A 477,500-nucleotide genomic window follows, 5' to 3' on the forward strand; every position below is an offset into this window, starting at 1 on the left:
CAAACTCTCTAGGATTTATAACTAACTAAAGAACATCTCGATGCATTTCAGTCTGAGAATTGGTTTCCAGAAGAGAAAAAGTCATGATCACAGTTGCAGAGCACTATCACAATACTGCTATAGACTGAATTTGTTGAAGCAGTAATGGTGGAAATTAAAACTTCAAATGCACATTTGTTATATTTAAATATATAGGCATGTATATATATATATTTATATTTACTGTGCATTTTGTGGCCATTTTTCTGAACCAGAAAGCAATACATAAGAACTGGTTTGGGGAGCAGTGAGGTGCAGGACAACTTAACTTACAGTATGTTTCACTATAATATTCTATTTGTTTCCAAAAGGCACACTTCATATGTCTGACATTTCATTGCAAACCGATGTAAGTTATATATCATTTGATTCCGATTTAATCAAATATATTATTATATACTGTATAATATAAAGTACTACAAATGTGTACTCAACAAAAAGCTTAATGAGGTCTTCATTAATGCAAAATAATACACAACAAAGCAAATATACTTTTGATGATACATAGCAGAAACAATATTTTATGCTCTTTACAGCCTTCTAATTATCACTTGTTTCTACACAAAAGTCTACTACACAAAAAAAGGCACATCTACTCCATCGACAGGTCCCAAAAGCATCTGAAATCAAATTGTTTCTTGGGTTACATAGCCAGAGACAGTTGCCAGTGTTGTAATCAAAAGTGCCATCAAGATCAGCAAGGCTGATCTTCCCTTTGGCTTGATTGGATGACATGAAACAGAAAAGTGAAATATGCAGTTATAAAATCTGATCTAAAACACAGCAATGTGTTCTCCTCTTTAAAGAATTAAAGTTACAACGAATGCTACAACACGGACTAGGACGATTTTAGTGCAACAACAATACTTTTTCCACCCTTGTTTCATCCTTAAAGGGACATGCTACTGGCTAACTGAGGGACACATGGTTTGACTGACAGTATCTGTCAGAGGCAATGAACTCCACTTAAACATTGTCTTTATGCTCCTGTGTAAAGTTGTTCAAGTGTGACCTCTCCATCTGTTCCAGCTAATCTGAAAGTCATTTAGGCTTCCCCTCATTCATACCCAATACAGAACACTCTCTTGTTAACAGACATATGCAAAGGTGTCAGACTCTGTCAACAGCTAAAGCTTTTTAAGCAAAGGTTTCATGTGTAACATCTGTTAAAATCCAGCTGTTTGGGCTACAACAATTCTAAACTAAATTAATTTCTTAATTGGTGATCGCTATTTTTGACTGCTGACCTGGACACTGGGGACAGTAGCGGGATCACTTTTTGTGTAGATAAAAGATTTTCAAACTTTGATATAATTTTTCTTTATTTTGTAATACAATTTTAAAAATCCAACATGTTCATTCAATTCTATTTAAAAGCACTTTAATTCAATACAAATACAAAATGTAAAAGATATGTAAAAGCATTGCAGTCTTTAACTATTGTATTTACAAAGGCTTTGCACAGATCAACACTACAGCAATCATTCTAGTGCTTAATGGAAGATGCAGGAATATGCAACTATCAACGTATTGTTTTATATGAAATTATTTAAAAAGTACATGCACGGCACAAAGCAACTCTTACTAATCACAATATAATAGCATATCTGCTATACCAAGAAATGTAAAATAAAAAAAACAAGTGTTTCTTTCTTCTAAGAAACAAAGGGCACAATCCATGATTCTGCAATGAACTTGAACAACTTCAAGCCAGTGCTAAGCCTCAAAAGATCTTAAAGAATCTGTTCAAGAAACGTACTGTCCTTAATCTTTATTATTACTAACGAATTTTGTGGCAATGTGGGAGCTTATGGTATATTCCAAAGAAATATGAGAAAAGAGATTTTCATACCTTTTGTTATGGCCTTGACCCCAAGAGTCCTTCGACCTCAGGGAACTTAAGCGAGCTTAGATCAAGGAAGGATTTAAAAATGGAATTTATTCACATCAACACAACCTTCTGTGAGAGGATTTATTTTCCGCAAGCTGTTACCAAGCTGAAGTCTACTTAATGTTGCAACCATTTTCATGGATTGATCTAAATATTTAAGTTAATCTAGCATCATCACTTTGAGTGGCATTCGGGTAATTATAACTCAGTTTATTTGTATTATAAACTTATTAAATGGATTTCAGACTTCAGGAGGATTACTTGTGACTCATTTATCTTGAAAATATAGTCAATGGATCAGTGATAGCATTTAAATACCATTTGTTTTATTTCTCACTGTAATGTTCAATTGAAGCTGGATATTAAAAAGAAATCTGAAAAGAAAATGCATCTTGACATTGTTTCTGTGTTAGCAGGCTTCTTGATGTGGGAAGGTGGTGGGATCTTCTTTATAGCATCTATCACAATGATTTTCTACAGAGAAACCATGTGTGCAGAATTTAAAGCATGAGCTACTTCTTTGTTAAGTAATGATTGGTCCTTTTAATTAATCCTAATTCTTTTCCCCCAAATACCCACTCTTCCATTTTTTTCTATCAGATTGTTTCAACACACTCTTCTTTAACTATGGAAAGAAAACTTCAGAGATGAACTGGAGTGTCTTAATTAAACTCCAAAATTACCATCACCCTTCAGATCTCAAGATTTCTTTTTTATGTCCAGAGAAAAGCAGAGGCATTGTTGATTTGCACTTAAATAGTCATGTGTTGGCTGGTGCCAGTAGAATGTCCTATTAGATACAATGACTGTCTATTAAACTCTGTTTCAAATTAAAACCAGGGAAAACCCTACTCTCACTATGTCACCCCCTCTCATTATTTAGAATTAAAAAAACTGAAAAGAGATGAATGTAGCTTCTTCAAAGTCCTCTTCAAGCTAACACTTCTTGCTAATTAACTCAAGGTCTTTGTGGAAGCTCAATGTATATATAAGGTTTGAAGCTTATAGGAAACTTAAAAGTGAGTGTATACCACTTTCTGGCCAACTGCTCTTCCTTTTTCCCAGCATGAGAACTAATGCCAATCTGGAAAGTAAGCCGTCTTCATAACCTTTGTTTTTTACCTTTTTCCTTTTTTGGAATTTCACCGAAAGAACTTGTTTGTAAATATGGTCCTGCTCGCTTTTGCTGATTATATCATCCGCTATGGATCTAACATAAAAATAAACTCAGAAAAACAACGCAGTATCAACAACACCAGTGCCATCTGAATTTCACTTTTAAACCTATCACAGTTTGATTTTTGAAAACGTTCTCTTAGCCCCAGAGTGATCATATTTGCTGTCCAGGAGATACGGCAGATAAGAGTTGGTAGTTATTTAATCCAAATCTACTTACATAGTAAGATACCTAATATTTTACAAAAACATCACACTGGAAAGAAGTGCCAAACTTGTATAGCTATGATTATCTAAAGAACGTAATTATCTAAAGAACATCTATGATAAAAACCTTTGAACACTTTAAGCCTTGAAAGAAATAAGCGTTACAGAAAGACAAACCAATGAGGCAACATAAATGAAAATATTAAAACGAATATGTTTATATTTGATTTTTACATATGAATATTAATTTTAGTATGATAAGATACTGTTGGAAAATATGACATTCAAAGAAAGACATTTTTAAAACAGTCTTGAACTTTGTCCTCACAACTTCTACTTCTACTTCAAAGCACTACCAACTAAATATACTGCATTCTTTTAAAAAATATTAAAATATCATTCCAGTTCTATTTAAGTGTTTTTTCATAAAAACAATTACTTTTTAACACAAGCACTGATAGTTAGCTGAATGGCAGACAACTAAAGTGTATGTTGCGCATATGAATCACCCACAACATCAAATCAAAATAAAAAAAAAATATTTTCAACATGAAACAAAATGAAATAAACCTGCTTAAGCACACTTAAATAATAAAATACAGTTTTGTAAAAAACATGTTTGTGACTGTAGTTTCTCCTCCCGATATCAAAGCTGCTACTTTGTGTTATAGTCTGATCATTGCACAAAGGGAATTCTATATGTGAGGTTTCTTTACCTCTACTGACAAAACTGCAGATTCTTATTACTTATACATGACTTAGTCAGAGTCTCTTATACATGACATTAGGACCATTTTTTCTGTGTGAAGCCGCCACTCAATGCATCCTATCTTAAGTTGTTCTTTCATGACCACAACGTGCCCCTTCAAACAAATCAAGCACTTTTTGATGAAAGATGGGAGAAACTGTCAATATGTAAATTGTCAATTTATATGTGGTGTGTGCACACACTGGCTCGTTTGTGGCGTTTCTTTTTTTTTTTAAAAGAAACGGTCAAAAAAGAAACAATTACTGGAATAACAATGGGGAAAATCCACTAAGCAAACGCAAGAAATCACATTTTGGGGAGCATTACAGAATAATTACACATATGCTTAGATCACGAGCATTCACAGAGGCTGACAATATTTTAAGGATTTAAGATGTTAGTGCTTTGGCCGTCTCTAAGAAACCGAGATAATTCATACATTCAAATGCAAAAGTGTACCATTTGGAGAGTGTAGTGCAGTCTGTTCTGCTCACTGTTACAAATTTGGGAAAGGATTCCCTGGGTCCAGACATTAGGCACTTAATACTTAAATCTGTTTCCAAATGTAAAGCAGTTAACAAAAGCATGGTGCGTTAATGAAATGTGCTGCTACACTTGTGTAAAAATAATTACAACAGGTCTGTCTCATAGAATTTTTAAGCATCTCTTCTGACTCTCCCTTTGCACCCACAGCTACAAGAATTGCATGCAAAAAAGGTAAGCTTAGGCTCTTGATTTGTTTTTTCTTTTAACTTCAGTTAATCAAAAACAAAGCTATGTTCAAGCCAAACTCCATGCTGTTTTTAGTTTTTACCTTACTGAAATAAGAAAATCAGTAAAATACTACAACATATTTGCTGATTTTCTTATTTCAGTTAGCTACAGTACATTGTAATATACTCATAATAAATTGTATTTCATATGTGAATGTACTATTAGTGCCAAGTTTAGGTTGTTTTATTTTCATTTTTATCTGATATTTTAAAATTATCGTTGTGCTGTTCATTATAAGTTTTAAGTTTTAATTTTGACATTTTATATACTTGTATATAGGGCATTGTATATGTCTGTATATTGTTTTTGACTTGCCTTTTGAAAAATTATTTCTTACTTTATTTTTAGAGTGTTGTTTTAATTAAGTGATAAACAAATTCTTATGTAAGTCATGTTAATGTTTAACTATAGAAAAAACAACATTTAAAGAAGGCAGCTTTCTTTATTTTGGATTTGATTTGCTCTTACAGAAAGAAATTGCCATATATTCAGAAGAATTCTATCAAATTTATAAATTAATATAATTCCCCTCTCTTTTACTAATTCATAATATGTAAAAAAAAAGTAAAACTTGGCACTAAGATCTCCTTGCTTTAAATAGGTTTAATTTTTTATTGGTATAAGTACTGTTGCCTCTTACGTTTTAAACATTAGTGTTGAATACATTTTCTTCATAAATGGTAAGAAACTATAAAACACCCAATTAATTTATACATTAAATTATTTAAGCAAATACGCAAGTTAAAATGTAAAATAACTCTGGAAATCTGCATGTAATTTTACACTGCTCTGATAGATAAGGACCACTTAGAATATAACTAGATATATTCTTAATTAAACCGGTATGGATTCACAACATATACTGTATTTCAGTAAGACAACAAGATGTCATAAGAGCACAGTACAGAACGGACTTTGAAGATGATTTTATATGTATTCTTTTTTTTTGGGGGGTTTGTTGTTTTTGTATACATATTCACTGGCACAGAACTGGAAGAGTCAAGACAGTATGATTGATTTATAATGTTGTTATATTATGACTAATACTATGATAGCTGGGTTTGGGGGTAGGTAGGAGACGTAGTGAAAGGCAGGAGTTTCATGAGTTACAAAGTCAGTAAACTGGAGACTAGCCGTGCCTACAGACAGCTGTCCATGTGCCTTCTGGACATGTGCTTTATTATGCTAGTAAAGAACTGTCTCTTCTAGAGGTATTAAAGTCCAATTTATTAAGCTATGATACAATTATTTTAAAATATTTTTAAGCAATACACAAAATTATCTTTAAAGTGAGATGAATTTCAGTTAAAACTGTTTGCTTTCTTCTATGTTTAAAACTTGTCCATGTCCATGAATTTTGTGAACAAAAACTATCACTATCTCCCTTTCAGTGAGGAGTTCAAATAACTCTAATATAGCTACTGAGCAACATTATATAATAGTACTGTACATTTTTTATTTCCAGCAACAATTCTGTATTGCATGGACCAATATTAAATACTGAAAGGTGTTCTTCAAGGGCCCACTCCAGAGCCACTTCTTTATCTTTCAAGTCTAGATTTATATAGGAAGTCGGATTTCAAAGAGTGGATATTTTGCAAAGACTTTAATGCTGTATTGCATAGTACCCTCGCCCAGTTTGCTGCCTTCTGACTTTGCTCTCTTGTTTGTTGCAAGCACAATTCTTTATGAACAACTGATTTAGCTTGTTCTAGTCAAATGAGACACATTTTTCATAATCCTGTTAAAAAAAGATCCAGTTTTGAAGTTTTTCAGCAACTATTAAGCATAAATTATCTGTAATCTAATATTTCTTATACGATGCTCACATATAGGACCTGATTGCATTTCATAGGATTTATATTTAGAATCTAATCGATATTATTGATACAGAGTTTTAATAATTTGGAATAAGTGAATTCTAAATGAGCATATTTGTCTCCAAACTGTAATGCAAGTTCTACATTTAGGCAATTTAATGTTTTCTTTCTCTTCCTGCCAGTAGCTCTTCCTTAGATAAGTTCAAGCCATGAAATTTCTTTTTTGTTGATGTTTAGACATGGAAATGTAAAGTATTCATGGCTACTATAGCCATGAAAAATTGATGAAATTACAGTCTGTTCGGGAAAATAAAAGCAAGCCGGAACAAAAGGAGTTTGCTTCTGTCAGCAATCTGGTGGCGCCTTTCAACAGGTGAAAGTCTTCTGTGTGGGATCGGCACGTGAATTCAGCCAAACAAGAGCACCCCTGCTGAGGCAGGATAAAGAGAAGCACAAACCAGAACTATACAGATATTGATTAAAACAAGCCCCGGCCTTCTTTTCCAACTCTTCAGACTCTTAAGTGTTACAGATATGGCACATTTCACCCCCAGCCTATACATGAGGCAGTTCAAATTGGGGATGAATAGCCAGCGAGCACTTTCAATTAAAGTACTATTCAGGAGGATACCAAGTGAGCCTTTGTACAATTTCAGCTTGGAGTTTTTTATTTTTAAATGTAATTTTATCTTTTATTTACTTTGACAAAATTGTAACTATTATTTTTGTGATAAAATTCTGTATCTACAAGTGACTTATCCTCCTATTCTACTTTATGTTCATTTAATTTACTATTATTTTTATTCCACAAATTCCTATACAGCCCAGCACCACAAATCATCTTTGTTTATTTACTGCTTTATACTAATTGATTGTATTTATATACATTATATATACACAGTACAGTATTTATAATAGAGACATAATACAAAATTGTGCATTAATGTTTATATTTCATTTTATACTTCAATACACTTCTTAAAATGTATCAATTGACAAACTCTCGTTTTAGATCTGCAAATGAATGAAACCCAAGAAGTACGTTTTAAACTATCATCTTAAGTTCACACCTGAAAAGGACATCTGTTTTGTTGAACTTGACCACAGCTTTTGCTTTTCTGTTGTGGTATACAGTACAGTATGTCACACTATTTCTAAGTATTTTCAGGTAACACGTAACAGAAACAAGCTCTTTTACTCTTTAATTTTTGCCATAATAAAAAGTAGACACTAGAAGGTAAAATGAGATTCCAACTTCTTGGCCTCTGTGTCCAAAACTCATTGAAGTCAGGCCACCTGATGAGACCTCAGTGTTAATTAGAAAATCCCCAACAAGAGCTCAGAGACCAATATCAGCTGTCAAAATCCCACGTTTCCCTCTCTCACCTCTTTCAAGTGCAAAACAACCTGTGTCTCAAAATGTGTCAAAGAATAAAAGGGCAAGCTACCACTGTGGGCTTTGACTTGGCTCTATTCAAGACTGCGGTACTATGAATACAGCAAAATCTCAAATGAAAGTTTTAATCTCTGCATCACATTCAGCCCAAAGAGAAAGGGGTTTCCTTTTTAACAACTTCCCCCACAAACCTTTTGTAAAGCCTTGGTCCTAAAAGTCTTAGATTTTGCTCTGACCCAGCAAGGGTTATTTGCCACAGAAAGCCTCGCAACTAACCTCTTTGTCCGGGTGAACCTTAAAAAAGAAAAAAAAAATCTTTCTCCAGCCAAAAGTAACTCATGCAAAATGCTTCCTGGGTGTGAGTGATGTGAGAGCGATGAGAATTTAAACACAAAAAAGCACCAAGTGAACATTATTCCGGACTCAAATCTCTGCACTCCTCTTCCCAAAGCTTAATTTTTCTTCTTTCTGCAATTGATTTAATTCAATTTATTGTTTGAGATAGTTAAGTTTCTTATTTAAAAAAATACTTAAGAAAGTTCATGTTTTATTCAGAATCAAATTTAGTATCAAGTTTATAAAGGATCCCATAAAAAAGTCTAAAGTGCCATTCTGAGCTCTCCCTGCTTTTGTATAAAGTTCCCCTCTTCATCAGGAGGCATGATTTCATGACTGAGTGAGAATGAAAAAACCCTTAAGATTGTGCTCTAGCTCTCAAGTGAGTATTTTTGTTATTTTCTCTCGGAGCAGTAACACCTACATTGTATGCAGAGAGACAGAGAGTATTCAATGCCTTCAGAAAAAGGCATTCACTTCAAGGCAGCTGGAGAGGCCAAGTGTTCAGCTTGGCCTCTTCACTCTTGGATGGGTTTTGTGCAAAGCACAAATTTGGAGGCCTTTCCTTTACACTTTCTGGCAGAAAATGACTATAAATTCTCTCTAGCACTTTTACAGACGAAACACTTTTATTCTGTACCTTCAGTCAGTCAAACTGTATTTTAATGTTTGCAGCATTCTGCTCAATGTCACCTTTCACTGTATTATGCCACTTTTATAGGCCTCACTACATATATCACAAGGAAGTAGCTGAATACATCTGAGAAATGGGAGCCAACAGATAAGCTGAAGTTCATCCAAAATTGTTAACGTTCTTCTAATGTTTTTTAATGGTATAGCCACCCTTGGATACTTGCCTTTTCAATTTTACAGCCTACATTTCAGAACCCCGCTCTTTCTGACAGACTGGTGAATAAAGTGCTTCTTTCAAAAGCTCTCTTTACAGAGCAGCCAAGAGTTCAAAAGGTCCTGATGGGATGTTTAGGACCTTTCTGCCCTGAGTCTTGACCAACTGTGGATGGGAGCAAATACCACAGAGCTACTGTGGCTGTTCACTTCATGAAGTCGACAAAAAAGATGAACTGAAGCCTTTTCTGTCTTCTTTTTGCCTTTATCCTCATTATACCTACACCTTCTCATCTATTGTCCTCTCTCTGCCTACAGATTGCATGCAGTTTACTTAGCTTTAGAGCACTTAGTAAAGGCATGTTCAGAGCCTACTTCTAGGAACATATATATGTATAAGTACACACATACACACTCCCAAGCACACACAAACTTATTTATATGCAGTTGCTTTCTTTTTACTTCAAAATGAATATTTTCAGTAAAGTCAGACAAATTTAAAAATAAGAAGGCACAAATTAAGATTACTCACTATCTGGCATTAAAAAAATCAATGACTTTGACTTTGCACTGTTTACAAATGTCATTTAATATGGCTTTGTTAATCACCTGCATTGATTAACATTCCCAGTTCACAAACTATACTGTTGATACCAGTTACTAGGGATTCTTCAACAAATGGCTGAAGAACACAATTGAAGCTGCTGACAGGCAAAGAAGTGTTACAGTCTGAATGCCTTCCTATACGTGTAACCTTTCTTCTGTTTTATTAAAAAAACAGATCTACTATAAACAAAATGATAAAAAATGTACCAAATGGCCTCCTCTTGTTTAACCTTAACACAACATGCTTCTATTATTCTAATGTACACATTTGTGCTATAGAGGTACAGTAAGCTAAAAACAACCGAAGAAGGCTCCACAGCCAAAACATTGCATTTCCTTCCTTCTCTTTTCAGCATGGAATAAACCTTTAATTTTTCATTTGTAAGCTAAAAACTACCTTTTAAAAACATCTTTTTAAGGGTAATAATGTAACAGGAGCTTGAAAATTCTTTCAAATGTATTTCATTTTAGAATAACTGAATTAAAATGCAACCTTTAGGTCCGGTAATTTGACTCTTTATATATGCTTGTGAATTACACCTTAATAACTTGCTTATCACCTTGAATTTCTGGGAGTGATACAAAGAGGTATTGTTATAATATAGCATGCTTAAATGTATATTAACATGAGTATTATTTAAGCGTTACCACCATCATATTCATCCTTTACAGTAAACTACTTTATAGAGGCTTCTCCAAACATCTATCTTTATTCAGCTTTGTCCTGAAAACGTACTGATTATACCATGAGCATGTGTCCAGCATGTAGAATTATTACACTTTTGTGACATTTAATGAATGGAAGAATATCACCTTCCCTTTTACGTGAGTGAGTAGTAATGGTGAGAAAATGAGAACATTTTTGAGTAAACAAAGCTGGTCTGACTAAAGGAACTTGGTTCTTTCACATCCATGAATTCAGCAGGTATCTTGGTGGGCATTATCCCAGGGCTCCAACTGTTGCTTCCTTCTTGATGCCTTTCAGATCTTCACACCAGAAAAGATAAAAGAAGATTAAGATATATAATCTCAAATCAAACATGCTGATATTAACACCACTTTACCCAGCTGCTTTTCAGTTCCTGTAATTTTGACACAAAAAAAAGAAAAAAAGAGTAAAATTAAAGTCTGGAATGTGGATTAAAAGAGTCAGACAGCAGATTCAAAGAAACTCTTGATGTTTTCGTCCCAGGCCAGTCGTAGATAGAGGCAGATGCTCTGTTGTGTCTGAGATACCCTTACATAGCACTCTGTTGTAACCGTTTACAGAAATTCTTCTGGAAGGAAGAAGGGCTAGGTTACATTTTGTACATTTTGCTACTGTGTGAACTGTGTTCATTTTCGTATCTGTTTCTGAATTTTGCAAAATCCAAATTGTTTGCAAAAAAGAATTTAGTAACACTGTTGCAAATAGAGGTTGCAAATAATACGTAGTAATACTTTAGAAGTGGAAAATCAGTATTAACAGACTGACAAATATATTATTATATATTATAAAATATTATATTTAACCTCTACTGTAGATTTATTGCAAATTAGAAAAAATATGATATTATATAAATATATTGGAAAAGGCCCATCGTTTCGTTTATAATACTTTATAAATATGATAACAGCTGGTTTGTATATCATGAATTTATAAGGTGACATTATTTGCAGCTCCTAATCTCAATACCTAATTTGCATAAAGTATTGAAGAACACACATTACATATTAACTGTATGGATTTGACCTTAACTTGTTAATTAAGAATCACTATTCTTTTATTTCTCCTTTCACATATAAATTCATTAGTTGTGCTTTCATCGATAATTAAATATTGAACTATTTAAGAAATGCCAATTTTTCTTTATTGAAGATTCTTACATAAACTCTTTCTTTTGTACAGATATAAACTACATCACATGATTTCTATAATTGTGTAATCCAGAATGTTTCAGTTTATGAAATAATACTTCATGGACATGGACCTTTAATGATTTAATATATTTTATTTTTTTCTGTGGAATCTGCAGTCTATTGCTTAATGAAATACCCAGAATACTAGAATGCGATTGCTACATTTAAAACCTTATTATGACTCTCCTATTATCTAGGATGAGCAAAGAGAGATTAAAGCTTGCCTGAGAGTTTCAAATAAAAAAAACTGCATTACTTTAAACAATTTGCTACTAAAGGTTGGATCTTAAAAATATTTTTGAATGATTTCTGCATTAAATATTTTGTACCCAGGGTGAGTTAACATTTCACAATTATTTACTATTGATTACATTTAGAGCAGTACCATTTCAGATTTTCATACACATAGCATATGTGCCGTACATCATATGTACTGTAAGCTTCAGCAGAAGTATTTCTACATGGAAGCATTAGAAGGTATATATAGATAAAAGATTTAGTTTTGAACACAGTGCATGCATACATTTAGCAATAAAACTATGATGTAGTAGCATCTTATCTCTTCCGACCCTCTATAGTGTGTCATTAGTGTGTCTAATATGTGATTTGATTTGTCTCTTCCTAAAAACAAAATGAAGCACAAATAGGCAGGTGATATTTCACTACCTGTTCTCTTTACAGTAACTGCATGAAGGACATCAGAATAAACTTATTATGCCAATCACAGTGAAAGCTACACTGGATATCAGGCTGCAATGAAATTGCTCCCACAGTCATTGTGCTTCATATGTATACAGGGGAATAGGAGGTTGTTAGTCTGCAACATCCTGACTTGGGCTTTCCCCCAGAGAAGACACAGATCAACAGATCTGCTGGTCCTGTCGCCATTCTGTTGACACCAATCAGTAGACTAATCCTCAATTGTCAACTCAGTCATGGATTTAAAAGTCTTTAAGCAAACAAAGTTAGAACTAACAGGCAAACTTGTGATTAGATAGAAGCACATTCGGAGGTAAAAAAAAAACACATTCAAAATAATAAATATTTTGGTTCAATATAAACTTTTCTGGTCTGCCAAAGGGACCTGTGGAGAGGTGATAATAATTCCCTGTAGATAACGGAGGCAATATGCAATTATCTGACTAATCATAGGTATCTACTGGAAGGAAATAGATCAAACTTTTCACGTATAATTTATTTGTCTATTAGGTTAAATAGGAAAACGCCTCAGGTTCACAATAATTCTCATTATAATAACAAAGTGGCTTGTTGATTTTGTTGCACAATATATGTATGTGAATATTAATGGTGATTTCTTCAAAACTCCAATTGCAAATCCAAATGTCCTTTTTAATATTTTAAAATTCCTATGAATTATCATCTCTGCACATTACATAGCTAAAGTGCAGATTAGACACAGTAACACTGGACTACTAAATTACTGGACTACTTATCTGTAAAGGTTAATGAATCTACTGGATCACATTCAATCTTGCACCTACTGTCAAAAGGGAGCCAATTTAAAGTTTGTCAATTTTAAGTTTATAAATTTCCTTTCAGTACTGAAAGGAAGAAATAAACCTCAATTAGGACTTAGAAATGAATGCCACTGGTTAATTTCCTGAAGCATCACTGTGCCATACACTACAAAAAATCATTATTCATTTGTTCCAGCCTTTTGTTTTAGCTGAGCCCATAGCTCATTCTTAGTTAGGAATGTTAAATGTCAGGTACCTGCTTTTTAATTCTAAATTTTATTTAATTTTCCTCGATAATCTTTAAAAAAAACCTTTCATTTTCAAAACACACTCACAGGCCAGGTCAAAAAAAAGCAGCGAATAAAACCTAAAAAGCAAAGGTTTTGTGCTGTTATGCAAATTGATCAATCAGTAAATGCTTCACTGAGAATTATATTTGAATTAAATGAGGCTTCGGTTTCTTTATGACTGAACTGCAGGCCAAAGTCTCAATGCAGAGTCCTTACTGCACAGCAATCCATATTATTCATTTGACGAAATGTGAACTGACATAAATACCATGGCTCACTTTCAATCCGATTACTTGGCTAAATCACATCAATACCAACCCAGCCAACAGACGCTAGCGTCCCTCATTCATAAGGCCAGCTAACAACCGACAACTCCTCCCTGGTAAACATGCACCCACGCTGCCACCTCGTAGCCCCACGCTCAACCCATCATCCTTTCTCAATGGGCCCTATTCGACAAGGTGCCTTACTCTGGTCCTACCACTCAGCCCTAAAACAAAGCAAAATATTGTGTTGATGGGCTGAAATTCCAGAACAGCATTATATTGCCAAAGAGCCCTATACAACTTATTGGATTTAAAAAGGGTCTTATTTCTGACAGAAAATGCTTCAGGGTTTTTTTTAAACCATTTGAATGTTATTGAGTTCAGTTTCAAACGTGTCCCTGTTATAAGAATAATGCTGCAGGTTAGCATGACCAAGGGGTCAATTTTTGCTGAAGCCATCGTTTGTTATCCCTCTGCCCTTAATTTAAACTCATGTTGACAGCCACAGAAATTTCCTTTTTTAAGTATTGCACCTCGAAGCTTGGGTTTTGGAGACCACATTTTAACCAGAAGCATTTACAAGGCATTTCTAAACAATCTACCAGGTGCAGCAAAGTCTTCAAAAGGCCTCACTGTTCCTGTGAAACTGTGAGACCATATTACTTCTAATAAGATTAAAATTACAATTAAATATATTGACCACATTGATATACAACAAGCCCCATGACCAATCTAGAACTAATGAGGGTATTCTGTTGTTTTTACATTCAGAGTTGTTTTTGAATCAGTATGCATGCAAGACAAGAGACAATCTAACTAATGAAGAAACTACTGAGCTTTCATTTCAAAGGTTAATTCTAGTATTTCAAAAATGAATGTGGCTACTTTTATATATTAATACCTCTCAACTAATTTAGAAATTATTTAAAATCTATTTCACACTTATATCTAAAAAACTGCTAATAACAGCATATATTACAGCTCTGATTTTCTCTTTGTTGCACTTATAGCCAAATACATTTTTTTAAGTCCAAAAATCATTTAGAAACTTTAGGAAACTAATTATCTTAGAATCTTGTATACAAGATTGTGATCAATAGCTTTAGATGTCAGATTATGCAAATAATTACATGAGACATTTACAGTCATGGCACTGTATGTCAGTAATTCTCTATAGATTTCTGAATTAATATCCTGGCATTTGTTCTCAGTTGGCAATAAAAGTGTGAACTGTATGAGATTATTTTGTCAGTGCGATGCTTACAAATTTTACCATCAGACTTCATTTTCAAAAAAGGTTCATTACACTTATTGATTTGTTTTTAGTAAAATGCTGTTAGAAAACACCAACATACTCATTAATAGCATATATATTCATGTTGATTAATTCTTTTGCTCCAGAGAAATCACTGCCAATATGATTTGACAATTTTCCTTGCCTATTGCAAAATACAACAATCTTATCACCAAGGGCTGACAGTTGTAAAAAAACAAATGTGATCTTCAATTGCATACATTTAGTGAGCACCAAAATACAGACCAGAAAAAATCATTTCTAGCACCTAACCATAAACAGTGCTGAGGGAAAAGATGGAATACATTACAATTACAGAAAGGTATTACTTTTTAATTACATAAGTAGTTGGGAGAATTAGGACAGATATTTATTTAAAGAAGTAACATTATTACTTTACATGATACCTTTACGCACTTCACAGAATAGTATAAATGATTACTTTTTTTATTATTTCCCTCTCATATGTTGATCATTTTAAGAAACAATCCCTTAAACAAGCAACTTGTAACTTGTTTAAACTTTCCCCTACACTGGTCATATAATCCTGATGTTTTAAGATGTGAAGGTTCTACTGATAAAAATGCTCTCAAAAAAGTAAGCATTGTGTCAAAATGCTATCAACAAGAAGTGAAAGAATATAAATTAAACTTTTTTCAATGGCATTGACTATAGGCAGGTAAAATAATCTGTCAGTTCAAAAGGCAGGACTAATGCTTTTTCTCTCTAACAGATCTATAACATTAGTGACCCACTTGGCATGGCGGCACAGTGTTTAGCATGGCTGTTGTGCAGTGCAGGGGTCCGGGGTTCAAATCTGGGCCTGGAGTGCTATCAATGGGGGATTTGCATGTTCTCCCTGTGTTTGTGTGGGTTTTTGCTGGATGCTCCTATTTCCTCCCACAGTTCGCAGAAATACTTGGCTTTTGGGAAAACTGGCCTTGGAATGAGTGTGTGCAAGTCCGTGTGTGTGTCTGATGATGGACAAGCATCCTGGCTCCCCTATGACCCTGAATTGGATGAAGGGGTTAGAGGAGGGATGGATGGATTCACTTGACAATTTATTTGGAAATTTTCTGTTTCTTTTACCCGACACAGGGACTGTGCTTGTTACAAATGTATACATTCCAATGAAGCTTTCTCTTACTATGAATAACACCAGGATACCCCACAGAACTTACATTAAAATTGGACTTTTATATTTAACTGCACCAACCACCGAGAACAAAATTCACTAGACATTTCTCTACAGTTATAAAAGCCACTGTCTCATAGCAAACAAGCCACTGAAGCAAGTATCCAATAGCTCTTAGATAGCTCTTAATTTGGCCACTTGAGATCTATGAGTGTTTATGAGTATAAGAAAAGCACAAAAACAGACTTTGGCACCGTTATATGATTATACCAAGATGGAAAGTTCAAGCAAGGAAAAAATAACAAATCAGTAAATTCCCTAATACACAAAATCACCTAAATATGTGAAATTGCCATGGGTCCTATCATGGTACCAACGTCTGGCTAGATAAATATAAAAATGTGTGACACCTTCATGGTAGAAACTAAGTAACTGGATACAACAAGGTTTCACAATTCTTCTTTTATTTTGAGCATGTTGTTGTCAAGAAGCAAATACATCATAATCATTTACCATAAAGGAATTATGAATCTAAGAATTACCACATAAACCCATGCATACACAGCACGAAATCAAAACCTTCAAAACCCTTCATTGAGCTACCGACACAAAATGTTCTTGTTCTGAACTTCAGCCTTCAGATTTGGCTAGCAAGCAAATCAAAGAACAGGTGCTTTGAAACCAAGACAAACTGAAACGCTTTGTACAAAGAGATACGGTTTTTTTCATTGAACATAAAAAGGTTTATGTTTAATGCAAAGTTAATATCGATTTAATGCTTGTCAGTGATTTTTTGTATCTTACAGCATCGCTAATCCTTTTAATGTTCCACAGTCCTCGGGTCTAACTCAGAAACAGATGCAGCTGGTCTTGAGATATTAACTATCAGGACGAGCCTGAAGAAAGAACATATTCCTGTACCCATGACATTAGGACAAAGCCCATTACCTCTACGAGGGATTTCACGGCGAAAATAAATGTTGTTGTTTTTTTAAAAAAAGGGGGCAATTCTGCGTATTTCTGATTTACCTTTCCTTTGTGTGCGAGGGGCCCGTGCATGCTCCTTTCGGCTGGTAGGACTGATTGATGAGGTGAAGCCTGCGGTTAAACGAACGGAATTAAGACAATTTATTAAGGATCTAATAAACATTTAAAGCCTGTATATTGTTTTGATTTAATTTTTAAAATTTCTTGGTACGCGTTGAAATCTCGTTAACACGTATGCGAGCACTCACAGAAAATACTACTGCATACAAAACACCGTTAAATCTACAGTACTGTCATGTTCTTTGTTTAAAATAACACAATTAAAACTTTTTACGCTTTTAATTAACTTTCATTTAAATCGAATTAACTGCTCTGTTTTAAAAGAAACACTCGTCGGAAAGGAGAACTTAATAGAACCGAATGAGTACCTTAATGACAAGTTTTATATTGAGTATAAGGCTTGATACTAGGACACGGTACTGTCTGTTAGTTTTAAAAATAGCTGAATCTCGCTCACAGGTCTTATCTAAAACCTCACCGAGGTAGAAACAGAGAGAAACGCTCAATTTAACTTGAGATGAGCTGTTTTCTTTAAGATATTCAATGCAAAAACTTCCACCTCTGCTACTTAGAAAGTCTATATCAGTTCAAACATCCCGACATCATAGGACGGTAGCCGTACTTTTTCTTAGCCTGTTCAAGGGCTACTCAAATTATATTTTATCAAGAATACCCAATATGATATTTCTTAATTAAAGGATGCCATAATATTTTGACAACAAATAGCTAATGACAGCTTCCAGTTGACATATTTCACATAAACAAAACTGCGAGGAAGGTGGGGGGTCGACTTAATATTTAGACAAAAAATATCAAGGGAATGTATTATTTGCAAAGAGTAGATATTTGAAGTGAAACACGTGAAGTGAGAATGCATTCATATATACACAGAATTATTTCAAGATAAACAATACTAGCTTGGGCTGTCCATTTATTCATAAATACAAAAATGACTCTCACCCCTCCTCCACACACAGACCAGTAACAGGAAGAAAAACAGTTAACCACCTGTCAGGCTAGAAGTACAATAAAGCAATCCAAAAAGAGCTTTTCATGCATGGGTAATATATTTGTTCAGCCACTCACTTAATGAAGCTGATAAATGTGATGCAAAACAATGGTCAAGTTAATCTATTTAGTAAAATGTTTTGAGATCTCGCGGCTGTGTTAAGGACTGCACTGTTTTGGTACATTTTCATTTAAATGCGCCCAACTCTTCTCTCGGGCGCACAAGGTGGTGAGACATTCTATGTGGATATAATTTCTTATAAATGTGCCTTTAATGGGTTTAATTCACCATTGCCAGCTGTTTTGCGCTATTTGGTAAAGGAAAACAAACGTGCCAAGCTTGGAAAGCTAGTTGAAATTAGTTTCGGTCACTGGGGCTAAGCTATATTTCCTGCAAACCATCTGCTTGATTGGCACAATAGAGGGATTTTCGGGAGAAAATAAAGGAATTAAAAAAAGCTTTGAACGTCCAACAGTTACTTTTTGCAGGGAATTGTGAAGGTGCTGTTTTAGGTGTCTTAATACCACTGCCACAGATTGCGGGTCTGGGGACTGTTCAGAAGGGCTTGGATACTTGGAATAAGCTAAGGCTTTCATTTTGTTTAGGTAAATCCGACCCATAGGTAATATTCGTTGAATTAAATAAAGGTTAAAGGTTACTTTATAACGGTCATATGAAAAGCTTTAGTGCTAGGAGAATCTCGTTTGTACTCGGTAAGGTTTTGTTGCAATATTAGTCACATTGGAGAGTGGCTTCAGTCCCCAGAGGGATTCATTATTTTTTCAAAATGAAATTATACTTATTTGGTGATGGATGTAATCAGAACTAAACACACAGCGCAGAGGTTTTTGTAGAACAAACTCCGTTGCCTAAAACTATATTCAAGATCACACAATGTGTTAACATCGATTGAAAAAGTCAGACGTTTTTACATTTTTGGGATTTACCGTAAGAAAAAAACAATTGACACATTTCATTATAGACCAAATAACTATTGATTGAATTACATGCATTTCAAAGACTATATAAGGTCCGGTGAACGAAATTGAACCATATATTTGTCGCGGAGCTGATTTTTAATTTGTAAGTAATTTCTTCAGTGCTACAGTAAATCATTCGTATTATCATTAAAAGTAACCGATATATACGAAATAAAATAAAACAATAAATATTAACACGAATTATTGCCCGATTCCACCTGTTACTAAAAATACATCGGCCATAATTTTGTGGACGAATAACAAAAGCTGAGTATTGGCTTCAACGTATTTGAATTGTTCATACAATAAAAAGTTACGGAATATTTGAAACAGTTGAAAGCAACGCGCTTTTCTCAGAAGAAAAGAGAAAAGGCATAAAACACAACATGTCCGAATTCTTTGGACGATCTGTAATATTGTTCACTACAGTGCCATTTACCCTGCTACCGTTAGTTCCTGCTGTAACGACTCCTACTGGGTTCTGAGCGTCTAACGCACAATTTCATGGAGATTTATCCTCTGACTTCACTTGTGACACACGCGGGGTTGAAAACTTTCCTTCCCTCAACTTTTTAAACTCGAGACAAAGATGGGTTGACTTTTAAGAAATAAAATTGAAGATATCCAGTTTAAAGTGAATAGTTCACCGAACAAAACGGACAGAACACTGGTCAAACACTATTAGTCACAGGTCTTAGCCCAGCACTTCAGAACTCTCTTCTCCTAAATGAGTAGACGCTGAAAAGAGCACGCCCAAAAGAGATTTTAAAAAATAAAACCTTTTGTCAATTTTTCTTGCCTTATTAACTATTTCTTCAATAGGTGCTTATCATTTTTCTCCTGCGGTTCGGAAGAAATTCTTCAAGGGTGTGCTCAGACAAACCAAACGAAACTTATTCCACGTGTGGCTCAGCATGTGTCTGACCCAACCTTACAAACAAAGGCATTCCCCTTTCTTAAAACCAGAGAAACTGCCAGCAGTGGGTCTATAGAGAATAAAAACATCCAATTTATATATAGATACACATTTTCTATCCCTCTATATAGAGCAGTAAAATAAATCATGCAGTTGGATACCACAACGATCACAATACTAAATAACCAAATAAAAGCATTTTATTAAAGCAATATAAAAGCCAAAACGCATTTTTCTATTATTATTATTATTATTATTATTATTATTATTATTATTATTATTATTATTATTATTATTAGCTATGACTCCGGTATTAATTCAAAATATTTTGATACCAATACAGAAATGTGAAGGTACCACATGGTGTAGACTGCTTGCAAAGATAATCATTAACTTGTGTGAAACTGGAATAGTCTTATTCCTTCATTTTTTAAATTTGTTGGAGTGTATCTTCAATTATGCTACAAAGAACATCAAATACAAATATTTAACTTATTCCGCTTTTTGCTATTCCGTTGGTAACAAACGGGTAGTCAAGCACAGCCTACTTTCTTAAAGAAACGAATAGCTGGCGAAAGCGGTATTTAACAAAAAAGAATAGTAGGACAGCTTAAGACTGCAATGCAGAAGAACATATATTCAACGTCGCCTTAATTTGAGTTTAATATGAGGTTTAACAGTCTTTTTTTAAGAAATGTGTTATAAATCACAGATGCACTTTTATTCAATGGTTAAAGCAGCGACATGGGGATAATGGACCAAAAACGTCAGAACAAAAAAAACGTCCATAGAAATAAAGCTGGATAATAAGATTTTTCAGAAAGCTTTGTGTTTGGAAAAGAAAGACAGCAAAACAGCTGAGGGTGACAGTTAGTTCATGGTTAATAGGATAAGGGCTGCATGGTTAAGGCTGCACACTTCTCATTGCAAATGTGCAGCGGACCCAGGGAAATTAGGAAACTTTTCAAACCGATAATATTTAACACATCTGTTAAAGCATTCTGTGACGAGGAATCGCTTTAATACACTAATACATTATTCCATAACCTGGACAAGACAGAAACTGAAAAAAAACAGCACGAAGAGAAACTACCCAAAACATTTTAAACGGACCCGGTTATTAAATAAATTTCTTACCATAATCACTCTTTTTATTGTTGTGGACAATGACGAAATTAATCTAGAACAAAATATTAAAAACCGAGTTCATAATCTAGCATTTTTTACGCTTTAAAACTTTTATTATTGTTAGTGGTATATTTTAAAAATAAACATGAAATAACTTTAAAAATACATGCGTTTAAAATCCACTATATTTGCCAGTGAATTCAATATATAACTCTATACATAAAAAATAAAGTAATTCAATACGCAACTCTTCATCTTTTATTCCCAATATTGTATTTCGCTGCACAATATAACAGCACGAGAAACACTTTTTATTTAGGAAATACTTGATTGGTTAGTTTCAATCCAAATTACTTTGCCACCCAGATACACTTAAAACATTTGGACCCACTGTCTTATTCAATGGCCTGCAGCTTTTTATGCGAATACTTATTGATCTATTTTGTAAACACAGCAGGGGGGCTCAAATAAATTTAGAGAATTCTTTTAATAATTCTCTCATTCGGGGGCAAAATGACGTTTGAAACTTTTAAAATAGGCTTTTAATTAGCCTGTGTGAGCGGAGTCCAAACAAAACCCTGCTGAGATTCTATACAACAACGTATTCCAAAGAGGCGGTCAATATGCAAAATTGATGACTACACCTTCTTTGTTAAAGGGACATTGTCTACCGCTTGCTTATGAAGTCTAATCCAATCATAAATTGCATCCTCGGACCAATCAGGGGGCTCAGATTGCGGGCTGAAAGAAACTCATGTGGAGAACTTTGTTGAACCTTATTGTTGGAGCTGTCAGTTTTGAAAGGGCTTTGCTAAGCAGTCCACTATAAAACCCTTCACCTAGAAAGAAGGGGCAGAAGAGTGCTGCCTGTCTTTCCAGTTGGACCCTAAGCGAAATCTTCTTCAATTAAAAGACGGACGTTTATTACGTGACACTTTCTCCTGTCCCCAGACGGTGCGATGATGTTCCCAGGTGTTATTGCGCCACCTGCAATGTATCCAAGCCTCCTGCGGCCATCGACTACTCTGACACTTCCACAGACTTTGCAATCTGCGTTTACCACGCACTCTAGCTTTTTAGTGGAGGACCTGCTCAGGATCAGCCGACCTGCCAGCTACTTGCATCGGACTGTCCCATCACCAACCGTGTCTCCGCCGAGCTCAGGAACCACGACTCTGAACACTGCGTCACCTGACCACGTTAACACCTCCACCTCAGTGGCAGTGTCACGCGGAACATGCTCACCACAGACTTCACTGTCCACCAACAGCGACCCCAACTACCTGAAGTTTGGAGTTAACGCCATACTGGCGCCATCTTCAAGAAATGGTAAGGTTCAGACTTGTTCAACGTATTATATATATATGACAGAAACCTAATTGCAACCTAATTGTATATTTTAGCAGAGGCTCAGGTGAAGTTGATTGTCACACCCACATTTTGGGGTCTAAAATCGAAACAATAAAATAGTTTTAAATAGGTGTTGAATGGCAAAAATAATACTGAAATACTTACGTTAACAAACCCATGAAAACAATTTTTGATTTGTTTCCAAGGTATTTGGCTTTCTTATACATTATCCAAGTTAGAATTGTATGTTCAAAGAAACACAGCTGAGAATAAAAAGATTCTATGTACTGATTTTGTCTTCACTTTTCGCTTACAGAATCGTCGCCTCCTTCTGTTCAGTGCCTGCACCCCAAAGCCTTCCCGTTCTCGTATTTTGACGGATCTTTCCACCCCTTCATCCGATCTTCCTACTTCCCAGGTAGGCCTTCCGCCATCTTGAAAAATGACCGTTCCTGGGCCGCTGAGGTTTCCTGTAGTTTTACGCGTATTCGAAGATTGTTTCTTAGCGAATCCGGATGAGGGAGGGAGAGGGGAGGGGGGTTGAAGGCTCTGGTTCAGAGGTTGGAAGCGGTACAACATTGTGGAATCAGTCTCGCCAATTTGATGCCCTATTTAGCACAAGCAGTGACTGCTGACATTTTGCACCGTTTCCCTAATCTACAAATTAGCAGGAATTGTCATGGTCCAAATTTGAGGCGGGTCCCTTCTCACAGAGAAACTGTTGGCATCTCTTCATGGCCTCGGTTTTCCCACAGAGCAAGTGCACTTAGCCACTGATTGCTAACAAAGGTTTCAGCACCATGACCAATTGGCCAGCTCCCTCCGGGCAGCCACACACAGACCTTGCGCTGACTTTACCATACTGCTGATAGGCATTTACCAGTCATGGACTAATTTCCCATTATGGGCTATTCAGTGTTTCAATATTTTCACAAGACCACATAGAGCGCAGTTCGTGTTTGTGGGAAGTCCAGGCGTAGCATTTGTAGATTTAAAGCTTGCAATTAACTATTGAGGACTGCATTAAAAACGAGACAATAAAATGATGTAACGGGACGAGAGGGGACGAGGGAACGCATGAACAACAAAATTTTATAAAACAAAAGTTGTGTAGACAAAAAAGGGACAGTGTTTTGAGGACGAAACCTAGCTTTACACAACATTCCGTCACCATTCTGGCACATGGGAGGTTATGTTAAAAGTGCATAGATACGCTTAAAGATGCGCTCTCATTATTAAAACGGTACTGACTATGCAGTGAAACAAAGTATAATCTTTAGGAAAAGTCTATAAAGTCGCTAGATCGTGCTTTCATTCAGACTAATGATAATAGAATGTGATTCTTTTCTTAGCTATGTGAATGCCTCAACAAAACAACTTGAGGTTTATGAATAGCTTTTCGTGTTCATTTAATGAAAATGATTTGGGGGCAAAAATAGGCCCCGGTCATCAGTATTCTCACAATGATCCTGGCATGCAGTTGTGTTTAGTTTGAAAGTGTAAATCTCTTTTGTTACAATAATATATGGCTTTAGCTGCCTGTCCTCAGTCTTTTTCTGTTAGTTCATTACTACACAATTACCGTTCACGCTTCATTAGAACCTCTATCTTTCATTGGGATTTTCTTAAAGGGTACTCTCCCTTTTTACCATACCAATGCCACCGGGAACTAAGCAATGTGCTAATTAGCTGTTTCGTTCCATTGCATTCACTTGAATGCTATTTGATAACGATTTAGAACAAAACGTCGTCGTCAGCGTAGATGTTTTAATCGAAAAACCTGGCGTTCTTAAATTCAAAAGTAAAACAACAAATAGTAATTCAATTCCCTCCTACTTGTGCATGGCACAGAGCAACCCCCTTCTATGACTGGTCATCACGCCTATAACCTATTTAGGGATTCCGGCCTCCTGACTAATTTCCTTTATTGCGTTTTTACAGCATCTTCATCAGTAGTACCGATTCCTGGCACCTTCTCCTGGCCACTTGCAGCCAGAGGAAAGCCACGCAGGGGAATGCTCAGGCGGGCTGTGTTTTCCGACGTACAGCGCAAAGCACTGGAGAAAATGTTCCAGAAGCAGAAATACATCAGCAAACCGGACAGAAAGAAGCTGGCTGCGAAGCTCGGTCTCAAGGATTCGCAGGTATGTAACCGCTTAAAATGTCAAAATCGGTTTTAGTTCATGTTGAAATGTCGTTAATAACGTCTATTCTGAATGCCAATAAAGCATTTCAAATATTTAGGATTTATACGGTACGTCCTTAGCTTTGATAGAACTGTTTTATTTTCTAACCTGTATATGTAAATATACACTTGCTGGACATAATAACTGAAAGGTGACCATTCGAATTGTTTTTCTCCCACCGTTAGGTAAAAATTTGGTTTCAAAACAGAAGAATGAAGTGGAGGAATTCCAAAGAGAGGGAGTTACTCTCTTCCGGAGGGTGTAGAGAACAGACCCTGCCCACAAAAATGAACCCTCACCCCGACCTCAGCGACGTTGGCAAAAAGTCCTCCGAGGAAGATGAAACGGCCGGCAAACACAGCCCGCGGGTTTCGTTCTGCCACTCGGCGGCAGAACACAAAATCATGGACATCGAGTCGCACCTGTCGTCGCCGGCGAACTCCAGAAAACACTCAGACTTCTCAGAATCCGAGGAAGAGGAAATCACGGTTTCATAAATATTGACAATAAATTATGTTTATATAAAACTGACTGTTATATATATATAAATTTATGTAACCAGCCCTTTTATAATATTAAAGAGGATTATCCCTTTATTGAATCGCTGTTACTTGAAATAATTTAAGTTATGTCCTTGTTAACTTGCTCCTCTGGGCAAGTTAAAACCACATATTCACTTGGCGTTTTGAATAAAAATTGCAGACTTTGATCGATTCACTTTCCACTTTCCAGTGCTTCAGAAGGAATAAAGTTCTTAAATTGCAATTCTACAAAAAAAAATCATCTCGTATAAAGGGATAAACTTCTTTGAAATTACTTGCTGTGTTTGCACAGCTTTTGTGAAATGTACAGTATTTTGTACAAATATTCTTTTGTATGGAAATTTTATACCAAGAGTATTATGAATGGCTATACAGTTTTTACATTAGGTTTTTAAAGCCTTTTTTAACTAAGAAATGTAGAAGTTCAATGTATAACTTATAAAGAAATATATTATTTTGTACGCTTCTGTCCACGAAGTTGAAATGTGTAGCTTATATATGTTAAATGTTTTGTATAAACACCAAATAAAATCTAGAAAATGCAAACATTTATCTTGGACTTATCAAGGCAAAAGAAATTCTTTCGTGTATCATAAACATGGAGGTATTAAAAATTCATTCATTTAAATCGCCAACCAACTGCAAATTCAATTACCCTGTGCTTAATACATTTCCCCTACCGTCACCGTCTATCCACCTCTTACCCTTTAGTGTCTAATTGTGTGAAATGAACAATAAATTATTATTATGGACATAACGTTTTGTCAAAACATAAAAAATTAACTTTAACACATACGTAGTTTCCACATCAAGTTTCCAAAGACTGGTTTTAAAAATTTAAAATTTGAGACAAAAGGAACTACTACAGTATGCTTAATCTATTCTTAAAAATACTTTACGTTTTCATTATTGAAATCGTTTATATCGTTTATATCATGGTTTCTTGAAGTAAACGATGTCTTGACTATTTGCATTAGATTTCCACTATTTTTCACACAATGAATATACATTTAGTTATTAGTAACTAAGTATACATTATAACTTGGCAGGGCTTATCTCTGTTGTATGAACAATTGTATGAAACATTTTATTATCTTTCTGAACGGACTGAATGCACAAGGCTTTAAAAAAACAAAACAAATTCAATGTTTTGTTTAGCTTACATGAATCCAAATAAAATGTGCAAATATAGCACAATGTACACAACGTTTTGAGTAGAAAAAAGCAAACATGATAATACCGTTTGCAGGAGCAAGATGACTACAAAGCTGTGAGAAGTATTAAATCCAAAAATCGCTTGCACAACCGGCCGTACTTTATGCAGTTAAAATTTGGAGCCAGCTAGCTCTGTTAAATGTAATACCTAGTTGGGAAAGATTTAACAATGGGTAATGTGACTCTTTCGGTCCAAAATCCAATTGAATACATTTTCATTTTAAAGGACAAACAAGTCCTTTAAAAGATGCTGCCGCACTTCGATTGAGATCTAGAAAACGTGTTAACTGCAGGACTTACTGCCTTGAAACACGCCGCTACAAGAGAGCAAAGAACACTTCCACAGAGACGAGATCAGGTGTTTTCAAATGAAGACCCAACTTTCTAACTTTCCACCAGATACTATGCGTAATGCCTGTTGTGGCGAGAACCCCAACCCCGTCGTTTTTCCTATTTACTGTACATTGCAAAACATCACCATTATATTTTAAAAACAGGATTGCGACGAGATGACCGAATAAAAAGTAATACAAGTATTGCGAACACACAGTATTTAAGAATATGTTCAAAACCTGGTTTGTTACATTTGAGACTCAGAAGCCGAATTTAGCGTTAGAGTAGGAGTAAACATGGTCCACAGTACGCCATCGTCCTTCTCAAGATATCCATCAATGTAACGAACCGTATTTGATGGTAAGGTAATGCTAGCTAATTACTTACCTAAAAATGGACCTTCGGGTCTTCATTAAGTGGAACAATCAATCTAAATTTAGCCTTTCACTCCAAAATTCTTTTGAGAACGTGCCCTGTCTCCCATTCAACGTGCGTTGGTGACCTTTAACCTTCCAAACTCCTACGACTAAGTTGCAAAGAAAGCTAACTCATTGAAATGTATTTAGGAATGGTTTTAAAAGAAAAAAAAACAAAACAATTATTGAGTGCCAGTGGTTGCATGTGACAAATTATGCAGTGTCAGCTTCCGGTCTGTTTCACACATTTGGGTTCATTAGGTCACAGGTTCTGGATTGTAATTTTGGAGCGTGACTCAGCGGTTCTGCCTGCGTAAGGATACTTTACATTCTAATTATAAATCGATGCTCAGCGTATTTTGCAACTGAATTGTTCCAGGTGTTAAAAATGTGGAAAGTATCCAATACAGATTTGAGTTGAGAAAATTACCTATAATTGTTTTTGATATTTGAATTTTAACTCCTGGAATTGAAGATAAAGGAAGACCTTCATAATCCGTTTTGCAATAACTTATTAAATCGTTTACACTGGAAGACGTCTAAAACGTCTTCATTTCAATAGCTCTATCATGTAATGTCTGCCTTTATGCTTCTGTGAAGGGAACTTCAATTAGAGTAAGAAATGTAAGATCTTAACGTTTTTAAGAAGTGAGCAGTCTCTTTAGCAAAATCTGAAAAACTTCTGTAAATCCTCAAAGAAAACGTCTTTTCAAATAAAAGGCCTCTCATGAACGTTCAGCGCAGCATTTAATAAATAAGCATTCATTTCTTTTATTGAATCATGAATAATTTAAGACTGGTACAGATCAGATTCATGGTTGAAGAGGGAATCACAATCTTGGAAAACCCTTAATGACAAACTTGAAAGAACCGTGGGATGAAAAACATCAGACTGTACACAAAATACCCATTTCCTAGTTCTGTTTAAAAATGGCTAGAAAAATTCATCAAAATGCAGCACTGTAATCAAATATTTACATTTCTATGTTACAAAGAAAAAAATGTACATCATAGTGAACACATTCATTAACAAACTTTTGCACTTTTAAACAACTAGATTCAACAGCAACCTTCCATAAAATTTCAACATCCAGACCTCTGTGGAAACAAAGTCATCACAAGTAGACAAACAGCAAAACACATCATCATAGTGTTTGCATCAACTATACTGAGCAAACATTTTCCCAAAGTGTACAGCAAATGCTAGTTAACATACAGACAAGTTATGCACATGTCTATTTACTTGATGTACAGTTCTTGGCAGTTCTGAAAACACGAGGAAACTATTTGGCTCCCATTTAAAATTCAAGATGAATGTTGCATAGGATTTGTAACTAAGAACACTCAAAATGAACAGCTCCAACAGTGAACACAATGGAAGCATTGCAAAGGAAACAACTGAAGCCATATATCATACTAACGAGAGTGAGTTTTTAAAAAGAACTGAATCTTATGGCTCTCTACAAAGGAAGAACACTCAATTATTTTTTAGACATGAAAAACAATTTTACGTATCAACTATCATTTTAAAAAATGCAGGTAATCAAAGCCTTAGCCAATTCAGAGTCATTCTTAACAGGAAAGTACTTTATTTCTAAGATCCAAGAACGGCCCTACAACAGTTCCCTTTGCTCTGCACGTTTTGGGAAATCCAATCCCGAAAATCCTGAAAAGGAAAAGCCATAAAATTAAGTACCCTTTTACCTCCCCCATTAGTTTAAGTAAAGTTACTCAAAACAAAGCAGCAAAAACATCAGTTGTCACATTTCATGCAGTGATATCATTCCATCATGATTTGTAATTTTTAAAATAAGCAGGACAATGGTATAAACCTTAAAGGCTCATGAGGTATAGGAAAATCCCCTTCCTTTTACTTTTTCATACATCTGTACATCTTCAAAAGTGTAGATTGAGCACCAAGCCAAACGTTTTTTTAAATTGGCTTCATTCAGGAAGATGCCTTTCTCTTTCACGATAGTGGGGAGAAAATAAAAAAGCAAACTTTACACTTCTTGCAGTTTCCAAACTTCAGGAAACCATCGGATCATCCAGACGGATGATTAGCTGCAAAGACTGATATGAATTTGAAAGCATCACTCTCTCTTGTCTTTTCTCATATCATGAAGTCTCTGATATCAAAAATAATGTCACAGCCTCGAACCTATGATCTTCGCAGAATTCTAGGAGATGATGTTACAGCCCTGTCGTTAAATGCAAAAAAAAAACAAAGACGAAACAGCACTAATGCACCTTAACACAATTATTACAAAATTAAGTAAGGCATCATTTCAAAGTTCAGCACCAAAAAGATGTTCACAAAACCTTGCACAGGATATCTGAGGGTATGCACCTTGGCACAGCTGCATGTAGTCGGGTCAGTTTTCCTGTTGCGTCTGCTTGAAAAAGAAAGTGCTATGCTGGTTGAGGTGTTTTATGCCCTTACCAAAGGAACAAGCCATAATAACACGAAAGGTGAACGCGTGCACTTAAAAGAGTCGGAGAAATACAGAAACCCATTTTCATCTTACTCATCTTACAAGAGGTCTTGCCACCAGCGTGCAAATGGCAGAAGTAACCTTTCAGACCTGAATGTGCGTTATCCACCTTGGGTGGCATGAAACCTTTACAGTGTTCAAAGTAAACATGTCCAGGAGGGGGAAATTTAAAAAAAAACAGCCAACCTGCTTCTTGAAAGTTTTCCATTTGAATTGAAGAGATTATAAACACATACTGGCTTCTTTCAAGGTCTACTTAAGGCTGGCTTTAATACACCAGGATCTGTTTTTAAGGAGAAACATCTGTCAAGGTTCGGAATGGGGAGCAGGGATGTGTAGTTCAATCATGGGCTGCTGTTGGTTTTGACATTAAGAGACCATAACTGCCTTCAAAAGGCAGACAGACTGATCTACCACCAAGTTTCCTGAGTACAGCAGAAGCCTGGTGTACGATGGAGGATGTAAGTGTGTCTGTGTGTGTGTGTGTGTGTCTGTGTGTGTGTGTGTGTGTGTGTGTGTGTGTGTGTGGGGAGTATTGCAGCCTGCCCCTGCACAATGCAACACAAGGTGGAGCTTGTAGCACCAACCAACTGCAGCTGAGGATGGCCCTGCTCATGCTGGTGTCCAGCCTTCAGTGGTAGTTTGGTTCACAGCAGCATAGGCAATAGTATTTCTTGTTAGATGGACAGTACACGGCACAATGCTTGCTCCACAGTTTCAAATGCATTTTTTTTGCGTATAAGTTTATGTACATTAACATCTTACAATTTGGCCTGTGAAAGCCTTTTGCAAATACACTGTAAAAATAGAATAGTGCAGCTTCACTTTTACTTTAACTTAGAAAAGACTTTTCCACTGGGTTACCTGCACCCATTTGTTTTTCAACAATTCAACAATTAAAGTGGCTTGTTCTTGAAGATGAGTTTAAAAACAAGGAGTCACATTCCGTGTATGGTTTTCAATCAAGTGTTTTTTTTTCTTCTTCTTGAACATCAAAAACAGAATATTGACTGGAGAACCTGATCACAATGTTGACTCCAGTGATGAATCCAAGATGTCATCATGATGACTGTTGCTATTGGAGTCGCTGTCGTAACTCTGGGGGCTGGAGAAGTTGGCTGCTTCTTGGAGTCTCATTAACATATTCATCTAGAAATAAATCAGAATACAATGCATCAGGAATGTAGGAACATGTATGGTAAGCAATCTCGGCAGCTACTACTTCTGCTGTATGTCAATGAAAAAAATATTAGAGTGTTATTGAAGCAGCACTTTCCTCAATGTACAATATATATCAATTGACTGCTAATCAAAGCACATTTGGCCAGCTAATTTGAAGCCACAGTTGCATTGTTTTCTAAAGCTGTATAAAATAAATATGAAACCCTAAGTCATCTCAAGTACTGTACATTCGTCAAATTTCAAAAGAAAATGCAAGATCATCACTGGATGTATGTAAGACACTTAAGACAAGACAAGGAGACTAAAAGCCCGACCGATATCTGAAAAAGTGAAACAAAGACCTCATTGAGACCTTGAAATTGCGTTCAAAGCTGAGAAGAAGCTGAGCAGCACAGGCACAGCTCTGCAACACAGTGCCTGTGGTGCATGTCTGACATGCTGACATACTGTACACTGCTAACTTAGAGGACAGGCTGCACTGACCAGTGGGTCTCCCTCCGCGTCACTCTGTGGGACTTGCTTGCTGGTGCAGCCCTCCCGGGCCACGGAGTAGCCGTCAAAGCCAACATCCTCCGGCCTCAGCTGCAGGAGAGGAGGCCACTCATGCTGCTGTGGGCTGGCAGCCCAGGGGTAGGTGTCCATGACCCATTTGGCAGGGTCTTCCCATGGTGCTCTTCTCCCATATAACTGTGAAACACAGAACAGACATCCACAACGCAGAGATCAAATGAGGAACATAAGATGCACGACACACAAACCAAAAGAGATCCAGAGACACAAATATTGTTCCTTTTCTGTTCTAGACGGAACTGCTCAGTGCAGTGACATCTTTAGAAGAAGGTGAACCTTCCAAGTTGAAATGACATGTTTCCACCAGAAACGATAGAAAGATATTAGTATTGTGACACTTCAAAATATGGAAAGGGAGAATACCATGATCAGATAAGAATTTTTTTAAATAATATGCATCTATTGAAAATTCCATACAATTTATTTTAAATTAAATCCCATCTGTTCTTGTGCTGGGAGGTATACTGCTCGAAATTCTACTCAGACCTTTTCAACAATTATCCATTTCTCTGTAGCACCCACCTGCAAATAAGTTCTGCAGTTGCTTTAAGGAGAAATGTAGGACAGATTGTCCCAGCCTAGAAGGGTCTTTAGCTAGAACACACGGTTGATAGCCCTGCACTTTTGAAATGGGTCCAATGGATCTTTAATGACCAACCAGACTTGTCTGAAGGACTATACTCCTGCAGCACAATGTCCCCAAACATTATAACAAGGATTTGGTTTGGAAATTGTGGTTCAGGGGGAAGAGCTCCATCTACTGTTCCACCACTTGCAACAGCAACTTGGTTTTCCTTAGAGGTCTCACATCCCAGCACTGACTAGGCCCAGTTTTGCCCAACTACGGACAAGATTAAGTTATAAATATGGTAATGTTTTGACCATATTGTTTGCAGGCTTGCCTGTTTCATGGAGTTTGCAACAATTTGGAAGAAATATATTTTAAAAGGTATCATTTTTGCATAATAAAGCCCTCAACTTGAGTCACAAAATGCTTTGACTATTTTATACTGCAAAGTAACAGAGAAGTAGCAGGAGTAAATGCCATGTCTTCAGACAAATTAGAAGAAATTTCAATTCAAGAATAAATGGATCTGATAGTAACCCAAAACAGTCTATTGTAACCCCCATACTCAGTATCAACAGTAGCAATTGCAATCTTAAGAAATTGCTACATACATAATCAATCGTATTTGCAAAAATGCTAACTCGTAAATTCCCTGGACTGGCAAAACATCAGTAATATCCAGTCATTAGGCTTCAGTGATTAATGGTATGTTCTCTGGGCTCTTACAGAGAGCTGAAATATTCTAAGCATTTATAAGATACATTTTCAAATTGTTTTATTAAATCTTTCGTTTTAACCACTATTGACTTGCGGATAGAAGCAACTGGATGATATGAATGGAAAGTCTGGAAAAAAAAGACTTTGGACTAGTCTTCTGGTCATGAAATTTGGGGTTTGTAAAGATTTATGGTTTATAAAACTACAAATGTAAGTGAAGAGTAAATATCTGAGCAGAAACACCTACCTGAAGGCCCTCTCTGACTGCCTCTAACATGTACGGTATTATAGAGTAGTTCCAAAGGTCAGTGAACCACACTCTCGAGCCATCCACGTCAATTGGGCACGAGAGGAAGAGTCTGGGACCTAAAGGAAAAGGTACGTTTTCATAAGCGTGCCAGTGAACCTGTATTTACATTGGTTGCAGACAAATTTTCAGCCATAACGACGAACAGGAAAGTGCCTTTCTATGGCTGGGCACTTGTCGGCAGCAATCTGAGAAGCACCTTGCTCAAGGGCACAAGAGCAGTGTCCCTAGCCCAAGATTTGATCCCACAGTATTTCTGATAGAAGTCCAAGGCAAAGATAGGTCGGTGCCAATCAGACATGGCCACAGGGGAAAACACTCTTACTGAAAACAACTATACTTAGAAGAGGTAACTGTTCAAGTAATGTACAAAGGCGCTATCGTGGACTTAAATGATTGTCACACTGATCCGATCTAGTACTTTTGAGTAGGTCTGTCAGGTAGGAAAATGTTCCCAAGACACCATGTTTGTTTGTATATTTTACAAATTTCATTTTTAATTTCTGCAGGACAGTTTCTTAAAGATACAACTAATCTTTTTAGGTAAGCTTTAATACCTGTAAAGAAACATTTGAAAGTTCACTTAAGCTGCATAAATTTGCATCTGAACACGTGGAGACTTATAATTAATGCAAGATCTACAGATTTAGTCCATTGTTTCTCACCAATGGTGACGTCAGAGGAGCTGTGAGCTTCCAGGAACCTGTTGAGGTGGTGCCAGACTTTGGGAATCCAGTCGATGATTTTGACCAGTTCCATGTTTCTCATTCTGGTGCTTATTTCAGTCTCGATCAGCTTCCTCCTCAGGAAACGACCTAAGAACCCCTTCACAGGCTCCGTGTGATTGGCACATAGCACCCACCTGAGGATGAGATAAATGAACCACTTCATACACATAGCATTATTTTTTAATGATGAACAGAAAATACCAATCAGTAATGAGGTGCTTGTTTATATTCTAGCCCCTCAGTACATATGGTACACAGGTTTTGATGTAACAGTATCGCAAAAATGACAAAACATTGCCCTCTAGTGGAAAAATGAGAGAGCTACATGCAGCTTTGTCTGCATTCTAATAACCCAAATGCAATGCATAGTAACCAATGCTCTGGAAACTATACAAAACTATATTTTCTTTTAAACTTAAAATAAAAAGAAAATGGTACTTTTTTAATTTATGATTCTGAAATACATCAAGCCTACACTTGGAAAAATACATATTACTTTTGACATAGACTGCACGTTGTCAGCTACACAGTTTAAAAAATGTATCTTATTAACATCAAATTGCGTAAAACACTGCTATGTTTGTGAAGTACCTGAAGTTATGGTGCAGCTGCAGATTAGGAGTTGATGATGTTGCTTGATTCATTGTCCCAATAATGTAGGGGCTATAAGAAAAAATGGGGGAAAAAGTCTTACAAAGAATGACTCTCATGCACATTATTCTTTTATTGTTGTAGTTGAAACTCATTTCTTTTCTCTTTATGTACAATGAAATCTTGCACACCTACCTAACCAATGAAAGATCATTCGCCTTAGTCATTACTCGCAGACTCACCATTTGTGGTACTTGCAGTTGAGAAGCCCATTGAATATCTCTCCCAGGGAGCTGACATGGTGCAGGTTGTCCAGAATCACCACCAGAGGCATGTCTACTGCATTGCTCTCACAGTTGCACTGGTCAGCCAGATTGGAAAGATACTGCCGCAGCTCCTACGAGGGCAAGGCCCACAAGACAAAGATGTTACTGAAACAGAAAACCGGCAGGTAGGGTATCTGGGAAATTTTCAGACATTTTTAAATTCCTGGCCTTGCTCTCAGCTCTTTTTGCAAAGTTTGAAAATGTTAATAACAATACCGGTAAACTTTCCAGTTGTTATACCATGAAAGCAGAAGAAACCTTGCCAGTGCTAATGCATTTGGAGGATGCATAGGAGCTGACGCAGAAAAAAGGTTTATCTACCAATACTTTGCACGCAGCTTTAGGACAGTATGACTGCCTTTATTTGTATAAAGAAGGGTTTGATTGAGCTTCCTACTTACCTTGCTGGACTTGTGATCCACATTGAAGGTAGCTATGACCCCATCAGTGAGCTCCCTGCGTTCTTTCAGCACCATGTACTCTGCCAGCCGATTGGCTAAGTAGGTCTTGCCAGTGCCACTGGGTCCAGAGAGGATGATGCGCCGGTGCTCCTGGAGCAGGGACACGTATCTCTGCAGCATGGGCTTGGGGATGAGCGTCTCGAAAACCAGGCAGTCCTGACTGTTCTCCGATATACCTGCGGCCAGCAACACCACACCACTCAGCACTTTGCCAACCTCCCCTCCAAGCCTGGCAGCATCTTTCTAAACAGGTAACTTACTGTAGGTCGTTAAGAACATTCTCACCTTACAGGGGCTCTAATTCCTTAAATTGCATTGGTCGATTATCTCTTATATACCCCAATAACTGCTAATTAAGACAGCTTTCCAGCTCAGGCTCCTGGAGACCAGTGAGAGAAAATGGTACTTTTCGAATTTATGATTCTGAAATGCAGAATCATAAATCAGAGCATAAGTCAGAGCAGATCACCTCCGGACACGCAGGAGGTTCAGTGTCGACCAGAGGCAAGGCCTGACTTACAGTATATCCATGCCTTCAGGCCTGCGGGTTCCCAGCAAGTCACAGGAGTTGAGCCAAATAGTCGAAAGCAGAGGAAGTCCTGGCTGACCTGTGCCCTATGCCAGTGAAGCTGTGCAGTCACAGGCGGCTGCAGACATGAGCCAGGCTCATAGACACCAGTACTCACTGGGTCAGTCTGGAGCCTCTCTTGTTTCTTATTTGCTTTAGTTTTAAGGACTCCCCCCAAAAAAAATATTTATGTCCACATTCATTAACCATTTTTCGCAGAGCTACAGTAAGTTACCACTGGGTTTTTTACAAGTGAGAAAAGCACAATTTGAAAGTGCCAGATATGTCTTTTACAACGGGAGTTTGAGATTTGTTAACATAAGTCTGTTTTTGTGACATTATGAGTAAAACTAAGGTGAAACTTTTACGAATTAGACCTCATATGCTGATAAATGTGATTCAATTTTCCTGCTTATTTGTTTCAAAAAAAGAATAATAACGTTAAAAATTCATTTAATGTTATCAGTTGTTTATATACAGTATATCTTGGTCTAGTTTAAGCTCAATGCAAAATGTAGCTGTCACAAAATGTGGTTTTGTTGATCAACACATTTAGCAATAGAAACTGATGAATTTCCTAAAAGCGAATCTGCAACACTCTATCTTTCAGTATACTGTTACTTGTGTTCTATAGATAAGAAGCACTCCTAGGGATATTTTACACATACATATACCTACAGTATATTAAAAAAGTCACATCACAGATACCCGAACAGGTGAAAATTCAAGGAAAAAAGTGTAATAATAATAATAATGTTTCTTTATTAGCCCTATACAATTTCTTGCATGAGGAATGCGTCTTTTCGCATACCCCAGCTTTTCTCCATGGAGACACAGACACAGAGACAGGGAGAGAAGCTTGGGGTCAGAGCGCAGGGTCTGCCATTGTACGGCACCCCTGGAGCAGTTGGGGTTAAGGGCCTTGCTCAGGGGCCCAACGGAGTAGGATTCCTCTGCCGGCCGCGGGATTTGAACCGGCAACCTTCCAGTCACAGGCGCAGATCCTTAGCCACAGAGCCACCGCTCCGCTCCGCTAAGCAGTCAACCACAGAGAAACGTTTTAAAAGTAGTAAGGTAAAAGCACACTGGTGCCGGCACCTTTCAGGCTGACAGAGATGGTGTTGTTTTCTCCCACCAGGTAACCACAAGGGAGGAGCTCTGGGGTCTCAGCTCCACTGGTGCAGTGGATATCTCCGATGCTGTATCCCAAAACACTGTCTGAATTCAAACCCAGCTGGCTTACTGGATCCACGTGGATGATATATTCCTAGGAAAATCAAAAGGGGATTTGTTCGACAACAAGATACATGCGTGCTACCAGATCGACAGTAATGGATCATTTACACCTGGTCACAAAGCCACCAGCTGACTCCATAAGTTTAATTGGGCACTTCATTATGGACTCATTATGCCTCGTATTAGAAAATACAAAAGGTTTTTCTCTCATTACCTTGAAAAGGCGTCTGACAACACCATCCAGGACATCCCACTTGGTTTTTCCACTGACTCCAATGCAACCAATGAGAAAATGATGAGGTCTGCACTCCTAGTAGGGGGGAAAAGGTTCTTAAACTTAAACTGAACAGTGCTTAAAATAGAGGATATAGAATTTTCTCTAACTTCAGACTACAGATCATTTGCTCTTTTGGGCATTATGCCTTGAATCTGCATTAACATTAAAAGCAGTGTAACTCACTTCTTTCCATTTAATGTCATTATCCAGGGTCACAACGATCTTCACATGACGGCCTTCTTTCCGAGATGAACCATCTCCATTGTCATCCAACAGCATGTCTATGGAGCCAGAGCAGCAAATCAACATTTGGAAATCAGAACAGCCCTACTGTTTGCCCATACCTAACATTAACCTTACTATAGAACCCATTCAGAATTGCTGTCTCATTTATTACTTTAATCTACACCATAATCTTAACCCTGAACAGGACCCAAATCAAGACCCAACCCTGTCATTAATCATACAATACTAATACCAACCACAACACAGTCCTGACTGTAGACCAACCTTAACTACAATATTAATTCATGCCAAATCGTAGTCCAAGCTTTACCCTAACCCTAGCTTTTGATACATTGCTGCCAAACATGTGTGAATTTGATAGCCTTTAATCTTCTTTGCCTGTAAAATGAGACACTATTTATTTCCAAGAATGGTACCGTAGGAATGATGTACAATGCTGAAAAAAAATTAAAAATAAAGTTCTGTGAATTTTGTGGGTTTCCAATATTATCCGTGCTGAGAGAAGCGTATGAGTGGACTCACCCAGGCTGGTGGACTCCGTGAGGCTCAGGCTGTGCTGGGAGAGACCCACTGACTGCCGAGGGGACGAGGAGATGGAGACTTGGGAAGCAGCCCTGCTGCAGCTCCCGTGGCTCTCCGACTTCAGTCGATCATTCTCAGCCTTCAGCTTTTCAATTTCAACCTGCAGAAAGTACAGAACAGGGGGACTCAGATGTCTTTCTCCTTCCAAATTAGAATTGTCAAATACAACATACCCCATTTTTGGACTCAGAAGTTGTGTTTTTCATGTTCGGGCTCTCAGCTATGAGCCCTGTGACTGCTCACTCTCTGACTGCTGGGAAGTCTGCGAAGTGGCCACAGGAATCACTGTCTTGCCAATAATGTTCTGCTTAGAGAATCTGGTCATAGTCGGCTAGTAACGTGACCCAGGCTCGAACCCATAATTTCTGGATCATAGAACTCGTGCGTGGGAGCGCGTTTACTGGTTGAGCTACCCAGACACCTTTACATTAGACTGTATATGGGAGTATGCACATGATTGTAATGCCCTGCAGTTTGCCATGTTGGGGCAACCCATCATAAAAAGTCCAGCAAAGAGTCCAGCAAAATATAAACTGGATTAATAAATAATCTTGAATAAAATATATGACTGAAAGAAAAGGTTGAATTGATTTCACGATAAAAACATCAGGCATCAAAAAAAGTTATACTTTAGAAGGTTGTGATGTGTACACGATGAAGGAAGCATAGATATCACTTGATTAATTTCCCATTCATTTACATGGCTAAATTAGTTCATTGAGAATTTCACCAGCATTAGGATCCTAATCCAAAAGAGCATTATGAATATCAGGAGACAGCTTTTATATTTTTAATTACAAAATAAAATTACATTTTTGGATGTAAGTATCTTGATAAATCTATGACTTTGGCCAATGACTACTGAGGCAGAATGTTTTTGTCTGGGAACTGAAAGGACATGACCTGGCTGTAATATTCAATTTTAGAGCAAATGGTCCTTGAAATGGCCAATTCCCTTACCAGCGCCAGAGCCCCAGGCCTCACCTGCATTCTGTTCATGGCCTCTCGCAGCTGGTCCAGCTGATGGGCTGAGCTGAGGGCCTCCAGCCGGATGTCAGTCAGTTTCATCTCTTTGTCCCTGAGCTCGCTGCGCAGCTGCATGATGGTCTCAGCCTCGCTGTCTGTGCACTCCGATATCCTGCCGGGGAGAACAGAGTAGGAAATACTCCAGGACAATCATACCCAGCTCTTTACTTCAACCCCAGGGACAAGGAGCGAGAAATTAAACTTCCAAGTTGAAACTATTTAAAACCAACTTAGAATTCTACATAACTCGCATAATTAAAAAAGGGCTAGTGCATAAACTTTGGGGGTGGAAATGTAATTCATGCATTTACAAAGAAGCAAGATTTTTTTATATGTAAGACCAACACATACAGTATATCAAGTAATATTAAGCAGGCTATACATCTTGTACTTGATTTTACAGACATGATTATTTTAAGTGACAAAGCAATGTGCCCAGAAAAAGTGGGTTTTGCCTGAAAAACACTGTATAACACAGAGGCTTGATTGTTAGGGTATGTGGGAAAAGGAGCAAGACAACTGATTTTTTCTCAGAGAAGCAACCATTTGCTAATTGTCATGTCTTTGGTAACATTTCAATTCACTGGCCAAGCCAAAAAAACTCTTTGAATTTAAATACATTTGGATGTGTCTTTCCCTCAAACAGCAGGCTACAGCAGGAATGTGAAGACCAATCTGAAAAACTCGTTACTGAGAGAAGTGGAAAACAGGAGAGTTGTGTTACGCACAGGGAGTTGGAGTGGGAATTCCTCAAGATGGGGGTGGATGAAGTGGAGCCGTTGTGAGGGAGCTTGGGAGAAGAGGGCAGGGAGGAGTCAGTCATCTCCTCGATGTCGGAGTGGGAGGAAGCAGACTTGGGCGATTTCTTCTTGCTGAACGCTTGCTTGAAAGAGCTTCTCAACTGCAAGAACAGAAGAATGACAAACATGATCTATTGTACAGCTTTAAAAACAAAATGTGCACAAGGTTTCACCAAACAAAACTTTTTTGGGAAAAGGAAAAGGAAGGAAGAGGAAAAAAAAGTGACTTTATCACATAAAGTGATTCGGACTTGGTTATCTGTGACTTTGTTAAATAATCTGACCCGTATAACTCATGTCATCTTCACCACCACCCAAAAGGTGTACTACTGATCTTCTTGCTCCATATATAAAGGTGAACTTCCAAGGAGTCCTCAAGCAATGACCTTGATTTTCTCAGCCATCAGATTTTGCTGAACATCAAATGAACACTGAATGTTCATACACAAAAATAAATCTGAGAGCAAAAGAGACAATAAAGGTCTCCCCTTCTGACACCCTAGAACGGACACACAGAGCTGTGTATGAACCAGGACAACATTTGCTTAGAATGGATAGAGTCACTTTTGAGTAAACCGAGAGAAACAGTTAGGTTAAGTGCATGTCTCATGTTTCAGAAAAAGAGTGGGAGCTGGGTTAGTATCCTATAGGCATTAGGTTAGCTGGGTTTAGCAGTTTGCAAGAACATACAATCTTACCTCATAGACCTGCCATATGAAGCGCAAGCACAAAGAAAAACAGGAAAGAAAAACAAATAACAAATAAAAAATCAGTTTTGGGTATAGCTACTGGCTATTTGTGGTTGGCTGTACATTAATTTGTTTTATTGGTATCCTGAGCTGAATGGTCAAAGTACACCAATCAGCCATATTTTATATTATTCTGAAGATATTCATCTAAAGCAAAATCTTGAAAAGTAAGTAAAATTAAATCTGGTTGTAAATGTAATTAAGTGATTTGCATATAGCACCTCAATTCAGAACCACATACACACTAATTTACCCCACCGTGTGATTCAGACCCCTGAAATTGCTTTTATTTATTGTACATGAAATGGATGTTATAAAAGAATTTCATGTGGATGTGACAACACGCACTGGGTTCATCCCCAAACTCTTTTTTTCCAGCATCTTCTTGACTTCACCTTTGAGGTGGCAGCCATATCACAAATTACCATGATTCGGGAAGAATCACACCATTACTTTCGGGTGCCACTCAGCAGTGGTTATGTAAGGCCAGGGGCACTCAAGAGCTTCAGCTGGGTGGGAGATTCTGAGGCAAGGGGTCACCATGAACCTTGACACACTGGATTCGTCAACCTGCTTTTTCTGGGAGTCTGACACAGTGGTTCACAAACACCACGGTTGGGCTTTTTCTCACAGCCTCCAGAGGTACCTCTGAGCCAGTTTTTGTTATCCCAAATATTATAAATCAACATCTTATTCTAAACATTTGATTCAGTGTATAATGCTCTCCTCGTTCTTTTCCTCAGACTTGGACATCAAGCCAATTCATAATATTAAAATCTCCTTCTTCTTTTGTTGACATCAGCTTCTGATTCATGGCAGGATACAGCCTTTAATTAGTGAAAAAAAGATGCTAAACAGATTGGCTTGCTTCAGGGTTTCTCTGTGTCGATGCTTGGGTTATGTGACACAGTGCTGTGACACTTCACATTTTGATGTACAATAAATAGCAATGCAACACCTGTCCCTGGCTGAAAACAGAAGGTGGGGCAACGATAGCAGGAGCTGTGGTACAGTATGTACAGGTAGCTTCGCGTTTATCCAATAAGGCTAAATCAATAGAAAATGGCTTTAACTTTACTCCCTCTGGACTTCAAAACTTATTTCAAGCCATGATTCTAGTCAAAATCTATGCAAAAGTCTAGACTGGGAAAGAGATCTGTAAGGTTGGTAAAACAATTTGAATAGGTTTCAAATTTGAAATGTTAGCTTTATAATTCTGCACTCTGTCCAATTTCAAGTGACTTCTAACCTATTTCTAAACACGGCAGGCTAAACCATAGCTAATAAGCAGCTAAGTTTGATTTTCACTGTGCGTCTTCAAAGCTTACTAGAACTGATCAAATTTGCGCACTGGCAACAAAACAGGATGAGTCATCCTTTCACTTCATTTATGTTACTTCTTCGGCCATCTCCGAGTCAATTACCAATCTGACAATAGTTAGGAGTGACTTTGAAAATGTAATATCATTTCAAAATGGTATTACAGTGGCCAGTGGGAAAAAAATCCCACGAAAAAAAGAAGTAGAAAACTGTGGCATACTGTAGTTTGTTGCCAATATGCACAGCCATTGTAGTATCATCACAAAACACTACTGTCTTTAATACACTACGGGTCTCTCTAGTGCATATCCAATATTCACCTTTCCTCCAGTGCAGGACACAGTCTATTGACGTAATAGGTAGAAACAAATATATTATTATTACATCACAGGCTCTTACTTGAAGGCACAAAATGAAAAGAAAACCACACTAAAATCTTTACCAGACACTGAATGCACCACACATAAGTATAGATCAGCACAGCGGTATACAAAACCCATATTCACCTGTCCTCCAGCACAAGAAACCGTCTTTGGATGTAATGAGGAGAAATAAATCAATGAGACCAAGCACACCGTCATGCAATAAGAAAACCTCCAAATAACAGCAACCCTATGAAAATAATGCCTAGTAAGTAGAGGGTCTATAGGTAGATTCTTGCATACATAATGGCAATATGTAGCAGGGATGCATCCAGTCACTGCACTGCGATAGACAAACGTAGTTAAAAATAAAAGAAAGATCCCACTGCTGTTCGCAGTTCAGTGAAAGAGCTTGAACACCAAGCTCCTCCGTATAAACGCATTTGCGTAGCCCGCCGAGGGGGCAGACTCAGCAGTGTCTTAACCTGGTGACACAGCTTCTCAAACGTTTCGTTTTCCTGGTCAGAAAGCGGTGAAAGCGAACCCACCCAGTTCTTCTTCTTCTTCTTCTTGGCGTCCAGCTCCACGTTGCTGCCCACGCTGGAGTGGCTGGTGGCGCTGGTGATGCTGGAGACGCTGTCGGAGGAGTGCTGCCGGCGGATGCGCAGGTCCGCCTGCTGGGGGGCGCCGTTGCCAGCCGCTGAAAGGCCACAAGAGAGGCGGGACCCATCAGCAAAACACGTCCGCAAAACCTTTCATTCATTTTCCCTTTAGGTGGTCACAGCAATAAAAACCAGTAGTAACAGCAAATAACAATGGAACAAGTAAGATATATTTGACATATTTGTTCAATATACAGTAATACACACCAGAAAAGACTGTGGTCCAGCACCCACCTCTTAACATCTACCAGAAAGATGTTATTTCTTCCGCTTCTTAATATGATCTTACAGTATATCAAAACTCTTCTTAACTGTATGACTTTATTTTAAAGAGGTCAATGGCATTGAGATAGACACCACAAACAACACAGGGGTTGTAATCTGCGTCTACTGTTAATTGAAATTAATAAGGGAAAAACGTACATGCGTTTAAAGACAGCTTGTAGATCATAAGATCATAAAAAGGTGCAAAACAAAAGGAGGGCATTCAACTGCTTGCAGCTTGCAGTTTAATGATCTGAAGGAAGGAACCAGGAGATCTGGCTTCAACTCACAGCCCGGTTAGCTTGTCTTGTCTTAGAATATGAACTTAGCTATCGAATGTGCTCTCATTAGGAGATGTTATAGCAGTGTTGCCAATCGCTTATTACAACAGCAATACTGAGAGATGGAGCTGTGGGTTCTCACCTTTACATGTGAGCTCCGGGGTGTTTATAACTCCATTGATAGCAGCCTGGGCAGCAGCATTCTGCTTCTTCAGGTACTCAATAGTTTTCCGTAGCTCATTGAGTTCTGAATCCTGCATATAAACACAGTTTGACATAGGAATTTGGTTACTTTCTTTCCACGAAGTAGCCTTCTTCCTTGTGGAGCTACCCCATTGGGATTGATGTAAAATATCTAGAGGAAACTGGGGTGAAAAGGTCCAAGAACAGTGGATTTTTCTTTTTTTGTACTTTACTTTTCAGTCTGGAATTAACCTCTGCTTGATAAATGAATACATAACTGAGCTGGGCACACTGTCCCCTCACCTTCTGTTCTGCTGTCATAGTCAGACTCTGGAGTCTAATGGTCATGTTTCCAAGACTCTGTTCAAAGGCTGCTACAAGATGAGCCTGTAGAGAAAGAAAACCCAGGAAAAGAGTTAATTACTCCTTTCCCCGATTATCAAACCAAGGCTCCAGAGCCAAAACGTTGTTACTTTTCTTCCCTTTTCACCATGGAATAAACTTTTACTTGTTCTTATAATATTTTTTCTTAGCAATTGCAGTGTCTTACAATTTTGGCAAGAGTTTACATCAGGCTACATGATATGTGAATACAGCTCAGAATCTGGATTCATGCCTGCCTGGGCACCTCCCCAGCCTGTCTTTATAATACTTGCAGTATTGAAATAAAACTCACAATGAGGCCCACACAAACCCCTTAAACCTACAATGCCAAAAGCACAAATACTGAAAGAAGATCTCTTGTGCATTATTCGGCTGGGAGAGCATGGCAGACAGGCAAGCTGTGACATCATGCTAAGAAAAGAGAAACTGCCAGTACATGTAGGTTGAAGTGCAGCCAGGATATGGTCAATTTGCTGTATCAAATAAGTTCTACGCCTTCAAAAGCACATCTTCGGATTGAAAACATCACTCCATACCTTGAAGATATGGTACACACAGACCACTGCAGATGACTTAGAGCGTAAGAAGAAAATTTAGTTCAGCTACTAACCACATTATTCAAAGTGGAGTGTTACTAATCTGTTGCTCTCGTAATATTAATATCATTTCTCTTTGGTAATATTCAATATTCATTGTATTATTCAGAACATAAAACATGTTTTAGCTCCAAATTAGTTATTTTTCAACAATGACTATTGCAATATTATTTTCCTCTCCAATTACTAAGTTATGAAAAAATAATGTGTCATCTTCATATATACAATATATAAATCAGTTTCTGCTATAAAGACCTGGCAATATTTAAATTAATTTTACTCTTCTTCCTGTCGAAACCTGAAGATAAGAGTGCTTGTGTAAAACCTTTTTCCAGCAGTAGGTTGCCCACCAGTTGACATTGCTTAATACTGAAACAGTTAATTGGAAAAAACAACTTCTAATAACAAGCATATTATCTTAACATAACTGTTATCATAAATCATTACATTATGGAATGTAATTTAAAAAAATACTTTGACAGTTTAATAATTAAAAGATTTCATTATGTAGTCTATGCAAATGGTTTGTACTTATAGTTTTTTGCACTAAAGAATCTCTTAGAAATGTGTAATGCAGTCAGTACAGAGAAAAAATGCAGTAACCACAAAACATACTATGAACACCTAAAAAATACACATAAAACATTAATTTCAAAACATACCTCAATGTCTTTTTTTCCTTCCAGTCTAGATAAAATATTCTGATAGCAATTTTTTTCATTTTCCAGCTCCATTTAAGCACCACATGAGCAAACATCTAACAGAAAAAGTTAAGTTTCTGTATCCAGAAATGTATATTAATAAAGTCTGTGCCACCTTAAAATGTATGCAATCTTCTTAAACTCAAAGGAAAACTGGACATGGCTAATTATAAGCTCCCTCTGCACGATCACAAACAGCTTAAATCAAACTTTTGAAAAGTGAGCCTAAAGTCTCAAATTAGACCTTTTTTGGCCAGTTCACCCCCACCTCCTTGAGTCGGCAAGCCAGGTGTACCAGTGATGGGACTGATAGGTCTGACACTATTTCTAAATAACCCTTCTCTGAAATCAGCAAACATGAAAGAACAAGACACGGCAGTTGCAGATATTTTCCCAACTTACGCTGTACAAGACAGCAGAACACAGAAATGAAGCATCCGATGATACTATCAAGAGTCTGTGCGTCACACACATGTGATAAGACAAAGTAGAGGCACAGTGAGTTGTTGAGGATTTCCCCACAGCAAAACTGATCCATGTAAGATGGGTTTGTTTTAACAGTCTTACACCCCATTCTTCAGATCATTTTCCTCAAAGTTAATAATATTCTCAGAACCGAATACTTTTTATCTTAACGGCATTCCGCTACAGCACTGGCAGGTGATCCTGTGCTACACCTACTGTAAGTAGCAACCTAGAGAGAGTAAGACCTGAGTAACTCTGAGCAAGCTCACTAATTTAAAGAACCTGCATTCTGCACAGAAAACATGTAATTCAGCAGAAAATCCTGAAAGGGGAAAAGCTTTAGGTAAGAACACAAGACCTTTCAGGAATTCCATACAGAATATAGGCAAAGCATGCAGGCGAGAGGAAGTCCCATTTTATTAACAATCCCAGAAGACAAGAAAAGAAAAGTAATCATGTCCATGGACAAAATAATATAAAAGTTGCACCTCTTGAATTTATTAAACCTTTTAATGCTTTATCTACAACTACAAAACTTTTAGTTTTGTTCTGTTTATATTTTAGTAATTTTAGATGAAATTTAACTTCTAAACAGTTTGCACTTTGTCATTTAATGAGAATTAACTCTTGAAAACACAAGCAGAAAGGTTAAAAAGGAAGAGAATTTCCAGGAAGGGAATAGCTAATGAAAAAAATGAGACTGACAACTAACATTATAAGTTATCTTTGACATATATACTTTCATCTCTTTTAAAAAAAAAAATAAGTGAAAAATAAATGCAGTGACAAGTTTTGCTTACAATTAATGTCAGCCCCCTGGACATTTGAACTAAAACCAGGAATGCTTATTCATTTCTATTTAAAACAAATGGGCCACAGTCTCCAATAAATTGCAGTCTTTTGGAAATTTTAACTTGAGTTCATTAACATGCCAATGATTTTGAAAAAAAGCAGTTAAGGACAGCTTGAACTCAGAAGCCCTGTCTGGTATAAGAGCCTGAAGAAATGGATTATTGCGTAATGAGAACAGTCATCGCAGAAAAAAACACTGAAAAACACCCTAATCAGGGAAATCAGCAGTTCATAACCTGTTGTCGAAGACAAGTAAGAACAATGGATTCTCTGACACTGCTCTGCGTGCTGGGGAGACAGTCTACTGACACTTTGAAACCTCTCTTTGTTTCTTAAGTGATCCAAAAACATCATTCTTAATATCTGAACAGCAGTATCAGGAAAACAATTTACTCATCAACAAAGAAGACAAATCCTTCACATAAAAACACTCCATGACAAGCATGTCTGTTTTTTGGCATCAACAATGCACATAAAAACAAGATCTGAACTCTCCTGGTGTAAGCCGACTGCCTACTTCGTGAAACTGTAAAAAGTAAAAGAGCATCTACATACAGTATAATGAAACACAATAATATGCATTACCTATTAGAATTGTAAAGGAAATCAAACATGGCTAAACAAGACCTTTTAGCACATTAGTTATTTTTTGTAAAACATCTTGTAGCAATAGTCTACTTCATGTAGTTGGCTGCAGAAAACCCTTTCTTATCCCAAATAGACATTCAGCCCCCAGCCCCCTTTTCTGTGTCTCCACTGGCCCATATAAAAACATACCAGGCCTTATCACACTCATAGAACACACATCAGGTTATGTGCTGAAAGGACAACAGTGCCATGTCACACCTTTTTATGTTACCTTTAAAAACCTTCACGGCAGCTTAAACAATTTCCCCCCTCTCGCATTTTGCCCTTCTCACCCTTGTTGCTAAAAGACATGGCTGTGTAGGTGTTGTTATTCTTGTGTTCAGTCACACAAAACTACTGAACTGACGTCAAATCTTATCTAAACACTGTGAGCATAAAGGCATTTAAAGTTATATTACATCAAGAAAATAAACAGGCATCGAACTACGGTGGATTTTTCTGTGCCATGATGTCTTATCCTATAAATCTTTACACCTAGGCACCTGTTTTGTGGAAACTCCCACACTGGCAATCCTTGTAACCCAAACAATATCTGCAAAGAGCTATAAGAGCCATAAACTGCCTTAACCACAACGTTTTACAAAACAAACCGTCTAGTATATTTAACTTTAGAACACTTCAGAACTTTAAGAAAATGTTACTTACACAAAACACTTCCATAACTTTTATGTATTTAGTATTTCATAACCTTCAGGTTAATAAACCTTTACTAACCATCTATTAATATTGGAGGCAATTAAAGAGTCAGATGTTACACTGTTTCCATTTGCTCCATTATCAGGCATGAATTTTAAAAAAGGTGTGTTTTTGTCCTGATTTAATAAATTGTAAGCAAGTGAAGCATAGAGATCTTTGACTGAAGACGTTTCTTCAATAGTCTTCAGTAGCCAGTAGCCAATTTAGCCACTCACTTTGTGTTCTTTTTATCTTTTTTAGAAATCATGCTGGCAGCTATCCAAACCAAGAAAGCTTCCTGTCAGTTTTTTTATACGTCTTTTTATTGTAAAAAAAAAACTCTTTCATATACAATACAGGTACATTTTATCAATCCACACTTTAACAATAAAGGACATAAAACCTCAAATAAAGATTCCTGCTTCATCTTCAAAAAAACAGATCTTTTTACCACAAACCATGCAAGTCTGTTCAGGTTTCAGCCTATCTTTTATTAAACGTCTGAATAAGTGTTCAGCAACACTTGTCTTTGGAGGCTTGGAAAGGTAGAAAAAAGCAGTTCAACACAAAAAAATCAATTAAACTACCACTGTAGAATTAATTATTTAAGGTTCCAAGTTCCAGGGAAAAAAAGCACCAAAATCCTGACTACCTCTCAAGATTGACATTTTGTAGTCAAAACATTTAATGACCAGACATCACATTTAAAACCTTATGCTGCTTCTTTGTGTTTATGTTGTTTCTTAATGGCAGTAATTAATTGTTTGCAAGCCTTTGTGAATTTTATGATTAACCACTTGTTTCTTTCCAAGGCAGCACAGGTTTTTTTGACAATTGAAAGAAAAATGAAGAAACCAGCAGATGTTTGATTATCTCTCAAACTTAAGTACCACAAGCCAAAACTGTAATAACAATAAATACATTTGTAATGTTTTTTTTTGTAGGGGTCCTTTACACTTACGTTTGCACTTAGCTGTGTGGTAAGAGCTGACACTTTCTCCTGGGAAGCATCGAGTTCTCTTCGAAGCTTGCGGATCTAAATAAAAGCATCAGCAACAAAAAAAAAAACATGAACTTTGGCGATTCTTGTTCAGAAACCACACAACTTCAAACGGTTCTCTCCTGTTACAGAGGCAGGGAGTAAAGGTACTGTAGAAGCAAAATCAGGATTTCCTTACCTCCGACTGTGACTTTTCTTCAGGCTAGAAAAAGCAAAAGAGAACAAAAACTTTAATTACATGGATTACAAGAAAAAAAAATATTTACATTTATGGAGCTAAACCTGTTTGCCAATGTTTTCTGAGACGGATCGTGATGGTTTGGAAAAACAGATCAAACAGATAACATTTCCACTTTGGGGCAAAGGATCACAGAAATCATCAATCTCATTTGTACCTTCGTACCTGTCAAGGCACAGAGTTTGTCTGCACCGTCCGTATCTCAAAGTAATATCTACATTTTGTTCAAATGCAAATAGCTCCTATGTTCTGGCTCTTAGGCTCTTTGGTAATTCATGAGAAAAGACATCACTGACATATGGCTCAGGGCAAGAAGTACACTGGGAGATTTATGGCTTATGGTTGGATTCCCAGAGTATCCTATCACCAATGTGGCTCTGCACCGCACGTTTCATGACAAATGTTTATTTTTTATTGCAGGTGTCCTCCATGTTATTTACAGGAAATGTGCCTAAAAAAACATTACCTGTTATTTAGACTACCAAGAGTCATACGCAAATACTTATCGGATATATTAATGCATTACAATTCACCATTAGGCCTGTTTGTGTATAAGTAGTTTTGCAGAACAGGCCCTTTACACATCTACACATTTCAACAGCTCTTATTATATTACGTAGTTTAAAAATGCATTGTTTTAGCTAATGCTTTCCAATGTCTGGCAATGTTGCCACAGCAATTGCCAGGCAAATGGTAACAGACATAATACCTGCTATAGTTACAGTATTATCCAAACAAAAAGAGATTTTACCTTTGTTATGATTGTTAGGCTTTTTTGTTTTTTTTTACTGTTGCTGCTTTTTTAAACAGATGATATAACTCTTATGTAGTAACATTTACTTCATACAAAAGCCTCTCTATTGGATTCTATTTTTGACAACAATGGGTGGCTGGATGACTGACAATCCCTCATCTGTCAACTAATCGCCCTAACAAAACCTGTTCATCCCTGTGCCTTCTGTCAAATAATTTTAAAGTGCCCCTTCTATATTTATATAAATATACATTTTCTATATTTATGCATTTATACCTCTTTTTTTTGTAAACATGGAAATCTTCCTATTTCTGTATAACCTATATTCACATTGTAAATATATGCATATAGAATTAATTCATTTACATCTTCTATGTCATTGGACACTCATCCTATGAAGAGACAGATAACAAGCCTAATAAATTAATTCCTGTCACGTACAGGATTAAAATACTTACTGAATGTGTGCTGCTCTATATCTGAAACAAACTCAGCAGTAGTATAATTGACATAATGACAACTAAACTTGCCTCACATAACGCATTAGTTCATAACTTTATTTCAACTACATTGTGTCAATGTTTATGTCTGCAACTGTATATTGTTGAGTGAGACAGGCAGACATAGACCTGCAAAAGATAACGTTTTCTGAGTTCAGTAGACTTGCAAATTTGTGCTATGAAATAATGTCTAGTGATGGATGATGAAACTAAGTCTGAACACTGAACTTAGCCCGATTACAATCACATCCATTAAATATTGAACGAATATATGTTTTTGAAAGACCACTCAGAACAGCAAGAAATTTCTTTTATTTGCAATTAATACTATTCTTACTTGCTAAACACCTGATCATTCTGCTTTCATTTTTTTCAAATAGAATAATGCAAGCAGTTTTGGAATTGAAATAACTGACAAAAACAGCCAGTTGGAGGAGATCCTTGGATCAATTTGCTGCTAAAAGCCAAATGAGATACTGTAGATGGGCTGAGCGGACTCCCAGCTTCTTAAACACTTGTTTTCATACAGATACTATAAGTGCAGTATTGGCCAAAAGCTTATTGAAACTTTAAATCACAAAAACGTACATTTCTAGGTATAAACAAGTCTCCTGAAAATAATCATTTTTTAAGATTAGTGGTTGCAGAAATACTGACATTCAGATTGGCTGCTTGTGTGATAGACTTTCATCTATCCTGGATACCCGATAACTACATATTGGTTTATGGAACTGTGTTGTGTGGCCTCTGTTGTGCCTTTTGCTGCTTTTGAATTGCTTGGGTTTTGTAGAAACTGTGTACAGTACCGTGTTTCTTATTCTCCTGTGAAATCCCTCAATTTCTTCGCTCTATCACCAAGCCTTTCTTTTGGACAGAAATGAACTTCTTTGGCTTGTGAGCAAGGTTCCCTCTAATTTTTAGTGGCCTGTGTGTGCAAAAATTTCAAGTTGTACAGATTTTTCCCCCGGTGACAAAAACTTGTGCACACTAAATTGAGTGTATGTAAAATTGTAAATTATTTTTTGTTAAGTTCAGGTGGGTAGCTGCGTCAGCATGCGTAGGCTGCAAAGGAACAAGTAATAGGATTATTCCATGCTGAAAAAAAAGAAGAAAAAGAACACAACGTTTCGGCCGTGGAGCCTTCTTCAGGTGTGACACCTGAAGAAGGCTCCACGGCCGAAACGTTGTGTTCTCTTTCTTCTTTTTTTCAGCATGGAATAATCCTATTACTTGTTATTTTTTGTTAATATAGTCATCCTAATAGAAGCATAGAGATCCAAAAGACCAGGACAGCGATTCAACGAGCCCAGTCATGGAGACTGAGTGTCGAGCGAGCATGAGCAGTGAGGTACGAGACTATGAGAGCAGAGATATCGATGATCGAGTGGCAATAATAATGCACATAGCCACGTTGGGACTCTCGCAGACAGTCTCATGTGGTCAATTTAGCACACGATCATGTTGGTTTTATTATCATCATATTTTTTTGGAATTTAATTTTTTGTGAGCAGTTCAATTTCCTATGTGTGCTAATTTCATTACCTGTTTTCCTTGGAGGGAACATTGCTTATGAAGTCTTTTTATAATGAGCAACTCGTTTTATGTCAACACTTTTTAAACAGGGTTATAATCGTAAGGCACTTCTTTAGTGACTTACAGGCTCAAATTGTTTATGAAAGAACTGGGTACATACAGTATTGCAATCGAAAATTGAAAATAAAACTGTTTACACTTATTTCTATTTGCGTTTACATACTGAAAACAGGTACCCATAGTACATAAAATAACATTTAAAAAAAAATTAACATCACTGATCCTGCCTATTAAGGATAAATGTAACCCACCCCCATAAAAAAGGATGATGATAGTCAAGGATTCCCTGAGAGTGACTATTTCTAATTAAGAAAACCTTGGCATGCAGAAAAACATACAGTACAAGAAATCAAACAGCCTAAGCAATGTAAAAGCAACGAACCACCTTACTGCGTAGTTTAGGTATTTCGTGAGTTGCAAATTCTAGATTGCAAAGCAGAAGTCTCCCTACCGTGTGATCAAAGGGCTTCAAAGTCCCTGTGAAGGATATGGTTGCCATCATTGTGAGCCTGGCTGCGATTTCACTCTCCCTGTCTTGCTTTAAAAGGCATCACAGCTATTTGCCTCACTGGGTCAGGTTCTGCCACACCTGACCAACACTGGCATTGTGAAAACACAGAAGTGCTCGTCTTAATACATCGCCAGCGAACTCGCGGCCGGCCCCACAGCTATTTGAGTCATCGTCTCAGGTTTACATGGGAGGGACTTCAGGAGAAGAGCTCCATGTGTTCCTGTTTCACTGAGCTGCTGGCACCACACGTTTCCGTGCGTGCAATGGTGAAAACTTTCTACCGCACGAATGCAAATTCGTTTTGATAGTGGCTTTCGCTATCAACAATCATTCCCCCATTTCGGGGGCAGTAGCACTGTTAGTTAATGGAATCAAAAGGAAATCTGCAGAGAAAACAGACTTGAAAAAAAACTGAAAACGGAGGAACACGCTCTAGCTACTAGAAATGTTTGCCTTTGTTTGCTTTGCCTCATGTTGCTACAGGTCTAGTGCTGTTTTTGTCTTAAAAGAAGTGAGGCATGTACAACACAGCCAGCTTTACTAAAGATCAGATTATACTCCCCCTGTTCCTAATCACCTGTATAATAATTCTCTCGTCCACTGCCTGTGGAAGAGTTCCTAGCCAAGAGCAGCAAACTGCTCATTCCATAATGTCTGTGCTAGGAGAAAACTCAGTGGGCTATTTACACACTGTCACCTTCAGTACCTACAGCCATACATTATTCATGAAAACACAACTTCTATACAGGAACAGACTGAGTTAAAATAAAGTTATTAATTTTATCAAATATTAATTTGTCAGTGACCCACGTACAGTATAAAGTTAACTGAACATGTATTCATTCTAGTAAGCAGTAGTTAATATGTTCAAGTTAACAAATTTAAGACACGGGATTCCAACCTTTTACTATGCGTGTGAAGCTCTCAGAGCGACTTGGAGTTGATCTTGCAAGAGAAGAGTAGTATGTGAATACCATAATGCCAATCAGTATCAAATGTTCCAGAACATTTCATCTGGCAATGTAAACGTGCCACATGGGTCAAATTGGTGTCTTAACCTTACACACCGCAGATTCATAAAGGATGCTGCACAAACCAAGTTAACTCTCAGCCTCAAGAGGCTCACTTCACTGACACTTACTGTAGAGTAGATAGAGGAGGTACTGGAGACAAGAGACAGTGAAGAGCCATGAACTGGGGGAAGAAAGAACACAGTTTTAAGAATTGCAATGCAGGATAAAAATGATGTTAATACAAAAAAGGCCACATGCTTATTGGGTAGTTGTAGAAAATGCCAGCATTTTTTCTCAAATTTAATGTAAAGTGTTTATTTGAAAGCAACATGAGATAAAAGTCCAATATTATAATTATTATTCATCACATCACTGAATATAATATTCTGTAATATAATAATATAATATAATATTCGTTTTTTTTTAATGCATCTAAGCATATTTAGAGAATCATTTGCATTTTCTAAGTGTCATTTTATGGTATAATACAGTTGCCAAGAAACAGAAGAAGCAGATCCAAATTTGACAAACACAAACACATGGAGCAATTATCTTGTACTAGTACACCCTAGAGGTGGTGCGACTTGTTTGTCTTGGTTACAAGTTCCTCCTACCACCACAAATCCTATTACGAAAGCAGCATTTTAAAACTGCAAATAAGCATTCTTTCTCCTTCACTTGTCGCTTGTGAGTGCCAATGGTTAATGGGCTACAGGTCAGGTATCGCTGATGGGATAACATCAGATGGGATAACAGTAGTCATTGTACTTCCATCTCAAGAAAAACCTAACTTCTCAGTTTTAATGAAAAGCAAGATACAAAAGGTCAAACAATGTTATTTCAGCTATGCAACAAAGCAAAGATCTTTTCTGGCAGACTACATATTCTGTGTTCTTCGATAAATATATGCAATTTGCCCCAAAGGCACCGGACGTTTAGGTGTCCCTGTCACTGAATTAGTCAAGTCAGTAATCTGTACTCTGAGAGACAGAGATCTTTGGCACAATGGGCAGCATTCATTTGTGCTGTGGCATCACATCTCATGAGCACAAGACAATATCAAGGCTTCTGAGGTGAAGGTCAGAATAGAATCCAAAAGAAAAAAGATCGCCTAGCGAAGCTGAATAGTACAGAACAATGAATTCTACTCATCAGCCTTTGAGTGATTCGTATAACTTGTGTTTTCCTCAGATAACAGAAAACACCTGCTGAATAAATGCCAGCGCTGAGTCTTTCAGAATAAAGTAGTGTTCAGTCTTGAGCTAAATGGAAGAAAACACTTAAAAAAAACTTTGTTGTTAATTAACTCTGCAATATTAGCGACTTTTGACATATTTTACATGTGCCTTTTCTCCACTTGTCAAAACTAGTATCTGCCAGAATAATGACTTATCAACAAGTGAGAAGAACTCTGTGTAGGTATGGTGTACACAAATCTGAAACAATCTGCATCAGTAATTAATATTGAGAAATTAATCCTAACAGAGAGGACACTTCTCTGATATCCAATTCATAACCCATCACCTTTTTAGAAAATTGCCTGAAAACTGAAATAGATCTGTTTCTCCTTAAGCGAACAGTTTAAAGGATAATGTGCAACCTACACTTTCAGGGAAAAAGAAAATTGATCAGAACTTAATTCATACACTTCCATTTCTAATTTGGAAAATTTGCTTTACAGGCCAGCTACTTTGTATGAGTCACGTACTGAGTCACAACACACAAAAGGAGCTTATACTCATACTATATCAATTCTCCCTAAAGTAAGAAGTGGACAACGTAAATGCACAGTATTTTCAGTAATATATCAATACATGCCCGATAAATTAAATTCTTTCCCATTCGACGTTTATCAATAACAAACAAGGTTCAGTGTTTTTAAATGGTTTCAGGGGATAAAGAAGGGAATTGGCACTGAAAACACTACTGAGGTATTTAAAAATATTATCTTCTGCCTGCAAGACTGCACATGACTACACAAAGACTACAGGCTCCAGCTAGAACATGTAGCAAACAACACCTTCATTTCAAAACGATATAAACTATTACTTCAAGAAAATCAGCCGTGAAGCTTGATCTGTTTAACACCAAACTGCAAACCAGATTTCAAGGCCTGTCAGTTATCATTAATTTTTTTTTTTTTTACCGGTATACTACTTTTCCAGTTTTGTCTTTTCTTGTGGATCTTCCCATAGCTGAACTAATTTCACATCCCAGACTGTTTTGTCATTAATGAGCAGGGAATTCCACTACTCAATGTACGCTTTCCTTAATTGTCGGTCTCGTATTGCCAAGGACTACTTTACAGCAAATGATCTTACCTTCTTCAAAACCATCCCGGAAGGATCCTGACCGGCTCATGGTTCTGGTTTTCTCATCCAGAGACATTGAGCTGTTCCGGAAGCGTGAATCGCTGTACGGGTCATAAGAACCGTCCTGATTGGACAGGCTGTTGGTGCGGAGCATGGAGGAGTTTGCAAGGTTGATCTGAGCAGCAGTGGTGGGACTAGCTGTGAAAACACACGCATCTGGGTTAGAGCACCTGGTACTTCAGAAGACCAACATAAACACAACATATAATGTTTGATCTAAAATAATGAAATCGCAAAATTAATGAAGAATCCACTTGCAGGAAAGCACAGCAGATGACCTGAACATTCATTTGTAAAGACGTGTGATCCTATAAAATCACTGTACAATATGAAAATAAAAAACGTAAGGCAAAGCAATGTACATGAAGCAATTAAAAAGCAGTGATTGCCCATTTGGAAACCAAATATGGACCTAAAGTTCCGAAACTCAAGTTTAATTGTCAAAAGAATCGGACATATTTTGATGGCAGACACCCTGTTCCATCACACAATAATGCTTTTAAAATCACACAAGAGAGAAAAATTTTGAGTGCATGTTGGGAGATGGGGTGGGGACTGAAACAAGACAAGCCTGCCCTGTTGCTGAAGCAGACATCTGGGAATCCCCCAGAGATTCTTAACCGAATCAGCTACCTAACAGCAACCAGACAAGCGAGATGGGTCCCATTTCACTGGTGGGTTTTCTCATGAGCTCATGTGCTAGTCCTGAGAGAGCCATGAGGTGAGATGAGTTTTAATTTGTGACCAAGAAATTGGGGAGCACACCAAAGACGACGCATACAAAGTGCTTCCCCCATGGGGTGCTCTGAATCCAAGCAGTTTTGCAGGACGTTTTGTAGTGTTGAGCACTCCTCTGCTCATCCTCTGTTATTGCCATGAATGGGAGATTAGAAGTGACCACTGCATATGCATTAGAACTGCATAAGCACTTCCACACAATCTCTTTCCCTGCCTCGCAGGTATTTCCCAAAAGTCCTACGCAGCAGTGCCTCCAGGCTGGGGCCAGGTTAGATTCCACCGGCACAGGGGTGAGCCTTACCCAGCTGGGAGAAGTTGAACCTGGTCCCCGATGGGGAGGTGAGGCTGGAGCCAGGGGAGAAGGGGGAGTTGCTGGCGCTGTCCTGCAGGCCCCCAGCGGAGTGGGAGCGCAGCCACTCCCTGGCCTCCTCTTGACTGCGCAGCTGGGCCGAAGGAGCATACCTGGCAAGACACACACAGTCAAACTGCAACCCTCCCACTAGGAAAGCTGGGAAACGGTGGCCAGAGGAACGCCAGGTTTTGGGGTACTCGTATCAGGCTCAGACAATTTCTATTATTTTTTTTCTTGGTTAAGGCAGCACAGAACAGATTGGGACAAAGGTGTCTATAGTATACAGTGAAGTGCAGTGCACGCCTACGCCTCCACTCCTTCATGTTCCACAGGCCATATCAGGAGAATACATACACTAACATCAAGACAAAACCACATAATCAAAAGTCCTGTAATCCACGAAAGTATTTGTAAAATGTTCAAGTAGTAAAAGATGTCGCTTCTACAGTCTTTTTCATACCTTCAGCGCTTGTTTCTTTACGCTAATGATGTGACTTCTAAGTTCCTCCCTCAACAATTCAAAAGCAAAGCAATTGGGAACACATCCACAAATATCACAATTAAAATCTCGATTTGGAGCAGAAATGTGATTCAAGTTCTACAATGAATTTAAAATAACTAGTATTAAAAAAGTGACACGATGACGCAGTTTCAGATGACTGGATACAGAAGTTTTGTTCAACCAGAGTTACAAGTTGTTGAGTAAATGTGCACAAATTGCTCAGCAGTGGTGTTAACCAAAGTGATCAGTAAAACATGCTGTGATACAGAGCAAAAAAGCAGTGAGCAGCTATGCTGTGAGGAAGCAGACAAACAAAGTGAAACAAGCTCGCAAAACATCTCTGCTGATATAATCAGGATAAACAAGGAAAATATAACAGAACTGCACAACAACCACGAATGCCATATTATCACTTTAAAATGAAATAAATGAAAATAGGAAAATTAAGCAGGTTAACATCTGAAATCTATTCTGTAGGAAATCAAATTATGAAACCTCATTTATGCTGAAGTATCTGAAATGTGATTTTATATAAATGCTTCCATACATTTGACAGTATGTAATTTTCTATTCATGGATCATCATGATGAACACTTGTCAACATTTTGCTGTGGAAAAGCTATGTTTACTGTTATTCACAAACATGTTGTACACCATTACAAAATACTGGCATTTTCATTGACTACAACTGGGATCTGTCCTCTGGTCTCTTGGTCTCGATGTTTATCCTAGCTAGTTGAATTTCAACACGACTTTAAACCTTCTCCTTCAAAACTGAAAGCCGAGGGAGGCTGCTCAAAGAGCAGATCCAGAAAGCACAGTAAAGGAAACTGTGTAAATGATCAAAATATGTATGAAAACTTGCTGGAAGTTCTTACAATGCATTTCAATGTTCAATGTGCCATTAAACATCTTTTAAAAAAAAGCTTTTTTTTACATCAAAAGGCTGCAAAATAAAAAAAGAGGCAACCTACAGAAACATGGTGCTGTGCCAGACATGCATTGCGCATGTGACAATGAAATTACAAACACAGGTGACACGGCATGCATGTGCCCACTTTGAGGTGTTACACAAATTCAAACCCAAAAAGAATAATATGCAAAACAGAATTGCTCACACAGTGTGCAAAGCAGAAACTGCCACCAATAGCCACAAAAACAGAAACAAGAGCACAGCATTGGCGCTACAGTACAGCAGGAAGCACCAATACCTGAGTCCCTTCTTAGGCAAGGTGTTTCTATCAAGGTGTGGGTCACTGCAGGAGATTTAGAGAGAAACTTCAGAGAGGGACAGAGAGAGATGGAAGGACAAAGGAGGAGGGTAACAAAGGGTGGGGCAACAAAATTAAGCCCTCAGAAATGTCTCTGTTCTTTCTTAACTGCCATAAATACACAGCAATGTCAACACTGAAGGAACGGACTGCATACAAAACAGGCTAAATGGATTTCACTTTTTTTTTTACAGATTATGAAGAAATAAGTGGAAAGTTATGGCTATATATTTAAACAATGAACTGGAATTACATGTTTGCCAAAAATTGGTTTAACATTATTTGGAAAAACACCAAACTGTATCTCAGAGTTGCTTATTCCACTGTATTATAGTATTATCACTTAATTCAACCGTGATATCACCTGCCTTGGTGATGAACTCTCAACTTTGAAGCTACACAAGAATTGTTGTTGCTTGTCAGATCGCTCAAAACCAAGCCATATGCCTTATTTTTGTATATGTGGAAAGCTCCATTTCTGTTAAAGACGATGACAGCACTGCAATGCGAGTTCACAGTGTTGCTGGAAAGAACCATCTGGTGCTATCAAGGGAAATTTCAAACACAAATGAAAGGCTGATGACATGATGACACTCGGCCAAGACAGAACCTAGCATGCCGTGAGAAACTGAAAAAAACTGGTGTGCTAGTGTACCCAAACTAATCTGGTTTACAGGAAAACAATAAGCTTAATTTAACTATTGTTCTTTTTTGGGGGGAGTGGAATTTGCTGAGCCAGGTGTTACCTGTGATCGCTATCATACTGTACAAACATGGGGGGAGTATTGTACCAACAAAAGGTACTAGTCCTGTTAGGTTCACTTTGCAGGCACCTTTAGCACATTCATATATCACTAAAGCACAGAAAACAATGTAACCTGCTTGCACAATGTCTGCAGGTGAGGACAGACATTTCCTACGTTTTGGAACAACAATACCAGTGAAGCTAAGAAAAGATACCTCACACTTAAAGCACTTTAAAAAAATAGTAGTCAAACTTTAGTTTTTTCTTTAAGAACCTCTGTGTGATTGCTCTTTATGAATTACGCATTATTTCTAATCTCAAAAAATAAAATCCTCCTTTTTAGTTTAATTGTGCCCTTCAAATTCTAAAATGATCTTAAACTGCTGTCTAACCATTTACAGAATGCGAGCAAGCTACATTGTGAAAGTTTAAGATGGTATAATGATTTAATGTTAGATTTAGCAGTGCAGTTATTTTTGTTACAAAAGCCATTACTGTTAAGGCTAATATACTCTTAATTACGGGCCATACCAGATTTTAGTAATATTTGTAACCACAAGGTGGTGCCACACAAAATTGTGAGTTTACACTGCAGGGTGCAGCAACACCTCAGAGTGGCCGAGGAAAGGAGTGCAGCAGAAGGTCAAATCGTGCACAATAATGAGTTTAGTCACAGTTTTGCGAAGCTCAGCATAATTCACTGATCAAGACAGACACGTTTACCTGTCCTGTTTCCGAGGTAAAGTATTTCTGCTGAATTTTGGACTAGCAGATGGGGAAGATAGAGGACTGAGGAAGGGGTAAACAGAACAGAAAGAGAATTAGTCAGCAGTGGGGAAAAGGAGAAAAATATTCAACAAGTTGGAAAATTTACCATCACCAAATCTTGGTGGCATTTTGATAATTATTCAGGTTTCAGAAAAACTGCTTGTGCTTTTAGGAAATGCAGAGAGACTGTATCTTGACTGCGCTTAAAAATTACTTACAAGAAAATTTAAACTGTCAAGTGAAGCGAGTTACAATGCCACTGTCTGAATGTCCCATTATCTCATCAGAACAGATCTGAAAGTTTCTCTCTGCTGCTTAGTCAGAAACATTTGTACAGTATCAATCCTTCATAAAGATAGTGAATAAGTCGACACTTAACACTTGATATCCCCTGACATCTATTCCTTTAACACCCCCTAAACGTAACCTCAGAAGAATGGAAGAAAAAGATCAGTTTTGTGCCTCATTTAATCATTCTAAATGCATATTCTGAGAGCAGCACCATCCTTCTCTTACCTCTCAGACATGGCTGTCTTGACGCTATTGGTCCTGACGAACGCTGACAGGGAGTCGTCTTTGCCTGACGGGACCAGTCCACTGTTGGAGTTGTGGTGACTGGCACCCGCACTACCCAGGGAGATGTCGATCGACTCGCAGCTGGTGTGCAGGCTGCTCACGGACTGGTATCCCAGGCCTTCCTTGCTGACTGTGGAGGAGCTACTGAGGTTGGTGCCCCATGTGAGGCTGTTGGAAGGGGCCGAGTGGGCAGAACCAGGGCTAGACGCCAAGGAGGAGTGAGCCAGGTCGGTGGTCTTGTTGTACAGTGGGCTGCTGCCCCCACTGCTCAGCACGGTACTGCCTGAGGGAGAGTCAAGGTTGCCCTGCTGGCTCATGGTGGCGTGGGGGTTGGAGATAACAGTCGAGTTCTTCATGTTTTCCACTGTTGTGACTGGGGCCTGTTTACCTGGCTTGCCTCCAAAGAGTCTGCATTAAAACAATGGGGAAAAAAAAACAATCAGGGTGCCAGCCTGATCTCTGTTTTGGCTTTTCGGAAAGAGAAATTACTATACTGCCTTTATTTGCTTTATTTGCTTTATAGCCCATAGCATTCACTGCATGGTAAGGCAAAAACCGAGGGAAATAATTGGCAGAAATGTAGCCGTTATCATGTTTTCAGTGTTATGATGTTCACAGTTATACAGTGTCCCTGTGGATTTAAATTTTAAAGAACAAAATCCTTGCAAACACTAAACAGCAAACTACATTTTTCTCTACAAATTCATAACGCACACTGTCACGAAAGGGGGATATACTGTATTTTCATGTGCACCACTCTCGTTTCTCCCACTCTGTTCATGTGGTTTAAAATGTTCATTAGTTTGTAGTGTCAAACAAGCTCTCAGAGATAAGTAATAAGAAGAGATTAAACAGCATTGGTTATTTAGTATTATTACCTACTTGAGTAAAGAAAGTCTAAAGTATCATATTTGACCTTGCTGGATCAATTCTGTGCATTTTGAACTGCTCAGTTACCACAAATAGAAAAAAAAAACTCTTATCTCAAATTTAAACAATGCGATGACTACATACTTTTGCTATTTTAAAGATCAATTGCTAGTAGAGAAAAATGTTTTGGCATGGACAAATAAAAAAAGTAAGTGATGCCATACAAGTGCAACAGTAAAGTTTGAAAGAAACTTGTATTTTTTTAGCAAAATTAATGTAAGATGTTATTCCTTCTTCACATAGAGTACATCGCAACAATGAAACACTAGTAAGGTAAGAGCTAATCTCTTCTGAGAGTTTTCTGCTTTGTGTGAGGGGTGCCCACAAAATCACATTATGGCTGTACAAAGAATTGAACTGGCAGAAACACCTAAACCTTGTTTTATGAGCTGACAAGCTCCAGGCAGTCCTTCCCCACAGAGTAAAAGTATCTGCCCTGAGATCAGACATTCAGACCTGCCTGCAGCCTCATCTACATAAACAGTGCTTCTGTTCGGTGCTTGCTGAAAGCTTAACGTGATTGAAGGTTACAGCGCTCTGTGTTCGTTTAAGAAAGGTGAAACTAGATGTTAAGGTGAGTGAATTATTACTTCCTTGCTTGATCTAACCCCCTGTAATTATCTCACAATTGCACTCTGTGCAGCAGCTGATTCTTACCTACGCAACGTTGGGGACGACACATCTGCGTACTTGGATCCCTGCTGGCGACTGCCTTGTGAGCTGCTGGTTCCGGACTGGGAGGTCGGGCTGGCTTTGACGGAGCTGCAGGAGGCCACCCCCTCCACGTCGGACGACACGCCCTTCTCCCGGTCCGTCTGGTTGGCTCCCGCGGGCAGGGAGATTCCCGCGGACACTTTGGAAGGCTCTCGGATTTTGGGGACGGGCAGCCCCCCCGCCGACTTGCTGCTGAGGTTGGAGTCGATGCTGCTGGTGCTGGAGCGGTTTCCACCTCCATTCCGGCCCCCGCCGCTGGACTTGCTGGGCCGGGGAAGGCTGCGGTACTGCAGGTTCGTCCGCGTGCTGATGGGAAGGTAAGCGTCGTCCTGGTTTTGGGAACCATCCACGCTGGTTTTCCGACCACCAGATCTCCCGATGAGCCCGGAGGATTTGGGGATCTTTCCCAGCGTGGCCGAGCCGCTGGTGATGGTCGCCCCGCTGGCGGTTATTATGGTCATCCCTCCAGACTGTTTCTTGAAGCCGAAAGTGTTGGTGGGGGTCCTGGAAGTGCTGGAAGGAGGCTTCTTGGCTTCGTCGCCACTGCTGCGCCCCGCGTCAGAGGGGGATCGCTGGATGGTCGCCGATTTGGGGGACAGCCTGCCTTTCTCAGACACCTTAGCGTCGTCTGTTTTACCTAGTAAAAAGAATCCACCATAGGGTACGGTGTCATATTTTAGAAAGAATGTAAACAGATGGTACCCGGTTTAAAAGAGGGGGATTTCCACTTACCTGTTCCATGTGTTTTCAGTGTGCTGGAGCTTGCTGGGGCTGTTTTGGTCCTGGGAGCTGTGATGCCAACCTGGGCAGTCATGCCTCTTCGCCAGGAGCCGGTCTGGGAGATGATGGTGGTTTTCCTGCCCGAGTTGCTTTTATCCGACTCGTCGGACACATCCGAAGGGTTTCGTCTCCACTTGGATCCTGAGTCCATCTTGACTCCGCTGTCAGAGCCTCCATCGGACTTCTTTACTTCATCTCCGGACCACATGGAGTTCCTTTCCACAGCACAGTGCTTCTCTGCGTCTGTCTGAGGCTGAGGAACCGGCAGGGAGAATGTTGAATATACCTTTCTTCACATGGAGTTAACCTTCACAATGCAGGTGCTCATGGTACTTCATATCAAGCACCACATTTTGGTCCCTTGTACCACGTAACAGCTAGTCTAGACTAGGATAGTGCTTCCTAGTCCTGGTCTTGGGAACCCACACACCTGCTAGCTTTTGTTTCACTTGAGAGCTCATTTAAATAATTGAATCCTTATTAGACCCAATTATAGGTTTAAATTAAATTAACTTTTTCAGTTTTCTTAACGTGTAGGACGTTGCCTTTTAAGAAGTATATTTCTTAAATAACATTAAATTGCCAACCTGTGTATAGAAAAAAAAATATTGTAAAGGTTCTAACCAAACCATTAAGGAATCATTTAAATAATGGTCAGCTGCAAAGAAAACAAGCAGGTGTCTGGGTCTCCAGAGCCAGGATCAGGAGGACAAGGAGAAGGAATATTCACGGGCTGTTGTGGGTAGGCAGGCAATCACTGGTCTGCAAAACCCTCACTGCCATCAAAATACAATACACAAAAACAAAAGCCTTTAAATGCTATAGAAAAGCTGAAGACAACTGGATTGTACACCGGAGAATACATTTTATATACTGTATCTGCTTAATATTTTATTTGTTTAATTCAAAACAAAGTGATAACTGAAAGTACTTTACTGCTAGGACCGGTCACCACACTGCACAGAGTTCATTAAAACCGCTAGACAGAAAACTGAGAAAACATGTCAAGAATATCTGCTCATCTGGTGAATGGAGGTTTCTTGACCCTTAGAAAAGACTCGGGCCATCATTAAAACTCCACTCCCTGGTCATGATTAATCCACTTAAAGAAGGTCACAAAGATCTTGCTGACCTTTGTGCTGTTCTCTTGAACATAACAAAGATGTCCCGAAAGTTGCAGGAGATGTCATGCAAATTTGCTTAGGTAAATGTTGGATGCAAATGCCTCCTGTTGTAGCGTGACTCTCCCAGTTGCACTTACACCTTACTGGAAACTGCCCATGTTAACTATCCTGAAGCGCTCACATGGTTTTTAAATATGCATTAACCATGAAGACTCCACAGTGCTTGTTTTTCTCTTTTTTTGCCTCCGCCTTACTTTAATCTGAGGTACTTAATCCTTGCCAGTGAAGCCTAAATAATTCCCCTGTCCTGTCACTTTATAGTGTTTTTGGCAGCTGGAGTAATGGTCAGTGCAGTAGATCATGTTAGAGAGTCACAAATACACTATGGACAACCTGCATTCGACATCCACCAGAAATTAACTCTGACGGAAGATTTATGAAATACATATTAAATCTGCTGCACCACCTTGCTTTTTACACCAGTGTCTTTTAAAACTGCAACAGAAATTAAAATAGGCGATACAGACAACACATTTTTTTTTTATCCTGAGGTATGTCCCTGAACCATAATACAAACACTGGTTCCTCCTGTTCTTAAGAAGGTTATGCTAGAGAGCTTGTAGAGTACTTGCTTTCTGAAAAACTTGAGCAAACAGTAGCCTGCAATTTTCATTTTTTTCTTAAATACAATAAACGATTAAAACTGGAAGGGAAAAGAGTAACTAAGAAAGGCACATTCATGCCTATGAATTTGGTTATTAAACAAAAAAACACTAAAAATATCATGTGCTTTTACAATCATTGAAAGTAAACAGTAGTAATTCAAAGGCACCTAAAATGACCTGAAACATCAACCTTTGCTTTGTCCATCAAGAAAATGTCTATATCTGCAAACAAGTCTAATCATCTCTAGTTAACATCAGCCTTATCAGCAACAGTTTGCTGTTAAACTGCTCCTGCAAATACCCTTGACTGATGAATGTCTTTCTTTTAACCAGTAAAGCACACCAAAACATTCTTATCTGCATTTAAAAAAATTAAAAATAAAGTATTTTCCTTTTTAGATATTTGTGGAATTAAAATGTCTATAAAAGGTAAAATTGTTTCACAGGAGAAAACAATTTAGTGAAAAACTTCTTGGCTTCAGTGGAATGTCTCAGTGCCCAGTTTAATTCATTCGTATTCCTTTTAAGCCTTTTCTGGCAATAGAGTAAATTAGATATAAACAACTGCAGTCGGTCAGATCCCTATTGGTTTGAACAAATAAAATCAACTGGAATGTTTTGTTTTCCATTTTACACCCAGATTGTGTTACCGAACACTTCACATTTGCACAGAACCATGAAATCTGAAGGCACATCTGCATGTCCTCCCTCACAGGAGACCGACAGCTCCTTTTCAAGCTTTTCAAGCTTCAAAACGGGGAGAAAAGAGGTTGCAGAATGGTTCAAGTTGTGTGTGACACTGCCATTGGTGTGCACAGTTAGGACACTATGTGATGAGGTCTCCCTGAATCCTTCAAACTTAACTCAGCATCTACTACCAGGCTGTATTACTTGACGTGAACTTAATTTTAACACCGTGCCACAGCTACATTTGGTCTCCATGTGGCAAACTTGCATCTTGCCAAGATCTCATGAAAGAAAGTGCAATGTCGTGCATTAAAACACCACCCTGGTTAGGATGTCATAAAAACTTAATTCCTGACATCCTACTTTGATATTTTTTCAAAGGCATTACTCAAAATCAAAAGCAAACTCCATCAAAGAATAGCACTTATTATTAACCTAATAAAAACTGTTAGCAGCATTTGGTCCAGCAGGTGGCACTGTTGCCAGGAATAAACAGCCTTGGCCTTTCAACATACAGAATACAAATGCATGACATCAGAAATAAAGATCATCCTTATCTTAGATGTATATAATCAAGAGGAATAAAATAAAACGGAAACAACTTCTTCAAATTATCTGGCTATTTCGTAACGCTTATCGTCACAGAGAAAAACACTGATGTCGGTGAGTTTCGGTGATTTCAAATACAAAAACACATCATAGTTTAAGTATTAAATAAATGCGAAAGGAAGGATGACTAACTTAGCTGAGATCAAACCTTCCCTATCTCTGGGGGTGCCAGGATTTCTAATGACTGCCAGAAAAAACATAACAAGGACGAGAGAGGAAGCTCTGTATTAAAATGTGCAGGGCACCCTGCCCTGCTTTGTAAGAAGTCATTGTGCAGATTGGAGAGAAGCCTCACCTGTCCGTCTATGGTCTTTCGGGAAGCAGCGGGTGTGTTGGCATACGAGCTGATAGACGAGCTTGTGTTGATATCATCTGTGCTGAGGTTGTCTATGGTGTCGCTGATTCCACTGCTGACTGAGCTGCTGTCATCCCAGCTGGAAGAAAGATTGCGAGAAAAATGGGGCAGAGGTGAAAGTCTGACTTAAGCTGCGCTTTTTGATGTTCTGTGATTGCTCTTTTCTTATCTCTGCTCATTAAAACAATACACCGTGTCACTGTTGTTTATTCTGGAAGCCTACATAGGTCTGTCAGGGTGTATTCATTTCATAATATAAGTTTATTATGAATTACATTCCCTACATGCCAGTACTCTTATGCATGTCTGTCGTTTTCAAGTGGTTTTTAATTATTGAACCTTTTCCTTCAGGGTGTAGTCTGATTGCTTAGTGCACAATTTCTTAAACCACTGAACACATCACAGACGACCAGTCTGTGCATCTGAAGCTGTAATTTAGTGAAGGTGATACCACATACAGTATCTGACAAAAGAAAAATGCTGCCTTCAGCATTCTGGGAGTAAGCTTATTCCATGCCAAAACGTTCAGTTATGAACCAAAAGAATTTTAATTACCTTCAGCATCTTCATTTGAATCAACCACACAACAATCAATTTGCAAATGAGCTTCAAATGTAAACGAAACAAAGGCTAACAGATGCAAAGCAATAAAGAAACATTAAAACCCTGTTATGTTTTACAGCTGTGAGAAAAGAAAGTAAACAACTCAACCATGGTCAAAATGCAACAACAATGGGAGGCCCCCCCTGCCATCTACTTTTAAAAGTGCAATAGCCCCAAAACAAAATCAAAGCATTATCGTACATAATGACATTAAGCCTAAAAAAAACTGCAGCCACTGAGATTACAGAAGGCTCTGTAAATCTCGCCATCTTTCACTTAGTTAGCACGGTGAAGATTTCAAGGACACGCGGGAGGGTGTAATGATTACCAGGTTATCCACACACGTCCAACTGCTGTCATACCTCCCAGTTATCAATGCCTAACAGGAGGAGCAGCACTGTCAAGACAATCTGCTAATGAAACCCCAAGGCGTCTCCCTTCATTCTTTCCATCCGCACAGCAACCTTGATCCCCCGCACATGCATTGCCAGCACGGAGAAAAAGAGTTCAGAATAAAACTGCTGCTTCCTCTGTCAAGCAGAGGACCTGCTCAGCTCGAGATGCGGGTGAGGGCTGGGCGTGGCCTGGTCGATGCTGGGACGGGAGATGTAAAATTTGTCCTGCAGGGGGTGCCAGTGGAGAAGTAGCCAGCACTCCACCCTCTGGATCACAATTTTCACACCAGTGTGCTCGAATGGTGAGTCAGGACACTGCCTTTGGTTAAATAAGGTCTTGACTACTTGTGGGTATTAAAGATCCCACAGTCCCGTTTATAAGAGCAAGGATGTTGATCCTAGAGTCTGGGCTACCAAAAGTTCCACTATAATTCAACTGGTGATTTAATTTCTCACTTCTCTGCTGTGTAGTGGGGCAACTGGCACAGAACACACTAGCGGGTTCTTCCCTTCAGCAATGGATGAAGTAGGTCCGCATCTTTTTGTAAAATGCTCTGGGATCTATGGGATCAAAATCATTACAAATGCAAGGAATGATTATTAATAATGAATGTAAACCCAATGCAATCATCAGGACATTCCTTTATAAGTAAAAGGAAAGATAAGAGCTCTAGTGCATTAAGAGAAAAACAACTTTTGACATCTATGATGATTCCATGTCTCCTTTTACATAGGTGCATAAGATAATATGTTCTGCTACATACTTAATTGATTCATTTTAGAACTTTCTTAACAATGTGAGGTAATATCAAATCAGGTTTATAAAATTAATAAAGTATTAGTTATATTATTTTTAAGACCAATGCACAAAATACATGAACAAAGGAACTTGGGTTTTCTGAAATCACTTTTATTTCAACTAATATCTGCTAGGTTTCATATCAGGAATGATCACTAATGATACTTCCTGGTATGAAACCCTCAAGAGATTTTCTTTCTAGCTAAATTAAATTGGAATATGGGCCTAAACCTTCTTCTTTTACACTGCTATAATCGATTCACGATTTGCAAGGGTGAAAGTCAAGGCAAATTTGTTAAAGAGCTAATGAAGAGCTTGTTTGTGTCCTTCCACTGGGATAAGAGCCCTTAAGGTTCTATGGTTTTGCAAAAGCAGGGGGAAGACGTTGGCAACCTTCCCCACTGGATTATCTTGTACATATTCAAAAACCGCTCCCTTGGTGCTGAGATTATATGATGCATCAAACGCCTGATCAGGTGACAGTGAGAGCCAAGCTCCCCCAGGACCACGTGCTACTCTAATAACAAAGGGGCTCAGCTGTTATGCCAAATGAGGCCGAGAGGAACAAGGGGAGAGAAACAGGGAGCTGAAACAGTGCCTTGACAAAGATGTATGTCTTGTCTGCCAATTTCAGTCATCTTGCTGAGAAAAAAAGGGCACCACCGAACAATTTCATTGTCTCCCTTTGTGCAAAGCTGCCTTGTTTCCAGCCCAAGCTTTAGTTCTGTCACAACAACACGCCACAAATCTGTTTTAACAATTCAACTTTTCATTGCAATGAATTTAACCAAGGTGGTGGTGAGGGTTAAGGGTATGTCAGGACAGCTTTCCATCTAGATGAAAAGCCTAGTTATTTTCTGTGGTTTTGCATGGACTTCAGACAGACCACCCCGCCTCTCCTTCCAGATCCTATTAAGTCACTCTAGTGCTTGACTTGTGCGATCTCCCTGATTTTCCAGCAGTTCAGAACTTTTAATTCTGTATTGAAAATGCAACAATATAAAACAGATACTGCCTGCTGTTAATGTATACTGCCGCTCAAACTCAAAGACCTTCAAGTTCCCTTAAAAACAAAACCTAATGATTGCTTTTCAACTGACAGGGAGAGAAGAAACACATTTTGAAACTGTAGACACACTGCCTAAACAGATCAAAATCTTCACAGTGCACTATTCACAAATGAAAACAATCCTTTACCTTCCAGGTCTTTTTTTAAAGCCATCCTGCTTTAAAAAACTGGTATGAATTAATGCTTTCAGACTATGTAGTTTGGGCCTCATATCTAGTTTCATTGTTTGAAATTGGCTTTGAAAAGCTGCACAGACCATCCCCTACATGAGTGATTACTGAAAAACATGCTGTGTGTGAATTATTAATAATAGCAGCAGCAGCGACTCTGCACCTGGGATTTGTGCCTGGGTGTCTTTACAGCCCAGGGGCTTGTCTCAGTCTACGACCTGAGGAAATCTTATATCCGCCAGCACAGCACAAACGGTTTAGTAAGATATTTGTGAAGATATGCATTGGGAGGGAGAAATAAAAGCTTTACATAAGCATGACATCACACTTCACCTACTTGTGTTACAGTTTGGACAGCCGACAGACTATATATAAATACAGCAACAAAACACAGCAGACAGACGACTATATTAAGCAGTGACATCTTGACTAGCGGAACTATTTTTTTCTTTTTGTCATCATTGTTCAGTCCAGTTGTTTCCGATTCCAGAGCCGCGGGGCCGGGCAGAGAAAGCAGTGGGGGTCACAATTCGGTCCCAAACTAAGGATTAGCTGTAGCCCCCAGAGCTGTAAAAGGATTAATTGACTGTCTCTGGGCCAGGAAATTGGTTCACTTTGTTAACTGTCCTTTTTCTTAATACGAACCAGAACAACAGTTAAAAGCAGCTTAGAGGTTTTACACACTCAATAACTAAGTGTTCTCCTTCTTCCGTAATCTTAATTCCGTACTCTTGTTCCAGCAATCTATCTTATTTTTGCTGTGATATGCAATGCTGTTGTCTAGAAACTGTTAACAGGCAACCACAGGTTACCAACTGTTTAAACAGTTAAGGTATGTGACCTTTTCTAAGATGTCCCAGATAAATTTGCAACATAAGCTCGAAGAAAAATGTTTAAGCTTTTTACATCTGTGCATGATGTACCATTTTATTTGGTTTAAGATTATTAACCGAAACCAAACGTATATCTTTTACGTGACTGAAAGATGAAGTGAAACAGACATTCTGGCAATACGACAGACTAAATTTAGGAAAAATTAACAGCCTAAGGCAAAGACTGAACACCCTTTTAAGGCTTTCCTTAAACTAATCTGATTTAAGACACAACACACCTACTGCTTTGGTTAACTAAAAACATCAACTTAAAATCCTACACAAATGCACTCCATACAAATAAACATAAGGGAGGATTTTTGACCGAGAAGCACTTTGCAGTTTATAAAACGGACACTTAAATTTTTAAATACATTACATACATCTGTACAAGTAGACTCTATAAGCTTTTTCATCCATGGAGTTAACTTCCAGTAAATATAAGAAAAATATTTTTGCAACTGAAAAGCATACATTCAAAGCATCTGATAATCCTTTCTAATGTATTATAGACATGTACAGTATGTGTAGGCTAAAGGAGAAAGTTTAAAGATTGAAAAAAAGATAGCTATGTTTCATGCACAGAAACTAGAATCATAGCTTCTGTGAACGCTAGCTTTATTTAAAATAAAATAAAATCCCTTTCTACCTCTGTATGCTGGTTGGCCACAACATTCCTGGCCCAGTCCGGGCACCTAGAGCTTCACAGAAAATGCTGAAGTTGACTTTGCAAGCCGATAGCTTCATGGGACTTCCATGCAGCCTGCTGAGTCAATGATCCAGGAGTGTGCAGCAGAGCTGTGTGAGCTCCAACAGCACACGGGCACTGTGAGAAAACTGCAAGCAAGGGCTTGAAAGAGATCATCACCAAACGTCCCTGGAAGAAACTTGATCCCAAACTAAATTAACCTGGTAAGTGCTGAACGAGCCTGAGGTCAGAGCGCGCTGCTGGCACTGACTCTGGCAGGTCTGCTGCATTGTGATTCAAGAGCAAGAAAAACAGAGAGTGCCAGATACTGTAATTAAAAGACAAAGAGTTGCTAATTTGAAAAGTTCTACCAGTGCTTTGACTCAAAATGCTTTGCTACTAGTCCTCAATTGCATGTAGAGATGGATTAATGTTTAATACAGGGTGATAGTCATTGAACAGTGCTAACAGCTAAAAATAACTGCTGCCAATCCACCATGTTCAAATTAATGACTTGATTCCCTTTTATGTTAAAATACCTATAGACTGAAGTTTAATCCATTCTTAATTCCCAGGCAATTCAAATTCTCTCTACTAAAACCAAATAATCTCTCTTTTCACTAATTATGTGTCCCAAAGGGAACTCTATACTCTCATAAAACTTTGTAGAGCACACTGATGAGTAAACAGGAATTTAAAAGCAGCACAGCCTATACTAATCAGGCCTCATGAATTAAGTTTCCCAGGCTAGCTTGAGGATATTTGTTGAGTCAACATACCAAAATGAAACAAGTGAAAAAGTTTCGTAACCCATCTCATTTTTACCATGCAGATTAGCCCACTTTATCTGGGTTAATTTATCTTTAAAGGTTGCATAAAGTCAAGCACTGCTGTTATTTAAAGTGAGACAAGATGAGCTGATGAGAATCACAAAAATGAAACAATCTGGAGTCTTTCCAACTGAACCCTGCAAATGGATACTGTATTTTTTCTGAAATGCTTTGCGACGGTGGTGTAAACCTGAGCTATTTCTCTCTCACAAATTAATTCCTGTCACATTTTATAAAGACTGTGGCATAAAGTCAATTCATATTCTGAGCACCCAAAACATGATAAAACAAAACAAAAAAAACGCCCTTGGAAAATGTGTATTAGCTGCAACTATTAGATTCAAAACACAATACTATACCAAAATTAAAGATGGAGGATAATCCTGGATGTCAAACGCTGAAAAATACCAACCGATGGAATAAGTAAAATAGGATGGTTTTACAAAGATAAAGTCAAATGTAAGGAAGTAAACTAAGTGCCAAATGTGAAACTTAGCAAACCCTTTGGGTGTCACAGGGAACCAGGCCCAGCCATGCTCATTAACTGACCTTGCCAGAGCACCTCTGGCACACAGCAGGGCTGCCGTGGCAACCAGGCCCCAGGGGCTATGAAAGAAGGGAAAACGGTTTCGAGTGAATTCCCTCACTATGCAAAATCCTCAGGCAGCCCTCTGGAAAATTACCCTTATTCGGCTTCATCCTTGAGGGCTTTTCTGGTCTAGTCCTCTTGCAAGGTAGCTGGCCAGCTCTGAAGATGCTGCGTCTAGGCGCATTTTATCAGATGATACTGATCAGACCCTTGGTCTGAGGCAGAGCAGTGGGGTGAGGATGCAAACTGAAGGGAATCGAGGGAAGGGCATTGCTGCAGCCTCCAATCAACAGAAAAAAGATGGGAGGACTGATATATAGATGAATAATGTGGTACAGCTCACAGATATTGGCTTTTCTTCTTAAAAGACAAGCAGGCAATAATTAGAATGATGGTCTTTATTTTCCTTTTGTAACTCCTTCTGCTCCTTACTACAGCGTGTTATTAGGAGTTTTCTGGGTTTTTTGAGGTTCTTATGAAGATGCGCGACATTGGAATTTTATACTTTGCTATAATTAAAAGCTTAAAGGAGGCAACTCATTTGTTACACACACACACACCACATTCTCCGGTCCCTGTATAATTTTAAACCCCTGTGCCTTTTACAATGCTGCCAACTCATTCAGCAACCCTCCCTGTGCTGCTGGTGCCCTTATCTATATTTAGCGGGATTACTGATGAATAACTGGATTACTGGAGAAAAAGATAGCAGCCTCTCTGCTGGTTTATGTCTGTCTCCACCTTTAAACATACACTTACTTGCTCTCTGCATACTTGTATCATGACACGGGTGCTGCAGGGATCTTTGTAGATGAAGGAACTGATATATAAAAAGCAATTATGGCTTTCTCCATCCCAAAACACTCATTATACTCTCCCTAAAAGGAAGCAAATAGAGGTTGTTGTAGGGAACTTCCTTGAGCAGAGCAAAACTTTTCCATCACATCATGGTAGAAAAAATACCGGTCAGATACCTGTCTGCATCCATTAATGTTTTTTTTTCCCCAATGACTACCTGCTTCAAAACGCAAGCTGCACTGAAAGAAGAGTATGTCTTCCTGTTGCCTAAAGCTCACCTTTAAATAAGTAACAGTCAGCTGAATCAGCAGTTTCAAACTCTCATTTATCCACATGCAGTCCTGCAAGTTTTAAAGCAATTTACCTACATCTCCTGATTAAATTGATGGATTTGCTTCTTTGTTTATATTTTTTAATGGTTTGATAATTCATGGTCTGAAAACAATTCCAACTTTTTTCAGTAAAAGTATCACTGCATGCGGCACACTGCAATATTTTCCTATTAACTCCACAGTTTTCTAAAGCCTTTCATTTCTGACATGAGTCTGGGGACACTATGCAGCTAGTTTCTGTAGCTGTGCATGACTTGCAGCCATCAACATCTCCTGCTAATGTTGCTCAAGGTAAAATGGAGTCTGCTCCCTAAATTAAAATACCCACTGATTGAAAAGCAGAAGCTAACACATAGTAATATATATTTTGTATATAAACATACAAAAACATGTAGGCTTGAAACAGGGGTTATCAAACTGCAGCCCTGCCTATCCACTCTAATACAATACTCCAGTAAAACCATCTCCTTAGTACTTTGATTGATAATAAATAAGAGCAATATACTGTAACAGTTAGGTACTGGTTCCATTAAGGTGCTCCTGTGGGACAGGGATGGGATGGAAGGGCTGCAGTTTGAGAAGACCTGGAAAAACTAAGTTAAAAGATTCAACCAGAAACAGACTTTTTAATACATGTGTCAAAAACTGCAAAAAACAGAGGTGTTCAATTGTTAGGAATTCAAATAAAATTCAGCACCTAGTAACTGCTACCAAGCAAAAAGCTTTGCAATAACAAGGAATTGCACAAATACTGTTTTACCTATTTTTTGAATAAATAGTGAAGCCAACATTACCTGTGCAGAGCTGCTTTTCTCATAAATGGTGTGCTCAGCTACACAAAGTTAAAGTACATTACAAGCAACACCCTTCACTCATGTGCTGTCTATGGAGATGAATACTATATTCAAAAATACCAATTTCAGATTGGTATGTGAATGTGGAATGTAATCATACAACTGCCTAAAAGTGGGGACATCTTAAGTTCACAATGTCAAGAATTTAGGTTCTGACAGATATGATTATGTAATTTAATACCTTTTCATAACAGTTGAGATTTTTTTTTGCTTAAGGGAAAGAAGGTGACAATTTATAGAGTGAAATGAAATGAAAATAAGTGTGTCTGGGGCTTACATAAAATTTGACACCTTAACTTTTGCCAATGGCTTCAACTCAAAGAAACAAAATCGAATCAACATTCTTCTCCAGTTTGAAAGGAGAATGGATTCCTTTCTTTTGATTTAACAATCTTGTCAAAATGTCAAAGATCACCTGAAGGATTTAGGCTATTTAAAATTTGGAAAGGATGGGTCTGTATTTAATTTGCCCTTAGCAAAACGTCTTTGGCAACAACTGATAATAAATGCCAATCTCTTTTTCCCCCCATCCGATGAAAATATTTTAAATGACACTGATTTATGAGTGATAAAGTTTTACTGTCTAGCATGCACAAGTTAATGTACCATTCTTTTTCAGGAAGACGGTGAATTTTCTTCATTACCTGATCTGAAGATCTGAAGCACACACTTGACTCCAACAGAAGGTGTGAACTGTAGATATTCCCTCTGTCATCAACAAAGCCACACCAATCCTCAAATTAAGTGTTTGTTGTGCTAATAAGGGAGTCATTTGACCCACCTCATTCTTTTCAAAAATCCCAAATCATTGGTTTATGTTAGAAAACCCCTAACACAGATGCTGTGCGTGGATATCAAATACTTATTTATGCCAGAAAGGCGGAGAGAACGTTTTCTTTGTTTTACTGCCCAATATTAGCCTGCATCTCCAGCAGGTATCTGGGAATGCCTTCCAAAACAGTATGGTAGATCTTACATTTGCTAGTCTTTTTCTTAGAGTCAAAGACTAGCAGATCAAAATAAAAGTTAAAAGAGACAAAGAAAACCTTAACCCTAACCAAGGTTGCTGACAGTGAAGAGACTAAAACTGAATAAAGCCTTTACTTCTGATACACAATTTTCAGTCTTTATGCAAAACTACATCAGCAATATATATTTTCTAGACATGGCGAAGGTAAAAAAACACATTATTACAGTTGTAAATTATGGTAGTTATAACTGCATATGAAGGCAATTTTGCTTCATTTTTAAGGCAAGCCATTTTCAAATCATTTAAAAAAAAAGACAAGGGCATTACCAAACAACAAAAAATCTCTGCACTCTTCCTGTTAAAAGCAGCTCACCAGGAGAGAAAGAACAGTGCAAACCTACATAATAGCCCTCAATTTATTTCTGTTTTTCCACTCAGCCTCACTGATAGTGCAACATGTAATGAATGTTACACTAACCCTATCTACATATGAATGTAAAACTGGGGCATAATCTCTAACCACTTTAAGATAATTAAATGCATTGTTGGTGTGTGATGCACACTCAAACATCTCTCATAAAACCCCTAGATAGAAGCAGTTTCTTGATTGAATCACTCCTTACTCCTCTCCTGTATCCTAAATTAAAATTAATTTACAGTAAACTAATAACGGACACAGCACTGCCCAAATATGTGCCTGAGCCCTGCACACACGGCCCTTCTTTCAGTTAACTGTTGACTACAATAAAAGCCATGCCAACAGAAGAGTGCAGAGATGAGAACATATGAAGCCTCTACTGTTTTTTGACCACCATCCACAACAATACAGTAAGTAATGAGCACAATGTAGACTCCACTGTAGAAAAGGTTATTAAAACGAATTAAACCACTTCCCAAACAATGATGGTTTTAAGATTATAGTTAACAAAAGTGTTCACAGACTATGTATAAAAATGTACACAGATAAAGAAGTTTCCTGTTGCAAATAGACCACTAGAGGACTGAGGTATTAGAAAATGGCCATTTCTGGATTTTGTAAATCTGTAAAGATTGTATTTTTCCATGGACATTTATTATTAGATTTAGTACTTAAACGCCTTAAAAGCTACGTTCACATATATTTGGCCTTTTAAACTGCAATTCCAGCTGCAAACACACGTTCCAACAGCAGCTTTGATGGCAAAAAATCTAAACTAAAAATTCTGAAATGTGCTGCTTACATTGCACTTGCAAAGACCTTTACAGATCTAAATCCTAGGCTGTGCACTAGACTAGAAAACAAACTGGGCCATGGAATTCCACATCCCAAAACTAATTCTGGTTTACATACTCCAGCCTTCCAGTCTTCTCAACGTTTTTTTTTAGCAAGCTGAAAGATTAAGTAAATGGTTAATATACAACTGACCCTGCTAACTTTAGATTTCATATGGCTGGATTTGCTGAAGAGTATCTGAATGACAAATAGAGCCTGCCTTGTCTGTATATGTTTTTAAGGTTTCTGTCTGTCATCAAGTTTAATATTCCTATCACAATTTCTTTCTTCTGATAAGACAGTGTGTATGGTACACTGTTTAAAAGTGTAATTAGGATATTTGTCTTCATTAATAGTGGAAACATTTAACCGAAAAGCACACAGAGTTGAAAAAGCAACATGGAAGCTGACCAATTTTAAATCGACCACATAACTCTAACTCGGGAGTTCGTTTTCAAAACTCTTTTCAAAACTTCTAGGACTTTTAAAAAGTAGACATTTATTTAAAATATTTTGAAGAAAACACCATTTACCTAAAGCAGCTTAAAATGAGACACTAAAAAGATGTCATTCGTTAGACAAATTCTGTCAATTTTGACATTAAACAGTTAAATAAAGTGACTCACGTTTAAATCACATTAAACGAGTGGAATGAAAGCAAAGCTTTGCATTAACATTCTCCACAATATTAAGGCCAATGACTTTTATGGCTTTAAAAGGATAAAGAAGAGGTTTTCCTTTCAAGTTACTAAATCCCCTCGATCCACCACTGGTAACTCAGCAGTAACTGTGTATCTGGGTCTGAGTCACCAGAGTGATCTTCAGTTACAGCATTCTTAAGATCACTTTATTGGCCATATACAATTTCTTGTATTAGGAATTTGTCTTTTCGTAGACCCCAGCTTGCTCTCCATGAGACACACAGACAGGAAGAGAAGCTTGGGGTCAGAGCGCAGGGTCAGCCATTTATACGGCAGCCCTGGAGCAGTTTGGGTGAAGGGCCTTGCTCAGGGGCACAATGGAGTAGGATTACTCTGCCGGCTGCGGGATACGAACCTGCAACCTTCCAGCCACAGGCGCAGATCCTTAGCCACAGAGCCACTGCACCGCCCTTGTATGGTAGCAAGCATGTTTCCTAACACTACTTCTATACAGTAGGTGAGCAAGCTCGATATTCATTTATCACATTACACAGTGTTAAGAAACAAGGTATCAGCAGTACTGTAAACAAAAAATCTGAACGCACACTAGGAGACATTACTCATGTGAAAGGTTTTAAACATGATAACATGGCACTCTCATTCACAAGCAACATATTCAAAATGAAATCATCAGCTTTCTGCATGTTTTGTTTACTAAAAAAGTGTAAAAATTAAATGCCTTGAAATAACACACATTTTTTTCGTTAGATACAGTAACACTCCTTCTAGAATGTTTCTGAATGCATGCTAAAGTAAGGCAAGAGAAAATTCACAATGCAGAATTTTGTAGAGAAGATGTTTACTTAACTGTCACATTCAACAGGTGTCATTACTTAAAAGTCAACCCCATGGAGCATACAAGAAGCAGAATCAGAAAACAATTGAATTGTCAACACCATGAACACAGAGGGGAAAAAAAGAAGAAGCATCTCTGTTATCTTTAACAGAACACACTGGTTTGATCAGTACAATGGTATTCTGTTTATTATTGTATTAAAATGAATGCATACGCTCCAGTGCAGAAAGTCCCTACCTGTATCCTGGTTGTAGCAGGTGTGTTCCAGACAAAGCACCAGGTTTAACTGTGCCTGAAGAGTCTCTGTACCTAGGGTTGGGAGAAAACTCCCCCCCTCTACTGCTGTGATTCACTCCTCCACACTAGACAAGCAAATCCTCCCTCTTCACAAGCCCAATTCTGGAGCTGAATACTAATGTAACCATGTATTTGCCTAATTTGACCACGCCACGCGTTCTTTCTCTTTTTTTGTCTGATTAGTACACCAACAGTGCATGTTGGCATTTCTGAAATCGCATACCGTCTGGTACTTGGGAGAAAAGGCGGCAGATGTATTCAGTGCGTGGTGTTTAGTGTTGCAACAGTTATGCACACACATCCTGAGCACTACTTAACCGCTCGGGAAAAAATGTTCAGTCACACAAGAGCCTTCCTTCAGAAATCTAGGCAAAAACAAGATTCTAAAAATACACTCGTACTTAAAGCCACTATTGGAATGAAATAATTTAATTAAAGAAACCAACAGGTGATACCATAATACATCTTAAGAAATGAATATTCATCTTTGAAGCGCAGCTATGTTACCGTTATTAAAAATAGAAGCCCACAAGGGATTGACTGAAAGCCCAAAGGAAAATTTTTCCTGATGACCCAACCCCCCTCTCTCACATGAACATCTGGTCCAGTCCACAGCTGTGCCCACACATTCAATATCTTGCGTATTGGTGTTGCACAGGGGAGCAGTCTAGTAAGGCAAGACTCCTCTTTTGCCCAGCTGAAAGGACTACAAGAATCACACAGTATTCCGTTACACTGCTTTCTTTTAACTGAATAAAACACTAAGCCACAGGAATTTCATTCATGATTTACCCTCTAAGCACTTAACAATGCATGGGCTGGTTTTTCTTTTATCAGAACATAAAATACAACACGCCATACTGCATTTTGTCCTTTGATTCTAAGGTGTTAGTTTAGCTGTGCGTGTTAGTTTTCCATGGAAAGCAAATACAAATATAAAACTATCTTCTGTAACCCTACAATCCATCTGTGCTGTGTAAAACACTTAACTATTTACAGTACTTCATATATAAGATAGGAAGAAATAAGTTCAACAAGAAATGATACTGTCACTCCACATTTACAACTAAAAAGGCAGCTCTTCCCACAGAACCTGACAATCATGACAATTTTGCACACTGTAAATTGTAAGAGGTGATGCGTCTTGTGTCATATTCTCCGATTATATTTGTGCGTGGGTGTCTGTCTCTGTCTCCACATCCTTGTTAAATGTTGTAGATTTTGTGGCTAAAAGCAACTGCAGTTAAGACTTTCAGAGCAAACAAAGAAAGGGAGTGGTTTGATTCTCCTCATCTGAGCAAACTACAGCCTCCTTACAAGGTTACAGCCACGATATGTATTTGAATACAGATACAGAATTAAAGAAGTACATTTGGCTTTCTTATACAGTCAAATTGCTAATCAAAAAATGAAATTACATTAGTGTGCTATGTTAGAGCACTTTGAGCTTGTTGTATCCTAAATTGTAATAGGTTCATGAAATGACCAAATAACTGTGTTGAATTCATATTCACAGAAATTCATGTTAAGTAACAATTCATTACTACCTGTGTAATAACATTTATTTGGTCTTCTGTTCTATTGGACTTTAAAGCACCACTTCTTTTTATTGCAGCTTAAACATATAGGATCTCATTTATAAAGGTTTAGTTCAAGTTTACAAAAAACACAGAGAGGCAATCCATCTAACTGGACAGACATACTGTAAGTAAGCTTGCATTCAAATACGCAGATGTGTGTAGTGGAAACCACTAGCATCAGCACAGCTACACATCTAAGTAAAGCAGGTGTGTAACTTGAGCATATGAATAGATGTTCCTTATCAGAAGGTGCACATGAAGATGGTTGTGTAGAAGGAATGATGCCTAACAGAGTCAAAGACAGCTAATAAGGACAGAAGGAAAGTCTGAAAATATGGGGAGAAATGGGAGAAACAGCAGCTGTGTTTTGGACAACACAAAATATTCAAAAATGTTTCTCTTAAACAGCATTATATTTATGCTTTCAAAGAAATTCTCTGGCCATTGCTGTTCCCTATTCTTTAACAAGGTTAACTTTTCAAGGAATTACATTTTGTGCCGTATAGAACCTTTTTTAACAAGAAGGATCTCAGCTCAGTGCACCTGCTTTTCATAATTGCAAACTTGCATGCAGGTTAAGTGGCTTATAGTAATAAAGTTCTCATTAATACCATGTGCATACCCTCATTACTTGTTTTTCAACATCATTTGCATATCTTAACATGCATTTAGTGCATATTAAGTGCTTGAAAATTTACACATCATCTGAGTTTTCCCATGTGTAATGAAGCTTTCAGATGCTTAATATGTGGCTTACATGCTTTTATAAGTACCTTCGTGAATTAGGGTTTATTTATCTTAAATTTACCTATCCAAAATGTAACCTTTTGATGATAGTGTACTGCTAATATTTGAGATGCGTAATAAAGGTACAGTACAAAATTACCTAAATGGTGGAGAACAAACAGTGAAAGAAAGAACATGATATATAATGATAAAACCAGGGAAAAAAACATCCACATCTACATGGGTCAGTCAGACCATTAGTAAATAAAAATTAAATTAAATAAAATATAAAATCTGATTTCATAAAATGGGTCTCTCATCAACTCGGTGATACACACTGATGATGAACTTATAAGAAGTCAAATTAGATCTGCAACTCTTGCCAAAGTTTCTTTTTACGATCCCAATTAGTGAGAATTGCACCACACTGGTGGTCTTTCCTCAATACAGGACATTTTAACTCATCCGTGAAATCCTTTGTCACTGGGCTACAGAATGATAAAGATTTAGCCCCTGCAACTGCTCAGCTGAAGTCAACTATCTCAGGCTTGCTGCCTTTCAACACACACATTCCCACTGCCCCATAATTGATCCTCTTAGATCATTAACACCATATCAGACAGGCAGGCTCCTGGTGGCAGGCTGGTTCAAAGAGAATGGCTACAGTACGTGCAAACTGACCCCCCAGCTCTGTCTTCTTCATCAGCCACCTCTGCCCTGGAGGAAGGCCCGTGGAAAAACACTTTATTGCACATGGGGTCATTCAGTGCATTCAGTTCAAAACTGTACTTTTAACTTTTAAAGCCCTACAGACCTCATGTACCAAGCAGGGTTTTAAGCACCGCTGAGGCACATCGTTAAGCAGTATCTTCTTACTGGTACAAGTATCTACAGTACCTCAGTTTGGAGCTACCTCACTCCAAACTCTGGAACGCACTCATCGCTTCTCTGAGAAATGTAAACTATTTGATCGTTTTTAATTCTAGATTCAATACATATGTGTTCAGTCAGGTTTTCCAGTTTTTTTATTATTATCTCTATCTTTATTTCTTCATTTCTGTTTATGTTATTTTAATTCTCTTTTTTGAGTGCTTGTGATTGTACCCAGTAAAGTGTCCCACAAGCTGTTGGTGTGCATGGGCACTGAAATAAATCCTTGTAATTTCCAAGGCTCTTGAACTTTATTACAATATTACAATCTGTTCCTCAGACTCAGATTATTATTTTTCTTTATGTTTCTACTCTGACTAATTAAACAGGAAGTAATAACTAACAATAATAAGAGTCATTTCTGGAAAGAAAGAATAAAACACTCATGAAAGTTTAACTTACAATTAATCTGGCCTTGTTTTAGCCATATAGAACTGCAACACTATATCAAAATGGCTTACATCTAGCCTATCTTGTTTTTTGTCAAGGATGTCCAGCACCATACTAATTCTGGCAAACAAAATATTAGTGAACAATGCTTAAGTGACCCTATTATTTGTTTAAATTCCCATCAGAACTAATAAATACATATGACATTAGACTCCTGATTATATCATATTCTGAGAGTCTTTCTTGACGGGCGATCTGCAGGGGAACAGAGCCATTTGCCTGAAGGAGATGAACTGGTTGTACTTTGTTCTGACAAGTGGGTCAGTGTTGAAGTGGGAGGGGGAGGACTTTTTCAGCAGTAACAGCTGAAAGTCTGGGATCATAAAGACCTAGGAGCAATTTTAGCCAACTCCATTAAGAGAACACAAAAAACATCTCAAGAAAAAGAAAACAGCACTGGTTTAAAAAAAACATTGGTTTAAAGTGGAAATTCTAAATTATCTGGAACTGTGTAAATGATATAGTAGTTCAACAGTTGGTTTTGCAGAAAGTCTACCAGTTTCACTTCAGGGCCACAGAAATGGATCTATACAAGCGACCCAAGAAGTGTTTGCTGAAGACTCTTGGGTCATCACCATAAATCCATTGCTTCTTCTCCTGCTACGGGTGACTCCTGGTGCTCAAATCTAATCTATTCTGGCACAGAGAAACTGGATAGAAAGCAGACAAAGAACCCAGACCACTACTGTGTGATTTCCACAGCTGAAATTGAGCTGTTACACAGAGAATGAGAATAACCAAAAATACGAGAGGTGCCATTTCTCCTTTAAAATAATCCCAAACCGTCCAAATTGATTTAAAACAAATGACATTATTTTATAAGGATTACATAAAACATATAAGGTTTAGATGGCTTTCTACCATATTTGGTCAATTGCTTAGTTCAGCACAAGCACATTGCAGCTGTGTACAGTACATGATGATGCTATTAATTAAACTTGGCTTCTGAACATCCTCCATACCCTATCACCGTGAGCATCAAAATTGTTAACAATACATGCTTTAATTAAATCATAAATTTTAAAACAAGAATCTCACATTACGTAAATGCCTTTGATGTACTTAACCCCAGATTGAAAGGTTTCCCTCGAGGTTGCAATTAATGCCATGATGACACAGGATGAAGGGCTGCTCCGTGATGAGCTTTTCAGGACTGAACATGAACTTTTCAAGCTACTTAATGTTATGTTCACTGCCCATACAGAAACGATACATCATGTGCATTATAGACTAATTCCTTTTCAAACATGTTACTCTTTGATCCTTTTCCAAAGAAAAACCAAAAAGGAGCTGAAGGGAACCACTTATATTAAATGCCAGTAAAACATATACACCGAAATGCTAAGATATATTGAGGAAAAAACAACAGCAATTGAAACAATTAATCAATTATTCAAATTTCCATAACAAACACTAGATCATTATCAGAAATATGTAAAAACATTGTGGTTTCCCACACGTTTTAAAACAAATGGGAGCTCTATTCACAAACTAGATCTCAACCGGGATTAATGTACAAGCAATATATACAGTAGCTTTATCTCCAGCAAGCAAGCAAAATGGAGCTCAGGTGCGTCCTGCACTGGTCCCATTAACCTCTCTCATCTATTAAATTACACTGCCTGGTTCAGATTTCCACTTACGCTTCAGGGGAAACGCGTCGTGTAAGGTCTGTGTTTTATGGTAATATATTTAATGTGCATAATCTATCTCACAACTAGCAACAATTAATGAGGTCCTCTACAAACAAGTAAGCAAATTGGTAACATTCCTTTGGGGATTTTTCAAGTCTATTAAATTGATGGCTCTGGAATGCTGGCATGCAAATACAGTGTATATAAGAGACAGACAACAGCAGCAGAGAAGCATCTATAAGATTCAGCATTAACAATAATACATATAGTAGTACCAGCTTAAACATCTTCTGATCAAATGTCTTTGATAATGGACACACAAAAGAATCAAAACCAACTGTTAAAAATATCTTCATCAAGATCTACAGAAGACAAATTCTTCTGAACTGTATGTGCCTTTTAAAGGTCGAAGGTACACTTTAATCTTTACTGTATGCATTAATATAGTATGGCTCATACTGTCACAGTGTAGTTCAATTGTAGTATGAACAGCACAAACTTTCATTTGTACCAAAAAGGGACATTTTTTCTTTATTTCATTGAAAGTATTTTTAGAGCTTTTAGCATTTAGTCTTCCTTGTTCACTTGGAAGCCATATTGGACATTCTGATAGAAGTGCACAGCTAATCAATGGTATTTTTACCTCAATGTCCTTGAAACACCTGAGACTAAAAGGTAAATGAGCAGTAGACTAAACACAAGAGACTGTAAGGGGAGGACAGACTAAAGGAAACAAAAACACACCTGCGTGAAGTCTAAAACATTTTACTGCAGTACTCTGGGGGAATATTCCTCAACATAAAAGGAAAAAAAAGGGTTGCCCTTCATTGACAAATCACATCTTACCATTACAAAACAATTCTCAGATGTCCCTACAAAGATATCATCACTGAAATTCAATGGAATGCTGTTTAAAATACATGACCCCACTTCTGGCTCATAAAGCACTCTGAGGAGTCACCATGAAAAAGCTTTTGGAAAATAAAACAGCACTGAGACATTAAAGCAAAAACATGGAACCCCCTCCCACCCCACAACAACTGAAGCCGAAAAAACCAAGCCTGCGTTCTCTTGAATGTCAGTGGGGTTGTGGGCAGGTCAGCATCAGATTGTCATGAGGAGATATTATGCATCTTACTGAAACCTAAAATAACTGTTCAGCCTCCTTCATGTTTGTGCACCAGACAGAGAGCTTGCGAACAGAGGACCAGGGTAAACGCTAATTCTGTCAACCATTACAAACCTAAAATGGGCTGACACGACTGTTGGTTTAAAAATAATCAACCTGGTGTTCAGCTCTCAGAGCAGCAGCCCGGAAAGAAAAGCAGAAAGAGAGGGGTGACGTACCTGTCAGCATCCCCCACCCCCATGGACGCGTTGCGCTGTAAGGTCTCTCTCACAGCAGCCATCCCATCGGGCAGGCGGTTCAGCCGGCGTGTGTACAGGCCCAGTCCGCTGTCCGTCATGTAGCTAGACAAACAGACACACACCCCGTCAAACACAATGTGGCATTTTACACGCCTGACTTAAATCAAGAACAGGGATAAAGTGTACATTTGATGTAGTTGTTTTTGGAATTCTTTTTTTGTACTTCTGAAATCCAAGACCAGAGGTCAGACTAAAAACATGATTCCATCTCCCCAGTTGACGGTGAGGGACCTTCTCTGTTTGAAAATGTAGCCTAAGTATTATAAACACTAAAAACCGTGAGCTGGCTTTATCATTCAATGCTGTTTTGGTAGGCTAAACAATGCAGAAAAAAATGTTATTTCCACAGCAGACAAAGACCCATGCAACATTCATGAGTCATGCTTTACTTGTAAGATTGATTACCATGACATTTAAACTTGATACATTTGAGCGTTGCATTCATTTTCACTGAGCTTTTGCTTTCACATTTTGTGCCACCACAGAAAAAATTGCATCACTGTTTAAACATGAAGCTTTCTGTCCATGACTTATTAACCACTGTATGAAATTTACAGCGAATTAATGTTTTTTACAATGTAAAAAAAAGATACTACCAATATAAACTATTCTGAAGGAAACAAATAATGTATGAACATTTTTGATAAACTAAGTTGCTTGTAAAGGGCTATTTTCCCTTTAACTGCACAATCTTTTAAAACATATAGCTCTTAAAAGCTACGGTTAATGGGCTTCTGCTGGAAAACCTCTGATCCATTTCAACTTGAAGTAATTATCTGATTGATACCAGGGTCTGAAGTTAAAGAAATATGGGGAAAAACATAAATGTTTTATCAACAACACTGAGGGATTCCTAGAATCATTTTTCACACATGCATGCAAACACGAGTGTCGTTCATTTAAAACAGACAAAATATTTTGAGCATGCATGTGCAAACTTATTTTTCTTTAAAATGTAATATGAATTACTTTAATATAAAGTATACAAAATTTTAGATAACTAATTGGCAAATCAGCTTTTAACAGTACTTCCACCAGTACCAGAAAGTGAATTCTTTGTAGCATTTTGTAACTGACCTAAACATGCTTAATTAAAATAAGATTGCACTATGGGTGCCTTTTCCACTTTCAAAGTAATGAGATTCAAGTTGCATTTTTAAGCACTGCTCCTTTGTATGAGGTCTACAGTATCTAATCTATCTAATCTTTTAATCTTTGTCTTCCTCGTTAGTATAGTGGCAAGTATCCCCGCCTGTCACGCGGGAGACCGGGGTTCGATTCCCCGACGGGGAGTAGCTTTGTGGGCGGAGCGGTGGCTCTGTGGCTCAGGATCTGCGCCTGTGACTGGAAGGTTGCCGGTTCAAATCCTGCAGCTGGCAGAGGGATCCTACTCCGTTGGGCCCCTGAGCAAGGCCCTTCACCCCAACTGCTCCTGGGGCGTCGTACAATGGCAGACCCTGCGCTCTGACCCCAAGCTTCTCTCCCTGTCTCTGTGTCTGTGTCTCCCTGGAGAAAAGCTGGGGTATGCGAAAAGACGCATTCCTAATGCAAGAAATTGTATAGGGCTAATTAAGAAACGTTATTATTATTATTATTATTATTATTATTATTATTATTAATCAAACCTACCTAAACGTTAAATGCTATAGCACATACGCCAAAATCCCATTAGAATAGAGTACATCAAAATGGTGTGGTGTCTCGGCTTTTCTCCAGGAAGTCTGAATACATTTCATCCATCATAGCACATCCTACTTTTATAACAGTCACTGACGTAAGCATTGGGACACTCAACAGTCAATAATGTTACTCACAAAATAAGTGTAATAAATATTTTTTAAGCTAAACTTAGCAATGACGTCTCTTTTATGTTCCTCAGTCCTTACCAAGATCATGTCAAGAAGTTACATGCAGAATTAGAAGTCTCTTTAGAAGGGTTTACTTTACAGTGTTGAGAAACAGTTGAAGCTCACGGTTACTTAAATATTCCAATATTTGTGGTGACTTCTGAGAACACCATAACTCTGTGATTTGCTTCTTGGAAGACCCACATTAAGCCTGTTTCACTGGACAAGACACAGCCATAGCACTCTTAATGAGCCATAATATGGGTAACACAATGTCTGTGGTTCTTTATAAATATATGGAAAGCAGAATTGGACATATTTTAGGGACATAGAAATCTGCTTTTTAGCATTGTGAACCAGACAGAGAAGATTTATCCAATAATTCACATAAACATGGACATACTTAGCAGTAGACTGAGATTGATTCTTTCAGATCAGCAAAAGACAGAATTTTTATTATAAATCCCCGTGTTAATCTGTTGTGCTGCCTGAAGCATATTGAAGCATTATTCATGTCACTATCTAAAAACATTTTAAAGACACTTTTCTGCAAACACAACAAAATTTACTTTAATCTTTCAACACTCCTGTCTACAGAAAGGAGCAGCAGGAAGCTAAAAATGTGACTTTTTTATAAAAAAATAAATGTAAATAAATTCATAACCCAGGCCAAAATCATTAAACTTATTCCACAATAGCAAGCCAAAAATCATATAAATTCACCGTGAGTTATTTTCCTCAATAGGTGAGTTTCTTGCCGTGTTTTGTTTCACTTGTTTGTGCAATACCTTTCCTAGTAATAACACACCCTCTTTCACAAAAGCTTCAGGACAGGAAGCAAACAGCACCAGTATTATGGAAATGACCCTTCGTGACAAAGCTCTTTGTGAAATTTAGAAGAAAATGTGTAAATGGTAAACACTTGAGGTGTTCATAAGATCATTTTCTAACAAGTATCTATGGTAATCAGTCTACGAAACTGAGTTCATTTCCCAATTTCAGCTCTACATTACTGCAGAACACGAAAACAACATTTTTGCCCCAGGTTCATCAAATTTCCACACTCAACTGAATAAATTCTATACGTAACGGTCAATTAGAATAAATTGCGTAATTTATCACACAAAACGAAATATAAACTGAACGAAATTATGCCTCGCAAAACAAGAAATACAGGTAACAAATACTGTTTGACATACCTTTCTGCATTGAACATCACAGCAATCTCAGAATACTTTTAACTCCTTGTAGATGAGATTCACGTTTTACAGAAGATGCACCAACTGAGAGGTCCAAAGTGTCAGTACTGTAAATCCCATTAATACACGTCAATCCTGGACTTAATCCTATCTTCAATTAAGTGGCTCTGTTTGGAATATTAACCACTCCTGCTCCATTTACCAATCCATGTGCTTCAATCTAATGAGTGCAGGAATGTGAGCTCTGCGTCTCTCCACACATCCTTGTCACTGTGCTGAGTGGCAGCTGGCTGGGAAGACCAGCCCCAATTACTCCCACTAATGTGTGTGAGCTAGGAGGAGGGGATGCCTGGGGTAAGATCTGAATCACCTCAGCAAGTTTGTGCAGTTTTAACACAGCAAGCACAGGCAAGGAACCTAGAGGGGCACGTGGAAGAAGGTGTCATTGAGTTGATGGGGGATGGATGGACACTGAAAAGCCTGTGGCAGAGATTAACGAATGAGATAGACACAATAACAATATTGTCTAGAAGGGAATAGATCATTTTTCTTCCTCTCTCTTTTTAGATAGCTATGTATACTCAATGTTAACATATGCTAGCTTTTACCACTATTACTATTTGCTATGCATCATTACAGATGAGAGACAAGGTAGTATATTTTAAACACTGATGCACCGCAAACCCATTTCAGCTGCATCTTACAGCATATGTTAAAAGCAAATTAACAACTTGATTGTCAAAAATGAACCACAGAATTTAAATACAACACAAATGCACATTGATTTTTCAAGACAATACAGCCCCAAAAAAATTAAACCAACTTTTATTTTTTATTGTAGTGTGTGTGTGTGCGGGGAAGGGGGTGCCTTCCTGCACTAATGCCTATTTCAAGAATATGCAAAGGATTAACTGTTATCTCAACCCCCCCCTTGGCTAATGTGATACCAGATGGGAAATGAAACCAGTTCTGAGAAGATTAAACCATTACACATCAAACACCTCCTGTTGACACAGATGATCTCTCACAGCCAATGCAGAAGAACCAGACAGACAGGTAATTTCATATTGACGGTTACAGACTGAAGTCTCCTATGAACAGCTCTAGCTTTCCATGCATAAATAACAGGTGTGCACAGCAACAATTTTATCTACAAGAATATCAAGTGATTACGTTGTTCTGGACATTCTAAGGAGTCCTAAAATAATATTTTCTATGAAAGACAGCAAAAAAGAACAGAAAGAGAGAACAGAGCTCAGACGATTTACAGCACACTGCTGTTGCAGGATGGGACAAGTAGCCTCTTTCCACGTAAAAATTCAGACGCTCATCACACCTAAAAGTACAGCTGCAGACAGGACTCAAAATTAAACTTCTGAAAGAAGTCTATGCCATTCTTTTCTATAAAGGCACTGATTATGGCTAAAAACAATTATTTTTCTATTTGGCCAATTGTCTAAAATTGTCTAAAATACAGACATATCCTTCTACCTACTGCATATTTCAGATATTTTATATACAAAGCCCCCAAATCCATCTAGCTGGCAGCTCATCTCAACAGAGACTGTCAATTTAAATGTACATCCGCAGGGCAAAATGAAATATTAAAATCGGTAACGCAGGGCAAAGAGTCCATATTAAAATTTGCCATGGCAGTTCCAGCGACGAAAGCTGGACAGATCATTTAGTGGGTTTCAAACTGCTATGGGACTCTCTAGACTGTCTCTGGGTCTAAAGGGTTCCTCAAATCTCCTCTGTGGCTGACAAGGCTATTTTTGTGCCCTACTGTCTTACAGGAAAATTCTGGAATGGCCCTTCAGAAGAGCAGAGACATTTAATAACATTCAATTCTAAAGTTCACTGCCTTACCAAGGTTATTTGAACAGCCCAAGTCAGTGAAGATTTATCCCCCTCTAAGCCATTGTCCACTGATCCACTACAAAAGCCCTCCTCTTACAATATAAGGCTTCCCATTAACTTAGTTACTGAATAACATGAGTCTCCCTGGTGTCAGCTTGATCACAATCATAGTACTCCTGTGTGCTGAGTGCAAGCCATTTGTTTGCACTGGCCTTAGAAGAGTCATGTCATTTGCTTTGTAAACTCCAGCTGTCCTCAAGGTCTGTTTTCATCTGCCTGATTAGTCATTAAAAGAAACAACTTCCCCCACTGTGAAAGGTCATTTATTCAGGAACATTTGGTCAGGACATATAAGAATGTAAATCGTGCTTTGTATCAGCAGCTCCATTGTGCTCTTCAACCACCTGAGAAAACCTGGCTATTGGAAACACTTAGTGCAGTATTAAAGAATACACAAAACAAAAAATTGCTGCCTTTAAATATTCAGGCAATACTGAAATAAAAGCCTAATGTTTTCTAGTCAATTGCAGCCTACAGACTATTACAGTCTGTTTTCTAGTCTATGGCAGCAACTACATTAAACATGTATTTGATTTACATAGATTGTCCTACCCAGGACACCTTATCTTATATCAGGGACAATCTGTAAAGCTTACTCCTATATTTCTTTACCACAGCAAAGAGGAGTTATCCTTATCTCCTCAATTAGTTGTTTTGTTTTACAAAAAGTAACACATAATGTGGCACATGACACCAAAGATGGAAATATATGAGATACATGCAATCATTAATGGATGTCTCTGACTATTTAAAGGCTTTAAACCTCACTTCACAGCAACACCGATGTCAATTTTAAGCACCATTGATATATTCACTGTTTCGTACTCCTTGGCTTATATTCGCATAGAATTTTAAAATTTCTGTACAACTCAGCCCTCTCCTGTCTCCATGTTTCTCCTTATACCTCCTCTCCCCCTGTTCTCTCCTGCTCTGACAGTCACTTTGCAGCTCCTTCTTGCCCCTCTTTTCCCTCTTGTGCTGCTTGCTCTCCTCCCTTGCACCCCCCTGTGGTAGAACCAGGTACAACAGGACTGCCTGCGTCCTCCTGGGACCAACCTTCAGATCTTAAAATTCATCCCTGAACTTGCTATACTCTGATATAATATAATATCCTTGCATTCCTTAACAGATGGATGTATACACTATTTGGCTGTGTAACCCTGCAGTAATAAATACAATAAAATTAATGTGTTATTTTTTATAGCCCTACAACTGTTTTGTATAAGGATATCTGCTAAGTAGCAGGAAAAGCAATAACTGTTTAAATATCCTAATTCATTTGAACACCGTAATCCACAAGCTTCCCCAGTTGACATCAGAAAAACGCAGAGCTTTGAACAAAACCCATTGTTACCCATCATAAAATGATGCTAATGTGAAATACAATTTAACAACAAGGAATCATGAGCAGAGGATAAAATATTTTAATATGGCTGCATGAGATACGTTACTGATTGTTCTCTTTTCATTTACATAGCGCAAGGTATTAATTGTCATTCAAAAGAATACACACTGTTGTAGTGTATCACTTTAACTCAAATGTCCTTTGGCTCCTATCCCCAAAATCTCCAGTAAATTAGGCCTTCATACACATATTTAGGCTCTGCCAAAAATATTTCCCATGGCCTATATTTTTTAAGAGCATTCTGAAAGGATTATTTTTACTAGGCACTTCTAGATTTTAGTCTCATAAGAACTTGGCTGTCTTGTCCTCTGTGTTGCCAGTTAAAACAAATGTAAGTAGATGGGCATCAATACAAGCTAAACGGAAAGCAGAACCCTCTGAAAAACCAAAGTGCTTTTTCTTCATCTTGTACCCTATTTCTAAAAAAAAAAACACTTTCTTCTTTGTAATGGCATTTTTTAACTCCAGTTGGAAAAATGAGGCAAGCACATATTAGATATATGAAAATATTAGACTTCCGTTATAATCAAAATTACACAAACTTTATGAATAAAAAATGGCTTTGCCATTAGCACATACATTATAACCTCGTGCCCAGACATTACCACAGAGATTAAATGAAGAAACTTTTTAAAATGTGACCTAGGAGCTAATCAAATTTAAATAAAGATAAGTGGAATTCAAATGAACCAGAAAGCATCAGAAGAAATAAACCAACCAAGAAAAAATTATACATAGTGGTTTTCTTCCACTACATCTCAATTTGCCTGGTATGCAAAACAAGCACACAAACATTGCCATCTTGTGGTTGGATTTAATAATGATTTTTTGACATTAGCAATTTGTCCTTCATATAACATGGAGAACCAGTTAGTTGCGCCTTTAGCAAAAAAACTATTTGTATATTGATTTGTGTTAGCTAGGCTTAACTGGAGAGAACCTGTGGTGTCACTATGGTTACGGCTGTAAACTTCCCGCCAGAACTGACAGCTGATGCCAACTGAAAAAACATCACTGTCTTGGGAAGGTCCCGTTTCAACTCACCCGCTGGTTACGTCATCGGTCCTGATGTTCTTCCCCAGTACATCCCCATCGCTCATGTACCCTGTGGCATCCATGTTGATGCCCTCTAAATCCAGCTCGTCGGCCTTGTCCGCGAGGTCGGTGCTGCACACCGCGCTGCCCCGGGACGCCAGCTGCCTCCTGAGCGGGGCCGAGTACAGGTACCTCCCGGATTCGGAGCTGATGAAGCGGCTGGCGTTGCCTCTGGGCGGGTAACCGTTCCCCATGGAGGGGGCGTCCCCGGCCTGCAGCCGGGGGCTGGACTGCCCCAGTCGCCACGACAACGGCGTAGGCCGGGCCGTCAGGCTGAGGATGCTGCGGCCGCTGATCTCCGTGGTGACGTTGCTGTCGAATGTGGTCTCCAGCGTGCTGGAAATGAAGGCAGAAAGGGCAAAGCATTCGCATCACGCAGCCAGCAAGACGCACGCACTTGTCCCAGCTTATCAGACAGCTCGTCATTCCTTTTTCCATTTGCGCTTTTGGGTTTAGGCCTTTGTTTTACATGACAGAAAAGAAAAGATGAAAGAGCAGGCATATACAAAACAGAGCTTTGGCTTTGCAATAATTTTCACGACAGGGGAGCTAATAATAGAAAAAAAGCAAATACTGATATACGGGCCTTTTATGTTTTCCCTATTACTGGAGGTTAATATATTCCTGTCTGCCATTTCTAAAGGTTTGCACACTAGGAACCAGATACATCACCAAAAACAGACAGCCATTTCAGCCAGCCTGTTAACATCTGGCCACTGGCCAAGGTACAGGGAACTTTGGCTTTTATGTCACTGAATTTATTTACGACTGTGATATATCGAATACATAGAATTAATTATTTGGTTTCTGGTCTCAAATACTTAAAAAGCTTTTTAGTTTGAACACACCTACAAGCAAATCATATTTGCATATATACAGTAGTACTTACAGCGTAATTAAATCGAACACTTCCAATAAATAAAAAAACACACGTTAAAATGAGTTTATGGAACATTCTAAGCAGAGCAGATCTTTGTGTAAAATATCCCTTTATAACCAAATATGGGAAACTCTTGCTGTACTGACTGGACTACTGATTGCAATGTGCCACAAAAACGATACAGATATAAACAAGTAGAGAGTTAAAGGGTCAACAGTCAGAATCAAAAGAATTCACTCTGTTCTGCGGGAGTCCAGATTGAAACCAAAAGCCACATTTTAAACAATAGCTCTGGCTGCATTTCAGATTCTTTCATTCAGATAAAAAAAACGCTACTGAAAATATCAGCTGGCACTGTAGAAGCTTCGTTCTTCCCATTTCATCTTCTTGGGAAACAGAAAAAGGCTTTTGTAACAGCAAACCACAGGAGTCCACTTTAACCAGTCTAGCACAATTTCATGCTCGAGTTATGGGACAGAAACTCCGAGATGTACGAAGAGGACATTTTCAAAACAAGACCCCTGATGCATTCAGAAACTGTGAGCGCTTATATCGCTAAAAACTGAATGAGCCGATGTCTACTATCAAACTGCATGATGATTGTAATGTACTGTTATTGAGCTTCTAATGCCAGGGCATTTCTAAAGGCACATTTTATAGTGGCATTTTGTACTGTCACTAGGAACAGACCACAAAGAGACTGTTGATAATTGTTGATAACTGCTGACTGCCAACGCTGCATAAATTGAACCTTTGCTTGCCTGATGTAGTATTTATAATTAAGCTTTGCTAGTCTAAAGAGACGTTTATGCTACTGCAGCTAACTGCTTCCTTTAACAGACATTAGCTTGGAAAACACTAATTCTAAATGGACAGTAGATGGCAATCTCCACATTGCCAAACCCAACAGTTAATTCCTTCCAGATTGTAGTGCTCAGCATTTCAAATTAGTATCTCTGCCCACAGGAGCAATGAAACTTATTACTAGTACAAACAGTACCACCCACAGTTTCTCTTTAAAGTCGTCACACAACATTTGTCCTCCACAGCCTAGAAAACCCTTTGATAATTTATGACCCCAAGAGGGGCTACTGCTACCAATTCAACTTCTGATTTTAACTTTTAGCTTGCCATGTCGACAAAGACGGAGATTCACTCAGCGCACATTGACAAACTGCCAAGTGAAAATCATTTGAAGTTGGTGCTGGGATGAATCTGGGACAGACCTGTGGGTTATCTGAGTTCCCCGTAAACTGGACATGGTCTCCTCCAAGTTCTGTCGAAGGTCAGCGATGTTTTTAACAGTTCGCAGCCTTCGTGCCTCTGGGTCTTCTCCTGAAACAAATTGAAATTGTTACACAGATCATTACAGCTGATTGTTTACAGCAGTCTGATCGAAAACCATGACTAACAGAGCCATCTGCTGGCTATAGGTTGAACGTTCCAGCAACCAAGTACAAGGGCACTTAAACTCATGGGTTACTATAAAAATACAGGTTCCAAAAAGTTAGTTATATGAATAAGAGGATATAATAAAGCAGGAGCGAATGAAATGGATCATTTGAAAAATGTCAATATGCAAACTCACTCTAAGTCATTAATCTGTTATACTGTATAAATGATCAAACCTACTTTTTTAGTATTGTGATCAAAGGTGCAAACTTAACCAAAGTCAAACAGAAGATTATAGCATTTGGACAGTGGAAGGGTCCCTGTTGTGACATTGTAGTAACTGCAGAATTGAAATTTAGCCTTCCAGGAAGCTGAAATTACACAAACAATTCCACCCATAGTTCTAAACCTTGTAAAGAAGTGCGATGATTGTTCAAGGTCAGCTACATAAAAAAGTACATTTTAAAAGCTTGCCTCTCAAAAAAAGTCTCCATAACGGCAAATATTATCTGACTTGCCCTCTCTTTGCCTTATTTCACTTTAAGAGAATCTAGCCTTTACACTTTTGCCTGTGGATAAGAACTAACATTTCACTTACGTTCAAATTTCTGGTAAATATCGAGCATTGTCAGCAATATCTCTTCATTCAGACGAGCTATTCCATCCCAGACGCAAGTCTGCTGTACATGGAATTGATATAGCCGGGTTCTCTTGGTGGGATCTATGCTGACATTTTGCCATGTTACCCTCTTAGTAGCAGATTGTGTCTGTTCGGTCTCTGCGTTGCTTTTCCTGCTGACCGGTGGCCTACAGCTGCCCTTTGGCATAACTCCGCTCCTCTGTCCACCTGCCATGCCAGCTGAAGGCTGCTTTAGGATTCCCAATAACTTTGGCGCAGTGAAGACGGGGTCAGGTACCTGACACACAGGTGTGCTGTTTAATGGCCTGGGCTGGAGACTGGACTTGCTGAGCCCAACGCAGCTCAGCGACAACTTTGACTTTGAAGGAGTTCTGTTCTTCACACCAGTCTCGTTTTGCAATCTTTCTGTAGAACAGCCACTATGTTTGATTACAGCCGCCTTCTCTTTCTGACGACGCATTATTCTTCTTTCACAAACGAAGCGAACAGGGAAGGAAAGGCACAGGCAGGTAACCTCTTAATCCTGTGCTTTTTTCGGCAGGTCGTTTCTGATGGCTACATCGGTTTGCCCCGCAGTGGAAGAAGCTGGATATCTCCTTATATTTAAAGTCAGAGCAGAACTTTTTAGCCCCCTCTTTGATGCTGAATATTTTTTGCCCTTGCTGAACAGCAGCGAAGCGTGGCTCAAGCTGGAGAAAGCTGCTACCTTGTTCAGAAAACGTTTATGTCCAAGGGCTGCTTTTCGTGCAACTGAGGCCAAGGACTGCTTTAACAGACAGCAAAAAGTCCTGTTGGGCCGGCCAGCCAGTCACACAGAGCCTATCTTGTGTAAGAATCCTTAGCAACTATATGACATCACCAGAGTCTTTCACTCTCACTCAGCCTTTAACATGCAGATTAGCCCCTTTCTTCCTTTCACCCCGTTTAGCCTTTATTTCCAGGCTGTCATGGCACTGGAAGCTGCGCAGGGCACAAAACCCAAATAACTTGCGCTCAGGCTCACAGGCATGTCTATTCAACCCGCTGGGGTTTTACTTATTAAATCAGTCAAATACAAAAAAAAAAGCTTCACCTCAGTTCACTTAAAAAAAGCAATAAAAGTTGCCCAGCATTCCATTCAACCTTCCTCTGTCTGTCACTCCACAACACATAGTCGTCAAAATCACAAACTGCTCAGACAAGCACAGTTCAGAAAAGGGCGATTGTTTTAGTGTTTACAAATATAACTGAATTCACTATTTAGCCAATTTCCTCAATGTTATACAGAAAAGTTTTTTTTTAAATTATATTCATACGTGTGATACGATTTTCTGTGTACTGTTCTGTTCTAGTTTGTTCTTGTGTGTCCGGACTGTGAGTAACTCTTGTATTGTATTGTATGTATTGTACTATTATTATATAATTCGTTACACTGTGGCTGTGTTGTGTGTGTTAAGCTGCTGTTGCACTGCAATTTCCCTCACGGGATCAATAAAGTATCTATCTATCTAATTACAGGAAGGGAAATGGACTGATCAGAAGCAGCCAGAATCAAACTGTTTAACATTCAAGATTTCAATGTGCTCCATTATATTATTGAATGTGAGTGAGAACGACATTAATATTTTAACTTCAGCCAGACACCTCCATGTTGTCTGAATGGACTGGTTCACCTCTGCTCTCCATAACTGTCACAGTGAATTAGGAGATTACTCCCAGGTGACAGCTCTGAAAAGACTGCCCTCTGCTGGAGGTTTCGAGGCTTCTGCTCCAACAGAGACCTAAAGAAACAGGAGTGGACACAACACGAGGCACTGAACAAGCCGCTACCATCAGACAATGCAAAGGCCACTTTCATCACTTATCATCACTTGCAAGAAAAAAAAATACATTTGTGAGAAAAAGGAATAAAATGCTTATCAAATTTGTGTTGCCTAAGAGTGGTATTTAAAGCTATCGCTCAGAAAAGTGACATATTCAAAACACTATAGAAGCCCACGTTCAATATCAAATCCATGTACAGGCATCCTGCTGAACACATCTTGCATTCCAGCACTACATGCATTTAGTCCCTGAAAGCAGAAGGGATAACACACAGACAGCTCCACAGGCCTACCTGCAAGATCCTCCACACAGGGTTGTCCTGGTTTATTGTAGGTTGCAGGATCCACATTGCCTCCTCCTGACCCAGACTCAGTCATTGTATTTCCCTCAATGTCTGTCTGTGACCTACAAACCCAGTAAAAGTATGTTTTCAATGCGGGAAGAAAAAGCTCGTACCAACTTACCCAGAGTGCTTCCTACCAAAGCAGACTCATTTTACATAATTCATTAGTCCCATGTCGTGCTACGCCCTGCTAACAGAATGGTTCATCCATCCATACAAATCTTCTAGACATAGTTAAGCACTTCTGGGCTGTAACTGTGCTTCTAGGATAAGAAATATTCATTTAAAATGATCAAAAACCTAAAACACAAAAGACCTTCAGCTGAAATATGCGACTGTGTTTGTATCAAAAGAAATAGTGACCAGCAGCAGGCTCTGACCAACATGAATGTGAGCAATTGCATTCTATTTATGTACAAAGAATGAATTCTTCATTATTTCCACTGAATGCAATGAAGTAAAACCCACTCCTGGAGTTTTCTTTAGCTGAAACATTATGCATTTAACAGGATTGGTTGTATTCATTTTTGTCTTAATAATATAATCCTTAGTTTGGAAGATAATATGTTTTGCCAGTTTAATAGTAGTAGCAGTAGCAGAAGATTAGTAAATTTGAGTAGACATAGCCTAAAGACACCTATGGAGTTTAAGAAAACAAATGAAGGGAACCGATTTAATGACCAATTTTGAACCACACACTGGCTGGTAATATTTCCCATCTTCAAAAAACATAGAAGCAGAAACAGTGAAATTTTGCATATAGAAAAGGGTCAGAAGACCCACTGTGGCTCTTTTTTCATTTACTTCATAACATGTTCCCAAGTGTTTCAACTCAAAACTACGCAAACAGAAACTGTGAACTTCTAACTCCAGGCTGAAGCCTCCCATTCATCAGCATGAGTAAAGCCTCTGCCCCAAGTGCTTTATTTTGAATATAAACAATTCACAGAGTCAGCAAAGCTCATCACAGTCAAGTCAGAATGCATACTGTGTGCCTGTATTAATCTGCTGCTGACTGTCTGCCTCTTGCTACAGCAGGAACGGTCTTTTTTAGAGCTCCTTACCTATACATAAACGGTGCTACAGTGGCTGTGTTGGGGTGGTTGTATTGCTGCTGAGGATGAGGTAGCTGAACACTGATTGTGTTACTTCCTGTGGTCTGAGTAGTGCTGGCTGTGCTGGCTGTGGCCCCGGTGCTGGGTTGCTGAGCTCCCGTGACTGCCTTCCCTTCAGAGGAGGCCAGGCTGGAAGAAGAGCTAGAATTCCGACCGTCCAGCTGACCTTTAGGTAGAGAAATCCCGGGGCCGAGCTTCACGCTGCGGGGCCTCTCCCCATCTTTCCCGGAGGAGGAGGAAGGAGCACCGGCAGATTTCCCCCCCACCGGAGCCTTTGTCGTACCGGGTTTTGGTATGCCACTGTGTGCTGGCGCTGAGCTCTCTTTTTTGGCACTGCTGACCTTCCCCCCTTTGGGAATAAAGCTAGCGATCTTGGAAGTCTTCTTGGGTTCTACCACCGCCGGCCCGACCGGCTCGTCTTTGGGTTCGTCCTTCACTTCTGACTTTTCGGTCACCGACACCCTCTTGGACGTCTCCTTCGCCTTGTCCTTGTCCTTGTCCTTCTCCTTGTCTTTCTGTTTCTCTTTGTCCTTCTCGGCCGCCTTCAGGGAGCTCTTCTTGGCCGTCAGGGCCCTGCTGAAAGTCCTCTGGGCGATGCCCTTCAGAGCAATCTTGGGGCTGCTGGTGACTGCTCCCGTTCCATTGATGCAGCGTCCCGATGGATCGAGATCATCCACGCTTTCGGTGTTAGAGGCGGCCTCTACTTTCTCCGGAGCAGTATCCCTGGACACAGCGATATCAGGGGGCGGTCCAGCTGACTTGGAGCCCCCTTTAGTGTTGAACAGCTTTAATTTTTCCAGCATTGATTTCTGCCCATTGGGAGTCGACTTGACGGCTTCTGTGGGGGGCTTGGGCGGCTCCTGGCTGGGCTGCTTCACGGAGAGCATGGAAGACGTGGCGGTGTGCTTTGCATTGAGGGACTTGCTCCTCCAGGGCTTGTTAGCAGAATTGGGCTGGGGGATGGCCGAAGAGGAGCTGCCGCTGATGGTGCTCGTGCTGCTGCTGCTGCTCATGGGAACTGAAGGCTGTGCATTTTCATTCATGCCTGGTTGCTGTGTGGTCGTGCTGTCAGCCGGCTCTGGGAGGAGAATAAAAAACAAGTTTACATAAAAAGTGGCGGCTATAATAGCTACCCATAAAAGGAAAACCACTCTTCAGATGGCTCACATGGATATCTCAATTGTTAACATTATTCCTCTGTGTCATACGTTAGGTTGTGACCCATTAGGGGAAAAAAAGAAGCAGCAGCTTTAGCCTGCTTTCTCAAACAGAAGCCTTTAAACTATAAGAACAGAATTCTGAAAAACACAGTAAAAACAATGTGTTTATATCCCTGTTGAGTAACTATTTCTGTCATAAAATGCAGGAATATGAATTAGTTATGTATATTTATTATGTAAAGCTTTTCCTTAAATAACATTTACATGACCATCAAGGATTGCAATACCCAGCAGAGTTTTCAAAGAACCTTTTCTTTAAATTATACAGTTGCAGACTTAATTTGTCATTTTTGGCTTAAGTTCTATGTGATACAATTTCCTCATTGCACCTAAACATATACCCAAACAAAATAAACGACTCCGAATTCAATTTTTACTAATTAAGCTTGTTTTGACAGTAACCACAAGAATTTAGCTCTTAAACAACAAATCTCAGATTGTGGCACGGTACTACTTCTGTTAATAATAATAACAGAGATCACTAGACATTAGAAATACCTCTCCTCAAAGAGACGCCAATATGTTTTTAGAAAGATAATACAGAGTGAAAAAGGTCACTCTCTGTTAAGACTTAATTTATGGAATGACAAATATGGATAGTTCAGTTGAAGGTTACACCTTGGCCCTTAGGTTAGAAACCGAAGAGTGTTAGAATAATAAGAGTTTAGAAAAAAATTAAAACCTGAAGCCATTCAACTCTCCATAAAACAATTCAGAGGTAGCTTTCAACCTAAGCCTTCAAGCCTACTCTAAAGCAACTGCTTGAATAAGGTTAATAGAAAATTCTTGTGTCTGCAAAACTTACCTTTCACACTTTCTTTACCAGAAAGCAGCCTCCCAGGATGTATGTACACAGAATCATTGCCTACTCTCAGTGTCACCCTTTTTTCAAGAGAGGCTTAATATAAGGCAGATGGTTGAAAAAATTAACTGCTTTTAACAGACATGCACCAGTAACAGTAACCTATCCGTAGAAGACATTTAAAATTCAAAAAAAAACTGCAGAAGAGTTTGTGTACATTTTCAGAGACGCCAAGCTGTGAGACCAGTGCAGTAAATTTAAGGGGAAGACTGTTCTCCTTATAGCCACTGTTTCTCCTCACCCAGTCACTGCAGGGGATTGATCCAGTATCTTCAGAAGTATGATTATATCCAGATCCCATTGAACTGTCAATATATATCCACCGTCTCCAGAAGAACACAAGTAATAACGCTTCCGGGAGGAGGGGGAGTGGGAGATCAGATTTCACCCCCACGACTCTCTGCATAAAGTGAATGCGATCCCAGTTTTTAAAAATATACTACAGAAAACATTCAGCATTCCTCTTTCCACACCGATCTGTGTAGCACTCACTGCCCTTATGGCACCCCCTCCCCTTGTCTGGCATTGCTTTTGTACAAAAAAAAATTCCAACACTTAGAGGTTTTAGGCCTTAGGCAAAAAAAAATCAACCGAATTATCTTGTGAACGGTTATCCATTAAACCGAAACTTACTACTCACAGTACATTGTTGTACTATAAAATACTATACTATAGTATATAAAATACTATAAAATAATGATTTTTAGTTTGCTTCTGTTTATACTGTGTATCTGCACACAAAAAATCACCAATATAGGGGTGCGATGAGAGAAAATGTTTTGTGTATTGCGAAGTTCTGTGTAAAGCTTCTAGACTGCTCAGTGAGACAAGCTAACTAGGACCACAAAGGACTTATGAGAAATTCTACATGCCTTCCACAGTATATGAATAAGCTCAGATGAACTTCTGTTTTAGATTTATTAGAAGCATTCAAGCTTTCAAATTCATTTGGCAACGTTCATTTTTTAGCCCATTCCAAAGCAAGTGTTAGGGGTAATTCAAGGAGCAACAATTAGGGCCGATAACTGAAAACAAAAATCTTTTTAACACTTTTCACGTTACAAACGTTTCAAAAAATGCTATAACTACAGTATTAACATACATATAAAGGATATATATCAATGAAAACATGCTCAACCACTAAGTATTTTGTTATGTTACAAATAAATGTATGTCAATTACTATGAATAAAACCTGAGTAGTGTGCTGGTTGGAACTTCTTAAACTACACAACTTTTTTCAAGTGACTTTCAAAACCTCCATCCATTTTCCAACCACTTCTCCCAATTCAATTCAAGCAAAGGGGCAAGGCACTTAATTTCATTTTCATAAGTAAAAGAGCACAGCCAAAATCTGGTGGACAAATGCTTAACCCATTGTCATAGCTCAAAATTAATTAATTCATGACATTTCATAAAAACTCTTAGAATAAATTTACCCAGAGATTAAGGTCAATATTTAATAAAAGCTTAACTCTTTCAGTACAAGTCTGGATTCTATGTGCACATTATTTGCACCTTTAAATAATTAATGTGCCCTAATTAGTAAAACACTCCACTTCCTTTCACTTGCTTACTTAATTTCTAATTATGAAGCAGTCACACAAAGTAATTAGAAAAGTGATTTAGATGAATTAACCATGCCAACAGCCAGAAAAGTAGGTCAAATTGCTAACAGCTTCCTATATAAATACTTGAATAAAAGACCGGTTGTAATTATCAGTGTGCTGAAGCAGTTCAATGCAAACACTGACTGTGCTCCCACGTCCTGGGAAACTGGAGTTTCCTTTTGCCAAGTTACAATCCTATCCACACAGAAGCCACAATAAAAGTACCATTTAATAGCTCTTTGGAAGAGCTTGGTAAATGAAGTTCACCACACACACAAAAAAAATCTTTCAGGATTGCCAGTATACCATACCACTAGGTTCAACAATAATGCAATAAACCAATAACTAGAGAAAACTACAAAGAACATTCATAACAGAATCGGTTTACCAGACAAATTTGTTTGGAGTTAAATATGTTCCAATTTCACAGATATGATAAGAGAACACTGTACAGTAAGTGTTCTGCAAAACTCACAATAGGCACTTAATTCAAATGTTTGGATGAATCCAATACTTAAATAATACAACCACAATAATCCATTGTTCGCCACTAATTGTTCTAAAATTGGGCTGCAAATCAGTTGGCATAAAACATTTTGTAATGTTTCAGTATGAAAATGAACTAGGGATCTTGCTTTAAATTTAATCATCTGATTGAGTTGCTGCTCATTCTCGCATGCAAATTGTTAAGGATTCTATACTGAATAGAATAAAAAATAACCACCAATACACAATCTGCATCAAAGAATACAAGACATAAATATAATAATAAAATATATTTTAACGCGCTTAAATAAGACAAAATGTTCAGCTGTATAATATAAAATCAGAACATCTCTAAACTCTTTTACTCCTAACTTCCAAGCCTCATAACTCTCTTTTCTTTAACCTCAGTGGCTCACAGGATGTGGTCTATTAATGCAAAGACCCTTCACTAGGATTGGAAATTAAATTGTCAGGCCCAGCAGGAGCACTGAACTGTTCCTGATATCATCATGGGATCAGTCAAATTACTGGCATATCCGGCTGTGAAAACCATAACCGCCACTGCAGCTTTCTGATATACTGTATATGACCTGATTTTTTAAGGTCAGGTGAAAGCAATTCTAGTTGCCAAAAACATTGAGCATGCCATTTGTTACACAATGAAAAAGAGTATGAAAATAGTTTTTCTTAATACATTATTAAATTCTTACAAAATCAACATTGCAACATTGATATGAGTCATATACTGAAGATGTTTCCAAAATAACAATGAACATGCAGTACAGTATTACGGTCTTTATGTTAAGCTGTTCAAGGACCTGGCAGTTTCAAAGTCTTCAGATTTTGATTTTTCAGCTAAGAAATAATTTCAGTCACCTTAAAGGAAGACTTTTGTGGGCTTCAAAGTTTATGATGTTTCTGGGGGAAAGATACAGTAATTTACATAGAGGAATGTTTAATCACATCCCTGCAACTAATGCTGCCTTGATAAATCTTTCCACATGGAAGTACAGAACCTCTCAGTCATTGTGCTCTTTCAAGTGAGTTAGACAATATCCTCTTGTTCTAATTTCTAAAACTGAAAAGTTACTCCACATGAATAAACATGAATACCAGAACTAGAGCTAAGCTCTATTCAGTATTTCCTTTGTAAAGCAAACAAAATCTTATTAATAAGGTAAAGACTCATTTGGTTTTTTTAAGTGCAATTTTTAAAGTTCAAAGTCTGCTACATAATATATACTATACACATTTAAAGAAAATTTAGAATAACAAAAACTGCAGAACAAAACCCACTTGAGGAGAATAAAATAATATATTTTCCAAATGAAGATAACATTTACATTGTTCATTGATGGTCTCTGTTACATGTGACGTGCACAGACAAGCTCATGATGTGCTCACTAGGACTAACCAAGTCTGGAGTGACGTGGACAGTTTTCAAACAGCAAGAGTTAGTATTATTGCCTGCATACCAACCCTGAAGAAAAAAAAATGAGGTCAGGCACCATCTTGGTTTCTGCAGGTAAATTTAGCACTGGCCAAACACAATTTGAGCAGGAAAAGACTGCAGAATGGGCCATGATTCATCCACGAACAGTTCACGTGCTGTAACAGGTGTGATAATAAACACAGCAACTTGCAGTTGCAAAAAAAAAAGTTAAGTTGTTGATGAAGCCTTTCAAGATGCAATTCAAATAATGAAATGGTTCATAAGATGATTTTGGAAGCATATTGAAATACCCTAGTGAGACTACCACCGCTTGACCCAAAGGACTCAAATATTTGGCACACATTTAATGACTTATCTGTCCAAGTATACCTGTCCAACCTTGGAACATGAGAAGATTTGGAAGCGAGAAGAGAAAAATCCTTAAAAATCACAGCCTAAAGCCACACTCACTACACTCTTCCACTAGCTGAGTCTAATAAAATACCTCATGAGATAGAAACAGCTGAGCTTCACTGAGTGCTTTTCCTTTACTATAGGAACTAGTGTAAAGTCCACAAGGGTAACAATGAATTGGTTACAGTATATGAACAAATACAACAAATCTTGTTTCGCTTTTTAAAGGTAAATTGCTATCTGAAGTGAAGTTGCATCTAACTGGTGGCAGAAACCAACTGTTCTACGCACGACACAATTTCTCTTACAAGGCATCACAGCATCTTCAAACTTCTCCATGTCAGCATCTACTTTCTTCATCTACACGTTTGAATGCTGCACACTAGTTTGTCACCATTTTGTGTCTGAGACCGAGAACAATAGATCTGGATCTCTTGATTTTAAGAAGTGATAGTTATCAGGTAGGTAAGGATGAGCAACAAGAAGCAATTACATTTCTTTGGCGAATCCCCACAAAATGTCAGCGATACAGACTAGAGAAAAAACTACAACCTCTTTAAGTAGAGCAGTCATCTCCAATAATGCCTTTAATGTACAATTAAAAGACTTAAAAAACTAAAACAAAAGGTTTTATAAAAAATATTTTGACAACTGAATTATTAAGTTGGTTAGACTGATAAAATACATTCAAAAAGAAAATGCTCAGCTTTATAACAAAGCAGTTAAGAAAACACTCAAATCCTTAGGCAATAATATAGTATTTTACAGCTCAAAACATTATGCATGTGAATTCAATAATGCACCACATTTATAACAAGCATTTCATCATATCATTATGTTTTTACATTGCAAATTAACAGTGGTCTACAATGTCAACAACATTTAGAAATAAAGGAGCAGAATTTTACAAACCGTCTAATGTGCCTGTACTCCACTGAAAGTGCTTTATGATAGAAAGAACAAACTGCTTCAAAGTATTTTAATTCTTTTTTGAAAACAAGGAGATCCCCAGTCTGCACAAACCTGTTTAAACTATTAAAATACTCCAATTCCTTTTCAGCTGCCTGTGCTTATGGATTCTCCACCCACTTGGTACACACACAGCTTTGGAAGACGAATTTGACTCACAGAAAAAAAACAATCTTTGTTATGATGTGACTCTCTGTGATAAAGAGCTCCACAATCACGACACAGATCATCCCGTGTTTCCAGTGAACCACACTCCAAAGTGGACACCAAACAAAAACACAGATAAGGCTCTTTTATCCCTGCTGAATCAGATTTCTACTTTTCCCTGTCACAGTAGTTCAGCCTGAAATTCAATGTGTTCTCTCATTCAATGATACCAGTAGACTAATTAGATGTCAATCAATGCACAATGGTTGATTCTAATTTTAGCTAAAGTACAGTAAATTGCAGCCATTACACGTGAATTCATAGGCATAGTTTTGTTTTCCTCAGCTGATTACTACACAGAGGGGCTGTAATGAAGATTTGGCAATACTATCTCCAATACATCCAGTTTTAATGAAATATTTTTCAAACAGTAGTAAGAAAAGTTGTGCATCTAATTAGAGATTTATAGTTATGTCCAGGGCCATTTTCCAAAAGCTGTAACTCACAGGAAAGCAAAATATTTCTTTTGCAGCCCACTTTCAACAGATATATTATCACATTAAGAGATTTGTTTTTGGTCGCTAAAGGGCACCTTAACTAACTTCCTTACACTGTATTACAGAACATCCAGTTCTAGAATAAGCAAAAAAAAAAACATAATGACAACACTTGATAGTTACACGATAGTTATTGCTGAACTACATAGCACCTTAAATCATTCCTTTCTTTAACTGTGCTCATTTCAATCTGCTTTTTATCTCTCGTGACCTTAGCTGCTATTGTGAAGAGCAGCTTGTACAAACAATGTTGAATTTTGTATACTATAGAGAGGTAGAATCATTTTGTGAAAAACACGTGGATATAGTGTAGGACTTACTGCACATGGTCAAACTCAAACCACACTCAAACAATGGAAGAATTCCAGAGCAGCTCATTTACTTCAGTATATAACAACTGTGGCCTTTGCTCAACTTCAGTGCGAGATTTCATAGCAAAACCTTAGTCACTAAAACGGCATATAGTGTATAATAATTTTCTTATACTGTAGGGGGAGCAGATGCTAGAATTAAAACATAACTCTCTAAACTCTAAATGCTGTTCCATACATACAGGTATTTACAGTGTTTTCATAGCAAAGGCAGGTAATAACTTTTACAGATTTCAAACTGAACTACCGTACTGTGTTATCATTATATACAAAAATTGACGAAGTGCTGTGTATACATATTTCCCAGCGTGCTTGTTCTAGGATGCAGTTTACCAGCTGTTAATTATGTGTCAATTTATGCCAAAAATGTTTAAGCACTTATATAAAATGGCATAAATCACTATAGTTGTTTTTGTTATTATTAGCATTTTCACAGCTTTTTACAAATGTACAATAGCGGCACACTAGCATCCCTGATCCAAACCCACAAACTTCCAGTGAGTCCAGAGTCCAAAGCTCTAACCACTAAATAACATTAAAGCAGCTTCATATGTTAAACTGAAAGCATAGCGATTTTCATAGACAATGAAAGGGGTTTCTGTCCTTGACCTTAGGTTTATTTTAATGACAGAACTTTAAGAATTTCTGATTTTGGTTTTCAAGGTCTAAGATAATGATTTCCAACCTGTGATCTCTTTGTATTTGCTGAAACCACATCAATCTATGGCTACCCTGCTAAACAACAACAGTGTAATGCAGTGTTATTCAAGTGCTAATATTTAACTTCATTTGCACCACAGGGCTGAATTAATCAGGCATACAAGGACATGGCCTGCCTTTCCTGTCAACACATCTGGTATTTGAGCCAATAGATCCAGTGAACAAAATAAAATAACTTATTCAAAACAGAAACAGACTGGGTTTGGTATGCCATAGGGAACTGAAATATCATATACTGTGATAATGTGCCTGGTAAATTCACAATGAAAGCTATACACAGAAAAGGATGAACTGAACAAGTTTACATATCTAATGAACAATACAACAAAGCTTTAGAAAAAATACCAAATATAAAATAATTTCCCTTTAATGTGAAAATGCTTGTTTTATAAGAAAAAATAATCCCTTTCTAAACAACAAACATATTCTATGCATTATTTTTTTTTGTTTTCCAGCAAATTAGGTTCTTTTATTAATCCTGAGAAGTATATTCTTACAAGTTTTTAAAGTCTTATAGTTTTAAAATCTTAAAGCCATATAGTTTTGTAATGCATAAGAACAGTTTTTGAAGTTTGTCATTTCATTGTATCAGTGGATCTCAATGATATGTTCTATCTTGGTTGCTTGCCTGTGTTTCAAAGCACAGTCAAGTCAACCCAGTAATGTATTATCATCAATATTATTAATTCATCTACTTTATACTAATTTTAGTTTCCACTGCAATATTGTAGAAAAGCCCAATGTACCAATACAAATATATCACATTTTACCCATCAGTGTTAGAATTGTGTCTACATTCAATGGCACTCACAGAAACCATGCAAATTTTAACCCCTGTGGTGGAGTCTATTAATGTTGATATAAGAGCAGTCTTGTTGACAGTCAGTCATTACAGATAAATCATAAACACAAAAACCAGCTGTTCTTCCTCCTCCACACTCAGGAATTTTGAACACCTTGTTCCTTAGCAACAAAGATGGTTTTAAGCCCTTTTAGATCTCTTGAATCCATCAGCATTTTCCCTAGACTGAATTAGTGTGCTTAATATAGTGTGGGCTATATAGTGATTTGCTCTATGCAGATTTGTAGAAGCATCTGAATTTTATATTCAAATTAACCATGTAGCTATAAACAACATCTAAGGTAAAGTATACCCACATTAGACGATTTTTACTCTAAATTGTTATATGAAATGCAATTTGCAATGGAAAATAACAATATGTGGTCTGATGTAATAATTTTAGTTCATATTATAATTTGGAGGAGCTTGCATTGCATTCCAAAGATTCAAGTGTGACCAATATTTGCCAATTCATTTAAATATATTACCTGCAAATCGATCCATGTTCCGCAAAAATATATTTTTACTGGAAGTACATTGTATGTTCCTTATATGTAATGCACCTCACTAACCAGGGTTCCCTAGTTTTTAAAAACTTTCTTTTGACATTATTTTTCTAGGACTAAAACAGAAAACAGCCATGTTGTAAAATGATCCCTGAACCTTACCCTACAGGCTTAGCTCAGTCTTTCAGGACTGACAGAATTTAATGAGAAATAATGCATGAAGAAATTAGCCTGGATCAGGAAGACAGTGGCTGGTGGCTATAATCTATTCTAGTCACAGCACAACTCAAACACCCATTTCAGACATCTCATCAGAGCTCAGGGATCATTTTTTGCTGACCTTGACACATTAACTCTGCCTTAAAACAACTAAATGAAACATTCCCTTCACAGGTGCCACAGTGATTTATTAAACTACCAAATTTGAAAACTATCTTGCTGGTACATGGTAAGAAGCCTGGTGTCATACATATGCCTGCTGAATGCTTATGATTCATTTTAACTTGAAAAAGTTGACAGTGATGACATTAACTCTGTAAAGCTTCAGCTAAAAAAAATCTGCTAGTGAAAAACAAACAGCAATCTGAAATAGAAATCTGAAAACCCTGACCAGTGTTATTTAGCTTCCAAAAAGTCTTCCAAAATTTAACAAAAGATCTGAAATCTCCTTCAGTAACATGCAAGTCCACAAACATTTATTTAGCAAATAGTTTGTGCAATGAATGTAACACTATTTACTGATGAAAATCCTTTCTGTGTGAACTACGGTATGTATAAAACAGAGTACTGAAACATCTGCAAGCAGCTATAGAGAGAGCTAGTCTAAATAAAAAATGTGAACAAAATCGTGAGAATCTAGGATCCGGTTTTTCTTAAGGACAAACAACGGGCACACTGCCTATCAAATGATTTACTACGGATTGGGCGGCCTGCACGTTAGACTGAGAAAATACACATCAAGATTAGAAGTGGGTTTTCTCTAATCCATCACATCCAGGATGTCATCAGTCTCTGTTTCTCTGTCACTCACCTTTCTCATGGCCGCCTGCAGGTGGAGGGGTGGGCTTGGACTTGTCGAAATTGTTAAAGCTCTGACTGCGTCGGTTGTTGGCACCAACTGGCCCACGAGTCTTGGTCTCACTGCCTGCAGCTGACATCCTCGTGGTGGGGCCTGGAAGCCTGAGTCGAGGCACAGTGGAAGATGAGAAACAGACCGAGCTGTCATCTAAACAGAGAGGGCCCATCTGACCATCTTCCTGAGGTAATGGATCTCACTTACTACCCATTAAACACGAGAAGTAGCCGTGACAGAAACCAAAACCTCTCATCGCCCTCTTTTTACAGATATTTTACTCCAAATGGTAACAACAGGCTGTATTAATCATCCATGGATAAAAAATTAGCTAAGAAATAATGACTGTCCTTCCATAAAGCTTTAATATAAGGAAATTAAAATTTGTAGGAGTCGATACAATACATACCGCATTGATTGATTGCAAAGATTTAGACACAACAGTGTAAATAATAAAATGACTAAATTCCTACCAAAGAATGCTTTGAAAAAAACCAAGTCTTTTGGCTTGAACAACACGATAACACTTTGTTTTCATTGTTGACATCTCCGAATAAACCCTGCTTATCGCTGATGTTTCACTGCAATGACTATTTGTAATGTTTGATGGAGGACATCAAGGGATCCATCTGAAATACAGTGCTGATCATAGAGCTGCCACAACAAAAATCAAATTCAAGCAGAGGAGTTTGATTATATCTGATGATAAAGCTGACATTTCTCCCATAGCTCAGTGCTCTCGGCTTTCCCGGGCTATCTGAATTGCTGTACTAGCCAGAAGTGAATGTCAATACTGATTTACTCCTAAGCTTCAGCTCAGGCCTTATGAATTGCAAATTCCATAACAGGAATATCAACAAAAATGCTGTCAACCCTGTAAGCCTATTATAGTTTTTTAATACCAATGTAAAACATCACAGTGCTAATTTTCTATTTGCTATTCAAACTCTCATTTAGCATACCTTTATTTAATACATTTCTTCGCTGGAATAAAAACCTTGAGCTGGGCTTCATTTGACTTTCAATTTCACAGTGCATTTGACATCCATTACCCAATTGCCTCACTAATAAAATGCACAGAGATTTAAAAAAAAATGTTTTAATAAGTGTTACGCCAGTCGATTTGTATGTATTCATTTTTTCTTGTAATTGTAAATAATCTCATCCTGTTATTCTTGCATTCATATTAGAAAAATTTTGCTCATGACTTAATCTGAAATCCATTTTATTTTATGTTTATGTTAGCACTCAATATATGTTCGAGCGAAGACAGTGGCACACAGGACAGTTTACACATGACCAACAGAACATGAGATCAAAGATTAACAAGATACAGTGTTCGATGCAGAAGAATGACTAAGAACAAAACATGACTATAAAGCCTTTCAAAAAAAAATTGCTAAGAAATTTGAAAGCATTTGATTAACTACACCTGACACGTTTAAACACTAGGTGGAGTTGTTTCATTGTATAAGAGTTTTGTTAGCACCTCGTAATTCCATTTATTGACAAAGAAACATGAAGAAATGCATGAAATAAGTCTAAAATAAATGTCCCTATGGCGTTCAGCAAAAAAAACCCCAGCTCATTACTTATTTATATATACAATTACTTTAGGATAAACAACTCCCTAAAGTCAAATACAATACTTAAGTATTTTCCACCAGTCTTTATTCTAACGTCTTTAACACCAGTTGTATTTTTAATTACTCTTTCATGCACAATTCAACCACATTTGGGGCCAAGAGGTATGTAGATGCTTTTAGCCTCAACTATAAGAGGAGACATCTCGAATGAAAAGGAAGGATGCCTTGTCAAATTATATGTGGTTTGCCCCCACCCCTCTCCTCACTCTCCCTCAAACACATTCCCCAGCATGCAGTAAAAGCAGAGTTAGAGCTATAGAACACAAACAAGAGCTAACCTAGAGCACTTTCTCTGACCAAGGGTAAACCTGAGGAGTTTACTGTGAGATGAATCCTTGGATGGAAGACTGTGTGATAAAGAGAGGAAAGAGAAGATGAGAGAAGAAGCACAGGCAAAGGCTACAGAAGACGATAGCTGGACTTAAAAAGCTGGGAAGAAATGAGCTGACACATCACTGAGTAGACTTTGAGGAAGATGCAAATATAAGACGAATTAAAAAAAAATTATCATCCTGCCAAGCATATTATATAAGCTTCACTCCCCACATCCTATACGCACAAAGTTATATAACAAAACAAGGAATAAACCGTCAGATTTGACTCATGCTGAATTTACTAGATTTCTCTCTTTAGTACTTTCAGTGTCCTACGCAAAATGGTGGATAAATTGAACAATTACAAAACCCATAAATAATACCTGAACATTTTGTCAAGTATGTAAAAAAAAAAAAAACTTCATACTGTGGTTATCAACTGTGCAGAAGACTGACAGTCTGAGCTCAATATCTTCAGTGTGATCAATGCAAATACCCTTGTTACCTGGACTGCATTTCTGCTTGTGCTTTCTGCTGCTGCGACGCTGAGGGCTGTGCTTGGCACTGCACAGGGAGCGAGGTGTGGGCAGGGTGGTGGCCTGGCGGCGGAGGCCCAGCCTGACTGTGGCTCTGGGCAGTCTGGGGATGCTGGGAGGCAGCGCTGGGCGGAGGGTGGACTTGGTGATGTGGATGGTGATGGTGAGATGGGGGCTTGTGGGCCTGCTGCTGTTGCTGCTGCTGCTGCTGTTTGTACCGAGACAGACTGAAGAAGAGGCCCAAAATGGCCTTCAGGTTGCCATTCCTGATTTCTGCAAAATACGACAAAAGATAGCGGGCAGAGCAACTGTTCAGTTAAGCTCTCTTTAATACTTTAGCTAGAGTATCTTGACAAAGCGAACAACATTTTTCGTATTGATTCTTAAGTTAATTTTATATTTTTGTACACTGTAAATAAATGTACAAAACGAAGAATGCTTCTACACTTTATCAAAATAGTGCCTATTAAAAAAAAAAACACAACCAAACTGGGTAAATGTAAAACTCAGAAACCATCTCGCAGTCCTGCAGTGACTCTGCCAAGCAGGGTGTTGAAAGGTCAGGGTTAAAAAGAATTGGCATTTATGAATGTATTTAAACCCCAATGAAAGTAAAATGTACAGAGTAACGTACAAATTACGTACGTACAGAGTAACGTACAAACCTCCAATTTACATCCCCAAACGGATGACATTTCAGGTATGTGCAGCACCATATTGCCATTTTTGTCTGCAAATCAGAACAAAGCAACGAAACTTCCGGTGATGTGAAGCAGCCCTATTACACCGTGAACAAGCAGGCTTGTCAATACATCTCTTTTAATCCAATTTAAATATTGCTCTCGACTTTGGGATAGTTCTGCCGAGAGGTCCTATTTATTTGTTAACTCTGCATGTAGATCACGTTGGAACATTTGTGTGGTAAAATGTGTGCTGCACAACCTGAACTTATTCTCTTGTACATCATATTACATGAGTCAGTACATGGACTATTGAGAAGGAAGGGCCAATTTTGTGTCATAATTCTGGTAATCTCTTGCCCGTGCAAGACCAACATGTCGAGCATACAGTACTTTCACAACGTTAATGGTTTTGTGCTTAATTCAGAATTTATCAAATTTTGTAATCCCATCAATTAATTTATCTTGTTACCAAGATTTAATAACCACTCTAAGAACTTGGGACTGCAGTTCCCCTTTAACCTAATGACAGAAGCTGTTTAAATGAATGCCCTTAATACTCATTGAGAACAATTAAATGCCAATACACCTAATTTTGTAGGAGCCATTCTGCTGTACTATAAAAAGCTCACGTTATTTCTCATTTTGTTAAGTGAACTGTAACATGTCACTGGAGATGGTAATGATATTTGCAGCTACTTAACATTATGAAGTAATAGTTTCGTTGGTACTGACATGGGATTCTAATGCAGAAGCACTGAGGACTCAAAATGAATGGAATTGATCTTCTGGAGATAAAATTGTAAAAAAAAATGCTATTTAATTAAACATTTACGGGTGGGGGACTAAATTATTAAGTCTTTAGAGAATACTAATAATTTGAATACAGACTGCTTAAATCCTTAATCCAAAAAGAAGACTTGATTAGAAGCAGTACATGCAGAACATACTGACAGAAGCAGTAACAAAATTATTCTGTATTTCTACTGCATCTAAATAATTTACCTTCTGCAGAAAGGCCCTGTATGTTGACACCTTTGGCTGCCAAGAAACTCAGGCAGGCATCAATGTTTTCAATCTGAAAAACAGGAGAAGTAAAAACACACATGAGCTGCTAGTCTCACCTTATTCTTCAGGAGGGCTAGGAGAAGTCAGTGGGCATGGACGAATGTAATCTTTAGATCCTTCCACAGCTGAACACAAGGTATATTCATAGCATATCAAAGGACACAATAGGGAAAAAAAACTCAAATTTACTTGTTATTTACTTTCATGTTCTTGAACCTAAATGCCCTTAAAAACCATTTTCTACAAATGAGGTTTGAAATGCAGAGGAAATACACAGAGCTCAATTAAACTGAAGAAAGGGGTTTTCATGATTTCCTTTTAGTAAGCTAATCTATCCTTAAGTATTACGCTAACAAATCGAAAAAATGGTTAACGTTGTTCAGAAAGTACAAACAAAATTGCTGCTCAAGACTGCAGCAAATATTGTTCCATTATATTGAAAAACAAAGAGTTCCTAATCGGAGTTTTATTGGAATTTTTAGAGTAATCTCGCAACCCAGCCCAATCCCTTCCCCCACTGACTTTACAGCTCTGCAAAGAGAACACCCAGGATAAAACATGATTTATGGCAGTGCCTTACAGGTGTATATCTACGCCTGACCTCTGGCTGTCTGACTGAGCAGAGTTTAAAAACCTTGTTTTCTAGAACATCAAGTAAATTGGTTTGCTTTAGGGCAGGAATAATTCCTTTTTTATTTCACTCCAGAGAGAAGAAAACGAAAAAGTCAGAGCAGCATGCGAAAGAAGACAGATGTATTATCCAGGACGGTATTTACCCTCTGTTGGTTGCTAGGCTACATTATAATCATGACCCAGCCGCTGTACCTTTCTAGTCAAATATGGCTTAGCAGAGGAATGACAGGCTGCCAGCACCACTCAAACACAAAAGGTACACATCTTAGCACAGGTAATGCATCTCAATTCTGCAAACCACATGACCAAAACAGCCATATTATCCATCACCATAGTAGATGAATTAAATCTTTGAACAAACTAAAAATGCCGGAATTTCTTTTTCGGAAAACAAAGGAATATATAGTCGGCAAACATAACCTACGGGTCACGTTAAGGTGAACAGCCGCAGTGCCAGCTGAGCAAGAGGATCGCGTTGCCTTTACACCCATTCACGACTTATTCTATTTAAGCACATTTGTGTCACGTAAATAAACAAATCCAGCGAAGTGCCATTTGATTTTCTTTAGTAATAACTCATCCATATCCCGTGTACTTTGAGGAGTGTCAGCTAAAGCAAAAAGATGTAAAGTGGGAAAGCTAGTCATAATTATTCACTTCCAGATGGAATTCTTGGAGTTAAATGAAAACAGAAAAGCTAGGACTGCTACCACAGTGTCACAAAGGCCACAAGTGACAAGCAGTCCTAGATGAAATGAACAACCAGCAGCTGTTTCGATGGTAGAGGCCTATGCATTTTTAGTTCACAGAGAAAGCCATACCCAACCTCTCCTGGAATCTCTAACATGCCCCATTCAGAATTCCATGCCTTTCAGAAATAACGCCAGTCTCGCTAGCCTGGAGAACTGAATTTAAAAATAACTCGCCACTCAATACATCTAAATAGAACAAATCCCTAGACACTCAAGTACAACTGCGGATATTTATGTGCTGAAAAAAAAGGAAATGCCACTATTCTGAATTTGAATCTGCAATTTACCACAAAAGGTTAGAATTCTTTGATAGGACATTCTTAAAACAAAGGAAAAGTATTAATCTAAGTACATGTTTAACTGTCGCTCCATCCATCATATTGACTTTTTTCATTATCATACAACAAATACATATCTAATGTTTTGAAACTAACCTGATCTAAGTCAATACAGCTGAGCCGTTGCAGTGCTTGCACCTCAAATTGCAGGCGCCAGATTCCAGTCCTGCTTGTCATTTTTAATCCTTCTCTCTCAATGCTCACCTGCCATGCAGTCTTACTTCTCCTGCCACTTCCTTCACTCCACATCAGCCTCGACATCCTGAAAACTACATCTATAATTTCCAGTCAACAGTCCCTCAATACTCAAACAGTCCCCCCATAATAAATAATGTGAGTCTCACCGACGTGCAACTATACTGAAGCATGTCTTCCCTAACTAATCCCTAGTGTAATTCCTAAAGAACGATGAACCATCCCAAACAGATAAACACAGAAAACAACAGATCTGGAAACATTTACTGAACCACACTGACATGGTCTTGAAATTTCTGTTAGAATCAGTGACTTATATGCAACATCCTTAACATTCTTTGTTTTGCATTGTTATGTTACACTTTGTTAAAATTATCTATAGCTTACTCTCTTGTAAAACAAGCATGCACTGACTCTTACAAAATTTTGTTTGCAATCACAAGTTTTAGTTGTATTTTTAGATCAGAACTTTCAGTTTCACTATGGACAGGATTCCTAGTCTTTTAAAAACACAGGTGTGTTTTTAAGCAGTTTCACATACAGTATTAGATCAATGAAAGAAAATCTCACCTTTGTCCCTTAGGTTACTTGTATTACGGTGGATGCTTTAAAACACCATACTTAAATTTCACACTAGGACTTTCGCTGTCTTATCTTTCTGAATTTGCATGCATCTCCATTGAATCCAACAGTGTTCCATGCTACTTTCCACTGCCAGCTACACCACTTAAAACAAATATTTACACAGGTTACTGAGACTTTTATGCAGCAGAAACATTCTTCTGAGATGAGAACTGGAAACTTCAAAATGGAAAACTATGAAAGAATCCAGCAGTACAGCATGCCATTCCCCCAAGAGAGGCTGTCTACAAGAGAAGTGTCAATCCCCATCAGAAAAGAATGGAGGTGCTACTGCTTGTCACCTGGGAAAGTCTGGCACACTTGAGAGTTAGGTCAAGAGATCACACTGTATTCTGTAGGACAAAACAAAGGCTGACATACACGATTGCTGTCTAACAGGCAGTTTCATTTTAAACACACAATAAAAGGAAAGTGCCAAGTATCACCCTCGCATAACAACAGCTATAAATGCACTTCACATAATTTTACATTTCAAAACATGAGAAATATTTGAAGTCGCCATTATAATTGGAGAAGAAAAAAAGTCACCCCCCCTTAGAATTAACTTAAAACCTGAAGAAGCAAAAGACAAGCCAAGTGTCTTCGGAAATGCCCAGAATTAAACAAAACGAAAATCTGATTTGAACCATCTGAGTGGAATTACAACAGTTGAAATAATCTACATTGTGTTTTGTTAACATGAAAAACATTACACACACACTGCCCGACTGCACAGAAAGGAAAGATATTACCTACAGTATGGACACCAATCAAAACAGACGGTATGCTGCAGAATGCAGTGGCAAATGTACAGGCAGATGACAGGCTGGCTCTTGCCCTCTGCTCCCTCCAGGACTCTGCTACACCTGCACTGTGCCTGACCTGCAGTGCTTTGCATGAACAAAGCAATCCTCCTGAATTACCAGGGCTTTGCTTTTCAGGGCTGAACTGCCGATACTGTACTATAATAAACACAAACACACAAAGATGAAATGTTGCTGGGCAGGCACTCTTTATTGCACTGATCAAACATTAGGCATTCATGACGATGCACTGCTCTTTTACTCTATTTGTATGTCAGCTCAGGTGTGCAGTCTTTATTTTAGATATGCACCTTTTCTTCACAAGACAAACACAAGCTTGTTGCACCACTTCTCTCCAATATATTTTGTAAGTCATTACCAGTGTTAGTGATGTTGCTTCAAAGCCTTGACTGCGTGTTGTCCACTGGGACACTTAAGGACCATTTTTTCCCCCACAAAATGCAGTATTCATTAACACAGAATGTCCACAATAATTGTACTGAAACAACCTGATCTAAACCCATGCCATTCCAGTCGGGGCACACTTATGAAACATTACAGACCGATATGAGCATTAAATTAGTGGGGTGAGGATTATGCAACAAACATCATTCTAGATTTATGCCTATTTATGTGAAAATAATGACAGCAACAGGCAGACAGTCTCTGAGGGCCCAATGTTGTTATCCCCAGAATTATTTTTGATGCAGTGTTTTAACTATATATTAACACCTTGATGATAAAATTTACTGAAACGCAGCCTTTAAGTTTCACTTCAACCTTAAGTTTGGTCCTAGTCATTTAGAGCTTACACTTCCTTGGCTAATTGGTGAACTGTGAAATTGGGAATATCCCACTTCTTCCTGTAATTGTAAAAATACAAATTGCTTACCAAGAATAGTCTTAATGCCTTTGTACTCCCTTTAATACTGCACAACAATAGACATGGTTTTGCAAGCCCTGCTAAACAATGGGTGCTCCCAAGTAGACTAATACTAAAAGGGACTGTTTTCCTTTGATTTGTTTGCAATGCTGTGGCAGTGTCACTTTGGGTTAAGTCATGTAAATGTGAAGATTTTATCAAAGAGGCCCGTTTATTAGACGTCTCATTTAAACAGGATCAGGTGCTTAGAACAATCCTGAAATGCCTCACTTTGAACTCTCAGGGATAAAGGTGTAAAAATGTATATGAACCTTAAAGCTAGTTTTTAAGTCACAATGATTGCATTATATACTTTTTATCTTGGAGGACTTTTACTGTGTTTTTTCACAGTTTGTTTTAAGAATAGTGTATTTTATGGTGTGATCAATTGTGTAAATGTACTGGGTTTTATGTATGTTTTGAAATAATTGTTGTGTGTATAGTGTACTGCCTTTAACTGTATGTCTATGAGCTATATTGGCAACTTAATTTTCCCCCTAGGGATTAACAAAGTGTATCATATCGCATTGTACAAAACTACAGGTACAATGACAGAACAATTCTTAATTTTGAAGATTATTCTTCATAGCTCATTCAATTACATTTCATGTAATAAAGATGTCATACAGACGTATACACCCCCATGTCAACTCTTTAAAAAAAGCTGATTTATAGCACCCCCTTTCAGGTCTGAAGGTGCTATACTTGCACATTGTCATAAAATTACAATCCAATAAAAACAATTTCAGTTTTGAAAGCGAGGGAAACTGGCAAACAGATGCATGTGGGGTTACAGGTACATGCAGTTATGTTGTAATGCAAAAACTTCTTGTCCCAACCGGGTATCTGTTTCAGGAGCTATGTTTCATTCAGTATCGGTGATGTCATTGGTGATAAACATCTGTAATACTCTATCTTCACATTATTTGTTTTAAACTATGTGGATTAGCATGTTGCCCAGAACGTTGTCACAACACTGCAAGTCTCTCTCCTGAGAGACATGAGCACACACAATCCCGATTTCTCAGTAATAACCTCAGGATTTTAAAATACTTCAGTGTAAGGTGCTCAAAACAGAAACATTTTTTTTTCTCAAAACGGAAACATTAAATATTAACTTACTTTAAATTGAAGAGGAACAGAATTTTTAAATGGACTAACCAAGTAAGGGATCAATGACTGCAGGGGCTTAGTATCCACACTGTTAATCTCTGGCAGGTCTAGGTTTTAAAGCAAGCAATGTACTGTATGTGGCTGACATAGGGCACATAACCTAAACATTTGATAAAAGCATTAAAACAACCAGCCTTCTGATGCACGAGCAATGACTGAAATTTTTAAAAAATGCAAATTCACATTAGTTTATCTGAAAGAGCAGCTCTTCAGGAAGACTACTACATTTCAGGATTGGAATTCTCCATCATGGATGGTTGCCAATTAAAATATATATAATTAGCACTTTTGTTGATGTAGCAGTAGTAAGTATTGTACCCAGATTTCTTTACTTGAAGACAAAAAGATTTAAAAAAGCTACAAGAAGCCTAAGCTATGCTTTTTTTAGTTTTAACAAATGGGTATGGTAATGATCGGTTTGAATGCTTTTTAAATGTGCACATCACTTGTGTTAGTACCAATCAGGATAAATTCAGCAATTAAGCTTTCCATTTGCCTGGACAGTTTTTCACGCCTATTTTCTGTGGCTTAAAATGCATTGATGTGTTTTGAGTTAAACGCCAACATTTGCATAATCACTAAGTGTGCACCTGCTTGGTCTCTTGTCTGTAAGCACTCCTCTGTATTACTCCTATGGAACCTCAAAGCACTACTGGCAAAGCTGAATATTAATCAAAGCCATTTTCTCACACCAGCTAATGACCTCCCAGTTGTTTTGTTTGACAACAGAATTAGTACACAAACGTTCATGTCTTTAAAATCTCGTAATTACAGTGTAGAAAGAAAACAAGGGAGAGAACTGACATTTTATGCAACTGAACTGGAAAGAGTATTATTTGACTGTAATGACTCTTTGCTAAGTAATCTACATAATTAAACAGGGTGCTCCCGTACTTCAGCAGAACTGATGAATTATTTGAAGATTTGGGTGCCCTTTCCCAGTGGTGCTGAAAATGGCTTTAAGTACGTGGGTCAATACTGCATTTAGTTTTGAACAAGCCATTAAGTAAATCAATTGGTGGTGCACTCGAAAACTGATTACAGAGAACAACTGGTTGATCTTGATACTTTCAGTACCCCAACAAAACCAGTTCTCTTTGCATTTTAATGTTAACAATACAGAGGTGGAGGGGGGTTAGGCCTTATTTCCACGATACACATCATACACCAACAATGATCTGCATATTAAAAGGACACTGTTTTAGTCACTTAATTTGATTTTGACCTTTTAACTCACTTTGCAATGCATACAGAGAACTGTTTAGATGTACTGTAGTTAAAAAACCTCTGGAATTTTATACTTTTTGAGATCCATGTTAGTTACATTTATAGCATCAAACTTATGAGAAAGCCTTTCATGCAGCAACAAGGGAGCTCATAAATCAAGCTATCCTGACTCAAAATTAAAATTCACCTCAGTTAAACACAAGACAATAGAGCATCTGGAGTCTGCAAAATAACAACTCTGACATTTTCTTAAAAGGATCTGCACACAAATGTCTGTACACAAAAGTCACCCTCTTTCATTTGATTCTTCATAATAGGCGCAGTAAGACATACGAGGACACGAACTCTAAAAACAGGCCTGAAATACGGAAATATAACATAGACAAGTAAAACGTCACTCACCATCTGAGACCGACTCTTTGGGCATCCATTGATATCTTCAATCTTCTCATTTGCTGGACAGGGGAGAAAACAAAAGGATAACTTTTCATGAGAAATACCCAAGGCAATCTGTCCGCTCCTCGACTTCTCCAGCAACTGAAGCAGAAGACCTGTTGCTAGCCAGAAGCCGGTGCCCCACATTAATGAAATCCAATCTTATCAAAGCAAATGTGCGAGGGCCTGAGAGCCATCAGCAAACTTGTTGGGCTATTCTCACGGGCTCTCCCTGCCCTGCCCACAGCAGCTGAAACAAGATCATCCTCTAAAACCAGGCAACTGTGCTGACGGCACCTCTTCTAGGAGCCATCGGACTTTTCCCTGCAGCTCCAGCCACAAGTCAATACCACCAGCACTGGGGGAATGCAGAAAACTGTGGTTTTCTGTGCCTGTACAGTTTGCGTACAATCGGCTGAGTCTTTAGTCCAGACATGCAAAACTTACACTTTTTTTTCTTTCCCAATAAAATATCTGTACACAATATTTACATCTTAATTACGGCTTTTATACGCAACCTTAAGTGGTTGGTTAGCAGAGATCTAGCAGAGATCTGGAAGCATGTTAACTCTTCTCAGTTAAAGTGATTGATCCAATTAAGTCACCCAGAGCTCAGCTGGAAGGAAAACCAGAAGACACTTTGGCTCCGCAGGATAGGGGTTGCAGACCACTGCCTTAATTAAACACCCAATTTACAGCTCATTTTACTGAAGCATATGGCCTGGGAGAGCAACTAAGAAATGCAAATTAAACTGCATTGTGAGTACAAGCGAAACGATTGCGATGCAACATAGACAAAAAGGAAAACTCCTTCATACTCCTACTGTGGCAATGCATCTTGTCTTATAAAAAAAATTATCCAGAACAACGGCAAAGGCTTGTCCACCTTACTTAAGTACTGAGCATTCCATCTGTCTCACAGCTGCAACTACGGCCTACCGTATTTCCCAGCTGATTAAAAGGAATGCTTAACCGGTATGACATGAATGCTGGTCCAGTCAGATGTGTCTGGGTTTTGACAGGCTCCACAATGAAATAAGAACCTGGGCTACAGGACATTTGGTAAGGCTATGGACAGGCTTTCATTTTAAATTTAAGATCACTTCAGAAAACAATTGTATACCCTTTTTTCCTTTATTTAGAGCCCTGAGAAAAAAAAATAATTACGGAAACAAAGTACACACAAACTTCCCACTAGCACCAGGCTGGACCTCATCAATATTACAGACAAACCTGCATCTGAAACTGAGTGCTCTACTATAATACACCGATTGAATTTCTTTTTGTAAGTTAAGCAGTCTGATGACTATAACTGGTAGCCGATAACTAAAACAACATGGATATATGGCTAGGGTCATCAGGAGGTTTCATTTTTTTGTCCTGTCCATTCCACTGAGAAACCCAACCAGAGTACAGACGGACGCCTCAAACCAATCCTGTGAACTATCATTTGTTTTTAATCAGTTTCAGCTCTATACTACTCTGTATCTAGCATTCACCCACGTGATCTTGACTTGTTGATTTTATTTGAAAAAATCTCTCATAAAAAAGCAATACTAATGTTTTCCATTTGAGGCAAGTGTGATTTGTTTTTCAAGACGTGTTCAACTGCACTGCCTGCACTCACTTAAAGAAGTGACATGCACTACGCCTCCAGAGAGCAAAACGTTTCCCTCGCTGATCGCAAGCTTGACATTTGCTGTATTTACTGCCCTCACTGGCTTCAGAAGTTGTAGGGCAGCAGAATAAGTTGGGTGGTATAGTATTTCATGACGTCTTCAGAAAAAGGCAGAGAAAACACAGATGGGAGCCACACACAGCCTCTTCAGCAAATGCAGTCAGCTGTTAGGAAGCCTGAGCATTTTCCCCTCTGAAAACTGACACCAGCATTCACCTATTTTTGTTCATTGTTGTTGTCTGGGGGTGGGACAGCATGCGAAAATGTCACTGGCACCTTCCAAACTCTCAGGAAAGAAGACAAATGAATGCAAAATGATTTAGTCACTTGCGGCGCGGCAGTTATTTTGCTAGCTATTGCTCTTCTTTCAAAATTGGCAAGGTTATTTGGCACCAAATACAAATAAATCAGAGTAAGATAAAGGAAATTACCCCTGCTGGGATTAAAGGTCGACCCAATGCAACATTTGAAAACAACTGTAGATGTAAAGAGTGCACTGAATGACAATAGATATGATATGATTTTATATGATTGTTTTCCCCCAATGTAACAATCCAGCAAAGCTAGACAGAATTTACCCCTTAAATACAGTGCAATGGAATTCAAATATAAAAGTCTAGCGTCAATTAGTGATGGGTAAAATAATAGGAAACCATCTATTGCAAAATTGTAGTGTAGTATAATCAAGGAATAACTCAGATTCTAAAAATAAATTTTATAGAAGAATCAGTTTCTAAAATCCTTCCATATATTTTATTATGTAAGCATCAGGGCTGAAATATGACACACGACAGACCTGCAATACAACATTGGAACTCAAACCTATGTTTCTAGTTAATATAGAGCAAATCCAGTAATATCAAGAGTCAGTGAACATGTCATATAAATAAGGTTTAAAGCAATTTTTATCATTCTGCTCACATGCACTGTAACCTTCTTTCCAGCGTGCAGAGAAAGGATCTCGGTTCCCATCAATCTGGCAGCACCACTATGATGCTGGATACTATAATCACAGGACCATCGCTGTTGGGAAGATGGCTGATTCTGTTCAATGAGTACTTTGCACTTCCGAAACCAAACTTTGAGCTTCCCATTTATGTCAACAATGTACCCATAAAACCACCTTTAGTATGTTATCCTAAAATAAAACTCTTTGCACTTGTAACTCATAAAAAGTTAACTCTTTGTACCTTTTGTACTAATTGAAATTTTATAGGATGGAAAATTCTCCTAAGAATTAATTTCAAAATGGGAATACACACACCACTTCAATTTTATATGACAATATTCAACATGCTGTGGTTTCTTGTTTTGGTACTAATGTTGGACATTTTCCTAGAATGCGTTACACATTCGATAACTAGAAACAGCTTTTTGCTGGGTTTTTAGCCCATTTAGATTTGGATCCAAAAGAAACTTAGTACTCTAAAAGGATACATAATTTATTGAAATTTAGTGTCTCTTTTATTCCATCAATTAGTCTCTACATGTTAATAGTGTATCAATCAGCTCTGAACAGCCAAAATAACAGGTATACATGAACACAACAGTAATAAAAGTCTCCATTACTGTAAACTGTTAAAGACGAATGAAAGAGAACAAGAAATAAAATAACTAAAAATACCATTCCACACCATGCAGCCAAAAATATGCATAAAGGCGATTTGAAATGGTGACCTACCTACAACCTGTATGATCTCAGCCAGCAGCACTCCATCTGTGACATCTTGCTGTAGGTCCTTAATGAGACGCTTGTGGCCTGACTTAGCCAGATAATGGTTGGCCCAATCAGTGTAAATCTGTGCAGCAAAAAGGGAAAAGAAGAAAAGTGTTACTCACTCGGGGTATCACAGAGCGCTGAAGCCGACACCTTTTTTATGGAATGTGAAAAACAAGGCGGACATCTTCACAAATACATAACGTTCGGGGAAAAAAAGTAAAAAAAACATACGAGCAAACTTGCTTGTTCTCAGCTGGATCCAACATATTGGCGTGGTATTCAAATTAAAGGCATTGTATACAATTCAAGTATTCAGGCTCCGCTAGCGCTTCTTTCAAATGAGGAGTCTGACATCACAGCTTAAGACAGACAGAGCCTTCACTGGCCAAGAGAGGCTGAATGGAGCATCAGACAAGCGTCTGAATAATCTGAATAGCTTTGTTTATAATTGGGTGTTTAAAACGGCTTCTCCATCATATTGGCATCTCATTATATGATGCCTGTAAGCAAACACCAAAACCGCCACTGCTGAGGAACTTATGAGATTATACTGTTAAATAATACGGAGCACTGTTTCTATAGCAGGTCTTAATGCTGGGACAGTTCTTCCACAAAACTCACTCCCAGGGGGGTGAGGGGGGAATGACAGGGAAAGAAAAAGAATCTGGAAAGCTGCACAACCATCCGAAAGCTCACTCCAACTACAGAACAAAACTATCAAATTACTTCATTTATTTCATTAGCAGGAACAAATTAAGATGTAGCGCACAGAAAATTACAAGGGCGTAAGCTTTAAATTAGAGCAACTGTCCTTAAGCAGCATAAATACACGGGAGGTTAATTTCTTTCTTTTTTAACAACAGCCTTCAACTTGCCTCCTATACCAGTAAAGTTTAGATTGCTTTTTTTCTTTCATCCAGAAGTTGTTGAACTCATTTCATTTTCAACTCTACACATTTTTTTTATTTTTTGCTGTGACTATAATTCTGTGTGAATTAATCATTAGTGTGACAGCACAGGCATCATTGAGAATTAAACCCATTGTGAATTCTGTTCAGTGGCTACGCAAATGATAAACCCTGAAACAAGTTTGCCTTTTATAACTTTACTGACTTCGATTGCACTATAATTAGTTTACAGGATTTACAAAGACTTTCATAGAACGGCACATATTTCATACACATCTATTAACATACACAAATCTATAAACAAAAAATCTTGAGTTTAAATGCAAAACCAAGTCCAGTGACACATTCAGGGTTGTCAGTTACAGTTCTTGATTTCAAAATCTGGACTGTAGAACTGGGAGGAAAGCACCCACAATGTCAGAAATTCTCATTTGCTTACCATTGCTACGTTGTGTGTTTCAATTTGTGTGATATTGCGACTCTGATAAAAAAACAGGTATTCAAAGAGAACTTGAAACCTTCTCTGCAAACACATACTACTGTGGGCTAAGCTTCTAGAATTTAAAAAGGCTCATGTTCACATTCTGGAGTTAAAATCCTCTCTGTCTCTCTTATGCATTGCAAGGGACAATAACTAAAGAGCATATTAATGTTGAGGGAAAATTCTCCTAGTCACTATTGTGTACAACTGTCAACATTTCTTATCCCAATAAAGGAGACAAATTGAAAGACTAATGTTATGTAGGGTTTGACTTTATATTCCCTATGACTCAAGCGGCCTTACTCACAAGAATGATTCACTGCTTTCCGCTGACCACAAACAACAGGTGCACAATTTTTTTTCACATTAAACATAAACCAGCAACTCTTTCAAGTTGTGTTCACAGCATGTCTTAAAAAAATGAATTACAACACCAAACAGGGGGCTGAACAGTACAGTAGAAGAAAGAAAATCTTTGAAGTTTAAACATGGTTAGAATTTGCTTGGGTAATTACAAAGCAAGCAAAATAACTAGCCATCAGTCATGGCAGATAAATGGCATGGTCTAATTCTCTCTGTAAAAATCAAAAACTAAAAAGTTTACAGGGCATTTGAATAATCACAGCAGAAAGTTCATTGAAAGCTGAAGATGAGAGGTTATAATAGGATACCGCAAATAAGAGATTCACATAATGTCCATAAACTGTATGATACTAAAGAGCACATGAAAGCTCAGATGGTCTCAGGACAGGATTCACAGGAATTCCAAGTAGCCAAGCAAAGCACTAGTCTTAGTACTGTCAAAGCGTTGCTGCTAACCTGAATTATCATGATAGTCATGAACACAGTATCAGTTCCTCAGATATAGTCTGGATTTTGAATAATAAAGATAAGATCACTTTATTGGCCATATATAATTTCTTGTATTAGGAATTTGTCTTTTCGCATACCCCAACTTGCACTCCATGAGACAGACAGGGAGAGAAGCTTGGGGTCAGAGCGCAGAGTCAGCCATTTATATGGCACCCCTGGAGCACTTGGGGTGAAGGGCCTTGCTCAGGGGCCCAATAGAGTAGGATTCCTCTGCCAGCCGCGGGATACGAACCGGCAACCTTCCAGCCACAGGCGCAGATCCTGAGCTACAGAGCCGCCACACCGCCCGCATAAAGGAACATGAAAGTCTGTAAGGGTCCATTTCCATCTGGAACGTTAAAAGCTACTCCCAGACAGATAAAAGCATATACAATGGTATATCGTCTTAAACGGCTCATGCAGCATTTTACTTCTTTTGTGAAACAGGAGATTATTCCACCCAAATTGTATTTCATTTCTGAGATATACACTTGACGCATGTTCCACTTATGTGGAAAGGAAGAACAACACCAGGGTTAATTAGTGATAGATGCTCTTTACCGGCTGAGTTGTATGGTGTATCTGCCATCAGAAATTATGAAGTGTGTCAGTATCAGCAGCAGCAGGACTGGAAATTAATTTCACATCTAACAGCAACCCTGTAAACTTCAAACAGCATCATAGAGTACACCATGAGGGCAAAAAGAAGCAGTATCCTCTTGAGAACTCTGACTGGTGTCTGAGAAATCTATCTGCTTTGAATGAAATAGGAATTTTACTGTACATCTCCTTTAAACTGTAGCTTGTCTACATCAAGCTGTCAGATACAGTAGGAATTTAAATATCAAAGAGCACTTGCACAGATTAACTGAGAATTCGGGGTAAGAAATTAAATAGTTAACTTTTATGATCATTCACATTACTTTCTCGGAATTCAGTTACAGCAAATTTCAATCCAAACGACACTGACAAACTGTTGATATCTTCAGAAGTACCCTTATATACTGTACATTTCTAACTTTCAAAATGTAAGCACATTCAGACCACCCCTAGAAAACAACTTCTGTTAACTTTTATTATCATTTGCCACCTTCATAATTCTTAATAGAAATACTCTAAATGGATTTGAAGCTTTACATTGCTTTCCTATGCTTCCAATCAAACATTGCAAAGTTTAAAAGTACAAGTAAATAAGTTGGGGGTTTTTCAGAACATGATTTGGCCCTTTGTTATCAACAGCACTTGAATCATCTTTCATGCCACCACTAGCCCCCCCCACCTACCCATCTGGAGGCTGTGTGAATCAGTAGCACATGACAAATCATTCAAACCAGCCACATTAACTATTACCACAAACTGAATTGATTTCAATGGCCTTTCATTTTTACCCCAAGAGCATGGTGTGCTATGGCCTTGGAACGTAACAAAACAAGGCACTACAAAGACTTTTTTGTACCCTCAGTACATATTAATCATTAACCTTGCATGCCTCAACAGAAGAGAAGCCTGAGTTTGTTCTAAATGGCCAATTAAACTTTTTAGTTGGTGTCTCTCAAGGCATATTTCTAAGTACAAGTCTTCAGTATAGATTGCACTACACCAGATAGCTATTCTTGTTGCACAAACAGGTGTTATTCCTAACTGAAGCGCACATTGTAGTACATTGCAGTGACTTTTATCAGTGACCTGACCATTTGTATACAAACACATTCCCATACGGTTTTCATTTTAAAAGATTATTTTCTTTTCCTTTATAATCCAAGCCTTAAAAAATGTTTCACAGCAGTATGTATAACTAAAACAAAACAACAAACAAAACCGTCCGAGATTTCAGCATGTAGTTTTCTCACAGACAAATTACTATTTCAAGGACTGAAACAGTACCACAGCAGGTCCAGTTTAGATGCAGGTTTTCACAGCCCCAAAAGTCTCTGCCTTTACACACTCACTTTAACAGCTTCCTATCACAGCTGTCTCACACAAAGTAAAGGTCCAGGTAAATAAGACACAATAACAAGCAAAGTCACTGTGTCTAAGTGCATCAAAGGAAGAGTGAAGAAGGGTCACACACAATGCTACTGTGACATTAAGAAATACTCTCAGTCATAATGAGGATTTTAAAGACATCTGTTTCTTTTTTAAACCACCAAGTCAGTTGCCACCTATAAAGTTGAAAGATTAAGCTATTTGGTAAAGGGGAAAGTATTTTCTTTTAGTACTTAAAAGTTATTTTAACTATTACACACTACACAGCTGTTTAACTGTGATAAAATGCAATGCACAAAGTGGAAATGTTGTTAAAATAAAATTGTGAGGATACAACAGACTTTAATTTTTGGGGCTACAGTACATATCTTACTGGGAACCAACTGTTCTATATATATTGTTATATAACCCTGTAGTAACACAAAAATGCTGTATTATTTACATGTGAAACATTTAATCTAATCTAATATGAACATTTGTCCAAAGATTATTATAGCCTTCTCAAAATTATTCAGTCACATGTGCCACTCAGAACCTTGCATATTCAAAAAGGATCAGCAACACTGAGCTCACAAGAGGAAAGGAAATGCTGCTTGTGTTTAAACAAGAATTACCAGAAGAAAAGAACACCTAGAATAACCTCAGAGGTCAGCACACTACAAGCCTTGGGTGCCATTGCCCCCCAAAAAGTTTTTCATCATACACTTCAAAACACTTTGGAACAAAGGTCCGAGGAGACCTTCCACACCAGTCCAGGAATAAAATCCCCTTACCGTTTTATAGTGCTCGTAAGAGAGAAGGCTCTGGTCCCGCACAGGAGCCCTCAGGCCCGTGTTTGCTGCCATCTTCAGCCACAGGGAAACACATCCAGCTCTCACAAAGCGAGAGGTGTAGTAGAGGCCGTTGATGTACAACGGCACGTGGAGAATGGGAAGTTAAATTTAGCCATGCTCTCCCCTTTCCTCTCAGAAACCTTTTTTCACACTGGAAATGACATCTTATTCCTCCCAGCAGTGTCTACCATGCTTCTTAGCCCACCCTGACTCAGCCCCTGTCTCTTCCCAGACCTTTAACTCTCTCCTCCCCTTCTAGGTACACAAAAGTTCAGGCCCAGACAATGTAAACAGGATTAATGCATTCTCTGGCTTATGAACCTCTGACAGGCAAATACAAAGATTGGCTCCCTGAAGACAGGAGAGGGGTTTACTGCCTTGTTAAACTCAACACCTGGTACAGTAAATAAAGCAAAGACAGACCAAATTTCATCTGGGTTTGACAACCACTTGAAAACAAGAGACAGCAACACAACAGAGCAGCTCCTTCTCCTACCACCTTGTACACAAATCTTTCCACTGGAGATCTGTAGGTCTGTTTAAGGGTGGAGGTCCGTTTAATGGCATGCTTAGCAGGAGCTTATATCTGTTAATCTGAAAGTTAAATGTTTTCCGAAGGATGCAAAAGGAAAGACCATCCTAAATTGTGTACTAAAAGGTCCTCTCTAAACCTCACTGATTTTTATTACTTAAGATTTAGAGCCTTGCCTCCAGATGCCAATATCACAACCTGTACACCACCGCTTAAATTATTTTGAAATGAGGCTGTCGGGAGGAGAGGAATTTACACTCGCATAAAGTTGTCATCTGGGAAATTATAGTAAACGAGACAGTGAGCAAACATGTGCTTACACGTTCCCTGGTAGTAGTGTCACTCCAGCTCTCAATGACCTAACAAAGGACTGCCTATATATTCTAATTTTTATCCAGCTGTTTAGGCAGAGAGAGCAGCACAGTGGCGCAGTAGTTAGCATTGGTACCTAGCAGTCCTGGAGCCTGGGCCTGGGGACTTGTCTGTGTGGAGTCTGTATGTTCTCCCCGTGTTAATATGGCTTTCCTTCAGCTGTTCTGATCCTCTCCCACAGTTCAAACATACCAATGGGTTAAAATCGGCCTTGGTGTGAGTGAGTGAGTGTCTGTGTGTGCCCTGCCATGGACTGGCGTCCCATCTGGGGTGTATCCTGCCTTGTGCCCGTTGCTTGCTGGTATAGTATCCGGATCCCCTGCAACTCTGTACTGGATAAAGCAGTTAGAAAATGGATGGATGTTTAGGCAGAAATTAGAAAGGTTTCCATCTTGAATAATTGAAACCTCAGTTCTGCCATTAAACTCTTGCAGCTACTACTGGAGGGCATTTTAGGAATTCAGGCCCAGTTGTTGGCCATAAAAAAAAACAGAGGTTGAAGCTTTAGTGGAAGCAAAAAGGTTTGATCTCTTGTAAGTACAAACAAATAGGGTACAGGAAAGGCTTGTGTATTCAACAGCATTGTGCTCTCTCTGCTTGCTGTGAAAATCCAGCAGAACAGAAACTGCACCCTTACTGTGTCCTAGTCATCTGTCTGATATGGCAGGAGGTGTGTGGCCTGGTCCAGGCATTAAAATTACCCATGCAGGACTCACTGCTCCCTAGAGAGCCAGAATGACTTACCTGTGTAGCAGCAGGACGATATCTGTCCATGAAACCCCACTTGCACAGATCGGCAATTACTTTTCCCGTCAAACTCCCTGACAAATAGCATCTGTCCTTCATCATGTGTGAGCCAATGGGCAACTGGTTGTGCACTACTCATGCAAAGAAGAGGCCACTGGCATTCACCTTTCTAAAAGGGCAAGCCTTTATTTAGTATGTAATCCAGTTAAATACCACAGGCAAATGGAATTTCAATACTTGTGGGAATTTAAAAAAAACAGCAGAGAGGACAGAAAAGAATACGTTTTTTTGAATTCCTCTACAGAATCTGCCTTTTTGGTTTTTAATTTTATTACTTACAAAACACTGGGAAATCTCACAGTTTTCAACTTGACTATAATTATTCGGGCAATAATTCACAGCAAGATCTACATAAGGTGTTGTATTATCTATTCCGCTTGTAACCACTGCATCTATCCAGGTTTTAAATTATTAAGTGGTAAAATTAAATTTGAAGAGATTTTGCTTCAAGACCATTATTAAACTGCAAAATAAGTAGTTTCACCAGACCTTAGTCACACATACTGCAGGATGCCTGATAAAGAGCAGGAGAATTCTAGGCTGTGCCAGATGGCTTTATCAGCATAATTGCACTGTTACAACCACAGTGAAAATTATTAGAATATAAAAAAGAAGTTAAAAAATAAAACAATTCCCCCCCCAACTCCATCTGTATCCTATAAAAAGGGTCATAAGATAATTCTACTAGTAAGACAGCATGAAGCGTTGAATTAATTTCCACAGAAGCATTAGATCTAATTTAATAATCTTGTGGCCGACCATATGTTCCCCAGATGTCAGTTATGTTTTACTGTATGAGCTGATGTTTCTGTAAATTCAATTTTATGCTGCATGTTCTCACTTACACTTCCAGCACCTCCACCTCATCTCTTCATTTCCAACCCCCCTCCCCTCACGCAGAAACTGAAGCTTATGGTATTCAAAGCAGGGATGGAAATTTGCATTCATTACACAGAATGCAGATTCTGATTTCCACTAACAAAAAAGCTGCTCCTCTAAGATAAAACCTAGCTAAGGCACAGCACGTCTTGCACACACATCAAAAAGCAGCATTCAGCTCTCTATGGCTCCAAGCTGCTCCCTATAGGGGACACTAAATACAGAAATGCCTGTTCAGGAGCTCAGTAAAGTTATAGTACTCCCTTGCCTGTGTCAGTTTTCATTCTGGTATACTGGGACAAGCAGTCATACTCAGGTTAGGAACTATTTAGGAGGAAATGTTTGAAAAGAGCAACAGATAATACAGCTGCTGCCAGCTTTCTGGAAAATTACTATTCAAAACCACACAGGTAGTTATAAGTATGCTTTATTCATAAGCCAGAATTCAAAAGAGGCAAAATTAAACATTTTCAACACAGTTTTGAAGAACAACGTTTTATCTTTTGCATTTCATACTGTACACCCACCTGTGTGTCTGTGTGTGCCCTGTTTTTGGGGGTCACATTTCTGTGACGCAATGATGACATATAAACCATCATATTCATCTTCTTAAATGCACCCCACCGGAGGTAAATGTACAATAGGTAGCACACTTAATGTCAAGCCCTTTAATTCCATATGTTAAATTCCTGTCACCCTGACCTTGTTTCTGCTATGGAAAGATGTCACATGAATAAGAGACAGTTGAATTCATTGCAAAGCTTTTTTTCCCCGCCAACCCCATTTATTTTTAATGTTACAGTAAGTATCACTTCTGGGTTTCCTTCTCTTGGGGAAAAGATAAAGCAAATACAAATATTTCTGCAGCAGGGAATGAGGCAAGCCCTTTAAACTCTCAAAATTAAATCAATTGCTACGAAGCACTGCTGACATCTGTTATAAGTTATAACAAAATATCTTCTTGATTTTCCACACTGCAGGATCCCTACAGATGGCCAATGGATAACTGATGGATGAATTTCCCTATAGATACACTATCATGTGTCATGTATGATAAAAGAGGGAAAGGTCAAGGTGTAATCAATTTCCTCACTGCATTTGTTGAGAGAGTGACCTGCACTGACCAGAATTGTTACTGTCCAAACGTCCACTGAAATCATTGAGAAAACAATGCCCAAAATACACATAGTATAGTTATAAACAATATAAAAGTTGTTTTTAACAATGATTAAAAGGGGCATTGTGAATAGACTACAGAATCAATATCTTACCAGTCTTCTATGTAATACAGAATACACTGCTACTGACAATGTCTAAAATAACTACCTGTGTGAAAATATATTTCACCCTGTCGTAAGATATTTACCCAAATATATATTCTCTTGCTTATCTGGTTCTCAGCCTTTAGCCCTTTTATGTTTGTAGGAACTAAGTAGCTTGTTTTGCTCTACAAAGTGCATTTATAAAGTGAATTAAATAAAAACTCTCCAATCAAAAATGGCATAACTAAGTTGTGAGTCTGTAGGACAACAGCCAAACTGGTGTGATCTTTCATTTTAAAGTCCATGCTCTTTTAAAAATAAATATACACTGTAGGGCAACTGTAGTACACAAACAATTACTGCAAATTGTTATGAATGCAGAAGGAAAATGGCAGTGGCTCCCTCAACTGGACTCCATATGCTCATTTGTGCTCCAGTTTATTACAGTTAGTAAGTGATTTCCGCTGTATCAATCATTTGAAGGAGGAGCAGAGTGGTTCATGTTCTGCATCTAAATTGTTTTGTGTTATGTTAATCAGAACACAACCCCATCGGCAACTGACAAAGAAAACTATCCTCCTTGCTTCAAAGCTTTAAGTTTTAGTCGGAAGACCATTTATAATAACATTTGTTTTCAATTAAAAGAGCTTTAATCCCCTTTTTTCTCATACTTTATTATGATGCTATAATAGATCACTGAAAATAATCCTGGAGGTTCTGCATTACGGGGATGTGAAAAAGAACATGCGTTCCCTGAAAGCAGATCCCAGCAGCCATTCAGAGAGCTTCAATTCTAATTAAAAAACTCGCCTTGTAGGAGCAAATAAAACAATCAAACAAAATCGGGAGTAAGAATAACAACAAAATTGTGGGCTCAGCTTCTTCCCTGCTTGGCCTTGATCTACAAGGCTTGACCTGCAAGTCAACTCCTTGCCTGGCTCTTCTCTAATAACTGCTCACCACAGACATAAATCACAGGCCCAGGCTTTATACTTCCAGTGCAATTCACAAGCCGGGAGCAAATTACAGGACGAGGGTCAGGGTTTGGGCAGCTCCAAAGATGAAAAACAGAAGGTTTATTGAAAGTCAATACTCATTTCAACAGGTACAGTACAGAAAACCTGCTTCTCCATTTCTTAATGATTTGGAATCCAGATCGAGGAGACATCCAATAGCCATGCACAATCCCATGTCATGTACAGTATTTGCTTCCTCAAACTAGTTCAAAGTGGAACAACTTGGTTATTTTTGGAATACAGCAAGTACTGCTATAAGCATCAGATAAAATCATGGATCAAAGCAAGTACCTAGCACACTGGAATAAGGTCCTAATGTTGCAAATTCTGCAAGGTGAAACCGCTCTTGAGTTCATGACATATACAGTGTAAAGGACTGATGTTTTTATCAGAGAGTGCAATGGACACCTCCTTCATGTTTGCAGTGGTATACAGTACATGGTATAGGCCAATAAAGCACAACTGTATGTTAAAAGTAAATGCATGATACAAGCGTGGTCAAAACTGCTAAAAATCTTCAGAGCAAGTTTACCAGGTCAAACTTTTACCAGGGAAATGCAGTCAAATAGTCCAACTTTCCACCAGTGAACAGCAAATGCTTCTCAAAATGACCCTTCTTGTTACCTCACTTGGCTGAGACAGTTAATAGCGTACTGTACATACCTGTAGGAGTCTCACAAATATTAAAGAAGAAAACTTGAAACATATTTTGAACTTGTCACATATACAGCAACACAAAGTGACCATTTGATCCCTCATCCATAAAAGCATTAGTACCACAAGTACATAAAATCCACATGCAAAGCAAATGATTCAGTTATAAAAAGAATCCAGTTTTGGTTAAGGATGCTACTGTGATTTACTCTTTGTAAACTTTTGTACATACTGTGCTTTGCATTCACAAATGTTCCTTACTATTTTACTTCAAATTGTTTGGTATACATGTTCTCAGAAACACCAAATTTTATTTCCTCTAAGTTAAATGATCCGTATCAACTAATTTCCCAGTACAGGAAATATCTTCAGTAAACAAAAAGTAAGCAAAACCCTTTAAGGGAACAAAAAGTCTGTAAAGTGAAGCATTTAAAGTAAGCTATACTGTGCAGTATACACATTAAACTTGCCAGCCAAACACAAAAATGCGGAAACATGATTAATTTTTAAAAAAACACCCCATTCCCATTTACCACAAATTACACAGAACCCAAGTCATCTTTTGTTAGGTTTAGAAAATACCTTTTACATAAACTGTGCACTGGTTCAAAGTGCTTTTAGCCTGAGGTATGTAATACAATTGTTAATGACTCGTCTCTGGTTGCATACAGCTGATGAAAGCTCTGTGATTTCAAAGTAAAGGTGCCTGACACCCTTAGATTACAATCACGGAGAATCAAAGAACACAGCAGAAATCTAAAGTTACCTTTACTTATTAAGACAACAAACCAAGGAAGATTTGAACTTGTCTTTCCATTTTTTAATACAAAGCAGAGCTATTCAACCCCTGGGACTCATAGAAGCCCTGACAAAAACTGCAGACTGTGTGAAAAATATAGCTCATTTCAACAAAAATATGCTGTTTTAACAAGAAAGAGTTTTTGGAGCAATCCCCAACTGGATGAACTGTAATGTTTTAACAGCACACTGGATCACTTGAGAAGCAACTATGATTAATGTTCACTTTCTGAGGCATCAATGTCAATATTTACAAGACTGTATACTATCAAAAACTACACTGAAAACACCTCAAACATGGACTCTAAGCTGATTACCCTCAAGGCAAGACCTCAAACAGGAAAAAAAAAACAGTTTTCTGAATTTGGGGTGAGCTTGCCTTCATTAAAACAATCCACAGAGATTATTTAAGAGGATCCCAGATGAGTTTTCATTACTTTGATATTGTGCAACAAAAATCGAAGTGTGATCTGGTCCTTAGTGATGTAGACACCTACTGGTGAAGATTAAACTGCACCAAGACCACTTAACAAAACAGCTGCTCTGGCAGCCCTAAGAAAACAAACATGCCTCAAATAAGATTAGGAGAATCTGATATTGCTATTGCATTGGTCAGGCTAACAACCCCCACCATCACCCATGGTTAACAGGAGAATGCCTTGCCTTGGGCACTTTCTAGGGGATTAAAGACAATTAGCACTCCTCATTTCTAACTGGATCAGGCAGCTGTCTTCTGCAGCTGAACAATATACCCATAATTAGTTTATATGGATAATTTTATCTCCCTCCCCACCTCCGTTTTCGCAGGAATTGAAAAGCCCCTGGAAAAAATTTGCTCTGCTCCACCTCTTTAGCCTGGAGACCCGTTTTTTTTTGCTAATACTGTCAATTCAGTGGGGAGCTCTCACCACACAGACACTCACCCGACAAGTGTCAGTCAGCAATTCATTTCAATTCATAATGAGCATCTGGCACATCATGTGTATCGATACACACAAACAGCGCATCTTGACTACCGAAGCATTAAGTAAAATCTACTTATCTAATGCTGTGTTACCATTGTACATTGTACCATTGTATCAACAGGACAGGAATATGCAAGAAATGCCACAGAGAGGACATTTAGAAATTTCTGCAGGTTCATGTTCTGAATTTTTACTGAGCTTCAACATCGATTACGGGTGACATTTTAAAAAGTAATGCAATCAGCCACTAATCTTCCACAAAACCTGCCGCACAGTAGTGAAACACTTAAAACTTACATAAGTAAATACTTAAGACGTCTCAGGCTGCATCATTATTCAGCAAAATGTTACAGGGAGCTCTCTACATGTGCATAGTACATGGACACGCATGGTTCCGTTCCTTCCTGCCAGTGGTATCCAAGCAATACACAAAAAAAAGGATTAAGATTCATCTGGACTGACACTTTCCATAATGTGAACACCACTGCCACCTGCTTTAGTTCAGCAGTTGGGAGAGAGCCTGATCTCGAGAGGAAGCAGCACGATGCTGAGGGCTAAGCCACATGAGGACAATTTTATTCCTTTCAGAGACACAGGCCATCAAGGTGCACTTTCCTTCCCAGCTTAGAGCACTAGATCTGTTTTTGAATGCGTAAATGGTAATATGAGGTGAAATGCTCCTTAAATGTACAGTATCAGCTGGGTTCAAGTAATAGGAAAGGAAGTCAAAGATAAATAGTTGAAAATCATCCATTATATTGCAAAAAAAAGCATATATACCTAAGAAGTTGTTGTTTATTTTGCCAAGAATGCTATTGCAGACATTTTAGTGTAAACCAAAAGGTTTCTCTAACAACTGATTTCAATATACAGTATACTTATCTGCTTACAATTATAAATGTGTAAATGTAATGTTTGTCTGGGAGACAGTTAAGCTCTAAGACATAAACGTAAGATGCCTTCTTCATTTATAATATAAATTTATTGTTCAGAGAGGGGAAGTCAACAATAAGTACAGTAATTAATTTTTCAAATATACAGTAACATCATACAGATAGTTGACTATAGCAAGCACTGTTTTTTTCTAATATAGGAATCATTGACTTAACAAAGCCTTATACAATTTTGAGTAATATTTAAATGCTTTGTATTTGAAACCTATGATTTCAGTTTGAAAAAAATTATGAATCGCCGTCAGCACATCTTGCTGCATATAAGGCCCATTCAGACAGTACTGTTAAACTGTGCTAATTTATGTTTTAATCTGTAGAGAACAGGCACTTTCAGGCAATTCATTATGCCCTCCACCATGCTATGATTATTCTAGAAGCAGACAGGGAAGTTATTACAGTATTACAGTATACCATCCTCCTGGCTGGTCACTCTTAAAAAATAACAGTCCTATCTACCCCAATTACATACAGCCCTGGCTGACTCATCCATTCCTCATCAGTCATCTCCTAACAGTGCTAGTCAATAATTAAATAAACACCTAGTTTTGCTTCTAGATTTGGAAGTAATTTGCTCACATTATCTTTGAAGAACAAATGTAGTGAGAAGAAGATAAAAATTATGTTAACAGGCACAGAAACTACTATAAGATGATTAAAGCTCATATTTTAGGGATATGGATGGTTTAGATTACTCAGCCCACATTTGTACAAAAGCACTGAACATTATCCAACTTTTCTGTGAAGAGTTCATTTCCAGTTAAATGTTTCTCTTTTCTCAAACCATGACTCCAATGGACTGCTTTATAAAATTAATGACTGAATATTATACTTATTCATTGTTGCTGTGTTATTAAATTAACCAAACATCTACAAATATGTACTGCTTTGTTAGTTTATCTGAGCTGCATGTTTTTCAATATAATCTTCCCTAGAGGGGAAGAAATCAAAATAATAGCATGCCAATATTTTGTTTTCAACGTGTTAAAAAAAACGCAATACCACTTCACTCAAAACAAAATGCAGGACTTCTCTGAATTTCAGGAGCACATTTCATCATTTCTTAAATCTTGAAAACTGTGATTAACATAACGAGAAAAAATAAACACTATTAGCAGGAAAAACACCTCTCTCAATCGTTCCACATTGAAACAGCAATATACACATACCAAGTTTCCCTAAATCCTCCAAGACTGCCCAAAAATGTCCCCTTGTTTATTCTAACAGGAAACCTCTCACAAGTAATTACCAGCTTCATGGTGACGTTATTTTGCTCCCAGCGCCACAGCATTGCACTCATCTTCCTCAGAGGAGCTCAGCCAAGCACCTGCTACAGGACCAAAGACAGCAGGCCCCAAAAAGCTCACAAAGACACTTAACCTCCAAAAAGGCCCATCTGTGATCCATTTGATCGGTCAACAGCAGCATCCAGCAGTTACATTCCTCCAGGGCGAAAATGCTCCAATCCTTTTTTTTTTCCTTAATTCTCCCAGTAGTTTCTGCCACTACGCCCGCTCAGCTCTGTGTACTTTTCAGTATATGCTGTGCTCAAGAAAAACCCTCAGCCCCAGAGCTCAGACCTCGGCCAAACCAAACAACTTCTGTTAAGGCACTGGGAGGAAAGCAGTCGAGCCTGTAGGAGTGAAAGTCAGGACAAGGAAGTCTTCCCCTCCCCCCTGCCAGATAAAAGCACCACTCACATTGGGTATCCATGCTTCAATGGACCATTCGTCATCTGGAGAAGAAAGGATTCCTCTTAAAACCCTTCCCACTCCGAGATTTATCAATACCTCTCCACTAAGTATACAAGTCTGTAAAAGGGAAAAAAAAGCCACATGGGTTTGGCTGCCTTGTACAACATTTTTCTTGACCTTTCTTCTCTTTTTTCAGTTACCACAAATCCTGCATTTCAGATTGCTACATGACAGGCGCCGTGTTCTTTAAATAAAACACATATGGTATGTAAAAGGGAATAAAAGGATGTCCTGTGTTTGTAGCTATTCCAATCCAGAACCTCAAAATAAGCCCAGCGTAATGTGCCAACATTTCTGAATTCCGACTGCCAGTAATGGACTCACACAAAGTGTGAGATTTTTAGTATGACGGGAATCTAAGGTATTAAAATGCACAGTACATGGATGACGCTTAGAAAGTGGCTGATTATTTTTAGCAATACAAAATCCAAAACGTTTTTTAAGCTATTCATCATGGACAATAGGTACCAGGTCCTGTTTCTTAAAAGCAGAGGATTTAAATATAAGACCTAAGTAGCCATGGACCATAAAACATAATCTTCTTTCGAGGGCTTTTTGTTTTTGTGCACCCCACTGACTGTCTGTCATGGAACATTTAGAATCAGAAGGGGTCACAGCCTGCTGGAGAGCACAGAGTAAGATGTATGGGTCTTCTGGGGGTAAATGAAATAACAAAGGCCTCATGACAAGCCTTTGAATAAGTGCATATAATCCTGGGGTAAAGAAGCAATTTAGCACTCCACAACTGTTCTCCTCCAGAAAAGCATTTAAAAGCATCTTGATTTCACACTAGATGAGGCTGGTTCCAGAGCAGTTTTGCTTTGTGACAGTGAACAGAGCTCAAAGGTATCTATATGACTGTGTATGGAATCAAGTTTTGAATTTTTATCCTGGGCTTCAATGCTAACTGTAGTTGACGTTTCAATGGTAAAACTTGCCATACAGTTGTGAATAAAAATACATTCAAAACAAATTTAGCACAAATTTACACGTGCTACAGGGACTTTTTTACATCTGCCTTGTACATGGATACACGCAAAACAATTTTTGGTTTCTCCCCCACAATTGATATATCTTACAATACATATCGAAAGGATGAAGACCATCTGCACTGACGCTTTCCATAATACAAACACCACTGTCACCTACTTTACTTCATCAGTGGTGTGAGAGACTTATCTACAGAGAAGCAGCACGATGCTGAGGGCTAAACCACACGCAGACAATTTCATTTCTTTCAAAGACACAGGCCATCAATGTGCACTTTATTCCCCATTTTGAGAATTTGATTTGTTAATACGAGGCGAAACGTTCCCTCTGGTAATCATATTATCTGGGCTCAATTAATAGGAAAGGAAGTCAAATATAAATCACTGAAGGACATCCTTTGCACTACAGAAAGCACAGAGCATATTTTCTGTACCTGACACCCAAGGAACTGTTGTTTTTTTTTTTGCCAAGAATGCTATAGCTGAAAAAATTAGTATGAATCGCCGAAAGATTATTCAGTGCTCTGTACTTATCTTCAAATGGTTTCTCAAATCAATGGATGTCAACACAAGAATTTTAATTTCAAATACAAAACCATTTTCACTATTGCCACCCTCTGTGGAGAGACCTGACCGACATGACTAAGAAGAACCTGATAAAATCCTTCTGATGTTTTTATAAAGTCTTCTTAGAAACGTGCTTTTCCTCCCTCTGCACATCTATTTCAGAGATATTTGTTCATGAATATAAAATCACAGTCCTTGATATGTACTACTAAAGAACTTAATTAGTTTACAAGAATCCATGTGCAACTCTCTAATTAATAAGTGCATTGCATTCATCTGAAGCATGTTCCCTTAACTGAGGGTGAATCATAACTAATTTAAATTCCACACATCTTTTTCCAAGGACTTCAAACTAATACCCATGGCTCTGTAAAACCATTTAAAAATGTTGTGCTGTGCTGCCCGTCAGGGCAAAGCTACATGGTAGACTGCAAAGAAAAATGTGGGTAGTCTACACCTTGTAACTATTTCACAATAATTTTTACACGTGTAATAGACCACAAAAAAAGCATATTATGAAACTAAAAAACTAGTAATAGAAACAAAAAAATGTATACTTCAAAATAAAAAAACAGACAAGCACAATGCATCACACATGATAGAGGTAAGCAAGATGCCTGTTCTAATAGATGGTTATATGTTTTTTTAAGCAAAGAAAATCTTCCTTGTTTTCTTGAACTTAAAAATCTCCACTAAGGACTGTGACTTTGTTTTAATTGCCTAGCAACAAGGGTGACACCTTCGGCTGTTTCTTGAGAATGTATGGCGATTTTGCAGACTGACAGAAAACTGGTTTCACACATTTAAAATGAAAGAGACACGATCACATGTAGTGGCATACTGTGTTGGAAGCTCCTGGGATGATAAAGGCTATGCGACATCAAGATACACGTGAAAAGTGGGACACAAAAACAGCACCTTGACAAAAAGCCATTTTTCTAGCCTCTCTAGCTGAGCAAAACTGGAGAAAAAATAAAAGGAAACAGATGTCCTGACTTAATGAATGAGTTTAACCTAAGCAATCATTGTCAGCACAACTACCACAACCAAGAAAACTAAGGGAAATCTGTGAGAACTAACAGTTCTTTGTTTATTTTATTTATTTATTTATTTTTTTTTGGGGGGGGGTATGGGATATGTCTTGTCCCTTTAGGTCTCTTCTGCCATAAAAATATAAATGCATTAATTTCATTGCTACTGCCGGCAATGCTGTAAGATTTTAATTATTAAAAGACTCTGAAGCATTGCACAGCAAAAAGAACCCTGGCTTAGAAATGCAAGAACAATTTATTAAAAATATGCATAAAACTCAAAATAAGTGCTTTTCAGCATCAGATATATTGATATACACATTTGTCGGCATGCTTTATTTAAAAACAAATCTGTGTGAAAATTAAGCCAAGACTGTTATCAAAGCAAAAGGGAACTACTGAGGTGCATTTCATTTTACTGCAACATCAGTTCATAATGGGAGATGAAAAGGGTACAGTGTGTGGCTTTTAATGTCACAAAATTCCTTCTGAGATACAGTGTATGAAATATTCAATTTGCCAGGTGTGCTCAGCCATTATCTCCATTAAATCTGCTACAAGTAGAATACAATATAATGACAATTTCAGTAAAATACAATTTTACTGAAGGATAAACCACTTTCAAAATTCTTGCAAGTTCTTTTCATTTGAAAGTCACTAGTATTTACTGAAAATAATACTTTGAATCTCATAGAACACGTGACACTGATGAAGCCCTTAGAGAAAGTTGTCAGTGTGTTTGTTTTTTTATTTTGTTACTGGACAGTTTCAATGTACAGTATAATGGACAGGGACACAGCACTGCAGGTGCGGATTAGCAAATCACCCCAGGCTTCTCGATAGCATTCATGTGGAAGAGCTCTGTCACTCAGTTTTCAGAACCTGCCAACAACCTAGATATAGACACTCCTGTCTTTGTCATATTCCTTGGTATGGCCCATCTAGAGACAGTCAGTCTAACACTGGTTTCACTGATCTGAATAAACCCAGAGGCTACCTGGAAATAGGAAATAAGTGTTATGAAGTGTTCTGAATTAACAAGTTACTTAGCTGTAATAGTATATGCTGCAGTACATTCTGATATCTTTTTAAAGTGACTTTCTTCCTTAAATGTTCTTATTGAACAAATCTAATGCACTAGATATGCTTAATTACGTAGGAATAAAAAATGAGCATTTCCTTCTTCATTTAACTTGACCTATAAATCCTGCTTACAACTAGATTTTCCAAACTAAAAAGGCATCTCATGTTGTCACGGAAAATAGTGTTCTCATTGAAAATTGTCAATTGACCTGACAGTTTGTTGATTTTGTTATGTGTAGAAGTCATTGTCTTGCAAATGTCAGCACTGCTTAATGCTACAGATTCTGAAACAAAGATGGCATTTAAATAATCATTGGGTCAGTTCTGAATGCCTAAGAAGAGAGACTTTTGTCCTCCTGTTCTTTTTGCATGTTACACTGAAGGCAAAGGTTTTGTGTACTCACAATGAGGAAAAACTTCCTTAACCACATTGGAGACTCACAAAAGAGCAGAGACATCAATGGAAACCTGCCAACATGTATGCCTTTCAGAAACAAGACGCTCAATAGAACCTCAATGACACAGTGGACAGCAATAGATACAATGCATTCTAGGATCAATAAGTAACAATTTCTTGTAGAAACTCCGTGCAAAACAAACACTCCCCTCAAAGCCTTTACCTGTGTGCATCACCTTTTCTTTTAGAGGTACTCTTACTACATAAAACACGAAGAACATGTAGTGAAAATTACTGTATGTACTTTTATTTAGTAATGGGGGTAGCAGAGTGTAGTGACTTTGACTTGGATCTCATAACTGAGAGGCAGTGGGTTAAAGTCCCCACTGCAGACCCTGCTGTTGTGCCTTCAAGGAGATACTGTACCCCAGTGGCTCCAGTCAACCATGCTGTATACATGGGGTTCAGCATTGCTGGGGGATCATCCCAGTGATGGACCAGTGTCCCAATCAGTGGGGGAGTCATGCGCTCTGGGCCGCTTACCCCTACAGAGATGAAGAGCTCTGGCCAGGACGAGCCGCACTGGGCTCTGGTATTGACTTAAGCTTCTTTTTTCATTTTTCAATAAAAAAATAATTCTAAAGCTTCCAACAGACATGTACTAACTTGCTCAGAAAAGCAAAACATTGAAAAGAGCTTACTGAAGGCAAGGGAAATCAGAATACAAGTTGACGCTGGAAAATGCAACGTTAAACACAATCACTATGGAAGAAAAAAGCACCCTTGTTTTTCCTGTAGGATATTCTAAATTCATGAGTCATAAGAAATAGCTTCACTACCTTAATCAAAGGATTATGTTGATTTTTACTGTTGTTAAATCACTATGTATTTTATTAAAATAAAAACCTTCGCCTGAAGCTATACATTTTGCCTTAAATTCAATTTTCTGGTGGAATGCAAAGCTGGAGAAGAAGCAGGGCTTTTCTTCCTTACAGGTTCAATAAAGTGGACTCTGGCAAAGTAACAAAGATAGCTACAGAGCCCCATCAGTGCCAGGATAATAGACTCTCCCTAACACAGCAGGCTCTTTGCACAAATTACACCATGCTCGTGAAACTTATTGAGGAAACAGGTCATCACGTCAGGCAACGCTTGTAAGAAAATGAGAACCTGCTGTCAAGCTGATACAAAATCTGATGCAGCTCCTTGCAGAGTGTATGTTCACAGAGCTCATTTCCCAGTGTAGGAGAGAGAAATTGGCCTGCTTGAAAAGCCAGCAGAATTCTGCATCTGACCAAATACCAGACTGAATATCAAAGACGGGCTTGTTTCTACAGGCAGCTACTGCCCATAAGGACTTTTGTCTTGATTGTGGACAAAAAGTCATTTACAAGCCATTAGCCAACTGCTCCATCCATTAACAGGCATTTGACACATGGTACGCACAAGACTGCCAACCCTTCGTCATCTAAACATTAAACTAGAAAATACTCACCCTCAAAAGAGATCACTCCGTGAATCTTTAAGTGACAATTTTACATTACAAAAGTAAAGTTACATAACTCGTTTCACAGTTACAGCACAAGGTAATTTTGCTTTTTTTCCCCAAAAGCAGTGGTCTTCACAAATAATAATTGCAAAATTGCCGAAAACTTACATGTTACTTTAAAGACTAAGGCAAAATATGAAATGTGTACAGTATTTTTAATTATACTGTACCGCATAAACCATATTGCAGTAATACCCAATTCTTCGTATGCTTTCATGGAAAATTCTGTGGTATATCCTAGCAGCACACAGAGCACCAAATATGCATAGCAGAAGACCTAGACAGAAGCAAGTTAAGTCAATATTCTTCCTGCAATTATCACCTCTCTGTCATAATGGAATGACACAGTACAGAAACACATCAGCAGTTCTTTTGAAGAACAAAGCTTTGCTGGCTATAAATGGTTTGCTTCCAGTTGCAAGACGTTTTTGCGGAAGGTGGGTAGTGTGTAGAACAAAGCTGTTTCAAGTTAAAAGGCTGGGGACAACCAACCAGGCTAATAAACTGAGAGAGGTTTTCTGTTACGCAAGTACAGATTTTTTTTGTTTCCTGGAACCATCTGGGAATTTTTGGGCTTTGGCTATGAAAAGGGCGGTCCTATACATGTTCTCAGAGTAGTTTGACCAGTTCAGCCAGCCAGAACCAAATGCAGCTGTGTGCTTGGATTTGCACAAATGGTGACATGACTGCAACATTAATAGATGCAGCTTAGAGACCAGGCTCTTTTTTATTATTTTTACTTTACTTTTTTTCAGCATGAAATAAACCTATTACTTGTTCCTCTTTTTTATTATTGCTTTTTTGTTTCTCAATGCTTTATAAACTAGAATGCCTGGTTGTACATTGGTCAGTTATGAAGGTTACCCTGAGGCTGCATTGTGTATTGTGACCTCCTAGACTAAACAAGTTTGCTCTGCATTCGCATGATGCAGTCTCCAGTGAGGCAAGCACACAAGTGTAAGCATCTCTTTTTATTTAATTTGGACACAAACTGACAATCCAGTTTCAAATCATAGATGAAGCGATGCTTAATAAATATGTATTTTAATTCATACCGCTACAGTAAAATAATGATTGAAAACCAGCTTGCAATTAATCTCATCATTGTTCACGCATGAAATTTGATGCACACAAATTCTTCCCACTTGGATCCATCGACATTTTGCGAAATGAGACATTTCACAACTGGCAACCTGTCACAGGACATTTTTCAGGCTGCATGACTGTTTTAGTTTTTGAGCAATCAAAAACAATTGTCAAAAAGGCAAGGTTTGGCGCTCAAGTGCCAGTTCACATCTGTTCTTCAACTAGTGACATTCAGATCTGGCATTTCTCAAACGCTAGAGGGCGCCAAAACATTCCTTACCTAGGAATCAAGTTAACTATGTATGTCAGCAGGACGCTGGTCTGCTAATTCATCTGGACTGACATGAAACTCCAGCTGGCAGACTGGCACAAAAGCCCACCATAATGGTTACAAAGAAAGGCCAAAACCTAATTCACAACACAGGCCTTGTTTTCTGAGACTAAGCAGCAGTTTTCAATACTTTCACAAAAGTACATGGCAAAAATTGATTCTCATGGGGCAAAACATTTGTACCACTCAGTTTATTTTCACGATATGTCAATGTCAGTCCACAAACAGTACAAAGGGAAGATCTGTTGTATTGTTTTGTAGATCGTAAGAGGCACAAGAAATACAAAACACTCTGGTACTACATACCTAAATCTCTGTATTTGCTCGGTAAAATGTACCATTTCCAAGTCCAGGGCTTGTACCACTCAAGGTCATGACCCACAGCAAACAGACTCAGCTCTGCTGCAACAGCTTGACCATGTGGTTCACAGGAAGCCAGGAGCACTTTGGAGGTGTAGCATAAACCCTGTGCTCCACCAAACCCACAAAGTGCAGCCGCTGCCCTGACATTAACCAAGCTAGCTACTCCCACAAACTCTGCATTGGATTGACGTTAAACAGATGGTGTATGATACAAATGAAGAAATCACAAATTCTACCCAACCACAGAAAAGGTTACACCTTTACACTTTCATAGAGGTTACGGCAGTTCCCCTTCTGTTAAAGTAGGGTGGAAATGGTAACAAAGAAAACAGATAGGAATTCACAGATCATATTGTGGGTTTTTCTTTTTCATCTCTCAACTCTCAACTCTATTTAATTAACATAGTATGTTTTTTTTTAATATCAGAAAAGCTTCCTGATTGGGAAATTAGGTTAAATGTTTTTTCAAAGGGTCAGCAATGCACACGATTCTCTCCTTTTTAAAAAGCCAATTGGCGCAATTTCCAGAAAATGAAATGTGGAAATAATTGGACAAATGCGAAAGAGAACAGCACAAATCTTCCAATTAACAATTCCACGTACTAGTTCATCCAGCAAGACTACACACCAGCAGGAGGCACTATTTTTCCAGTTGACCACCTTTGCTCTGTGCAGTTCATATGGTCATAAGATGCTGTACTTCGTAACAAGTTCAGTGCAGACTGCAGTTTCTCTCTTTGTCTGGAATGAAAAAGTTGATTTTGGGGGCTGATGTGCCTTATCTCACTTGAAACGTTTCTTATGTTCTTATGCAGAATTTAACAAGGAAAACAATCATGACGTTTAAAAGCAACCACATCACACTCTTCAGCAGCTATGAAAATCCTTGCTTCAGAGCAAAGGATGAAAAACATTTTCATTGAAGCCAGCAATGCAATGCTCAACATGTTTTGTGTTACAACGAGAGTATTACGAAACAATACTTACACGTTACAAAGAATTTTTACTTATGAAAAGCTTTGAACGGCTTATGAAGTTTGAACAGATTTCAGAGTCATAGGGGTAGCCTGGATTTGTGAGTTTGTGTGCTGGTATCCAAAGATCAATATATAAAGCAATATTATGTTAATACATTAAAGAACCAATAATCTTAAATGTTGTTAGTGGCTCTTAATATTGTAGAGACAGCGGCCGTGGAATAAAAATGGCAAAGCTGCCATTATAGGAGTGTATTTAGATTAGATACAAAACCTGAATAGCAGATGCTTGCTACTGTCTCTCTCTTACTGTACATGATCACAGTCCAAAAAAGCTCAAACAGATGACACAGGGAAGAAAAACAATGTGTCTGTGGTCAGTCTTGCAAATCCTGCGTTTTATTTTTACATTGATGTCAGAAAAGCAACAAGGTTTTGTTTTAAATTGCAGAAGGCTGGAAGTGTAACCAGTAGTTACTTGGTTGTGTAATTGCAGGATGTCATGTCTCTCCAACAGCTCCTATCTCTGCCCTAGCAGATGGCATCAAAGAAAATTGCAGATGGTTGCCCACAAGCCACAGCCATCTCAGTTTTGCTCAAACATCTTTAAAACCACTTTGAACTGTCCACCACTATTCATTTGCTCCCAGGGTTAACCTACAGTGACTAGTTTAAGATGTCTGCATGCACTAGGACTTCTTCAGATGGTGTAGTACCCTGGCTATACTGTTGAAATATTGGAGTTATTAATCACATTCCTTAAAATGGATTATTCCGTCTATTTAAAATCACAGCTCTTATATTCACATCTTTAATTAATAAAGGATCCTAAACTGCCCCCGTGTTTGTATTTTGAATGATAAAACTGCATTCCATCAGAGCCAATACCTGCAATAGCTTCTCAACATCTGCAATGCACTGTAAAATTATTTCTGCTTTTCAAAACATTTTGGTGGAAAAAAACCACACATCTCAGATAATGACTTGAAAACAGTTGTGCTACACATAATCAGAAAACACATCAAATTTGTTGCTGTTCACAATCCAATTCCTATTGATTATATTGATTTTTAAACTCCCCCTTCAGTCATGCACTGACAAAAGATGTTTGCTTTAGCTACTTGTTATGAAGTGCCTTTGGATATATGCTGAGATGGTACGTTTTCATGTTTAATAAACACTTAATCATGATATATTAAAATCCAATATACTTTAACCTGTAACACAATTTATCCCTAAGACATTTAGTAATTTAGTAATTTCAGCAAATAACGAGAAGTAATGTACATTTAGTATGAAATGTAAATTGATTTACATAAAAATGGGAAAATAATTTACTTTTTTCTATGGTTTCAGCTGCAATGATTAAGGCACACATTGCAGGTTTCACACCAGAAACTGCTGCAGTTACTTCTGAAAGCTTCAGAGTACATCTAATACATAATAAAGCTAATTTCAGTAAAGCTAAATCAAAAGAAAGCAAACAGATGTTAAAATATGATGGTTATACAGTCAGAGAAATTCCTGCTAAAGGAAGCTTCCTTCTTCACAAGAAACCATGTCAATAATCGGGACAATACCTTTCACTCCCAGGAGGGAGACCAACACTGATGGTGGTCACATGCAATCAGTTTTTGTAATTAGTTTTTTTGAGACAGGGACTTGGGGACATACTGTAAGAATACAAGATAGAACTCATATATTATGAAATAGGCATTCACACTCACAATTCACTACACAATTAAGGTCAGGTCACAACAGACATTTCTACAATGTTCCATTGAAAAGCATCTTTTATTCATTTAATTATCTCATACTATGACTTAGCAATCATTCTGAAAACTTTAATAATTTACTAATTCACAGTTTCATTACCAGGAATACCAGATGACAGAATTTGCAATATTAACAGATGCATATCCCCATTAAAAGCTTAATGAAGTCCAATCCATGACTTCTTAATTATCCATACCACTTCACTGTGACACTGGGGTTTACCAAGTTTCTTAAACTACTTTCCTGTATAGTAAGGAACATATTTGTGTTTTTTTATTTGCACGGTTTACAGATGTAACAAAAACGAGGCGCTGTGTGCAAAATATTTTTGGCATTTTAGCAACAATATATTGGCAGCGATAACAGACATATGAGAAAGGCGATACTAACTACAGTTAGAATCAAAACAAAAAATAAGAGTCCTAGAAGGTCTGACAGCCTAATAAATATGAAAACTCTATACAAATTGTAAAATATAGGCTAAACTTTGTAAACGTTCAAATTGCATAAATTGCATACAAAGCTACATTTCTCTGTATAGATGCCAGATGGGGCAGAGTCACAGGTTACTGGTTTTATACCCTTTTTAAAACATCTTGAAATAACCTACTATTTCAAACACACTATATCCCAGATAGAATACAATTACACAAAGATCAATCTAAATTAGAAATTACCACACTTTCAATTATAGAACGGCAGAACATCCAGCCTTTACAAAATAAAAAACGTTATGTTCCTAGCCCCTTTTTAAAAATCTGCTGTAGTGCCCTGCCTGAGCAAGCCTTAAATTATCAGCTATATCCCTGTAAGACCTATTAATATGTGCACAGTGCACCACATTTCCTCTATAACATCCAAGATAGAATTTATGTGAAGGCTATATATTTCATGGCTAAATTTACTTGCCAACAGAGAGTGCCAGCTAGTTTCGTAAAGGTTAGAATTTTTTAACGTTATCTTTAAATAGATACTAACCCTCCTTAGCAACAGGCACATACAGAGAACAACACCCCCACACGCATGAAGCTTTTACAGTATATCAAACTGGTAGGAGCTTATATGCAGTAGCAAGGATCACTCTAAACCAACTGTCTATCACTTGCATTTAATTCCACGGTAAGCCCATTAAAAGACAACGCTGTGGGCTTTTTACATTTTCTTCTTGGGGAAATGTAACCAAAGAGATATGCTAGAGACGTAAATCCTCACAAGGAGTGGATCAGGGCTGGAAATGTGCACAGGACTTATAAACACGTTTCTTTTCACAACCCTGACACGCCATGAATATCACAGGGTCTTTAACTATGAAATCATATCCTGTAGTTATTAAAGGATTAAAAATTTCAACTTAAGGACTGCCACCTAAAACATTGAGATACTAAATAACAGAAGAGGAAAAAGGAATATATTAGCCTTTAAATGTCTGCAACATCTTTTCTTGAATATACAATACATGCAGGAAATAGGTCACACTTTAGCTTACTGTATTAGCCAATACCTCTTATGAATATATTTCCACAGCATTCTCATTATCCTATTAATAGATTTCTAACCAGCAGTAATGTGAAATGCATATTACTTAAGCAATGTCAACTGTAAAAAATGACACTTACAGCAACCCTACATTCAGACTAATTCTTCAGTTTTTACTTATAGGATTGCAATGCTTAAAGTGGACAACAGTAGAATCTACAATTTTCAGACATTGAAAACACTAATTGTGAAGTTATTTCAGGGATTTTGGTCTTCAAAAAACAATTAACCACACACACGCACATGAAATGTACGTTAACACCCGCAAATCAATGAAAATGATATTCACATTAGAGGGACAAGTTATGCATTACACATACACTAAGGTGCCAATTCTAATAATCATCACCATCATTATTAATTCTGATTATAGCCAGTACGACTGTTACAACTATGTCTCCAATGCATTACCTAGCAAACAGAAAGAAAGCATGGTTTCTCTATAGAAACATTATTCTAAAACAAACACACACCTACACAACACAGAAATGGAAAACGCAAGGAGTGATCTAACCTGGGTGTCAAATCCATTCTCTACAATGCTACCCTTTTTCTGGGGAGCCCCATTCCCTTCAGTCTCGTGCCCGTGGGGTGATTTGAGGGGGATCTGGCTGGAGTAGGTAGGCTTGCAGACCTCCAGCTTGCTGCCCAGCTTCAGGTAGGAGGGCTGGGGGATAGTCCTGACTGGGACATGCTGGATGGGAGCTGCGCTGTGCACGGGCTTGGGCAGTCCAGACTTCATCTTTGAGGCCACCAGAATGGCCGGCATCTTCCCTTCTTGCTTTCCGAACACGTTTCAGTCAGGAGGAGAGGCCAGAGCCCTGAGAGATGTGCTTCTGACAGGAGAGGCAGGGAAAAAAACCCAGCAGCTGCTGTAGTGAGACCGCGTGCTTCTCCCGATTAAGAAGCACAAGCAGAACCAAACACTTACGGCAGGAGAATCGGAGCTCGCGCTCAGGAGCGTCCTGACAGCCTGCTGACAAGCGGTTGAATTTTTTTATCTAGTTTTTAATGGTAAACCATCGGTCCCGAGTGATTTGCTTCGGTTTTTGCCCTTCTGTCCCCCGTTGGGTTTCCAGAGGTAGTGTTCCCACCTGTGCCTCAATAATGTGATACTTCTTCCCACTGAGCTGTGCCTTCATTATCCTCTCATTACCAGCTGAACGGAATAGTGATGCTCAAACAGGGAAAAAAAAACATTTGAGGCAACTTGCTGCTACTGTACATATGCTTTCCTGTCACTGTAGAGGAGTCATTGCAGGATTTCCAGATTAAGAAGCCTTTTCCTTCAGCGTTAGCCAAGTAGCAGATGTAGCTTAGCAAGTTAATGACTAATGCCCTTGGAGAGGAGACTCAGGGAGACAAGCATCTTAGTCTAACCATCCTCCTTATGGGCACAGTTTTTCTCCAAAGCTTTCTTCACAGACGAGGCAACGCATCCCAGTGCCTTCTTAAAGATCTCCGTCACACAGCTGATGATATGAACTCCTGACTAGAAATGAACCTCTTCCTTCACACATGTTCCACGCAGAGAAACAGATTGCCTCTCACCCACAGACGCCAGGCAGCACAGCTGATTGCTGCCTTCTGTTCACATTAGATAAACCGTCTCTTGCAGGTCAGATTTAAGAACCTTTTTTTTAAAAAAAAGCTGTCAGGTTCTCCTGGCTTAGCTGAAGGAGGCAACAGAGATTAGATGAAGAAGAAATAGGGTACTGTGTGACAGTAGTGGAGTGCTGCAATCTGATTGGCTACATTCACTGAAAAAAAAAAAAGGATCCCTGCAAAAGAGGAGGGGTTTGCACGGAGGATTACAGAAATTCCCTGTCATTTCATCGCAATACAGCGCCTGCGCTATTCCAAACTAACAGAGAACTGCAACAGGCATATTGTCCTCTGAGCTCCTCAAAGCAAAGTCTGAACAGAAGCTTTGGTATTTTCTGAAAGAAAACACGCAGGGAACATTTTTTAGGGCAAGACTGCATTATGAGCAGCCTAACAAATATATTTTAATGCAGTTAAGGCAATACATGTCCATTTCTATTTTTAATATTGAATCAACAGTACGTCCTTTATGCAAAAAACATTGTCTATGACTTGGGCAGCTCAAGCTGGTGACTAAATCAGCCTCCTACAGTATCACCATACCACTGTTTTATTTCAAACTGGCATCTCTATATAAAATACTTAGTGTACAGGAGAGTGGCTTATTGAAAAGGAAAGTAATTTTACTTGTGCTTGTCAAGATTGAGGGCGTTTAATCAATTAAAATAAGACTGTTAAGACTTTTTTCTTTGATTCATTCTAGAACATTATGTATATAAAAAAATGCATTAATGCTGAAAATTAATTGCCTTAATGGACTCGCCACACATATGATGTCATTGATGTTAAGTTTCTGGATGAAATTAATGTCGACTGCAATTCCATAACATAGAAAGACAAACTGATGCTGTGACTCCCTCACTGCCTGCGGTAATCCAGTTACCATAATCTTAAGTAATGGAAGTCCGAGCTGATCTGATTATGGGTGTGTCTGAGTGTTAAGAAAGCCTGGAGAAAAGGCTTCACGTTTTTAACTCATCAGTATAATAGCCTGCCAAGCTAATTGGAGTGCTCACAAAATGGACACAGAGACAGGGAATCGAAAAATAAAGTCATTTCACTTATGTTTTTCATTTGTTTTGAAGACATGTAGACTTTTCAAAAGTTTACCTCAAATAAATAGTACTGTACTTTTAATTACTTACAACAGTAATGTATGTATGAGTTATCCAGTTCCTACGTTACCCTTCCTACAGAAATGTGCAATGCTGGAAAAAGAAAAGGCATGAAGACCCTTTACTATAATTAGAAGAGCAGAGCAGTAGGTTGATGAAGACAAGCTACACTTATCCTCCTACTATACAGTAGGTGCCACCTCCAGGCCTTCGGCTTCTTTCGTTCCCTAAATGCTCAGAGCTCCTACAGTGCAACAGCAGCAGGAGGACAGGAGCTGCTCTCCCTGATGACTCTCAGGTCTCAGTTTTTTACATGAACCTCCACAGGAAACATGAGCTTGTTTCAAATACAAGAAAGAACCACACAAAGCTCCAGATCCACACTTTTGAATATGGTCTTTTTTGGTTTTGTTGCACACCTGAGACCTTTCCACAGCATGTCAGTGTGACATAACCAAACTGAACACTTTTTCCCCACAAATAATCTCATTAATTTAAATCTACTAACTGATCCAAACTTAAATACAGGCCTACAAGATAATTATGAATGTTTGTGTTGTATATCAATGAAATATGACAAAAGAGCATTACACTTCACAATATTATCAACAAACACATAAAAACATTTACATACACTCCTTTTCAAGTCAGCAACAAAGCAGTTTGGGGGAGGGGAGTTCATTCTAAAATGAAATTAAATCTAAAATTCTCAACTATTTAATGTTGTAGTCCTGTTTACAATTTGTCCTCCAGGCAAGAAAGAAAACAGGTTCCCATGACAACAGATTTATTTTTTTCAATTTTATATTCCAGTACTTCAAAGAATAAATATAGCATATTCCATTTTTTTCTGGTCTCCCAAACCCACACCTTAAATTAAAAACTTCTGACATACGAGTTCCTGGAACAAAAAAGCAAATTGATGCTGTTTTGAAGTCATTTGTTTAAACTAGGGAACAAAGAATGCTTTCTGTAGAATTCAGACATACAATTGACCTTAGGCATTAGTGGAAATAACCTGCAAAAATGGCTTATGTAGTGAATATATAAAGCTAGGAAATTGGTCTGCACCAGAAAAAATTCAGTCCATTTGGGACCAATTTAGTCAGATACCTTTGCATGTCTTATTCCTTCAAAAATGTCTTATTTCTTATAATAAGATCTCAGGTAATCCAAGACAAATACCACTGCAAGGGCTATACAGTAATTGATGGGAAAACCATACAACTGAGTCACAGCCTGACCTGGTTTCCCAAAGAAACAAAATGTCAAACAAACGGAATGAACAGTACATGATCCATAACATAGACAGCACAGTACTGTTTGCAATACTCACTACACCCCTGGTTTCCTAAAATCAAATTTCCTGAGGAATCAAAAAACGAAAAGCCAGATCCGGTCTGCAATTTCAAGACCATATCACTGCCACTATAGACTTCACTGCAATTTAGTCATATTCTTTACAAACTTTCCCACCATCCTTTAAAAATTGGTTTGGCTTCGGCATTGGTCCTAACCTCTATTTCACAGCCTTTTATTCCATTTTGTACTGGCCCCTGAAGGCCTTTCAGCTATGTCATCGCTCCACTTGATGGAGTGATTTTTCAATCACAAAGTTTCAATCATTGTGAACAGACTTTGAAAGAATACAGTACTGAAGGGACAAAGAACATTTGGGTATAAAAGTAATTTTAACTAACCAAAATGACAACGAAATCCCACAGTAAGCACAGAAGCAGTTTGGGATTTTGAAGGGCACGTTGTACATCTGGTCACCGTGTAAACAAGTGAACGCATCTGAAGTGTGAAAAAATCATTTTGACTACTCTCCACAACAGAGGTGAAACCAAAAGAACTTAAAAAAAAACAAGAACACGGCATGTTTATTAGCTGCTCCCCACTGAGAGAATAGACATTTGCAGCCGTGAACTGGTGACATCTGACTTAGTGCTGCATGAATTCTCTGTGGGGGGGCTGGGGCGGGGGAAATGTCCAGTCGTCTCTTTTACATCACATTTTTCCAAAGGATTTTTCCCCTTACGAAAAAAGCAACACAAACCAAAACACTCCATTAAGTTTCCAAATAGAACTTTAAATAGAGGACAATGGAGCAAACACACAGATTCATGGTTTTATGTAGGGCACTGATTTGATTGACAATTTGGAATAAGACATAGCTAAAACAAAAGCATGCCTAGAACACCACAAAAACTCTGAAAAGACCTTTATTATTATTTATTATTATTAAAGGACGAGGTTTTATCATGGCGAGCACTTAAGATACTGAAAGATGGCTAATACTCACTTTTAAAGGAAAATATGAAATGTTTATTGTCCCTATTTCTTATAAAGACACAGTACTTCTCTAAAATTACAAAAAAAAAATTCCTATTACAAAGGTTCTCACCTTTTCTCAACTGTGAAACAATTGAAGACTAGAGTTCAGACACAGCACAATTAAATCAGTAATCAACAGATGATTTTGTTAACATGTTGGATAATAATATACGAATCAGTAGTTGATAAATTGTCTGTGATTTTAAACTTGAATAAACCACCACTGTCAAATTTGTAAGTAGAGTATATCAGAGTCTTTAATAGAGAAAAGATCAATCAATTATTAGCATTGGTCATCACTTGTAAAACGACTGCAAGGGCGACTCACTTTACTTTCGATGCAGCAGCAACAGATCTGCATTGTTCTTCAACAAATTGTATAATGCAGAAGATGCAAAGGCTAACAGGGCAATGATTTCCACTCCACTAAAGCAGGTCAACATTATCTAACAGACAATGGAACAACACTCTTATTATAATGTTATAAGAATGTTATTAGAAAATATAGCCTGAAGGAGACAAATTCTTCCCATTGTAACACTAGATGGCTAAACCAATGCTTTGCAAATAGAGCTCATCTTAACTAAGTGTGCAATGTCACATCCAATAAAGATTCCCCAACTTTATAGGAACTTATATATTTGTTGATAATGTGACTGTGTTAGTTAAAGCTTTTCATGTAAATTCTCTTTCCCTTAGCCTTTCCCTGTAGCCTCTCTCTTTACTGACCAGTAAGGAGAAAGGCTGATACTAGCAGGCGTAAGGCCTTAATTACCGCCCATAGGTCACTCAGTACCTTCACTTTATGTCTTCAGGAACCATCTCCTCAAATCCCAAGTATTTATTATGCAGCTGGCTATCTTCTGTCATGTATGTGTGTTACTAACCACCATGGACTGTACTGTCCTCCTTCCCACTTACAGTACAGTCACTCCAATCCAAATGTGTAAAGGAATACCTGTGTGTCTGCAAGAACGTTACTATCCAAGCTCAATGCAGTGACCCCAGCATGTAGCAGGCATGAGGGCCACTCCTTTGGAAGGGCGACGACAACAGCAGATTAAATCTGCTCCATGTTCACATCGTGAGGAAAATATTTTGCAGGTGTGATTCAGTTCTCCTGGTGGGGGGAAGGGTGGACAAGCTGGAAAAAACAACAGTACCATCACAGCCACACAAAAAAAAGAAAAATAAAAACCAGGAGAGAGCTGCCTTCTCCTCCCTCTGCATTTCTGATTCTTCGCACAGCCCTGTGATTTTATATCCTCCCCTGTGTGCAGACAGCACCGGAGAAAGCTAAATCACGTAAAAAAAAAAACAAAATAAAACACCACTAATGTGAGAAAAGGATCTAGGGGCTTTAATGGCTCAATGGAGAGTCTTAAACCACGCATCTCTACAAAATGCAACATTCATGATGTTGTAAAACATCCAGTGAACAAAAGAATCCCATAAACACTGTTATAGTGCTACAGTTCTGAAATGTACCAAGGAGTTCTATCGCTCTGTGTCCCACGTGAGAAGACTCTCTCCAGCAGGTCATAGGCAGCCCAGTGAGTTGGATACCGCACACCCTTTACTTTCATGAAATTCTCTCTAAATGCCCAGTAGAAATGGTTAGACTGCGAATTCTGCACCTAAATGGCCAACCGTTCAGGAGACAGAAGTGCTCAAGGTTTTTGGATCCATTTTGGATCTCCCACCCTACCACAGGACATTGTTCTCCTCATCACTGATGAACACAGACAGGTGATTTCCATGTTTTAAAGCTTAGAAATGAGATTGTCAAATTGATTCACAATTCCCAGGAGATGGAATAGTTATGAAAAGAAGGTAACTCTGTCCTTTGACTTTGATTACCTCAAAACATAAACTGATTTTTGTCATTACTACATATATTGTAGTTAGACCTTGTTTACATCGCCTGAAGTTTTTGTGCTAATAACTGAAAATGAGTTAATCTCTAAATGTCATTCATCTACATTTTGTGGATGAATCTATAGGGTTTTAAAATTAAATGTAGTGCAATTTATGATCCTGCCATGATATCAAAGTACTTATCGTTTTGATGAACGGACAGAAATTACAGCACAACTGATTAGCTTGTGTTCGTGGATTTTGATAGTCCCTCATGTTTTGCCATTTCTGCCTAATAGTTCTATAATATGCCTGGCAATCTAAAAAATGCCAGGCATTGCCAAGTTCTCTAAGCTGTGGATTTAATGATGTAATTCGCATTAGATAATATTTGTTTAAGTTCATACTAAGATGGACACATTAAAACTGAAGAAACAGCACTGTTACTCAGTTTTAATTGGCCAAAATGAAGTGAGTCTTTGTTCCTTGTCTCAACTCAATAAGTTGTGCAACCCTGCATCTTGTGAAAGAAGAGCAAAGGAAACCTTTATTTTTATTTATCCTTATTTAGGATAAATAAGACTTGGCATTTTGGGGAAGAATTTACATTCATAAAATGTCTCTCAAAAATTAAATGAACTAATTCATTTTTAAGCTCTAACAAGAGAACTATCTGCTTGAGAATAAATTAATATAGCAGCCTTCTCCCTCATCAAAGGGTCAAAAAAAGAAGCATAAATGTTACTTAAAAATCAGCTGGAAATGCAGCACTGTGAAATCAGCCTTTTACAAAGCTTGTAAAATTAATGGATAGCAATTAAGACACATTACTCTCTCTCCATCTGTTTAACATTCCTCCAAAGGAAAATCAAGAAAGTACTTTAATGTCTGGACATTTTAATTACAGAACAGAATAAACAAGACTTATTAATTCTAATGGAATTCTAATGTTTACCGATTTAAAATATTAATAAAGCACATAATAGACATTCAGAGTTAGTAGGTGCCCAGGAGACACTTGAATGTGGATATCAAGATAAAAAACTAAAGACACCAAAATACTTAAAATGGTTTTTATGTTATGATTAATTCAGGTGTAAAAATGTAGGTCCTATTACAGGTTACTACTACAGTCAGTCTGTAGGTTGCACCGTTCAAAGACATTCACCATTTCAATAGTGTAAGAGATTTGCAGCTTGAGACACGAGGGAACTTGCTATCCTATCAATTAAAATCCCCAGCAAGACTTCACGTGATGCTAAGCTGTAAACAGATGGCTCTCACCTCATTCCACAACTGGACAGTATACAAATCTTTGAAGTAATTCACTTTGGACTAAAAGCCTTTTTACATTACGATTACTAAAGGGATCAGATCATTGGAATTTGAAAGAAAAGGCTTAAAACCATAAAAATAACAGGGATGATCTATTTAAAAGGCTGTAAAAAGCTTTGTATGCAATCTTATTTCTCTTTAGCTATGTACAAAGTAGCATTTTGACTCCTTGTTAAACCTCCAGACATTCAAAATCCAACACCAGCATCTCAGCATTAACCCCAAGTTCGACTATGTTTTAAACACCAATGAATATTTAACATTAGTTCTCTGCTGACAAGTGACTGTAAATCACTCAATCCATACAAGTAAAAACAATGGTCCACTGGTTTCGTTTTTGTATTTTAGGAAACTGTGTGGTATGCACGGATATATCGCTTTCTAAGGTAGAAAAAGATACACTTTAAAGAATCTTATCTAAATAAAATGAATCGCAGCATAACATTCATGTCACCTCTCTGTTCAGCACTGAGTCTCTGGCACCTGTGTACCATAAATGGATGTAATCTGGTGTGAAATGGTGAATGAATCTTATAACAATAATCTATGTTCAACATGCCCCTTGACTACAGTGTTCACTTGCTGAATGACATAATGACATTTTTTGGACACATACCAAACAACATCAAAAAGAAAGGTGTAAAACACTAATTAGGTCATGTAAGCCAAAACACGATGACACATCAGGCTTCGAACCCAGATATTCCTGGAACCTTGCCAAGTTATGACCCAAAGAAGAGTGGGGCTTGTTTCCTTTTCCAGCTCTACAATGATTCCCTTCTCTGCTTCAGACAATGACATTAATCCCTTTGTGTCTGCTTCCCAACACCATGGTTAAATTAACAGAAAAGCAATTCCACACTCTAACAAGTACTATTTACATAGTTATCTTTTGGTGCCGTAAAAGGAGAATCCTCCTTATTCGACTGCAGTGGGCTAAATTAAGTGAGGTAAAACAATCTCTCTGCAGTTACCGGAGATGCCCCAGCAGAGTTATTTTTACGTCTTACTTAAATTAAACTTGCTGCTGTCTGGAGGTTGTAGGCATTAGACATTTTTACCATACTCTCTGAGGATTCGGGCAGGAACAACCCATTAAATAAAACCAATAGATAACAACATCCTTTCTGTTTGAAAAGTGTCCCTCAAATACGGGCAAATGTTCTGATCTAAAGGTTTAATACATTGCAGTTGCGTGTTTAATTAAGAAAACAAAGAGCAGGCCTTCATCAGAGAGAACAGGTCATACACAAGCTAGATGTTAGAGGGGAAAACACTCTTAAGCAGATTTATTACAAAAGAAGATTCCTGGAGAGAAACCATATTATTCCTTTAAGAACTTGGATGCCTTCTGCAACTCATGTTGGCAAAACACATTTATAGACTATACTCCTTAAATATTCTGTTAACTGTGTGGGGGGAGCTGCACAGAGTAAATAGGTTAGTATTCACAATGTTTTAGTGGCACAACATACAGTATATATCTACAGTATTATAAGAAATGATCATACATTAGACTAAAGAAACAACAGAACTGGCACTATTTAAACTATCGCAATGATAATAGTTTGTAGAAATAAAAATATTTATTTAATTATTCAACTTGAATATCACCAAATAACAGACATATTTCAATGAAACATTCCTTCATACTTTAAGGACTTTACACAACCATGAACTCCAATTAATTCCAATACCATTAGTACTCTCCATATGATATTGGAATATAGTGGAAGGTAAACCTACTCTTCTTAAGTGCCAACAAAAAAATCACCACAAATTAACTAAAAAAATTTCATTATAAGGTCATATCCAAGAATGCATTGCATCTGTGAGTACTAATGCGGATAAATAAAATAAAAGACATGAGCTTCCAATTAATATTACTGTATGAAGTGGTATTCTTTTCCAAGGAAAGTTAAAGGTTGATGCATGTAAAACAAACTGGTGATTAATGTATTATTCAACACATCTCAAACATATATTCACATAATGCATTTCCTTCACCAATGATTAAAGATTCCCACTGCTTGATATGCTGGACTGTGTTCTGATCAGCCCAAGGGATAAATGAACTGCTGTAATACGCGGTAACAACACAAGTTGAAATGGGACTGTTATCATAGAGTGCTGGGTTAGCAAAGTAGCTGAAAAAATATTACTGTTTGCCTATTTCATAAATATGTAATGCATCCAGGGTTCTCTTCATAAACCCAAGACTTGTAGAGTTACAGGCCTATCAAAAGTCTATCCTCTATTTAACAGGAGTTTCGTGGCATTTAATGATCAGTCTCTTGTTTTCTTCTGGACTTAATGTAATTTTTTATGGCAAAAATGACTTTGCTCTGTGCAATGCTATTAAAACTGCTGTAAAACATTTTGAAAATCTGTATATCTCTCTATTACTTGATATTTACAGTTCCTATTTCATCTAGAGTATGAACAATTTGAGGGGCACTGTATAGGCTTAGGTCAGTACTGCTCTTTCCTACAGTACAGATAGCCTACCAGCATCCCCACAGAAGGAGCCCCTGTGGTCCTGTAAGATGGAAGAGGATGCTTCCTGTTGGAAAACGAATTACTGACTATAACGGAATACTGTCCTCTATCAACACGGCATCATTTCTACTAACCCTGATCTCTGCAGAAATTCACTTTCTTCTGACCAGAGACAAACCACAGGGGTCAAAATGCATCATCCCAGGTCTCATTTAATTTACAGGGAATACTGGCATCTGATATCCTGCAAATCAACAGCAGTTTTGTTTCCATCCTCGAGCCTGGTAATGTGTTACTTGCAGACTCTTCATAGGTTATCAATGGAATGAGCATGCATTGGGTTAGATGCCTAGATACTGCAATGTAATTTGTTCACACAATGCCGGTGACAATTTTATTTTGATTCAAATGTAATGTTTTAAAATAAATTAACATTCAAAACTTCACCTTACGTTTAAGATTAACACTGCTCTTTTACTTGTTTTGAATCAGTTACTTTGAGACACAGAAATGTTGCAAAGATAATGAAATGTTCACTTCTAATCTGACAAGAGTAAGTCTAAAGCATCAAACATTAGACAGAGCTGGGACTGAAGATCGAAAATGAAGATCCATGCATCTGTGAATGATAAACTCACCAAAAGCGCAAAGCAACACTTTACTCTTTCTGATTCAATACACAGGCTTAATGCCAAGAACTAATGGTGATCGTGAATCCAGTTCTAGCCCAGTAGAGCTGCAGGAGCTTTCAAGATGAATTTATTTACAAGTCTTCGATTTTGTGCTCCCTGCAGATGAATATTCCTGTCTGTGAACCTGCTCTGCCTCCCCTGTGTCCCATGTCCCCATCCTGCACTTTTCAAATCAGATGCTGAACTGGAATGACCTCCAGCTCTAATCACTGCTCATTCTGCGAATGAAAAACTTCGCAATATCATGTTTTTCCCAACTCATCTTAATCCGCCCCCAAACAAATCTACAGAGGACACTGATAAAATTATTAAATACCAAGTTACCCCCCTTACACACTGGTGGGGCCTCTGTAAACAACATGCAGATTTTTATTTAATATGTCCAGGATATTCTTCTTGTAAGGCTCTCTCTTCACAAGGTAACGCTATGTTGTGCTTGGCAACCTAAATCACACAGTGGTTACTACAAACAAATCACAAAGCGCAAAGATTCCTTTCCTCTGCAATCTGATGGCAGCAATACCCAACACTACTCTACGGCAGCAGGAAGAGGAGACAGAATTTCAGCAGACTGCAAGAGGAAATGATAATGACCCTTTGTGTGAGCAGACCTGCTGTGATACCATTATCACGTTCCCAACATCCTCCACAGAAGAGGCCCTGGCAGCCCTGTCAAGTGGAAAAAGCTTGTTGGCACGAGCCTGTGGAAATCTTCCCTCTGCTTCGTGTACATGGGCAGTTCTAGCAGATGATAAAGGGCATCTGCTGTTGATATGTTAAGTGCAAATTAACATTGTCTTTAAAACAAGCATAGTGAAACAGGAGAGGAAGGGACTGAGGCTGGAGGGCAAGGGGGTTCACAGCATTCAGATTTGGAGACCCATCCACAGCAAGTGATTCTGCAAGATCAACCTCATCCACTGACAAAGGAAATGCCCATGAAGGTCATCTCTCTAGAAGCGTGTAGTAATCCTCGTTTAAACTTCTTTTTTACCTCCTTAATAAGGCAAGGGAAGGGATACCTTAGTGTATTAACCTATATAGAAAGCCAGAAGGACATTTCAAGGTTTTACTCAAATAGCATTAAAAACTGGGTTTCAAGGTAGACCACGGTACAACAGTTGCTAGGAATCGTTACCACAATGGAAACTAACAGCCCTGTGACAAGTTGTACAATTGATAGAGTACTGTCTAAATTGGGAACATTATTCCTAAAGTAAAAGTGTCAACATAAGGATTAAGGAGGGGGGGGGGGGGAGATCAGCTTGGAAAAGACAGCTAGGGGTTGCCAGTTTGGATCCAGACAGTACCATTACCATTAGCATTAGAAGTTGACAGTTTCCAGGGAGTGGTAAAGGAATGCTCCAGCCCTGCCAGGCAGGGGCAGGATGGAGATGGAGCTGACCAAGGGAGTTTTTCAGTAGCCAAGCCCCCTCTGTCTGTGGCAATCAGTAAGGACTATGTCCTTACTGATGACACAGAAAACCTACCGATTAAAAAATAATGATACAGTAGGTGTCTTGACTATCCACATTTTGGATACACGTTTGTGATCTTTCGTGTTACTGAAATCGGCATGGCAGTGGCAGCAAGGCCTCAGACTGTATAAGTATCCCCAACTGTAAATCAATGGACATAAAAGAAGAAAACAGGTATTGATTGCCAATACTGAATATACAAACAAATGAAAAATGTGCATTTTCACTTTTAATTTTTAAAAGTAATAATAATCTACATTAATATGGTTCTATGATCTTTCTTTTCCTCCCCTATGTGAACAAATAACTCCAATTTGTCCCAAGTGCTATCAGCTAAATCAAGTTCTCAAACTAAAGCAGATGCCAGCTCTTCACCCTTGTCATCCACAGACAGCCTAGTAATGCGCCCTATTGTTCAAGTTTGTATTTTGCCATTTAATTTTCAGTGTCACTGAACAATATGAATAACAGAACCACAAAATCAGATCCTGTCAGACAACACGTATTGGCTGATCTACAATGCTATTATATTCTGTGTGCTTTAGGCTAAATTCAGTGGAAGTCAGCAGGGGTCCCTCAGCAGGCTCTGAAAAGAAACCTACAGACACAGCAAAACCGCCCGCTTAGGAAAATAATATTGTTGGGCCGTGTGTGAATGGCCACTGCTTTTCTGTCAGGATCAATGAAAACTTCATTTGCATGGAAGTTCAGGAAAGTGGAAGACATACTGTATAGCTCTTCTTAATTGGCCATTTATAACCTTTTTGTGTTTAGTTCTGTGAAACCCATTCAAATCTAAAGCAGAAATAGCAGACCTCAGAATGTAATGTTGAAACATGCTTATCAAGTATTTTGGACATTGAAAGAAGTTCAAATACCATTAACATGGTTCACGTTTCTTGTGTATTTTAGGCAATTCGTTGAAACAAAGAGATTATTATAGCATTATGTATTGCATCTGTAGCTTACTGTATCAAAGACATTATGTGAATATTGGATATGAAAAAGGTGCAAGTGTACTAACAAGAACAAATGGCAATTTTTGAAATTATGCTGAGATGTAGGAAGAATATGTGGGACGTTTACAATGCAGCATAGAATACAAGCTAATTAGTAAACAGAATCAATGATATCAAAAACAATTTCTAGTCAAGGGCTTGTCTGAGAGCATAAAACAAGCTTCAAGCGCATCTCACGTATTTTTGTTTTTGGGTCATATTCAAATCTTTGGTAGCCAGAATAATAAGTGGCCCCAAAAAAAGACTGGTTACTCAAATGCCCAAGTATATTTATTATCTAGTCAGCTAACGCAGTTGCTATGCAACAAGAACATTTAATGTTGGGGAAAAAAAAAACATTTACAAATGCCATAACCGAAAGGGGGAAAATGAAAGAATAAAGAAAAGCAAACCCAACATATTGGTCACAACCTTTCATGGCCCCTGCCTTTACAATAAATGCTATTAAGTCATTCAATCTGTTATGACTGTCCAGAGCAGCAGAAATAAGTCACTTTTAAAAGCACTCAGCACACAGCCACTGCAGTGACTTGTGTCTGATAAAGACAGCCATTAAACTCCAGTATTAGTGCCAGGTGGAGAGGCCACATAAAGAAGATGGACTCCTCACCTGATATTGACATGTCTTTAGTGCACTGGGTTGTAAAGACACATACAGAAGTAGTGGTTTTCCCCAGGACCAAAACTAGAAAAGGATGTTTTCTAGCAATGCAATTTGTTAAAAAAAAAATCTATTATCTGTTTTAATTCCCACTTCATTTGAAACTAGAATCTCATGTTAAGAATTCTAGGGTGGAGCGGTGGCTCTGTGGCTCAGGATCTGTGCCTGTGACTAGAAGGTTGCCGGTTCGTATCCCGTGGCCGGCAGAGGAATCCTACTCCGCTGGGCCCCTGAGCAAGGCCCTTAACCCCAACTGCTCCAGGGGGCCTTATAAATGACCCAGTATTTTGACCCCAAGCTTCTCTCCCTGTCTGTGTGTCTCAAGGAGAGCAAGCTGGGGTATGTGAAAAAGACAAATTCTTAATACAAGAAATTGTATAATTGTACCACAAAGGAAAAGCAAGGACTTGTATGCACCAGTCAGAGCCATTCACCATTTCACAAACTGGGAGCTCTACAGCACCTTGCAGGTGAGAGAGACAGTGCTGGCAAGACCCAGGAGTCACTTCCTCTTTCTGGAAATGGGAGTACCAGGAAAGTTCATTATCGTCAGTTTGAACTAAAGAAGAGATATTGATGTCTTACTGTACCTTGTTAAAACCTGAATTGTTTGTGCCTAAAGCTGAGGCCTTAGAGTGGGGACAATAAATAATTTAATTAATCTTGATGATTTTGGTTCAAGACATTGGAAGAATCTGTCAAACGTATTTTGTGTTATTGCTTCAGTTGCAAAAACTTTCCAAACTCAATGTAATGTGCATCTTTGCAATATGCATAGCTGCCACTATTTAAAAACAGTATCACAGTGCAGCGATTATGAGGTTGTGGAAATGACTGCTGTAAGGCAAGTATGTCATTTAAAGTCTGTGCATTTCATAAGACTTCAATATCATTTTGAATTTCTTATTATGAACAGCTATGCATTGTTGGCAGGAAAGGGAAAAATCAATCAAAAGACATACAGAAACTAATTGCCCAGAGCAACCATACAAAGCAATAGGCAAAAAGGATACATTATGTAGGCTTCATTACATTCTCAGATTTTCGTTTCATCATATTCATTGCATATTCATTAGCATCAGTATACACCATTCAGAAGAAACCTCACTGTCGTACATATTTATATCCTAACAGCACAAACCACAAGCGTACAAAAGTATTAGAAAACTTATGAATATTAACAATGATATCATAGCAAGTATAAAATTAATACAGCACTACATGAATTTTTCCTCTCATTTGCAAATGGCTTCAGGATGTTGTTTTTTTGGGGGGAAGTTAGTGGATCTAAAAGGAAATACCACTAAAAAGCTCATCAGCATTACCAAAGTAATGAATTACATTGATGGAGTGCTTCCTGCGACTGGGGGAAATCACAAATTAAATGGTCCGGTAGATCGATGGAGGCCAATACAGACTCGTAAAAACTACTTTTTGGCGCGGGTGTATACAATGGAAAAGAGTGACTGCATCAACGTCAATTTAAAAAGGCGAATGGGAAGAACCTGTGTTCCATTTCGAAGCGTAAAGATCTACTGTATGTAAGGCTTCAGCAAGCTTCAGTTTGTATTGTTATTCCATTATTGAAAAAAAATAATCTTTCCTCTCTCTCTCACACACATGAAGAAGGCTCCTCAGCCGAAATGTTGTGTTTCTTTTGCTTCTCTTTTCAGCATGGAATAAACATTTACTAGTTCCATCTCAGTGACGCGGCCATTATGTGCCAACAACTTCATGATACTGCAGATCAGGTGAAAAAACTCGAGTTATGCCCGATTGTTTAAGCCCAGCAAGGAGTTTAGCCAGGACACCGAGTTGAAAGCTGTTGTTCTTTCCACAAGGTGCCATGGGATCATTCATAACTGAGTAGTTAGGTCTCTGGTTTAACATTTCATCCAAAGAACAGGTCCTATTACAGCATAATGCCCCTGTTTCACCGTTCAGGGGCATTGGCTTGGGACGTCCAGAGATCCAGAAGGAAGGACGCCACCTACTGGTCCACCAACACCAGCTGCAGCAACATCCTGATTTTCTTCAGAAGCTTCCCATCCCTGTACTGACCAGATCAATCATTCTTAGCTTCTGAGATCTGACTAGATCAGGCTACAAGGTGGTAATGCTGTAGTATCCAATGACTAAAATTCAATGCCCTCTCTTCCATATGATTCCCACACACTTTCCTGTGCAAACATTCCAAGGTCCTTCAGCAGAGGAAAGAAGTTCTTGTTTTTAGGCTTTATTGCCTTAATTCCCCCAAGAGCCATAACGTGGCCAATCCCACAGCCCCAGGATAAGCTTCTGTAAGTGCTGGTACACTGAGGCAAGTAAGGAATTATGCTTGCTGAAGCCTGGAGCCATACAAGTGCCCAGGCTTCTTTCCTTCCTGACAGGAAGGCTGGCACTGTTGCTTGAAAGACCCACATCCAACAAAGAAGGATGGCGAAATCATTTCTGCACAGGCCAGCATTTTTATTTCAAATGAAGCATTTCACTCATCCTGACAGAGCGGGAAAGCAGTATTGCACTTTTTTTCTGGGCAAGTATCTATCCCCATTATTAGATTAAACGTTGAGTGCCCAGTCAGCAAACAATCCCTTTAACAGCTTAGTGGCAGCCTGGCAGTCCAGCACTGGGTCAGTGCAACAAGCCTCCTGCTGTCTGTACTGTACATAATCCTGCTTGGACTGTAATCTACATGCTCTGCTGGTATACATCTCACCACAAATACTAAAACAGACAGCTCTAAATATCAGAATAAACACTGCAGATATCACATTCATTCAAACAGACATTGTTGTGCAAACATCTTAGACACAAATCTGAAGTTTTAAAATATGTATATGAAGAGCACCATCAAATCACATAATCATAACCAACTGGTATTTTTTAGTATTGTAACATCTTTGATGTTTATAATATATTATAGATCTCCAGTAGTAATCTCTCTATACATATACTATAGATTAGCATATGTATACTGTAGATACACTAATCTATAGTATACAGAGAAAGTAGTAAAGTAAGCATACCATGATAAATACCTACACTCTTTTACCCTTTGATATTAATACAGCAATACCTAAGGTCACAATAACATTAAGACAGCAACATTCCTGATCCTTATAGTTGACTTAGACTTTATAAAAAGAACATTTTACAAAAATTCAACCATGTTCTAGAGCAGGGTATGTTTGGAGAACATGTATACAAAAGACAATGTTTTCTTCTCAGTGTAGATTTCAGGACTCCAATTAATAAGAGGGGAGTTCCCAGTAAGATTTAAAGTTTTCACCATTACAAATGAATGAATTAAGTATTTTAGCACACTTTTAAGTTTTGTATAAATCTCCAAAATAATATTTTTTTTTATTTCATTTGAGTTGATTTTTTGTGAAGCCATGTCCTGATCGAATTCACTAGGAAGATATTTAATGCAAGACAGAGCCAAAGATGATGGTTCTAATAGGCCTGTTACTACACTGCTGGAAACAGTGCTGAAATTACCTTGCAGATGTGAAAACGCAAAATTGGAAAACCGTTTTTATTCCATTTCTTCAGCATCATTGACAAAATCAATCTAAAAGAAGCACGCTTTGACTTTTAAACAAAAGATTTTAGATCTTGGTCGCTCAGCTTAGAAACATTAAAGCCCTGCAGTGCCCTTTGAAAACCAGCGACATGTCACATCAAATAAGGAATTCACTCATCCTGCAACATTCCTCTTCTCTTCACAACAGAAGCAATAATCGAAGCCTCCAGCTGCAAGAATAGAGAGAGACCCAAGTGTGCTCTACTGCTGAATGGAAAATAAATCTCAAATTAGCTCATCTTTACAGTACAACACCAGGAACAAAAATACACCTTTAAGCTATGAAAAAGGATGCACTTTAATGTTCTTAACTAAGTTAAACAGAGTCACATACTAAATTATATCGAATAACTATTAATAAATCTAGAATTGAGTTGGCACTGCTCATTCCAGAATACTTACAAAGAAACTGGAATAGGAATGTAGCTGTTAATGTGAGGGTCCATTATTAAAACAGCTGTCTCAGCAGTTTTCACTTACAGTACATACCAGAATAAAAATAAGATGGGCTCAATAGCTCAGACATTGCTAGTGCAAGCTTGGATCGTGTCAGTCGCCAATACTGACCAGTTTCCCAAGCAAGTTTGAGAGCCACGAGGTTAGAGATGGCATCACTCAGCCCCTGCGTGCAGAAGTGACTTCTGTATCCTGCTGAGCACTGACTGGCTTACAGTGTTGAGCAATGAGCAGAGGTGCTAATTCTCATGTTAAGTGCTGTGGAGCTTTCCTAATGTCAGGTAATGCCTCCTAATGCCTTGTGTGTAGGCATACGTCAGCACTGTTGCTGGTACAGAGAAAAGTCTTAAAACATTTGGCAAAAACAGAAAAAAAATATTAACTATAACTACAGGAATAAAAAAAGAACAACTTTAGGAGTATCACCTTCATCCTTATCAGGTATTGTATCTGAATCTTTACTGTAAGGTTGTGGCTTCTTGCTCATGGCTCTTTTTTAGCAATGCACCCTAAGCAGTAAGTTCACCACAGAACGACTGTATATTAAACACTTTAACACTATAAATACTGCATTCAACAGATACAAGGATTTCTGTGTCTACAGTACATCTCACCAATGTTAAAGCAAAGCTACCAGGAAAGATGATCTTGGAATGTGGTCTCCTATTCCACAATGAGGGCAGATCTCTGTTAATTAAAAAGCCATGCTTTCTCTCCGAGTTGCCTGTAGTGTTCACTTAAACTCACAAAACGGTATGGTAATCTAAGGAATTAAATTAGAATATTCACAATACAATCTATTTAAGGTCAGCTAAGACTGTAGGCATATCTTTAGTACACTGTGTAAGCTAACCAATACATAACAACTTGGGCTTGCTTCAGAGTTCTTGAATTTCAAAAGGCAAGGCATAGAGAGCTGATAGCCAGCTGCAATAAGGATACACATAAAATTGGATGATAGATATTACATTTTTGCAACCATCATGTTTCCCTCTTGGAAACCTTGGAAAGATATTGTCAAGGAAAAAAAACATGCTTTTACTTATTCTACTTTTAATATAACCGCTATATTGCCCACAGTACAAAAGAATTTCAATCTTGTGGCTGACAGGTTATTTTGACAATATTCCTACCATTGCTAAATAGGGCATACAGATTCCTTCAGGTCTCCTTCAGGCACTATAGATTATTTGGCCTGCATTCCACAGCATAAGCATGAGCGGATGCACAGTAATATGCTTTTCATCTGCGTTTCTCCTCGATAATATAGAAATCATGCTCTCCTTCTTTGCACGTCTATATTTTATGTCATAGTGTACTGATGCAATCTGAAGGGCTTTTTTGTTGTTATGATAGAATTCTTTTCCCGTTATAGATAATTCATTATTTAGGCAACAAGGAAAAAAGAGAGTGTCTACTTCCCCCCCCAAAGAATTGAGAAGGAGTAATTGGTTTTTCCAGTCAGGTAAATGCAATCCTGAAGAGCAAAGAAAGCACTGTTTGGACTGTTCCATAAAAGCTAGTTTAATCACCTGTTTTAATGGATGATTCAGCAAGCTTGCAGTACCTTGAGGAATAGAAAGAAGATATAGGTGAAAGAGGTTAACTGCATACTAACTTATATAAATATCACCCTTAAGTAAAAAATGAAAATACAAGCTTTTTTTCTTACAAGTAATTTTATTTGAATGCTGTCCACATCTCTCTCTCTAAAATAACAGATTCGGTTTTCTTTTATCCACGCTAAGAACATGAGGTAGGTTTTCATTTAGTGCTCAAAAGATTTATTACGACAGGTGCTTTTTTTTTTAATAATGAGGCTTATAAAAGTCATTAATCGCAGTCACACAGAGCAGCCTGGTTGACAGATGTGTTTATTGAATGACCATGATTCATCTGAGCTCATCAAAATCTGGGGGCTTGTACCGTACTGCAGCATGAAGTACGAAAGCTGCAGTCACACAGAGATTCACACATGCGGCCTGTTGTACACGTCACAGAGCCACCAAACTCAAAACAGGCTTTGCCAGGCCGAAGCTGGGGTTGAAAACAGAACCTGGACCAGCACCGGTTCTCCTTCAGAGACTCTCCTGCCAATGTGTGGCGGAAGCAGTGCTTGAGTATCATGAAAGACCTTAGCAAAAAACAAGCAAGAAGCAAAAGGATTTTTGCAATTTCTGGAAATGCTTCCCAAATACTGGTCCTCTCCTGGTGTACCCAGACACCAGTACATTTACAGAGAGGCTTCCTACAATCCACACAATACATGTGGGCTTTTAAGGATTTGCAGACCGCTTTTCCAACAATATTTCTAACTTGAAACAGAAGGTTATTGTGATCTGGGGGATTAACAGGACAACTTTAAGCCAAAGGCAGGCACTGCAGTCCTGCTCTTAATTTCCTTAAAAACAGCACAACTGATATTCATTAAAGTGGCTTCTCTTGGGAGCAGCTGCTAAAATTGAAGTTAGCAGAGGGAGTAAGACTGCTTTCTTTAACTAAGAACGCTTAATGCCTGACTCTGGATGGGTGCCGAAACTTCCTTGCAGCTGTCAAATAATGGCTTTTCTTCTACAAGCGCAAAACCACCAGCTCAGATCTTTCCAACCACAGCAGAGAGACACTGTGCTCCTTCAGCCCCAAGAACGGAATATCTCAGGAAATGTTCTGCTCTCCCTCTGTATGAAAAACATTATTTTCAAAATGCTAAAATCAAAGCTTCTATGAATTAAGTTTAACATGGAGTGGAGTGGAGATTACCTGCAGATCTTCATTTTTATGAATATATTCATATATGAATATATTAAATAATCATGAGAATTGAGCACAGTGGAGCCATGTGTACACATACAGTACCAACAGGACAATACGCCCATAGACAATGAATGGACAACTTCACACAAGTCTTAACCATGTCCTTTCATCCAATTTGGATATAAATCATGCTCACATAGAGCCAGTGTAGCACCCTCTGGTGTTAGTGGTGTATACAGCCATTGCCCACTGGCCCATGTTACTCAAGGTCAATTTTTGTACTGTACAGTATGTGCACTAGATTGTTTTGCTCTGTGGTGCAAAGTATCTGCTTGAGATCTTTTTATTACTTTCAGTTTCATTCAAGAGGAAGAAACCTGAAAAATGTTCTGGCAAAAAATGCTTTCACTGCAGTAGCAGAAATTAAAGTACGAGCACCCTCATTAGACAAATTACCTGTGTAATTAGTTGTTATAAAGCCTGGTCTTCTTAATTAATTTCCATTAACCCTTATTGTATTTTTGCTCACCCTAAAGCATTACATCAATTTCACGTCTCCCTTGGCAAAAACATTTATGGTATCCATTGAGAAAATCTAATCAGGAACACACCCAGGCATCAGGGGATATACTTAGTCATTTTGATCAGCATAATAAAACATTTACACTTGACAATTTAACAAGATCGAAGACACAAAAACACTGAAGAGACTACAGCAACAACAACAGGACTTAATGGACTGCAGCAGCTTGTAGCCCAGCTGTTGTTCCTGTACACAAAACACTGTACAGTTTATACAGCACAGTGTGCCATAGGCCCAACAAGGTCATTAAAGTAATAGTGAACAGTGTTCTCCAATGATTTGAAGGAGGCTGCCTTTCATAGCACATGCTGCGAAAGTACCTCTCTCCCAGAGACACTTTATCCCTTCAATTTAAATTATAATAAAAGTCAAAGGAGGCTTAGAGGGTCAAGATCAATCTGCAAAGAAGAAAAGTCTATTATTAATAAAAAAAGATTAATTTGATGGATTAATAGATATATACATACCCAGAGCAGTCCAATAGCTCCGTTTTGATTAAATAGCATTCCTTGTGTTGATTTATGTTATGTGGCTATAATGTAGAGTAAGAAAGATGAGGCTCATTTGTTTTTGAGACATAAATGCAGAAAGAATCTACACTATAAACATGAAGCCAGCATTTAAAGAAATGAATGAAAAGAGCCAAACAGCAAGTCAATACAACACTGCCACTTGTTATACCATTGATCACGTTAAAAGAGACTTGAGGTCTTTTAGCAAAGTCATTACAGTAGTAATTTCTACATACTGTACTTTAATTTAGACAGTGATCCACAGTACTAAAAACTGGTTCTTAGTTTAGCAGCTGCTTAAGCAAACGAGCATTTCCGATTGAAGTTAGTGTACAGTTACTTTTTCTTTTAAACAAAACACTTTTCTGTTTTGGAAAACAGAAATTTAAAGAAACCTTACTTTTTGGTTTTGCCCAAAGAAAGTGAGAAATGAGGCTAACCACAGGCAGCTGAAGATTCTCTTGGCAAGCTTAATTTAAATATTATAGTATACACTGTTGAATACACTATTTACTACAGATTCCAATCCATCAGATTAGTTACTCAGTTGGCCTCTGAAAGAGCAATACCTACTGTATATACAGTACCTATAGAGCTTAATTCAATACTCTATCCTTGTGTATCCTACTGATCTGACAGCTCACATGAAGCTCTTATGTTTACGAAGTCAAATACATTAAACCCAAATGATGTATTATAATGTAAAATAAGGAACTGTTAGAAAGAAAGCTACTCGCAGAACAGGCCTTTTTCTTCCACTTTAAAATTGAGAGGGGAGACAATCAAACATATTTAGAATCAAAAAAGGTAGGTGGTAAAGATAAAAACTAATAAGTTTTCATTCAATAAATTATAGCAAAGAACAAGATAACATACTGTATATGCAACTGGTGTTTGAAATCCATTCTATAAAGTAAAATAAATTTCACTGCTCATTTGATAATTTTGTTAAAATCCTACACGACTTTTACGAAGAAAACACTTAAAACATGTATGCGGAAAGTTTTAATAAAATGAATGGAAGAGAAGTGCCTGCCATAGTGCTGTTGCAGATTATTACACCGCAGATGTACAATAAATGAATTGAGCTGTTTCCATAGCAATGCGACATGTAGGCACATCCTGTGCATATATATAAAAATATTTCCAAAAATAAAAAAGCATTTAATCCAAACAGTTGGGTCTCACAAGAAGTGAATAAACCCACCATATTGGTATAAAACGTACACAAATGTAGGGGAGGGTTTGAGGGTCACGCACACATTTTTCTGAATTTTGTGAAAATTCACCTTTTCACAACATGAGCCCAGCCGAGCACTCAGCAGCCAGCACAGGCTAAAGCAGTGATGCCGCTCTCTCTGCCAAAACTCAAACCCCGGACACACACACAGACACTGCCCGGGTAATCCCTGTGACAGGGGCTCGCGGGAGATCAGGATCACGAGTGTTCAGAATTAGGGACAAGTAGTCTAGATTCCAAATTCTCTTGGGGGAAACCCTCCCTGGTTTTCACCATCTCCTGGGTTTCCAAAAAATTTCCCAAACTCATTTCACATTCTTAAATTTAATTACAAATCAAGTCGTTGTGGGGGAAACACAAAGGTTTAATTATGTTCTACTGTATGTCAGGCTAAATTACAACACACAGGCAGAACAACAGCATCTGACAAATGACTTCGGGAAAGGGGGGGCTAAAGTTCTTCCTTCTCCTCTAAATTCATTTTCTGTTTCCACAGCAACGCAACAAAGCAATTCCCTGCTAATACAGAACCAATGAGAAATTAAGAGCTATTTCATGTCAGGTGCTATCAATTTGACAGTAAAACTAAGTGTTGCAGTACTGTGGGTCCTTTTATATGACAAGGACTGTATATTTAACATGTTGAATCTTCGACAACATTACTAAGTAGATATGTCTGTGTCAAAGCCCTGAGGCATTCCTTTAGTGAACAGACTCACTCGTATAGTACAGAGCCCTTCCAAATTTCAAATCAATTCTTATTTTAAAGGAAGGCGATATACATTTTTCAAGAGCATTTACAGCCTCAGGGTTCACATTAACTCCAGAAACAAATATCTTACAAAGCCACAGTAAGTTTCTTAAATGTGTTTTAAATAAATTGACAGATCAATACCACATATAAATAAAAAATTGCCCCCGAGGGGGAAAAAAAAAAAAACATTTCAATGACCAAGCAAGCATTCACTTCAATTAGCCTCTAACTCTGAACCTTATGGAAACAGCACTAATTTAATGTTTGATATATCTTTTTAATAATCCATATAACAGACTGTAAATAGGAAGCTACAGTTTGCTATGTCAAACCACATCCCCTAATGTAATTAATTAGGCACTTATTAATTAAATATAAAGTCTTAGAAAATGAAAGCTAAAACTCCCTCAGTTTCCAGAACTAATTAGCCATGAAACAAATGACATTCTTTAAAGCTCCCAGTCTGTGAGAAAGCATGGCAGTTACACTGGAGCTTGTACAGTAAGTAGCTGCAGCTTATTTCAGAGGTATTAATAATTCAGGGTTTTTGGTTGTGGATCACAATACTCTGCTGATGAGGATTCTTATTTTATTTGGAAATTATCCATTTTGAAAGAACAAAATTTGACTGAAAAGGCAGGTGTCAGAAAGCTTATTAGAGATAAAAGACCAATTATTATTTGCTAAATGTAATACAGCGTTGTGTTCCTAGGTCTCATCAGCACCCAGTATAAAAAAACGACCAACCCCACACTTGCATTTTCATCTCAAACATATACGCATGGATTTTCTTCAATATGGTAATGGTCACAGATCCCTCATCTCCTTAATTGTCTTCCTACTCGTGTTTCATGGCAATGTGTAGGGACATACACTGTAAGACAAAATCTGTTTTTCAACAGCAGGAGAGGAACTACAATAACAGGTATCTGCAGCTAACATAGCAGGTATCAGCAAATTGTTTAATGAATCTGTCTCATACCACGCCTTCTGTCTCAATACATATGACTGATGGTGTGCTGTTATCAAGATGGCAGCTGTCAGCAGCACACATTTGAACTGTAGATTGACTACCATTTGAAAACCCTCCAATAGAAACTTTTAATACTTCGGGAACAAGGCAGTTGATCTGAAAGCTGTAACAGTTTATATTAAAAAGACAAAACAACAGAGTAAACACTGTTCTCTGATCTTCTTCTGGCAAGCAATGTGAAATAAGGAGAATGGCTGTGCAAAAGAGTCACTGTGTACCACAGTCTCATACTGTATATCATGTGTCTTCCTCCAATAGAATGTCTAACCATAGCTGCACATAAAATGATATGTTAGACTGAAATGACACATCGTAACACCATTAAAAGATGTAAAATCACACACATTTCTTTCTGAAGGGAAATCCTGTATTTTGAAGAGGGCTTCAATGAATCACAGTTTACTTAAACCCTTTAGGGAGCTAGGCCAAGCTAAATGTGTTATCTGTATTAGACCCTGATTGTCTCCAATGTATTCACACAGAGACTCACATCTTTAATACTTCACCACCATCAGCAAAGCAACCTTGACACTCTGTTCTAATACTTTGAAGGACAGCTTCTGAAAGCTTTGAGACAAAATGTTTGAATTGCCTTGGTTACTGCTATGGCAAAACTCTTCTCAGCTCAATGATCAAAACATCAAGGTCGTTAACTCTACAGTAACAGGGGATTTGATTTAATTAATAATGTTGCCATAAAGCTATTCTGAATGAGGAAGAGGTCATGGAAATGAAAGCACCAAGCAAGAATCCTCCTGTGATTACTGACAAAATATACCAGCCGTTTCCAAACCCTACTTTTCGATGTGACAGTGGTGAAGGATAGGAGTTAATATTCTCCCTTTTTTCTTTTAATGTTGTCAGCTTCTTCATTCTCCACAAATAAACAATAAAAAGCATCAATATAAAAGAAATCAACCTGCTCATTCGGGAATTTCTCCATTTCCTGCAAATCATTTTCACGTGTGGAAAATCTAGGAAGACATCCATGATTTGGCTTGGCTCAAGAAGTTTAATCGTTCCCTCACGAACTACAGTGCAAAGGGAACAGCCAAATGAAAATTGCTGCCAAGCAATCATGCAGTTGGGCAGAGACCATAATTTAGTATGATGGACAGTATTTCTCATGAATTGAGGCAGCATTATGAGAATAGCTGCTGTCATCCAAGTCTCATGAACGTTACAGTGGTCAGATAAATTTAAAATCTGAGTTTGTAAAAGAGTAGGAAAGTTGCTTCTTATCTGCATACAGTATAAGCACAGCAGACTTGTTTTTAAGGAGAAGGAACATGCCCAAATTATACCTCTTAATAAAGGAGGCACAAATGACTCATAAAATATTTTGCCATCAAAACAATCCTGAGCTGAATGAAAAGTACAGTACATGCAACGCAGCGTACACTCAGTACAACCACACTGAAACCTAGTTTACCACTCAGCCTTCCAAATTAAGCCCTTATAAATCCTCTTAAAAATTAATTGACAATAACAAACAGTGCAATATAGCAGGTCTGGGAATGTCACATTCACAACAGTCCAAACTCTTAACGCACGCACACACCTAAAATAGATATTTAAATATTAAGTTTATAATTATTGATGTAACTATACTATGTAGATGAATATGCAGTTATTAATGTTTTGTTTTCTCTCAATATCAAAGGATCTCTACTAGATATTTCTTCAGAGAACAGGTCCCTTACAATTCTAAACTTGATTTTTTTTTTAGGGCTGTAGTGCTCCTCTCTGCCATGTGTTAGTCAGGCACAGAGACTTACTCAAAGGCCATTTAAATTTTGCCTTGCCATACAGCAAAGATGAAGAACACAAAAACAAATAAATGCTTCAGATGAGATGTCCATCTTGTCTTACAATCAATTCACCAGCCAATCAAACCCAGGGTTTCATCCAGATGATCTTCACACAAAACTCAGAACTGGATTTAAGCCCACCACAATTGCCTCCTAGGACAAGCAAAGGAAAAATTAAAACGTACAACTCGATTGCAGCAAATGCTTAAAAAGAAGAAACCATCACCCATGGTTAGCCCTGTCCCGCTTGTTTTGCACTTGACTGATTTGCCATAGAATCAAATTAAATAAAAAATGAATATTATTCTTAGTAATATCTGCTTATACACTATTGAATTGAATGAACTATCAGTGGGTTGGCAGATATAAACGATAAGTTTGCTAAGTGAAACCAGCACCAGAGTGGCACTCATGAGCTGTCCTGTTACCAGGGAAACAACTGTATTCACAACACAGTACTGCTGTGTAATCCTGCCCGTACACAATTCTCTGTATATACCTAGACCTGCATTTTTGCTCAAGCTTTTTATATCTACTGTACATCATACCCTTTGAGTAAAGGGGTAAGAATGGAGCAAAACTCTTTCCAGCTACGTTGTACAGGGGAGAAGGAAACACTTGTTACAGTATTTCAGACCCAACGTTTTGATCATATTGGGTCCTTATTCGGCTTCCTTTGATAATAACATGGCTCACATGAACAGAACAGAAACACTTTGAATACGTTCATCCGGGATAACGTGCTCTCTGTTTCAATTTGCACATATTGTACATTTGGAAAAGCACCAAGACTATGCCAGGGTAAAACATAGGAATATTGCCATCTTTATTTACTTTTCGCCATGATGCAATGGAGAGTCCATGAGTTTATATTTAGTGCAGTTTCCATCTAAAATGTCCTATTAAAATAAGGGAACTGGAGGAAGGGGTGGGTGATTGCCACATTAAAAGGAAAATTATGCTTAAGTCAGGGTTTTCTAGAGCCCACACACATACTATTGCAACCCATGTATACAACATCAGATTTTTAAACCCTTCTGTTTTTGGGAACCATAGAGCACAAAACATTTTTTCGGTAAAAATGAAATAAAACTAATCAAGGTTAAAATCTAATAAGAGAAAAAGAAATAAAAGAGCTTGACTTGTAAGCTGCCACCCAAGACTGTTTTCTAAGAATAGTATTGGAAAGGTTCATTGAAACGAAGAGTAGAGAATTTTAACTTTGGTGAACACATCCTTCCAAGTAACTTCAGTATCAAGCCAGTAAGAGCCCACATTCCTTCCTATGCTGGCGAAGTTCAGTGCTCCTGCCAGGAAACATTTAGCAAAGAAAACGACAGTGATAAAGGAGTTAAAAATAGACAGAAGCTAGAGAAGGCATTTCAGCAACACACAATGGAGCGTAGGCTAAGAGGAAGCAGACTTGTGAAGACCAAGTCCATACTGCTTGCTATGCTGTGGGCATGACACTTCCAAAAGATAACACAAGATGTAGCTCCAAACATGACTGATATCCATTTGCACAGGATAGAAATAATGGGAGGAACAAAACTAATAGGTGTGAACATGTAAGAGACAAGAGAAAAAAATATGCTGTTCTGCAATAAATCCTGTTATGGAATTTGAAAGGAATTTCTTCCATGTGGGATAAGTTTCCTTTCTCTGAGCCATAAGCCCCCCTGACCAGTTCTGTTGGTCCCTGCATTCAGTAAGAGGGACCTGTTGAAAGCACAAGATAAGTGCTGCATTCTGAAATTATTTCCTCGTAAATGCTAGTGGCACATGGAACAATAACACTCCTGCAGAGAACCTCTGCCATGCACAAATAAATAAATACATTTAAGAGGAAAGCAATCCAATGTGAAAATATACAAGTCGAAAAGAGGAGGCTGTGCAATGGGCTTTCTTCAAAGACGCCTCTTTAAATCTTCTGGTTTGGTCAGCCATGTTTGGAAGTTTTACTACAAATATTAAACAGCTGCACAAGAATATCTAATGATTCATAAATTGCTGGCGGAACCTGCTCAGTCCTTCCTAGTGGTTTCATTCTTAAGTTTTCCGCTGCACATACATACAAGGCAAGGAAAGTCCCATTCCACGTTGGAATATTCTTTCAAATCTTTTCCATGCCTTTTAAACCAGGTTGACATCACAAAAGCTGAGCTCAATTAAACATTACTTTCATTCTCATCTGCTCTACTGCTCTACTTGTGAATGTTGTGGCATTTATCTGCAATGCTTACACTGGTAACAGTATTAGCAATACAAAGAAGCCTTTCAAAGTTGCTGTGCTTGATTTACACATCTTATTAAAACTTTTGAACTTTGAAACCATTCTTAGTATTGTAGGTAACTGTACTTACAGTATGTCATTTATTTCAGATCTTATTTAGATATTCATCAAACATTCAAGTTCAGAGAAATTGTTTGATCAAATCCAGAAAAAAGTAGAACTAAAAGTTTACTGGCAACACCTCTGTTACATTTAATTGGCCAGCAGAAAAAAAGTTACTATAAACAACGATGAAGCATCTCCCTTATAAAAAGGAGTATTTCTGACATTTGTTTGAATATATTTAATCCAGTTCTATAAAACAAGCTGTTCAGAAGGTGCCCTTTAATGCATCAGAATTCATTCCAAAGATGTACTCCAATTACATTTAGCTAAAATTGCATTTTTATTCTGTTCTTAATTTCAGTATGGGATAGAAAGGTTTCTTTGTGAACTATCAGACAGTAAGCTACATTGCAGACATCAGTAACAATGCACTGCACCAAAATAGCACAGGTTTGGAAGGAAAAGAAGATTTATGCAAATCCCCTGGTTGACACGGAGAGACAGAACAAAAACAACTTGTCAGATTTAGGCTGCAGCCTTCCTTCATTTCCTCCATTTCCTCAAACAAAAATTGGAAAATTAAATATTGTGTCAGGACTCGGGACTGAACAAAACAAATTAAACTGATGATTACAAATGTGTTATAAAGCAGATTTATAACTCAAAAACCTTCCTGGCACATAATTAATCAAAGAATTAGGTCTTCATATTTTCCATTTCAAAGCAACACAGTCGAAATATGCAAGACAGTAAGCTCAGAATAAATCATGCATTTATGCTGTATACAGTATGGCTGTAGGAAAATATATTTCACACCCTCAAATACCAAGCTGCTGCAAACAGAGGGAAAAATACAGCAGCAGAAATTTTCCTTAATTTGTCATGATGTTCAAACTATATTAACATTGCATAACAGGGGTGCTACACCAAAAAATCCAACAAGGTAAGCTGTGATTTGGTAGTAACATCCGGAGCAATGGAAAACATTCCCCGTTTTACCCCATTAACTGGAAGAACTGCCTTACATGGAGGTTATTTTCACTTGCCAGCCAAATGAACATGTCATAGTTTGTTCTAAATATTTACTATAATACAGTATGGTGAAAGAATGTCCATCTTGTATAGGTGAATTAAACATTTTCAAATCTTTTTTTTATTTGTTTTAAAGGATCACTGTATGCTGCACTGGACTTGACAACCTACTGCCTAAAAGGAACTCAATAACAGATGTAGAACCCCACGACCTTAGCCACAACACTCTCCTGAACAGCCAGTCAATAGCCTAGAATTCTCGTTTCTCAAGTGGTCACAGAGAAAAGCTACAATGGTGTGTTATAAAGTCTACCAATGCTTTTACAATCAGTTCCACGACATTTAATAACTTCATGTCCCCAAATCATCGTTCCAGAGGCGGCAACCAATGAGTGCCCCAAAATTACACAACTAACAAGAGGACAAACTGACTTATTACAAACTCAATTTAAGATACAAACAGCTTTACTGTGACCTAAGGATTTTCTTTTGAGGCTGCTGTGTCAACCACAATTGAAAGCATACTAGAGGAAAATTCGCCATGATCAGAGGTGCCACATTGTGTGTTTGTTATATAAGGCAAGCTGGAGGTTAGTAAACAAAGAAGTATTATTAAACAGCATGGAAACTCTTTTTCCAAGAGTACATGTAATGGAATTTGAACATAGTACAAAATACTAAGTACAGAGAGTGTTTCAGCTCTATGAAATTGTTAATCAAACCACAGTAACGGCTGATACATTGATTAATGGAAAAAAAGGTCTTTTGAACCATTAGGTTATTTTCATGTAGTCTGAAGCTTGTTCCTTTATTTCTAAATGAAGGAATTAAAGCACACAATATATAAGCAGCATCAGGAGTCATGTTCTTTCCCTGCAAACATGACTTCATATTGATTTTATATCAGTCACACATTACTGCTCAAGGACAAAGGCTCTTCACAAAACACATTACATCTTTCAGCTTTTCTTATGAACTCGCTGTTGCTTCAGGTCAACAGCTACAGAATTATTGAAAATAACAACCAAAGAAAGTATGGCACACAAAGTAAAACATTTTACAAATAATATTTCACACACGTACAGCCTAGATCTAATATGGGCACATGGGCTTTCATAAGGCAATCTGACATTATAAGGCATGCAAAACTCAGGGTCTTTAGTAAAGGACTGACCGTTTTATATTATATATTCATATTTTGCAATCCAATAGCTGATCTTACAACTGTGTAGTTAGTACTACTGGAACATTCAATACACCAGATGCTTTGGTCACAGCTCTTCTTGACCAAGGTATTCCATAGATCTTAATCCCTGTGATTTTCTTTTCACACAGACTCCACACAGGAGTGACCTGTGGACAACTGAAGATCTGAAAAGTGAAATGTTCAGAGTCGCATTGGGCAGCGCATAAGAGTTGTTCGCAATTTCAAAGCTTAACTGGCACAGACTCACTCTCCATCATATTCCATTTTTAAGTTTCAAGAAACATTCTATATGCCTATTCTATATTCTTGAAGACACTGTAGACACAAAGACCTGGGACACTCCTGCAAGAGTGCCGTTTAGTGTGAAGAAAGCAGAATGTCTCCAGAGAGCACAGAGGACATGATGGGTTCTGACAGGCTGCACACTCCCTTTAATGATGCCCCAGTGAATCATAAGTCACTCTCAGCACCATGTTTTTGACTGCAACGTGCTCCCAGGACAGGCAATTAGGATCTGAAGTATGCAATGCATGTTCTGAAATCCAAAAGACATTAAAAATAAGAAAACACCAAAGGAAACTTTTTGCTTTCTCAGAAATAATCGATGTGGGATTAATCTGGCTGTTCATAAGTACGCTTAATAAATGTAACAAGGTGCACAGTCAGAAAATAGGCCCTCAAGGTAATCAAAATTATAAGTCAACTTTCCATTATACTTTTAATAAATCAGTTCATTACAGGTCTGTCTTACTGCTGCATTTGATTAATCTTCCTTCATTGATCTTGAATTTAAGTAGGTCAGCCCAGTTTGAAAATCAATCACATTGACATTCCCAGTTAATAATCTTCAAAAAACCAAAAGGACAGCCAGCATTCCTATCACTGTCTACATTCTTTACATGCTGTATAAAAGGTGTATATATACACAAATCAGACAGCGGCACACTCTGTCAGACACAGACACCACTTTGCATGGCCCTGACCCAGGTATAACCTAATTATGGAGTACAAAATCTCAAAAGGGTTTCTGTTAAAATCAAATTGAGCATTCAAAGCACTTACCAGCATTTTGTTTTGCTTTAACTTTAATACTCATTTTAATGGTTAAGTGGCATTGGTTTCTTTATTTTCTAAGTATGATTAGGAGTCTTAGGCATGACCATACACATGGAAAAAGAGTGCAATTTCCAGACCTACAATTCTGCCAGCAGTCTTTTTTAGTGAGAAAGCACTGCCAGAAGTATGCTGATCACAGGCCAGAGCCACATTGGGTGGCTAATATTAAATAAACAGAAGAGGATTTCTCTAATCAATCCAAACGCATGCAGATTTACAAGCTAACTGCCTTACAAGAGGAGCTGGCCTGAAGACGAGGATATTAAACATTATCTTGGCCAGACCACCCTGAGGCAACCTTCTGCACCAAAGTAAAAGCACTTACTGCGAAACTCCACAAATAACATTTATCTTTCACAAACGTTCAAAGTCTATAAAAACATTGTTATTTAAAGAATAATACAATATTGATTTTTTTCTGGTCCATTAACGGCGGACTTTAAAAGCATTAATCATCAAAAAAACACCACTGAGCTACAAAGCTAAAGATAGCACAGGGGATGCTAAGCAACTACTCCAGTGTTTCAAAACCTATCAATTATTACAGGTCTCTGGAATTCCGATTTCATTTATATTACCCTCAGAATGAAAAGGGGTGTTTAAGGAGACAGTTCAGATATTATGACGTTAGAGTTCTGACTTACCTTCAGCTCCAAATTAAGTTTAGGACTCATTTAGTTTTATTAAAATCTGTTTTAATCTGATAGAACAGCCTAATTTGCCATTTAACCATGATATTTCAGATGTGTAGACAAGAATGATCATAAACAGGGTTCTCCCTATTAAACAAACTGACAGATTTTGGGGAAATACATACAGAAGGTGTACTGTAATGTGGTGCTGGCATATCCTAAAAGTGAAAACAAACTCTCTAGTGCACACATCCTTATCAATTTCCTTAGAACTGCAAAAATCTAATTAGAATATTAACTCCAATAAAGACCCAGGCTGGGCTTCTATTCTATCACTTAAGATGCGCTGGGAATTTGGCTGCACTATAGGATGGCACTAAGCTGTAAAGGAAGCATAGAGGATGTGACACCCTTGGGTCACTGCAAGACAACACAAGCCAGCCTGCGCTCCCTCAGCACATCAGAGGGAATGGCAGATAAGCGCCGACTTGAAACCCTGCATACTGCAGAAGGAAGGTCCTTCTTCTTTGCTTTAAAGCAGATTCAAATTCTTTTGAAGGGCAGACCTTAAGGAAGAAAGGGAAAAGGGAAAAGAAAATCCCAAGATCACCAGCCAGTAACAGCAGGAACACTGATGGATGAGCTTTCTAGATTGATAAGCCTCACCAGCCCCTCGTGTACGTTATTCACCTCTCCGCAGAGCAGACCAAAAGCTTTGCAAATATCAAGGATTCTGCAACATGGGGGCGAAACAACCCAAAAAAGAAAACAAATTAATATACGAGGTACTAAAGATTAATAGCAGGTTGTACATTTATACCCTTCATGAAAACGTCATGAGCAGAAGCAAGCTAAATGCTGAAACCAACTTCTGGTTCTTCACGGGCTGTGATAAATTTAAACCAACCTAATGTCATGCTTTAAAAACAATTTAAAAACCAGACAACTGTATTCACAGACAACAGACAACATTCGCAGACCTTCTTGTCCCAGCACATGTACATTTTTGTTCAACCTTTAGATATTTTTCCCCCAAGACCTAAAAAGAGCTTGAATACTTATGAAGTGAACAGCCAATACCTCTCAAATCAATATTCATGATGGCCACATGCACTTTGCTTTTAACTTAAAACAATGCACTTTAGTCATCAGCCTGCAGGTCATCTCTCAGAACCAATGGTTTTAAGGAAAGAGTGTACTAACTTTTCTTGGGAAAGAGGGTTTTGTGCCTATGGCTCTCTAAATGAGCCCTGTTTTCACCATGTGTTCAACATATAGGAGCCTTCATGCCAGCAGCACAGTTTAACTTGTCTTCTAGTACATGATGTCGCTATAGAAACAACCAAGACAAATATGCACGCAGCTAGCTCTCCGACATGGTAGTGTAAACAGAAGCAGTCAGCAGACCATGCAAATAGGACTGGCATCAGAGCTGAATGTCAGACCTGGTGTCATTTCTTCTTTTAATCCAAAGATCATGAGTACAGTATGTGCACACCATGATAGAACCCATTACTTATTGTTCTGACTGAAATATCAAAAAGTAAACTTTTTACATTACTTTTACATGTACTTGTACATATTACTTCTTATGGGTATTTTTCCTGGTGGCTACTTTGTATAAGAAGGAACAGAAGCAGCAGCCTTTAGAAATGCTTTGTTTTTCCATTTTTTTAAAATAAAAGACAGCATCTCTGTTTTAGCTATTCAGTTGTACTTAAAAGTAAATCATTGGGCAAGTTTTCCTTTCAGAGAAATGGTGTTGTCAGGGCATAGTAAAGGCTTCACTAAAGCTGCAGGCATCATTACTTCATGTCACAATTGCTACCCGGCTTCTAGCAATGAGTCAAATAACTACAATAAAAAAGAAAATGCTCACCTCCACCAGGAGACAACTATAAAGGACCCCAGAAGAAAAAGAGAGGTTGAGAGAATTTAAGAGACAATTACAATTCTCTTTTATTGGGTATTATTAACGCCGATGTCCGATTCAAGAAACAAGTCCTTTATCTCCTCCTAGTGGATAACCTTGCAGAAATTTCTGTTGTATACAGTATCTGTATGAGAGGAGGGACATCAGCAACTACTTCACATGTACAGTAGATTCATGTGAATTTCATGTCAGAGTGTGTATTTCAGTTGTTTTTAAGTTGTACTACTAATAATAACGTATATAAGGACATCCCTAAAACATCCTTGTGGAACAAAAATATTTACTTTTTTATGACATTTACAATTATGAAAATTGGTTTTAGAAATGAACTGCATACATTTGTTTTCATCTGGCTGAACTGTTAATGTCTTAGTGATGTGCTAAGATTTGTTACTTGAGAAGTATTTCGATACAAAAAATATCACACTAATTTTCACAATATAAAACCCTCTTAAATAATTCAGAAGCTGTATAATGTCCAGTGAAAAAAATGTCCTGGCTTTATTTTCAAGCATCCATTTTTCTATATCACATCAGGATACAATTTAACACTTCCAAAAAAAAATTACTTTGATTGCTATCATAATAATGACTGACCCTACATGATACTAATTGTCTAATTCTGTATTATTTGGAAAAATTGAGCCTCATTAACTTCCCTCTTGAAATCAATAAACCGCAAGTATCACACTTTAAACACAAATGCAGTTATTTTGTATGGTACATTATGTTATAATAGTGATTTAATAAAAATATATACTTAAAAGTGATTAGGTTGCAATGTAAACAAAATAAAAACTTAAATCAGTTTTTCTTAGTTTTCATTACAACCTATTACACACCCTTCATTACAACCTATACAAAAGCCTAAAGTGGCTTAAGGCTGTAGCATGATTAATTATATCCCAGGTTTTGATTCTTTCTTCTATAAAGTAAATTAATCTGACAATAATATAAGAATTTGAAATCTCTTAAAATTGGAAGCCCCCAGTTTGAAAATAATTGCATCTACTTTGCATTCATAAAATCCCTTAATTAAAACATTATAATTTTATGCTCACTCGCCATGCGTGCCTAACATGATTCAATTTTGCCTAAAGACTCCTTAGTATAATATAATTTCACATCTATTGTTTTCTCAACAAAAGGATTAAAAACAGAATTCAAACAGCCAATTAGAAACGCTGTATCAGCTACTTCTGACAGAAGCCATATAATGTGTTCTTCCATAGACTGATCACCTGGACAGTATTGAGGTAATATTCAGACCTCAAACATTTACACCTACACAATAAAAGGAGTACTGGACTATTCCTTTGAAACTCCAATGTCACCTGCTGGTGACGAAGGGTAATTGCATACAAGAATGATTCAGAACCACTTGCTTGGATGGAAAACATTATATTACTAGAAAATAAAATTATTTCCTTTCAATAGCTTCTTAGTTAAATCAAAATCAAAGATCTCTTAATTCATTACGTCTGATGAAAATTTCCTAGACTCATGTAATTAAAAAATTAAATAAAAAACATGTAGTATTTCATTTGTCACTAATTCCTTGAGTCATTATTTCATTTCCTTTATACATCTTACTGCTTATTTTAAAATGAGAGCAAATAAAAATAAAAATAAAATTCCAGAAACTACTGATATCTGACAAAAAGTGATCACCCTAAACAAAATAATAAAAATGAGTTTTAAAAACGGGCAAGTGGGACTCTGTTTCCTTGACATTATATAACATAAATTATATAATAAATTATATAAATATACAAGGCGTGCAGCGTACAGGGATAATTCTCTACTGCACCTAAATAATACCCAAACTGCTGAAAATGAAACTAATCATACTGTCGCCTAAATACAGAAATGTAGTTAGACCTATAACCATCAATTGTTTGATGCTCTATAACGAGAAGTGAGTTCCAGAAACTCCATATTCACACTGAATGCAAAATGAGGCATACTGAAAATAAATTGCAAATTTTACGCTGGAACACCCAATCTTCTATTTTGCAACTCCGTTGCTCGATTCTTATTTCTTGCCTTCTCTATCTCTTTCAGCAGAAAGCTAAGTCCAGCCTTAAACCCATATAAAGCTGCTGAGAAAAAAATACCACATTTCCATTGTGACTGGTGCTACTCAAATCCTCCCTGACAGCTTCTTTCCATAATCATATTTCTGATCCAGCACAGCGGTTTGTCACAGGATGACAAACAAAGAAAAGCCTTGTAAATATCTATAAGTTTAAGAGGTTTAGCCAGTACTCTACTACCTTATTATGCCACCCACTCAGTCTACAGCCTTCCCAGTCCAGAGATTGATGCCTGGCACTTGCTCTAGTATAGCAAACCAGGTGTGAGAGCTGCCCGAGACTCCACGCGTTGTCTGCCTTCAGTTAAAGGACCTATGCTTAATGTAGGCCATTTCGAAGCGTCATAAAGTTTCTATTTCTGTGTTTCTTCTACATTTCTTGACTTAATCTTATTTGAGACCACTCACAATAAGAACATTAATGAATAATTCCTTGAATGCATGTTGTACTTTTTCATGCCAAAGCACTTTACATATAGGATTGGGGCCACTTCATCCACCACTGAAGTGCAGCTCTACCTGGGTGGAGAATGGCAGTCTCAACGAACAGCAGATCTGCTGGAGAAGTGAGAAACTGCTTCGCCAACAATTTCTATTTATCAAACTGAATTAGAGTTATCAAAATAACATTTGGTGGAACGTATTTCTTAATTAATTAATGTGATTTAATCACAATCTAGCCCCTGTGCTTTTATGCACCTCTCCTACAGATTTTGCTTACAGGTATCTAATCAGCACCAAATTCTCCTTTATCAACAGGCTCTGATATTACTCTAAGCATGAATATGATAGGTCTTGAATGACTGGAATCAATCAAAGTCTGTCATATTGGGGATACACATTCATGGGTTAATTTTCTTCACCATTCCAAAACAAGAGTTAAAAAAAATATTTTGTCACTCAGCAGGAAGAATTAAATCACGATTTTCCCAACTTAAGGTAATGGAAGTGCAGGTTCAGTTTGTTACTAGTATAAACCACAAGGAGGCAGCAAACACGTCTGAAATAAAAGCCAAATTTCTACACCCAATTTCATTTAGCACTGACTGGGCTCCTCTGTGAATCAATCTCTCGAGGAAATTCCTGAGACTGTAGACCGTCTCTGTCAACAGATGGCCTGAAGCACCTGCAGGCTTAACTTTGTAATGCAGCAGCCAGCCTATGCTAATGGCTAGAATTTTAGGTTTAGATAAGCAACATCAGATTAATTGGCGCTCTGCTTTTTCAACAGAAAGAACCGTGACCAGTCATAGACCCATAACCATGACCAGTGCCTAACCGATAACAAAGCTCCAACCCCATGACCTATAGGAGCTCTAGAGTATTGCCATACCACACTCTGTAAAAGATTATTAATTGATATCTCCTGCTTAAGGAATTTTGGGAGGGGGGGGGGGGGGAGTTTCATAGCAACGCATAATTGAGCCCCTCTTTCACAGTTTTTAAAAAACAGTCAGGTTTTCTTCCAGCTATGCAAGAAAAAAAAATCTAATTAAACTGCACCGGCAAAGTAACAGCCAACGTGATTGGCTGACAAGCTGGAGTAGCCTTGGAAACCTAAAAAAATGAGCCATGCATTATCGAACACTGCAGAGTTTGCCTTCATTAAGATATGCCATTTAAAATGGTTTGTGTGCACTTAATCAGTATTTAATTTAAAAGCAACAGGATTTGTCTTGACAGCAAGCACACAACTAAACTTAAACTGCCTGTGCAGTAAACAGTAAATGTGGGAGTCAATCTTTTTACCTGTCATTTTAATCCTAAACCATATTTACATAACAACTGACTTTAAAGCAGATTACTGAAGCCAGTATACTCATTTAAATAATCAGAAAATAGCTTGCTGACTCTCTTCATTACCCCAGGAACACCTAGTGCAATTGAGCCTTTATTTGACAGAACAAAATGTTCAATTGTTGCATCTAGAGTAATGCAGTGATCAGAGTTAATAATTGCTTACACTTATATAGCGCTTTTCTGGACACTCCACTCAAAGCGCTTTACAGGTAATGGGGATCCACTTCACCACCACCAGTGTGCAGCCCCACCTGGATGATGCGACGGCAGCCATAGTGCACCAGTACGCTCCCCACACATCAGCTCTCAGTGGGGAGGAGAGCAGAGTGATGAAGCCAAGCCATAGATGGGGATTATTAGGAGACCATGATGGCAAAGGAAATCGGGAAATTTGACCAGGATGCCAGGGATGACCACAGAGAGTCAGGATTCAGTTTTACAACTTATCTGAAGTACTGCATTTATTTACAGTATAGTGTCCCCATCTTTATACTGGGGCATTAAGACTCACAAAGACCACAGGTTAAGCACTCCCAGGAGGTCTCCTATCCAGGTACTGGCCAGGCTCACACCTGCTTACCAGTGGGCTGCCAGCTGTGAGCTGCAGGGGAATATAGCCGCTGGTTCCTTTAGGCTAGCTGTGCCTCGTCTACCCCTTCAAGTCTCTTCAGCTTCTATTGTGTACACAAACCAGCAAGGCCATCTCATTACTGTCAATGCATGAAGAGGGGATTTTCTTTTCACGTGGAGAGACAGGAGGACACGTTCACACGTGGGTTACAGTGAGATTTTAATATAAAGAATAATCATGAAAAACATGAAGACTGTAAAATAATTTCCAACAAACAGTAGTTGAAAATGTAGTGTTGGAAATAAAAGATACAGTAGCTCCATATTTTGCCACCACAAACAGAACGAACAATGATTTCTCAAGTGTTAGAGATGTTAGCCACACTATAAGAGGGGAGTTGTGTTTCTTTGTCATCAAATTGAGAATTCTGAAATGAAATCATATAAATCTATTCCACAGCCTGGCTACATACCTTTATTTTTTTACAGTTTATGGCATCTGATATTCTTACCCTACCGTCTTTGCTGAGCACGCAAGCACCCACACGCACGGTGGGTACCCTTCTCCTTGCTGTCATTTTAATACTCGACTTTTGCTCTCACGATCTGATTTTGTTTTCTTCTGAAAAGAGCAACTTTTAAAAAGGACAGGGGGAAAAAACTTGTGTAGTAAGAACCTTTTAACATAAGATGTGGGGATCAAACAAGTGTTCACTGCGCAGTATGTCTTACTCTCTCCCTTTTTCAAAGCCAAGGAGACAAATTAACTCATGAATACAGAGCTAATTTTGATCGGGGGGGCTGCCTGGGTTTAGAATGTGAACGCGCTGTGTTTAGTAAAAACTGCTTTCCTGACGGAAATCCTGCTCACAAGTAACGCATATCCAACGGCGATAAGCCTGTCTGTGTGTAGAAGGAGTCCCCCCTGTACTGTGCAGCTTTCCCTATTTACAGAGATTAACCGTGATTCGCTTGCTGTTTTCCGGCACATCTTCGCTCCCATCTGTCCAAGCGCTCACACCTAAGGTATCCCAACGACCGGAATCACGGCATCCTGGGCACACCCCGAGGTCGCAATCTCGCTTGTCCTTTCCATCTGTATGGCAATGAATCATGTGCCTCAGGGCCCATTTTCCCTGGATTGTTCTGGCGCTCCACAACGCGCAAAGCTTAAAAAGCCTCCCTGCCTGTCCCGCCTAACCCCTGTGGTCCCAAGATGCTGCAGCTTCATTTATAATTTACAGCAGAAAAGCTAAATGAGGTAGGGTCCCGTCTCCCCGCGACAAATGAAGCAGACAGGGGGGAAAAAAAAAACAAAACTCTGAAATGTAGTCAAGGGAAGCTAAATGATCAGACTTCGATTTTTTTTTATTACAAACCACGCCGGCATATAAACGCAAGACCTGTTTTTTTTTGTCTCATTAAAAAACAGTGCCTCCCTCTTTTCACCCCTCCTCCTTCTCCTGCTCTGCTCCTCATAAACCCTTTCCACATTACAATGCAATTCACAACACGGCTCTCCTTCCTTCTACAGCACCTCTGTGCATCTTGGAAGCAAAGCACTCGCCGTTTTCCTCATACAGGCTGCTCGTAATACTCTATACGCGTGCGGCTGCAAATTGGATTAGACGTTGTTCTCTTAACACTTTCTGAAACTAATACATTTGTCTTCTTTGTTATTGCTAGGTATTATAATGTAGAAGTCGTTTTTCCCCTCGATAAAGGCTGCATCATGCGAGGAAAAATACTTTGAATCAACAGAAAGCAAATAAATGCATTTTATTTTTAAAAAGGACACATTATGACCTCAGACCGTGTTGGCACACCAATTGTTTTTTTTAAGTGGGACTTCTTGAACTGTACAGCTTCTGAATACTGTCATTGCTATTTTTTTATTACGAAATGGGTCACAGCAACCTTTTTTTTAGCTATTGTACTAGATGGACTCCTCGTCCATCCTAATAAAAATCCAATTTCTTTCCTCCTGAAGGTTCAGTTTTCATCCGTTTCCCTCTGCTAGCCTCTCCCTTCTGCCCAAGATCCCTGATGACAAGACAGTCGACACTAATGCACGGAATTGATCTGTCCCGGCTCTTAATGACATGAGCACCTAATAAATGGTGCTCCTCTATCTTGACCTCTCTGACATTTGATAAATGCTCTGACATTTGTCTGGAGCTTGTACACATTGTGCACAGGACAGAATATAAACACTGTCCTCCATGCTTCAACTTCACTGACATAAACTGCTCACCCATTGGTAATACAGCAGGGGACAATTCTGCCCCATCCAGAGGAATTTTGGTAGTGGGAATTACAGAAGAAAACAAATAATATCTTTGGACTTCCAAGGGGCTCAACCAGTAAAAGTGCAGGCTGAGCACCATGACACAAACACTACCAGTTCAAGCCTGGGTTATGTCACTACCAGTCCACAAGACCACATCCTGGTCTTCTAAGCAGTTGTGCACAGCTGGCAGAAAGCTGCTATTGTAGGGTGAACCATTAGTCACCCAGGCCATTCTGGCTCTCAGTGAAATAACCGCTCCTGAGACTTCACATGGGCCTGTAAAGCCTGTAGTGGTCTCAACGAGAGACATGCCACCATCCCAGGTAGAAACTAACTTCCGAAAGACATTGTGAAGATCTGAGCGCGTCAAAAATTGAAGGGATCCAGCGGGTGAACTTGGAAGGAGAGCACATCTGCAGGTCTTCATTGTGCTAGTGCGGTACAGGTGGTCACACTCTTAGGAAAATGGTTTCCATTTGAGTAACTGTGTAAAACTTTGAAAATTAATCCATCTGTCCATCCAGATTCTGACCACTTTCTCTAATACAGGGTTGCAGGGGAGCAGGAGCCTATCCCAGAAAGTAATGGGCGCCTAGCAGGATACAACAGGAGACCAACCCATCACAGCGCAGACACACAGACACACACACTCTCACCAGAGCTAATTTTCCCAGAAGCCAATTAACCTAACCATGCCAGCGGACTGTGAGAGGAAACCAAAGCACCCAGAAGAAACCAATGTGAACACGGGGAAAACATACGAACTCCCTACAGATGGGACCCCAGGAATTGAATCTGGAGCCCCAGCACTATGCTAACCACTGTTCAAGCATGCCCCTCAATAAAAAATGAAATAAAGACTAAGGCTGAGCAAAACAAAGCAAATATCTGTGGGAAGGAATAGAATAAACAATATCAAATTATTTTCCAGGCTTAAAAAAAACTCTATTCAGCTGAATCTAAACTCTAATTTTTTAAAACTATAGGTTTTGCAAAATTCTATCTAATGACCCCTAGTCTGAATTGTAGGGTGACTCCATTTCACTAGACTTCACAGCCAACACAGCTACAGGCACAATCAGATATTCTCACTGGGAAGGAACTACATGATGAGCTTTAAATTAACCCTACAGCACTGTTGGTCATGATCTACATTGTGATGCAGATCCCACTTCAGTGGCTGGTTGGAAAGATTACAATTCATCAGTATGGAATGATTCACTGCACACAGAGCCATAAGTACAGCAGCTGAAAATAGACCTAAGGATGAACAGTGTAGCAGATCCACAGAAAACACATCTTTAAGATTTTTGTACTGTATGTCAGAAAAAAAAAAAAATTGAGTTCTCATTCTCCATGTAAGTACTAAATATATGAGTGCCAAGGTGACTTTAGCACTAGAGGTTCTCCAGTACTGGAATTTCAGGGAAGTCAGGGAAGAAGAAAATGTGGATGAAAAAGAAAGAATATAATGGATTTCGAGGCGGTTTTAATAAGATTATCCAGCCTATTTGTTTTTGGAAGCGATATGTTCAGATATATTATGAAGAACTCTGGACCTTTTTTCTTCTGGGCCAGCCAGGAAAATCTGTTGAGTGTTCCAACTCGGTGTCTGCTACAAAATCGCATGGTGCTGATCAAAAATATATTTAGGGTGACCTGAAAAGAATTTTCTTATTTCCTTTCCTTTGTTTTTCTTAGAAGCCTCAAACGGAGACCGAAAAACAAAAATTCTTCATATATCCGTACTCTTTAATGTTGATATTTTTAAGGGTTTAAGTTATATTTTTAAAGTTCATAATAAGTACAAAGAGCTATGGAACATTCAATACATCTAATTATAGCCCATTTGGTGAACTTCAACATTAATTGAAACAGACTGCAGAGTAAGCTGCAGTTTTAGGAGGGGTTGCCTTGTTATTTCATGTCCATTTCTTTAGTAAAGACAGACTCTGCTTATGGATCTGCTGCTCTACAACATAAAGAAAAAAGCCTGTGTTAGATTTTCAACATGATAACACTTAGCGGGTTACAAATTTGGCATCACCATCTGTGAAACGGACAAAAAAAACAACAAACTAAGACGCCTCATCCAAAACCATCTTCATCCAAAATATCAGTCATAAACATTTGATTTCAGATCATTACAGTTTCCAAGCACAAGCAACTTTGTGAAAGCTGAGCTAAGCACAGCATTGTTCCAGCTAAATGCCTTATTAGATTGGCACATTCCCAAATCCAGCATCAGTCAAGGAAGTAAGCTTCTAACAGCTGAGGAATATTTGTCAGTTTACATTGTGCACTGGCTCATCTGCGGTTCAGTCCTGGTACACTAGCTGATGCCATCTACAATGATCTGAGGCTAAGATAAGCAAAAATCATGAAAATGGCATGCAATACAATGTAATTTGGTCAAAGAAGAAATATACAGACAAATTGGGCATGCTGTATCGGAGGGGTTTTGTAATTTTCCTAAGCAACCCAGGAAAAAAGTCTCATGTCCTCGGAGTAGGCGACCAGGTGACAGAGTCATGTGCAGTTCACATTAGCAGCAGTGCCCAGCAGTAAAACTGGAATGGCCCTCTGGAAAAGACGGCTCCCAAGGGTACTATAAATCCCTCCTGACATGTCTTCCTCCTGACAATCGCCATATTATAAGTCACTGTGGGCACTGTGTCTGCTCCTGGCCTGTCATCACTGCACAGCAAAAAAATATGATCACTCCTTGCAATGTAGAACATGCTGAAGGTACAATCTGAGCAAAGCACACCTCGGAAAAATTATCTATGTGCTCCACACTCATCTCAGTACAAATAGCATAAATGCACAATTACTATTTTTGTTAAATTACAACACATCACTGCTGGTAGTGTAGTTACTGCCTGGACAGGAATGTGAGAAAATTAGAGAATCAAATGCTACACATTTCTGTTTATTGTACCATTCGGGGGATTAGTAAGGCTGCACAAATTTGTGTTGGCAAAATCCCACAATTTTAATTTTGAAGGAGTGGAAAGAGGGGAAGGGCAGCATGGTGGCTCCAGTTTTCTCCCACAGTCCAAAAACAAACTGTTAGGTTAATTTGCTTGTGGGGAAACTGGCCCTGCTGTGAGAGCGTGTCTGTGTTTGTGCCCGACTGCACACTGTCCAGGGTGTAGCCTGCCTTGTGCCTGTTGCCTGCTGAAACAGGCTCCGATTTCCCCGCGACCCTAAATTGGAAGAAATGGATGAATGAAAGAAAGGGTCATATCTCTCAGCGTGAGTTCACCAGCTTCAAGCCACCTCTTCCATACACCTGCTTAATTCAGCCTCATTTTTTCATTGTCTAATCTTAGTAAGAATGTGTAGAGTGTGTAAAGAGCAACAACCTTGATAAAAATGTATTAACTGTGACATAAGATTCCCTGCCTTTTCCGACTGTTTTCATTTCACGCATTTGTTTCCAAACGAAAAGAAAGCACAGCTTCTTACAGTGCATAAATCACTTCTCGCTGTGCTCTAGGCTTACTAAATAATGTTGCTTGCTCATCTGACATAATCACAACATCTATTTATGAAAATATACCCATGCAACCTATTGAAAGAAAGACTTGTGGCGTCTTTGGAGAGGCCTTAACCTTTATTATTTTGTTCTAAGTATTTCACGGTGCTAAACAACAAGGGGATTTATAATAATCGGAGCAAAGTCTGACACCACCTGGTGGATCATTGACCCTCTTGGAATCCACTAGAATAGATGTAGTTTGTGATGTACCGGAAAAAACTCTGTTACAAACATGTCTTGCAATTTGTCTTCAGATTTGTGTTCAAGTAGCGCGATCAGCAACACTTGTTAGTAAAAACTCACAGCATTGTGTGTAAGCTCACAGACGTACAGGACAGACAAACGAGAAATTGCAGAGGTGTTAACATTAGCAATGCCCAGCATTCAAGACTGCCACTGTGGTAAACCTTCACAAGGGTTGCCAAGGAATTTTTCTCCTTAAAAAACAAGGCACTTCATGCCGCTAACATACGGAAAAAAAAACGAAAGAAAAAGTGAAGGTGAAGAGAAAAAAATTACAACTATAAAAGCAGGCTGAAGGATGATCCAATCCTGCTGTCAGCTGAAACTGAAAGAAGCCACCTTTCTTGATATATTGAGCACTACTCTGAAGCCAGGTGTGAGCACGGAAAATCTGAAAACTGAAAACAAGAGCACTTGTGATGGAAAACAACAAACATCCCTGCTGAGAAGGTAGAGGTGAGAGGGCGATGTCACATTTGTGAAGATATCCTCCATAAAACTGAGATTGCAGCCTGTATATATCCTACAACCAGTCAATTCTCATAACATCAATAGAGACACTTACCAAATAACTTGGAGCTCTGGGCAAAAATACAGAGAGAAAATGAGGGAAACAGATGAGCACTGAACACCGCTCTGTCCAGTTATACTTGTCAGTTTTAACCCCTTAACCATCAATCACCACGATACATCATACAAAATCAAAAATAACTATAGATTCTGAGTTTTGCCATTCCAGCAGGAGTATTAACAGCAACAAAACATTTTCTGGAAGACAGCATCCCATGGTTAAATTTTTATTATTTATTTTTTGATAGTCCGATTCTTTAAAGTATGCATGCATCTTCCTTTAATGCTTTTACCTGCAAGCATCAACAAAAATTAATTGTGGAATCCACTATTTCAGATACAATATAAACTTACAAGACGGGCTAGAATTACACAACACAGTCTTTCAGTACATCAATACATTAAATAAAATTACACATAAACAGCCTGCCAATTGTAAATCATATATATATAGAGGTACGTACTAATGTTTATAGGGATATGTGCGAATGTTAAAAACACAATTTACTCAAAGGCAATATTTTAGTGCTTGGGCAAATGATATTTATCTTTCTTGAGAAGAGAATGAAGCAGAAAAAGATGGTGAAGAGATCGATAAGTTAAAATCATTAGGAATGGCTTTAAACTCTTATGAACTTGTTCATAAATAATTCAGGGTTTTATCAGGTCCAGAAGCATTCAGTCTAAAGGTTAAGCAGAAACAAAGCATCTGCCTCTTTAGCTGAGTCAGAGCTCAGAACAGCAGAGATTTTGTAAGGTGAAACAGTTCAGTAAAAAAAATCGCTATATTATTCATTATGGGGTTCCAAAAGCTAAAAAGAAAACAGATTAAGAAGAGAGGGAAAAATACCATTTATTTTTTATTGCTTAAATAAAATGTTGTTTTTTATTGTTTTCACAGTAACAAAATTCTGAAGAGGATCACAGTATTGGCAGACATACAACCAAAGAGGTCACTGTTATACTCACAAACCACAGGAATGCAGATTTCTGGCGTATTGCAGCTTGTTTTATTTTCTGCAATTACTTGCTCCTTTGTTTCTATTTTCAGCTAACTTTAGAAATGATGACCAAAGAGGATTCCTGTTCTATTTATAAATCTGCCTACACAACGGGTCAGATGCAAAAACACAGACTTGACCGGTGTTTTTTCTTTACCTGCCAGACAGTAACTGGAAACTTGTGACACTAAATAATAACAGAGGAAATCCTTAAATTTTACTGCTCCCAAAAATCTTTCATCTTACACTAGCAACCCTGGAAAATGTAACTATAAAACCATATATGAGATCCCACATAGTGCTTGACAGTATACACAGTAACAGCAGCCCTCTGAAAAATAATGCATTATGTCATGTGCCTGGACCAACTACTGTAGGTCCATGAAAATTTTTGGTCATTGTACAGTCTTACTGCATTAGACAGTCCTCACATAAGAGAGAAGTGTCTACAAAGCATCATAGTGGTTGTTCATTCTTTACCCCTTTCTTTGTTCAAATAATGCTTTATTGCTATAAACATTATTCACCAACATGTAAACTCTCTATTATCTCACTTTGTAAACAACTAAGATTACAAGCCACTATCATTATTGAATTATAATTACAATACAGTACCTATGCCCAAATCACTTCTGAATTAAAAAGCACATAATATTGCATTATAGAGCTCTGTCCCGTGACAGTTGATCACTATCACGATCAGCGCTTACATCCTCAACTAGGTTAAAACAGAGTTGTCATCATAACCTCTCCAAGGGAAAGCAGTCTAATTTTCAGATTACCACATAATCCTTTTACGTGATTAGCAAGCCACATTTAAAACAAGTCATCTCCCACCTTCTGCTGCTGAACAGTGCATTAATCTAGAGTCGACTTCACGACACATGCACAACCTCTGTAATGAGCCTTTTTGAACCCTTGCACTGACGTGAACTTCAGAAATCCAGGCACACAAGACGAACATGTAGCCTATGATCCCCATCTCTTTATTGCTGGTCTTCTCTTAATCACATCAACCACTGCAGTCTAGATACATATTCGTATCTCTCATCATATTCTCAACCTAATCATATTTCCTGCAGAAAGGTGCCCTGTTTGCTGTTGAATCAAAAATCTATAATTGCATTCCCTCAAGCTTAAGTTTCAACAAAACAGCGTTAAGATATTTCACAAACTGAAGAGTCAAAAATACATATATGAAAGACACCAGTTATATTTCCTACAAACAGTGCACAGAAGGACAGACATATAGACAGGTATATAAATGTATAAAAGCAGTGTACATTTTATCTTTCCTCAAATGTTTAACCCCTCTAGGACAGCACTTAATAATGGTGTCAGGTATAGTAAATGACACCGTAAGGGCCATCTATCAAAAACATGCAACAAGATTTTAGATTTAAGATCTCACGTGTTTTAGGAGATGAAATATCAGGGGAATATTTTATTTAAATCAATACAATAGTACAATTCATCAGTCCATATCGACACTATCTTACAGGCCTGAGCGAAATAAAGCCAGAAGCTATAATTTACAGACTATAAATCCAGAACTAATTTCTTATCATCACTTTCTGAATGAGCTGATGGCAACAAAAATAAATTTTAGTATATATCACAACTGGAAATCTATTATCTCAGGAAAGAAAGAAAGAATGCTGGATATTAAATATAATATACCAGAGGAGAAAATTATTTGAGATCAGACAAGAGATTATTCAAGCTATTTTATCATTTAATTTAAAAAATGCATTTAAAAAGGATAATGTCAGAAAGACTGAGAAAAAGAAACCTTTGAAAAAAGAAATTGTGCGAGGAAAAGGAAAGTAATAACGAACAGATATCTTGGACATGACCTGTATAAGTACTGTAACTCTGTATGGTGTGCAACAAAAAGAAAAATAATAACAGATCAATAAAAATCATGGAACCATTTGACATAATAATTTATGTTAATATTTTGTTAGTATATATCTTAAAAATAAATTTTTATGGAAGTGGTGAGGTGTTTGTTAAGGATAAAATAAACCAAATAAAATATTTTCTATTAATATAGTGCAATGTACTTCTTCCAAAAAGCTGTCAGTAGGCAAAGAAAAATCGTTAAAAGTGGAGCAAAAGGCTCTCTCACATCACCATCACGTGAATGGGCTGATGCATAAATCTGAAAATCAAATGAAACATATTACCACCCCTTAAAAGCTTTATTCAAAGGAATAAGAAATTGACTCCAATTATCGTGAGCAATGCAAGTTAAAACCAGATAATGACTTCCAGAGGCAGAACATAAGAAGGAAAGCACAAAATACATCTTATAATTGCTCAATTGACACATATAATAAGCATTTTAGTTACATAATTAATTTAAAACATTAGTGTATTTCACTAGCACACATTAACACACAACATGCACAAGTCTTTGACATTGGATTCTCATCTGATGTTCAACTGGAAAAAAAAAAAATTGTATGTATGTAAAACTTTTTCCCCTTGTAAATGTTAAAAGCAAATTAAAGAAAAGTTATTTAACAGTAGCTGTTTATTGGCAAAGCTTCTGATTCTAAAGTGCGATTTGTGTGTTGACCTTTTTTCAATTCAGTATAGCACAGGATCCAGTCTATCCTTAAGCGCCAAACATTCCAAAACTCATTTGAAACAACAGATAGACGCCAATTAATGTCTAAGAAAATTGAGAGTTATTTACTGCACTCTTCAAGCACTATCATCTATCATTCAAAACAATCATCCACCGGGAAAAACTAAGCCATCATTTGTATATTTTCAATGTATGTGTATCAGTCTTTGAAGTTTCTGTACTTATTAAATTAAAAATACAACAAGCAGTTTTCACCATCTGTGCTGATTTATTTTTGAAAAATAGACTGTGCATCTGCCATTTTAATGAATGCAGGGGTGATTTTGTGTGTCTGTCTCTCCGTAATGAATAGCAAACATAACTCCACTTTGTTGTGTTTAAACACACCTATTATAATCACTCAGAAGCTAAAATGAAAAATGGATACATCAGTTATAAAACACATACATTAAGCGGTCGAATTTAATTTTTATGTCAGTCCACTGATGTAAATAAGCATAACCTAGGGGCTTAAAGCACCTTCACTTTACAGGACCAATACAGCACTAAAAACAACGATGTATAACACATAAATATACACATCCATATGCAGTGGATACACGAAATATGGAGGGTTACAAGAAATGCTGTTTCTATAGAAACAGGAACCTCCAGACATATTCCTGCTTTATTAAAAACGGATTAGGTATTGTTCCCCACACTCCAGGGGACAAAAAACACTATTACAACAATGAAAAAGGGCTGCAGTTTTATCAGCTCTCCAGCCTTCATTATCTGCTATATTAAAGACAGCTCTAGGAGCAAGGCCAATTTTGTTTTGAATGACGATTATTAAATAATCCGTGCACTCTGCAGACACTCCTTTGTCTTGAAATTTTCCGGTTAATCTCAGAATATTAGGAAGTGAAATTCAGGGAAGAAGTAATTAGCCGGGAAACAATAATGGCTTAATATGAACTGTTTTGTTGTTAGATTGTAATTTTTCATGAATAAATACCAGCAGAGTACTATTACAGCTAGTATTTTATTAGTATGTAATAAACTAGTATTTTATGTTATTTACAGCTGAGATACTTTTACCAAGAGCATATATAGCTCAGCAGCATTTTCTGGTGTCATATAGTAGTGGCCAAAACCATACACAGTTTTGCTTGGTTTCAGTGGAAACACCCGGCAGTTACCAAAATGCATAACAAGCAACTATGGAAGCATTCAGTAAGGAAGGTCTAAAGCCAGAGAAAGGACACGGGAAACAAACCATTTCACCCTTTTTAATGTAAAAAATGCCATAATTACCAAAAATCTACCATAAAATGCATAAAATTCAAATTAAAAATATTTTCAGCAAAATGAAAAGAAACAAATGCATCTGAAGCTATAAAGACATCATTTTATTGTAGCTTGCTTTCTGATATTAACTTTCAAAATAAGTGTAACTCATAGATGCTAAAAACACCTCACCTTAACAATAAAAACTACTGCTCATGATTAAAAAATGCATCCAAAGCCATATATACTGCAGCTACAGTATATAGGTGTCTATCTTATATAATAAGCATGATACGTAACAGTAAGGACGAAAGAAAGGAAAGAACCTAAATATCTTCTCAGGCCAGGGGCAGTTCCACTTGAGAGCCTGTCTTTTCCACGGTGTATTCAACAAATAGTAGAATTCATATGATTAGATTCTCTGTCATTGACATTGTGCAGAAAGTCCAATTTCTCTATATCATTAGACACATGAAGTGATGTGATATGCAGCAGAACAATCCCACAGAACCCATTTCAAAAATAGGAAGCTGAAAGGATGCCACCTGCCAGAAATAAATATAAAGGAGTCATATCCAATTTCAATTTGAATCCAATACTTTTTTTTTTTTTTGCTGTTGGTGCAATGAATCACAGAGAAACAATACACCAGTCAGGTGACCGAGCTGTAAATCAGCCCCGGCTGAAGTTCTATTTGAGCACCGGACGATGTACCTCTGGGATGTAGACCGTGTAAGAAAACAATCGTGGAAACGCCACCAATTGACTATTGAAAGGAAAGGAGGGAAATTAAGTGGACCTTAAATCAAGGGTATAAAACAAAAGGAGAAAAACTAAGCTGGCCTACCTTTTAAATGGTAGTTGTATGCAGTCCTCAATATTAGGTCAATTTATTTTGAGTTAGCAGTTTTGTAGCCAGCACTTCCTATACCTCGGTTGGTCCAGAACTACGAAAGGGGCCCTTCCAAGTTTCCACTGAAGGCACAAGGCACTGCAGGATTTCACTTAACAGCCCCCCTTGCTGGAGAAGTATTTACAGTACCTGTCTTTCAACTGTCTCACAGCTGTGCCGTGCAGGAGCTGGTGTGTAGTGTTCCAACAGGACAGGGACCCATTGTGTACAGCAAACTATGTATGGAGTGCTCTGACAGGTGCAAAATGACGCTGAGGAGAGGGCAGCTCTGCTCAGCTCGGAGTAAAGAAGAGTTTTCTCTCTCCAAGAGCAGTCTAAAAAGCACACAGTCTAGCTAACAAAGACAAAGGGAAAACACAATATTTTGTAATCCTCAGTGGAATGCATGTTTGAAGTGCAGTGCGCACAAAACACATTCAAATGAATGCTGGATGCTCCAATTCCCTATGAACACTATGAGGGGGTTCCTCAGACATGCAAGTGTGTTTTCTCATCTATACTAAAACATTAAAATATACATGATAATGCTGCCACGGATATAAAACAAGGGAAATATGTCTAGACTACCTCCAGGATCACATTTTCGAGTGCATGCTACACATGCAGGTTTAGCTGGGTAACATTCTCAGCAATTTTTAATTGGGGGGGGAGAAAGGCAGGAGAGGGGAGGGGTAAACCTGCTCTCTTTCAGAGTGAAGTCGTCAGCTGGCTCTTACAAGTCCTATACCTCAGTAAGAGGAAACAACATCCATCAAGTTGCTCATGCTTCGGGAAAGCTTGACACGCACTTTCATCAGCTACTCCATTTTTTTCCCCATTTTCCTTCTTTTTAAGAAAACAGACAGGAGGGTGCTGGGGTATTTTTTTCCAGAAGCAAAAATTTCATTTCAAAACATCCTCTTTCACACACAGCAGCGCTGCGTCTTGGTCTGAGAGCAATCATTCACCCTGTCATTACCTTCGCTTCTTCGCTGCATCTAGATATTTACAACCCTTCCCTTCTCATTTCAAATAATTCCCCAGAGCTCCAGGTTACATGCCTCCGACAGATAATTAAATCATGGCTGTAAACACTCCGCTCCCTGACACAGGGGAATTTGCATTGTAGTTTTTAGTTACATATAATGCAGTGATATGGCCTTTCAATGAATTATGCACATTTAATGAGTTTATAACATGACTGAAACAGAAAAGAAAAACCTGTTTGGCAATTACTAAGATAAAAAAAGATTGAACAAATACCAGTTACAAAAAATGAATATTAGGAAAACTAGAAAGATGATGCAACTGAAAAAAACAACAACAATAACTTTAATATTCAGTTGTTTTACTCTTTAACTATCATCATCACAAGGTTTCTTTTCTTGAATGTCTCCCCAGTTGTGGCTGCCCCGGGCAGTCTTTTCATTCCTAGTGTATGTATCATGTTTAGAAATTTCCTTGAATTCCTTAAGCAAGTCCTACAGATACATATACCACAATGCTTATCGAGTAGTGGTCAAGGTTAATTAACTTGTTTCCTATAGCACAGGATACAACAATCACTTTTTCACAAACCTGTAGGAAAACATGGAAAGGCTGAAGATGAGTTAAAGATCTGGGATAGTACAATAGTGAGGTAGAGCACATTAGGATCCTTCGAATGAAAACGCTATTCAAAAGCAATTATTATTTCTACTGTTAAAGGAATGGGTTTGATATAAAACAAATCTGGGCCAGACACTTACACAGGTAATAAGAATATGCTTTATAAGCAAGGCCCTCAGTTTAAATACCGTAAAAGAAAACAACTATCCATTATATGTTATCCTCCACTCTTCCAACAACATCAGATGATGCTGCTTCTATGACTTCCTCAGCATTTTTCTTGCTTTTTGAAGTTGCCAAACATGTGTTGTACCTAACTTCAGGTAATTTTCTTAAAAACATTATTGTACATTTATTTATACTGTATTTGTACATTTTACACTTTATTTGTACATTTAGGAGAAAAAACAGAAATGGAGCCAAAAATTAACTCAAAAAGTAAGAAAATAACTCTTTTCAGAATATGACTTCATTAGGGTGGATAATTTTAATGGTCTGTAATGATAGTAGACTTACTGAATATTTAACCACTGCTAACCCTCCACAGATCAGTCCGGGAAGTGAAGTACATATCACTGTATCTAACATCTATTGACGTTCAGAAATGAGACTTACCTTTCGGGCCTTGAAACAAAATGTCACAATATGGTTTTCATTTGCTGACCTTTCTGAGATACAAACATATGGTGGCTACGGTACCTCACAATGCAAAATGAAATGTGGCCTGTGTCATTTCTGCTGAGGTTGCTATCACTCAATCCTGCCGTTTAAGAAGGCTTTCAAGTGTAGGAGGAAGTGTTATTCAAAATCTGTAATTAGTATAGCCATTTAGGATTCACAGATAACCCATCAGGTGACTCATTTGACTGTAGCTCCTAGTTAAAGATTAAAAGGTCCTCAGACAGCAAAGTGACAACCAATTATTATGTGTGTATGGTGTCATAAAAAAACAACCAATTTGAATGGGCAGGTATAAACATACCTCACGGCTAGCAAAACAACCTTTGCCATCTCAAAACAGCTTCTCAGACAGGGAAAAGGTAAAGACAATCACCATTTGGTGAGCTTGTTAACATATTGTCACAACAAGTTGTGGTGCATAGCCAAGCTACTACTCAAGCTGAAGAATAAGAGACCAAGACCATGTTCACAAGAAATTAAGACATGAACATGAAATCTCACATTATTAAAGTAAACTGTACACAATTTTACAACACTAAAACTCCTACTGTTAGACAAAACAGGAACAAAATACTTTAGTTACAATCGTTTAGTACATTAGAGGGTATGCTATGACAAAATTAAGATACATTTCTTTAAACATGAAATTAAATTATAAGGAATTGCAAGAAATTGAGTGATAAATCAGAAAAAAAAACCATAAGTACTGGTGCTCAAAAGAAACTTTGTGAAGGACATTATGGAAAACATTCTGCCATTTTACTGGACTACACTTGTCCTTTCAGGAAACTTCTGTAAATTGTACAGACATCACTTTCACAAGAATCATGAGCTATTTTTATGCACACCCACACTTCCCAAACCACACACCAACCACCAAATAACTGTATAATTACAGAGTAAATTACCACGTTTTTTATCAGAACATGTATTACTTTGAATGAGAGTAACAAGACACTAAAGCCCTAGACTTCATTAAAAAACTAATGATTTTAATTTAAATCTATCCTCCACTGACAGTACACAAATTTAATAAAATCATACTTAGATTAAACATTTTAACTAAGTGATTACAAAAAAAGGAAATGAATCGCACTTTTTCAGCTGGAGGAGATAATGGATATCCAAGTGTTTTATGAAAAGGACTCAATTTAACTTTTTTCCCTTGGATTTAAATGCTAATTAAATTAAAAATGACTGGTTATAATACTGAGTGAAAGGGAGAAAAACCATTTAAATTTCCTTTCAGAGATCTAAGAAAGGTCTGTAGAGCCATACAGCACAGGCTGTCAAATTTATCTGTACATTTCAGATTTCACCTTTATCAGTGCGAGTCGTGTCCAGTACTTAGACTCCAAGTAGATACGTGTAAAGGAAGAATGTGGATCCGGGGATTTCACAAAACCACTAAATAATTCATTAAATACATTAAATCCCTGGTAAAGCATTTAGAAATTCCATGATAGTAAGAGTGTGAAATCATTAATGAGACAATGCATCAAAAAGGAGCAACAGCATAGATCAAGAGAGAACAAAATCATTAAATTATAAAAAAAGCATATTTTTCCATTTTCATCCTAATGAAAGTACTTGATTAATCATTCAATCATTTTATTTGGCACAGCACAACTTTTATTTGGCAACACTTCGCTGCAGAGGACTTTACAGTTAAATTACACTGCATAGTTTGGTTTAAAATAAGCTATACATGTGAAACAAAAGAGGTGAAATGTTGAATCTCACCTATAAGGGATGACCTATTCAAAGATGCATACAAAGAAACTGTCACAGTGTTTTCGGAGATGCAGTTTTTGAATTAAGGGGAAGGTTCAGTTTTGAACAAACACTGTCGCTTTGAAACAACTTTTCAGGAAAATCAAAAGACTATATTAGAAAATCTTCCCAACAATGTGGTCTATTAAACCATCAATTGAATGAGAAATTCCCCTAGGTCACATTTAGTTACAGCCTTTAGACTTTGCCCTTTACAATCACAGAAGGATAACCGACCCAAAGCAATAACTCTTTGTAATAGCTTCATTAGAAAAGACAGGGTGTTACAGTATACAGTATATAGATTACTTAGTTCCTTAAATTACATCATCGGAGTGCATTCCCAGAAGAATCACAAAGAGCTAAAAAGCACAAAAGTAAAAAGGTTAATATGCACTTAGCTGACAAGAGGTCCAGGTAATAAACATTCCATAGGCTATTTTCCAATAATCTCATAATAAGTCAGCATCACAAACAAATTACATTCATTTAATTAAAAACAGGCTTAAAACAGACAGCTGTTTAGTACTGAAAAACACAGTCATACCCGCCCCCCCCCCACACACCAAAAATAAATAACTGTTTCTTAATTACTGCTAATAAGGTTGGTGAGTTTCCACACTATTTGCTCATTTACAACCTGGTCTCAGTCCAGACCGACTCTCCCAAGTCATATATCCCTTTGACTGCCATACAGAATACTCTCATACAGCATCTGCTCTAGGGAACCTGAAGTAACAGCTGTCGTGACTGGTTACCATGGCAGCACTACTGTTAACTACAAAGAATCCCACACAGAAGTGATAAAGAGCTAGTTCGGATAAAATCATATTCATTCAAACCTCTGCAGTATGAGGGCTACTACTGTACTTGTGCTTATCCTACGCTGCTCTTTCTAGGAATATTAATACAGGAAAAAAAGAAAAATAAGGCTCAGCCACCTCAGAGGTATGAGTGAGATCAAGTGAACTGCAGACAGCTGCTGGCTACCTGCAGTGTGGCTCAGGCTCAAGGAATCATTTGTCTGTCTGTCGCACTGCTGCTTTTTAAACGCAGCTCTCCTCATCAAATGAAACCGACATATGCAGAGCTGAAAAAAGAAATGGTTTTCTGAAGTCTAAGGTCTACGTTTGTGCCGATAGATACTGCTGTACAGTCATGTCAAAGTACAACATCTCAGCTGAAGGATGACACCACCTACAGAACAGGGTAACTCTTATTTGGTTGACGGTATGGAAAGGGTAGCAAAAAACATGACTGTAAAAATTACTGAATGAATAAGATCCATGAATTTAATCCTGTACTGCTATTTAGTCAGGAGGTTTAAACAAAACCTCAATGTCTCAATAAGCTTGGATGTCACCTGATTGTAATTGGGTATTAAGAGGCTGAACACTGAAGCAAAACAAAATCAATATCACCTCATTGGGAAAGTCAGAGGATTGTATGAAACCCTAAGGTAAAAGATTATGGGTTTTAACATGCACTAGAAGGTTAAGAGGGCACAATAATCAGTTTCCTTGACTCAGAGACAGTTATCACAGTCTCTAATAGAACATTTGTGGTACATGTTAAAAAACCTGAAGAAAGCAAGCTGGAGGAGCTGAAAAGATTTAGCACAAGGTCAAAACTGCATTGAGAAGATTAAAAGCATTAAAAGGCTACAGGAAGCATCTTCTCATTGTTATCAAAGCCAAAGAAAATTTAATGGAATATGGATAAATGTGTCATTCTTGCATTCAGAAACACAAAAACATTCAAAGTTTTTCAAAACATCTTTTGCTTTTGATTTTGTTCCTATCAAAAATGACCAAAAGTATACTTCATGTTAAATCAACTTCCTGTCACTGTTCACCAAAGGAATGATTAGTCTTGGATGTTCGTACTATAAGTGGATATACTAAAACACTGAGAGGTGAGGGGGCAGAACAGCGCAACACAGGGTCACAGGAATGGAGCTGTGGAGAGACGCTGAAGGCCGTGATACTAAAGTCCGAGGAAACTCGGCAACCAAGCGAAACAAACACACCTGGGAAACATCTGCTTCAGGTATTTAAGTAAAAGAAAACATACCAGCCTGACCAACTAGCAGGGAAGAGCAGAGGTGGCTGATAGGGACATGGATTGAGCTGGAGAGAGAAGGGGTACTGATTTTGTTTTGGGGAAACCCAACATTTGGAGGACAACAGACTGGACTAGGACACAAGGTTGCAGAAATGTACTGTATTTCTTCCTGCATTTCTCACCTAAACAGTGGTGTAATACTAGAATAGCTGCCTATAACAGATGCCTGCTAATGCACCCTTAGCCCCAGTGTATGACAATAGATATGAACAGTGATGACTTATGTCAGTTGTTTTCAACTAAACTGACCCAACACAATGAAATTTAAATATATACAGAACATTAAACAACACTTAACCTTATTAAGGTGACTGATTTTTTTTTTTAAGGTCACGATTCTAATGGCTGTGTTCTATGCTTTGAAATGCTGACTCCTTAAATAGAAGAGTTGTGCAGACTGAAAGGTCAGAGCAATTTAAAAGTCAAGGATGAAAGGAAAAGTTGAATCCAAAGGCTCAGTGTAAATGACTTCCACTCACTATTCTACAGACTGCTGGTTTAATTTGAAGGCGCTGGGGCGAAACTAGTATCCAATCTTTTTTTTTTGTTCTCAGAACAGGGTATTTGAAACTTGAAATGGCTATAAGGAACAACTCTTGAGATTTCAGCCAGGTACCCCTGTACTCAGCATGACCCAGTATCATATTTAAGCAAATGCAGTTATGTGTTTTTTTCAAGCCATCGGAGTTGACAAGTGGTTGAATTATGAAGTACATCTAGAATAAAATGGCAGAAAAATAAAGGGTTTAGTTTCAGCATTCAGTAAGCATTTCTAAACCACTACCTTCTGCTGCACAAAGGTCTCTCAGTGCTAATACTGTAAAAAACCATGGTGCAGTGAAAAGATTATGAATTTGTTTTTCTGACACTTAGATGGATCAATACAGGGACAGTTAAATGCTGGATATAAAGAACTGTTTTTAAAGCCACATAAAAAATGGTGTACTAAACCAAACATTGGTTTGATTTTGTGAATTGTTGAATGTTCTGGGTTCCAGCACAAAGAATCAGACTGTAAGTATTAGTTATTAACGCCCACGATCTGCTTAAGGGAAAATTCTTTTTATAGTGTCGAATTATCAACCAGAGGTTCACTTCAGGATAAGGCAAATCAAAGACTCGAAGAAAAAAATAAACTTGTATACAGTGTAAGCATTCCCCAAGAGAGCCTGACAATGCTATTCAGTAAATGAAAGGCTCAGTAATCAACAAGAATTCTAATACATTATACAATTGGGAGTCAATCTGGAAAATCTATACAATTAGTTTTTGTTTCTTACCCTGGATTAATGCAATATTACTAAAACCCTGGACTGGCTCATTTTGATATTCAGCACAACAGGCATTTATCATCCACAGAAGTCTTTTTCCCCCCTAAATTTAAACTATGTAGGCTAAAATGTGACAAAATAATCTCTTCAGCCTTCAATTTGAATTATATATAGCGCAATTCTGAAAGTTGATGAATGATTTAACAGACGAGTGCCCCTTCACAAATGAATCTTCACAGCGTTTATTAAAGTACCCATTTGAGCGCTCCATTTATTTGTGGTGCATTTTCTCCCAAAGTGTTTTTAAGCAACATCCAATGAAATTACATTCATTCTTGTAATGAATGTGCTTACGGTACGGAAAATGAATTACTATTGAGAGGAGGTGAGCTAAAATGCCAGACTCAGTGATATTAAATACCAGTCATGCAAACATGTGTGAACACTTCAGAGCCGGTATTATACACATACCCTTCACCATCCACAACAAGCAAATGCTTTCCAGCTTAATCGCAGTCTAAATCACCAGTGCGTCTGCAAATCGACCCCTTATATTAGAGCTCAGCATATTTTGGGAACAGCCACAAAAAAGCAGAATGAAAGCATTCACAAAACCCCACTACAAATGACAGGACTCTGCCTCTTCATTTACAATACTCTAAGACCCCTGCTATGACAGCTTTCACAGACCCAGCTGTACTACTGGAAGCAATGGCATCAAATTGTCTATTAGCAGCTAACTACCAGGCACAAGCACATTAAAAATAATGCTGATGCTTTAAATGGCAGAAGAGGTTATTCAGCCAATAGAGTCTGAAGGACGCTTTAATGTATATATAACCATAATCATAAAATCTAATTTTAAAAAAATTCAAGTAATTCCTCATGTGCCATTAGGAAAAAAAATGAATAATTCTTCGTAAGGAAAGGTTTGAAAGTAACATCTTTTGTATTTCTAAGGCTGGAAATAAACGGTGCAGGTAACACTACCCACAATCCTTGCTACTTTTCTCCTACTGGCTGAGCAGAAGCAGTTTAGCTCTGAGCAGCCATTGAGACATCCGTTTCCCATGGTCCACAAAACCCCCTTCAGGCCAGTCCTGGAGCCCTACAGGCAGGTCTGCAGAAGCCTGCCGGCACAACAGAGGAAAACCTTCTTCAAACGAACCACTGGACTGGTGCTCAAGACAGGACAACCTGTCGCAATACTCATCATCTATTACTACACTGGGTTCATGCCATCAGACACTACTATCACTGGCTCTCCCATAAACCACAACCTTTGTGATTTCCCAAGTGTAAACGTAGACTATGACATGTTTGTTCTGCAAATACCCCCGTTTGTAGACAAAGCCATGTCTACAAAATGTCAACTAGGGCTCCTTTAAGCTCTTCCTCAGTGCTGATCAGACAGCCTACACACAGAATTGACCACACATAACCCCATTCAAATGCTTTTTTATCTGGGCCATAGCATGCACAGCAGTGCTATGTATATGATTATATCAGGATATATAAAAAAAGAGAAGAAAATGACTGATTACACTGATCCATTAAAATCATGCTTCCTAATATCAGAAAACCACTTTTTTTTCTTCAAATTTGTGTTTTGTGCTTTCTGAGCCACCAGAAATTCAGTGAACCTGCACTGCACTGCCATGTGACCACAGATTGAGATGCATTACAAAAAACGCTAGACTGAGCTGAACGGATGTAAAACGAGAAGCTCCCACAAGCCAAGCTTTACAACTGTCTTGGTATTTTACACAGGACTCACAAAACAGATTATATAATCACCACCAAGAGCCACCACTTTTTCTCAGAGATGTACAAGAGAGTCAGGCAAGCACTGGTAGGCTGGATTCTAGCCATAAACACAGACTCGCCCTCAGGCTTTTAGTTCTTCATTCCAATCATATATCCATTCCAGCATTCAGACGAGATATGACACTTAATTATAATGCTCATTAGAAACAATAAACCAATGAACCAGTAGTAAAAAACATCTCTTTCACCCAGTTATAATGCCTTTGTTCTGATCATAAATCTTGAAGCGAGGCCTGGAAGAAAAACATGCCTGGGTGGCTGGGACAGATTCCCTGGCAAGGTGCCGTCTCAATTACAGGTCGCAGCCAATATCCCAGATTACACCAGTAATCCACTGCAGTTTGACACTGGGAGCTGATCCATTAATCCACAGACTGGATGCTCGGTCACTATCCTCTTCCACCAGTGCCTGAAAGCTGATCGGGAGCCTGCTGGCTTTAGAGTGGCAAAGTCTGTCGGAGACCTTTGAGTGTCTGCGTGCGTGGGAGCAACACGTTAACTGTTTTATCGCTTTCGTGTTCCAAACAAATGACTACAGCAGCCCACAAACTACATGAGCAAAACCGCAACAGTGAAGGCCTTGGTTTCAGTCCTGAAGATCTGCCCTTGTTCTTCCCATGACGCATGGCCATCTTCCCAAGGTATCAAGCCATTTCTGAACGTCTGTAGAACTGAACTGCTCCCTAATCCCATTTGCTAGGAACAGGTATGTTCCCAATCTGACTACGGAAGCTTAGAATGGCAGAGCCTCGGCTTTCTTAAACAGGCTTCACGCTGAGACAAAGGCATCTGCTTTAGACTTTCACTGCCAAGGTCACAGACTACACAACAGCCATGTCTAATACCACTGAAGGGCAACAGAACTTACACAGAAGCACATGGCACAAGGAACTGAAATGTTCCAAAAGCACTAAAGGATCAGAGGCAGAGGACACCAGGAGTCTGTTTCAACATGTTGATTTGTGTTGCAGCACATGAAGTATCTCAGCAGGAGACAATACAGTAAAGCTCATTGCGATGCTGAGCAGTGTGGCTGGATTCAATGGCTGGTTACTATATATGGCACCAAAAGGCTTACATCTGTACAGAGCTATGCGATATAAAAAAATTGGACCAACTGGAATTAATAATAATAATAATAAAAAACTTTTTTTATATAGTGCCTTTAAAGGTGGATTCTCAAAGCGCTTTACAGAATGACAACAATAAATTAAAATAATATACAAGATAAAACACAATTACAATACAAAGAGGAGACTGTGGATGGTGGTACTAAGTATTATAGGAGCAGAGAGGTAACGAATGTAACCAGTTAAGTAAAGGCTCTTCTAAAGAAGACGAATTGTCTAGTTCTGCCACAGAACAGATGTAGGTGAATATGCAGAAGGTACTATTACATCAGGCATCCAGATCAACAGATGTTTCTGTCAGATACCCTATGATATTGGTGTTTTGGTGTTCTTGGGTGAGCTGTGTGATTTTCTTTATTGTCACTGCCTCTTTATTGTAACATGAATGAATGCAAATCTCATCAATTCTCAAGGTTAAAGTACATTTAAAAGAGTTCTACAGCCTTCAAAATATTTCTAAGAATAAACAGCCCAAACAATAACAAAGCCCTTTGAGTCACCGTTTCACTAAAGCCTAGTTTAACGTGTGCACTGGGAGTCATACTATGGCTTCTTTATACCCACTCCGAAAACATATCTGACAATAAGACCTTCCAGCTCACCATTTCTGTCAGAGAGAAAAAGCATATGGCCAAACCCCCCCCCCCAGATCCTGCAACGTAAACACTGACACAAAAGCACACTTCCCAGGGACGCTGAAGCACATCACAATTGAGAGTGGAACCAGACAGCCCAAAACATATGGCAAAACCCAGGCCCAGTTTCTGTTACGGAAACACTCACTCACACACACACAGCAGCAAATAGGGAGCAGTTCCACAAGAGCTCTGCTCAGAAATCAAATATTGAAAAGGTACAAGACAGGGAGGCAGACCATGCATGATGGAACAGCAGCCTTTTCAAACGGATCAGCATACTTCTCTCTTGGTTACACGTTCCAGTCCACAGTTCAGCCTGTGATTGCCTCAGTCAGACAAAGAGCTAGCTAGTCAATAGCAACCTTGGCTTGCTGTGCCAACATACACTTGTCATTTTTGCAACGTTAGCTAGGCATCACTGATGTTCGGTAAATTGGCTAAATTTACACAGGAGTGCTCATATATATTATTCATTTATTCATCAGATTCATAAAATTGGATGGCCATATATTTCAAGGAGGTACAGTTGCACCTTTTTAGGTCTTGCAAAGCAATTAATCTGTTCAGGTAAAGAAGCTTTCATTGAACAGCTTCACTCCCTAGCCCATGACCAAAACCAGCACAGAAAGATTTAAATTTCCAAGAGGATAAAATAAAAGCTCGTCAATCATCTTGATAGTGTCACGGCCAGCTGTGAACCAAAGTGACTATTTGCAGAATATGATCTGGTCCATTTGCAAGGTGTGGGGTCACCCGATGAAGAGGAAACCCTCTTTCTATTGTGGAGAGAGTGGATTCCATGTTGGCAGGGAGCCACCAATGTAAGTGTTGTCTTGCTTTAATTAGAACCGTGATTCAGCTACACTGTGGGTCTATGCTGTAGCTCTCTAATAAGCCCATTTGAGTCTTTGTGATACCTCATAATTAGCCACAGTGAAAAAATAAGCATGTCGTCTGAATAATTTTCCACCAACTTCAGGAAATTATTCAATTAAAATTTACATTAACCATTAAGGAATCATTAATATGTAATGATCACTTATTGTATAATGAGGAAAAAACATATAAAACAGGTCAAAATCTCCTGATGGGTTATTGTTATAAATGACTCATCCTGATATCAAAAAGGTGAAAATAAGTTCTTGAAACTTATTGAACCTATTGTTCTTGAAGCTTACTAGCTATTAATGCTAAAAGTAAAACACACTGCTTCTAAACAAGTAACAGCAATCAAAATAAACCAGAAATGTGGAGAAATATGCCACATATAACAGAATATATAAGTTACATGCACAGCATAATCAGCTCACCTGCACCTCAACCCCTTACCCCACGTTTCAGAATAAAGGCTGCAAACATGAAGCTGGTCGGATGGCTTTTTATCCACCTCCACAGAGTAAAACTGACAACACAGCTGAATGCTAGAGACAAAAGGCATAAACAATATCTCTGACCAAGCCACTGATATAAAGACAACAGTGATTACCATCAAAACAAAAGGCAACAAAGAATTACTTAAACACTCACTGCATAAAATGGAAGCTTATTTGAATTGGATAATAGGGGTTTTACTAATTCAGTTACTCCATAAGTGCCACTAGACACTAAAATCTCTTATTTCAAACTGAATGTTCAAAAGGACATTCTAAATGAATGTACCGTATTTGCCCAAAGAGAGGTTTTTTCCACACAGTCCCGTCATCCAGCAGGTTGAAAAGAAAAAAGATGTACAGGGCTAGTAAAACAAAATGTCTTATAAACCAGTACAAAATGTGGTGGGCTGGGGTTGTTAGATTCAAAGCTACTTTTCTGCGCAGTTCAACAAGTGGTGATAGGTGATTAATGGTACCAAAACTTCAAAAGTAATTGAAATTTAGTGGAAATATTAAAAGCAAAACAAAAGCCATCTTTTTCACCAAAAATTAACTACAAAATGTTTAACTAATGGCAATACAAGAAGCAGAGCTGGGTGTAAATGAAACTGCAGATGCAAGTAAATCAATATATCTTTCCTCTGCCTTTTTTACACACATTTGTTTGCTTTATTTTTTATTTAATTAGCATTATCTTGTTCTGAATCACAGGAAGCATGCCTGCTGAACTACAATATTACTCGCGCACTTAAAAAGCATGTGTGCAGCAATAACTTATGTGAGATCATGAAAAACTCATGCTAATGAAGACAGGCCGAGTTGGGATGGGGGGTGCACACAAGTAGGAAAGGGTGCATTCATGCATTATTCACATTTCTAGACGGGAAATGTCAACAAAGGAAAATAAGCTGCAGTTATGGCTTCCACATGCTTGCAAAACAATGTAGAAAAATCTACATCTCCTCCTACAGTATCAGAAAATCATTAGGCAATGTCATCCTCCACTCCAAACCCCTGCTTACACTGACAATTGTTCTTAAATTGTAGTCTACAACTTACACCCCTGTGTTCCATCTCCAATAATAAAACAATGTTTTAGTTATTCTGCTCTAAAGGTAACAGCGATGTTCAATGTGTTTTGAGCAGATCAGACTTCTGAACAATTAGCCACTGCGACTACATCAACCTGTTTCTACTGAATAACCCACATTCTACACATTTTCACATGTTCAGTGTGAGGCCTGTTAAAGTGCAGATTCTATCAGCCTAATTGCATTGCTGATAACAACCTGCGATCCCAATAGCACACAGCAAACCACCAAACCACTCAAAAGAGAGTAAGAATTGTTCTTATTCAGCTCATAGCCCACAGCGTTCCCACAAATGTTAGCCAGACTGAATACAGGAGGTGCCATAATCCCCTAAAACATCCAACAATACCTCCTAGTTAACTCAGCCCCCCCCCCCCCATCAGGCACTAAAGCAATGTGCACATTTCTGTTCAAATTGGAAAAGAGAATGGAGTATCCCACCACACAATCCCCCCCCCAAAAAAACATTGGCGATAATAATAAACGTCACTATAATCTTAAGATGTCAAAAAACGCCAGGTGTTTTCCAGGCAGAAACATCAATCGTGTGATAAAGAAAGACTGGGGGAAGCAGGAGTACATGCACCTCCTGGTGGTTAGTGTAGACCCTCTGTTAGGCACTGGTGATTTTAGGGCCATCTGGTCAGAACTGTCATCCTAGGGGTTCCACATTCCAGGACTCCAAGCCAGCTACTGTACCTTTGTGAAATGCCTGTAAATTTATCAAGAAAGACCAACTCCAGCATAAAATAATAAAAATCACATTTGAATCAAACCACAAACCATTGTTGATTATTCGGTGACCAAGAAGAATTTTGCCAAAGGGTTATCCTCTGTCCTTACCCCTTGAACAGGGAAAGAATGAATTTGGACCTCTCTGTTCAGCACATGCTTTAAAAACAGAGAGCCAGGCTTCCTACTAAGTTACACTGCACCATTGGACATGGAAGTTAACAAGGTCACTCCTATTATCTTTGGCTGCCAGAGTAACTCACTCTTGTCCTGCACACAGAGGTACTGTATATATCCATTCCTCTCTCACCCCACACAGACCAAGGTAAATGACAACTATTGTATATTGCATCTGTTTTAAGGTTCTTATTGAAAAGTATTTTTCCATACATCACACTAAAAAAAAAATTACATAAATAATAAGTAAATAGAATTTAAAAAATGAATTTCTCTTAATTTAATCCAAACAGCCAAGTAATAAAATAGGGACAATGGCAAAACCAATTTTAGCAACAGGTACCTTAAGAAAAAATAAATACTGAAACCAGCACGATATCTTAATTATAAAGAAACGATACAACACAGATCTGCCCCATTCCTGGATGGAAACCCTAAATGAAAAAACAAAATCCCAAGCACACAAATTAAATAGCATCTTATTATGAACACAGGTAAACTACATTTTTTGTGTGATTGTTTTCATAACAACAACAAACTACCCAAGAAGCAAATGGAGTTGATCAACAGATCAGTGAGCTCCGCGCCACCACGCACGCTGGCTGTGCCCACCGGCAAACCTCCCCAGCATGCTCCAGAGGATGATCCACAGGGGACCAGGACACCGAACCAGGACAGGAATCCCCGCCTCTTCCCTGATCCCCCTCTCCGGTCGGGAGGCAGCCAGGCTGGGGAGGCAGTGAGCCCCGAGATGTGCCACCTGCCCCAGGTCAGCCCAGGACGGCAGCTGCGCTCACAAAGCACAGCGCTGAGGGAGTCACCGGGCCAGGCCGGGCCTCAGAGCTGCCAGCAGTCCCAGGGGACAGCGTTACCAGCACATTAGCAGGAGAAACGACGGGGGCAGGAGCTAGGAGAGTCAGGGAAGTGAGAACCAAACAAAAAACCACGCATGCAGACACGCACAGAGCAGCTGGTCAGTGGGACACCGTCGTCACCTCTAATCTGTGCCTGTGCACTGAGCGAGAGGGAAATGCCATGATTTGCATGACAAGAAGAAAGCAAAGAAGAAAAAAAAAAGAGTGATAACAAAGCAGTTCTGCGAGGAGTGATAATGCTGTGGATATCGGGAGCTAATTTATAAAGGGAAGGGGTTCTGGGGATGGGAGGTAGATGGGACCTCAACTTCACACATTTGATAATACAGATTAAAATACTCATTAATAAGCCACAGACATGTTAACACAGACACAGAGTGACATTTCAGGCTTTCTCCTCGAGTGGACTTCCACAACCTGCATGAAGATTAAGTCTCATTCCATTTTTTTGGTATTGTTTGTGCAATCCTATTACCATTCATGTAAAGGTCACAAATCCATTACATAAATGATTTTCTAAAAGTTCAGGTTATCAGCTAAACCCCCATTTTCTTTAGATTATTTTTCTCAGCTGGTACTTCTTACTGTTCAGTAGCATTTCACCCTTATATGCGTCAGGAGAAAAAGAAACAAAACTTAATGTAACGTGATCATAAGAAAAGCATCTACATAAAGACACTAGTGAGATGTTAGTTCAAAGTGAGCCACTCAGAGTGTAAATAAGATAAAATCTGGTAAAATACAACATTCTGAATGAAAACAGGTTATTTTCCCCGTATTTTTCACCATTAGTATTGACAGTAATACTGATGCCACATTGCAAACATTTTGCTATATTTGATCCAGTGTAGAAATATAGAAATAGGTATTGCTATCTCAGGCGGAAGACACCAACCACATTTAATGACTGTGTTTGTGCAACTGTTGTCAGAGGATGAATTTTAAGTACAATTGCACTGAGCTGATAAAGAAATAAAGCATTTACCCTCTGGATTTTACAATCACACAGTGCTTCTATTTTAAAAAGCCTTTGAAATGTTCAAATGTTGCTATTGAAGTTTATCACTGAAAAACACAGGAAGCCCAAGGCCGTGGGATATTGTGTGACACTGCCTGGGTGTACCAGTGTTGTGCTGCCTTAGCAGATAGTCACTGTAATAAATAGTATCGGCTACAAAGAAAGCTTTTCTTCCCCAGTTTGTATGTCTCTCTCTCAGGGGAATATGTTGCTCTATGCAGAACAACAAGCCCTATACAACACTGCTGAAGATAAAGAACCCAAGAAATGGGCCAGTAGCATTATACTGTGTGACTGAAAATAAAAAGGAATTTAATTTAATACGACAAAGGCCAATTACTTTTTCCACTCATATGCATGTAACACTACTAGGCTCTTAATGGTATCAATGATAACCAATTTTCATGAGGAATGTTTTTAAATTCTGTAACTTTTCCTTCTCAAAAACCACAGCTAAAGACAGGGGGAAAAATTAATAGGATAATAGGACAATGGGTGTCCTGCTATAAATATTTGTCACTTTCTCTTCTATATCAAATACCATGTGTCAAAGCTATTTCATAAATTGTAGCATGAACCAACACAATTATTTTCCAAGACAGGAGCATGTCACCCTGAATACTGTTCAAGATGGCATTCAAAGCAAGAATTGCTTTGACAAGATCGGGATCATTGCTTAGTGGTTTATATATGCAGATGGGGTCAATAAGAGCTTGTGTTCAATATTTAACAGATGTGAGAACAGTGAAAGACAGCTTACAGTACCTCATCTTTAATGTTTTATTAAGTTTTTGCCACTCTCTGAACTCATAAGATCAATAAAACAAACTATTGTGACTATGTGATATACTGTAGGCGTCTGTAAAATATTCCAATGTGATAGACTAAACACATCTGATTATAAAGTCTCCTACATGTCATCCTCAAAATATTCACTCAGACTAAAATGGACAGATATGACCATTCACCTTCAAATGGGACCGTGTGGAAGCATCAGCCTTTGTAGGCTTCATATAACACAACTAAGGTCAAGAGCAGGGTAAATGTGAATTGAATGGTAAACCGCTTTGGTGAGATAAGAGCAGAGCTGAATAAAAACATTTTTTTTCCCCAAAGAAAACTTGGGACATTTTATTCTTCACAGGATAAAATAGAGAATATCAGTACATCATATAAATAGCATGTAGAGTCTTCATTTCTGTATCGTAATACTAAGGAAATACCTCTACATAAGAAAGAAATGTCACATCACATCTTTTCTCGCAGATCCGAAGTTAATATTTTCACATTTTCTGGAATGTGATCACAGAGCTATTCGATAAATCACTCTATCTACAACACCCTGTTACAACCTTTTTAAAAAATGGCTGAAGGTAATGATCAGCTTAAACAGAAAGTCTTCTGAGCACAGAAACACTGATGTTAGGCGTTTTTATAAACCACAATTAAGGATACAACTTTAGCCGTGAGCATCTTTTTCTTCTTCAAAAGAAGACCCAAAAAGGTGAGCAAGTGCTCCTTCTGTTTCTAAACTACTATCCAATTGGGCCTCCCATGGCTTAAAAGCAAGCTTTATAATTAATTAAGGCTCTTCCCATGTTGTTATTTGCTTAATGACAGCAGGCAGTCATAAATAACTCCTCTTCCTTCCATTAAAGGACTATAAAGAGAGCCAGCACAGTTTCCCGTTAACCTGCCCAGACGAACGAGCCCCTTTGCTTTCTCCCTGTTGCAAAAATCATCATTTAAACCTCCTCTGTAATGGCGGTAAAGGAGGACGAACCACCTGTGTCAAGGGCAGCATCGATTAGTCTCTTTATACGACCACGTTTACAGTTACATTGCACCATAACAATAAAAACCAGGAAGCATCAGTGCATATGGTTTTAACAGGAGGCATTAGTGTGCCAGCTGAAACTCAGAAGCCTTTTACTGATAGTTTAGGATGGCCATTCTTTATTATTGTTCCCAGCAGATAAGCTACAATTCAAGCTTTTTTTTTTACCTCTCAACTCCTTTGCTGCACTTCGAAATTATAGAAAACTCTAAATACTCATGGCATGCATCAGCCAAAGCGTGCTCGTCTTGGCTGGTGGTTACGACTTCCTCGCCTGCACTCAAGCAAGAACAAGGACGCGTACACATGCTCGTCCCACCCCGCCCACATCCTTGTCCCAACAGGGGGCGCCGTGTGGCAGAGTACAGAGAGAGCCCTGGCCAACTGCAGCTCGAACCCGTAATGCCTGGATCATAGATCTCAAGCAAGCGCCTTTACTGCTTGAGCCCCATAAAATCTGCTTACTAATACAGAGGAGTTCTAAGCAATAAAAACCACAAAGGCTCTTCTATACCCACAGGGGGCTGTCAAACAATCAGTTAACACTATTAGTATTCCAGGCAAATAATGTGGTGTGGGCGAAAAAAAATCTAATCCTATTTTGAAGTATCTGTTTGCAAGTGTTGGGTGAAGTAACTGCTGTGATAAACAACCAATAGTAATGGGAGAATCAATACTACTTAAAAAGACTTAAACCCAAGCAGCTTCTAGAGTGCTCTAATAAAATCTATTTACAATTATAATCACAAAGTGTACATACTAAAGCTGTTTGGCAGAACAGAGAGGAAATGAAGATATCCTTAATTACTCAAATTAAGGATAACAGAGCACCTAGGCCAGAAGGTGTCAAACACATTTGCTATGGCAGGCCAGATTCGATCTAAATGTACTTCAATTGGGCCAAACATAGCATGAATTATTGAAATGCAAGACACAAACCTTAAATTAAAGTATTATTTGCAGTGTTCTGCACTTTTTGGAGTTTATACATTAAACCTCTCTTTAAAATGCAATTAGAAATGATTGCATCTTTACTAGATACTGTACCGGCTCCGCTAAACTCACTGGTTTCTCTTTGAGTATGGAATAGTTTTTAGCATTAACTGTAATTATTTAAAATATCGTAATGGTGATTAGGGTACCCTACGTAAAACATGTATGATGAACAATTGATTTTCCTAACCTTTGCTAGAACAAAGTGTTTATTTTAACACCTCTTTGCTGCTAAATGACTCTTTTTCATTACAACAAAGGTGATTCCCCTTGAGATCTTGCTTAGTAAGTGATTGCTTTTCTTTGCCAGCGTTTCACATGTTGCAAAAGCAAAGAAAATAAGGAAAACATTTCCCCCTGGCTGTAAAACTTAAAGTGACAGAAAGACATTTGCTTTGCCTTAAATGTAGCTGCGCTGTGCATATGTTTATCAGTTTATACTTTTTTACATATTTTGTCTCATTACTTAGAAAAAATGAGACACATGAGCAAATGAATCATGATAGACAAGCAATAGTGTTCTTATTTTGACAATCCAGTACTCTTAAAAATGAATAATGGTGGGTAATTCTCCAGACCTTAGGAACAATTTTGATTTACCTTTGTAAACCAACAGGTACCACTTATCTGATGGTAAACTACAGGATTAAAACATTAAAATGATGCGGGATCTGGGATGAGTGATCAGCATCCTTTGTATGTTCTGTTGGAAAGCTATTGTTGGCAAGAGAGAAGCAGTTTGTCTTGTTTCATATTTAACACAGTTTCAAGGTTTATAACTGGGAAATAAAATTGATAAAAGACAAAGATTAAAGGGAAGTTGCATGATAAAACACCAACAATACAGAAAGTTATTTAACTGCTAGATTCCAGTAAAACAAAAAACAACCACTTCTACAACTATTGCTATTTGGAAAGTAGCTACTGTATCTGCTGCATATGAATCAGCTGCTGCAAACAAATCAATTGAGATAATAATAAAAACTCTAGGTGCATTTTCAGTGCACTTTCAGTGCAGTTCACATGCTTCAAAAATTGGAGGCAGTGTCTAGAAGGGTCTTGCACTTTTTGTGCAATGACACACCCCAATCAAACTACATGTGTGATATCATCAAACTGCAATTAGACAGAGGCAGAGAACCACAGAGAGCTTGAGTTTGTGGATAGATACAGTGGAATCACCAAAGGCACCTGCTTTGTGTGTACGATATGCAGGCTCTGACAAGGTGTAAACTGAATCCTGGCATCGCAATTCACAGGCCACAAGGACCAGACAAATGGGATTGGTGGGCCAGTTTTGCTTGTATGTTTGACACCCAGCCTGTATTCTGTCCTTTACCATTTAATGATCGCATCTCCAGCAGCTTCATTACTTTACAGAGAATTGCAATTATTTTGCAAATGAAAAATCTGTGCAACGTGTTTACCAATTGTCAAGCATGAGCTTGACCAGGATCGTTATGTAACTCTCCAGAGTTCAAGAGACTTGGGACACATGGTGCAAACACATTCTCAAAGGATAATGTACTGACAGCACACTGCATCAAAAATAAGACACATTCAAGTCATGAAGACATCCTTTATGTCTAAAACTACCATTTACAATTAGCAGTGCATTAAAAGAAGAACCTTTGTGCCTTTCTTACAGCAAAAGAAGAAGCAGTGGAGAGTCGAAAACAAATCTGCTGAATTTTGACATGCCTGAGACGGCAAAGAGGAACTTCTGCACTGTTGTGAAATTGACTCTGCTTCCAGGATCAACGGAACACTGGGAGAGAATTGTCTGAAGCGCATGCAGTCATGTGAAGCCCGAAGCGAGGTCCCCTGAATACAGATGTCTTCTTAATACAAAAGGTTGTCATCCTCTTAGTGAGCAGTGAAGGAAGCTAATGAACACTCACTCAAACTGGGGTTACCTGCACGAAGTTTAATGAAGCTTAGAAGAAAAAACATAGACCAAGTCTTTTTCAATTGCAGTTAAAAGCTTCTTTAACAATACTACAATCACACACTCAATACACACACAAACCTACTGCTGAAGTGCTGCTCCAATAACTTAATTTTAAGCAAAAGCAGGCCACTTTTCACTTGGCTAGCAGGTGGTCTTTGATGGAATGTACAATTTAAAAAATAAAAATGGCTTTGTTGCATAATTGCACGTCTGTTTGTAAGAAATGGGTACTTGTCAGAATAACCATTTTCCAATTAGCATACTTAAAATGTCTTAATACAGGGCCCGATGCGCTCACTTGAAACCCAGACATGTGCACAGAAACGAAAAAAACCCTCTTCATTCCCAAATCTGCAGATTACATAGAGTTTGGCATTAAGGAGTAGGGGGAAGGGGTTGCTACACATCACGCTGTGTGAAGTGACTGAACACATGTCCTAAACCCAAGCAAAATCAAACATGGCAGGGGAAGGTAACAAAGAATGTGCCACGGTTCTGGGTTAGACTAATAGATGTCTGATAAAACCCTCAACATTGAGAGCTCCAGAGCTATTCTTAGAACATGCGGCCATTGATAGGTGTATGTGCTGCATGCTGGCAATAAAAAAAGCAAACATGAGAAACAGGTTTCCCAATTGGGACCTTCAGCCCATCATGATTGATGGCCTTTTCATGTTCAAGGGAAATCGCCTCACTCCCAGCCTTACGGCACTGCACAGGCATCGACCCAAATCAGACCTCTCGGTACCTTCTTCTTCAGCTTTCAAAGTGTCAGACTTTTAAGCCTACATATCAAAATCAGAATTAAAATCACTACTGTAGGAGACAAAACACGGCTGTATTTTTCTTTTTTTTTTAAAAATCACCTACCAGTGGAAACAAAAGCACACACAACCACCCAAGAAAAGCAGTTGCAAACCTCCAAATAAATGCTTGTTTTTCCAACAAGTGCCCCTTTCTCATAAACATTTATATTATTCTCAGGCAAACATCCATCAAAGGAGCAGCACACTCTTGGAACAACCCTGCTACATAAAAACAGCAGACAGCACTCTTCAAAGAGTCTTAGAACATGTGAAAACACGCCATACAGTACATGCTGATATATAAATACAACAATTGCTAACATAAATATATCAAAAGAGGGAGGAAAAATGTTGTTCACAAGCTGCACATTTCTGCTTGCCCACATTCAAAGACGGTGATTTATATTACAAGACCCTAAAACTCCTCAATAAACACAGAAATGGACTTTAATTTTAATTATGTAATTACAATAATCAGCCGACAGGTGGCAACATGCAACGGGATGAATTTCTTCAGGTTTGGTCATAATGAGAAGAGAAAGGAAATACATTTACATAAACATTAGACTTAATTTAATGATGCCATATGAATCCAATTTGAAAGCAATTTTTTTGTTGGAATTAAAACTTCATATAGGATATACCTCCTTGTGCTATGGTTTCTTCGAGTAGAATTTAAACCCTGTTAGATGTTCACTCCACTACAGCAAACCGAAACCAAGGTGTACAGCTACATTCAAGAACTGAAATGTACTGACATTGCTCAGTACTCCACTGATACAGAACACAATATATGCAGGAACTCCATAGGTAGTCTGTAAAAGGATTTAGCTCTATAGTTGTACCTGCACAACAACAGCTTGCAAATCCATTTTAGATTTGTGTGATGAGTCTTTACAAGGCAAACCTAAATCTTATAGCAGGGAATCTTCCTCCTTACTTAAAAAGAAAGAAACATGCCAAGCACACACCGCCTGTAAGCTGGGAAAAACAGATTAGTCTCTATGAAGCCTCTATCCCTTTTAAAAGATTAAGCAAGGATTTCAAGATACCAAACCCTTTCTTTCAAGTAACACAGCACTCCAAAACTCAATGCATGACAAAAGTGCTTGTAATGTAATCTTCAAAGCTGCTGTAGCTTTTAGCCTCACATGCTCTGACAACTGTGTTGTGGGCCATGATCCAGGTATAGGAGCTCAGATCTCTCCAATCGAGTTCATCAGTCTTGCCCTCAATGGAAACCAGCTGCTCCCACAGCAGCATGCTTCATATCTTGGACACAAGCCACAGTCTGTTCCCATTCGATACACAGGTGAAGCTCACTGCAGCTTCTCCCACCAGCTTTCCTGGAGTATCTTTCTCTCTGCAGTCCGTTCCTGGGCCAAAGCTCCTCTTCAGTTCAGCGATGCTTCTTTCATAAAGAATGAGAACAATATGCAATATTACGTTAAAGCCCAGGTGAAATTACAGCATTTTTTTTATGATCAAAGGACTTCATACAAAAAGGCAGCTGGACAAAGCACCCAGTTGTACCCACCCTTTGGACAACAAGTATATATTAGAGAGTACTACAGCTTTACAGCCTTCAGTACCGGTTCTTTACACTCAACTGATCTACAGATGCAAAGCGAATCCATCGCGCTGTACAGTACGTACAAAAGCCTCGCTTTGCTACAGAGAGGAAAGAATTACAAATCCCAGGACCTCTCAGATACTAATTCACCAGGGCAAAAGCAGGCCAGGCACAGTGGCTTCAGGAGCTCGGCACTGAGATCATGGTGACACGTCTCTGAGGCGCCCAAGCTTTCGTCTCCGTGCTGCTCGCTGCATTTCGTATCTTGGTTTCCAAGGCCTCCATTAAATTACCAAAACTTCAGTTCATGAAAAATTCATTCGCTGGCTGAAGCCCCTGAAGGAAAAACACACCTGCAAGAAAGAGTATAAACCTCCATGGTTTAAAAGTGACTCAAAATCATTAGGAAATTGGCTACTTAAATAGCACAGAGGTAGAAATCAATTACAGCTGCATAGTATACATACTGCTTGAGCTCCACATACTATATTCAGTTTTTTAACTGAAGCCAAACAGGTTACAGAGATTGACGAATGCAAAAATGTAACACCTCCATAAATATTTAAAATGCTGTTTTCCAATTATATTTGTATGCATGCAGAACCAATCCTTTATTAGTTGTGAATAAAATAAATGTCTCAAGAGAAAATTCAATTCTACTTTAAGATGCAGGTATGGTTTTTTTATAATATCCATCAGGGGATTTATAGCTCTTTTAAGCAATGCATACCAAAACTGCACTGCTAATTTACATTTAAACTGTTCCTCACACATTCCCACCATATGAAAAACATCAGGATGGGGGGAAATAGGGTTTTTTTTTTACTGACTCGATCTTTTTCAACCACTTACATTGAAAACTCCTCAGATATAGCAATAATTACAATGACATGGTAAATGTGCTTTCCAGGCTTTTATGTTTCTTATGAATCTAACATTCGTGCTTGCAAAATTTTAATGATTAACATTCTTAAAAATCAGTTCTTAAACATGTCAGTCAGCCATGTATTTTGACATAGCCGGAGACCCGGTCTTTGGAAATAAATAGCCTTCATCAGTTCTCATTACAGAATTCAGAAGTCATTCAAGTAAATGCCAGTGTATTTTCATACACAGGCTTTTTACTCAGCTTCCACACAGCAGCAACAGATAATATTGTGAACATTCAAGTGCAACGCACAGTCCAAAGCAATACCACCTGCTACACTCCTATCAGTTTCCACAATGCTCCCAAATAAGTGTGCAGCATCACCCTCCAGCTGTCATTGCATAGGATGAATTCAAATGTTGTCATTTGAAAACCAACAGGCCACATGCATTCAATTCAAGCAGGGATAGTTACTGCGGCTTATCCGTGTGTCCACCTCACTCAAGAAAGGCAGGGAAAAACAAATCTGTGCATATCCGAGTCAACTAAGGGGCTTAACTCTGGCTGGGGCACAGAAATCCCATCCTTTCACCGTCAAATAAGTCGGAGGATGCCAGATAAGGAAGACGCGCTCACACGTCTGCACAGCTTTAAGCGAACTGAAGTGGCATGCCACACGTGGCTGGACAAGGGACGAGCACATACTCCAGTTTCCTCGCTGGCTTCACATGGATGGACCAACCACACTTACAGGACACAGGATCAAGTGGCTCCAAACCACACACTTTCCAATGCGCTGCACTAAGCACGTCAAAGCAGAGCACATGTCTGATTTAGTCCACTGCAGAATGTGATTTTGTTTATATGTTGTGCAAGAAAGATTAGTCAGAACAGTTCATTACAGCTGTGACAAAAACGTTTTTTGTCAAGCGTGATCCCCAGAAAACACAGTTGTTAAGGAGTATAGTTTATTGTTTCATCATCTATCACAACAGTCCCCAAAGACTGCTTGAGAGGGCTCTTTAAATATCTCAACATGAAAGGCTGATAAATTCAAAGAAATTATGGCCATGCACATAGCATTTGAATTTCCTGACTTTGAAACATTTTACCGTCAGATACCCAACAACTTTGTTTTCAATGCACGCTTTTGCTTTTTGATTCATAAGAAAACATTGCAAACGATGATCTTTGCTTTCCACCCCTGAAGAAGACGATGCTCTGGGTTTCATTAAAATGCCATCCTCCCGTGCAGTTTCCAACCTCACTTCAAAGGAAGGTTGCGTTTTATATTCCGACGCACGTTACTGTTGCGGTTACTTCCCATCTTAGCAACCCTAATTGATCATCGAAGTATTGTGTGCTTCAAAACAGTTCTGGCTCAATGCCCCGCCAAGGCACCACTAACTACTGAACTTCTGAAACCAAAAACTCTCCACAACCTACCATTTAACAGAGAAAGGAGAAATGCTACTCAAATTAAAGCAGAGTAGTACTAGACTGCAAATACCAACAAACACAAATTACAACATACTGTATACAGTACATTTGAGTAAGTCCTTTGAAATTGAAAGCCTTACAACTGCACCATTCTTCAGGTTATTTTCCATTAAATTCTCAATTAAAACATACACTAAAATAGCTCAAGTAGGATTCATTTCCCACATTACATATAAATGTATGCACTGTATTTTTCCCATTATCAGAAGCTGTTAGAAGCTTCTAATAGCTATTATTAACTATTATTAGAAGCTATTAGAATCTTTTTATGAAGAACCAAACAATTCCATAGGTATTCCTGCTCTTTTGGAATAGGGGTGACAACGCTGACAACATTCCAGTTAAGAAGCTTTTATTTATGCTAACATGTAAGACTACGAACTCACTGATTGAACGCCTCCCTGCAGGAGAACACTGCATATCATACAGGGCTGACAGTGCAAATCTCCTGCCCTTGTCAAATGAATGTGGCAGCAAGACTGACGTTGTAATGACCAACTGCTAGAAGAATTCGTACTGTTCTCAGTGTTTAAGAGGTAACTGAGATTTGAAGGCCATCATTTAAAAAAATGCAGAATTCTAATTTTCACGCACTGGCAAGTCACAAAATCTCTGAGTTTTCATTTAGGAAGTCTTCATATGTACAGTAGATAGCACGGCACCAGAGCAATACTTTTTTTTCTAATCCACATAGAAACCAAAATGTGAAAACAAATCGTACGACCATTCGTACCATCCAGATTTTAATTAACATGCCACGAAAAGGGATTTGGGCCTTCCCGGATACAGAACAGATCACACAGTGTAATGATTTCCCTGTTCCCCTTTTCCTCCCACTACTGCAGCCTTAATTTACTGCAATCGAACATACAGGGGCAGATCACCCTTTTTTTTTTAACCATGAGCCAATCAGCAGACCACTGGATGAGGAAAGGCGTCCCTTCAGAACCGGCACTATAACTGATGATCACCTGGCTGACTTCATGGAGCACAGCTACCAAACTCATTTTAGATAGCATCAGCAGTGATTCCTTTCAGGTTACAAGTCTGATGGGCTGACTCAACATCGGTGTGGATTACTGCAGGACTGCCCGTCAAAGGCAGAAACGCCACAGATCACAATCACAGTAATTAAAAACAAGCAGTAATTGCTGCCGAGACAAGGCACATGCCACACCTTGGCCCAGCTCACCCCGTGCCAGTTCAGTGCGGCTCAAGTTTGGCGAGTCAAGCACGGAGAGCCTTAGCCTCTGCAGAAAACTCGTATCGACACGAACAGCATGAGGCCACGAGAACGAGTAGCATGAGCCTGCAGGAAAAAGGGCAGCAAGTCAGGCTGCCATGTGATCAGTTTGCCCTCAATCACTGCAAGTGTAGCTCTGTAACAACTAGACACTTTTTTTCAGACCATCACAGTTGGAACTCCCCATTGATCCTCTGAGGTGCTGGGGTTCCTAAATTCCCAGAATGAGGCCTATCGCCGATTTTGGCAGGTTCTAACCGTGAAGCCCACCCAGTGAGTAACAGTGCAATTGGCCTCCAACAAAGACGTTGCTCTCCAGGTAATGGGGAATATTGGTTGTTGGGCGTTTTTTTTTTTTATGTTCACCAGGCTTGACAATGAAAGGACAAATCACCATTTGTTCCCAAACATGGTTATTGCTTATACAACAGTTAACGCCTTAGTCAAACATGAGTGATCAATCAAAATGAGGCCAATATTTAACATCAAGATCCAAAATTTGTAAACATGATTTAAAAATATATATGCACAGTTGTTTTGTTTTTATTGCCCTGTATATTCAGCAAGCAGGAAAACAAAGGACTGTACAGCACTAAACATCTGCTCTTTTAAGTCTGAGATTTTCACATGAAACACTTCAGTACATCTATTTATAGGTTTTGATATTTCAGCTTGTTCTGTCCTCATCTCAGTGTAGCAAATCTGGCACTTTGGTGCCACAACTTTGATAAATTCAGCAGATATTACTGCTAAGGCATTATGTCTCATGGGGTATGAAATAATGGCTCCAGTTCTCTTCATTAGAACACCACTTGCACAGATGTTGACTGATTTTTTTTCTCTACAGTGGACTCAATAGAGGAGTCCCAGCTAGGGACCATGATAAATACTCTCGCTCACCACATGCACAGAGAGTGAATTTTATTTTACTCCGAGGGTAAAAAAGGGAAAACGCCTTCATGTATTTTTTCAGCATTTAAATAACAAGGACAGAAAGTGCTAACAGAAAACCTTATTCAAATTTGTAAGTAACCAAGGAAATGCTAACATTCAGGTCTCAGCAGATATCCAGTTTTTATCAAATGTAGTTTTATACCACTATCAAAACCAGAAATACTTAAAGCATTAAACTGTACACTTTGCCCAAAAATTTATAGAACTTAACTCATACTAAAGGTTATGTTGTCTGTATGGTTGTTAATACAGAATCTCCCCACAACAGAAAAAACACTATTGAGTCTGCAGTGTTTTGGCAGGAATTTGTGTTTTAATCATAGGGAGACCTACCTGGAGTTAAGGTATTAAACTGTCAGATTATTACATTTACATTAAATCCTGTTAAGCAGCTCGGATCACGTGGCTTTTATCACCTTTATAGCCAAATAGTTAAGAGAAATGTCACTAACAATAACGGGCAAAGGACTCAACCACAGTAATGAGAGAACACAATCAAACAGATCTGTTTGTGTGCAGTGTTCAATTGCTTTTCTTCAAGATATATAGTAGAGAAAAACGTATCGCTAGCTTGCCTAAGGTGAGAGAGGAATTTAATACCAGCGAGGGATTCTGAGCACTTTAGGAAAAAAATAGAGACACAAACATAACATAAAACCCCTATGTACAAAACAAATGAGAATAAATACTACAATTGCTTTCTTTCACCTTATAATTATTTTAGATCTGCTTCAAAAAGACAGGCATCAAAAGGGAAAAGAAATCTGTAGGTTTTAGAGAAGCTAGCTGAAAACATTCCTCATCCTGGAAACAACTGCACTGTGAAAAAGAACTGCCAAAAACAATTAAACTCCTGCCGAAGTTGGACTTAATTTCTATCTTTCCCAGACATAATCCAGATAATGCAACACCCCCCCTTGCCTCTCTCACACTGCTCCTCTAGATCTACCAAGGCTAAAATACATCCCAATTTCCCTTTAACCTCCTAATCATTTAAGTCTTAAAAAATAATCTGCTAAATAGGTAAAAACCTTAAATCCAAACAATGTATTAAGGTTGCATAAAGAATAACGCCAAAGAAATCATATACAGAGTAACAAATCTGGGCTCACTTTCTTAGACAATAAAATCAACATGTAGATTCCTGCTCCACCTTGATGACCCACCACCACCACCTTCTCCGGTCTTTGCTCCATGAGGACACTTTTTGAATAGAAAAGTCCTGAATCTCATTACTGGGGGGAACATTACTGCGTCACTTTTCCCAGCATGCCTCCATTTCTAACTACAGTACTGTATACACGTCTCCTGACGACAACGAGCCAGTGAAATACGGAGCATCGAGAAGAAGAGTGTGCGCAGGAGGTGCAGAAAGACCACAGTGCTCAAGATCTGAGAACCCAAAGAATATTTATATGTAAATCTCACACTCTGGTAGCAATTGAGGCTGTTCAGCTGGAGGCAACATTGTCATTCTGAAGTGGTAGGGTCCTTCCAGGCACAATGCATACACCAGTCCCCTCAAGCTGCTTCACGCAGTACTGCATGTCCTGCTGTGGCCTCTTCCACCGCTTCAGGAGGCATGAAGATCCTGGATCAGCAGTGCATGGGCCCCTGCACCGGGTTACACTCGATCCCAGGAACGGACTTCAGGATCTTGAACAGGAAAGACAGCAAGAGCCTTTGACGGAGGAGACGTTAAGGAGCTCCAGCTCACAGATAGACAGGACCCTGCCGTGTGAAGCTGGCTCACGAAGTGCCTGAGCTGTCACAAAGTGGACACAAGGTGGCTGAGGTGGGCCAGGGGGAGGATTCACCAGTGACAAGAGAATTACTGCCCAACCTGTGAAACACATTTTACACCTCCACTTTCCAAGGACTGGGCACATAGCTTTGATAACAATGACGAGTGCAAGACGCTGAGTCTAATAGGATTTTATAATGTTTTTATGTTTTTTGACTTCCCAGGTTACTGAAAAGCTCCCCTTCAGATTTAAATGTATGCTGGGACTCAGCCCAGCACAGTGAGGCAATAGGCACCCAGATGAGTTGCTCAGTGTCATATAATAATGCACATCAGGTTCAGCTGTGTGTGCTTATCTCTCTCCACAATACAGCAGACTGTACCATTCCATAACAGAGTCACGGACACCATCATTTTGTTATCAAGACTGAGATTAAATATAGCAGAAAATGGTTAAAGGGGGCGCTTTTAATAAATTACATCCATTACTAACTTAACAGCACACAGAATCAAACTAAGCGAGAGCTTCTCGTTGGTGCTTACACATGTGTAAGAAAGCTAAATGGAAGAGAAAATAGGAGCAATGAATTAACCCATTGTTGTAGAAGGCCAGGCATGCGATAAAAGGGATAATCAAGGAGGTTCCACTGCTTAGTGCAGAATTTTACTACATATAGCTCCTTTATTAGTTGATTGATAATTAGCAGGATTATTACAGCAATTTAAAAAATGGTTGTTTAAACGCACTGCAATGGCTTGGAAGGGCTGCAGGCTGTACTGCCCCAGTATACAGCACTGCAGAACAAGGATGCTAATCTAATACATTGCAGTACTTCAGTGCAGCCCCAACTAATATCAAAATTATCATTCTAGAGACATTTACACAGACAGAACCCTCAGGAGGTCAAGAGAGAGGCTGAAGCAGTGAACGCTGGGTGACGTTGCACACAAAAACATTTGGACTTTTTTAGTCTTCATTTAAGCTTGCCTTGTGCAGGTGATGTATAATCTTTAAAAAGGCCTGACCTCTTTGCACTGGAGGTCTCCCAATTTCATTACGCAGGCATTTTTGGTAACAGCAAAACATACACACAGGTTTCAGCATCATAACATTATCCTTACTGGAGTAGAGGACTTCAATCTTTGTGAATATGGTAGGTACTTCCCTGAGAAACCTAGCATGCTAATTTCAAACATTTTTTTAAAGCCACACTTAACAAGATTATGTTATAGGGAAAAAAGATGTAGATAAATTCTTTGTATTTAGACTATATAAATATCTTTCACAAAAACACGTCTGTCTTGTGAAATATTGATTTCTTCCAGAGTCCATTTGGTACTGTATTGAACTAAATCATCAAGAGACCAACACTGCACGATTTTCTTGCAATCAGTGGCAGACACGTTGTCACTCAGTTAAATCTGATTTAAAGCCTGGTAATAATTGTGAGAGCTCACATTTAAGTATGAACAAGCACTTGGAGTTGGAGTTTTCTTGGAGTTTTACAGTCCTGGGTTAGAATAAACACAGTTTCATAAATTAAAATGCAACCAACTGGTTAAGTTTGTATCAAGTGCATGCATAGGTTTTGGTTGCTTTAATGCAAATGTAGTATCCAGTTACCTTACATCTAGCCTTCTACAGTCTTGCTATCGGGTCTCTCTCTTGCCCACACCAAAACCTATTAAGAGAGAAGATTGCATTCCACCAATGTCCTTGAGTGTCAGCCAAGACAGCGTTGTTCTTCTGTGCTTACACAAGCGCTTTTCACCAAAATGACCAAGATTAAAAAAAGAATCTTGTTTTCCAATTACTAGTAATGAAACCGTTGTTAACATACCACAACAAAAGCATACAGTTAGAGAAGGAAATGCATTTAACCTTCTAACCTGACAAGCTACTTACCACAGGAATGTGTAGCATAAGCGAATGCATGAATCTACAATTTATACTTCACTCTTTGTTCATATTAATTTATTACTCATATGCAAATATGTAATCGTGTAATCTAACAAAATCAAGATGCATGCAAAAAATAAACCACATTTTCATTAGCGAAGTTTACGGTATGCCTTTCACTGTTCAGAAACCAACTACTACTAGGCTTATTTGTATTTTTCATTACATATCACAATAAAGAGTATGATGACAGGCAAGCGTACGAAACTACTACCAAGCCACTCCAAAAGATATTCTTCACCCAGAGGGGATAATTAACAGTATTGGCATCTCGGCTGGTGAAAGGCAGAATATAACCTAAGGCATTCCAGCACACGTTGCAGGGCTTGTGGGACTGTACACGTGAACTGACCCTACAAAAACTAGAGTCAGAAACAGGAGTATAAAAGATTTTTTTTTTCTGAACCAACATTTCTCACTCAAGTAACAGCGTTCGGCCTTTCAAATGCGAACCTGATCCAAAAGAATTAAGACCATCTGGTCTGGGGAATCCTCACTTGGTCCTTTCATTCCAGATGCTGAAGGACCCTACTCCCATTCTGCATTTGGTTGTAGCCCTGCCAACAGCACTGGCAACAAGAACACATTACAGAATCAGTGTGTGCCAAATTATGAATACGGAAAACAAAACAGCACAAAATCAAGCTCAAAGCACAGCTAGTTCTTGTCAGATAAACAGTTCCTCCTCTACTGGTGTCATTTAAGTTGGACCACATCTTTCATTAAATAACAATAAAATCTGAAATTCTTGTTAAGTCAATGCAAATAATTACAATCAGCAACCAACAACAAACAAGTTTAACTGCAACTCTGCATTTTTTGCAGTGTGGTTACATATCAATCTAAAGACATGAAGAAAGTTTGCTCAAAACAGCCTGAGCCAACTCATTTTTTTTTAAACATTCACACCTCGTGTTCAAAGCTGTAATCATTAAATATTCACAAGGCTTACTCTGCTTGACTGACACTTTTTTCAGATTTAGTCGGGTTTACTTTCACTTCATGGAGCACTGTGGACAATGGCCATTTAAGAAATAAATTTAGATCCTGAAAATATGTTCTACAGTTTGGTCTTCTCTTAAAAAATGGCTTGCTTTCTAGGGTATAACCCCGAATCATTCCGAGTTCTTGAGAAACTATTTTCTAAGTTTAAAATATTTGCTGAAAGTAAATTTCAGCTAAAGTTTTCAGTTAGAGGTACAGGAAATGCTTCCCACATGTAAGCAGTTAAATATTGAGCTGATGTGCCATAAATAAAGTCAATACTTCATAGACTGCATACACTTCAATACAACTGTCATCTTTAATATTATTGTTTTCATTACTAAATCTTTAATTGTATTGTTTTTGGTAGGTTTAAAAGATCCATTTTATTAGTAATAAAGTACAAATGTGGACAACACAAATCCTTTCAGTCAGCAACAATTTAAATACAAAGCTCTTTCTGGTAATCCTTTTAGCAGTTTTTTTTAAGTTTTCAATCTTTACAAGAAAATACCTGCATTTAATTAAGGAATTTAGCTATTTTTTCCAACATAATTTCAGTCAACAATTTTCAGCCAGTGGTGCTTTCTAATAATTGCAGAGGAGTTTATCAGCTTCAGAACAAGGGCAAAAGGATATTCTCCTCCCTTTCTGGAGATCTGATGCTGATTTGTACAGATAAAGCAACAAAAGCCAGTTAACCATTACCTACAGGGCTGCAGCTGAACTAGAGGAATCACATAGCTGAAGGCACTTACATTCTGGCACAAAGTAAAATACGTTGAAAAAATAAATTTACGGATATTTTATTTAAATTACGTTTTTTTAGCTTAACTACAAAATGAATTATGCATCCTGAAAAACAAACTCCAGAGTGTTGAAACTGCATGTCAAATGATGCTGTTTACAAGATTCAGAAATGTAATTTATGTGTTCAGCAGCCAAGAATACAGCTGAAATCAATGTAAACAAAATGTGGGTATTGATTATATGTGCAATTGATATGAAAGGGCTGTTAAAAGACACAAAGCAAGATACTCTACTGCAAACGTAGCCGTGCTGACTGTTATGTTGTTCTATTAATGTCAAGATCCCTGCATTTATATAGTACTTTTATTTGAAAGGATCCAAAACTGCTTCACATATAAAAGGAGACCCATTTCACCCATCACTGAAGCACAGTATCTACAACGGCAACATACAGGAGTCACTTTGCGCCAAGAGTCCCACTGTACAACCGATCGGGTACAGACGTTAAGGAATTCGCTCCACCAAGTGGGAATTTCTATTAAGGGGGCCAGATTATGTGGACCCCAAGGGGTACTTTGCCAGAACATTGGGATTAACACATCTTCTTAAAGGGAAACTGCAATGCTAATTTTATATTTGGGGGTTAGAAAGAATTAGCATTGATGAATGAATTCTGAAACCACAATGAAAGTGAAATGTACACAGTAACATGTAAAACCTCCAATATACATCACGAAATAGATCAATAAATTAACAGGTATGCTCAGTGCCATGTTGCAGTAATTGTCTGTGATTCAGAACGAGATAACAAAACCTCCGGTGAGGTGAAACGACCCCATTACATTGTAAACGAGCAGGCTTGTGAATACACTTCTTTTAATACAACAGAAATATTGCTCATGACTTTGAGATAGTTTTGCCGATAACATTTCTGCAGTAGATCGGCTGGAGCAGAACCTGTACTAATTCACTTGTACATCACATTAGATGAGTCATTACAGTGACTAGAGAGCAGGAAGGGCTGGTTTAGTCACAACTCTCACAAACTGCTCACAATTTCGTGCTTAATTTGGAATTTGTAAAATTCTACGATACCATGTATCATCCATGTAAATCACCAGTCCACAGGATCGCTCATTGTTCTGCGAGTACTACTTCACTAATAAGTACCTATCTTTAACAAAGGGATTGTTTCCTTTTGCGTAGGGGAACTAATACGCTTCCAATATTCCGCAAAGACCCTCTCTGAACACCAAACCCTCTTTCTGGCTGAGTGGAGCTGGGTGTCCCATCTTGTAAAAAAAGCACAGCCAGTTTCAAAAAGAGCCTCACTTCTGTAGTAATACATAAACCTGTTCAACTTCATCAATTATTTAGAAAACATACATAATATGAACCGAATGCTTTATGCCTGGGTGGTTTACAAGTCTTGGAAGAGGCACGGCAAGGATCGTCTCCATCTGCTGGTCTCATTTCGCCTTTCTGTGGATGGAAGTGCTGCCGTTTCCCCCTAGTTTCCCCAATCCCTAATTCCAGTCTTCGTGTTCAGTCGAGTGAAGCTGCCACCTGCTGAGCTATCCCAGTGTGCACTCCAGAGGCTGCAGATCTCCAGACTTAGCCACACAGCTGGAGACGCCACCCCCCCTCCCTAATCACATTGTAATGCAAAGCACCTACCTGGAAACAGGCAAGGGAAAAAGCATCTGATGATGTACGGACTCTCCTTCCACAATCGCTCCGAATAAGAAAGACCGCGCAACAGGTCGGATTAATAAAACATTTAAATCACATCTAATCTAACACCTTTTTGGAAAATGGAAAGGCAGACTCCTAGTGTGGCAAAATGAAAGGAAACTAAATATTTTTACAAAATGTTGTATCAGTAACCCAAAATATGTCCATCGCTTTCTAACAATGTTATGTTCTTTTCAGTTTAGGAAAAAGCAGGTGTTAAATTAGAACAATGCAAAAGGTGTTTTAACAATTAGAAATGTCAAAATATCAGCTACAGCTACAAATTTCTGAAGCCTAAAAATCTTTATATGAACCATGGTTAGCCCTAAACTGAAACTGTAGGTAAAATTTTTAAAAAATAAGGCCTATGCAAAGGAGCATGGCATTAAATATCCTTCAAAAATACCTACAGTATATCACCTTAAGTAATGGAGAGAAGATCTTTTTCCTGTTGGATGAGAAAACATTTAATCCTCACACGACAGCATTACTCAGTACCGTGTCCAGTCCTGAAACACAGTAATAGTCACAAAAACATCTTGAATCTTCAGGCAAAAAGAGGATGCTGTGTGTCTCCCCTCTGGATTATTTGAAATGTAATAATTCCTTTGACCCCATCAGTGTACCTCAAAAATCATTCCAGGTTAATAAAAAAGCATTAATAAAGCAAACAGTCAAATGCCCACATACAACTGGAATATATAATGCAAATGAACATCTTCTTCCAGAACAAAAATCCTTACTGATGTGAAAGCAGCTTCCACGACTTTCCAGGTACTGCAACCAGACAGCAGCTTCAGGATTTCGATCACATAACATAAATCACGGTAAAGCAGTTGAGAAATTTCCATTAACCTCCTACATATTCTCAACACACATGGCGCGTTTCACAGCTTTCACGGCTCTTTGTCAGGGCCGTGTCTGCAGCCCAAGTGATAAAAACTACAGAGCTCCACACTGACGTGTAAGGAAAAACTGGGAATATCTAACTAACCACTTCAGGGGACAGAAGAGAACTGTTCAACGCACCCCTTATCAGGGCAAAATTCCTGAAGCGTTAAATTGAATTTTCCTCCTATACGACGGAATTCCATGAAAATATTAAGTCTACAAATAAGAAGTGAATGTGTAATTTAGCGCATTATGTTTTTGCCCCTTTCCACCTGTCGTGGGGCAATACCAAGGAGAGTGCTGGTATCAGCTAGTGTCTTCAGGCAGCGCGCAAATTATTTCTCAGAACAAGATAGCAGTGAAAGAAAAGCATTAAATTGTAAATTGTTTTCTTTTTAGCTTGATAAGAGCAAAAAATGTTACCTACTCCATCGCTGTCAAAATGAAGCAGGGAAGAGATTTGTTAGTTTTAAGCCCCCAGTATTCACTTGCGGACACCAATCCAGAAACAATTCAAGGAAAAGCACTGATGCAGTAATAAGACTGAACTTGCCTTCTTTTTAGCCAGATAAAATAACACGGGTACTAATCCATCATAAGAAGGGATTCAAATTGTTGCTAAATGTCTTGAAGCAGGTCTTCCACACTTAACTAACTGTTAATCATACACCCAAGGTATTGCGATTTAAAAACAAAACAGAGGATAGAAAATCTAGTTGATATTCCAAATTAAATTGAAACAACTTTTATAATACAATACAGCAGCCAGCAAGCACTCTTATCTGGGAGAAAAGGGCAAAGAACAAGGGTGGTGGAAGAGGGCTGGCGGGCTGAACAGTGCCAGGAACAGCTTGAAGAATCTTGTACAATGATGAGACAAAATAAAGATATATGGGACCACGGCCAGGAGCAGAGGCCTGCAGCTAGCAGAACGAAGTGCAACACCTGTTCCCTGTTCCCACACATAGCAGCCCGGCTCTCGAAACAGCGCAGATGTGACTTATTGCGACACCCGCTCCTGGGCCAGATCCGAACCCGTAACAACCAGCAACGACCTGGCGATGTCAAAACCCGGAGAGAAGGGGGACCTACAGAATTGACCGGCCGTGGATGCCATTTTCCAGAGAGAAAATAAAGAATTGAAGGAAAAAAAAAAAGGAAAACCAGTAAACAGATTCTCACTTGGGCTAATGCAATACGAGCACAGATTAAAAGACTGTGCTTCGGCAGGAGCTCGTATTTGAGCCTCCAGATGGAAAAAGGCTTGGGACTTCAGCAGAAGGAGTCAGCTCGTTTTCTCTGTGCAGCTGCAAATCCTGGGTGTCTCTCCGCACTCTCTCACACAAGCCTCCATCCCCCTGCCCAAGGGCCCTCCGAATGACGGTGCGCCACCTGCTCTGCATCTTCCTTAAGTGGTGGGGTTTTATTTTTAAAGAGGGCCTACTGACAGATGGTCGGTGGACCTACAGGAGGCTCCGACTGAACCCTGCTGTCCACGGATGTTCATTCCTCCCCTCCTGTCTGTCTGTCAGCAGAGCTTCACTCCTCATTAAGCACAGTCTCCTTTCCGCCGTTGTCTTCCACAGCACCCAGGAATAACAGAAATACTGGACATCACATTTGACAGCTTGGTCCTCCCTTACAACCTAAGTGTATCTACCTACTTTACACAGCTCTTCTCAGTATTTAAAGTAGCCATCCCTTTAGGGAATATTATTAGAAATGTGGAAGTCATGCATTAAATATGTATTTGACTCCTCTTCATTCACATACTGTTTCATGACCTGAAGATTTACTTTTAAAAAAGTAAAACATGAAAAAACGAGTTATACTACCTCATGAAATTATCAATATTGTACAGCAGACCTATATACATAGCAACAAGCTATTTACATAGCAACAAGCACAGACTCTTAACAGCAAAGTTCTAATGTCGTGTAGTAGGATTTTCACTCCTACTCCTTTAACTCAAAAGAAATGAGGGCAGTGGGACAGTGCAAGTGGTCCTTCCACTAGATTCCTACCCTCTATTAATACTACAGATTCCTGCCACCATTAATATTCAATTAATTTTAAATGTCAGCTGCTTTGGCTGGGAAAGTATGTTATCAATAACATGGATTTATGTGTAGCAAGGATGACAACTTCTCTGCTTTTAGCACGCAGTATCTGGGAAGCTGGCCAACTCAGAACAAATCAAAATGGTGATTAAATTGCATTATGAATAGGTGCCTCTACACAGGTTCAAGTTCTACAGTAATAAAGTACTCCATCAATGAAATTTAAACTGAGACTTACGACAAAATACAGCCAATTAAATAATTAATATGAAAGGCACCAGTGGGCGCGTCAGATACAGTAATGGAAAAGCTTGTCTTGAAAAAGCATTAGTTCTGGCATTGTACAAAAACCTGTGTAGACTAATAACATACATACTGAGTGATGGAATAAAAATCAATTCTGGAGCTTTCTCAGTTCAATAATAAAGGCACATCTTAAGATATTGATCATGGATGTCCTGTGTCTTTCCTGTGAACATCTGGGAGCAAACAAGATACTGAATCCTTTGTACAGGGGAAAAAAGCATTCCTAACGTTCTATTTCTAACACAAATCAGAGCTTTTATGAAGAAATAATGGAAATGATTAGCGTTTTTGTTCATGTCTGATTATTCCATCTTCAGGAAAATGCAAAACAGACTCAAACCTATCATGAAGTCCAATCAAGGAAATGTCTTTTTCCTCCTCTTGCTGAATCACTGTTTGCAATTAACCGCATTAGGATTGACGTTGCTTTTTTCGTCATCAGCGCTTCAGTGCCACCCTTAACTAATTAAGAAAACTTTTCAAAAAGAGGGCAAAAACATCTTGGAACTCTTCTTGCTATACTAGGCAGAGATCTCCCTGACTTTCATCCGTCTGCAACACTGTATTAGACATTAGAAGGACAATTTGCATGCTTGTGGTAAACAGATTGCGCAATGTTAAATAAATAATTTTGTTGAGGATCTGAATAGGGAGATGAAAAAGAAAAAGCCCTAATTGCACTCCAGTCAGACAAAGGCAACAAAAAAATGTATATGAAATTAAAGGAAAATTCAGTGTTGGGCACCTAGATGTTATTTTTGGCATCAGATCATTTGTTTCTGTTGTCACGAAAGGACTATGTATCACGGCAATGATAAATTACAGTTTAATAACTTACATACAGCTAAACCACTGACAGCATGTTCCACATTGTAGCTGTCAGAATATGATTACTCTGAACCAAGGGAACCTAGTGTGTGCTGGTTCAAGAAATCAAAGAAAACAAAACTGAATTAGCCCACTGGAGCGAAAGCCTGGGTTCAGCACAAGCTTTGATCCACCCTGTAAATTATATACCCAAAGCTGGAAAGCTGCCCTTTTTTCTGCCAGAAAGTTCTTGCTACAACCCAATGAAAATTTGTCATCAAGTAATGATTTTTAATTTTTTGATTGGTGAGGAAGTCAATGTTGTGTTCTGGGCCTTAGTGTTGCGGCCACTATCTCCTTTAACTTCAGTTCCCATGAAGCCAATCAAATTAAACACAATGGGGGAAACATTCTGAAGGTCAGGTCCAAAAATGATCTAAAAATAAGCTTTCTCAAAGCCGGGAACTTGCAAGTGTTCCAGTAATAGCTTTTTATCTAAAAAGAGTGCCGAACGCTTCTAAAACCCATCCATGTCTTCAGGGGGGAGACTGAATCTAGGGTCAGTAATTTAGGGGATTTACAACTTGGAAACTTTGTTCAGTTGTTTATGGTGATGCGTTGTCCACCTTGTAAAACTTCAATTAAAAGATCTGAACTAAATTTCATCCATTTCAATCTTTCTAAGACGCAGAAAAGAGGTACAGGAAAGCTGTGCTCATCATTCTCCAAACTGCTCACATTTGTACATTCTCTGCTCGTTTAGAGCTTCGTAAAAATGATTAATTTCAATGTCAGCCAATGCAATTATTACAGCTGACAGCACTCTGCTTCACAAAACATCCAAACCTTCCAACTTAGTTATTGCAGCACAACTAAGTCAAATGAAGAAACACCGTTGGATGGGCGAAACTAAAATGCTTCACCATTGCCAGTTTAATCGGACAACTTGGTGCTGAAGGGACCAACTGCTATTTTGAGAAAAATCTACCTCACTGGGAAAGTTTGCTTTAACTTAAGGAGGCAACATTTTGGGGGAGGGTTAGAAAGAAATAATAGCCAAGGGACAAAAAAATATAATCCCAAACCCACAGTCATAATGTTTAGATCACACAACTCAATTCCTCCAAACAGTGAAAAATCAAACACTGATATCCTGTGATTTTTCCAGAACAAAATGTTCTTCCTAAAAATCAAAACAAATAAACGGGAATGTTAAATCTGTACCACAATCCCAGTGGAGTACAGGTAGGGTGAACAAACGACTAGCGACACGTGGCACTATGATTTACACACCTGACACTCCACTGCTAAGGAAAACCAAACCCAAGATGGAAAAATACCTTCCACATCCCAGCCACCAACCGAGCTATAACAAGCACATGGGAGGCAAAAACAGTCAATAAGTTATATTCAGTAATGTATCTCAAAGTAATCTAAAGACAAAGCAACGTATTTGCTACTCCAAAATATGCATTTACTGTCCACAGGAGGGTATCAATTTTTAAAATCATATAGACTGCTCACATCTTATTTACCATATAAGCATCTCATCGCAATTGAGTTTTTCATGGCAGGTGCATTATGACAAATACACTGAACTTCTGGCACAACTGTTTCAGTGCTATATCTCTAGCTTCTTAGACGCATTATAGTTTCCTATTTTTATAGAGTTTTTTCCATAATGTAAGGTGCCATTTTTCTATCTGGCTACATGTCCATTTTCATTCCATGAAACTGTAGCTAAAAAGACAGACTGCATTTTCACCATAAAAGATAAAATACTGACTGTGAAACTCCAAGAAAGAAAAAGGTATCTTCTTATAAAAAAATGCATCTGCAATTAGGAACACAAATCATATTTTCAGCAACCTTGAGGTAATTTCCTCTTGCAGGATCTACTTGGTATTTTATTACTTCACAATTTTTTATTTTTTGCAACTGGAACAATTCACTGAGCCAGTTAAAGCAGGCCTTTTAGGAGACTGAAAATTCCTCTGGCCACACAAAGCTGGAGACAGACTAGGCAGATGAGAGGTTTTTTTTTTTTAAATGAAAGGTTTAATAGCCATCAAAGCACATCAACAGGATGTGAAACTCTTGTTCCCATTAAAAATTCAAAAAGCAAAAGCAGTCCGGGCCATCTGGGGACAGGCAAGTGTAGAACATGATGCCAGACCTTGGATTCCATTCACTATCAGACACAATTCCAACTACCGTACATACGTCCTTATCCTGGACCACAAAGCCCAGTTGAGCATCTGACCCACTACAACAAGGACCACTGACATGGTGAGGGGGATCTAAACCTACTTGATAGGCACAAGTAGCCCCATTATGCACATGCCTGCTTTAAATTGCATTTCTCCTGATCAGCACTGCTTTCTTTCAGCCTGGTCTAGAAGGTCCCAGGTTCAGACTGCCGTCTCCAACACACCTCTGAGGGGGAACGGCACTGTACTAGCAAACCCATTTAAGACTCTGCATGGAGTCAAGACTTCATGATGCCAACACTGTCACACTCCTCACAGTCTTGGGGTACCAAGGGTGGTAACTGTAGCTTTAACCCCAACAAAGCATTTGGGCATGGTGTTGCAGTGGTTAGCACTGCTGCCTCACAGCGCTGTGGCTCTGGGTTCAATTCCTGGGGTGCGTGGAGTTTGCATGTTCTCCTCACACTCATGGGGGTATCCTCTGGGAGCTCCGGTTTCCTCCCACAGTCCAAAGACATACAGCTAGGTCATTTCGCTTCAGGGAAAATGGGCCCTGGTGCCAGTGTGTGCGTGTCTGTGTCCGCCCTGCGATCAATGGTGTGTCCTGCCTTGTGCCCAAAAGAAAGCAATCTAGAAAATCAGTAAAAGATCCCAGCTGTTTCTTTCCCCATTAAATTATACTTATGATAATAAGTCCAAGGTGATCAGGTTACAAAACCTAAATCCCTAATAGGGTAAAAAATAAAAGACCAGTATTTGGTCCCTAGAACATTTGTAAGCCTAAATGTGCACAGTCACAAATGATTACCCGAGGAAAAAAGATTTTAAAGCATGTTCTTTCATTGGCACAGACAGATTAACAGCCTTATGAAATGTCCTTGCAGCAGGCTGACACAATACATCCAAATATTCTGCAGTCTGGGGAAATTGAGACTTTCCAATGAAGTGGAAAAAAAATGTATCAATTTTCAAATTAAGTCCCCTTTTACCAAAAGAAAAGAGAAAGGGTAGTCAAGAGTTACCGGCAATCAGTTCAGCTCATTAAAAAGAAAACCTGAAGGAAGTGCAATTCGACTCCACATTAAGATTTATTTTGCCAACACAAAAGCGAGCAGAGCAGCCCGTGCATGACAGTCATTAAAATGAATCTTACATATATCATTATAAATGTACTAATCTCCATGACGGCTGGAGTTCAAGTTAAAATGAGCATCATCAAACCGTGACCAATTGATGTTATCCCAGCTGCCACCAATGGGGTGGCATTAGACTTTCAGATGCTACGACCATACCAGCATGCACCATGGTCAAAAGCTAGAACAGATGGGAAATGTGCATTTCCATAGCCATCAAACACCACATGCAGCCATCCCTGCCTACCAACCCCCCCACCCCACTCTATCCAACACATATGTATGCAATTGTTACCCATGCAATACGCTTACTCCTGCCCTGCACACAAACATAACCGGCGGTCTGATGTGTAGTTTTACCAGCACTTCAGCGCGACACAAGAATAGAAACTTGAATAAAATAAGTTATTCCGCGCGGCTTTAATTGCCCCTTACACCTCCCCCAAAGCGTTTTTTTTAAACCCACCCCCCTCCTCTCCAAGAGGTTCTCGTGCTGTACGGTGCAGCTCAACTGAGGCACGAAGGCTCTGTTCTCCAAACACGAAAGAGAATTTTCTCAGCAAGCTTCGCACCTTCGTACAAATACAAAACATCAAAAACCCAATGCCTGGAGACTTTTACTAATGCCTCTTAAAAAGAAACTTTTCAGATGACTGTGTGCGCAAGGGAGACTACCTAGACAAAAGCTGCCAAAGCCCACATGCACCTTCTTTTAAAACAAAGCTGCAATACAGCCGAGACAAAACCTATGAAACATCTGAACGTCTTGAAGTGTTAATCTCATTAAAGTGACTCACACACAGAGGTGGGCTGGATTCAGGTACTCGGCTCCCAGTGTGCACGTATCAGTGCAGTACGAACCCTCATCACCAGTTGGCAAAAGCTCGTCAGACTTTTAGAATAATACAGAAAGTGACAGAACGCACATGTTCTCCATCTAAACCCAGCAGACAAAGACACAACAGGGTCATCCGGCTTGTGTTGTGTACTAATCGAGGCCTCCATGCTTTTTTGCTAGCAAGATCTTCTTGTCTGGGCAAAAGATGCAGAGGAAGGATAAACCTCAAGAACGCTAGTTTTTTTTTTTTAAAACACATATGGATAAGGAAAGCCGTGGGTTTAAACTCCTGTTCACAAAATGCTGAAATCCTGGACTTACTCTTTTTTGATCATCCAGCCCGTGAGTCACCGGCTTTCTCCTGTGATGTTGATGCTGGGCAGACTCGGCTCCAGATTCCATTTCCTTCAGTGCCAATCCTCTCTCCTTTATCTTCCAGTCACTTTCCCAGAATATCCAACAAATCCCAAGGCAGAGGAAACAAAGTCCTTTCACGCCCACCTCTCTTCCTTCAAAAGCAACCCCTGAGACTTCCACTTGAGCACTTTCCAGAAAATCATCACCTTGTGGTCCTGGACGTTTTGCTTTTCTTCCTCCTACTTCTCAGTCATTTTCCAAACCATCGTTCTTTTATTTCAGCTTTATTCCAGAAGGGCCGGCCTGCGTGTGAACGCACAAGAGCAGAAGGTTCCCCAGTACTTGTGGCTTGTGTTTCATCATCGCTGCAGTTATGTGCACTCCGCCACACTCATCCCAAAGACGCATTTAATCCACCGGTCGATAGGATCAGCGCAACATACTGGACAGGTCACCCTTCCATTATCAATCAGCAATCCTGACAATGGCTATTTGTAAATCCCACAAGAGCACAACCCAAAGTCTTCATGCAATGGTGCCATCTGAGTAGAGAGAGGCGATCTGAGAAAGAAAACAAGAGGGACGTCAGTGAATCGCATGGAATAATGTGGAGTGAATGAAAAGACAGGCTTTAATAGTTAAAAGTGCGAGTGCCACACGTTTGTAAAATGCAACATGCTCTGGTCTTGCAGCTGTTTACTTTTTAGAGTTGCCTTATAGAAAAAGCAAACCGAGAATGCTTACAAACATTTGCAACACATCAGATAACAGTTTGATATGACAACAGAAACTATATTTTTTAATTTGTTTCCACAGTTAAATGTCAGCCCGAGTCCCTAGACATTGTATTACATTACAGTAAATAAACCAAATTTCCAGAGTGAAAGGAGAAAAGAATAATATTTTATTTCAGGCAAATACACATTAGCCAAGTGTCCAGGCCTGTTTTCTAAATTAAAAAATGAACTGCATTATAGGGGGAAAAACAATTACTAGAAATTATATTTTATTTGTTCCTGTTCTCGTTAGTCGCTTCTTAATCAGTGCCGTTGAAGTAGCTTTATTTGAGACTTTTAGATTAAGTACTAAAATGTACTTTTAAGTTGTCTCCAAACTCGCCTTGCTGGACCAACCGAAATCAGGCTTGTTCGGGGTTAATAAAAAAATAAAATAACTGTAGACGTGCATAAGCTGTCCAAGCAGAAAGTAGCGAGAGAAATCGCTTTATTTTTTATTGTAACTGTGGTTTAACAATTCCCGGAGAAATTTCGAAGACTTCGAAATACTCCAATTTGCCACATTTTCGTTAATATATACCTTAAATACGTGACAATCAAACGACTGCAACTTGCAATGTCCTGTTCAATCGTTTTGTTAATTCAAACAATGTTCGCGAGACGCGAAAACTACCTCAGAAATTTGTGTTCCGTGAGCCTTTTGTTTCCATGTAATCGTCCAGCTTACTGCGTACACGGCTACATTAGAGATGTCGGTTTCCTAATAAGTACTAGAAAAGCACTGTGCGACTAGTATGTTTGGGTACTTGGGAAGAAAGACACTTCTGAGTTACAAAATTGTAACATTGTCACCTTCTAGTACAATTTATGACGAATTTCCCAGACAAGCACCTTATCTGCAGTTCCTGTGAGGACAGGCAGACTGTATTGCGCAATACATAATATAGATAATATTAGTGCATTTATTTAAAGGCGTTTTTTCCGGCGTCTGCACCGACAGTGATGGTCTGTAGTTCACTAATAATAAATTATGATACGGATCACACTTGACCAGATATAGTGCATTTAAAATCGAACCGAAATAAATTTTAAGACGCCTAAATAATCAATTGCTTTGCCTTGAAGCGGCTATGTCGCAGGTTTTAATTCTAATACTCCGGCAAATTGTCAATTGTGAAACGGATCTAGATTCCGCATTGCATAAAAACCCAAAAAATCACATTTTTAACTAGGTCTTCAACCATCTGCCACGCAGTGTGTTATAAATGTATGAGACGGAGGTTATGGGTACATCTCGAATGATGCTTTCTAGACTCTAGAGTTAACTTAAAGCACATACAGCCAATACATAGACAAAAGCTGATGGGAACCTACTTTAGTTTGAGAACATTGCAATTATAGCACTTTGCCAACCTCCTGCGGGAAGCTCATAAAACACAATCCCATTACAAAACTTAGTATTTAATTACATCTCCCGAGTCTCCCTGCTGTCCCTAAAGATCAGACAGTTATACTTCTCTCTGCTTAAGCACAGTCAGACGAGTACGTCTTCGATTTGCTACCCGTCTGCAGGAATACTACTGCAAGCATTTTCTATCAATCTGGATAGCAGCGCACGTGCCCTACTACAATTAACGTGCATCTTTAAGCAGGAGGGAAAGAGACTAGTCCTACTCACCCAAAACAAAACCCCTCAGTGCCCCACTGCAAACAGGCTCCTCTCCATACACATTCTAGCTACTCTCTCCCCGTCTTACAGCCAGTGCATTATTGCACTGAAGAACCCCCTCTTTCTAATCGATCACATTACGTCATTGCTAAGCGCGCCAGTCTTCTTCCCGGTTTTTCAGCGCTATCCGTCTCCATGGAAACTTCTCTGGGAAAAAGGAATCTGTTGCCATCTAGCGTCGACGAGAGATTTAGCACAAGAGGAGCAATTTCGCAATTAACCGGGAATATTTCATTCTATTAGATCGCGAGGAAAATAGCAAACGCCATCATGTGTAGTGCATACACAAAAAGCCTTAAGGCTTAAGGGTTTGAAAGACAATCCGGCTCAATATCTTAAGATTTTAAAAAAATAATGTCAGTCCTCTTCTTCCGTTTTTCTCCGAAGTGTGCTGTCAGGTCTTTCATGACAGCGTGGTTGGAGCCTACGGTCACTCTATGGGACCTTGGTTGGAAATTCGCGTCCCGGGGGAACAGCACCTCCTACTGGTCCACCAAATCACTCACAGCAGCAACACGAATTTCCTTGAAAGTTCCCCTGTCCAGCACTGAAACAACCCAGCTCTGCTTAGCTTCCAAAATGTACAACGGGATCAGGCCCCAGCGATTTCTGCAATCCTCCTAAGTCAGTATCTGTTACCAGGCTTGGGAATCAGATATTGTCATGCACTTTAATTTTCTCCCAGTCCTCAGATACCTTTCGGAAATCACTGAGATGTATACTTTGTTCCCTACAAATTTGATACTGTGATTAGCTATACTTGAAGTTACACTCAAGCAGTCACATTAAACGATAAATGGAGACACACGTCTCAAAATAAACAATTCTGCACACTTTTTATCTCGTTTTATTCCTGTTCTAAAAGCGCCAGCACTACAAAGCTCAACTAGATTTACAGCCCTTGCATAGTAGCACGGCGCTGCATAGCCTAGTCATTGCTAACAACAGGGAAACCAAGGCGTCTATTTGCATTAAGGTGGACAGTGGCACTCCCTTGCTCGCAGGCCATACGTGACGAAGTCCTTGGCGCTGAAGCGCTCAGATAACATTAAAAAAAAACGCCGCTCCGCGTTCTCACGGCTCTGATTGGCTGGAAGGAAATGTAAAGCAGGGCGGGAGGGTGAGCGCGCTGTATGAATGACGTCAGGCGGGAGTGGGGCAGGGAATTTGCGAAATGCCTCCTTTTGTACTCACTGAAATGTAAGCTGAGCGACTGATCGCTGGTTTAACTCAGGGCATGCCTTAAGTTATAAAGTTCCTCGATATTGGATGAGTTGGTATAGTGTGTGTTTTTTTAATTACATAGGATTGTTCTACAATTTTAGAAGTGTTATAGGTTTTACAGATAATTTATTACCAGTACAGTATATGTGTTTGTACTTGCCTTACCGTTTGTATTTACTACATGTTTACGAATATGAGAGCTGCTACACTTTGCCGGTTAAGTTTTTAAGACGGATCTTCAAAACGAAGAATGCAGTGAATATTTAGCCATCGATTGTATTAACTACAGACTTTTTTTTATGGTCCAACTCTGAGGATCTGAGTGTGTGTACATTAAGCGACGAGCAATACAAGAGGATCTTTTTAACTTGCATCTGGGTAAGTTATTTTTATTTTATGCGTTTGTGTAACATGATTCATGTTGAGAAATATTGTGTTAGCTGAGAGTTATCAGAAAACGATATGGAGTGTAATTTTAGCACAGTTTAGTAGCTAGAGTTGATCCCTGGACTACTGTATCTACAGTACGTCACAAGGATTTATTGTTTATGCATAAGGTGAATAATATGGATTATCCTGCTCCTGTTGAATTAGCTGTTTTCGGGCTACATAAAGGATTCGCTTTTCGTTTTTAGCGAAGTGTTTTTACAAAAAAAAGCCCGGTTTGAAAGTTCCCTAAACTTGAGGAAGTTGGGGGAGGCAAGCTTAGTTCGCTAAATGCCGGGTTCCTTCGGGATTTCGATGTCCCTTTAACGAATATCTGGAAAACACATCAGATTTGTCTTTTTAGGCATTAAATTGGTTATCTGATGCCGTGAATGTCTGATATTGAACTAGAAACCTAGAAACAAGGGCGGCAGTCGAGACCCAGGGCTAACTACCCTAGCAGACATTGTATGAGCGGGGAAAATTTAAAGAACCCGCGCGTTTCTTACAATCCAGTATTTACATAGTATAGTCGCTCCAAAACACGCTGCCTCTTATATTTTCAAGAAATGTCCACCGTCCCATCACGATTATTAGTATTCATGACTATTTTTTTTAATTTAGGGTTTTATACCGTGTGCCTCTGATTAGCACATTCCTTTCCTGGGGTGATCATAAACGCTTCAAGCAAAACAATCTGCGTGCCAAACGAGTTTTAGACGTCGACGTATTGTTTGTCGTTTTCTTCTGCGCTACATGTATGGCCATAGACAAAGTGTAATTCGTTTGTCTTCGTGCGTGAGTTGAAACACTGTTTAATAAGCAAGCAAGATTTCTGGGGACGAAGGTCCCGGAGTTCCGCGCCAATAATTTAAAAATATCTGTACTGCGCGGGACACTCTAACATCACAGCGAGGCGGACTCCCGCTTCATTTTTATTGGTCGATGAGCTAAAGAGGCGGGCATTTGCGTTGAGCGCTGTTTCTGATACGGCAGCGCAAGTGTCAGTTAACGACGGGCTTCCTCAGAGGGTACTACGAGTTTGATGTTAACTCTTGAGTTTCTGGACTTTTGTAAGTCGGAGATTTTGCTTGGTCGGTTCTTTTTTTAAATAAGAAACATAATTTTAATCTTGAAATCAGCGTGGCAGCTTTTCTTGTGCTGCAGATGCACCCCCTTTACACGCGTGTTGGTTTGGTGTGTGATTTAACCTGACACATATAACACTGATTTGATTTTTTTTCCCCAATTATTTTTTTTAAAGGTGGAAGATGACAAGTGCATTGTTGGAATTAAAGAACTTAAATCAGAAACCAAACCGTTTCTCTAACACACCGCATAAAGAGGATGGAAAGGTTAGTAATACGATGTACAGATGTACTGTTTTTTTAACTAAAATTGTAATTAGTTTACAATCCTTCACTGTAACCTGCTGATTGTCTTCATCAGGCACAAAAAATCCCCTCCAATCTGAATAAAAAGTTTGATAATTGATAATCAGTACAGATTATCTTCATATATTTGTATGTTTCTGTTTTTTAGGGAAACGTTTTAGTTTAAGCAGGATATTTGTATTTGAATCACTAAGTAATGCATATTCATTCAGTTAAACATTTAATTTTCCTTTTTTGCAGTATGGTGTATTTGTAGAGCCTCCTGCACTGGGAATCAAAACGCCACTTAAGGCTTCTACCTCACATTCAGTATTAGCAGAGAGTCAGCAAGACATGGGGTCTCTGACGACGCCAACCAAGGGGAAAGACACTCCTGCCTGTGAGCCTTGGACCCCAACGGCAAACCTTAAAATCCTGATCAGCGCCGTTAGTCCGGAGATCAGGAACAGGGAAAAGGAGCTATGCATTGATGACACTGAAGGGGCAGGGGCTATTGATAGTTCTCAGGTAAATGTCAATTCTCCATTCCTGCAGGTTTTAATCTGGCATTAGATTGCTGAAAATAACCTTGCATTACATGTCTAATTCATTCATCCTGGTCCAAACAGCATTTGTATATTTATTTTCTCATCCTACAAAGAATTTGCAGTTGAACAATTATTGTTATGGTGTAATTAATTTATTTAATCCTTGATTTAATCCTTTTACAGATGTGTTTACGTTACATCAAAAGCTTTGTTACAAAAAAGGTACAAGTTTCCTTGCACTACACAATCCTGAACTCGATTTAATTACTCATTTGTGTCTCCGTCCCCCAGGAACACTTTGGCGACGATTCTGACAAACTTCAAACAAGCCGGAAAGAAAAGAGTTTGGGGTTACTCTGCCACAAATTCCTAGCAAGATATCCTGATTATCCCAACTCTGCCCTCAACAATGATATCTGTCTTGATGAAGTAGCTGGAGAGCTTCGTAAGTTGCGATTTATGTTTCAGTAGGCCATTATCTGTCTGGAGGTTCCATGTTTAGGAAGTGATTCTCAAAAACAACCACAAAGATAAAGACAGAGCTAACGAGAGTTACATGCCAAGTTACTGTTAATTTTAAAATGTCGAAAACAATTGCAAATCAACAGATGCACCACAAGCAGAACCAGAGCAGATCTGTTGTGTAATTTTACGAACAATTAGATGGGAAAACCTAGGAAGTCTCTGAACAGCCCCAGGCTGCTAGTTAACAATCCCGGGTTTGCACTGTGCTTGTACTGTACGTCACAGGATTCCCACAATAAGATATTTCATTCGCCTTCGTGGTGCTGCTCTTCAACCCGCGTCTCGCTTATAAATCCGGATTTTAAAAAAGAACCCGCGTTGTGATCACACAGATGTGGAGCGCCGGCGCATCTACGACATCGTCAACGTGCTGGAGAGCTTGCACATGGTCAGCCGGCTGGCCAAGAACCGCTACACCTGGCACGGGCGGGGCAAGCTGGCGCAGACCCTGGGCATGCTGAAGCAGGTGGGCGAGGAGCACGGGTACTCGGCGCAGATGCAGCAGCTGAAGCAGAGGAGTCACGAGAGGGAGTTCGACTCGGACGCCGAGGAGAAGGAGAACGAGGACGTGCGGCAAGCCGGGGGGCTGGATGGCGACGTGGGGCAGAGGGAGATGTTCTTCGTGGAGCTCCCGGGGATGGAGTTCAGGGCAGGTGAGGCTCCGCGCTTCAGACACGCTCCCTTTTGTCTGTGTGCGAAAATGAGCATGGAGAGGAAGAGGCTTCCAACAGCAACTTTTTGAAGAAATTAAGCTCACAATTAACTCTATTAAATCTTTCCCCTCAAAGCATCTGCTTATTTCTGTCTGGCTGAAATGCTTTCACAAACATTTGAAAAGCTAAATGGAAAACGGAAGCCGTCGAGGTGTTAAATGCAGATTTACAACCTATGACCACAACCAAAATATGAGATGAAGAAACTGGTTTTTACCTCAGAGTGAAGTGTCATACGTATACATGGAAAAAAGTTGCTGCTGTATAAAAAAAAAAAGACCCTTGTGTCTAAGCAGAGAACTACACTAAACAACAGAAACCTCACTGCCATTTCCTTTCTGCTTTCACAGCTTCGGTCAACAGCAGGAAGGACAAGTCGCTGAGAGTTATGAGTCAGAAGTTCGTGATGCTGTTCTTGGTTTCCAAGCCCCGCGTGGTCAGTCTGGACATCGCAGCTAAAATTCTCATCGGAGAGGATCAAGTGATTGATTTGGATAAGAGCAAGTTTAAAAGTGAGCAGTATTTTATTTATCTGGATTTCCGTTTTATGACGCGTGCTCGGTTGCTCTACAATACTTCAATAATTCGGGGACCGCATGTGCTTATGGTTTCCACTGCATCTATTCCAGCAAAAATCCGGAGGCTGTATGACATCGCTAACGTGCTGAGTAGTCTGGAGCTGATAAAAAAGGTGCACGTTACAGAGGAGAGAGGCCGGAAGCCAGCATTCAAGTGGACAGGACCTGAGGATTTCTTATGTGTTAAAGGTACATTTTTAATGCTATAATTTACTGCAGTTGTTTAATATGATCATACTACTTTTAGTCTTTAAGCTTCATTTTGCTTATTTTTTCCTTTTTCCACAGATGAAAAGACATCATCAGCTGCCACTTTAGCTACATCCAAGACATTAGAATCCAGATCCTCCATCGAAAATTGCGCCAAAAATCTCTTCCCTTCGTCCAAGACAAAGCATAGCTTCACACGGCACCCATCTCTTGTCAAGCTAGCAAAGAGTATCCAGGATGACCGAAGGAAAATAAACTCTGCACCCAGCAGTCCTGTCAAGATGAAAAGTAAGTGTTAGGCAGTACAGCAATACAGTGGCGGGGCATATCTTTAACACAAGTAGGAAGCTGCGTCAGCATGCGTAGGCTGCAAAGGAACAAGTAAAGGTTTATTCCATGATGAAAATAAAACAACGTTTTCGGCTGTAGAGTCAGATGGCACTTGAAGAAGGCTCCCCAGCCAAAATGTGTTTCTTTTTTTCTCTTTTTCAGCATTAAATAAATCTTTACATCTTTAACACCTACAAGTCTGAAAATAAATGATCCCCCAGATAAAGTGAACTACTGGACAGTGATACATGTCACAATGAAGCAAGATGTCTTGCTACACAGTGCCTTACAGATCATCACTGGCATCTTTTATTAAACAGGAAACAACCTCTTCCAGCAAACAGACTAGAATACTGAGCAATACATTTATAAGATGTTAGCTTTTAAATATTGTGTAAATTGTGATGGATTATGAGCAAGTATATGGCATTTAATGTCCCTTTTGCACTTTGTTTTTTTTCATTCTTTACACTTATCTCCGTATCCTTGTTTCCCCCAAGACTCGACCGATCCTGAATGTTACCCAAGCAGAATGGCCCAGCTGGCAGCCATCTGCAAAATTCAGCTTGATGAGCAATCAAGGTAAGTTCTAACTAAGGTCATTTAGTGCAATATTTCTTTTCTGTAATGTGGAAATGTTTCTTATTTCCTTATTTAACTTGGTTCGGACAAAGCATCAAACTTTGGTTTTTAATAGCCTTAATGCATCTAAACAAACAAGTAATAGGTTTATTCCATGCTGAAAAAAAAGAAGAAAGAAAACGTTTCGGCCGTGGAGCCTTCTTCAGGTGAGAAAGACAAGACACCTGAAGAAGGCTCCACAGCCAAAACGTTGTTTTCTTTCTTCTTTTTTTCCAGCACGGAATAAACCTATTACTTGTTCCTTTGCAGGCTACACATGCTGACGCAGCTACCCACCTGAACTACTTAATGCTAATACAGTGATAATGCACATACACACCAAAAAACAGTCACCATGGGGGAATCAAAACTTCATTTGTTCAATGCAACTCATTTTTCTACCTCATGAAATAAACTGCTATTTACTTTTGTTTTAGGAAAAGCAAGAAGAAACCCAAACAGACTGTGACACAAGCTCAAAAACAAAAAGGAAAAGCCACCAAAACATCAGGAGCTGTTGAGCAACTAGTAAACGCAGAACAGCAGGATACCAACTCTCAGGCTAAGACCCTTGCGCCATCTACCAGAGCAGTACCTTATCTTCACTGTCAGTATTCTCCCCTCATCCCCATGATACTACCTCAGAACCAGACTGCTGGACCATGTGCTATATATGTGCACTCTTGTGCGCGGCCAGTAGCTAATCGCTCCAGCCTGGCTGTACGATCCATGAGATTTGAAGATAAAGGTGGGGAAAGTCCACCTGACGCTGGCTTAGAAATCCACTGCGACAGGACAGCTTCAGCTTCTGATCCAGAAAATGACTCCTCTCAAAAGAATTGCCAGTCGCCTTGTTCGCTGAACAGTCCCAAGAGGGTCTATAAACGAGCCTGTACTGAAAAGCTTGAAAACTCTTCTCCAAAAAGAAAGAACACCCAGACAAATTCTAGGGTATGTTTTCCTCTTTCTATTTTTGATTCTAAGGGTGTTTCCAGAGCTACAGATAACCTAAAAATATTAGCTACGTTCATTGTTAGCAACTGTCATTCAGAAAAGTTAATTTGTTATATTACTTAAAAAGTGCCTGACCAATAGGTTTAGTCAAGCGTTAAGGAAAGACGTATGTAACTCTCCTGCTTGGTTACCGATGATTCGGTGTCAATTTTCTCAGATGCGACCCGAGAAAATGCTCATTCTTAAGTGAAATTCTCTCCTGATTTTTATCATCAGGGTTCGTCACCCGGTGAAGCAGAGCTATACGAACTCTACCTGGACAAGCTCAAGGCACGCAGGGGATTGGTACCCAACAGACCTTCGCCTAGAGCCTTGCACTTAGATCCAGAGTTTATCAATACCCCGGAGAACAAGGGATCAGAGCAGCTTGACGAAAGTGTGGAGACATTCCTGGAAAAAGAAGAGAAGCTTTCGTGTTCCGACAGCGAAGCAGGACTTACTCCTATACGATCGGTCTCCGTGCCAGAAATCATGGTGCCTTCTGGTCATCTGCACCCTGAGGTAACCAAAGTTTGATATTTCCGTTCCAAATGATATCCACGGATGGGAAAATGTGTTCTGACCATTGATTTTTGTTACATCTGTTGTTCCAGGCACTAGTGCCAGCCGGCTATCTTATTCCCATATCGCAGCAGTCCCTCTTCAGCCTTCAGAGGTCGCGGTCCCCGGACGGAGAAAGCCCCAAGCCCTCAGCTTCACACCACAAGGCTTACCAACCCCCTGTCACAGGTACCGACACGGAGCGAGAAAGCTCACAAGATAGCATTGGAACTCCCGTGTTTCGGAAGTGGTTGAAACCCATTTGACTACCATTCTGTCTTTGCCCCCCTCCCCCACAGGGGCCCTACCTGTGATGTCTTCAGAACTCACCCCTACGAGCTTCACATCGCACGCCACGTTTCAGCACCCCAGCCCCTCCGTCTCCCTCGCCTCCTTTCCAGTTATCAACCAGTCGAGCCCTTCTTTTGCCTCCGGGCAGCACGTGAACAGCCCCAGCCCCGCAATACTGAACTTCACACTACAGAACCTCGGGCTGATCTCGGCTGGAATCCCGCAGGGTGCCAGCCCTGGCACTGTGGCCACCCCCCTGGAGCAGGCCAGCCCCGTCCCAGGACACCTGAGCTTTCAGCCAGGGGGGATGATCTTCATCAAGCCTATGTCTCCAGTCCCGGTTCAGCCTCAGATGCCTGGACAGCATGTTACTTTGATCAGTTTACAGCAGGTGAGAACTAGGACTTGGTTGTTCAAGACCTCTTAAAAGAAGAGAGACAAAAAAATGTTTCACGCTACTATATAGTAATATGCAGTTGTTGATGTAACACATTGTAAATTATTAAATATTTATAGCAGCAGTGAAATACAAAAAAGACGTGCAAACTATGTAGAAATTATTTTTAACCAGTTACAGAAGCAGTCAGAACTGTTTATGTAAAGCATGAATTAACATTAGAGTAAAAGTATCCATTACACACCTTGAAAACTTTGAATCCAAGTTATCAGCTGACTGTAACTGTTTTTATTTTCAAACAGCCTCTTCTGGCAACGCCCAAAGCATCCCAGTGTGCTCAACAGAGCTTCTTCCACACCCCAGTCTCCACCTTGTCTCCCTTGGCTGCTGTGGTCTCGTCTAGTCATTCGTCTCACGAGAACATTTACATACCGCAGAGGAAACTTGAAGTGAGCACTGAAGAAACCTGAAGACTGTAGCAGCAGACCCTCTCTGCACTGTTTTTTTCTTTCATGAGCTGCAAAACGATATTTATAAAGCTTTGACAATTTGACTGTGTGAGTGGGGGGGTGTCCCTTTGCACAAAGGGGTACGCTAGTTCATATTAAATTATTTCTAGGTCCTAAGCACAGACGTGTTCAGGTCCTGCAACACCTGCAGTGAAAGTCATTAAAAAGTTTTGTGGATTTTACAAAACAGATGGATATACCTTCTGAAGACTACAGCCCCTGCTACCAGGTGTCCTCTAATAAAAACTGCAGCATGGAAAAACTTAAAATATAGGGTACCTGCAGGTTTTAGAGTAGTTACAAAACAGCATACTGTATGTACTCTGCTATTTACTTCTTGCAGTTTCTACTGAACCAGACTTGTGCCCCATGATCACTGAAACTAACTGGGCTTGAAAACCTGCAAAAACACAAATACAGTTTACACTGTACATCTTAAAGCACAGACAATGTTTTAACAGTTAATCAACATTTCCACAGGATGAGAAAACATTCACACTGAAGATCTCCATCTTTAATGTTAAACACTAGCTTTTTATACAGTCAGTGCTGTAGCAGAACTGGAGTTTTAAGCAGGAAGTGGCACAGGACCTCGGACCCAATGCATTAATGTACTGCATAATTTTCCAATGCCCATTTAGGATATTCAAAATATGCATGTAGGAATAAACTATGACAAATGTTTCTTATTCAGTAATACAAGTAGCCTTAATAGGACAAATCAAACCGATACATGGATGATTCATGTTTTGCATGTTAGCAAAAAGATGTACGGCACAATGACATTTTGCACATTTTATATGTTAACTGTTACAGTTCTTTAATTGGTATCTATGAAATAAAGATAAAAAATGAATGTATGGGGAAATTTCCTATTAGTGTAATCAGGTGAATTATAATTTCATTAATTTATAGGAAGGATTTTCTTACATTTGTCAATGATCAAAATTGTTAACCTGGACTGCTTTGGTTGGATTGCAGTTGAATTAATTTGATATGTACACATTTACTAAGAAAATAAAGGGGGATTCTTTCTGTTTTCAGCATACAACACCTGTATTTCTTTTCACTGATGAAAATTTCTTAACTAAGGACCCTTCAATACAGCCTACAAATCTGACACATGCAGCTGCCTTCATATTTACACACATGCCCATATTTATCATGAGAACAAATGGCACCCCTAGGGACTTACCAGTTCCCAGCACAAAGCAAAGGATTTGTCAGAAGTTATTTTGGGAAGACCGCTTAATTTGGATGTCAGCTACTGATACCTCCTATAGCTGTGAATGAAAGATGTCCAGTATTTAAGGCTGCCTGGTTTGACATCAACTCAAACCCACCGATCTAAGCAACAGAGAAGGACTACTGGACCCAGGGATCTCTATTTTGTAAGTCTTGGTATTGTTTTACAAAGACTTTCTCATAAAGTATCACAGAATGTCACGTCAAAATATTGAATTCCGTGCTATATCATGAGTTATGTTGGATTAACTGGTTGTAAAATACTTTTGTATTGATTTTGGTGTTAGTAAATTGTAGTGGCAAAATTCCCGTCTCGTCCAAAATATCATTAGAGTTGTGTTTTTAAACATGTAATTAAACCGTGAAACCATTATGGTAGTCCTGATGAAGTCCAGCCGAATAGAATAAAAAACCTGCATACCAGTTAATGTTTTAATAAATTCTTGCCAATATCGTTTTATCTCGGGAGTTAACGTTACATATGTTACTAAACTATTTTTTCCCCTCAAGTCGATTTGTATATTTCGGGAATGAAGCCTCAAACTGCATGAAATCATCTAAATATTTACCTTTAAAGAACCATTGGCATAAGTTCTTCAGTACGTAACTGTGGTCTTTGTACAGACCCTATTCCTGGACTCTTATCGCGGCATTCCAGACATTCAAATTGCTTAATGTCGCTTAATCAATGGAGAGAATAAGTAACTTGCGTGTAGTCTATCAGTCACCCGATACCTTATCGCTCATTTGGGATAAAACTTCACACACATCAAACACTCTTCTGTTCATTCTTATCACTATATAATAAATTGATCATAACGTTTTAAATAACGGGCTAAATTGATTTATTTTCTAGTTGTGTCTTGACGTGTACAAAAACTTGGCACTAATTAATATTTGCCACGCAATATACAATTAATAGTAGATATGTATTACTAAAAGAACTTGGTATACGTTTAAAATACGTTCAATGCTCTGCGAATAAAGATTCAAAAGCAAAATGCTTTTAAGGCCATGAAAATGTCATAACACGCTAAAACACCTTAATGCTAGAACATTTAGAGTAAGCATGCTTGAAACGAATCCCTTATAAAATATTTTTTTAAGTATTAATGGTCTGAAAACGCGGTTCCAATGAGGTATTTAATGATGCGAAGTTGGTAAATACTGTTGTTTCAGGATACAGGTACTGTATGTTGTGCGGTTGTGTGATTTTTCTCTTTTCCAGCAGATCGTTTGAAAAAACAGATTTAAGATGCCGAACTGGGGCGGTGGAGCGAAGTGTTCAGCCTGTGAGAAAACGGTTTATCACGCAGAGGAGATACAGTGCAATGGAAGAAGTTTCCACAAAACCTGCTTTATCTGCAGTGAGTCCTCCGTTTATTCACCACTAATGGTCCACACGGACGACACTTCTCCGTCGCTCATTTTTGTCTTTGGGGGCATTTGGGATGGGTCTGTGCTGAGGGCGCAGGGAATGAACTCTAAACCAAACGTTTGCCCCTTTTTCAAAAAGGCACGCAAATCCTGCGACACCTGTTTCAAGATGTCATTGCAGAAAACAGACGAGCATACAGTAGTTTAGAGACGCCAGTTAACCTAAAAAGCGTGTCATTGTACTGCGGGATGCAGTCGCCGCACAAAAGCACCCCTGGGCTCCGAATTGAAACCCAGGATTTAAGAGCTTGCAGGGCAACAGACCTATCCAGCTCTTCATCACGTGTTATGAACTGTAGCCCATAATTAAATTGCAAGTCTGACATTTGGGCTGCAATCGGTAATGTCATTGAATCCCAAATGTCCGTGTAATTAATTGCCGTTCAGGCTGTGCTCCGTCTGTTGCGGCAAATTAAAAAGTTTACCCTCCGAAACAAAAATGGAATTAGAAACCAGGTTATACTGGCCAATAGCTCAACATCAACAGCGGACAATTTTGCATGCAAGGGAATTTGGAGACTGGCACAATATTAACTAAAATATCTGTTATCTTCACAGCGACCTTCTTTGGCTACTTAACAACGTAGCACCGAGGTGTGGAAATCACCAGGGCTCAATCTGAATGATGCTAGCTCTATCTTTAGCAGGCCAGGCAAAGGTCATGTGTGACATTTATAAATAGCTTTCATTGTCAGGTTTGACGCCATTTTATTTTTGTGACCACGATAAGTCAAGTTTTTAACTAAATTTAAATTTACCTTTTGGCTAGCAAACGGTACTTTTATGTACAACATACCCCAGGATGAAGCATCATACTGACAGGCAGCGACCAAATAAAAAAAACAACAACAACAACAACAACAAATGTTTTGCAGCTCCCGTCTTCTAAGAAAGCTTTACCTTTGTTTCTTCTAGTGGTCTGCAGAAAAGCCCTTGATAGCACAACGGTAGCAGCACACGAGTCTGAAATTTACTGCAAGACCTGTTACGGGAAGAAGTATGGTCCAAAAGGCTACGGCTATGGACAAGGTGCGGGAGCACTCAGCTCAGACCCCGGAGAGCACCTGGGGATTCAACCGCAAGAGTACGTGAAGGGAATTCATCCAGCAGATCAAATACCATTTTCAATTTCCTGTTTACCTAAACTACAGCACTAAATAAGTGTCCCAAAGTCCAGTGCCAAATGCGCAAAAGTGTTCCTTGTACGCGAAGTCATCCGCGTATTTTTGGAGCTCACTTTGCAACTTCAAAGGCAATAGTCAGCTTCTGCGTCTTCAGTAGAACCGAGTTTAGTCAAATCCATCAATTGCCCTCTGCAGCGTAATACGTTTTTTTTTCCCCTGAGGTTTATCAAGTTAATATGAACTACACACTTCTCCAAACGGTTCGAATTTTGCCAGGACGCCTGGTTCAACCGTGAAACGCACCTGAGAAGCTACCGGACTGAATGCGTCCTGAACAGACCCGGAGTAGTGATCAGGGTCACCTGGAAATTATGTTTGAGACTGATTTGCTTGAGGCAAAATCCTCCGACGCTCAAATATTGAATGGGAATCACTCCATCTTGTTTTCGTAATGAGCAGATTTTAGTCTCCTTAAATAGGAATGGCCTAAATTCAAAGGGATATTACTTTACAATACATTCCGAAAACACGGAATACCATGCATAACAAAAATCCGTATTTTCAACCTTCTCAAACCGAGAGATTATTAATTAAAAGTAATCTACTACAGTGACGAGCTACACGTGTAAGTGATTACATTTGAGAATAAACCAAGACGTTGGGGGGAAAATCATTTGAAAAGCCATGAGTTAGAGATCCATTTTACGTGTGTATTGTTACTATGTTGTAAAATGTTATATTCCGTCTTAAAACTTTAAAATTATTATTTCTTTTAAAAATTAACCCCTTACATTGCTTGTTACTTGTAACCTTAATGGATTACCCCATAAATGTACCATTCCAAAACCCTGATTATATCTGTTGGGAAAATAAGGTACACAATTCTAATGCAGATGTAAATGCAAAGTACTTTGTGTATGTTGTAATAAGTCGCGTGAATCCTTTCATTTTTCTCAAAGACCAGGATGCACCACAATCACAAACTAGCAAATTACCCTGGAGTAAAAAACATGTTTTGAGCAAAGTTTCTCAGGTGAAGGTGTCTCAAAACAGATTCCTATCATACATGCCTAGGCTTACCCAAAGTACGAAGTGATTTTAAAAACAAAACTGAAAACAACAAAACATATATCACTCCTTGAATGAACACAACACACCTGTTTCTATGTGTTTTTAAAAAAGTACAGCTATTTGCCAACCACTGTTAAAAATACCATTTCCAATATTTCACAATATTTTTGTGTGGGTATAGCCTCAATTACTTTTTAGCCTCTCTTCTCAAGTTTGTGAAAATGAGGTCAGTTCAGGTTTAAGGGTAGGTTAAGGGCTATGGTTGGGGGTATAAACTAATACATAAGCCTTATGCCCACAACTGCAGTTGGACAAATAACCATTGACTTTTATAGATGCAATAAAAATTATGTACTAACACATTTTTTCCCACCTCTTTGGATTAGATCAAAGCCTCATCGCCCGACAGCGAACTCGAACCCCAACAAGTTTGCTCAGAAATTCGGAGGCTCAGAGAGATGCCCGCGCTGTTCTAAGGCTGTTTACGCTGCAGAGAAAGTCATGGGAGGAGGAAAGGTACAAATATGCACAGCCGGGTTTCATTCAAGAGAGGATGTAAACTGTTGCTTTTGGAGTCACATCTGCTGAAGAAAAGCCATGCTCATACCTACAGAACCTACAGAACAGTAACAGGTTTTTTTTTACATTTGTAACTTTGAGAATGGCTACAGTACATGAAGCACAAACTCTCCAGCTGAATGAGAACAATAGCAAGTGTCTGTTGCTCGTTCATTCATAAACAGAATCTCTGGGATAAAGCAAATTTGTTTGCTCCAGGTGTCATCGATTTGGACGTTTGTGGGAGTAAATACCAGCGAAGGAAGTGTGCTACATTTATAGCACACAAAGTAACACAAAGTTTGTTGTTTGTGACTCACCCACTTGTTTTTAAGAGTAGCGAGTTTGGCCCACGGAGAAGATGCCTCTATATGTGATTGTGTCTTGTTAAAAGTTCTCATTGTAGAGGCTTGAAGTTAGAGCATCTCGAAAACCTAATACATTCAGTATGAAGTTTCAAGCTTGGTACATACAACTGTATAAAGATAAATAAAAATGGACAGTATTCATAAAGTGGCGCATTTCAAATCCACAGCTCACTAACATCTGTTCACCTATCTGCAGGGGTTAAATTATATGAATAATATATTAATTATTAGCAACTTTTATGGAAAATGAAAATTATTCACTCAGAAAAAATAAGTGTGATAACTGTTGCAATTGGTCATTATTGTTAAATGCCATAATGAAACGAAGCCCAAATAAAATGATCTGTTCTGTGTGTTCAGCCCTGGCATAAAACATGCTTCCGCTGTGCCCTCTGTGGGAAGAGTCTGGAATCTACGACAGTGACTGACAAAGATGGAGAGATTTACTGCAAAGGTATAGAGAAGACCCCCACATTTAAATAAAAAACACACATTAGGAATATACTAGTTTACAACATTAAATCTTTAAATTAAACAAATAAATAATAGAATGTAGAGTATTTGTAAGGCAATTTGTAAATGCCATAATTTCTAGAATAAGTAACACTATTCTATTTATACTAAGCTTTGATCTTTTTGCCCAGTCTACAAACAATGGACAACCCATTAAAGTATAGCATAAGCCAAAGAACAGTTTAGTGTCAGGACAGTTAAATCTGCACAATTTCAAATCAAATTCCTTTTTCAAAAAAAAAAACCCTGGATAAAAGGTTCCTAAAAATGAACAATGTATTGAAATTAATAACATTCTAAGAGCATGATTAGAGAGCCTCGTTAGAGTAAAGAAGAATGCAGATTGCCTTTCAATTCCTAGAACTAACATGAAGACTTTTAATAACCTTTTCAGTGAATCACAGTCCTTATCTCTACCAACCCTCTGCCAGCTGTCAACTTAAAAAAGTCTGCTGTTATGTGCTGCTTACACCACGATAATTTGACCCTAAAAAGTCTATAACAATCACTGCTGTGTTCTGACCAATAGTAGACTCAACATGAAATTCCTATAAATATTACAGTTTAAAATACATGTAATGACAGGTTCTAGTCTACCCTAAAGGAAAGGTGGTTCATCGGTTGTAGATCTTCCTCACATTTCCTTCTTTTTCTTTTTCCCCCAGTTTGCTACGCCAAAAACTTTGGTCCAAAGGGAATGGGTCTTGGAAATCTGGGAGCTGTCGAAGAAAAACAGTAAACCAGCAGGGATAACTTGTGAACAAAGCTAAAATCTTCCGAATTTTGTGTTAAAATACATAGTACAAAATGATGAGGCATTCATCACATGTAAGAAAAATGCTTTCTATATGACTTGACACAAATAATGTGACATGTAATTACCTTTAGATGTGTATAACCATATCGGATAATATGCTGGAGTGTGGATTGTACTTATTTAAATATATGACATTAATAAATGTCATCTCATAGCCCAATGACACTAAAAGATGTTAGAGTCAGTTTTTCACTGAAAAGTGCATGTATTGTTCCTATGAGGCCACTGCACAAATAAATGCTAGCCGCACTGTTATGCCTTACAGTGGATCTATATGGATCTATAATAATAATAATTTAAGGTAGTGAAGTATATGACCAGGCACAAATCCCTTAAGTACAGTATCACTGTTGTGCACAGAAAGGATACAGTATGTACTTAATCTGACAGAAATACTTAATCTGACAGAAAGACTACAGCATATTAATGTATCTTAATACAGAAATGCTTACAGAAATACTGGATAACAATAATGCAATTCACTATTTCTCCAGGCTGGTATTTCATTTTATATCTTCAGAACATATCAAACTTAAATATAGATAACCTAAAAAAGATTGATATTATTTCTCAATATCAAGTTATACATTGTCAATTCATACAAAAAAGAACCTTAGATTTGCTGATGTATTTTTTTGGCCTTTGATGGTTTGTTTTTAAAAAAATAGATATTTTCATAATGCAAATTCAAAAGAATGGAAATATAGACAGACCAGAAGGGAAAAAAAGAGGAGGACATAAGTAAGACAAAATGAGACCGGAAAAAATGTACAATAAGTGTAAGCTTTATAAGGGAATCTTTATGGTTAAATTCAGTTTAGTTTGCTTATTACATGAATGAGAGGGATAATAATAACCATAGCTAATTTATATTTATATAACTACTACTATATTAAAAAGTGGGGGTATTGTGTATGTGCGATACATGGTGTGTATGTGTATGTGTCTCCTTGTATGCATATGTGAGTGTGCACTATAAATTTAGATTGCCAATAAATGGAGCCCATATTTCTCTGAAATGTCTAGTTTGATTTTTAATAGAGGATGTCATTTTACCCAGTGATATGTGTTCCGTAAAACAATTTAACAACTGTGTAACTATAAGTGTGTTTCTAGTTTTCCAGTTCAAAAAGATTAACTTTCTTGGCAATAGTTAAGGCGATGACTATCTTTCCGGGGGTTTGAGTCAGGGGATTAATTACTAAGAGACCTCCAAGTAAACAGAAATAAAGACAGAGGAATGTTGTGGCTCATAAGGAGGGACATTCTGTCAGTGACTGCCCTGCCAGAAACCTTGTGTTGTGGGGCAGGGCTGAGTAACATGGAAGTAGTTCTCTGGAGTGTCTAGTGTACAATGTGAGTACAGTGTATCTGAATTTATTAAACCCTTCTTATATTTCTTATGCTGGATAGGAGATGCTCTGTGATTCATCTTATATTGGACAAGTTAATGTTTGAATTTTTAGTCATTCAGAAGATGTTCCCACAGATTTGTGTCCAGAAGTCAGTGCCGGGACTTTCTTAGGGGCTGGCATTTTGTTGATTTCTTCTATTCACAAAGGTGGCTGTAAATTGTTAAGAATCAATTCAGGATTTAATCACCGATTTTAACTGGTGGCATTAAAGATATTGTTCTCTCCCCAATATCGTACTTCTGGACCAACTCCTTAATTGTTACAAAAAATGTTAATTTGAAAGATGTAGTCAAGATATGCAATACTGTTTTGATTCCAGGTGCAAAAAAAGTGTTTTTTGGTTCAGTTGAAGAGACTATGTGAGATTGGGGTGTACTTACAATGTGTCAATGTTGACTTTTTTATTGTAATTGTGTTTATTTTCCACCAAGCTGTCAGGGTTCTTGAGATTACAGTGTTCTTAAAACAAATGTAGAATTTAATATAGCTTTCTTATTCAGGGAGATAATACAGTGCTGCCTGTTTTTTGAATGATCATTAATCAGATTTGCACCACCAACATAAGGAGACTGCTATAATTCAATTACACAGGACAGGAAAATTAAGAAATACATTTGTTTAAATCCCTTAATGAAACAATTATGACAGCTGTGGGAGCAAGCAGAATAATTTTTAAATTGATGCACACATGTACAAAAACAATTAATGCATAGAAGTGCGAGGTAATGCATTTTTCATAGACTGAATACACTGGCATTGTGTATAACACACTATATAGAGCAGGATTCCTATGCATTTCATCACATCCTGTTGTGCTTTAAATTAAATCAAATGCCAATGTCACCTCCTAAAAGACAAGTTGAATGTCTTCACAATATTTTTTTTACTAGGAAACTAGGAAATCAAAAGACAATAAAACCAAATTGAGCAATTTATCAAGATAAATAAGTCTAGAAAATTACTAAAAACTAGATTTCCATTACATTTAACTTTATGGAGATGATAGTTAAACCTCGAGGATCACCTGCATTGATAGAGGATAGTTAACATGGATTTACGAAGGATGGGGTTATTAATTTAACTGCGTAACAGCAGTAATGTATACAGACAATATACTTTATCAATATAAACTCAAGTAGAAACTGGGGAAATGCATTTAAAACCAGGAAAAAAGGAAGCACACTTTTACACAAAGGGTTGTGGGCATCTGTAGAACACCACCAAATGATGGTGTCAAAGTGGATACCCTGGCTTCCTTCAAGAAGCAGCTGAGAGAAATCTTCAGATCACTTACTGTATGAACTACTAGCAACAAAATGAGCTAAATGGACCACATGGTCTCCTCCATTTTTATTATGCATGCAGGATTAATACTGAAGTTAATAGTTATTTTCTCTCCATTCTACACACTAAATCACTGTAGGGTTCAGAGATAAAGCCTGTGGTTTACCTGTACTGGCTTCTCTGTTGCCTTTATTGATGAGCACATCCCATTTGATCCTAGTAGGAACTTTATCCCTCCCTTTCCTGAATGTTCCAACAAGACTGCAATCAAGGTCCATTTCTTTATTGCAATGCAGTTAATGATTTGTCACCTTCTAATTCTTCCACTAGGTTATCCATCCATTCATTTTCTTCCAATTCAGGGTCACGGGGAAGCCCACGTCTGAATAAACCTTGGACGGGATGCCAGTCCATCACAGGGCACAAACACAGACATGCGCACACTCACACCAGGGCCAGTTTTCCCAGAAGCCAATTCACCTATCAGTATGTTTCTGGACTGTGGGAGGAGACCAGAGCACCTGGAGGAAATCCACAATCCACAGGGAGGACATGCAAACTCCACCAAGACCACCTCAGGTCCCGAATTGAACCCAGGACCCCAGCGCTAAGAGGCAGCAATGTTAACCAATGTTTTACCATTCCGCACTCACCAGGATATAGAAAAACAAAACTTGAAAAATGTGATGTATAATCCATGAAATGTTTTAATATTTCAAAATTTTTGTAACTAAAAGAGTAGGTTTCAAAATAGGAGTTCATCTTGCAGATACTATTGCATTTACAAAATTGACATTTCACAGTATACTATTTAAGGCATGAAACAAGTGCACCCAAGACATAGTTATTTTTTTTCCCGATTGGATTAAAACTAATACCATGTAAGAGCTCAATACAAACCTAAATGAAAAATATTATTGAGGAATGAAAAAAGTTTTAAACACATACAATTATAGAAATCTGATAGAAGCCCCCGAAATAATAAAAAGATTCTTCACAAAAACAAATTTGTTTCTTAACTGCAAAAAACTTAATTTATTAACAATGCAATAGTCTTATATATGATATAAAAGTGTTTTCTTTAGCATACAAATAACAAAACCATTTAATTTAAAAATATTCAAATTACATGCAAGTTACTCTCTATGACGATCTATAAAATGTGTATACATTGCCTGATCGATACAGATCTTTGTATAAAAATGATTCCTGGTCTTCAAACTTCTGTCAAACGTTACAAAGGGAACTTCACAGATTTTTCTAACGGGCTTTCAATATGTGACACAGTCACAGTACATAAAATGGTGTTTAGCAGTTATTTTTCAGAATATTCAGCATAAGGCCACATTTTATGTAACAATCCCTGAAAAACAACATCTCTCATCTGTCATTCACACTTACATTCCCTACTGTGGTCCACACTGTAATCCTACAGGTCACTGACTAATAGACAAATATCTTTACATCTGGGCAAAATGTTAAATTGGTTGCTTTAAGGTTAAGTCTGTTGATGCTCTGCAGAAACCTACAAAACCAGTGGTTGTGAATCCCTCCTTCAGTCGCACAATAAAAATGTTGTGGCTTTGCACGAGAATCCACATATTAACTACTTTCACTCTCTGAGGATAAGACGTCGCTGTTTCACACTGTGTGAAATGGACCAGCGACTGGGTGCTCCAAACCAGTGGAGTACTCCTGAGTCCAGTCTACCACAGTGGGCTTGAACAGGCCACAGCACTTCAGCTGGAAGAAGTTCACCATGTTCTTCACACACCCTTGACTGAAGAGGAGAAAAGAGACGAAAAGGAGAAAAGTTAAACTGGAGCCGTGATGCATCTGTCACAGACATATTAGGATGTGGGACAGTTTTTACTTTCCCCCTGAACCACATGGTTTTCCTTGGGTCACATCCACTGACATCACAGCAGATACAGGAAGACCTGATCCTTTTCAACAAAAACACCTGCCTTTTAAGGCTCAACATCTGCTAACAACATTCTATGCCTGACCCAGGAGGTTAAGGTTATAACCACAAGGTCTAATTTTGCATTATGTAGCTATTTACTTCTGTAATTAAAATTCCCAAACTACCATGCCTCAAATCAGGAAAAACATTTCTGTTCTTTTTATACACTTTGTACAGTAGTACAACAGGTAGATGATTGACTCATTGTACTAAGTAGTACAAGAGAAAGATGATTATCACTGCCTTACATTTTCTAAATATATGTAATTTGCAGACGTCTCAGTACTTTACTGTTGTATTAAGCTTAGTCATAGCAAGATGTACTATACAGTAGTTAACATTTAAATATATACATTATGTAGTATACAAAAATGGGAAGTCTACTTACAGTAAATTATAAGAAAGTTACAGCAGATAAGGAGGCATTTGTCTTTGTGTTATAGTAATGATGAATACTAATTAAGTAGTCATCTACTGGGGTTGCTTCTGGCAATAAAAATATAAATAAACATTCTCACTTGTATGGGTTTTGTCTCAGTGAAAAAGACTGCTTGGCTTTCTGCTTCCGACTCAAAAGATTCATCCTCTCTGCTGAAGTCAATCCAAAGAAGGCGATCTATAGGATAGCACATGTTTGTTCATATCAAAGCACCACAACAGTAATTTAATCGAAAGCAATCTAACACTGCTTGTGGTACTCACTTGATAGAGCTGTGTCAACAGCAGAAGGGATGACCATGCAGTATGGAAGAAAGCTATCAAAAAAATGTATAGCACCCATGGAGAGCAGCCAGCCACCTGGGTCAAAACTCCCCACAAACCATGGACCTGATAGCTGGTTTTGCAATGAGAAGACCAATCTGTAATACATCAGATAACCATTTTTATACTCCCACTTCTACATCACAGTTCTCAGTGATTTCTGTGTCTACTGTATTCATATTATAACTCAACACGCCATATACTTTCGACACAGGATCTAATAGTTAAGGCATGAAATTAGAACAGCATCAATAAGGTAGCAATGCAATGCAGCAGATTATCATGATTATCAATATTTTTGCATCGACCATCTTTTCCAAGATGGTTGACTATGTTTTGTTTGAATATCTACAGTATAATGTAACCAATAGTCAGTGCTGGGGAAAGTTATCTTTAAAACATAAAAGCTTTGCAATTACAAGTTACTTATACAAAGTATTACATAATTTCAGGGGGATATCTTTTATAATGAAAAGAGATACAGTGATCTATATACTGTATATATCTGTATGTACTGTATTTAGGTACTACATAAAGTAAGGTATTATTATAAAAGCAATTTCTTCCATCTAGAACAAATATGAAAAATAATCCGAACAGAGGAGGTATAAAAGCTCTTAGCTGTATCACAGTGCATGTAGCATTTAGTTTAGCACCATGTTTGCCTGAAAGTGATACTACAGCTAAGCTTTATTAGAAGGACTGTTATTAGATCTCTCCGAATACAAACCAGACTACTTACAAACAAGCGTGCCATAAAACATCCATGTCCCAACTACGGTCAGAAAAAATACAAACATCACAAAATATCGATGATTTCTAGCACCTGCCAAGACAAAAATATACATAATGTTATTTCACTTATTTGATCTTTTCAAATTAGTCTGTAATAAAATAGACTGAATTAGCTATTGTTTCCTAGTCCAAAAATGTTGGTTTGGTGTTTTAAGGGAATGAGTGCAGTACTTTCACAGAATAAATAAGCAAGTAGTGGGATATATTTATCTCTGTAAATCTTGGTCTTAAAATATTTTTTTTCCGAATGGTTTCAAAAAGGAGCCCCAGTCTCAGACTATTACAAAATATGTTTAAAACATTTATGCAAGCTTTCAATTTTTTCCTGATAACTACTTTTCTGCATCAAGATTAATTTTAAGAAACTGATGCAAATAAATGCCAGAAAGTTAATGTTACTTTTATAGCACGCAATATATTAGCTATGAAAAATTACATTTCCCAATCAGATCTTAAATAATAGAAAAATAGAAAATAGATCTTAAATAAGATGCAAACCTAGCAAAGTGACCTACCTATGCAGCCGTTAATCCATATGGAGTGATGGTCTTGTCTTGCTACACAGGAGTCACACAAAAAACAATGTACTGAACGCAACGGTTTTCTCATCTGCACATGAAAAACAAACCAGGAAGCTTTTCAAAATTTCACACTGAACAGTTGCTTCTGTTGTTTGCTTAATCCTTTAGGAACAGTAAACGCACAGCAATTACAAGTGTGGGAAGAGAAAAATGAAAAGAGAGTATCTGATAGGACATAATGGCAGTGAAGGTGGCAATACTTGAAATTATCCAGGAGGCCCTCTGAGTGTAAGCATTATTAAGGAGAAGGAACTGCATAAAATACCTAATCAAACAGCAAGTGCAAAAGGCACGGTGTCTGACTACTGCTCAGACTGGGGAACACACCAAAAATGGGACAGGTGGAGAGAGACCAATAGGCCTTGCTCTCATAAAACATTACAAAAAAACATAAGACAAACAAGAAGAGCTCAAGAGGAACTTCTAGCCCATCTGATTGGAGATAACTGATCCAAGGATTGGAAAGGATACTTTTTTTCCCTTTTTAGCAAAGCTTCAGTTGTTTTATAAACTTGCATTTTCCACAGTAAGACACACCACTTCTTTAAACCTGAAGTTACCCTCCTCATTCTCAAACCAGAGAACAATGGAGTTTGTTCCAAGTGAGGGGGGGTGGTGGGAGTGAGATCTTAAATTTCACTTACAAGACAGGAGGTGCAAAAGATCCGCACGTCCAGACAGCCTGCTTCTGCCAGCAATACAACATTCTAAAGAAAAGACAACAGAACTCTTTTTTTTTCTTCATTCGGCATTAGAATTTCATATATCTCACTATATTTCCCATAAAATTCTACTTTTATTGCAGATTGCCAGTTTCTAAGTTCATATGCATGGTTCTCTATTCTTCTATTGGTTTTATTCACACACAGAAGAAATTCTGCTTCACATAGCAGCAACATTTTTTACTTAAAAAAAACTATGGTATATTTGAAAACAAACAAAAAAATACCAATCTGAGCTGAAAACAAAATTAACATTTACAGTAAACATGGCACCTGCCTTCGTTGTTGCAAAAAAAAGGACATATGGTACCTTTTTCTTGTCCTCTTCTGTAACCTTTATAAATCCTGGATCTGTCTTCCAGCTTCTGATGTAGTAGTAGAAAAGACCAGTAATGCAGACAGTAAAAGGAAGCTGGAAAATTGCCTCTGACAGATGTGAGGTTTTGCATTAAGGAAATTAAATACAAATAGCTGTAAATATAGTGTTCAGTGCCACCATTATCCATTTTCAGTGATGGAACTGCTTGCTTAAAGAATCTTGTGCATTTGTCATCCATGTAGTGAAGCTATTGCATATATATTAGCTGCTACTGCACGTCTCCATCATAAAATGTCCATATCACAAAACAGTATAGCCACATTTTTTAAAGAAAACCTGTTTATGAAAATGTATAATTCACAATAATCATACATTATTGAATTTAGATTAATCATGAATTTTAATGTACTGTATGTCATTATGCTATTTCATAAAACATTTTAAATTCCACATCGTTAAGCCTAGTCAGATTGCTCCTTGAAAGTTTACCTAGCCATGCCACTATCATCACCGGGAAAATAATACTTCTATGCCTCAATAAATAAATGTCACATCAGCACGAAACCGCAGCTTTTGACATTTACATTGACAGCATATCACCCAGCCTTAGCCATCTTTAATTATGTACTGTAAAGGGATTAATTTACCAAGGAAGTTAATTAAAAAGAAGCTTTCATATCTCTTTATCTGCACCCTGTTCCAGTTTGGAAAATTAATTTGCCCAGATAAAAAAAAAAAACAATTCATGCATGAGTGATGCTCCACTACAGAGCGAGAGCCATTTCCATAGTAATAAAAACAAAAAAAAGTTTCCATCATTTTCTTACAAATCAAAATGCCGAGAGCCAGAAAGCAGAAAGACCAGCTGAATATTGTTATCCAAGGACCCTGCTGTGGACAATATATGGTAATGAGTTTCCCTGGGTGAAATTAATTTTAAGCCACTAAATTATATGGTTAAATAATGCATCACCTTTTTTTCTTTCATTAAAAATATCAGATTTCAATTATTCAGTCTTATATAGCAGAGAGGAGGCTAAATTCAAACTTAACGTGGAACAAATCTTGTACCTTTACACACAGCTTGCTTTATCAATACAGTGGTTTATAAAATGATTGGGGATTATAAAAAGACAGAGCTGAATACTACATTCGATGTCATTAAAATAAGAAGAAACTCAACTTTTCAAATCATCCATTTGAACTGCTGTGTTAGGAAAGGGAGTGAGCCAGTCAAAAGCAAACATTGGTACCTAATGACACTGTGGATTAATATGAAAATGAACAGGGCAGGCACTGATTTGTTTTTCAGTAACAACACCCACGCAACCAAAAACAAATTCACAATAGTAGACAATGTGGTATTTTGTAAGCAGAAACTGTACTCAGCGGATAGCAAAGCAAGGAATATCTGCTGAAAATAAATCTATGGATTTAATATTTTCATGATTGGCAATAGAAGGTCACACTATTGTAAAGGCAGCTTCCACTGGTTTCTTGAGTGAGAAAACGCTTGCAAGGATATCGGGCAGAAACCACATGTACCAGGTGACAGCCATCCAGAAGAACGAGGCCAAGAGGATGGCCACAGCCATCTTGCCCTGGCTTTCCTGGCCCAGGAATGGCCTGCAACCAAGCAGAGTGAGCGAGCAGTTACTTCGGAGTGCCCAGTGTTCAATTCGAGTATACTTGTGCTGTAGCTGGGGTCCTCCTCAGCTCTCATTAAGCCATTACCTGGTCTTACCACACAAATCACTAGAGGTTTCTGCGGCCCAGTCAAGTGAAATAATTTTCCTTCCCTGCAACTAAAAACAGTAGGGCTGACAATTAATTTCCTGAAGACAAAACAGAAGAAACTGTGATCAGCCAAGGCTGGAAACAATCATCAGACTGGGGTCCTGAACGCAGAGGCTATTTGTATTCAGTCTGGGGCTGCAAATTCTCAAGCAGAAGTTGGCTACAAATCTTTGCCCGGAAAAATCTTGATTCAAGGCAAATACAGTCACAGATTTAGTCTCAGAATTCGGCATAATACTCCCACCTTGTGGGAGCTCCTTAGAAACTGCACTGCAACCATGACTACCAGCTACAACCCTGCTGCATCCGTTGCTTCACCCAACTGAGCCACAAATACCTCTAGCACACACCTATTTCACATACATACAGCACACACATATATTATTTCCAAATACTGAAAAAGTACACAATAATTCCAAAAGTACCCTACTTACACCCTGCAAAGCCTGTCTCCAGCTACACCTCAAACCTGAGTAGGCTGTACTTCATCAAGCCACTCACAGGAAGAGCACAGCCTAGCAACCTTACCTCTGCATTAGTAATTCTGAGCACCAGATGCTGAACATACTGTGCGACTTAAAAGCAGATGTCTGCTCACCGTGCAGTCAGATTGATGACGGCACACAGGCAGGCGAAAAGGATTCCTTTAAGAAGCCAAGACTCTGTCTGCATGTCTGCAATGGCTCCCAGAGCCCACAGCACAAGTGTGCATAACAGCAACATCACATGGAACTGAAAGGAGGAAAAATAAAAACTACATCAGTTGCTTTTCCCAAAAAAGTGTGACATGTTCCAGTTTAAAAAGGAACAACAACAGAATTAAACTACATGATTTAAAAGTAAATCCTAAATCCATATATACTGTATATGTGTGACCAACTCTGAAGTGTAGTTCATGCTTTATTAAAATTATGAATACAGTACAACCCATTTCAAAGACTATTTTTGGCTCTGTAATAATTACCTTTCAGATATTTGTTACAGCATCTTGATAAGCCAATGTCTGAGGCAGAAAACAGAATAAATCACCCGGTTCTAGCCTGATCTTCCCTTTATACTAAAATTATATAGAGTATGTATTGCCTTGCCAATATCACTAGTGCCAGGAAGCCTTTTTGGATTCAACAATAACAAAAAGACAAAAAGACAAAAAGACAAATTAAACATAAGTCTTCTTCTGCAGAATTTGATCATTGTACCAATACAAAAAGAAAAACAAATACTCTCAGAAAAGAGGTTAAATTTGAGTAACACTTTGAATGATAGACTTTTGTCATACAATTATGTTTATAATTATCAAAAATGATTCTCACACTCTTATAAATTTCAAACTAGCAGGAGGAAGCATATTCATTATTGTTAATTCATTCCAAGCTATTACTTGTGCATTCTGGACCTAAAGGAAGAAACCTTGAGAGGCGTATTGATTACCGTTAAGTAATGAGAAACATAAATGCTGAATTCTTCATTCTTTTCAAGCCTCACATTAACCCTGACCTAGAGCTCATGTATGATTTTAAACAAAGTATAAAAAGGCTGCAAGTATATTCCCTGGACTGCAGCACACTAGTAAGTATGTAAATAACTACACTAGTAAATACATGTGAAAAATAAATAACCAGTTCCTCAGTTATCAGCCACATATGACAGTAAAACAGTTTTCTCAAGGTCTAAAATATTTTATGGTGCAGTTTATTAAGGTGCAGAAGACTCAAATGGCTGGAAGGATGTTTTTAAATGTGTGCAGTTATACTGCCATAATACTTTAAGTCAGGTTTCATTTTTTTAGAATTTACATAAAGAATGTTTACAAAAACATACAGAACACAAAGCACCTACCTTGTATGTCTGCAAGAAGCGGAAACAGAGCGAGTTAGATTTACTCCTTTCATACTTTACTTGGGTCAGCATGTGAATCAGCAGGGGACTGTGGACTTGATGAGCAAGATCAATAGGAGTCTCTCCCTAAAATACAGACACACAAGGAGAGAAAACCAAGCCTTTCTTGAAGCCATCATTGCTACACACAGTGTTAACATACTGCAAGCATCTGGAGCAGAATATATACAGTATTCATGACAGTAAAAACAAAAGCTTGTGATTCCCAGGAATGATCTTTGTGCAAGGTACAGTACAATGTTTTAAAGGTCTTGGTTCTTTAGAATGAGGCATTCGTATTCTAAATGAATGAATATTCTCCAAAGAAGACATTCATCAGAAGGTCACATTCTTCCTCGGGCTCAGATGGTGCTATACTGTATTTAAGCAGTCTCTTTGCATTGATAAATGCCACTGGGCCCTTATAGGGAGAACCGAGAAAACAATACGACACTGACTGTACTGATACATATTAATACTAAACAATAAAGTACTTATCACCCTGGCCTCTCATTGCTGTTGGTTTCTTATTTCTCATTCATTCCATTCGTCCTCAGAAACTTTTCTCACCTTAGCATTCTGAATGTCCACGCTGGCCCCAGCCTCCAGCAGTATATGAGCTGCGTCCACATTGCCTGCCAGCACAGCGCAGTGCAGAGGGGTGTTTCTGTACAGCCTGTCCACAGCGTTGACCGAAGCATTGAACTTCAGAAGAAAACGGGTTGGCTCTGGACTACAAATGCAGAGGGCAAGCTTTACAAAGGGTGTGAAAGATGTGTTACGTCCAATATATTACTGGTGTCATTTTCTTTTGCAAGGTTAAGAATCTTTATATGCAAATGCCCTTAAAATCATACGTAAATGTGACTCCCACAAGATTTCTATCTGATCACATTTGTCTGGTGACAGTGGTTAAAGAGTTAAGATGCAGTCTTATGAAATTCTCACATTTCAACACTGAATTCACTTAATAACAACAACAACAACAATAATAATAGGGTTAAAGAAAAGCTGACTAGTTACACTTTTAGTAATGCAGTACTTACCCAATTATTTTCTGGGCCGCCAGCATTAATGGGGTTTGTCCATTTAAATCTGGCAAATCAACATCCTGTAATTAAAAAAATAGAACTCATAGGTGCAGGCATGTTAGAACTGTAATGCATCAATTCTCCTTTTAAATTGAATAGCTTAACATCACAACAGAGTTATCTTATTTATGATTTATATTACCTTTCCATACGCAAGGATTTCTACAAAGAGTAACAGTCTATTTGATTTAGTTTCAATTCATTCAAATTAACAGGTCCTTTAAATTTGTTTTTTATATAAAACTGTCTTCTTAAAATATAGACCATTAAATAATACCAATACTTTAATACTGTTTAATGATTTCTAAAAGATCCCTGAACTGGGGAGAACACTGTATGACTATAGGAGTTAAAACCACAGATTAGGGCGTTCTCCAGTAAGGCTTTGTGTCATTTGAAAAGCCCTTCCCATGCCTTATGTAATCTGCTTATCAGTGCCTGAGGTGTCTGCCACTGTTCTCTATGTGAAAGACCTACCTGTCCCTTTGCAAACAGGTAGGCAATAATGGGCATGTGTTGAAAGAGCACAGCCAGATGCACACTGCTGAAGCCTTCTCCATCCACAAGTGCAGGGTCAGCTCCATATCGCAGGAGCAGAACTACCATGGGCAGGTGGCCCTGCCTATGGAGGAAACAGACACTTTTGATCAAGTGGATGATTGTACACTCCTATGCAAAGACAAAAGTCACTGAACACAAGATTAATTTAGTCTTAACTACTCCTGTACACAGTTCAATTATTCTGTATGGGAGTACTTACTTTATATTGTTTTTCTTATAAACACAAGGTTAATCTGACTTACTATGACTTACTATGAAGAACTGTCAATACAAAATTCACTATTCTGCAAATCATTAAAACAGACACTCTGTTCCTAAGTACGAGTCTTCAGCACTGTAATGGTATCACATTCAATGCTATCAAAATGTATTCACATTCCTTATGCTGCTGCTAATTGTATTTTACACTGCTACTTTCCCCTTTGTTATTGGCACACTGGCTATTGTTTTATGTTCTTTGCTCTAACAATTTGTGATGTCGTTTGCTGTGCAAGGAAACAAGCCAGTAGGCATTTCATTGTACTCAGGTACAAACTTAGCATTTATACATTTATAACCAAAAATGAGATATAACAATTATACCTTATAGCCCAGTGGAGAGGCGTTGAGTTCAGATCCCCTCCTAGCTGATCAATGATTGCACCTTTGGAAATGTAGTACCTTTGACAAAACAAAGGCAAGACGATACAAAACCAAACTCTAAAAATTAAAGCATCATATTTGAAGTTCTGATCTGCAAGTGGCAGAAATATTTAACATGCCTCGGACTTCACAAACAGCTCTAGTGGTAATCAAAGGCACTCTGTATTCTGAATTGATTAACCAGAAAAATAGTGTCCCTTTAATTGTGGAAAGAATGCTAAAAAAATGTGTACAGTTTGACAAATAATATTCATCCATAAATCTTAAAACTATAAAAAATAAGTAATACTTTTGTACACAAGGTGTCATTAGTTCTTCCCATAAAATTTACATATGTATCCCAAAAATGCACTATAGTAGAGCATGTACATCTAAACTCCCTAATATATAGATTTTTATTTCAATCCTTTTTCTTGACATTCTGCTTTGTTTTGTCTCAGCTGTGCCAACACTAAAATCCCCCCAGCACGGTGGAGTAATTAAGATTAACAGGCCTTGTCAACAGCTGTTTTTTAGCAGAACAACTGATTAACGTGACAACTGGAAACCCAAGCATAATCAACAACAGATGATTGTTTGAATGCAACAGGTAGTTCATGAAACAACAGGAAAACACAATTTACACACAATCTAAAACGTTTATTTTATATACTCCCTACATATATATATATATCACAATGCACAATTAATAAAATGACCATTGACTGCATGATACATTTTGCTTTGAAAACAGGCCTTACTTGACCAGCTCGGTTCGGTTGTTGATGGCTGCCCAGTGAAGCAGAGAGACGTTCTCTTTGTCAGGTTGCCGCACATCATAGCCTGCCTCTATGAGCTCTTTACACCTTTCAATTACACCGTACCTTTGAGAAGAATAAAAAACATTGGTTCACACAGCCAAAGTCTAAAGATCCCAAAGAAATGTGTATACATGTCATCGTGAACAAGCTACAAAGCTATAACTCTCAAACTGTTAAACAAGGATCTTTCAAGAAACAGCTGGATGGGATCCTCAGGTTTATTATTCACAAGCATGTGAGCTAAATGACCTCCTCTTATTTGTAACCTGTTCTAATCCCAGTTGCCTAGTGATATTATTTAAGCTCTTTATATAACTGTATTATGCATCCAAAATGATGAAGGTTTGTCTTTGGCATCACCCTAAAAAACAAATAACACAAAATAAATACATCTAAAAACAAACAACAGTCCTAGCCAGGCAACATTACATATACACATACAGACATCTCATTCTGCCCATATGACACTATCTTTACATTGATCCGATAGTTTCATACAGGAAATGGTCACTTAGATGTGTTTAATATGCTGTTTGCACAGGGAATGAAAGAGTTCATGTTTCCTGTACATTTGTTCTTGGCCACAGGCATTCTAAAACGCCTCCTTGAAGGTAGAAGTTGGAAATGGAGAGGGTGAGAGGGGTCTTCAACAATAAGCTGAGCTTTCTTTTAAACTGCAATATAATACAGCTCTTTCATCTGTGTCTGTGGTTGAAATTCTACTCACAATTCTTTGACTAGCAATATTAACAGTTCTGGCCAATTTCCCTGTTTTCTACTAACATTCCATTAACTCTCTCTATAATGTTTTGACTCAACCCAAACACTTTCAACTTCCTGATCAAAAATATACACTGACTAGCCTTCGGAAAAATGCAATTGGTATTCTCTGCCACGTTTAAATGTTCATTGATTACTGTTGACAATAAGAACACTAGGGTCTGCCTCTTGTAATCTGGAACACAGTGTTTGAAGCACCACCATTTTTCATCTTCAAGTTCAGACACCGATTTAGAGATGCTCTTCCTAGAGAATTTAGAGAATGAAACAAATAGTATCCTGTGCACAATCACCTCTGATAACTCTCTATCTACGTACATAAGTCCCAAAGCACGTCTATGATTGACAGGCCTCACACACAAAAGCTACACAACTGTTGTTGAACCTTCCCCAACAGGACAAACAGGGAAGCATTTTTAAAAAGCCAGGGTGGTTAGAGGATTATTTTTTACTTAACGAATGGATCACAAAACCTTTAACATGTCAAGTACCTGCAAGGACCTTTCCGTCTGGTTTGCTAAAGGTTTATACTTTCCAAGAGGTTCCAATCCTTAAAGATGGCCCTCAGGAACCTCAGAGCCTTGATTACACACGCAGAGTATATTTCCATGTGGTCTACTAGTAGTAGGCTTCTTTGCACAAGGAAAAAAAGCCATCTTGTCAGATTACCTAAGAGGCAACTCTTTTAACACATATGGTACAGTATATAGCCCTTCCATGACTAAGCGACCTTGATAATGCTGTTTAATATTACATTACTGCAGACTCTGGGAACACAGCAAAGTTTCTAAACCACACCTAGGAAATATTTTTCTCCATTAACATTTGTTAAACAAACTGAGAGGTTCCAAAGGGGGAAACGTCTTGTTAAGAAGCTACAGTACATACACTTTTACAGTTTATTAGCTGTCAAAATGTACTTCTCTCAAATTCAAATACATTTAAATTAGCTAATTTTCCTGGTTGCGTGTTGCATGCTCGGTAACAAGGCCCACGGACCAGAGAACAGATTCAGCATCAAGCTAAACGTCTCTCAAGACGGAAACATATGCTTGTGTACCAGATGCAATTCCTGTGCAACTTCTGCAATGGAAAAGTGACAAAGGTCAAGTGTCTTTTAATCAACGACACTTAAAATGACACTTACTGTGTTGCTTTAACGATGTCGTAATTGTTAGAGTCCTCCATAAATGAACGCCTTTTTGGTTGCTGTGTTGGGTCCATTGTTGCTTCACTCATGTGTCCAAACTGTCCATGAAAGTCTGGCATGAACCCATGCATGTGTCCACTGTGCCCGTGCCCATGTCCATGCCCATGGCTGTGCCCTTGAGCCTGATCAAAGTGGCCGTGACTCTGGCACTGCAATACAAAAGAAACAAAACTTTCAGTGTGGGTACCATTTTTGGATCAGTTTTTATGTTTAGAACTTTTTTAAAAAAAAGATATCTGTTTAGAGTGTGTAAAATGTACCATCTAAAAATACTTACATTAGTAAATCCTAGCAATTCTGTTATCTTACAGCGTATGGATAATCGTTTTAACTAAAAATATTTATCCATAAAAAACGTGAATTTAATCCCAACCGCAGAAGTACTTAATAATGATGAAATTCTTGGTTATTAACAGAATTGCATGAGATTAGCTACGAACCAAACCTAATGCATTTTGCTTTAGCACCACTAAATGTCTAATATGAATACCAATCTAAGATATTTCATTTTAACAACAAATTATTACTTATTTTGATCGTATCTGCGACTCCCCAAAAAGATGTTTTCCTGGTTGCACCGTGAGGTCAGTACCACGTGATGCAGAAATGTCAACCGATTAGAAATCAGACAAGACCGCCCATGTGGCACTGCCTTCGCCCCAGTGCCTGAAGATATCGAGATTGAATTAACCGGCAGTGCTTCGCTACTGTTAAGGATCACAACGCAGTCAAACACATTTCTGAAACGCGTAAACACGAAAACGTTAGGGAGGCATTTTTTTTTTACCAGGCGCACAACACAGGCCACTACTGATTTAGTACGCGAAATTAAAATATTTTAAGTGACGTTTTGATTTTGCAAAACGTCTGGCTAGTTATGTATGCCGTGAGGAATCAGTCAAGTAAAATGAAACTAATCTGGGTCAGAGATCGTTCACAAATTGACACCACAGGTGAACTTACTGGCATTTCTTCCTCCCAATCCATGATTCCAGGATAGTTTCTCTCAGTAACACAGCAGCGCTTCCTTTCTCGCTGAAGCGTCCCCTCCCTTAGACTTGGACTTCCTGGATACTGTCCACCGGGGGAATGCCCTGATTGGCGGAGTCGAGCACAAACTCCCGCCCACCCGCTTTCGCTTTCCTCCAGTCTCGTTTGTTCCGAAAGGAGGAGCACGAGCAGCCTGGGACCGCGGTGCGAGCAGGGGATGGAGAAAATGTTTGTGAAGTACAGTATGGGGAAAAAAAACAATCCAACTACAGTACAGATTCATTTCTGAAAGAAAGCATGTATTTCAACTGCTTCTAGGTTTAAAACCTGTGTATTGCACACTGTTAGCGGGATGGTATTATCATTGCATATAATAATAATATGGTCCTACGTGCGAACGGACCATAGATACTGTACCTCCAGTAATGGGAGAATAAGGAATCAGTTGGCTCTTACTTGCGGAGAAACATTTAACAGCATATCGCGTATCACTGCAAACTATACATTCTCCAGCTTGTACAACGTGAAAAACAAGGAAATTCTGAGCGTGACATGAGCTGCACGAATTAGCCATTCTTTTTGCTTTGGTTACATGTTTCCAAACAGGAGTATTTTCTGCTATCATATACTGTACCTAAAGAGAAGTCTCCCAATCAGACTAGAGCAGCGGAGTCTCTGGCTTCTTGCAAGAAACGGTTGGATGAGACCTTCGGATCAGTTAGCTACCAACTATGAAACGAATGGCCGAATGGTCTCCTCTCATTTTGTCTTTAAAAAAAAAGTGTTAATTTTTAGACGTCATGGAAGAACATACGAAACGCTTAGAAAGCATTGAACCCTCCCCCTCGCTTAGAAAAAAAAGAGGTTACAATGAAATTGAAAGGTATTACAATAAAGTTTTAAATTATTTCAGAAAGAAACATACCAGACCGGTCTCATGACTACCTAAATAACCTTCTAACTTGACACCTCACCACAGGTTTCAAATGTTTTAAACATATACTGTACTGTACAGGTGTGCGCCTCATTCTGGATGTGTACAAGGTCAGAAAGGTATCAGCTCCTTCTACCTAAAATTAGTCTTCACACAGGTTTTTCATCTACCTGCCTGAGTGACATCAGCGTGGCAGGATTCCCATAAAATCTTCTCTTGTGACTGAGAGTGATTCACGGACAGAGAAAACGGAGCTGATCACTTCTGTCCATGCCAGCATGAAACGAACTAGAAGAGAAATCCATAATACTGGAAACCATCTGAAGGAAGCTCCAGGTTTGATTTGTACTGGATATAAAGAAGCCAATGCTCCTCTTCTGACTTGATTGCAGTCGTATTTGTAATTAGTTTCATTGGATAGGAGTTGTGAACATAAGGAAGAATAATACAGTCTCAAAAATGTTTCATAACAGAATGGGGGTCATTTTATTTTTATCTACGGTGCATGATGTGGCACACAGAAGGTTAATCTTTTTAATAAGAATGAGAAATGTATTTTATGAGAATATGAAAATGAGAATATTATTTGTCAAATTGAGCATAATTCTTTTAGCATTCCTTCCGCAGTTAAAGTGACAGTTTTTTCTGTTTAATCGATTCAAGTTGGTTAAGTGTTTGCTATGCAGAGCTTCCTAAACTTGAAAGGATTCTGATTCCAGCGTGACTATCAGATTGATGGTTTCTGACATTTAAAAAAGTGTTGTTTGTTATAACAATAAATTGTGTTCAATTGAATCATTTATTTTAAATGTTCTCAGTTTACGTTTGCATGAATGTATTTCTTGCGTGAATGCGTGGCACTAACCGCACCTCAAATGCAGTTCCCTTAAATATGAACTTCAAATTCAACTCAGCTTCTCCCCTCACGGTGGAGCTCAAGTATTTCTTTGTGTTACTAATGCAAACGTGTTTTTGTGATCTGTCTGCACACGGGCGCGTAGGAGGGAAATATTCTAGACAGATGGATGGTGTTTTGTGCCTAACCATAAACGTTTCACGGTAGATGAGCATGTCCATTGTAGTCTGCATTTGTGCAGAATCAGCTTTCCCCCGTCTGGTATACAAACCAATGAATGGAAAAGTAATCCCTATTTTTTGCAATCTGTCAACATCTTAAACTCATTCATGTTAGGCGATCGAACATGTAAAAGATAAACCCGTTGGAAGCCAAAGTGTGTTGGAAGCTAAACCGTTAATCATAACAACTTTAAAAGACTGTAGTCTGATAACAGTATTCACGTAAGCACACTGTGGTTTACGTTTATCTGTGCATGAACTTTGGGGACTAAATGTCAGGTCATCTGTGTGCTGGGGGCGTGGTGTACAGTACAATCAGCTGAAAGAAACCTGTAAAAGCAGAATTTCATTTAGAGAGAGAAGAGCGACGGAGCTCGCAAGACAGGGTCTACAGTAAGTGCAGATTTTATCAGTTTTCCTTTTGCTTACAAATAAAGCAATTTGATACCCCTTTGTTTTCATACAAAACATTTAACTCTGCGCAATTTGGAAGGAATTTGAATCAGAACAGCTCGTAGGCTGCCTACTAACTGCTGTTTTAAAAGATTACTTTGTTAGGCGAGGCAAGTTTTATCTAATAGCAAGTTATTTATTGGATTATCCAATGTTTATAATAAAAGGTCATTCGTGAGTTTGTACTTGGTTATGATTGTAATTTGTTTAAAGTGTTATTTTTTAAACAAACACTTTTACTTTTAAACATTGTCTAAAGTATTAAAAACATTTGTTTAAAAATAACAGTTTCTGAAAAACTGGAACAAAAACTGAAAATGATACACGTCGTTATCAAATCGTGAAACAATGGGTCTCTGGAGCAGACAAAAATGTAAATGGCTCTTGTAAAAGGCCCCTGTAAAATTATTTTGTAAGAATATTAAGAAACTGATTTTTAGTACTACTGCAGCATTACTGAGAGACATACTGTATACTGTACAGTCAATATATTGGGAACATAATATAATTTTTAGTTTGCAGTTCTACTTATTGGGATTATTATTGGTATCATTATAATGTCAAGTAATTTCATTCAGGATTCCCACACAAGCACGATTTCGAGACAGCCATTAACATGTTGGCTAGGGTACTTGGTGTCTCCAAATTATTTTTCTGTGACTGTTTTTCTTGCACTACACAAACATCAAGCCCAGCGTTTCAAAGATAGTCTGGGATTAATATTTTTAAAAATACAAGATGAAATGACTAAACTCTTTCTCTTGAGCCCTTTTTACTGCTTCAGTATAAGAATATTCTTCATGTCCAATTAAATAATGTCAGATTTTTCACAAAAGTGGAATAGTAAAAACTCCTTCCATACTGTATGACATGCAGTGAATATGTTCTGCAAAATGGGGAAACATGGAATTTTACTGAAGGAAAAAAGTATTATTTAAGAAATTGTCTTCATTATTTCCTTTGTTTCCATATTCAGGATAATAAGTCATAAGGATAAGTCAGACTTTGTGAAAGACCATGGCCACAGTGAGAGACAGGCTTCTGCAGGAGGTCAACCCTGGACACACTTCTGAGTCTGCAGCAAAAGTGACTCTTGTGGGAGTAGGACAAGTTGGCATGGCCTGTGCTATAAGCATTCTTCAATCAGTAAGTAGAAGCATGATCTGAAATGACATACTCACAGACATACTTATAGTTTGAAAGGTTTCTGTTAAGATATATTGAATATGTTCATATTTCTAATATTTTACTATCATATTATGCCCCAGCCAAAATGGCTAAAGACAGATTTTAATTATAAAATGAGCCACTATTTAATGATTCATTTACATTAACTGTAAATTAATTGTGCTTGTGACTTGTTGCCCTGTCAGGAAGTTACAAAAATGGTGGTAGAAAGCAAGGTTGCACAACACCTGATAACTGCAAGGTTCGGTATAGTAAGAAGGAATATCATTTGTATTATATTGAATAGAGGCATAAAACTCATCAAATACTGCTTGTTAAACATTCATTGTGTTTTTTAATGGTTTTTGGAGTATAAACAGTCTTTATACATGCTTAACCACTGTGCATTATGTGATGATCGTTCACTACTGAAAGTAATGCATTAATTTTCTAAATGTTTTTCCCATGTTGTAGAATATAGCAGATAATGTAACCTTGATTGATGTGATGGAAGATAAACTGAAAGGTGAAGTGATGGATTTGCAACATGGCAGCCTCTTTTTGAAGACCTCCAAGATTGTAGCTGCTAAAGGTACAACAGAACGGTCTTAAGAAATATACATACATATAGTATTAGATCAGCTACAAAGGAACAAGTAAGGTTTATTCCATGCTGAAAAAAAGAAGAAAGAAAACACAACATTTCGGCGGTGGAGCCTTCTTCAGGTGTAGATCAGCTACAGTATGTGCATATATATGTGCAGAATGGCTGGATCTATCACAACTTGACTTCCTTTTAAAATATTTTGCTGCTCATGTTATTTTTAAAGTCTTCAGAAGAATGATGTGAAAAAAATGAAGCCCTTAAGCTAGCACAGCAAGCCCCCTGTTTGTCTCACTGTCTCCCTTCTGGTAGCAGAATAAAATAAGGATGTTCTGATGTGCTGGATGAACAGGAAAGGTTGATCTTGCTCACAGAGGTCCCTTGACACACGCCAGGTCAATTACAGCAAGGGCTGAGAGCAAGAGAGATCAGAGGTGTGCAGTGGAAAACCTGTCCCCAGTGTCCTGCCGAGCACAGAGCACAACAACAGATGCTAAGTTTGGAGGCAGATTTTGCAACAGGGAAAGCTGATGCTTGGAGAAACCTGCTATTACAGCACAATCTGTCAGGTTTTTCATGTTTCTCCAATTCATCTTTTCTTCTGCTTCTAATAAGAGGGCTCCTTCTCTTGAACAATTTAGTGTGAAATAAGATCCCAAGTATCAGCTTTGGTTTGCAAAGAGTCTAGATAGAGGCCACATACAGTAAAAAACGGAATAAGAAATCAGCTGTGAATACCATTAGCATTAGAAAGATCGCAGGCAGCCAGTCTCTGGTCATCAGCTATCTATTGTGAGATGTCCCCTTTGTCTTGCAGACTACTCAGAAACAGCTAATTCAAAGCTGTGCATCATAACTGCTGGTGTTCGGCAGAAGGAAGGTGAAAGCAGGCTGAACCTGGTTCAGAGAAATGTTGATGTCTTCAAGCACATCGTCCCTAGCCTGGCTAAGTACAGCCCGGATGCCATTATTCTTGTTGTTTCCAATCCAGGTGATTCAAGCTTTGGTCTTGCCTATGAAATGTAACCAAATGCATAATCGCTTAAATCTGAACTCTTAAATGTCCTTAACATTCTTTCTGAAAATGCATTTGAAATCATGTCATCAACACTGTCAGATCAATTAAAAACTTTTTTAAAGGCAGCGTGATCTCTATATTTAAGGTGACACTGTGCGTGTACTGTTTGTCGTTATTCAGAACTGGACATTAGTCCTTTCCTGTAATGTAGTGATGGCAAGGTAACCAAGCAACAACACTGGCTTCTAATTATGTTGTTAACTTATTAACTTCACACTAAGTGTCTTACTGATATCTGTCAACACTAAACCAATTTGGATGCTGCAGGATAGAACAGGATGTCATTAGTAACTATAAAACACTGACAGGGATATTTGAAGTCTGTTTTTAAACCAGGAGTGCTCTGCTGCTGTTGCTCTCTGTGGCTGACTGCAGAGTTTTTGTGCTTTGTTTGCCCTCGCAGTGGACATCCTTACCTATGTGGCTTGGAAGCTAAGCGGGTTCCCCAGCCACCGGGTCATTGGCAGCGGCACCAATCTGGACTCGGCCCGGTTCCGCTATCTTATGGGAGAGAAGCTGAGGATTAACCCTAGCAGTGTCCATGGATACATTGTGGGGGAACATGGAGACTCTAGTGGTAGGTGAGACCCAGCCGGACCCCCTGGCCTGGGTTTTTGAAGTATGAGCACCCTGCACACACTTTAATAAAAAAATCAGCTATAAAGACCTTAACCTCCCTCCTCTCAAGCCTTTCCTCAAACATGAGATCTTTTTTTTAGAATATCACTCAGGCATTGAACAATGGGACTATTCCATTGCACGACTTTGTTACCACCTAAATCTTAATAAATATAGCCAAATATATCTGTTTAATCATTTTAGAGATGACAGTTTAAAAATCGGCCGTGGAGAGGACTTTTAATACTGATAATAGCAGTAATAAGTGCATCTTAAATTTATGATGCACATCATTTCTGAAATTACACAAAAAAGTGGAGTGGCAAAACCTTAGAGGCTTACTATTCAGAATGAACTTGTACAAAAATAGTTATAGACCAATGGAGCAGCAATGCATCTTCTTAACAGCTAAGAACAGTGCACACAGATTAAAGCCCACCTACAAACAAGCAGTTCAGAGTGGCTGCTCTTGCTCCTGACTTGCTGAGATCCCCAAAGACCAGTTCCTTTGGTGAAATAAAGATGGGGCGTATCCAAGCTTGCTGCATAACAGCAGCACAAACCAAAATATATTAAGTTTCCCAGTGGGAAATGAAATGAAATGGAAAAAAAAAATCTCTTCAGCTGTAAGCTGTTGTAAACTATTGTTCAGATGCAATTGCACTACTGCTGAAACCTTAAAATACATGAAGTTGCTTTATCCTCACACTGCAATTATGTTTTATAAGCAGCAGTAAATCAACTGTTTGAGAATTGTTTTTATGGACATACAGTACTGTAACACCCAGGGTGGTGAACTTTACAACAAAGTTCACTTTTGAATTAAACATGTTAAACTACCAGAACTACCACTACCAGAATTTGTTTTGTTTACTTAGAAAGCAGCTAACTGTCACATTATGAAAAAAATATTGGAAGGCAGGATTGTACATACATTGAGTTACTCCACCAACATACGGTAGCAAGGTCATGCAAAGAGATATCATACAAAATTTTTGGAGAAACCAAAGTTTTGAACAAAACACAACCTGAGTGTGTGTGATTTGAAAGATCAAAGTCTGTGTTTCAGTCGCAAGAGGAAATGTTTGCTTAAGAAAATCTCATTATGAAATGACCCTGTTGTTTGTGGAGCCAGCTTTTAATGTGACTGCCCACCTGGCTAAGCATGGGGACTGACAATTCATTCTTGAGTCTGCATTAGTTTCAGAATGAGTGTTTTTGAATTCCCACCCACAACCCCTCTAAAAAAAGACACGTGATATGCCTAGTAGTAAACACCAGCGTGATCTTCTCCTGAACTTCCTGACATGGAGTTAAAATACTTGTTACTGGACTGAAACAAGCCAGTAACTTAAAAGCGTGCACTTCACTTACACTCATAGTTAGAGAGTGCAGAGAGTGTGTGGTTAAAACTCTTTTTGTCTTCAGTTCCTGTCTGGAGTGGGACCAATGTGGCTGGCATTAGTCTCCAGTCTCTGAATCCCCAGCTGGAATCAGACCAGGACCCTGAGGGATGGAAGGAAATACATAAAAAAGTGGTTGACAGGTACCGTTAATGTTAAGATTTTACCAAATTTAAGACTTGCTTTTCACAAACTCGTTTCACTCCATATACAGTATATCGAGGTGGAAGACACCAGGTTATTAGCAAACAGTTAACAAAAAGCTGGATTAGAATGACTTTTTATTCAGACCACCAAAAGACAGTCCAGCACCCATTTGTGCTATTTGACATTGTAAACTGCTTTGAACGAAAACTTCTGTATTCAGCACAATTCAAGTCAATAAGCATCCATTTTCTAACCCCTTATTCTCAGTAACCATCGCGCTTCTAGTAAATATGATTGGATTAAATTATTCTGTACACATCTGAGAAGCATGGCAAACAGTAAGCTTATGTTGTTTTTTCTTAAAAACGCACCACATGACCTTTGTCCCCAATTGGGTAAATTTATCTTAAGTAATAAAAACTATCAGTTTCAGTGAGTCATAGTTTCCCTAAGATCTTGAGACATCTGTGTGGAAGAAATACTTAGCATTGGAAGGAACAGTTAGATTTCTCAACACAATTCACTTTCCAAAATTTGAATAGTACAGTGTTTCAACAATATGTTTAATACTGATTATAGCAGTATTAAGTACAGCTTACATTTATCATGCACATCATTTCTGAAATTACACAAAAAAGTGGAGTGGCGAAACCTCAGAGTACTTACTATTCAGAATGCACACCTTAAAAATGATTTTAAACTGGAAAATGCTTAATTGCGGATCTTGTCAAGATTGAGCACTCAGTATGTTTTGATATTCAGCAATAAGAACAGAGCAGGGTAACTGCTGGATAATTTTAAACTTCCCAAAGCATTCTCCCTGATTTAATTCTACAATGCAAAAGCAAGTGCCAACGGCTTATATTTGATAGACATGCAGTAGTGTTTAATTAAACAAACCCGCTTCTATGTGAAGCTCTCAGCTCTTTGGATGTACTGTAATTCTCTTTTTGGAAATGTGTGTTCTGTTTGCAGTGCGTATGAGGTGATTAAACTGAAAGGATACACCTCCTGGGCTATTGGACTGAGTGTGGCCAGCCTTGCAAACTCAGTCCTGAAAAACCTCAAAACTGTGAACCCCATCTCAACACTTGTCAAGGTAGGGCCCCTTTAAGGTATCCTACAGAACACCTCAGGCTCCTGCACAGCTGCCTTTAAGGCTCTGGGCCTCTCATTCGTGAGACTGCCATTAGCTGAAAAGATCCAATGCAGTCATAGGAGTGAAACAGGATAGGGTACCCTTCATTTACTAGGGTGAAAGGTTTGGATGGATGTAGAATCATTTTGTGGACTTTGCTGTACACTTACAGATCCTTGTTAATGCTTCATGGTGTGCCCCTTTAAAATGCTTTGGTTCATTCAAAGGAATTGAAATGATGTTTAACATTGACTTTCTCCAGAATGGACAAGGGGTTTTTCCAGATTGTCAAGGATACTCCTCAGAGCACAAGTGTAAAATTCAATCCAAGTCCAGTAGTATAAAATTTCTCTCCTACTCTACATATGCATCTACTATGAATCTGTTGGCAAGCAGGTATGCTTGTAATATTTTATAATTAATAATAGCATTATTTTTTAATTGCTATAGATTTATGTTTAAATCAAAGGGTCCTTACCAAGAGGGATTTCTTGAGGAGGGGGGTGGAGACAGATCCTGGCTAACAAAGCACCTCTCCTTTTCCAAAGGGCATGCACGGGATTAAGGAAGAGGTGTTCCTGAGTGTGCCCTGTGTCCTGGGCTCCTCTGGGGTGTGTGGGGTTTTGAAACAGCCCCTGAAAGAGACGGAGACCAGGCAGCTGCAGCACAGTGCGGAGACCCTCTGGAACGTCCAGAAAGACCTCAAGCTCTGAGACCCGAAGATGAAGCCCAGGATACCAGAGCAAATGCAAATCGTTAAAGCTTCAAGCTTTCCTGGGCTGCAAGTTCTTTTTGAAAGCCTTTGTCGAAACGAGCGCTGGTTCTGTTAGACGCTGTGCTTGTGCACGCTGTGGCAATGACTGCTGTGAACGTTATTCAGGATGTGGTAAAGGGGTGGTTTAAGGAAATGTTCAAATTTATGACTCAACCCCACATTGGTAATTTTAAAATATGTCTCAATCCTGGTAGATTATGGTGAAAAGATAAACTGAAATATATATTATTTTGGGGAGCTTAGGACTTGTTTCAGGAAATGACGCGTAAAGAGTTGGCTTTCACCACAGCTTCTCTAGTTTGTTGGCTTATGGGCATCACTGCAATGTTTGGAGAGCTCTTTGTCTGAATGGAATTCATGAGCACTCTTTGACAGCAAATATTAAATACCTGATTGAACATGGTTTGGCTGCTTTGTTTCCTTGAATTAGTATTTTCATTAATTTCTTGTTTTTATAGAAAAAAAACCTCTGAAATTAATTTCAGCGTATTTAAATAAAAAACATCAGATCTTAGTAAAACTGGCACAAGACCTAAAACTGTCAATGGTCTTCAGGACCTTCAACAACCTAAACCCTAAGAATCCTTCCTATCCAGAAACTGTGAAATGTTTTCCAACGCCTCTCTTCATTTTCTAAATCATGTTGAAAATCTAGATCCATGCAGGATGAAAACTATAGCACTAAATTCATTTTTTTTAATAAAGCGTACAACTCTGAAAGGTAAAATTCTTAAGAAGGATATCTTAAGAAGACAAGAGATTTCAATCCCTAGTTTTACTGCATGAAATTGAACAGATATAACTTTAACTGCACCACTAGGTGGCAGCATTTCCTAACAGTTCCAAAGTCCTGCCTGTGTCCAAACAGTATTCCCGAAGCCAATACTGAGGCTGTGGGTACTTATTAAAAAAACAGAAATAAGTTTTGAATTGGTTTATTATTCCAAAGTGAAAAATATATCATAATATTACTCTTATTTATGTAGAGTTTAATATGTAATGTACTCCTGCTGCCCTTGACCCACTAAAAAAGTGTTTCTGATTGCCTGCAGAGGTAAAGACAATAGACTCATGGACTCATAGGTGGAAACAATACGAGAGTGTGACTTTCTTTTCTTTTAGTTAGAAGAGCTGTTATTTATATTTACATTAACGCTGCAAGCCCTGCCCTCTTTGGGACAGAATACTGCACTTCACTAGGTTTTGTATTTTTAAGCAGTGCATTTCTCAGTGCAGTAGGTGGCAGTACTAGTTTTCAAGTGCTGTAAAGTCTGTGCAAAAACCAGTGGTTCATTAATGTAAGTCATTTTTATCAACACTGCTCTTTTCCATCTGCAAATGCCTCTCGTCGCTAGAGATACTGGCAAGCATTTAAATAAGCCATGCTGGCGAAGTTCCTTTTAACCCCTTTCCATCTGTGATGATGTATAAACAAAGGTGCTGAGCCAGTGTTCCTCTATAAACACCAAAGTTTCACAGAGCAGTTCGGTTTCATCTTCCCTGTTGGCACAAGAGAGGTTCCAGATCCAGAGAGATCCAGAAAGCCACAGTAAAGGGCAGAATCCCTCGTGTGTTCCAGAACTTCCACAAGGGGTCCTAATGATGGTGATGCCCCTCTCGTCTGTGGTAGTGTTTGGGTCTTCTTGGGCATTGGGAGCCTTTGTCTGACTTTACCTTCTGTTAGCCCCTCTCTTGAGCACTACTGTTTGTTCCCCGCCTATGGTAGGGATTTTCGAGTACAGTAAGCAGGTTGGAAAAGGCAGATGTATAAACAGAAGTGGACTTGAATGCCAGAAAGGCAAGAAACAAGTAAACACTGGCCAAAATGGATGTAACAGGCTGCTTGCTTGAGGCAGAATCCACAGGGGATGATGGGCCTTACTGCTCCTGAAGCAGACTAGAACAATGACCTTTAAGCATTCTACGAGTTGCACGAAAGTGAAATGCATTCTAAATGATTTATATAATTTCTAGGGCAAAGGGCTCCTACCCCAAATGCATTCCAGGTTTTGCTTGAGTCTCTCGAACTCCATTTAGCCTTTATATTGTCTTCCAAAACACCTGAAGTAGCTGTGTTTGTTGTTACTTTATTTCAAAAGTTCTAAGGTTTGTTTGGAAAGAATTTCCTTCCATGATATTTCAGTTTATTACCACAAATCTTTCCAGTTGGGATTTTACCTCTCTCTGTACAATATATATATATATGAAAATAAAAGTCTGATGTCCTCTAATTTAAAAAATACAAATAATATATTTATGATTTATAAATAATAAATAGCATTATATTGTCTAGTTAATACAGAGAACACTCAGCCAACCGTAATTTTAAATCTAGTTGTAGGACATTATCAAGTTTAGTCACAAGTACAGTAAATTATTTATGAACTCCAGTGCTCACAGCAAACAAGCAAGAACTACAAAAGCTGAAGCATTTTTGAAGACCAAGCAAATACCTACATACGTGAACACTGTGAGTGAACTACAAATAAACTAAGCAGAAACTAGAATCTGACCTAGACTGGACTTAAATGACCAAACAGTTTTTTAATTAAAGAAGCTAGTGTTACAGGGTATGTTTCACCAAACAGTTGAAGACCTAGTGAGAAAATGATCATGGAAGCCCTACTGGTGTGGTCCAAGCCAGAAGCAGCTCTGGTTGGTCATGAAATCTACCAAGTTTCAATTGTATTGGTTCAGTGTTTCACAGGACACAGGTAGTTTGAGATGTGAGAGCAAAATGGCGGTCAGGTTTCCATCTTGGTATGTGCATGAATGACAGTGTATCAGATGTTAATGATATGCTTGAAAGAATGATAAAATGGTCTCATGTTTGGAGCAAATTGGACTGTTTTTCAACAGCAGAAGTGAGTGTTATGAGTCACATATTGACAATGAAGGAAAAGAAATGGCAGTCAAGTGGCCATCTTGAGACTGGATTATGTATACAGTATATTTCACATATTTATCTTGTTGAAACTAGAATTACACTTTTAGTCTTGAGTTAATTGGCCATTAAATTTAATGACTGATCTGTCTCTGTACATTTGCCTAGCACGAATTTGCTTGGGTGCCTGGTCTTCAAACACTAGCATTTTCAAATGTGGGAAGAAGAAAAAAACCCTTACAATCACAATAAACTTCCACTACTTGGAGACCTAAAGAAAAAAAACAGCAAAGTAATGAAGTCATTTTATCAAGGCAGCAATAAAAGACATTTTATAGCCTTTTGTTTATTACCCCTTTAAAAATGATTTGAATCAAGTCTCCAAAAGAAATTCCCAAACCTCTATGGCCAATTTAATCCCATTATTTCCTAATTAGAACTTCCAAGGGTTAAAACTATTTTGCAACACTCATGCTTTCTTCTCTCTGAAAACCTCTGTGCCCAGTGTAGTTAAGATCTTATCTGCTTTGTTATGTAAAAGTTCCCGCACCGCTGCAGAAACCACCCATGACTACAGCCTGAGCGCAGGGAGATCCTAGCGCTGGTGTCGGCTGGGAGGAGTACTTGAGCATGACCCTTTTCTGCCCCCTTCCTCTCCTGTCACATGCGTGTGCTCTTAGCAAGGCTGCTGGTGCATGACCATGGTGCTGCGGGTTCACTCAGCCTCTGCTGGAGGCTGCCAGCGGCCTACCTCACTGCCAGGATTTCGCACGGTCGAAATATGGACGTTCCAAAAAGAAACCCAGGCCACAATGGAGAATCCATCCAAATGCCTAGATATTTTACAAGGGGAATTGGGCGACCTTCACAATTAACTGGGGGCAGCCAGATGCTAGCCCTTGGACGCCACAGTAACGAGCAAGAAGACAGACCTTCCGGCAGCAGAGAGCCGAGATTCAAACCACCTGGATTGGTGGGGAATCCTCCTTCTGCAGCAGAGGTTTGTGAAGCCAGAGCAAACAGGCAAGTTTATTTAGTGGCTTCCTTGCTCAGTGAGCTACTGGGGAAGGTTCGTCACAAGGCCAGCCAACTGATAAGAAACTGAATCAATAAATTCAATGTCAGAGTCAGCCCCTGTTTGCTTAATGCTTCAAGTCTCTCTTAAAGTGTCAGGATAACATCCATGGATAGGTGGGAGTCAGGGGGAGATATTTGGTCCTATGTAGGTAATATTACCTCCAGAAAGTAAAATTGCATTAAAGAATAACAAATGAAATCATCACAGAAGATCAGCTTAGTTGAATGGGTTCAACTCTGTACAGATATAAATGGGTTTGATGTGTACAGAGAGAATTAAAGGCCAAAGTTTAACAGAATTTTAAAAAATATATTTCCTGAGATTTATTTTAAGTCTGTCTGTGCTTTCCAGACACTTCTGGAACAACCGTTTTTTCCAGGCAGGATATCATTCCAAAACTGGGTGTGCTAGGAGTTACTAAAATTGTCCTTTGCCAAAGCTCATATAATAATATGAAGTTCACCAAGAAGATTTATTGTCTGGTGAGCAGCAGCTACTGATTTTCCAGACTTTTCAAGTGGCACCCAGGTTTCTCAGCACTCTTCCTCAGATATTTTCAAGAACCTGCAACACCACAGCTTGAGAGCCATTTCAAAGGCCGCAGGAAAGACGTGGACATAGAACTGTCCTACTTTACCAGCTTGATCCCTGGCACCTCCCCCACCAAATAAATTTTGGTAAATGCTCTTGGAACTGATTCTTTTACTAAAAGACTCAAAATCAAGTATTTTGGCCTTCTCTTTCTGTGCTTCCTTTACTTCACAGATGCTATAGGCACTGATTGATTATTTGGATTAATTATGCAGCAGCTGTCCAGGCAAGCAAAGTGTATCCAGGGATGCCATAGAAAGAAATTCCAAAAGCTGCCTCTTTCCTGCTCTGGGGTAGTTTGTGATATGTCTGGCAAACATGAGTGTAACTAAGACAGTAGAATTAATAATAATACAGAAATCTGCATAAAAATAAATAATGAAAACCTGTGTAAGACGTCTGCCAGGGATGAGAACATCCAAGGTGGTGAAAGATATACTGACAGAGAGACTAGAAATTACACTCCTAACACTGGCATTCTATTTTCATACAAAAGGCAGTACATACCACATTTTGTAGAGATAATCCTACAACATTTTGATTGAAAAGGCTGTGCTGTCCAATGGTTAAAAAGTACCAGTTTTAGCAGATCAGACTTGATACCTTAACCAATACAAAAAAAGAGATTTATAAATCCTGATGGAGCCTGTGACTGGGTAACGTTCAAATTAGACCTGTATCTGTGCTACTTTACCAATGTTTAGTGTGCTAAAAGTGAACTTTTGGATACTCTTTGAAAACAGATTACTTTTTGATCCTTGCTTCCAAAAATTCCAGGATTTTTGGCATTTTGTAATATTTTTAAAACATGAGATAATATTTTCTAATATTAGACTCCTATTATACATCCCCCACCCCACCCCCCACACTTTCTGCTTCAGCCCAGGTAGTCATTTAACAGCAGTATGATAGCTTGGAAACCAGAGAACTGAAATGATCGATGAGATTTCTAATCAGTTAGAACTCTGTCTGGGACCACTTCCAGGACTTATAGGATCATAAACTAATACATTAAAAAAAAACATTGTTTACAGGGTTGCCCTGGGTGACTGAAGCAAGGGTTCATCTTCTTGTCAGCCTTTTTCTATCTGATAAGATTTCACAGTGCGTGTCACAGTACTTTGTCCTCATCCTCGGAAGCAGGGCTTTTAGAAGCTGCACAGGCAGACAGCCATTGAAAGGTGAGGGATAATAACATTGACCACAGCTGCCTTTCTAAACACCATTGCCAGCCCTGACCTGGAAGCCTGAAGTTCCCCCAGGCAGACACTGGAATACAGAACCGGAGAATGGGATGGGCTTGTGACTGGAAAGGGAAGATTGATTTCAGGACCTGCCGCTGCTGGATTAGAATCTTGGTTCAACTAACTACTAAGACTCTAAGCATCTAAACAGGCCAGAGAGCCTCCTTTCATTTGTAACATGTCTTGTGTTCTGCAGGTGGGGCAGAGAGCAGTCTGCCAGGACTCTGTTACCTCTCATCGAGAGCAGTGGCTCTGGGGATTACCCAGACACCTGCAGGCAGTGCAGTGATGGCAGTGAGAGATGTGATGCTCCTCCAGTTGGTGAGAGCTCTCCTGTCAGTCAGTCACTGTGGGATTCGCTGCACGTCAAAGGACAAATAGCACAAGGTGTGGGTGGATCAGAGGAGTCACAGAGTACATCGCTTCTATGAGTGCTACAGTAACATAGGCTATTCCTGATTGCATGGGTACAAAACGAAAAGTACAACAAATGTTAAACAAAATGGAAATATATATATGTATGTATTAAAAGTGACCTACTGTCATTTAATTGATGTATGATTTGCATCAAAGCATCTTTAGTCTTCATCTGGAAAAATACCAATTTCATCTCTCAGCTATTATATGTCACATCTATTGGTATCACTTTGAACAATTAATTTTTTGTCTCGCTATCACCTGAAATTAAACTCCCGCCTACTTCTGCTTTCATTTACTGTAGGTAGCACACGTAAACACAAAAAGTCATGTAACAGGACAATTTACACATTGGGTAATGTGTTTTCCTTAAGACATTTCCAAAAATGTTTACTGTAATTGCAGTAACATTGTGCAGAGCACATTTGCCATCGGTAATTAATGAATTTCCAGAAAACATCGGGGACACGTTTTTTCACACCTCTAAGTATTCCTCGATTTAAAGTCTAACAGAACAAATCTATAATTAGATTCTGGTACAATGTGCGATGGAAGGCACTGGAAATATATAGGGTTCCTCTAAAGGTTCCCTTTTCCCCTGGAATATAAAAGGATGACTTAGTAGTAGCATGGGACATTAAAGACACTGAAGAGAAATTGTCATTGACATCCACAACTTGGGGATAGCATAAAAGAATCCACAAAATCCAGTTCCATTATTAACAAATCTCAGGCTACTGCTACAGTGGCAGGCCTATCAGGAAGAGAACACCACGGGCTGTGAAACAAGTGTGTCACGAAGCAACTGGACATCTGTGGGCAACAGCTGCAGATCTCCAGCACGAACTGGCATCTTCAGGATACAAAGCAGCAAAAACCAACGTTCGATGCTGTGTGCATGAATGTGGACCGTGTTCACAGCGAGGTTGCAAGGAAGAAGACGCTTCAGAACCACTAAAAAACCCACAATCAAGCTGAGTTTGCCAAAGTACATCTGAGGAACAGAACCATTTATTATCGTCAGATGAAACAAAGATTGATCTTTTGGGACATGCACATCAGTGTTATTTGTGGCAAAAATAAGGTGAGACTGATGCTGGGAAAACACTTATGCACATTGTAAAATATGGCAGGAAAACTATTAGCTTTTGCATCTCTACATCCTGGAGCCCTTGTAATAAGATATGAGAAATCGTGAAACATTTCATTCCTTCTGGCAAATAGCTCAAGCTTGCCCATACATGGGCAATACAGCTTGACATTGATAAAAAGCATAAACCAAATAAAAAAAGGGTTGGCTAATTATAAAAACATTTTAAACATTCAAAACATTTTTTTCAACAGGACTTGTTATCAGATGGCATATTATATGGTGTTTTTGTTCCTTTGTTTTGGGTAGTGTGAATACATCTTGAGGGTACTGTGCAATATTTTTCACAAGAAAGTGAAAAGGAACGCTATTACCATTATAAAAGAAATAATGTAAAGACTTGCATTTCACTGCGTGAGGTTTCAGAGAAGAGTAAAGTTCAGAACATCATGGTTCAGGCGACAGAACTGGAAGACTGCCCTGCAGGGAGTATTGTCAGTTCTAGGTTTCAGCCTTCAATCTGCTCCTCAATGCAGACTGAAAACCTCATTCATCAAACAATTACAGCTAGTGGCTCCTCTGGTATTTCAGTGTTACAATCATAAGATGGACACATCTCCCCAAGGAACTCAGCCCAGAGTCCTTGCCACCTCTCATCCCCGGCTATGCTAATTCTTCGGCTTGATTTTCCACTGAACTGAAAGGCTCATCTACAAGACAGTCACCACTTTCCAATGCAGCCGGCATGCCAGAAATTGCTATTGACATTTCAATTTTACTTGATTTTTTCCCTCTTTGATGGCATAATAGGGAAAATTTACATTTGAATAAAAAAGCAAACAGGACGTGTCTGGGTGCGCATCAGGGAATGTCAGTTTTTTGTTTTCAATTACAATTCTATTTCAGTCGGGGTAATGCAATTAAAGGCTAATTGGAACAAGTGCAGATGCAAGGTTATGATCAGAAACAGTTATCTCCTTGCTCCATCTTTCATCTTACAGTACAGGATGCCAGAACATATTTTATTAAGGGCCGAAAAAAAAAAACCAACAACTGTTTTACAATTCACGGTACATGGCATTAATCCAAGGAGACAAATCGTCTCATCGCTTTTACTTTTATTCCTGAACGAAGAAAGATTTACTGCAGCTGGTTTGTTTTGTCACGGCAATCAGCATGCGGTTTGGGTACGCAGAAGAGGTCTGCCTGCCATAGGGAGCCTTCTGGAACATTTGCATTTTAAAGAAAATCATCAAGGGCTTCACACGCTTTCCTGGTGGTACGGTGAGAAATAGCCACTTCCATGAAGCAAAACCAACAAGGACACAAGAAATGAGATTGAGAAGATCTCTGAAAAAGTGGCCTTACTCTTATATACAGATTCCCTGAGAATTCATCTTATTATTATGGTATCGTCAAAACCCAAAGTGCTTATACGGGCTGGCTTTGAGAGCCATTTAAAGAGAAGAATATAGTTTATGAAAAAGCTTCCTGTTATTGGCCACAAAGGAGGGAAGCAGTGTTGAATCATGGATAGATGGTATTTGAGCTAACATGGCTATTCATTTATCTAGGAGCTTGATATGTTGCAAATACTCAAGAAAATTGGAAATACCTTTCAAGTTGTGTAGCAAAACAGTGCAGCAATAGTCTTGACCGGACAGAGATAGCCAAGACGCATACAGCTCTGCATGAAGTGACCGTTGTTTTCCCTCAAAGGTGATTTTCAGAGCAAGCACTTGAGCTACAGCTCCCCTCCCTTCCTCTATTTTTTAAATGCTGTGCATGAAAGCAGGACTCAAAGGAAGTCACAGGGTAGTACCTTTTGTCTCACATGGAGTCTTCATGTTTGTCCATTTTAATTTCATTCCCATCCAGACATCATGGGAACTGTGATCTGAGGACACACCTGAGAGAATACAAGCCAACTGCAATTAAATATATTGTTAATGCATTTAAAGGCTTCTACATGCATGATAAAACACTGTTTTATTATAATCCCAAGCCTTATTTAAAAAAAATCATGTTCATGTTTATGAAATAATAGTCACGTATTTTCCTGCATTTTCCTTTGCATTAGCCAATTGCATTTTCCTGCACAAATGAAATGTGGTATTTTCTTCACGTATGTGCGTGAAGAGGAGTTAACAGAGGACATAAAACTGAGGATTCACACCAGAACCATTCATCCATTTTCTAACCACTTCTTTCAATTCATTGTTGAGGGGCAGCTGGAGCTGATCATGGCAAGCAATGGACTCAAGGCAAGGTACATCCCGCATGGTGACACCTGTATCAATCAGAAATCTGAAACAATATTTCTAGATCTTCATAAAATTGACTGACCTCAAGGATGAGAGTACTGTCAAAGAGATCACACTAGGAGCAATTAATTGCACTTGTGCATATGACAAATAACTGAACTGAGGTGAGGAGGGTTGTGATCATGATTAACTAGGTAGCAACAGTCATCCAGAATACTGTTTTGGATCTGATCATACTGCATCAAATGTATAGAAAACAAGTTCTATAAGATGATTGTATGATGCATAGATTAATTACAATCGAGGCACCATGTAGCTAAATATTATACACACATTTGATAAAACGAGTTCTGCAGTAAAATATAAGATCTTTTTGTGAAATGCACCAAGCATTAAAAACAACTTTATGAAAAGTGATTACACAATTAATGTTAAACAAACTACCGAATTTACTTGATTAGATTCATTAGAGGCTATCAGTTTACTTATGCACGCATGTTTAATTTACTGTATTTACTTTTTACATGGTTTCTTTAATGAAGTGTAAGCTGAAGAGTTCAATTTAGATCACAGACATTCTGATTTAAATGTTTATAGTACTTCCATTAAGTTAGATTGTAATGCTGTATTGGTTAATCTACATTAGTTAATCATGGAGTTAATTTTAAAGAAGGAAATGTCAAGCATCATTTTAAAGACTGTGGCAATTTTTTTGCCAACAAATTAACAAGCACAAAAAATTACATACACCTCAGATTATTATGGAATTGACACACTGTCATAACACAAAGTCATATTTGATTTCAATGAGGATGTTTTTTTAGATGGAAAAAGTCTTGTTGCTTTTACAAGACTCCAAGCTGGGAAAAGCTTCTGTATTGACCTGTAGTGTACATTCCGTTGGTGCCCAAGGCTCGGTTTCCATTATAGTATATTAATGCCAGTGTGAGTGTAATTAGTGGAAAGTCAATTCGCATTACTAGTTAACACTATTGAACATCTGCTTTCTTTAATAAAAGACACTGTCCAGTATAAAGCAGGAGAATCAATAAACGGGCTACATTTAAACCCCTACTGTCTGTCAGAAACCATATGGGACTTAGAAAACAAAAACCTAAGAGGGGGTGTCTTAGCTAAGTTATGAATTGGATGATAACTGCTTCTGTACCTACCTCAGTCACCCCTTAACATCGGACTCTTTGTGCTTTGTTTCAGCAGTTCAGAAGATGCTATTTACTGCAGGCTTCAGCATTAGAGCAACAGGCTTTCAGATTTGGTCTCCTTCTGCAAAAGCTCCCTATAGCAACAAAAGCTGCCAGTACCTCAGTGGCACACAACTGAAGCAATAAAGAAATGGTTTAAAATACTATCAATCCTTTTAAACCCTACATCAACAATGCCCCACATTGTGGCAATAAATGTAGAGCTAGCAATTAAGAATAGCAGCTCCAGGTAGTTTCAGAGGTTCTTTGCAGCATAGTTAAAAAAATCAGTTTCTATTTCATTCCCCCAAAGACCCTGCTATTCAAGAGAAGACCCTGCTAACTAACACAGGTTTTGCAAGCCATCTCACTCAGTGTGCAGCTCACTCCACACAGTCACGTAACCTTTCTACTCTTTGTCACACCAGAGCTCTCTTCTGCTGGAGCAAAGATTCCTTTTACACTTAAGTTAATCAAAAGAGCAAGTAATCACATTAACAATGACTAGAAATCAAAACTATTGATCAGCATAACTAAACTTCTCATTTTATGCCCATAAAAGCTGTGGCACATTTCTCCACCCAATCCTCATCCTCTTTTCAAAACTAGTCACCCTGCTCTCAGATTTTACTATTCTCTACATCTCTCCTGATCAAAAATGAGCTCTCTGCAGAAAGGGAAAGGAAAGGGTGATCCTTCAGTTAAAGGATTTAAAACAAATGTGCTGCATTCTTAATTGCAATTTGCACATTTTCAAAGTGAATATCCTATCCAATGCACATGGTTTCATGCATTAGTTCTGGAAAACTAAGATGTACCAAATGCGGAGTAATTTCTTACAAGAATACATACAATAACCTCATGCCATGTGACTACACGTATGAAAGTTAATGCAACTTTCAATGTGACTCATGGATTACACCGATAAGACAAAGAAGAAAGACTGAGGGGTCTTGAATGAGCATATCAGTAAGGGGTGCTTTCTCATTGGCAGGTTGAGTTCACTTGCTGTCATAGCACTGGGTTAAGACCTCTAGGCAGACTCTTGGCTCCGAAGCCCGTACAAAGGGATTTGATTGAAAGACACCGGTGTCAGGGAAAGATGAACTCACCCTGCCTGAATAAGAAATTCACACTTGCAAGGCAGTAGCCAGACAATGTAGGGCTCTTGCCCTCATTACTCTAATTAAATAAAGCACCATTATCCCCAGCCAGAATGCGCTTAAGGTGAAAATGATCTCTGTGCATTTTTATTAACATGTAGCCTTCAACGGTATTCATCTAGCTCCCATCAGTACACACAAATATTACAATGTATGAGAATCACTGGGTTCAAATTCACTACTTATTAAGCATGCAAGGTTTTATCTCTGCTTTCACATTGACTGAGGCTTGTGTTGAATCCTTTAGAAAATGAGAAAATCCTCTCCTCCTTTAATTAAACCCATGGAATAATTTGTAAATTTTTAAACCTGGTGCAATTTTTTTTTTGTCATTGACAAGCATGGAATGCAAAGCAATTCCTGGAATACAGTCAGATTTCCTGCTGTGTGGATACAGGTAATGATTCTCCATGTGCTCTTTGCTATTGTACAGTCATCTAAAGAGGGATTAGCAGTGAATTTAATTAGTCTGCACAAGGAAGAAAATCTGCTGTCCATTTTTCGAATGAATAATATGAAAAAAAAATCAGAAAAATGTTTTGTGCTTTAACATTAGGTAAAAGTGTCACAAGGTTAAAGTCTTCCGAGGGCAGTGAATAAATTAATGAGCTAGATGGGATTTCAACAGCGGCAAAAAAGAAGTCAGTAACCTTTCTCTTCTCAAAAAAAAGTCACAGCTCTTTATTTGCACATTCACAAAGACTTTAATTATATAGAAGGTCATTTAATTAAAGAAAGCTTCATACCTGTTCAGTCTGATGCTAGAAATAAATTATGGGTAATTAAACAAATGAACCCATCAACAAATCTGCAGAAAGGAGTAGCAACAGTGTGTGGGAAGGAAAACTGCTGTGGTTAAATTAAACCCTTTAAGTGCTCGACTGAGATAACTTTTTCAGGTTTAATCCATAGGATACATAAATGAAACCCTACTGCTTCTCCTTTGAATATTTGTTTTTGAAAATATGTTTTACCGTTGAGGTTAAAAAGCTTACTGTATATCATTTCTGATTCCAAATAAGCACAAAGCTTTGATTCAATATATGATCAGTTTTATTTAGCTTTTTTATGTACAAGCCACGTGATAACAGATAAAACCCATTACTGTTGCATTATGAATTCCTTCAGTGGCATAAACTATTTTTGCATCCGTGTTGCTCAAAGTCATTTTCACCTCGCATTTGTGATAAACCTGAAGTGAGGCATGAAAATCTCCAGAATAAGTGTAGGAACACTGTCACCTGTCAGCTGGTGTAGAAACGCAAGCTAGCTCAACACTAGGTTTAAGAAGTTATTCCATTTTAATGCAGCAGAACTGGTACTAGCTGATGCATAGCTCAGAGCTGTTAGCAAAATGTACTCTTAATGCTATTAGCCAGGCAGATGTTTTTGTACAATAGCTGTACACCACTAAGAAGTCATTAGACTTTTAATAATTGTATTGTCTAATCCCTTGCAATACTGTTTCTATTTAAAACAGAAATTAATTGTCAAAATGCATTCCCAAATATTTATTATTTGAAATACACATTTTAATAAAAAAAAACCACAAATCAGTGTTTTTCTGGTTAAACTGTACACGATGTATAAACGAAAGATTGCTTGATTGGATGAAGTGACACAATGCCTTTTTGCATTATAATACCATGAGCAATGCAGGCTGAACACGCACTAAAAAAAGTCCTTCATAGTCTTTAGAACAAAACACTGACATGATGACGTTTGAGTTTTGTTGCAGTTGGTGCAGAAACAAAGACTTGAAGGACTTCCAACTGCGTGGTCACCTGTCTTTGCGGTCTGAGACAATTGTGTTGATAATGAACATGTAACAGCCTCTCAACCCAGCACTGCTTCTCAAGCTTCAGGACTTTGGATCATCAAAATACAGTAAATGTCTTGACCACCAGAAGATCAGGAAATTGCGTTAACACTTATAAAAGCAGGACTGTTATTTATTTATCCTATTATTTATTATTAGACTGTTGTTTAAACTTACACAATCCCCCCATTTCCCTAGTTCCTTAAATATTAAAAGCTGTTTGGTTTTCCTCAGTTAAATTTGTTCTGACATTGTGCTTGAAATGACACATTCGCTCTGCTGGTCAAGACCATATCACCTGCTTAAAATATCTTCCCATCAGAGGTGGCAAGCAGTTGTCAGTTTAGCAGCTCTGAAGAAAATGTGTCTAGCTCAGCAGCTACACTGCGTAAAATATGAGCTTTTATCTGTTACAGACCCTTTTCTTCACTGCAGTACAGAGTGTTCTTTCTCCTTGTGAAATGAGTCCTAAACTGAGACTGAAGAGGTCATCATGTCTCTTTTGGTTTATGTCCAGCACTGTCAAATCCCAGAGGACTTGGGACTGTCATGTAATGTGCAGGAAATAAAATCTGGGAACAACAGGCTGGAAGAAAAACTGTGTTCAGAGTTTTTTTTAAAGGGTAATAAAGGATGCACTCCATATCAAGAAGACAAGTGCTGGTTTTACTTTAGTGACCTGTTTCGATACTCATGGGAAGATCAAAGTGGTGAAGAATGAATAACAGTCCTGTAAAAAGTGTGAATTCAGTATGCAATGAATGCACAGTATGTTTAATTTGATTTCCTTTCAGTTTCAGTGTGACTTTTAGCAGGTAAAAAAAGAAAAAGAAATAATAATAATAAATTCCAAATTAATCCACTGTGAATTCAGCAATAATTCACAATACTACTTTCAGCTATCATAAAATGTATATTTCCTTGCTTATTTATGTTGGTTTTGTTAATGTTGCCCAGAACCAGAAACTAGCTCAACACTAGGTTAAAGAAGTCATTCCATTTTAATTCCATTTCCATCAGTACTAGCTGATGCATAGCCCAGAGCTGTTAGAAAAATGTACAACACTGTTAGCCAGGCTTGTACAATAGCTGTACTCCACTAAGAAGTCGTTAGATTAGACTATTATTTTTGAATTTTTGAAAATATCTTTGATATATGAAACAGTCTTTTAAAGGTCTTTTTTTAATACATCTTTATAAATTATATATAGTGTTTCATTACAGATACTTAGCACTCCAAGTGTGTAAATTTAAGGTAAATACATGCAGAACTAGCGTAGTAGATCGCAGTGAAGATGCTACCAAATGCTAACTTTACTGGTAATAAACAATACACCCCTCAATCAAATTTAGGAATGGACAAGAAAATAGACAAGAAGTTTTGTCAGACAGATTGCTTTTGCTTTGAAAGTAGATTGTATAACATTTTAAATGAATATATTAGGTGTGTTAAAACAACATAAAAAAATAACCCTCACCTCCCCCGAATCTTCATAAAATATAGCATAATAACTAACAATCAATTTGCAGGCAATTAGCCTTAGTTAATGGGCTGTTTAACTAGCATAAAATGTTTCCTGAGGCAACTATTCCCTTTTTTAAAAAGTGTTTTTTTTTTAAAAAATAACTCTGACAAAGACAAAGACTAGCCTCAGCTTTATAACTGTGTGCTTTCTAGTGATGGATTTGAACAGAACCTTTCCCACGTTTCTCCTTCATTTTAGTAGACACCTCACAGTTGCAGTTCAGGGAAACGTGGCTGTGCAGTGTTCTGGTTCTTCTCAATAAAGCCCGGCCAAAATTCACAGATTCAGCATGAGCTAATAAAAAAAACTCTCACCAGGGGCTTGCCCTGATAAAAGCAAAATACAAAAATGCTGGGGATGTTGCTGAATTTTAAAATGATTTATTGGGAGACAAATGCGGGGTAATTTATAGGCTGGTACGTCACCCTGCCAGCAAATGTGTAGAATTGAGTGTTAAAGTCTGTTCCGCATTGCAAAGAGATTCCTCAATTTTTCTATCCGGGGAAAAAGGTCTCCTTGTAATAATCGGGAGCCTGTCTTCCATGACAATGTCATGAAAGAGCAGGAGGCTGTGAGTGTGGCATGTTACAGACTCGATAACATGAGGTTCTGAAGAACTGGAGAAGAACAGAAATGAATTTAGAGCATCTCCTTGATGAAATTCTTTCGAAATCTGAAGGAGAAGTAAAATATTGGGTACATAAGATGATTCAATCAATAGGAAGAGTAAAAATTGCCCAGGAGGAACTAGGTTACATGAAAGTGATTGAAGTATGATAGGGATGTACAGTACTATAAATTTTGGAACACAGAAACTAACCTCAAGGTAATGTGTAACACAATTCAGAGGAAAAGGAAAGAAATAAATCAGGCATCTCATAAGACAGTTCAACTGACATTGTTAATTATTTTTCTCAAGTTTCACGTAGAGGATTAAAACTGTTTTATTAAAAGAATATGTTAATGGCAATGACAGCGACAAATGTTCTGATTCCGAGTCACACAGGATCTTAAAAGACATAACTTTTTATAAGCGCAGTAAGGTTTTAGTGAAAACAGAATGGAAGAATAAAGATTTCTTTGGGTTTTCATGCCTAAAGAGGGTCAGCACATCCATTCAGGATGTTTAAGTGTATGAAAAGCAGTGCCAATGCACAAGTACTTAAGGCCTCTTTTTCAACACGTGTATTCTAGGCTTTTATATTGCAAATAAATTTAAAGAGTCATATGTTAATGAAAGATAAAGTGCCATTATAATCTGAAATAAAAAAAAAAATATTTTCTTGGCCACATATTTCACGCTTCACACATTCCTAACAATTACAAATGAAAGGCTTTCTAACCCTTTATTAGTGGAATAGAGTTTATTAATGTTTAGAGTTTATTAATGGAATAGAGTTTTTCTTTTAAGGACAAAAGCAGCTTCAAGGATTCATGGATGTGGCTTGCATGGAAACAAATGCCTTTCTCCCAGATCCTTAGTTTAGGGAGTGCTAACACAAAGTAGTTTGCAGAACCCTTCAGAGAAAACAGGCATAGCAAGGAAGCACACAACAGATCGCTTTTTAACTGGAAAAATGGTTCACTCTTCCCCATAATGGTAGACAATCTAAAAGGGCCTTTCTTATATCACAGTTAAGTAAACCCCTGTACTAGAACTGTGGGATACCTTGACATTCAGAGACTGAATAGGGAAAGGACAGAAACAGCAGCTTGTGAATGGCACACATGATCTTTGACTTGAAATGTAAAAATTTACCCCTACTGAAGTAAATTCAAGAACAGCATGGTACTCTTTTATCATAAAAATCCACACCCATTCTAATTACCTAGTTATTTCAATGATTAGCTTCTGATTTAGACAAAATACAAATGTTTTCTGAAAAACAGCTCAAACGTTAACTAGATGCACAATACAATATATCAATTTTCCCCAGTTCAGGAGAAAGCAAGATCTACGATTCTTTTCCCAAAGATTTCTATATACCAATTATCAGCATTCCATTGGACATCATTCTTCCTTTCCATTCTCTTTTATTTCTTTTCAATTTAAAATTTATATAATTTTAAAACAGTCTCAATTGCATCAAAGATCTCTTTGTCATGCTGAGATTATGTTAGGTGGGTTCATTTGCAGTTATATGCATGGAACTGAGCAGTAGAAAAAAGCCAGCTAACAAAGAATATTATTTTGAGTAAAATTAGGGAGAAAATAGGACTATGAAAAACACAACCATTAGTTTCTATTTATCAATGCATACAATCCACTGAGATGATTTCTGGAAAAATACGCATTAAAATTCAGAAGCACTCGTGCTATTTAAACACAAAATATTATAAAAAGAAAATAATGGTAAAATCATTAGATTAACCATTAGGTCAATTAAAAGAAGATCTGGGGCAAAAACCATTCGCTGCAATTAATTAATGGAACCTAGCAAACATAAATGATGTAATTAATGTGATATCTGAAATAATATATTTCAATAATGTTCATCTTTAATTTGTCTTCATTCATTTGTGAGTGAGGAACTCAGAGGACACGTCTTCACCTGCAATTTTAATCTAATGCTAATATTTTATCATGGGAGATAGACTGTATTTAGGCTTTAGGTTCTCAGCATACAAAGAAATTACAAAATCAATGTTAGCGTGTCTGACCTGGGACAAATGTGATATACACCCTGTGTTTTTTTTTAAATCCGAGATCTTTATGGAGACTTATTTTGCCCCATCTTTGAAAGAGTTTACCCACTGAGGAATATCTAACAAAGATGCCACATCTCATTTACAGCTGGTTGGACTGAAGCATAAAAAAGTAATGCATTCTGCACTAGACCATACTAAATGTAAAAAAACAACGAAGAGGAATTGGAGGTGCAATTGGAAAGGTGGGGGTCAAATTCATTTGAATTCTGCATCGAGATTGCTAGGTGGACCCTAGTAGTTAAAGGGGATCCTCCATTCTTGTGCAAAGCCATTCCATATGTGCTGGTGACATACTCTTACCCACTTAGATGTCACCAGTTAGTATGTCTGTCAATGGAAATTAACCTGGAGTACACAGTACTTTGCAGTGACTTTTCTAAAGATTTTAGGACTCAAAAAAACAGAACACTTGGAATGTTTTGTGCCTATTTTAGCAAGTGATAAGCTGTGCGCATATTTTTTAAGGAGGAAGGCTTCAAAGAGAGCAAAGTTTTTTTGTTGATGAAAGTTGCTAAAGCCATATGCGTTTCCCAGAACAATTTTAACTGTTCTGTTTCACAAAACTTTTGATGCTTCAACTACGCCGATTCAACGCAGCATACTTGCCTAGGGTGATTAATAGAGAAGTGCAGTATCTGTCATAGGAAGACGTTAGTCTCTTGTTCTCCACCTTCAATGCCGCAGCATAAACAAAACATTTTGTGATTATGAACTTTAAACCAGCAGTAATAATTATGGTTAGGAAAATAACCAATTTATGACTTCACAAATTAAATAACAGGTTTTGAACAGGTTCTCTTTTACAAAGGCAACTTTAATTCTGACCCACTTGGGCACTCAGTTAAATATGATGATAACGAATGTAAGTACAAAGCTACTTTGTGAATGCGATCAAGAAAAAAAGGAAAGCAACCCTTGGAAAAAAGAAAAGGAGAAAACACTGTGTCAGTGGTATAATGCTGAGCCACAGAATCCCTCTGTTGCCAGTGTCATGTGGAAGGGAAATTCTTCTATCGGTGGTTGTGTTAGATTCATGACCCTGCCGCAACCTTGAATTGGCCCTTAGTCGTTGCTGATGGGAGCTGAAGAACGGCTCCTGTCAACATGATTGCTGCTCTCAGATGAATCAAAACACAGAGGGCATGGAGCAGCACATTAAGCCAGCAAGAGAAATATATCACTGCACTTTTATATAGATGTATGGCTTTTCTCGAGGCATATAAATGACCCAGCTATACACTTGTGTTTTGGCATTTTATAAATGGAAGATAAGCCTAGTGATTTTAAAATGATTATTCCAGTTTATCATTTCATGTCCTGTTGAGAGCTAATATGACGGGAAGAAGAATAAAAAAAAATAGTTCATGAGAATTTTTATTATTACCACTTTTTTTTTTTCAAATGTAACATCTCTGTCAACAGATGAATGAATCCAACCTTTCCAGGCACTTTTCTGCCAATTTGCGTTATCTTGCAGGTTTTATAGCTAGTGTGCCCTGGGCGTAGATAGCTTATGACCGCTAAAGAAAAATAGCCTTAACTTAAACAATCCGGAGGCGGTAATAGCATTCCTAGGAACAAATTGCATTAAATCAACATTAATGTGTAAAATAAAAGCATATTATCAGCTGCAGAGATTTTCTAGCTAAAGTGGCCCATTCCCACAGTGAAATGAAAATCTGTGATGGTGCCACATGAATCAAGATGAACTCGCATAGCCTGCTCATGAAATATTTAAAGACACAGTTGTGTGAAAAAAAGAACAACCAGAAATGAGAACATCCTGGCAAATTCACATCATTGGATGATGCCTCTTAGTAGGCAGCTTCTTAACAGCACATTGCTCCTTGAGTCCTGTCATACAAGGGATTCCCCCCCAAACCCTGCCTCTCTCACACCACGGCACCGGCAGTGCGATATACAAAAATCACATCTTACAACCCCCTGCAAGGCTCAACGGTGTTATTTAACAGAACATCAGGAGGTCAAATTGTAGTCTTGCATTTCTGATTCCTTGCGTATACTCGCTGGCTGCCCACGACTCTGCACATCTTTTCTAGCAGCCCTCCCTCCACCCCAGCTGCACCCTTGCAGCTGGCTCCCTGGTTCATTCCTTGTAAGCAAGGGGGACCGAGATAGAGCTAATTCTATTCCAGCAGTTTTGTTTCCTCCAGGTCAGTTAACGCCAAAGTACTACATATGATATTCCTTTATGTCCGCTTTTTATTAGAATTTAACCAAACTACTGAAATGTAAATTAGAAGGTGAAGAAAAACAGCACTTTTTGAAAAGGGGGAGCATTTTAGCAGTTTCTTCCCCTGATCAGTTCCTCTGTGAGGGCTGTGGTGTTACAGCTCCTCATCACTCTGCATTCCACCGTTTCATGTACTGTACCTCAGCAGAGCAACTGAGACAGTTCTCAAATAGTTCAGAGAGCTCTCCTCATCTTTCTCAGGCCATTCTGGTCTTTCACTTCACACAGAGGTCTGACGGGTTACATAAAACTCCTTCATGGTTGTTAAACCTTGTCCTATCCCTTTGCAAATAGGCACAACTCTAGCAAACCCATACATCATCAGGCTCTCTTCATTATTCTTCTGCAGCAAATTACACTGTAGTCCTCTACTGCAACCGTTTGTCTACTTGGCAGTTCTTGCTTTTTTTGTACGCTAATAGTGGGCACAACACTGGATGGTTAAGAGATACTCTGGAGACGAATATTTCTGTAAACATATCTTCTAAACCTTGCATACTTCAACGATAATTCTGATTAATCATTACAAGAAAGTTGAAAATCTCTAGTACTGGCAGACGGTTAGCCAAACCATAATAATGAAATTAAAAAGACATCACTGCAGTAACAAACGTACTATTTTTACTGTACAAGACCCTTCACTCGCACAGCTTTTGTTTTATATATCTGAATTGTCAAGTGTGGAGGTACAGGATGCTCTGGGCTATAGCTGGCATCTGCTGTGTGCACTGATCTTTGACTCTGCTTGTTCCAGAACACCTGGCTTGGTACATATCATTCCCTGTTCTCTCTGCACGTAGCAGAGATGAGGAGGAGTGTAGGAGTGTCAGCCTCCCTTCAGCATTCACTCCGACATGCATGACATCTATCAAGTCTGCACGAAGGCTAAGCTGACAATTTTCCAATATCAATAGCACCTGTCAGGACAACATAGGGTAATAGCCATCCTTGTCAAGTACACCTATTAATTCCTGGCAATGTCAGAGCCAAAATAATGAATAGACTGTGCAATCTTGCAAAGCAATAAAGATCTTAAACCTTGGTTTCACCTCCTTATTTGTGTAGTGCATCAAAAACTGATATAGATTAGAATGCCTTGGAAGAAACAGGCAGCCTTTTGTTCACATCCTTGCTGCTAGGAGGCTCCTCCTTAAAAATGTATGGATTGATCAATACAACCCACTGTAATCTAGTGCAGTGAGAAAAGTTTTTTCTCTTTCATGTTTCAATAGAAAACCCTCTGTATCCAAACCAAGGACTTCGAACACAGCCATAGGTCTTCTCTATGTGAATTATATAAGTGATGAACACACATGGGCTACACATTTTTGATAGCAGCCATCTAGCACTAGTTAATAGCATTCTTTAAAAAGCCAAGTAAAATAAACAGCATTCCATCTTAAACCAAACTCCATTGCCACATCCACTTACAGAGCGTACCTTTTAACTCTTAATTTGGGATTAGGCTCAGTCCATCTGAATGGAAATGCTAGGCTCTGCATTGGCTCACCTGGAATAGAGGAAGGAATGCTTCCTGTGCTAGGTGGATGACCCATGGCAGACCTGGAGTTTTGCTGCTTCTTTCCTGACTGCACGGGCTTGTTGATGTCACCTGAAGACAGACCATTGTCCAGGGCTGATTCCACACTGCTACCATCCTCATCCTGACAGAGCAGGACTCTAAAAGCCAGGCAGATACTGTGTTTTAATTCTTTTTATCTACAGAACAAGTGTTGTGCCACCTTTCCTCTGATTGCATTTAAAAATACTCTCAACTTATAAAATGTTTAAACTAGGAATTTAAATACCATGTTTAATACCACTAATTTATATTTAATTTGCTGAAACAGGAAAGAAAAACTAAAAGGCATTGCGGGTTAAGGAACATTTGCAAGTGCTTCCTCTAACACAACTGTCCCTTTCCAAGGCATAGAGTATTTTTTAGTCCCCCAGAGATGACATTTAATCCTGGCTCCAATTCATACACTCCTCACAACTCAGACCCTCACAGACGCATAACTAGGATGTTTGGGTGGCTTTGATAGAGTGCCAGTGAAGGGAAGTTAAAACTTTCCTGAAGAAGAGACAAACTGTCTAGCTAACAGAGAGCCAGACTCCTAGGTGATCAGTGCTCACCCATTGACAGCTGTTGGGATTTAGTCACATAACTAGACAGCTATGACTCTGATGGTTGGTAATCTGTAAGCATGCAGCACAGCAGGAAAAATAATACTCCAACATTTCTTCAGTGCTCTGAACAGTGCCTTGCAAAACTTTACACCTCCACAAATGTATGCATACATACCTGTAGACCTGCACATTGAAGCCCTATATTTCTGATTAGTTGAATCATTAGAACTTCTAAGACACCACATGTGAGGAATTTAATTTATAACAGCATTCAGATGTACATCAACTCTAGTAATAGATGTATACCAAAATATCCACATTCATCCCACAGAAACTCAAAGCTCTTTATATACTGTATAGGAAGGGACCCACTTCCAGCATTGATGGACTTACCGGGAATTGCTTCACCAACCAAATTAAGGAGGAACCTTGCTACATTGTTCAAGCTCAGAGTACATTTTAATATGCTACTCTTTAATTTTCAGGACCTTGGTTCAACGTCTCGTCTGAAGGAAGGCATCTTCCAATAACAACATATACAGCAGCAACCTGGTTTTCCCTGGAGATGGCCCATTGTGGCATCAACCAGACCCAACTTGGTTTACTTTGAGATCTGATGTTGAAGTTTTGTAAATAAGGATAACTTAACTAAAAAGGTGACATTACCTTTGCCTACTGCCTTGTCTCTCTCACACCTGAAGAAGGCTCCACGGCAAATACGTTGTGTTTTCTTTCTTCTTTATTTTTCAGCATGGAATAAACCTATTACTTGTTTCTTTGCAGCCTACGCATGCTGACGCAGCTCCCCACCTGAACTAAAAAGGTTTAGACCACTTAATAGATTAAGAAATGGTTACATGGCACCAGTTCTGCAAAATGCTACTACAAATGTATTTGTATATGTATACACCTACTGTATATAGGTACATACAGTGTATTCGGCAAACATTGGAAAGCAAGAACTGAATTGCAATCGAAACACTGTACACAGTGGCTAACAAAGATACACCAAAATAAAAATGGCTACATACACAGACTGACACATGGAGACATTCAGATTATGCACATTTATACAAACATGGGTTTTCACACTGATTTCAAGGGTTATGTTAATATGATTAGGGTGGATTATGATAATGAAAGCACAGGTTTTAACGGGTCTCAGGCTGTATTTTATGCTCTAGTTGGGGAAAGTTAATTGGTTTGGCTCCTTTGATCTGCGGTGGAGGTGGGGGTTGGGGGTGAATTCTGACAGTTTTTTTTTTATTTTTGGCCTTGGAGGGATTCACGTTTGGTTTCAGTGGGACAGACCCAGAATTTAGACTTCAAGGCCTGGACCATTTTTTTTCTCCTTAATAGGCACGCCGATGGGCTCCACAAAATAAAACAGAAACACACACTGAAGAGTAACATACATCAGTCGCTTTCGATCACTTATTGTGTTTTAAACAAAAAGAGAGTCGCCACTCATGGAAATGCATCAAGGACAACGAAGGGAGGCACATCATGTGAAGTGTGTCAACATTTGACGTGACAAAATAAAATTGAGAACAATTCCAATTATTTCAGCCCTTCCTAAAAGCAGCTGCTGCTGTTGCATGATTGTTCATGTGGGATTCATTTATTATTGAGTAGAAGATGAAGGTCCATGCTTTTGATGTATTTGAAGAAAAAGCAGTATTAATGGAAGCAACAGCTGACTGAGCAGAACCAGCAGCGTATACACAACACATCAAGCTTATTCCAAGCAAATACAGATATTGGCACTTCTAACAGCAGTTTTACAACAGAATTTTCTAATGCTACATTAGGATCTCTTTTACTAATTTACTCAGATTTTTCAGTTCTGTAATTTTAAAATATGCTTTAAAAAAATCTGAATCATCACAAGCAATCCAGTGTTAACGTGCTGTTACACAATGATGTACCAATATTTACTAGACACCTCTTTCCAAACAATTTCCCGTCTTTTGCAGGGAAACAGTCTTGCGCAAACTTTATGATATTAACGATCCGTCGTGGCTAGATTCCACAAATTGCGCAGGTGCCAATAATTCACCCTGGGAAATTTCCAATTTGCAATGGAACTCCCCAAGTGCGCCGGGTTTTTTTTTTTAAATTGGCAAAATCATTTTCTGCTGACAATGGTCAAAAAGTACAATTTTCAGGAACCAATCAGGTTATTGCAAGTTGTTGCATTCCAGATGAATTAATTATAGACAAAAAAAACTCACTGTGGCTAAATGCGAGAATAAATTCACCACATACCATGGGGTAGTTACTGTGCTGTTGCCCAACCCACTCCATGTCTTCACTCTGTGAATGCAGATTCTTCTCAGAGTGTCTTCCAGAGTCCCTACAACCACTAACTTGAGCACATCTGAGAGAATCAGGCGATCAGCACAGCTACAGTACATGCACAAAATCTTTCATTCCGAGGCTGTCATGAGACTTTGTAGATAGCAATCTGAACTTGAGATAAGTGCCTGAGAGAATCTGTACAATGTGAACACAAATGAAAAATGAATGTGTTAAGCTTGAACACCATCATGTTCTAAGTTATTTAAAATAGGATTTGATAATGAAAGCAATCAAATGAAAATCAAATTTAAGTCTCCAAGTGCTCCGTTGATTGTTGAATTCAACATTTTAAAACTGATGAAATGATTCCAGCCACTGGTTTTCAAACGCATGCAACAATAAAAAGGAGTTTTTAAAACCGCAGATTTAATAAGTAAAAATTCTGCAATTTTATTTGCATATAAAGGCAGCTAAATATATATCACAATAATTTTAAAGAAAAAATGCATTTCTAAATTTCCATAAACAAAGAACCTAAGTCAGAAAAAAAGCCCAGTAGCATTTACAGTGGCAAAGTTGAAACAACTATTGGCAACAATTTTTGTGCTAGCAAGATTGCATTTACACACAGTGCAAAATTAAGAAAAAAGTAAAAACACAAATACAATAATATTTAAGATTTTAAGGACAAATAAACCTTGTTTAGGCAGATGTGTTAGAAAAAGGGGTTACAGCTAAACATGTTGTTCCATTCATTACATAAAAACTCGGATTATTTTCATTAAGCATATCCTCTCCATCAGAGGAGATTCAACAAAAAGATTTACATCTTAGTTGTATATACTTTATATAAAAAAACCACGTGTAGGACTAGTGCTTATGCACATGCAAACAGCACTAGTGTAGACATTACAGAAAACAAAAGAAAAAGAACAAAGTATTTTGGTGAAGTTGGTGCACATAAGATTAAATCTGGAACGAGGAACGAGAGTTAAGCTGCAACTTTCTGGATCGAAACTCTGCACTGCGTGCAACCCGAATGCACATTTGCCTTATAATTCCTTACGGAAAATAAATAATGGGCATTCATACTTGACCATAAATGTTTTCTTTGTGTATCACAACAAAGTTAGTTTAAGGCAGTAGACGTATCTACCCAAAGAAAGCTTAATTGTCCCGTAGAGAGAACATACCAAATTACAGTTAACAATGTATCCAGCAAATGCAAACAAAATATATATGGTAGTTATACAAATTCACAAAGCTTCATATTCTTAAAGATCCTATCCATTTTCAACAGCATGAGCTTTTCTTCTTTTTAAATCTTTTACTTTTGTACCATCAGTTTACAAAAGACCAATATCGTGGAAAGAAACATTTATTAGGATTCTTCTGGCTTATTGTTAGAAAAAAATGGTATGTAAATAGACCTCCCCCCCCTCCCCCCAAAGCAGGGGTAGTGTTTCATGATGCTTGTGGGTTGGGGAGATCAAATATGATTGGAGGGTTGGTCGGCTGAAAACTGACTGTACAGGTAGATGCGTTAATGTACGTCGTGTAACCATCTGTCATAATGCCGTAACCTGCAAAGAGACAAGAGGCAGTCAGATCCGACTGTCAAGAACGGCTGCAGACTGACACTTTCTCCACTGTTCCAGCCGAGAACAGCTGCTATATTGGACAGTCTTTCTGGCCTCCATATTCACTCTGATGTGAGACGCAGCATCAAACAGGTGTTCTGATTGTTCATAATTAGGAGAACTGACTTTCTTTTCATCGTCTCCAGTGCTGTAAAATGTCAACTTTGACTGTCTAACAGGGATGGCACGTGTTAAATTTCTCATTAATTGAAGCAAACAAATACAACAAGGATGGCATAAGTTCCACATTATCCAGTGGAAGCCAGCCATTGAGAAAAATAAGAACTAAAATGTTTTGAAAACAAAACATCTACCAAGTAAGATAAAACAACAAGAAAAAAATTGAAAAAATAGAGAAAACATACTGTCATGTCACATTGTTTGGCTTCCCTGTAGACCAAGATTTTTATTAACGATGTTAATTCTTTTTTTAATTAAAAAATACAAAAGACACAAGGGAAAGGACATTTCACAAACACAGCCTGCTGCATGAGCTACTAGCGCAGAAACAGATTAGGCCTCTAAAGCAGAGATTATGCCAGAGCTCAGTATGATATTAATTTGATGATTTTTTTTTCTTGTTTAATCCTAGCAATGACACGTTAATGTTGAGGGATAACACCATGCTTTTGATTTGTCTTAAGAATTGGCATCCCAGGCTGTTTCTGTACCATCCTCTTTGTGGAAACAAGAGACAAATTGCACTCCCTTCCAGTCCTCACTCACTATAAACAAATTGTAAAATAATTATTTTGTCAGATTTCTGATCTGGGCATTTTTCTGTGCTTGCTTTGTGACAGGGTCACTGAAGTTACTTCTCTGAGATACTGCAGGCGGTATTATTTTTTTCATTGCTGCAGCATTTTTTTTAGCTGAATATCAGTCCTGATCAGCCATCATTTGAAATCAAAACATCATATTCTACTAAATTTCTTTTTTTGGGAAGCTGCAAGGAAACACAGGAGTCAAGAGAATTTTGTTTTACAGATGTTAAACCTGAATGACTATATTCTTCACAATTTTTTTTTATTTAGTTCTTATAGTTCTTTAGTTCTGTGGACCAAAAAAACAGAATTACTTTTAGTTCTATAGACCACAGAGCAGGGAAGCATATTGTCATTGCTTGAGAGCCACAACCCTGCAGGATTTTAATTTATTTCTAAAACCAACAGCTAAAACCAACGGCTTGAGAAGAGGGAAAAGGAGTTAAATTGGACCACTTAAACCAACACACTCCAATGGGTTGCTGAAGAGTTCAGACAATGAAAACCTTAAAACACAACTCTCCCCCATGTCCAGATGGGAATATCCCTGATATACTGTAAATCACATCATAGCCTATATATTTTAAAGTCAGAACTCTTAATATAGAAACAGAGCACCTTTAAAGCAATTTTAACCCGAAACATCTGGTTTTATTGCTTAGGTAACCTTTTTAATTTTGACAAAACTATGTAAATAGTAATACTCGTTATATGCAGTATGCACAGTAATATCAAAATCAGATGAAACCAACTCAAGGAACTATTTTCCTATGACTGTTAAAACAGACTTGCATAAAAGTGAGGAGAAATAAACGACTCAGGAACTGACAACACACCTCTAAGTAAGAGTAAGATCAGAACTTTTCGTTCTTCAAACAAACATGTTACGTTAAGATTTTAAAGAAAACACGGTCCAGAAATAAGCTCTCACCTTCGTGAATACCTCCGAAAACATGGAGTTTGGGCCGGACTCGCCTCTGTACTGTGTTCAGGAGTTCCACACAGCCCACTCGCTGCAGCTCTTTCGGTACCCAGTCTCTGAAACCTGAGGCAAAATTCAATCAATAGTGTCATTTTCTCTGTTTGGAGAAGGTTTCATCCAGTCACCAGTAATAATAACTCACTGCCGTTTCTATTGTCACAGCTGCAAATCAAGTTTTGATGCAGCAAACCGATTTCTGTGGCCACCCCCCGATTTAAACAGATGACAGACCACTTGCAGAGGACAGGGTGGTTTAAAAAGGCAAAGTAAAAAACGCGAGAGAAATATCATTTTACTACAGCAGTTTAAAAGAACACTGCACCCCTGTTTGTTTTTGGTAAAACAGATCTTATTATCAAAAAGGTGCACTGATGGGCACAGAATTATTAAACAGAGTAATTCAGCGCTGCTCTATCTTGCAGTTCAGTGGCAGGAATCTTTGATAATGACAAAAGAAAATTGAAAACGATGACAGGTAGGCCATCTAAATTAGACTATCCATAAACCAAAAATGATTAAAAAAGGAAATCAATTTAATGTGATAATGAATTTTTGTAATTAAGCTAATTAAGCTTACCAAGTGGAGGCCCATGGGTCATGAGAATATCAATGCCTTCTGGAACAAGGTTCCACTTGTCCAATAAAGACTGGCCTCGAGGCAGGTTAAAACCCCATCCGTTAAACCAGGGTGTCCTGTGGGAAAAGAGAAAATACATGCTTAAGATATGAACAGAGCTGGAAACAAAATTAAACTACACCCAGCATGTAGTGCACTATAGAGAGTACCAGTTTAATCCCATCTTTGTTGAAGGCGTACTAATTCTTGGGAAGGGCAACGTGATAAGGTGGCCGTCAGAGACGAATACTTTGGCCTGGAAGATAAATGCCACCTGTAGACTGTACGACACATGTATGAACTTTAATAAAAGCGAACCCGAGCAAAAATGGCAATTCTGTGAGCTTTCGGGTCACACGACTCACTACACAGCAAAGAAAACAGAATGGTTACCATCATGAAAAGAGTAAACCATTTCTGAATTTTTATTTCAGCCGCAGTGGGCATATTGCTTGGGAAGGTTTCATAGCTTTATAAATTTGCTTGTCAGTTGACGGTATTGCAATCAATATGTTACTGGGAAATGAAAAACGGTGGGGGAAGGGGGGATAGGATTCATGTTGAGCAGCTAATTAAAATGAAAATTGAAATTAAAGAAATCACACATACGTTCTGCTCCTTAGCATTCTTGCCTCAATTTGTTTTTCAAAATCTCAACCAGTGTGGGAAGCGATTAATTCTCAATTCCTCAGTCAATGGATGCGAAAAGGGTAATCAAGCCTCTGAAAATTGTCAAAATGCTTAAGAGAAATACAAGAACTTTGGGAAAAAAAATATTTTTGTTAAGGTGTTATTTCTATGAGCTATGAGTTAAACATCAGAGGATGTTAACAGAGTAGGTGTTGAGAGCTGCGGGCTGTGAGCTACACAAAATCAACATCATGCTTTTGCTGCAATCAGAAAAACAGGATGTTTTGGAGTAAGGCTGTGCTATTTTGAGTCATTTAGTCCGAGTGCGATATTGCATTTCACGAGGGGAAAAGAAGTCTAGAAATATCAATAGAGTTTGTTACAGTGAAGGATCTTTCCATCTGCTCTGTTGAATGAATATCGAACTACGCCGAGGTGTGTTGTCATACAAATTAAGTGGTTCCAGAAAAAAAAAACTCTTTTGTGCAAGACTGTACTGTGTGGAAAAAAAAAGTCAAATTCAAGAAAACACTGTTCAGATGAAGTCCTGGGCTGGGCTAACTGCATCTCAACCTGGCTAATCAAGAGCATAATGGGTTTTGAAGCTTTTGAAATGAATCTTAGCATCCACATTTACAAAATGACTACAGATTCCATCAACAGCTGAAGACATTTTAAGACCATGATTTTAAAGAAGATCGCAGTATTTAAAAAAATTCAGTAATTTGAACCAAGGCAGCGTGTAGATCAAACTGATTCGGAAATGCAATAAATTGAAAAACATACCACAATTTATATATAGATATCTTACTTGATTCATTGTTTTTTAGAAGTAGGAAAAGCATCAGCTGAGCTCAGTGCACATCTTGTTGCAGCATAAGCTAGGGGGTGAAAACTGCGAGCGCTTTCCTCTGAAACAAATCTGGCAGAGCAATCCGCTGTTTGTCACAGTGCGAGCCCTACAGGGCCCACAACAGAATTAGTATCCATCTGCAAGAGTAATGAGGCTGCCACTTATTTACAATACCGCAAACTTGTAGACCTCCAGACAACAAACGTGAAGATAAGGGTTAACTGAAGTCCAATCAAACTCACTGGTGCATCCCTCTCATAATCAGCTGAAAATCCTTTTATTATTTGTAATGCTCTTTCAATCTGTAAGGACACCAAAGGATCTTTACAGATTGGAGACTCCCTTCACCCCCCACTAACGTGCAGCATCAACCTGGCTGACGCACAGCAGCCCAACAACATATCAGATCAGGAGGTGTCAATGTGAAATCAAGGAAGGTATACAGGCAGGCCAGACTGCACAGGCCTGAAGTGCAATTAACCAGGACACTGGAAGTATACCTACTGTCTAATGTTCCAAACCTTATTGGTGTCCTTAATGACCAGGAAAGCTAGACTCCATACGGATATGCCTGGACAATGGATCTCACTCAGCCCGCCCTCCAAACAAGAGCGTCCATTGGTTAGACCTCTCGGATGTCCTGGGATTCCGATTTTTCCCACACATTTTCAAAGAGCTTTGGCTCTAAAAAATGTGAAGACCACGGAGCTTTTGAGCTCTGTACATTTCAGCTCCTATATGAAGAGACAAGGTATGCTTGTACAATCACATAAATTAAACAATCATGTCACATTTTTGAACAGTTTTCAAATATGTGCAGCTATTTTTCGATACTATAGCTAGCACAGTTTTTATAGCCTAAACTAAATACGTCTAGAATATAAAACGACCGCAGTGCTACTAGAGTAAATACACCTAGAATAACAAATACTCACTATAAAGGCCAATTGAAAAAAGGAGGAAGAAACCATTAATCAAATGCCATTTGGAAAAAAAAAATGAATTAAGGAGGATCAGGGAGTTACAATGAGTTGTTTATTGGAGTAGAGTGCTATGAAATATTCCTCTGTCCATTCAGCCATTGCATTTTCTAAACCATATAAGATTAAGGATAGACAAATTTCAAGAAGGAAATACTATGTACACTATGGGTCTGATTGTACTGCAAAGCTCATGCTGTCTAAACTGGAAAACATTATGGGAAAGACTTTACGTTTTCTTAAATGTAACAAGTAAAGACTCATAAAGTGAACCCTTTTAACCACCCACTTAAAAGGGTGCGACTTCTGAAGCTGATTAGAGGGGAAGAGACATTACAAATAAAAGTCAAGAACGCACCTTGCATCCCAAATGACTGGATCTTAATGACTCTTTCGCAGGAACCTCAAACAGGTTAATGCTACAGCTGCCTTGGAGTTACATGTTAGACAGATTCCATTTAGCCTCATATACAGAATGTCAATATTCAATTAAGCCCACTGCAATCATTATGGGAGTATGCATTCTTTATAGGCAGGCTCCCGCCTCTTAAGGTGAGAAGTATTTAAAAAGAAAACCAAGTGAGTGGCAAGGACAAGGCAGTTCACATGGGTCTGACTGCAGCTGTGACAGCTGACATCAAGCACCTGTCTGTGTATGAGAAACCTGGTGGGTGTTTCAGCACAAAGTTTGAAGAAACAGGAAAGTTTTTAATAAAATTTGCCATATGCAGTTTTGTTTTTCTTTTCAACTGATGACAAAAGCATGGGCACACATCTCCACTTCTATTATAATTTACAGTATGAAAAGAAGCGATGCCCAATGTGGCAAAACCAAGCTTCTTGAGGACTACAATATATTAATTAAAATACTACACATAGTGGTCTTGTTTCCTTCCAAATAATAATGGAATTTGTATTAAATAAAAGCAAAGAGATAGAATTAAGTGCTTGCCCCAGAGTGCTGTGGTCATTCATTCTGTGCAGAATGAGGAACTGTGTCCATGGTTCTTAAGCATCAGGATTTGTCCAGTTGGAATGTTGCTACCTGTGAGGTTGTAATTAGTTTAGCTGCCGCAAAGAACCAGATTATGCTTTAGAAACAGAACAAGTCGATGCCTCAGTTTGCCTGGAGAAAGACAGAGAGGAAAAATCTTCTTGTTTCGTGTGAGCAGAATGTTTAATCTTGATAGGATTTTCTCCGCATAAGGGCTCAAGCTAGCATCTAAAACGCTGGGTGGAGAAGCCCACTCTTCAGACTGAGCAAAGACAAGAAAACTGTAAAGCACAAACTGGTGCACCTAACATACTCTTCTGATTTCCTTGTTTCATTGAAACCTGTTGTAGAACAAAATGACCTGTAGATGAGGAATATTTGTTTCCGTTTTAGAAATTGAGGTGAAGATCACCATTAACAGGGAGAAAAATAAACATAGCATATAGGCCACTGACCCTTTTGAACTGCAAAAGATGTTTTGAAATCAGGTTTACACAGAATAATGTATTTCTCTGATAGGATCTGCAGTCATTCGTTTTATGTTGGCTCATAATGTCAGCTTTCATTCACGGTTTTCACTTCCAGTCTGAGGCTAGATTTCCTTGCAAAGACCACAAAGGGCCCTATTTATCAAAGCACTTCACTTCAGGGTGCAATTTGAATAATTTTCTGAGAGGAAGGAGCAGAAGTAATATTATAAAAATACTTTATGCTGACTTCCGACGCCTTTGGTGAATATTCAAAGACATTAAGCGTGTGTTTGCACTTTCTCAAATGGTCTACGCTTTTTTCAGCTTGCCCAGATGGCGTTAAATATAAAGCACCAAACATACAGCGTGTTATTATGAAATTAATCTTTTATATTAAAAATGAATACATATTCTATATACCAAAATTGTCTCTTTTCTTCTCATTTTTAGGATGTTTACAACCATTTAGAATTGGTTTAGTTTTATTTCTCCCACAGTGTATATTGAATTTTCCCAGTGTAGCAGCTGCCCGTAAGGTTTTTGATTGTGAAAAGGCTATGATAGATCTTTTTTAATCTTTTTCTGTTGCCATCCTTGTTACAAAAAACCTGGGGAAGCACATGTTGTGCCCGTGGTTGACCTTTGCCAGCAGCAATGGAAGGAAAACCATGCAAGTTTTAATGTCCGCTTAACCTGATGAAATACGAAACATAAGAACAATGTGCCAGAAGGCTCAAAGCTGGACACAAGACAAAAAAAAAAATCTTCTGTACTGCATGTAAATCAAATGCCAGGAATGTTACACATTTTTGCTTGTGAAATCCTCTTTGTCATACAAACAAAACAAAGCAAACTGCTACTGATTTAAGATTTATTCAAAGTCTGCAGGGCCTAGAGCCACAAACGCCAAATCCAACTTGCCATTCGGCCAGCTCACCTGCTTCAACACTGCACAAGAGTTTGCCTTTGCAGGATAAAATTTCTGAAGGCTGAGTGCAACCCATTACATGGCTGAACTATTCATTTCAGACTCACCCTCTTGTCACTGTAGCACAGAGGTCATCTAAAGAGGAGCCTAATTGATCAAGCTGTCAAGACCAATGAGGACGAGCATGTTAATAGGACTTTTATTTCCCCCCTGGGAGAGGTGACCTGACAGGAAACGGTATATATGGCCAAGCCTGCTCCGTTTATTAACAGCTCTGAAATCTGTGGTAAGAGAAGCCAAGTGGCTGCTATTTGATAAACGGCTGATCACCATGAGCCATCAGAGACAGAGTACAGTTTGGGGTGATACAATACTTGGCTGACAGAGTGCTGGAGACTACAGCCAAAATGAAAGACCAAGTCCTTCATGGATTAATTTAACAGGAACCACGAAGAACAAAGAGGCACACAGTTTCAGTCCCATAGTACCTGGAGGAATTAGTCTAACCTACATATTACCTCAGGGACTTAAGCTGATTAAAAAATGCAAATGCTTTTGACAAGACATTTTCAGTTCGAATTTTTTGTGGTGCAGTAAAGGCATAGTGTGACTGGAGAACTACTGATTATTTCATGATCATTCCCTTAAGTGTAACATCCTTAAATAATCCAAGTAATGAGCAAAGAAAGAAGTATCTCCCTTTTTGAATGAACCACGCGGAAAACTTCAAACACGCAGATGGACCAATATGGTAGATAAACTGGAAATTCTGTATAATGATACAGGGAGATCCAGTCTTAACCTGTTTGGAAGGTAGTGAGATATCTTTATGGAAAAGAGGCGGAAGAGAAACTAAATATGCATAACATTTTGGTAAAGATTTAATTGTCTTATATTGGGCAGTAAAGTCACATTCAGGAAAAATGCTAGATACGGTTTGAACAGAGCTGCATCAGCTACAGAGCAGAGGTAGAGACGAAAAAAGGCTGAAAAGTAAAGACAAAGAGGAATTCAGGTTTTGAGGAGCCACCTTCTTTTTATTTTGTGTGGAATTAATCTCTCCATGTCCTTCAGCTATGGCTGGTAGTCGTGGCACCAGCTACACTCCAGTATTATTAATTATATAAAGCGAGTATTCTACTAAGTTAAGCAAAATAATGACACTATCAGAACAGTGGGGGAAAATATTAAGACCTTGTTGTTTTGCATGTTGTAGAAATAGTGAATTTGCAGATTTTGCAATAGCGTCTTTCTGTAACATCAGATTTACTGCTATAAGGCCGAGCTGTATGATCTAAACTGCAGCAGACACCCCAGCTTTCAGGTTTCAGTGCGGTGCAGTACAGAGAGCAATATTGACAGGATCAAGGCAAAGGAGAGGGAGAGGCATCTGCGGAGGACAGTGGAAAAACAGGACTGCAAAAAAATGAAAACATGTGAGGGTGATGTTCATCTAGAAAGATGAAAGACAAGTAAAAATTCCCTCTCGTGTCCAGTTCTAACGACTGCAAATAATCACACGGGATCCTTGAAAACTTTTAAAAACTAAAATTGGTGGATGAACATTTTTTGTTTAATCATAATCCATTTTTTTAGAATACCTTCTTATAGAAGAAATTTAAGAAACAAGCATCATATTCAAAAAGGTTTTGCATGATACTCAACTTACCATCTCAGTTTCTAAAATCGGGGGAAAAAATTAAAGGGAAATATCACGAATTTGTTTACTTGATTCAGATTAGCCTCCTGATACACTCAAGACTGGTTTTTAATATACCGGCACTGTCTTCTAAGAAATGTGGTTCACTGGTACGAATTCAACTGCTCATTTAATTCCCCAATCTTTAAAGAAAGAAAAAAAAACTTGCTGTGCACCTTCCAGGAATTGAAGTATGACAAAGGGAATCCAGGAGAACATTTGAAACAATCAGCAATATTGATCCTACTGCACTCACAAACGACCAAACACTCCGGACGAGCACAAGCATTTTCTAAGACAAAATTACTTCAGGAAAAAAACAAGACCACCTTACATAAAGATAAGCGGCTTCAAATCCGATTTCTCATGGAGCCTTGACAGTGCCCACAACAGCGCGCACCATTTTCGCACCATTTCACATCGCCACGTCCTTCAGCAGCTCTTGGAATCGCGTACCAAAAAGTGATAAACAATGAGGCCTTTGCAACAATGTGGGGCTCTGAATGGCAGGAAGTGAAGTCGGACAATGGGCAAGCATGTTCTGCTGCCTGTTTTTCATGTGGGAATGGAAGCCGTCTCAGGGTGGGGGGAACTAGGGGGAATGAAGACTGGTAATTTGTAAATAGCATCAGAGGGCTTTGAAATACGGCCTGGCAGGAAAGCCAGCCGAAACCTGACTCCCTCAGATAAACGTTTGGCCAGGGCATGAAGGCGGGCCCTCTCTTCTGCCCCCAGTTGTGGAAATGAAAGGAACGGGTCATGAATACACGCTGCCTGCCCCTTTTCAGAAGCCTTGGCGCTGGTGCCTATTTGACCTGGAATATGGGTGTTAGGTTACCAGACGAGCCTAAATAACAGTTAGCCTGCGTGAACTTGATCCATGAGAACAAAAAAAAAAAAAGAGGGTCTGACAAGTTAATTCCCCTAGCGAATAATGTCATTCACTAAAGTGCCACAATGACACTGAAAATCCTACGCCGCCCCCCGACATTAATAAAAAGGCACATTTAATTAAAAATGTTACCTGTGTTTACTGTGAATTCAGATGTTATAAGGCATGTAGTTGGAATTCTCAACGCACAGTTGCTTAATTATCACAAACCTGCTGTTAGCTGAGATCCTACCTCTTCTAGATAGTGCACTGAAAACCAAACCCATGATGATTGTTGAGCAAAACTACTTTCCATCTTAAAAGTATCTGCTAAGCAATTAAACTGCACTCATACGCGTTCTTGTTTGAAAAAAAGCACAGTCCAAGCTAACAGAAACAAAACATCTGACAGCAATGGGCAGTGGGTTATGAGACAACAAAAAAACCTATAAATGAACAAAAGAAGAAAAACGTTCATGCATACAGTAAAACTCACGGTCTAAATACCTGCCAAAGGCCACTTTAATATCAGGTTTTCTGCTGAACAGTAATATTAAACAGATCTTATAAACAGATTTATTACAGGAACAAAAATATCAGGATGTCAGATTAATCTGAAAATGAAATCTCTTATCCAGATAGATTAACCTCATTTATGCTGCAAATATTTTATAAAGTCTGCAATGTAAGTTAAAAAAGAAATGCAACAAAATTGACTTAAGTGATGGACAAGATGGATAGATTGGCCTTTTCTGATTACACGGCTTTGACAATGGGAAGGATTTTAGGATGTCCATTAACCAACATGTTTAACTATTAACACTTATTTGTGAGCTACTAATTGGCTAAGCAAGTCAGGCTTGCACACATTGATGTGGGCAGACTTCACCCCCTTGACAAATGTCTTGTGAAATTCACAGTAAATATACGAGTGTGCATAAAGCCCTCATAAGAAAATCACACATACAACATCCTAACATCCAGCAAAGAGAATGACTGATATAAACTGGTATATAGGAGTTTACTCCAAGATGTTTTCTCATACACACTGACAAAAAAAACTGCAATCAGTGAGCCTACAATCATACACATTCAATGTGCTCTAACATACATAAATCTGAATCACTAACTGCAGGGCTAGTGCCTGGAGAAATTCTTTGGAATTCATATAGCTACTTGCGTGTATTTAAATGTATGAAATTGTAGTGCATTTAAAATACTAATCTTCCATGAACCACTGTGTCAAATGGCTGAGGTTTAGTGGAGGCGCTGCTGCATTCTAAAATGTGAGTTCTGAAGTCTCTGTATCACAAGATGAATCATGTAAAAGTGGGGATATAGACAGACCTGTAGCAAAATGAGACAAATACACCTGCAATATTGTGCAAGACAGCTTGGTTAATATAATATGTCTGTTACACTAAAAAGCTGTATACTTAGCTCATTCTAAAATGCAGCCTTTGCATGCCAACACATACAGCAGTGGGTTGTTGTGCTTAGGGCTCTGGACATGTTCAAAGGTTTAATATTCAAAATCCCAGAGGGAACACTGTTGTTATACCCTTGGGCAAGATACTTTACTCACATTAGGCCAGTAAAGAACCCAGTTGTATATATGTGTGTACAAATGCAAGCTGCTTGGATAACCATGTCAGCTAAATTCATTCAGAAGCACACCCTATGAAGTTCTTGAACTCCACACAACTGTACTCGAAAAAGCAAAAAAGAACCCGACCACTTGTTCATTCAAGGTCTTTCAAGACAGAACAGGGTTGCAGGTGGCTTTTCTGTAACTCTGAGTGCCAGTTACACTTCTTAAAAACTGTTGCAGAGCTATGTTATCACTTCCAAAGTAGGACTGTAAAAGAAATTTACGACATTTCTGAAATAAAAAGGTCTTTTCATGAAAACAGACCTTGGAGACAAGACACGAGAAGGAAGGAGGAAAGACGATGCTATACGCATCTCTCGGCTAAGTCAATACAGGCCTTTGTTGCTGGCTATCATGGTATGCACCCTTTGATAAGCACTGAGTTCAATGCCAAAAATGCAATTACTCTCATAATAGTATTGTAAGGTATATGCTAAATGATGGAAAAATATTTATATACACATACGTTGAGGGCTTCTGGTTCATCAAAAAGCACTCAACAGGTAAACACACAACATTACTAGTTCTTAACTTGAAACATTTTCACTTTAACAGCATCATGCATCTGTTGTTAGAAAACAATTTATTCAAATAAGATTTGGAGGAAATGTCTTCCAAACCTTTGGTGATACATGACTAAGAGAACAGGTACATTCCTCAAATACACCTACAAACAGGTAAGCCCTGTACCTACAGGAGTTAAATTCTGTTTTGCGGGATACATAATGCACGTTTTCCTGCATATACCAGGTATCCAAACGCCAGCTTGTGGAGGAGCACAGAAAGAATAAAGTATAACCTCATGGGCTCACTTTGAAGGTCACAGTTGAGACCACATGGAAGTCTGTGCAAACAACAAAAACCTTGGTCATAAGCATTACAAATATTTCGCTCTTCATTCACTGCTAAGGGTTTTCTAAATTTCAGTTAGAAGCACTAAGGAAACAACAGACAATAAAGAAACATGCGTGCATTATAATGACTTAACGCCTGCCACTCTTCGCTGCAACCTTGAGGACAAAGCAAGCAGTAACAATTAGCAAAGGAAGTCATAAAACATAACACTGTTCTCAGGCTTTGCAAGACATACATATAAATGGAAATGAAATTCCACACAAACAAAAAATCAAAATTACTGATGTAAACCAAAAACCTTTAAGTACACTAGAAAATATTTTCAAGATATTCAGTGACAATTTATTTCTTTAACAGAACTGTGGCACATACGCACACAAATAATAATTTACTGTATGCAAGGTTCTGTTATAAAGGGCAATGTGAACAGAGTGACTATTGCTGGTTTCTGAATAGCATGAATTCTTATAAAAGCCCCATTTTATTTACATATTTAAACTTCTCTACATAGAAATACTGCAGCACAATGTCTTGATTAAGGTGAAGGGTAGTGTCCTCTTGTCCTTTTGACTGCACGTAAAAGCAAAAAGATTGATTATAACTTGTAAATACAAAAAAATGAAATTCTATTAAAAAAGTTAAATAGATAAATATTTTAACAGTTAAAAGATGTTTAAACTATCGCATGTATGTTGACATAAAATACAGACAGACCCCACATGACTCAGTTTGACCCCAAAAATATGGTTGTCCTTTATCTTTAGTATCTTCACAGGAAGATATTTCAGAAAAATAAAACCCTTCCTCTGGTCACTTTGTATCTCTGAGCAGCTAATCCATTAAGATGTTCTGAAGGCTCTGGTTGTGCTATTTTAACTGTCTGGGGGACAGGAAGGAACAGATAAAAATAAGATTACAATGCTTTCACAGACAAACAGTAAAGTACCGGGACCAGCTTGATAGTGATTGATGCCTGAATAAATACACAACAGAGTGCCTACTTTTCAACACTGCTCGAGATATATAAATGGGTGTAATCTTTCACTGGCATGAGTATTTGCCTTGACTGCTATGCACCTTTTTCAATAAACCTCTAGCGCAGCTTTTGTCTGCAACTGTCCTCACTTTATTATCTGTCTCTTAAGTCATCCGGATTTCATTTGGCTGTCATTAGAACCTTGAACTGAAAATGCCAGGGGTTATCTATAAATCAGTGAGGTAAAAAAAACTGTACCAATATTAGTGACTTAAGAGTAATCTTAACATTCAAAAGCTATTTTCAAGTTTTGACCTGCTTTTTCTTTAGAAGAATAAATGACATTTTGTTGATGCTGATCTATTCTGCTATGACTGCTTTCCATTCTGTCCCAATTCATTTGAAGATCCAAAAAGTTAAATTAATAAGAATTAGTTTGTCAGAATGTTATTGACACTTCTAGACTTTTAAGGGCTACTATAGTGAGGCACATCTACTAATAGCTCATGAAATAGCCTGAGACCAGCATATTTAACAAATTAACAAAAAAACACTATCTTATGTAAATGTTGGTGCTGTCGCTAATGTTACTATATACATAGATCCAGAACTTTGAAATGTCTGAATTATTGTCATTCACATTCATTTATTTAAAATGAATATCTGTTCAAAATAATTATGATACACTTTACATATAGTCTAATAAGCAAATAAATGGGCTTTGCTTATTATGTTTGCTGAACAAGTTCTTGTTCAGTCCATGAAGGACACTCATTGGTGTACTTGTTCATGTTCCAGTTATCAAGCTTGAAGACATAATATCTTAGAAGTGGCACAGACTAAATGTAACCTTCTATGTACTAATTATTACACTTGTATTGCTCACAAGAATAGGCATGATAAAACAAATCACTAAAAAAGAACTAAATTGAAATTTACAAGGAAAAGCAAAAACATTTCTTAGAAAGGCTTTTTTTCCCAGCTTTGAAACATCCAAGCACAGCAGGACAAAAACCAGAAGGCACTTCTTATACAGAGGATGGAGTCTGGAAATGATTCCTTGGGCATACTGCTGAAACAGACTTTGTGGCATCCTTAAGAAATAACTTGGAATTCTTGCATAATTAAGACACTAGAAGTGAAATGAGTAGTATAGGCTGAGTCGCCTGGACTCATTTGTAACTTTTCTTATGTACCTCCTATTAAATCTAGAGATACAGACAGCTACATGTAGGTTAATACCAATACTAATGTCTCCAATTCTAATTATAATTATGGGGCAGATGCAACACGTACTAGAACCCTGTATCTTTAAAGAGCTAATTGACTAGAATATAATTTGCTTGGATGAAACTCTTAAAAACATTTATGAACCAAGAAGACTTCACTGCCTTTTTTAAATAGCAGAGGTAAATGTTAATAGCTGTGTGGAGACAAATCTTTGTCTATATTCCAAATGAGATGTAAGTTGCATAGCTCAACTCCTAGTCTTTGCAAAGAAACATTCTAAATAAAGGGCAATATTTCAAAATTATGAGGAGTTTACTTTCACATCTTAACAGCAGCCTGAAACTCTGCTGCTCCGCATCTTTGCAGTTTGTCAGAAGCCAAAAACCAAAGCTTTAACCTCCTTTATCTTTGTCTTGCTGCACTATCTTTTAGCTAGTGCAGCAAGACTAAGATAAAAGATGTTACAGTAAGTCACTTCAGTACAGGGTGAGACTAGCCAGCAGTGTACATTTGAATATAAGCTTTTATATTTATATTTTATGTTGGTCTGCTTCTCTCAAGCCCCAAACCCTTTGGAAACAGCACAGTTAAACCCTGCAGCACTTAACACTGTACCTAGAAGTCTCTGTACACATTTCTTTTTGGGTTGCAAAAGCACTTAAATACCTAACCTTTCAACTGAACTTAAATAATGGAGCAGGGACAATTATCTACATTCAGAACTGTGCTTTCTCCCACTGAAATGCTACTCTTAATGCATGTTATTTATAAATCAGACTTCATAGCCAACGTGTAGTCTCCATCTATTTCTACGGGTATGTACAGTAACTAAAGGTAACTTGAATATTTCAATATTTATCGCACAATCGCTTAGTGCTCAGCAAGAGTGCACAGCACCTTGAAACCAAAGTTAGAGACACAAAATACTAAACACGCAAAGCAACTGTTATCATATAGAATATAAAACAGACATTGTGTCCAAGCTGCTCAACATGTCTAGCCTTTGCATCCTGCTGTGCAGATATTCCTGAGCATTTGATTAAACTGGTGTTAGTTCAGAAAAGGGATCACTTATTTTACACTCCACAGCTGCAGGTCCATGTGATCTGAAAAAAAAGCCCTTCTTTTCTCAGACTCTCCGATAATCACCAGCGCTTTACAAGTTTTGTGCTTTACAAACAGAACGACTACCAAGCACTATCAAATTTATCAAATATATCATCTTACATGCAGTAACCATTCCTTTACGAAGCCTTTATATGACTCCATATAACCCCTGCTTGTATAACAAATCACTTAACATTAATTTGTAATAGGCGCAACACTGTTTGTTTCACAGGTCATTAAATTTATGTAGCAGCATAATGCTTATTAAAGTGGCTTAGGTTTTTCTATAATAAGCTAGATAATTGTGGCTGCAAAACAGCAGCACAACAATCATGCAACCACATGAGACTTTGACAAAGCTTGTAATGTAAGGCTGGTATACCCAAACTTTTATTGCATAGTTAGTATCTCGACTATTTTATGAAACAGAACACTGTGCATCTTTCACCTTTTTAATAAATGACTATTACCACAGACTGCCGTGCACACGTCTTGCCAGTCACTAAAATGACTCTAAAACACTAAACGGGTCAGGAGATAGAGGAACCCTTATGGTGTCTCAATGTTAAGAACACTTCCAGAAGAAATAAAGGGCCTCCCCTTCTTTCTGCATGGTTGAGGTGCTCTATGTAATAGCAGGAACCTTTGCTGTGTAGGTTAAGCTATCAGTAAAACTGTTGTATTTTGACTACAATGCAACAAATACTGATCAGAGATGCTGTGCTAGATCGGGATCTGGAGAGTTTTACAGACATGGCTAACTAATTAATGCTGACATGCCACTGCTCCTGCAAGTCAAAGGTCGCACTGCAATCACCAGCATAAGCAGGTAGTGTCTGGGAAAGAGTAATACACTCCAGCCCAAATAGAACAAAGCCTCAAAATTGGATCTCACTTTTACTGAGGCTGTGGTGTTCTACATTTTTTTATCAAGGAGAATAAAAATAAAGCACCTGGCCTATAACCATAAACAGAGCATAATGCACGAAGGAAAAGGGACAAAAGAATCTTGATATTAGATATGATGAAAAAGTACTTTAAAAAACTAAATGCTCTATGTGCATTTTTGTAACAATGCAAAACAAAGCATTTTGAAAAAATACTGATCTTTAAGGGAATGCACAAGGAGACAAATTAGGACCTTGAAAAAGCATGGGAACTAGGAAAGAGTGATGAATTTCAACAGAATACTACCTGAATTTAGCTAAATGTTCCCCAACTGAGCCAAGTAGTTGATATTAGTGTGCTCCATTTTGATATCCTGCAAAAAGGTTTATTATGCACTCGGAGCAATATTGCAGTCCCATCTCTCAATTAACATCAAAAACATTTAGGTACAGCTGAGACAAAACATACATATTTGCACTGTTAGACAATATGACATTAGTCAAAACAAATAACAAAATGATGGAACAGCTATTAGTGAGATGTCCCTTGGAAAAAAGATATCTGTAGGATGTGTGTAAAATTCAGATATTGGGGTTACTAGCTAGGCTAGTGTCCAATAAAGTGACCTTTCCATAAAAGCACTTCTAAAATCTCACTGCTCTGAAATTAATTCGTCTTTTCACAGATCTTTGTACACAGGCACTGTATGATATGAAGTACTGTATAATTCAGCGATCCTAGGAAGCAACTAATGTAACCACTAAAAATGTACCAAGAAAACAAGATTGGGAAGAGATGCTGCAAAAACATTCCAGAAAATAGCCATCTCTGTGCTCTGTGCCGAAAAAACGTCTGCAGCCAACTGCAATGTATCACTCTTCGTTGCTTTTTTGTGGTGCAATAAAAAAAAAATTCTCCACAGGGGCTTTTTCATAATGACATGTCCATCTTTTACCATTACGATCAAAAAGATAACCTCATCTACACCTCTGACACAGTGACAACACCAATCCCTGCAGGGCCTGTTGAGCTCTCTCAGACGAAACACAAAAGTCTCTTAAGTCCCTAAAAACAGAAATCGTCTAATCAAAAACATTTCCATAAAGTACACGGTTACTATAGAGACAAGACCGTGTCAACACAGAGGTGAAGAAAGGAAGTCATTCTAGACAGTGTTTTGAAGGTAATGATTTGGTTTGATCTTTCATTTCATACTCATTTTTAGCTAAATTCTCCATACTTCAATAAACCCTGTCAGCTGAAGGAAATCTGCAGCAGTGCTGAATTTCATTCATAATTAAACCAGCAAAACCATCTTAAATCCGGAGGTCTGCCATGTAAATGCATCTCCTAGTTTTCTGAAGTCTGATCCTATAAATCAACTGGTAATCAAAGCCTTGCCTGATGCATGAATGATCTTTAAACACACAAATGGCCCACTGTTCTTGTTTCTCAAAATTGTCAGATGTATGGGTTTGAAAAGAACATTTTCCAGCCAGTAGTGCAGTGGTTGCAGAGGTGGTCACACTCACAAGACTTGCCTATTAATGATTTACAAAATACATTCATAATTTATGGCACACTTTCAGATCAAACCCCAAAGAACCAGCAGTAGTGACATCCTTGTTAATACTGCAGAAAAATCCTGATAAAAGAATGAAAAGCACTGAATTAAGGGTGATACTCCTAATACTACCTATAAGAATTCTTTTGTCCTACTTTTCTTTTTTTATTGAAAATCAAATGAGTAGAAGGTAATCGAACATTTGCAAGAACGCACATGAGAGTTGTTTTTCAAAAAGGTTTCAAAGTACTAAAATCAGTCAAATCAACTACCCTCAGGCTCAACGTCTATTAATCATGTTCACTGTCTCCAAAACAATATGATTTAGATCATCCAGGTAGGGTCAAGGGAACAATGCCCAGGACAGGTAGGGGTGTGAGCATGAAATTCCATCACACTATAGAATACATTTCCTAACCCAACCTGAAACCTGCACATCAGAACTGCTTTTTGAATGAAGGCTCCTTTAAGTCTGTATCAACCAAGGCTTGGTAAATCCGTCAGTATCGGTAACAAACTTGTATTTCAAGTTTCAGGGACAATTCTTACAAGGTTCTGTTGCTTCTGACAAAATTGTACTCTGTATTTTAATTTTCCAAATCACCCTAAAAATCCTAAATGTTCAAGCATAGCAAGAAACAAAAAATGAATTGTAAAGAAAAGAAACACATTTTTCCCCATACATTTAGCATCTTTTGTTGAATTTTTAATTGGAGATAGAATCCAATTCTGCTGTAGGCTTCAAAAGACAACTTAAGTTGCCGTATAAGGGCAGATTTTTTACACTGTGGCCCAACCCCTTTTACCTGCTAATTCAGTTGTGCTTGGTTATCTAATGAGCACCCAGAGAACCACAAAATTCAGGCAGACACTTTGAATTATTTGCTGGATTAGCCAATCCTGATCAATGCGCAGATTTATGATACACAGCCTTGCATCAGAGGTGCCTGATTTGAAGATGCAGCCCGTTAGGAATGCTGAAGCCCTGGCTGCCGTGTAGACAGTGCCTGGGATTTTCACATTACCAAGTGGGAGGCCTGAAGCCAAGACAAACGAAATAGGAGCCTGGCGCCTGCAAATCAAAGCACGTTATAAGGACATGCATATTTATTTAATACAGTCATGCAGGCTTACATTCTTAGGAGTGCTACATGCCCTTTCTGCTGCCAATCAGACATCACAAACAAACACATAACCTAAAAATTGCTACTGCCTGATTAATATGGAAGACCTTAAATGAAAATATTAAAAATGTTATGGCCAAGCCTATAAGCTGATCCTTTTTAAGCAAATGAGAAACATTTGACTATCCTAGAGCAAACACATCTACAAGTGCCTTACATGACAGGCCCAGCCACAGAAGGTTCAGATGCTCACCAAATTATTAGGAGCACACTATAATTCTCAACTCAAAAGACTTGAAGATATAAACTGTTTCCTAATTTTAGAGCTGGGGCAGGGGCAGTACTATGCTACTCTACTCTATGGGAACAGGATCAAAACCTCTTGCCACCCAGTAATTTACAGGCCAGCCTGATGTTTCGTTACATCACTTCAACTTCAGTAACTGCAATCACATGGCGATCCAAGCCTTGGAGGATTAGAGGAAAGGATCTCTGCACAGGGCAGTTTCTGTTCCAGTCAGCTGCTTTACGTACAAAGTGATGCGTTAAGTAAGGACCGGGAGAAAGAAAAATCAGGTAGACGTGGCTCTCAAAAGCTATTTCTGAAAGTCAAGATTGTGAAATTTGGGTGTAAGAAAATAGAAACGACAAAAGTATCTCAACACCAAAAGACAACAAGTTTTAGAAACCCTAGAACCTGTTTTGCAATTATTCTGGTCTGTAGCTCAATTCGTGTAAGAGGGCCATGAGTCCGTGTCGCCAAAAAAAACCTCAATGAACTGAATTTTGTCAGTCGTTTTATGTTCCCCATATGAAGATTTTCTTGGATAAGATACACGGCTCATTTGGAAAAAACAAAAAACAAAGACGCTTTCACCAATTAGTCAAAATGGCTTATTACCACAAACGGATTAAATTAACAAGGACTCCATGCTCTGTGGCTCCTCCCGAAAATAACAAAACTACAAAACAGTCTATTAACCCAGCCCTCCACAGTTCATCTCAAAACCTTTGTGAAAGGATAAACAAGGGACAAAGCTGACCCCTGGCCTACCCCTGAGAGAAAGGTTGTGAAGAGAACAGAGGCCTGCTGTTACTTTGCTCCTCAGGGGGACAGAAAGGTCACCTCTTGTGTTTGCTAGTCCTCTTTCCCCCCCCAACAAAAGGGGCAGGATATTTCTGAACAATGACCGCTTCCTGTTTGAGTGGAAGGCGATTTTCACTGGTCATGGCCAAGGGCCCCTGAAATTTTCTCTAATTGTCTAAGACTTTGCAACAAAATATGTAGTTTTTTAAAATGTTTTCAGGCAGCAGCAAGGTTTCTTACATCACTTATTGCCAAAAGTAATGGTACTTAAAGAAGTATCATAATTAAAAACATATACCACACAACGATCGTTGCCCTGTCAGCACTTTTATCTGTACACATATGAAATAGATTGAATTAAATGTGACTTAATGTAGCCAAACAAAATAGTTGGGTAAGCATGTAAAACCACATATGATTCAGGGTAAAAGCAGAAATTCTGAATTAATTGTATACATTTCATTTAGATAAGAAAAAAAGAAAACAAATGTGGTTACTTATGTAAATGGAACATTTCTCAGAAGGCAGGGAAGAAAAGGCTTAAATGCTTCATCTATCATAAAGATGTATTCACCTTTTTTTGCTTTTGCAGATACTCCTGATTTAGTGTAGTAGTATCACCTGAATAATTTCAAAGCTGAAGGCAGAAAATGAGAGATTTTTACATTGCACAATAGCAATACCATTGTCCATAACATAACAGGTTGCTGGACAAAAATATGTGACAAATGTTCATTTTGGGGTCATACAGTATGTACCCCAGAGATCATTATTAGGACTACAGCTCTTCTTGGTTTACGTCAATCATCTAGATTCTGGTACAGTCAAAAAACGAGTGAAGTTTATAGATAATAGTCAAAAGAGAAAGATTTTGTATTGTGATAACAGTACAAACAGCAAAGGAAGCAGAAAAGGTTTGGAATTCTAAACTCGACAAACACCTGTCTGATGATGCTGCAGACTAGTGCAGACTGTTACATGCTGGTAGAAAAAACAAACTATGAAGACTGTAAAGAAAAACATAAGGTGTTTAGACTGAAACTATTTCTATTGGGCATTTTAGAATTGTGGGAACAATAAAAAGTAAACAATATCAAGAAGCAGTTTTTTTAACATTCCTTGATAAAAAAAAGTCATTCCATACATACATCCCCGTGAGAATGCCATGACTACAACAGGATCAGATTTGTGCATTAAAAATCCAAAGCACTAACAAAATCAACCCAACAGCATTCTTCAAAATCAGCAGTGAAAAATGGATACAAATGGAAGCTAAGGGAAAGTACCTTAATAATATAACATGAGGTACCGGGATTGAGGGAGTCTGGAACAAGCTACACAGTCATGGTTCAAGAAACAACTGGAAAAGTTCCTCAGATCAATTAGCTACTGACAGCCAAACAAGGTTGGGTCAAACTTCATAAAATCAGCTACAGTACACCAGTGCCTAGGCCAACTACAACTCAGTGTCTCTTTGCACATACCTACTCAATAAAATGTTATTCAAGGCGAGTAATTTAGAACTATCTTTTAGTCCTTAAAGGAGAGAGAAAATCTTTTAGGCGTTAGCAGGTAGAGTGAAGCTATAATTAGCATCACAGAGGAAAGCTTCCAAGATCTTCAGAAAGTGAATACCTCATAGTGGCAGCCTGCTTCACTCGGGGAATTCCATTGTCATTTTGACCTGGCAGAGTGAAAACAAACAATGCTCAAATTCCCCAAGGAGGAGAAAGGTCCGCTCAGCTTTCCTTGAACTTGAATTGTACATTTCCTCAGCCACACAGCAGTGGCCCAGGGAGAATGACACTCATTACTACTGAAGCAGAGGTCATTAAGAAGGGAAATATGATGTGAACATCATGCATTTCATTATCCGAAATACTACTAGAATGAGCAAAATAAAAAAAAATGAAGTGAATGTTCCAGCCGCGACGCTTGCATGCAAGTAGGATTCCACTTGTGTTTCAAATATTCTGAACAGCATGCTCATGCCATGCCAGGCTTTTCTGAAAAATCTTTATTTTTCTTACAGGTTTGTTGTTCTTACCAACAAAACAACCAGCAAATGGTTGTAAGGGGACATCAATACTTCAGGGTAGTTAGGCCAGTAAAACAAACTGAATATCTGTTCTGCTAGTTCTATTTTCCACTGATGTACAGTAGCACGCAAAGCATTTTTAGGTGCTGCTACTGATGTGCCATAAGGAGTGCAATGAATAACAGGGCTTAACTTGCAAATTTCCAATTCTTCACAACAGATTGCTTCGTACACTATATGCTTGATTGTGGCACTTATGTGCTTGTCAGGTTTTCCCACTGTGAAAGATGCCATGTATATATGGCACACATTTGCAGTAGTTATTCCAAGAAACACGAGACAAATTTGCAGAATATTGTATGCATTTCCTGAATGCCGTCTGTAAATGTACGGACTGATAACCATATAAGTCCCTTCCATTCATTTCTGTTTAAAATATTGTTCCAGCAAGAAAAGCATAGGTATTTCATACAGTGTTCTTATGATACAGATCAAATCTTGGTCACTTCCAGTTTTTTTTTGTCCCCATTAATTAAATCAGACTAACAATAAACCATCTAAAGAAGAGGCTTAAAACCTATTCAAAGTTTTCTTATACTCAATTTTTGACGGATTCTGACAAAATGAAGACAAACACAAAGAAATGTTTAACACCAAGGAAGGACAGTAGCTCCTGAGTAGCTCAGATTCCAACCACAGACTGAGCTCCATGTTCCAGAACTCATGAAACTGTGCTCCACGCAGCAAAGCATAAGAACCATTACAAATTAGAGGAGACCATCTGGTGCATGAGGCCCATCTGAGAGTAGCTAACTGATCCATGGTCACTCATCCAACGATTCCTTGAAAGAAGCCAGTGCATCAGCTTTAACAACATGACTTGTTCCATACATTCACCACCCTAAAGCACAACAGGCTTAGTGACACTGTGGGTAGGGATGGGATTTCTCTGATATTCTAAATCCCTTCTGGCTGATGGTACCTCTCTTCCAATCAGCAGTGTCCCCCTCCGGTGAGTTAAGATATGATCGGCCCAATGGGGGAGGTGGGCTGAAAAAGCCTCTCTGCACCTCTGCTCTTCCTGGGTTGTGTTTGAGAGCCGAGCCACACACTTGGCAATTGCAGTTTGGAAGGGCACATGATAAAAAACATAGCAGATCATGTTTTTGTTAGAAAATGCTGTAGAATGACAACATTCAAAATGATACTCATCTCTAACCATTAGTCCCACCAGTTTCCTAAATCAAACCAGACTCCAGTGCAGATTAGATTTTTGCTCTACACTCCTGTTTTAACAGGAGTCACTAAGCTTTATTTAAGGATTATTTTATGTGAGAAAAGGTAACTACTGGGTCTTTCAAACTGAATTATTAATTCCTGTGCACTCAACCTTCTGCCAGAAACTGGTGCAATCGCAGGCGATCTTAAGAGTGAAATTAACTTCTGTCCTTTTCCTTACTTCTCGGTTCAAATCATCACTGTTTTAGCTCTGCTGAGCATTACACTGTGCTTTCTGCTCAAAAGCAAACAATAGACATGTAGTCGCTCTACAAGTGATTTGTTTCAGAGGTACAATCATCATAACTGTTCCGAAATTTCAATACAAGCACAACTGGAAAGTACATGTTGTCATAACTTGACACTAAAAAAATAAAACGCATAGAATATATTCCACTCTGCAAACTTTATTCTTAAACCATGGTGTTAATCTCATTAACATTATTTTTGCTTATTTTAAAAAAAGTGGACACTCCAGATTTCTATTAGTTAACATCCCTCGACAAAAGGAAAACAGGAGGCTACTTTAACAGCCCCTAGGACACATGTGCTTTGTATGTAATGTGGGTAAAGGGTTAATGAGCCCTCATGAGAATCTTTTGGTCAGTCTGGTTCGGCCAAGTTATTCCCTGAACTTGACCGGTTTAGCACAGCAGAATAACGAGGGGATTCGATTACATAATTGTATGAACTTTGCCCAGCAATGACTGCACGTCTCAGCACTCAGGAACAAACTAAGTGATAACATCCCTCCTCCCTCAAGAGAGGGTTGAAGAGAGGCCTTTGTGAGAAGGCAGCTGTTTACAGCTTGGCAAGGCCATGATACAGTAAACCCCTCCTGCATAAAGCCAGTGCAGAGCATACAGCTCACTCTAGGTCTGCTGTTTCAAGTGTTTCCCTGCCCTGGGATGAACAGCAGCTACACATGACATCATGACAGTAACTCGTGTTCTGCAAGTCATTTGAAGTTCATTCAAACTGAATCCTTTTGCTTAAAACAGAAAAGGAAAAAAAAAACAGTAGTGCTGATGACTACATTGTTTATTACAGCCGTAGGCCTGAGGCAACAAAAACGTTACATTTCAGTTTAACTGCTTTGTGAATTATAGTGTCTCCAAATGCGTCAGACAGCTACACGTCACTGCCAGCAATATGTTTGCTCCTTAATGCATCATTTAGTCCGAATTAAAAAAAAAAGTCTTTACAATGTTCTAATTAATGAGTCTTCATGATTAGTTCAATTATGCCATGTTCTAGAACAGGGTAAATCGAAAATATTATAATGATCAACTAACCAGGTACAGTCCCTTGTCTAACCAGATCACTGTCTGTGTCTTACCCAACTGTTGGACCATATGCTATGAACACAACACATGCTAATGTCTGCTTGACAATCTGCCTGATTTAAATGCCATTTAAAAGAAACTGCTGGCACCTTCCAAAAAAAAATCCCCACAAAATTAAAACAATGGAAGGCATCCATGCATCAGCTATTGTGCAGTGAGTAAGATGAGATTTAACCATTTCACCTCTATACCTTTATTCCTTGCATTTTCTTAGTGCTTTTCTTTTCCCAAAGATTTCACACACTCAGCACAGATTCAGAGCCAGTAGCCTCACGACACAGCACATTAGATGCAGAGGAAAATCTTATTTATTAAATAATCCTTTAGCAAATTAAGACATACAATTTCAGTATCTAAAAGGTTTAGAACAGATAACCTATCAAACTGACGTTTTGTACAGCATTCAGATTCAATTTTCCTATGAACCACAGTGTTTAAGAAAGAAAAAAGGTATGAAGGGATTTACCTTTGACTGTCAAACACTTTATAACAATTCCTCTAGATAATACTTGTGTGTTATGCGCCACTTAAACCATTTTGACCTAAGCTTTAGAAAGGGTAAGGTGTCTTATAAACTGATAAATTAATTCTTAACCATTGGAAACCACTTACTTTCACAAAGGCCATCTACTGTATGCCAGTAAAGCAATGACTGCACAGAGGTGGTTATGTTACCAACGTTAAATTGTCCCACCAAAATCCAACTTTGTACATGAGCATTTCTCAAACACGAATACAGAAATGCAAAAATATGTACATTTGCTTCGCTGTACCTTTATTTAGTCCTTGACTCTCAAAACTAGTGGAAACTACAGTTTAGGAGCATAGTGGAACACAATCATCCAGCAGACATGAGGTAGCCAGCTCGGCCACCCATGAGGTCCAGTAAATGAAACCTTTCAAAGGACATGTAGGTCATGCAAAGGGTCAAGCCCTTCAGCTGCCCACAGGTCAAAGTACCATAGAAGACAATACCGTGTTCCAAATTAATAAACAATAGCCCCTTTTGGATTTTCCTTGCTTCTTGTTGTTTTGTTAGTCAGCTAGCTTCACAATAATAGCAACCTTTAAATATAGACTTTGGGGACACTGCTCTGTGAATCTGTTTTTGCTGACGTAAAAGTACCCGGTTTCAGCTTAAAAATGAAATGTTCACCAACGCATAAAATGTATTCAGAAAAGCACTTAAAATAAAAACAGATTAATAATTGCAACACCAGGGCAACTGTTTCCTTCATCCGTTTGCATCTACACAAATCAACGTGGTATGATTTAGAATAAAGCAACATATAGGATAACTGCAATGATATTTCTATAGTTCAGGTTTAGACTGCATCAGCATTGATAAGTGCATTTCAAACCATTATAAAAGTAAATTCTACACAGTAATTTGTTAAACCTCCAATTTACAAAATAAACAACATTTCCAGGTATGTGCAGTGCCATATTCTGCAATTCAGTACAAGGCAACGACTGGTGACGTGAAGCCACCTTATCACATTGTAAGCAAGCAGGTTTGTGAATACATCTCTTTTAATCCAATAGAATCATTGCTCTCGATTTTAAGACCATTGAGCCAACATATACTAATTGTTAACTTTGCATGCAGATCACATTGGAACATTTCTGTGCTGAAATGTCTGCTGCACAACCTGTACTTATTCGCTCATACATCATATACTGTACATACATATAGTCATACAGGGACTAGTGAGCAGGAAGGGCCGCTTCACCTCACTGTTCGTAGGAACTCTCACTCTCGCCCGTGGCAAGACCAGTGGTTTGAAACAAAATGGTGACTTACAGTATTTTCACAAAGTTCAAAATTTTGTGCTTAATTCTATACTGTTAATGAATTTATTTTTTGTTACCGAGATTGAATAGCCAGTCTGAGAAATTGGGACTGCAGTTCCCTTTTAAAAGCTGATGAATTAAATAATAGCTAAGCAGCAGGCCTACACCTAAATCCATTAGGAATGCTTCAAGTGTCACCTTCAAAAAACACAAAAACTAAATCAATTTTAAAGACTGATTTCAGTCAGGGCTAGAGTGGAGATCAGCGTCTCTTGGCTCTCAACATAACAGTAACCCAGGACTCGCTATGATGTCAATGATGAATGAACCTCTCCTTCAACCACCTTCAACATTGCTTCAGCGCCTGTGACCTATCGAAAGATGAACAGCTCAATGGGCGTTCAGGTAGGAGGACCTACAGTGCACCTCCTCACTCCCCTTGTGTGGGTACAGGGGTCTTCACTGCGATCCAGGTCATCAACGTAATGATCAGAGGGTCCAAATTGAGTGGGTATTTGAAATTTCTTAAAAAGGTGCTGAACATTTTTTTTATTTCAAGCTGTAGTTACCTTAGATGCAACCACTGCAAAAGGAAAATACAGAGGAAGTATGTAACAACACATCTGTTTCCTATGGAATTTCCCATTATGTTTAGCTATAGGATTCAGAACATCTTGTAAAACACCTGGCACACATACACACGATGCAATAAAGAATTGGATCTTCAATTTGTTTACGATAAGTGTTATTCTTTTTTAGAAAGGTCATTGTTAGATGACCACAGCCAAACTCTCAACATAGTTAAGTTACAGAGCTGAAAAATGAATGTTACTTCATGAGAACAAATCCATTTTGATGACAGTAAGATGGCAACTTCCTGACCAAGGGAGAGGAGGGGGAGGAACAGAAATATAATAACATGATTCAAATCAAAATAAGATTTCTAATAATGTTCACAGTCAATGCAGAATAAAACAGCTCCACAACAAACATGCATGTTAAGCTAAAACAAAGCGCAGGAGGTCTTGATTATAGAGTTGTGATCTTCCCAGGAGTTTCCTCCAAGAATTCTACACTCCAGTGTGCTCTGTTGCCCTGTGTAATGTATTCTACACAGTGAGGCATCCGACCCCTGCAGCAAGATGTACTGAGAAGTGAGAGGAATAAAAGGAAAGCTCTGCATTTCCCAATTAAGTGAACAGTAAAATGAATAGCTTACCAAGGGGTCCCATAAATTCGAAATCCTTTGACTGTCACTTCTGAGTCTTGTAGATATAAACAGTTTGTAAGGAGTGACTGTACATTGTCAAAGTCCTCCGGTTTCAACTTGGATACAGAAGGAAAGCGGTAGTAATCCTGCTTCACCAGGTCAGCCATGAAGTCCTTATCAAACGTCAGTTCATGGTTTCCTGCGATTACTATTTTAAATTCGTATGGTAGGCTCCCTGGAAGGCAAAACAAAAAAAAGTGTTTAGCAACTCACTGAGCAATGACACCAGCAGATCTCAAAATATGGCTACTGTTGCTTCCAGCACGATCATCCATAGCCTTTTGAACAGTAAAACAAGAAAATGTCAAATAAAAGAGCGCTTTTGCTTTAAGAGACCAAAAACACAAAACAGGCTCTTTTTAAGTGCCACTTCATTGCTTAAATAATTAAAACTCCTGGCATCTGCATGACTAGAATGTGTTAACAGTTTGTGCTAAGTCTCTGAAAGAAAGCTTTCAGAAAAGGTCCTTGGGAAACAAAGTAAATACTATACATATAGCCTTCCTATGGGGCAGCTTTTCAAGTTATTAATCTTGAATGCTTATATATTCAGTCCTTAAAGGTTAAGAGGTTGTACCATTTTAATGTTCCATTTGTACTTTTTATTTTATAATGAAATGATTCATTGATTAAATGTCAGGCTTTAGTTTGTTTTTACAAGTAAAGTGAAGATTTAAATCAGCTTGGAGAACCTGGAGAGCTGTCTCCCTGGTGGGCCTAAGATGCTGATCACTACATTACAAGGTTAGACTCTGGGCTACTGAGCCCAGCACATTTGAGACCCCCAGAAGTACAGTGAGCTGCTCTTTTTCTTCCCCTCTTCAAATGATTCAATTGAACTGTGCTTCCTACACCAAACTCTGGAGGCTTCAACACTATAGCTTCAGAAAATACTAGTAATTAAATCAAAATTATAATATTTGATTCTTAATAATAACTACTCCCAAGATGTCTAGCCTAGTGGCTTATTAGTTTCACAATGTCTCAGTACAATGAATATGACTTAAGAACTCAAATCCTTATGCACTGCCGCTGACAGACAAGACAGCTTTACTTTGTCCAAGGGAAACTGAAGAAAAAGAAATGCCCATATTGCTAAGTGAGTAATAGCAATCATAATTCGAATTGGGTTATTTCAATTACCAGTAGATTCCTTTTCAGTAATGTCCGCAGGCTATATATGAAGGGAGGATGGAATTATGAAACCAGTTGTGATTTTTTTTTACACAGAGAATGAAAAACAGCTCTCCAACTCCAAGATCACAAAAGTGCCAATGTTTTCAGAGGGTGGCTTATGTGGTGTGCAGGGATAATTCACTAGCTTTTTCCCCTTTCATCTCCATTTCCCAGGGGATATAAATTCACATTAAAAAACCATTGCTCAAACTCCCGCAACCAGGCATCTTTAAAGGCTGTCCTGTGAGCACAGGCCAGCGATTGATGGGCCTGGTGACAGAATGGTCTGCTTGCCCTCCTAAGTAGTGGTGAGAGAGCGATGCCTCTGGAGAGCAGGCTGACTGCTGTACATGGATTTGGCCATTTGGAGCAGTGCTTTCTGTGGCTGCTTACAGCGTTAACCTAACCCGGCCTATTTAAAGCTAACAACAAAATTCAAAACCCTTGCCTAAAATAAGTCCTAAAGACACAAGTGTTATGTAAGTACATCCAGCCGTTTCTTAAAGAAAGCCAAGATGTCAGCTTCAAAAACGGCTGGGTAGCTTGTTCTATAGTCCTACAACACTTCAAGGTAAATGCATTTCCAAGAAGCAGAAATAATAATGCAATTCCACGTAGTTAAAATAATAAATTCTAACCCAAAACAATGATCACGCCTAATCACATTGCCTGTGCTGTACTTGCTCTGTGAACAGGTTTTTTTCCAAACCCCTCTCCTGGCTGAAACACACAAACATTGCCTGCATATGCATTGTATACGATAACATGAAACATTCATCAGGTTTTAGGTGTAAAATATTATCATTTATATTTGAGAGTACATTAATTGAAGGCTTCATAAAAATAAAATATGAATAAAATCAAGATGAAGGTTTCTCCCAGGGTCTTTGACCATTTTCAGGGTTGCTGTTGCAATAATCATTTTAAGAAAAGGATTTAGATAACCATCGTTAATCCAAGAGAAAGAGTGAGTACCATAGTAAAACTTAAAAACGATGTATAAACCTTAAAAAATCTACAATCTGGGAGCAAAAAGTCTGGTTTTCTCTTTATTCATATTCGAGCGTGTTTATTGCACAAACTCAATAATGGAGCTATCTAGTCTTTCATACAGCAAATACAGTACATGTAGTTGTGACAGGTTGTCAGCTAACAGCCATCTGAGAGGGTGCAGTTCCTGATAGTTATTGCCTTGACAGACTGCAGCTGTGGTCCTCAGTACAAACTCTCTTTAATAGGTGTGTGAAGGTGGAAGGAGCTTGAGAGAAGTTGCACACCAGAGCTCCGAGGGACTGCTGAAAGCTGTCTTAATAGTAGCAGAGAAGCTGATGACTGCCAAAGACAGAAGGATACAACAAGGCAGATAAAGGCAAAGCAGCAATGAGCAGCAAAGACACTGATAAACTGAGATGGAGGTTTTCTCCCTTTGTATTCTGCCTTTTTTTTGGGGGGGGGGGGGGAACTTGTCTTTTTGTCTCTTAACTCTGTTTTTGGAGAAAAGAAAATAGGCACACTGCTGGGCACGTTTTTCTTTCAACCTACAGACTTGCGCTGTCATCTGGCTGGTAGCAGAGGCATATGATGCACATCATACAAGGATTGGTCTTTTCACTGTACACAAAAGAATAAAGAAATCAGAAGTCCACTGCAATACAAAAAAAAGATTAGAGATATAGGTTACAACCTTGCTTGACCACAAGAGACCATCCTGAACCCTTCTTCCCAAATGCAATAAAACACTTAGGCCAACCTAAATATAAGGAAACATCTATAAAGTCGCAACTGAACTTTTTTTCAATTATTTGGTTGACCTAGTTTCCCCCTCTTTTGAAAAAGGTATTTTGTCCATTAAAAAAAAATATAATAAAAGAGAAAGGCACTTCTCTATACATTTGCTTTAGATTATGCACTATACTACAAGTATGATACTATACAGTACGTATGTTAGCAAGCTTTCTTATTTTCTTGTAAACTGATAGGAGGAGTATGACAACTGCACTTGAGTATGAACGTAAGGAATCTGGGAAGTGTTCATATGTTAGCTGTTCTGGATTTTCTTTTCAATTATACATTTTCCTTGCATCTTCTGAAAACAAATTCCTCCATAAAATAAAGAGAAGATGAATAATATCCACAGAAACAGAGACTGGCAAATGAATCCACAGTACAGATCTATTTTGAAATGTGATGGATTACTGACAGTGATCGACTCCTTCTATTCATATAAAAGAAGATACAGCTTAAAAAATAAAAATCTGTTCTGCTAGCTTTGTTATGGCTATCCGATCAATCAATATATTACAGTATCTGCTGATATATCAACTTACTGAAAAACACACCAGGGCCTTGAAACAATTAAGACACAAAAACTATAAAGTAGAATAGATTGAATGGACTATCAAGTAGGTCAGCTATCATCACCAGACATGCCAAGAAGAGATTTCTGAATTAAGTGATGGGTCACCTATTGTTCTTGACCTTTATGGTCTTAGGTAATTTACAAGTCTAAATCAGATGCAGCTAAAAATTAAGTTTCTGTTTTAAAAATATATTTTAAGCATAAAATAGCTGTCAATCAAACTCTAAAATACAGACTATGTAATACTCTTTGTAGATGGGTGCAGTGATGATTAGTGGTTAAATATGTACTGTACCAAATCCTTTTTGGTTTTCACCAAAAGATTATGTTCCCTTAAGATTCAACACTCAACCTTTTGATTAAATTCTGAAGATGAGCCTAATGGGTGTACATTACTGCACCTGGAACAAGAGGTGACCCTGCCCAAATTACTGAAGCAAAAAGGGTCTTTGATTATACAAATTCCCAAAGACGCTGAAGGGAGAGTAATTACATGAGGCAATCTGGGGAAAAAAAAGATGGGACAACTGGAAAAAAAGGGAGAGGACAGGAAAAGATCTACCCGACTGTATTCTGCTGTTGTCCGACTTTCAATTTTTGTTGAACGTGATGAAAATGAAAGAGCAAGACACAAAAGTTTTCTTGTTACTTCACATTATAGAGAAATAAAGTAGTGTATCATAATCCTTTCCTAATTGAATAAGAGAAAGCCATCTCTCAATTTTAAAATCCTGAAGTCCCCCTAACTACATCACAGATCCATTTACATGGTACTTTGCCAATGCGCAAAACCAAATCACTGGCTACAATTGGCTTAGACCATATTGAAGAGTGCGGGAGCAAGTGCTAGGGAATGAAATTACTGTGAGGCAACTCTATTTCTCCGGCTCAGGAGGGAATTTTCAGAGACTGCTTTATTGCCATCAAACTTTATTTTCAAAAAGGCGTCGATACAAACCTCCCTTCCCCCCCCACCTTTCTTTCAATATACACTGGATTTGGAAAATAAAAAAGCAGGAAAAAAAACTCTCATCTATATTTTATGAGTGTCATAGCCCAGCTGTATAAAACCTTTTTTATAGGTCTTGAATAAGCGAGGGAGTTTTTTAAGCTTTTGTCAGCCTTTAAGCAGTGGCTAAACCAACAAGACAAAGAAAGGATGCAGTTGAAAATGCTAACATTTTCTAGGATTCAAGCAAACTTGCTTTGGATTCTATGTATACTTACTGAATTGTGGAGTGTGCAATGTGCAGGCACATCAAAATTTAAATGGAGGAACAATGTCACAGTCCACTGTAACCGTAATAACTTTACGAATTTCATCTTTGTGGCTTAGAAAGGAATGTGGTGGTGAAAGCTCTTAAAATATGGACAGCACCATCGTTTCCCTCCAGAAGGAAAAGCTGCCTCATCCAAAACGTGCACATCTGTGGGTCTCAAGAGTGGCTCAGTGAGTACAGGCCTGTGCGATCTCAGGTCCGAGTCTGGGTCACATGACTGGGATCCCCCGAGTGCTGACATGCGATAGGCTGAGCCACACTGCATGGAGTGTGGGCAGTGATTAATTGGCTCGTAACTAATGGTAATTAATTGGCTGCGCTCCCCAGATGCTCACAGGCTTGTAGTGCTGTCGGTGAGCAACCAGCGCTCAACCGCTGGACAGGGCTGGGGTGCTGGGGGATGTGTTAAATGTCTGCCAACATGTGCTCATTTGACCCTGCGGTGAGGCTGTGGGGTCGGCAGCTGGGAACCAAGAGGTGAAGAACACACAGCTGGCAAATGCTGCTAAAACATTATGAAATAGTTGGTGTACTGATTTGTTTTTAGAAATCACAAAATGAAAAGAAAAAAATAATAATAAAATATCAGTTTCTCTTCTGATTTTGCAACATTGTTGTAAAACAGATAAAACTGTCCAGTGAAAGTGTTGTGATGAGTTTTTTTTTAAACATTTTATATAAATATATAAATAGATGCTGTACTGTTTCTTCTTCAGATACTGGGTCAGCAAAATACAAAGTGAATGGTTCATATAAAAAGGTCTAAACAATACTTATAACTTTGCGGCTTATACATAATTACATAAAGAAAAGTAGCTGGAAATCTAATCTACATAAATATCCTTTAATACAATGCTGAAACTCAGATTAATAAAAATACATCTAAATGTACTTTTTAATTAGGAGTCTCAGACAGCAGTGCCTTTTCACAATTTACTGCTGTAATCATAAGACTAGTAATAAGAGTTTCAAAGAGAAATGCATTCAGCCCTTAACCATGTAAATTCTTAATTCTAATTAACTGAAGATTGTATTAGAAAGCTAAAACTAAAGACATTAAAGTGTGAGGGATTCTAAATTTGCGTCTTTTCCATTTGAGATATAAACATACAACCTGCAGTTTAACCACGGTCATTTTAAGAACTTTCTGGAAGAAGCAAAGAGTGTAAATATCAACAAGGTATCATGCAACTTTGTAAACAGTTGTAAATCAACAGAGAATAGCATTATTTCTTTAAAAAAGTACACAAATAATGCTCAAGAACAAAGTTTGGAATGGCTGAATTTGAAAGAAAACTATTCTCATGTTTTATTGCATTTAGCTTGTAACACAAGAGCTTCCTCTGAAGCTTGAGGAAAAAACTGCTGTTTCTTTAAGAAACAAAAAAACAATCAGGTGCTATTAACTAGGCAGGCTAGCTCACCTCCTGACTGGCAACTTCCTTGCCATGATCAAGACACTGAGAGGCCTTTATTTCCACTCTTGGACTTGAAAGCAAGTTGGACAATAGTGTCAAGAGAGTGATAATGTCTTCTTGCACTGTGAGACCTTGTGCAATGCTCTGGTTTCACAGCAGTTGTGAAACTGTTCAAGAAGCTCTCCTACTGCCAATGCTCAGATGGTGATCAATACACTCCACTGGAGTCTACAGCAGTGAAAACACAGCCTCATTTCCATGAATACTCCTGTTTAATTAAAGGCTAAAAGAAAACTGAAACAGGAGTGCTTGTCATGTATAATATAACCTGTAAAACCTGAATTCTTCTTCAAAAAAAGTTGTTCTTTCATTCTGGTATCTGTCAGTTACAAGAAACAGAAAATTACAGGTGTTAAACTTTAGAAGCCACATTCCTTTTCAGTCATATGGCTTTTGGGAGGGTCTACATTTTCAACATGTTTAACAAGAGGGAAAGCCTGGCTTTCGGTAAAGACTGAATTTGTCACAAATACGTTTTGCCTGTTTTTTCTTGGAATTGGCCAATTATTATTTTATACAGCTCACTGCCAAAATGAACATCCAGGCCCAGCACAGATGAAAAGAAAACACACACTTGCCTCTCAAAACTTCTTCTCACAACAGCCACTCAAACTGCCCAACATCATGCAGACAGATCTGTGAGCTACCTTCTTGAAACTACAGTTTACAAAAGATCAATCAGGACAGTTTTATGTTGGTGGAAGGGTGAGGGTAGGTACAGTAGGTACATAAATCACGCATTAATTAAAATAGTGGAAAATTGCACTTTAGAAATGGATAAGCCAGCTGTCAATATATTTTCTATTTTTCTATTTCTATTTTTTAAAGTGGAACAAAGTAACATCTGCAAATACATTGTAGGGTTAGATTTAGACTACCAGCTCAGCAAAAGGGTTTTGTTATTAATATGCAATCCTACAATAAAGGTTGCTTATTATTACATTTATGTCAGTATTTATAAATTGCATTTTGCAACCTCTAGACCACTACCAAATTGTTCATGTATGTTCATAGTTGATGTCAAGGCTTATTTTACACTCAACAGATATAACACAGTCTAATCGCACAAAACCAATATAGCTCACACAAATAGCAACTTCCTAAAGGACCACAACCATGAATTGTTCACCACAGTGAACGCAAGACAGAGCAAACAATGTTTTTCACCTTGACATCATGCATTTTTTTACCTTTGTATGCAGGGCTGGCAGAGCTCCTCCAGACCCCTAGATTTTATTCTTGCGTGACAATACAGATGTCCAGCGTATGACTGCACGGCCACATGAAAACAGACTGATCTAAAGGTCAGGGATAACACAGGCAGGAGTGCCAATGTATTCCTTTATTGTTCTGCCAGGTACTGTGACCCTAATCCTGGCTCTGTTCATCCCGCTGCTACCAGCCCTGAGTTTTTTGACGGGGCTTGCCTTTTCATCTCTGTCTTTTCTATTGTTTTTATACCCTCTTCTCATTCACAGACCCACTTTGTGCACATCATTAAAATAATTTCTGCAATCCGGTTCTATTGCTATGAGACAAAGAGCTCACCGGTCGTACCCTACAGCCTGAGCCAGGCTTCGTCTAGAGCACTCAGAATTCGATAGCCATTTACACAGGTGCTTTTCACTCGCAACACAGAGCATTAGCCTCAACTGCTAGTTTTATAATCCCCCAACATGCAAGGGCTTCCTGAAGCTTTTATATCACCATGGCTTGATAGGATATTTAAATGTCCTCTTGGTTCCATAAAATAATATATGTGAAGTAAGTGAATTATTTAACTATCCTGTGCTATATCCTTGGTCTTGAGAATAGTTGAGGATACCCGAAATATTAAAAACACACAATTGGGAGGGTTTAACAAATAATAATTTGCAGTTCTATCCCTTAAAAAAAATAATTGCCTTTTGTTTCAGCCAACTATACAATTAAACCTTTCAGATAATCTACACCACACAAAGGTATATATTAAAGACTGCTCCTCCTCCTTAATCAATCCTGTCATAACAGCTAAATTAGCAAGATGCTATCTGGAATGGCACTGTGAACTTTAAAAAAAACCCCACTATAACTCAGTGTACAATTTACACCTCTGTTGTGCATATCTGTCAGGTTCCCAAATGAGTGGAAAGACAACCTGCAAGCACTTACTTTCGTCAAGAGGTGCCTGTTTAGGATTAAAATAAACCATGTGCTAAGTTTCTCCACTAATTACAATTCCCTTTTACTATAATTAAAATGAGAACTAGGAATAGATATTGAAAAAACTGGAATTAAATAATGTTCATATGATGTCCCAATTCTGCTGGAGAATCAGTGGAATCATTTAAAAAATCTACTGAAGGCTCAAGATGCCTTCAGAGATTATGGCTGAAGAAAAGGTTCAAGCATGTGAATGTAAGGAAGCTGAAGATTTTTCAGAGTGAAACAGCAGAGGGAAGAAAAGGCCCATCAATATAATTTAGATCTGAAGTTTAAGAAATACTGTTGAGCGGCTTCAAATTCAATTGCACACACTACTAATCTTTATGAGCACGGAAACATGCCTTTAGCACTGCCTATCACTAAACTATGTTGGATTTCATTTTGGCACTCAAAAGAATAATTAAACCTGAATATTTTCAGTTGGGAGGACAACTTTCCTAGCACAGACACAAAATCAAAGATAATTTAACTGTGACATAATACATACTGTCCTTTTACTCTCTGACATGTACTTGTACAGTGAATATATCCCTATGCTTATGGTCACATGACATCACTCTGCCTGACCACTTTTATTAGAACCATGCATGGAATAACCCAATATAATAACCCAATAATTTAGAATGTTGTATTTATTCATATTAGTATCACGGTGACAAATCCAAATTGTTTGGATCCAAAGTTTTGACTTTGCTGTCCCTATACTTTTGAGAGAACTGGAAATCAGACTTAAGTGTTTAAAGTCAAGCAAAAATGCTGTTTAAATGTGAAATGGTTTTTGAAGTGGCAGATGGAAAATGGTTATTTTTAAACTGCTTCGTTTACAGAACAGAAACTCTACAAAGCCGCCGCCCAGAGAAGGAGAAAACTAATAAAACTGCATCAAGTTAAGTACATCTTGCCAATAGGACTTCAGGAATATTGTTGGTGCTTTGCAGCTATGCAGGAAATTGTGCATGACCCTGGATACCACAATATATAATTGAACACAGATAAAATTAAACGTGCTGGGAATGCATTTTTAACAGATTTCCTTGTAATGTTTCCGTTTCATTTCATTCATGAAGTTTAACTTCGCCAGTAGCAGAGTTATTGCTATGAAATTCAAAGTCTTTCACAAAGTAACAGCTGCACACTGTAAATTGATAAAGAATAACAAATACTATTCACAAAGCTACACAGCATTGCCGAAAATTCCCAATTAGCTATGCATTCAAAAGCTCCACAATTGGTCATGTTTAATGTTACTTCTAATAAACCACAGACAGTTATCCTTTTGTTACACACTATGGCAGGGAATCCAGCTGAAGAAAATAAATGCGTAATCAAACATGTGTCATGTGGAGGGAGTCTCATAAAGTAGGAAAGCAAAAGTCTGGAGTTTCTTGAAATGTTCCATAGCCTTACATGTGGCACAAAAACCAAATGCTAATGCTCCATTTTCCTTAATAAAAAAAGAATTGTCACAGCCTTCTTTATCAAAGGGCAACAGTAACTAAAACTCTCTAATTTAATTAGGGAGCACTGAATGCCATTTAGATACCAGGAGGTTAATTGGGGTCGCAGAGAAGCATGAAAAAAAATAGACACTTTACCTAACCAGTCGTTAAACTTCTTAACCTCCGAGGGCAGTCCCAGCTCAGTGAAATCGCCTGTGTGTAGGAGGACATCCCCGTAAGGCATCTGAATACCATCTGTTCGGGAGTGTGTGTCAGACACGCAGACGAACCGTGTGTGGCCAGCAGGTTTGGGGGTGTCATATGGGATTGGATCCACCCTGGTACACACAAAATGGAACACACGACAGTTTCAGTTACATTACAGCTGCAAGGCAGAGTTTTCGGTGTCAGCACATCACACATGTAGGGAATAGTGAGCCGTTACATAACAGCTTGCTCAGAGGTGAAAGGTAAGAGGTTTTTCTAACCGAGACCTGAAATTACCTTGTGAGGCTGTGGATTATGCAGGACATTTTCAAAAAGAACATAATGAAAATGAACACAAATGGCTTTAATCCCCAACACTCTGTAAAGAAACTACTGGGTCTTATTCCCTCTTTCTTGTGAGACTTAATTTACTGTGTGGCAAATCATCCTCAAAGGATATCCAACTTGTTGTCAACTATATATTCTAATATAAATCAGCTATCAGAGATAAGAAAAAACCAAAGCCTTATCTACTACAACCGTTAAAAATTAATTGGGGGACCATGTACAGTAAAAGGCATTCCTAGCAAGTTAGATGGTGTTTGAAATCAGGTGAAAAAAATTGTGCTAGGATCCACTGACTCCTCTTAACCACCATGGTATAAAATAAAAAAAATCTTAAATACATAATAATTTAACTTTTAAACAGAAGCCAGAGAGCAAATTCATTGACATTACGACATAAATAAGGGCATATGACTGGAGCAATTTCAGTGAGGTACCTTGCTTATGGACACAACAGGATCTGAGCCCACAGCTTTCATTTATGAGTAAAATTTCCTACCCGCCACACTACCCATCCTTCAACCTACAGCAAGAAGGACTAAACATGCCAAATTGGAATAATTCTTTCTGCTACAAGGCAATGTATTACTTGATATTCAGAGAACATAGAGTACTGTTTTCACTGGCCCCAGAAACACAATGCTGTTTCTTCTGACAAAATCTCTAAACGGTGTCTGATCTCTTCATCACCGTTCATACATTATACTAACCCTTCAAATTGTTTTATATGTTCCTTTTGATGATGTTGAGGAAAATGTTATGCCTACACCAACCAATAAAATATATACAGAAAGTTAAATTATTATCTGGTGTCCATAATTAATAATGTTTACCATTAAATTACATTAAATTAGTTAACCCATATTTCATAAAATAAATTGGTATTTTGATGATTGCTTTAAAGTAAATGGAAGTGGGTCACATTCCTGATTTTTCCATTCAGTCAGAAGACCACAAATATAAAAAAACACAATGACCTTTATTTCAACATTTTAAACACAAAAACCAACTTGTATAAAATGGACGTTAAGGTGTAATTGCTTTATTCACAAAACACAGATGACAAAATGTAAAATGCATTTCGGGAGTGCCGAGTTATTAAGTTAAGTCTTAAATGCACTGAAATACATTGTGTTTTCCCCCACACTCCCCAGTTGTAACAGGGAACAGAATGCATTTTCTTGTATTTGCAAAAAAAAATTCTGAAAGCTACAGAAGATGAAGAGAGGACACATCCCATATATTAATATGTGAGCACTGTAATATCCTGGGCATAACCAGAACAACATTTGCAGGATTATATGGTGGAAAAAGGTCTAGAAAACAATAGCAATTTTACATCTGAACTTGTCAAAAGTACTACTAAATGCTAAGAGTATCAGGAACCACTGAAGAATAAAACTGAGTTTCAAATGAATAATAAATATATTTTAAAAAACTATAGCAATTTGTATTTCAGGCACTGTAGTGTGACATTTAAAAAAATGAGCATTCAAAAAACAAGCTTCTATATTCTGTCCATCTGTCTTTGGGCAGAACTGGAGGTTCTTCCAAAACCTGTTTAAAAATGATCTTGATCAGTAAGGAAACTCTGCACTTGCATTATGGCTTCAGCTAATACAGTAAACCATCAGTTTAATGGACTAATAAGGGGAAAGGAGTTACAGCCAAATGTCTGTTAAATCATGAATGTTTTTCAGCCCAAAAACACAGTATTATGTGATGTACCTGTGTGCTTTCTGGACCTTTAAGCTTATTTTAACAATTCAAAACAATGAAAATTGTTCCTGTCACTTTATCATAAATATACAAGCCTTTTACTTCACATGTCGTAAAATTCTCTAAAGCATATGAAACACACCCATCGTAAGCAACTGACCTAACCCATAGGGTACCATTGATATTTCTGAATTTATAAATCTATGTAGTATTTTTACATACTTTTATTATCTGCTCAGTTAACTTTTTAACAGATTGTTAGTATTCAAGTATACATTTTGTAATTAAAAAAAAATATTCTCAAGCACATGAAATACAAAACCCCATTGTGTTTTCCTGCCAACCATTATTGCAGGAAAAGTCCAGTATTTCTGATTTTGCAGATGTTAAATACAATGTCATTAAAGAATAAATCTTTAAATAATTATTATATTAAATTACTTTCTATATATACACATGGTTGTTAAAAAAGATCTAAAATTGCTTCAAGAGCATTATCACAACCAGTTCTTTGTATTTCTGCAAGAGATTAAGTTTTATCCCTGTGGCAATCAAAATGGTTAACAAACGATTAGCAACATCTAACTCAGAGGAGACTGCACAACCACCTAAATATACTGTCAGCAGGTTGGTGTTAAAAAAAATATTCCTGGAGTGTAGGATTTAATCCTCTACGAGAAAAATAAAGTCGCTGATCTCAATTAAGACAATCAATGCTCCCGAATGATTTAAAAATCCAAAATTAGCAATAGCTGGACAAACATCATAATCCCCTATTTTATGACCAGAGAAAAGATCTACAGTAGGAACCTCAAAGGGCCTTGCAACCTCAGTGATGGTTCCTGCAGTTTTTCATTTTATCCAAGCTTTGTTCCTAGTTGCTTTGCAAGAACCAGATCGAATTGGGATAGATACATTCTTACCTGCTTTTGTGTTTATTGCAATAGTTCAAAGACTGGAGAGCAAAGGTATTCCAGATTCAAACAGAACCCCACCCCCCCGAAGACAAATGATAGAAATCAAACATAAGATTGCTGGCAAGGTGTGCAGTTACTGGCTTTGTAAGCTCATGGATGGAAATCCACACTGCTTCAGGTGATCAAGAACAGGTGAAAAGTTTACCTGTCTCAGGGATTTACCTTTTTAAAAAAAATCTTTAAAACATTAATATCATGACTTTGTAGAAAATCAGCATGGTCTTCTCTGATCAAAAAAAATAGTTCGCCCATGCACCACAAAACCTTCAAATTTGAAAAAAAAGTACAAGCAGGCAAAAACATGTTTGCCTGGTTTTTAGTCTGAAAACATAAGGCATATTGTTTCTATTACAAAAAAGGTAAAGCAGACGTGCTTTTGAATGCATCCCCTTACCACACTACTAGGATCTACTTACAAATCTGGTAAGAGGGTAACCAGGGACATGGCAAAGAAAGAGGAAACTACAATACCAACTGTAAAACCTACGTTTTGAATGACATGTTCATTTTCTTTTTGACTGACAATATGAAAGTTCAGCACAGGGATTGGGATAAATATGACAACAAGCAAGACAATAGAGACACTTTCATGCTTTTGTAGCACCATGCCACGAGGCCTGCTTAGTTATGGGTGACACATTAAAATAAAAGCAGACACTCTGAAGACAATCAGAATGAAAGAGAGATTAGCTGAGGGTCTGTGGTCAACCACAGGCTGAATCATGACTTTGAAATTACTCTTTATGTTCTTAAATTAAAACTGAATACACTCATAATCGGCCTCAGCTACTGTGGTAAGTATCAGTAATGCTTAAAAGCATTTGGTGGTTACTTATGAATGCAAACACAAAATTTAATGAATAATAAGGAAGAACAGAACAATGATCAATTACATTTCTAAAAGTTCTGGCAAGCATCTCAGTCTTGTCAGATGAGAACAACTATTCCCAGAGGTTAAGTTTAACACTCCATTTATTTTTAAAGGCTTTATTGAAAATAGACTTCTGAGTTTGCCTTGTACTTTTCTGCAAGTATCCCTTACAGGTTACATATCTATAATTATGATTGCTATTAAAATAATTTTCATATATTTGTATCCTTGCTTTCAAATATTTTGGTCTTTTTAAGGACAAGGAAAATGGTACAACTCCCCAAACACTGGTCTTTACCTCAGCAAAGGCTCTTGTTTGAAAGTGTAGAGAGTTTCTTCTCCTCAGCTTGTGAGTGATAGAGCAGAAGTATCTACCGGTGCTAACAGTGACTTCGTTTTTGTTAAATGAGTGCCTTTCCAATGACATCTTCCAGAAATAATTGAGTTCACCTTTCCTCCCTAATAGCCCCAACCAAGCAATCACATCTTAATGATTTTTAGGTCAATACAGACGCAGGTTAGAATTGAACCAACGACCTAGAGGTTAAAAGGCTGTTGTAGAAGCCCGAATCTACTGAGCCACCCAGACTCCTTCTAAGTTTATGAATACTTGACTGTGATCATCAGGGCATTTATTTAAACTTCTGCCAGGTTCAAGGATTTAAACTGTTAATCTTATTATATGATAAACTAGTAGTACCTGTCAGCTGCTGTGTGACAGACTAAAACACATACAATTTTATTATAAAAATATTATATAAAGTTTTGTTATTTTCTCAAAGCACATGTTGTGCTGTATATTGGACTACCAGATCCCTCCAAATATTTAAAGGAAGTAAATTACTTTTCCACATTTTTTACTTTATTCATTTAACACCTATTCATTTACAGAAAGCTTTAAATATTTACACAATAGACGGCATTTTTAAAAGCAATGTATAGAAATACATTTGCAATAGCAATGCTATGTCAACCGCTTGCAGGTTTTTCAGACTGTTCCAATATCATTTCAGTTGAAGGCAGAGAGAGCTACACAAGGACCTTCATTGCTATGATGACACCATTATCCCTCAAACACGTCATTCAGCATTTAAAGAAAAGACCAAAAAAAATGGAAAACAAGGGTACTTCCTGCAAAGGGCCTGAGGATGGTGTGTGTTTAACCCTCCGGAAGAAATAAAATGCAGGTTGTGTATTTGATGCCATCTTCCACAAGCCAGTGTAAATATGTATATGTATATATTGTGCAATGAAGTAATATAACTTGTACTAGATAACTGTTTTTTAAGATTTGGTTAAGAAAGGATTCAGTTTTCTGCTCTAGAAAGGTTAGAAGCCAAGACGGCATTTAACAAGAAATCTAATAAATTTAATCCACAAAGATTATTAATATTTAAAACAACATTTTTTAAAATGAAAAAATGTATAACTGAGCCCCTAAGCAAAAATGCTTTGATGCGAATGTCTTCTTTTGTGTGGAAATTTGCTCCTGGAAATTGATTTCTCTCCTTATCGACTCTCCTCAAAGCCACATTCATGAGACAGACAGCACTGTACTGTGCAGTTCTGTGCTCCGAGTCAGAAGAAAATTAAAATGATAATGATCACAGGTAACAAATATTTACCTTTTTTCCCCTCTCAGAGGTGAAACACTGAAATAAATTCCCTTTCTTCAGCATGCAATGAGATTTCCTGAGGAAATTAGAATGTATTTTTTCAGTCTGAACTCCTAAGTTAATAAACAGCATTGGAACAAAGAAATCAGAGAAAAGATTTCAACATTCATTTAACAGTCTATGCATTTCTAATTCTAAATAAAATTTGACAACTTAGCTTTTGAGTATATTCCTAAGAAAGTGGGTTGGTCTGAATTGGGATGTTGTTATGCAGGTCCATATCTGTTCAGGTTCAAAAGAATAAGAACATAGCAGAAAGATTGGCTCTAAGTAAACTGCTGTGATGTGTACTGGACTACAGCATACCTCCAGCTATTTGCAGGAAGTAAATTGCTTTTAAGGAAATTGTTCTTTATTCATTATTTTACACCTATTAATTCATACATAACAATACAGTCTAGCTGGTCTTTATTATTATATGGTCAGTCTTGCTCCACTTTAAGACACTCTCGAATACTGCACCAAACCCAGGGGAAATCCAAAGAAAAGGTCATTTCTATTTCAAAAGAAACACCTCATAGTTAAATAATGATGCATGCAAAGAGGGGAAAAAAGGAGACTACGTACCATAATTCCCAAACCAGATAGCTAACTTTGTTGTGACACACACCTACTGTCACTCTTTTCATAGTATGACAATATCAGAAACTATTAGTTTTGTCTCGGAACAGTGCTGGGCTTTCAAGCAAAAATCTGTTCCAACACTAAAAGCAACTTACAATGTGCCTAGGGCCAACTTCCTATCACACTGCATGATCTATGAGTTAGTTCAAACAAATTGTACTTAACAGAATACCCTACCAGAACATTGTTACCTAACAAAACCAAAATGTTCTGCATAAGGACAAACGCACTGTAATATTGTACACCACATGTTTTAAGGACTCAACACATCAGTGAAGATTTCATGGTAGTCTGTGATTAAGAATATACAGCTAAAAAAAGAAAATCAAAGGATAGTTTTTTTGTGCTGACAACACTCAGCAACAACTCAGCTAAAAGTCAAGCTTTCCTAAATATGAAGTCGTCTGATCAGTTTCACAATTTGCAATATTGCTTCTGCTTTAGTGCTTAAATATCAAAACCATAATCTACTGCATGTCACTATGAAAAGTCCATTTTACGGCTTACGTGGAAAAGGAATTATTTCCAAACTTGGAGCAAGAATGCATTTTCTTGTGTCTTAATCTGGATGAACTATAGTCAATCATCAATTAAACTTGAACCACACCATACGCAAATAACATTTAGGGACAGAACTACATGAATACAAATGGGGATCGCATATCAGAAACAATAAAGTTTGAATATTTCACCAGATAATTATAGTACACCTACACAGCCCCATGCGTCTTTAGGGAGGGACTTCCTCCTGCATTCTGGCTTGTGTGTCACAAAGCACACCAATAGCAAGAGCTCTCTCTGTTCCATCCTCTGTTTGCTAGTTTCAGTCAGACAAAACAAGAAAAAACACCCAAATTAAAACTGAAGCATGTGAACTGTTACTTAACCCCAGTGCAATACAGTGGATCAGGAATTGAACCAATGGCTTGCTGGCTTCAAAAGTCTAATTAATCTTGTAGACTGTCAGTCCTTTAAAACAAAGGTTTAAATAGAAATACTTCACGTCTTTCAGAGATCCACTCAAGGCCTCTTGAAGCTGTTTTTGGCAAAGAGAAACTCCCGTGAAAGCTTTGTTCACTATTTTCTTTAAATTCCAGAGGAGAATTAACTTTTTTCAAAATAAGAACCCTTTGTGTATACATTTTACAACATGGATAAATACAGTAGGATATGCAGTGTACCTCTGATGACAGGAAAAATATAAAAGTTTCAAAGAGTTTGGTTTTAAAGCTCAATGTTTTCAGAGTGCACAACATATTCACCCTAATTAAAAAAAACATACATATAGCATTACTCATTCCAAAGATACGGCTCTCCACCTAATCAGTTGTCTACTTTTTCTCAATATTTTAGTAACTTAGTAATTCCTGTACAATTTCTAATATAATCTCATAATAAAAGAGCTGTTGTAATTTAACAGTGTATTCTCTAACACTCACACAACCCTGAAACAAAACAGTAGCAAAACCCTCTTTTATAGTGCTCTTTTTTGCATGCTTGAGCTACAGCTCATTTTATCCAGTCACTACATCAGAGCTTTCAACCAAGTTGGTATTTGATTTTAACAGGGAAATAGGAAATAAGTAGTATTGTAATGCAGTAGTGAAATGCATAAAAAAGCACAACAGAAATTGCGGCTTTTCTTTTACATTTAGAGAATAATATACTTCCAGAACATTAAAATGTTTATTACATGATGATATGCCCTTTACTGCTTGATGAATAATTCATTTGACATAATATAAACTGCAAGATGAACTTTATTATAATATTCACTGTCCAATTAAAAAATGACTATAAATGTTCTGAAGCACTATTAAAAGTAGTTATTTTGAGTGCGCCAGAAGTATGCTTTGCCAGCTCAGGACAAAATGTAAAATTTTCAATATAAATAAAGCAATCGCTTTAAAAAAAATCAACTCGATTACTTGTATAAAATTACTAAACTTGCAAAAGGAGGACTTTATCATTTACATCCAAGAGGAAGAAATCAGGTGCCCCAATAGCTAAATTCTTTTTTTATATGCAACACCAAAAAAAAAATCCTCTACAACATGTTTACAACCTACTTTGTTAATGTATCAACAATTATGGTTCACTGAATGCTGATCTTGTATCTTCCATACATTCCAGGAGAACCCGAATATCCATAACTCCCGCAGAAGGTACACACCCACTTTCTTTGGGATATAGTGGAAAAACAAACTTGGGACAGGGTTAAAATAAGGTTATGGTTAGGACTGTATATATACTGTACAGTATCAATCTACAAGTCTATTATATGGAACAAATATATACTCTGGATACTCACTAATGTCAGCAAGATTCAATTAAGATTTCTAGTAAATTATTTCCACAATAAGAAGATCATCAAGTCATACACAAAAGTATTCCCACCTAGTCTTAAACCAGTGCATTCACGAAAAATTGTAATTACCACCTAGCAGGATGAACAAGTGCTTAATCAATATTAAGAAGACATCAATGTCGAACGAAAAGAGTTTATCCCACTTAGATAAAAGAATGATCTGCATTGTCTGAGATGGAGGGTGTCAAAACCTAAATCTGAGTCTGTCCGTGGATTTCAGTAAGAGACGACAGCGTTCCCGTTTCGTCCATTTTTTAAGTGGGCGGAAAAGGGAACAAAGAGTAAAAGTATTACAAAGCCAATTACAGACATCAATGTTTATGCGAGTTTTACTTGACCAATACTAAATTATATTCCTCCGACACTTTGATAAAATGCCTGCCACAGCACTGACGATTTGTCAAGAGCTCGTGATTTTTGCCCTTTGTTCTTCAGAACAGAACTGCATACTTGATAAATGACCCCTCTTCATCACAAGGCTTGGGAAGTTGTGGTCCCGGTTTTTAAGAAATGTACTGGAGAAAGCCCCGTGGATATTTATTCTAAACCATGCCGTACAAATGACCAGTTCCAGACAAACTGGAAGGCTGGGGTCAGGAATTACTTGATCTGAGAACAGAAATCCTGCCATTACTGAAGGAACGTGCCTGTAATTTCCATATTTCTGCATATTTTGTTGGACTTAATTCAACATTGGTTTTCATACTTGTACAGACTTTGGTATTTAGTTTTTAGTATTAGTATACTATTACATGCAAACACCACAAGGAAGAAAAAAACTAAGAAAAAGAAAACAGACTGGGTCACTAAAGTATTTGGTATGCAAGTGTAATTGCATTACATTTCAAACTCTATTTAAAATGTGAACACTAATTTCCTCATTTTTAAGTCCTTACTTCTGAAACGACCATTTGGGCCTCACTCAATGACACTAATAATGCCTGAGGTCAATACTGTACATACTCTGTATCAACACATACACTACAGGTTGTAAGCAAAAGATATAGATGGGACTCTAGCACATTTCTTTGCTGTAAATTTGCTTTAATTTAAAATGTGTATTTAGCTGATGAAATAAAAACGTGTTTAAAGGCTGTAGTAAAATCATATATTTTAACTATCTTCTGTCAAAAAGTACGTTCTAGGCCCTGGATAGGAAGGTCACTGCCTTACTCCATGTTTTTTTTTCAAATTGCAGTACTTGCAAGAACAACAAATCAAGACCTATACAGCTTCAAACACACAAAACAACACTAACTTTATTTAAAGCTAAAAACCTACATTAAGCCTACATTAAAGTTCAACAAGTGATCTGTCCCCTCATGAATCTAATTTTATTTCACATCTTCAGTTCCCATACATGTGCCTTCCTAAAGGTAAAATGTCACAGAGGCACACACAGGTGTCCATCAAGGATGTTACTACTCACATACCCAAATTTCTAAGAGGAGATTTGAATTTGCAGGCAAATCAAAACGGGAAAAAAATGAAATCGTTTATTCATGACCCCGCTAGAATCCAACAATGCAGAATTTGTGAATGTTGCAACATTTAGCTTTCTGCCACAGTTTTTGGCAGGTTAGTGTTATTGTACAAAAACTGCTACTCGTGTGCGTCTCAGGTTAATCAGAGACTGCAATCTATACACAGTAAGCGGCTTACTGCTACGTATCTGGTCAAATCATGTGAGTGGCTCAGGTCTTCACTTTTTAGCTACTTTAGTCACATTAAGTTGTTAGATCTTGCAGAGCATCAAGTAGGTGTTGCTAAGGAACAGTCACTTGTCCACATCTGTGACACAAAAATGGCAAAGGCTTGGCATTTATTCTGCAAAAAAGTGTTTTTTTTAGACACACTTCTCTAAAAGTATGCATATACCAGTTTATTCAGTGTTACAGCTTTAGGCACTAAAAAACAGGTGCAGCAATCCCCAAAGGTTTCTGCTTACTAGCTTACTGTAATGCACTACTACTTCAACAACCACATAAAACTCATGTTTTATTTTTAAAAAGTATGTATGTCACCTCTGTTTTATGTTGAAATGGTTGAGTTCAGTCTAACTACCTCTATACCATCCTCATGGTTACGAGCCTAAAATTTTGTGAAGTACAAAAAATTGAGAACTGAACAAATCCGGAGAGAAACCAAAGGATCAGGTAACATTACAACAGTTTGTGTGTAGTAATCACTGTTTCTAGAGTGATCTAAATGCTCTTCGTCCTATTACTGTACCTTATCATCCGCATGCATTTAGATTTCTGGGTTTTTTAAAATTCAGTCTCCAATTTGTAAGTCCATTATTAAGACAATTCTAAGCACTGGCAACACAATTCATAAAACAATGAAAGACAACTAAAAATGTAACTGAACAGCTGACTTACCTGTAAAATGCAAAGTCACAACTCAGAAAATGTGGGCTATCTGGGAATTCTAACAGAGGGATTTCTGTAAAATCCTACACAACAACTTTAAGGCAACAGTACCACACACACAGTATACAGGTTAAAAGGAAAACCTGAAAACTGAGTCCTCACATTATCCAACCAAGAAAAAAAAAGTTCCCAGTTCTTTTCAGCTTCTCAACTGCATTTCAACAACAGCCTCACAGATCAGACTGGGTGTTTCAAGCATCCTTTCCTTACGGACAATGCATTGCAAACTTATTTCATCGATGGGAAATATTATTGCAAAACCTATTTCGGCTCAAATACAGCAAGACCGTATTCATGAAGGGTTTAATACAACTTCACTCTGAATAGCCCTTCTGCTAAAAGGGAGAAAAAAAAAGCTAAAATGCAGTGAGTCACAGAAGACTTGATACTATAGATGCTGCTTCTGAGTCAGTCAACATTAAACTTATGTGACTGAATGTAGCCTCAAGAAAAAATGCTATAAACACTGAATTGGTGAAAATGGTTTTGTGAATACAGGAAGCTGGACATGTAAATACAACGACTGAGTTTATAAAGTTCACCAAAATGAATTGTGATTAATAAAAAAAAAAAACAGAAACAACGAGACTGATTTCACTGAAGCAAAGGGCCTTACTTACATGTGTACATGGGGGGGCTGGAACCTGCTCTGGTTAATGTTGTAGTGTGTGAATGCCTGGGTAGGGTTCGAGCTGTATTCATCCACAGTGATGGTAACCTTGCCCTGGGATGGAATTCCATGAGCCATCCTTCTGACTTTTTGCACATGAGCAATCTACCAGGATCCAGGACAAACCACTGCTGTAACACTCATTGTTCAGAACCCCAACTCAAAACCCAGACCGACTGCTCCAGTGCTGGACTGTGATCTATGGAGAAAGGAAAAAAAAAGGGGGAAAAAAAGAAAATATTTACAAAAGGGGTTTTGTTTGTTAATTTGTGTTGTGTAAATGTTTACAAAATGGCATGATATACTGTAAAACTATCGACTGCTGTGCTTGTGACAATGTAGCGCATACAGCTCTAATGCAGAATCTCTAGGTCTTTTCCTGCAATGTCAAATGTGCTTCATGCAATATTAAATTACAGTCAAAACAATCACACAATAAAAGGTAGCTAAATGACCATTTTTATCTTTTGGAACATATGACCATTTCAAATGTTGTTCAACTCCCACTTTTCAAACTTTACAATTCTACTATTCAGCTGCAGCCTTCACATCATTTTAGATTTGCTGCTTCCATGTTAATGGTGAAAGGAGGCAAAAAGCTGAATACCTGTTGTTGTTTTGTTGTAGTCTATCTGATCATTGAATCGGGTGAATAATAAAAAAAAACAACAGGAGAGTGAAACTATAATCGCATACAAGGTCTAGCTTGTACAGCACCCACATTATCTAACCTTCAGCAAAATAAAATCAATTAAAAACCAAGAGCATTTTCACTTTGCTGTATATACACAGTACTTTACTTTCAAGCATATCATATACAATAACCAGTACTTTAGTTTAGTATAGTTTCAAACAGTCAGGACTGCTGTACAAAGCTGCCTCTGTGAAGCTACTGTACCTGTATGACCGAAATAATGCAACAAATCTTTTTTTCTTATACAACTTATAGTACTGATGTGACTCACAATGGTTCACTAGCAAATACAATGTTTGAAATATTTGCTTTTAATCAATTTATCAGTGTTTTCGAAGCAGAAGTAGAAGTTTATGAATACTTCCGTAAAATAAGAGCTGTGACACAATGACTCAAAGCACGAAACAAACGAAGGAATTTAGTTAGGCTATCCCCGCCTGTTGATAATTTCACTAAAACACTTTGCAACAGAAACACAAAATTGTTACAAAAGATCAAAACCTTAGTAGCATGTTGATGGAAATGACACATGAGCTTTAACGTAAAGCCACATTGTTACAGGTACTAATAGGGAACTTCAGTACACTCCTACTGTAGGTACAGAAAGTTGGCGCTGCTTGCTTACAGCAAATGCGAATGGCATTTCTGTTATTCTGTACACCTAGGTGTTTCTTCACTCTACACAAACACATGCACATCCAAAATATTTTTCCTTTCCATCACAGGTAAAATGTTTTTGGAATTACAAATTTAAGTAATTACAGTAAGTATTGGAAACGAACTCGTGGCCTTCAGTGGAAACAAAAGAATGGCTGGGTACAAAAATAGTCTTCTCGTAACAATCCACTCGGTACAAAAAATGATTTTGTTATTAAAAACTTTAATATAACCCAGGCTCGGCGCAAGCCGATTGTTATCGTAGTACAGATGGACAGAAAATGCATGGTTCTGCTGAAGTAGATTCGCTAGTGTACATCCTACAGTACATGAATGATTAGATTGGCATGGCTAAAAAAAACAAGATTTCAATTTTTCGGAGTTTTTAAAAACACATTTTCCATGCACCCGCATCTGAAAAAGCCCGAGAAGAAGGGGACTCCCTGAGAGACGAGACAAAAAGGAAAGATTTTCAAAGTACGTTGCATTTCCAGCAGACGCTACACCTCGCACACTTGTGGGACTAACTCTATCCCTTCTTTCGGTTACCGGCAATGCGCTCGCTATCTCACGCCGTCCGAAAAGCTCCTTCTCCGCGTCTGTGGCTGAGCTTCGCTTGCCTCCGGCGTCCAGCCCCCCTCGCTATCCCTTCTGATTGATTATAGTCGGTAGCCAATGGGTTTGACATCGCACCCTCCTGGCTTTTGTACAAGATCTCCTGTTCAACGTCATTCATTTTAAACCCTGCCACGACCCCACACTACTACAGCACGATTGCTAATATGAAACCAAAACAACGCGAAGCTCGCATTCCGCGGGTTCAGTTAAGGATATATACACTCGGAAGCTACAAAATAACTCCGTGCAATTTCAATTTACAAGCTTTCCGAAACACGAGGTTCTACTATTCTCGCGTATATTTGCAAATTAAAATTATGCTCCAGTGCCAGCGACCAAGCTCTCTACCAATTACATTTTACTCCAGCTGTGTCAATTTCATCCAAATCCCTCCCTCTGTATTTTAAAACAACTTAGGCCTCGAAGATAACAATTTCTTATCCTTTAAAAATGTAACGAATTGCCCGTGCACTTCAAGTAAAAAAAAAAGGCAAGGGAGCCGTATTAAAAACCCAAACTAGAAACCGCTACTTTGTTCGCAGTACTTTCCGAGCAGTTCAATAATAAAAATAAAACCGTGAACAAACCACAGTCCAGTTCCTACTATATTCCCAACCTATTCTGCACAACGAGAACCTAGAATTTATAAATTTCATTTGCAGTTTAAGTCAACGGTTTCGCTTCACATCTTACGGGTTCGTGTTATATAATGAACCCTGGCCTGCATTATTCTTGCTTAAAGCGCTGTATAAACCCGAAAGACTAAGTTTTAAGTAAACGGAAAAATACATATGTTCCCATCTTTCTTTCAAACAAATCACTTTTCCTTGCAAAGAGGGGAGAGAAAATTAAAACCCTGGTACCGCACGGAACAACATAGCCACGGCATCTTCTAAAGCAGAATTCACTGCTGTAAAATGCACAACGATGATTAAAAAGCATAAAAAATAAAACTAAAACTAGACATGAGATATATATTAAAGCAACGATTGTCGGCATATGCAGCAATCCGGTGCACTGACTAGACTCCTGATCTTTCTCCTTGTAAATGACAAGGCACCTCTAACCCACGGCTTTGTGTTTTGTTATTTTTTTTTTCCCTGCGATTTTCTCGCTAATCTGGGGGTGAATACCTTTCCTCTGGCTGTGATGTGTCCCGGGGTTGCCCTCTGCGTTGTTAGAGACGCCGATCCATGAAGAATGGATGCAGATTTGGAAGGCTAAGAGGTTGAGGTTGGAGCAGGGCAGGGCAGAACCTTCGACCCTGAGGGACCCCCGGCTGGCTCTTGTGGAAATGAGACACAGACAGAAACAGAGCGAGTGAGCGAGAGAGAGAGAGAGAGAGCAGCCTCGATCTGGGAGAAGGGAGCCTGAGAGCAGTGCAGTGAGAATGGACTGCCACTGGGGTCAAGGAGCACAGCACCAGAAGGCGCTCTCGCTCGCTAGCTTGCACACACACACACACGGGCGGGACGGGGACACGCACGCAGCACACGGGGCGAAAGCAAGGCGGAATAATACGCCGCGTCCACGTGGAGAGTTTTATTTCTATTCTTGTTCTTTTGCCACACGAGGCAAAAAAATAAATACCTCTAAGCGTACGGGAATGGAAACGCTATTAATTCCTCTCCTCCGCCTTTGTGTCGGAGCCCAGGTCAGAGAGGCTTTATAAGGACAGATGTGTACCGCACATTGTTTCATTGAAAAAAAAAAATAGCTGGCTCCTGCATCGATCAGCCTGGGTCCAAGTTGGTGTGTCGTGCTCTGCCGATATGAGATTTGGAATGTATCGTTACTTAAAAGCTGTATAATCAGATATAGGGTTTATCTATAAAAACGGTTGCTGTTTTTGCGCTTTGAAAGGGAAGCAAGTGTATATATATTGTGTACCAGTACACCCTAACCTGTATTACACTCTCTGATGAACGATATAATAATAAATCAATATAATCGAAAACCTGCAGTAGCATGCGCTACAGTAATCTTGGTTTATTACAGGTATTGTGGCTTAGTTGAAAACGGGATAAGTCCCATTTTTTTTCCTGAATCGGGGAGCCAATGCGCCACAAAACCGGCCTAAACAAGTAACGATTCAATTTTAAGTTCGCTGTCATGATGGTATATGTAACTGAAAAGTATGGGTTGCTGTTGCCAGCCTTCGGAGAGCTACAGTACTTGTCATATTCAGGCAATAAAGGAGCAAAGTTTAATTCACGCGTAAATGTTCTGTGGGTTTCGGTTGTGGAGCTGGAATTCACATGATCTCCTTTATTGCAGCTCTCCACTGTTAACATTTTCAGATAATATTCTGCTTAACATTTTTTGAAATGCTAGACGACGGAGTCATCGACATGGGGCGGCGCGACCTGTTTTGGTAGTGATGCAGTACATATGCATCACCAACAAATTTGTAATACATTTTAAAAATGTATGACACCTTAAGGAATGCACTGCAGGCCTATTTCAATTGAAAGAGAAAGAAACACCTGGGAGTGAAAACGTAAAGATAACGTTTTGCTTAAGTCTTAACCTCCAATTACCCGTGAGTAACAGGCTACTCTCTGTACTGAAGTTCTGGTGGAAGCAACTGATGGCAAACTCGGATAGAGCTGCACAGATAATAAAATACACTGCTGCATACAATGAACTCAGCTTCAATACGAACAAGACGTTTTTGTTGTATTTGCAGTGTCACTGAACGCTTTCTCGGGCTATACTGTACGTTTCGAGCTCTTCTTTTTCTTCTGTGGCTCACCTTTTTGTTTTTAAACTTGATCAAAGTTTGAAAGGAAGGAGTCAGTTTCTGTAGTACCCCATCACTGTATAACCCTATAAGACAGCAACGCAATACCTAACTAAGCTAGGTGGTGGACTTACAAATGCTTATTGATATCACATAAGCTACAGTAAATCAGTTAAGTTGGTAGCTGTAGTAATATTTCCACAGGACCTAAAACAAGAACTTTATTAAATATATTACCCCAGTCATTTCTGATGCTTAACAGCCCGTGCATTCTGCATGCTTGCATTGCCTGCAGACTGTGAAAAGAGAGAGTCAGGAACGTATAGGAGTTCTTTGTTACAGTAAAGGAAACCGAGCCACAAAATGTATCTTCATATCTTTTTTGTTTTCTACCACATACATTTTATGGGTGTAAATCTTCTAAATGTGGGTACCGTTCTGGTACCAGCTCCACTGCATTCGCTCGGAACCCCACACTCTGCAATTCGCCAAGTGTCATAAAAGCAAGCTACCGAAAACAAGTCTTCATAACGTTACAGACTGGGAGGCAAGGTCGATAAAGCACAGCTCATAATATAATTCAAGTTATACAGTCATTATAGCTTGGGTCATTAAAATCGTGCAGACCGCAATGGAGACAAGAGTTCCCACGAGGTCAGAAAGTGCTGGCAGGACAGATGTTGCATTCTAGCAGATAGGTAGAAAGAATTTAAAAGAACCGCCGTTAACAGGGCAAACAAATACGCTTAGATACTATGATCAAATAATTTACAGCTAGCGATCTCTCAAACCTTTGTATAGAGAATGTCCTACATACCTTCCTACAGTACACACCTTCCTTTTTTCTCAGATGCCCTGAATTTAACTAGGTTAGGCTCTTAATAATTCACGAGAGTTGATTGGCGTGCTGTACTCGGCCAGCAAACGCTCCTAACCTGATTGATAACGACAAATGCCTTTCCACGTCCTTGTAAATAAATCGGCTTTACTAATTTTATGAAATATAAATAAGGAGGGAAATCATGGGGGAGGAGAGATGAGCTTTACACAAACTCACACGCGTGGCGGACAAGGACAAACGCGACTTCTAAGAGATGAGAGCAACAGTGTATATACAGGGTATTGTACATATAGTGCAAGCTGATGGAGGGAGAATAATGAATCCTATCACAAGAATGAGGATCTGAGGGATTACAGCTGGGCAAGAATCCAGGAGCAAAGCGCACCAAGGATACAAAGAATTAAAATGCTACAATATAACGGCTCTTGAGTCTATCTTTCAGTAGGGTGGGCAGGGAGTAATGGATATGGAGTGTTTATAGTAGTGTAAAGAAGCAGTGTTCAATATGAGGGGGGCATGCTCTCAGGCTGTGCAGCAGCAGAAACTCTGGGATGATGCTCAGCATTCAAAATACCGAAATGTAATAGTGCATGAGTGCACCTTCCACACAGGTCACAGAGCAGCAGAGAGGGAAAGCCTGGACTGTCTTTACACACACAGCCACGGCTCTGGTTCTCTTTCCTGTCTGTACAGCGAGAATGCACACACAAGGGGAGGAAAAGAATGAACTGAATTCGCTGCAGTGGAATCAGAAGGCAGGTCTGCATGAATTCCCGTGTTCTAAACACGCGTGTGCATTGCGGGAGGACTGTAAGAGTAGAAACACTTCTGGCCACACTGCTGTAGCCTACTACTCGTCTTCTCACCAGATTTCACACAGCTACAGGTTTCAGGAATTGTATCGACTTTCTAACAGGATTTCGTTTTTATTTACATAGGATAAGATTTGAGAATCATTTCATTGCATTTGTCCAGAATACAGCCGTGATTAAATGAGAACTGCAGCCTCCTTGCAAACTGTAGGTGATACAGTAGGTGTGAAAAAGCACAGGTGACCAGAAAAACTCCCTCAAGTAAAGGGGTTTTAATCATTGTGATTGGTGGGTGAGTTTTAATTTTTAAAGTGAATTAAATTATTTTACTCTTTTATTTTTTTATGTTAAAAGTTTTTAGTTGAGATTTAGTTCAGACAATTTTACTCGTGTGTGCAAGTGTGCCTTGTAATGGTTTGGTGTCCTGCCCCAGGGGCTGCCCTCTGCTGTGGCTTCAGGAGTTTTTTTTCCTTTAGTGAATGACCCCTCTTCCCTAATAGTGACAAAATTAACCCAGTTCTTCATTACAAAAGGTTACAGTCATGCACCGCTTTCCTTCCAAATATGCGTGGCCAAGTTTACGACTTCTGCCTCAGCAGTGCCTTAAAAGCAGAGCTTCATTCAGTGGAGGACTGTTATTTATTTTATTGATAAGACTGGAAATCTAAGAGGGGTGCCTGGCAAGCTTCAGGAATCATTACTGTATTGCAGGAAGGCCAGGCCAGTGTGATCAGCTCTAATGGACCTAACTGGTGACTTTTTGCCAATTCACTTAGAGAAGCTCCAGTACAGTATATTTAAATATGGCCCAAACGGTGATGTCTTTACAGCAGGGTTCAGCATGCACCTTCAATGAGCTCCTTCATTCACAGAACCTCTTAGGTGCTTCCAGTTGAATATTTTAAAATGGGAGGCCATACTGTAAGTAATGCATTGAACTATGAATTGTTCCATAAACCCCAACTCTTACTGATGCTCAGAAAGGTAAAGAGATGGGGAGCTGCTATTAAAGATTTCTTATATACAATCCCAATTTTGGAGGATTAAGGCATGTGTTGGTTGTTAATGTTTTCATCTTTAACTGAACAGAGCTAATCATTTTATTTCCACAGTGAGTTGCATTCTTTCTGTTTATAGGAAAAAGCATTAAAAATTGTAGGCTAACATTTCTCTTCCGAATAATATACTTGAAGTCTTGACTTCACTTTTGTTGTGTGTATAAATCATGCAGGCCACATACTGTACCATTTTGTGTGGCCTAATACATTTGCAAGCAACATGGGTTTTCTAATTTTACTGACAAGCTTCAATTCTGTGGGCCATCATTACACTGCTTCGCCACAACTGTAATTTCCATTTCACTTTCTCTTATCTTTAAAACACAATTTCATCATCTAGCTGCTGGGTGTTAATGTGGACTGAGTTTGAATTCCATTCAGAGAAGGTGCGTTTAAACATTTGGCCACCATTTGTTTTCTGGCTACAAAAAATATTATCAGGGTACAAATGTCAAATTAGAAATGGGCTTGTTACCACTTATTGTTCAATTTCATTCTTATTCATATTTCTACCACAGAAAGAAAATATAAAACATGTTAAAGCATACCGATCTAAGCATATCACAAGAAAGGTAAATATTTGCTTCCAAAATTAGAAGAGAATAAATCTGTAGAAAAGGACCAGAATAATCAATCAACACATTACTTCAATTTCTCAGCCAGAAGATGGTTGGCTTTCAAAGATATTTGCTTTTACAATAAATGTAAAACCTCTCATTTCATATAGTACAAAAAATCTCCTCCTATTCTATCTCCTGTTTTCATCCCTACAAAAAACCCCACTTACACTATTAAACTGTCAGGAGAACAAAAAAAGAAGATTTTCATGACAACAGAGATGTCACAGTGCAATAAATGAAATGAGCTGCACACACAGATATTCTATACCTGCACAAACTAAATTGTCTTGCAGTTCCAATGATGTGAATTTTACTCTACCAGGTGGAGATGAATGAACCAACGACAATGAAAGGATGTTTTTCCAGGTCTTTTCTAAATTCAAAATTTACAGATTAAGTTCAAAAACACATTGTACATACACAACACAACAGGAAAGTATTTACATTCAAGAGAAGATGCAATCAAAAGTTCACTCATTTTTATCTGAATGCTTTCATTGAAGACAGTTGGATATTATTCTCTTTGGCTTTTCAACTATCATAGAGCTGAAGACTCATTTACTGATTACATCTAAACATCATTATGGTGTAGAAATGGGCAGCTGGAAAACAACTGCAACTTGGTTACATCTTATTACAGTTTTATTAGATAAGCTTCTTAACATAAGGATTGGAAATAATAAGGCCATTGTTAACCACAAAGAGGTGGAATTATCACTGGGAACTTGGAGTAATTCTGTCAAGATGTGGTCTAAAAGGTTGAAAATGATATTATTTATCTTATGACTGAAGATTGCTAAGAAACGTACAGCTGTTGGACATACAGTGATTTGTGACTCTTGATAAAGAGCAACGCCACCAATAAACTGTGAGATACAATACAGGCTATGCTTTAAATACCTAGAATGCTCTTAAAGGGAAAAGGTTCTGCAAAACCTATGCTGTGTGGTTTTCAGTAAACAGTTTATAATCTCAAGTTACAGTTTATCTAATGTAAAATAGTACATTGGATCTATTATGTGAGAACGAATCCCCACCATATGGGACTGTTTAAGTCTGTGCTATTACAAAGTGCAGCTCGCAATCAGATAGTTTGTAGCAGGTCTTGTGGGAACGCTCCAGGGTAAGTGTGTTCTGGGAAAACCGGAATTTTATATTAATGGCATAGAAGTGGTATACATAGAAACTGGCAGTACAGGAGGCCCTTGCTCCATTAGATAATGGAGGATCCCCAAACACCACAGCAAGGAGCTTGCTGGAAACCCACTGATTCGCCTTTGGCCCTGATCAGGGGATTTTCTCTTTAGTCTAGGTAATGTAGGAACAGTAAATATTTTATTAACACTTAGAAACTGTTATCTCATACTGTATTTACAAATACTCATTCCGATTCTTTTTTGGCATACTGAACATAAATTTTGCCCCCTGATATTCAATGTCTTGCACTCACTTTTTAGACTTCAAAACTCTCCTGTTGTAGATAAATATCTCTCTTTAACAAAGTACTTATACTGCCCACACAAATGCTACCAATTTAAAGAAAACAAATAGAACAACTGCTTTGGACAGAAAGAATTGACTAATATTAATAACTTGATCAGAATTTCTTAACACAAAAATGTTTCTAAACCATGAGGAATCTTATTGCCAACATTTGGTGAAGAAAACTTTACATAAGACAGTTTTATTGTATAGCGATCATTATCCGCTGTATGGGACCTTCCTTGTCTACAACAATTCACTGAATCTCAGCTATTATTCCCCGAGATCTCACTAGAGGGTTTATACGGTGCATTTTACAGTGTTTATATTAACATACAGATCAGTGAATTCTATTAAAATGTTGTGAGAATAATTCTCTGACTCTTTGTGTGTTCCAGTAAATGTATTGGGATGCTTTCATTGTAATTCATTTAATTTATTTTTCTTTTACAGACAACTGAATTGTGTTGTTGCTGCTGTTGTCCAAGGTAAAATAATAATTACCAGCAAAGAAAAAGAAAGCTTTCAAATATAGGACTTGGAGATGTGGGAATGCAGACTTCATCAGAAAAATGAATAAATGCACTGTGAGTAGAAATGTTAGCAGGGTCAGGAAGTAGACTACTGAAGGAATATGAAATAATCATATAAATGCATCAGCACAGTGAGTTAGAGGGTCAGAGGGGTCAGGGAGCAGGGAATTCAGTCAGTAAGAAAACAGTGGAATAAAAAAGAGAGATACAATTACTGCTAGACTGGGGATTGACTCAAAAACTAGCCAGAGAGAGTAAGGGCTTAAATATTTCTAGAAGATAGCCTACATGCACTTCTTGTTTACTCGTCCTGCTACAATATCTAAAGGTACTTCACTATAAGAGGCATGAGAGACCAATTGTTTTCTTCTGAGTTGCCACACAACCTGTCTAATGTGGACAAAGAACAAGCTATACTGCCTGGGTCAGGCCCACTAATAGATTTTATTAATTTCCAGCACATTGCATGAATGCATCTTCCTGCATATTGTTTCCACAGAGGTTTGGTCAAATCTGGCAGCCTTAACCCAGCACTCTGCCACCACCATTATTACTTGTCAAATAAAACCTATTCCTGCCTCAGAGCAGTTCCTTTGCACAGGCTGGATATGGTGCAATGGGGCAGGCTGAGGTTAATCTTGTAAACCTATAGACAATGGAAAATGGAAAAGTGTCTTTGTCATAAATTACTTCATCTTGTAGGGACTTTTTATTTACTGTTAATTTACTATGATCTTGTCTTTTTACTAAATAAATATGAACATCTTTGTGTATTATCGATAAGAATTAAAAATGATAAATGACACCAGCGCCTGCAAATATCCATCCATCACAAGAAAGCAGCTTATTCCTGGTAATGGTAACAGCAGCTCAGATCCTGTCCTCCTAAAAGAAGTCTTTCATTTTTCAGTCTTTCAATAGTCTGAATGTAAAGTTTTTAAGTTTCTCTGAAAAATATCATATTGATAAAAATAGATATACTGTAACAAATGTCTACTTTAAGTGGAGAACAAAATACTCTTTATTCAAATTACTGTGAAGATACTGGAATATGACATAATTATAGTCCTGCAAAAATGTGCTTACTATAGTTACTATAACTTATTAATTGTGGGAGAAGTCTCAGTTGAAACATTGAAATAAATCATTCAAAATGTTGATGCTTTTAAAATTGAAGTACTGTGACTTTTGAATAAATTTAAAAACATAACAGATGACATGATCCTTTATGCTGTTTTAACCCTTCACAAACGTAAGATGGCCTCTTGTTTTTCCAAAAACAAAATTCACAATTACTACCAAAAAGCACTGAGTTACTCTACACAAAACAATACGGCAGGCCTTGACAGTGTATTATTCCCTGTCTTAGCCTTTCAAAATTGAGTGCATTACATCGATGATATACTGTTCTTTAGCAAGCTAGTCCAAATACAGATTGAAGATGCTTGCCCAGTCAGCTGGTCAGACATTATCTTTCTAATTTTGGATCTTACATTGTTTGGATCTTGTGTTGTTTTAGGCCCATACTTCCTTGGATTCTGACTAATCTTATTGGCACTCCATTACCCACAAGTAGATAACACAAATTTATGCAAAGCCTGTAAATGATTTATACTGTACCAAACAACAAAGGAGTGCTATTACTCCATAGACAGAGGTGACCATAGACGGTATCAGCAAAGAAAAAGAAAAACTTTGGCTGTAATTTATTTCTCAAAGTGTTAACCACAATCAGAGATTAAATAAAAGATAGCGCAGTACAATACAAACACACAAATAGTAAAGCTCAGCAAAAGACTGGATCAGTAGAAAATATTTTGAAAGGTTGATTCTGTATATTGTTCTTGCTTTTATCCCTACAAAATGTACAGTTGAAATACACAAAATTCATTATTTTTAAAGCTTAGAAATATACATAATAAATTTTGTGCATTGTTATTATCATGTTATTTTTTCATGCATAAAAACAAAAACACAAAGGGAGTAGCAGGAAATCAATCAAGTAAATACCTAGTAACATCTGATTCCTAGCAGGAACTTTATGTTATGCACTGCTCATGGGATATAAAGAGTGTTCTGAAAGAAAAATGGAGCCATTATTTTCTTGGACCAACACTGCCAATTTGTTTGCAGCCTTGGTCGTATATTAATGCGCTCTGGAGCTGAGTACCTTTGTGATACATGCCAAAGTCAATCACATGCTTGCTGAGATGCAAGGTTTGAGGACCCAGTGAGCTGTCAAGGCAGCACGTGTGTCTTCAGCACTCAGAGTCTGAAAGTCAAACTGATGGATGCTGGAGAAATGATAGCCCGTTTTTCAAACCGCAACAATACCTGAGCTCTGGTTGGGCTAGTGTCATTGGTAAGATGCCTCCTTTTACCTTGTCACTCTTAAATGTCAGTCAGTTAGCCCGTGGTTGCAAACGATGACACCATGAATGGTCCTTCTCCTCTCATTAGAACTGCCTTCTTCTGCCATGAACAGCTGTGTAGGTTGAAATGGGAAAGCAGTCTGGGTCTTTGCATGTCACACCATGCAACACCCGTGAGAGAGAAATGAAGATAATGTGCTTCTTACTGTAAGGTTAATATATTTTTTTCATAACTAGTTTGGTTTTTATTTGGTTTTTAATTCTCATTAAAAAAAATGAAAAAGTGTTTGAAAATCCAAAAATGTAATTAAAATTAAAAATTAAATTAAAAGAGGTTTGGTATATATATATCAAAATTCCAATGAACAGGAACTTTATATTATTGATGTTTTTACTATTTAATTTTGTGGATTGTCATGCCTTTTTGATGCTCTGCTTCTCTGTATTCAGCTGCTTTAGCCCCAGCCCTTTCCCACTATGCCACTGCAATGTAAACCCCACATTGTCCTCATCATTGGTCAAACTAATCAAAGCTGGACCAGAGCATCACAGTTTGACAACTGTACCTCCATGGGAGAAAATGTGTGTGTCTTTAGAATAAAGAGAGTGGGCAAACACCAAAGCTAGGTAGCAGCATGCTAGCTACTGACCAGGCTTTCCTAATTAAACCTTAAGATTGCTGCTTTAATTAACATTATGCCAGTATGTGATTTATTTAATTACATATTTCCCACCAGGAGACTTTATTTAGAATTTATAGAACTAAAATGCTCACAGAAGTTATAAACCATAAACCTGACAACAATTTTTAGGGGTTGACCCTTTGATTAGTCTAACATTTAAGGTCTTGATAGCAGCACATTGTAGGGAAATAGTTCCTAAATAAAAACCATGGACATCACTTATCTTGCTGTTCCTTTACCAAAGACAGGCAGCATAGATTTCAGACAACAATAAAAGTTTATATGCAGCCCACAGTGAATATTTTAGTTTTTTCAAATAAGTATTTTTTATATTTTACCTTCAGTTTTCGTTAAGGTCATATCTGGATATTATCTAACTAACTGCCTAGCTTCTGCTTATTTAATCAATATGGAAGATCAATTGTTTTTCACATTGGCCTTCCCTTGACATGGTATTGTCTTTGAAAACTACAATATTTTGTTATCCTTTGTCTGGGACTGTTATAAAGCTTCAGAGATGGCCTTACAGTGCATCACAGAGAGATCCTTCGATAGCTCTGTTGTGCAACAAGCATGTTATGCTCAATAATGCTTTATATGACAGAAAAGATAGGAATATATTGGTCATACGTTAATGTACAGTAATATGATAGACAATAGACAATATAAAGGCATTTAAAATGTCATGAAAATATATCTACTTAGATTATGTTGCTCAATATGAATTTTTTTTTTTTATGTGCGTACAAGCAGTGAACCTATTGGTAGTATAAAACAAGAAATTCGTTTGTGTCCTTTACCTTGTCATATACAGATGTAAAAAAACACAGTACTCTGGTCTAATGTTATTCAATAAAATATTGTAAACTTAGACATCAAACTGTGACAACACGTTCAACATGTCATTACAGGATTTTAAAAATAGGCGAGTCCAAGCCACCAGACACCCCAAACACACAGATGTAAGGTTCAGAAACACCAGAGCTTTTTATTTACAGTGCTGGAAGAGTTAAAATACACCACAACCAAAAACCTAAACTGCTCTGTGAGCTTCTGACTTCCCTTTTCATTTCACTTAACGGATGACCAGTAGGGCTGATTTCAATCTACACTGAAGGCGCCCTTGTGTAAAAGAGGATTTGTCCTCCACACCATCACACTTCCGTTGGCCCACTGGCTTTAAAAGTGCAGCAGTCAGGATGATGCTCACCATGAAGTCTCCACATTTTGTTTTGTGTTTCAGGTCTGTCAATGGCAAGTCAGTATTCAACCACTATCTCTGCTGTCCCTTTAAATGTTCTCTGTCCCACAGAAAACAGAACTATGATCTCTCAGTGTCAGCATACTACCCCTTAATGACCATGCAGATCATTTTCTATCATCTCCACTCAAGCAACCTACTGCTTACTGTATGCCTCCATGCTGCTGATGTGAGGGTCATTTCTGCCTGATATATTTTTGTCCTGTATCCACTGAAGTCAGAATACAGTTATGTAGATGGACAATGTTAGGCATTGTCTTTTAAACTCTGTGGCACTGTGGGACTCTTGCACATTGGGAGGTTTGACATCTCAAAAAAATCTGTGTATAACAGACTATAGGGTTTTTTACAAACTGGCCTGGAAGCACATGGATCATAGCACAGTATGTACACAGCATGTTAGCATTGTTTGATCCTTTTCTGGTTTTAATGTGAACAAAGTGCAAAAATACAGGCAACCCGTGGCATACAAAAGAAATCAGATAAAAAATAGCCTGGGGTGGATCTTGCTTTAGACTAGTGCTGCTGATCAGATAGGCAAGCCATCCTAACAAGACACAGGCCCTTCAGCCACTGACTGTGAGCACTGACTAGACATAATAGTGTAATGCTGTCTGTGACCAGGACATGCCACGCAGTGGTATATACTTATCTAAGCACAGATGAGTTTTGTGTGCATTGCCACAGTCAGTGTCCTCCTCCACTGCTCTGTGAGTGGTACAGCATCTGTAAGCTTGCAGTGGTATCAGTTAAAGCTACAGTACATCAGTCCTTCATTCAATGCAGACTAAAGGCAGTGTGGAATTTGCAGTGTGTGAGCAGCAACAAAACTTAGAAAAATTTAGATAAATGTACTGTAAATGTAGCATGAACAAAAATATGAAAGCAATGAAATAAAGGATGAAAATAATTTTAAGGAGGAGTGACGATGTTTAAAACACCTGCTTCCTTGAGTAACCATAATAAACCAGTGTATTTCCTTTTTCCAGAATTCTTTAAAAAAGTCTTTCAAGTGATAATATTTGTAATGAAACACACAACTGGACTACAAAATGTTGGGCTGAATGAATCATTTTGAGGGCATTTTCAGGCATCCCAATGGGCAGTTGATATCATGCCTACCTATCTCCCCCAAACGACTCCCAAATTTCTTCCCAGATTTGCAAGTGATACAAAACCAAAGACTTAAGGTGCAATATCATAATTGAAAACAGAATACCCAGGATCTTACCACATAACACAAAGATTGTGCCATCAGAACTCTTCATATACATTAGTACTTCATTCTGTATAATATGCATCTTTTTCATTAGAATCACTTGCAGCTGCATCCACCATAATAAAAAGCATGTCACTGCTCTGTCCCTTTCTGCTCATGTACACAGCTACAATTTTTCATGAAAACACCCACACAAAATCTCAATACAGAATCATTGCCCAATAAATACATCATTAATCATAAAACAATATATCTCTCAGGGCCCAGTTGTGTGTTCCTGGTTGTATGAAATTAAATTGTGATATATAGTGTGTTTAGACATGACATTTTAGTTTCAACACACAGTGCAGCTCAGGCTGCGTCTGGCTATTCCAACACACTCAGAGGATTAGCCCTGCACTGGGTATGTCCTGGTTGCTAAGATATTTTTATCTGTCTAAAAAAATTGGCATATTTTACCCTGAAAGATGGAAAAGATCTGTCATCCCTAAGGCTTCATCACACAGACAAGGGGTTGGAGATAATGGTGTGTTAAATGCCAAGGCAAATGTCTTTGAGTTCACAACACAGAGACAAAGGATCAGGTTTCTGAGGGGTGGCTTTGGTTCCTGAACACACCTCCAGTGAGCTCCTTGGCCTTGAGCATCTCTGATTTGTGCCCCTAGAACATTCCGGACAAGCCCTTTCAAAGAACCAACTTCAGCTATGTACAGTACAGTCAGGCCCCATGGTTTGTCTCATGTGATTTACAAAACTAACGTTTACACATTGTTCCTGCAATTATTTTAAAAAGTACATTTTAAAATTGCATTCAATGCACAGATTCCATTGTTTTGAACAGTGTCAATGCTGGTTTCTACAAATAATATTTGCTTTCCCCTCTTTTTCCCCTCTTCACAAAAGATCAAATCTTGTTGAAATCACCTCACTGTCCTACAATTTATTGTTTCACTATGGACTACACAGTTCACATGGAGACGGCTTTCAAGAAGAGAAATTTCCTGACTTTGGTCACACCAGTGCTTCTTTCAGTGTGGGTATAGAAACCGACCCTGAGGCTGTCAAGGCCCATCTACTGTTTTGGAAAGCAGCAGAAAAAAAGAGAGACTACTGACAATTGTGTCAGCACTTCTTCCACTCTGCACTACATTTAAAAAGCCAAGGTCCCAAAGTCAGTTTTGTCCAGCACTGAATTTCAAAGGAGAACTCTCTGTCTGTTTTCAGTGGACAGCAATGTAAAAATGTCTTCACTCCAACAGGCCTATGCAGAAAATGTCACATAAATATTCCAGATGGGAAGACCAGGGCTAACAATCCTCCAGACACTGTGTGACATCACCCAATTCCAGGTCAGTGGGGTGAAGTATGATGTGGTAAGCTGAACCAGTTAACATTATTACTCCAGCTCATTAATACACACAGTGAAATACGGGGCTCATTATGTTCTCCTGGTCAATATCAGTATGTTAAGTGTCACAGTGTATGGACTCAATCAAATGACGTCATGACTGTGTGACTCATGTTATTTTGCTCTCCAAGGTACTGTATACCAACATGTCTGTTTTGAGCATTGCTAGTATTGAAAATGAAAAAAGAGATTTCAGTTTCTTAAACATATTTGAGAGATTTACAACTGCTTCTTAATATCTTAATTTAATTTGAAATACTCATAATAGGAACAATGTTCTTGATGATTTTGATGTTTACACACTTACAGACTTGTTCCGCTGAGACACTGGAACAAAGTTGCAGCACAGCCTTACAGAAGTGTGTAAAATATTAAAATGTGCAGTTTCTACAAATGCAGTCCTCAAATGCAAATACTGCCTTACTATGGAATTTGCACCTTCCAAAAATTGATGTTTAGTAGATATGATTTTGGAAGTGCCCACTCCAGATGTTTAATTTTGAAGCCTTGAGTATTTTCCTATAATGTTTCCCTTTACTGAGATCTCTGAAATCAGCTATGCTGTTTAACAGTATTTGTATGTGGAAATACCACTCCTTACCAGAATGCTGGACATACGTTTTGCTTTTGCATTCAAACACGTTATTTTTACTAAGTATGAAAATCAAAATATATCTCTGGATAAATTCCAAATAAAGTTAAATCAAGTAATAAATCTAAGTGATCGACTACAGGTATATAATTGTTTTGAACCTGAAATTAGAGCAGATACTGTACCATTGATGTGTGACAGCCTTCTGACTGTTAGCAAACTAAGGTAATCATACAGCATGCAGAGATACGGTCAAGCGACTTGAACTAACATGCAATTAATGGTATTTGACATGATTAGCATCATGCTGGAAGCAGTTCTAAATGTATCTGATAGGGTTTTGTAATAAACTTGAAGTTACATTTGTCTCTGAGACTGAAATTTTCTTTCTGCATTTTTGCTTTTTTTGATGATAAAATCATTCTCCCTGACAGCCCATCTTTGATTTCCAACCGTGCCTGTAGCACATTAACGTACTGTAACACTTTTAAATTAAAATGTAACACATCGGTGTCATCCCATTTCCAGTCGAATATATCTAGTTTTTAAGAGCACATTGGACAGCAATTTTTTAAAACTTTAACCAGCGCCACACATCTCAGACTGCAGGCATAAAAAAGTATACTGTAAGAACTATACCTTATTGAGAGAATAAGATTTCTTCTATTTAAATTTCATTAATCCTTTGTGATATTTAGGTCAGATGACTCCAATTTAATCCCTTAATGGAACATTGATTGAGAGAAAACAGTGCTGGCAACTTCTCTTGTTGCTGAAAGTTTCCTCCAGTCATATGATCCCGTGACTAAGAAGGCACAGACTGAACTAGGGAATAGGTGATTTCTATACTGTGTGTCTTTCTATACCAGTGTCTTTTTTCTTCACTGGGCAAAAAGGCTATGTCATACAGAGTTCACATATGAGAATACATATGTGGGTTTGATTAATCACACGGTGTGTCCTACTGCATACAGTTAAATGTAGTTTTTATCAACCAAAAAAATCCTTGAAACAAAGTTACTGTACTACTCCATTTCCCAAGCATAACAAATCAAGATTCAACTGAATGCATTCCATTTTAAAAATCAGCCAACTGAACAAAGGTTCTCAGCACACACACTCTTATACCTGATTTACTGGATGTGATTTGTTAAATTCATTCATTCACCAACAGGAAGTTGTGTCTCATATCTTTCCCACAGTAACTTTCCTGAAAGAGTAGTCAATGTCCTGTTCACCAAGGCATAGTCTGCTTGTGGCACGTGGGCATCAGAAAGACATGTTAAACTAATAAGGCTCCTTAATCCTTCTGGGGTGACAATGCTAGCAAATGCAGAAGAACCAGATTTATTTATTTTTAAGACACTACCATGGGCTTTGACCTTTTCAACTTTTCTGGCTATCATAGCAACCTGAGCTGTAATGATGATAAAGCTGTAATAAGCTTAAAAATTGCTTTGGAGAGATAGTACATGATAATGAAATTTGTATAGATAGAACAGACCGAGGAGGCAGATGCAACCAATTTATAACATGGTAGCTGTTGTACAGCAGATCACTGATACTCAAGAGCCCAGCGTTCAGACATAATCTTAAGCCCTGACATTTTTATTCTTATTTTGATGCGAGAACAAACAACTTACCAGCTAGAATATGTTTTTATTTTTTTGAATTAAGGACTGCGCAATCCAGATATACTTGGAAAATCCAATGTAAATCATTTTACAGGGGTTACTTTGCTTCTTTCCAATTTTGGGTCAGGCTAGGCTTTTTCTCTCTGCTTCCTTATTCTTGCTTCCTTGCTCACTCCCGTTCTCCCTTGTCAGAAGGTTCACTGACACAATTGACAGTTCTGACACCACCAATCAGCTTGTACTCAGCAAGGTCACTGATCAGGCCTGACTGCTGATTGGCTGCTGCTTCTCAGCCTGTTATTAGTGTCTGGTTTGATCAGAGGCAGGGGGTGGTCTCCCATCAAACAGAGAAAAGGTCCTGCAGAAGGTAATTAAATACTGTCGGAGGCAATTATCAGTTCCAGGGCCGTGACTCGGGCACAGAATGCAGATGATCAGGAGCTCGTGCCTTTTAGAAAATCTGGAAGGTCTTCTGGTAGAGTTCAGTGAGATACATGTTTTGAACAAAGCTTAGGCATTTGCTGTCTGAGTGCTCTTTTGCTTCATATTTTATTAGACCCTGTACATGTACATGGGCTGTTAGTAAACACAATTTGACCCTAAAGAGTTTATCTTAGAAATGAACAGTGGCCAACACACAAGATACAGTAGCAGAGGGAAATACACATAGTAGGCTAAATCACTGGATTAAAAGAAATTGAACAGACAAAGAACTGCACTGCATGATGTAGCATCCAATCAGAAATGGCAGCAGCACAAATATATACAAATACAAACAGTATGTGTTCTCAGTTTTGCTTAAGTTGAGAAATATAAAAAAGCTGGGGGAAACAGGAAAGAAAAGATGAAAGTAGCAGATCCATATTTCATCCTCTTTTTTCCACATCTTAACATGGCATAAATCTCAAGATAGTACTTCAGCGCAGACCGTGAGATATTGTATACTCTTTACCGGCAGTTTTAAATCTAGATCCAGAAACAAATATTTGACACAAAGTGCTTGAATCACTGCTTTGAGCAAGTCAGTTCAGTTCTCAAGGCTGTGACATGACAGAATTCCAACGCTTTTTACTGGTCATTCTACAGTTGTTTCTTTAATTCAACCCAAGTTCTTTTTTTCATGTTCGGAAACAAGATGTTATTTGCGTTGAACCAGATTTTGTAAACAGACTGTTAATAGAAGCCCAGTCAGGTAGCAGAGGGATTCCACTGACAAGAGACAAGGGCATTGCTGGTGGAACTGTGATGAAGGACCTGTGTCTGGCTAAAATCTACCAGATCCAACTAGCTCTCATTCACACAGGTAGAACTGTTAGCCATCTCCTTGTGTGTAACCTTCCTACTCATCCATAGCACAGCTACAATGTTCCTGAGGGACAGGCAGTGGTGCCATTAATGAGAGGCAGTGTGGATTCTCTGCCATGGTAACCAGCCCCATGAATGCTATTTACAATTTGTACACACTGGCAGCCTTTTACAGAAATCAGCTATTTCTTACGTCTGTGAGTCTGTGTGAGTAGTTAGTGTTAATGAGGTGTTTTCGCTTTGTGAATTCAAATATACATTTGAAAAGGCTGTGAAGTGGTCAGTTAAACTAGAGTATCCTCTAGTTGGACCATGAACTCTGTGCACAAGCACAAGGTGACTGCACTGTAATGTTGTTTTAAAAAATAACAATTTCTTACAGATAGAGTGAACTTTATAGGCAACACTCACTATTGTTCATTAAAACAATAAAATCTCGCAACATTTTGCCATGGTCTTGATTAATGCCAAGTTAATTTCTCAACAAAATCTTTAAAATGCTTCACAAACACAGTTTCCAGTGAAATAAAGGTGTGTAATGAATGGCAAGTACAGGTAAAAATACTGCTTTATCATATTACAGCAAATGTATAAAAACAGATTACATAAAGAATCTTAAAGCTAATAACAAGAATCATTTAGATGATGAAAGGCAATGGACTGATGTACTGAATTCATGACAACCTACCTCCGGCTGAGGAAAGACAAGGCTCTGTATTAACTAAGTTCTCTGAGCAGGCAACATCAGGAAATGATACAGAGTACAGTATATGATATGCTACTGTCTATTTAGTTTTACAAAAAGCTTTTGATAAAGTCCTCATAACAGAGAAATTCTCAAGTTGCAGGCAGTAGGTATTCAAGGAAATGCATTTTAGGAGTTGATAACCAGCTATCAGGATGCACTTTAAACTGATAACTTAATATAAAAGAGTTCTGGAGTCTGGAACAAACCACCTAGCCATGCAGTCAAAGCCAGCAGCTTGGCTACTGTTAAGAAGCTGCTTGAGATCCTTGGATCAAGTACGGTAGCTTCTAACAATCATGTGAGCTACAGAGGCCAACTGGCTCTTGTTTGCAGCCTGTCTTTTGTTCTTATCAGCCTTGCACTTTTTGACAACCCATCTTCACTTTTGCAGAATCTTCTTTTTCTTTCGCGCATGAGCTGCAATGCAAGAGAAAATGCTCTCCTTTCCCCCAGAAACACCAAACTATTTATCTGAATTCCTGTTTTTTAATTAACTCTGCACATTGGTTTTGCAATACATTCGTTTTTGTAGCAAATAACCTGTTTTTAGTCAAATGAAAACATTTCTAGAGAATTCGTGGTAGCCTAAGTCTTGATTTTAAAACTTAAATTGTGTGACTTTGCTTTTTTTAATTTTCTGTTTTGAGTAAAATGTACTTCAATAGCCACTGTCTGGACTGCATGACCTTCTGTTGACCTAAGAAATAATAATTAAATGAATAAATCCATAAGCCAAGGGAGATAAATCAATAAACACTCATTTTGAAAATGTGAGTCTGCTCATTTTCACAGTAGTGGGCAATGTGCTCTGGTAACCCCTGTAGGGAAATGCCAAATTCAGCAGCTTGCCTGTAGCCCTCCTGCTGGAGAAGAATTGACTAAAATTAGGAACTGAGGCAATTAGTTAGGGGAGATTCCACACAGTGTACTGAGTCTCAGCGCCATGAAGAAATCTGGGGTCTAGCTGATACACAGGCTCAGAGTATTTACCGTCTTTGTCCTGGTGAGTGGTTACTCATGTTTGTTCATATTACTCCTGAAATTAGTTTCTCAGCACTAAACGTTTCTCTTTAAAGGAGAATAATTTTCTCATACCTTTAGAAGAGGAAATTAGAGAATGTCTTTGGATAAAAGATGATGGTTTCAATGTTTTATACAAACAATTAATTTCCTTTAAACACATCATTATACACCTGTACCATTAATTAACCCTTCCCCTATATTAATTTGGTTCTTATATAAATAGGTATAGGAGAACATTACATATGATTTCAGAGAAGGATACACTATATATATTCAGAGAAGATACATAAAAATGGCATTTGCAAGAAACAAAAGAAGTTTGCTTGGATGTTCAAGAAAAAACGAAATCCATCATGGACAGCACATATCCTTGTGACCATGACTGCTATAATAAAAAGGATAGAGATGAAATCCTCCACGATTACTTAATATTTATTTTTGTGAGTCCACACAAAATAGTGATTTCATATTAACAAAGGTGTTGGGTTAATGTTATTTTAAAGTTCAATTTATTTTTTACTCCCTATATTTGTTCCAGATATTAACGGACTGCCTGAGATAGAATGAAAAAAAATCTGCCTTTGTATACTTGAGAAAAATACCAATTTACTCACTTTTCCGAGTTCTAAATGTCTTGAGTTTCAAAACAGACCTTATCATCCGTTGGATGGAAATAATTCACACTGCTCTGAAACCAGCAGGTACCACATTAAACATTCCATGTGATTTGAAAACAGTATGATTGACCAAAAGCATCCGGAGGGTGGTTATTTCCAAGACACTCTGCCAGAAGACAAATTCAGAAAACACTGAAAAAGAAAAACACCAAAAATGGAAACTCAGGTGAAAACCTATATTTTGAGGTGCTTTTTCCTATGTTTGTTGTAATACTATGAAACTATAAAATATGTAAATACACTATATCCTGTGACTTTCCTGTACAACATATATTTTAAAGACTATCTTCACTAATAACACCCAGTTAGTTAATAAACAAGGGTGTTTCCCATGTCACTTTCTTGACCTTTGTAGCTGTACAGTTTTAACCTTTAACCTCCTCATAAAAAGAAGTCTTTGTCACCTTTGACCCACTCAATGATTAAAAAGTATCCAAGTTTTGTCTTTCACGAATACCTCTGTGAGGTAAGGGTATGAAAATAACGTCCCCTAAGCCAGTGGGGCACCAGAATGAACCTTATTGACACAAATAATGTGAATTTGTCCAGTGCATTTTTGTCGATACCAGTGCCTTGTTTTAGATGACTTTTACCAAAACAGTGGCTAATTAAAATAATTACAAAGCCAAATGCAGGGAAAAAAAAGGTTACTGGGTTTTCTGTTTTGTTTTATTCTTTTACAAAATTCAGTTTATGTTTCACCTCTTTCAATAGTTTACTATGAGGTGCCATGAAAAGGATATGTGAGTAAAAAGTATGTGCAGTACAGCAGACTACAGCATTGGAAAAATATATTAGAGAGATGTTTAACTGAAACATAGAATATCAAATAAAAAACAAGAAAATGCACATGTATCAGCAAGGGAAGACTTTGTCATAATTATGAAGCTTCATCACAAAAAGCCACAGACAAGATAAGCTCATCCTAGCCTTTGTTCTAATTTGTTTTTCGTTCTCTACAATCTGAGAAAGAGACTAGCCAGGACTGAGAACAAACCAAGTATGAATACTCCTAATGCTCCCTTTGAAAGGGACAATATAGAGCAGCCAATCAAACCTGACTTGTATGTTTTTGGGAACAGGAGGAAACTAGATCACCCAGTGAAAAACCAAATACAATTCCCATCCTGCCTTCCCAGCTCATGGTATGTAGTTGTTGTGGGGGGGCATGAAGTCACACAGATAAAGCATTAGAAGAAGAAGGTAGATGAAGAGACCAGAGGAAAGGTAAGATCCACTCCCATGGTGAAAAGTGATGAAAAAAATAGTGGCTTGAATCCGCCATTGCTTTCCTGATGAAAAGCAGTCGAAACAGTGGAGAATTCACGCTAAAATAAGGTTCAAGATGAAATTAGATTGCTCCTTCCTGAGGCTGTTAGTATGCAAATCTCCCTCACGCCAGTGATTGATTAGCGTGTGTAGGAGTGTCTGTTTGCTGGCAGAGGGGGTCTTAATGGTAGCCAGAATCCTTTTCTGCCACGAGATGGGCTTGATTGCAGACCTAAATCCTCCGAAACAGAATCCCTGTTGCCCAGTAATTACTGAGCTTTGCAGCTGCATGTCTTGGACTTGCCGTCATTCACAATCAGTAGACAAACGCGGCAGTTTGGTTTAGCACTGGTTTTTATTTTGAAGGCCACATGCTTGCTGTACTGTAGTTTGTGTTGTTTGCCTACAGTAAACCGGTTTATCACAGCCTTTCCCTTTTCCTCGAAGTTCGCGCTGCATTTGTGACACAGATGGTACAGCCCCGATTTAGAAAGGTTACATTCCGTCTATTTTTGTCACTTTGTTTTTCTGTGCACAGCCATGGTAATTACGAATGGATTTCTTTTGTCCAGAGATTGACCCTAAATCCCTTCTTTCCTCCTGTGCCTGCTTTTCATTTCATGGGAAGGATGCCTTTTCACGTATTTGTTTAAAAAATGCCGTGTGATTTTTAATTATACATCCCTAAAAAGAGAGAAGGGTTAAAAGTGTATGTTTTATGTCCCCTTTTCTTTACCTGCAGAACTTTTCACAAGTCCTGCTTGGATTTTCTAGTAGAGTACTGAACAGATATGCTGTGGGACAGACAAAAAAGATGTTTATTTGATTTTATTGTTAATTATTAAATGCATTTAACAGATAGAGCTTTACTAGAGATGCTTCAGAGTTTCTACATTCATCATGGTTTTGTAACCTTCTGGTATGTTTGCCAAAGGATGCAGCTATGACCTTGTAATAATAACCTTAACCAAAACCAAAGCCCTAGAAGCAAACAAACTAGTAAATACAAGATGTATTATATTGAACTCATGGGGTTTATTCAACTAAATAGGCAGAAACACTCAAATGAACAGGAGGGTTACAGTACATTACTTCATCCAACTTACGTGCAAGTGGTCATAAGCATATGACTGGAATTTAAAATGTTGCTCAGTTTTATCATCTCATTCATTTTAAAGAAATTATTGTACTGTGGCAATTTGTTTCAGTGATTTTATATCATTTTGTCCTGTGGAGAAAAAAAAAATCTGTTGACTTTTAATATAAACTCGGCAGCATTTAATCTGAAGTCAGACTTGCAGTTTGTTTCCTGATAATGTAAATGGCGAGGCCATCATTGCGTATTGAGTTTCCATAAGTAGCTTCCATATGCTCGTGATGAACGGCACAGCGAACGTCTAGCCAGCTGAAAGTGGCGATCACAACACACTCCAACATACCAATGAGAGATACTTTGCTCTGTATCCATCACTGTGTATAATTACCATTCAAAAACTAATGGACCACATTGTATCCTTAATTACAGGAAATGTCAAGCTGCCTTCTTTTCTCTACAACTTCAGTTGCAATTGTTTGCCTTTTAATGCAAAATATATATAGTTTCCTTTGATCCCGTGGGAGTATAGACGCATGTCTTAAACACAAGATATTATTTTCTCAGAGGATTACACATTCAGGGATGTGAAGAAGAGCATATTGAGAGAGAATTTTAAACAGACACTGTGTCGTAAGAACCCAAAGCAAACACATAATTCCACCACAGGTCCAATCTGAAGGTGACATGTAGTACCATTTCAGCTGAAAGTAAAATGTCAATAATGTGAACCATAGTTTCTATGGGATGTAAATTAGTTTATTTCATTTCCTTGCATTCCAAAGGTTAACATAGAAGGCTATGCTAACAGTACCATGAATTTAGAAGACTGCATTGCATTATATAAAGTCAAGTATCCAATGAAATATCCATAATCTTGACATCAGTCAAAAAAAACTTTCTTAGGGCAAAAAGTAGAAGAGATTAGATTAGAGATAAGAGAATCTTCTTTTCTTGCTCCTTGACATTTCATTGAGAAGTATTGTACTGTATGTATTGCTGATTTCTTTTGGAAAGACGTTCACAGCAGATCTAAGACCACTTTAATGTTATGTTAGAAATTAAAAGGGTCCCCCCACACACGCACAACACACTCAACTCCATCACAAAATCAATAATGTGCAATTAAACACAAAACAGATTCCCAATGGAGCCCGAAGAAATTTGGTATGTATTAAATTCGTCCCCTGTCTGGGCCTGTCCAGGTGCATGGGATTTGATTTCTCTCAGAACATTTCCAACTAATCTGACCTTAGTACACAGCCAGGCACCTAAACCAATTGTAATGTTAGCTCAGTTAATGCAAAAAAGTTCCTTATTGATCCATTGCAGAAATCATGGGAGAGCAAACACTGAAACTACATACTTCTGTAGGTGTAGTTGTTCCATTCTGTAAATTACAAGACAGGGTGTCCCACTTTTCCCCAAATAATGGCTTTAGAGTGTCTAGTGTATTTTTAATTTAACAATTAATGCAAGGTTCCATGTTGTCTATGTTTTTATTTTTTGTTAAACACAATGAGGTATTTACTTCTTTTCAAGATTTCCACATGAAGGTCCCCAGAATAAAACAAACCAAAGAAAGACAGACACAACTAGGCTCAAATGCATGTGAAAGAGTGCAGAGCTAAAGTATTCAAAACTGACCTCAGCTGTGATTTCTGGTCCATTCTATTCATTCTTTTGAGGGAGAAATAATAGCTGGAGATTGTGTGAAAACGTGACTATTTGACATATTTGTTTAACATAGCCATTCAACCTTATACATAATCAGCAAACATCAGTGATTCAACAGCTTGCCACTTCCATATAAAACTGACACATGACAGCATCTTCTTGAAATCTAATGTCACTAGTGTACCCAATTAACAGTGACAGGATCAACAAAAACAAATTAACAAAACAAAAAAGAGTCACAATCAGTTACCATGATTGCACTTGGTTGGGACTTTTAAAATGATTTGGAACATAACTTTCATAATTATTTTATAACATGGCACCTCTCATTTGTCTGGTTTTGTTTTTCTTCTAAGCCCTGTGACTTGTTCCCATTAAATGTTTTTGTAGGCTGTTATGTGTTTACAAATTGCCTTGTTTAAATAGAACGTCTTTGCCACACACCAAGATTAATGAGCGCTTGTCTTTCCAGATCCTTGTTGTCACCTTTCGCATCTCCCTTTCAAAAGTGAATCGGACACACAATCACAAAAGCATAAATCAAAGACAGTCCCACAACATGTCAGACATGCCCCTGTAGATTCTCGCTCACACAGATATTTCCTGCAAACATCTCAATTACAATCGTATTCACAAGGTACAGTATTCTAGCTTGAAAAAAAAACGGTTCCTTTAATGCATAAGCACAAACCACACATTAAATAAAAAATAAGGGATTGATTTGTATGCTTTAACTTGAAAAACAATTATTTGTATCCTTTTTTAGAAGTTAAAAACACATAATTATTAGCATTTAAATACATCTGTAGAAAAAGCTAAGTTATATGACTATATAGTTCTAATGTTTATAGAACTATATCTAGTTCTATAATTCTAATGGTGGAAAAGCCTCTTTTTTTAGATTTTTGTAGGTATCAATTTTATACATTACAGACTTTGTATGAAATTGGACAACTTAGACAACAATACTTAATGAAAGATGCAGCAATTAGTATGTTTAAACCTATATTTATTCAATTAATGAGTGGTGCATAGAAATAAACTATATACAGGAATGCAGTATAGTTGAGGTACTTACAGTACTTTGTATTTGTTCTTTGTTATTTAATTTATTATTATACATATTAATTTTAGGATTGAACTACTGCTTATAGAAAACTACCTTTAAAACAATCAGATAAGAGGCTCTTGTTGGTACACTGCAGTCCAGTTGGCATTAGTATGCTTTTCACATAAGGACTTTCAGGTTCATTTAATATTTATTCAGAACCAGGGCATAGCCTTTTTAAATGGTAGGCAGTTGATATTTACTAATGCCAGACCTATTTCTTCAGATAATATAAATTAATTCCAAGAAATGGCTTACGACACAGTTAAGAAAAGAGGATATCTGTGTGTTGGCCACAACCCACCACTTTATGTCAAATATAATGTATGCTTGTTTTTTGAATATATCAAATTAAATAGAATGTGATACTTTTAATTGTGACATTTCTAGAAAGCTCTCAAACAATCTTACATTATGAAAACAAAAGTTTAGGAATTAAATGTTAAGTCTAGTGCAAAAGGTTCGAAACATCATTCCAAAAATCTGAACATAGATTCACAAAAACAAATAAAGAAGTTGCACTCATGTGCTTAGACCACAGGGACCAATAATAGACCATGTTTTTTGATCCAGTCAGCACCTAATCAGTTATTTTAAAATCTATACTGGTGCATTGCATTTTACACACTCACACAATACATTAAAATAAATGCAGACGTGTGTGTATATTCACTACAAAGCACTGTAGGCTTTAAAAGTAATGATTAGATGCTGATTGATACAAAAATCAGACCAGCTAGCGATCCCCTGAGACTGGAGGTGGAATACACTTGCATAAAGCATTTAAAAGCTAAGATGCTTTTAAAATATGCTGAGTAAGATTTATGTTTATTTTCAAATCACTCGGTTTTTACAACACAGCTTTGTATTTATTTTTACGCGCCGAAGTCTGTTTCCTGCACTTCGGAGATGACAAAGCCAGTGCAGTCAGGAGGTACAGTACCGATTCTTCAGTCGGGCAGGAGAATAAGGGCTCCACCTGTCTGAAGATACAGAATGAAAGAGTTAAGGAACTTAAGTCTTTTAAAAAACTTCCAGTTCATATTTTCACACAAACAGCAGCAGCTTGAAAACATATTGTTGATTGATGTACATTTGCCAGTTTCACACTAATGGCACTTTGTTTTTTGTTTTTTTGACAGTGGAGTGTAATGAATGACCTTGAGTGCATATTGTTTCTGAAAAGCTCCTGTGCTCTCCATACTCTTATGAGCACCCTAAGGAAATTAGGGGCCTTGTATAGTGTTTTTCAACAAACCTTATTTCTTTTTCGCGGCGTGCTGTGAAGAATTTGATACAGGGATGGAAGCTAAACCTCAGCGAGTAAATGAAATATTGATCCATGCTTCCCTGGCCTTGCCTTCACCTTGTCCCAATGCTGTGAGTTACTGACTTTTCCGTTTTGGTTGTAATAGGAATTATTACAGGAGGCCTGTGCGAGTAATTACTTGGCACGGCAAAAAGGAGGGCCCATCATATATTTCTGTAAAGATGTTATTTACCGTGCAGCCCCAGCTGCCTGCCTTTTTTGGCCCTGTCTTTCTTAACCTTGATTCAATTCTTTTAACTATCATTAATCATCCTTGTTGTCGGGGGAAGTTTATCAAAAGTATTAGGTATGAGAAGCTACATGTCCTTAAAGAAAAAAAAAAGAAGAAAGGAAGGGGGGGGGGAAGTCAGCTACAAAAAAGGATTGTAAATTTCAAAATATGGAAGGCAGGTGCTGTGATGTATATGGGCGTCTCTTTTGCTGGAAATGGCTGTTTGTTTTCATGATAGATCTTGTATTGGAGCCCCTTGATTGCACCTTTCAGATGGCTGTGTGCAGTGTCTTATAGTTTTGAGCATCCGAAAAGCTCCGCTGTTGTGAAGGTCACTCCTGATAGCTGAGCAAGAACAGTGGTAATTCATTTAGAGACTACAGACCTGACTGCTTCCAGATTAAGCCAGGGGCACATTAATAACAGGTTCTGATCAGCAGCTGGAAAGCTGATTAGGAGAAATACAGTGTCCCCTGGCCCATTTACAGCGTGGGCTTGGATCGATTCCTTAGACTTCCTCCAGTTGTTAGACACTGTTCAGTTTATGGCGGGTTGGTCACGTGAAAATAATAATAAAAAAGAGATCCGCTTTAATTAAAGAGACTGGGTTATTAAATTAAAGCTTTGGCAAAGATGCATACTTAATTTGGATTGTGAATTAGTACGACACCCTGTATTCCGTGATGCCCACTTGTGAAAAACAGTGAAGGCAGGAATTGTGATATAATACTGTACAGTTAAATGTCACATTCAGAATGTAAGGAGAGCATAATTGATGGGATCGCTAGTGAAAGAAAGAATGTAACTTTAGTAACAGTAAATCCAGGGCGATGAGCATGCAGTATGAGAAAAGCAGGTCTTGCTACACTTGTAAACTGACTAAGACAGAATGACTGGCCTGAGACCTTTGTCAGCTGACAGGACTATATATTCTCTACATAAGTAGGTTTAGAATGGATGTAGAAAAAGTCATAAATCCCCCCCAGGACAAACAATATCCTGACTGGTTGAAAACAAAACAGCTTTTTTTAAATACATGTTTTCTGGCATTTTCTCAGTCTTTAAATTTTAATTGGATTTTCTGAAAGTACTAGATCTTTAGAAGTCATGTTATACGTTCTATAGATACATTTAGATATATGCATATATTTACGTAGCATGACTGTTTCCATTTTGATGTTTGGAACTTGGCTTTTTGAGGGGCATCACATTGACAAAACTGAGAGTAGATTTTTAAATGCTGTACTTCTCCATTTTTGTTCAAGGCATCTTTTTCACCTGAGAAATTGACCACTGCTTCCCTCATAAACCTGCCAGGCTCCTTGATGGAGATTTTGGGTTTAACCTTTCGAGGAAAGCCAGCTACAAATTTCCAGAAACACAGCTGAGAAATCTCTAGAATTCCAGGGAAGAATTAATCCCACTCATGCAGAGGACTCCAACAGAATCCATAGTTCCCGAGGATATTCAGGAGGCGGCAGACTCTCATGACTGCTGGCTTTAAAGAAAGATGCCCTTTTTATGTAACTTGACAGTCACTACAAGCAAAACGTTTTCGCAGATTATTTGGGTCATTCATTCAATGGAAATAATAACTAATTTGAATCCCTACGAGCACAGAAAGCAAGCTGTAGAGTTCAGGGCTCCCCGATGCACAGCACTTGAGAGCTCTTCAGAGTCAGGCATGCTGCTCGTTATCGCTTTTTCTTTTGTTTGGCTCCTCTACCTGGTAACAACCCCTGCAGGGTCAACATTTCTGAAAAAAAAGAATATATCAATATACACATAAAATGCACATAAAACACACACCTTTCCCATATGGGATACCTTACAGTACAGTATATATAACATTATGGAAAGAATACGTTTCTAGGCTTAAAGGGGATGCAATTTCAGCAATAATCCTGAGATAATTTATACAGAAATTAAGGATAAAAGGTCACTCTATGGTCCTCTTACTTCCTAATATTCAGAAAAGTGCAGCATTTTATTATTTATACATCATAAAGTTAGAGCTGCTCAACATTTACATTAAATATGGTATGCATATCATATTCATACATGTACAGTATACAGTATGTCAAATGTGTATGAACATATACACATAAACTAAAATATTAAAAGGGTATACTGTACAACACTTAATATTGTAAGTGTGATATTTATATATTTTTTTTTGTTTTGATATCTTGGGGATTAAGTATTTTCCATAGGTTTTGAGGAGCTTGGGAATTTCAAACTTTGAAAGTGAAAATCTGAAACCGTTCCTCAGGAGAAAAGGGAAACAAAACCATTACATTAATCTTTCAGGAATATATGGAATTTATAAAACATCTATACAGCCTTTCCAAAATAAAACATTATGTGAAATCAAGACACATCAAATCAGAAATGATTTAACCTTTATATACAGGTTGTAACACAACCTCCAATTGATAAACAAATGCTCAAACATCATGAAAAGTGATTACAAATGGAAACCTAGAAAAAACTAGGCACTGTAGCATAGCCTAAAGCTTTATATACAATGTTGGTATTGAAGACAACAATTGCATAATGTAACTGTAATTAATTAATAGTAATCATTATTGAAGCCTTCAATTCACATAAAGTCTTAATAAAAGGAATTCATCTTGTTGTGTGGTCTGCTAACACATGAAGCTGTATACAAAGTGGTGCACTGTGACTGTGGATCACACGACCTCAAGCCCAAAGGTTGTTGACTGTAACTGCAGCTGAGCAGAAATGCATCCAATCAGCAGTTATGATAAAAGTCCACAATGAGTTTGGCTTACTAAACCATTCTGTCTTTCAGAAAAAATCAGATAGCAGAAGACCAAAATCCCCATATACTGTATACAATGCTTGATGATAAATAGCATTGTCTGTCCATCTTAGGATGTACAACTCATTACTTAATTCAACAAAATGAGTTCAATATTTAAGAGTACCAGTGATTTACTATAGTTTCAAGTCAACACTCATTAAGGAAAAGAGTTGGAAAGGAAAGCTTTCACAATATCTAGGTGAGGTCTTAAAACATTTGGGCTTTATAATGCACGACATGGAAAACATTATGTTAAACATTCTAAACTGCGCTAAAACTCAGATAAGTAACTCCTTAATCTGCCCCCTCCATGACTAAATGAATATATTGATAACAGAGGCTGACTTACAGCAGGGGTGTCCAGGACTGCCAGAGTCTCTGTGGGTTTTATAGGTGTCCTTAAAACATCAACACCTGAACCAGGAAAGGCTGTTAAATTTGTCCCAACAAACCACAAATGAGCTGATTTAGGTCTTTATGAGCTGCATTGGATTAAAAGCCTACAGGAACACAGGCCCTACAAGACCAGGAATTAACTCTCTTGCTTTCAGTTCTTGTAGCCACTCCTATACTGATTGACCTCTTGGACAGTCTTCACGTCGGCTTCTGCAACCTACAGTATGTTGCTCAGGTCTTTGCCTGTCTTCTTTCACAGCCCTGACAGTTCTCTTTTATATATATGCGGTATTTACTGTACCTATTTAACTAAAGATGGGCATTGCTCACCAATTTATGTCTGTTTATTTCAGATGGACTGTAGATAGGAATTGCGATCAATGTGATTTTTTTAGAAACCCTACTTGATTCAAGACAGGAAATAATAACAATAATAATAACAAAAGCAGTAAAGGTAATTGGTGGAATGTTTCACACGATTGCTTGAACAACTGAATGCTTTTTCTATTCAGTTGTAATGTTTGTGACCAAACATGTTACCACATCTAGGAGAGGAGTTTGGTGTGGAGATCAGGGCAACTGACTCACGAATTGGGGAATGCACCCAAACCATTGAAGAAAGAAAGCTAAGATGTGCTAATTGGTTGTAGTATAAGGCCTAAAAGCCATTTAATTTCTTCAGAAAAAGATCAATTCTTTCATTTTTGTTTACCTTGTTCCAGAGAGTTGGAGAAAGGTATTGGTGATTTTCCATCAGGATCTGGACCTTTCCCAGAAGATACTTTCTAACAAGATCAAATACACTCTTTCATAGATTGTATTACCCTGTCCAATTAAATTACATCTACATTTGGGGAGTTTGAAATTATTATATGCATTTGAGAGTCTGACCTTGCTCGAAGAAAAAGGCTGGACACAAGCACCACAAAAAAAAACCTGAAAAAAAGAAATCAATAGCACAGGAAAGCAACAATGAAGAGACTATTGTAAGCTTTGGAAAAGGATTGCTGTACAGTCATTGCTAAAATGACTGACCAGCTAGGGGATTTATTGATGGAGCAGGCAGGCTGATTTTTCTTAGAGCTGTACTGCCACTCTTAACCCTCCTGAGATTGGGGGACCCAGTATTGTCCAAGATTCCCAAAAGGCTTTTCTACATAGGGAGACTACATTCCCGCGTCTCACTACTTACACAATGACGGACGAGCACAAGAATTGAAACACTGCAGCTATCTAGTGATCTAGTGAGCCTCCTTCATTCATTACGTTTTCATTAAAAAAAAAAACATAACTGATGTCCAAAAAGGGTCCATTATGTAAAAACAAATTTGTGAATTCTATCACTAGCTGACTTTATATTTCAGTGCAATCCGCTTGCACAATCACAGTAGTCACATAGGCGGAAGATAGCATTGTAATTCAATGACTTTGGTACTGTAGGTCCCAGAGCCAATCCATAAGTATCTTATCATCACTGAGGTTCCAGCTCCAGAGAGATTCCCTCACTGGGCCAAAGATACAATAATCCAAGGATGTGACATCCAGACTATAATTGCTGGGGTGTAACTGCAATATTTGTAGACTCTGGTACTCAATGAACTATACTGTAGTCCTTGCTGTGAGAACTATGTAATTTACGACCTCTGTGCGGGTCTCTAGGTGAGGTCCGGTAGCTGAGGCATCCAAGGCTGGCAACGAACGAGAGTGGATGGTTATTCCAAGCAGGGTCAAGTCCAGGTAGTACGCAAGAAGAGAGGCAAACAAATCCGAAAGGCGCCAGGCAAGAGCAAGAAATCCCAAAACCAAAAAGTCAACATTGAGGGAGTCCAGACGAGGAAGAAAAGGTACTAAGGAGGAAAGGACAAGGTGAGCTCAGGAGGCAGAAGAGATCCTAATACCAAGCAATGTTAGCGGGTGAACTCAGGGTTTAAATAGTGAAGGAAGGGGTGTGTATGGGAAATTGGATAATGAGGGGTTAATTGAGACCAGCTGCAGCCGTAACACTTGCTGTGTGTGAGTGTGAAGTGCCACATTGCAGAACCATGTCCCTTGCTTCTAAGGAAAGCAACCATGTGGTGAAGTTCACATGACATAATTATTTGACTACAGCCAACTTCCTTAGCACCAAATAATGTGCAACTACACTCACAAAGCAACAATCACTTTAAATCAACTTCTAAGGATGAACTGTGATCCAGATCATGTGGAGCCAGGCTGTGAGGTAACAGCAGAAATAATGATTTTGGAGGGTGCTACATCATGTTTTGAATTATTAATAAAATTGCTTCTAATAGTGGGTGGCATGGTTGCACAGTGATTAGCATTGCTGCCTCACAGCACTAGGGCCCTTGGTTCATTTCCTGGGGTGCAGTCTGTGTGGAGTTTGCATGTTCCCCCCACGTTTGCATGGTTTTCCTTTGGATGCTCTGAGTTCTTCCCACAGTCCAAAGACAAACTGGTGGGTTAATTGGCTTCTGGGAAAATTGACCATGGCTTGAGTGTGTGTCGTGGTCCGCCACACATTAATTTAGAAATAAATGTCTATTATTATAACTTTAAAAGACAATTGTAAAAGACAGGACAACTAATAATAAGCATCCACAAATTTTCATATGTCCATGATTGATGATGCAGAATTTAGTTACATTTAAAAACTTTTTTATAAGTAATAATCTTAACCTTTGTAAAAAAGGTGAGGCAATTTGTAAATCAGGACATGTTTGTTGGCAGACAGTGCAATTTGCAAAAATAACAAGATAAAACAGAGATAAAACAAAATAGTCTTCAACAGATATAACCAAAAACAGGGTTAAAAATGGGGGCAGAGAACTGTTTATGAAGGCCCCAGTGTAATGCATTTCCCACAAAAGAGAAAGTTCAAGTTTAACAGGCACATCAATACCTCAATAACCAACAGACTTGATTACACTGACTCCTGGGAATCGTTTCTGTATGAAATTGACAAATCTTAGTGTTATGCAGATATTTGCTTATACAGTATATTCACAAAGTTCCGACATAAGACCTGCATTCATAGTATTGCATAAAAACAAGGAGTTGTCATTAGTGTCTACAAGGCCAAGGAATGGCTTTTTTAGACCTTAATCACCACGGATGTATTTGGTTTTATTTGCTACCCATTTGAACTGATCTCCATGAGCCAACCACACCTTTCACACAGATATCTGACAAATGCACAAGTAGTACATTATATCTCAAAAGGATTAACAAAGTCCAAAGAAATTATGTTGATTTAAATTTTGCATAAAGATCAACATTGCACAAAATAGCTCTCTCAGTGAAACTCAATCTGGAGACCCTGCATGAGCGTAAAAAATGAGAAGCATCTCTGTCATGTGCCAAAAATCAGCACGTTTATGAAAGACTTTAAACTGAAGCACATGAAGCCATTCCCTTGTCTGGCAACCTTCAGCACATGTACTGTTAGAAGTGAAAGCAAAAACATCAAATAAAAGCTTGTTCTTGCACTTTGTAGTACTGTAAGTCACATTAAAATACAACTGTACATAATTTGAAATCCTTTCTTTTTTTGAGGCTTTCTGAATACATAGGTATGTTATTATCCTATGTTCCCATCAGTGTTTCAAAGCCTTGTGATTATGGCTAACCTTGTGTAGGTATTGATCAAGACCTGCTCACCACCCTTTAATAATAATATAGACCTTCAGGACTCAAGAGCATTCCCCCTGCAATACTAGTGAAATTTAATGAATGTAGCTCCAAGCTCTCATTGTGGTGCAATCTCATTCTCACAGAAATGTAATATTCCCAGTTCATACAATCTCCAGTATGGTTCTGTTAATGGCTAAGTATGATGAATGATAAATGAGTGGCACCAATTGTTAGCATTCCTTAATTACAGTTTCTTTGACTGCATGTTAGAAATGTGATTCTCATATTATGTGCTAGAAGACTGCATTGCACAACCTTTATACACTACCACTTACACATAATATAATAATTACTGAAATTAACTAAATGTACCTTTCCACTCTTAAATAGATTTTTATTTGTTTTATTTGTATTGTTTTTTGCATATGTACACAATAGATCTTACTTTTAAAGAAACTGTTCTGGCACTTAAAACATATGAAATGCTTAACCTTTTAATATTGGATAACTTTTAGTATCAATAAGTGATCATTTTTACAAAGGTATTGCAAAGAAAGTTATCTATCGCAGATATCATTAAAACTTCTTGTTTATTTTATAATATTTTACAGTTGCCTACACAATCTGTATCAGCACTGGATTTAAAACTTGCCTTTTTTAGTATTTCTTTTCTTTATACAAGAAGAAAAACGAATCATACGACATGATCTTTATTTTTTTAAATAAAAAACCTTCCAAAGAGATGAATAAATGAATATTTCTCTTTGAACCCAGGTTAAAAAAGACCTAGAGACCATGTTAAGTTAATTTTAATGGGAGAGGAGCATAGGAAAGCTGTGTTGAGAAAAAAACCCAATTAGCAATGTGGCTGATGAAAGGCCCACTTTAGCTGCCATCCTGCTTGACCACTCATTTTCAAGATGGCACCTCTGACAGCCACAATGACTAAATGGGTCCCTATCACACCACTCCAAAACCCTTAGGCTCCATTCAAGCCCTTTAAGGCCCCTTCTTTATTCTGAAAATGGCAAACGTGTGCAGTTTGGTATTTTTTCGTGATTTATTATCAAGATCAAAGGCAGGGATAATGAGATTATCAGTATCAGACTTCAGTCTCCAGTTTTTCCCCTGTGCAAATCAGATATTTGTGAGAATGTGGCATATGGCAGGAGAGGACTGGAACATCTCCTGGGTGTGAGCTACAGTAGAAAGAGGAGGTTTCAGAAGCTTGCGAATACCTTAATGGGAGGAAGTGTTGGGGTTGTTTAATAGATCATCATCCAAATCATGAGCACCAAACCCCTAGAGAGCTCTGGGGAAGATAAAGTTCTTCCCTTTGTTGCTTGGGTTGAAGAGGCAGGCTTTAGAAATTTCGTTTTCTTCCCTTCTCTTTGAAGCACTCCCTATTTAACAGCCATGCTTTCTCTCTTTAGACTTTGCCCTATCCAGAGGAATGACATACATTCTCTCAGGCCAAGCTGGTGTTTGGATGCATTACTGGACAAGGTGATCTTGTCTGTTGGCACAAGCAGAACAAGTGCATGATCCTTTGTACAGGAAGGTGTTTTCTGGAGAACCAGCTGCCCCAAACCTGTGCCCTCCAAATGGATCATGTCAACAGAATTAAATAGCCACACAGGAACTGGAATTCCATCTCTTTGGAGAAAAAAAATATTATTACTGTTTTGTTTACCTTTCAGCCTCAATGGGTATTTGGACCAGTAAAATAAATGCAGTTCCAACATATTGAAAAATAATTAAATAATGCTATCTAATTATACATTTTATGACACAATAGAAGAAGCTCATCATATTCACGATATTAAAAAATCAATACAACTGTAACATATTGTATTATTGTAAGCATTATTGAATCAGGTGTTAGATTCCTTCCGTTTTCAGGAAATGCCACATGGTTTATTGAAGTGTTTATCATTGTGGAACTAATATTGGCATCCAGATTCAAGTCAGTTTTCGAACATAAACCATCATTTATTTTCATGTCACTGTTCACTTCACTCCTGGTTTCACCCCACTGGAAACTTTCATTTTATGGTATATTTCATAGCTTCTTTGACTGCAGTTAGTCTATGGACCCAATTCAATATATACAGTAATAGTTGAAATTACTACATGGGAAGCACTGGGTGTATACACTTCACTTTCAGACGTCAAATAAATTCATCTTCCATTCTACCTGGTGAGACACAGTATCTAATTAGTTGCCTTCTCTTGTCTTAAAATGACTGAAAACAGTCATTGTTGCTACTGTCAATCTAATAATGTAGAACATCTACACTTTGAAAGGCCTATCTCAGCCAGCCTGGCCCAGGGCAGAATACATAATGTTATTACCGTGGAACTGGTGTCAAGCCTCAGTTTTTTTTCTTTTTTTCAGTTTCGAGGCATTTGAAATTTCGACACCTCATTTAAAAAAAAACAACGTTTTTGCACAACTGAAATGTTGGTTGATCAAACCCGATCAGTTGCCATGGTATAAATAAAGCAATATTCAAAGGATATATTAACAGTGACACTGTACATCAATGTGGTCCAGAAACAGAAAGCTGACTAGTCTGTGAGGTGATTTCAAAGTTGTTTCTTTTTATTTATATAAAATAAAGTGAACAGTTAGCAGCTGAGCTATTTGGCCTGTAGTACTTTGACTACTACTCAGTCTACCTTATTAATTCTGTTGCATCCATAAACTCAATTTTGGAAACATAAGCCAAGATATTGCTTTGTGTAAAAATTAAAATTTAACACACAGGTGAAAAGAGGTACTGTAGCCCATAAACAGTCAAATGTTTTTACGGTTTAATATCCTGTAGCTCAAAGCATAGAGTTCATGCAGCAGCTTGGAATGTTAGGTTATACCTACACTTATACCTAAAATTACAAGGATAACAGAGCTGTTACCAGCGTTGTAAATTAATCTAGCCAACATGCAAAACATCATACTTATGAAAACAAAAACAGAACTGATAAGTCTGTGATACACATGTAGGAATAACTCATAATATGGAACAAAACATTTTATGATGCCTTTCCCTTTAATATTAAGAATGTGAATGTGAACATTTTCACAATCTGTCTCATACATCTAATATATTAGAAGTTAAATAACTAAATACTATCCATAAGAACAAGGACACAAATAAGAGGTTGCCATTCTGTAAATGCACTTTCCTGTGGCTTCTGCCGTCCTTGTACCCTCTGGTTCTTAGTTCACTGCTGAGTCGGAAGAAGCCTGGCTTTGTCTCAGCCTTTGAGGACATTTGATACGTCAATCACACTCTTCTTGACTAAAACACTTTGAATTGTAGTATACAATATATTATTCTTAGGACCTACTAGGGCACTTGCTTTTATTAAATGTAATCTGCCAGTTGTTTTCCGTCTTGAATCTTTTTTTTTTTATTTGACTACCTTACTAACTACACTGGAATTAAGGTCACTGATATACTGTATATGTTAAGAAGAGCAGTCATCCAAATACAGATTCCTGTATGCTCCAGTATGATATCACTCCAACTGGAGCGTTAAGCTATATTCTCCAGTTTTTATCCATCAATGTAATTGCCCATTCTCAATCCTAATACACCTCTTGAATTTTACACCTGGTAAAGCGAGAATTGCTTTTCTACAAGAAACTTTATTAAATGCTTCCTGAAAATCTAAACGTACCATATCATAAACTCTGTTAATGCTTTTCTTGATCAGAAATACCTAACATATTAGTTAAGCAAGACCTATCTTTTCTAAATGCAGGCTGACTTTCCCCTAGACTTCTGCTACCAGTTTAATAATGTTTCGTTTTAGTTCTAATTATTGTTTCCATAACCTCTCATGTAGTAGAAGTAAGACCTTTTGGTGTATAATTACTCGGATTCGTTTTGTCACCCACTTCAGGTTTTACTGTCATCCTCCATATGGGGCTTCGTCTTCCAATTTAATTATTGCCCCCCAGCTAAAATTGTCTGTCCAATCCATGTTGTAACTAAGTCATATTTTGTCTTTCCTCACAACAAACAGAGCAGCAATCAGTGACATACAGCCAGGCCTTTTGCGAGATCATTGTTTCACGTCCAATTAAGAAGCTCAGTTCATTAAACAGCCTTCTCGAACAGACAGTAATCGCAATGAGAAATTAGTTAGCCTGGCTCTGAAGCAACGATTAATGGCTTAATGAAATATTTATGTGAAGATGGCTAGAACAAACAACTTGCCTACTTCTGCACAGAAGTGATTTGCATTATTCACATTTGAATTTACTTCTGAATTTTTTAAGAGCACAAAATTAGCTTTCTTTTTATCAATAATAACAGTGAAGCAAGGATTCCCTTGGATTGCTTAGTTTAGGTGTTATTACACCAGGATACCAAGAATTTCCTATTTCCTAGTGTGCTATAATGACGTGTTTTATGAGCTCTAATTAGTCCAATGTATCAGCATTATCTGTACTGAACCCATTTCCTTGGATAGAAGGACTAATTATTTGGTTTCTGCAAAGAATGAATTAAAATAGGGGGAATTCACAGATATTATTTTAGATATTATATACATTCCTGTGTTTTATATAATGATGAACGTATTGTGTAGTATGGGAAAAATGTATTATTCTCATGAATTTTAATACTACATTTCCAATATATATGTAAAGAACGAAACTAATATGACACAGTTTAATGCAGCGTTGTACGTTTTTATGTTACAGATGCAGATACAAAGCAGTAAATTATTGTGATGGTCTGACAACTGTGAAAGCTATTACCATATTTTGCTGAAACACATGGGGAAATAATACAGGATTTACAGAGAAACTTGTCCTTTTCTTCTTCAGCAAAAACAAATGTTGTAGGAACATCATGGGCAGAGGGTTCTGGAGAAACATACAGTTCATTGTTGTTTAATATCAAAGAAAAAAGGAAAAATAAGGATAAAAAAAGTGTTGTTACATTTAAGTATTTCAAGGTTATGGAGACTTCCATATTATTATTGATGGATGTCCTTAACTAAGTTTATAGCTCGGATATTATTTGCTAGATACTGTACATGATCTATACTTTAATGCCAGATTCCCATTATAGCTCTTTTTAAGGGAATTGTACACATTACTGAATTTTCCTGTCTCAATTGTTATTTTCATGAAACAGAATGGCCTTTTAATAAATAAAGAAAAAAGATAAGATGCAAATTAAGTGAAATAAAGATTAACACATTAAAGCATTTTTGGGAGACTTTAACAATGTGCAGGAAAGGTGGGACCAATTACAGCATTGTAGCAGTAACTCTGGGAGACAAGATAGATTTGCTATCTTGGCACATCCTAAAAATAATCTCTAACAGATGTTTTTTTTCAAAACAATTCTAGATATGAAGCACGTAAATTATTATTCCTAGTTACCCCCTACTCTATTCCTTCGGCATAATAAGAAACATTTTCCATTTGTTTGATTCTAATTTTCTCAAAGGCTTGGTATATAAAGAACTGAAAAACATCATGTAAAAAATGGGACTATACAAAAATACATATTAAAAAATTGGAAATTCAAATCTATGCTTCATGACATTTGCCGGTTATGCGGCTGTAACAGTATACAGTAACTGCATATATAGGTTTCAACTTGCTTTTATTCATACGGATTCTGAGGGAGATTGTAAGGTTATTTAAAAGTCCTACGCTAAATGGCAAAATAAATCATTCGTATTGCTGTTGTGAGTTTAGTCATTTTTTAAACAGAAAAGGGTGATAGCCTTTACTGTCACAGCAAAGCAGGAGGTTTTACAAATAAACCAAATTGTTCAATTTGATCAAATTAAAATAAGATGTGAAAAAAGAATTAGATTGCCTTGTTACTCTTTGGAAGCTGTGTTTAATTGCTAAAGTGAAAAGCAACACCTTTTTTTCTGAGAGTTTTATTCTTCGCTTGTAAGAAAACAGATGGGATTTATGATGAATTAAAACTTAGTTCAGGTTTTACTTTTAAAATAGCATCCATTGAACTGTATGGGAAAAAAAGTCAGTGATAGGGAATTAACATTATTTTGCATAGCAGAAGACAACCAGAAAGGTGGCCTTTGAAATGGTATGATCTCCAGTGCATTCCTCCCAGCTGCAGGTAATGAAATAGCAACTTAGGGATTTGTACCTTAAGCAAGATACTACAGTACATTCAGATTGCTAAAGGACAATATCGAAATGATATAAATGTATTAAATAAATGGGCACAAATGGAAATGAAATCTACTAAATAAATCATAATTAAGTACGCCACTCCTGTATTATTAAATGTACACTTCATGGTCCCAGCTACTTTCATATGTAAAGAGAACATTAGGCACATTAAGCAACATCTTCATGACTGTTTCTACCAAACCATATCAAAATCAAATGATAGGAAGCATATAGAGTTTCACCATTTGAAGAATACATACTGCACATTATATACATACTGTACAATGCAGTTTGCTTGCTTTAAATCGTTTGAGCTAAAAGTCACAACTTGACTTTGACTTAAGCAAGAGATAGCCTTGGGCAGCAGTGGTTTCTGTTGTGACAAGATTATCTTCAGATGTGGAATTCAGTGCTGATACACCTTTAGAGGAACGTGGAGAAATTCTCATCAGTTTGGAACGTGGGAAAAGATACTACAGGGGCTGGGGAAAATGAAGATAAGAGACTAGAAAAAAAGGGTATTTGAGTATACACCTTAATGAAAACACAGTGCATTTTACACTACAGAGACTAAAAATTAAATTCTGATTTAGTGTATGTGGACTGCATGATTCAACCTTATCTTCCTAACAATATTTCTTTATGACTGAGTCATGTGGCCAAATCAAGCAATGAAGCTGATCAATTTCCACTGTTAGGACCTCAAAACCTATTACGAAACCAAATAAGCATCGGATAGTACTCTAAAGCACAGCAATGAAAACTACTGAATTAGTCCAGTTCATTAAAATCATTAATAGTCATGAAATGAAAGCCACCAGAGTCCAAAAGGCTTAATGCCCTATCCATATTAATTAGGCACTAGCAAATCTGAAGTGAAAAGCAGCAGCTCAAACAGCACACGCTTTGCAGAATTAGCAAGTGCTCTCTGCAGACCTCCTTGGATCTCAATTAAAATTCAGTTTAATTAAAATTGATCACATTAAGAAACTGATGTGGTTAATTAACTGAATTCCAGGAGTTCCTTCTTCAACATCTCACAGATGTATTGTAGAGCACCTCCCTGGGTGACAGCCCATGCATCCGAGGAAAAGGCGTATTTTTACTCTTTTAACCCTTTAGGAGCCCCAGGAGGGCAGTCTGGGACAATATGGGAAAGCCGACGGTGAGGTGAGCATGACAGACCAGCTCAGTTCGTCTCAAAGTTCGCCCCACGCTCAGAGACGGGAAATCGGCTCATTGTGCTCTGCAGCAAGCGTTAGCCTGAGAAATCCCACACGTTACCTGCCGTACCTAGATGGCAAAATAATTTAATTAGAATTGTCCTTGGCATTTACAGCCGAGTGACAACAGGACCTACCATGTTTATGGATGTATTGTGAATTTACTGCCATTGAGATATTGGCAAGACTGCTAATAAGTGGGCAGTAAGCGGTTCTTGCTTATTGGCTTGCATTCTCTTAGTCATTTAATATTTAGCCTACGCTTCCCCCCTGTTCTGATTGACCTGTTTACCTGCGTGCTCTTTTATTTCTTTCCCTGTACAACAAGCATTTTAATCTTAAGGCATGAAGCAGGGACGCCCATGAAGAGTGTCTAAATTAAACATTTCTTTAAACATTTTCTTTGTCAATTTTTTTTTCTAATTGGTTTCCTGGCTACTGTGAGGCATGTGCCCTCTAGTGGCAACGCTACGTAATTGTACCGACGGAGGAAAAAACTCAGGAATCGGTGTGTAATTCAGTGTGTTGTGGAATTTTTTTTTGAATTTCAGATAAAATAATCCACCACACACTGGTGGGGGGTCTCTGTTTAATGATTTCTCCTACAGCCATTAGAGGGAATTGATTGGGAAATCCTGCCACCTACTGGTCTACCATCACCACTGACAGCAGCAACCTGTGTTTTTTTTTCACTCCCCATCCCAGTACTGACCAGGGGCAGCCTTGCCTAGCTCGTAAGAAAAGATCAGAATGTGGTACCACTTTAGCATTGTACTGTACTGTAAGTGCTGTAAGAGTCTTGGCTAATCCAACACTGTTAAATGAGAATGTCTTTCAAATCTTATTTTTACAATTCAAGTTTTTAAAATTAAAAAAATAATGAGCACAAGCCTCAGAGTTTTTTGGGGAAGACACAAAAAGTACTCCTAAAGATGCAAGCAGGGTAAACGAGGCACATCTGCAAGGATGACTTAAAATAATTTTCTCTCATGAAAAGTAACAAAGATTCTACAGATTTGGCAATAAAACATTTGGATTGTTAAAGTGTATGATCCAATTTCTTCTCCTTTTTTTGCACGCAGTATTGCTGCAGTAGATTTGACCAAGGTAATTTTAAAGACAGGTCTAATTACTACACTGGTCCTTATGGACATACAGTACAGCACCATGATGAGCATTGAAGGTTAAATCAAGCTATCTTTATGTCATCTAAACAAACAACACACTGTCTAAATAAAAGTGCTTTCTGTTGTCACCCCACAATTTACAAGCAGACATCACAGGTCACGCAAATATATGACTCTGTTTGCCACCTCTAGGCTCCTCTTCCAGATATTAAATGGCAGCTAAATATCCTCATCCCCTTGACTCTCTGTCCCTGGTACTCACTTGCTAAGCATCAAGTAAACATCACGCTTCTGTCCTCACCCTAAACACTAATCTTGCCATTAATAAAGTAAACCAATAAGCAGGGCTGTAATTATCTATAATTCCGAAAGCAGCTGGCAGTGCATACTTACAGGGTCTGCAGCTTGCAGTAATAAGAGTCAGGAGATTACGGAGATTTACATTCCATAATAATGTCTCCCATGTCTTTGGTGGTATTTCTGACCGTTTTCTTCATTCTGCTATGTGCAGCGCTTTCGAAATGCCAAGCACGCCAGCCACACTGAGGTTGACAGAGTACAGCGAAGACACTGTGCACGCTGGACAATTCCTCCGCTTTTTTGCCTCCTGCAAAGTGTAAAAATTATGGATTTTGGCTGGCAAAATGACAGCAGTACAAATAGTCAATAGATAAAATGCTGACCTTTTGCTCACTCCACAGCCAACTCACAGCAAAATGAATACATTAATCATACCTGATTTAAGCAGGGTCAGAGCACACTTACAAGACTGGGTGTATAACGTGCATCTGGAAGGATTTCTAAAGTAAATCATCTTCTCCAGTCCTTACTAAAAACTGTGCTGTAAAATAGGCTTGGTTTTTTAAATACACAGTATTATTGTACGTACACACCCCTCTGTATTTATGAACTTAGAAATGGTCTGTAAGTATACTTCATGTAACATCAACCTTGTGTGTGCATGCCAGACACAGTGTATTCTATTATCACAAAAAAAATACTTTTCTAGGAACTTTACAGCTCCCAGCTGGACAAAGGCTGGGAAGGCATAACTTTCAATAAGTGTTGAGAAAATGTACCAGGGAATAAATATTGCATAGTTTGGGAATATAAACTTGAATGCACAGTCACATAGCACTCTAAAATCTTGCATTTAAGGGTTGAGAACTGACCTCACTGTAAGAATTAAAAGGATCCATTTATTTTTATTCTGATGTTTTTTTTTTTGCAAATTTTGTTCTGTCTTTGTCCTTTTCACATAACTGTGACATTTTTTTTTAAAAACTGAGCTCCGCAGCTCATAACATTTATTTACTGAAGGGTTGCTATGATGTCAATACTGTTTAAAAACAAATTTCAGATCTGCACACCAACTTAATTCATTTAACTTTTTAAACTAAACCTTCCAAAGTCTTTGTACAAGAAGATCTATAATTCCTTTATTACCACACCGCAACCTGAAAACTTTTCCATGTTCATTATTTGACAGTCTGTGCAATGCAATGAGAATCCTGGTCACAGTAGACTAGTGACATTACCCAGGCGTAACTGCGGATGTCAGAGCCATAGAGCTCAAAAGTGCCTGTACTGAAATTTAAATGCTATTACCAGTATGATCATTACTAAACTAACTTACAAAACAATTCACCCTGTTAAGTTTAATCAATTAAAAAATTTGAAATCTCTTTGGTGAAAATAAATGGGTTTCTTATAAAAATCATGCAGCACAATGTAACCAGTGAGAGCAAAAGCTTGGAACCTCATTAAGAGAGGAGTGGTTTTTAACTATTGCCAAATCACTTACCTGGAAATTACACTACTCTGTGCTCTTATAAATTAAGATAGCATTTTCTTAAACTACAGCAAAACAATGTTCATCTTCCCTTATCCTGAGTTTATTACTTGTTCACTCTCTTATATAGTGAAAGGAGCTTCATTATCAACATGGTGGGTAAAAGGAATATCATATAAAATAGGGCTGTAGATAAAAGATGCACTGTCTATAATGAAGAGCTGGATTCTGAATTCCCAAGCACTGTGTAGTAAAAAAAGTGTATCCTTTTATTAGGTCAAAAGATTTATGGGTGAAATCACATAAAATTCCCATGATGTGCTTAGATTATGCTTAACCTGAAGAATTATGAGTTTGCTCCTGTAGTTTTTTATATACGTGTAGTAAATTTAATTCTCTAAGAACTGTAAGCATTTGCATAATACAGCATCTTATATGAATTTAAATCTCTTGAAGCAGTCTGCAGAAGTAATATCAGGAGTGAAGTTCAATGAAAACAGCTGCTAATGAGACCCTTGGAAGTACAGGTAATTTAATTGAACAAGACAGTATAACAGCATTAGCACAGACAGATTAACTGATCCATATCAGTCAAGTGTTCTGGCCAGTAATAACAAAACAGCTCTGGCAACCAATGCTTTGACGTTTGTCTTCATCAGTTTGATATACAAAACTGGTGTGTATAGCTTCAACTATGATGTAAAAAAAGAGCTGTTATTTTCTTTACATTGAAAAATGCTATGAAAATAATAAATCATGGCAGGTAAGAGCATTTTGTGTGATGGCAAAACTCCCTCCCTCCCTATTCAATCCACTGAATAGAAAAATGGGCTCTTCACACTAAACCAGTTTTGTCAGCTTTTTTGCCCAGCAAAAAAAACCCAATCTATTTACATATTGCTTTTTTCCCAGAGGTACTCCAGATAAACCGAACTGGAACTAAAAGATTAAAAACAACAACAACAAAAAAAGATACTGATTTAAAAATCCCACTGTATGCAGCATCTGCTGAGGTGTATTTAATGTTTATATTTACAATAAATAAGATAGAACTGACTCCTTTAAGTAATCTAGAACTGCTGTAATCAACTAATCCATTGGTTAGCAAAAACATGAAGTTTCACAAGTGAACACAAGCGACTATTTCCAGGGCCAGACAGTCCCCTCACTGGCTCTCCGTGGGATCCCTGTCACTCTTGAAGAGCAGGTACAGTACAGAAAGTGACTCAGGCGATCAGGAGATGCGAGGGGATGAGGCTGCAGGAGCATTTTTTGTTGGCAAGATGCAGAGAGTATTGAGTCCTGCTTCTGTGTTAAAAAATGTGTTTCTGACACTCCGAATTTTTCTGGATGTATTCCTCTGATATGTTAATGATCTCCAGCATTTTGATTGCCTGTCCAGGTTATTCCACACGAAGCTGATGCATTTTATCCCAAGGCAAGATTTTAACTTAAGAAAAAGGGGAATGAAATTTTAACTCAAAATGTCATTTTAAATCTAAATCTTGTTACACAAAAAGCTATTTACAGGAATGAGTGGCCTTGCGTGGGTAGGGCTGCCCTTGTAGAGCAGGAGGGAGCCCAGGCACAATGTACCAGAGGGGCTGCCCCCAGGATACTGCTCACATGTAGCAGGGAGCTCCCTGGATCAAGTACCCCAGGAAAACATGGACTGTACTGTACATGTCAACAGCATTGACATTTTCAGGTCAGTTCAAATGTATTGATTATAAATACTATGGTGACATTCTGATTAAGGGGTATCTCAGTCATGAAGCAACTCCCTTTTGTTCTCTGGCACCGCCAAGCAAATTGTCCAAGGGGCACGCAACAATGAAAAAGGGTGACGTATAACTTTATGGAGACAGAGCAGGTGATTAATGTTAGCGTCAGATCGATGGTCAGCTGGATCGATGAACTTCAAGTCACAGTTACCTGCATTAACGCTATGGGGAAAAGGCATCCTGTGTGATAAAGACACACAAGGTTGAATCACATGTGTACTGGATGCTCCCAGGACACAACCTGCATCAGCCCAACCGATCAGTCAGGACTTGATGAAAAGTAGGTCATCCTCAGTCACAATCTTTCCAATACTTTCAGCGCAGTGCCTCAGAGAACGATCTGGACTGCACTTAGCACAGAGATGTCACTGTATGCTCTGTACAGCTCATACAGAAATGAGATCAGATTATCAAAGAGAACCTCCCATCATTTCAGTTGTTACAAATCCTGGTTGCAGATCCTTCTTGCCTCAGAAACATTTTTTTCATGTTGTCAGGATAGTCTGAATAATTATGGCACTAATTAATAAGAAACTTTATTTATATTGAGCCTGTCATGCTCTGTGCAGCTCAAGGTGCTTGCAAAAAACATACAGCACATTTAAAATGCAGAGAAAATGATTAAATGCTGAAAAAATATACACACTATAAAAATGATACAGACCAAAAAAAAACATGTCACATTTTAAAGCAGCAGAACAAAATCACATTCAAACATATCACAACTATATATATAAAATTATAGGTATCTTAAAAAGCATTAGTACAATTGTGCATAATAAAAATGGCAAAGGTGCTGAGAACAAAAACTCCCGAAGACCAAAAAGACAAAATCTGTTTTCATTGTTGATCGGAGCCACATCAATGGCAATCCCAAACTATAGTTTCTGTAGCTGTATTTCAGAAAATATTTTTCCTTGTCGTCTCTCATTGAGAATTTAAATGAAAATGCCTTTGGAGTCACAAATAAAACCCAGGGTAAACTGTAAAGCACTGCAGTTTTTCATACGGCAATACGAGGTTAATGTTTTATTATTGTATGCCTGCTAGAATACCCTGCTACAAAACCAACTACAATGACCCTAGAATGAGAATGACATCTGGAGCAGTTATGTCTAAAGGCTGTTTTGGCTTCGTGTCTTAACACAAGCTAAAGGCTGCTACCATTTTCAAATGGAATTAAAATAAGGCCAACACTTTTAAACATCAAGATTAAAAACAGAAAGCTGAAGAAAAAATATCAATACAGTTATTAGGATCTGCAACAGACTTAACAACGTGTTAATGACTGATATGTACAATGCAGTTCACTCTTCTTGTCTTGAGAATCCACACATTTTTATATCAAAACAGGTTATGGTGTCCTCGTATGATTATGAATTGCAGCGTCATTATTTGCAAATATCTCTGAATCTCATGTGTATATGTTAAACAAACAGGATAAATAAAGATGTATCCTGTCAAAGTGCAAGTAATTTTAATCTCACAACAACAACAAAACACATTTCTCCATTACACAACCTTGCTGTATTGCATTCTATTAATATATTCTTTGCAACTCAGTTCCTTCTTTTATCACTGGTGATAATCTTCAAGAAAGGAGATTAGTCCAACTGTGGATAGTACAGGATTGTCTTGCGTCTTGCTGTCTGGTGCAGGAAAGATCACTGTGGGAACTGTCTCATCCAGTTCCTGAAGAGCTCCTCCCCCAAACTTAAGAGATATTGCCTTCAAGGCTCACCAGCTGAAGGAAAAAGGTATGGTCTATGACCTCACAAATGCCTCTGAGCCTGTCTTGTGAGATAAAGGCCCCAGGATTAGTCACCATTTTTCTGTTGCTCCATAATGTTATGTAATGAACAGATTCTCAGTAACTGAACAATCACAAGCCCCTTTAAAGCACAGGGGACTTGTGGTTTAAAGACTTCACCAAGCCTTGCCCCAAAACAGATCTCCTTCAGAGATTCTACATCTGAATACCAACAAGATCCCAGGTGGAGTGTGGCTAAAATATCAAGCTATCTAATCTCAGTCAGATCCAGTCCAAAACTAAGACCACCCTGGATTCAATCATTAACATCCCATATGCTGTCTGATGATGCTGTAACGTGTTTGGAGCTTCAGGAAATCATCAATATCATACACGAAAATGGCATTGATGCTTAACACTCTGAAGACTAAGGTCATCCATCAACAAGCTCTCAATGAGCAGCCCAGTTCTGGCAATTCAGATTCATAGGAAGATTCTTGGAAGTGTTCATTATTCCTTGTATCTTGGAAGTCATCTTTCACAGTTACAGCATTACCTCAAATGTTCAAATGCAGCCTTTGATCAATCAAGATGTAATCCCCACTCTACTGAGACATGGACAACACACACCTCAGAAGCCACCTTAGAGCACAGAAGAAGTATTATCACTGTTCCCCGACCTTTTAAATATAGGCAGAAGATAGATGAAACAATTTTAGCATCCTCTCCAAAAGAAACATGATGAGCATCGAAGCAACACTCATCCAACATCAACATCTTTCATCTCATGACTCATAAAGCAAGTGTTTTCCCGGCTCTGACATATTTTCTCAAAAGGAGAGCAAAGAAAATGCTTTAAACATGTTCTCAAGGTAAACATGAAAAAGTGCAAGACAGACAGGAACTCTTAGAAGCCTATGCCTCAGATGGAGAAAGTGTATGTCACAAGGGACTCAACTCTTCAAAGACATGCACTGACCATGGGAGACAGAAACATGAGAAAGGCAGAAACAGTATGGTGTGGACCAGAAAGACCAACAAGCTGGGACCTGCATTCCACCTGGAAACACATGCCCCAAAAGCAGCAGGGCTTAAGTCTGCCGGCTGGTCTTCATCAGCCAATTTTAGACTCAGAGATAAGACAATCATGAAGGACAATCACCCCAAACTATAAGGCAGAAATAGTACTATTTACATTTTAAACAGTGTTCAGCTTCATGTAAAGTCAAGTCATAAGCCCTTCCTGTGCCAGATATTTGGCAATTGAGTATTAAAATCCCCCAGCTGTCTCAACTAGAGGCTGCTTAGGGCTATGCATCAACTGTTCGGTGGTGTTCTTCTTTTCAAATTCTGCATGAATTACAGTAGGTCTATATATTTGGATTATGCACAATTTATTTTTTAAAATAATTTTCGCTTCAATTCAATTAGAATTATAATGGAACGTGTGTATTAATTGATTAATTGTATTTGATTCACAAATTACATTACTAATAAATATGGTTATTTTTCCTTATTTCATTATCCTTCACAAGGTGTTAGGGAAATTTTTCAATGACCTGATTTTGACAGTATCATATTGCAAACTGATACTGAACTCTTTGATCTGTATTTTCTTCACATTTTCTCAGATTTTTTGGGATGTTTTGAAAATATGATGACATCAATTAGGCACGACAGTTGCATTTTGTGCAAATAAGATATATATATATATCTTAGATTACCCACTAAACTCTTAACAAAAAGGAAAAGCTAACTTGTTAAAAAAATTACAGATCTGTACCATGAATCTGGCTTTTGTGAATGAAAGTACAGTATTATTCATTAAAGATTACTTTTAAAGTTAAAAATATCATTCATGTAACCCATTTCCAGCAATAATATATTTCAGTGCTGAAGACCTTAGATTAAAGCATGCATTTAAATGGAAATTTAAGCAGACCCATCACATTCTGAACAGCATGGGGGATAATTTGTAGCAGGGATGTCAAGTATCTTCCATCAATAACCAGTAATAGAATGGAGCAGGAGTGACAGGTGTGGACTAAAGACGTGAAGGGATTCGGGCACCCTCTTCTGGTAGAAAGTCACATTACACGTCAACAACATGCCACGGTAAAGAAACAGAAAAACAAAACATTCCTGGGTTTTATTGCCTTTTGTGCAATATATTGCAGTTAATCAATTGCCATTTAAACATTAGTACTTTTACATTTGAGCTTTGAGAACAAGTTTGAAGTTTTAGTTTTCAGTGTAAATAGAAGGCATTTGATGATGACAGCAGCAAAACCACATATCGTGGTCTTAGCATGTCACCTTAAATTTTCACATTTTAGTGGCTTGTTGCTCAGTCCTACAGATGGAACCCCTACGCGGTCCTGGATGTTTGAGTGGTCCTATTTCAGGGCTGTCTGTATGGTCCACAGTTCAATAATTCCCCACTTGGGGTATCCGGGCACAAAGCCAGTTGCTCTTCAGCGTATCTCCTCAGTTACCAGCTATTCTTACAGGTGAATTCATCTCTTATCTCCAATTTACAACATTCACTCATGTTTGTGGTTTCTCTGTTTCACAGTTATATAAAAAAGAGATATTGGTGCTTTCAACTCAGCTTAGTTAAATCATTGTTATCTATACCAGACAGTCCTGTTTAGCCAGGGACACAGGTCCCCAGGTTCATTAAAACTCAGCTGGACCTCTGCCACAGCACCAGCACCAGCACCAGCACCAGCACCAGCACCAGCACCAGCACCAGCACCAGCTGGCGCCAGTTTGACACCTGCCCATCTACCAAGATTTTAGGACAGAAACACTCAAGAACACCTATGACATCTTGTCTTTCTGCACTCAGAAAAACCCAACTACCCTGCTACAGCCTGGCTGCTCTTGTACACCTCCCTGTTAAGTCAAGGGCATCAGAGCCAATCATAACTGCTCCTCTTCCTCCTGTGGAATCCCAGTCCCTCAGGGTGCCAATCATTTAATTAGGCCAGGTGGGCCTAGTTTGAACCCAGCTGCCTCCTTACTAGGTGTGTTTAAAACAAAGCTACATCGCACTATCTCACACATATTCTAGATTTACTTTTGTTTGGGAGAGTTTTAGTTATTAAAATGGATTTGGAAGAATGTTCTTTGGTTTCCTGTTTTAGACTTATGGACTCTCAAAAGTGCAATTTAATATTTAGATTTTGATCACTAGTAAAAATACAAAATAAAAATACAATTTTGAAAAAAAATGTGAGGTAATTTACTGACTTTTTTAATGTCAGAAATGAATCTACATAGGTGATATAAGAACCTAAAACAATTGTAGAGAGTATAATTAAATGAAAGAAATCTGAAATGTTCTAAAAATTTTACACATAGTTTAGCACAGTAATTTAATTGAGGCAGGAAATCCACTTTTATAGAGATTGTGTTGTCCTCATTTTTCATTGTTTCTCATTATCTAAAATAAAGGAAAACATGCATTACCTTTAATGAAACAGAGCTCTCTAGTCAAAAGCAACAACCTAAGTTTCAGAGCAGTGGAACACCAGTATTTATCTTTTGGGTTTCCCAACAAAAGGAACTGTACTTCATAATACTACAAATACTTTTTAATGCCATCTTGTGGTCAGAAACGGATTAAACCTTACATTTGTAGTTTTTTACTTTGACAACAGAAAGCATTGATGGGCAGAAACAAAATATGAAGGTTCATATAGATAAGTAATAAAACGTAAGTTGGCCTTAAAGTTATCTGCAGGCAGGATACAACGGACCAAACTCAAACCCACAAATGACAGTCATATTCTGTTTTATGTTTTCAGAACTTACCTATGTGCAATCATCTTTGTAAGGAAGGGCCAGACATCTATTAGTGTCCACCTTACAAAACAGAGAACATGATCATTTAGTCAATATTTAGAAGAATAAAAGTTAGATTTCTATAAGACAAGGCTATGAAGTGAAGGCCTGTGCAATATTCCAGGTGTACTGTACATCCAGGTGGGGCTGCACACTGGTGGTGGTGGAGGGGATCCCCATTACCTATAAATCTCTTTGAGTGGAGTGTCCAGATAAGCACTAAGTGTAAGGAACTATTATTATTATTATTATTATTATTATTATTATTATTATTATTATTATTATTATATTATCAGCTAGTCTATGGGGTACAGACATATTCCAAATAGACTTGTAGGTCATAACATCAGATAACAAGTGCTTTTTCTTATTTAAAAATTTCTAACCTGTGATAGAAGCAGCTTTCAATAGACAGAAAAATCAATTTTGTTCTTACATGAATATAAACAAATGCCATACCTTAAAGAAAGATGTATAACATTACACATTAATGTTAAATAATTTATAGTACTCTCCCTGTAAGTAATATTTAATTTAAAAACATTTAATTATATATTATTCATAAGTGTTCAATGCTGTTAAAACCAATCAATTACTTTAAATGTGTAGTCATATGTACAGTACACTCCTGTTAAACTAATAAATAACTTCCTAAAGACAGTCTGTCTTTTCTGGATTTCTTGTGTATTATATTTGTCTGTCAGGTGACTCCTGAACAAAAAGGTTGAGTTACAGTTCTTGTTTTTAAAGGTTTGCTCTTGAGCCAAACCAAATCCACCAGCTAAAATTCCTCTTTGTACTGTACATCACAAAACAGACAGAGCACTGTACTTAAATACTTATCCATACATTGACTCTGGGGTTCTCCTTCGCCTCGACCACAATGTTTGTTGCTGCAGGGCCATAGGCTTTTCTGACTCGTGCATAGTTGGCTCTGATTTGTATTTTCTGCTTATGTTCTGGAAAATATACAAAAATGTATATAAACAGAAGCACATGAAAACCATAGACTCATTTAGGTTACATTTGTAAAGCAATAGGAATTTACAAACAGCCTTTTAATTTACAACCCATTCATGTTCCTTTCCGTCTTCTGGCTACATTATGCATAAATATTTCACAGAAAGGCGACTTTCATGCTAACAAATATCAACAGGTCTGTTTGTATGATAAACACCAGGTGCTGTGTAAACACAAACCCAGCATCATGAGGTTCATTTTTCAACTGGACACTGGACATTTCCAAATGTTGCAGCTTAAGGTTGAATGTTCTTGTGAGAATACTGTAAGTTCTAAGAGAATGTATGTTCTGGAAAGCACCTTGGTCCACAGTCTTCTGCTAAGGTATGAATCACTAAAATAACTTCAATTGAACTGCCTCCCAACATCAGTTACATGGTGCAAGACTTCCTACCAATAGACAGATCTTTTATACAAAACGGATTTAAAGAAAGGAGTTCATTCATAATATTTGCACTCATAAACAATACCAACTGTTAGAGGGAATCCAGTAAGCTGTCACACATACTATATTCCTGTTCACTCATTGTCCTTTTTAGCATAGCCCTGCAGTTATTCCCTCACATTAACTCAAAATCAAAACCATATCTTCCTGGTAAGATTCCTTTTATTGTACTAAACCAGTATATACTGTAGGTATACTGTATGTAAATAACTAAAAGTATTATAAAAGGCTACACAGAAATCCTTTAGCTTGGACAAATCCAGCAATGTTACACATCTATAATCTAATACTATGTGTATAATACTTAGAGCACAAGCAATAAAAAACATAATTAATTATTTATTTAGAATATGTGATACTGTTCCTCCTGGAAAATTACAAGCACCAAACATTTATATAAGAATGGATTGTTTCTCATTGTTTTTCAAGACTATTACTCAGAGTTTGTAGTTAACTGAATACCTTCTAATTGTAGAACTACAAGCAAAGGCTCCAATAAAATGTCCATCCATCCATTTTCTAACTAGTTCTTCCTAGCCTGGGGGGAGCCAGAGCCCATCCTGGCAAGCAGTGGGTGTAAGCCAGGGTACACCCTGGACAGGACACCAGACCGTAGCAGGGCAGACACACAGACACACACACTGACACCAGAAGCCAATTTTCCCAGAAGCCAGATTGTTTTTGGACAGTTGGAAGAAACCAGAGCACCCACATGAACACGTGGAAAACATACAAACTCCAACAAAATTCCAAATGATTTCATTATAATTCACTTTTGAACATGTTGCCTCCAATAGATAAATGCAATTGAACAACGGATACCTGCCAGATTTAACAGTACATTATGTTAAATACTTTTGCTTAAGTAAATGATTATGCGCCATTTACTATAAATCCTGTTTTCTGTTTGTGACAATGGCTGGAATGGTGCAATAAGAGCTCCTATATCTCCCCTGAGATGCAGTCTCCCAGCTTCATGTTCACAGGGCGCACATTGTACATGCTAATACAGTGCTCTCAAGAGTCAATGTTAGAAATATTTTCTGACACATTTCGCCAAAGAAGATAACATTTTCCAGCCTGACCTCTGCCAATACAAGGAGAATTCTACATCAGTCAGAGTGATTTCGACCACCAAGCTGATTGAATTGTCTGTAAATGACAGAGGTGCACTGCGGGGGACTGATAGATAAGTCTGACCTTTAGTGCTTATGAAAGTTTCTCCTGAAGATACGCAGATCAGTGCATCTCTTTCAATTTCATCCCAAGTCGTTAGGTGTTTGCCATCCGGAGTGTAAAGGATCACAGCAGGATGGATCAGGTTTAATTTGGATGTAGAATTAGCCAGCAGCTGAAAAGCAGTAGATCAGCAATTACTGATCAGGTGCATCACACAAGCAAGTACCTGGAATGCCACTTAGAAGACTGTCTTTTATAGCAGCCCTTCTTTACAGTGGCTTTCTATAAAACATTTTAACACCTACTACACAGATTTGCAAGGTACTGTAATATACAGTACTATTACTACTAATGAAACATTCACTTTTTTAATCAAATTTGTGATTGTATGTCTTGCTTACTTTTTCACACTCTAAAACTCAGTTCAAGACAGCATATAATTACACCATATTTCTCTTTAGGGAAGCTACTAATTGTCTAACAGCACAAAGAAGACTCTGATCTCAAGCCCTGTGATTTTCGTAAGTGATGAAACAAGAAAGAGAATCTGAATTAGAAATGTCGAAGGCCAGCTAGATACACAAAGTTGGAGATCCCAGTCAGTGATGAAATTAGGCTCGTCTGCAGAGACATGTATATTACTGTATAGTACGTTCATACTTAAAAACCATTTAGTTCTTTATGGACTACAGCTAGCAAAGGAGAGTTCCAAGATAAAGGAGAATAAATCAGTACTTACTGAAAATACAATATCCTGGAACAAGCATTAAAAAGACTGATAAAACAAATCTGGTAAAATTGATAAGTAATGAAATAATCCAAAAAGATGATTTTAGCATGCATTAATCCACCTCACCTCTTCAATGTTTTTTCCCCAGACATAAGTGACCTGTTTAGGATCCCCATTTCTATAGATCAGCACTCTTTTAACATCAGGCTGGTCGTATAATTGTCTTGGGTCCTTGACTAGCTTATTCAGAAATGGTTTTCTGTTCTTTGCCTGCTTGGCCTTGACTTTTGAGAGCTGCACCTATTGAGGAAAACAAAACATGCAGAATTTTATTTGGGAAATAACTAAAAAAACACCTGGTTATTATAGGATCACTGAGTTTGCAAACAGGGACAGCAAGGATAGGTGTCTTATCTTTTACATCTGTATTCATTACATCTGATGCTGAAAAGAAAAGAGACACATAACTGTGTGTACTTGCTGTGGAGCCCTACGTTATGCCACTTTTCTCTTCTTTTCAGCATGGAATAAACCTTTACTTGTGATGCAGTTGCCTGCTTGCACTGCTTCTGATGCCTTTGTATTGCAAAAGTCAGTCACTTACTGTTATCACATCTCTCAGATACATCATTCTTGACAAATGTTATGGTGATAACTAACCAGTTACCCTGGGAGTTTAGGTAAGAGTTAATAATAGGTTAGCCTAATATATCTAGGTTAACCTCATAGGTAAACCTAGTAACCTCATTAATAGGTGTATGAATTGAGACCCTGGCTTGAATAGTTCCATGTGTCTGTGTACCTCTACATTTTGCACATCTTCCATCAGCTTCACTTCCTCCTGGGATGCCTCTGTCCATCCGCCTTCAATGACAACTGGCTGGATGGGATTCTGAGTCGGTATCATGCAGGCTGGTTGCAAGCTGGTCATTCGCCTTCCTGTTGCAAAAGTGACACTGGAAAAGGTAAAGACTCTGCCTACAGTATATGTCTGAGTCAGACTATAGTGGTGCAAAGCTGTTTTTAGGAGTGGTTGGCTGTTATAATTGGGGGTGAGAGGGACTATTTTGTTTCATTTCCATTTCTGGAATTGCTGCTTTTTTATATATATTTTAAAAAGACATTGGGTATCAAATGACATACTTTGGAAAAAACTCAGACATTGTCAAGATGTAGTAAGGTTTAAAAGACAGTAACAGGGAAGTGCTTTAATTTCTCTGTCTTTCAAATCCTCTGTACGTTTGGGATCTGACCTTGCAGGTGCCTCATTTTATGTCTTTTAATGACTAGATCAGCCAGGACCTTCTCCTTCTGCAGCCAGTTCTCCTTCTGCATTCTCTTCTTTCTGTGCAGAGCTAGAGGTAGAATTAATAATAATACTCAACTGTTTTGCAAGGGTTTGCAGGGAATGGAAAATACATTCTGGAATAGAATTACACTGTTCAGCCACCAGTAGGGGCTGTATCTATATACAAATACCTGTACTGTACATTGTCAACTATTGGGGGTGTCTTTTTATCCTTGTTTTTATACAATCTAGGTATATTTTTTTCTTCAAAAAGGAGTGCTGCATGTTACTTAAATCCAGCTTCTTTTAAAAAAACAGAAAACAGTACAATCATGTTGACAAAAATATATCTTTCATAAACATTAGCGGCAAATTGTTCCATTTCACATACAAATATGGAAATGACTGTAAGGTAATAAAGGGACATTTATAACCTGAATGACTATATTAAACATGCTACTGTATGTACTCTGACTCTTTTATACTAAGCTGTAAGGAGACTCTGTGATGCTGGTTCTATACACCCACAGAAAAATACAGTCATTCCAGACTTGGAGAAATACTTGTCTCCTACAGTGGATATTGAATTATTTTTAAAATGTAATAAAATGTTCAAGCAGACAATAAAATAAATGCAAGTGATTTAGTAGGCCTTCTGAAATGTACAGTAATAAAAATAACTCAGAAATAAATGATTGAATTATTCTCTAATTGATGAACATGTTTGTACAGTGTAACACAGAATTACCATTACCTGCCAAATCGGCACTCACTAATAAAATTCAATTATTAATGGGCCTTGTGCAGGAGAAGCATGAAATCTTCTATTTATTAGTGTTCACTCAGCACTCAGCTCTTCTCCTGTGATCCTTATATATTTTAGCATTCAGGCCAGACTGAATAAATCCAGAGTTTATCTGATTACAAAGCAATCCACATGGGGTTTATTACTAATTTCCTTGACACATCTGTAAGCTAAGACACACTACAATGGATAGTTGTTCTCCTCACTGCAGAGCACAACTTGCTTGTCATGCCCTGTGCTTTCAATGATTTCAGATATGGCAGTCCTAAAATTTGTCAGTTGCTTTAGGGGCTACTTACTGTACATACATGGAAACAATAAGAGCAGATCCTAAAACTACAAGTGGAAACGGATCATTCCATTCTTTTCATGTAATTTATTACCATGAATCGGAAGAAACGGTTCCCCACAGGACACCCACACATCGATAGGGGTTCTTAAAATCAGAGTCAGTAGGGTCTCATCTATATTGTCAAGGTCTTCTGCTGTCACCTGAGGAAAGAGCTCAACTCTGGAGCTGCCTTTCTCCTTCCCACTGGGCTTTGCACTCTCTGTGAGAAAAAGCACAAGTAAAGTTGTCTTATTTATAAACCACGCTGTGAACACAACGTTCTCAAAGGACAGGTAATGCCATAAACATGGATCTTTCTTGTCAGCAATAATGCAGACCGCTCTTGTAAACGTTCGAAAAGTAGAATCTCTGTTGCTGCTGTAACTCTTTGTGAAGTATTCCTTAAAGGATAGTGACCTTGTCTGCCTTGTCTGGGAGACCTGGTTACCATGGGGCTTCATCTAATAACTGGTGACTTTCAATCTAGGACACAGACCTAAACCTTGGCCAAAAAATTAATTTTAACTTCAGTCCATTTTCTTGTACTGCACATTTTAAAAAAAAAGTAAAGATGAGCATTGCAAACATCACTTTTTTTGGCATTGAATTCTTCCCAAAATCTCACTGATCAAGTGAACTTGTTTGACTCACTTGTCAGGTCATCCGTATCCTCTGTGTTTACAGGGGAATCAGCCTCCTCTTTTTCATCTGTGCTGTCTTCTTGGAAGCATTCATTCACAGACCATGCCTTTAGCTGAGGTACTGTGAGAATCTGTGTTCCGTCCACCACATACAGCCTGGAGGCTGCCCTGGGCAGCTGAAGCTTATGTGTACACATTGAGAGCAGCTACACATAATGGAAGGTTAAAAAAACATGCATGAAAAAATGGCTTCAGAACAATACTGGAATTCATAAATCTATATAAAACATTAAGTTACAAATACATTGCAATTCAATTCAGGTAAGAGCTCTGACAAAGTTGTGTCTTTTAAATCTACACTGGGCACTTTTAACTCAGGAAGCCTTGTCTTTTGACAGAGTGCACTAGCTCTGTGTTACTCACCATTGGCATTGTAGTGGCAGTTATTACCTGTCCACCCTCATTGCCATGCCCATTCCTGTAAGCCAAGATCTTCACAGGGTGGAGTGTCCTGGCTGTAGAAATCTCTTTAGCAATTGTCTGCACTGAAGTCTCTTTCCTTAAAGATTGCAACATCTCCTCCAAGTACTGCAAAGTGTTCTCTGCTTCTGACATAGAGAGGTCAGTCTGAAAGACATTTGTTTTAACCCTTCACCAGTGGCACTATATTTTAAATATACTGCAGAAATCCTACCTAAGAGCTGGCAGTCACAAATTAAGAATTTATTCATTTTGTGATCAGCTACTTTCACTTGAATATTTCCGCTACTAATTGAATGAAACTACCTATACAGTACATAGAATTCTTATGCAAACATTGGACACAGGATGAAGAATGCAAGGATGAAACAGTTTAAACTCTGTTGTTTATACGGTAATATTTTTTTCAGCTAAAATATTGCAAGGGGTTCTAAAATGTGCCTACTTTGGTGACACTCAGGCTTCTGAATGGGCCTGAGTGACCCAGCCCACTCTCCCTCTGACCAGTGGCGCAGCAGAACGATGAGTCAGGGGGCAGTATAGTCAAGATCCTTTTCCCTCTTAATGCCCTGGAGCATGCTGCACACACTGTAGTCTTTCCACTCTGACCCGGGAGTGTGAAGTAAGAGCCCTGTAAGAACCAGATTTCAATTAAAACAGGGCCCTCCAACCCTGGTCCTTCCAAGCCCAAGAGCCGTAGGTTTAACAGGTAACTATTAAATCATCAGTTTCTGAAGACTAGGAACAATTTAAGAAGAGATAAGAATTCATGTGAAGAGTTAAGAAAGTTAAACAACATCATTGAATTAGTACAATTCACTTACTTGTGAAATAAAATGATTTAGAAATCATTCAGAATGTAAATCCATATATATCCACTCACAGCAGCAACTAAGGAGAGGCAGACATGCTCCACTGATCTACCCAGTGGGTTCTCTTTCACACTCTGCAAGCTGCAGACTGCTTCACAGGGGCATCAGCACCTGCCTCCTACCTGCTGATGGAGCTCCTCTGGGCCAGAGATGGAGTAAGTGCACACTGAGGCCTGATTGGCTGCTGTGATCTCCTGGTCAGTTTCCGTGGTATAGAAGGCACTCAACACCTTCAGTTCTGGGATCCAGTCCCATTTCTGATTGGCTGCTCCATAGCTGTAGGGTTTGTATTTCTGAAAGGCCCAGATTTAAACACAGACATGCAGCATTATTCTGTAAATCTAAATGCTTTAGAAGAATGCTTGAATGTTAAACATGACTTACTATATGTTCTAATTACTATCATACTGTATATTTGTATTTGACAAAAATGCTTTGAATAGGAAACTCATTTTTAGAGTTTCACTTAACAGTAGCATCAGAAAACCATTTAATATTCTGATTATTTTTATCCTCTGATTCCCCAACTTTGTTCATAACTATTACGACATTATAGAGCCATAAGACAACCCCAGTGGGAAGAAAACAGTTTTAATCTATTTGGAGACATATGAATATTTATCCATCCATCCTTTTTCTAACCAATTAAACTAATTCAGGGTTGTGGGGGAGCCAGCAAGGGCAAAAGCCAAGGTACCAGTCCGCTGCAGGGGACACACAGACACAAACACACTTATACACATGCACACTCACCCACCAAGGCCAATTTTCCCAGAAGCCATACAAACTCCTGTGCAGATAGTACCTCAAGTCTGGAATTGAACTCAGGGCCCCAGCCCCAATGAATATTCAGACTTTATGCAAATAGTTACCACTGGGCATCAGTAGTGATAAACGATGTAATGATGACTCAGTATTAAACTGGAAGGTTAAAATCATCCAGTTCCCTAACTGTCTACTTTTGGCTTTTATTTGTGCGAGTAAATTAAGTATTTTCACCTGAAGCACAACTGAACATCCTGGGATTTGAACTCTGGATTCAGTGTCTCCGGGCTTTATCTTTGGCATAGAGACAGCTAACACTAGAGCTGGGTTACCCATCAGGTGAAAAGTCCTACACAAGTCATATGAGAAAAAGAACAGCAGTACTGGTTAGTAGCACGTAATATACAAGAAGCATATCTCGTCAATAAAAGGGGTTTTATTGCAGGGTTATATAATTCAAAAGGTCCAGCTGTGGCGAGATCCTGCTTATTCAAAGGTGATTTCACAGAACGGAAAACACCGCTGCGGGAGTCTTTACCGGTCTTCCTCTCGGAGAATCCAGCGCTGATTGGTATCATTGGGGTTCTGCTGCACCAGCCGGATGGGGATCCCCGGCTGGGCCCCCTCTCCCTGCACCCCGAGAGCCAGACCAGGCGACCCGCAGCACACAAACTGCCCACCGCAGAAACTAAACTGTTGCCGCTGAGTCCGCAGTGTTCGCGCATGTTTTGGTTGCAGCCTAGAAATCAATGAAGATCAAAGTGAATATTGCACTGTGCGCTACCACATTGCTCCACACTGAGTAAGGCCAAACTTAACATGATAATAAGAAGCAGCAACATTAAATTGCTATCATGTAAACTGTTTGTCTACAGCATTAGCCTTACTGATACTGGTATCTCCCCTGATGTACGGTAATATGACTCAGTATGAATTTCTTGCTTATGTAGCTATTTAAAACAAATGCCTATGTTATTGAATTCAAAATGACCAGTGTAGTAAGAAAATCTGGAAAGAAATCAAATAAAAGCTTATCATCTGACAGTTGTAGTTTAAAACAAACAAATGAAATGCAAACTTTGCAAGCTTGCTACCTGTGCTTCATGTTAGCTTTCTCATCCTCAGATCCATTTGCCTTTTCTTCAGGGTATTCAGGTTCTTTTTGCCATGAATACTTAAAAACTGAGCGACTTTCTTCAAGTTTTCGGTGGGCCTTAGTATGTGAGTCTTCCCTGGACAAGAATAAGAACAATAAAAAGATTAGCCTTTGAGAGTATTCTTCCTTGGGTTTTTAACTATATTCTTATATACAGTTTTTTGGATGAATTTTTTAACAATATAAATTATAAATTTATTTGGGTATTAGCCTGCATTCACTTAAAGAGACTGCAAACTCACGGAAACTCATTCATGACATCTTCGCTGTTCTTTTTATCTCCCCTCTCCTCCGTATGGTGTACATCAGTCGACTCCTCTTGGTCCTTGTTATCCAATTCCACACAGCATTCTGCCACAGTGAGCTGTGATCCCTCCATCACCTCTCCTGCCACCTCCAGAACAAGGTCTGAGGAATACAGGAACACCCCAAGCTTGTAAAAATGTTAAAAAACTAAATACACAGTACAAATGATCACAATTTACTTACAGGTTTTTGTAAAATAAAAGAGCTAGAGATTTTAAGCACATCTTGTAGTGGGTTTTGCAAAAGTTGCCTTAAATCTGAATGTTAGTGAACAAGGTTGTGCAGGCACTGCTTCTCAAATCTTTGACCTTGCTTTCAGCAGCATGAGGGCTTCCTAGGAACTGTGGCAGGCAGTCTGAATATACCCACTATGTTGCTTGCGCATGGCACAGTAGTTGAGGATTACAGCCACATCTGATTCCAGGCTGTTTAAGATCAAGCGTTTCTCCTGCTCTTTCCGGGTCAGCTGAGGATCAATCCATTGTTCTCCACAAGAAACATAAACCTGGAAAACAAGATATACGGTAGATAAAAACCAACAGTGTTCTACTTTAAAAAGTACATGCCTTCTTCCACAGAAAAATGACCCCTTGAGTTACTAATCCATACCACATAGTCATCAATTTTTATACATGAGCTATTGCATATTTATCATCTTTTGATTCACTGTCTATAAAACTGTAATTTTCTAAGTAATGCATTACCCCAGATCTGAGGAACAAGCAGAACTGGCACAGTAACAACACTCCATGCACTCTATTAAACTTTATTACTATATTTGTTATTTATAGCATATAAAGGCACCAAGCTTTGCCAATAGTGAAGATCAGGCCAAGAAATTATTTGGAACCCATAGCAAAATACTAAACTACTTATTGTGGAAGGGATCACAATAACAAACAGTAATTTTAAAATAACAAATGATAGAAAGCCAAACTATATTGCACTGTTGACAGACTTAGAGTATTCAGTGTTATTTGTTTTAATGATACTATTTTAATCACAGAGGAGCTTACACACCAGTTGGTCTCTTTGTAGATCTTTGAGTAAAGAAATCTCCTTCCCATCCTTGTCAAACAGCTTCCGAGCTGCAAATGGCAAATTCAGCAACACAGTACATCTGCAAAAGAGAAAAGCAGTCAAGTAAACATATGTCAAGCTTCAACATGGGAATAAATTGGTACACCTGACAGGCCTATGGAATTATCGCTGATTTTGTGCGGTTTGCCAGTGTTCATGAAGTGGTGACCTAGGACTCATGCAGTTATGTTGAGAGCTGTATGCTGTAATTATACTCTTTTGTGTTAAGGACCAGAAAATTTAGGGTGTCAGCAGAAATTATAGGTGATGTGGTTTTGCTTATTTAGAATTGGATGGATGAGAAAAAAAAGTTTCCTTTCCTTCTGCAGTGTTGGAAAAAAAATACTTAAAAAATCTGATACAGTATCAGCAAACCACAGAAATAGCTAAATAGAAAATATATTACGGAAAAAACAAAAATAACACCATATACTGTATAATATTATGTGCCCATGTGTTTCATACAGACTTAAGGTACAGCATAAGGAAAGTCTTCAAAAAATATTACAGCCATTTTCAGTTTAATAAATACTAAAATTAAAGACTAGATTAGTGTTATGCTATAAAATTCTAAACTATAAAGACCAGTAACCATTAATTACAGTAATATTTTAATAATTGCAAGTCTTTTCTGCAAACTAATTAAATGTTAACGTCCAAAAGTAGCTGTACCCAGATTGTTCTGAGAAATATAAGTCTTCATTAAACATTTTTTATACTGTATATTGTCATTACCTTTCAAGAAACTGCTGAAGCTCTAGCCTATGAATTTTTATTGAACCATCATCTTCCAAAGCAAGGCAATTCGGCCTGTCCTTTGGGACTTTCTGCTTCTTTGAACTGGTCGCAGAATTCCTGCTGTGAGAACAGTTTCATTGTGATGATTTTTTTCCCAGCTTAGTTACCAAATAAAAATGAGAATTTATATTTGTATTTAAGGCATCTATTCATCTGTCACATGTCTTCATGATACATACAACGTGCGTATACAGTACGTATATATGTAGATGTTTGTCAAAACAAAGAGAAAATGAAATAAGATTTATGTTCCTTGACTGGCAGGGTGCTCTGAACTGGCTGAAGAACATGGCAGGTCATGGTGGTTGAAATGCACAGATTTTGAAAAGCCACAAGAGTGAAGGCTTCATAAAGGAAAATAAGGTTGAAAAGTTGATCAAGAAATTCAGGACCACTGATTTAGGAACACAATTCTAGAAATGTTAAGCAGGATATATTCTACATACAAAAAGGAGGAATGACTTAAGCAAGGCAATTCTAAGTAGCCATCTCATAGTAAGCAACACCTAATATTGCAGACAATACATATTTAAAGGTAAACCAGTATTTTAGGTTATATAATTTTAATGCTATTGTGATGCTTATATTTTAGTTCTCTGACTATGTGCTAACCTTAAAACTTACCCACACAGCAATTTTAAAAAACATACCCATAAGCAATATGCTCAAAGCAGAAAACGATATAAAATGTACAGGATGTGAACTTCAACCAATACCAAACTGTCTAAGAACACTATATATACATATAAAAGTGTCAAACAGAAGACAAGCGGAATTTGCTCATGTGTGAATTTCAATGGTTTAGCTTTATTTACTTTGCACCAAAATGGACTTTTTGGCATAGCAGAGTGAGTTAATTAGAAATTACAAATGAAATGTATGCATCAAAGATTTCAATTTCAGGCTTGACTTTACCTGAAAGATTAATTTTGGGCATTTGCATTTTTCTTCACTGCTCAGTGGACAGTATAACGTCATGCTGCTCATCATTCAAAAATGTCTGATGTGCAAATATCTATAGAAGGCACTTAATGAATTTAGATACTACATATCATGAAAATGTTAAAATTCCAGAGTGTCAGCATTTAGGATAACAAAAGAGAGACTTACAGATTTCAACTAACACTGTGCTATTTGAAGTTTTCACTCTATTGTACAATACTTTGAGTGTTACACCTTAAACAGGTAAACTATCAATCTGTAAGTTTTTTTAAAGTTCTCTTTTCTAGTTGTGACACGTATACAAATGTAGATGTAAGCGCTAAACCTGTGCAAAGAATAATCAAAAAGGAACTACAGAATGATTTAAAAATGCAACACGTGCATAATTCAATTTTCATTGTTGGTGCAGAGGTTGTGTTTTTGAATCTTAGAAAGGAGAAAGAAGTGAAAGAAGTTTGAGAATTGGTTGATCTGTACTGGTTTCTGAGCATGTTGGTGATGTCTGGTCCTGTAACGGTGATGGCCTTTGTTTCCTCTCTCTCTCCATTCTTCAGGACTCTCAGCCTCACAGGCAGGTACGACTTCTGCCTCCTGCTGGGCGGGTTTGTCAGTGGAGGAGCATTAGGTATCAGAAACCCTTCAAGGGGCCAGTTGAAATCCTGGATTTTATTGGACACACAAATAAGAAGAATGCAATCTGAAACTGTACTTAGATTTATGCCATAGTACTGTAGGTTTTAATTTGAACAACACTTGATGAACACATTTTCTGTACAATATATTGTATGTAGAACAGTTAGGTTGTAAAACTGTTGCCAAACTTAAAATTCTCAAAAGCAGCAATTCTCAATTTTTAAATACTTTTAAAATAACATGCATTTTAAAGACCTTTCTGTAAAATTAACATTTTTAAAAATGTTCTCCTCAGAAAAATTGTTTTGTTAAATTGTAAAATAAACTATTTCATTTTAAGTGGAGAGTTGTCGAGTGACAAAAATAAATCACTAGCCCTTTCTCCTTTCTCCAAACTGCCTATGTGAATCAAGAACAGAACCTGACATTTTTATGTTTTTACATATTTTTTTAATTGTAAATACTGATCATATGAAATACAATTTTCTCAGAAACATTACAAAAAACAGAGCTAAAAAGAGCTGTTGCAATCATTATGCCAAGATGCTCCGCTTGGGTCAGGCTCTTTAGTATAATGATCTCAGGTAATATTAGACTGTCTGAATTCCATATTTATAATTGGACTGAACAACAAAATGGTTTAGGAGACGGATTTATCACCTGCTTTAACAAAACAGCACTGAGATGTTCTACATCTTCATTAATTTCTAACATCTTGTAAACATTCTGATTGTTTTCACCAGAAGAATGATTCTGCTTGTTAGCTTACCGATAGTTTCTGCTTCCTTGCCTCATCTATTACAAAATGACAGAGGAGTTGTGTTATGTAAATAACATGGATTATTTGTGACAGGATGTGCGTGTTCCCCGTTATAATAATGTGCTTCCACAGAGTACTTGTGTATTAATTCAAGGCAACACAAGGGCGCCTTGCGGTGGCATAAAGGCACAGATGAGGTGACCCCTTTTGTTAAAAAGCTGATAGCAAAAGCTTATAAGAAAGACGATACCCCGACTTTCAACAAGCGCTCGCTTACTAGGGTAAAAACATAGGACTTCAGTCCTGCTTTTCCAGCACTCTCTGCTGACAGTACCAACACCCCCATCACCCATTCCCTACTAGGTTTCACAGGAGGGTACCCACTGCCCTGTCCACGCTCGCTAATGCCACAAATACAGTCAGCTTCTGCCTTCATTTCATTTAATGCAAACACATTACTTGCTGGAGGCATTGCCTGGAACTCTCGATTTACACTGATTTAAAGAATTTCTCTTTAAATGCATGCAAGGTTTTGAAATGATTAATAAGCACAGACCACCAAGCTTGAAAAAACTGACAGCTCCGAGCGTTAACTGGGAGAGCTGCGGTTTCTTCCTGGGGCGAGGCAGGCATACTGTAGTCGCCATGTTAGTGATCCAGAGCCCAGGACAGGAACACTACCTCATTCAGCTCTCCATTCGGCAGCAGAGGCCACATGTACATGAGCTTGTTCCACTGTGGGTTCTCCACTTTCGAGTGCTTCCATTGACCTAGTTTGTGAATTCCCTCTTGTTTGATAGCCCATCTGAAAAACATAAAAAGGACAGTCATTTACAGTAATAAGCACAAAGCAATGTGCTGTAATTTATTTTTTTATGAAGAACTGAGATGATGTGACATGCTGTGACATATCGCTTTTTTCTTCACAATGTTTCAGTGTTCTGGAACAGCAAAGGTAGCACATGACAGGGAAGAGAGCTGTGAGTAGAAACCAGGGAAAAAGTGACAGACCATGATGTGGGAAACAATGAGACTGGGGGAAATGGTCATTTTCTTCTGGCTGCAGTGAAAGATCATGATTGTATCTGTACTTGTGACTTGTATCACTCACTGCTCAGTTGACTTGTCATGGCATTTAGTGCCTTGTGGCTTTTTTCTTTTTTTTACCTCAAATTGTGATAAGTGAAAACATACTGTTTTAAAAACAACAAATACCTTTTAGACAACGTATTTGAGGTATTTGATTCATTCCTTCATTCTAATGGTTGATTATTAAACTGCAATTAATTAAATCCTATTCAGCGTTATAGAATCTAATAATTTCTCTCATTGCTTTTGTGACTGTGGATTTCATAACTGATCTACAGTACAACTCAGAGACAATTAGAATACTGGCAATACTAAAGACAGCCATTAGGTGGCGGCCATACTCCATAAATTAGATCTGGTGTTCTGTTTTTTCCCTTCTGTTTATTTACAGCTGGCATCATAAGGACACTTCTTGGTAACATCCCAGTTTCTAAGACATCATGGAGACCCTGCTATGCTGAAAGGCACACAGCTGCATGGAAAATTCACAGCAGCTATCAAAACAATGCAGGAATGCTCTAAATTCAGAGCACTCTGAAACCATATGGGGCAAGGAAGATTACTTAATTTTTCCATGCAGTAAAATTTTAAGAGAAATTCACTCACTACACTTATAAAACAAATAGAAATGCTGCCACACAACACTGTTTACCTCTTCAAACAGTCTCAAAGGCTATGAATTTGGCTTTTAACAGTGCATATCCTATTGCTAAAATATTTTAATGACTTATTATTTTCACTATAGAACATCCTGGAATGCTAGGAAGAAGAATCACTCTAAAATATTCCGTTTTAAATATGAATTTAATATAGAAAACTATCTGTCTATGAAGTAACATCTACTTATTTTTCATTGCAGTGTTATCACTAATGACATCGACAACTCATACAAATATCCATCCATCCAGTTTCTCACTGTTTCATCCAATTCAGGGCTGGGGGGGAGCCGGAGGCTATCCTGGCACACAACGGGCGCAAGGTGGGATACGCCCTGGACGGGAAACACACACACTCACACCAGGGGCAATATTCCCAGAGGCCAATTAACCTCCCAGTACGTGTCTGGACTGTAGGAGGAAACCGGAGCATCCGGCAAAAACGCACACACAGGGAGAACATACAAACTCCACGCAAGTCTGGGACTGAACCCAGGGCCCCAGCACTGCGAGGCAGCAACCTGAAGCTCGCTGTTCACGTCCCTAGATATGTTCAGACAAGATTATCATGTTGACCTGTGAGTGGTAACAGACCTCTAATCTCTCTTAAGGAAGTATAGTTTCAGTTGTAAGGGGAATTTATGGTAGCCCTAAAACATCCATAATTGATGTTAAAAGTGGCCTACTCAAAAATAAAATGGAAACTTCAATTTAAATTATATTAATTTCTAAATTTTTGCATGTACAACAGAAGCAGACTGAAGTGGACGAAAATGTAGGCTAATTCTACGTACCAGGAAGCAATACATAACAACAGGGCCGCACCATCTGTTAGCGGAACTGCAGTGTTTATTAAGCTTTCACTTACTATATTATATCTATTATGAAATAAATCTCCATCCTGTCCTGCCAATTAAAAAATAATAACAAAAACTCCTCTATTTCTAAAGATGTATTTTAGTTTTCAAAATATCAGATAAACCATTTTGTCTTTGGTAGGAGCTTTTCTTACTAAAAATGTCAGACTTCTCCTGAGGCCTGCTCATATACCAGTAGGTCAAAGCCTGCAAGGGCTTGTGAAGGTTTTATTTTGTAGGGTTGTGCCAGGGTTCCAGTGAAATTTAGAAATTGTGGAGAATTCAAGAATCCTCTTCTGAAATGCTCAGACCCCAGCCACTCCACTTTTCCACAGTGAATTATATATTGCCAAATGTTAATGCCACTCAGTGTCAGGGTTCTAAAAGCATCTCGGGCCTCAGCTGAATATTTTTTCCATCCTTATTAATATTCCCATTTGAGAAACCATCCACAGCTGAGGCTATTAATGTTAATATGAGACATCTTCTCTAGCAGACATAGTAAAAACGGAAAGAGACATTTTAAACTAAGCCTTTAACATGTGACCTTTGGAGCCATTTAGATTTAAATTAGTTTTTCTTCTCATATTTTGGCTTCCATGAGATTCAAATTCAGGCCCCCAGAGCAAATTATGATTATTCCACCCAGTTAGATGTCTGCTACCAATGGCTATTCTTATTAACACACCACACAAAAGTTTACTAAAAATAGTTGCCACCCAAATGTTTTTCATGTACACAAAGATGGTGTCTAAATTTGGAATCTAGGAGGACGTGCGGGATTAAATGAATGTTTCAGAGAGCCAGATATGAATAATTAAGGAAAACTCAAGCGGATGAAGGTAACGTCAGGTCTGCAGGAGTATACTAAATGAAATGCCTGTCAAAAGTCCCCTCATATGACAAAAGTGAATGTTAAGACTTTTTTTTCTTGGAAAAAATAAGACTCCAGAGAAAAACAGCTCCCTTACACCAAAAGCACAACAGGAAAGATATGTAATTGCTGTATATGCTACAGAGAAACACTAAACTCTATCTTATTAAATGTGATAAATATTTCTTTAGCTAAAATATATTTGTTAATGATGCTTCTTCTGTGTTCTTTTTGAAGGGTTATACACCATAGCAAGCAATATTCCTGCCATTATATTCATCCCTAACAAACCTATACTCACCACAGATAAAGTTTGTAGACATGGATAATTTGTGTGTGTACATTTTTATGTATGATTTTACAATGCCTCTAAAAACAAGAACCATATGTTTATGAAAAAATGCTCATCACATTACCCCTTCCTCACAGGCAGCTAAAAATTAATAACAATTAAATTATATATATATATATGCACACAGAAGAAATGTTTAAATATTTGCATGAACATGTATAAATAAAACATTTTTATACTTTTTTTTAGAACAATTGAATGCGGCAGGCATCATATATGCGATTAGTATGCTGACAAAGCATTTCTTACTGACCTACATTAACTGCTTTGTGTCGTGTAACCACTTAAGCCAAATATTTTAAATGCTCTTTAACATTCTAATAATGAAATAGTTCAACATAATTGTTTTTCCCCCTCTGTTTCTTGTTTCATCCTGAGATAGCTTTTAAATTACAGGCCTGTTTTTGTTGTATGACCAAAACAATTATGAAAGTAAAAAGAATTGTGTAATTAAAAGGTAATTTCTGCACATTAGATCATACATTTTTCAAAAGTGCTAGCCTTCATCTGCTAGATGTTTACTTTTCATCCTGCTTTTGCTGATGTACTATCCCATCAAGGCTGACATTTAAATGAGCGAGTATTCAACACAAATGTAATCATTGTACAGCATCCAATGTGGCACCATACTGTGATGATTGCTGCTGAGAGCCTTTAGCGGTCCCCCAAATGGGGGGAAAAACGAGACAAAATGTTATCAATTTACATTTTTCTGTGATTAACTTTTATGCAAAGGAGGGTCTGATCTTGCTCCTGTCTCACCTGAATCATGTGGATCATCAAAGACAAATTGAGCATTGCTTATTTAAGCGACAGGCTCTAAAATACCGTACAGCTGTGCTGCGAAAGAAAAAGAGTGGGCCATGAACTTTTCTAATGCAACCCAGAGAAAAAACAACACCGTCTTCATGTGGTGCAGTAGCACAATGAAAACCACAAAGGACAACTGCACCCACTCTTTTTAATTGTCAGTGGGATTAAAACACCGTTTAGCGGTTACAGTAAAAACGGGTTGGCATTAGTAAACACCAAGTAAATATTTCATACACATCTCCTGAAAAGCCATGCATGCCCAAGATTTTTCCCTGTGGCTGTGACTTCTAACACTTCCTCCACATCAGCAAGGCCTTAGCTGGCCAGAGCTGATAGCTTTAATTTCCTCTGCCAGAGGGCTGCTGTTCACCTCGGCTTGCAGCAGACGACTTTGCCGTTTGCGTTGCCGATCCAGAAACACACCGTAGCTGTAGCCCAAAGTCAGACCCCAACCTGACTGACGCAGCTGGTGTTCCAACTGACGACCTTAACATTTGGAAGGTTACTGCACTAAAATATCAGCCTTCCAAACTGGACGCGAAAAAACGGAGGCAAAAAACCTGAATTAAAGAGCTTTTATTTGCTGTTGTACATGGGGTGAACATTAACCAGTTTAAACTCTCATTACAATCCTTATTGTCTTTTGTATGTACATTTTTTCACACAAGAGCGTGATAACGAAGCACGGTTAAGAGTCCTGGTTCAGAGGAGAGAAAACGTAATAAATGAGCCATAGGAGACATTGCTATTTCACGTCCAAATTATATTTAAAGATACATTGAGTTTAATGTTCATCTGTTCACTAATAATGTTTTATTACCACTTTTAATACATTTCAATATAATTTCCTCATTCTTTTGAAACCAATAATTGCTGCAGAACTGCTTTGGGGTTTTACTGTATTGGGTTGCACTACTGTTTTTTTTACCAGCTCATAAATGAATTTTTATGTGAGCTACAATAATTAAAACAATTATCTCACTTTCAAAAACAGTTTAAGGAAATTTACAGAAAGATAAAAGGAACAAGGCAGACCTCTTAGACCATACAGTATATTGGAAAACTCAATAATATACTGAGTGTACAATGTGGAAAAAAAAAGTGAAAAAATAATACTTTGTTATATATATATATGTATTTCAAAACTACAGAAACGAAATAAATGATCCTGGCCCAATTTAAGTCATGCAATTCAATTACCTTTGCAGAGAAACAAAGGGCATTTGCTGTACACTATAACAATGACAAGGTTAGATGTCCTCCATCATATCTATTTCAAAGGTTAATAATTCACTGGCATTCCAGGATAAATCCATTTTGTTTAATCTAATCTTCTTCTTAACACTGCTTCCTACTACTTATTTTCAGATTCAGATCTGCCATGAAAATAAAATCTAAAATGAATCTACATATGAAGAAAATGTGTACTAGATATTCCCATGTGGAACTCTAAGCTACAAAGAGGTATTTCAAAGAAAAGCCCTCAAGTGGCATAACCTTGTACTACATACACACACGTTTGACTGCCCCTGTCTCATGAATACTGATGTTGATCAACTCTGCTTGGTCATTGATTAAATGAATAATTTCTCAGTTTTGACAGTTTTAAGGACACATTTCTAAAGCAAATAATTGTTGAAAAAAGCATATTATGTTGACTTAATATTCAAGTGCTGTCCTTGGCAGAACTGCACAAAGCTCTTCACACCCATTTTGTTCACTGAAAAAATGCACATAATAATTGCATTGCCTTTTTGTACCAAACTGGGCTGTAGTGCTATAATAATAAAAGGTCTTTTTACTAAAAATATACTTGGAGACAGGAAGAAGGCCTTAACTTTAACCTGATAAAACCATGACAAAAGTGCATGGAGAGTGCAATGCTTATTTAGATGGTTTAAATAGGTTCCAGAGCCATAATTACATATCATAATTACAGACTTTAGTATTATGATGATAGTATTCAATATGAGTGGAAGAGGTGTCTCCAACAGACAGCAAAACCAGCAGAAGCCAGCAAGCAATTCAGCAATTATTATGCTTTATAAATTAATAAAGAACTTTGTTTTGCATATAGAATCTCTCTTTTTATGTTTCTAGAACAATAATAACATTTTTGATTGACACATGTACATGCCAACACACGTATCTATTTGTCCCTTAAGCCCTGACATAGCTCTTACACAGCCATCAAGACATGTTAACAAGTTCTACCCCCTGATTTTTTCTTTCAAGTGAAAAAACTCCTGTCCGTGCACATTACTATTTTCGCGGTGCAGAATCACTCTGTTTTACTTTGCACAAAGGCTGTGGCTAATTACAGGAAGAGACAGAAGCTGGCTAGCCTGGAGGCCTTCTCTGCCACCACAGTGAGTCTGCTACAGAGTCAACAAGCAGGTAGCGGGTGAAATCAAATTCTATCTGACAAGGCAGTAGATCCCATCACCTAGGGTTAGGAAACAGACAAGCCGTTTGGTGGTCACAAGTAAAGACGGAGAAATTTCAAACAGATTGTTCCTGACAGAAATCATATCACAGAAGCGCTTTCTGACAAGGTCCGCATGAATGAAACTATGCACTTTATGCTTCCTATCTGCTTCCTGTAAAGAGGGACAGTGTTTAAAATACACATCGAGGGTGACAGCTCAGCGTACAGTGGTTAGCAAGTGTCTAAATGCTTGCTTTCCCCTCAGATTCACAAAACACGAAAAGCAAGACGTTAGAACACCATTCACATTCTGACACCATCACTTGTGGTGGGATTTGAAATCACAGAACTGAAGCAGGCAGCCTGTGATGTCAATGTGCCAATGTTTTTTAGGACAACTGAGAAGTGGGTGGGAGAGGCCTAGGTGGGTTACCCAGTGGTACATCCCAGGTAAAAAAAAAAGGTTAAACAAACCCTATGTAAAGGGTTATCAAGTTCAGAGCATTATTGTTACTAGTAAACACCAGTGGGAAGGATTTCCCCCATTTGCTATTATGCCTTCATTTACATTAAGTAGTACAGCAAAAAAGTAGATACAGAAAAAAAGAAACAAGATACATGTAAAAGCTACAGCACTAATGTGATTAAATATGTTTAAACAAACATTTTGTATTTAATATTAGTAATATGTAGTAGGTTAAACCTATTATTTCCTTGCTTTGTAAATCATGTTTTTGTCTGCTTTTATCTAAAGAGTACCTGGAGATACACCGAGTCTGAGTATAAAAATAAAACTGGAAATAGAGCCAGTTAAATAATTTTAGGGTGGCAGAGAGCCTTCTGGGACATTGTGTTCAGTCTGTACTGAGTCACTCAGTTGAAAACCTGCGCTATTGTCAATCATGATTTAGAAGAAAAAAACAACACTGATACTCATATGATTTGTTTGAATAGGAAGACATCTGATTACATTTATTTGCAATTTATTTAACACAGTAAGAGTTTTACTTTACCCTGATTTCTCATCTTCAGCACAAATGCATAAGGCATTTGAAATAATAATTTTTATATCAATCAGCCCCAATCATGTAGGCTGATCATATTTTACCAAATTAGCCTACCCCATGGGTAGTGAATACTGGAGAGTAAGTCTTCATTAAGCTTTAATTTGTTGTGTCTCAATGGTAAATTTGTCAGGTACTGTAGAACTCTTTAAGGCCCCAGGGAAAAACAGAGACACGTCAGAATTAAGAAGGGACTATTTAGAATCCCCAAATCTTATTTTTACACCATTTAAAAGTGGTGAATAGCACACATCTAGGTTTATATAAAAAACAAGTTAACTTTTTATATGATAAGGATTAAGCCTGACACCAAAGATACTTTTGCCATGTCTAGACACATGGCTAGACACTACAAGATCATTTGCTAATAAGTAAAAGGTCAAAGATTCTACTGTTAAAAGTGGAGTCAATGCTAAAGTTTCTGTGTCATTTACAGGAGCAACTTCCAATTTCATATTTTGTTGGAATGAATTACATTTGAAACCCCATCACTGAATCTGAATTCCTATCGTACTGAACATTGTGCTTCTGAAATGTAATAGACTGTTCAAGCTTATAGTACACGGGAAAGATGATTTTATTTTCTGTGCTGTTTGCTTCAGTATGGTTGTCAAATGATTGCTCTTATCAGAACCTCAAATTAATTTGCCTGTGTGAGATCAGTGACTTTAGAAATTCACATAAAAGCTAGTATTGCATGACAATAGCAATCTGCATCGTGTCACTGTGGCAGGCCTGCTCCTGCTGTTCTGTCAGTGTCACTTTGATTCTGACTTATATCTACTTTTATGCTATAGACATATAATCATATTTATCTTTTCGAATAGAAAACATTATCTCATAAAGTCATTACAAATTTTAATTTGAATAATTAAATAACTTGCAGGCAAGAAGAAAACAGAAACAAGCATTCTAAAGAGTTATATTTCTGTATACTGTATAAGTACTGTATATTTACACATATAAACATAAAGACTGATTTGCATTATAGAAAACTGTTTATGGGTAAGTTTATGACTGCATTATTACAGTTGAAAAAAAGAGATGTGTTAAATTTAATAAAATCCTTGGCATGTTAGGACATAGTTTGCATAAAATGTTTTTTAAGTAATACACTAGTATTTTGAAAAAGGCAACAGTTATTCCAGATTTCACATATAATATCAGTTAAATTCAAGACGGAACTTTTCTATGCCTTAAGCTATCTATAGTATGTAATACACATACTGTACAGTAGTTATATGTCACTGCTTGCTTTATTTGCAGTGTACAAATTTGTCCATACCTGGGTTAGTGATGAATGTTCAAAAAAGATTTAAAGATCCATTCATATTTCATGTACAGAGGTGTCAATACTTTTGTCTCCAAAATGTTTTGTGCATAAATTTAATGCATCATGGCCTCACTTCTAACTGTTTAAATCTTTTTTTTGATACACTCATGCTTTACTTACAGTACTTAAGAAAAACAAACATTGTAGTGTTCCTGTCCTGGTTACAGAATCTGTAAACTCAAAAAAACAAATAAACCACAGTGCCCCTACTAAATTAAAAGTCATTGCGATTTGCATTCTGAGGTTGGGATGCTGTGAGATCTGGTGTTCATAAAAGGCAAGTGTGAATTTTAAAACAGGCTGTAAGGGTGTTTACTGTCAAGCTGATCATTTTAATGGAGACACAAGTGACTCTGGGGCTACTTAGGTTACGGCACAAGTAGCTTCCTGTTGTTTACCTAACATTAAAACTTAATACTTAAAAGCTTAACATGATGTTAATGGAACACTGGCAAGTTAATTACTACGTTCATAAAGTCAAATGTGGCTGGAAAGTTTGAACACAGGAAACTAAAGAAAGCTCCCCACACTTCAGCAAGTTTCACAGATAATTATCTTACCTAAAGTCACAGTTAGAAACAACGTCTTGCCTTCAAAAGCGCATGTAACATCTTTAGCAAACTACACAGAAACTGATGGAATGCTAGAAACAGACAAAATAAGAAACAGATAAACTTTTTTGAATTATAGAATCTATGGAAATTAAGTTACTTTATCTTTTTTTCTGACATTCCACAAATTAGCAAACACCTTTGTTTTGTGAGATGAATTACTCTTATAGTTCTCAATGTTTCTCATGATTCTCTGATCGATTATATTTCTCTAGAAAAATTCACTGCTGAACAGACCAGCCGTACGGAACAGGCATTGTAGGCTGAAATGGACTTCATTTAGACAATAAAAATATTTTTTCCTGTACACAATACAAGCTAATCCAGACTGAACAATAGAAACCAGTGTAAGCGCTATCAGTAGATGAGAATGTCAGATGCAAGACTAATAATGATTTTTACATTTCTTTTGAAAGTCCTTAAAAAGAAAATGCAAAAATAATTAACTAGTGTCAAGCACTCTGAAAGACCGGCATATACAGTACTGTATAGTGAGTACAGAAAAATAAGTTATAAACTCGTGTTATTGGCTATATCTTCAAGATGAAAATGATTTACGTTTAAAATAATAGAATGTAAGCAATATTATTAGAAAAAAGAAACAGACAATGAGCAAAATGTATCCATTTTTTCTTTAACTGAATAAATTGTTTTTGTCATAGAGGGCTATTCATTAGAGACATCTACTACAAGAAAAATAAACCTTTTGCTTTTTTGAAATTCTTTCAGAAAGTATTAGCATCTGTCCAGGAATGTTCACTGTTAATTAGACTGTGCAATGAATTTAATTGCATGTTTTTTTAATAGCTTGTTTTAATTTAAAAGAAATTGTCAGGGCAAAACAGAAAAATATATTTTGATGTTATTGTTTGACATTTGTTTTATCGAACAAATACTGAGGCTACTGAACACAGTAAAAATTAATTGTTTACAAAAATTAAGTAAAGCAGTTAATGAAGTGCACCAATGGTGACGCCTTCTCATGCTGCACAGCTCTCTGCACTGAAACCAATGATGTCTACGTTAGCATGGGTTGCTAAATAACTGAAATCTGAACATATTTCAGTCACCCTGCTCCTAGTAATCATGAAGTTCCAAAGATCACATGTAAGAACATAGCTAGAAGAAGCTGATTTTACCCTGCGAGAACAACAGTAACTGCAGCATAGTACAGTATACCATATGATGTACTGTATATATAACATAGAAATCTCACCAAAAAGACTTAAAACCCTGAGCATGCAGGCTTTAAGGGATGCTAGAACCTATGGCCTTTGATTTTTCTACACTGGCATACTCTATTTCCCATGTTTTTAGCCTTCAGCTCTTTAGCACGGTTAGAAAAGGAGTAAAGAAGAATCTACACAGAAAGCAACTGCTAGTTTAAAGGTGAGCCAAATGTAGTGCTGTTTCTGTTGACACATGTTTAGACTAAAAAAAAACATTGTGCATTGCTGAAGCAGCAACAGCAATCAACTATCACAATAGATTCGTTTATCTGAAACAAGCTTATCGTTCCTAAGTGTGTCCCTGGATATTTTCATTTGTTATTTTAGGAAATTGGTTACTTTTTTTCTTCACAAGCTTTTCTATTACCTTTGGAGATATGACAGGAATACCATTAGAAAGATGATGACATTACCAGAAAGAATGGGCATCACACAGTTGGGTGATAAAAATTAAGCACCTCTCTCTCATATGCATTTGAAATGGAGCTATACCACTGTGACTGAAATGTGCATAAAATCGGAGACGGCTGAGGCTATTAGTGATGTGCTGGTGCTGGGTTTGAGAAGGAGGTGGGAAGGTGAAGGTGGGGGGGGTGCAGTTAGGCTGCAGAGTGGGGTGATGGATCTCAATCTATTGCTTCGCCGAAATTATGTATTTCTTTTTTCCCCCTGGTGTGTGCCACTCATGCAATAAGCGCAGGCCTCCAGCTGAGCTGCATTTGGAAATGCCACTGAGCATAGTGTGCTTGCTTCACTTGTCTTCGCCGAGGCAGGGCAAGGCAAGACGAGGCACCATCGGGAATAGCAGGCGTGAGTGTGCCGGGGAGACTGCCCCTCCCTCTGCTCCCCGACCTCCGCTGCTCTGCGGATGTGCGGCTGAGCGCAGGCACTAGTCATGTAGAAAATGGCTCCCACTGATCAATTCATCGGATTTGGGGAAACATTTAACTTCCGTTAAAAGTGCCCCAATTGGTATTCTGAGTTGAACCTAAAGAGGAGCTGCTGTCTGGTTGACACGGCTACACAAACAACATCAGACAGAGCAGGAACATTCCTGGGCTTCACAGCAATTTCCTTGATTTAGGATTTCTCACTTGACACATGACTCTTTCATTAACAGGGACTTGCCATGTTGGTACTAACACATAACCTGCATACCTAAATTAAAATAATGATGGTGATTTTCCAAGTCTAGGTTTCTACAACTCCGTCGCCAAAGTGAATTCTTCTCTCCACTGTCAGGCAGATTTTAACCCTGAACACAGTGGAGATTACATGCAAAGCCTGTGGCACAGATCAGATCACTTAATTGGGCTCGCTTTTAGCCACAAGAGCTTTTTGCAATTGACCTTGTGCTAAAAATTTAGCCAGTTTTTCTTGATTTGAGCCTCATTCGCAATATACTATCTTGGCAGATTTTCCTCATCTCTAAGTTTGATTTCTTTAGGCCAACTGGAGATTATTACTTAAAATTTGCTGCAGGCAGTTGATGATGTTGAAGCAATTTATTAAAACAGATAGTTTAGTACATAAAGTACTCATTATTATAAGTCAAAATAAATACTTTTTTCTTTCTTTGCAGTTTTTCATCAATTATTTTACATTGTAATTTATTTTAAACATAGTCAAAAATGGTTAGACCATACATATTCAATGGTGAATAAGCAAAGAGCACTTTACAGTACAATGTTTAATTGTCTGTCACTAAAGAATACATCTGTATTACAGATCACTCTCTTGCCAAGAACCAACAGACTATTTACAAATGTTCATACTGTAGGACATGTGAATAGCAAGTATTGTTAATGAGCTGCCTATTGTGATGGAAAATGGCTAACATCTGATTGCAACCTGTTGAGTCTCGGTACAATTTAGATACACAGGCCAGATTTATAAAAAAATTCCCTTTTTTATAAAAAAGTCCAACAATTACCATGAAAATGAGGTATTTTCCTATTTAAAACTAAAATAAACAAAAGGTGTTTGTGTGACAAACTGCAACTAATAATTTTCATAGTGCAAACAATATGAAGATTCTGAGGTTAAAAGTGGCCTCACTGTGAGAAAGTTTAAAATGGTAAAGCATCATTTTAAACAAAACTATTACTATTTAAGAACTCTTCCTTAAAAATATCCATACCTACTGTACACATCTCATCTTACTACTTGGTATTAAAAATTCAGTCACTGTGCAAAAAAGTTTTTTAAAAACTGGTCTTCTTATACAGTACTTGAGTCAGTATTGCATCATACACATCATATAAAAACAAAGACAGTGTCCTTTATACGACAATGGTCTTTTTTGTGATTTAAAGTTATGTAATGACCAGTGAGTGCAGTTTTGATTACAGGGATTAGAGGTAGTTGCTCTTTAGCAGGGTGCCATGAAGAGGCTACATTCTGTTGGCCCCCAAAGCCCTGTTGTTTACCACAGTATCTGGATGGATGCTTTAGCCTTGTGCAAAGGGTTTGGTCCCAGACGGATAAATTCTGGCTTATCTCCACTACCACTGGTTAATCAGTGGGGATATATACCGCACAAGGTAATGGAGCATAGAACTGGCCCGGTGGCTTCAGTGGTGAGCCCGCTGGGGTGACCCTCTGCAAGCAAGGCTGTTACACACAGCTCAGCACCAGTTGGGCTGGGAGCTGAACTAATCCTAGCAATGCATTGACTTTCTGGATGTGGTGTGTGCCAGGCAGAAGGTCTCTTCTTCTCGGGGAGGAGGAGAGAGCTTGCTTATCAAGGGAATTTAAGTGGGGAAAAAAAGCAGCATGGCCAATCAGTGCAAAGCCACTCACCCCTTCAATTCAAATTGAGTAGCTGACGAGAGGGGAAAGTCAGTTCATCATGGAGGATGTACCCAACATCAGTTACATTTATAAACCAAAATACAGTCCCTAAAATTAATTATTATATTTTCGGGGTTGTACAATACACTGAGAGGGAAACATCCAGGGTTTCTAATTATTAACTAAATGTTATATAATAAACCCCCCAAATTCTCAAGCCTGCATATGGAATCTGTTTTCTTGATATGATTTATTAAGTAAAACTACAGAAAGCCAAACAATCTTCACAAGAGAAATACCAGAGTAATAGCCAAATAAATATAACAATGCACTAGATCATTACATTTGTTGGTGGTTAAATCAGGTGCCGTTTAAATATGTATTTTTTTGCTCTACATCTACGATGTCTAATAAAAAAGTTAATTATCTTCATTATTGTATAATTCTTAAATTTGTCTCCCTCTTCCCCAGAAATCAAACTCCTGTTATTTACTATAATGAATGCCATTTCATAAGGTTCTGGTTCATAACAATTTGTTTTAAATAAAAATAATAATGAACCAATACAAGAAACCATGACGATACAAAGGCTGACAGACAAATCTCACACATCACACTTCCAAATTCAGTAAATATCCCCGTTATGGAGTACAAACTGATTTTCATTAACATCATTAGACTTACAAAAAGTCTTAAGCCACCCAAGTTCTTTTAATGTAATAAAACAAGAGCACTTGAGACACTGATAATAAATAATTAACTCAGCAATCACATCTTTCAAGACATTCTAAATAATTTAAGCAGCATTATTATGTAGAAAAGGAGGTTAAGAAGTGAAGTGTTAGGCATTCTAATAAATACTTCAGTAGGCTGAGTGTGCTTTCAGGGACAAGCAGACAAGGAAGAGCCTCTGGTTGCTGTGAACATAAATTCTCATACTGTATATTTCAAATGCAAAGATAGCTTGCTGAAGTACTTCACTTATTTAAAAAAAACAAGCTTTGCATTTTTTTGACAAAAAACTTTTACCACTGGAAAGGTAAAGAAAATAAACCTTACTGCACTTAAGTAATAAAACCACAGAAATATTTCTTGCAAAACTGATTAGTTCTTTAGCCTTGAGCCCAATTACAGTTTTGACTGGTGTACAGAGCTCATTACACAGACTTTTGATTTTGTTTGTTTAATATGGTAAATTAAAAAAAATCAAGTTTCCTGCCTGGATATATTGAATACTGTTTATACAGTAAGTAGCATGTACTGTAATTGCATAGTATAATACCCACAATTTGTATGATATTAAGATTAATTATATGACTGTTACAGGAAAAACAATAAAACGAAACAATATCTACAAGTAAGAGCCATGAACTACCAAGAACTTTAAAAGGAAAATGCAAAATCTCTGAACAAAAAATCCATTAAGCATAAGGTGTAAACAATTATTCAAGCTGTAAGGTATAAACAAATATTAAAGCTCAGTCTTTCAGCCTTTTCTTTGAGAAAGAAGCAAAGTTTAATGTGCATTTAAACTTTAACCACTCATCAAGACAAACTTAACTGGTCAATCTCAATCTCATGTCAAAAAGCCTTAAGCCATCATGAGCTCTAGTAAAGAAAAGGTCATTTCAGCACCATTGTCTGCTACTTTGCTGAAGTGACCTTCAGAATGATCACTAAAGGTATGCACAGACACAGGGTACAAAGGTCTCGTGTGTTTATCTGTGCAATTTTGCTTTGCTTTTCCTCTGTATCAATAGAAAAGCAGCATAACGTTTTTCAAATGGCATTTCTTTATTTGTTTGAGAGAGGAGGAGGAGAAAAAAAAATGAAATAAATAAATGCCAAGAACATCATTAGAACAAATGCCAGCTCTGTCAGTGACAGCTGCTCCCCCTGAAAGCAGAGAACGTTGCAGGAGAGCGTCGGCCAGCAATCCCCTTAGCGGTCTGTAAAGTCACTAGTGGGAAAACAACAAAGGCCTTTCCATGCAACTAACACAGATGTGCCCATAGCCAAACTGTCAGAAGCAGTTAAGATGACGGCTACTCACAGTTCATTATTTCCTTCTCACAGGTCACTGGGTGACAAGCTGGGTCAGCATGCTTCATTGGATGTTACAGTTCTATCGTTAAATTATAGAAAAGGTGTGCCATTTGATTTGATAAACTTGTATCAACAAATCCACGATTAGCACTTTGAAAGAATTCCTTAATTTTGTCTTTGCTTCTTTAAGTTGAATGTAGATCACACTTCTGTCATTCATTATGATCGTAAGATGCATTTCATGGTGTGCTTTCAGTAACTTAGAATATATTTATTTTCCATTTAATTAATATAATTTTTAGTGCATTGTTTTAAAAAAAAACTGTGCATTTAAATTAAGAAATTCAATAGTTGTATATGTTTTTGGAAGTTCCATTCATTAAATCTTAATGAAGCACATATGTCAGCTACTATAAAAGTGATATTATTTCAAATATTATTGTCAGTGCTAAGCATAAGACACTTAAAATATATTCTATCAAGTAATTACTCATACGATATTAGCCGTAATACTGTATATGCTCTTTTATAAATAAAGACTAGACAAAAGTTAATTAGGTCAATTCAGCCTCTTTACACTTTGCATCACTAACTGCATTATTAGACATCAAGAGTGAAGGGCAAAATTCTTCAATTGCTCTTTAATTTAAGGGCATTATTTGGGAATTATATGGAAATAAATTATAGTCCAGACCATGTCATTAAACATGATTTATATGGAAGAAAATATCTTTGCTGCAAAAATGTTTTTTTTTCCATGACACTGAAAGACAACTAGAGCATATGAACATGAACTATACAAGCTGATAAAATATAAAGAAATGGGCTTCTGCTGCAAATGAAACGTATCATTTTATAATTTTTAAGCATCAAACTACTGCTCTGTGAAAGTATCTCAGTTGAGGTACACAGCCATTAAACACAGTGAAGCAATTCATCTTTTGCATATACACATCTGGAACAAGGATGAAATTCACAAATGTGTTACTTGTTGAGTTGACAATTTAATATGAGACCTTAATGAAACGTGAAGTGAAAATCTGACATTGTTAAATTGCATTACAGAGGCTAAAATGGTGAAGATGCACACAAAAATCTCACAAATAACTTGATATAATCAGCTTGGACGTTTTATATTATACACCCCAAAATATGTAAAGTTTCCACTCCACAAACTCATGAATTAATCGTGATTTTTTTTTAGTTTTATGTTTTTCCTTACCAGTACTAATTTGTAAATGTACGCGAAATAAAGTTTCTCAAGTCAACAGATACAATGATTGCCATTATAAAATTTGTTTTATTGGATCATCAGCAAATTCATTTAAATTACCATTATTCATACTGTAGAAACGTGACAGAAATTGGTAAGTTTACCTGAAGTATTTTTTGAGGAACCTTTTATAATATGAAAGAAAGGATAAATAGAAATATCTATAACTTCTTACAGATGCTTCCTCATTCCCATCTTTACTGCTCCACTCTTTATCCCTCCTCTCTCTCGCTTCTTAAATTGGTGCTTGTCTGTAAGCTTAAGGGCTTTTGAGATATTTCAAAAATATCTGGGAAATCAATCTTACATGAAACTGAAGGAAAACATCTAATGTCATTGAACAATAACTATCAGTTCTGTCAGCGGCCTACCTTTGAGCTGAGGCCTGGGGCTGTTTGTCTTCTCGTTTCCTCACTAGTGCCACTGTCAGCTGGGCACTCTCCCCCAGGGCTCCTGGCGGCATTGGCTGGGTGTCTATGGGTAATGGAACTTGCTTCTGATTGGTGTCACTGACATTGTATCCTGAAACCTAAGGAAAGAAGCAAAACACTTAAACAATTATTCTTGGAATATATATAGATATCAATCCTCAATTAAATCATCGCTAAATCCAAAGAAAATATAGGTCATGCATTGCAAGAGAAGTTTTTATACACGATTTTCAGTGGAGTGATGAATATTTTTAATTAATTACACTGTACTTGTAGCATTAATTTACCAAAGGAAAACAGGACAGTTTCCATAAATATTACCATAAACTGTCTTCCCTGTTAAACAGGTTTCAATGAAAAAATATATATTTTTTAGATACTCCATGAAAAAACAAGGTATTTTTTATATACCCAAAGTGACATGTGCTTCAGATATCTAGCTAACCAATCACATTAATATCGTATACTAAACTGGATTCCAGTCCACATATAATACTGCAAAATCTACTTTGGTCTGTTTCCTGTGCAGAACAATTGTTGAATAATTTTCCTTTAACAATGTGCTGGGAAAAAAATCAAGATTAATCAAAGAAACAAATAGGAGCATTAATGGAAACTGTATTGGTTTTAAATGAAAAACTGATATATAAAAGCCAGCCAAGGAGAGACAGTTAAATGGCTTTCAGAGACTCTGATCAAAGGCAGACAAGTTTTAAAGGAGGAAGCTATTTTTCCCTCCTTTGTTGAGATATATATTTAAACTAAAAATGCAATAAATGCCATTGATACTAAAATTAATTTGTTGTTTTTTTTATCTTTCAATATATACAGACACACACATAATCAAAATATTTCAAAGTGTTTAAAATACTAGTATACTAAATAAAATACCAAGTACAGTAATTATTGTGTTATGTTGGAGAACCTTGTGAAATATGAAATATGTCTTTCAAAGAGTTTTCTATGACCTGCCTTGGGCTCTCCAGACTAACCTCTTCAGCAGCAGTGTTGTCTGCCTCCTGCCGTTGTGCAGACCAGGCCCCATGGTGATTGTGCCTCTCTGTCTGGGTCACCTCTCTTACAATCAGCTCCTCCAGGTAGGTCAGGACAAATTCTGAGTGGGCCTGTAGGAAAGGACAAAGGCAAAAGTGTACCATCAGGCCATCTCACTCAAGACATATTAGGAATTATGTTACACACTATTTTAACAATCAAAAAAGAATGACTGTCACAATACGTCCAACAATGCAAAACACAAAGAGAGTACATCTTGTTTACTCTTTTATATACAGCAGAAAATGCTTAGAATTTGGGTAATGGACAGTTTTCATACTGTTCTGTAAAAGATTCTTTATGCGTCTAAAATAGCATGCAAGACTTTTTGAAACCAAGGCTTTGTGCTATGTTACACCTTTTTACAGACACACAATAAAATAAAGTGTTGCACTAACCATAAAGAGACTATACAGTACAGTAACTATACAAAAGAATGCATATATTACAAACCACAGAAAAAATGTGACCATCTTTTCCAAAGCCCCACTTCTGATATATGGAACCTTTGATCCTGCAAATGGTAACATGAATTAGATATTAAACAATTCAATTCCATTCTCAATACTTCATTCATCCCCAGGGTGGCAATTTAAATTAAAGTTAATCTAAAAAATCTTTACATAATATCATGATGGAGTAGCACAATTCTGTTATTGTTTTAAGATATATTTGAACTACAATGATTTTCCAGCATCAGATACCACTCAGGCACCGAGTTCAGTTCTATCCAGAGGACATCAGAGATATTTTTCTTCCAGTACTGAAGTACTTCAAATGGGTCTTGAGTTTGGTATGCAGAAGTGGAAGCAACACTACAGCTGCTGTGTATATAGCAGAGCATGAAAGGAACTCAAAGAATGTAAGTACCTTTTCTGTATGCTCAGTTTATATAATTCTAAAGACGTCCCATCCTCAGCTTTCAATGTAATTGGCAGTGCAGAGACAGCAAGGCAGAACTGTGGCATGGCTTTGCTCAGGATTGCTCCTGTCTTTCAATACCAGGGGGAAAAAAGAAGTTTGAATGAGTGAAAAGAACCAGAAAATAAAACAAGATGTCACAAATGGCGAGGTCATTATGCCTGAGTAAGCCTGGGACATTAACAATCGTAGAAAGTGAAACACTGTACTCAACTTATCATTCATTGGGCCCAGTCAGATTCAGTGATCTCCAGTGTAACAAGAGTGGAATTTTACAGTTCAGCGCAAAACAGAGGAGACCAATGATATCTTCATTTGTCTTTTTATGTATATTTCACAGTGCAACGATTTAAGGTCTATAACGTGTCACTGCTAACAGGAGTTCATTTTTTCCAGTACAAGTATAGATTAAATGTATGAAGACCTGTGGAGAAGAGCTTAAAGGCATTGCATAGTTAAAGTAAATATGTACCCTTTTATTTTTTTAGTGGCCATTATTTTAAATATATTAATAAAGAGTTTTTAAATCCATTAAAAGACGTTTTAAACTCTCATTGACTCTCCCACATAGGGTACAATTTAAGATTCAGTAATGCCTCAGAAAAAAAGTTGAGACTGAATGTAGTAGCTCTTAGTGCATGATAAAAAACATGCATTATTTATTGGATACCTTTGTTATTTCACCAGTCCTGATAAACCACATTCCAAATGTAAAATATAGGCAGGCATCTAAATGTAAAATCCTTTATTTTAACAAATATAATCAACAATTATCACATCACAAAGCAAAGGCTAGAAATTTAAATGGTGTCATATTTTAATTGAAAAAAACAGAACTGGCTCAGATCAGCATGATAAAACCCTTCAGGGAGTTCAGCGAAATGGAATAATAGGCACAGAGGCATATTTTTCATATTTTGTGTGCAAAAATAAAAAAGAGCAATTACTGGAACTGAAATGTGACTAAATACATTCAACTTGAGTAGCTGTTTTATATGCCAAATATTTGGGATTACACACATTAGATGGAAAATGGTTACATTGTACTGTAAACTGCACAATGTGAAGCTTATGTCGAGCTATTACTTCCCAGATTTCCTATGACCAATTATAAGCTATAAATGTAATGTTTCACGAAATACAAGTAAAATGAAGCAAAAAACAAATTCTACCGCATAGTTCTTATATGAAAATTCTATCCTTGAGTACAGCTGAAGCACAAACTATGTAAAAATATTCTTTCCATCCTAATTCACATTTGCTGCAAAGCAAACAAATGCATCCAATGTCTAAAGCAAATGAGCCTATTCAAATCCAAACACAATTTCATCTTTCCATATGAAAAGCTATGAAACATCAATTACGACTCAAAAAACTGTGAAATTTTGATAAATTAGTGCAAGAAACTGGAAAATTCCAATAATCACGAACAAGAAATAATGAAATTCAACCACATATGCCATGACAAGACAGTAAGAAAACTCTAGGGCCCTCTACCATGTGCATTTTGATTCATTTTGGTGGAATAGGGAGTGGTGAACTGGAATTTACCTACTGTACTTGCAAAACTCCTAACTCACAATAACAGGCAGCGTAGCTCTAAGAGCACAGACATGTACAGAGTGTTGTTATTAATTTTAACAAATATTTAGGAGGTTATGTTGTAGTGATATAACTGTATATGTGCCAGGTAACAAAAGATATATATGTAACAGTATGTAATGAATGACTATTTCTTCACCTGGATTTGATCAGCATAACAGTGTTAAAATGATGGGAAGTTTACCAGGCAAACAGCATGATTTTCAAAGCTATCTACTGAAAAACTTAATAATCTTTTTTTTACAGTAATAGAACCTTGACAATGCTGCAAAATGATATTGCAAGAGCACGAATGTGTGTTAATAAAACACAGTGATCCTTTTCTGACCTGGATTCAGGCTGCATCTCAAAATGGAAAATACCTTTGTGATTATCCACACATGAGATAAAGGCCAAACAGGTGACACTGCTGCATTCTGGCTTTGATCACTTTTCTGCCTCGGCTGGGATATTCCGCTTCTTCTTTCAATATGAACGGAGGGACACAAGATCATCTGTGGATTCTCCTAAATTGATTTAATAAAAGTTCAGTAATCTACCTTCTCAAAACACAAAAAGCTTTATTACTACTATGCATTTCTTGAATTGAAAAGTAATAGCCTACCCAATCTCCTTCCTACCTATATTTGCTCTTAAATTTCAAAATCTGCTTAAAGGTGTAACCCTTAAATGACCCCAGAATGAAGTGGATAAGTGGGCATGTGACCGCCCTATCATTACCAGTCTCTGCTCCTCACCTATGTTCTGTAGGCTGAGCAGCCAAGGTTTCATTTGGTTTTGTTCCTAATTTTATGCTTCCTTGGACAGGTGAATGTGATGTTTCACAAATGTCACCATTTTAACCGAACCTGGATAAAATAACTTCCTACAGTTTCATAACAACAATTACTTACTTTCCCAAATAACTCATACTACAAATATTTTAGATATGATAACAAGAGGTGTTGAATCCAAGGGGAAATAATATTAAAGCAAACAGTTTAGCAGTTTTATTCATTGGAATTCCAGACTTAAAATTCACAGAAAGAAAAAAAAAGATCCCATTTGGATGCCAGATTTTCCATGCAACTTGTACTTTCCAAAGGGTTTGCACAAAAATAGGACAGCAATTTCTTCACCTCATGAGATGAGTTGCATTTAATTATACATCTCATGCACACTGTATTTATGTTGCCTGTCTGTGATGTGTTTTTCTTCTTTCATCTACATGTTAACATGCTTTTCTTGCACTTAAAGTTAATAAAGATAACACACAAGTCAGGTATGTATAAATGACAAATTAATATTAAGTGTGTAGGCAGTAATTCTGAAGTCATTGATGCACTACTTATGTTAATATGCAATTACTGTATGCTCACATCATATGCATTTTTGGTTATCTAGAAAAATTATTGACACATTGCCTAACTGCAATACCTTACAGGAGGTCAGGTGAATATTTAAAATTGAACCCGTGATATGAAAATTACCTTAAGCTGTAAGAAATGGGAGTTTAAATCCACTCTTTCCTGGAGCTGCTGACTCCCAAGCTGTCTGGGGTGGTAGTTAGATGGAAATCCAACACATACCTCCCACCTACACAAACACGCATCTATCAGTTATACTCTACTGAGCTCTAATCCAATAGAAAATACAACAAAAATATAAATTGCAGGACATGTAACTGCACGCAACAGCAGGGCAGAACATGAAATGTAAACAAAAAATCAGATACAGTATTTAGCTGATTTGTCTAAGCTAGTTTATTAGAATACCTAGGATCCAATAGTCCACACCCTCATGTACAGTTTGCAAATAACTGCTGATTATGTAGTAATATTTATTGAGTCAGTAAGGGAATTATAATAGTGTTAATCTTTAAAGTAGTCTTAACTCAGTCTTAACGTGAGAAATCATTGGTCACTTTTATTGATTAATTATGGTGCAAAGTACTGCTGTTTAAGAATGAAAAAAAAAGATAATAATACAAAGAGCACATGAATATCAATATGTACAGTATAGCAATATAAAATAGTGTAATGAGTCCTTCAGAAGTCCTGTATAGGCTGTGTTAGGATCACTTAGATTTTAGGCATTGAATGACAACTAACGAAGTAAAGGTGTGTTCTTTTTATAGATTCTTCATACTAAATCACAATGTCCCCCATATGTGCCGAGTGTAGCAAAACAGGGCAACATACAGTATGTGCAAAGTGTAGCAAAAAAAAGTGTCTGCTTTGGTTCCAACATAAAAAATAAATATATGAAGTCAGTACAGAAAATATGTTCCTGGACAATACAAACTTTTTCCAACAAGGAAGTTGGCCATGAACCCCCGGCAAAGCACTGCTGCAACATGCAGAAGGATGTGGAGGATTTAGATTCAGAGGAAATTTAAATGTGAACTCAATTACATATCAGGAATTTAGCCAGGCTTTTGCACAAGTTCAAACAGTTCTGTAAGACATCTACTATTCAATTTAGGAAATGATTTCCCTCCTCCATACTCTAAAAAACACTAAGAATATCCATAATAATTACATAGTGAATGATGCTGTGAGAAATTACTAGTAAATTTCAGCAGGGCATCAGTCATTCAAGAATCATACTTTTTGCTTCAGATATTAAAAAAAATTAAAGAATAATTTTATAGTTAAGGGTATAAAGGAATAGACATTTCTTTGTACTAAAATTAATAAACTATCATGATTCTACATCACCCAAGTAGAACATCTCAATTTTGAAGAAACACACTTTTTCAAACCTGCTGGTAGTTCAACACCCGGATCTAAAAGAGTTTTGAACACGGCTCTGTCGTCTGCTTCGCCGACTGCTACTACCCTGTCAAATGTCAGGCTCAGAACAGGGTTATAGGGTGACCTGTGGGTAAAAAGAAAGGGAGATATAATTAGCATAAAGGGAAACAGCAATTAGCCATGACATCCCCCGTCCAATACCACAGATTTAAATTAACAATAAAAACTTTGGTTAACTGTGACTTATGAACTGATACCGCAGTCCCTTCTCCAGATTTTCATCTCATTGTACACAATATGTCTTTGAATGTTCTGTTTTTTATTTGTTCTGTCATATTCTGTAAAATAAAAAGTGATTACCTAATCATGAGCCATTGCATGCACACTTGTTTTTGTCAGAACATGAAACATATCTCAATGTGTGCTGATGTTATTTAAGGATATGATAGATATTTGTGGCTGGTTATGATGTTATCTTTCCAGGTGGTGCCATGCCCTTGATTAAAATCAGCTGGGCTGCAGCCTAAGTATCACAGGAAAGGTGATTGACCGGCATGAGAATAGTCAGTCAATCAATCAATCAATCAATCAGATCTGGAACCCAACTCCATTTATAAAAGGCAACATGTTGATACCTCCCGAGTCTGGGGTTATGGATGCATTATTACATTTCTCTGTACTGGAATTCTACTTCACCTAAAACACGGCACTTCATTTTCATGTTCTCATGAATTACCTTTGATTTGGGTTTTCCAATGCTCAGACAAATTGCCAATTAATTCATTTTTTTTCCTTTTATTTCAGCACTCTGCTGGCAGGGTATGAATATAAAGATTATCCACAAGCAATATAACTATTTTAAACAAAATTACTTTTGATAGGACATGCAGTATATCGCATTTGTGCCTATATACTAAATTTCTGTCTTGGCTGATGCATTGACATTTTGTTTTATGATGTGTCCGAACAACAAGTGATTGAGGAATCCTATTTGTCCAGAATTCTTTTTAAACCTACAAGTGGGATTTTATGCTGTTCTGTTAAGATTTACTGAATAATGAAGAAATCACAAGGATTTCCTTATAAATTAAAATACGGAAAAGATTATAGAATAAACACTGCAGTGTGGTATTTATTCCTTCTAATAGTATTGTTAAAAAAATCTTTTATGGTTTTGCCATTGGTAACATCATACAACATACAACATCAGTGCAATGACTTGATTTCTTAATTAAGTGCTTTTAAGGAGTATTGAACTACTGTTTCAACTCTGTTTTAATTTAAACGTTTTCATGCTTAAAGATGTAGTCACATTTTTACTCACAAGCTTTCAAGAGATATTAATATGGCCAAATTATATAAGATTATTTTAAATTTCAGAATATTTCCTGTGCAAAAAGTATTTTCCCCAGGCAATAAATTAAAGTTTTGGTAGTTATCTTTATCCGTTTTGAATTGTGATACTGTGAACCAGGACTCTCTAGAACTAAGTCAGTGAGGAGGTCTCAGAATTAATCTGAAGAAACAACCTTGAAATAATTATTTGAAAATAAGACAAGAATTCTAATTAGAAAAAAAATCCTCTTTAAAATGTTTCCAGGCAAATCAAGTAAGATGAGTGTTAATTATAATTCAATTATTTCCTCTTCTACTGCTTGCAAAATACATTAAAATAAATGTATCGCTAGAAGGCTAGCATTGGCCACAGCTAATGAAATATATGTATGTGTCAATTTTTATATAGGCTGAATGTTTAGCTGTATTTCCTCATTAGTCAAATTCTCCATAACTAAATACTATTGAACAGTACACACAGTAGTATTTTTACAGTTACAACACTTTAGTATAAATTATATCCCTAAAAACGAAAGCAAACAAAAATAATATAACAAATAATATATAATTCATATAATTTTTCTGTAATTTAAATTGACGTATATCACTGTTAGTGAATTCGTTTGTAATATTTGTTTCTCCAATAATTCCTGAGTAGCACATCAACCACATAACATGTCTATCATGATCTGAACCAGTAATCGTATTTTTCTTCTAAACTATATCTGAGAAAAACAAGATATGTACTACAACTCCAAACAACACCAATGATTATGAAACTATTTTGCTTATGGTGATTCCATAACCTGGAAAAATAAGCAAACCTTCAGACTAACAATACATTAATACAACAGATAATCTGAAATCAACCTTTACCCTGCAAATAGGGAATAAAAACTCAAATTATACTTGATCTAATTTCAGAGAAGATCCTTTACCTTTGGGTCAAAACTACATGTATATGTTAAGGCAAAAAGATGGAAGCAGGCTTATTAATGCACTTCTCTTCTTGGCAAGTCACATTCTGTGCTTTTATTCAACCCCAAACACATTGTGCTGAATTGCATTGTGCTCTTTTGATGTGGATCATTGTCCACTAAGAAATAGGTTTAACCTACTGAACTCATCCCAGTGAAGACTTGCTTAACCATCAGTTCACAATGACTTTTAGAGGGATTAGGCAGCACCAGGGTGTAAAGCCCTGTGTTTCATTTCTCTGTGCTACAGCTTAAATCCAAATTGAGCTGTAAGTGAAAATAAGCTTGACTGTCTTAGTCTGATCAGCAGTGGTTTCTCAGTTGCCTCACAAAAGCCATCATGCCATCTGGCACAGTTTTGAGGCTTTGGGTTGAATAAACATGTGGACCAGTTTCCAGATTGCCCTCTCCCATGATACAGAGCAAAATCCTTCCGGGTCAGACCTGAACTTCATAACCTAGAGAAGTGTGGCAAAGACACAGCAGGCTTCTCACTGGTAAAGCAATGAGCAATGAAATAATCCCAACAAGCCAATTGAACAGATACAGTATGTCTGTACCTTCTATCAAAGCGCCTACGTGCTGAACAGCAAGAACATTTTACGTTCTTAACAAAAGGAATACACAGTAGGCACCAAAAATGTTGTACGGATAAAATAATGTCATTGATTTAAAAAGAAAAAAAATCTGGTTCGTACCTCCAAGATTCAACATAAATTGCACCACAAACAAAAAAAAAAGATAATCACAATATTATTGTTTGATCCAAAAACAAAGAAGACCTTCTGTCAAATGTTTTATTTTCTTTGTGGCTTTGAAAAGATCCTAGTCCTATTAGTCCTAGTCCTACAGGCTAGTTCAACCTGAATAAAATGCACTGGTTGGACAAGCATTACATTCAAAGTTAAAGTCAAGGGCACAACAATGTTACATTACAAATGTGCTCATTTGACCTACAGTGGCTTCCTTACAAGACTATCTGAAAGGACAGTGTCTCAGGGACCTTTCGTCATAAAGCTCTTATGAAAGCTTAACATGGACATTTCCACCCTTACCCCAGTCTTGATCGTGTGCATTATGTAACAGTTTCATTAGTTGAAACAATATAGCCCGTTCCATGAAATCAATCAATATATAATAAATAATAATTTAATAAATATTAACAAGAAACTGCATAAATATATTGTGTGGGAATGCAAGTTTAAACAAATCTTAAGGATAGATTTAAAATCAGAAACTCTGCATTCTCAATTTCACTAGAGTATTCCATAGTCTAGGTGCATAGCAGGAAAAGGTTTTCAGCCAACATATGCAAATATTAGTCACAGAATGATATTTTTATAATAAAACATTTATTCAATTTAAAAATATGGCAAATAAGCTATGTAACAAATGTAGGAATGTATGAACTTTATGTTATTTGCAGCATAAGTATTATTGATAGTGTATTAAAATTATTACAGAATGAAGTAATAAGAATACACCCAAATAATCACTAGGTCTATAAGAAAATCGATATAATCTTTATATAAACAATTTACAGGTATAAATCTGTATAAAGTACTGTATATCTGAAGGATATACTGCGGTAGTGCTTTTAGGCCAGATGAATAAGAATTCAATAAGGTCTGGATTTGAAGGATTTTGCTCTTACTGCAGATAGCTGGAACTGAGTTCTTAATGTGTTTCTTCTCACTTGAGTGCACTCTTCATACAGGAAATATCACTGGGAAAAACGGGCACCCGAAAATGGAAAGAAATTCAGCCTTTTGCAATTTAGTAAACAAGAGGGTGTGAAATAGAATGCTAATAGCTTTCAGTATGAACCATTTTAAACTCTTTTACCATGAATCTGCACTCTTCTGAACTACAGTGTTTTTCCAAAATTCACTTCAAAGCTATTAAGAGAAGTGGAGTCAACTATCAGATGTCACCAGCCACACAGCGTCCCTCAGACACAGCCTAACTTAATACTGAAGATGTCAGCCTCTTAATAAGATGTCATCACAGAGTTGGAGATGACAGGAAACACATTGGACACATCTGCCAAAATCCAAAAACTGAAGAGAATCATCATAAAATGCGCAAGATTTCAATTTCTACACAAAATTATGAATATTGCATAAAGAAATGAAAGAGTGCAAACACGTTGAATTCATATTTCTAAAAAAGTTGAAGTAATTGTAATCAATGACTCTTTATAAATTGACTAATTATAAACAATGTATTTATAAATAAACTGAGGAGACCATTACTTTAAATACTAAACTGACAGAGAAATTGCCAACCAAAATATATAAACCAGTTTATTGCTGTGCATTGACATATTTTGTTAAGAGACTCAATTGAATTACATCTGGAACCAGTAACAACAAATAAGGCTGAGAACTAGAGTATGATTGCGCCTTCCTGTAGCTTCCTAAAAGATACTTTTCAATTACTCTTCACTTTGCCTTAAGTATTGAAGGAGTACAGAAATAAGATGGGAACACAGTAGCGGGTCAGGGCGGCCCACAACAATGACAGTGTGATGGGCTGCAGCCTCCTGTGGCGTTTCCATCTGCCATCATTAAGGTGACTATTCAGACATGAAGAAAACCCTGCTTGCTGTGCTGACAGGCAGACATCAGGAACGATGACAAGACATTATGAGAGCAAGTCAGAAGCAGGGATGTCATGTCCCTCCAACAATTCCGCCGCAAACAAGACCTCTTGAAAATTCCCAGGGTTGTAATAAAAACAGTTGCTGTGTCTGACTTGGGGGCAATGTAGGGATTATGCCACGCTTTGAATTAGCTTGTCAAAGGCTGCGAGCGAGGAGACTCTCAGAGATATCAAATACAATTCTTACCGGTAGTCTTCGCCGTATGACACCCAAACCTTTTGCTCATTTTGAAGGAGAAGTGGATTCCGTATTACTGTTCCTTGTTCATCAAACAAACAAGCAGGGATAAGCTTCAGACCTGAGGGGCTGTAACCTGGGGAAGACTGCACTCTTTGATGAATCATCTGCAGTAGCTGGGAACGGAGATAATTTATTTTTTAAAAAGAAAAGATAATAGGGAAAGGTAAAGACATAAAGAAGCAACTGGCTCAATCATTTACCAGAATAGAATGGTGACACATAACAATTGAATTACAAATAGATGTTAAGGAAGTGTGAAATGACTGAGCTGTTTATCTTGGTGTACACTGACAAAATGAGCACAGGCTTTTAACCAGCAGGGGGTGCAACAGGATTATTATTGGGCTCTGACCCCCCATCCTGATACTGAATACTAATGCTCTGGCTGTACAAAATAGGATTTTGTCTGACAGGGATGGCAACACTTACAGACCAGAAGCAATGATCTGTCATTCAAAAAATGCCAATTTCTTTTTCCACATCTTAATTTAAATCTATATTTATCGATAGGTATGTATCCTTATTTATATACTGTATACGGCACATGTCAGTACATGTAAACATACATGTATAAATACTGTACATTAACATACATGCATGCATGTCCTTTACTTTACAGTCTACACGTACTGATTTTTAATCAATACTTTCTTATGTACAACCGGAAAAAAAAAACTGGAATGGGTCAAATGCCAATATTAGCAATGTTCCTATACCGTACATGCAACGGAATAGTTTCTTCTAGTATTTTTGTAGTGCACACAAAAAATAAGGCACCGATGATAGTGGCTTTATTTCTAGTGTCCAGTATTTCTTTCTGCTGTTTGAAATCCCTTAATCTACCATAAAATTGGTATCACACATATAAATATATCTATCTGTATATATCATATTAACAAAGAGTGGGAAGCTGTATCTGCGTGTGAATTGTAAGGTAACAAGTAGTCCACTTATTCTTACGCATATCGTATAGAATTATCAATACTGTGCAAAAACATTTCTCTCTTTCAACCTACCCGGTTCATCATAAGATTTATGTCACTGCCACACCCCTTTTCCATTTCTATTTTACTGATGTGAACAACTGTCTCCCCAGTCTCCTGTCCATTTTCATAAACCTGTAAAAACATATATTTACGAGACAAATACAGCTTTGTGACAATATTTTACAATGCATCATGCAATCTTTATTTTGTTCACCTGGAAATTGGCAGCTATTTATCATTACAACCCAAATGTTTATTTTTATAATAGTTTTAATTTGACTAAAAACAAAACTGCCAACAACTGCAACTATCTATGTTTTATGTATTGTCAATGACCATAGATTGTTATATATATTTGCATGACCTTAGACCAGGGTTAGCTAAATTCATGGTTTTGTCTTGATGAATGTTAACAGATGAAAATTCAGAATCTACATAGATATTACAAGTGACTTAATGAAGAAGGCAGTTACAACTTAAATGTACTGTATGAAGATGAAACAGAATCACTTATAAAATTTAGTTTCCATTATTTAGTGATTTAGATAAAAAAAACAATGCTTCATGTCAGAAACATCACTTTAATTCTTGCATTTTTAATCTTCAACAGTCTTAATATGTGTAATAATTCCTCTAAATTATGTCATAACTATGACATATTATTGTTTTTAAGTAATTTAAATATTTTTTAGAATTGTGGACGTTATTGAAAAAAATAATTGAACACTATCAAAAATAGCAGGTCATTTAACTGATGATCTGTAACTTGATCATTCTGTACAATTTGTAATTGATCAAAGTGAGCTCATCATTGCCTCAAAAGCACAGCACTCCAGTAAGTGGCCAGTAAGTGAGAATTTACTTTAAACTTTTGAAAAGGTCCTTCCTGTTGTGATCTACGTTATTACAGTCTTACATTATCTTCCAGGAAGTATTCTGATTTAGGATGAAGGACCTTGATATTGACCAGCATAAAAATCAGAATTTACCAACAACAAAAAAGAGCAAACAAACTCTTAAAGGATAAATAAATTGGGCTTATTTTAGGTTTTGCAAAAACTTTTTAACTCCAAACATTTCACTTAAGTTTTGTACAAATCGACATCTTCATGTTGATAATCCAGAAATAACTCAGAATGAATCACTACTTCAGAACCATCCAGAGATGAACAGGGACGTATTTTTGAATTCACTGATTACTGAGAAACACAGACAAAAGAGTATCCTGATATAACTGCTCAGGGCTCTTTACGTACAGTACTTGCTTAATTTTTACACTAATGGAAATTCCTCAAAGAAAAACATCTTGCACCATACACTACATAACTAACATTTGCAGACCAAATATATTGCTATTACCTTTAATACTTTAATTCATATACAGCATTGACATAAATTAAATTAAACTGCTCATCAGGGTATTTTCAGTGTATTTATCTTGCATTAAAACCTAATAGACATCTTTTAATTAAAAACATTTTTGTTAGTCAGTTTCAAATTATGGAATGTACTGTATGCAATATACAGTACCTCTCAGCCCTATTCGTCAACAAACTCTAAAGGTTTTACAAAACTTGATACACTTGTTGTGATTATTTTTAAGGACAACATTATAATGTAACATTAATATTTAAAGTGTTTTCCATATAGTATTTATAGTTGACATATCGACAAAATAATGCAAGGAAGTTCTAAATCAAACACGTTGAAGATGAAAATTTTACACTGCTGCTTTCAGTTATATTTTAAAACGCATTAAAAAAAGCTGTTTCATATTTGCTTCCATTAGAGTATATACAGTACATCCAGTTAAAGTCAATCAGCAATGACTAAAAACAAAACCTGTGTCAAAGGCTAAAGGATTCTCTTTTCTCTCTCTCTTTCACAAGCAAAACTTTTACTCTAGGTCACTGAGAAGGCATCAGCTGAAGTCAGGTACTGTAGCTCTTATCACCTGATGTAAAATAGCAACTTCTTCTGCACACATGGGGTCGGCACTCTCAATATGCTGTCTGTTCTCGCTTCAGAAAATTAGGTTGAATATTTTAGGTAGAAATAACCTCAGATGGCCGTGGCTTCTTATTATTGGCATCCATTAATCCTTCTGGTTGTGTGGATCCTTGTTTTTTTCCTAAAGAACAAAGCTCCTAATCCCTTTGGGTTCACGCAAACCCGCACCATACTCTACTAGACAGGACACAGCTTACAGACAGAAATTTTTTCCCCAGTTTAAATTCAGAGTGATCCAGACTCCTGAGGTTTCTTGGATGCGTAAACTCATGTGCAATTAATTTAGCTGCAGGCTAATGATTAAAGAAAAAAGGCAGCTTAATGAAAATAAACAATGACAATGATGTACTCCGCCCCTCTCTTCCAGCTCTTAATAAAAAATATTCAGCATCTGCTGTCCATTTAGGCTTCAAGTGAGTGTCACATTATGCCATAGCGCAGATGTGACAGGGCTAACTCTGTAAAGCAAGTAAAGCAAATATTCCATGAAGAGCCACTAATTGAGAGGTAACAAACAAATTAAGTGTTATGCGAGAGGACAAACTCCCTGGGTGCAGGAGTGTCTGTGGCAGTAAGGTTCACTGGGTACATTTAGGCCATGTGTCCACTGGGATAGTGTTGTAACTTCGGTAGGCCCTTTCTTTCCCCACTGGCCGCCCAGCTGGCAATCCCCAAGGTACCTTTGCGGATGTCAGGGAAAGGGAAGAAAACCTGCCTCATTACAACAGGCACTACAGGGGAGATGACATTTTTAATAAACGCAGGCCTTAAATCAGATTAGCAGTCCTCTATTTCTTTGTCACTGGTAACGCAAGGGAAACTTCACCTAACCCTGGGAATAGTCATGAAGGATTACTGGTGTTTAGGAACACCAGAAATGACACAATGTGTTCCTGGCTGCTTTCGTTACAAAGGAATCCCTTGCTCTTTCTAATAATGTCACAAATTCAGGGGCTGAACACAGTGATGGGACGCCGTACACATGTTAATTACAAACCAGCATTCTTACCAGCTTTTAAAAGAAAATAAAAGGAACTTAAATCTTAAATGCCCAGATTAACTCCATTAGACATTTTCAGGTTTGGCGTTGATTTTCGAAAAATAATAAACACTCCAAAGTGTATTATTTTTAAAAGATACTGCTCTTTGCATGTGCAACAAGTGCACACACTGTACATGGCAGGCGTACTGTAGAATAGGTGCTTTCTATTAAAATGTTAAAAATGTGAATGTCTTTCATGTCCAGAAAAAAATTCTTAACTGTATGTATGTTTTTCATTATATTTCTGATGATCAGACAAATGAATCAGATGTACTGTATATATCTATACTGTATATAGATAAGAATTAATTGCATTAAATCACAGTTTGGCCAACTATAGTATCACCTCTATTCGTTCTCTAAGATCTAGATTTTCTATAATTATTCTTAGATGTAGTCGTGAGTCGGTGTGGTTTTGCCCTGCTTACTGTAATAAGATCAATGATGTGAAACCATGGGTTTCTCAACATTAAGCTTGTAGGACTGGACAGTATAAGACCATGCCCCCTGGAAAATGGCAAACACAGTGTGCTACATACAGTACACTGTTGTGCAATATGATCACAGCTGATTTATATTCACATTTGAACACTTCTGCCTACAGTATGTCAAAGAATCCTTTGCTCCACTTTTTTTTGTGTGTGTCTAATCTGAAATAGCACAACCTGTGAAACTTAGTCCAAACTACTGTACGTATACTGCAAAGTGCAAAAAAAAAGATGGCAAATAAGGCTCACTTTAAAACTTATCACCACGGGGAATGACTCAAGACATCCTGTCAAAACTGTTCATCTAAAAAAGGTGTTTATGGAACAAGGCAACAGGTAGTGAAATTTAAGCTCTAACAATGTGTAAAGCTAAAGCAATATTGTGTTTCCTTTCAGGTTTTTGATGACAAACTGACAAGATAAGAGTGGCACTCACTTTTAGCTGCAGGCCTTGCGGGGAATTGGAGTTGGGCGAAAGTTGTTTAATGTGCTGGAACACATAGCTACTGTGTTGCTCCTCTTCAGCCTGTAATTGCTGGGCGAGTTTTGAGAGCTGACCCTTGTGCTTCTTGATAGCAGTTCGTAATTCATCAATCAGCTTGTCCACCTGAAGGGGTTAAATTGCAGGGGAACAGTTACAGAGAGGTAATTACTTCTGTCACACCTATTAGTCTTTTGCAGAGACAAACAACTTGCGATCATCTAGATGCTTGTTAAGAATGAATTACTGCTTTCAAGAGAACAGGGAAAGAAAGTTAAACTCAGGACAAGCCTGGCTTCACCACTGCCTTAGGTCTGACTGTACTTGACTGTTCATATTCGAGGAGATATGGTGTTCATATTTGCAGGTATAAATGCTGTTAAAAGCTTTGTGACTGTGAAAAGAAAGTAAAATTGGAAATGGTCTTTGTAATTACAGAGATTGAGCTCAGTTTAAACTGAATAGGAAATTTAAGAAAAGTGCTGCTTCATTGTTTAAATTACATTTTGTATATTTGGTAGATACTGCACATAAAACATAGTATATCACTAGACAGTTCCACACATCTTAACAGTTAAATACACTTTGCTTGGGTGGGGGTAAGGGGGATATTTATATATACTAGCTATACATTTTTAATATTTTTATCTTGAACAAAATACAATCATTTAATTTCCAGTCAGTCCAGGTGCATTAAAAATATTCTCTACCATTTTATAAAAACTTTTTAAATGGAGCTGCAATCACTGTGAAAATGTTAATTCTTTGTAAACTCTTTGAGAATTTACATTGTTGAAATCAACACAAATGTTAGTAGTGAAAAACTAAATCAACGAAGGGTAATCTTTCAGTGGCTTACCTTGCATAGATTTACACTAAATTTAACTAAAATGTAAAAAATATCAGCATTCAAAGAACAAAATCTACTCTGCTCAATATGTATAATGATTGAATCTGGTTTATTGGTTTCAAGACATTCTTTTCAGGTAAATATAGTAAAATAGCACCATTCAAATAAATTTGCTAATATAATAGCAAATGCACAACAAATGCACCCTGTTGACAAGATATCAAATTAAAATACCGTTTCAGAATGAATAAACAGGCAGACACATTCAATCATATAACAGAATCAGAAAACTAAAGGAAAACTCCTTGGAAATTTGAAATAATCAAAAAATAAACATATTTGATAAGGTTTATTGCAATGTTGTACTTACACTTTCCTGTGCACTGTACAGCTCTTCTGTGGTCAGAGAGAGAATCTCTTTTTTCAGAACTTTCTCTGGACTGTTATCTAGCGCAAAATTCAGCTAAAGATGAAAAATAAAAGTGTTTCACAAAGGCTTCCTTAACAAATGGGACTGTATATCACATCCTAAAACCAACACTTTGTGTTATGTCAAGAACATGGCAGTTTCATCATTGCCTTCTTTGACACTAAAATCGCTTTTAAAGCAAAACAACTCACTGAAATCACACCAAGTAGCTGTCAATTCACTGGACACAGCTTCATCACAACATATTTCATCACAACAACCAAAAAAAGTATACCCATCAAAGGTTCCGGATCTAAACCTGCTTACTGCTTTCTTTGCTTGTGTGCAACCATCTTCAATTTCATCTTCCTTGCGTCCAGTTGTGTGTCCTAGCTAACTGGACTGGCCTTACCATCATCTCTGACTTCTCATGCTAACTTTCTTCTCTTCTTTCTTCCTGCAAACATCAGTACTGTGTGTGTGCTTTGTTGTTGCAATACAACATTTGTGTTCAATTTATGAATGCAATTTCTACATTTTGACATAGTTTGTACTGGCAGATGAATACCACAAATTTTGTTTTTGAACTAAATATCAAAAAGGTCTTCACATTGGTCTAATTACCAAAACTATGTGTAAATGTCTGTGTTGTTTCAAGACTTTCTTGAAGGCTTTATTATTATCTTTCTATAGATTTCAAAAACATTGTAAAAGTTGATATTCAACCAACTAATTTTTACCTTTGAAACTATTATTCATTCATACTGAACGCACCTGTTGCTGCTGCACTGCAGTTCACAGGAGCAATTTGTGTATTAATATTTTAAAAACAAAAAAATGGAACCCATACATTAGATTATTCAATAATATCTTCTACTGTATGTGCATTTACAAAAGTATAGTATGTTGCATTATCTATAATCTATATGAACAAAGATATAGTTTGAGAATTCAATGCTAGAGCATTACAGCGTCCGTAATCTTAGTTTTCTCTTCATGACTTGAAACAGGAAAAACAGGAATATCACTAACAAAAAGAAATAAGAAAATATCACAGAAGATGCCATGAGGACAACTGATATTTAGTCATATCTTTAAAAACTAGGGACAAAATCTGGATTGCCTTGTTGTTTAAGATGTGTTCTTAAAATGCCACGATGGACATAAGGAGATGTTATGTGTGATATGTGATGTAAAACCAAAGAATATAACGTGGATTAGGAAAAAGATTCAGATTATAGATGTTTAAATGTAGATATTATTTGGTTTTAACTTTCTGTAAACCTCAGTATATTAATTACACTTCTAGACAAAAAAGAAAAAATATTTATAGAACCATTTACATCCTTGACAACCTTTCCCAACAGTATTTAATTACTGAACTATTGACAGTCAAGTAAAAACATGTAATGGAAGACTTCATAGCCTGTTACCCTACAAAACACTGGGACAAATTACTTATTTATTTATACAGAACACACTTCTAATAGCCAGCTGCAGGTATTTTCTGAAAAGTGCATTTTAATAAGGTTCTATTCAGAAAATGGACAAACGGGGAAAGGAGGTTTATGTTAGAGAGTTAAACTCGGGGGCCCTTCCCTCTCTTTCTTTCCCCTTTTCTTTTTTTTTCTGCTCAGCGCAAAATCAATCATTTGTCCAGACTGTGGGAGTCAGAGTTAGATACTGAAAAGAGACCCATATATAAACAAGTCAATAACTCATTGTGGGCTATTGTTGCACTAGAGCAGGGTGCATACAAAAAGCTGTCCTGGCTCCTCACAGAAAGAGTGTCACTGTATTCAGTGGCCAGGAGGGGCCCTTTGTTTCCAGCCATCGCTGGCTGCACTTTATGCATGGGAAAGAGAAGAGACTGCTTACGGCAGAGCCTGGCCTGTCACTGAACACTGGCTTGGCACTCCCTTCTGCGATATGATGGCTAGAGCTTGAATCAACCTTTCTTTTTCTAAGAAAGCTTTAGCATGGATCCTATATTTCCTATCGATTCAGATGAGAGACTGCTGATTTCAGATACCTTTCAGGTTTTAGGAGTAAATCCTCTGTCACCAATCACTAGATTTGTTAGATGTGTTTATATACAAAATATTAGGTTCCACCTGGATGTGCATCACAATGCATAAAATTGCCAAGATGTGAGAGCACGTACAAGAGAGGACTTAATTTAAAAATAAAGCCCAGGAGAGACCCATGCCTGTTATACAGTTTCTTCAACCAAGAGTACCTCCATTTCTTCTAAAAATTACAAGATACAACAATAAAGAATTTCAGAAATAAGTAGCAGCTCACATATTCACAATTTTGCAATTAATATTTTTTATTTGATTTTAAAGATATTAAATAATGTATCAAAAGTTTATTGTCCTTTAAGTGAGAAAAACATTTAAGGTTCTTCTTCTAATCAGAGAGATTATTTCAATGTGCCACAAAACAATAAGAAAGGTTCAGTCCAGAGCTGAAGAAATTGACTCAATACTGTGCAATTTGCTATACTGCATTGGTATCTACTATAGATCTTTATGGCTAAATAAACTTAGGAAAATCTCAAGATTGATTCAACTTCAGAATTCACTAGGCAGGAGAGAAATATTTTGTGCTTTCACGCTCTATGTTTAGAAAAAATAGTACACACTGTGTTAATTAGCACACTTATTTGGATGTTCTGAGTGCCTTTTCACAAGATATTAAGGATGCCAACTTGTTGTTGTAACACATTCATAGTTACAAAAATGAACATCCCATCACCTTTCACTGACAACAGAAAGCTGACCCTAGAGGAAATGGAAATTCGACAGAACTTGCTACTTGACCACACTGAGGGAATTCCAAATGCAAAACCACCTTCCCTCTTCAACAAGCAAATATATATAAAAAAAACATTCTTTCATGGCAGATTTCACCATGTTTTTAAGTGTAACAATATACCAGCCAGCGTGTAATGCAATGTTTCCTTTTGCCCCCAGCAGTTTGGAAACTGAAGTTGTGCCCTCAGTTAAACAGGTTACACAACTGTCCCTCAAACTCAATATGATCTATAGACAGAACAGTTGGAGTTCTGTACCGTCA

General features: G+C 37.8%; 8 protein-coding genes, 1 long non-coding RNA gene and 1 other non-coding gene across 21 annotated transcripts in view; 5 read left to right on the top strand and 5 right to left on the bottom strand.

The window, feature by feature from the left end:
- Nucleotides 1–22,108: 22,108 nt before the first annotated feature.
- On the top strand, nt 22,109–25,896 carry dbx1a (developing brain homeobox 1a). Its single transcript, XM_006642530.3, has 4 exons — nt 22,109–22,610; nt 22,948–23,049; nt 24,573–24,775; nt 25,003–25,896. The coding sequence occupies exons 1-4, from the start codon at nt 22,241–22,243 to the stop codon at nt 25,312–25,314; spliced, it is 987 nt and encodes a 328-aa protein (XP_006642593.1). The 5' UTR covers nt 22,109–22,240; the 3' UTR covers nt 25,315–25,896.
- A 2,173-nt stretch (nt 25,897–28,069) lies between these two features.
- Nucleotides 28,070–250,802, bottom strand: nav2a (neuron navigator 2a). Of its 6 annotated transcripts, XM_069181810.1 has the most exons (40): nt 250,716–250,802; nt 248,265–248,861; nt 125,253–125,370; nt 121,861–121,913; nt 114,732–114,804; nt 113,016–113,319; nt 112,475–112,543; nt 110,509–110,657; nt 99,294–100,422; nt 98,179–98,291; nt 95,278–95,386; nt 93,121–93,507; nt 85,625–85,747; nt 66,883–67,021; nt 63,455–63,755; nt 62,666–63,359; nt 61,019–61,486; nt 60,458–60,523; nt 58,930–58,974; nt 57,166–57,326; nt 56,076–56,264; nt 53,883–53,935; nt 49,324–49,347; nt 49,107–49,181; nt 44,128–44,211; nt 43,784–43,895; nt 42,983–43,134; nt 39,932–40,104; nt 39,162–39,315; nt 38,118–38,277; nt 37,533–37,630; nt 37,287–37,382; nt 36,935–37,103; nt 35,209–35,444; nt 34,724–34,878; nt 34,482–34,553; nt 33,828–34,024; nt 33,103–33,221; nt 31,484–31,687; nt 28,070–30,967 (listed from the first exon to the last, which is right to left on the bottom strand). In XM_069181810.1, exons 2-40 carry the CDS (start codon nt 248,343–248,345, stop codon nt 30,842–30,844), a joined length of 7,230 nt encoding a protein of 2,409 aa, XP_069037911.1. In that variant the 5' UTR covers nt 248,346–248,861; nt 250,716–250,802; the 3' UTR covers nt 28,070–30,841. The 6 variants fall into 6 exon arrangements, with proteins under 6 accessions (XP_069037911.1, XP_015193738.2, XP_069037912.1 ...); XM_015338252.2 differs by lacking the exons at nt 248,265–248,861; nt 250,716–250,802 and adding an exon at nt 152,540–153,698; XM_069181811.1 differs by lacking the exons at nt 248,265–248,861; nt 250,716–250,802 and adding an exon at nt 130,292–130,378.
- trnad-guc (transfer RNA aspartic acid (anticodon GUC)) lies at nt 86,927–86,998 on the top strand. Its single transcript has one exon. It is a non-coding gene; the product is annotated as a tRNA-Asp (tRNA).
- A 1,131-nt stretch (nt 250,803–251,933) lies between the features above and the next one.
- Nucleotides 251,934–261,104, top strand: e2f8 (E2F transcription factor 8). Its single transcript, XM_015338459.2, has 14 exons — nt 251,934–252,368; nt 253,681–253,771; nt 254,051–254,317; nt 254,629–254,782; nt 255,195–255,515; nt 255,926–256,087; nt 256,205–256,342; nt 256,442–256,651; nt 257,194–257,275; nt 257,752–258,265; nt 258,545–258,829; nt 258,922–259,057; nt 259,168–259,550; nt 259,859–261,104. Exons 2-14 carry the CDS (start codon nt 253,688–253,690, stop codon nt 260,024–260,026), a joined length of 2,904 nt encoding a protein of 967 aa, XP_015193945.2. The 5' UTR covers nt 251,934–252,368; nt 253,681–253,687; the 3' UTR covers nt 260,027–261,104.
- On the bottom strand, nt 255,485–259,889 carry LOC138224404 (uncharacterized). Its single transcript, XR_011182877.1, has 4 exons — nt 259,801–259,889; nt 259,199–259,581; nt 255,793–256,636; nt 255,485–255,550 (listed from the first exon to the last, which is right to left on the bottom strand). It is a non-coding gene; the product is annotated as an uncharacterized lncRNA (long non-coding RNA).
- Nucleotides 261,105–261,308: 204 nt separating the features above from the next.
- Nucleotides 261,309–268,217, top strand: csrp3 (cysteine and glycine-rich protein 3 (cardiac LIM protein)). 2 transcript variants are annotated; one of them, XM_015338461.2, is made up of 6 exons: nt 261,309–261,456; nt 262,539–262,677; nt 263,663–263,831; nt 265,329–265,458; nt 266,229–266,322; nt 267,047–268,217. In XM_015338461.2, exons 2-6 carry the CDS (start codon nt 262,566–262,568, stop codon nt 267,118–267,120), a joined length of 579 nt encoding a protein of 192 aa, XP_015193947.1. In that variant the 5' UTR covers nt 261,309–261,456; nt 262,539–262,565; the 3' UTR covers nt 267,121–268,217. The 2 variants fall into 2 exon arrangements, with proteins under 2 accessions (XP_015193947.1, XP_006642588.1); XM_006642525.3 differs by having other exon boundaries at nt 262,542–262,677.
- Nucleotides 268,218–270,586: 2,369 nt separating this feature from the next.
- Nucleotides 270,587–284,874, bottom strand: zdhhc13 (zinc finger DHHC-type palmitoyltransferase 13). Its single transcript, XM_069181468.1, has 17 exons — nt 284,765–284,874; nt 283,739–283,950; nt 281,752–281,874; nt 280,952–281,029; nt 280,286–280,430; nt 279,764–279,828; nt 279,288–279,450; nt 278,679–278,804; nt 277,438–277,571; nt 276,566–276,668; nt 275,034–275,156; nt 274,646–274,708; nt 273,936–274,029; nt 273,368–273,451; nt 272,566–272,723; nt 272,382–272,479; nt 270,587–271,677 (listed from the first exon to the last, which is right to left on the bottom strand). The coding sequence occupies exons 1-17, from the start codon at nt 284,786–284,788 to the stop codon at nt 271,539–271,541; spliced, it is 1,932 nt and encodes a 643-aa protein (XP_069037569.1). The 5' UTR covers nt 284,789–284,874; the 3' UTR covers nt 270,587–271,538.
- Nucleotides 284,875–287,093: 2,219 nt separating this feature from the next.
- Nucleotides 287,094–294,588, top strand: LOC102697466 (L-lactate dehydrogenase B chain). Its single transcript, XM_006642524.2, has 8 exons — nt 287,094–287,195; nt 288,232–288,401; nt 288,897–289,014; nt 289,844–290,017; nt 290,508–290,681; nt 292,151–292,268; nt 293,248–293,371; nt 293,959–294,588. Exons 2-8 carry the CDS (start codon nt 288,273–288,275, stop codon nt 294,121–294,123), a joined length of 1,002 nt encoding a protein of 333 aa, XP_006642587.1. The 5' UTR covers nt 287,094–287,195; nt 288,232–288,272; the 3' UTR covers nt 294,124–294,588.
- Nucleotides 294,589–317,604: 23,016 nt separating this feature from the next.
- On the bottom strand, nt 317,605–373,682 carry mpped2a (metallophosphoesterase domain containing 2a). Of its 2 annotated transcripts, none has more exons than XM_006642523.3 (7): nt 373,421–373,682; nt 370,269–370,517; nt 358,586–358,767; nt 348,442–348,667; nt 322,821–322,936; nt 322,193–322,306; nt 317,605–320,440 (listed from the first exon to the last, which is right to left on the bottom strand). In XM_006642523.3, the coding sequence occupies exons 2-7, from the start codon at nt 370,394–370,396 to the stop codon at nt 320,322–320,324; spliced, it is 885 nt and encodes a 294-aa protein (XP_006642586.1). In that variant the 5' UTR covers nt 370,397–370,517; nt 373,421–373,682; the 3' UTR covers nt 317,605–320,321. The 2 variants fall into 2 exon arrangements, with proteins under 2 accessions (XP_006642586.1, XP_015193515.1); XM_015338029.2 differs by lacking the exon at nt 373,421–373,682 and adding an exon at nt 372,219–372,379.
- A 37,872-nt stretch (nt 373,683–411,554) lies between these two features.
- LOC102685698 (doublecortin domain-containing protein 1-like) overlaps nt 411,555–477,500 on the bottom strand; it is a 108,575-nt gene continuing 42,629 nt past the window's right edge. For 2 of the 5 annotated variants that reach the window (XM_015338462.2, XM_015338467.2), the window contains 32 exons: nt 474,381–474,473; nt 473,116–473,286; nt 469,170–469,271; nt 468,100–468,266; nt 462,935–463,060; nt 461,671–461,776; nt 460,564–460,707; nt 458,549–458,670; nt 458,132–458,192; nt 457,618–457,749; nt 456,566–456,723; nt 439,458–439,581; nt 437,861–438,042; nt 436,379–436,501; nt 435,584–435,683; nt 434,933–435,068; nt 434,500–434,665; nt 434,196–434,333; nt 433,640–433,840; nt 433,336–433,450; nt 432,459–432,629; nt 431,910–432,095; nt 431,408–431,611; nt 430,995–431,190; nt 430,396–430,563; nt 429,173–429,274; nt 428,722–428,858; nt 428,046–428,219; nt 427,211–427,361; nt 425,395–425,504; nt 424,516–424,566; nt 423,933–424,144 (listed from right to left, as the gene is read on the bottom strand). In XM_015338462.2, coding sequence (XP_015193948.2) covers nt 424,516–424,566; nt 425,395–425,504; nt 427,211–427,361; nt 428,046–428,219; nt 428,722–428,858; nt 429,173–429,274; nt 430,396–430,563; nt 430,995–431,190; nt 431,408–431,611; nt 431,910–432,095; nt 432,459–432,629; nt 433,336–433,450; nt 433,640–433,840; nt 434,196–434,333; nt 434,500–434,665; nt 434,933–435,068; nt 435,584–435,683; nt 436,379–436,501; nt 437,861–438,042; nt 439,458–439,581; nt 456,566–456,723; nt 457,618–457,749; nt 458,132–458,192; nt 458,549–458,670; nt 460,564–460,707; nt 461,671–461,776; nt 462,935–463,060; nt 468,100–468,266; nt 469,170–469,271; nt 473,116–473,286; nt 474,381–474,473 — 4,317 coding nt within the window. In that variant the 3' untranslated portion in view covers nt 423,933–424,144. Of the gene's footprint in view, nt 411,725–423,932; nt 424,145–424,515; nt 424,567–425,394; nt 425,505–427,210; nt 427,362–428,045; nt 428,220–428,721; nt 428,859–429,172; nt 429,275–430,395; nt 430,564–430,994; nt 431,191–431,407; nt 431,612–431,909; nt 432,096–432,458; nt 432,630–433,335; nt 433,451–433,639; nt 433,841–434,195; nt 434,334–434,499; nt 434,666–434,932; nt 435,069–435,583; nt 435,684–436,378; nt 436,502–437,860; nt 438,043–439,457; nt 439,582–456,565; nt 456,724–457,617; nt 457,750–458,131; nt 458,193–458,548; nt 458,671–460,563; nt 460,708–461,670; nt 461,777–462,934; nt 463,061–468,099; nt 468,267–469,169; nt 469,272–473,115; nt 473,287–474,380; nt 474,474–477,500 lie in introns of those variants that run through there. The other 3 variants (XM_015338463.2, XM_015338464.2, XM_015338466.2) reach the window with 3 other exon arrangements.

This window comes from Lepisosteus oculatus, chromosome 21, assembly GCF_040954835.1.
Source record: "Lepisosteus oculatus isolate fLepOcu1 chromosome 21, fLepOcu1.hap2, whole genome shotgun sequence".
In the NCBI taxonomy this organism is placed as follows: domain Eukaryota; kingdom Metazoa; phylum Chordata; class Actinopteri; order Semionotiformes; family Lepisosteidae; genus Lepisosteus; species Lepisosteus oculatus.

What these genes read in the sequence shown, in the direction of transcription:
- csrp3 (XM_015338461.2), top strand. Translation starts at nt 262,566, where the DNA reads ATGCCGAACTGGGGCGGTGGAGCGAAGTGTTCAGCCTGTGAGAAAACG. An exon ending in CTGGGGATTCAACCGCAAGA is followed by an intron (nt 263,832 to 265,328) that starts GTACGTGAAGGG and finishes TCTTTGGATTAG; the next exon opens with ATCAAAGCCTCATCGCCCGA. An exon ending in TGGAGAGATTTACTGCAAAG is followed by an intron (nt 266,323 to 267,046) that starts GTATAGAGAAGA and finishes TTTTTCCCCCAG; the next exon opens with TTTGCTACGCCAAAAACTTT.
- LOC102697466 (XM_006642524.2), top strand. Translation starts at nt 288,273, where the DNA reads ATGGCCACAGTGAGAGACAGGCTTCTGCAGGAGGTCAACCCTGGACAC. An exon ending in CTATAAGCATTCTTCAATCA is followed by an intron (nt 288,402 to 288,896) that starts GTAAGTAGAAGC and finishes CCCATGTTGTAG; the next exon opens with AATATAGCAGATAATGTAAC. An exon ending in GGAACATGGAGACTCTAGTG is followed by an intron (nt 290,682 to 292,150) that starts GTAGGTGAGACC and finishes TTTTGTCTTCAG; the next exon opens with TTCCTGTCTGGAGTGGGACC.
- nav2a (XM_015338252.2), bottom strand. Translation starts at nt 152,794, where the DNA reads ATGCCGGCCATTCTGGTGGCCTCAAAGATGAAGTCTGGACTGCCCAAG. An exon ending in TCGTCCCCAACGTTGCGTAG is followed by an intron (nt 61,487 to 62,665) that starts GTAAGAATCAGC and finishes GTTTTAATGCAG; the next exon opens with ACTCTTTGGAGGCAAGCCAG. An exon ending in CTATGACAGCAGAACAGAAG is followed by an intron (nt 43,896 to 44,127) that starts GTGAGGGGACAG and finishes GTTTATATGCAG; the next exon opens with GATTCAGAACTCAATGAGCT.
- mpped2a (XM_006642523.3), bottom strand. Translation starts at nt 370,396, where the DNA reads ATGGCTCATGGAATTCCATCCCAGGGCAAGGTTACCATCACTGTGGAT. An exon ending in GAAGTTTAACGACTGGTTAG is followed by an intron (nt 348,668 to 358,585) that starts GTAAAGTGTCTA and finishes TTTGCCTTCCAG; the next exon opens with GGAGCCTACCATACGAATTT. An exon ending in TTTCGGAGGTATTCACGAAG is followed by an intron (nt 320,441 to 322,192) that starts GTGAGAGCTTAT and finishes GTCTCTTTGCAG; the next exon opens with GTTACGGCATTATGACAGAT.
- e2f8 (XM_015338459.2), top strand. Translation starts at nt 253,688, where the DNA reads ATGACAAGTGCATTGTTGGAATTAAAGAACTTAAATCAGAAACCAAAC. An exon ending in GGATTTCTTATGTGTTAAAG is followed by an intron (nt 256,343 to 256,441) that starts GTACATTTTTAA and finishes CTTTTTCCACAG; the next exon opens with ATGAAAAGACATCATCAGCT. An exon ending in CTGGTCATCTGCACCCTGAG is followed by an intron (nt 258,830 to 258,921) that starts GTAACCAAAGTT and finishes CTGTTGTTCCAG; the next exon opens with GCACTAGTGCCAGCCGGCTA.
- zdhhc13 (XM_069181468.1), bottom strand. Translation starts at nt 284,788, where the DNA reads ATGGATTGGGAGGAAGAAATGCCA. An exon ending in GCTTCTTGCAGACATACAAG is followed by an intron (nt 277,572 to 278,678) that starts GTAGGTGCTTTG and finishes TCCTCCTTTCAG; the next exon opens with TTCCATGTGATGTTGCTGTT. An exon ending in ATGGATTAACGGCTGCATAG is followed by an intron (nt 273,452 to 273,935) that starts GTAGGTCACTTT and finishes TTGTCTTGGCAG; the next exon opens with GTGCTAGAAATCATCGATAT.
- dbx1a (XM_006642530.3), top strand. Translation starts at nt 22,241, where the DNA reads ATGATGTTCCCAGGTGTTATTGCGCCACCTGCAATGTATCCAAGCCTC. An exon ending in GGCGCCATCTTCAAGAAATG is followed by an intron (nt 22,611 to 22,947) that starts GTAAGGTTCAGA and finishes TTTCGCTTACAG; the next exon opens with AATCGTCGCCTCCTTCTGTT. An exon ending in TCGGTCTCAAGGATTCGCAG is followed by an intron (nt 24,776 to 25,002) that starts GTATGTAACCGC and finishes TCCCACCGTTAG; the next exon opens with GTAAAAATTTGGTTTCAAAA.